The sequence below is a fragment of the Cyrtonyx montezumae genome, unplaced genomic scaffold (genome assembly GCF_038088225.1).
Source record: "Cyrtonyx montezumae isolate F1298 unplaced genomic scaffold, pur_monq_1.0 scaffold_13, whole genome shotgun sequence".
Classification (NCBI taxonomy): Eukaryota; Metazoa; Chordata; class Aves; order Galliformes; family Odontophoridae; genus Cyrtonyx; species Cyrtonyx montezumae.
The window spans coordinates 1,408,621-1,985,336 of record NW_027071859.1 but is presented as its reverse complement, the minus strand read 5'-3'; the positions used below and the strand labels follow the sequence as shown (position 1 = coordinate 1,985,336).

The window sequence follows — 576,716 nt, the reverse complement described above, 5'->3', positions numbered from 1 at the left end:
CGGTAATTAAGGACCTGCAGCTTGAAGTGCCTTGCACTTGACAGTTCTCCATGTAAACATGAATTGCAGGTGATGCCCATAGGATGCTCTGCCAGCAGGAATAGAGATTTCTGCAGAAATCTCTATTGGTCTCTGTGGTTGAGTCACCATCCCTGGAGGTGTTCAAGAAATGCTTAGATGTACGAAGGACATGGGTTTGTGGGGAAATAATGGTGAGAGGTGGATGGTTGGAATGGATGATCTTGGAGGTCAGTTCCAACCTTGGTGATCCTATGATTTTATGATTCTATGATGTTAGACATGTCAGCAGATGTCTGGATCCAAATTAATAGGCTCTTGTGATAACTAGGCCATTGCCAATACCACATGAAGAAAAAGCTTAGCAATAGGACCTTCAATTCTCTGCTAGCAGACCCTTTTATTTTAGGATGCAGCAACACCAGAGTAATGGGATGCCATGCAAAGGGACTGAAACAGCCCAGGTGAGCCTCATGAGGTTCAACAAATCCAAATGCAAGGTCTTGCACGTGGGTCAAGGCAACATACTCTGCCAATACAAGCTGGGGAATGGAAAGGTTGAGCTGAAAAAGACCTGGAGGTACAGGTGGATGGGAGGCTTGGCAGGAGCCAGCACTGTGCCCTCACAGCCCACAGAGCCAACCATATCCTGGGCTGCATTCAAAGCAGCATGGTCAGCAGGGCGAGGGAAGTGATCTTCTCTGCTCTATGCCAGTGAGGCCTCACCTGGAGCACTGCATGCAGGTGTGGAGTCCTCAGTACAGGAGAGACATGGATCTGTTGGAGTACATCCAGAGGAGGGACACAAATATGACCCAATGGGTGGAGCACCTCTCTAACGAGGACATGCTGAGAGAGCTGGGACTGTGCAGCCTGGAGAAGAGAAGGCAGCGAGGTGACCTGAGAGTCAGTATCCAAAGGGGAGCTACAGGAAAGAAGTGTATACCGGGGTCTGTGGTGATAGAACAAGGGGAAATGGCTTCAAGCTCAAAGAGGGTAGATTTGGGTTGGATATAAGGAAGAATTTCTTTTACAGTGAGGGTGGTGAGGCACTGGCACAGGTTATCCAGAGATGTGGTGGATGTCCCATCCCTGGAAACCCTTAAGGTGAGGCTGGATCAGGCCCTGGGCAATTTGATGTAGCTGTGCTGTCCCTGTGCATTGCAGGGGAGTTGGACTAGATGGCCTTTAAAGGTCCCTTCCAACTCTAAGGATTGTATGTTTCTATGATTCTAACAACAGGCACGGGTACAGGTGGACTTTGGGGCATGCCCAGAGGATACTGCTCTTGACTCAGTATTGCATTTAGCAGTACCCATTCTTGTAGCACACGAGGAGAACACCATCCCAGTCTGATGCGTAAATGACAGCAGAGAATGTAAGAACCACCATGATGTGATGTTGGCAGACAGAGATGACAACTGCAGGTAACCCAAGCTCCCGAAACCATTGCCACTTACATGGGCACCTAAAAGTTGAATGTCACTGATGCTGGATTAGAAACTTTAATGAGAAGCCTTATTACTGCTAGGAAGCCCTGTCTCAAGAATGAAAGCTGTGTTACCCATCGTGCCATGAAATAATGCCTGCAGGGCACCAGCACACACTGACAAACCTACTAAATGAGATCTGTTTTGAACAGTATTATTTTTTCCTGTAGGGCACTTAAAACCTCTTTGACAAGAGGGGGCATGTGGGCCTGGTTTGGTTAGCTTACCACAGGACTCTCTAGCTTTGAACAAGGAAGAAGCACTTGTCTGATCCAGAGTTACCACAAAACACAGAGATCCTTTCAGCTGATTACACAGAGCTGGGAACAGACCACTACTCACTGCTGCTGAAATGTACATCTTCTTCACATTGACACTGAGTAGAGACAGGGAAGATGCAGACACAGATAAATAGGGCACACAAGACATTTTTCTAGTCTAGACTGGAACATGCTGAGAAAAATCTCACCTGCTCCTACTTCATTTATCAGTGGTGTGTTCCTAGCACTAGTTTTGGTAAAGGAGTATTTCACTACGAAGCCACTATGGGAAATCTGCTGTTTGAATGGCCAAAGTGAAAGGAAGTTTTGACCTAGGTGTCAAAAGAAGGACAGAGCCTCAAAACTGATTTGCTGCAACTGGTAATAAAAGATGGAGACTGTTGCTCTCAGCTCAGAAACTGTGATTTCTCTCCCACGAGTGGATTTTGTTTTTAGTAAAGAGGCTATAACACTGCAACTCTGTTTTTAGCCTCGTCGAACACTGAGTTTCATTAATGTTTATAAAGTGCTTTAAGATCTGCAGCTGGATAAGTGCTAAGTACTCTTATTGCCATAATACAGATGAATTTGCTTATCTCTCATGTAAATCAGCTCAAAACATTAGTCTGAAATTAACAGCTCTGGGGTTAACAATAGGCTCAACCACACGTTAAACTGCAGCACTTATCATATCACAACATTATCCTTATTAATTACACGCCCTGCTGTGGTTTTTGGACCAAAATCAGCTACACTTCAGATATGGGCAGCCGGACAGCGCCGGGAGGGAAGCGTTTGTAACTGCACAACACATATGTTAATCATGAAATTAAACAGATGGCCCAGTCACTCATCAGTGAAAGTCCACCAGGGGCTGTAAGAAAGAAGGAGATTTCCTATGTAACATAACAATTTGGACATCAGAAGGTTTCGAGTTACAAGATTTTTCTTTATCCCCCACCTGAAACTTTTAAGGGATAACGTCAGGGAATTTCATCTGGACATCAGATACTGATCTCGTTTTGTGCTGGTTAGATCTGTCTGCTCCGCCAGCTCCACGTAAACGTACACCACACAGCAGATGGACCAGCCCAGCACAGCTTTGTGCACAGATCCCTCATCTCCAGAATGCCTTGCATGTGACGAGCTCATCCCAGTGCTCAGCCCAGTGCTCACTGCATCAGGAGAATAGTGTCAGATAGATGTGGGGAGTGGATGACGTGGCCACATGTGGCTCACCCATGCAGCTCTGCTGAGGCCACAGACCTAACACTGAGGCTGGTTTCAGGACGTGCGTTTCTAAAAGTTTTATATTCTCCAGACAGCATGTGTGTTATCTACTGCAATACTACCTGGCATCAATCTATGTAAAAATGGGATAATGGGTCCAATAAAGATTAAAGTCAATTTATGTCTGAATTCAGCATCCTTCTTCACTTATAAATATGAAAGGGGTGATTATTGATATTTTTTACACGTATTTCTGGCAATGGTTAATAGTTCTAAAGCAAAGGCAGGGCTCTGATGCACAGTAGAGACAGATTTTACAGTGAGATTTACAATCTAAGAAGACACCAAAGAAAGACCAGAGGAAGGGAAGAAAGGGTTATTATCCTCCGAGCACCTAGAGCCAAACTTTCCGTGGTATTTAAATGCCTGCTGGAGTTTTCAAAACTTGACATCTAATTCCCTTTGAAAACTCAGTTCACATTTACAGGAGTGGTCAGCTCTCCCAACTGGAGATACGTTTTCAAAAGGGCTCAGCTCCCAATTAGGCAACGGGCAGGTTTTCAGACGTGCCCAGTGTGGGGCTTTGAGATGTTTTGGAAAAATGGGAATAAGAAGCAAAATCCAGCTTTACATAGCCTCTATCAGTTGCAGATTGAGCTATTTGGACTTAATCAAAACCCATTTGTGAAGAAACTATTCTTTTTCTTTCTTTTTCATGACTTCAGCAAGCATCTGTATTCTTCCACTTCTGTATCACAGAAAACAAGGGACAGTCTTTTCTTCCCATCGCATCAAGTTTTCTACGTGAAATGGTCTGGTGAAACAAGAGCAGTTTTCTTTCTGTTGAATAGAGAAAGGAGATTTCTATTTTATTATATTTTATTCTCATGTCATCTTGAAATCTTCAGTTTCTTTCTGAATACTGAAGCTTTTCATTTGCCTATGTTCCCTTAGAAATTGACTTTGGGATTTAATGGAAGCCTGAGTGTTTTTATTTCACAACAATCCATATGAAATGTGCAGAGAGAATGCTAATTATATATATATTTCACGTGTGATAAACATTTTCACTGTAAACCTCTATCAGAGAGCAGGTGAGGAAAATGCAGCTGGAAAATGCAAGACAAGAAGACATCTGTGCAATCCTTTTTTTCCAAACACTGACCTAAGGTTCATAGGTTCATAGGTTCATAAGGTTGGAAAGGACCTACAAGATCATCTAGTCCAACCATCCTCCTATCACTATCCCTACCCAAAGGTACAATATTGATTTCAATTTCTCCTGTTGTACTTTCAGACAATAGTAGAACACAACATTCTGGGCCAGCTATAGAAATATAGCCAAGAGACGACCACGGAGCAGATTTTCCTAGGGGTTATATCTGCTAATGATGTTGTGCTGGGCTCTTCAGCCCTTTGTGGGTGCCCTCTTGAGTAGCCTGATGTTTCAAATCGGGGTCCCATGGACCTTGAAATCCCAAAAAGAGAACATTTCAACTTTCTTAAAGATTGATCTCTGAGGAGCCTCTAGCTTTACCAGATGGAGATGCATGCTATGCTATGCATTTGGCTCATTTCAGTGCTCAGCATCCAGCACCAGGAGTACTCAGGGCAATCAGTAGCAAAAAGATGAACCAAATGTTGGTGAGCTGATCATACACGACTGTTGTACTTGGGCCCAGGTACCTAGGAAGCACTCCAAAAGCTGCAGAGAAATCTCTTTGCAACGGGGATAAAGCACTCTGAAATCCCACTGGCTGCTCCATTGCTTGTCTGGATGGATGATGATGGACTGTGCTTATCTTTCACGCTGGTTTTGGAGGGGAGGAGGTGAGAGGTTTCACACACACTGTCACATCAAATTTAGCACCTGACTCAAACTGTAAAGGTAGGTAAGTCATCTCCCAGCTCTCATTGCCATCATACATAAAGCCAGGCTGCAATTGCATGAATGCAGTCACGTGCCCAACTGTAACTGTAAGGGTGTAACAACAGAGAAAGGCACTGAATGAATAACAGCACAATTCCTGTTCAGTGTTTGTCTTTATTTTCATCTTCTCCTTTCTTACTTCTCTAATTTTTTAGCTTGTAGGGCCAGAGAAGCTAGAACACAGGTTCTCTGATATGACACTGCAGGAGGTCAGATAAACTATCACAAACCTGCTGCCTGCTCCCCCCTCCCTCCCCAACCCCCATTCCTCTATTCTCCAGTTCTCCAGTTCTGTTATAGATTAAATTTCCTGTGAACTAATGTCCAGGTGGAATTAATGGTGCTCAGCTGAAAAGTAAGCCATCAGCCCCTCCCATATGGTCAGTGTTTATCCCTGCACATCATTCAAGTCTGATGCCTTCTGGGTTTCAGAGATCTATAAAAGCCATGGTGTTTTTCTGGTTTGTTAAGCACAAATCCTCTCCCAGGAAAGTGATAAGAACAAATTATCTTTGGGGGCAATTGTTTCTGTGTATGGGGCCTTGAAAGTTTGCCCCACTAAGCAAATTGTCAATCATAGCCAAAAGACACCTAGAGAATAACTTCTAATTGGGTAGAGAGGCCTTTGACCACTGCTCATTTCTGGGATGTGCTGTAGGAAGTCATCGAACTTCATCTTCATGGGGAGCTCTACCCAATTTCTCACAGTCTGCTGAAGGCGAGGTTTGGCTTGCTTTACTTTCCTGACTCCTACCATGTCCTTGCCAGCACCAGAGCCCCATGCCAGGACAGGCAGAGGTGATATAAAACATCTACACTGTCCACTTTGTTACTGCATGGGGATGCAGGGGATTGTCCTGGCAGAACTGGGATCCTGGGATGGAGAATGTGTGCTGCTCTACCACTCATTGGGATCTCAGAATGGAGTGTTGAGCAGGGAGGAATCTGATGAGGTTTAACAAGAGCAAGTGTAGAGTCTGGCACCTGGAGAGGAATAACCACATGCATCAGTACAGATTAGGAGATGACCTGCTGGAGAGGAGCTCTGCAGAGAAGGACCTGGGGGTCCTGGTGGACAACAGATTGGCCATGAGCCAGCAGTGTGCCTTGGTGGCCAAAAAGGCCAATGGTATCCTGGGGTGCATTGCAATGAGTGTGGCCAGCAGGAGGTGATCCTCCCTCTGCTCTGCCCTGGGGAGACCACATTTAGACTACAGTGTCCAGTTCTGGATTCCCCAGTTCAAAAAAGACAGGGATCTCCTGGAAGGAGTCAGTGGAGGGCCACAAAGATGATGAAGGTCCTGGAGCATCTCCTGTATGTGGAAAGGCTGAGTAACTTGTGGATGTTCAGCCTGGGGAAAAAAAGACTGAGATGTTTATAAATGTCTAAAGAGAGGTGTGAGGCGAATGGATGAGGCCAGGATCTTCTCAGTGGTGTGTAGCAAGAGAACAAGGAGCAATGACCTAAAACTTGAACACAGGGAGTTTCATGTGAAAACATGGAGGAACTTCTTTACGATAAGGGTGATGGAGCACTGGCACAGGCTGCACAGAGAGGGTGGAATCTCCTTCTATGGAGATACTCAAGACCCATCTGGATGCCCACCTGTGCAACCCACTGTAGGGTACTGCTTTAGCAGGGCAGTTGGACTTGATCATCTCTTGAGTTCTTGAGGCCTACAAGCCCAAGGGGCCTTGGCTGCCCCTCATACCCCTTGTCCTCCAGGCTCCTCCCCATCTCCTCAGCCCTTTTTTTGATGCTATCTAACACTTCTATGTCCTTCTGAGGGTCGGGGCACCCCAGGGTACTGCTGTCCCTGTTAACCAGGTGACCAGCACCAAAGGACTTTGCATCATCCCACTCACCACTGCTCTGTGAGTTACTCCAAGCAGGAGAGAGGAGCTGACTGGGGAAGGGCTGTTCTTGCAGAAGCAGTGGAGCAGGAAAGCTAAAGTAATGCTTGTGTCAGACCTCAGATAGCCAAAGGCATCAGTTCAGATCTCCATGAAATCATCAGCTTGCTGTCCTGGGATTATGGGCTCACATAAACGACCCAGAGGACCTGTTGTGCAAACAGCGGGGAGGTTTCTTTCCCTTAGCTCACAAATTACATATTCAAGAAGAAAGATTATTTACTTATAGGGTCTTAGCTGGCTCGAGCCTTGAGATCTGGAGCCCGGCACCCTGTCTCCCTGCAGCCTGGCAGGGGGCATGGGCAGAGGCAATCTCTGCCAGCTTCCATGGCTCCTGCGAGGCAGAACAGCTGCAAAGAAATGTGCAACTCATAAAGCTGAAGGAACTCTGCAAGCTATTAGGTAATTAAGCAAAGTGAGGGCTCGGAGCACCCGGCTGCTGCTTCCAGCCCATGGCTGTGCTCTCTTTAGGGTCTGATTGGATCAAGGATTTTTATTAACTTCATATTTTTGCTTCTAATTTTCCTCTCTTTGCCTTTCATATTGCAGGCCCTGAGCTCCTCTGGTCTTGTGGTGATGTTTATTGGCACTGGCAGGTTGCAACACCCCTGCAGGCTTCCCACAGACAAACCCCAGTGTGCAGACCACGAACCAAAGCAACTTCATACTCTGTCTGTGCTGTGAAATCGCTCAGGCACTTCCCTCCTGGTTTTCCTCTCACCCACCCCACCTTCCCAGCTGAAGCCTCCCCCTCTGCTGCACCTCTTGATTTCCAACAGCAGAGGCAGAAAACCCAGAAAAGCAGCTGGTTTGAAAGGGCATGGCCAAATTCATCTCTTTGCTGTACCTTGAGGCTGCGGTTCAAGGTAGAGAAAGAGTCCCAGTGGGCTGCATCCACTGCCATTTCTGAGTGGTGCAAGACAGACTCCAAATGAGGGGGATGGTGGGATGGAGGGAGGGTGGTCTTAAAGTGGTGGCAAAGACCCTGGGTGTTTGCTCCTTGCTTCATCATAGAGCTCTTTTTACTTCAAGGTCATGTAAGCCAACCCCATCCAGCCTGCACACCTGGAAACCTGCACTTCAACCCCTTAAGTGCACCTTTCCCTGTTACTGTCTTCAAAGTGGGTGCCTCGAATTGTGGACTTTTGTTGCTTTAGCACCTGTGTTTGGGTACCTATCTTTTGTTCCAGATTGCTTCCAAAACTTCCACACAGCAAGAAGCACAGGGGGAGTCCCAAGAACCTTTCTGGAACCTGTCCACAACTCACAGAAGCTGATGGAAGACACGATGGGATTTGTTTAGCCTCTGCAGATGCTTGTTGTGCCCATGGTGACAATGGACCTTGGTTTGCAAGCAGACTGGGTTGGTTAAACTGTCCTATTCTTTGCCATGCTCACAGGCACATCTGCTAACAGCTGGCTGCGAGCTCAGCCTCCCATTTTAATATCCCTTTGGGGTTTTAGTTGTAATGTTTCTGGGCAGGAGGAGGCAAAGAAAGAAGTGGCAAACCCCCAGCCTGCCAGCTGAACCAAAATAAGAGAGGAATGGGAAAGTGCCTGCTTGACCAGCAGTGGTGCCTGGTTTTGGTGGCCTTTCAGCTGCCTGTTATAATAGCAGGCTGACTCACTCCAAGTTTTCTTTCAACCCCTTGTCCTGATTGGAAGGAAGTACAAAAGATGCTTTGTATCCAGCCTCCAAATCTTCTGCTTGCTGATGGAGACTGATGCTCTACCCCATGTGGGATCCATTTGAGTCTGAAAACTTGACGAGAAATGTCAGAGCAACACCAGGATGTTCCCCACCCCTGCACAGCAGCAGCAGCAGCTGATTTGTTCAGCTCTCAGCTGCTGAGCACCATCAGTGCATCATGTAGCATGCAATGGGGTTTGAAGACATGTGGGTAATCTCTGGCTGTGTTGAAAAGATCTTCTGTCCTCAGAGAGTGCTTTTTGAGTAGCACTCAACATTGTTTTAGCTTCCAGGCATCTTGCCTGGCTCTTACAATCCCTTGTCTCTCAAGCACTTGTAATATTTTTGAGTGGGGCCATTTCTAAACTTTTAAGGGCTGCTGCTTATCCAGTGTCAGAGCCCCAGACCAGAGTCAGCAGAGTTCAGCTTTCTGCCTTCTCAATGAACTGAAAAGGGCCTGGGGAGTCCTGGACAGCAAGTTGAACATGAGTCAGCAGTGTGTCCTCACTGCTAAGAAGGGCAATGTCATTCTTGCCTGCGTTGGGCAAGGTATTACCAGCAAGTGAGGTGATCTTTCCCGTCAGCTCTGCATTGGTGAGGCTGCACCTGGAGTTCTGGTTCCAGTTCTGGGCCCTGTAGTACAAGAGACACGAACATTCTAGAGAGTCCAAGGTAGGGCTGCCAAGATAGTCAAGAAGTTGGAGCCCCCCAAAAGATCTGGGACTGATCAGCCTGCAGAAGTCTCAGGAAGATCCCACACTTGTCCATTAATACCTGAGGATGCTCAGTGGTTCCCAGTGCCTGTGCTGGAACACAGAGGTTCCTTCTGACCAGAGCACTTCTGTGCTGTTCAGGTGAAGGAGCCCTGGCACATGACATCTGTGCTCATCAACAGTAGTATTGTTCTCTCTGATCTGCCAATTACTTCCACAGGGACATCTTTTGCCACTGACAAATCTGCCTGACATTGTTACCCTTACATTACGCATTGGGAATCCCAGACAGGTTAAAGAGTCTACATAAGGTCATACTGATGGAGAGCTAGAAGTTAAATTTCAAATCCTGGACTTAAGTGAAAAACAGAAATAAATGTATATCAAAAAGCTCAGTGGTGTGGATAGCAGCATTTATTTTTGGTTTTGGCCACTCATTCATTTGTCTCAGCCATACTGTGAATTGCTGCTGTGAGTTTCTCATATCTGCTGGAAGAAGCTGTTCTGGCAAAAGAGAAAAGGCCTTCCCATGTCACAAGGCAGCCCCTAAGGTAACAGAAAAGAGAATAACCTGGCCAGCAAAAGCTCTGCACAGAAATGACTCAGTCTGAGCTGGTTAAATCATCACAGCTCGAGTGACTGAACTTTGCTGAGTAATGCTCATTTATCTTGGGATGTCATTTATCAGCCCGATGTGAGCCCATAAACATCTGAACTCTTCCTCTGTCCTCTCTTGCAGGTCAGCACTGCACAGTGATGGGAAGGACCACCCAGAGGGATCTCATGCTTCCAGGACTTCCCTTGTTGATGAGAAAGCAGCACCTGTATTCCCATAGGAGGACATCAGGATCACTGGCTGCCACATCTGGTCTCGGTACTGCTGACATCTCAGTGTGACTTCCCAAGTCACCATTTCTTCCTTCTCTGCTGGTCACCTTGTTCACAGCCTCTGCCACTGTTACTGAGGTTCATCATACAAGGAGTGATTTTTCTTGCCCAAGCTTTAGCTGAATCCTTGCTGCTTTTGCACTACACCTGGAGAAGGCAAAGCCCCAGCTCCACCTGACCTCCCTATGCTCAGCTAGCTCACCCTACCTATTTTTTCCCCGTGAGTCTTTTCACCTCTGAGAAACTGCCTACTGCCATCTGACAATGACTTATGTGAGTTTAATGACGAGAAAAACAAAATAAGAACCACATCATCTTTTAAAATCTGTTTTTATTTTTGCTCTTTTCTTTACTGTCTGGGTATTCATAAACTCCCATCTATTACAGGCCAAGGATGCTGTGCAGCTGCCTGAGAAGTGCTTAGCTCTCTGGAAGCACTGCCATTAACAACTAATAAATCACAGAATCACACAGTCACCAAGGTTGGAAAGACCTCTGAGATCATCCAGTCCATCTGTCCACCTACCATCGATATCATCACCAAATTACTGCATCCAGATCTGAAAGTTCCCTGGATTGTTTTACCTTTTAGCAAACCCAGCACCTCGCTAGGCTGACCAGAAGCACTGTGAGATTTGTAACTCAGACCTGAGGGGCAGATTTCGGGCAGAGAGCACCTAATATCCACAACTTGCTGGGAAGCAAACGTGGGTACAACGTTCCCAAAGTGTTCCTATGAGCTGCCCATGTTCAGCCATGAGCTGATAGCCTTCATAAGGTGACCTTGTCATCTTAGTCACCTGCTGGTCTGATTCAATAGAAGACATCTGCAAAATATAAGGCAAGAGACTCCCTGGGTCCTTGTGGTGCCTGAGTTGTATTTTATAATGATTCCAAAACAGTCTTAAGTGAAAATAAGCCATCATGCACACGAGCTAACGCAGGCAGGGTGCAGAGCTGAAAAAGAACTGGAAAAAATTAACTTCTGGTATATATTTCCTATGGCTCCATTCAGTTAACTCACTGCAAGGCTTAAAACACTTCCTTGCCATATGAATCTGCTGTGGTGTATTTAACACATTACCGGTATAAAATGATTCATGCACAAACTTCTTTTATCAGTGAAGTCCAAACTGCTTTTCCTCCCTCTAAACTGGTGGTGGAGCTGAACCAAAACCACAGATCTGATCACTCCCTGAACATGTGGGCAAGTCTGGATCTTCAACCCAGCATCATGCACAGTCCTAATTTGTTAATAGGCCCACACCTAAATACCAAATCCCAACATTGTTGGGTTTGGAAAATGTTCTTTATAACAAAGGTCTCCAAAAACCAATTTCTAGGAGACTTAGGCTTTGGGGAAGTTTGTTTCTAACAAGAATAAACCACTCACGGCCTTTCTCTATGCAAAACAGTAAGGAGAAACTGGAATTTTACTCCTCTTATGTTTGGAGAAAATTTCATTTTGTTCCAAATTTCTCCTGGCAAACACAATGGCTCAGGGCAAAACAGTGAGATTTTACAGAGTGGTGAAATTATATATGGCTTTGAGGATTTGTCCTAAAGGGATTTGGGATATATATATATATATATTTAGAGGAAAGAGTACCAAAACTCTTTATTTTTTTCTTCCATATGTAACCATTTCTCTGCTAGTTTTCATATCAGAGAGAACCAATGGAGAGAGGTGAGCAGCTGAAGAAGGGGTTCCTCTCAACCTCAGTGGGAAGCACCAATTCCTTGGGCAGACCTAGACTGTTAGTCCCCATGCCAAAGTATGAATCCTGTCAACATTTGTATTCTTAATGCAGTTGTAGCATTGAGGTCAATGAGACAAACTGGACAGAGAAACACATTTAAGTGTTCTGAGAGATGAAGGCCGAAAAATGATAAGAGTTTGGTCTATCAATCTTCTTTTTCACTAGATGGGAATAATGTACACAGCAGCACTTGGTGCTGTATCACCAACCCAAAGCCACAGCTCTCATCTTGCCCACTGAAAACATCTCGAGCCTCCCAGACTTATTAAGACCTTAGTTCTTTTTACCAGTACTGCCAATGAGACTCCTCTGTTTCTCGTGAAACTCGTCTCTGAAGTGGACCAAGTCAACTAAACACACGCCATAGAATCTGCCAAAAGAGACAGAGATCATTACTGTGTCTACCATACTCTGTAATGGTGACCATCAGCAATCCTTCTGAGATACAGTTCTATGACTTTTTGTGCCCAATTATGAATGCTTTCCCAGCAGAAAGATCAAAAAGGAAGCCCTCAGATGACCCTGTCCTTTAAGTACCCTTCAGAGGATGTCACAATCCAAATGACCCCGTGCCCAAAATGTCCTTGGTCTTCCAGCACATGTTCCACAGGGCAGTACCACAGAGGCAGCATCACTCCACATGAAATCACATTTCTGAGCCTCTTCAAAGCTTTCCAATCTGATCTTCCGTACCGCAGACAAATGGCATGCCAGACTCTCACCACTGATGGGACCACAATCAAAGCCAGATTGCTTCACCATCAAAACAGTGCCTGGAGAGCCCATGTATGCTTCTCGAGGGCTTGCTTCCCTTTCAGTGTCATACCAGCCTCCCTGTGAGCTCCCAATGTTCTGCCTGTTCCCACACAGCTAGATGGACGTGTCTGGGGAAGTTTTCACACTCTATCTATTCTCCTGGTTTAGCTATACCATAGCAGAGGAGACAGAGAAAATATTTACCTACTTCCTCTGGGGTACTAGCTTTAATTAGTAATGAAAGTCAGTTTGTACTAAATCCCAAACTTTGAGCTTTCTGAGGAGGAGAACAGGCAGCTGACAGAACAAATTTCCCAAAATATCCTTGTAGGAGTCCAAAATATTTGAGTTCTGCTGCTCCTTTTAAACCTTTTGGATACTTGTGTTTTCTGTGCATCCAGAAATAAACACATTAATTATGGATCACGTAATGATGTGCAAAAAAGAAAACAGTAATTGGGATTAAGACTCCAACTAAACTAATCACAAGCTGTCCAAGGTCCTTCTTCAGAGACAAATTTGTAAACTATTCTACAGGAGAAGCAAGAAAATATACAAAATATATACAATTTTGGTGTGTGGGTTCTGTTGTAGAATGGTGACAACAGGTTCATAATCCCTAGGCTTTGTTAAACATGCTTAGGCTGCTCTTGATTTGGACAGTGGTGTTTTTCTCAACTTAGATGGTTTTGGCAGTAGGCAGTGCAAGCAGACATTGAGAGCCACAGAGTAATTTGTGTTGGAAGAGGTGCCAGGCAGTTGCCTGGTTGATCTCTGCTCAAAGCAGAGATAACTCCTTTAGCTGGTGCTGCTCAGGACTTGAAGCTCACGGTGGCTTGAGGAACCCAACAGAGCTGGGAGTAAAGCTTCTCACCAAGTAACAGTTGTAACAGCAAGGCTAAAATGCACCCAAGCTACAAAAATATTTGACTAAAAATGCCCACAAAGCATTATGAGATGCCTATTTTATCAGCATAAACTAGCAGAAGCTGCTTCATATCAGAGGATCTTCTGCGTGTGGTTGCTCTGCTCTGAATCATTATAGGTTTCCACAAACATTCCAGGAGATATAAAAAGTAGGGGTTTTTTTGTTTTTTTGGTTTTTTTTTGCAATGACAGGTTACTGATATGCATCTCTTCAGCAGAAAGTACACCCTCCTACATGTTGCCATACTTGGGATTGGCCATCATGATTTTGTAAGTCTGTGTTTAAGCATGTAGAAAGCATGTGCACCTGCAGCCCATGGGAGGGCTTGCTGAGCTGCATGCTGGGGGACCAGGCTCCCATGAGATGCTGAAGCCAGACCTCAGACAGGTATCCTGACATGGCTTCAGAGCTCCTTCCCACCCAATCCATCTTGGATGTGCCTGATTCGGGGAGCAGAGTTACAAACAGAAGAGATGTTATAAATAACCCTGAGCACAACATGCTCGTTTTTCAGGTTGTTCAGTCTGGTTCTCGATGGAAAATTCCTCTATGTGGATAAAATGGCACCAACCTCTCCAGGGCTGATACAAGCAGAGGCATCTCAATGCGTGAAGGTTACCAGGGGTTGGCTGCCAATACTTTTAGTTGGTTTTTTGTTGTTGTTGTTTTTCCTTGCTTTTTTGTTTTTGTTTAAACTCCATTTCCTCCTTGTTTTAGACAATTCTAATTCATTCTGTCTCTCGAGCACTGTCTCATTTTGCATCTGTTTTCCCTTTGCTTATTTTCCCTTCTCCTCATGTTTACTTTTGTAAGCAGACTGTTGTTTTTATTCAATTCCCTATGGTTTTCTTCAGGTTTTTTTTCAGTTCTTCTAATCTTCTCTACAGCTCTTCCATTCTCCCTTCTTACCTTCCATCCCAGAGTGCTGCTGAGGCACTGTTTCCAATTAGGTCTGTTTTGTCTTGTTTACTGTTCTTTTCCTCTCCCTTGTGTTTTACAGCAGCCACCTTTTTTTATATTCTTTTTCCTCCTTTTTCTCCCCCTTGCTGATCAGAAGCCAGGAAGCTTCTACTTATTCATTACTGTTGTTTTCAGTCATTTATGTCTTTTTCTTTCTCTGAGAAATAGAGTGGATGCCTGTTTCAAAGAGACTGCATTGCAACTCTAGCAATTGCTGCAGAAATTGCATCCATGCATATTAAATCGTAGCAAGAAAAATAAAGAACAAAAGAAGTCTAACTAATTTAGTAGTTGGGTAGAGATAGTGATAGGAGGATGGTTGGACTAGATGATCTTATAGGTCCTTTCCAACCTTATGAACTTATGAACTTATGAACTTATAAGTCCATTGCAATATTTTCTCTACTCTTTTAGTAATTAATTATTTTTCTTACTCACCCCAAACCATCCCATCAGGTGTGGACACAATTTAACTGCTGTTATTTCCTTACAGAAAGACAAGCAGACACAGGATATTGTGCTCCCAGGTGCTCAACACGATTTCCTAAAGACTTTCATTGCAAAGAAGTTAGAAGTATTGCTCTGAGCCAGCAGAAAATAACACGCATCTCAGACAGATTTCAGTGTCACTTCTTGCTTATGTCCCCTAAAACATTTGCCAGAATTACAGCAGCTCCAAGAAACATTCAGATAGTAGCAAACCTGGCAGGAAAGTGATCTGAGGAGAGAAATTCTCACTAGATCTGCTTCTAATTCAATGTTACCTCGTTCTGTCATATTTGGGTAGTACAACAGGGAAAAGTTTATAGGAGCAGGGAAAGCAAATGTAATTAGCAAGGAAAAGAGCTCAGAGAGCAATGTGGGTTTCATATGCTTGTCTCTATTTATTTACTTATTTAGGAAAAGAAAACAAACTAAAAGTTAGTTTCTCTAGCTGGCAATTTTGTGTGTCCTCAAAACTTACAGGCCCTGTTCAGTCTCTGGGGAAAATACAGGGCCAACCAAGATGGGTAAGAATGAGATTCCAAAGTAACAGAATTTATGGGGAAAATCATTCACCGGCTTTGGGAATTTGAACAAAGCTCAAAGCCATAAACGTTCAGCACCACAAGACACTCAAGAAATCTGAACGGGTGTTGTTGGTTTTGTGCCTTTGAAAGCTTTCCTTCTTACCCCCTTTTGTTATGCTTTTTTTCTTCTTTTCTTTTTTTTTTTTTTTTCCCAGTATTTGACTCATGAGCATAAGTGATTAACTCAGGACTCCATGAAACAAGAAACTTGGCTTCCTTTCTTGGCTCTTGCATTGAATTTCTGCCTGCTCTCAGAGAACTCTGAGGGAAATCAGCTTTTGACGCAGGTAGATAGAGATGGGACAGGGAGGAATGGTTTAATATAAGGAGGGAAGATTTAAGCTAAATATCAGGGGAAAGTTTTTTTCACTGAGAGAGAGGTGAAGTTCTGGAACAGGTTGTCCAGAGAAGCTGTGGCTGCCCCATCCCTGGAGGTGCTCAAGGCTGGGCCCTGGGAAGCTTCATCTAATACTTGATCTAGAGAATGGCAATCTTGCCTGAAGCAGGGGGTTGGAACGTGATGATCCTTGAGGTCCCTTCCAACCCAAACCATACAATGATTCTATGAGTCTATGTCACTTAAAACTAGGTCTGTAAGATGGATTGTTAAAGCTAGGTCTGCAAGATGGGTTGTTTCATGCATCGTGCACTCGGGATCTCTGTATGTAGAGCAGGTGAATTACTCAAAGTCAGAGGACAGACTGTGAAACAACTTAGGGCAACCTGTAGAAAACAGGAAGGTAGGCAAGACTGAGCGTTTCTAGATTCTTGGTCCTTGAGAGAAACTCTAGATGGGATTTTCAGCTGTGAATCATTTTCAAGATTAAAAACCTAAATTACATGATCCCAATTTTATGGAAACTTGAAGATGCATCACCCCTTAACAATGAAAGAGAAAAGTGGGTCGTTGTCTTCTCAAATACATTCTACACTTTCTTGAAGCGAGGTTTTCAGACCTTGAGGTTTGGTGTCTTTTTTGGGGCTTCTCCTCGAGGTGTGGGCAGTAAAGTCCAGTCACTGGGCTATGGGATGTGATGGGTTACACATGGCAATGTCAGAAATCTTCACTGCCACTTCTGGTTGGTACAAAGCCAGACATAATAGCGGTGTTCACAGAACCAGGTGTCCTGAAAAACGTCCTAGGGAAAGGACTTGAAGCAAACAGGTATCCTGAGGGCTCTGCTTTGCCTCTGATGTGATGCAGAGCTCTCAGCAGGGCGACAGTTTCAAGACTTTACCAGAAGTAATGTGAATGTGTGTAGCCCTCAGCCTTGGGAATCTGAAGGATCCTTGTAATATCCCATGTTGGAAGTATTGCTGAAGTCCATTTGTAGCTTTAGCTCAGAAGCGTGATTCTGTGATCTCTGTACACCCAGGAGTGATGGATTTCCATGTGAAAGACACGTGAATATTCCTGCAATGCAGTTAGGGGTAAGCCAACTGAGTGAGCCAATTGCATAGCATGCATGTGTTTAAATCTTTTATTAGAAGTATGTTTTGGAAAGCCAAAAAAGAGCAGCACTGTTTTAATGAGTAATCCTATCAAATGTTTATGATTCCAAAGCCATAAAGTAAATCAGTATATTTAGATTTGAGTGTGATAAATATACCTTAAAACAAATAATCTGAAAATAATTTCCTTATTTTGTTATTATACATTTACCTGCCAATTTTTCTGTACAAAAGCCTTTGTTTCTCCAGCTACTCCTGATAACATCACTGTCATCTGAAACAGTGCTCATAGAAAACCTCAAAAGCAATCCAAATCTCACAAATCATGTAGACACACAGACACAATGAGAAAGAGACCTTCTGAGAAGGCTGGCTAATGAAAATCATTATCGTTTATAACAAATTAGGGAGTGGGGTCACATACGTAGTCCATAGGCTGGCTGATGAGCACAAGATCTCAGCCACAAGCAGTGCAGAGGTGAGCTTATGCCACTTAATACCCTACAATGTGAAAAGGATAAGAAAAATGGAAGAAGCATTTCCCAGTTGTCAGCAAATTAAAGGCTTGAATCAAAGTAAGAAGATGGAGGATGTCAACAGTAAGGACTATGCATGGGTCTTGTTTGGCCATTTTCTTAGATGCTCTGCTTTTGTTCCTGGATACAGACTTACTCAGCATCCACTGCCAAAACTGCCCTCAGGGCAAATCCTGGCTGTACTTGCATCTGACTGGGACCCTCTGAGCAGCTCTGGGGATCCAGGACAAGATATCATCTGCAGAACTCAATTTTGTGAGGCAATCTTCCCTAATTGCATTTTTCTGGACCACACACCCCAATCCCATCACTGCACATGATATTCATCATTGAGTTTCTTCCAGTTGCTCTTGCTTTGACCTCTGATTGCTCAGACCAGAGAGCTGTACCTTCCTTGCTGAAGGACTCCTGCTTTTCAAGGACAAGAAGCCAATGAGGTCAATGTCCCAAAGATGCAATTACTAAAAATCATTTCAAAAAGCACATCCAAAAGGCAGATATAATGTCCATTGTACATTTGAGCTTCTTGGAAATGTGTCTATCCATGTTAGAGACCTGATCATATCCCTCCTAAGCTTCTACTTCGGATGAAAAAAGTCTTAGTTGCTAGCAAAATCATTCTGGAATGGATTTGTTGATAGAAGATGACTGCTGTGCTTTCAGAAGGAAAATTAAACTAAACAACAAGTATATTTAAGTGTAATTGCTTTAAAAACAGAACACATGCTGTAGTTTAATCTATTTTTCCCTGGAAAATGGAATAATATAGAAGGCTTAGCTCAGTGCAGTGAAGTAGAAAAATCACATTAATTTGCAACACAGAATCCTGCTTGAACCTTTCTGCCTGACTGCGTGTAAGGTACCTCAGTGCCACTGGAGATCAGCTCAGTTCAGATTCTGGCAGGACAGACCAACAAGTGTCAGATGAAGTTTTCAGGAGGGCCATTTTACAGGTCGACATAATCCTACTGAACACTGACTTTTAAACAGGACCCAATTCTTTCTGGGGTGTGAGTCACTGCAATGCCATGGGGTCCATCTGTGCTCCTGACTCAATCTTCCCTCTGGTTTTATGTAGAGTCTGTTACTGATTTCTGTGAGCTGTGATACAGTATTAGCAGCACCAGTAGTACCTGAGTCATATTCTGATTTTGAATTTGGAAAACTGAAGTTTCCCCATATTAAACTGTGCCAGACTAGGACAAATCTACTTGTCCAGAGGGTCTGGAATCTTGATGCTCTGAATAATAGCTCAGAGACAACCATGAGCCTAAATATTAGTTCAAACCCCAAAATGATGATTAATTTTCTAGCTCAGACATTTTTTAATCCTAATTATAAACTATTTCAAACCACTGGAGATTTTTTTTGTTTGCCTTTTCTACTTATTTTTTCATCCTTTTCTCTTAATTTGTGTTATCTATTACATGCTTCTTTTTCAAGAGCACTCCTCACAGGAATAGACATTATAGAAATGCTTCTAATTACTATCAGTATGTCAAAGCAAACAATTTCTGAACAGCAGGATCAGGTGCAAGGCATGACGGCAACAGCAAGTCCCATTGCAGCTCAGAGCAGTGGAGATGCCAGAATGTAAACAGGTCTGTGTTGGTCAGACTTTGCTACACTGAAGCCTTACTGTGTTAGAAAGAAGGCTTTTCCAGTGATATGCCAAAAGATACTCAACCATGAGCAACACCAGCCTTCTTGTAGCTGTGAAGGAAGGAAATCATCTATCTCAAGATGCGTTGAGCTTGTTTCTGTATAATAATCTATGTCAAGTCTCTTTGGAGCTTGTAAACCAAGTAAGAATAATAAACACATGAAAGCTGCAAGGAGCTGGAGGGAGCCTGGTGAATGTAACAGGAATTCAGCTTTGCGGCCACCAGGATTTCAGCAGGCCTTCCCATGACAGCCTTACACCATTCCCTTTTCCATTCAGCAAAGTTCAGCAAGGGTAACCAATTTCCCCAAATTCTTAAAAACTTGGTTTCTTGTTTTTTGAAGGAAGTTTCAATACAACTTGTAGCACACTCCTACCTTTCTGGTTATCTTCTGGAGCTAGCACTAGATACGCCATGCTACTTTTGGATCACCAGGGTTGGCCCTGAGCCCTATGGACATACATGTTTCATAGCTTCCCCTAGCTTTAGATATAGATGTGGTCATATTCTATGGCATCACATTAATAAAATCCCTTTCAGTGCAAACCTGTGAGGTTGTATTACTTGTATGTGTTAACAGCACACTAGAGTGATGGGTAAACTGGGGCTCAGAACAGTGGCTTGGCTTGCTGGTGTCACCCAGGAGGATGGATCAGCACCAGAATCATCTTAGCAGTTTACCAGTTGTATGGGAACTGCTGAGTCACGGCCTGAACCACAGATTGAGAATCTGAAGGAAAGACCAGGTCAGCTGTGGGAGCACAGGTGAAGGCAATTCACCTATGTGACCAGAAGGGGTGGAGCCAGGCTGCACCCCTCTTAGACCTCATTTAAGGGCTGAGTGCCACTGGGAAAGATCTCTCGTTGGAGAACCTTCTTCTTTGAGTTCTTTTCTGTGAACCTAAATCCTTGGAGGCAGATGTGTATTCCTTTCCTTCTTTTTGTAGCATTTCCTCATTTGCACTGATCCCTCTGCCATTACACCAGTGCTGCCTGGCCCTAAAGGCTGTAGCAGGGAGGACACGTATTGCTAGCAGTAAACATCCCCAGAGTAATGAAGATTATTAATGTCAGACATCTCTTGCACACTGCATGTATAGAACCACTGTCCAGTAAGACCAAGGATTATTTTGATAAGCAGTTGGTCTTGAGTAATATTAGTTTGTGGGAAAGTTTCTTGGATGTAGCTAGTCTGCTCTACAAGGCTCATTAAATTGCATTTTGCTACATTTACTGCACGTGGCTCACTTCCCTCACATGGATTGACTGTTTACGCTTATTTCTCAGCTGTGTTTATTGGTAAAGTTTCATGGCCTTAATCACAAATGCATAACAGCCCTAACCAATAAAGAGCATCCACCATTTCTAATAACATATGGTCTGACCACTCAATAGTTTTGATGCTACGGTTCATTAATTCTCCATGGGAGTAATAAGCATTTAGTATTGTCTTATTTTTTAAGCCAGTATTGTTTCAAGGGGATAAAAAAAATGGACCTACTACAATCAAGTTTAAACAGACCCTTGTTTAGTTTCTGCAGAGCTGTGCTGCTGCGTGACAACGAAATCAAAGCCACAGGATTTTTATCTTGGTTAAATAAATGTCATACCCAATTGACTGGAAGCCTTCAGAGGCAAAACTTCACTTCAAGCTCATATCTAAAATCATTCTGACATGCTTCTTTCCTTCATCGTGTTTTGGAGAATACCCATCATTAACATGAGGACATGAGAAAGAGAGTGATTAAATTTTTTGGTAAGTACAGTGAGGGCACGTGTATTTAGAACAGCAAGTACATTTATGGTTCTGGTGCACATCTGAGATGCTTGCCAGTACATGAAGTATGAGGAACAAATGGGACAAACTGGAAGCTTTGATCCTTTCCCAGAGCTGTGATATCACTGATAATAGGAGAATGTGATGAAATAAATGCTGGCTGTCCAGGAGGGATTGGCTGGGCAGACAAAGTGGAGATGTTGCTCTATACGTAATGTTCTCCTATCCACTTGTTGGTTCAAGGGAAAGTGGTGGATGTAATTTTTCTGCATTTCAGTACAGCCTTTGATATTGTCCCTCACATCATCCTTCTGGACAAAAAGATCTTTCACACTGAGTGTGGTAAGGAACAGGTTGCCCAGAGATGTGGTTGATGCCCTATCTCCATAGAACTTCAAGGCGAGGATGGATCAGGCCCTGGACAACCTGATCTAGCTGTGCTGTCCCTGTGCACTGCAGGGCATTTGCACTAGATGACCTTTAGAGGTCCTTTCCAGCTCTAAGGATCCTGTGATTCTATAATTCTATGAAATGCTCCACCTGTGAGTTGAGCAGCTTCAGGCTATACTGTGTGATGAACTGTCTCGATGGCAGAGCTCACAGTATTGAAGAGAATGGTCACCATCTGGCTGGTGGCCAGACAGTAGGGATGTTCCTCAGGGCTCAGTTTGAAGGCCAGTCTTCTTCACCATTTTTGCTAATGATCTGGATGAGGAGTGGAACAGACTCAGTAAATGCCATGAGCTTCACTTCTCCTATATTTAGTGTTGATGTGGCCTCACTTCTGATACTGCATGGGCTCCGCAATATGAATAAGATGTCAAGGTCCTTGGAAGCACGCAGATGAGGGCAACAAAGCTGATAAAAAAAGCTGGAAATCATGTCCTATGAGCAGAGGCTGAACATATTTGGGTTATCTTATTTGAAAATTGATATTTGAAAAGTCGTGAAAGCCTGGTGATGTTCCTGACAAAAAAAGAGGCAGTGTTGCACCCATTTATAAGAAAGATACAAAAGATTGAGGGAACATCTCACTTATCAGACTCACCTCTGTTCCAGGAAAGATCCTGGAGCAGTTCCTCCTGGAAGCTCTGCTAAGGCACCTGGAAGACAGGGAGGTGATACAGGGGAACCAGCAAGGCTTCACCAAGAGCACATCCTGCCTGACCCACCTCGTAGCCTTCTGTAATGGCATAATTGCATCAATGGACAAGGGAAGAGCCACTGATGCCATCTGTCTGGACTTCAGCGAAGCCTTTGACACCTACAACATCCTTCTCTGTAAATTGGAAAGGTATGGATTTGATGGGCATTGTCCACAGCATTGTGCAAATGACACCGAGCTGTGTGGTGCGGCCAACACTTTCAAGGGACAGGTTGTCATTCAGAGAGACCAAGGGCTGTGGGCCCAGGTAAACCTTGAGAAGAAGACCCCAGTAGAGGAGAGAAATGGACCTGTTGGAGCATGTCTAGAAGAGGGCCACAAAAATGAACCAAGGGATGGAACATCTCCCCTGTGAGGACAGGCTGGGAGAGCTAGGGCTGTGTAGCTTGGAGAAGAGAAGGCACAAGAGAGACCTGAAAGCATCCTTTCAATGTCTAAAGGGGTAAGAAAGAAGGGGACAGACTTTCACAGGATTCGCTGTGATAGGACAAGTGGAAATGGTTTCAAACCTAAAAGAGAGGAGATTTAGAATGGAAATAAGGATTTTTTTTTATTAAGGGTAGTGAAGTGCTGGCACGGGTTGCCTGTTTTTTTATGATTTTCTTATAGAAAAACAAGACAAGTGAGAAAAAATAATGTTCAAACTTTAAGAAAATTATTTAACACTATGAATTCCAATATTCTTTGAGGTAACTGTGTGAAAGTATCATTGTACCACCATAGAACAGAGTTAAATTTTGTTGTTGTTGTTGTTCAAAATGTGTGTTTCCAGCTATTAATGTACACTGATTTAACTTGTGATTCTTTCTTGACTGGTGCCCCATGAAACACACTATAGAGATGGTTACCTTTTTGTACAATCATATAATCATAGAACAGTATGGGTTGGAAGGGACCTTTAAGATCACTGATTTATGGCCATAGTTTTTACATGGTAGGCATGTATTTTGAATCTCTGTGATACTTGACTCATCTTCTTGTCCAGTGAGAAGAAGTAAACAGTATGTGTTCCTTGTTCATATAAACATTCAAACCTTTAAAAATATCTCTGACCTTCTTCAACTCTTTGCCTCAATGATTTCCTGTGGCAGGGAATTCCTCAGGGTGATTATATGCTTTAAGCAGAAGTATTTCCTTGCATCCATTTTAACCTTGTTGCCTGTGAAACTCTTGCAGCAACCCCCTTTGTTTTTTGCTCTGTGAGGCTGGATACAGAGGAGCTTCCAGATGGTTTTTCTACAAACCAGTCATTATTTTGTATTCCAGCATTATTTACGTATAAATACATATACAAAAAAGAAACACACAACAGCAACCAACTTACGTAAACAGGAAAAATCTAAAAGTTTTTCCAGAATCTCTAAATCCTTGCATGCTAGTAAAAAAAGAAAGAAATCATCAAGAAAATGAACTTATAAAGTCAGCTGCACCTGGTATACACAGTAAATGGGAAAAAAAAATAAGACAAGATGGCCTTTTCCTCCTTTTTCCTTCCCTCAGACTGAAAATAGATTTTTGTAGGCACCCACCTCTTAGAGAACTGGACCTCTATGCTTTCTTGTTTTCTACAGATCTGCCCTAGACTTTGTCACCACCACCACTGGCATAACAAACTTTAGGAACATCCACTGCACCCCACTTCTGTGTTGTGCACTAGGAACATCTGTCCCATTTCTAAGTGCTCACCAGAGCTGTCCCCAGGGTGGGGACAATAGCTCACACTGGAGAACACCAAGACCAACAGCTCTGGGCAGATTCTGGGTAGCCTTCCCAGCAGTACTCTTGCTTCCATTTACTTCAACCACACCAACTGCTGGTCGAAAATCATATACTTCAGGCCATGGTGTTTTCCACGTCAAGATTAGCAACAGGTTAATAAATTCACTCAAGGATGTTGAGATCTCAGCTGTGGTGCCAAAGAGATGAATACCTCCACCTCCAAACACTCCAGTTTGTAACCCTGGTTACAAATTGTGTGCATGATGAATTATACTTCTCTGAGTATTATATTATGTTCAGGAGATGGGTGGAACAGGATCTGTGCAATATAAGTCCCACTTTAGTTTTCCTTCTTAACCATTCAGGCTCCATAAAAGAAATACTAACATCTACTGAGGAGATAGAAATTATGATGGAGATAACTTGGCTGTCGTGCCAAACAGAACCTGGAAAGACACAATCACACAAACACACACACATATATATATGTACTTTGAACTGATTTAATGCTGTCCGTTTTTCAGTTAAGAAATTCTATCTTCCAAATCAGTTTTCTTCAAGAAAAACATCTATCATCCCAAATCAGGGATCTCAAGAGGCTCACCAACTGGGAAGTCTTTCTTTACAGTCTCTTCCAATCTAACCTAGGTTTTGTGCTTGAAAACCAGAGCCTTCACAGAAAATGAACATTTTCAGCCTCATTCAGTAGCTCAGCTGAACAAGAACCTATTGGTTCTCTCAAGCCCTCTGAGTTCAGGACCAGCCTAGTGTAACCCTTGGGATGCAGAAGCTTCCCAAAGGCCATCATACTCTGCTTGCCATCAGCATATATGTGTTTAATTAGGCTCTTGACAGGTAAAGACTGTGAAAAGAGGACAGTTTGTTCTCCCAAGCTGTTCGCTCTCTAAGCCCCCTGTTTATTTTGGAAGTGAATGAATAACATTGTGCTGGGAAAGGAAATTAAAAAAGCAGGGTTGTAATTTACAGTAGAGAAGAGAACAGATTTAGGGGCCTTTTTTTTCCCTTTCCTTCTCCCTCCTCTTTTCCCCCTCTTTTCACTGCGCTGGTTCCAAACATCCAAACGTGCTACAGCTAAAAAGAGGACCTCAAGCCTTCCTTACTACTGGCAACAACAAGTGAGTTACAATTGCCAGTCTCTGTATTCTTGCCAAGAGAACAAACTGCTTCAAGGCAGAGGAAAAAAGGAAAAAAAAAAAGAGGTTTATCAAAACCAAATGCCACTGGAAATCCTAACGCTGCAAAGCCCAGTTCAAGATGTACATTGAAACCTATCCCCATCCATTTAAGGAAAGAGAAGAGAAGAAAATGGATTCTTTAATACAATATTTAAAATATAACAATTGCTTTGGAGTGAGGAATTCTACTCTCTCTGGTTCTTATAAAAGTTCTAATTTTTTTTTTTCTCCTTCATCTCTAAGTAAACTCCCAGCAGTTTTCTTTGAAAGAGGATCCTAGGCAGGCACCTCTTTTCCAAAGCGCTCAACATTGTTCTAATGAGATGTGATAGGTGGTTTGGAGTAGGAGCTGGTCCAAGCAGTGGAGGTATCGCTTTATTGTGTGTTTGTTTTTCTTTTAAAATTCAGCAATCTGGCCACTCTTCATTTTCACTTTAATGCTTCTTATTATTTTGTTTCTAACCTGTCTCCTAAATCCAAATCAGATCCAGCCTCCTTCCCCCTTCCAAGTGTTCTCTGCAGAATGGGAGAGGGGGAAGCTGAAGGTTTTTATTTTTAGAGTAGTCACAGTTCTGCAGGCCAGAAGGAATGAAATACTTGGACCATCTATTCTCATTGTTGGACAGCACGGGCCATAGAATTTCAGCCAGTGATTTCTGCATTTTGTGCTAGAGTTGGGTGACACTTTCAGGGCAGCTACCCAAGCATCAAGTCCTGCAACGGACATCACAACTTTGGGTGTAGAATCTTAATGGATAAGTCCCACCTCTGCAGGTTGTGTCCATTTTTTGCCTTGAACCCTTGTAGATAGCAGCTCAAAACATGCAAGCTTGCTCTAACTTTAGAAGACACACCATCTTCTGCAAGCCACAGTTAGGACTGTGGTTCCTAAGATTCATCTGAGCAGTTTGCTGGCATGCATACTGAAACCCAAATGGACAAGTGTCATCTGAGAAGCAAGTGGCACTGGTTGATGGTGATGTAGCACCCATCAGCAAATGGTACCTTTAAGCTGCAAGCAGAGCCAAACCAGCTGACAGAAATATCCCAAAATAGTGGGTGGGGGGAGAAGCTGCACACTCAGGCTCTGGTTTCGGCTGAGAGATGGAGAAGTTCCTGCTGCCTCTCTATGTGACATTTTTTCTCTTTACAAAATCCTGCTTAGTGAGGAGCTTGCCGTTGTATCCCACCCTCAGCCAGCAGGTAGTGCTATTAACCTTCACTAACCATTAACTTGATCACATGGTTGACAGCCTTGCCCTTGGCAGGGGGTTGCAATTAGGTGTTTCCTTCCAACACAAGCTATTCTACGACTGATTCATAATTCTATGACACTACTATCATGCTAAGACGTGGACCTGATATTTCTCAACATCACCAAGCCAAGAAGGGGGGAAAAAAAGAGGCAAAGCCTGCAGGGATGATTTCCCAGGCTGGATGTGATATGAGAAGCCATCATCCAGGCTGTATACCAGAGCTCAGGGTCTGGTCTCAGGACTCAGAGGTCTTCCCAGCTGTAGCTACAGCCTTGGCATAGAATTGTAATGGGGTACACTGCAGGCAATGCATGCTGAAATATTAGGATGAGGCCCAGCCAACTCCCACCTTGCAGACCCAGATTAAACCACTCTCTAATTGCCCTTTGGAAAAACTCAACAGTTACATTAGCAGTTGTATTTTCCAGGTCGGGAATTACTTTACTTTAAATCTTTTCTGAACTTCTCCCATTTGTCCTGTGTCTTTGTTGAAGTTCACCAAATGTGCAACCCTATAACAGACTCACCGATGCAATACAGACACGGAGCCAAGTCCTACACTTCGTTTTCCTGCTTATTGCTGGCAAACAGCCTTGATGGTTGCAATTACATTGCTTGGCTGGGTTGTTCTTTTTGATTACATCAGGGGAAGACTCTGCTTCACTATTACAAATTACATCCACCATCCATGCGACCTCTGCAGTGTGTGGATGTGCTTGTCCTCCTGTTGTCCTCTTGGGGTTAATTGAATATCAGATTTCAAAGCCTCTTTGATTCATTTACCAAAGTGCAGTACAATAAAACTATCACGGTGTTTTCCTACACGATGAAGCAAATGCAGTTCAGACCCAGAGAGGAGAAGGGTGAAGCAAATAGGTCCTGGTCCTGGTTGCAATCTTGGTGCCTTGTAGGTTGAGGTGATTTCCAAGTTTTGTTTCCTTCAGTAAAGAGCCTCAGTAAATGTTACCCTAATAGTTATTGTTTTTTTCTTATTCATTTTGTGATCTGTGTCACAAAATTAGATTTGCTATAAATTAAAGACTGTGTAGGAGCATTCTCATCTGTTCTCTGCTCCTTGTCAGCCTCAGGATGCTGTGTTATGGAGCCCTTCCTGGTTCACCAACCCTCCTCCTCCATTATGTCAAAAGATACACTGGTGAAATACTCTCTTGTTTCCAGCTGTTAATATCTGTGCTCTTTACTGGTTTTTTTTGTTTGTTTGTTTGGTTGGTTGGTTTTGTTTTTTAACACACAATGCTCTGAAATTAAAGCTAGAGCTGCAGCATATTAGCAGCTGTTAACACATCTCTGCTGCCTTGTCTTCCAGCCATGGAACACAGATCTTTCTGCTCAGCAGCTGAGCTCCCATGCTCTGCTTCAAATGAAAGCAAAGAACAGCTTCAAAGTCTGCATCCACAGAAAAGCTTTCCCAGCATCAAAGGTGTAGACAGGTCCTTACCAAGATGCACATCAGTCTTGACATCCAGATTGCAGTGAGGCTTTCCTAGGATCTAATCAGCATATGCATGAAAGAAAGAAATGAAGCAGAAGTCTTGCCATGATTCAGACGCTGCATTTGGGGGCTTTCAGTTCCTGTAGGAAACTCATAATGGAATTAAATATTATAGTATAACCTTGGTGATAACTTTCAGTATCTAAAGGGGGAGCTACAAGAAAGAAGGGGACTTTAGCAGGGTCTGTGTTGATTGGACAGGGGGAAATTGTTTCAAATTTAAATAGGGAACATTTAGGTTGGATATAAGGAAGAAGTCTTTTACAGTGAGGGTGGTGAGGCACTGGAACCTGTTGCCCAGAGATGTGGTTGATGCCCTTACTCTGGAGACCCTCAATGTGAGGCTGGATCAGGCCCTGATTAGCTGTGGTGTCCCTGTGCATTGCAGAGGAGCTGGACTAGATGGCTTTTAAAGGTCCCTTCCAACAGTAAAGAATCTGTGATTCTGTGATACTGTGGTATTTCACTGAATGCATTTTTTTTTTATATGCTCAGTCTGTATGGTATGCCTGCACCCAAATTCGGGTATGAGCTCTAATGAGATGGTTAAAGGATGGTCTGTGCTGCAACAGCTTCTTATCCAGGCTGTGAACTCCTTGCTTCTGGTTTTGGGTTTGAAGAAGAGGTGTGATGCAGCTAAGAGGAGCTTGAGAAGCTGCTATTAATAATTCCTTGGCTGATGACTCTCAGCTAACATCAAGGCTCAGCAACGATGGGGAAGTCAGAAAAGAAAGTCTCCCCTCTTCTTTGTACTGCTGTCTCTTCCCAGTGTCTGGTTTTATGTGATGGTGATGCCAGGACTTAGAAACAATGGGGAGGAGGATGAGGAGTTCTCCTTTACTGTTCCTCTTCCCCCCGTGTCTCTGAGTTCCAGCAGTGTAGTTGATATAAGAGGCCAAGTCTGTGAAGAGTTCATCACCACAACCTGTGCCTCACTAAGGGGGAATGGGAGTGAAAGCATCAGTGTGGTGACATGCACAGCCTACATCCAGGTGGCCTGCCAGCCCTTCGTGCTGCCCAGCTGTCCCACGGTGCAGAGTTATACACAGTGAAAGCCATTGATCCAATGGCATCACTAGCAGTGTTTGCCATATGGCAACAAAAGGGCCACAGGACCACACGCTAACTCTGCTGTTGTAATCAGTTGCACATGCAATAGGCAGGACATCATTTTCTTTTCCATCCCTGCAAGCATAGCCACAGATCTGAGATGCAGGGGCTCAGCTCCTTTCCTCTAGTGTTCTTTTAATGTGGTCCTAAAGAATAAATGATAGCCTCGTACCTTACACACTCAGTGTGATACTCCGGGGTATGTGTCCAACCCATTAAACCCCAGTGGGTTTAATTAGAAACAACAGAAAGGAAATAATTTTTTTTTGACTGCATGAGGAACAGAAAGCAGCTGACAATCTTAACTGTATTTGCTCTGCAAGCCGTGTAATAGCAAAAGCCAGTGGCTCTGAGTGGGTACAGAAATAGGAATGGAGGCTGAGAATGCCTTTGCTATCAGCTTTTCTAAAAGCTACGTAAAGGAACAAAAATAACTGCCTCTGAATCAGCAGAGTGCAATTGTAGCTCCTAATGCAAGCAAGGGAATACTGTATCTCCAGGATTTTAGATATGTGGGAAGAGCAGGCTATACAGGAATTAATGCTTAATATGAAGGCAATGAGATGGACATTAGGAGGGTATGAGATCTCCACATCTTCCACCTTCCTGATTCTGGCCACTAATCAGGAATGTATGGTTTTGAAGAATGTTCATCAGGTACATCTGTAATCGGTGTCTAATTGTGAGCACCTTCATATTTATGTACAGCAGAAGTACGGTGTTTCCAGGAAAAGCTTAGTGATACCCACAAGAGCATGAAACCAAATCGATTTAAGAGAGGCAATTAGAGACAAAAGAAGCAGAGAAGTTAAATGCTTTTTCTTTGTTTTCCAGTTCTTTTAGGTGCATTATTCTTCAACCGTAAAATATAATAGAGAAAATCCTGCTCTTGGGGAATTTTTATAGAGAAATGTGAATGTAGCCTTGAAAGAAAATCCAGGTTTCCAAAAAAAAAAAAAAAGGGGGGGGGGGGAGGGGAGAAAGAAAAAGAATTATGGAGGAACCCAAGAAGCTCAAGTGCAGTAAATCAATAGGAGCTGATGATCTTCACCCATGGGCATGGAAGGGAATGAAGTGTGAAACAGCAGATCTGAGTTTATGCAATCAAGGAATCAAGAGCCACTACAGTCAATGGAGAGACTCTCTGAAAACTGGATCAGACCTTCCCAAATTAATTCACAAAAACAATAAGTACTCACAGGAAGGTGTCCATCACCCTTTCAGGTTGGATGTGAAAGATGCAGTGGGGTGAGGAGGGCTGCACCAGTAGGACCAGCCAGATCGGGAGCAACTCAGTCTCTCCGTAATTACAGTGCTCCGTCTCAGCCAGTGCAGCACAGCTCTGCAGGAGTTGGCCCCGTATTATTGGAAATGACATGCAACACGACTGACATCAAGCCAGGTCCTGCCACCCACGTGGAGAGGGGAACGCTCTCAGGATCTGGCCCATCGCAGTGGCACTACTGTATTTGCATGACTGTAGGGTCCTGCTGCTCGGCTCAGCTCGCTGGCTTGCTAGATGCTCTACATCTGAAAGCTGCTCTTTCTTCCCGAAATCACTGCTGGCAATCATTTGTCACTGCTAAGGACAACATCTCCCGCTGCTTGGCGATAGGGCTTCTGCATAGACGATGCCTTATGGACAACTTCAAGTTTCCAAAACAGCATGAGTGCAGAGCACAGGCCAGGCTTCCCTTTTCAGTCACTGAGAAGCAAACACTCACAGCTGCCAAGGATTTTACTTTATTGTCATTTAAGTTGGCTCTTTCTGCACCAGTCGCTGGCGGTCTCACAGTAGCAGGAGTTGAGTAATAATAGTATTTCCAGTATGCTCACCTCCAAGCAATGCTTTACAGGAGAGACTGCTGGGAGAACAGGATGAGGATGGTTTGTATTGGCTGTTCTTTCTCTCTTTCTCATCAGACTGTGATTCAAGCTAGCATCAAACTACGAACTCCATCACACATCCCCCCTGTGGATTTTCCATATTCACTCCTCAGCAAGCAGGACTGGACTGCCATCCATCAGTTCTCAGAGGTGCAGAGTGGGTCCTCTCTTCTTGGAAATTCTGAACCAAAGTCATCCACTGTCTTTTCATCAGTGCCATGGCTTGACTACACACAGGCCTGGGGCTCTTGGGGCTATATTTTAACCTGAGAAGGTTTCTTCAGGAAGCTTGCAAAACCTGGGCTCACCAGACTTGCCCAGCTAAATACAGGACACTCCCTTTTCCCAAAACTTTCCTCATATTCACAGAAACAGAAAACAAATCAAGGCAAAGTGTCTGGAAACAGCCTAATGTCACAAAGCTTCTAAATCCCCCCCAAAGTCATGGGTGCACCATCTAAAACAACCTCTAATTGCAATTTTAATGCAGTTTCAGACCACAGAGGACGAGTGCTTTTTGCCATTGGCTTCTTTAAGAATGCAAAGAAATTAGAATCTCCATCTTCTTCTTTAATGTTGGTCTCCAAATTTCTTAAATATTCCTTTTTTTTTTTTGCTAACTTTGAAACAAAGTCACACTGTTGTGGAGGAGGAACACCTCTGCTTTGTCTGTTGTTCAAGACAACAAGTTGGAGGCTGTCATATTTTGCAGAATCCTTTGAGAGCAGCTCCCCACTTTCGGTACTCATTTGGCTTTACTTTTTTGGCCTCAGGGGAGCACTCTAGTTTCTTGCCAGCTTTGATCATCCCTGGAAAAAAGAAACACCAACCTTCTTCATCTGCAGTTCAATAGGACAAGAAAAGGGTCGACCAAATAAATTCATTCTCTATTAAATGTTTCATTGAGTAGAGTCACCCACGGTCAGGCTGGATGGGATTCTGAGCACCTAATGGAGCTGTGGGTGTCCCTGTTCATTGCAGAGGAGTTGGACTAGATGGCCTTTACTGTTCCCTTCCAATTGAAGCAGTTCAATGTTTCTGTGAATTTCATGTAGAAATAAAGCCACAGGAAAAGAGGAGCCAGGGTTCGAGAGGACTGCACTAACATATTGCTCATTGGAGGAAATAAAGGTTCACAATACCATCCCACCTGAAAGTAGAGGATGCTTTGAGGATTGTCTGAGGATGTCTGAATGAGAGTGTGACTTGGGAGTGGCTGAGTGCAGCTCTTCAGATTGTAGCAGTGCAATCTTAGAGCTGATAGCGACTCAGTGTTTCTGTTTTCTGACTTTCCAGAGGGCAGAGTGTCTCTATTTTGAATTCCTAAACTGTTCTAAAAGTAAATATCTTACAGTAAATATCACTTCAGTCAAAATCTGGATAGACCTGACTAGACTTGGAAGGTCACAGCCTACTGTAGAAGACTGGAAGAGAAGGAAAGACTCACCACTTTTGTTCGTTTGTGGTTGTAAATGATTTGTGAGGAAAATGAATTAAATATCGTCCATTGTATTATTAGTTTAATGGTGATTTTCTGCCTCGTAATAAAAATATCAATGAGATTTTACACCAACAGATGGTTTTACAGCTTCCAGAATTTTTCTTTTGACTGAATTGTTGGGCCTGCATGATGAGAGAGAAATGTCTTGTGAAATCCATTGGGAATTAAGGTATCTTACCTATTTTCCATCCCAGTATGAGATCTGTGAGGTGAGCCCCAGCAGTGCCAAAGCCAAACTTCTTTGGAACCTGATCCTTGGATTAGATCTCACAAATGGAGTTAGGTGCAACCAGTCAGGAACAGCAGTCCCAACGTGTCACTGACATGAAGCCTACCACTAGTAGAAAACACTGAAGATGGAGAACAGCCCCTCTAAAATTATCTCTGAAGACTGCCTTCAACAGGCCTCAGAGTTAAATACCTCTTTGTAGCCGTAATTCACAGACTGAATTCTCCGTTTATCTCCCCTCTGTGCTTGGATTTAGGGGACCTCCTCATCCAGTACAAGTCCTGTTTTTCCATCTGGAAGCTCTGTTTGGGAGGACTGAGGGTTGTGTCTGTCTTTTCAGGGTATTTCTGACCCCAGACCATAATGGACAGCAGGGAGCACTGTGTAGTTGGTAGTCTGAAGAAACTACACCAACTACTGCTACTCCCACCCCAACAGAGGCACATCTGGATTCACTACCATCTGCCTCTGCTGTTTCCAAACCATCCATCTCACCTCCCAGAGGAAAGCCCTGACCAACAGGCTATCGTGTCAACTCTACGATGGAGAGCATTGGACCAGAGACAGAGAGGGAGACCTGTCCTCTGTGCTCCCTTGCAAGAGACAGCTCAGGATTTCTTTAACTAAATCCTCATGCACTAAAGAGCTATTCAAACACACACAAATAGCTTTCCAGGTGGAACAGCCCCCGTCTAGACCCACCAAGATCAAGTACACACAGAGAGCTTTCCAGGCAAGACAGACCCTGGATAGACCCTCCAAGAAGATTCCCCCAAAGCCAAAGTCTTCAGCATTGCAGGGTCTGTAGCTGTAGGGCAGGGAACGTTGCCAAAACTTCCAGACAGCCTCTCCTGGAGCCAAGAGCCTGGAAGAACAGATCTGATCTGGGCTCAGCTCCCAGGTCCACAGCAGGGAGCCTGGAAGCTTGGAGAAGCCAGGCCGGAGCCAGAGGGCTCAGAGCATGCCAGTTCCCTGCTGCAGGGCTGCGACTCAGAGCCAGGCAATGGGGACTTGTGCTGAGGGTGGGAAACCAAGTCCCTGTGCAGGATCTCTTCTTCTGGACATAGCTACAGTTAGGGAGCAGTGTGTCAGCATGAGTGCCACAGCAAGGCACGCAGAGCTTGATGGTGCAAGGCAAATCCTAGTGTCTAAAGAGCCCGTTTCTTCTTTTCAGAGCTGTCGTGATTTGGGAGTTCTGAAAGCGGAAGTGTATTGGAAATTCAAAACACTTTTTTTTTGGTTTGTATCCAACATGGACAGAAATCAAATTTGAAAGATAAATAAGTTAAAGGTGGAAACTGAAAACAAGAAAGAAAGAAGGAAAGAAAGAAGAGGAAGAAGGAAGAAGGAAGGAAGGAAAGGAAGGAAGGAAGGAAGGAAGGAAGGAAGGAAGGAAGGAAGGAAGGAAGGAAGGAAGGAAGGAAGGAAGGAAGGAAGGAAGGAAGGAAGGAAGGAAGGAAGGAAGGAAGGAAGGAAGGAAGGAAGGAAGGAAGGAAGGAAGGAAGGAAGGAAGGAAGGAAGGAAGGAAGGAAGGAAGGAAGGAAGGAAGGAAGGAAGGAAGGAAGGAAGGAAGGAAGGAAGGAAGGAAGGAAGGAAGGAAGGAAGGAAGGGAGGAAGGAAGGGAGGGAGGAAAGGAGGGAGGGAGGGAGGGAGGGAGGGAGGGAGGGAGGAAGGGAGGGAGGGAGGGAGGGAGGGAGGAAGGGAGGAAGGGAGGAAGGGAGGAAGGGAGGAAGGGAGGAAGGGAGGGAGGAAGAAAGAAGAAAGAAAGAAAGAAAGAAGAAGAAGAAGAAAGAAAGAAGAAAGAAGAAAGAAAGAAAGAAGAAAGAAAGAAAGAAAGAAAGAAAGAAGAAGAAAGAAAGAAAGAAAGAAAGAAAGAAAGAAAGAAGAAAGAAAGAAAGAGAAAGAAAGAAAGAAAGAAAGAAAGAAAGAAAGAAAGAAAGAAAGAAAGAGAGAAAGAAAGAAAGAAAGAGAAAGAAGAGAAAGAAAGAAGAAAGAGAGAAAGAAGAAGAAAGAAAGAAGAAAGAAAGAAAGAAAGAAAGAAAGAAAGAAAGAAAGAAAAGAAAGAAAGAAAGAAAGAAAGAAAGAAAGAAAGAAAGAAAGAAAGAAAGAAAGAAAGAAAGAAAGAAAGAAAGAAAGAAAGAAAGAAAGAAAGAAAGAAAGAAAGAAAGAAAGAAAGAAAGAGAAAGAAAGAAAGAAAGAAAGAAAGAAAGAAAGAAAGAAAGAAAGAAGAGAAAGAAAGGAAGGAAGAAGAGAGGAAGGAAGAAAGAAAATCCCTAAAATCTTGAACCATTGCTTTTTGCTAGAGCAGTGCGTGTGTGCTGAAGGCATGGGTGGAAGGAATTGACTAATTTGAACAAAACCCATTTCTATCTGAACTGATAAAGGGCTCCAAAGACAGAAATGTGGGCTCTGTTCCCCACCAGCGTGTGCAGCTACACTGACTTCTGGCAAAATTTCCCCAGAGTAAATGATTCAAAAAACGAGTGCAAAACTCATCAGTTAAATTATTCACAGCTACAGTCCCTGCTTTATTAGACTGCTTATAAAAAAAAATTATTTTAACTAATCACAAATTCAAATCGCTTTGCTGGAAAATGATATGCAAACAGCTCCAGTCAGTGTTATTAGGGTTTGGGAGGAAAGCCAAGCATTGACTTGGCCTCTCGGAGCTCTGATATCACGCTGGCCACTGGGCAGTGGTTACACAAGTCAGAGATGCAGCATGCTGCTTTCTCAGAAGTCTCTGCCAGCAAAAGAGACAGATGCCTTTGGAGCAGCACCCACTGACCTCCAGCACGCACGCACAGAGCAGTGTTTATTCACTTGTCACTAAGTGGATGTGTTCACACTCTCTCCGCTTGTTTTATTAAGTCTGACGCATTGTTGTGACGATGTGGTGCTCAGTGAGCTGCAGAAAAGGCCTTTCTGATAAGGTGGTCTCGTCCTACTGAGCTCTACATGAATTCAGTAACACCTCATTCACTCAGCAGGGAAGCAGTAATGGTGGTGACTAATGCAGAAGGCAACCTGGTGGCCATGCAGGCTGTGTTCATGCCTATTACATTTACCTCCTCCCTCACCTTCTCATAAGTTTTTCAAGGTCTCAGCTGCAATGAAAAATTACATCTTCAATTGACACCTGATGATCCTTGAGGTCCCTTCCAACCCAAGTCATTCAATGATTCAACAATTCAATGATTCAGTGAATTGGGGTTCTTCAGCCTGGAGAAGAGAAGGTTCTGGGGAGATCTGACAGCAGCCTACAAGTACCTGAAGGGGACTAAAGAAAGAACTGGTGAGGGTATTTTTATAAGGGCAGGTAGTGACAGAACAAGGGAAAATGGTTTTAAACTGGAAGAGGATGGATTTAGACTCGATATTAGGAAGAAATGTTTTACAGTTAGGTGGTGAGACACTGGAACAGGTTGCCCAGAGAGGTTTGGATGCCCTCTCCCTGGAAGCACTCATGGCCAAGCTGGATGGGGCTGTAAGAAACATGGTCTAATGGGATGTGTCCCTGCCTAGAGCAGGGGATTGGAACTAGATGATCTTAAAGGTACCTTTCTACCCAAGCATTCAAGGATTTAATGATTCAGTGATTCAGTGATTCTATGATGCTATGACTCAATGACTCAGTGACTCTATGACTCAATGATTCTCTGATACTATGATGAGCAGGCTGCATCATCAGAAAACAAAGGAGATCCAATGGGACAAACACAATTTTAAGACTTTCCCAGAGAAGTGTGGTGTCCCATCCCTGGAGGTGCAAAGCCATGGATGGGCTCTAGACAGCCTGAGCTGCTGGGAGGCACCCAGCCCATGGCTGGGTCGACTTCAAAGTTCCTTCCAACCCAAACCATTCTGTGGATCTATGAGACAAGAGATGATGATTTGAGTTCTAGGCTGTCCCACAGCATGCTGGTATGATGCCTAATGACTGATTCATCTGATACCTCTGTGCTGGGGTTCTCCTTTTCAATGAGAAAAACAAATGGCAGATTTTCTTCCTCTCTCAAAGTCAAAGGGCATGCAAGACCCTTAGTGTGTCCTATTACACATAAGTCGATGGCTGCCCCCAGCAGGTTGCAAACTGCCTCCTAGGTGCTACTGTAATGATGAGTCACTTATCCCAAAACTCCCTAGCAGTTTATTGTAGAAAATAAATAAGGGCAAGCCTGATCTTTACTGGGAGCTTAAAACTATTGAATATTTAAAAATCAGAGCATGGTAAGGCCAAAATGACAGCTCCATGTAGAAAGAAACACAGTTATTGTCAATTTAGAGACAGAAAAGTGATAGGAAGAATAACATATAGATTTTGGGTCCCAAATCCCCTGTGGAGCTGCTGGGAATTAAACACAAATCTTTGTTACAGAGCTCTTACTGATATCATCTCTCTTTTTCAAAACAAAAAAGCCCAACAAACATTTCCTCCAAGGTCTCAGGAAAGTCAGAATGAGGAACAAGCATTTTTCTATTATTCTGTGTGTGTGTGAGAGAGAGAGAAATATTTATAAATTCCAAATTCAGTCAATTTCAGGTTGGTGTTTTTGTTTTGTTTAGAAAATACATATTTATCAACCACAGGGCTACTCTTCCCTTGTTTCTAAGCAAGATTTCAATTAAAAGACTGTGGATTTTCAGTTCCAAATATCTTTTCATAGCAGAATATGTGTATATTGCAATGCACGTATGTATATGTCCATATACATGTATATATTTTCCTATTTTTGCACGGCAAATATTTATCAAGCACACTAAATATTGTAAATCATTCTGAAGACATGAATAATCCTTACAGAATAATATACACGAGTCTTGCCTGTGTGTTTAGACTTCTCCTGTATATTAATTTCCTGAATAGGGCATCATCTCTGTCAGAGTCACAAAGCATCTTTTACACTGCTAGGTTCTACCATGCTCATTGCTATAATGTGGTCAGGGACTATGAATTTTTTAGGTATCATTTGGGGGCATTTTATATGCATATTTCATGAGAGCAGGGGATGGGTATAATATTTTTGGCAGACACTTGTCAGGATATGGATGGGAGTCAGGAGAAGATGGCTTTTCATAGAAGTAGTCAACTCCACTCAATTTAAACCATGGCTCTTGGGAAGCATTTAAAACACAGAACTTAAATGAAGCTGCACTGTAAGCAGTACAGAGCAAACTGTCTGGAGTGTATATATATATATATATATTTATATATAGCCAGATGCTCAAGGTCAAATGCACAGAGCTAGCCTTTGGGGATGGAAGGCATGAAGCAGCTTGCTGGAGACAACTCCTTCTTCAGAGCTGCTCACCCCTGAGAAGCATTTTGAAGCCAGAAGTTGTCCTTGGGGTGAACCACAAGGTCTGAGCCACTGCAGTGTCTCCAGTGACAAGAGAATCGAAGCAGTTCAAGCAGCAGATGCAGAGAAAACTGCAGTGCCAATTGCTTCAGGAGACTGCAGGCTTGCAGGGATCCTCATAATCAGATGAATCCATTATTTTTATACCACTTTGTATACAGTCAAAGAAAGCAAATGAAAAGTATGCTAGGCTGAATATGTTACAAAGAGATTTTGGAAATGGGTAATCCTAATGTGAATCCAAAGCCCATATTCATCCTGCCTAACTTGAGGTACACAGGAGGGCTGCTATAATTAGTAACATAATTGACTTCAGCTTTTCTGTAATCAGAGTAAAGCAACAAGCACTTACAGAGTGATATAGCTCCTAGATGGACTGGAAAGATTCTTTCTCTTTATTAACTGCAGCAAAATGTATCTTTCTGTGATCATTCCTGATTTCAGCCTTTGTGAACATCCCTATTCCTGTCCAAGAGACTCTTGGATGCTATGGGCTTTTTCTCTTGAGATTTTCCATGAAGTGCCTGGTGATTGGAAAAAAGGCAACATCACAACCATTTTTAAGAAGGATGAACCTGGGAATTACTGACCTGTCAGACTCACCTCTGTGCTGGGAAAGATCATGGAGAAAATCCTCTTAGAAGCTATGCTAAGGCACATGGAAGAAAGGGAGTTGACACAGGAGAACTAGCATGGCTTCACCAAGGGCAGAACCTACTTGAGCAACCTAGTGGTCTTCTATGATGGTGTCACTGTGTCAATGGAAAAGGCAATAGACACTGATAACATCTGTCTGGACTTCAGCTTGGCTTTTGACATGGTACCCCACAAATCCTACTCGCCAAATCAGAAAGATTTGATGAGTGGACTGTTTGATGGACGAAGAACTGCCTGCAGGATCAAGTCCAGAGAGTAGTGGTCAATGATTCAATGCCTGGATGGAGATCAATGACGTGAGGTGGCCCCAGGGGTAGTGCTGGGGCCAATAGTCATTGACATTACAGTGGGGTTGAATGCATTCCCAGCCAGTTTGCTGATGACACCAAGCTGTGGGGTGTGATCAAGACACCAGAGATGGGATGCCAACCAGAGGAACCAAGACAGACTTGATCAGTGGGCCCAAGTGAACCTCATGAAGTTCAGCAAATCCAAATGTAATGGCTTCAAGCTTTAAAGAGGATAGGTTTTGGTTGGATATAAGGAAGAAGTCTTTCACAGTAAGGGTAGTGAGGCATTAGAACAGGATGTCCAGTGATGTGGTCAATGCCCTGACCCTGGAAACCCTCAAGGCGAGGCTGGATCAGCCCTGAGCATCCTGATCTAACTGTGGTGTCCCTGTGTATTGCAGGAGATTTGGATAAGATGGCCTTCAAAGGTGACTTCCAACCCTAAGGATTATATGATTCAATGTTCTCTCTCAAATACTTGGATTTGTGTTCAGCTTCTCTCCAGTCATCAGATTTAATCATCAGTGGTCTTTACCCAACCCAGTCACTTTCTAACTCCTCTTGGCCAAATTCTGTTTAACCATTGTTAAGAAATTCAGTGACAGTTTTTGTGGGGGATAGTAATGGTTTAGCAAATCTTCGTGGTTCATTTGCCAGAAGGAACTGGGAATTTTAGACTCCTATCTAGTAGTTTTAAGGCCAAGTAAACTGCAGTTAATCTACCTATACTTTTTTGAGGCTATTTTCCACAAATCCAGTTGCTAAGATGATGAAAGCAAATCCATGATCAGGGGACAGTGAAGTGTACTATTACGGTGGGCTGCAAATAGTCCTGCACCACCTCAGCTTGCTGGTGAGCCCCTGCAACAGCCTTTTCCAGCAGTGCTCAAAAAACAGCAAGCATCTGCCTTGGGACCTGTCGATCATGTCTGCATCCGACCCTGGCACCCACCCTGCTGAGAGAGGGGACTTGTCTTCACTGATTTCATGATGTCACCTGTAGGAGAGTGGGAAGCACCATTTCCATGAGTAATAATGTACCATGAAGGGTAGTCAGTGCTCAAGAACAACGTCCTTGATCGTTGGTCAGCCAGGCAACCTAAAGATCCCTCCTCCTCCTTGCCCAGAGAAACACGTTATTGATTTGCACATTGTTACAGAGGGCAGTTCTTAATCATAATTAGGCCACTGTGAAAAGTCAAAGCATTCAAATCAGATGAGGGCTTTCACCATTGCAATCTGGCATCCATATGTTCAATGGCAACTCAAGCAGACGGCTTTAATTTTTCTGTAGTTTTTCTCTGAAGACTCAATATCATTTACCCCTTTAAACATGTCAGTTCAGTGTTTTTGGATACATAGCCTCGTATTATCTTTCAGAGGGCTAAGTTGAAACACAGCACTCTATTTTTATACAATAAAAAGTCCTCTCTTTAAGAAAAAATAATATGATGACCACCATTGTATCTTGAGAGATTCCCACAAACCGGAATATCTTGATCTAAGTAAAGATTACATCAGAACCAAACCAAATTTCTTCAGTAAGTTCTGAATAAAAGTGAGGATGGCCAGAAATACTTTTAGCTGGTTGCTAATCTAGGGTAATGAATACATCCTTCATATATTTCCAGACATCGCTCAGATATTTCTAGCTGAAAGGTTTAGTGTTCAGGTCATGTTCTTTGAAAGGTCATGTACATCTTCAGTTTGATTAAGAAAATTTGAAAAAGAAAGGAATCAATTGACTTCTAGCCTACTACAGTGGAGACTGGTGTCTCTCAAATTGAGGAGAAAGAGCTATATGAGTGAACAAGTGGTGGAACTCGAGAGCAAATTGATCACTGGGAGTACACTGATGATGAAATTTATATGCAGTTTTCAAGCTTTGAGAAGGCCAAGGTCTGAAACCATTGTACAGAGGTAATGGCAGCAAAACATCAAGGTGGTTTTAAGAAAAAGCATAATCAATTTATAAGAGGTTTGGGACTCTGTAACAAAAAGGGTGGGATTCCTCAAAACCTGCCATACAGGTGGTGGTTGCCTCTATCTTTAGGGCATGGAAATGAACCGATTCCTCCAAGGCACAGCCTAAAGTAATACAGAACAGGCATCAAAAATCGCTTCCTAGACATACCACTTTCTTTCCACTGTCTATGAGATGAGCCTAGGATGACTAGATTAGATGGACAGAGCTACATTATAGGAATGAGTACTTCCGTTACGTATGAATCCTATTGAGACAGTGCTTAATTTCTCTGAGTTGCACATGTCAGCTTTCTGTCTATATCTAATGATCTAAAGAAAAATTATTTTATCTGAGATCACAGAATCATAGAATTGTATGGGTTGGAAGGGACCTCCAGGGACCATCTAGTCCAACCTATATGCAAAACATCTCCCTAGCCCAGGTTGCACAGGTAGGCGTCCAGCTGTATCTTCAATGTCTCCAGGGAAGGAGACTCCATCACCTCTCTGTGCAGCTCCAGTGCATGTGATGACGTCATGTATTGCAACAAAAGATGAATCTTTTGCCTTCCTGAAAATTCCTGGAATACATCAGATTCCTCAGTTCTGTTTTGAATTTTTCTGTCCTGCATTTCTTCAGCTTCACTTCCCGCCCTCCCCCCCCGAAGGTGTTGTGCGGTGCATGTATCCCAGGTCCCTTGTTTACAGCATTTGTTAGTGAACCCAGTAGGAAGCAGGAAAGAAAACATCTTTTTTTTGCCTACGCTTTTGAATAACATCCAAACAACGATCTTCTATTTGCTCCTATTAAACATGAACAGGGTTGAGATAAGGTCATTGAGAGCCTAGGAATATATAAGTTCATAAGTTCATAAGGTTGGAAAGGACCTATAAGATCATCTAGTCCAACCATCCTCCTATCACTATCTCTACCCAACTACTAAATTAAGTCCTTTAGCACCTCATCTAAACGCTTCTTGAACAGCACTAGGGATGGTGCCTCAACCACCTCCCTAGGCAGGCCTATGGGTTATTAATTGATGCCAGCTTAAAAGCCCCAGCAATTTTATTGTGTAAGATGTTAAAATGGTATGAGATCAGAATATCTACTTTCAACATGAAAGATTTTTCTACTGATTCAAAACCTCAGTTAATAATAAACTGTGGGGCCTGAAATCATCTCAGATTTTATTTGAATGGACAAAAAATTAAGAATTTTCCACACCCTGTATCAGTTCCTCTGAACTAAGAGTGGGAAGTTTGAGCAGTGTGAGAGATTAGCACTGCTGAAGGAACTAGGAACCCTGCCCATGTCCTCAAACCTCAGTTCCTCCACTTGAACTCCTGGCATAGTCTATTTACAGAGTTGTGTCACTCTGATAACCTTCAGGGCATGATAGTCTCTCTTTGACACTTGGAAAGATAACTCTCAATATAACCATATGAAATTTTATATTTATAGTGATGACATCTTGGCTTAGATTACATCTTCATGGCTCTTCAGCAGGTGACAGATGATGTGTTTTACCACAAGAGGCCATTTGCAGCAGTATATTGACAAGGTAGAGATTTTTTAAATACAAATTGGAAGCGCTGTCTCTTTCATAACGCCTTGGGCTTACAAATACTGGAAAGACAAAGCTGAAAATACCTTATTCTCCTGAAAACTATAAGCATATAACAATACTCTCTATTTCACCATGGGTAACCATAACCGAATCTCATTCCCTATCGCTCATGTGCAGCCTAGGAAGCGCATGGATATAGAAGAACCTGATCTGGCATTACATTTTGTTTTAACAAATTAATTTAATGGATATTATTTATTAGGATTAAATTTTCCACTTTCTCTTGGCATTTTACCTCAGTGCTGCCCTATCCAGAGAGAAAAGAAGTTAAAATGAGGGAAAGTGGAAGGTTCTTCTCCTCTTACTCCCCATTTCTCTGCAAAACCAAGAGCCATTCTGCATGGCAGAGTCCCCTCTCTAACCCCCAGTCCAAAATACTATGAATAAGGAGCACAGTTCTCTGTTCACTCAGGAATGCCAGATATGAAACCACAATCAAGCTTCGATCTCTTCAGCACAGCATGCTCCACATGCCAATCTACATGTTTGTTGAAAAAAATAAGATTCTGCTGGAATAAGTTTCTATTATAAGCTCTCACTGTATACATTTTTGAGAGTTCGTATATAATTCCTGCACCAGAACCCAATATCTTTTCTGTTTTACGACTCCACATAAATACAACTGCCTTACATCTAAAGAAAATAAATTCACAATGTCCGTTCAGTTTGCCTCCTAGCAGCATCTCTCTCCCTCTGCCCAAATATAATCTCACTTTCTAACCCCAATCACTCATGGTGGGGAGAGCCAAACAAATCTCACATTCATAAACTTAGATGACAGCCACTCTGAGCCATAGGAATAGCATTGAATTTATTGGAGCCGTTAGCACAGCACAAAGCAACTGGAGTAAACAGCGACTTCCAAGAGAGGCAAAGTTATCTGGAGCATTTCCAGCATGCAAATGTCAGACACACTGATGGCTGTAGCAATTATTATTCCTTTCCCCTACACCCTTTTTCTTCTTGCAGTTTGGCCAAAGGAGTTTCGTTGTGGACACTGCAACTCTGGACCCTGCTGGGTCTGGTGGCAATTTCTATGGCCACCCCTCAGGATTTCAGCACAAGAGCTGGTAAAATCATTTCTAGGTTACCTGTCACCATGAACACATGGCAGAAATATTTTTTGGCCCAATAACACTCAGTGTCTCTGTTTCACCTTGAAGCTCATCAGGCTGATTGTCTGACCAAGAGATTTGCAAGCTTATCACTGTCTATGCAAAGTGAATAAGAAAAGGGCCAATTTCTCTCAAATTCTGTTTTTGTTATTTGTCTTTTTTTATTATTATTAAAATAATTGAGCTCCCACAAGTATGGGCTGAGCCCTGTAAGGCAGTTTTAAGGTTAAAATACAAAATGGGAAAATGGGATAATTATTACTACGGGCAGTACTGCTTCTAGCAGCCTAACACCCAAAGCAGAGAGCTATCATGACAAGAGCTGAGTGGACACTGACCAGAAAGCTACACTTCACCCCAAATTATGCTGCCTAAGGCAGAGAAACTGGCAGGGAAGGCACAGGGACACAGTGTGTGAGGAGTAACTTGCATGAGAGGAAATGTGTGAGATTCCTGCATTACCTTTTCCCCCTTTTGTCTGGTTTCTTGATGCTAGCAGTCCTTTGGGTTATGATCCCTTTCTTCCAATGCATGTATACAGTTCCAAGCATCTTTTCTGTTCTGGCAGAACATTTGGGGAAGCTTTCAGCGAGTTTCTAAGTGAAAGGTATGCAAATGGATATGACAGTCAGTCTGGCTTTGTTCATAATCTTTATTCTTGTGGTAAATGCATATGTACATAGGTTTGTTCCATATGTTTCCAGTCTGCCTTCGAACATGGGATTTCTTACAAGCAGTGAAGACAAGCTGAGAGGAGAAGGAATTTTCAGCAGCAAAGGATGCTGCATCTGAAGCTATTGGATTAAATGCTGACATTGTTAGGCTTCTTTCATGATGACAAGAAGAGGAATGTTGGCCTCGTGTGACAAGCTGAATGATTCTTTAGTTTGATGTTTCAGACACAAATTTGAGTGTGAACCAGTGGGCTAAGCACTGAACCGAGACCTAGCTGATAGTGCCTATGTTGCTGGCTCTTCTTGATGTCTTTGAGGAGTTTTGGCAATGCACACACACATTCCTGTAGCGTTTTGCCTTACTCAGTACCTCGACACTGTGTCCTGTGGGCTTTGCAGCAAGCCAGACATCCCCTACCAAAACTCTGTTAAACCCTTAAACCCTTTAAAAGATTTCTGGTTCAGATGCACCTATTCCATAGACCATATAACCTGCATTTATCACTCACTTTGTTAGACACTGGTAATTGGCATCCCCAAAATCATCCATATCTCCTGGAAATGTAGCAAGCAACAGCAAAAAGAATGTGCCACTCCTAGGACTGCACACAACAAGGACTGCACAGCCCTATAACAAACTCCAGCTCAATATGACATTAACTCGTGGCTCGCCTTAAAGAAAGACATGGTGAACAGAAATACCAACCTCAGAGTGAGCTGCAGCACCAGCTGTGATCTTGTACCAAACAAGCAAATGTTTGTAAGTACCAGCCTGTTCATAGATAAACACCAATGTTGTGTAAACCCATACTTAGATTGAATGAGAAGAGTATCTAAGTATGATTAGCTGATTAGTACAATCAGCTGATTGACTCAGAACTGATGATTTCAACATTAAAAAGATCATCACCACCCGAAGGATTATCTGCCCAACTTGTTTTATCCTTTCACCAGATTCAAAGTGCATATGGGTTAGCTGTGTTTCAGCACCAAAATCAAACTTATAGATGCATGGGCCTCAGAGTACTCAACAGATCTATATCCTGTATGGCACTGCAGGGTCTGCCCTTTTATCACCACTATTTTCTTGTCCCGTATATGTCTCCTTGAGGTAGTCTCAGTCTCCACTCTCAATCCTGGTCCCAGTTTCATGGTAGTCATCACAGCTGCGAACCCAAATGTCCTGGCTTTCAAAATCCCTTAATCTTCTGAGCCAATAGGGCCCAGAATTTCCTCTCTCAGTACCTTTACTGGTGTGTTTTTATTGTATTCTCTTACTCTTCTCTGCTCTTCATCTTCTCAGTCAGTCACAGATAATGTCACTTCGTCAGTTTTCTGTGGTCACCTCCTTGCTGAGCCTGAATTTCACACACAGAAGACAGCAATTTCTGCCTTTTCTTCCATCTCTCCTTCTCCCATCCCCAGTTTTGTGTTAGAAATAATGGAACTATTTTTGTTAAAGTTTAAAAAAGAAATGCCAAGATTGTTCCAACGGGTGAAGTATGACAGTGTTAGAAGCAACAAAAAGCAAAGCCTTAAAGATCAGCCAGCACAGAAGTGGTGCTAGGCATCCGAACTAATATGTATGTAAACACATTGCAGGAATAACTACTCAAGTCCTGAAAATCCCTTTATAGGGTGAGATCATTTTTATATTGACCTGTTATTCAGGATTTCTCCAGGGAAGAGACAATGTGGAATGGACTTGCACCCATTCCTCTGATTCAATGTATATTTGAAGCCAAACTCTCAGGACAATATAAATTAATTCTCCAAACCTTTCTGAAAGTTGATTTCACGAATAAAGCTTTTCCTTGTAATATGTTATCCATTATCTTGCTGTGGTGCTTTCTGTCCCATCATCAGTCAAAAAATACATCATAATATATCATAAATATATCATAAAACTGCTCGCTGGTCAATGTTAGAGTTCCAGCTGATAACCAATGTTGCTTGAACTCAGAGCTCCTATCAATTTTCTACCCACTTCGTACTCTATCCCCCCAACCTATATCATCCTGAAACTGCCATCATCCCATCATAGTGTCACTGCTTTCTTTTGCTTCCGATCTTATTCCATCTTCTCCTTCAATTAAATGAGCTTTTTGCAGAATGCTCAGTCCTTGTGCTTCAGGTTTGAAATTTTGGAGTGTTTGCTTGCTCAGGTACTGACAGTCCACAACAGGTAAGTGAGATCTGTGGGTAACACTGAAGGAAGAAATCACCCGAGGAATCCTATGGCCAGAGTAGATGATGCTTTTTCGAAGTTCCAGGTCCAACATCCATTTTGAAGTAACACTCTTTGTGTAGCCAATCAAAAATGTCAAACCCTTGATGTACCCCTATTGTTCTACAATAGCAAAAGCCTGAACCCACATTAATTTATGTAACACTTGGGGGCACATCTATATCTGCAATCTATTGCTAAGGCACAAGCATTAACTCAGATTAACTGGAACACTCTGGTCATACACATATCATGAAATTCTCATGCTTTACCAATCAAGGTGGCTGCGCCATATTCCTTACAGGAAATGGATAACAAATACAAATGTCATAGGTCCAGGTAAGTAAAAAGTTATAAATCCTGCTTTTTTGACATGGTATATGTATTCTGTACATATCGTATACACTTAAAAACTCCAAAATCAAGAGTGAAGCTTTTGAGTGCACAAAGTATTTCTGATGATGCAGCTGACACAGCAGGGACCATTAAGTTAATGCTGAGCACTCTCACTTCAAATAAAACAGTTCAATACAGCTATTTTGAGGAAAAAAAACACAGGCATCAGTCTCAAGCTCTTTGAAAGCCTATTCTAGGCTTCATCTCTTCCTGTGAAAAGAGACATGTCCAATCACTATTTGATAATACTATATTTTTACCTAGCAAGCAATTTTAAGATAAAAATATACTAAAATATGAAGAAAATGAGGAACAGAAAGCATTGGGAGTTTTATCTGTTGCTGCTATTTTTATTTTATTAATTTTGCATGTGATACTTTAGAAATGAAATTTAAGAACAGTTACAGTAAGAAAAACTGTCCAGTTCAGTTCAGAATTAGCAATGTGTGTGATGGCAGCTATAGCTGAAATAACTCCTGAAACAATGCTGAAATTACAGACAAATAGTCCAAATTCAGTGCCTATCATTGAAAAAAGAAGGATCAAGAAGTCTTTGTCACTTTTCTCAACTGTTCAGAATTATTTATCAGGAAAATTCCTGGAATATTAGTACATTTTGTGAAAATGAAGAATAAAGACATTTATGTCTCAATTTGTAAAAATGCAGAAAATTATGAAACATATCAGAGACAAATTTTCAAGAATAAATAAAGTCAAACCAATTAAATATTTATTAATATGAGCTAAAATCCTGAATGTCATATCTAGACTCCAATCGAGTTTTTAACTTCTCTTATAGAAACCTTTTGTGAACATCCTGAAGAAACATGATGTAGATAGGACTACAGTAAACTGTGTACACTGCTGTTCATACTATCAAATTGCAAAAATATATCTAGTAGTTTGCTTTAAGGATCTGATCTTCAATATACTCACTAATGACCTGCATTATGCATTAGGTTCGCAATAGCTGGAACATTTTGTATTTAATTCTGTTTTCAGTTTGAATTTGGGGGTGGAAAGATGGCTGACTACATCATTTTTTCATCTCCTTCCTGTAACTCAACAAAGATGATGATAGCACAGAAAAAGAAAATTAGAGAAAGAAAAATTAGGAAAAGGAAATGGAAATGGAATGGAAATGGAAATGGAAATAATGGAAATGGAAATGGAAATGGAAATGGAAATGGAAATGGAAATGGAAATGGAAATGGAAATGGAAAAGGAAAGAAAAAGAAGAAAAAAGGGAAAAGGAAAGGGGGAGAAGGAGAAAGAAGAAGAAGAGAAAGAAGGAGAAGGAGAAGGAGAAGGAGAAGAAGGAGAAGGAGAAGGAGAAGGAGAAGGAGAAGGAGAAGGAGAAGGAGAAGGAGAAGGAGAAGGAGAAGGAGAAGGAGAAGGAGAAGGAGAAGGAGAAGGAGAAGGAGAAGGAGAAGGAGAAGGAGAAGGAGAAGGAGAAGGAGAAGGAGAAGGAGAAGGAGAAGGAGAAGGAGAAGGAGGAGAAGGAAATAACATGTATTTTAAATAGAATATGCACTGCTAACAACAGACAGGTTTTAAGGCTTATACTGAAGTGTATTTATGCTCTCCTTTCATTATATCTCAAACACAACAGGTTTACTTTATTGCATTTTTTTCCCATGAAATTTAAAAAAAAAACTCTTCAAACTGAGCTAACGTATTTTGTGAAGCCTTTACAGTGGAAGGGAACAATTTTAATCCTGTAGCCTTTATCTCCAGCCTAGTGTTACAGAATCACAAATAGATAGAATCACCAAGCTTGTAAAAGACCTACAAGATCATGCAGTCCAACCATCCACCTATCACCAGCTAGTACATTAAGTACATGAATACATGAAAACAGGTTCAAGACTTCTTAAATTTTTTCAAAAGAGCTGCAATTATCTGAGACTGATGTATTCATTTTCTTTTCAGGACACCACCCTAGAATCTTCTTCTGCCATTTCTAATTTACTGAGCAGGGCATGGATTTAAGCCATTGCTGACCCCTGGAAGAAAACCACAGTGACGCTACAGAATGGTTTTGATTTAGGCCAGGGAGTACATGCTCCAATTCAAAATCTGAGGTCAAACTTCAGTAACCAGAAATAATCATGAGCTTTAAAGTGGCTGGGATCCCATAAACCAGCTTTCTCTCTGATCTGGTAAATACTCCAGACCTGGAGGACTGAGGAGTGGCTTACACATCAGAAGGCTGTTCTTCCATTCAACAAGACCTGGTCAGACTGGAGAGTTAGGCAGGAAGGAACATGATGAGGTTTAACAAGAGCTAGTGTAAAGTCTTGCACCTGAGGAGGAATAACCACATGCATGAGGTCAGATTAGGAGATGACCTGGAGAGGAACTCTGCAGAGAAGGACCTGGGGGTCCTGGTGGACAACAGATTGGCCATGAGCCAGCAGTGTGCCTTGGTGGCCAAAAAGGCCAATGGTATCCTGGGGTGCATTGCAATGAGTGTGGCCAGCAGGAGGTGATCCTCCCTCTGCTCTGCCCTGGGGAGACCACATTTAGACTACAGTGTCCAGTTATGGGCACCCAGTTCAAAAAAGACAGGGATCTCCTGGAAGGAGTCTAGCAAAGGGCCACAAAGATGATGAAGGACCTGGAGCATCCCCTGTATGAGGAAAGGCTGAGTAACCTGGGGCTGTTCAGCTGAGGAAATAAAGACCGAGAGGGGATCTGATCAGTGTTTATAAATATTTAAAGGCAGATGGGAGGCAAATGGATGAGGCCAAGCTCTTAGTGGTGTGTAGCAATAAGACATGGAGCAACAGCCTAAAACTTGAATGTTAGTAGTTCCATGTGAACATGCAGAAGAACTTCTTTATGGTAAGGGTGACAGAGCACTGTCATGGGCTGCCCACAGAGTGGTGGAATCTCCTTTTGTGGAGATATTCAAAACTCATCTGGATGCCCACCTGTGTGATCTAATGTGGTGCACCTTCTTTAGCAGGGGTTGCTCTTGATCATCTCTTGAGGTCTCTTCCAACCCCTGCAATTCTGTGATGTTTTTTACATATCTGTATGCATGCAATAGCTTTCTCAGCTTTGCAAGGTAGAGTACCTTTAGCAAACAAAGCAAAATAAAACAAAAACCACCCTTCCCAGCACTGAGGATCTGAGCTGCCAAGTGGGGACACCTTTGAAGATGTGGAGATGAACTGTAGCCAGAAAGGGCAGATTCAGGATGTACTGAGATGGCATTCCTTTGCTTAATGCCATATGAAGTTGTAAGACCCATATCATGTTATTCTCCTATTGCACGTGCTGGAAAGTGAGAGGTGCAAGAGTAGCAGTTCTCATTCCCATTTATATTCTCATTATAGCAACTAAGATAACACCAAAGTAAGAGTTGTCCATTCCTTTTTGTCAGGGCTGACCCAACAGAACTCAGGTGTAAGCACACAACCTGATAGACCAGAAGGGTTGGAGCCAGGATGCACTCCTTTCCAGACTTCATTTAAGGGTTGACAGTAGAAGAAAGGGTATCTGTTGGAGATCATGTGTATCTGAGGCTTTTTGAAGGTAATCAGATTCTTTATTTCTGTTACTACTGCTGTTGTGTTTGAGTGAATCTTCCCTTGTTCTAGCAGGGGATCTTGCTGCTCTGCTGTCACTGTTGCACTTTGCATTGTGTTATGCCCTGGTATGAGGGACCTTTGTTTTCAGCTATAGATAGAGGATCCCTTTACCCTTCCCCAGCTTTTATTTTCCTGTCTGATGTGAATTGGTTTGGTTTCCTTGTTTCCTGAGAAGTTTGATGTGCACAGCTTGTATCCTAAAGGATATGTGCAAGCTCTGCTCCATTTTATTACTCTTACTTCTCTGAAGTCTCCATGCTGCATGTTGGCATGCAATGCAGAGCAGCAAATTTACTGCAGTAACCCAAGAGCACCTTCTGGGAAATGTATCAGTTTCTTCCCCATCTATCTATTTTATTTCCAGACTCAAACAAAGGAACTGCAAAAACATGGAAAATGTAGAGATCAGAGTATCTTGTTGTGCATGCATACTCAGAACTGCTACGGCTTTAATTAAGATATTTGTTGTGCCTTTCTGAAGCCATAGTAAGATCCTTTAGTTATTGTGAGATGTGCTTGTGCTACAGAGCTTTAATCCAGAGTGGAATTCGGAAACATGTTTTGCATGCAGTTTCATCTTAAGATAGGATATAGTTTATCCTGAAATAAACAAAGAGGAGAAAAATACAACCAAATATCTTCTGCTTCCCAGAGTTTCAGGCTCAGCTCAAGGCTTCAGCAAAGACTTTTGGATAAAATGAGAAATGACCCAATCTTTCTGCCCAGACCAAATTGCAACAGCGCATCTGGAAATGCTGCAGCAAGTCCTTGCCAGCACTTACTTTATAAACCCTCCTGGTTTGAGTGCTTTGTAAGTTTTCCTGGAAAAAAAAAATGCAACAGAGGAAGAGATGAAACTTGATATAAAAGGTTCTCAGCTGGGGAACAATTTTTTTTTTGGTGTTGCAATATTTCAAGGAAATCTAATAAAAACATTTTGAAAATAAGAAAATAAATTGTTAAAAAAAATAAAGGGTAGGAATACAGAACAGCATTTTTCTTCTTTTATTGTGTGTTTGAAGCATGCAGGAAAAAAAATATTGCAGATCTAAGCCATTTCTCAACTCTGAACTGTGGCCTGACTTGAATTAAAGGCTTTGAATGACTCTGTCGAAGGACTGAAATAATAACAAAGGAAGAGAACATTTGTCCACAACACCTGTTTGGAAATTGGTATGAAGGGCAAGAAATAACAGCAAGTACCTGTCCTTTGCTGCAAGGCAGTGAAAGAATACCTGGAAGCATCTGGGACCTCTACTCTTTGATAAAGTATGTAGGTTTGCATGAAAGTAATGCATGACACAGCAATCCCTCCTTAGATTAAACTTCTGGATATGAAGAGAATCACATAGGCCTCATCCTTCTTGAGTTATATTCCAAAGCTTCTGGAAGAGTGTAGCTCCTAGTCACTCAGTTGAAAGCAGAGAGAGACTTGCTCCTTAATGGACACGAGTATGTGCATAGGTTGGGACTGATGCTGAAGTTAAGATAAACAAGCTGTCTACCAGTAGCTCTTTAAGGCTGTGATAGGTAATGGAGGCCTACCCCACAGGGAAGACTTGGCTAGTCCAGATGCTTACAGGGGCTGATAAACAGGACACAGGACTTGTCAGCCAAGAGTGTGACTGAGATATTCTAGAATACTTTAGTTGGCACTAAGAAGCAGAATCCTACAATGCATATATACATAGCAGGAGCTGAAGAACCTACCTGATTCCCAAGTATTAACAGTCCCCATCCAGCACATTGCATCAGTAACCATATGGCCTAAGAACATTTTTCAACTTCTGATCTCAAAAAGCACTGCAGAGGATGAGGTATCTTGCTTGTAGTTGCAATCCAAGCACAGTATACATTAAAAATACTTCTGAAAGTTATTATTCTGCAGCTGACCCTTAAAACACTTGAAGCTCCACTTGAAACACTAGCACGTATATCTAAATACTGCATTGTACCAAATTATAGGGCACAATTTAACTTGGATGTCTGAAGATAAGTGATATCAGATTTTACCTATGAGTGACCCTCTCCATCGACTTTGAAGAGTCTCAAGAGGCAGAACTGACCAGGAATACAACCTGATGATCCCTGTGGGTCCCTTCCAACTCAGGATGCTTTATGATGTTCCTAAGACAGCCCATTCAACTAGTAGACAGGAGGGCAGTTACATACACTGCCTATTCCTCCTCTATAAGGCTGACAGGATGCATACTGACTGTAACAGAAGTTTGGATACACATCATCACTAAATCTGGGTGTCTTAGTCTGGAGCTTATTAAAGCCAGTCATTCTGTGGAGATGACTTCCAATCCGCACCCACAGTATCCAACAGCTTATGCAGAATGCCTTCATCCTCTTTGACTGTGAGCTAAACTGTGTTGCATTATATCACATTTGCAACAAATACAGACAACTGTGACAGCTCAGCTGGCACACAGTAGCTTGCAAAAGCATGGTAACTTGTTTGTGTCCCTGAGTCATAACTCTTAAATAGCTCAGATGCAAACATGCAGTTTGCATTCTAACTAGATCAAGGACAAAGGCACTTAAATCCTAATGTAGATTGATGAGAATTTGATGGAAGAGGATAGCTTTTATTACAGCTCCTTAAGCCTGTCTCTCATCTAGATGGAGCTAAATGTGCTGTGCAAACATACTGGGACTTGTTTTCATTACAAATACAGCCTGGCTAAAATCAGAATCTTTTTCACGCGTCTTTACTTGCTTGAACCAAAATGGAAACTGTAGGCTAGATGAGTACATTTGCACAGGTGCAAAATTATTCCCTTCTGGAATATTAGTCACAATTCAAGTCACCTTTGTCCAAGAAAATAAGCGTGATGCAAAGGAGCAACTGGGGCCATCTTAGAAATGTGGAAATTCATATATGAGACAAGAGGTTTGTTTTAACTATCGGAACAGAAGCTGAAAGATGATATGGCTATTGAAACTACAGGACATTTTTGGCATAAGGACAAATGTGTATTAACTGGTCGTGAATAAATTTCGAAGAGACATTAGAAGATGGTTTCAAACTGTCAGAAGAGTGAGGTTTTGAAGTCAACTTTCCCATGGGAGTAGTTATGGCAAGAAACCTAACCACTTTTATTGAAGGAACACACTAAATTTATGAACAGATTATGTTACGTGGCAGACTGAGGTAGCATGTGGCTGGATTTGATGATCCACAAGATTCCTTTCAGGCTACTTAAGAGAAAATTTTAGAGTTTAATTTTCAACTGTCCTTTATTCTTTCTCTGTACAACTGTAAGGGCAGAAATATTCTTACCTTGCACCTACAACTTTTGTGCTATTACCCCCTTGAACAAATAATTAAATGATTCAGTAACTGTGGAAATAGTTGAAGTTGTGACATTACAGGCTCAAAAGTGAACAAATATGGTAAACTAAGTCTTATAAAGTATGTGTCTTCACAAAGTGCTTAATGTCCTTTGTAAGATTTCTGTATTAGACTTTGCTGAATGCCTATTTTGACTTTGTCTTACTAGAAATCTGACCAGTGTCTCCCATACTTACATGAAATATACAAAGAAAGTGTGCAAGAATTAATGAATAACTCAAGAGAGGTTGGTGATATGCAAAGCAACATAGAGAAGTAACATCTGGGAAAGAATAAAATGAACTCATTCCAGAAATGAAGCTGTTACAGCTGCATTAGCCCAGGGTTGAGCCCAGGACAGCTGGCTAGCTGAGAGGCAGAGCTAGTCATCCTGGGATGAAATCCAGTCCACTGAAATCCCACTTTTTTCACAGACAGCAAATCAGACCACATATTTTTCTGGACTGCTCATTATAAATCTCTCTAAATTCATTAAAGACATCTTTATTTCATAGGAGGTATTTTCCAGGTTTTTCCCTTAAATGTGTGAGTCAAACTCTGCTGTGATCCAAGTTCTAGTTCAGATCCTATACCTCTCCTATACCTCCTATGCCTCCACTTAAGTCTTCTAGAAAGGTGTTTATTGTTAGAGTTAGTGAGAACAAGAATGTGGCACTAGTCATTTTCTTCCTAGCAATCTGAAAGCTATAAAAACTGGAAGATATTGTCTGCTAGGGAAGTGAACTCAGATTTTACACAGTGCTTGTATAGGAACACCACAAATTTATTTTATCTTGTCAGTTGTGGAGCCAAGCATACAGGAGATAGAAAAGCCAGAAAAAGATGAGAATCTAGAGAAGAACAGAACCATGGGATCCTGCTCCTTGTAACATCATATGACAGGTGTATTCCTGGAAGCTTTGTGGAGGAAAGGGAAAACATGCCATGCTTGGCCTTGACTTTATGTTCAGAGAGCTCCTGTAGGCAAAAGGAAACAAAACTCCCTTGAGATGGAGTAGAACCCAGGATCAGGATCTTGGGGAGGCTGTCAGACATGAGGTCATTATTACATCAAATTTAGACTTGTGACTTCATTTTATATTTCGCATTCACCGTGAGAGTATGGATCTGGATTCCTCACTGATGCCATCACCTATGGTTGCTTCTACTTTGTGCTCTCAGAGTTAAGAGATACATGGTTGAGAAAAGTGGGTCTTTAGAAGTATTTATCTCTCTCCATTAGCTGAGCATTGACCTCTATAGATAAGCGGTCTCCGCTTACATGTCCCCTCTCTCACTTACTATCTGGAGAGACCTCAACTCAAAGAAACAAACTGTTCCAGGTCAGAGCAGAAAGAATGTTTATGCTTGTTAAAAATATAGAGGAAAATGTACCCAGCAAATTCAAAAGCATGAATATTAAAAATAGAATAGAAAAGACCTTTCAGCTATTTCTCGTGGTTGATCCTGAGTTTCAGTCTGTTATCCATGTTACCTGAACTTCATTCAAGAACAAGATGCAGGAAACTTCATTGTCGAAATGTGCATTTTCATAAACAGTTTTTTCTTCTGTCACTTTTGATATTTTGATTGACATGTAAGGCTTCTACTCATTTAGTGAAGATGTGCACCACAAGCAGTACTCAATACAGTTGCAACCACTGGCTGATGAAGTGCTAAGGACCTTCGTGAAACACAAAGCAGGTAAAACTTACCATGTCATCTCTCATCTGCATTGTTTTTCCTCAAATAAATCCATCAGGTTTGTCAGACATGATTTTCCACCCCAGAAACTATCCCAGTTCCTTTATATCAGCTCGTATTTTTCCAGATGTTTCGTGATCTCATCCTATACTAATGCCTGCAAGACCTTGCCTACTGTCAAAGTCAAACTTTATTGCAAATCTGTAAGTCCCTGACTTCACCTTAGTACTCTTGTTATGGAATGGCTTTACATTCATGTCAGTTTGGTCCCTCAGTACTCCTTCCTGTTACAACAAACTAGTATGTGTTGTTTAGTTGACTGGTATCCTTTTCCATCATCCCTTTCATGAGATTCAGGTGTGACCAGCTGAGCCCTACAGCTGTCTCCTCTTTCCAGTGAATTTTTTGAAGATTGAGCCTCAAATTGCTTTGGCTTTCAGAATCTTTTGTTTTAGTTTCTGGCACAGTATTTTGTTTCTTCCTTGAGATCTACTTATCGCAGATAGTAGAGGGCTACCACTGAAGCAATGATGATACACTAGCTAAGACAATCCAGTGGCTGTTTATAGAGCTTTTGTGTCCAGGTCATACTGGTAGATAATGAACATCAGGTGTCTTCATACTTCTTTATATAGCAGCGAACAGCTGCTCTGTTTACTCAAATTTTTATCTGTATCATCAGATTTGGCAAAAAGTTCAGAAGTTCTTTGGGGCATATCATGAAGAAGGAATATGTTAATATTTCTGACATGGTTACAGCTAAGGGGTACAGTAACTGCAGAACAGATTGTTTGAACTCCATGAATGTGTGCAGAGCCAAAAGGAAATGTTATAGAATAACAAATTTAAGTTGTGATATTCCACCTTCCCATCCTTCAATTACAAAACCTTGGGCCAGTTCAAGGACTAGAGTGGTAATGTTAGTCCAAGCCTCTTATAGTCGTACAGTCACTCTAGAAGATGTCCTTAATTTGGAGAATTCTTACGGAAAATATTAGTAACTAAAATCATAGTGTTTACGTAATCACTTCAAAAATCTTTTACAAAGAAAGAGGGAGCATAAAATTTTCTAATGCTTGAAGAAATGCTTGATTTACTTCACAAATCCTGACTTTGTCCCTCTGAGCTCTTTGTGATGTGTGAGTGAATCATAGAATGACTTGGGTTGGAAGGGACCCCAAGGATCATCAGGTTCCAACCCCCTGCCATAGGCAGGGCCATCAACCTCCAGATACAGTACTAGACCAGGTTGTCCAGGGCCCCATCCAACCTGGTCTTGAGTACCTCCCAGGATGGGACATCCACAGCCTCTTTGGACAGCCTGTTCCAACACCTCATCACTCTCTCTGTTAAGAACTTCCCCCTGATGTCCCATCTAAACTTTCCCTTCTTGAGCTTACACAATTCCCCCTTGTCTTATCTCTATCTACCCAAGTAAAAAGTTGATTCCCCATCTGTTTATAATACCCTCTTAAATACTGGAAGGCTGCAATGAGTTGTCCTCTTAGCTTTCTCTTCCTCAGGCTGAACAAGTCCAGCTCCCTCAGCCTGTCTTCACAGAGGAGGTGCTCCAACCCTCTGATCATCTTTGTGGCCCTCCTCTGGACCCCTCTCCACATCTGTCCTGTGCTGGAGACCCGAGACGCAGGCACAGTACTCCAGATAGGGCCTCATGAGGGCAGAGTAGAGAGGGACAATCACCTCCCAGTCCCTGCTGGACACCACTGGACACCACTCTTCTGATGGAGCCCAGGATACCATTGGTCTTCCATGTTCAGTCTTTCAACTACCAGGACCCCCAGGTCCTTTTCTGCAGTGTGTGGTTATTGCCATCCTTGCCATTGCTTTGTCAAGGGAAGGAGTGGTACCACAGCCAAATAGAACCTAAGTGCAAAATTCAAATCTGGTTGGCCACAGTCGTGAACTTGTCATACGGATGTCTTCCCACACCCTGGGGAGTTTTAAGGTTCCCAACTCTGAGATGTAGGCACATTCTAGATACAGTGCTACAGATCTGGTCTGTAGGAAATTTCCTCATGGATTTGTGCAAGTGTTTCTTTGATGCTGTTGTTATATATATATAAACAACACAGAAATAATATTCTTAATTTCACAAAACCTGGATGAGATTCCTAATATAAATTTGAGTTTCCTAATATGTCTAACTCTCCCAGTTTTGTATTTCACTTAATAGCACTTTCTTTCTTTGTAGATGGGATGAAGAAAATAAATTGTGCTAAGGAGTGTATGCTGACACCTGTAGCAGGTGTAGGGGTAGGGGATGATGACAATTTGGTACCAACAGACATAGCAAACCAGTAGACAGGATCCCACAGAACTTAAGCTAGTTGAAATTATCTGGTCAGTTGAGATCGCTCTACCACTCAAACCAGAGACAATGTTTCCTCAGTTGACAGTGGATAAGAATTGTTTTACAGATAAGTGTCTTTGAATGAAAGCCCTGCATAACTCCAAGGCATTTTTAGAAAGTGATCTATACAAAGACTTGAAGTGACAAAATCTCTTCTTGCTGACTTTGTGCAAACACTTCCTGAAGGTTTCTATTTTACCACAATAGAAGCCTTTGAAAGGTCATATAGGGATAACTTGAATTATTCACATCTATCAGTCCCCTAGCCCAACCACAAGCATATCTGAAGCAACTCTTGCTGATAACACATTACAACTGAATTTCCCCCACTCACATACACAAAACGAGCTGGTACACAACTGCTGCTAAGCAAAAAATCACTGGGTTGCTGGGACTATCACACCCCAAAAATCTTTCAGTTTCTTCATTTTTTTGCCTGACAGTTTCAATGTACAACACAAACAGTTTCTCAGTCAAACCCTAGGACCAAACCCCTTTGGTATCGGGTGTTTATTTCACCTCACCTTCAACACCACACAGTCACAGATACTGTAACACTACAGAAGCACAGACTGTAAAACAAAGACAGTATTTCCTTCCATACATAAGCACTGCTGTGCATCATTTCAGCTGAAGTCTAGCACCATATTTATAACTCAATGTAACTTACATTTCCTTACTTGCTACTGGCAACATCTGTGAAATGCACTTTTAGATGCGGACACTCTTCTTGCTATAACAATTTTCTTTTCTAGTCCTTGGTCACACCATGAGCAACTAATAGTGTTGCTCTTCCTTCCTCTTTCCTTCTCCACGGGAAATTCTGCTGCTTTTGATAGAGCTCATATTAGCAGATTATCCTGCATTTCGTACTGTCACATAATCCAAGCTGATTTCTTTTTATTCCAGTCTGCCTCCACTCTGACAGATCCACAGTTCCTATCAGCGACGACCAGTGTTTCTCCTCACATCTGTATGCAGGCTGTTAAGAAATATTTACTAACTTTTAAAGCACCACGATATTAAAACCCCCTCCTGGCCCAACAGAAACCCTTTTTAATGCTCTGCTCTGTCCCCTTCACTTTTCCTTCCCAAATGGCTATCTTCTATACAACAGAAGGTGTTCATGAAGACAGGGCATATTTCTCATTCTAAGTTTGAGTTAATGACAGACAATCAAGGAGCCAGCCCTGGTTTACTTATGGATTTGTATGCATCTCTATATCCAGGCAGCCGAGAACATCAGGACAATGTCATAGCCACATTTATCTCCCATGATTAGTCCTCCTTGTTCCACAAAGGTTTCTGATTGTTGTTAAGATTTGCCACAAGTTGAAAACCAAACTCTTGCATGCACAGGTTTGACCTTGTTAGTCAATGATTTTATTTGTCTCTTCCATTAAAAATGTAGTCAGCAATGCAGCAACCCAACAGACCTCATTACAGATTTCATACTTGCAGCTGGCTTCCTCCAGTGGCTTTATAATGAACAGGCACTGGAATGCACTGCCCAGGGAGGTGGTGGGGTCACTCTCCCTAAAGGTGTTCAAGAAACTTTTAGATGTTGTATTAAGGGACATGGATTAGTGTGGAAATACTGGTGGTAGATGCATGGTTGGACTGGATGATCTTGGTGATTCCTTGATTTTATGATTTTATGAGATGAATGAGGTTTATGAGTGGTTTCTATGTGAAAAATGGAGAGGAATGAGCACCCAAGGTGAAGATCCTGTGCTTCAGCCTTGCAAACTCAAAGCTAAGAGGATGCCAACCCTGTTCATAGCTGGTACCTTCCAATAAAAGTTTCTCCACCTCCTTTACTTTCACTGGAGGTTGCCTCTTTTTCATGTTCACTCTGCATCACACCCTTTATGTCTAGCTGCTAAGTTGTGCCTGTGAAGCTTTGCATTTGAAGGAGGAAGACTTACAGACATTTCTAGATATATTAGCGAGTTTTCTCTCATGGGGTTGAATGGAGATGGTAAGAGCAATTATTTGACATGCTGTACCAAATTCAGCTCTTACTGTGGCATGAGGTCACTTTGCTAAACCTTTTGCAGTTGTATACAAAGGGTAACTAAAAGGGACTGCAGGAAATTAATTCTAATTTCAACAAGATTAAGCCTCATTAGACAATTAATGGCTATTCTTGGGGATTCCTAATTAACTGCTTACATCTTTCTCTAGAGCTCTGCAAGGAGTTGGGATCTTGATAAGCTACTGCACATTCTTAAAAAAGGCATGCAGAAGACTCACTCTCTCATTTCCAAACTACATGAGCAGTCCTAACAACCCAAATTCCTCAGATCCTTAGGAGAGCAAAGTGGCGCTGACTTTGCTGTCCAGTCTTGTTAATTAAGTTTTCAAAGGCAAAGAAAACGATCTCATTGTAAAGTGTTTTTCTTTTTGTCCACTATGGAGTGGGAAAGTTGTCTTTCATTTCATCTGAAAAGAGTAAAAAATTGTTCTTTTATTTTCATGGGTTTTTTTCATAGATTCTTAGATTCATTGATACATTAGGTTGGAAAGGACCTACAAGATCATTTAGTCCAACCATCCTCCTTTCACCATCCCTACCCGCTTAATTACTAAATCAAATCCCTTAGCAGGGCTTTATCTTCTATTGCTTTGCTCATCTTTTCTTGTACTTCTTCAGAAAGAAAAATGAGATATTTTTCAGTCAATCCCTTCTAAATATGACTTTTTTCTCAAAAAAGTCTTCGAAGTATCATCTCTAATGTTAGCATTTCCTTCCCATCCTAAACAATGGAAAATACTGCGTTATGAGTTGTTATCAAAAAGAAGAGTGCTGACTGGAAGAGCTGAATGGATTTGGTTAAGTCTCAGCAGTTGTACAGAGTATCCGTAACGTAAAAAAAAAACAAAAAACAAAAAAAACCCACAAAACAACAGACAAATAAGTACCTAACACTATGATATTTAACTTTTAGAATGGAAGCATTTGAAAATTCAGAAGCTTTTTGTTTGTTTGTTTGTTTTTAAATAAAGTATCAGCAAAAAAGAGATCAGCATTGGCCATGGTTACATTTGATGAGATACTCTGATACTGATATTAGTCAATGAAAATTTCTCCCAACATTTCCTCCAGTTTTGACTCCTTAAAAAGCAGGCAGAAAATATATGTAAAGGAAGGAAAAAAAGAACACACTATGTTAAATTAAATGTGAGACATTAAGAAAACAGGTCAAGAAATGGATGAAGCCTATGCACAAACCATTAACAGTACCTCAATAGAAACTTTTCAAATACTTTTCCTTGTAAAATATCTTAACAAAAAATAACAGATGATTCAAAGGAAAAAAAAAAGTTATTAGGCAAGATATTAGCAGAAATGCTAAATAAAAATATATTTTCGAGTAGCGGTGAGAGATTCTTGCAACACAACTTTCCTCTGTGGCAGATTAAGCTCAAGAACTGTGCCAAAATGACGTGCTATTAGGAGACATTTTAGAGTAACCCAGTGAAATTCAACAGTTAAGAAAGAGCCAAGTTCAGATGTTGTTCATTCAAAAGTTCTGAAGTAATTCACTCACAAAGCAGTAAAACCTCTAATTGTGGTATGCTCCTTACCACCTAAATATGACTCTGTACTACTTAAGAGGAAGATTGCAGAAATAAAATCTTTTTTTTTTTGTTGTTATCGAGTTTTTGTTTTGTTTTGTTTTCTATACAACTCCAAACATCATCTTGGAAAAATCAGATAATATCCTGACTCCTCTTTAATGCATGCTAGTGGACATTATATAAACTAGCAAAGTTAGTAGGCAGAAATACACTTGATATAAGGAAGGTGGCATTAAGATTCTTAAAAGTCAGGAGTAGTAAATTTATTAGAATTCTACAAAGGGGTAAAAGGAGATGTGGAATACTGAAATCCTATTGGAATACTTTGACTTCCTAAAAACTGTCAGCAAAATCCCCTAGAAGAGTATTTTTGAAAAATCAACCTTTTGGTGTAAGAAGAAGTATCTTGACAGGGATTATTATCAAAATTTAAAAACTTTCAGAACTGAAAGAAATGGCTGGCTTTAATAATGGTGCTTAACAGGGAGAAAGGTTGAAACCTGCTCTATTTAATTCACTTGCAAATGATCTAGATAAAGGACTGAGGTGACCAAATAATGATAGATGTGATCATCAAAACTGGAACATATTCATGAAAGAGAGTGACCAGACAATAAAGTGACAAAGGAAATTCAATATAAATTAAGAAAAAAAAGGTACATATGGAGAAACACGATGTCAACTATATCTAACAATGTAGTACACATTTATTCTTATTAGGAATGATACCTGAGTCACTGTAGCTCTGAAAGGCAAGTCCATACTCTGCGAAGGAAATGAAAATGCATACTAGTACCTATTAGGAACAAAATTGACAAAACAAAAACAACAACAAAAAAGCCAACACCAACAAGAAGCAAACAAAAGAATCACGAATGCAAGCAGAAAGGTTACATGACTGTACACGCCTAAGTTTGGCAATATGGACTGGTATTGACTTGTTTCATTCATGAATCTCTTTAAGCAAGACGATAGGTGATGAATTTTATTACATTTGGGCACAGGGGACGGATGTCTACTGATCTTTTCTCTATGGACTTATGCAAACCAGGAAATGCCGAGGGAAATGCCAGCTTAGGAGGTGTTCCTTAGCCATCCTACCTGTATGAAGGCAGTTATTAATTCAGGAGGAAGGAATTCTGTCATGTGGTTTAAGTAAGAAGTCATCTAAGTCTTACTTCTGGTTTAGCCTCTCCTTTAACATCAGATTTTGCTTAAATTTCTATGTGCCTCAGCTTCAGGGTTCAAAACAGGAAAAACATTTCTTCCTTTCTTTGTGGTGTTCCTGGGATGCTTATCTAATTGCTCTTCGCAAAGCTGCTGGAAATTTGAAGATTAAAAATGTAAAAAATCAGTGGTCATGAATGTTAGCTAAAGCTGCCTTTGCTCCACGTAACAATTTAACTGTGGAAAGTAAAGTCTCCCTAATAGAGAAACCCTTCTTTGTACGTGGTGGGGATGGATTATGATCATTCTAGGACTCTAGCTATGTTTGTTGGCATAAACTTAGACAAGTTTCAAACAGCCAAATGAAAAATAAATCTTATTATTGTCCATTTATACCAAGCAGGGTTCACAGTTTCCTCTTTGTTTTTTTTAGATTGCTATTTTGATTTTTTTCCTCTGAAAAACAAATACTGGAATATAATGTTATTTTAACTTTGAAATTTATGGTCTTCCTGACAACAGGTAGTCACAGTTGCATTCTTGCAAAAGAAAACAAAATTAAAAATATAGACACAGGAAATAAAATTAATTTTAAAATATATGAAAACATTTATTCTGTGCATCAGCCCAAGCGAACAGACAAGTCTCTGACTGATACCCACCACAGACTGCAGTTTCTTGAATTGATTGATTAATAGGACAGAAATGAGGAGGTGTGAATTTATTTTGGACTTCGACGGGGTTGAAAAAGGTTTGGCACAGTTCAGCTGGGCTTAATCTGCATTTTAAAGTCTATGAACAGTGACCACCTACTGGCACCCTTCAATGTGTTAGGTCCCATAGAAAGGAAACATTTTGCACTAGACTTCATTTCAGCTAATGTTCCTGGATTTATAAAGGCACTAAAAAGGCAACAGCAATCCGATTTCAAACTAACAAAACACCCCTTTTCCCCTAGTGGGATCAAAACTCAACAGAAGAGTCGGGAAGGAGGAGGGTAAGTGGGACAGGAGGAACAATTTCTCATTGTTTGGAAGGAGATTGTTCATGAGGACGGTGTTACCCCTCAAAATAAAATAAAATTCCTTTGGGATGTTTCCGCCAGTAAGCACTGAGATTCATTTAGCTGTGTGAAAGGTAGTAAAGGCGTAGTAAATAACAGAACAAATGAGAAAAAGATGTGGAGGAGGAAAAATTGCTGAAATGCCGAGAATTTTATCTGAGCTAGAAAAAATGGAAGCAGAAAGATCTTGCTGTATTCTGCAGCAAGGATAATTAAAAACAAAGCTGTCTTCCAAGGCAGAACAAACATTCCCCACCATCTCCTTTTTCTGGCAAAGCCAGGGAACGCCCTCTGAAGTAAAGTAACCGTAACGAGAAAAGACGTCTTCTTGAAGAAATTTTGACTCGGAGTTGAATGCTTTATAAGTTCAATAGCAAGATGTTCCACGCCAAGGCAACAAGTCAAGAATCCACATTTTTAATGCTAGTTTAGTCTTCTATGTGATTATTTTTACAACACTGCCAATTAAAGACAGATATTTCAGCTCCCTGATTGTGACTGGAGAGAAAAGGGTTTGATGTGCCTACACACACAGTGGGAAGGAAAGCACCACCTCTCCATTTAATGGTCTTCATTAAAAACAGCTTTGCCCAGCTTCTGTTTTATTTCATTGTGATGATTGAATTTTTCTTCGTCTGGTGGTAGGCGGTGTTTTTAATTCCTCACACTTCACTGGTCCAAAGGAAAAATCTGGAAGTCCAAACTCCACAGGTTTTACTCATTGGCTCGGAGAGGGTCTGTCTTATTTCAGAGGAAGGATTCACCTGTGGTGGGAAAGGAAAAAAAACAAAAAATCACTGATGAAACCTCAGGTCACTGAACCTTTCCTCATACAAATTAAAATGCAGGGATTATTTTGTCAGTTTGCTGTAGCACTTTTATAAGTACTGACTCAGTCCCTGATAAACTACGATCTCACAAGAATTTATATTTACTATTAAACCATTCTCCAGGTCAAACTTTCTGAGAATCAGAAAGTGGGTTCAGGAGATAAATTTGCTTCTCTAGGGTCTCTAGGCCCTGTAAAAATTGTGTAACACTGAAGGCAAATGTTCCTTCTTCCATTTCCCTTCCTGGAAGAACTGGACTTTACTCAAGAGATGCGCCAAGTGGGAATGCCCGCCTGCATGGCCCTTCATCCTTGGGATGGATTTGGTTTTATAAGCTGCTGAAGTATGTCCCACACTTGTGTGTGCGTGCGTGCGTGCGAGCACGTAGGGCTCTACAGGACTCTTCGGAGGGAAATACAGACCCGGAAACAAACAAAAAAAAAAAGGTAGCATTCATGGCCAAACGCACAGTGGGGTAAACATATTTTGTAAATGGAAGTTTGTTTTTCACATTGTACGAGGGGAGTTGGCTGTTTACCCACCGCGGGTTGGAATCCACGGTTGCCAGAGGCTGAGCCATTCAGCAGCGATCGCTTATAAATAGTGCTGACCAGAAACACGAACACTGAAGAGTTTTCATTGAAAAAAAAAAAGTCTTGAATATTATTTTTCTTCTTAATTTAAGGGTAGGAAAGAGTTAAAGCGTTATATGCTGTTAGTGCTATTTCCTTCTCTCCTCTACACTCCTGTATTCCTCTTCTATTTCATTTTGTTTTCTTTTTAACTTTTATGTATACATATAATTATAATTTTATTTATTTTTGGTTTTGGTTTGTTTTGTCTTGCAAACAAACAAGATATATTAGGAAGGAATAAAGGCGAAATAGAGAAATGCAGGAAAATCATTGTGTTTGAGCATATGTTGAAACCCTAATCCCTGTTTCTAACAAATATAGATTCTAAAAGAAAACTCTGATTTTGATAGAAGTTCTTATTCAATAAACTGCTTCAAAAATCCCTGGTAATCATCATTTACCAGTGTTTGGGGCCCACAGGTAGATGCAAAATGCTCTTTGCCTCGGGGTGATGGAATAGCTTAGGAAAGCTAAAACTCTCCAGAAAAGATAGGGTCATCTTTCCATGCTATGAACCTTCCCTGAAAGTCACCCTTCAATCCCCCTCTCTGCAAGTTAGCCCTGGGTACTGCTATGAGAAGGAAAGAAACAGGAAAAAGGTGTCGGGAGTTTGGGTTTTTGTCTCTGGCCAGCAAGAGGGCACAGATTCGGCAGCCGTGGTCAGTGGGACCGGTGTGTGTCCTCCTGCTGAAGGCAGTCCCATCGCTGTAGCAGGCAGTTCCAAGCTGAAGTTAAATACTGCAAATTCCAGTTCAGGCACTCAGTCTTTTTGAAAGCTAAAGTGATCATTTCCCAGTTTTGATTTCCCGAGCATGAAAGTAATGTGTGTTCTCCCAAACGCTGACCCACACAAGCTGGGCATGTACCCACAGGTTTTGAAGGTTTCTTTTATGAATCTCATGGAGAAGCGTGGCTTAGGAAACCAGACAGAAATCTGCCCTAAGTCAGCAAGAGCATTGCTTGTGCAGGGACTGCAGTCCACGAAATGCAGGTGATATTTCTGTCATCCTTTTGAGGACAATAATCCATAGCCATTCACAAAAAGAAGGGTCTTCTTGCACCAGGCTTTTAGGAGAAAATATACAATGGGTAGGGAGGATGGGAAATAAAAAGAAGGAATATTTGATTTTAAGATATTCTCTATTTTGGAATTAAGCAAAAGGAATGAGCACAGCTCCTTCATCCCACAGGCCGTGCTGGGGCTGCCTCCTTCCCAGCACACGGACTTTTCTTTCAAATGTAGCACATCGTATGAGGAGTGAAAGGTAGTTTTTTCTTTCTTTCTTCAATGAACATTGTTGATGTCTGTTCCACAAGGTGGCAACATCGCTTCAGAGCTCATGGGGTCCCACAAGGCACCAAGATGGTTCAAACCTTCCTATCTTTCAAGCAATTTCAAACATGCTTTTTTGGACGACTTAAAATGAAGAGGGTGGGAAAAGACCATTGTTCCCATTTTCAGCGTTGTTGAGTTTTCACAATATGTCATTTAGCTCAGCATTTGCCAACTTCTGAACATTCTGCTGTGCATAAGACTCATGCGATTTGCTGCAGCTCTTTCTGAGCAGCTCAGCACAAGGAGGATGGCTTAGCAGCCTGCAGGTTTGAACTGAGCTGGTGATCACATCCCAAGTGGCTGAAATTAAGAAATGGAGCCAAAGCTGAGCTTGGGTCTTCAGGTATGATCAGAACCCAAATATTGATTTAGGGTTTTTAGCCAGACCCTGACTTTACATCTACAAATGCTCTGCCTAACAGACTCTCTTCTTATACCTCTGTTGTCTTCATTCCTAACTTCTATTTATTTCTCTAAACAATTGTGCAGTCATTCTGATCTGTTAAACAACATCTCTGCTTTTCACCAGGGGCAATATGGCTTGAAAGGAAATGAAGGACTCCACCTTCTTTAAAAACCCTAACTCAGCCACTCTGCTTGGCCTGCACAGTACCAAGGGATGTAGAAGATACGAAAATAACCACCCTCAGAAAAGAATGCATGTGTGGTGAAGTTAGAGGCACATGCAAGTCCCTACAGTTAAACTCTGAACTGTGCAGACTCTGGTATTGCCAAGGTTGTAAATAGCACAGCATGTGCACATATACCCTATTAGCCTCTCTAGACCAGAATAAAATCTCTCTGTGGCCATGCTGGGCAATGTCAGGGTCCAAAGAGCAGGAGATTCAGCCCAAGCATCCCACCAGCATAAAAGGCTTCACCAAGTTGTATCTGGACTGTGAATCCAAGCAACTTTCCTGTATCATTACAGCAACACGCACTCCTCTTCATTAGCAACCCACTCTTCTGAGAGCTCTTTGATCTCATCAGGTACAGCTATGTTGAAGCAACCCCAGGGATGGCCCAACACATTGCTAACCTGTTGTAGATACTCCATCCCTTGAAGGCATCTTCATTGCCAGCTTTGAGTGGTAGCAGAGGCAGACGAACATGTTTTGCAACTTTCATGCATGCTGCTTTTCTCCCAGCTGCCCTTACAGGGACAATATGAGGACATATGCATATTCTTTAGTCAAAATGCCATGACATCCTCTGCTATAACAGCATGATGTGCAATCAAAACTCAGCCTTCCTTCAGGCTGCCCATGAGGGGAACATGGTGCGTGGTACTGGCTCTCCAAATCAGTGTGGCTAATCAGCTATATTATGCAAAACATATGCATGAAGCATACCACGATGAGGTTTATTATGGAGGCAACGTGTCTCGGATCAACCCTTCCAAAGCACACAGCCAGGCATGTTTCAAAAGTCTGTTGGCAATGTCAAGCCTGGTGCTGGTGAAAAGTTTCTAGCTCTGTGTGAATCAGTGCTGACTGGAGCATATTCACTGCTGATCTATCCCCGAGATAAGAGGCAGGCAACGTCTTTCATTAATCTCTCTGCAATCACCAACTCTCCTGCTGCTCTGAAACGAATGGGCAAACAGAGGCTTTCCATGGGCTCTGTCTGTTTCTGCCCAAGCCAAGGTTTTCCTTGTGGAAAACAACCATATGTTTGTTTTTAAAGAGGCCACAGGGCCCACAGATGCCCCAATAGTGGACACACATTATCTAGAGAGAGCAGCTCAGCTCTTTTCTATCACCTGAACCTTCCTGGGCATTGCTCTTGGTGCACAGGGTCACAGTGAGAGAGCATAGAGAGAGCTAGAAGGGAAGAAAAGGAAAGTGCTCCAATGTGAGCTGCTGAGGACACTTTAACTTCTCCTTTCTTCCTTCTCTCTATTCTTTCCACTGTAACTCAGAGCAAATTTTTGCAAGATATCCCTGAAATTACTATTACTACATCACAATATTAGATCAATGCGGTGGTAACACACTCCAGATTGTTATGGCATTCGCATCTTGATGCCTTCCATACTGTCTTGTGGAATCTAGCCTAATACCATGATTAAAATGCCTTTTCCATTTCCCTAAAGAATAGTGCCTGCTGCCATTACATAAACGTCTGCCTATCTAGGGTTTTATACTGGCACCCATCACTGGGGTATTTGAAAGCCTAATGAAAAGGACCTCCGTTCATTAAAGGCAGATGAACATTCTTGCCAAAGCCTGGGATTAAATTAGAGTCCGTTAGGTTTCTCTCCTCACTGACATCATTATGAATCAGGAAAAATGCTCCATTCAACAGAGCTGCATTACAGCAGTGTAAAAGACAGTGTGAGTTCAGAATCGAGCCCTTTCATTTTAATACCAACCTAACTCCATTTTCTGTCAGTTCTTTCCTACTTTGCAACTCAGCTGCTGAAAAGAACAGCCCTCCGCACGGCACACCTCCTTCCCTTGGACAAGCTCTGAGATTCAGAAGAGTGGGTGAAGGTGACCCTTGAAGACAACCCAACAGGTTTTGAATCCATTTCCCATAAATGCACAGTTTCTGGTTGGGGTGGAATCCATGTCTGTGCCCATGGTGATGAGGATAGAGACCAGGGAAATAGAGGTGACGTATTTATCCTGCAACACAGTTGAATTAATATACCCCACATAGACATCACAGTGAAGTGTCAAGGTTTCCTACATCAGTGGAAAAAAAAAAAAAAGAAAGATACTTCAAAGGGGCAATTTGGATCCCAGGCAGGAAAGATAGGAAGTTTCAGAGGGGTGGGATGAATTTTGGCCAAGGAGAACAAGCCACTTGAGGCCGAATTTATAAGAGCTGTCCATTAGCATACACCTGTGTTTATCCACAGATGTGGATAAAACCCTGCCAAAGAGTCAGGCTGTCACTCCATGCAGCATCAGAACAGCAACCCTGTTCCACTTTCAGCTCAAGGATGAAAAGCACACCTGATTTTCAGGACTCCCTGTAGGATCTTTCCTGCTTTTCTGACCATATTAAACCCAATAAAGTCAAGAAAAGATCTTGACTATGGGAGAGTTTTCATTTTGAGGAATTTTTGCTTGGTACATTTGTTACTTACAGCTTAAACTTGATGTGCTGATGATATTGCAGACTGGTTTCACAGGTGGTGGTTTGTGCTAAGGTAGCTAACACTATTCCCCAAGCCTAGCAAAAAAGAATCAGCACTGGAGCTTATATGTGCAAAGACATTACTCACAGACAGTCACTAGTGATGAGCTCTGCAAGTTGTACTGTTCTGTGCCTTACCATCCCTGTCTGCAAGGTGGGCATCAATACCAGTCTCTCTTGTAGACTCACATGAAAAGTCATGAGATCCAGTATGAAAATCTGGAAGCAAGAGTGAAAAAAAGCAACGTTGCCATCTTTATAATTATTTATTGCTATTAGTAGCTATAGATTACAATTTATACAACACTTTAAAATGAAATGATTTCATGAGATAGATTGGGGAAGTCTATGCACAAGCATTATTATGTTTCTTTTTTTGCAGTTAGATAGTTTTGTTAATTAGGAGACTTAACTGAGTGTTGTAAAAGCAATGGTAAGAACAGTGACTATAATAGTAATAATAATAATCTCTTTAGTCTTGGCATTAAGAAAACCCATAACAGACAGCTGGCCAAATTGTCATCAGCTTCTCATTGAAAATCAGTGAGGAAATCTGCTGGACAAAGTCCTAGTGGAATTAAATTGTGGTCACCTTGAGTCGCTATGGGATGCCAACATACTGTCCTTTATAATTAAGAATGTAGAAGCTATTCCTGTCTACATCCACAGGATGCACTGAAGAACTTGGACAAGACACAGAGTTGAGGGCAGCACAAGCTTGAGATATGGGCCCCACACAACAAGACATGGAGGCCCTGGAGTGTGTTCAGAGAAGGGCAACAAAAATGTGAGGGGTCTGGAGCACAAGTCTTATGGGACTGAAGGAACTGGGATTGTTCAGTCTGGAGAAGGGGAGATTCAAGGGAGGCCTCATTGTTCCATGCAACTGCCACAAAGGAGGCTGTATGAGGTGGAGGGCAGCCTCTGCTCCCAGGTAACAGGAATAGGACTAGACGTGATGGCCTCAGGCTGTGCCAGGGGAGACTCTGGTTGGATATAAGGAAAAAACACTTATCCACTGGAAGAGTGATCAGGTGCTGGAATGGGTTGTACAGGGAGGTGGTGGAGTCGCCATCCTTGGAAGTATTCAAGAAAAGGGTAGAAATTGCATTGAGTGATGTGGTCTAGAGCAGTCACAGGCATGGGTTGCACTGGCACTGGCCTTTCCAACATTAATGGTTCTATGATTCTATGTTGTAACTTCATTGAGTATGAGGAAACTGAAGCAGGGATGAATTATGAATCACTTTCGTAATCACACCATGAAACCATGACACTCAAACCTGCAGATAGCTCAGTATGAGTCCTTACAACACAAGCATCACTCCTCATGCACAGCAGTACCTCCCAAGAAAATACAAAAGCTCAAAAGGAAAAAATAGTCTTTCAGGTATTCCATTTCATCTGTAAAGGCAAGACTAGGATCATTGAAATTATTATTTTTTTCCTTCTTCTTCTTTTGATTAATATGTTTGTCTGTATTTTAGTATTTTACCACACACTTAAATGAAATGTTTCTGTTGGCTTTTTTTCTTGGTTTCTCACAACGTTCCACTTGTGCTAGATAACTCTGAGAAACTTGTCCACAGTGCCATCTTCATCCATGCATCCCTGGACCTATTCTTATACAGGTTTCAGGACCTATCCTTATACAGGTTTCACATAAGAGCTTCTTGGTTGTCTCAAAGAGGAACAGAAGCTCCTCCTTTAAACAGCCCCAAGATGACTCCCAGGCTACTCAATGAGTCCAGGAGTGTTAGAAATCATGTACCAAAGGTGAGCCCAAACACAGTCATGCTGTGGCCATTTTTTCTTCTGTGAAAGTGAAGTGAGTCACAGTGACGATGCTCAGTTCTCTTGGCTAGCACTCAGGATTGTGGTTTCCAGTGATAAATTCAACCTCCGAGCAATTTACCGAGGAATTACTTAGTGTGGTATAGGCGTCCTTCCACCAGTATTCAAACCCCAGGATCTGATGAGGTTCAGTGCAGAGCATTCAGATTTGGTTTCTTTTTAATAATACTCACTGACTGTGAACGGCTTTAATAATACCCAGCAGTCATTAAAAACTTTTTATCTTCAAAGTGCTCTACATACGCTAATTAATGCTCACAACCATCCAGTAATGATATTATTATCACCACGTGGCAGCAAGGGAAATGGAAGCAACGAGGTTAAATAATTTGCCTGAGGTCAGAGCAAGCTGATGACAAAGCCACAAGCAGAATGTCCGATTCTCTGCTTCACCATGCATCTTCTTCTTGCAGCACTGTCATCTGCTGCTCAAAGCCCATTGCACAAGCAAAAGATGAATGTGCCCTTTTGTGAGCACAGGACACAAACAGAGAAAGGGGTGAAAAATCACATTTTGCCTTGCATCCCACTGTCACTGTGACACTAATCCTATATACGTGCCAACCTACATTACCCATGCTCGGAAAGCAGCATTGTCCAGTCTTCAGGATAAAGATTCTGCTGTGGTTCTGCACTACAGAATAGGTCTAAGTCCTTACTCCACACCCTCCAGACCTAGCAGTTGTAACCACGGGAATCACATAGCTCAGTGCACCAGAAGATAATGTCTTCCTCTTTCTAACCACTCTTTAGCCATTTTGGCTGTGTTGGTTCAACACATAAGCATGACCAAGGCCAATTCCCCACCTCCGAGACTACCTGGGATGGTGTTCCCATGCCTTTGCTCCAACTCTCAACAGAGTAAGTCTCCGAAACAAGGTGACCATAGCCAAAATGCCTGTGGTGAACAGCCCCTGGCCTTGGACAATGATAACAATACTTTTGTTCCGGACCAAATGTATGCCAGGTACAATTCTAGCAATTTATTGGCACAAAAAAAACCTGTCTCCCAGTGCTCAGGCCAGATCCTGACACCCTTTGATGTTTTACTCAAGAATTAGCCCCTCTGACCCATCCACAGCTACAGCCAACATTATGAACACCTTTCTGTCCTCAAGAACTTTGCAAAGACTTTGCAAAGATATCACTCTCTTTCAGCCTGTAGCATATAGACAAAAACAAGATTGAAAGTCGCAACTTACTTGGGATCAAGAACTACTCCAGTTCTACAAACATGTGCATCACTTTGGTTCATTTTGGTCCTGTGTCTCCCAAGATAATGCTGTACTTCTTGGTCAGCTCTACCTTTCCAAAATACAGATACCTGACCATTAACCCAACTACGCTGGCTTGTTCCATAGCCAGTCCCTTCATATTGGGTTCAGCAGCCAAGGATTCACTTCTATCCCACTAATGAACTTATTTTTCTATTTTCTACCCATTCGAATGAACACCAAGCTGAGTCTTATATTTAAAATAAGCAAAGGCAGGCTGGACTGAAAATATGGTAGGAATGACTCTAATTCTGTTTTTGGCTGATCTTCCACTTGTAGAAGGTTGTACTACACTTACAGAGAGAAATGATTTGTTACTATTAAAATAATAAACTTCTTCATTTATACTTCAAATCAAGCTGCAATCTGGTCTGTGCAGAACACATTTCCCACTCCTCGTCCTCATTCTCTTCCTCCCCTACCATGAGCTTCAAACACAGAATCCAGATGCAAGCTATTTTTCCCCAGCTGAAGGATCTGACTTTCTGGCAAGCTGTGCAAGCTGTTGTGTGGGTGGTTTAAAACTTCCCTCTGGGCCTGTCATGTGGTTAAGGCTGTCTGGGTTACTCTGAACTTCTGGACACCATTTTCCTTTGACTCACCTTTTATTCCAGCGGAAGTCAGGACCAAGTGTGTCTAGCAAAATGGGACTATGCAGAATTGCACTTTGGAGCCAGGAGTCTGATGCTTTTTTTTACCAACTCATGTGAAGTCCTTTGGATAAGTTCAGTAGACAGTGCTGTCAGAAGGCAAGAGCTGTCTCCCTGACTTTGCCTTGAGCTGATTCCTACTCATGAGCAGCTATTCAATGAAAATTCAAACTCTGCCATGTGTTACTATTTAAATCTACTATGAGCCTATTAGGAAGGCCTAATCCTAATCTGACTGCAGACTTGCCTTTCCTCTGCTGACAGGCTGTCTTCCTTTAGATTACATCCAAGCAGTGTTTTGATTCTGTATCTTGAAGTGCATGGAGATGTGGCCCCAATGTCTCCAAAGTGCCACAAGTCAGGAAGCAATACCAGTTTTCCCTCTTTCTTTTTTTTTTTTTAATTTTTATTAGAATGGTGTTTTGCATTTTCCTGGTTAAGAGAAGACAGAGACAGGTGATCAGGATATCCGGAGAAGGTTCTTGACCAAGAAGATGCTTGGGCACTGGATCATGTTCCCCAGGGAAGTGACCATGGGACCAAGCTTGATGGAGTTCAAGAAGCATCTGGACAATACTCTCAAACATATGGAATGATTTTGTGTGGTCCTGTGTGGGGACAGGAGTTGGAGTTGGTGATTCTTATGGGTCCCTTCCTACTTGGGATATTCTGTGATTCTTTAGCTGCTGCCTTCTTTATCACAGTATCACAAAGACAAAATCTACAAAAAATCACTTTACACTGTCTTCTGCTTTTGAGAGAAAAAACTGTGTCATGGTGATGACAGAAACCACAATGACTTAGAATTTGAAGAGGCTATTTCCTTCGCTACTTCCACCCAGAAGAAAAGAAAAACCTCTGGGTTAACCAAGATTGAGGTGGTGGGATGAATGGCACTGCCCAGAGAGGGAAAAAGGGCTGATATTATAGACATAAGAAAGTAAGCAGGGGTTGTATTTAATATAATACCACTTCTCAAATAGTGTCTTGCCACCTGACCCTGACACACTTCTTCAGAAGTGTGAACTCTTTCAAGGTGTTTTAAGTTATCAATCATTTTTGTTCCAAATGATCAGAACTGTCTTTGTGTTGTTTCTTATGGGAAAAAAGCTTGTTTTAAAGCCTTGAAACCCAGACCACAAGTGTTGTATATTGATGAGGGAGAAACATCCACCTGAGCCGGCAAGCAGCATGTTTAATTTGAGTGTCCAGTCCACACATTTGAAATTCATTAAATACAATCTTGCTTGGCAGCTTCACAAAAGAGCTAAGAGAGTCACCATAAATATGACAGTAGTAAAACCTCTAATTCCTTGGAATGAGTTAGTCCCTTCATATACAGACAGATGATTTTCTTAGAGAGGCTGACAACAAGCCCTACAGAAATGAATCAAATTTACCAGATCATACTATCATTATAACATGAAGAAATGTAAATACTGGCAAACAGGCCATGACAAGTTATTCTTGCAACATGCAGGAGCAGAAAAAGTTGTTAAGCTTTGGAGTATCTCAGAAATCAAGGAGGTCAACTCAGGACATGAAATAAAGAAATGAGGAGCTTCAACTCAAGTCGCGTTCGACAGAAGTAGATAATTAACTTCAAATCTTTGTCCAGGTGCCAAAACTAGTTTTTAGAGTTGTGAAAATGTTTTGATTAGCACATTTTGGTCTTCTGAAAATTCACTATACTCTGCCTGCCCACAGGCTTTGGAGTTCCAGGAAGATGGCTCTTTCCAGAGTATCTTTACACTGTTCAAAATTAAGGTGGGCATTCAGGGGCATTTTCATTACGCTGAAGAGGTTCACATGGTGTGGAGGACATACAAGCACACTCTTGGTTGTTAGTGTTGAACATGTTTTGAGACCACTGCTTGTCTCCACTGACTGTACATCTAAGATTCCAAGCCAAGGTTTTCAGAAATAAGTTGCTCAACAAGGAGCCTGGGTTTGGATAGTGCTAAGCACAGAGGTGTTCCTTTCATATCAGCATGACCTGGTAGACTCTGAGTGCTTATTTCATTGCCTTGTTTTGGATTTAAAAGCCTAACTGGAGGTATCCAGGTTTGAAACCTGGCCTCAGTACTTCCATTTCATCACTTATAAAATGGCGGATGCCATTTCCCTGAAGTTGTTTTATAAGGCTTAACTCATTCATGTGTGCAAAGTGTTGAGATACTTGAATGAGCAGCACCGTACCAGAACAATGTCTTGTTTTGTGAGCGTAACCTCCAAAACTTTTCACACCCTCTTAGGCCTTCCAATACTTCCTGCTTCCAGCCAGGCTGGGGCAACTCCTTTCAGGACATTTCTGTGTCCTAGCATGGCTGTGGAAACAGCAGGTGGTGAAAGGAACAAAAATGAATAGAGGTGAGAGGAAAAGTTATCCAAATATAGTGGGACTTCAGGAAAAGTTTCAGCGAGTGGTGGAGCAAAATTGAAGAAGTTTTTCTTTCCCCTTCAGAGCTGTTTAGCAGTTCCCACTGATAAAAGTGGCATCTCGTTTCCTGTTTACTGTGCCATTTACAGCATGCCTCGGTGTCATCAGAGTGCCTCCATCGTCTTGGAGCATCCTCAGAAGAGGTGCTGCAGAGCCGCTGAGGTGATGCTGTACCTCTGCTCCCTCCTAGGAGCACTGGGGGAAGAGGGAGCTAGTGGCTGAGGTGCTCCTGCAGTCTTCTCCGGCTATTTTTCAAGCTGTGTTAGCTGGTGGATGGCTTAAGCAGACGAAGGACAGATGGGGAATTTGCGAGGCAAAAACGTGGCTTCAATCTGGTTCGTCTTTTCCACTCATCTTGTGCTGAATGATCTGGGCACCGCAGAGGCATCCCCCCAACACCTCCCCTCTCTCAAACAACTTCTGTTCCTTCCTGCTCACTTGAACAATGTAAGAGCAAGTCCAGAGCAGGAGACAGTGAGTGAATATAAGTACTTTCCCTCACCCCCCTTCCTAGCCCTGACATAATAACAAACAGCTCTCCAAAAAGCACTTAAATTTACGAACAGTTTATAAATTCACAGACGTTGATTTATAGATGTTGGCTTGACCCAATATTAGACACTTTGGTTTCTTTTCTGTTTTCAAAGTGCTGCTGTTATGGCTTGCATTCTGAGTGCCGTCACACACCAAAAACAACCTCCAGGCCCTCCCTGTGGGCTCGCTTCACCCGCAAGGACTGGCCAGGGCTGGGACTGGGCTCTTGTGCTTGAGGGGTTGCTCTTCCCCTCGCTCGGCAGGATGGCTTCCAGCTGGTGAGCGAGCCGTGATGACAGGCTTTCTAGGCAGCTTCATTTTGGCTTCCTTGTCTGCAGGAATGGTGGCTGCAACATGGGGCTCAAGGAGGAGCCCGTGCCTGTATGTGTGTGTGTGTGGCATTCCCTGCCTACCAGCCCGCAGTAGGAGTGTGGAATTAACAAGGAGGAAGAAAAAAAAAAAAGAATTAAAAAAAAAAAAAAGAGAAAAACCCCAAATCCTGCCTGGAGCCAGCATTAATTGGCCAAAAGGAATACAAAAGAGCAAATTCAAACTCAAGAAATGCTGAAGAATTCCACTCTGCAAAAATTGCGTGGCTGATGTGTCTGGGCTTGTCATCCTGCGGCCACCCAGCTCGAACAAAAAACCCACGTGCAGATTGTGCCAGCAGGTGAGGCGAGGGCTAGGAACAACTGCTTTCCACCCTGTGGAACTTCACAGCCACGTCTGGCTTGGAAACCCCACATTTGTGGTAACACACGGAGCTGTAGGCTTTGATGGGAGCCATGAGAGCTGTGCTGGGAGATCATAACATGTTAAAAGGCAACCACGAGCAATTCCTCCCCACGCCCTCTGCATACGCATGCACAAACAAATAAAAGATAAGTTATCTACCAAGTGCTTCCATTCGCTCTTTTTCCGCCTCTGGGCAAGTCACACAAGTTTCTCCAGCTGTGAGAAAAGAAGTGATAGTTCAACTTGTATCTTGATCTCACAGCTAGTGAAACAGCAGAGAGGATGGCTTGCTTTGGAGAGAGGGCAATAGGGCTGGTGGGAAACCCCAGTGTTGTATAAGCAGACAACTAAGGTTAGACAAAGAAATAGTTTGCTGCTTTTGGTCCCTTAGATAAATATGTATTTGCTAAAGTGAATATTCCTTAGGCTCCCCACTAAGGTTTTACTAGACATCAGCCCTTCGTGTCTCCAAGTGCTGCTGAATCCTTGTTCTAGGATTACACTGGAAATGAAATGCAGATATTTCCATCTTTGGGTATTGTGTCCTTATTTTCATATTCTGATCTTTTTACTCTCCTACAGGTCTTCTATAAAATACGTCCACTAACAATAATTACTCTACATATGTAAAAGACAAGAATTTGCCATAAAAGTAAAATGGTGTCAGGAAAATAAAATTGAAAATAAGAAAACATTTTTTTTCTTTCAGAAATGTGTGTTTTGTATAATTGAAAAAAAGAACACTCAAGGTAATCACCATCCTACCTCACGTAGTAATCGATGATCCTTATCTTGAGCCCAAATACAGCACAGCTAGGCTTCTTTGCCCACCAGATTGCACAGGAAGAGCAAAACTGGTGGAGACAGGGTCATGTAGATGACATCACCCTAACTGTGTCAACAGACAGGGCAGGTCCAGTCCAATTCCACCTCCATGGCCCCAGGCAGTGTGGTGGGCTGGGGAGCATTGGGGCTGGGATGCTTCTTCCCTCACCAGTGCTGTGGGATGTGAGGGAAGAGCACTATGATCTGCTGCTGGCAGCCCCACATCACAACCCAACCATGTCCTCGTTCAGAGCTCCAGGTCTCACAGCTGTGACCAACAAGAGGCCAGGCACAAGCCCACTCAGCACTGGTGCCTGAACTCATACAGTGAGAGTCAGCGAGGTCACAGCCATCTCTTCCTAACATCACAACCCCCTGGTCAGTGACTTCACAACTCATGGCTCCGTGTATTCAGGCACCAGCCTGATATAAAATCTAACCAACCTAAAATCACTCTCTATCATTCAGGGATTTTCCTTTGTAACAATGATATATCTGGGAAAATAAAAATTGCATGCACTTAGTAACCACAATAATCCATCTTCTATGAACTGTTTACACTTTGTGAAACTAAGACAAAATCTTTTTCACCTGTTCTGGTTTGGATGCAATACAAATTGGTGGCTATCTCTATGTCAGACTTTATTTTTATACCAAGTGCTCACAGCAGGTTGTTTGCTCACAGTTTCCTATGCAACCTACTCTATGGGACCTGCTTTAGTAGGGGGTTGGACTAGGTGATCTCCAGAGGTCTCTTCCAACCCTTCTATGATGCTGTGAGCACTCTGTAATGAAACAGAAGAACAGTTTTCATCACGTGCTATATCTTAGTGACTTTTCTTTCCTCAAGTCAAAAACTACTGTGGAAAGCAACAATCTAAGAATGTCTGATAAGCTGGCCCTGCACAGGCACAAGATGTTTGTGGACAGTTTTACTTGTGTATAGCCTTTCTCTGCTGCTAGTCCAGCCACAAAGAGTCTGCCATCATGCTGTGGTTTCTGACTGTTGAACTAGAGTGGTCACTGGCCAATCAATGCATTTTAACTTGAACTTTAATACAGGACCTGAACTCCTGGCCACAGTTTCCTCAAGTGCCTGAAGGTTTGAAATATTCATGTTTGTGGACTTTGCCATCCAGTAAAAATGAAATATCACTCAACCCACTTCAAGAGGAGGAGGATGGATCTGTAGCCAAGACAATGACCTGGAATCCAAAAGACCAAGCACTACAGACTAAATTTTAGACATACTCGAGCCTTTAGGAGGCACTTAATGGTAAGCTCTGTTCTGCTCTAATGTTTATTCAGTGTGAGGAAGAGTCTGGATTCACCACCAAGAGCAAGCAGACCCCCAGCAAGGAGCCTCGGGGCACCAGCAGAAGGGAGCTGAAGCCTCACCCACCGCTTATTCAGGTGGGGTGCACCCATGAACCTCCCAGAAGGAAAAAGAAAACAACGAAAATCCTCGTGAAAAAGTGCACGTAAAATAAATTACAGCAGTCCCCATTCCTAATTGAAATAACCCGGCTCTTCTTTTCGTGTGTGCCTGGGTTTAAAGAGAAACCTGAAAGGCACAATTTCACATTATGGACTAATAGCCTGGAAAATTTCAGTTTAAAAAACAAAGCTGGCTTTGAGTTACACAGGAGAGGCCTGAAAAAAAGCATCTGAAACCACTAACTTCTATTTTTTCCTGCACTTTTTACAACATAATATGGCTGAACGGATTTTATTTTATTTTATTTTATTTTAAAAACTCGCTTTAAAAAAATAATCAACACAAAAATCCTCTCTCTGGCCTTCATGTGCCAAGTTTCAGCCCAGGGCAAATTTTTTACAGCTGAATTATACACCCTGAAAAATAAGGGGCTTATAATGACAACATTGAGAGTCCCCTAACTATAGTGGTATGAATGAGGAGGGAGGTATAATAAGAATGGTCCATAGTGTGTAGCAGCAGCAATAAGTGAAGGAGCCCTTACTCAGCATGAGGAATTCTATATATCTTGGAAGGCTTTCATGAACCTAAACATTATTGCTAAGAAAGGAATAAACAGTTTGAACTGCTGTTGCCATTCATCCAGCGCTCACACACTGAGGAATACACAGAGTTGTTCTCTCAAAGCTGGAGTGAAATATTCCAGACATAACTCTTTCTTACTTGGGGCTGGAGAGGGGTTTAAGCCACTATTTGAAGGCAAGCTGGAGAAACACTCCTGCTCTGGGAGAATTTTAGATATATATACACCAGTGATGATAATTGACTGTGTGCCTACAGCTCCTGGAGCCAAGCTCATGCTTGTCAGCATGGCCCAAGGACACAAAGGAGCATTATTGGCTGGGGGTATCTGTAGGCGAAGTGAAACCAAAATAAGGAGGTTAGCAAAATGATCTGTATTTTTGGAGTGATTCGGTCCTGAAGGTGTACCAGATCCTGCATCCCAGACAAGGCATGGAAAACAGTGCCATTTTTAAACACGCTGCTTCTAAATCCAGATTTTCCAGAAAGTTGGTGGCAGAAGTGGGATTCAGGCAGATGTGGGAAGTTGGGTGCCTGTCCTGTCAGAGCCTGGGCGTCTCCTTACAAACCAAGATAGAAAGTCACAGTTTCCACAGGGAACATCTCTCTCTCTGCACTGTTGTTTTTCCTCTTCCATTCTACATGCATCAGGTCAGCAAAAGCACTGGGTTTTTGTCATTTTGTACATCTTCCATTTTCATTTCAGCACATCTGTGCACACGTTAGTGCACTTTAAGCAGCTGTATCTCTGTGCACATATATATATATATATATATGAATCTCCCTACTATAGCTTTTTCTAAGATTAATTCTACCAATGCACATTTCCAACTTTTAAGAAGTTCAGATGAAACTATCAGAAGCATTTTTTTTTTTTTTGTTAGTGAAGAAACCATTCTAGTTTTGACCAAGCAGAATTCTCTGAACAGAAAGAGTGGCAGAAGAATGTACAGCCATCTCTGGGCCTGTTAGATATAAAGACTTCAGCGTATGATTCTCATCCTAAAGTGGGCATCTAAAACATACTGGAGGAATCGTGTCCTGAAAAAGCACTTCTGTTTCTTCCAGTTTCCAAAGAGCCTATGTGTTGCTCACTCAGCTCTTCATATTTACCTGACGTTCAGCAAGGTAATCTCCACACCAGAATACTTTGCTATAATGCCAGTACCTCCACACTGCCCCTTACTCTCCCCTCTCCCCCATTCAAATCTACGATTATCAGTAATTGCTGGATCAAAGGACAGATCTGGATTTCACAGTGTTTAAAGGCCAGTACAATGCAACTTCAGAGTCGTCAAAAGTGTAGTTTAGATTAATCTCATGTCTGTTAGCATGGAAATTAAGATTACATAAATGTTAATCCACCTCTACCATACTTCTTTCCATATTAGCTAATGAACTGTTCCTTTTTAAATTACTTCTGCCGTATATCATGCCCATGAGCATAAATTGGACTTGCAAATAAGAATTATGAAAGAGAAAGTAGTTCTTAGTCTTAAATTCACACTACTCAAGCAAACTCAGTCTTTAATCTCTGGAACCCATCTTGGACAAACGTTTCTAGAGTAAGTGTCAAGTTTCTGGCAGTAAATTTGGAATAACAAACAAAAACCTCAGGTGGAGAAACTTTCTAAGTCCCAAAACTGCAGGAGTTACAAAGTTAATGTTATTAAGAAGAATTCCTGAGCATGATATTTTTTCCGTACCTGTGAAAGGGCTAAAGTGTAATGAGTTTGCAAAAAGTTTGGACGTGGAAATTAGTAAGAATTACACGTGTGTAATCCTAAAAGTTTGCACATGGAAATTACTAAAATTGACATATGTGAATAATCCTAAAAGTAATTTCCTTGAAAGAGTAATGAAAGTGTAGCCAAGTATTTCATTCTTAATTTTGAGCTTTATTGAGATGCTGGAAACCTAAAAAATAATGCACTTCTCTCAAAAGTTTTTGGTTTCCCTTTGTGTCTTTTATCTCCCCACAAAACTGTTAGAAGGGAAAAAGAATGTGAGGGAGGGGAAAAGGACTTTTATGCACTGCCAAAGTCTTTTCCTTTTTGTAGTTAATACATCTCCCTTTTTCACACAGCAAATTGCAAGTGTTCATTACTTCATTGCTTCAGTACTTGAGTATAGATGACATCTGCTCTCTTCCCTCATCCACTGATGCAGTTAAACCATCACAGAAGGCCAAGAGGTTGGTAAGGCAGAACCTACTCTTGGTGAAGCCGTGATGGTTGTCCCATATCACCTCCCACTCTTCCATGTGTCTTAGCAGATGTTCCTGAAAGCTCCATGACCTTTCATCACTGAGGTGAGGCTGGGAAGTCAGCGGTTCCCTGGATCATCCTTTCTGCCCTTTTTAGAAATAAATAAATTCAATGTACCATGTCCATTTGAAGACAAATGTATCTGTGGAAGCCTGAGTGGACCCCTCAATTGGGTGCAGGAACAGCAGAACTGAAAGATCGCTTTGTTAAAAGGAATCTATCAGGCCTTTGTGTTGCTAATATTTATTCTGATTGTCTACCTTGCCCAGCTTTCCACACAGTGCTGAACGTCCAGCTCCTCAAAATCACATCTTCAATTTGTGGCAAGACAACCATTCAAAACCACCGATCATTTTCAGCGTCTTGGCCTCATTTTGTAGCAGTGTGTGTCAACAGGAGTTCACAGGGGCTAGTCGATTTTGTTCAACTCTTTTTCCTTACATAGGAACATTGACTAATCTCCTTCCTCTGCTTCCCAAGAAAAGTGATTTTCTTAATGACACAGGCTAGATGGATGACAGGTTGTCAGGACACACGATAGATGTTTTCTTTCAGTGAACTTTTTATTTGTTATTTTAAGGTTGTTTCCACATCTCTGACACTTATTCCAGAAACTCAGGTAACCGAGACACAGCTCAGAAGCTGAAGTTATTCTTAGCCCAATCAGTCAGTAATCTAAATCCCCAGCACTAATCTCATAATTTAGCATCACAAAGCTTAACCAGTCACATTTGGCTAAGGTACTCCATGCTTGCAGCCCCATTTATCCTGGTTGCTTTCAACCTGTTTCTTCTGAGAAGTAAAGTACTCAGGCTGATTTAGTTTGAGCTCATAGTAGTGATACCTACTTGGACAGAGAGGAAGATCCTCTAATGAAGTATTGCTGAAGCCACAGCTGCCCTATGAGCCCACAGCTCATTATTATTTCATGGCTCTATACTAATTTTTTAGGATTTTGTACACTTGTCTCTTAGAACCTGAGATATCAAATTGTTAAAGAGATATATAATAAAGAAATACAGTTGTTAAAAGATATGACTAATATCCCACAGCCTCTCCTCGGTTCCCAGCCTCAGCAGAGTTGAGCGTGATGGTGACACCAATGGAAATATCATCAAACATCCTGCCTTGGCTATCACAATGAAGACTCTAAAAAAACCCCAAAAACATTCATGTCACCAATTTCATTCTTTCAATGCATCATCTTGAGGGAAAATGTTATTCTCGTTACAGTTACCATTACAGTAGAGCAAGAGGGCAGGGCCGAGACCAGATCCCAGTTGTGCTATGCGCTTTACAAATAAACACGTGGTGCACTCATGCTCTAGGCAGCATGAGAGACAAAGGCAACATTATTAGCATGCCCATGAGCTCAGGCATGCTGAGATTATCCGACTTGCCCAAGGTCACACAGGAAGTAAGTGGCAGAACTGGAAATTGAACCCAGATTTGCTGAATTGCAGGCCAAGGTTTTAACCACAAGGCCATCGTTCGTCTCTCTTTCTTCTTCCTCTCCAATCTTTCTATTTTAGCACAGTTTCAAAAAAAAAAAAAAAAAAATTGCTCTTAAAAATCCATTCGGCAATACTTTAGGTATGCTGTGGCCTCCACAACTGTATTTAGCACAATTATAGGCTAAAAGGAACTCTTGCAAATTATGTGCAAATAGATATGTCTTTATGTAAATCCAAGTTCTTAGAGCATAAATCTACAGCCAAAAAAATACAAAGGTTAAAGTCAGGGAGAAATTGAGCTCCAAATGTTTCCCTCTTCGAAGGCTGGCAGCTGAGATACCTCACTCCAGCTACAGAAAGGAGAATACAGACTGAATGCTGGGGGACCAGTTATGGCAGCTTTAATAGACCTATGATTTCACTTGTAGGAACATGAATCCAAGAGATGCTTGATCATTGTTTTAGAAGCTTCTGACCCATTTGATTGTTTTTGTATGACGAACACACAGGCATACACACACACATATGCATATATTTTCTAAAGCACGTACTTATAGTACCATAACTGCAAGAATGACAGACAGGAGTTGTTCTGAAGTGCACAGACCCACAGCAAAATGGTGTCCAGAGCGGCGGAGGGTTATCTGGTGCTTGGCTATGTCGTGCAAGTTTAACAATATGGGAAGCTACAAAGAACGTCCATCTACTGAAATGGATGTGTAGGCAGATAGGGGTTCCTGTCTCCTGCTCATGTCAAATGCATGGATTGTCTGAAGATCAAAATATTGCAGCTTCTCTGCTGTTTAGTCCCATGCACCAGGTACAGTGAACCTAAAACCTACTGACTGTTCAAATTCAGCGTGTGGAAGGCACAGAGAAGGAGACAAGGTAGTGTGTTGCTTGGCACAAATGCAAGAAGCAGAGCTGGATTAAGCTTATTCACCCATTTACACTAACATGATCTCTGATCCCTGACAAGGAAATGATAGCTCACTGAACAAAAGCCTGGAGAGACTCAGAATTAATTCTGCTGCCAGGGGGAGAGAGCTCAGTCTGAGAGCCACGATCGGCCACAAACAGCTGTGCCTTGGCTGCCATCCTGTTCTGGATGTGCAGCTCTGGATACCATGCCAGTTTTACCTAGACAGCTATTTACAAGGTTAAATTTAGACATAGCACACTGTTGTTTTTCTTTAATTAAGGGATGTCCCACTGAATTTGTCAGAAACTTGGATGAGATAGACTTTGTTAAAACGTTATAATGCCTTTTCTCCTTCCTTCCTCAAGAATTCAGAAGGGAATGAACTCCTTTCTCAAGTACTTTGTGCTATTCTAATATAAGAACATGAATACACACTTTTTTTTTCTGTAAGAACAAAAGATGAACAAAAAACTTTCATTTACAATAGAGATCCAAACATTAAATGGATTAGTTTACTGGATTGGAATCTGATGGACAAGAAGCACCCATACTCTTCATTTTTCTTAGTTTCTAAACTTGGGACTAGATTTACTAGCTAGTGAGGAAGTAAGAAGGACCCTTAATACAAGTGCTGTCACCTGCAGTATCCAAGAATGGTTTCACTGATTTGCCTAAACAAAGCTGGGTTTGCTGAAGGTGGCACAAAGCGCAAGAGGGAAAAGGGAAACTGTGAGGTTGAATGGGTTGTCTGGTAGGCAGAAGATGGTGATGGAGGAGCCAATAGCTCATCCTCTTCTCAAGGTGCTTTTAGTGCTAGACCCACATTTAACATACACACAATTTTCTTGAGAACACTGAGAAGTAAATTGATAGAGAGGCAGTCTGGCTGGGAATTGGAAGGTAATTTTATTTTGGGGTCATTTACTGGGGGAAACACAAGTGGCTGGCAGTGAATAATCGGAGCCAACACATGCCATTGATTAGATAGAAAACTGCCAGCTTTCCTATTATATAGCCAGTTCATCTCAGTGTCAAGAACCATGTTTCTAAAGGGAATATCACATGCCATTCTTTGCATGCTGCACGTGGCACCTTACAATGGATGAAATAAGCAACATCCAGTTCTCATAATAACGAGCATAAGTAAGGAATACCATCAGTGGCTCTGGCGGTGCAATTCAGCCCTGCAGTATAGTAACTGTTGGCAGTGTTTGGCCGGTGTCACACTGATTTTAAGCATGTGCACAGGCAAGTGCTGTGGAGTTTCATTTCAGCATCAGCTGGCAGCAGGCAGGAGCACAGGCCGTGCTGGCTCAGCACTTCCACCAGGACTGCTGCCACTTGCCGTAACTCATTCCTTCTGGGTTCTTTTAAAAAGTTCCATCTGGGACTGTGCTGCTAAGCTGTGTCCTCGGAACAATATCACTGTTAATAATAATAACAATCTTCAGGTATTACATAGCATTTTTCGCCTTTAGATTTCAAAGTGATTCACTATGGAAGGTTTTGGAGGGCTTTGAGAGCAGATTATACAGACATCTGTCAGGAATAAATGAGATTTCCTGATCCCACCACAGAACATGGGAATAGTTTGATGTTGTCTTTCTTGCCCAACATCTCTCTGGCTACCCACATTTTGTACAGTGAGGACACTGGCTCCTGGAGTAGTAAGATGACCTCTACAGATCACATCACTACAGATCTGAAGACCCTGTGGCGTCCAAAACCATTATAGAGAATAGAAAAAGAGAACTGAAGTTCTCCCCTTCCTCACACTGTAGCCTGCAGTTATGGACGGACTTTATGGAAACGAACCAGTCTATAACAGATCAAAGAATTATCAGTGCAACCTTTTTTTCCAGTGTTGAGAAGCTATATATTGTGCAGAAGTCTCGAAGACAATAAATCAATGACAAAAGGTAGGATTCGTCCCTGAGGATGGGGATAAGTAGCCCTCTATGTCCCTCCACTGATGAAAGCAAGCTGGGGCGAGTAACTTCATCACTCTGTTGACTTCGTAGTGTCTGATGTCGGATAAGAGACATTGCAGCCAGGCTGGGATTGGGAGTGAGATATTCAATCCCTTTCTTGGCAGAAAGAGAGCACCCGCTCATCTGAAGTGTTCACTTCAAAGAGCAGAACTCAATGAAAATATCAGCTCATAAGCATCAGCACAGGTGAAAACTGCTGCAACTAGTTGATTTCAGAAATTAATGATAAAAGAGTTTAAAAAAAAAAAATCTTGGCAAAGACAGAGTGGAGGACATGACAGCAGCCTATGCAGTTATGTCACAGTGACATCCTGACAGGCTTCAGCTGCAATTAGAATGGGAAAACCAGCTCTTGGTGCACTGTAGCAAACTGCATCTTCCAGGTGAAGGGCAGATGGGCAGACAATTAGCTGCAGAAAAAGGGCCCCAGGGATTCCCTAATTCATAACAGTGGAATGATCAGGGTCAGACTTTAAGGCTTATAATATTCTGTTAGTTTTGCTTCATTTTTTCCATCTTCTTTCTTTGTCTTTTTCTTTCTTTATTTTTATTTTTATTTTTCCAAACAAGGTCATAAGCCTAAGTGTTATTATATATGAGAAAGTTATCTGGTGTTTAAAATGAACCCAAATGCATGTTACAGCCACAGAGCCTCCTCAGGAGCAAGCACACTTGAGATGAAAACCTGCCCTATGGAGACCCTGCAGTGCAACATGCATTCAGTGGCCCTCAAGGACAGGAATGTCTTAGCAAACATCAGCCTAAGAAGCAAAACCAGCAAGTGCCAAGAAAAAGAGGAGCCATTCTCAAGCCAGGCACGACCTCGTGTTATTTTGCAAGGGACATAGAAAAATGCAGAAACATGTGAACATTCCAAACTGCAGGAATAAACCCCTCGTTGTCACTGCTCACATTTGGAGTTTAGTCATCATCAATGTACTTTCATTCCTGTTTTCATAGAGCAGCACCTTAGAGACCACAGGGACATGCAAACACGAGCATAAACCAGAGCCGAAAGGCTGCACCATAAGACTTTATGATTTTAAAACTCATTTTGTGAAGCAGAGATTAATATTTTAAATTATTTTTTTATCAATCTTTATTATTTTTAAATTTTTCATTAAAGTTCATACGCATTTTCTTCATTGTTTGACCAGCAAAGGAAATAACAAAGTATATGGACTCTATTCAGTTCTGCAGATCCTTCTTCTAGTATTGGCAAACTTTTTCATTCAAAATGTTCCATGCTCAGCCAATACTTAGTTTGGTGCAGGTTTGCTGCTTGGTTCTGCTCAGTGGTGCCCACTGCCAGGACTAGAGGCACTGGGCATGGACTGGAGTCCAGAAGCTCTCCCTGCCTATCAGAAGCACTGCAGCCCATGGAAGGTCCATGGCACAGGGAGCAGAGATGCTGCTGGTTCTCCTTCTTCATGATCTCCAACAGCCCCTGGCCATGGTGCTAGGCACTGCCCTGGGTGGCCTTTTCCAAACTTAACCATTCTACTGTTCCACATATTTCCTTGATTTTTATGTATTTCTTTATTTTCAGGTAAAATCTTCACCAGTGACAGAAGGTCGACTTTTGAAATCCCATTCTTGCAGAAATAAAATAAAATAAAATAAAAGTTGACCACCTGTTGCCACGCAAACTGTGAACAGCATGTAATTTAGAAGTCGTATGAAGATAAATTCAGTGGGTTGATTTGTAATTTCTCATGTTTCGGAGGGAGGCAAGGATCCAGATTCCACCATGCCAGCATGGCCACAGTGCTGGATGCTTATCAAAATGTTTGCCTTTGGAGCTCTCGGGAGATCAGGCTTCTCTCCAGGTCTTCAGATGGAGCACCAAGGCCATAAGAGCAGCCGTGCTTGAGCATCTGGCTGAGGGGAAAGCAGGAATATGGAGGGAGCTGAGAATTTTAACCAGCAAATAAGAAAACAGGTCCAATGTTCCCCACACACAGAGATCAGGAAAAAAAAAAAAGAATCAGGCGTAGTTTAAAGTTTTATATCATTAAGAAAAAAAAAATCCACATGAACTTGTTCAGTCATCACCCTGAATAAAAAAGGGCAAACTCTCCCCATTCCATGAAGCTATTCTTGGCCACTGCATGCTAGAAAGCAGGGAGGGCAGTTTAAAGGGGCAAATACAATTAATGTTCCCGCTTTTGCCATATTTCTGAACCCAGGGGACAAATCAGGAAACTTTATGTCAGCAGGAATGCGAACAATAAAGGCAAAGTGGGTTGCATGTTAGAAAGCCGTTTCACTCCCTTTCTATATTTTTATTTTATTTTATTTTTTTGCCCAGCAGTATGATGTGTTAACAATTTTGTTGGTTTAACAGTTCACACTTCCAGCACATTTATCCATTGGCACATGGGGGTTTTATGCATTTAACAGTTTTCTTCATTAAAGTGGGTTCCACTGTGTCTTAAAAATTGTTTTCCTTAGACTGTGTGTTTGTTATTTTATATGGTGTGACTGAAAAGCAGGCCAAAATTTTGGCCTTGGAAAATGTGCACTGTAGAGAGGAGCCCGGTGCAGCACAGGATTAGCCTCCCTCAAAGCCCAGTGCATATTCTTTTAAGAACTGCTGATTGCACATTAGAGCTTTCTCCCCTTAATTGCTGGGAGATTCTTAATTTGTCCTGAGCTTGGGAAAACGAATTACAGATGTATGTGCTGCAATCAAAATCCTCTCTGCACAAGATTTTTATGTGCTGTCACTGAGATGGCCTTCATCCTTTGAGCAGAGCCCTCCACCACCAGCGTTTTACTTTATTTTTTAATTCTGAAGGGACAGCAAAGGCTGGGGGAAGGGGAAGGGTGGCTGTTATTTCTGTGGAAGCAGAACTGGGTCTGAGAGTCACAGGAGACACCCAGGTGTTTTCACAGTGAACCCTGTGCAGGGCCCTTTTGGAGCCGAGCTTGGTTCCTGTTTGCCAAGCTACACTTTCAAGAGGTGTCAGATATCGAGAACCTGTTTCAGATGCCAAGGCAAGCAAGGAAGGGAAAAAAAAACAACGGGAGGGAGGAGGGGAGATGGGGGACGTGGGGAAAAAGGGAAAGGGGAAAATGTTCCTCCTCAAAGAAAAAGGTAGTTGTTCCAACTTGGCTGTTTCTTTTTAAAATAATTAGTTAAGCAGTGCATAAAAACAGGTAAGACTGTTCTGCATTGCTCATAGCCTTGGCAGGCCCTGTCCTTCCCTGCTTTAGTGGAATTTCTGTGAACCACCACTGCACAGGAGAGGGGAGGGGAATTGTATCGCCATGACCTAAGGCAACCCAGCTTGTAAGGTTAACCATAATTTTTAAACTAACATGACCTCTGTTAACCCCTCCATTCCAATCTTTAAAAAAAGAAGGGAAGAGAAAGAAGCGTGTTTACAAAACCACTAGAAGGAAAAGAGGGGCCAGGAGTCTGAGAGCCTTGTTTCTTTGCTCTTCCCTTCATCCCTCCCTCCATCCCTCGTATGGCCATTTGTCCTCGTACTGCCACCACCCAACTGGTGTTTACTGGGTCTGGGTGGGACACATCTAGGGACTTTGCTTTTCCTAATGAGATACAGAATCATAAAGTTGAGCCATACTGTGAAGCCAAAACATTTCAGCTCCAATGTGTGCATTTGGGGCTTTGCAGGAATGTTCGTGTCTGGATGTCTGAGTCACATGCTTCTCACGGTAAACGCGATACATCCTCTCTTTAATGACACCATTGGCTTGCTTTATTTATTTTATTTCCCCCCTCTCATCCCTCTCTCCTCATTCTAGAGAAGAACGCAGGCCATTTCCTCCAGCTGGGATGCCAGGCAAACCCGCCTCAGGCACCTTTTGCCCTTCCCTCTTCTATATCCGTGTCTTAAACCAAGTAACCAAAGCCAATGCCAGCGTGGCCCCGGGCCAGCTGGAGGTGGCATGGGGCCACGTTATATGGTGTAGTCAGCTTTTGTGTCAACATTTGGGTGATGAGTTCATCTTAACCAGAACGTGCCAAGCTCGAAGGAATCCAGGGCAGTCTCGGTATATGTATTTGCAATATGCAGCCTACACGAAGGCACTGGTTCAAGGAGGGAACATATATCTGAGTCTCAAAATTCTCCTTATAACTTACTCTCAGTAATATCCATTTCTGGTCACTCAGAGGCAGATGCAATATGAGGAATATAGGGTATGGGTACAATTCAGAGATCTGAACTCATCTCTCCATGATGCTTGGGCTACAAATACTGCCTTACTGCTCTTGAATACCCCCTCCACTGCTCACATGGTAGACACAGACCAATAATTTTATATAGGACTGAAGTCAGGCCATTCATAAAATGTCCTTTCTTTGAAACAGTTCATTTTCTGCATAAATGAGCATAAACAGGCCTGCTTATACATTGATAATTAAGAAGCATAGAAAATCTACCAATTAAGTGAAGTTAGTGTGCAAAATAAAAGTAGGAGGCCAGATTCCCAAGCAGTATGAGCTGGCAGAGGTTCAAGATTTCATTGGAAAAATAGGCCTGAGCTACTATTCATCTTATACGCAGCCCAGTCCTCTATTCTAGAATGAGCTCATATCCAATTAATTGTTTATATACTTATATATCTGCAGACTTGTTTGGATGTAGTGAGCATGGGAAATACCAGATCTACCATGGACTGCTTGCCCGCAGATATGCTGAGCTTGGCTTTCTTCAAACCTACTGTTTGGGCAGTATTTGCACTGCCCAGTGTAAACTAGTTACTATAGGTTCCTATTCTGGGTGCTTCTTCCTTTGTCCATAAAAAGTCAAACAGCTCACTTCTAAAGATGTGCGTATGGTTTCAGTACCTGCACTAATGATGTTTTCTGGAAGAAATTCTCTTTACAGTAAATAAAGGGAAATCTTCATCCTTAGAAAGGCACATTATTAAACAAGTAGAGAAGTAGGACGAGTCATGGCTAAAATAACCCATTGAGCTCTGCTGGACCACCTCACAGGACAGCTCCAGCTGTGGAGGTCCAGTCTGCTCATCTGTGCACACACGTCAGCATCTCCTTTCATTGTCCACATGCTAAGGATTTAGCTATGTGTTTTCTGGAAGAAAAGAAAACAAGACCCTGGAGACTCATTTCCTAAACTAAGCAAGGAGGAAGAAAAACTGCTGATGAAGAGCAAGCTCATCTTGTGCTGAGAATCTCAGTTCCTCTAGAAGGGCATTACTGACAGAAGTTTTCCTATTCCCACACTTGCCCCCACCTGCTTTTGCTATGCCAGAACTGATTGGAAAATGCAATAAATCGGTCTGTTCACAAATATTTGATGTCTCAGAATCTGAGTAAACCTCTGCTGTTTTAGTTGAGGAGAACAAACAAGTAACTCTTTTTTTTCTATCTCATCAGAACAGACAAAGCCAGACTCTGGCTTTAGGGCATCCCACTTCATACCCTGTTTCAAATGTTGAGTTTTTGCTCCACAGAATGTCTACTAAAGTTTTGTGGTAAAACAGCTGATTAGATCTATTTATTTATTCATTTGTTCAATTGTTTATCGAGTCAGCAAAATAATATTTTTTTCCTGATATTAAGTATAACTTTGGCTTTACTTTTGTAGAAGAGTTCTGCTCATGGAAAGTAACCAGTGACTATTTGTGTACAACTGAGAGAAGGGTACCGTGTTCGAGCACATCAGTAAAACTGAACTTCATTAGCAGACATTTCCTTTTCAGTTTGGTTCATTTCTGTCTTCATAGTGCTGGATCATGATTCATGATTTTAGATCTAAAAGATAACCAAAGACTGAACAGAGGTGGAAGTCAGGAGATCATGACTTGAAAGATGTACAGCACGATGTTGTCAACAGCTTGAATGACACTGAGTAAATAAGTCATTCCACTAGTCTCTGTGCCCACCTGTATTATGGAGAACTATGGATATGATTACATATCCTCCTTTTCTGTCTAAATTCAGATTTCTGAGGCAGGAACTGACTCTTTTCACGTGTTTCAGAGAATCTCCAGTCCCATCTGAGGTCCCGTGATGGGTTTTTTTCAAGAAGTGGGAATACTAAAAATTACCACTACAGTCTACATTGGAAGGAAAAAGCAGTTTATATGAAAAATTAATAGCAGTCAAGCTCTCATTTGTCAGAATGGAACACAGATTTATGACAAACTCTAAGGAAGGACATTGATCCCCATACACAGGACAGACATTTGGCAAAACCCAACAATTCCAGCTGAAATCCAGCAGAAGTGAAGAAATAAAGCTGCACACCCACTAATATGATTCCTGTGAATGAACTTGAGCCCAACAGTAGCATATAGGCTCAAGCCTACATACAAAAATAGAAACTTCTTGGAATCCACAACTCATCTGGACAGGATTAGAGAAGTGCTCCCTGAACATTAAGTGAGTGACGTGCTAGAAAAGAATTGAATCAATTTGCAGCAGTCCTGGAATGTACCAAACACAGCAGCTCTGAAAACAATGGAATAAGAAAGAATTCATTGTCCATTGCGGTATAAAGCAACTAATATAGGCAACAATATCAATGATATTAGTGACTGCAGCTATTTGGGTAGCTCTGAAAGCTGTTAAAAACTATGGTTGGCCAATGGGTACAATGTTGAAATTGTACTCATGTGATTTTTATTCACCGATTTCACGGTTTCAGTGAAGATTAGTCAGCTTTGTCTCTGACTTGTTTTTTGGTCACCATAGAGTAGAACAATGTATAATATGTTGACAGAGAGGATTGCTGTGGGCAAACTGGGGTTTTCTTTCAGTAGAGTAACTGGGGAGAAGATGAGACAATCATCAGTACAGTTGAGTAGTGAAAAAGTCTTTCAGATATGTCGGGGCCAACATTTAAACAATGGGATATGACAAAATAGATGATGTCTGTGAAGCATCATAGAATTTGCCTTTTTCCCCAGGCAAACCCACAGCCCATATCCCATTAGTCAGGGGGAGTGCTCAGAGGAACAGAACTATATAACCTGATAGAGAAATATTGTTATGCCAGTGATATTATTTCATAAACTACTTTCAGTTTAGGTGAAGAGTGTGTTAAAAATGGGATTTCTCTGATGAAACCAGTGTAGTATTTCAACAAGGATTTGCTGGCCACCTGTATCAGAATGAAATAATGAACTTCAACCCCTCAGTCATCCAAACTCTGCATCCAAAAAGGCAAGCATCATAGATTTGCTTCTGAAGGAAACACAGCAGCCACATAAGCAGTACTTCAAAATCATGTGGGAATGAACAGTTTATGTAAAAACAGGAAAGATTCATCCCTTTAGATCCCCTAAGAGATTTATAAATATCAAAAGGGAGGTGGGAGGAAAATGGATGAGGCCAGGCTCTTCTCAGTATTGTGTAGAAGTAGGACAAGGAGCAATGGCCTAAAAGTTGAACATAATTCTGTGCTGACACTTGGAAGAACTTCTCTACAGTAAATAGACTGATGGAGCACTGGAACAGGCTGCCCAGAGAGGTGATGGAGTCTCCTTCTATGGAGATACTCAAGACCCACCTGAATGCCAACTTTTGCAATGCATTGTAGGGTACTGCTTTAGACAAGGAGACAAATGAAGTGAGACCAAGAGTTGTTAATGTGAAGATCCACAGTTTTTATAAGAGACATTAGAATCCAGAGACTTCTAAAGGGCATAGCATTCATTTAATTAATAAAAAGTGTAAGGTCTGCCATATTTAATTTGCTAAAACAACTGAAAATGCACTGCCACACAGCATGCAAAGCCTGTGCTCCAAAAATTGTTGTTGGATCTAGGTACCTGCAATCATAGTAACAACCTTACGGGCTTGGATCTACCAGGCTACAAAATACCATAATGAATTAGATGAGAGTTTTCCTCGGAGGAAAACAACTTTTTTTTAATGACAGACTCTTGTTCAATCCTCTTGAGTCACTGTCTGTGTTTCCTTAGCCAGCAATCTGCACACTGAGTTTTTTCAACCATTTCAACAACATTTTACGGCAAGTTAGAGGTCTCTACTATATTACAGTCTCATAATTTTCAAAATTAAAACCAGGTGGCTAGGTGGAGAAGGAAAACTTTAATTTTTCAGAGAAGGAAAGTCTGCATTGTGAGCCCAGCTTTTATTAGATACCTAAGACTTCTGCTGGAGGGTAGCAGATATAGATGTGCAAGCAGCCCAAGGCCCAGCACTCCTATAGGAAAACCTATATCCCTCTTTTGTTGTGGTGTGGACCATCTAAGGAACATAAGGGATTTGATTTAGTAGTTTGCTAAGGGATTTGATTTAGTAGTTTAGTGGGTAGGGATGGTGTTAGGAGGATGGTTGGACTAGATGATCTTGTAGGACCTTTCCAACCTAATGTACCTATGAACCTATGAACCTATCTGTTGTCTAATGCAGGATTATCTCACATAGTCTCAGTGCAATTGAGCTAATAAGTGTATTAACTTGAAATGCAGTACAGGCCCTTTGGAAACCAGGTTAAACTAGTAAGGCTGTTTGTGAAGTGACTAGTCTGAAGGAAAATCATTGGGTTTTGTGACCCCCCGGCCTTTCTTGTTGCTGGTTTTTGTAGCTGAAGGAACATAAGGAACATCTAATTGTCTACACAGAGGTTATTGTTCCTACAAGGTTATCAGAAATTAAAAAAAAAAACCCAAAACACCAGTATATTTAATGGAGATAGGTCTTCAAGTCAAGTAAGATGCTTTACAGGAACATCAGTTACTGATAACTGATTATATGCGCATCTCTGGTGAGCTAACTAGAGCAGCCACAGCAAACACAAACAATCAGTGCGAGCACCTTACAGCTTTGAGTAATCACTTTGCCTTTAGCAAGAATAAAAGGTCACTAGATATCCAAAGAAAAGGTGCAGTGTATTATTTCTGTCATGGAAGAAAAGCAGCAACCTTGAGGCTTAATTACACGTAACACTATTTGACAAATGGTTGGAATATTTTGAAGCACAGTGTTTCTAAGCAAAAAAATTTAGGAGAGATGGATAAGGATAGGATAAGGCCTCTTCTTATTCGCTGTAGTCAGCTTTGAACTCAGAGTGGGTAAAATATCCCTGTCAGCAGAGATTGGGTGCTTGATTGGAATGAATTGGGCGGTGTGTTATTTGTTACAGTTTTGTTTCTTGCCTCTAAATATTCCACCACAGGTGGACAAATCCACTGCTATATGGAGAAGGTATCCATCTTACAAAAAAGCCCTCCAAAATTACTCTGCTTTTGTTTTTTAGTGGGAATGTAACCTCCCAGCTATTCATACATCCTTTAGTATCCCAGAGCTAACAGGCCCTGCAACACTTAGGTCGCTAAATGTGATTTCTTTATGAAATGGTAATCCAGAGACAGTTCCATCTTGGGACTTTCCATGTATCCTCCACTCTAATATTCACATGAGCAATTATTTGTTTTAAGATGAATCATGTCATGTTTTTCTGGTTTCTGACACTTAAAAATATTTTGTTTCCGCTGAGTGGTGAAGTCAGCCACTTACTATTATTAAACATCACGCTGTGTTATTCTCCCATCTGGGTGATGATCTCAGTGGAGCCTGTACTGAATCCAGCTTTACGCTCGCAGTTCTCACACGGATGCTACTGGTAGTCTTCCATTTGTAATATCCTTGGTAACCAGCTGCTGTTGGAAGTCTAATATGTTGGATTTGCTTGTCCCCTCTTGCTGATTCCAGCCTTGTGGTTTATGGGTTGCTTTTGTGGTTTGCTAAAGGTCAGGCCCTGGCTGACTCTAAATTTTCTTGAGTGGAATTCAAACACCACAGATGAGCATGTATTCAAAGTAGTTGTCTTGGGCAGTATGGATCCAGATTTGGTTTCTGGTGCTCAGGACTGTCATATCCCTTCTGCTTTGGTCAATGACCAGACACAGGTCTGCCTACCTCACAGTACACTGGACTCTGACACCCGTTGTTCAGATTCTCTGAAATTTTATTCTTGTTCTAGACCCCAAGTTGCATTTTCAATGGTACACCCCCAAGCCCCCCTCACTTCCCCACACTGATGCCAAAATGTTTATCCTCGCATTTGGCTTGACTCAATAACTGTAATTCTCACTCTTTTTGCTGGCTTGCAGGCAGAGACTGCATCAAACATAATTCAAAATTGTGAACAGATGACTAGATTACTTACTTGAACTGCACTCAATCATTACATCACCCTTGTACTGAAAATCACAGCACTGGCTCCCCGTGTGATTTCGCATCCACTTTAGGGTTTGGCTCCAGAGCTACTGGACTTACTCACTCCAGCTGACCTAAAAGAGCTGCTTGTACCTCATGGACGCCCTCAAGCTCGGAGCTCAGTCGGTGCCAATTTATTGATCATTCCAGTGGGCTGACTGAAAACTGCTGGTCCCAAAGCCTTGGCTCCTCCAGCTTTGTGAAAATCCCTATGACCTTCATCCAAAGGGGTTGGGGAGGAGGTAATAAATCTGTTAATCTGTCTAAATACAAAGAGAAAACATTTTCCCTAGGATGTCTACAGCTTTACCTCAGCGAGGGGAAAGCTGGGGTTTGCATTCTATCTCTAACATAAAATTGTGTAGGTGTAATCTACATTCACAAGTTTTCCTGACTCAGTAACTGCTGCAGCTCCCAGCCAGTAGCAGATAGAAGCAGTGAGGAGCTGGAGCATCACAGCATGCCCAGACAGCAGGAGAAGTCCCCAGGGATGCTCAGAGCCTTTTGGCCACCTGGTCACAGCTAGGACTTGGTGATAAGTAGATTTTGCAAAACTCTATTAGAGGTGCTGATCTCTCCCTGTAGCAGAGCTGAGTTAATTTGTCCCTCTGTCCATCAGCAGCATTGGCCACGATTCCCTGTATGCCCTCCTTGGAGATATTGACAGGAAAAGGGGAAATAGTTTTAAAATAAAGGAGATTTAGATTAGATGTCAGGGGGAAATTTTTCACTGTTAGAGTGGTGCTGGAACAGGCTGCCCAGAGAGGTTGTGGATGCCTAAACCCTCAAGGCCAGAATGTTTGGGCCCTGGGCAATCTGGTCTGGTGGCTGGGAACCTTGCCTAAAGGCAGGGAGGTTGGAACTAAGGTGATCTTTGAGGTTTTTTCCAACCTACCTCATTTTCTGATTCTATGATTCTATGATTTGGACAAGGTACCTGAGCTGTGATGAGCAATGTGTTTCCTGACCCATGGCACAAAGTAGTGCATGAATGCACAGCCATGCACACCACAAATCACTGCACCAGAGGGGCTTCATAGCACCATCACCAATGCGTGGCCATTTCTGCTTTGCATTGCATAGAATTACCCTGTGAAACACTGAGCTGGCAGTCTGGGTCTTGTTTCAAAAGTTGAAATATCCACAGAATAAAAGACAGCATTTATGACTAATTGTCCCCTTGTTCAACATGCTCACCAGCATAGTCAAGACTTGCATTGTAGACAAAGAGATGATTTCTCTGTCTGCAAGTCGGGTCAGGTCAGGTCAAGCCAGTGGGTCAATGTCTCATATGGTCATCTTTTACTGTCAGTCACACACCAAAAATTCTGCAGTTGAAGGACTGAAAAGATCATAGAATTATATGATTCCATGATCAATAAATAATGTAAATAAAACAAAAAAGATAAATGAAATGATACAATGAAATGAAATGATAAGATGAAATCAGTGAACTACAATACGACACAATAATTAACAACTTTGGAACAGATTGCTTTGTTGGACAAATCTTAAAATATACCCCAGACATTTTTTCTAGATTCCCATCACAAGAAAAGTGTCTTTCAGCTTTATAGCTACAGTGCACATTTTCACTTTAGAAAAGATTGCGAAGAGGTCTTCCATACACCACAGCATTCAGGAATTCACATGCCACTGACATACTGCAGAGGAGAGGACTCATGGGTTGTGTACAAAGATACAAGCCAAAAACAGAGATTTCCTTTTGCAGTGAAGTGGTGCTGTCCTTTTCCTCAACACTGTAAATGTAAAAGGAGGAATCAAGAGTATCTCCCTAGATGGAAACAATTTCAAAGGGAAAACTATTGTAGTGCCTTCTCTCACACAAATCCCCACCTATCATCTTTCCCGATCCCCGTGAGGGACACAGATGGCCAACATCCATGAGACAAACCTCCACACAACGGAGAGATGAGCAGGAGAGCCCTCTGGAAGCAGCTCACAGGTGGGTGATGATGATGGGCTCCATCACCCAACTGCCCCTCTGTGAACAGGGCTCTTGATAGGGTCAGTGGTGGCAGTTTAAGCAGCTGTCCCCTCTTGTTGCTTCTTCCCAGGGGGGGTTTTGGTACCCCCAGAGCCCTCTGCAGACACAATACAGATTTGGCACAAGATTTACCTCTGGACCTTCAGGTAGTCCTCCCTCTTATTAACTCTTCCCTCTTCTAAACACCACCATATGTATTTTTGCCTCCTTCCTTGAAGCTTTCGTAATCACAGTAGGGCTACAGTGAAGCCTCAGGAACAGCTCAGGATGTCACACAATAAATAAATGCCAAATGCTATTATCAAACAGAGTCCGGAGACACATGCCAGCCTGGCAGAGGTGCCTTGCTTTAGGGAGGGCCCCCAAACACACTCTAGGCATGTCAAGTTACAAGGCTCCACCAGTACTTCACACAATCCTGTAGAAAGCTGCAGTAGTGTCTCAGCTCATCCAAGGAAAGGCAGGTTTTGAGTTAACTGCTGAGAGCTTGCTGGGAGCATTCATGCAATCCTCAGCCCATGCAGATGTAGCTCTGTGCATTCCTGCTCTACAGATGGCCAGAGCAATCCACTCCTTGTCATGTGCAATGAAGGGCAGGAAGGAGAGAGGATTTTTGACATGTTTAAATATTAACCAAAACAAAGAAATCGCTCAAAAGCCAGGGATGCATTTAAATAAATTAAAGCTGCCAGCAAAATCCCGTATTTGTTACAGTTCATTCCATTTCATCCTGAGAGCCATCCCTCTGCAAAACATGGCAGCTTCGGTAGTTTGGTGTCCAGATGTTCCCCGTTGTAAACTCTGGGCTGCATCACACTTTGTTGCTGATGTGGCTCCTTAAAAACAGTCAACTCAGATTCCAGGACAACCTGAGTAGAGTTTTCCATAATGAGGGGCAATTGCAGCAACGCGGTTGTTGACTTGGCTGATAGAACACGGCCCTTTTTGTTCTCTTCTTCATCACTCTCTCCTTCTCTTTTTCAGTCCTCCAGCTGGCTGGTAATCCAGCATCATCAACATCTTTTTGCATTTTATTCCTTAAGCCATTCATATTATACACATTCCAGTTTTAAAATACAGATTTCAGGAATGATTTGATGTGGCTTGGAAGGGCGACATGCTTACACATTTATAAAAAATTCATTAACTTAGGGGGAGGAAAAGAAAAGGATTGCATCTTTTATTTTCTTTCCTTCCCTTTCCTTTTCTCCATTTTCAGCATATGAAATTATCTGCTGGTCATTTAGGAATGACAGTGTCAAAACGTGGTTGCCCCATAGGGAGGAAAAGAGACAGTTCATCCTTGCCGTTTTCAAGTCAGTTGTTAAAAAGTAGCTTTGGCAAAGGCCAAAGCCAAAACTCATCTTTAAGCTCTGATGTTTAAAAGATGAAGTTTACAGTTGTGCTCACTGTTTTTGAGAACACCTCTTCCCACAGTCCTTACATCTGCCAAGTAGTAACCAAAGGGTGACGCCATTGAGCAGCTTCCCTTCAGCCTTGTGAAATCCTGGTCTCCTGGCTACATCTTGGAGAGGCCATACTTGGACCTCGGCTGAGATCAGCAAAAAGAAAAGCTAATTTGGGACCTTTCTCCAGAGTACAGAAATATCAAAGTCATCTGAGTTATGAAGCAATAACTTGGTGTCTGATCCACAGAGGAATGTGAATGAAGTCTCCCTGAACAAAGTGGGAGCTCAGGCACCCAAAGTGGAAATGTGCCACAGAGGAGAGAGCTGCAAAGCCCTGTGCTCTTTTGTAAAATTTCAGCACGAGTTTATTTTAAAGTTTCATGCTCTGTCTCTCCACCTAGTGTCTTGCACTAAATTTTGCCTTTAAAGCAAATATGTCAAAGCAGCATGTATGATTTTTTTTTATTGGGTGGTGGGGGGGTGGTGGTGCAAAAAGGCACATTACAAATTGGCTGATATATAACTACAGAGAAAAAAAGCAGTTCTGTTTAGAAGTCAGAAATCATTACCTCCATTCAATTATAATATACGTTCTCTATGTACCTCAAGCAAAGATACCCCTCAACTGTGGGCCAGCTTTCAGTTTCGGTGGTGAAAACCCCATTCTAAATTTCTGGTCTCCATTTAAAAGCTTTTAGCAGCTTATCTTATTACCACTACGTTAAGTTCTATTCTCTCATCACTACGTAAAAGCTAAATAAGAATTCTTCCTCTCACACAGCAGAGGAAATTGCTCTGATCCTGGAAGCAATGAATGATGGAATCTTCAGCCACTCTCTTGATATCAAAATCATTTTTCATTTTCAAGGCTAATTCCTTCTTCAGACAGAAAGCTCAGATTTTCAGATACTGTCCTCCAGACATAGACGTGTCTGACAGATATCTTTAATTAAGCATATTTTATTTTATTATGACACAATTGCAAATCCCATGAGAGATTCACTTTCCTATCCAGAGATAAAACGAAGCGACGATCCACGGAACAAAAAGCAGATGCCAACTAACTAATTGCTGCTATGTAGCTTCTTCCATTGGATTCCCTCTCTCCTCCACTTTTGTGGGGAGAATTCAAAGATAGAAAAGTAAAACTTCAACATGACTTCATGTTGATGCCATGCTACTTACAGATCTGAGGTACAAACTTAGAGGGATGGGTAAATCCTGCTGCTTTGCCCCCGTGACATGCATTTCACACTTAGAAAGCCAGGCAGATGTTTAATAAAATACTGCAGCACATGCTTCAGCTGAGGCTTCAGGACTTTTAGATTATTCTGCTTCTCCTGAAGACTTCAGCACATGCTTCAGATTTTTAGCAAGTCGCATCACAATCTCCATAGACAAAATGATCCTTTTTCTCCTGTCTGCGCAGTGTTTAAAGTTTGAGGCTGAAATACTACTCTGCCCTGCAAGAGCTGGATCATCCCCGATTCAGGCGTGAACTGGTGTCCTGTGTAAAGGTCTGACATACAAGAGTTTGTCTTAAAAAGCACAGGAATACTGCAGTAGAAACAGCTGACATCCAAGCAGTAGAACACAAAACAGGCATAAATTCTTATCCCTTTTGTTTTGCACACAACATGGGATTTTCAGCAACTGGTTCTCACTGAAGTGTATAATTAAATATCCAGGAAGAGTAATGATTTCAAGCTAACCTGAAATGCCCAGATCTGTCATTCCCCAGCTTTGAGGCTCCCAGAATAACAAGGAGAGCCCACTGATTCACTTCCAGCCAGGATCTGTGGTTGTCTCTTGCCTGTCCTTGGCTGTTCACAAGATGACAATCTAACACCGTAAGATTTCAGCCTTCCAGCTATCAAAAGTGTTGAGCTGCTGATTTCTGTTTCAGCCCAAAAATTGCTTTCGAGATTTTTATTTTTTCAGTCCATCCAAAGATGACTTTGAGAAACAGAAACATAAAGGAATGATTTGATCAGTATAATACAATGACGCTTTCAAGGACTGTGGACTGAGCAAATGACTCACGTGCCCTGCAGTAGCAGTAACTAATAAAGGCAATTAATAGTAATAAAGTCAGAGTTATACAGCCAGTCAGTGGCTCAATGACCTCACATGTGAGCAATCATCGATTGGATGTGATATTTTGGGATGGTGGGAGAATAAAGGCCAAAGAAGAGTATCACTAGACTCTTATAACTGTTTTGTGAACCCCCTGGTGAAGGCAAACAGCGACTAAATGAGGGCCTGTCTTACATAAGTTGACAATTAAAGCCTTGACCACCCAAACAATAGTTTCTAGTCATTCAGCAATGAAGTTTAATGCTCAAAGTAGATCCTTTTTTTTTTTTTTTGGTCACTGTTTTGTCATGTTTTCCCCAGCTAGTAAACATGAGTCAGGAACAAATTCTGGGGGAGGGGAGAACTGAGTGTTGAAAAACTTGCCTGCCAGAAATGCCAAAGAAAGCTCAACTTACGTTGGTTGATGTTGCCTCTGACTTCACAATACAGCTTGTTCTTGAGTGGGAAGCAAATACCATCCAGACTACTTGTGAAACGATCAAGTAACACCCACAAAAGTTACTTTTTTTACTGAATTATATCAAATGTTTGCAGCCAGTGCAGCTTGGACTCCACCATGCGTAACACACCTTCAGGAACACTTCCCCATTCCACTTCTCTATTTCCACCAAGCAGAAGCTGGGACTTGCATTGGGAACAATATATGTTGCCTTCTCTACTTTCCTCCAAGTGTAGCACCTAGAACACCTGGAGCCACATGGTCTGTGGTCTCTTCCTCTTGGAACTACTCTATGATGCTATTTATATTAAGCTAGTTGAAAACCATGAAACCCATGGAGGGGTTTCTTTCTCTTCATTAACCACTTGAGCAGTATGGAAAGACCAGTTGGCTGACTTAGGAGACTGGAGTTGTGTGGGGTGAACACACTGCTTGATGAAGTGCACTGAGATCCCTTCCAAACATTATCTGCAGCAAGGAAGAAATGCTTGGGTGCAGGAGCTGGAGGAGCAAGTGAAAAATGGCCTCAGTAGGATAGCTAATGGAGGGAGGCTGCAGGAACCTGGGACAGGAAAAGATATCGGAGATGTATAGGTAAGGACCAGACCTATGAGAGAGCAGATTGTGAAGTTGTTCATTTTCTTTAAACCAAGGGAAAGTTTAGGAAGACATCAGACTTTCAATCACTTCTCCAGATTTCTGAGTGTTGGATGACACAATTTGAAGGACATTTGAAGCAAGAACAGAAACACAAACGGAGCATCCAGGTGTCCTGGATGGAGAGAGATCTGATACTGTGCGTATTCTGGCTTAGTAATGCTCAGGCATCACTTTGTTGGTATGAGCATTAGTGCAGAGCGTGGCCAAGGGTTCAGTCCAGGAAGAAGAGCTTTAAACTCTCGTTTCTCAGAGAGCTTGGTCTCCAAGGTACAGGTGGTTTTGTCACTGTTAACTGGGCAGTTACTCTGCTCTTTTATTGGGTTGAAAATGAGCTGAACTAGAAGGCTTTTACCCTGCTGTGCCCCGTGGTACTCTTTGTCCTTCTCAGCAGGGGTGTGAACAGCTTACCAGGAGCTGGCACAGAATAAGCACCATTCTTGGCATAATATTTCTGAGCACAACTGCAACTGATGTAAAATCCCCACAGGTGAGGCAGCTTGGGAGGAGCATCAAGGCCTGCAAGCACACCACGAAGAGCAAGGTTTTGTGGTGCTCATTAATTCGGGAGCTGAATAAACTGAGTTTACTGTTTCACTGAATGTATCACTGAATGCTGAACTACCAAAGCAAACTGAACAAGCATTGCAAGGGCTTAGCCTGAAGCAAGTTTTGGGGCAGGAGTAGAGGAAAAAAATCCTACTACAAAATTAACATTTAGTGCGTCCTCCCCATTTCATCATGTAATGCTCAAGTACTAACCATGCACCAAAGCACTGATAACTTACAGCCTTTCTCCAACTACAATCTCTTTGAGAAGCATTCAGTTAGGCTGAGCTGAACAAAAACCTTCATTCATTACATCCCGGTAGGATGCAAACAAGTTCACAACTTGATAATCCCTTTCAGCCCTTATTAAATCAGCAATGCACTGCAGGTGGGAAGTCAGCCTGGAAAGGAGAGACAGTCCTGTGCACACTTTGCAATAAAATGGCTTTAGTCACCTTCAAAGATTTCCAGGGTTTTCCCTGCTGCTCTCCCAGGAGGCAGACTCCCAGTGTCCTGCAGCTGATTACACAGCACCATGTTTGCATGATGTGGCAGTGATGATGTGTTTATTCTTGGCACCAAGGGGCTCTGACTGTGGAGCTCTGCAGTGACAGTGGAAATCTTTCAAGCTTGAGCTGGATTTGTAGCTTCCCCTGTTGCAACGCAAGCTTGTGCTGCAGAGTACAAGACTCTTTTGTGGGGGAAAAAAATAGAAAGAAAAATAGGAAAAGAGAGAGAGAGAGAAAGAAAGAAAGGAAGAAAGGAAGAAGGAAAGGAAGGGAGGCAGGGAAGGGAGGAAAGGAAAGGAAAGGAAAGGAAAGGAAAGGAAAGGAAAGGAAAGGAAAGGAAAGGAAAGGAAAGGAAAGGAAAGGAAAGGAAAGGAAAGGAAAGGAAAGGAAAGGAAAGGAAAGGAAAGGAAAGGAAAGGGAAAGGAAAGGAAAGGAAAGGAAAGGAAAGGAAAGGAAAGGAAAGGAAAGGAAAGGAAAGGAAAGAAGGAAAGGAAAGGAAAGGAAAGGAAAGGAAAGGAAAGGAAAGGAAAGGAAAGGAAAGGAAAGGAAAGGAAAGGAAAGGAAAGGAAAGGAAAGGAAAGGAAAGGAAAGGAAAGGAAAGGAAAGGAAAGGAAAAAGGAAAGGAAAGGAAAAAGGAAAGGAAAGGAAAAAGGAAAGGAAAGGAAAAAGGAAAGGAAAGGAAAAAGGAAAGGAAAGGAAAAAGGAAAGGAAAGGAAAAAGGAAAGGAAAGGAAAAAGGAAAGGAAAGGAAAAAGGAAAGGAAAGGAAAAAGGAAAGGAAAGGAAAAAGGAAAGGAAAGGAAAAAGGAAAGGAAAGGAAAAAGGAAAGGAAAGGAAAAAGGAAAGGAAAGGAAAAAGGAAAGGAAAGGAAAAAGGAAAGGAAAGGAAAAAGGAAAGGAAAGGAAAAAGGAAAAAGGAAAGAGGAAGGAAAGGGAAGGGAAGGGAAGGGAAGGGAAGGGAAGGGAAGGGAAGGGAAGGGAAGGGAAGGGAAGGGAAGGGAAGGGAAGGGAAGGGAAGGGAAGGGAAGGGAAGGGAAGGGAAGGGAAGGGAAGGGAAGGGAAGGGAAGGGAAGGGAAGGGAAGGGAAGGGAAGGGAAGGGAAGGGAAGGAAAGGGAAGGGAAGGGAAGGGAAGGGAAGGGAAGGGAAGGGAAGGGAAGGAAGGAAGGGAAGGGAAGGGATCCACTGAAATTTGTTTTCAGGCTAAAAAGAATGGATTTACAGCCCTCAAAACACAGCCCTGCTGTTCAAGCGCAGGCCCCAGCAGTGATAAAAGCTCATATCAGAGGCTAGGCATGTCTTCCCATGTATTCCCTATCCTGACCTCCACATTTGAGGATTTGATGCTCCATTAATGAGCCCAACATGTGAGGAGGAAGTAGGAAGCGAATGGCTCAGAGTGGGTTTTTATTGACAACAGGCCTTTTACCCACACATCTCCGGTGCGGTGCAGCTCCAGGCGCCATCTACGCAGCCCTGCCAGCAAGAGGCCAGCTGCAGGCAGATGTTCTGCTAGTTGGGCACCATGGAGCAATTACTCTACGTTGAAAATACCATCATTGTCATTTCAGCTTATTTTTTCAGTTTTCTCCTCCAGGTTTGCTATCCTGGGTCTACCTACAGCCTGCTGATCTTTTCTTCTATTCCCAATGTAAGAAATGAGAACAGGTTTAGGCTCTCTTAAATAGCAAGGTGTTAAAGGGAACTATTTCATTTGAAAAAATCTCAAAAGAGCTCTTGATCTGAAGCCAGCATTTCTAGTGAGAATGTTTCCATGGTTGGCATGGTTGGTTTTTACTCCTTTTTTTTTTTTTTTTCTTCCTAAAATAAACAAAATTTCAGATCGAATTAAAAATTTCCATTCTGGCTGAAAAGCCAATCCTTTTCACTTGGAAAAATACTTTGATGCAGTAAAAAAGAGAAAAAGCCTTTTGAAAAAAACACCTGACTTCTATTTAGATGAAAGCTATCTGCCTGAAAATCTCAACCCCCAAAAGCATAAGATAGCAAACATATATTCAGTTTGCATTCATGCTGGCAGGCAGAGATATCCTTCTCTTCCAAAATGCCTTCAGCTTAGCTTTTCTCTCTTTTTCTTCACACAGACTTTGCTGCGTACAGACTTAAGTTTCAGGGTACCTAATTTATACATATATATATACATACACACGTGTGTCTGTGTGTATATAAAGTCACTGTGGCTTCATACCCTCAGACTGTACGTCACTGTCTCCTCCCTTGTTGCTGGCCTTGATACTTAGGCCTTATTTGTATGAGAACATTGAGAAAAGTAGCTGGAACGAATTTGCCACGAAGTGTCTTGGGGCCTACAAACAACTACGTATGTTTAAACTTGAATTATTTGTCATCTTGGGTCCAAAGAGGTAGCTCTGTCTGGAACAGAAGGAACTCTGTTTCCAAGTTGAAAAGGCACAGTTGCACACCTTGTTGTTAATGTACCATGTTGAGTAAAGTTTATGTTTCACGAGGTAAATCAGGAAACAATGACATTTCAAAATCTACAGAGATTTGAAGAAGTGCTCATGTGCCCCAAAGTTCATTTTTCCGTCCCCACAACTTTATCAGTTGAAATCAGCCAAGAGGAGGTATTACCTCCCCCTGAAAGCTGTGCAGTCGTTCAGATTTTAAGGTCATTATGAAAGCACTTGGCTTTAAAGTAATTGCTTTAACTTTCTATTACTGTTGCATTCTGTTTTCTCTCAACCTTCAGATGTCATAAAAGAGAACATAAAGCAAAAACATTTCCCCTTTTTGAACGGTGACAAGGCAAGGTGAAAAACCTCTCCCAGGGCTTCCACATCAGCTACCTTTTTCTTTTCTTTTTCACACCAATACAGACTAGACACAACTGTCTGTATTCCCAGTTTGCCTCTGGCCCTTACAAACAGCATTTTGGAAACCGTCCTTACCTTTGTGACCATGACTCAGATGTAGGGAAGGTCAAAGGGGCAGAGGGAGAAGGAAGGAAGGGGAAGGATTCCAGATATGTTGGCAAGAGTGCCTATCCTTACCTCTGAGGACAGAGAAATAGCTAGCATTAATAATACAGAGAACACCAGATGGGAAATATTAATAGTGTAAAAATAATGAAAAGTCTACCAGAAAGTGGGACAACTGGATGAGGTGAGAGTCGTGATGGTGATGTGCCTGACACAGAAGCAGAATAATGATGTCCTCTTTCATTTGTTACTCTGTGCCCAGATCTGGGCTCCCCAGTCGAAAAAAAAAGACAGGGATCTCCTAGCAGGAGTCCAGCAGAGGGCCACGAAGACGATAAAGGGCCTGGAGTATCTCCTCTATGAGCAAAGGCTGAGTGAGCTGTGTCTCTTCAGCCTGGGGAAAAGAAGACTGAGGGGGGACCTGATCAGTGTTCATAAATATCTAAGGGGAGATGCAAGGCAAATGGATGAGGCCAGGCTCTTCTCGGTGGTGTGTAGCAATAGGACAAGGAGCAGCGGCCTGAAACTTGAATACAGGAGTTTCTGTACTGACATGCAGAAGAACTTATTTATGGTAAGGGTAATGGAGCCCTGTCACAGGCTGCCCAGTGTGCTGGTGGATTCTCCTTCTATGGAGATCATCAAGACCTGTCTGGACACCAACCTGTGCAGCCTGTGTGGTTCTGTGTTTCATGAGCCCACGAGTACTTTGTACAAATACTGAATTTAGTTTGTGCTCTTTTTATTAAAAATAAATAAATAAAAATATCTCTTTATTGGAAATAGCATCACTGCTGTCTGCATCCAGCACCAGGTTCGTATATCTCCTGCCTCAGAAAGGTGGAACTATTGAGACAGTTGTTGAAATCAAGTGCTGGTCCTTTTTTGTTGTTGTTTTTCCCATCTGGAAGAGAATCTACATTAATATTGACAAGATTTTGTGAAAAAACACAGTGCTTGGGGATTCATGGTAGGATTATTCTAAGCTGTTTTCCACCTGTACTGTCATTCTGAAGCTTACCCTGGGGACCCAAGGGCATTTTGCCCAGTGAGGTTTGAACTTCTTTAGCTGCTGTTGGGAACCTCTCAGCTGCCATTGCCTCGAGGCCCTTTGCTTAGAGCACTGAGCCACTACCAAGAAAAGGGAAGGCAGGATCAACACTTCTGCTGAATTTTAGATGACAATGGGATGGTTTTGTTTCTGCATGAGAAATCTTCTCTCATCTCCAGAAATAACAGTGTTGAATTTTGTCACGCTGTTGGAGCATCTCCACAAATGCATGCTGCACAAAAGATGAAACAGCGTTATTCAGCCATTTCTCCAATAATCTGGGGAAGTGTTTCTCTCTTGTGTAACCAGCTTAACTGTGGTAAGATTACGTTCATTGTTCACATCACTGCTGCATGGATCCTGAGCTGAGCTGAGAGCAGCAGACTCCCAACTTGAAACGTGTTGAGCAAGGCACACATACAGCTGAAGGCCTCTCCTGTCATCCCCCCCCCACTCATACACATTTCATTGATATAGGAATAAAATACAGTAATTGGAAAAGGCATTTACAATGGGAAACAGAATGGAAAAATTCAAATTGAGGCCAACCAAAAGGGGAAAAAAAATCACCTGAAAATAGAACTGACACAATGGGAATAACTGCAAGTTCAGAGTAAAAGATACACATTCTCACTGTTTTCTCCACAGCATGGTATCTTCTCTCTGAGCTGAACAAGAGAATTTATGGGGGTCATTCATCCCCTGGTAATTTGGCTACTGTAATATATTTCACAAGTGAGAGGAGAACAGCCAGAGGAGACAGCATGTGAGAATCCAGAGCACTGGGGGAGGAGGTTTATCCAAATTTATAGCTGCCAGCAAGGATGTGGCTTTGTAATTCACAGTCACTCTTCTTCCTGTTAGAATCAAGAAATCTGTCCAGTTAACAGCCTGTGCTAAATGTCCCAGCACAAATTCAAATCTCAGTGATTCTGGTATAAAATCCTCTGAGACTGGTGGACTCAGTTTGCATTAAAACCATGACTTCTCTACATTCAAGAGGTATTCCGGGTGAACATAAGCTTTCACTTTGAACTTCTCCTTAGAAATAACTGTAACGTGTGAGTGTATGGAGTAATCTAGCTGAACATGGACAAGCCCAGTCTGGATGAGTTGCTCCATGTAGGATACAAGGAGAGGTTGCAGCTTGGATGATCTCCTCTGCTTCCATGCACAGCCCATTGTAAGGTCTATTTTGGTGGTCTCTGCCTTATGTTGCACTGTCTTGAGCAATACCCAGGCCAAAGCTAATACAAAGAAAATGAGCTGGGCTATCACAAAAAACATCAGAGATGATTAAAAAAAAACCAAAGCAAAAACAAGCCCTCAATAGCTGAGTTTTTTGGTTTGTTATTTTTTTTTTTTTTTGCCCTGGCAGTAATTTAACCAGGATTATTCATTCAAGTAACATGGAAGTAGTGATGTCTCAGTATTTCCCCACAGACTTCAGGATGTCTCTGGCTGACAACAGTGGGGGGAGTGGCTTTTCCCTTAATAATTCTATGTTCTTTAAAGGTCTTTAAAGCTGTGCTTAGTGAAAGCATTTGGTGACAGGTTTGGGTGAGAGACCTAAAGCACAGGACAATTTTAATAATTTTTTGTACGCTCAAAGAAGCATTTGTCCTAAATAGTCTTTAGAGACTGTTAAAAGATTTGTGAAACACATCTGAGTATCGTGTGTGTTATTTGTAAGCTCATGGAGAAATAACAATCCCAGAGGCAGTCAAGACAGAGGATATCAGACTGCCAATCTTTTGATGTGATTTATTTCATAGAGGTGCATGACTATTGAATGCAGGCTTCAGGGTTCTCATGGTGTCAAAATGAGACGTTCTCTTCGATCCAAGTTGAGAATATACATATATATTTAAGTTGGATTAAATGGTAGGAAAATAAAAAGAAAGAATAGGGAAGTTAAACCCCCAGAGAACAAGTAGTCTTTGGGGTTTAGAAGACACGTTAAGAGTAGAAAATGGAAATAGAAGCCAGGCAAGTGCTGGCCAAAGCTGGATTTTATGAAACAAACCAGTCAACATTTTCTTTTAAAAGTTATTACCAAAAAATGTCACATGGATAACACCTTCCATTAAATGTGCCTCTTTTTAGTGGAAAAGTTCTACCTCTGGAATCAATTATACAGGAAGTCATATTGCTCAGCAGTGCTTTTTGGTCTTAAAATATCTAAGTATTAAAGATTTGATTCCCAGCCTGCACATCCCCCCTGCACAGCGGCCTTTGTTTGATAAGATTATAACTATTAATTAAGTCACATTAATGAGGACAGCAAGAAAGGGTTTTCCCATCTCTCCCACTATATTTCAAGCACTGCCAATGTCAGCTCACCCTGTCTCTGCCTCCAGCCTCGCTGTCTGCCACAATTCTTTGGTAGGGGGAGGAGGACTTCAAGCAGCAAGTCATAAATTGCCAGACATCCTGATATTAACAGGATAATCCCTCAGTTAGAAGAGGATTTCCCCTCATCTTGTGAGTGGGAGTAATTGTTCAGTGCCTCCTGGTTTCTCTTTGAAGCACGTGGGAGAGGAGCATCCCCCATCACAGCCCAGCTGTGATCCAGGACCAGCAGTGGAGGAGAGAAAAAGATCCAGTCCTGAAACAGATGCCTCAGTTTCCTCAAAACTTACAGTGTGGCAGCATGGCCACTCACTGAAACAAAAACTACGTGGTCCCACCTTCATCTCATTCCTTGCTCCTCTCTGAGACAGCATAGTGACCATTTCATTTAGGTCCAGTTCTGCCCTGAATTGCTAGACCAGGACTCTCTCTTCCATTTGGGCTTGGTGCTCCTAGGGCCATCTCTCATCTCACTTTAGAAATGCAAGACATAACTGCAAACCTTTTTTTTTTTTTTTTCAAAGTTAGCCCAGTGGTCTGAGGTTTGGTTCATTAATAAAAGAAACCTGGATGGCAGCAGTGCCCCACCGCTGTGACAGGAAGCACTGGTCAGCTTGCTTGCCTTTCAAAAACAAACAAGCAAAACAGAAGAGAAAATTTTCCTCAGCAGCATCCCTGGGAAGTGATGGAACATTTGAGTAAGGTCTGTGGGGATCACGGTCTCCTGGTCTGAGAGATGGAAATGCTCTGAGGACTTTTTGCTTTATTTTTCCCTGTTCTGGCCAACTTCCTATGTATAGGATAAAAATAAGCCCAAAGTCCTCCTCCTTCCGTCCATTTCATTAAAGACATCCCTCTGTGTAATAACAAAACACAGAGGAAGTGACACAGACCGAAATACAAGAACGATAATTTTCCTAACACAAATAAGCAGTCAGAGGATCTCATCTAAGGAAACAAGTGAGCGAAGGCAAAGCCACAGATGAGCCAACGATGAAGCCAAATGCTGTGCTCAGTGATGCACACCGGCCTCCATGCACACCCCCGTCTGGGAAAAGCTGAGAGGTCTCCTCACGTGGGTCCCCACGGGAAGGGTGGGCCTCCATGGTGGGAAGGCTCCTTGTTCTCACAGGGACCGGCCCTGCTCCTAGCCAACCTTGGCTGGGTCTTTCTGGGTGGCTCAGAAATGCCGGGCAAAGCCAGGGAGCAGAAAAGCACAGGTTAACAGGCAGGGCAGCAGTAGCCTTCCAACTCCAGAAGAAAACGGCTGGGCTCGTTTCACTCTATTATTTGCCATTTGGAGTCACTGAGGCTGCCATTCTTCCAAAATAACCTCAGCCCAGATGTTTATTTGTCCAGAAACTCGTAGTGGATATTTGCAGTGCGCTGTAGTTCTGTTTGAAAAGCTTCAATCATCAAATCAAGGAGAGGGAAAACAAAAGCAGATCTCTCAGCTGGCCAGTCCCCACTGCAAGAAGGGAGCAAAGAAAACAAACCATTTGTGAACAGACCGGAGGCCGAACGTTTCTTGCTGTAAATGATCAGTGAATATCTCCGAACACTAAATCAATCCAAGGAAGCCAAGATCATTTTGTAAATGACTTGTTAAGTTAAAATGAACCATATTCATAATAAATAGTCTTTGAAACCATTCTTTCATGCACGATCCATTTTCACAAAGTCGTTTTCATAGGTAAACAGCCAGGCCCTCCCTGCCCAGGAAGTCAATGGCAGAGATAAGGAGGAGACCCGAGGCTATGTCTGTTTGAGAAAATTAAACACAGCCGGGACCACTCTTTATCCTGGAGGCCAATTGGCACAGAAATGTCTGCATCCATTCATTAAGCTCTCCCTCTTTCCAAAACAGAGCGGCTCTATCCACGCTGCCAACTGGGAATGGTCCCTGGCTGTGCCGATTGCAGAACTGTTCCTGAGAGCTCTTAGGAGGGATGCTAGTGAGCTAAGCCCAAAAGCAAGCCAAGGGACCAGTCTGAGGATCCAAATTATTGCATGTAAAGCACCTGGGAACACTCCTTTGCGTGGTGTGATGCTATGGAGTACACACTGACCAAGAGTTTGATGTCAGTGCCTTGAAGAGGTGTCATGGTTATGTTGTTTAACCAGAAAACTCTGTACTTACAGTGGTACCTTGGCTCCACATGCCCACTCTAGGGAGGCGAGGAGAAACTGGTTAGAGTTCGGCATGCCTATGGGCCTCACATCTGTGTTTTCCTTTACCACTGTCCCTCCTGCTGAAATGGACACCGGGGACACACAGAGGTTCAAACTCCACGGTTGCTAGAAAGCAAAATTCATAATCCTTGAAAACCACAGAAATTTAGGCACCCCTGCTAGGAAGCTGAGCGCGGTGCCTTATCTCTGTTAGGCAGCACATTAACAGGCAACAAAGCTCATACTTCACATTAACAGTCCTCTTAGGGAATGTCTCAGTGGCACAACCACCTATTAACTGAGGAAAGAATGGGCGGGGAATCCAAATGTTTGACATCCACACATTTCCCACAGCGATCATTAAATTAAACCACTGAACCCCCCCTCTGGGACCGGCCAGGGCTATGTGTTCGCCTCAGCAGGCTTTGTGAGATCCCTTGTTTCCTCCTGCTTAATGAATTATGCAAGTCAAGAGGGGTTGGACAGAAAGGTGTGAATAAGAAGCCTACTAATTCCCCACAGTAATCACCTGCAAAAGTGTTTAGGAACAGCATCTATCAGGCACTAAAAAGAGAAAGGGAGCCTGCCAGGGTAAAATATCTACAGCTCTTCAGTGTGAGACAAGGGGAATTCTGAGCCAGGGAAGTGTCACCTTGACATGAATCTACTCCGGGCACTGAACACACAGCAGTCATCAAATTGCTTGCTCACAGTCCCAGGGTTTCTGCTGCTCATATGGCATGCACCTGTGCTTTGCTGGAAATCCATTTCAATGCATGTGAGAGAGCCCCAGCTTCAAAGCAAGCCTTGTGATTTTTGGTTCCTGAGTGTGAGAAGGGTATTAATACATGTTGCATTAATAGATCATCCGCTTACATGCTTCCTGTCTTAAATAAAGAAGATATTGGTTAAAACTCCTTTTCCTGGTACCTACAGACTTCTTGAATGTTTATAGTAAGAGGCAAAGGCAAGACGGCAATGGCAGAAACTGACTTTGTAATCCAAATAAATAGAAATTCAGCCCTTAACATGAGGAGAGTTTGGAGACTAGTTTATAACTGAATTACAGAACACGGCTGGATAATTGCTCTCTAAATTGGCTGAATCCAAGCCCAAAATTGAACATTCATGCCATTTAGGGAAGCTGGGAATCAGAGCCAAGTTTTGTTACTCCATCTTGGGTTAATGGGTCTCATAAGCCATTTTGTCAGGCTGGCAAATCTTCCTCATTTCCCATTTACACAAGCAGGACTCACTCCTCATCACCCTGAAGGTGGTACCTCCAGAGGACAGGAGCCAAGTAGTGTCCCAAAAACTGGATCCACTTGTGTCTCTGTGGATGATGTCATCTTCTTTCCGCCATGTTCTGGAAGTCTAGTGATCATCTTTTCCATTCTCTTTCTCAATTTCTTTCTTTTCTTATTTTTTTTCTTTTTTTTTTTCTGAAGGTTGTTATGAACAGATTGAAAGAGGATGGACAACTCTATGTCCCCTCATTATCTGACCTTTCTCTGAAATACTGAACTCATGTTGATGTCTCTGCTGTAAGACCCTATGGGACATTGCTGTGAATCATTCCAGGATAAATGTAATTGTCGACTGGAAATTTTTTTGACTATTTTTCATCAGAAAAACACAATGCCTGGTAACTGAAACGTGGAAAAATGTTTTCAGTTAATCTCTTGATCCAAAGTATGTTGAAAAAAGGAATAACTGAAGTCCTGCATTCTGACACAAAAGAAAAATGAATGCTCACTGAATTAAAAATAAATTAATAAATAAAATTGAAAATGACCATAAAAAAATCTTTCCTAATTACTGACATCACAGATTTCACTTGGTTGGTACAAGCAAAACTTAAAAACTAAACTGAACAAACATAACATTTTTGATTTTTCAGGGCTTTTTGTTGTCTTTTGTTTCGTTATTGTTGTTTGTTTGCTTTTATATTTGATCTTAATCTTGTTGGGTTTCTTTGTACCTACATGGCAGGTGGCTAGACTGAAGTATGTGAAATATCATAACAGAATAGCACAGCTATTTTCTGCACAGCTGTAATACGGGCATACTCTAGGGCAATGCTAACAATTCCACTTATAACTACATCTCAAGGGGAAGTGCAGGGAAGGACTCAATGGAAAGGTAAATGGTCTCCGAGAAAATAAAACTTCACTTGGCATTTTGCAGCACAGTCAGTGCTGTCTCCCATTGAGGGAAACTGCAATTGTCATAACATGCTGACTTCGGGGGATTCAGCTTTGCCAGGAGGTCCAGAGTCTTTTGAAGTCTGTCCACTTTCTCTAACATAGTAAAATTCATCACTAATCACAGATATGCATGTCCTGCTGGCCTCTTTGATCTTCACATTTTCTATCCTTTTTGCTTTCCTTGTTTATTGGTCATAATGAGTTATGGCAGCTGCGTGCTATATATATATATTGTCCAAAACTCCTTAGCCAACCAACAGATCATGGAAAGTTCCCAGGAAAGCTCCCTAGTTGAAAAGTAACAACTCTGCAACATAACTCTCAGCGCCATATGCAGTAATTCATCAATAGCACTTCTTCTGTAGAAACCTATGGACGGATCAGTTACAACAGCAGGGCTGTAATGTGACCTGCCAGATAGATGGAGATCCCCACGGAGAATTCACCGGCTGCACGGAAGAGGATAGCAACTCCTTTAGTGTTTCTGCAGAGAGGAAGAGTGCAGCACTTGGGTTAGCCTGGGCTGAGTATAGCAGAGTCCCTCTCCGCTCCGTACCAGTCTGAAGCATAACTGAAGTTCCTAGAAATAAATGAGAAGTAAAATGAAATACAATTATACATATATATGCATAAGAGCCAACAGCTTCCCTTTAGTATTTCCAGTGACATGTTAAAGAAAATAACATACATGTGACTGCTCCATGTGTTGGGTTTTGCTTAGTGCTGTGCTAACAAGAGGCCCCTTCCTAATGGGGGAGTCTAGCCAGGATGCAGCCCAACATCTGCTTGAGGACCTTTCTGAAACAGCACGCAAGGCTCACTCTTAGTTTTGCTTGTCTGTGTGCAGTGTGCTTGAATATTTATCTGAAAAAACAAGCCGAAGCATTGGCAGTCTTCATTTTAGAGGACTCTTTTACTCTAAAAGAAACGAGTACTTCAGCATGGTGTAGCGGTGGTGGTGAAGTCAACTTGATAAAGCAGCACTGATTGCCAAGTCTGAGCAAGGGAGGTACACTGAGAAATGCAGAACTTCTTTCTGTTGCTTTTGTCCTTCCTGCGATTTCCCAGTCATGAGGGTGAGCCCAGATAAGCAGAAGAAAGTCATAATTCACATTTTGAAGAAAAGTGTTGCATTAGTATGGGTTAAAACACTACACTCAGATTACAAATGGTTCAAAAAATCCCTGAGACATTGCCTCTCCCACTTAATAGCTGGCTAAAAATATAGAGGATTAAGAGTCAATTTGCATAAGAGAGATAGGTCACATGGAGTTTCATATATATGAATGTTGCTCAACATACCCATGAAATCTGGGAAATAGAATGACTCACGAAGCAACAAAGTTTACAGATGATAGGATCTCATTAGAATCTCATGACACTGAGTGATACTCATTCTTTATGAGATCTCGTGGCACTGAAAGAAACTCAGCATTAATAAATACAAAGTAATGAATATGTGATAAAAATAATCCTAATTATACGTATGTTACAGCAGACTTTATTAGTTATGGCTGTTTACAGGCATTCTGGGTTTTATGGACAGTTCTCTGGAAATATTAGCACAGTTCTCAGCAGAAAGGTTGATGAAGTGCCAGGAGAAAAAGAACAAAGAACAAAGCAGTAGAAATCTGGGTTTGTCGCTGTGTGTCTCAACCAAGGCGTGCCTTCTAGACACTCCTCCTTGAAAGGATACATCAGAAGTAGAAGATCTGCATAGAAAGTGGAGAGAAGGAAATTCACCTTCTCTCTGTCCAGTTCTTCCTCTCTTTTGCATGGGATTAACTGGACAACAGAACTCCCCCAGCATAGTTCTGGAACAAAACTGAGCAGAGACACTGGGAAGAAGAGGAAGCCTTAGTACTTTGACTGATGCCCTCTTACAATAAATCTGTTACCATCAGCCCTTGCAGGACTCATTTCTATGCCATGCAGCATAGCCATGACCACCACAAGTGCAGGTCCTACACTCAGTAACAACACTGGGATTCCCAAAGTTTGAGATTTCATCTGATAAATTACATAATTTCTCTACTTTGTGTTAGTATTTCTCCCGTGCTAGTATCGCAACACACACCAACCACTCCAAAGGAGGCAGCAGTAAAAATGATAGAAGGTTGTGACTTCTAGGTATTATTATTCACTGCACTGCCTGACCCATGTAACACTGCACTCTCTGCCCTAAGCCTGAATAATTTCTTGAGAATGTAGAGCACTTTATAAAATGAAGAGCAGGTAGAGAATAGAATAGGATTTCAGAGCCAGAGGGTAGTGTTGTATGAGGGGGAAATGTGAGAATTAAGAAGAAAAATTGACTGGGGAAAGTTGCTGAAAAACATTTGCCAGATGATGGAACTAGTGGAAAGCAGATAAAGACTTTTGTATACACAAAAAATGTTCACAAAAATGTTCATAAAGATATTCACTATTTGTCCAATAGCCTTCATCTTTCTTTTTTTTTTTTTTTTCCCAGTAGATAAGAATCTCCAGATTTTTCACATTAGAACATTTCTTCCACTCTGCTCCTTGCCATCATTCTTCCTTACTCAGAACACGGTAGACACTGAGGAATTGTTCGTGTAAAAATGTCTTCAATCTGTAATTTTGCTGACACTACTTATTGAGAAATTTTCCCTTCATCCAGTTCATCATGTATCTCTTGCACCTTGACAAAGAAGACCGTACACATGTGTGAAAGTTGCTTCCAATGACTTCTTGGGTCCAACAATTTTTGTGCTGGATTTGTTGTATTTCCAGGGATTTATGGTAAACGCATCAGGACTGCACTAGAATCCAGAAGCAAAAGATGCAGAAAAAGCACATTCTTAAAATAAATAAATAAATAAATAAATATGGTGAGAGGAATAATAGTTGAGGGGAAATTCATCAGAGCATTCTATGTAGTTAGGAAAGAGAAGACACAATTAAAAAGGGATGCTCTCACAGGGATGCTTTAAACCTCTCAGGGTAAAATGCCAGGACTAGAATCAGCACTTTAGAAATCATCTTTGGCACTGGGCTCTTGAAGAAGAAACAACCCAGCAGATCTGGCACTAGGCTGGCTCATCAGGCCTGACATCAATGAAACATCCTGAAGTTGAGTTACCCATCCCTGGAGCTGCCCAAGGCCATGGATGGGGCCCTGGGCAGCCTGAGCTGGTGGGGGCACCCAGCATCCAGCAGGGTTTTGGACTGCTTGGGCCCTTCCAACCCAAACTATTCTGTGATCCTAAGTTCACAAGTAGGCTGGTAAGCTTGGTTCTCCTGCAGGGCCCTGTTCAGTGTGATCCTACTGTCCAATCCCAGCTGACCACATAGCCTTGGTCCTCATTTTCTATTCACTGCCCTCAAATTCCATTGACCTTCAGCTCTCCATGTTTAAATTGTACCAACAGACCTGTCCTATCCATGCAATCCTAGAGAAGTAAGGGCAGCATGCTGGGCCATCTATCGTCTCCAGCAGGGTTGTGCTTGCAGATTGCACAGATCACTCCAGAACAGATGGGGGAGGTTTCTGACTGCATCCCTGGGCTGAGAGCGAGAGAGGAATATTCAGATTAACAGAAAATATAACAGTCAACATATTTCAACAATGATCTTCCTCCAGGGAGGCATGCGGTCCAGCTCAGGGAAATGAGAGAGAGTGAGTTTTTGTTTAATTTTAAATTTCAAGTAATAGCAGTTCTCTGGCTTCTTGTGCAGGTCACTCGCAACGCTCCCCTGTGACATAAGTCTTCAGTTCCCACGTCTCTGACTCACTTGACTGTAATACAACCTGAAGTAAAATGTAGTAAGGCCTGACATGCATTTGCATGAAGGGCTCTTTTCCTTCTCCAATAGTATGAGCTAGCCTTAATGTGGGCATAAGTGGCAAAGCCTGCCCCTTGTAAAGGTGTATAAGTGCAAATAACATCCAGGCTCTGGATCCAAAGCAGAACTGGAGCATATGAGTTCCTGAAGTCACAAGACTGAAATCTTGATTTAAGATTAACACAGTGTAAAATCAGTAGACAAAGTGACTTAGGGACTGAATAGATGGCAGCACCTGAAATGTTAGGCACAATTGCTTTATTCTACGCTTGTCATTAATGGGACGTCCTCTCTCTATGAAGGGATGCTGCTCAGGCTCTATAGGGATGACTCCAAGTTGTGATTCATTTTAGCAATTCTGTCAGTGATCACTGAAAATAAAATAAAATAAAATAAAATAAAATAAAATAAAATAAAATAAAATAAAATAAAATAAAATAAAATAAAATAAAATAAAATAAAATAAAATAATAATAAAATAAAATAAAATAAAATAAAATAAAATAAAATAAAATAAAATAAAATAAAATAAAATAAAATAAAATAAAATAAAATAAAATAAAATAAAATAAAATTAAATAGAGCATCACTACTAATCCTCTGTTGAAGGAACTGTGGAGGACTAACTGTGAGGAGCACAGGACTGTGATGTACAACTCACTTGACATGCCAGCTCATTTCAGGGAAAATGACCAAAAATGAGCTGAATGTGAAAGCACAGCACCAGGAACAAAGAATACAAGTCATTTTTGCAATAGAGGTTTTCTCCTGCCTCAGGTAAACCCTTCATTAAGGCACTGCCTGCAGAAAATGCAGGTGTTTTGCTCCTGGGCAGGGCATGATGGTGAATACTTTCATGGCTTTAATTTTAAACGTGGTTGGGTTGGAAAGGGATACATCACTGAGCACCAGCAAAGAGTTCTCCAATCTGATTGCCTTTTATGGCACGGTGACATCAAGAACTTAAGCACTTTCAAACTTTTCTGCTTTCAACATAGACACCCGGAAAGAGATCTGGGGCTCGATGGTGTAGTTTTCTTCTGGGAAATCAACAGAAGAGCATGAAAAACTCTCAGTGAGAACTGGAGGCCCATCTCAGCCAAAGTTCTCAGGAAAATAGTGTGTTAAAGATCCTTGTATGGATAATGATAGGAGGTAGCAGAAATGGATTAAGACCACGAAGAAACCATAGAAGTTGTAACTGAGTAGGAGGGTCACTGGTGAGAGCCATATAGACTCGTGATGGCAACAAATTTATACATGATTTTTGGAAGGAGATGAGTAGTGAGGTGGTGACATTCACAGGTGACACAGTGATTCCAAAAGGACAAGCTTGTCTTTGAAGAACTGAAGATTATTGAACTCAGATACTGATGTTAAAATAGATGAAATTAAGGCAGATAAAGGCATACTGGGGGAAAAAAAAAAAGCATTTTAAGTATAAAATAATGAACTTGGAGCTGACCACTACCATTCAGAAATGGAATCAGAAATAAATCCAAATAGACTGCTTAAATGGCTGCTGAATTCTTATGACTGTGCAAAATAGTAAATTGACTGTCAGGAATTTCTAGTAGAGAAGCTTTATTACCCAACCCTCCTCTAACAAAGACATGCCTACATCTTGAATTGCATATGAAGTTCTCAAAGGGATTATAACAGAGAGGATGATGGCAAGAAGGATCAGAGAATGAGGAACCTTCAACTTGCAGAAATTGACAGTTGTAGAAAATGAGTGGTATGGAGAAAGTGAATGGTCTTCATTGTTCCCTGTATCTTCCAATATAAAAACAATGGAATAGAAATGCTAGCAGTTGGCAGTCTGAAAGGAAAGAAGAGCTGCTTGTCAATGCCCAAGAGCCAATCCACTTGGAGTGAGTCCCACACTGAGATCCCTACTTATTGAGCTCACTGGAAAGGAGACTGAAAGAGATTATATGATAGTGACACATGAATACCTTTGTGTGAAGAAACACCAAATTCTTGACAACACAGTAGCCAGAAATGGAAAGGTGCAATAAGAACTGAAAACCAGAGAAATTCCAATTAAATACAAGGCACAAATTTCTAACAGTGATTGTGGTTAACCACTGGAAGGAACTACTAAAGGGAAGTGGTGGACTCTCTATCACTTACTGCCTCCACACCAAAGAAGTCTGTCTTCCTGGAAGATCTGATATAGTGAAATGCAATACACTGGGCTCAACACAGGAGATCTGGACGTATTTCAAGGGCTTCAGATATTCCAAAACTCAGGTTAAGTGATCTTATTGTCTTTTCAGGCCTTTACTTTTACATAAGTCCTGCAGGAGTCTGTTTTATGCAGGGAGACTACAGAGTGAATTGAAATGGTGAAGGTATGAATGGAGCTGGATTAAGTAGCCCTTCTCCTCCAGGAAACTCCCCATAAAAATAGCTCGGAGAGAGTTAAGCTTTCAAAGACCAACCTATCAAAAAGCAATCATAATAAAACACTTCAGAAAATTACACTGGTAAATCAGTTTATAGACACAGAAACACAGTTAATACTCCTCTAATGCCCATAGCTCTGAGCCATTTGTCCCCAACACTTTCACAGTGAACCAGAAAACTGCAATTTCATGTGCTGTATTAATTTCCAACGCAAATGGAAAAAGTACAGATGGCCCATACATGGCTAGGAAACCACTTCCCACCTCTTGCTTTCAGTCCACTAACCAACACAAGTGCCTTCCCTCAAGAGCTTGGTGCAACAACTCGCTGCTTCTCCGTCTCCTTATATATTTCACAGCAGTGCTCTGTTGGTTTTTTTCCATTGCAAATGTCACCACAAAACACATAGCTATTGCTTTTCAAACCACACCAGAGCAGCACCACCTAGGTGCTCACCTTAAAGAAGGCTTCATGCTGTTCAAGCTAAAGAATTTACTGTAATTATATCTATGGCAAGAATCTGTGATGAATTATGCAATCCTTGTAGCTACAGATGAATCACACCAATAGATGGGGAGGGTGTGGGGTCAGAGTCAAGCTTAGAAATGGAAAATGCATACTCAAGTGTTTTAAAATGTTTAGGTTTAAAGTGGCCAAGATTTCAGAATTTCGAGCATATTTTTTTAATCTTTGTTTAAGCCGGGATTTGGGGAGGGGATTGTTTTTGGTATTTAGATTATTATTTTTTCTGTAACAGGATTATTCTTTGCAGTAACTGTTAAGTCGCCACAAGCCTGTTGCCTTTCTTGTGCAGGAATCAGTTAAGCATCACAGATAGAGAAATATTATTACAACCACTTCACAGCCTACTTTGGCCGAGACTAGGACAGGAGTGCTGACTCTCAGTCACCTGCTTTCACAGCTAAGCTAATAAGGTGAGTAGAAAGCTAATAAATGAGGGCACCACGCACATTAACCCTCATATAACAGTGCTTATCCTGTGCTTGTGCTGTATGCAGGATGTCAGAGGACAAGATCAGAGCAGTCTCTTTGGGCGACAAGGCTGAGGAGCACGAGGCAACATTCAATAACCTGCATCAGCTTTGATTAACCGTTCTGCAAAATTGAAAGCAACGCAACCAGAACTAACATGCACTGCAGGCAAAACAACAACAAAAAAAAAGATGTCAAAGCACAGCTCGTGATGGTGAGGTTTCAGATGAATAAATACTGAACGGGAGTCTTGGCTGTGTGGTTCTTGAGACCCACTTGGAACAGTTCATCATGTCCCCAGACCATTCTGACCAGGGCTCTTACAGAAAGTCAGGGACAGCTGGGCACTGTACATCAAGCCTCTTGGTAACCCTAGCTTCTACCTCTTAAATATATAAATACACATATATAACCAGATTCTATACGTTAGCTGCTATTGAGCAACAAAGTTTTTAAACGTGCAAACAAACTTTGTACAAGCTCCATAAAATAGCTCTGCTTTTTTCTGGTATTGATTTTGCTTATTTTGAAGTTAAGCATATCCATAAATAAGCTCTACGCTCCCTTGAGGTAAGTCTCATAAGGTATATTAAAAAAAAAAGAGAGAGAGAGATGAGGAGGAATTTTTTGGCAGCAATTACCATCTCAGATAACCTGCCTGGGGTTGGGAAAGTGTGCCAGCAATCTGCTCAGAAATAGCTTTCATTCGGGCTGTTTATTTTCATATGCTTTGTCTGACACTTTACTGCTGTGGCTGGGTACTTAACTGTCAGCTTCCATTAAACGCTTTGTCAGCTGTTCCCACTCCAGGCAGAAACCAAAATTATCATTCATCTCCCACTATTCATTAAAGTCAACCCTTTGGCAGGAAGCAAGCAGGATGACAAAGGAAATCGTCCTTGTGCCAAATAGTGAGATTTCTTCAGGCTCCTTTGCTCCACTGCTTCTCCAGTCCCTCATCCCTTTCCTCTCTGTACTCCCCAGTTGTCTGACTTGCTTATGTCAGGTAAGTGGGGACCCAATCTGTTGCACTTTAAAGTGAAACTGGGGACCTGAACTAGGCTGAAGCAGCCCCCGGATTCATGGATATTTTGCAGGAGAATAATGTGTTTGGTTCGTATGAGTTTGAACTATCGCATCATCTCTTGCTATGGCAAGATAATGAGTAGGATATACACATGGGATGCTAAGGGATTGGGAATGATTAATTGCTTTGTTGTTTTATGGTGCATTGATAGGTAAATTTTTAAAAAGTGCTTGAACCAAGTGTTCCAGGTTTGGATTTATAAAGAGAAATCAAAAAGGGATTGAACAATCTCAGAAAAGGAAAAATAAAACATGTCATTTCAGGTCACATGGAACATTTTATGATGTCCCAGACTCAACCTTCCTCTTCCAAATTTTAAAACTTGATCCAATCCAAGCCAATGTGCCTGTCTCCCCAGTACTTTAGCTCACCCTTTGAACCAAGGAATCTATTACACGTATTGCTCTAATTATGCTATGGTTTCTTTTAATAAGCAGATGTGGAACAGTATAATCGTAGCCCCAGGCTACTGAAATGGTGGACTCCAGTCTGGATCTGGACATCATGTAAATTTGCCCAGTGCCTTGCCAAGGTCCCAGACATAGGACATTCCACACGTTCCTGAAGGAGATCCCGTGTTTTTTACCACTTATTTGGGGTCTCAGTAAGCAGCTGCAGGGCCCTATCACAGAGGAGGTAGACACGACCAAGCCGGACCAGCACAGGTAAAGCCAGTGCACACAGCTCCCTGCTGAGTACTCTGTGCCAAGAATTAGCCAATTCCAGTACAATTACCTGCAAGGACTTCATTAAAAACAGAGGTCCTTGTGAAGACTTCCCTTTTCAAGTAACAAAAGCTCTCTAAAACAAAAAACAAGTGTTCACAAACAGAAGATCTCTATTGCTGTTCTTCTTCCTGAAGAAAAACATTAAATCCTAACATATTTGTTCCCACTCACACTCCTGAGGTTTTCAATCAAAGTCTTGAAGCTGTCCAAGTAGCTCATAAACTGGAGCCCCTTTCTGATTCAAGTGTGCCCTCCCGTTAAAATTTTGGGAAATGGGATGATTAATTGATTTCCATCATCGGTCTCCCCATAAGTCACAAGCCAAGCTGCTTTTTTTCAAGTTTCCATCGACAAAGATTTCATTATAAGAAGCCATAATTTTTAACCGGCGCTGTGCAAACTTTTTAGTCTTCAACCTGAATTAGGCCCATATGTTTCAGAAAAACACACTGAGAGCAGCTTTAGTGGGGAGGGAAGTGGGGAGGGGAGGGGAAGGGAGCAACTGGTCTATCTCAGTGGCTGAACAAACTTCCACCCACATCAGAGCATAAAGGGACTCTGAATTGCTCGTCTTAACCCTTATCTAAACAAAATAAATCAAAAATACAATTTTCCGATTGACGCTGAAGGATTTGCTTTCTTAGCCAAAAAGCAATTTTAAACTCCCTTGCTGAGTAAGCTCTGCCCAGATACTGAACTCTGCTGAGAGTTCCTGGTGTCCAAGGTGGTATCGCTTAATTCGTCTTCTCATGTTCTACTTCTGGGACAGCAATGTCCTCAAATAGCACCTGTCACAGGATGCAGTTGAAACCACAGCTAAGTGAGGCATGTATACCTGATGACTGGTAGATCCTTCCTCCAGTGTGTTCCACAAGTACATCAAACAGACAGGAAAAATGGGAGAAAAGCAGATGCATTCCAATACGTAAACCAGTGCCAAGCAACGAGCTTGAGAACCTGCCCAAATAATCTATACTGCTTTAGGGTTTAGTCCAAGCCATGAGCTAGGGACTGTTCCTGATAACAATTCTGAGATAGCTACCCTGTTCTACTAGCTCAAAGCAGGGAGAGGGACGTGAAGATGCAAAGCATGTGGAGCTAACCTGCTGAACTTAACTGCGCAGTTCTCAGCAGAGTAGGGACTTTGTCTTCATTGTGGCTCCCAATGAGAAACCTGGAAAACGAAGAGCCACTTCTGCCATGATAAGCAAGGTCTACTTTCATCACGTTGTTGTTGTACCTGAAAATAGCCTCTTTGCAGCTCTTCTTCTGTCAATACATGACAGAAACATCTGATCTGTTGTTGTCTAGTGGGAATCCACTGGATGACAAAATTGGAGAAAAGCAAGATCACTGAGAGGAAGAGCAAGAAGTACTACGGCGATAACTTACTAAGTTACCATTACGTTGTGTTGACAAGTGTGACCAAACTGAAAACTGCTGGACATGGGGATAGAATCAATTAATGTTTCAATCTCTCTCTTTGATTTGTGATATGGAGAAATAAATTCACTTGCATTTTTTATCTATGCAACAAATATAACCAACATATCAGTCTCTCTAAAACATTCTCTGAGAGCTGTAGTAAGAACAAAATGCACAAATGCTAGGTAGTAAAGCTCTCACTACTTCTTGTCTAGAGTGCCTTCAGCAGTCAAAAATGATGGTGACATCACTCAACAGCATGGGAAACTTGGAAACATTTTCTATGGCCCTTAAATTATTTTCCTGCCATTCTCTGTGTCTTCTCTATGCCCCATAGAGGTGTGCCTGAGAGGTCATTCCCAATTTTGGAGCAAAGTGCAATTGGGCATACAGATCCACACTCGGGACATTCATCTTGGGGTGCCAGTTCACATCCCATCTCATGGTTCAGAGGTGGAGCTGTGCTCTCCTGAAACTCCTGACATAGGAACTGTGCTCAGACCAGGCTTCTCTCCAAGTTTCCTCCAGGTTTCCCTTGCATTTTTATTCATGGCTAGTTTCATCCAAAGGCATGCTCCAATCCCAGGGTTAGCAACCCTACCTCAGCACACTCTTCGGTGATGTCTGAATCTTGGGAGTTGCAGTCAGTCAGTAGCAAGAGGGGAATTCAGCCAAACCTGTTAGTTCTGGAGGCTGACCTTGCACGACAAATCTCTGTGGAGCTGTTTTTGCATCTCCGGTGCTGGCACACAGACATGTAATGTAGTATATGCCCTTCCCTATGGGACACTCCTCCATAAGTTCATTCCTGGCTTAGCTGGAGGAGCTGGATTTTACATTATTAGGTATTGAGTTGCAACATGAAATTACCAAAATGTAAAACATGGGAAAACATACTGTAAATCACTTATTGGCAGGTCTCTCACCTCTTTACAAGTGCACAACTGGATACGTTTGAGTCTTTTGGAATTTCCAAATTAGAGCCCAGAAGACCTTCCCGAAGAAAGGTATTTTCTACTGGCACCAAAATAACTTTATCTGAGCTAAACAACAGAGTTAATGTTTCAGCATTCACACAGCCGTTTACAGGCTACAAATCCAAATTTAATTTCACCTCCTTGTTGTACTGTGGTTCTGTTATTATTACTTTTTTACGAATGTTATTTTTCTTGTAGCCCTCCTGCTTTGGATTTTCATAGACCCAAGGGACTGACAGTGAGAATGACGAACCTTTCACCTTCAGGTGAAAACACTGATATCCTTAATGCACTTATCAGGAAGTGAATGGACCTGAACAGAGCAAACATATGTTCTTACTGTTGTGAACTCCAGCTCTTTTGTCCCCACTTCTTGCTGTTCCCAGCTGGTGGTGACAAAGGATGTTCTGATGTGAGAGAGGTGCAAATCTGCTGGCCTTGCAGAGTGCACATCAGATCCCCAGGATTAGTAGCTCTGTCTGTGGATAACTCGACATGAGGCCAACGTCCCAAAGGAACTCCTAGATCACAGTACTGGTTATGGAGAACACTGTATCTTAGTGCTCAAATTTGATGATGCTCCAGGAGATAAAACACAAAGTTATCCACATGCCATCAAATGTTTCAGGTATTTCAGAGTACTATTCGCTGATTCCCTCAGAAATTTATTAGCTCTACCAATATTTTCTTTCTTAGTCCTGTAAAGCAAGCTCCAACTCAGTATGGACTATGCAGAGCCTTGAAACCACATGTTTATTTTCCTAAGTTATAAAAAGTTTATAAGGGTAGCTGGTATCCTTATGGGCCACTGTACTGTGATTTGCTACTGCATTCCACACTGATACAGAAGAGCTCTGTGTTTTATACCAGAGGGAAATCCTTGTGATACAGCTGTCCAGCAGCCAACAAGACTACAGACACCTTCAAAAAATATATCCCTGATAAAAAGTGAATAACTGAAACGGCAGAAAACATCACTTCTGATCTTGGCTATCACAATATTTTCCCTGTGATACACCAGTGAAAATTAACAACAAAGTTCCTTCATCCCAGACATTGTTCTTTTTATCAACTAGATCACCATTCCTACCTGAAAATGCTGTATGGTCCATGCAAGTACTATGCAAGGAGTACATTTTACTCTGTAGCTGACATCTTGCCTCAGGCTTCTGTTTTGCCCAACTTCACATTGCTTCACTAACTTAAAGAGGTTTTGTTCAATTTACACTGGGGAATCAAGAGACTGTTGTTCCTTTGTCTCTTAAAACAGTGAGTATACAGCTGCACGACCTGAAGAATTAGGTCAGTAAGTTGTTAAGGCTGTCTGGAAGCAGACACTGAGAGAAAACAAGGTACATTTCAGGAGAGAGCCTGAAATGTGTGAAGAGCTAGCAAAAAAGACATAGATGCAATAGTGAAAATAAGTAATTTTACAAATCCCTAAACCACAATGGTTGGATTAGGGCCCTTGTCATACAATTCTTGGGCATGCGAACAATCCCTTTTTCAGTTGAGTTCATTTCATTAGCTTCTTTCAGCTACATAAATACTCATACTCTCGATGGGACTACTACATCAGTAAAGCAAGCAGGGATTGCAAACCAGTTTTAGTGGAACAAACCCAACCCTTGACTTTGATTGCATCCCTTGCTCCTCTAAAAAAGTCAGTTTCCAGCTAGAATGAGCCCACAATCCCTGTGGATCTTTCTTTCACCACTTGCAAGCACAATCCCAATTATTTGTCTTGTCAAACCCGAAGGTGATCATGATTCTTCCAACCTCCCCAGCTTCACCTCCCTTAGTAAAAACAGTGCTGGGCCTCGAGCAGGCCAACTCTGCCGTCATTTGGAACTCCTGGGCATTGCTCTGCTCTGATTGATAGATGCCCAATGGGATTATCATGCTTGCATCCACTCCTGGCATGCCTCAACCAACCCCTCTGAAGCCAAAATACCACTCATTGTAATACCATGAGTAACGACAATAGTATCGAAGCGATAATTACTCCGCTTATTACTCAGCTGAAAATTGTTTTCTGATGAGGCTCTCAGCCAGCATTCTATGACAGAATTACACTGTGATGACCATGATTAATTCATTTAATTCATTTAATACAAATGCCATGGAAAATTGTTACTTTATATTTCAGATTCTCTTATAATTTTGATGGAGTTTTTCTCCTTTTGCCTCTGGCTCTCCCTGCTTATCCCCATTAACAGCAGAACACAGCCATAAGCAGAATCAAAAGCAGCAAAAACCTGCGTAAAAACAAAATAGTGCTGGGGATTCAAGTAGTACTATGCCAGCAATATATTTCTTATAATTTGATGTAATTCTAAACTAGGGAAGGCAGTGTAGGCTGTGGGTGAGACAGAGGAGTACAACCTGAAAGCAATGGAACAACCGAGACTTACAGATATTTTTATTAAAAAGCACACCATATTTCTTCTTACAACACATTTAGATGTTCAATTTTTCACTGTACATTCAGCCACTTTTGTCCTGAGACACAGAAACATCTGGATTTTTTAGTCTTCTCTTTTTTTTTTTTTTAATTTACAAAAATACACACATCCAGAAATGGGTATTAAACCCTTCATGAGAGATGAAAGAGTTTGGCCTGATTTTCAGTGCATGGCTACTGCACACATGGTCAGGTTTCATGTGCCTCACCCTTTCCCTGCCCAGGTGTACAGGGAGAAGGAAGAGCAAGGCTTCTCCCCATGTTGCAGGACACAAAAAAGTGAACTGAAGCCAACCACCAGCCCCGGCCTGATGAACTTTGTCATTTGCACTGAACACTCTCTACTTCTCTACAACATAGCTGAGAACAGTTCTTGGCCCGAAGAGTGCTTAATGTTTGGTAGGCTTCTAAAATCTCATCTGAAAGGCTCACAGAAGGAAAACTCAGAGAGAAAAGGTAAGGTAGATTGGTCTGGGAATGATTAGATCAACAGATAGAACTATTTTCACCTGATACTTCAGTTCCTGGCTTCTTGTGTTAGTACTTCTGATCTTACCCACAATATGCAATATAATCAGGACATCTAAACTGAGCCTACGGTACTGAAACCTCTGCTGATGTTCTTTGCTTCTACAAATATCCGACTCAGCACGAATCAGGTCAAGGTTTCACAGTGCCCTAAAATGGATACGAACTCTTCATTTCATGTCCTAATGTGGGAAAAAAGAAGTAGGAAGACAAGGATGAAACTGAACAACAATCAGCTTCCCCCATTCCCTGCTATTACTTCTAAGAGCTACAGAATGTCTCTGAAGAGCTCTGAAAAGAAGAGAAAATAAATACACGAGGAACAATTTGTGTTCCAGTTAATAAATTCTTACTCCTGCTAGAAGAGACCAATGGAGACACTTGGTCTCTAAGTGCTGCAGTGAGGAAGGGATACTGGAAGGAACAGCAGGGTTTCCATCTGTTGGGGGGGGGAATGCCAATTTAAAGCAGAATAAGATATACATTTTACTTTGTTTTGTATTGGTTTGTGTTTTTTAAGTACAGAGCCTGGAGTATTAAAAAAAAAAGGGGGATTATGGAACAAAAGACCAAGAACACTTAGAGTACAGAGTGCCTTGACACAGTGGTTCTGACTGGAACCAAGTTCAGCACTGAAGCACTCACATCAATGAATGAGGCATATTTTACCCAGAGCTAGGCATCACACAATCCATCTGCAGGATAAGAAAATTCTAGTGACATCCAAAACGATTTGCTGTCCAAGATCCCTTGTAAGCACATGCTTGTTCAACATGAACCCGTGAATGCTAAGACTGTGTTTTCTGGGGAAAGGGAGAAGCCTTTTACATTGTAATATAAATGTAATGAAATGTAATATAATATATTAAAATGTGAAACTAGTTTCCGCTGCGACGTGCTTGCACAGCACAGCATCTTGCCATTCATACATTCATATACATACACGAGATACGCACGTACATATTTTCATACATAAGCACGCTGTATTATTTAACATAAAGCATAAACATGTGCTTAAGAAAGTCAAGTCTGACAGCCTGGAGACCAAATCTTTCCATTAGCAGCCTTCCATGTCTATTACCTTGTCTCACTGGATTTCCTTCTGTGTCACAGCAAAAAAGGCTTTTGCAGCAGAACAAGCAGAAGAACACTGAGATTTACATAAAGACTGTGTTTGACGTTTCAGGACGCAGCCGTGCTGTCAGCCAAGGGATGGTTTTCTCATAGAGGAGGAATCTCAGCTGCAATCATCATTCTTTTTCACAGCAGATTGCTAGGAGACTTTTACTTCCTTCACTTGCAATTTGTCCAGCCCAGAGATTTACATGAGAGGGCTGAATTTAATATTGAACTTCGTATGTACTTTGTGTGGATTGCGAGGTCTGGGACACAATTTTCCACATAGCAAAGGGATGTCATAGAAGGGTGACATCCTTTTTTCCACTCAAATTGCCACCTCTAAGAAAGCCACTCAAGTGGCTCACCACATTGGTGTTCATAGCACATCTACTTCAAATGACTGAAGGACAATGAACTGTACTTTAAGCATTTTATTAAGTGCTATGCTTAACTAGTACAGAGTTAGTTTTAGGTATCTCTGCTTCATTGAGTTTCATTATTGAGACTGAAAACTGAATTGCACCGTAAGGACTGGAACTGGATCATAAGCCTTGTCTATGAGGAGTTAGGGAATGGAAGGCCAATAGCCACAGTTCACTGACCAAGAAATGTGAGAATAAAATGAGAAATGGAAGTGAGACGTGGATCATCTCAAATGATTAATAATGCAAATAATTAAAAATCTTTCTCTTTAGCTAGGTAGGTGAAAAACGAATGAACAAACAACAACAACAACAACAAAAAACAACCCTCATGGTTTGAGTAGAACTGAAGATTGAAGAGTTTAGGGCTGTCTTTCCCTTGTAAGTGACGATGATGAACGTTCCTGGACCCTGCGACAGCAGCATCAGCACATCAAACGTGGATGCAAAGTCTCACCTGGGCCCTGGAGCTCAGCAAAAAGCTGGAGACGTGTGTAAGTTCGGGATTCTGCGAGTTTTACTGAAGATTTTCATTGTATTTTCATCTTTGCCTCAAAGGTCAGTCTGTTTGCCAGATGTCAAGACATCCTGCATAGTACAGGGGGCAAAAGAGCTGCTCAAACAAAAGTTGTCAGAATTTTTATGCATTTTTCTTATTTTGGCTGACATTTTCTAAAATTATTCAGCCTGAGGCAGACACTCAGCATGAAGAATTTAAATCCAAATGGTTAAAGCCTGGCAAAGCTCTGAGAAAATGAAAACAGAGTCATTTAATGGGAAGTGTCAGACAACCTTAATAATAGGCAACTAGCCCCGTCTGTAGTATGCATTGTAATACACTGATGATTGATGATATCAGACTTGAAATTTCACAGTTAAATAGCTACAGTGCTGTTAATCCTCCCTTGTGAAGAAGAATAGCATTAGAGTCCATCTGGAATGTATGTACAACGTAAGATTGTGCTTTGCAAGAAACACAAGATTGTGTCCATCAGAACAAAATGGACTGAGAACAGAATTCACCTTATTTCTTAAAATAAAGAGTAAAACTTGGACATGGGTGATTGAGCTGGCACTGCATACTTCAGTTCAATGACCAGGATGGGGTATGGCACCTTGCATGTATTTATAAATCCAGAGGTTGCATTTTTTTTTTCCATTAAGTGAATATTTGCTACAACTAACTCTCTAATTGATTGGGTTCAACTTCCATCTGAACATTCCTGTGACTGAACTTTACAGACCTAAATGGGCCAGCACAGTGTATTTCAGGGTTGAATGGAAGAGAGTCAAGAGGAACAGAGCGTTAAATACATGCACCTGGGTGTTTGTACTGGAAGCATATGCAGCAGTCTTTCAGTGAAGTGAGCAGGAACAGCATCACGTGATGGCTTGACCAGTGCAGCTCAAATTTTGTTATTCATGAATAAGCCAGAGGGCAAAAAAGTTCATAATGATATTTGTCCAAGCAAGAACTGTGTAGGAAACTGCACTTAGCTCAGAGGTATTTCCTCAGCAGGAAAAAAGGGCTGCATTTGAATACATTATTTCTGCTGAATTATTCCATTAGCTGTAGTCACCATAATTCTATCCTGGTTTTTATGTAGCACATAAGAAATTTCTTCATTCCATACTGCATCTCCACTTAATTTGTTGTGGACGGAGACAGTGATTTTAATGAATCTGATTGTCTGATCAACATAGATCAGCTAATGTTTTCTACAGAAACGCTGCAAACAAATGCAAAGCTCACTATGAATGTGAATTGTGAGGAACATTTTCAAAATGATGCACAAATAGATTGGCAGACAAAACCAATGCTATGTTCTACTTGAAGAAGTGGCTTCATGGGACTATGCTGAGCAAGCTACATCATAGTTATGGAAAACTCTTTGGTACAGTCAGGGAAAGAGCTGAAAACTGCTGCAGGCACTGCCAGACCCTGAGCACCCCCACTGCTGGAGCTGAGGCATGGAGCAATGCACACCTCTGAGCAGCTCCATTCGGGAGGACTCATGCAAATCCCTTCTTCTACTTTGTCTTCTGTTGAGATATCCCCTTCTGAGTTTTGGTTTCCTATGAACTCTGTAAGTCAAAGCAAAAGCCAGCTCAAGCCAATGTGTTTTGCTTGGTTTCAGGTTGAAATCACTCCGTTTCACACAGTGTTCATCTGTAACCTTAAGCTGCCCTAGGTGCATGCAGATCTTTTTAAAAAAATACTGCTTAGAAAAAAGAATTTTTCTTTTTTTTCATCGCAGTAGATCCAAAAGTCTAGGACTGCTGTGGTCTCCCAAACTGGACAGAAATGGATTCATCACAGGAGAAATAATTCGAAATAAAGCTTCTATTACACTGGTGCTAAGAAGAGCTGGCACAACGCGCTAGAGAGAAAGGGGAAGGTTTTCCCTAGATACACAATCAGATACTATTGCTGTTGAGTTAATCCTACCCTAAATTACAGCAGTTTCTGCTGCACAAACATTGATGGGAGAGCTCAACCTGATGACAATTCTACGCAGGAGATTTACTCTTCCTCCCACTCTTGTGCATTATTTCCCTTTTCACTTCCCCCTCTACTTATGACTACATTGATAATGTCACCGAACTAAAAAAAGCCCTGCAAATTAGAAAATCCTGCAACTGTAGTACACTTCTGTTCTGTTACGTACTGTCTTCAAACTTTCTTCACAAGTTTCTCTCATGAGTACTGGCTCCATGAAATAAATCTTAGGCGCAATCATGGGATCATAGAATGGCTTATGCTGGAAGAGACCTTAAAGATCATCCAGTTGCCAGCCACTAGATCAGGCTGCCCAGGATCCCACTCAACTTGCCCTTGAACACCTCCAGAGACGAGGGACCCCCAACCTCTCTGGGCAACTTGTAATGGGGTGGAAATTCTTGTTTCCTCAGATATATATGTACACATTGAAATTTCAGCATTGATACCAAAACATGAGGCAAGGAAACAAGAAAAGAAAAGAAACAGTAGATTGGAAAACAAGATTTTCCAGTGTGGGTGTCCAGTGAGACTTTTGAGTCAATGCAAATGAGCAACATGTTTATCCAGCATGCACAGTGCACATTGAGGTAACCGTGGGACACTGCACCATTAAAAAGTCAGGCATGTCTCGTTGAGATGGGTTCAGTCTCATGCCACTCAAGAGTTGAATCAACCAAAGAATTAAACCATAGTCATTCTTGCCTCACTCCTGTAGTCAACAGCAATTTATCTAAGCATTTCTGATATTTACCATCACATGGAGTGTGTCCTGCTCTGAAAGACTTTATTTACTTGCAGAGATTCTAAACATCGAGATGATACATGAGCATTCATCATCTGTCGGGGGCATTCCATCATGAATAAGTTTAAACACAGCTTGAAAGGCAGCACTGATCAGTATACAACTGTTTGCTAAAGCTAACAAAACAAAAACCTCTGGTACTTTGGTAGGTAGGTCAGAGTGCGCAGCCGTCATAGCTGCAATGAGGAATAAATTAACAATAGGTGCTGCTGGATGATATCAACTTGATGAAATTAATTGAGTTAGAAGTGATTAGAAACAGAAAGGTTTGAAATCCTCATGGGAACAAAGCATTAGGCAATTCCTTAGCAGAGTGGAGACCACCAAACCTTATGAAAACCATTCTGGAAAGAGCTAGTGGGAGAATTACTTCACTGAAGGAAGATTAGCACACAGCACTACCAGTCAGGAGACGTCTCAAACTGCTGCCAGTGCCCTGCCTGGATGAAACCAGGCACTGTGTCCTATTCCTCTTCCACTATTCACTTGGCTGGTGTGGGGCTGCAAGCTTTCAGCAGTTCCCTCACATGTTCATCCACACCTGAGAAGAGCTTATAAGCAGGAGGGGATCAACATTTCATGTGGTCTGATAGTGACAGGACAAGGGGGAAAGGCTTTAAACTACAAAAGGAGAGATTTAGGTTAGATGTTAGGAAGATGATGACATACCAACCTTGTTTTAGTCTCACAGTAGGCAGTGCTTGGCCACACTGCTATCGATGGCTGCTTCAAGCAATCAGATATGCTTCAGCCTCAACTTGTGTTAAAAAGGAAACAGGTTCTTTCCAGTTGCACATTCATGTTACCCAACTACGGAAAGGAAAACAATCAACTTCTTTTTTTCCACTGTGATATTTAAGATGTCATGAGTGCCAGATCCAGCCTCTACCTTAAAAAAAACAACAAAAAATCCCCCCGAATAATATGTAATTTTAATCCAGAAGTTCTAAAATATTACTTACAACTTAAAGAAATAATGAGACACTGAGAAATGTTGCACATAGATTATATTTCCTTGGGCTGCTATGGCTCCATTTTTACTCCTCATGCCAGTAGAGATCTGTGAATAGTAAGAAGGGTGGCATTGTAGGGGCACAGATAAAATACAGTGGGTATCAAGAATATGTTTAGCCTAAGTGTGAAATGATTTTTTCTGGTCTTTGTGTGTCGCCCACTGCTGATTCACTCTGGAGCAAAGCATCTGGATTAATTAGGACAGGGGAATCTGGACAGCACCTCTCTTGCAGCCATTATCCAGGCCTTGGGACTAATGACCCATGACAGATTTCACATCTACTGTTAAACACAGAGTAAGATTAACATCCTCAGTAATGCAGACAGTGAAAATCACCCCTTGCAGAAAGCAGGCTCTGGACCTTGGCAATATTTAAATCTCAGCTACAAAAGATAAGGAGATCTATTGCTGGGAGGTATTTTCAGTGGCCTTCTACACCAAAAAAGTTTTGGTCATTGCGGTATGAAGCCTTGGAATGTCAATACTGTGTAATAGGGTTTATTTTAAAGGGAGTAATTAGGATACTATGGGGACGTGAATGCTTGATATAGTATATTTGCTGCTAGTCAAGCCAGTCAAGATCCATTATGTTTTTTAGAAAATATTACTTTGACTTGTTTGAGCACTGATGGTAATTTTATGAATATTTCCAAAAATTAAGCAAACAAAACCAGATGAGCATCTGAGGTGTGTACTTATGCACTGCATTTATGTATTCTTATCTACATGAGTGCACATGTGCATACTCACCTCTTTCCAGGGCACATAGTTATATTATCTTTAGAAATGAAAATATATGCACCTAAGGATGAATGACACACACAGAAACATGTGCAGAATATAAATTTATGTTAATGACAATTCAGAAGGAGGGCTAGTCCAGTGCCCATTCCTCACCAGCAGTTTAGATGTGACACTGGTGCATGTCAGAATGGGATGTTCACAACATTGATGTGGTTGTGCTGCATCTGAGGGCCTCCAAGGATGAGACTCACCATTACTTAGAATCATCAATGAGGTTGGAAAAGACCTCCAAGCCCAACCCAACCCCACCATGCACACTGACCACATCTCTCGGTGCCACATCTCCACATTTCTGGAACACCTTCAGGGACAGTGACTCTACCACCTCCTGGGCAGCTGTGCCAATGCATCACCACTCCTGGAGGAAATTTTTCCTAATAAACAACCTGATACAAAACTATAATCTTTTATTTATTCAAGAAATGTGAAGAGTATTAAGGTATTGGGGAAGAGAATTCATTTATCATTCAAAATTGATATAATTCTATGGGGGAGGAATGGATAGATAAAATTTTGACTAAAAAATAGGGTGTCAATGTTATGCTGTTGCTAAGCATTAAAATGATTTATCCAGGAATGAAGCAGCATTTTTGAGGAACTTACAGTAAGATTAAGGTCTCTTTAGTCATGTGTGAAGTCACACATTTTGGAAGAATCAGAGGGTGAGGGGTAAATGTTAGTTATATGTTTGATCTGAGGTGCTTCTCATTACTGCATCCACCGATCTTAGACCTAACTCATGATAAATCCTTTACCCACAGGAATTCAGCATTTTATCCATCTTCCCCAAAATTACTCTTTGTATTTTAACTAAAGAACATCATTCATTGAATCACAGAATCACCAAGGTTGGAATAGATGTCCAAGATCATCCAGTCCAACCATCCACCTACCACCAAGATTTCCCCACTAAACCATGTCCCTCAGTATCACATATATACATTCCTTGAGCACTTCCAGGAATGGTGACCCCAGCACCTCCATGCACAGCCCATTCCAGTGCCTGACCACTCTTTCAGAGAAGAATTTTTTCCTAATGCCCAACCTAAATCTCCCCTGGTGCAACTTGAAGCCATTCTCTCCCACTCCTTCCTCCTATTTGCAGTATTTCCTTTTCACCATTTTAGTTTCCTTTTAAACCAAGTTTGACATGTACTGCTCTAGTATGTCGCATGTACTAGAGCAGTACATGTCAAACTTGGCTAGTATGTCGCATGTACTAGAGCAGTATGTCGCATGTACTAGAGCAGTACATGTCAAACTTGGCTTAAAAGGAAACTAAAATGGTGAAACCATTACATCTAGTACACATTAGTGTTGCTTTTGACTCTCTCTCCTCTCCTAGTATCTAGCTCCATTATAGGAAGGACTGAAATCCTTATTACTGCATGCAGCAGTAAGACTGATGGAGAGATGTGTGTCTTCCTCTTCCCTGCAGAGGCCTCGATCAGGATTGGTGAGAAAAGTGATGCTTTGGGCCCCTAGTCTGCCATGACCCACAAAGAAGCATAATCAAGGACTCAATTCAGTGAACAGATGAACTCCATGTTATTTGTGTGCCTTAATAGAAAGTACTTTGTCTAGTAAAGATGTTGGAAGAAGCTTCTGGAGAGGTAAGACCAGCACATTTTGGGCCATAAGCATCTCTCTGAAATATTCTTTGATCTCCATACGTAGTCAGTCCAGCCTCACTCAAGCCAAAAACTAAGCCTGAGCCCTGAACAGTGCTCCTGTTGCTTATTTAGCATGATTGCTACCAAAAGACTCCTGTGCTTCCCATCTTTCAGATGGCAACAGCATCACGCAAGGCTAACCATATTTAAAGAATCACTGGTCTTTCTCATTAGGATCCTGTAGGATTTGGTTTTCCAGAGCTGCAGCCCCTCCAAAGCTGTGTTAAAAATAGGCTTGGTAATACTTTTCACATTTGTAGGCTGTCACAAGCAGTTAGCAGCGAAGAAGTCATTCAAACACACATGACTTTATAATTAAGGCACCTAACTCTTATAAAACCCATTTTTCACAGAAGCAGTGACTTTTAATAAAGTGCAGTGGAACTGCGGGGGATTCTGTGGTTTGTGTGTGCAGGTCTTGTGCGAACACTCCGACCCTCAGCTCTGACCACAGAGACCACAGTCATCAGGAGAATATTTATTTCCACCCCAGCACTTGTCTGGTCCCATGGAGCAGCCCTGAACAGGGGGCTGTGATGCCAAAGGCACCGTCCCTTGCAGGAAGCCTCAGTTTCTCCATCTATTGAGATGACTTCTTCCTTAGAAATCTCCCTTGGAATGTAGGGACCCCATCGGATGGGACCACTGGGGCAGGGAGAGGTGATACTGAAGATGGAAAGATACCTGGAAATGGAGTCCAGGAGTACTGACACCTATCCCCCGTGTTCTCTGTGGGATGACACTCCCTTCATTTCACGGCCTCGGGTGGAGTGGCATGTGGGATATTATAAACCTGGAAGTTAAACTGATGGATCTCTTTCTAGGATGGGTCTAGGTCAGTAGGAGAATCACATGGAAACATTCCATGCATGCATTAAGAACAAACTCAAAGACAGAAAATTCAGGTAAAATTAAAAACCTGTTGGTTAATGAAATAAAATGAAATAAACTGAAAAATGAAATGAAACAAATGAAATAAACTTTAAAGGCTATAATTTTCAGTTCACCTGCTGAGCTAAGTCAAAGAAAAACATCTGATTGTCAAGGGGATGGTGACACTCAATCCACGCAGCAAACCAGAACAGCAAAAGGTGAAATTGTTCCTTATTGGCATTCACCAACTGGCCACAGGATGAGAATCCACATGGATGTGAATATGCTACATGGCAAACGTGGGATCTCTGAGACGTTTTTTATTCACCCGGTTCACCAACAGGTCAAATAATTCCCCTTTTTAACTACTTGTTTCTCTGCTCTGGCACTGGCAAAGAGCAGACTCTTGGTAGCCATTTAAACTCTCACCATGGGATCTCTGTGACAGGTAACAAGGTTTACAGTGAAGGAAAAAGCAATAGATTCATCACCGGCGCTTGCAGGCTTTGACACTGTCTCATATTCACTTTCCTAATCAGGTGAGGGAAACATGGGTCTAGATAAAGCTGTTGGAGGCGGGGGACAAGGCTTTAGATATATGCACCCAGAGAACAGTTATCAATAGTTCATTGTCAGCATAGAAAGCAGTGTTGGAAATCCAGAAAATGTGACTTGGGAGGACAGATTGATCAGGTTACATTTATTAGCCAGAAGAGAGAGTCTATGTGTTACAAAGCACGCCGGTACGATCTGTCCTCAGCGACAAGAAGCCTGTTTACACTGCTATAAAAAAAAATTCAAACCAGATAAGAGAAGAAATTTATGAGGGTCAAGGACATTGCCAGATTCAAGACTGCAAAATGTGCGTCCATGGGGGTCTTTGAACACAGGCTGGATAAAATCCTGCTTGGAAAAACAGGTATAAGGGACTATGCTATAAGCTTTGGCTGTGCATTTGAATGATGTTCTGAATCCTGATGAGCTGGGCTGGGCTTTGGGCGTCCACATATCAGAGATACCCCACTTGTGAGACGCTAAAAAAACCCTGAACTGTTACAGTAAGTGAGCTTGTGGCTTTTCTAAGAGTGGCTGTGATGGAGAAACATGGGCAGCTGGGAAAAGGCATAGCAGGTAAGGCACACGTGAAGCTCTGAGTCTTTCCATTGTGTTTTCCTCAAGGCCAACTGCAACCTGCTGTGGAGCAAGGAATTATGTCTAAATTGTGTGGAAAGGAGGCATGAAGTACTGGAGCAACTCATAGAAACAAAATGAACTGGGTCAGAATGGAACTTCCAGACCACCCAGTTCCAACCCCTGCCACGAACGGGGGCATCTGCCATCAGATCAGGCTGCCCAAAGCCCCATCCAATCTGGCCTTGAGCAACTCCACAGCAACTTGGGTCAGCCTACGGCAGTGCCTCATCATCTTCATAACACAGAATTCCCTCCTAATATCTAATCTAGATCTGCCTTCTTTTTGCTTAAAGCCATTGCCCCTTGTCACATCATCACAGTCCCTTCCCAGCTTTCTTGCAGGCCCCTGTAGGTGCTGGGAGGCTGCAATGAAGTCACCCCACAGCCTTTTCTTTTTCAGGCTGAACAACCCCAACTCTTCATAACAGAGGTGCTTCAGCCCTTTGATCATCTGACAGCATGGTGTCAGATAGATAATGCAACTCACCTGGTGCTGACACAGTGCTCCTGACCCTCCACTTTCAGCACCTGGAAGATGAACTGATGAGAATTTCCCTAGAAGAATATATTTGACATTTATTGAGCTGCATCAGAAAAGGAAGCTGGATCCTCTACCATTCTATGGATTAGACAGTAAGGTCTCACCTACTGAGTCATTTACCATTGAGCCCAACAGCCTGTAGCACAGATTTTAGCTGCTTTGGAGTTGTGTAGCTCAATAAAAACACAGCACTATCGGTTATTGGAGTCACACACTGCCTCATAAGTGAAATTCATTTGAAAAGAAAAAGTAGTCTAAATTATAAAATACGCCCCAAAATGTAATTTCTTTTGTCACTGCTTCTCTGACTATAAGGCAGTAGCAAGCATTCCTGGGGAAAGTGCTTTGCAGGGATTAATGGCCACATGGAGGTTAATAGGCCACAGCTGCACTATGATCCCCAACTCCACCCCAAATTAATGATCTTCCGAGGACATATCCTTAAATTAGGGGAAATGACAAGTTTAAATTGGCATGTGCCACACACAGAGCAGTGGCAAGCCCAACAGTTAGTATAATTTTTTAACATGACCATAGAAAACACCTTTTTAAAACTAATAGAATAAATCATGTTCTCAACACCTGGAGTTTACACTAGCCAATCTGTAATAATGTATTAGTGCAGAGCAGTTGCACATCCTGTTACAGAGCAGCCATAAAATGGTGAGACCCAAGGGCTGGAGCATTAGTTCCAGCAAGCAAGATCCACTGGGGGCTGCAGGTCACCGCCCTCCAGCAGTGTGGCTGACTGCCTTGCAGAATGGGCACTTCTTTTCCTCCCTCCGTATCCACGACGTTTTCTTCTTTCCTGATCAAGTAAGACCTCAGCTCAAGAAAACATTTCTATGTACGGTCTTAGTTTAATTAAAGCACATATCAGGCCAATTTCGTGCCAGATGGATGATGGATGCTGCCTCATCCATAGAGGCACGAAGTCTTCCTGGTGGCATGGCCTTGCCTATGGAAATGGATTAATTCCTTCCTCTCAGAGGCATCATTTCAAGCTGCCAGTGGCATCAGGAAGGCCTCGGTGAACCGGTTACATGCTGGTTCCATTTCCAAGCTATGCCATGAAAGCAGGAAAGCTGCTTAGAAGAAAAAAAAGCTCTGAATCAGTTAGTGATTTTACCAGGGAACACTGCGGATTTGCAAACAGCATCCGTGGAGAAAGCTCAGATATTAGTTTACATGCAGGAACTTTATTTTCGAGCAGCAAGGAAGCCATAGACACAGAAACACAAACTCAGCTTGTTTCAACAATCATGTGGGGTTTACATGAGACCACACTTGAGTTTTCTTGCTTTCAATTGTGTATAATATAAGAACTGTGGACAAACTACAGAGGGAATTCTGAGCCAGTAACTGCTTTTATCGGGACTCAGTGTCTTCCTGAGCTACTAAAATATTTGGGCTTTTCAGATCAGAAGAAATAAACATGGCATTTGATGAAGCAGCTGCTCTATGGCATTCATCCCCGTCTGTGCAAGAAGGTTTATCAAAGCTGTGTGATTGGGGCACATCAGATTTTCAGTCTCAGAGCTACTGCAGCTTGCATGCTGACATCTCTCCCTCTGACTTTTGGGGTCAAAGGGCTTGTCATTATTATCATTATTATTATAGAAAGGCTGGGTTCACAGATTCAGACCAGCAATACAGATGCTGCACGTAGAAGTCTGGATGGGAACCCAGGTGTCCAAAAGCCAATTTCAGTGCCTGTACCTTCAGTATGAACTGCTAAGTGGAGAAAAATGTGTCCTCTTTTCTTGAAGAGAATCAGTAAATGTGCAAAATCTGATATTGTGTAAAACTGATATAATACCAAATGGAGCAGGCAGCTAGGAAAGGCAGCACAAACCTCTTTTCTAGGCTTGGATTGATATCACCAATGATGCCTTTTACATGGAAGTAAACAGGAAAAGCTGAGTTGGCTGAAAGTCTGTAAGAAACAGGGAGGGAGAAGTTCATGTTTACTAAATGGAAAAGGACAGACAAAGGCAGTATAGAACTGAATGTTATTTTCAACATTCCTAAAAGGGGATGAGACAGGAGAGAGCGTAAAGGCACAACAACACTTAAACCCTCCCAAAATACCTATTAGTGTTTCTTTCTGAATGGATTTAGACTCCAGTTCCCATTTATTTCCACCCCAGCACTTGTCTGGTCCCAAGCACAAGTGGGTCACGGCCACCAGCACAGCCGAGAGCTAGAGTAGTTTTGGCCCTTTTTCTCAACTTCATAACAAACCTTTGTTCATTCTGAGAGCAGTCTGACACATCTCTGAAGATAAACTTCTGAAGACCTATATACTTACATTCACTGTCTCACAACCTGATAGCTCAACTCCTCTTGGAATATATTAAGATTACACTCTTAATAGTTCCATAAATTGCTGATGAGTTTGGATGAACCATCAAATCCAGAACTATACAGATTGGTCTTCTGGGGACCCAGTTCTGCTCCCAAAATCAACATGAATTCCCATGGTTGTGGAGCATGGGAACAAGGCCTTCCTGGTATCCAGGAAAAACTATTAATATACAAAAATAAGACAATCTAGAGCTTCTGAGCAGAACCCTTGTTCCTTATGTTCCCTTTATCACCTTAGGAAAAATTTATTCTCACAAAGAGTGGTCAGGCACTGGAAAAGGCTGCACAGGGAGGTGGTGGAGTCACCATTCCTGAATGTGCTCCAGAACTGTGTAGATGCAGTACTGAGGGACATGGTTTGGTGAGGAAATATTGGTCGTAGGTGGACAGTTGCACTGGATGACCTTGGGGGTCTTTTCCGACCTTGGTGATTCTGTGATTTGCTGTTCGATAGAGATTTCATGTGTTGATTCTCTGTTGGCTGTCAAATCAACACACAGAAAGCGAGATAGACTTGGTCACCATGGCTTGCAATGCAGAACTACTGACCCATGCAGCAAGGGGCCAGGGGCCTCCCCCCAAAGAGAAAGCATTACAAAATATGCTCAGATTGCATTTTACAGGTCTCACCTGACAAGAAAATCTTGTGAGAGCAATGAGACACTGACCTGGATCTGCAGGAAACCTACAATCCCATCAACTTCAAGTAGACTCCCACATCCTGCACCTGCAGGTATCAGTTGCTGAGCTGGGAAGTGCTCAGGTGGGGTTCACCCCTCTTCCCACCTACACCCAAAGAGCTATCACTTAATTTAGTGGAAATTTGGCTCAAGAAAAAAAATAATGATTGCTTCTTCTCTTATTTAAGGACTCAGAAACACATCAGAGGATTAAAACACATCAGAGGATTTTAACTACTTTCCCTATATAACACATGCAAATTGAAGGACTATCTCTGACCTTCCCAGGGAAGTTTAATAGCAATGTTTTTAGTAGCCATAAATTTTTGGGTGTCACTTGCTAGTAAAAAGTTGGATAGGAAAAAACAGGGGGGAAATAGCCTATCCATATGAAAACAATAATCATGTAATATTTATTGTCTGGGATTGAAATGCTTCAAATATTCAAAGCAATAAAACGTCAGGAAAAAGCTAGACTTCCTGATGTAAAAAGGCCATAAATTTCTTCCTTCATAAGACACAAGAAGGAGGGGAAAAAAAAATAAATGCAAGATTTTACACGAAAGAAAGAAAGGAAAATAAATATATATATATAGTAAAACAGACAAACAAACAAACAGAAAACCCAGCAAAAATCTTAAAGCTAACGCAGTAGAGAGCCCCCAGAGGGCACAATGCACTCACCTTTGGGAGTCTGAAGGAAGGAGCTGGCAATAATAGTGCAAGAAAACTTCAGATGTGACTTCAGGCAGCGGTGAGGTGGCCCCACGTTACCCAATGCTGACACCTCCCTTCAGCATCACAGAGCTATGAAAATAGCTACTGCTGCCCTCAGTGCATGCAGTGGGGCTCATCCCCAGCCCTGTGAGACCTCTCGAGCAACATTTTATTAGACTTTGTAGGAGAAATAAATAAAAGGCACTTGTGGATTTGGGAATGCCTTTCTCATGCTTAAGTCAGATAATGATTTTTCCTAAAATTTGTGAGTGCTCCTGATCTGCCACAGATGGTGACAGTAAGCTCTGTGAAAAAGAATAGTGCATGGTAAAGAGAGAAGGAAATAAAAAATTACAGTCACGTTACATTCACAAAGTAAAAATCTTTATGGGGCAAACCTCTTCTCATTGCAGAGGGTGATACAACAAAAACAAGTTTGGGTTTGGACTGGTAAAACCAGAGCTGTTTTTAGAATTCCATCTTCTTGAAAAACCATGAATATATATGTATACACATTCATATGTGCTTAATATATATGCATATAAATAAGTGCATTTTCTATGCCTCTGCTGTTCACCTCTGAATACAGTTTTAATAATGCCCTCCTTAAGTGCTGCATTAATTTTGCACTGCCTTTAGGACCACCAAAGAAATAAACTGAGATGCAAAATCCCTCCCGAGCATACACCAGAAATCCATACCAAAGTGCAAAGGGAACAAGCCCCAACAAAACAAGAATGAATCGAGAAATATCTGCAAACCCAGCTCCCATACACCTAGAAACAAAAACAACCTCCAAATAAAAACCAGCAATGGTAATAACTGGGCACATTTGGACTTTGGACCCAAACTGAAAAGTTTGGCTGCTTATTTCAACTGTTATCTTCATCACCACAGCACTGGGGAAGTCTGTAACTCACGAGGAGTCTGGCACCTCCTGTTAGAGTCAATAGCCAAGCCTTTACCTCTTGTTTGGTTTCATGGTGTATGTTTGCTTCCAAAGCAACACCAATGCCTCCACCAGCCCCAGCTGAGCACTACAGTACAGTCCCCTGCACCTATTTGGGTACCATGAATAAAATTAACCAACTCAGCCTGCTTCAAAATGCATCTGCCCTTAAAATCTGCTAACTGCTTAATCTACATGTCCGCCTAATCTGCACAATGAGGAGACCAGCAGGATGCATGTGAGCTTGAGGAATACCACAAAGCTGACCTCAACTGTTAGTGGTACAAGCTCAAGATGCAGAGAAGCCATATATCAATTTTCCCACCATCCCAAAGAAGCTGAACAAGAGGAGCACCTTCCATGGAGGAGCTGACTTTTGAAGGCACCCCTTCCCCGGTGCTAAAAGCAGCCCTTCGTAGTAATGGCTTAATTCGTGTTCCGACTACACCAAATTTGGCTGAACAGTGAAAATTTAGGATTTAGCAAAGGATTTAGCATTTCCAAACCAGAAATATAAATTCTTATAATAATAAACGGAGGAGAAGGTAACACAGGGAACACTGGACAGATTCCATCTCGTTTATCAAACAGATTTTCTCACAGCTCCTGCAGAATTTGCACACACACAGCAGATACATGGAGTGCTAAGTGCAAGGAGGTCACCTGGAGCCTTGCTCCTATGAAAGTCGTTTTTCTCCTCCTGCAGATTTGTTTTCACCTGGGCTTGACACCCAGTTGCTGCCATTCCATTTGCAGATGTGAGGAACTCATGTCAGTACAAGAAACAACAGTAGTTTCTTCTCCTCCCTTTTTTGTCTTCTTGCAGATTAATTAAATACTTATGGAAATGAGAGTTAAACAGGATGGGTTTGAGCCAACTTGCTTTACTGGCTCTGCCTATCCGAATCCCGCTATGGCTCCAGGTGCTGCTCACCTTCCCTCCTTCCAGGTGGAGAGCAGCTACCACGCTTCAGCTGCGCTTTATTCGATTCAGATCCAGTTCGTTTATTAAATACATCATTTTACTTTATCTGTGTAAACAGCCAGCACTAATTGCATCTCTCCCGTTATTTCTTGCAGCTCTCACGTGCTCAGCAATGGGAGGATGATGAGGGATCAAGAGCATCTGGAGCAGGAATCTGGAGCAACAATTGTCCTCGTGGTGATTCCTGGTGCAGAAATTCAGCACTCCATGAAAGTGTCCACAGCCCATCCTTTGGCAGAAAGGCGATGTTTCTGTGTCTGCACTAGGCCATTAAGTGGCAACATGTCAGCAGGAAGGATTTTAAGTGTTGTCCTGGATCAGCTCAAAATGGAGACCCAGGTGGATACTGTTTTGGCCACTTTCTGTCATGGAATCATAGAACAATAAGGTTGGAAAGGACCTACAAGATCACCCAGTCCAACCAACCACCCATTCCCACTGCTACCACAAGCTGCTAGCCCATATCTCGTAGCTCCTCATCCTGACACCTCCTGAATGCTGACAGGGTCTAACCTGCATGGCTGGGCTGTGTGCTTTCTGCCATGTGTCATTCTCACTGGAAGGGGAAGAGCAGAGAGCAGCAGCATGAACAGGGAATCTGGGTTTTCTGAACCAGGCCAGGAACTCCAGCACAGGGCCAATCCTCTATCCTTGCCTGAGAAGAAATGGAGACAGCAACACCATCACTTCAAAAAGTGGCACTGCAGGCATCAATATATGGAAGATGACATTACAGCAGTCAAAGTTACATTAGGACCTAAGACTGACAGCTCACATCACAAAATCTGCAAAGCATCTGGATGAAGACTACTCCAGAAATGCCAGGATGTTTGTAGGACCTCGTGCCAATATTTCTGTCTGACAGGAATTAGGAAGAATTATCAATCACAAATACAGAAGAGAGTTATAAAGCAGAAAATGAAACTGTATTATTATAATTTTAGTTCTCGATTTTCCCTATTTATCTTTCCAGTTCTCTTCCAACACTAATCTATCTTGTTTAGGAAAAATAGTATGTAAGTATAGCAGAGCTTGATTACTGAGAATAGCTATTAAAGTCGTGTCTCGGAGTGCTCTCTAGACAGTTAAAGGAGTTTTAACAGTAAAATAGGAAGGTTTCCTCCGAATTCGCAGTCATCTGCCTTTTAAAAGTTTGTTTCAGTTGCCAACATTTCAGTGATTTATGGAAGCTGAAGTATCTGATTATTGTCTCCCCACAATAGACGAGAGCTGTTTTCTCTTACTGTTTTTTAAAAGCAACATCATTATCTTAAGAAGGGGGGGATGGGGGGGGGAAGCTTCATGAGAAGATACAGCTTTCAAAATAGTTTTATAAGGCATCTGGCCTGATTTAAACCATCACATTTACATTCAGTTCCTTCAGGGATGGCTCTGTTGCTTTGTGCTGGCTCTGTGCCCTCTGAACAAAACCCTGGACTTAATGTGTGCCACCACAGTTCCCTACTCCTACTGCCTCTCCATGGGTATATAGGAGAGGTCTAAAAATCCCAACCTTGGACAAGGGGATTTGCAAAACAAAACAAAACAAAACAAAACCCTCTCTAACAGTGTAAATTTCAACTGATGGTTAGACTTGTGACAAATATCACTATCTATTTATTCTTTAGATACCAGTAGAAGTGTTTCTGTGCTATGAAGGGACCATTAAGATCACCTAGTTCCAACTCCAATGCTGTAGGCAGGGACACCTTTCTCTAGCCCAGGTTGCTCACAGTCCCATCCTGCCTGGCCTTGAGTGCTTCCAGGCAGGGGGCATCCACAACCTGTTCCAGCATCTCACCACCCTCACAGTAAAAGATTTCTTCCTGATATCTAGTCTAAATCTGCCTTCTTCCAGTTTAAAGCCATTTTCCCTCATCTTGTCACTACCTGCCCTTATAAAAAGTCCTTCCCCAGCTTTCCTGTAGGCCGCCTTCAGGTCCTGGAAGGCTGCTATAAGGTCTCCTCAGAGCCTTCTCTCCTCCAGGATGAAGAGCCCCAGCTCTCTCAGCCTGACCTCACAGGGGATGTACTCTAAGGAGCTGCACTTGCCCAGAACAAAGCCTGATGCAAGAGAGGTCAGGCAGTGTGCAGAATGTAATGAACCAAATTCAGAACTGCTGGCATTGCTGCCCAGAGCTGTGGGTGCCTCGTTCCTGGAAGTGCCCAAGGCCACGGATGGGGCCCTGGACAGCCTGAGCTGGTGGGGGGCACCCAGCCCATGGAAGGGGGTTGGGACTGGATGGTCTCTGAGGATCCCTCCCAACCCAGATTATTCTATGAAAATCCTCCTCATGCTTCACAACCTCCCTCACCCTTTTTTTTTGCAGACAGATGAAGAATCAGGAAAGCTGGGCAATATAACCCCACAGCCAGGTAGACACTGACATGGGACCAAAACTCCTGCTCCCTTGGACTTGTGCAGTCTCAAATCCTACTGCAGTTGGTTTTTTTTCTGCGAGCTGGGTAGGTGATGCCAAATCCATCAGCTCAACCCAATTCGGTTCCTACAGATCCGTATGAAGAATGAGAACAATCTGCAAGCTGGAATCTCACAAGCACAGAGGCATTTGGACGCAGCCATTCATACAGTCTGAGTTTTATACACACTGTGAGGGAAAAAAAAAAAGAGTGCAAGGCTGAATACACAGCTCTGCTTCTGCAGCGTGCAAGGTGGTGGTCAGACACACAAGACAGCTCGAGGATGAGCAAAAGCTCTTCCTTCCCACTATAAGAATAACCTGGCAAGTACGGGGCAGGGAGACATAACCCACCTTGTTCTACTCCCAGGTTGGCTTATGTAGAGAAGTGAAAGGTTATTAAATGGGTTTATTGGGCGAATGCAGATTTTATAAATAATTGCCTGTCAGGGAGCTCGAGATAGACAAACACACAGCAGACCAACAAAAACACGGCCTGTCGTGTTTCCCAGAGAAATGTATGTTGAGTCTTCATTCTCTGAGCCTTCGAGTAGACTGGTAAGAACGAGGTGCCAGGATTTTCCCTGCTTGTGCATATTTTAAAATGTAAAAATCTGAGAGGGATACAGTTACGGAAGGAATTTTGATTCCATTACCCCGTGCCTGAATCGGTCCCTTCTGTCTATACGCCTGCAGATCGAAACCAAATACAATAAATGCTGGTGTCCTTTCGAAAAGTCGGGATGTTTACGGCAAGCGTGTAATTTTCTGTGATCGAGGACGCCAACCAAAATACGAACGATGATAAAAAGAAAAGTTTAATCATATATTTCAACAAGCACAGATGGGACATCAGAGAGCTTACCCCCCTCCCCCTCTCCCCCTCCATTTAATACCCGGTGGTGTACACATCGCTTGCAGTCCTTTGCACACAGATTAATTCCAGGTAAGCAGGTACGAGGAAAAAAAAGCAACTGAAGAACAGCAGTGATATTTGACGTACAAAGTTCATGCTGGCAGCATTTAGGTTGCAAAGAGAAGAGGTCTTTTTCTGTTTATTTAAAATACAGATATTTCTAAAGCTTTCGCAAGCAGGTCCAGGAAAGCCGGGCAAGAAAACCACTTACAAATGACCACAATACCATGCGGTGGGAGTAAAAGTTAAGACCTCACGTACTCAGCACAAAGGAGGAGGACGGCTGCACTATAGAAAAGTAATATTTTGCTGATCTCCCCTTGATCCCTTGAGTGCTCCGTCTTAATTTGAGGTTTAAGTCAGATTTGAAGCCTGTGCTATGGGCAGCTGATGCAGACCCCTGGGACACAGGCAGATCCCGGGGATGGGCTGAGGCATAAGCCCTTCTCTCTGGTTCAGCTCCTTGTGGTTAGCTCTATATTTGTATGGATTTTATGTGAAGAAATGAATCCGTCAGTGAGGACAGCCCAGGGTGGAAGAGCAGGGGGACGGGAAGAATTGTAGAGTGAGGGGCTGGGATTTAAACACTGAATCTGAAAACAAAGCGAGCTACAATGCAGAAAGGCAGTGAAGGTGTATTTCTTCTTCAATCAAAGCCAACAGCAACACCACCTCTGTCAGTGGCAGGGAAAACGATGTTGCCCTTGTCTGAAAGCCCCTTTACAGCACTGTGCTGCCCAGGAGCCACCTAAAAACGACTGGAGGAAAACCAGTTGGAAAATAGGCTTTTGTCTTCTTTTGTGTGAAAAAAAAAAAACCCACAAAAAACAGACTATCTTTGGCCTCTTTCTGCTCCATCCTTCCTCACAGAACAAAACTGCTCCCAAAGCTCACAGGCTTCCAAACAACTGAGCAAAGATGACACGGCGTTTTCCAAAAGGGGCTGACAGCAGCAAGTCCCCTGCAAACATCAAACTGGTGCGATCCGCATTCTTGTCCACCTACACGCTATCCCAAACATCCTGCCATTAATTAGCTAAATGTTCCAGCTAGTAAACAAGAATAACGACTGAGGGGGCTGGAAAGAGAGAAGGAGTCAGCCAGCAGATAGTCACAACAAACCGGCCCACTCACTGCCACGCGGAGACATTGGAGCTTGTGTTTTTTTGTTCCTTCCGTGGAGGGGAAGGGAAAAATCACCTGAATGTAACGCTGCCTTTTCTGTTGCTGCAGCCACATCCACATTAGCAGGCGAGGAAAGTCATCCCGTTTCTGCGGTAGGCACTCTGTCAAAGAAAGAGAAAATCTGTAATGAATTATCATGTCAACTTAAACAAGAGAAGAAGGCAGGGAGGGAGGCAAGGCTTTCTTCCTGTTTTGTAGGCTGTTCTGGCTGCAATCTAATAGTGTGCTTAATCTGAACATTTCTGGTGGGGAAGCTGCAAGCAACCACTGCGACGATTAAAAAATCAGTGTGGTTAACAAGTGGTTAGTGACTCTATTTCAGGAGAGCAGGAGATATGCAAAAACGTAACATCCTATTTTGTTAACTGCCTGCAAAATAGATGAGTCCAAAAATAAGCTATTATGCCGAATCCGCTTGTCCTCTAGAAGCATGTGTTCTCTATTCACTGTGCCCGAGAATTGCTTCTAACCTGACTGCCCTAATAGCCCAGAGATTACTGGATCATTACAGGTTTCCAAGCTCGTTGGTAGCACGAGCCTAAAGCTATGAAAACAGACACTGGTGTAATCCCAAGCCAACCTAACCAAACAGATCTTAAAGACACTCTGGTCAGTGCAAAATAATGTGAATCCTGCACATGGTAACCTTGGTTGGACTGATAAAGGAGCACAAGAGTTAAACAGCGTTTGAGAAAAGAGGAGAAAAAATGTACAAGAAGCAGTGACCCTGCCTCACTAAAATACCTTTCATGCATTTTTAACATCTCCTTCTGAATCAATATAGGAAGCTCTGCCTTTTTCAACCCAGGCACATTGGAAACTCTATATTTTAAGGGGATATTCTTGCTTTAAAAATGTATTTTGTTTTTAGATATTAATGGCATTTTCAAGCAGGAAAGGAGCTTCGGTACTTTTACTTCATTTGGTTCACCTTCAGCAGCCATCCAGTTTCAAAAATGAAATTACAGACATCAGATCTGTGTTTTGTAGCTCCTGCATTCATGAGGCAGTGCCACACAGAGCTGCCAGCTTCAGCTACTCTCTAGCAATTTCCTAACGAATTTCAGCAATATCAGAGTTAAACTGGAAGAGAATAAGGGTAACAGCTTTGTACACAGGGAGGATTTCTCCTGAACTGAAAGGAAATCGCTTCAAAAACAGCAAGAGTGTATTTGCAGACACTGAATATGGAAAAGGAAACACGTACAAGATGCTCACTGCAGCATCCCTTACATTAACACCCATCTTCGCTACACAGACCAAGCAGCATATGGTACTAAAGCCAAAGAGTGCAACATGAGCTGGGAGATAACAGCAACTCATCAGTGTCGCCGCAAACAAAGAAAGTAAATCCAAAGATTCTATACCCAAACATGAAATGCACAAAAACAGACCAGCCAACAATTCTGAATGCGTCCAACATATTCCCACAACCACAAGCAGCCAAGTCCAAGGGAGTTTGGATCTGCAGCCTGCCCAGACCATTAGGGCTGGCATTTCGAAGCTGATGCAAAAGCAGAAGCAATGTTTTTAGCTCTTTGACCATGGTATTTTTGCAGAGGTTTGTGACCCAAGTGACAACCTTTAACACATAAAATATCCAGGGCTATCGTGCAGCTCGCTTGGAGATCAATGAACCCAAAGCTGGATTCACATGAAAGATAAAAGGTTGAATTTTATGAAAGGAATTTTGGTCACGGAGCAAAGCCGGGCTTGGCTGGGCTCACCTGGGAAATAACGCTGCTTAACATTTTCCAACGCGGGCAGCACGACACGGTTAGTTATAACCCTGGAAAGGTCATTTCAGAAGCAAGTCTTAGAGGAGGAAGGATAACACCTTCAGAAAGCTGGACACACCCACTAGTCTATATTTAGCCATATATTATAGCTAGCGTGGCTATAGTTAGGATTGAGAACTATTTCCTCCTAAACTCCCTGTTTCGCATACTTTAAACTCTGTGAAACATTTGCCCTCGGGCTGAAATTTCCTTTGCTTTAATCTCTGCCCGAAGTGGAGTTTTTCTGGAAAGGGCCAATGAAATTCCTGAAGCCATTTTGAAATGCAGCAATAACGAAAACAACACACTTCACCATCCCAAGCCTGAGGAAGCCATTCTCATATATGCATAGATTATTAGGGAATTTAGCCATAAACTGAAGCATTTTACCCAGAAACAGGCTTTATCTTCAACCTCAGCTTAAAGGTAACTGGTTTGGAAATCAGTATTTCACAGGAGGAAGTTCGTTTCATCCCATTCCATAATAAGATAACACTTCTTTCTTATTTTGATACACTACTAGATAATAAAGCTTAACCTCCAAAATAAGTTTATGCATCGCAAAGCTATTTTACAGTCACTCCCTAGTTCTGAGCTATACCATTTATTGCAAAGATGTGTACAGCTGAATGAATTCATGAAACTAAAAGACATATCTTTGCATGCCAAGAATTCTGAGGAGAAACAGCGTGAGGTTTTCTATAAGCCCCGTACGTGCACGTGCCTTTGCAAGAGAGAGCGTGTATGGATGTGACAGGCATTCACTGTGGCTGTGGTTTGGCCTTTTAGGTGCTTTACGCCACTTTGGAAGTAGCCAGCTCTAGAGAAAAGAAGGATTCTTTGTCTCAGAATTAGAGCTAGAGGATGATGCAGACTCCTGATGTGAAATCAAAATGGCAGGCCATAGCTGTACCCATTTTGCTGGTGTATATTTGCTATGGCCCAATGTCAAGAGATAATGTAAGCCCGCTATACTTTCTGGAGCTCTATTTGGAAAGGCATCTTCTGCATCCAAATTTTGTGTTTGCTCTCTATCCAAACGGACTGTCTCCCAGCCTGTGCTTTGATGGGTATGACTCTCTGCCACGGCTCAAGGTCTTTCGGCCTCTTACTGCACCCTCTATGGGTATGGGTGGGAAAGAGACCACCTTTTAGATGTGGGAAACCACCTCGCTGGCAAAAATCCCGCAGTCCACCTCCCCAGAGCAAATCTCATGTTATGGAAAGCTGATGTAACCGTACCTGGTCAATCTAGCTCATAGAAACTCATTGGGTTCCTTGCTATCATATTTTGCACCCTTTTTTCTGCCATTACTGGAAGGATAGATTCTACTATCCACAATCAGAACCTAGCAGGGTGGACTGAAAAGAAAGCAGCAACTGACCTGCACTGCCCAGTTCCACCCCTGCCACGTGCTCCCATGTTGGGGAAAGGCATGATGATTTTGCTGCCATGTGCTCCACTTTCTGGCCCTGACCTCAGCCCATCTCTGCACCATGTGGATGCATTTTCTTCATTTCAGGCTACTGAGGAACTTTCTCATGGGTTTTTTTTGCAATGGAAAAAACACAGCAATCCCAAAGTCATGTCAGTCCAATCTCTACACTGCATTGTATCAGTCCTCATCTACTTGCCTGTTGTGTCAGGAAGTCCACCCTGAAAACGTTGTGCCTTCTAAGTTACCAAAGCATACTGGATTACGATATTTTTAAAATCTTCTCAAGGAATGCTATCATTATTGAATCTTCTTTTCTTTTTTTTTTACGGTCTGAAAGAAGGGGCAATGAAGTAGAAAAGATGAGCAGTGCTCATCTCTGTCAGCCAACTGACAACAGGATCAAGTTTTGGCCTTGGTTTGGTGGAAGAAGGCAAAACTAACAACGTAAAAAGGCAATCTGGAACAAAATGCTGTTAATACTGAAGTAAACCCTTAAATATCATGAAAAACAATCTGTTTTCTACTCTCTGTTTCAGCCTCATGTCTCTCCTGCAGTAGCAGAGGACCACAAAGCACTGCTCCATGCAGCAGAACTCCCGTTCCCAAAATACATCACGTGAAATGAGACGGTTCAGTGAAAAAATTGTAGGGCCAACTTACAGGGCAGAAACCACATCAATTTTTTTTCTTTAACACAGGTATACTGAAGGTGTGATTTACAGAAACAAGCACGAGCCCAAGATTTGACTACTCCTACATTTGGGAACGTGTCAAATTAGAAAGCAAAGGCTTCTGAAGATGCCTTAACTAGAACTGGTTTCCACTTAACAATTCAGAGTACTTCCCAGCTGCAAAATGATGAGAAAGAGTAATTCTGGCAAGAGAAAGAAACAGCTGTGAATTTGAGTGGGCTGTTATGTGTTAAATTCCTATTTGGGATAAATTTTGGAAAATCTAGGATAAATCTCCAGTGGACATCCCAGGCACTGAGGTTTATTTTTCCAAATCTTCCACTGGTTTAATCCTGCAGTTATACCTGCATTAAAGGTGAGACAGAATTTCCTGTCACTGGAGAATTTGATCTTCTGTATCATTTAAGGATGATAAAACCTGGATTACAGTTCACAGAATCACTGAATGGCTTAGGTTGGAAGAGACCTCAAGGATCACCATGTTCCAACCTCCTACCACCAGATTAGGTACTAGGTCAGACTGCCCAGGGCCCCATCCAACCTGGCCTTAAATACCTCCATGGATGGGGGATCCACAGCCTCTCTGGGCAGCCTATGCCAGCACCTCATCACTCTCTCTGAGAAAGCCTTCCCGCTGACGTCTAATCTAAATCTTCCCTCCTTTAGTTTAAAACCATTTTCCCTTGTCCTTTATACCTACCCATGAAAAAGTTCATTTCCTTCCTGTTTATAATCTCCCTTTAAATAATGGAAGGCCATAATGAGGTTTCCCTTCAAATCTTCTCCAGGCTGAACAAACTCATCTTCAGCCTGTCTTCACAGGAAAGAGGCTCCAGCCCTCTGATCCTCTTTGTGGCCCTCCTCTGGACTGGCTCCAACACCCCCACATCCATCCTACATTGGGACCCCAGACCTGGATCCAATAAATACTTCAGCTGACGCCTCACTAGAGCAGAGTGAGCAGAGGGGAACAATCCCCTCCCTGTCCCTGCTGGTCATCCCTCTTCTGATGAAGCCCAGGATACTGTTGGCCTTTCAGGCTGCAAGAGCCTGGCTTGTGTTCAGCTTTTCATCTACGAGGACACCTACGTTCTTTTCATCAGGGCTACTCTCAAGGGGTTCTCCTCTCAGTCTGTATATGTACCTGAGACTACCTTGACCTAAGTGCAAAACCTTGCACTTTGCTTTGTTGAACCTCATTAGGTTCACAAGGGCCCACCTTTCGAATTTACCAAGGTCTCTCTGGATGGCAGCTCTTCCTTCTGCCGTTATCAACCACACCACTCAGCTTGATGTCAGCAGCAAATTTGCTGAGGGTGCCCTCAGTTCCATCATCTAGGTCACTGATAAAGACACTGATGAGTACCAGTCCCAAGACAGGTCCCTGGGGGACACTGCTCATCACCGGCCTCCATTTGGACATAGTGCCACAGACAACAACCCTCTGGGTATGACCATCCAATCAATTCCTTATCCCCCTAATAATCCACTCTTCATCCATAGCCTCTCCAATTTTGAGATAAGTATGTGGTGAAGGACAATGTCAAAGGTCTTTCATAAGCAAATTCTGAGCAGCATTTTTGAAACTTGAAGTCTCCCTCTTTTGCTGTCCTTTTGTATGTGTGTGGGCAAGTGGTTTAATTACAGCACACGAAGTGGAATGGCAGACAGACATAAAAATAAAAGAGCAAGTCATGGCTGAACTTCATTAGCAAACATAAATACAAATAGGCACATCTTGTTTGTGACATGCCCCAGTCCTTTCTCCCTTTGGTAATTTTACTCTATTCTCTGATATTTGCATAAATGTAAATTGAACCATATGACTTGAACAGGCTTACGATAGGGGAATCATATGCAAAACGTTTTTTCATTAAATAATTCTCCTCGCCCAGTCGTACAATGTTACAGTGAAAATCAGGGAGGATTAGATCTCAGACAGAGAAAGCCTTTATTTAAGAACAGTGGAGGGAGCCCTGCCCTTTAAACAAGAGACATTCTTGGATCAGACACTGGCTGGCAGAATGGAAAAAAGGATGTAGCGTTAACTTTCATTCCATTCCAAATAACCTGGAACCCATAAAACACAAAGATTCTCTAATTTTAAATCTGCTCCCTTTCTCCTGGTGCCTTCTTTCCATTTTAATTGTGGAATGTTAGCTCTGAAATTTCATTAGCCCGCCATGATATCAAACAAGTCACCGTGGACTTTCATAGCTCTTTATACATAAAAAACATCTCCGTTAAAAACGCTGCGATTAGAAGGTTACTTTTCTAATTTTCCCAGCCTGCATAGACAAACCACATGCAAAGAAGTGTCAGCTTGTTTAGAGATTAAAACAATAATTAGTTTAGAGAGGAAAAGTATAAGCAACATTGTTTAAAAAAGAGAATCCGCATGTTGTTTAGTATTAGCTGCTTCTGTTTAGGCCTAAATAAATCTGTGTGGATATAAACTCTCCTTATTAAAAGAATATACACATTACAAAAGAAACAGAATGGCTAACTCTCTCTCCAAAACAATAGCACTGAGGGCTCCAGCTCTACAAAAACCCATCTTTAATCAGTAGCCAAAGCACAGATGTCTGATATTACTCAGAGAGCGAGGGAACTTTTTATGTATATAATGTCTAGTAAGTGGTCAGTAATGAATAACAAATCCCAAATGTATACGTGTAAACACCCAGCTTTAGCCCCAAATGATCTCCCACGCCGTAATCATGAAATCGCCCGGGTTTCATTCCTGCCGGGACCGGGCAGCAAGCGACATGGTCCATTTATCCACACAGCAGCGGCTGCAGGTAGGGGTAAGAAATGCAAAGAGAACAAGTGAATGGTGCAGGTGTGCTCCCACACGGCGGGCGCTGGTTGTCCAGCAGCGGGACTGAGCTCAGCAGCGCACTGCACGCAGGCGACCGCATCCCCCGAGCACTGATGAAAGCACTGCCTCAATAAACCATCCTTCAATAGGCTGCAGCAAAACGCTTTCCAGCAAAGTCAGACCTGGGCTATGGTTTGCGTTTAACTGCCAGTGGTGTAAATTTTTTTTTCAGTAATCACATAAAAAAGAGTGTTGGCGTGTCCAGGATGGGGATATATCCAGGATATATCATCCAAGCCTGTTAAAGAACACTGTGTAGGTCTGAAATACCCAACTTTTATTGCTGCTCTCTTGTACTGGGAATAATGACATTCTCAAGGCTGGTGGAAATGCAGGATCTCTGACAAACCGGGCCCAAATGCATTTCTCAGACACCTCTGTGTGACACCGCCAGTGGAAGTAGGACAAAATCTAAGGCTTTTATTGCTGACCTTCAGCTCATTTTGCCAAATTTGCAATGCTGCACTGAACTAGCAAAGACTGCTCTCAGGGCTGGGCTGATAATTATAAGAAAGAAAAACAAGGCAAAAGGATTATGGCTTCTGTTGCAGCAAGAACTGGGGTGTGGGAGTGGGGTACCGGAGTCTGCCAAAAGAAAAAAAAAGAACAAAATTGGTAGGGAGAGAAGGATCATTTTAAGTTTCTCAGAGGGTATTGTAAACAGTGGAGAATGAAAGGAAAAATGGAACTATAAAACAACACTTGGCAGCCAGCTCTGCAAAACAAACATATTTTTGCAAAGCTCTTCCCATCAACTGCCACCAACTTTAATAGGCTTTATTTGTTTGAGAGCAAGAAACCCTTTTTAATTGTTCAAGAACAGAAGACATTGCCTCTCCCACTGGAACAAAACTGTCTCCTGAGACTTTAGCCAGACCCAAGTGCTGCCCTTGGGTCAGCCAGGGAGAAGAATCCCTCCCGCCAAGGCTGTAAAACCTGAAGTGGGGGGCTCCTGCCTTACTTCTCACCCCAAGAAGCAGGTTAGACCTGGGTCTGGTGGGCCACAACCACCACCTGTGACATGATGCTGGCAAAGTATGCCTCAGATCTCTTTGGATACAGCCTCTTGGACCCTGGTGACAGAGGGGATGCTTAACTGAGTGGAAACACAGTGGTGAAAGATGGATGGAAAAGTCTTTAGGTATGGATAGGTGCTGAAACCCCTGAGGGGTACCACAGAGCCTTGTTCACTGCACTGCTAGATGAAAATTTACCTCTACTAATGAAAATTCTTTCAACTTGCTACATGGCACAATTCATTTTGAAATAACCTGGATGGCTCACCCTCTCCAAGGATGTCTTTTCTCAATATTTGCTGCAGGAGAAACTATTTTTTTTTTAACGTAGAGCATGACAGCAGAGGGTTAAATTGCTCCTACAAAGACTCTGCTGCTCAAGAGCTCAGCATATGATTTTTAGTGAATTTATTTGGAAACAGCATGGTGTGGTACAGTCGTCTGAGCACAAGGGCAGGAGCCAGGGCTGGGCTCCGCTCCCAGCTCTGACACTTACTTGCTGTGTGGCCTCAGACAAACCACTTAATGTTGCTGTGCTTCAATTTCCCCTGCCTTTGAAACAGAAATACCATCATTCACTTAAGACTGGTTTGAGGATTGATTGATTACGGAGCTAATAGATGGCACTTTGGAAATACTACGTTATCCAATAATTGTTATTCCCATTACGCTGCATCTCCCATTGTAATGGCAAAAATACCAGAGGTACAGAAATGAACACTGAACTTGGCAGGTATGGGATAGGAGGAGAGAGTATTATTCTGAAATAAATTATGAGGGGAAAAAGAAAAAAAAAAAGATATACTCCACTTAGATTCTTTTCTTGAAGCTGTTGAAATTGTTGTACCAAAAAGGAGCATCTAAGGGCATTCTGCAACATTTCTCCTCCCACACCCTCTGCAGTCATTGTGTGAATGGACACGGCAGAGGCCACAGCATCTCTACTCTCCCATTGGGTTCAGTAAAACATTTTCATGGGGGGAATGAGTATCTCCCTGAGGACGCGGGATGGTACTTCTGGAAGGAGAGGAATTCTCTGAGGTTCAGAGGTCCCTTGTGGGTGGTGGTGTTTGGGTGGAGGCCCTCCTGCCATGAGCACCGACTGATGGATGCACTCTGTCCGCAGCCGGCTCCCGCGCACCGGAGCGGTGGGAGGTAGGAGGAATTAAGGTAATGCATCAGTGGCTGCCAGTGGAGGAGAGCTGGGGAGGGTGGGGGGTGGGGGGAGAGAAAGAAAAAGCAAAAAGAAATATACTATTTCAATCAAAGTCTGAAATTTGTAGAAGTGGTTTTGGTCTCAATATAGAAAAAATATTTATCCAAGAAACTCCTACTCGGGTGCGAACATCCTACTTCTAGTGGGATTTTGTTTGGCAAAGTGCTGTGAAAGAGTGGAAGCTAATACAGAGCATGTCTATAAACAAATATATTTATTTAGCACAGATTGACACATTCACTAGAGTATTTCAGTGATTACACGTGTAAAACTATTTCCTATAGTGGTTTCCTTTTGTGATTCTGCTAATTTATTCAATCCACCCCATTTTCATGCATTGAATGTTATGAGCCATTTCAGCCACCCAGACTGAAATGTGCGTTCAGAGACTACAGGCCTGTTTTTTCATTTCATCATCTACACATAATTATTTGGCGATATTAGGAATTTGAGCTCAAATGGAAGCCAACCAACATTTTAATAGCTTAAAAATCATACAAAATGAAATCTGCCCTGAGGTTAATGAATAAGAGCCAAATCTTGAGGCTCTCACTCAGTTTTTACTCATTCCTTATTCAGGCGAAAGTTGAATCAATTGTAGTTGGACTGATTAAAAACAGAAGAACACATATTTGGAGCTTTCTCTCAGGTAAAACTGAATAAATTACCTCGGATTAGGCTTTAGACTGACATCCAATCGATCTTTCACATGCATTTCTGCTGCTCGCTGGAAAAAAACATCCAAGCGTGGAGGCAGTTTACCCAGCAAAAACAATACTTTAGCAGCAGAGTAAATTATTATACACTACCAGGTTTTACGGTATTCATACTAGAAATAGCCCCAAATCAAACTATGCATTCTAGTCCGTACTGAACTTCCAAAGGCCAGGATCTAATCCAAATTGAAAAAATGCCATGTGAAAGCTCAACGCGCTTATCCTTCAAAACAAAGACCCATCTCTTATTTGAGCCTTAATCCAGGCGTGTATTGATACACTTACTTGATTTTTGATGACAGGAAGCATTTACAATATAGGAAATTAAAAGTTGTTCGTTAATTATATGCAAGCTGCCCCACTCCTTGTGCAGGGAATGCAACGTGCCCATAAAAAAAAACATAAGGCAGAGCAGCTAATTCCTTTGAGCAGTTAACACTTGACTTGTAGTTGGTGATAATCACAGGAAGATCCTCCCTCCTTAAACGGCAATTCATTTCAACGTTAGACTTCGCCGGCCATGTCAAAGCAATGACACATTTATCCCATTCCAGCAAGATCTAAGCAAGAGGATGTGGAAAAGAAAGTAGTATGAAGAACAGATTTACTTGGTATCTGCACAGTGGATGAGAGAAGGAAGCAATTGGTAACAGGAATGATCTGGTCATCTGTGAGCAATAACAGATCCGCGGTCGTGGGCTGTGTGATCGTGGGCCCTGCTCACTATCTCCCGACAGTGTGCAATTAGGACCTCACTGCTGAAACATGCTGAGCACATTAAGGGCTCGGCTGTGGGTGGCTTCTTTGGTAAATGAGCAAGTGGGGACACGTCAACAGAGGAGTCTCCTCCAACCAACGCCTGCACTGCAGGCCTGGAGCTCTGCAGGCTTGCAAGGCTTGCTCCTGCTGCCCCAAAGCCTCCTTGATGAGGTGAGTGCTCCAAGGCCTCACCGTCCCTACAGCGGCTTCCTGCAGGACGGACAGACCCCTCACACATTTGCACAGGGGTCCCAAGGCCACAAATAGCACTAACGGTGCACCAGTCAGCACAACAAGACTGCTGAAAGCCCCTCGAGGTTGGCCAGGCCATGCTGTACCTTCAAGGAACTTCTGGAAAGCCATGAGCTGCAAGGATGGGCTGAGAAACTTGGGGTCCCAAGGAACGCCAGATCTTTTTCTAAACTACACTACAACCAATCTTCAGTTGTTGGAAAAACTCCTTGATAGGAAAAGATGGACTCCCACCTTTCATATGGAGTGTCTCAATTTAACTATGAACTTACAGATGCCTTTCTGTCTGTTCGGTACATGTCTAATGCCTTGGCAAAATGGCCCACCCTGGAGACACTGAGCAGTTGTTCAGAATAGCAGGATTATTCCAAAACCTTCTTCCTAGAATTCATTAACATTTCCTTTCATTCATTTCTGATTGATTGGTCCGCAGAGGCAGAGGTAACATTTATTTTGCAAGGAAAACAAAATAACTAGGCTGAATCTGAATTTTCAAGCTATCTTCCTCCCCGCAGACTCACTTATACATGTTACTTACTTTGGCCATTTTTACTTAAATGAAACTTCAAACTTTTGAACTGCTAGTCCAGACCAGTGTCATTAGCAATACCTCATTGCTCTGACCCATCACATCAGTGTTTCTCAAGCACCACTGTCTCCCTTCTCTTTTTCTTCTGCATCCTATTTTACAGAAGATAATGTATTTATACGTGCATCTACAAAACTGATACTTGCCAAGAAACAAACTGGCCAGGCCTTAAGACTCTGCTGGCTGATTGCCACTGTACGGTCATTAAATATAGGCTTACAAAAAAGGAGATGGATTATCCGCTTGTATCTCCATCAAGGGCTTTTCATGATCTCGCAGCCCATATTTTTTTAATAACATCGAGGAATATTTAAATGCTGTATGAAAGTTTTTTTTTCATAAGCACTCTTTGATGTAAGAACATTTTGATTTGTGTGCATGCTGACACCAGAACAGCTCGATTACCGCATGTTCATTTATCAAAGAGCACAGGGTCGATCCTGTTCGGATACAGAACTATCGCATCAAATACATAACATGCACTGAACATGCCAACAGCAACATCCCCACTTCCGACTGCTGGAAGTACAGAAACAATAAACAATTACTGAAGAGTTAGTTAAGTTTCATTACAAGGTATTGCTCACTAAAGTGTTTATATTGAAAAAAAAAGGGGAAAGCAGGAGGGTAGTAGGGGAATTATTAAGCCCCAAACCTAGAACACATTGCAGTTGCTGGTCCTAAAAGTAATGGCACCCAGTGGATCCAGACTTTGGCAAAGAGAGAGTGTGTTGTCTCGGTCACATTATTTATTATAATGGTGTAACTCCCTTTTTTCTTTGTTTCTTCTTTCTCCCCAAGCAGAGTGGCTGTTGGTAAGACAGGAATGTCAAATCCAGGTTTTCAGCCCTCCAGTAGCTCTGAATTTCCTGGCTTTTGTGGGCTGAAATCAGACCCTTAACATCGCTTACGTGCATTTTGTTTTGGGTAATTGACATTAATTTTTAGGTTGCATCACTGACATCAATCAGCACTGCTCTCAGAGGACTGCAGCCAAGGGGCCACAATAAAAGGCCACGATATTGTTTCTTTTGTTTTATTTTTGGACCGCTTTGACTACTCTATACTTTTGCAGTTGATGTTACATTCTTTTTCTGAGACACTGTAAAACATTATTGTCTGTCTCATTTAAAAGACTACTTTAGTATTACAGTAAATGGCTCCAGAGGCTGGGGTATCACGTAAAATTCAAGTTGATATCGTCAATACTGGTAAAATTTCAAGTTGATACCTTTTGTCTCTGTAACACTTTGAAGAAACTACGAAACAGCAGCACATTTCTTTAGAGGGAGATGTATTGCCAGTTACAGATGTTTTCCATATGGGAAGTGGAAGGTTGACCCCCTCCCCCTCCACTCATCAGTGTTCTCACATCGTAGAAAGCATCTACACAGACAACACGGCTGTAAATGATATTCCACAGAAGCCTCCATCAGCACGTACTGTGAATGAACAAGCTGATTTTCATTGCACAGGGCAGGGATATACACCATTGCAGTACACAGTATGGTGAGGACTTTGACTCCTGAGCTTCCCATTTTACCGGCGTACCGCACAGAACTCCAGTAAGGGGCAGAGAGAAGCCAGACTGGGCTTCAGATGCTCAGGTGATGAAGTAGAAAGGACAAATGAAACTGGCAGAAGTTACTGCAGATCATCACACCACATCATCAGCTGGTAGGTTCGACATCTCCCTCAAATACTTCGGTGTCGGACAGAAAATTGTCTCCCACACAAGATCATGGTTTTAAAGGCAGAAGAATCTGAGGCACTTCAGTGCAGCTAGACCTATTAAGCACTGGCATACAGTCACATACACAGGATCACACATATTGCTCAGTAACACAGCTTGTGGGTGAACTGAACTGCCACTCCAGACTTGGGGGGCAACAGTGAAAACGGACACAGATGAATTTTTAAGAGAGTGGAGTTGTATTTCCAAATGTTAGACACTTGTGATGGGAACGACATCTTCAAAAGGACATAGAGCTCCAAAGCATCACTTTGCCATGCCTGTGAGTCTGGTTCAAAATAGTTCATCATGCTAAGGGCAGTCATTGTGTTCTTTCATTCCCTTCATACAGCTGGATAATTTTTGGATGCCTAGATGGGATGGGAGCTAATCTAACACTCAAGTCTTGAGTGCAGGTGTGACTTCCTGTAAGTTCAATTTGTAATGGAGGCATTTTATCATCACACCCCCTTGTTTCTTAAAATATATAATTACCTCAAGAGTAATAAACACTCAAATCAAAAAGAACCAAAACAAAGAAGGAATTTGTGTGCAAAATCATTTTTCTCTATTTTGCTACACTTTTGGCCTTATTCAACAGTGGAATGATTAACTGCAATATTAAATGATATGAGAGGTGCAAATGGGCAATTATGGATCTTTGTGTCAATATTTGTAACACATAAATTAATATTTTGCCACATAGTTGAGCAATTATCATATGTTATTGTACAATAACAACATAGTCTCTAGCATTTCTACAAAGCAAATGCTAACCTTGAGATTCTGAAAGCCAACTACTGACCTAGTGCCACTGCCAGTGATTTTACTAGGAGCTACGCAGCCAAAACTGTAAAAAGGCTTGAAAATACACAAAATATACTAAATTTATTTTCTTCTTCTCATTTAAATATATATATCCTTCTTATTTCTAAATCTTGCACCGCCAGTGGCTCATTTTTAAGATCTACAAGACATTTCCAAATCTTCTCATTCTTTTCTTCTAATATACTTTCCTGATAAGCTTCTCCTGTTCCTCATGACAACAATTCTTTTCTAATTCCTTATTATAAACTCTTATTAACTAAATCTTTCCTGCTATTAAATTAATTCTATATAATCTTTTCATGCCTCAGTTCAACTTATCCACCCCTCCCTTCCCAGCTCACTCTCCCACCTTTCTGTAAGTTGTCTCCCTTACTCACTTTTGCACCTCCCTCACTACTGTTTTGCTTTCCAACCTTCTTTCTGCAGGTCTTTGTCTCTTACTGACATTGACATCTCCTATAAGAAGAAATGAAGGGCTCTTTGTCTTGACAAAATTCCTCTCAAAACTTACTTCATTCTTTCCTGACCAACTTTTGGCTCTACAACTACACTAGCAGCCATTCTAGAAACTATAGGATCTATTACTTCTGATAACTGCAGGACAGAAGAGTTTTGGCACTACCAAATGGGGTACTGGGCACCGGGCATGTAAGAGAAATGCAGTGTGTGCGTACTGCGGAGCAGGAGGATCATAAACACCAATTTGGAGTAGCCAGCTATTTGCATCCCAGGCACAGAGCCCTCAAAAGCTTGAGGGAGTTTCTTACTTCCCACAGGCTTACGTTCAATGTCGTATATTAAATATAAATTGAGTATGCAGTTTTCTTTTTCCTTTTTTTTTTAGATTCTGAATGTAATTATTAAGTTTGCTTAGGGAAATGCATTTCTGTGCCTAATCCATTGAAGAAATTACTCAAAAATACTTAACCCTTGTGAAAATGCTCCCCTTGGCAGGGGCTTTCACCCCAGAAATGCAGACTCCTGGCTTATCTCTGAGACCAGATGATCTCACAAACCATCATTTCTAGCAAGATTAAATTTTTCTTGATAATGTGGTGCCACTTTAGTCTATTTCCATCCCCTTTGTCTTTAGCTGGCCATCGGTCAACTGAGAATGTCTGAGCAAGTCCCACACAGCTCTTACGTACATGTATTGTGGAGCTGAGCGTTTTGGTTGGTATTTCCTCCTCCAGAGCAAGCTGCTGCTGAACCACTGATACCGACTGCCTGAAGAGGGTGGGATTCATCCATCCCCAATGAAACCATTTTGTTTTGCTATGTTTCATACAGTGCTCATGAGAGTTACTGCATTCACAGAGAACAAAACCCAGGGCAACAAAATATGAGCCAGTCCATGCTGCATGATATAATGTTTTGGTCCTCAAGGGGAAGGGGACATAGCAAAGCTTGCTGATGACAGTTTTGGCTTCTGAAACAACTGGCAAGGGTGCCAACTGGGGTGGTGGTTTTCCTTGTGGGAAAATTTTAATCAGGCACCGTGCAGAGTCAACCAGTTAATTACTCAGACCATTTGCCCACTATTGAAAGAGAACGATTTTCAATGTTTGACAGATAGGATCTGAACAGGCAGCAGAAGTGAAAGCATCTATTGTCAATTATCAAGCCCCAAGACTTCCAACTCTTCAGTTAACATACAGTCTGTTCAGAGAAGGTTAGTAGAGCAACAAAAGCATCTCTAGACAAATTACATCAAAATTCTCACACTGTGCCACATATTCAACTGCCTTTCCAAAAATAGAGCGACATATTAAGTTACTAACAAGGACACTGATTATTAAAGCACTAATTCTCTAGGTCAAAGAGATGAGGGCAAAGTCAAAACAACTGGAATATTCTATCAATCACGTGTGCTTTGTTATAAGTAACAGAAAGCAAGATATGAAGAGATCTGTTGCTACATTAACCAGAAGTTAATTAAGCATCGGGGATGGTTTTAAACTGGAAAAGAGTAGGTTTAGACTAGATGTTAGGAAGAAATTATTTACTGTGAGGGTGATGAGACACTGGAACAGGTTGCACCCCTACCTGAAGTGCTCAAGGCCGGGCTGGATGGGGCTGTGAGCAACCTGGGCTAGAGAGAGGTGTCCCTGCCTACAGCAGGAGGTTGGTACAAGGTGATCCTAAAGATTCTTTCCAACCCAAACCATTCTATGATTCTACGATTTTCAATTACCAGATATTCAGTGAAAGCAAGTTTTGGGCACTGGAGCTGACTTCTGGATATACCTAAGCACTTCAAAACCACACAGCTTTATGAAAGTTGGATGTTTCTTTCTTTTCACACTCATTTCTCAGATGTGCAGAAGCGAGATATGTCAAATATATATATATATATATACATATGTATACATGCTGGTAACACAAGTTCCTTTTTGTACAATTAGAAGCCAAACATAGACATCTTTTTTTCCTCACACATTTATTTTTTGGTTTATCCAATGATCTAAACTGAGGTGTGTAAAATTTCTCAGTTCATTTACAACAAGGGAATATGGGGGAAAAACAACTGACTATGTCATGCTTTCTAGAAACATTAAGATCTGACATTTCTTGAAAGAAGACAGTAACATTTCAGAATATTCTGCACCTTGCTTTTACACAAAAACCTGTTTTTGATGCAGTTTTCTTCCTTAGAAGCCCCATGTTCATTTCCTAAGCATGTACAAACACATCCTTACTGTAAAGACTGCTGTACTTCAACAATTTTTCAAGGAATATTATTTGTTAAGAAGATAATTTAAAACATCTCTCATATCCTTATTTTCCAGGTTTTCATCTTTAATGACGATTTCACAGTGGTTGGGTGAAAAAAAAAACAAGAATGAATGTGCACTTGGTTATGAAAACTTTGATTTAAAAGAAAGAAGAGCCAGACTGAGGGGTTAAGGTGGGTGTAAAGGAGCTGCAACCAACCTTCCACCTGGGGAAAGGATCAGCCCAGTATGAGTGACCCACTGAAGTGAGAACACAATGGCTAAGAGAGGCAGTGAATGTTCTTTCTCACTCAATACTGAGAACAGCCTCTGTTGGTGGGCTCCATGAACCCCCATATGTAATCCTGCCCCCACCCCACACTTCCTGGCAAAAAAAAAAAAAAGAAAATCATTGGGGTGGGCTGTGGTACCACTTGCCTTCCTTCTGGGTGAATCCAGGGGAGGAAGAGATCAGGATAAATTATAGGTCCCTGAAAAAGCTCTCTGTGTTTATGATCACACCATCTGGAAACAGTGATAACTGCACTATTAATGGAGGCGTTACTACAGAAGATCTGCTGTGTCTATTAAAACCAGCCATGCTGTGTGCTGGCTTATGATATGTTTGCTCTAATTTCCTCCCTGACATTTCATTCCTAAAGCTGTCAATAACCCGTTAACCTTCCTGGCACTGGAATTCTAAAACAAAGTCCTACTTCAGCTCTGATTTTGAATTTGAGTTGTGATAAGCAATACCCTAAGTATCCAATACACAGCTGCCCTAATCTAAATCCTTCAGCAAGTGCTTTTTTCTTCCTTGCTGACACAAAGCTTGTCTTTGCATCATAAATCGGAATACAACAACGCTGTTATGTGATATCCCACAATTAAGAAATTAATTTAATGGCAGAACAGCACTGTTCTTTACTGGTAACTGCAGCTTGATCCTGCCGTTTTCAAGGGCCAGAAGCATCCCGTAAAGGAGGATTGCTCACATTCAGTTTAAAGGAAGAAGGAAAAATTAGATCATCCAGCCTGACCTCCTGTGTACCACAGACCACAGAATTCCAGCCAGTTGCCCCTAGTTTTGGCCAGTAACCAGATTAACAAAAGCGTATTTTCCAGAAATTCATTTGACCTCCATTTGGAGTCAACTTGAACTAGACAAAGCAGAATTTCCCTCTGTTGTTTGTTCCACTTCCTTGAGTCTTATTTCTAACTTGAATTTCTCTGCTATTACTTCTCTACATAAATGCAAGTTATTTGATCAGCAATGATGACCCTCTCTACTATAATGCCAACTTTAATGTGGAAATAACCTGTCCAATCAGGACATTAAGAAGCACCTGGTCTGGGGAGCTGCTTTGGCAGGGGGGTTGGACTTGATGATCTCTAGAGGTCCCTTCCAACCCCCACAGTTCTGTGATTTTGACCACAAGCACCACAATATTTAAGTACCACCTGACACAGGTAGACCCCTCACTGGATTTAGTGACTGAGTCAAATACAAGATGATACACCCACAGAAGCATTTTAGCTTGTATCTGAGATGCTGTTTCAAAACAAATCTTCCATTCATCCCCACTTAGTGCACATCAGTTGGCACCATGGTGCGATTTCTGTGCGCACTAACCGGACTCCTTTTGGATAAAACCACATCAGAAGTTGCACTCCAACCACTACCCAGCAGCCACTCAGCAGGGCCAGGCTGGCCCTCATGCTTGACTGAAAGCAAAACCCACGGAAATGCTCTCAGGGTGGACATTAGGTCAGCACTGTGCTTTTGTTTTTTTACAAATCTGCTCCCGTTTGTACATCTTGCAGAAACAGTCACGGTCCAATTCTGGTTGACTTCAGCGAGCCTTGTGCCAGCAGCACCAGAGAGGAGGAAAGAAAGGAAAAGAGATGTAATGAATAATTTCAGGATAACAGTAAAGACAGTAAAGGAGGAAGGAATTTAGTTGAACAACAGATTGCTATCAATCCATAACCTGAAGAATACCAGTGATGCAACCCAAAAATGAGAGTTCCTTGTTTTTCAGTGATATACTTGTGTCTAGGAGATAGCAGATACTGTGTACTAATTCACCTGGCCCTTTCTGAGAAGACCAACTTGGAGACAACGTGGCAAGGAAGAATGCTGGGAAAAGATGAGGGGAGACACTGAGATGGAGAAAGGACAACGAATCTGAACTAAGAAACAGCAAAGCATTCCAGATCAACACATAGTAATAGATTTTAGGGACCACAAGGACAGTGGTCTCAATCCATCGCTTCCTATGAGCAACTTCCAAACACTGGCCAAGGGGGGAAGAACAGCGAAACAACTTCAGAACTCACACCCATTTACCCAGTCCAGAGATATAGGTCAGCTAAGCATGGAGGAGGCCTAAAATGAGACACGTCATTCCAAACAAGATCACTTAAGAAAGTTGTTTTTACTGTGGCTTTGAAATCTGCCAGACCAGCGGTGCCATCCTCAGAAATAAATGTTTCCGTGTGGGACAAAAACTACCAAGAAAGGAGCGAAGAGTAGCAAGAAGATGGCTAGATCAATGGTCACTTCAAAAAAATATATATATTTTTTGTTGATGAGGCTTCCTGGAGAGTACAAAGGTCAGCGCATGGGAGTTTCATGGCAAACCAAGATTTATTACAGAGGCAGAGCTCTGCAGGGAAGGCACTGACACAGCAAAAGTTAGAACTATTTCCGTCTCAGATCATGATGGTTTTCTCCCTCTCTCAAATGAGGCTTCCTGTACGCAGCCGTTGCCAGGAGCTCAGAGGCAGAAGAGCTAGGAAACTGCCCAGGGCAACCTCTTATATAGCATCAATCTTAATTATCCCACCTTTGCAGAACAGAGTAGTAGCATGCAACTCTTATGAACTGGAAAACCAGAAACTTTAGCACGTAAATTAAGGAAAGCACAAACTTCTCCTGAATGCTTTCTTCTGACTGGAAAAAAAAAATAATAAAAAGACAACAATGTAAAATAACAAATTCCCCTCCCTCCACCCACTATTTCAAGCTTTTAAATGCATTATTTATTTACTTATTCATTTACGTTATTTATCCTCTCTGGGATGAGAACTAAAGTACTGAAATATTCCTAAAAAAAGAATGGCAGGGAGCATCCCTTCCAATCCGGGCCAACAAACAACACAGAACTCACAAAGCTTTGCTCTGAGCCTCCCACCAAAGGACTGTGAATGCAGAATTTTGAAATCTCCTCCAGAAAAGAGCAGACAGAGTCCATGATCATCTGATCAATGACTTCTTGAGATGTCTGAGACTGCAAATAGGTGCTAATTTTAAATGAGATTTTTGGGTTCGGGATGGTCGAGGAGGGTTGCCAACAAGAAGATTTAAAACTTTAAAAATCCCAACAAATGGAGGGATCTGAAATGAATAACAAGGTAATTTTTAAAACCTCTGTAGGTTCCGAGAAGTTGCTTTGGTCTTTGACTCTTTGGCTGGTGATGCTGGATAAATGCAAACAGTAATCAGTTCCAGGCCTGCAGTAGCAGTGCTCACTCATAATAGAACAAAATTACAGCTTACATAGGAACTGAGAATTGAGAAAATCTCTGGCTATTTGGTAAAGGAAAGGATCAAGAAAGCAGAGGGGTGGGGAGAGAAAGGTTGTAAGGAATAAGAAAAGAAAATTACACTGTTCAGACAAACTATGCTACACAGAAGAGGGGCAGAAAGACAGCACCAAGCAGCAGGATCACAAAGCAAGAGAAAGAATAACTGGACGTGGCACAGGTCAAAGAACTTGACGACTGGGATCTTCAAGGAGCCTGGTCCACGTATTGTTATCCATGGAGAAACACCCTCACCACTGCAGTTAGCTTTCAGCAACATATCAAAACATTCTCTGATGGACTGGCACACGTACATGGCAGCCTTAGGAACGAAATCTGATATACTCCTGTCCCTACTGGAAACCTCACCTTCTCACACAGTCCCTAATGTAACCAGCTGGGCCTGGAAAGATGCCACACATGATCACCTCCTGTATTACAGTTTTCTCTGTCCATGCTGGAAACGAAACCTCAGGCATGATAATACCAGAAGTTAACACACACCAGCGCCGTGATGCCAGCTCAAACCAGTTACATTTTTCTGACTCTGTGGTGGTTTTAAGTTTTCCTTCTCTTTCCCCCTGCTCTGATCAAGGGCACACATGGCTGCCCAAAAGCAGTAGAGTCTCCCTACCCAAATTACTCTCCTTTAGTAACAAGACCGCAAAGGCTGAAACACACAACGCTGTCTGCCACCACCCTAGTCTAGTTGATTGTCTTTTAATAGCTACAATAAAGTTGTGCAAAGAAATAATATTCCACATCCTCGAGTCTCTTGGGCAGTATATAGACAATCCCAAAGGAAAGCGTGCCTTAGCTGAATCTGCTGCTTTATGAGTAAAACAGGAAGTTCAGTCCCCTTTTATTGTACCTTTTTAGTTTTGAAAGGCTGCCCAAACAGTTCCATGTTGAGTTGAAGCAAAGTTTTTGATGTCAAGAAGCCAAGATCTTTCACCATGGTTTGCTGAATGAGGAAGGAAGAAAACTGTTTGTACTCAGCTGTCCTTGCTTCTCCAGGCCAGCTTTGAGCCAAAGAAGCAGGAAGAGGAGAAAGATGAATAAGTGAAAAGGGATCATGTTTATCTTTTAACAAAATCACAGCGTTCTGCTGCTAGCTCTAGCAGCCAAGACTTGCTGTTGCATCTTTAAGACAGATAGTCTCTTCTTGAAGAGACGACAGGCTAATTATAGTGCTCCTGCCAGAGGGAACTCACACATGCAAACCATTATGTAAAATATAATTTTTTTTTTCTTTAAGAATGCTCAAGATCATTAGACATGGTTTTTTCAATGCTAGAAAATCAAGCCAAAAATGAAAATAAACAGTTTCAAGTATTTGCAACATAATTCCCTCATGCATTTATGGAAATATAGTAAAAAGCGCCTTAAAAATGTGGTTTGACATTTCATGCTGCTCTGTTTTTCTGTTTTTCCAGTTCTCAGCATTTGCCCTCTTGTCCTGTATCATTTCAGCTCCACTGTAGTTTGGCATAGACAACGGTCGTAGCCTTTGTCATTTCTACAGAGCTTTCCAGCCTCATTTCAACTAGTAGGTGACAGACCCTCACAGGGAACTGCTGTAAATCATATAAATATATATCTATGCTCCATACATTTCATTCTGTAAAAAAACAATGTAAACTTACTGCATGCAAATGCAATACAACCCTTCACCAAGATAAATTACATGTGCAGCACTGCTTCCCTAACGTTGTGCTTTGGTAATTTAAGGCTAAAGTAATGATTATTTAACAGCTAAGCATGTCAACAGAGTCCACGGAAAAGCTATAGGAGACTGCTATTTATACAGATTCTAAATGAAATTTGGTTCTAAATGGGATTTTTGGCATACGTTGTCCCAAAGCCGAAGAAGTTTACATATAAGTATACACACACATATATCTGTACATGTAGCATAGATCACAACAGCATTAGTCAGGAACAAAATGGATCACTCTTTTCTTCCACCTCAAACAAACCTCACCACAATGTACGCTGGCAAAATAGTATTTCTTCTCATTTTTCCTATCAAATTTAATGTTTCTCAACGTACTACTGTTCTTGCTAGTTCTCAGTACTGCTGTGAGCCCATGGGGATATCACCACTTCTAGCAAGCAAGCCTACCACTGAAGCTGCCAAATTTAGATTCTGATACAGAAATGACATGCTGACCACTTGGACATTTTCAGGATGGAAAGCTGTATCAAATGGAAATATCACCACTTTTTCTAAGCTCCTTAACTCCAGAAGAAGGGCTTTGATGTACCACTATCTTCAAGAGCAATCCTTACTGAAATGGAGGTGGAAAAATCCTCCAAGTTTGGCAATCGTGACGTGCAATGGCTTCATCTCTGTTTTTAGCAAGGAGAACTGAACTCCTGCCTATCTAAACGAATTGGTATTTTAAAGGTTTCGTCCCATTTATAGAGCACAGGATTATTGGCATCCCAAACACCATGGCCTAATGGATTAAGCAAGCAACTGCATGCCACAGATTCCTGATTTTTAATCCAGACCCAATTAGTGCTCCCCTTCTTGTTCCATAACATTGGGATAATATTTATTCTCTACTTCATGAGGGTGTTGTGAGAGAGAGTAAATGTTTGGACAGTTCTTGCAAAGGTCAGGTTCTAACCAGACACCTACTTTTTACTGCAATAAACTTGTTTAACAGATGCCATTATACAATCACAGTCCCCCTTCTCCACAGCCTCTCATGTCACTTCATAATAGGCATCCCCATGCATGAAGTTGGGTATCCATCATGTGTTTTCTGATTTGAAGCTTAAGAGTGATCTCACCTGTAAACATATTGCACATAAATCATTCCCCCAACACAGGAGTTATCCACAAAAAACAGAAGGAAGGAAAATTTTTGTCTACTATGGATCCTAAGACAGAAGCACAGCGCTTCCTAACGCATTGGTAATGCCAGTCAACCTTAAAATTATCATTTAACACCTGAAATGGTTGAAAACACAATGCAGAAAATATCATTTATTTACTTGAAAATGTACTAAGAACCACTTTTTTTTTTTTTTTTTTGAAACAAGATACTTCAGCAATTGATGCCCTATTAATGTTCAAAATAAGAGCTTTACAATTGTGCATTCTCAGCACACTGGATAATCCCATCAGCAAACGAGTCACATGTATGGAAGAAAGTCTCTAGACCAAGGCAGGAGGCAAAAAGAGGTTAAATCAGATCCAACCAGGTTTTTACTCAGTATTAACTCATAAGTGATGACATAAAGCCCAGAAAAAAACAGCTCCAAGTTGAAAATGATTTAAATTTGCCAGCTCCAGCCATTTCTGGAGGCGTGCCAGGCTTAATTTGGACTTGGGCTTCTGAAAGCGTGCACAGCTCTAACTTTAACCTGCTGCAGCCTAAGAAGGGGACCTGGTAAAAGACTCAAAAATACTCCCCATAATGCAGCACAAGTGACAGTCTGTTTTCTTGATGTACCCAAGCACAGGACCTAAATGTTTCAGTTGCTTTGTTCCAGAAGAGGGTGGTGCTGGGTCTTTATGAGCAAAGTCATTTGCTTTAGAAATGCCTTCTGTACCAATCGAATGTGCACAAGAATAATGTGCAGAAGAAGGAATGGGGCTTGTTTTTCAGGAGGGAATATTTTCAGAGTCAAGCTTGTAATTTGTATTTGCAAATCTCCAAATTCAACAATTTCTCAGCCTCTATAAACTCGCAGATGGAAAGATCCGGTATTTGGAATAAATAATGTCTAAGCTTCACCTTCATTACAGGGCATTTTCTGTCAGAAGAGTGCTATATCCTGACTCCCAAAATACACAGGAGCCCTTTGTAGTACAGCTATCGCACCACGAGCATTGGTTGGGCATGGCAATAGCTCTCTCAGGATCCTGCCTGAAATTCAAGGGCATTTTTTATTTTAATATGCAGAAATGAACTTTTGTACTTGTCAAAAAATCACAACATTGAAACATAAGTACATTTATCTTTTAACTATTTTTCCAGCCCTTAAAAAAAAAATCTGCTGGTTATTAAAACATTGCTGTTTAAATAAAAAAGGTTCTGTTTTATAACTTGCCTTCTCCTTTCCTTCTTACACATACAATGCAGTCATTGTTTGCTAAATTATGCTCATTCTCACAGCAACAGCCTTTGATCTCACACACCAAGCATTGTGACTTCGTTACAGAGACACAGAACACAGAAGAACTGTGAAAAAACCTTACAGGTATATGCAATAGATGTCCAGTGCCCGAATCCAAACCCAACAGAAGCTGTGGAGCAGATTTCTGACTATCAGCGACACATAACAAAAATTCAGAGTAAATATACAGGTATATTGATAACCTATCACAAACATACTGAGCACATTGGGGTATACCAGAGAACGTGATCTTTTTCTTATTACCATCTCTTATCATTATTTCAATTTTTAATAGTATTAATCATAATCACCCTACAAAACAATGCATCAGATGCTGAATGCTGCTGAAGGAGATCCAGTGTGATAGAACCATGCAGCTCTTGAAGAAGACTGTATCTTCCACACTTTATTAATCACAGAATTAAGTGCCACCCGGGCACGCTGCTGCCTCATGTTTAGCTGAGTGTCAACCAATACCCCCCGGTCCTTTTCTGCCATGCAGCTTTCCAGCCACTCTGCCCCAGGCCTCTAGCATTGCCTGGGGTTGTTGTGGCCAAAGTGCACGACCAGGCACTTGGTCTTGTTGAACCTCATCCTGTTGGCTTCAGCCCAGCCCTCCAGCCTGTCCACATCCCTCTGTAGGGCCTCGCTACCCCCAGGCAGATTGACACTTCCAGCCAACTTGGTGTCATCTGCAAACTGACTGAGGGTCCACTTAATTGTCCCATTGAGATCATAAAGATACTGAAGAGGACAGGCCCCATTACTGACCCCTGGGGAACACCACTCAGAGCAGCCACCAGCTGCACTTAATTCCATTCACTACCACTCTCTGGGCCTGGCCCTCCAGCCAGTGCTTTACCCAGCAAGGAGTGAACCTGTCCCAGGCACAGGCTGTGGAAGGGGTCTATTTTTCCAGGTCAGACAACAGATAAGAGCATTTGGCTGCTATGAAGGCCAAGGTGTAAGATCTCAGCATTCAGAGCAGCCTTGAACACTAAGACTTGAGACTTGGGATGTTCCCTGAGCCCTGGAAATTCCTTTCACACCTGAGCTGCCCAGGCCAAGCCCTGCTCCCCATGGCAGGGACAGAAGCACAGAGTACACAGAGACCTTAACCACTTGCAGGAGGCAGCTGAGAGACAGTCATCCTATTCTGAAGGATAAGAAAATGGGTTCATACAGACACGGACCATTCTGCACACATTAGTCTCAGCATCAGAGAGCACAGGCATAGTTACTCTGCTGCTACAGACAGAGTTGCAAGCAGGCGGCTCCCTAGGCTCCTCTGTAAATCTCAGCCCAGATAGCAAGCAAAGTGCACTAATTGAGACTTTAATAACTGCAGCACAAACGAGCATACTTTCAAACTTGAAAGCCATTACTTTAATGTCCACATGAGAAATAAGCATTGTTGAGGAAGCAGAACACGAGGCAAAAGAAGTTATCTATGTTGTCATTCAGGCTGTGTTTACGTGCTGATACGGTCTCACTCCACTCGAGAGGGAGAAAAAAAAAGTCTTCAGAAAACCCAACTGCTTTATCTGACACAGCCTCCCAGAAAAGCAGTGTCCTTGTGCATTACGATGGGCAGCCTGCCATTCGGGGTTGAACTGCACACAAGGAAGAAGACATAATATTACCGTTAGTATCTGAAAACATCGTAATTTGCTTTCTGCTTGTCATTCTATCTGACAAAAACAAGTAGGCTGGGAAAAAGAAACAACAGAAGGTGTGTGTGGCTGCCCTTATCTTAACCCCTTCTTGCTGGAAGTGCCTTGCTTTGCTCAGTGAATGATCCCAGGGCTCATAACAACAGGACTGATGAAAGCATCAGGCTGAGACATCTGCTCACTGGGGTGAGAGAGCACAGTGCAGGACAGCAGGTTACAGAGCAAGCTAACAGCAGAAAAATACGTACAGGAGGTAAATAGGAGGCCCTACAGGGATCTCCCATGCAAAACGACACAAGGAAATGATGACACTTATCCTATTACTGTGTTTAAAAGTTATATTTATATGAATATTTAGATCAAGTATAGATACACTATGCGAAAACCTTTGCCTGTAGAGTGTAATTTAGTGAAATAAAGTAGTAACTGTCCTAGAATTTTAGTGATGATCTTCCTTCAGTTTTCTCTGCTAGTCTTGAATACTACACGAGACATCTTCTACACCTAATTGCTATAACTCTATCCCATGTTTGATTGCCTGAAGACATGCAGGATTCTTCAGGGATACAAAAAAAAAGCCCAAATAGCCCATTCAGATATGGCAGAATCACAAAATAAGGACTCAAAAATAAAGGAGAAGAGAGAAAAGTCAAAGAAAATGAAAATGAGAAACTGCAAACTTGGAAAGACTTTCTAAAGCTGTTCTGGATGGGCAGGAAAATTCTCACCACCCTGTGGAAAAGCCTATTGAACACTTCCATATTTAGAATTTTTTTTTAATGCATGCACATCACACTACCTGGTTAAATGGTACACTTTGAGTATATGTATAATGGATCGGACACTTTGGCTTGAGCCATAATTTGCAACAGGCAGTGCATTTCTGGACGATTATAACATGTCTCTGGTAGTGCTTTAAGGCATGAAGCCAAAAGGCTGGACGACTTCAACTACCCGAGATGTGCAATAATCCCCTGGAAATGCTCTGGATTGTCTTACAGCCATTATGCAATGTGAAATTTATATTATGCATAGAAATAAGAGCAGTTATGTCTGTATATTTGGTAAGCTTCGCTCACATCAGCAGAGCCCGTTAGCAACAAAACGTAAATGTTCCATTCTATCAGAGATTTCTCCCACCGAAACAGTTGCCACCCTGGACCAAGACACACAAGGGTGGCTTTATTACCAAAACGCATGGGTGCAGGTAAAGCCTATTTGTTCTGGTTTATTTAGCTACATTTGATATGGTCAGTCATGTATCCTTAAAACCATGGCTTCGTCCTGTCCTCACCTTCAACTCTTCACACCCTTAGGGCCTCCCTTTAAGAGACCTGCTTCCTACTACTCCACTCCTTTTCTCCAAGGCCAGAAGTACTTCAGCCTTCATCCACTTACCTTCTATATTATCTCTAGGTAACTTTTGCATCAGCTTGAGCCAGTGATGTGTACCAACAGCACTGACACCTCCCCCTTGATTGCTCTTTCATCATTTTTGAATAATTCTACCACTCCATCACTGCCCTTGACAGATCCAAATAAAACCTATGCATTTTAATCAACCTCACATCCGAAATGAGACTTGCATTCATACAGTATGAGTGCTAGCTCAAGGAAGTTTCAAATTCCTATGAATAACCCTTGGGGAAGATGTTAACAGACATGACAAAAAACTATAGAAATCTCCAACAGTATAATGAATTTTCAAAGCCACCAGTTACTTGAAACTTCTGAGTGCTATCCTTTTCTATATTTCATAGAATCATAAATCATGGAATCACAGAATCACAGAATGATTTGGGTTGGAAGGGACCTCAGGGATCATCAAGTTCCAACCCACTGCCACAAGCAGAGTTGCCAGCTACGAGATCAAGTGCTAGATTAGATTTGAGTTTTTGCTTTGCAAGTAAAAGTCTGTGCTCATTACACTGAATCTGAATGTCGTTAAGCATACATCTAAAATGCAATTTTTTTTTCCTTCTTTTTCTATGGAGCTCTTGAAACAAGAGGATGGGATGGAGTAACACTGCACTGTGCTTTCTGCAATTTAAAAACAACAAGCACTCAGAGGGCAGTGATGCACTGGAACAGGTTGCACAGAGAGGCTGTAGATGTCCCATCCCTGGAGCACTCAAGGCAAGGCTGGATGTGGCTCTGGGCAGCCTGCTCTGGTGGTTGGCAACCCTGTTCATGGCAAGGGGTTGAAACAACATGATCTTTGAGGTCCTTTTCAACCCAGGCCATTCTATGATCCTATGATTTAAAAAATGACATCTATGTAGAGTTTTCAAATACCTACTATTAACATTAGATTAAAAAAAGCAAATACAGAATGACCAACTTTTACCTTATAATAGTTTTGCTCAGCACTTTGTTATAAGCGAGATCTCTCATAGCTGTAATTGAGAAATACCTTACTATTTCTTTTACTTCTTTTATTAAATATAAGAATACTTTTGATATAGTAAGTTCCAGCTCTTCTTTTATCCTACTTCTTCAAGTCTGTACTTGTATTTGTCATTTATTGAGAATGGAAAGAAAATATCTTTTCATGAATAACAAAACGGCATTATAGAACTGGTAAGGAAATTTGGAAGTATAAGGATATAAAAGAAGATCTTTATGGTTGCTAATGAGTACTGAGATATACAACAGTAATCTGCAAATAGCATTCTGAATACAGAATAGCATTAATTCTTCTTATACTAACCTTAAATATTCAATGTGTACTCCAATGATTCTACTATAATTCACTACAGTGCTGTCTAATTCACCACACCTTTTACATACAATAAGATATCACAGAATCTTTTCTGACTATTCAGCCCAGTCTGCATTTGCAGTCAGCAATGCACCATTACAAGGAGATGTATTCCTGCATGTGTCTTCTCCTGCAGATCTGCATTTCCCAGGATGAATTCCCAACTTGCTGTTCGGAAAATTGGAACTTCAGTTTAACCACAAAAATGGCAGAATTTATTTCATCTTGTAATGATGATGTGATCATGAGATACGTAACTTCATTTATGCAAGCCATGGGAACTTTCTGAAAATAAAGAGTGGTTCATCATGAACACTTCCCACACCAGGGCTTCCTTCAATTATCAACCCAGTTGTCACACAAATCAGACTGTTAATTAACAGTCCTAACAGCAAAACTGAATAACCACTATTCTAAATAGAACAACTTCTCCTGCAAGCCACCCCTTCAAGTTCCCACAGCTAACAGCCACAAGTTCTCCCCTGGGAACAGAGGTGCACAGGTCTCTGGTTGCAAACAGGAGACACTCAGTTCACAATGTGTAGCTGTTCCAAACGTATATACATAAATAGGAAAGGAAACAGTTCAGAAAAGTACACCCTTTTCTTTCTGAGGCCAGATGACAAAAGCACGGCATTTCCAAAGGCTGTTGGTATAATGGCAATGCGAAGAACTGCAGCTTTCTGAGACCACACAGCAGCTGAAGCAGCAGACTGTATCCTGTGTTGTGTGAGAGCATCCTACAATGCTTTGCTACCCCCAAATATTGCTGTTTTTTCAAACATATTTAATGTTTAAACGAGCATCAGCAGTACCCTCCTATGACATGAGCCAAGTGGTACAGCTGCAGCCATCTGGGCCTCTGCTGTGAGGAGCATGTGGGTGGCCCTGCAGCCTGGTCCAGCTTTAGGATGTGGTTCTAGAGGAGAAATCTGCCCTCTCAGGATGAGCAGCACACCTTAGAGTTCAGACAATTACTACTTTGAGCATTTGTCCTCTGATGGCTGTAGGACTGGTACTTACACACTGCTACAATTAATGACTGCTACAACTAATAGGGCTATACACCAAAAAAAGTGAATTTCAGATAGAATCTCAAGTTCTGACTATTTTGCTCAGTTTTCTGGGGATGGCAGTCAGAGAAGACACATTCCACTAACAAAGCTCAGGCCTAAAAACTTCACAAACAAGTGTTAATGCCTTTTAGTTTGCTTTAGAAGGAAATGACAAGCAGATAACCAAATCCGTTCTGAAATATTTCATCCATAAAAGATATCTCAAAAATAACCTTGAAGCTATAAAATAACTGTTTACCAAGTCCTGCCTTACTTTGTTATGAACATTTTAACTCGGTGCTAAAATAAGAAATAGGCCTCAACAAGGAGCAGGCCGTAAGATACGTTATCGGGTTGCAATGAAGCAACTGACATACCCAGCCACTGGGACAACAGCCTCTTGTGGAATTCACTCAGAAAAAACATATTTCAAGTTCTCAGAGCTGTAAATGCTCACCTCTGATCTTTTCAGAAGCACAGACTCTGGGCAAACGACTAAAGTCTTTTGTTGGCCATGAACCCCTGAAGTGACGCTATGTTAAATTCTATGCTATGTCTTGATAGAATCTATTTGGTTAATGTAAATTAGGTCCAGGACATCCCAGTGAGCCACTTAGTGGCAAAACTTGAGAAGCAGAAAATGACAGCAAATTGAGCCTTTTGCATATTGGCTTGAATTTAACATTTCATAAAAGTTCTGAAAGAGGAGGCTCATCTTAACTACATTTTGAGACCAGATGATGACAGACTAGCTGAGCTTCCAGTGAAGTCCTATCAACACTCTGGTGGTTGGCAGTACAGCTACTGTGATCAATTAGGTTAATTGAAACTATACAGCCTGCAGGCTTTGTGTGCAGTTCTTAACACGGCTGGAAGAGAGGAAAATGTGTTACAGCATGATTTTAACTATAATGGGTGCATCTAGAACGCCTTCAGAACCCAGGCCTAAGCCAGAGTTCAAATAATTCACCTTCCACACACTTTGGATACAAGTCTGTAAACTGATGTAGACCTTGAACGCACGCAGAAAATGTTGAGAAGGCAGCAAACTTGAAAATAAAAAATTTCTAACCAGGATCCTAACAATAGTGCACTTCACAGAATCGCTGAGGCTGGAAGGTGCCTGCTCCAACCCCCTGCTCATAGCAGGGTCACCTTGAGCAGGTTGGTCAGGGTGGAATCCAGCTGGGTTTACAGTACCTCCTCAGACACTCCACAATTGCACTGGGCAATCCGTGCCAGTGCTCTACTGCTCTCAGAGTGAAAAAGTTATTTTTATGTCAGGTTGAACCACCTGCATTTAGTTTGTGCCCAGTGCCTCTTGTGCTTTCACTGAGATCTGCTTTCTTCATTCTGCCTTTTAGTTATTTGTAGGTCTTGATAAAGTCTGCCCAGGCCTTCCTTTCTCTAGGCTGTACAATCCTGGCTGCCTCAGCCTCTCCTCACGTAACAGATTCTCCAAGTCCTTAGACATCTTTGAGGCCCTTCACAGCTATTGATCCATTAATACCCTGTGTCTCTTGTACGGTGGAGCCCAGAACTAGAGACAGGGGCTGAGTAGAGAGGAAGAAGATCACCTTCCTCACCTCAATGGTAAAGCTGTGCCCAATGTAGACCACGATACCATTGGCCTTTGCCATCAAGTCATTTTGCCAGCACTCGGCCAACTTGACAGGTACCAAGACTCCAGGGCCTCTTCTGCAAAACTCCTTTGCATCAGAATTTCTAGCTCAGTTAGAAAAGGTAGCAAGCTTTCAATTCTCCAGAAAAAATATATATATAAAAAAAAAAAAGTTGGAAATTTACCAGAAACTCAAATGGGAGGTGAAAGTTTACAGAATGTGGAAAAAGGGTCTGGCTACTTGGGATGAGTATAGGAGTGAGTGTTGCCAGGTCATGTAGGGATGCAACAATGAAGGCTAAGATTCACCTTGAATTAAATCTGGCAAAGGAGGTCAAGGACAACGAGAGAGTCCAGAGAAAGGAATCTCGTCAAGAAGGATCTAGTCAGAGAGCACCTAATCAAACTTGATAAAAACAAATCCACGGGGCCTGATGGGATTCCTCCATGAGTGCTGAGAGATCTGGCAGAAATCATTTTCCAACAACTCTCTATCATCCGTGAAAGGTTATGGAGAATGAGAGAGGTGCCTGAAGACTGGAGGAAAGCTAACTCTAGTCTTTAAAAGGGGCAAGAAGGAGGAGTCAGTCAGGCACTCAGCCTCACCTCTGTCCCTGGGAAGGGGACAGAACAGCTTGTTCTGAATGTCATCTCCTAGCAAGTAGAAGAAAAGATGATCAGGAGTAGGATTCACTAAGGGTAAATGGTGCTTGGCCAACATGGTAGCCCTCTATGATGTCAAGAATGGTTGGGTAACTGTGGGGAGAGTAGCGGACGTTGTGTATCCTTGACTTCAGCATGGCATTTGACACTGTCTCACACAATATCCCTGCTATGAAACTTGGAAAGTGCAGGACTGATGAGCAGACACTGAGGTGTACTGAGAACTGGCTGACTGGTAGGATTCAGAGGGCTGTGATAAGCAGCACAGTCTAGTTGGAGTCTGTCACTAGTGATGTTCCCTGGCGGTCTGATCTTGTTCAAGACCTTCCTCAATGACCTGGATGAAGAGAGAGAGTCCACATTTGGCAAGTTTGCTGGGAGGAGTGGCTCACACACCAGGAGGCCAGGCTGCCATTCAGCAAGACCTGAGCAGGCTGAGAGCTGGGCACAGAGGAACCTGATGAGAGGTTCAACAAGAGCAAGTGCAGGGTCCTACACCTGGGGAGGATTAACCGCATGCATCACTGCAGGTTAGTGGCTGATCTGCTGGAGAGGAGCTCTGCAGAGAAGATCCTGAATGCCCCAGCAGCCAACAGGATGGCCATGAACAAGCAGGGTGCTCTATGGCCAAGAAAGCCAATGGGATCCTGGGGTGCATTACACAGTATGGCCAGCAGTAGGTGATCCTCTCCCTCTGTTCTGCCCTGAGGAGGACACACCTGGAGTAATGTGTGCATTTCTAGCCTCCCCAGTAAAAGAGACAGGGAACTGCTGGAAATAAAGAGGTATTTCAATGACAGTAGTTTTGTAGATGTGTGCATTCCCATCACTGCCACAAACTTTGGTGTATCCTTCAAACACATTGTTCTTGTGACCATTAAGGGCTTCTATCAGGGGACATGGGAAGCCTGAGGTTCAGGAACTTCACTTTTGACTTCTGGATTATTCACTTCCAATTATGGGAAAATCTGAAAATCCTTCCAATTTTCAGATCTCTTCCAGCAGCCAGGGTCACCGTGCTACCTGCAACAATCCCCCATCTGCCACAGATTACATTTGAGCTGCCTGGCATGGAAGACAGAATGAGATTTAAACCAGGTGATAATCTCCCAGTAAGAGCGTCTACCATTATTCAGAAACACAGTGCACAATTGCTGATGTTGGAAGTTAACGTTATTTACATGCACATTTTACATCTACCTGCTCAATTTGTGCGTGTGGCTGCAGGAAAGATCTGGGGAAATACAGAGTAAAAATTAATTTATGTGCTCTGTATATCCTGCATTTATGTGCATACATAAAAAATAATCCACGATATTAGAAAATAATACTGAACCACAATGTTAATGCAGTCTCTTCCACAAGCCAAGAACTTGTACGGGTATATACATAAAGAATGCACATACTCAGGGAGAGACACTAACATCTTGTAATGCAATATGTTTCTGTTATACACACTCCAGACTTCCTAACAGCTGCATATTTTAATATACATAAACCCATACTTGAAAAATAATAAAATGTATTAGTTTTCCACATTAGGTATTTATGACCTAATTTAGGAGAGCATTATATCTTTATAACTTTTAAAAGACCCATTTTGATAAAACATCCTCATAAACAGACTGAGAAAATCAGGGTAACAAGCATCTGTTGCTGCGTTGTTTTCTTAATGGGGCAATAAAATAATAACACATTTTTATAACTTTTCACAACAATATAAAGTATTAAAATTGAAACTGATATTGAAAAATGTTCTCATGGTCTTTTTTATTTTATTTTTCCACTATGTAAAGTTGCAGTGCTTACCAGATTAATATTAATATATCTTAATTATGTTGACACAATGGAAATTTGCCAAAGACATTCAAAGAATGGAAATAACTTGTTATTTCCACTGCTCTAATTAAGGTGGTGTACTTAGCCCATTTAATTCAGAACACAGAAGAAGTATGAGTATTTATAACGACGTGTATAAATACCGTGTACATAAATGATGTCTCTAACTCAGGTTTGGAAAAAAAAAACAAGGTTTGTCTACCTGTTCTGATAACTATTCGAATTTTCAACTTCACATTCAACATCATGTGAAGCACGATTCCCAGCTCCTAGGGCAAGCAGCACCATCCAATCTAACTTTGCTATGTAACAGCCCCAGCAAATTCAGCTCTCCAAATTCCATAGTTGTGGTTGAACCGGAGCACAGCTTTTACAGAAACATCTCATCTTGACTTTTACATTTCCAGTCATGGACAATCTGTCACAAGCATTGGTTAAATTATTTCAGCACCTAGTTACGTTGTTAAAAAACTATGCCTTACTTCTTGCTGGAATTTGTCTAACTTAAATGTCAAGTTGGACACTAGGAGAAAGACTTCTCTCACTGAACGTACCTACACACATCATCCTGTCAAGGTACAGAAAAAGGCACTGCTGCAGCATGGTTCATTTGACCCCACTCTCACACATCTGCCCTAGGAATAGATAAATTACAGTCCCAAAGTGCTTATTTCTCTCAATAGGAAATCTAGTTAATGTGCTCAAATACAGGTGCTCGAGCCTGGCCAGAAGGAAACCCACACTGACTATTGCTTCAATTTGCAAAGACTGAAAAACCCTAAAAGATGAGATTTTTCTCCTTTACTGTGTCCTTAAAGACTGATTACACAACAGAGATTAAGCACACATGCACCTCTATGTCAGGAGGTTCTGGTCTCTCCCAGTTTCTCCTGGATCCTTCAGCCCTCTTCATTTTATCCAGGTTTTATTAAAACACAAACACCTACACTGCACAGTGTTTCAGCTGTTCTCACACAAAAGAAAATCCTTCTCTTCTTTACTCCCACCTGTCCAAGGACTGCATCCAGCCTTCCAGCTCTGCACTGGCTCCATCACATTCCATGGATTTGTCAAGACTCCAAGATACTCTTTCAAAATCCCTTCTTTGCAAGATACAACCCCAGAGTCTGCAAACATAGCCCGTTTTCTTAATTCACAGATGAAATACTGAACATCTGGCTCTTCTGGAATGAAAATAGTTTGCTTGCACTTCATTCATCAAACAGTAACTCAGTAAATCTCCGTCACTAACTTGTCCTCTTCATTTCTTCACAGTCTCCAATTAACTTTTTCTTAAAAATACTTGACAAGGAAACTAGACCCTAAATCAACTATACTTTTAGAACTGAAAAGCTTAGGAGTTTGCAATGTAAATGTTCCAAAGACACAATGCACTCTACTAACGCAGAGCTCCAGCCATTCCACCTACGTCTGTATTGTTTCACACGGCAACATCAGGGACTGCCAGGCCGAGCAGCAAAGCTGTAGTGCCATACGTTTCACTGCACTTAATTCCAGATCCTATCTCCACTCTGACAAGGTGCTCAAAGAGAACCAAGACAGAGCATTATTCTGTGTGTCTGCCTCTGTAAAGCTACTTGCAATGTACTTGTTGTGCTGCACTTGTCCCGAACAGAATCATCTCTTCATAGCATGGAATGGAGGGTATGATGTTGGATTCTACTGACACGTCTTGAAAATACTTCAGGGCATTCCTATGTGCAGAGCTTCCTTGTATGGTACTGAAGGACCACACAGGTGAGGATGTCTAAACCTGGATGTCCTGGGTTTGTCCTTCTAGGAAAAGTGTCAAGACTTGATACTGCAATGCCAGAGACTCAGCTGTGATGGCAAAGTCAGAGCTGCCCAACCTCACATGCTGTTGTTGGAGTATATGGCAAAAAGCACTAAAGCCAAAAGGTTCCTGCTGACTACAGGCAACTGATTACTGAATCAGTTTACAGTACGGAATATATATCAGTTCAAAGCTTAAAAAAAAAAAAAAGACGTTATGAGAAATGTTGAATTCCAGTTTCTTAAAAGTAAAGCTTATGAACTTGGGTATTACTTTTTTTCCCCCATGAAAAATAAGAAATACAAAGAGTTGCTTCAGCAACCTAAAGGAAATTGTGCTTTGATGAACTGGGAAGTGTGTAATAAATTACGGGAAGCAAATAATACTGCACATTGTAACCTTTGCTCTCAGACATGGCAGAAAGTGTTTCTTACCCCATAATACAACCGATAAAGATTCTTGGCTGATTAACTCAGGTCTAGTTACCTTTTCGTGCCCCTCTGAGATCCCTAAAGTGAAGCTGCCAGATCAGGCTGAATTTGGATAAACTGGAGCTCTTGATCATCTGCCCAATACCAAATTCTTCATCTCTGTCCATTAAGGATTTAATGACCACCACAACCACCAACGAGGCATATATCACGGAGCCGTCTCCAATGCTGCATGCTCCCTATATCCTTGCACTCACATTACAGCCACACCTCACCTTTTTCTTTCCAGACTACAACTCGACGGCACATAACAGCCTTTCTCACCCTTTGTCCAGTTTCTAATATTCCTGAGGATGAAGTTACAAAAATAATTATGAGTCTTTGCTCTGCACATACAGAACTTTGGACACATCACATCTTCTGCCTCATCTTTTTGGTAGGTACAAGCAAACAGCAGAGTGACTTCATCACCCAAACTTAACCCATCTTAAAACTCTTCTGTGCTATGACTGCCATAGAAAAATATCTTACATTAATAGGATAACTTATGCAAATTATGTTGCTTGACTTGTGAGAAAGTGGATACCACCTCCCCTTGTTTCTCCTTTCTGATCTTAACAAAAACTTGTCATTTGTCTTCTCTACTAGTATACCAGTAACACTTGTAATAAACAAATACAGCTTGGTATCTTAACTGATATTCTTACTTTGAAGAGCATTAGTAATTACTTTTTACCCCTATTTAAAGTTAAATAGCCATTTGCTTCTGGTATGTAAATTGGAGATTCAGAAAACAGTCCCACCCTCAGTAAATGCTTTTAGAAAACGAGCACAGAAATCAGAATTACTGACTACTTCTGACAACTTGAATCCCAGAATGGCTTGGGTTGGAAGGAACCTCAAGGCTCTATGTTCCAAACCCTTGCTGCAAGCAGGGTCACCAACCACTTGAAAAATGTGTATCACAATCAGTAGTTCTTTATTATGTGGATTGCTTCCAACTTATTCCAAAGAGCTGAGATTAACCACTTTGCATTAAGTTCTTGAGCCGTCCAGACTCCCTCTTTTGTACCTAGTTAACTCTTTTTATCACCTAATTATTCAGGTAGGAAATTATAGATAAAGATGGACCTCTTCGAGGAAACGATTAAATCCCAAGCTTCTTGAAGCAGCAACAAGCATACATCCTTCCTCTGTTTGCTTTTTATTCCTTTTAAACTCCAGGCACAATGGTGAGGCTGTTTAAACTTTGTTTTTAACAGATGGAGAATAAAAACATGCTTTTCCTCAGATGCACCTAACATACACTTTAAATGTACATTACATCTTTTGATGGCAATTTACATCTTGCATCTAAACACAAATTAGGACTACAGGCTTCTTGATGGCAAAGAGCAACAATTTGTCCCTGTTGTGAAAAGACAAACAAAGCCAAACCCTTCACCACCAACAAAATTATGTCATGTAATTAATATGTCTCATTTCCAGGTCGTTTGTATTGTACCAATTCTGCACGGAGACAACTTGCTTCCAGCAGTTTTATCACCTTCTGCAGTAAAACTAGCACATGTAGATCTCCAGAGAGCTTTATTTCCTTCTGCTGTCTCAGTTCTTCACCATCAAAAGCGGCAATTCTGTCAGCACATCACCACATTTAAAGTCTGACTGGTGCCAGGCTGAAAAGTTGTGTTTGTACATCAGATCATGTCCAGGCTGGGTGCCAGCCTCTACCCTACCTAACTCTTGTACTGGCAGCAGTTAACTCTGCAAACATCTATTGTGAGATCATTTCCTTTGTGCCTGTACCATGCCACATTGAAAAGCCCATGCTCTTACTAAAGTCAGTCACTACTAGCAATATTGGCATTTAAATGATGTAACACAAAAGGCATGATGTTCATATCAGGGCCCCTGGGTTATGAATTTCATTCCATGCTGGTAAAACAGAGCACAGCTTTTTAACCACTCAGGTACGTGCCAGGTTCAGCAGTCAACCAGCAATCAAAGCCTGAAGTAATCCTGGTTGAGGGATGCTCTTGGGGCTTTGAATAGCTCCTAAACTTTAGGAAAGAACAATAGCTAAAAATTTTACCCATGTGCATATTAATATAAAAACAGAGACACTGAGAAGTAAAATATCAACAAAAAATCCCTCCCTATGTTCTCTCCTATAAAAGAAAGCGATGTGGAAAAAGGGAGGCATTTCTAACATTACAGACCTAAAAAACTTACTGAGGAGGGTCTGAACTACTGAGGGTGATATAAGTAGGAGATATTGGACTAAAAGAAAGAGAACCACCCTACGAAATGTTGTTCTTGTGGCCCAGAAGATACAAGGGATGGACTTGAAAGCCACTGGCCGGGGGTTCTTCGTAAACCACGCATTGGTCACATACATAAGTGCAGATCTACACAGCACTAAAAACCTGACTGCTGCCTGGTCAGCCTTGTTCTATTCCTAAATCCACTCATTCCTTTCATTCTATTTCCAAATTCTTCTATTCCTTTCAAGAGTTCCCCTTCACTTCGTGGTTTTCTCTTGAGTTCTGCAGCAATGCACTACTGATCCAACACTGCATCCTCCCTCAGTGAAGTGAATACTCCGAGGCCAGAGACAAAGATAGTTTTGACTTCATTCCATGTTATGCTCATGGCGTGTGCCTAGTAAGGACTCTCAGCTACTTTCTCTTCTTTAGACACCTGCTTTCACACTATGCACAGCTCATATACCCTCAGCTGCTGCATGGACATTTCATCAGTATTCACACAATTCAGAACACAGAAAGAACTGAACCCCAAAGTTTCAGTCTACCTCTCCTTAGAAGATCTCCCTCTGCTTAACACATCATTGAAACACCCTGTCTTTCATCCCAGCAGCAGAAATGCTGGGATCCTGTCTTCTCTATCACATCCACTGCAGGATCACTGCAAATTAAGTGTCCAAAGGAACCGGGATGCCAGGAGAAAGCACTTCATACACAAACAAAAACATTAATTGTTAAAGCCTTCCATACAGCAAAGACTATTTCCTTAGCTTTGCTTACTGTTATGGATCTATATGTAATTGCATGCATAACCATGTGCACCTATTTTTCTGCCTCTCTGTGTACACCTCTGAGAATTCTTTCCTCCTGCTCTCGTTCTCCTCCACCTTTTTCTCACACATTTTCCCATGGTTTAACAACTACGCAGATGATGGCTTTGCTGAATTGAGGTTTATACGATCTTGAAGATTAAATCAGAAAACTGAAATAAAGCAAAAAATTCAAGGAGGGGAGAAACACAGAAAGGCCAAAGTGAGATTCATAAAACAGGTTTAGCTGCCTCAGGTCCAGCGTGCTCATCTGATTCAGCTGCAGAGAGAGCTGCAAGTGCTACCGAGCGCAGTCAGGCTGCTGGACATGGGGCTGGTTTGGAGAGAAGGACTTCAGTGTTAAAGGAAGTCAGAAATCCTACATCCTCCCGTGCACAGCACAGAGCTGCAAAGGAGCCCATTTTGAGTATCATCAGAGGACTTTATAAAGGACAGAACAGGTAACTGGAAAGGAAAGCAGCAGGGAATGAGAACTGCAAAGAAATATTTCCACCTGGCCCTGGTGGTGCTCCCTGGTTATTTGTTACGTTCCTTTCCAGAATTCTCACTTCATCCCACAGATTTTGCCTTGTTGCAATGGGACAGACCAGCAATGCTGGAGCTGACCAGGGGCAGAGCTTCTCTCCGAGCTCAGGGCAATGGGTCTGTCTAATGTTAGCAAGAAAAATAACATCGAAAATGGAGATCCCGCTCACAAAAAATTAAAAGTTCCATGTCACTTTCCTAAACCATACATTAATCCGTGCAGTAATCCCAACTCAAACAGTTATACTACGTGATCCTCAAGTTCTCATCATGTTTCATCTAGACAGTTCACATCCTGTCCTACAAAGCTGTGCAGCACTGCTGCAGATTTTTCCACAGCTGCTGTGTTTCACATTGAGCTGCTTCAGTCCCTGTTGTAGGTGAACTGACAACTGTAAGGAGTTTTAGCTCATAAAGCACTTCTAAATCACTCAGGAAGAAAAACATGCACGGCTGGGGGAACTTGAAAGAGCAGAACACAACTGCTACATCTTCTCTTGCAGTGTACGGTGGTGTCAGTGCAGAATAGTGCTCCAAATCTAACTGACCCCTACAAATATGGAGCTGCAGGAAGCAGGGTGATTATTCCAAGTACAAATAAAAAATATAATAAATCCTAAAAATAAAAATAATAATACATCCTAAGAGTTTTTAATTACCAAGCTGCTGCTGCTCATTATCGTTTGTACCAGACCCTACATGCTGCATGGATATGACACCACTGCCTTCACCAAAATCGATGCTAATTATTTAAGATGTGCTCATACATCTCCTCTTTGAGTAATGCCTCAGAATGCTTCGCTGTTACCTTCCTTTTTCTTAATACCTGCTGTTCACCTTTCCCTTCCAGCACACACCCTGACTGCGGAGAGCAAAGAGCCAGAGGTCCGATTCTCATTTGGACTCTCACACCTCTGAGGAGGAAAAAAAGAGCATATTCTGACCCCAGGGACCCTGTCACATTGGTACAAGTGCGTGCAAAGAGCCTCCTGTAAAGCTGTGCATCTGGATAAGCAGCTAGGAAAAAATAATTACACAAGGCTTATCAGATCAGGGGCTGCTTTGTATTGTAAGAGAGATGAAGTGAACTGAAGCCTCAGAGCTTACTTACTGTCTTCCCCCTTGCAGAGTTAATAAATATTTTGTCAAATCCATGAGCTGCTCTGTGCTGTGCTCGCAGCATCCCAGGCCGTGGTGGGATGATGGGAACAGCACAGTGTTTCCATGCTGCTGCCTTCCTGCCTCCACCAAACCTCATCTCTGCCGCCCAAAGGCAACAATTCACGCACTGTGCTGGGTACTGAGACTCTGATGGATGTGCGACCCAAGAATTTTAAATGTCCCCACAGGATATCAAATACGATCCTGAGCGTTTGTGAGTGCTTTCCCAGCGCTGTGCAGGAAAGGAGCCAGTTCTTTTCAAATCTACTTAAGTGACATTTTTCCCTTATCTAAGAATCAATGTTTCTGTTTAATAAAATCATCTGGACAAGTTACTGTTTCATCAGCTTCTGCCTTCATTAATAAATTTTGCTTGAGCGTTAAGATTACCCCCAGTAGAGACAGCTGGGAAACTGCAATGTAAAGTCAAGCAGCGCATTTAATGACCAATGAACTTCTGGAAACTTAGTCCAAAATTATACATCATTGTGTCAGACGCTCTTAAGCAATATGCAGTTTGCTCTCCCTCTTTAGAAACATGAAACCCCCTGAAACCGCTACCACAAATTGTGAACCTTTTAAATTACTGCCAAGCCACCTGCTTTTCTCCAGGAAACTTCATAAAACTCTCCAAATTAGTAATGTCATTAAGTAAAGCTTACAGAACTGTTGTTATTCTGAAGGAGCATTAGCTGTTTAGCTTAAGGAAACCAGTAGGGATTTCTATCGTGGACAGAACTGTCAGGCACACTGCATAACCCTTTCCAAGTGAAATGCTTCAAAATATCCTTAAAGATGCTAATTCTTCCACATTTTAGTCTCTCTGAGAGAATAGCGTGTTCTCAGGATTAAAGTCATATCACAGAGAAGTTTGATTCAGGAGAGCACGCGGAAAGATTCTTGGACTGTTTGTGCATCTTCAGTCGGCACAAAGAGCTCTGTAAATCACACACCCAATCCTGCATTTCTGAATGGCACTGGAAGAAATAGTGCTTGGGACAAAGAGGGAGCCCGATTTCCCCTGGCCCTCCTCTTTCTGAATGGCCCTACACAGAGCAGGCAAAGGTGGATTATAGGAATGCCTTCTGTCTAGGAGTCGGCCCAAAACGTACCATCTCATCTTGGAGTAATTTATCCAGTAAGATGATTTAGAGGACAGTCCAGTGGCACCATTTTTGGAAGGCAGAAGTAGAGGGGAAGAGATATAAATCAAAGGTGACTGGCAGGTAAAGGATATATGCAGCAATCAGCCAAACCATGTGCACACTGGCACAAATTCAACAAGATCATTTATAAAAATTTTAAGTCAGGAGTACACAAAAGGGGGTCTGGTGCTAACTAAATCCACAGATAGATTACACGCCACTGAAATAAACACTTCCAGATGCTGGCACACAAAACCCTTTTACAGAAAGAAATGTTTTCTTTCATAAATCTGAAAGGAGGAACCTTGGGGTGGGGGCTGGGAGGGAAGGGAGCGAGATTTCCACACTGCCACTGGACTTCCTGCTGCTTTATAGAATCATAACTCAGAACTTTCAAACACAGGGGGTTAACACTACAGAACAACAGACAACTACAGACAATGGCTTGAAGTACAGACAAACACATCACAAGTATTCAATCACTTAATTAAATAAAACGTTGGGTTGGTTGCTTTTCTTTCTTTTTTTTTTGCTTTCCAAATGAGAAGAAAAAGAACATGTCAGGTTGAATTTTTACATATCAGAAAACAAACATATAACAGAAGGAAAATTTTTCAAATGCTTTTTGACATCAGTACATACATTTTGATTTAAAGAATTGATGAAAAATGAAATCCTAACTTCATCAAAATCACTATCAATTGATTTTGATTATCAGCGGGAGCAGCATGTTATTTATGGTGCCCTAAATATCTGTGATGTTTGGTTTGATATCATTCCAGTATACCTAATTTCTTTCAGAAACAGTATTCAAAAATGTTTATCACTTGAGTGCCTTAGAAAAACTTTGATGTAACATATCCACACTGTGTATACTGAAACAATTACCAAAGACTGTGCTCCAAAGCCTTTTGACTACTGTTCTGGTTGGAAGCAGGCAGAAGGAAACCTCCTCTTCTTTCAGTCAAAACCAGTAACTCCAGACCAAAAGCGAAGCTGATTTTTTCCCGAAGTTTGAGGCACCTAAAACTAATTAATTTGTTTTTCTAAGTGTTCAGCTCTGTTTAATTCACTCCTCTCTGCAAATATCATACTGACACTTCATGTGCTCATTCTTCTTCCCAGTGCAGTGATGCAGCACTGGAGCTGCACACAGAGGTGGTGGATCTCCTCCTCTGGAGACGTTCAGGACCCACCTGGACACCGAGCTGTGCACCCTGGGCTGGGAGCTGCTTTGGCAGGGGGTTGGACTGCATGATCTCTGCAGGTCCCTTCCAACCCCTACAGTTCTGTGATTCTGTGATTATTTCCCACTCTCCTTTCCAGTCTCACATCAGCACAGCTTTGCCATGTCTCCAGCTGGTATTCCACACATGCCATTCGCAAGAGAAAATGAGCAGAAATAATCTCTACTTGATGGAAATGATGCAGTTGCATAAAGGCTGAGCTCCGACAGGTCCAATCAGGAGCGCTTTCAAAACAACACAAGTGGAAGGTCTTTGTCACATTGATTCTCTGATCATTAAGCCGTATTACATGCAGATGTAAAGCACTGGAGCTCACAATACTTGCATTCATTAATTAGGATACTATAGGAGTAGAAGGAGGGCCATTTGAGGGCTGAATCATGCAGGTTTCCAGCACAGAGCACTCCCTGACATGACATGCTCTTCACGCTGGGAATGCCAAAAGCAGCATCACAGACACAGCTTGCTAAGTATTCACTGTTTCATAATGCTTGTACAGTTTTACAGGGCTGAAATTTTTAACAAGAGAGGGCTAAGACTGGCAAGTCATTTCATGCTGAAACTACTTGGGGCCCGAAGGAGTATTTCCCCCCCCCCCCAAAAAAAAAGCAAACACACAAACAAAAGTTGGTTATACCCTCTGTTCATTCAACATGCTCCATTTACACACGCTTATGCCACTGAATAATGGCCACTGTCTTCTGCAGGTCTGTGCAGTATCACAGTTTACATTTATAATCCCAGTTTCTCTTGAGCTAAACATCAAAAACACTTCATTTCAGAACTGGCATAAACCAGAAGGGACAAAGGATCCGTTTGGGGAACACTTCCCTATTCAATTAGCACTGCCGTAGCTGACCACTTTCCTTCTCCCTTTGGAGTACAGGACATGATCTTTCTGTCTAGAATGCTTCTCATGGCCACAAGTACTGCTCAGAAGTGTGCATTATTCACCAGTTGACTCAAAGTAATTTCAGAATTTAATGACTATTCATATCAAGGTTTCAGATATCTTGATCATAGATTATTTCTGATTAGTGATGTATAGTTTCGAATACTTGGAGTAACAAACAAACTACTGAAATAAGCTAAAATAATTTCATTTTTTTTCTACACATGTATTCCTGGTTAGACACATGACATTTTTGTGAACACAACAGCATAATTATTACTTAGAAGAGCATTAGGGTATTATGATTGCAACTACACCCACTCACAACTGCAGAACACTCGCACTGCACAGTTTACCAGCAGCAGTTTTATTAAACAACTCCGACATCAGAGCCTTGTGATGGAAGAGCTCTACTTCAAAAAGACTTTCCACCAACTTCCCACTGAGCTTCAGTACTCTGCATGTCAGAGAATAGTTGCCCAAGTCTCTTCTCTGTTACCCTTCAGTGCCTTTAGACCACTCAGCTGAGTGCACCATGCAATGCCTCGTCGTATGGTTACGTTACAGGGTTGTGATGCTGACATTTTTCTCAGCTCTTGGGAGCTGAGGCTGAACAAGAGGACAAATGGGATTACTCTGTTCTTTTCAAAAAAACCTAGAAGTGTAACGAGAACACGTGTAGAAGACATTAAAAATAGAAGTTACACAGAATTAATATATAAGAATGTTCTGATGTTTCTATAGTCAAATATACATCCACCTCTCAACATAAAAGGTCAGCTAATCTTATGTAGGCAGATCTCCCACTGAGTTTTGACTGAACGTGTAAGTAAGATTGAGCCTATCTATGACCACAAAAGCAAGAGGATTTGGAAACCATGGTGCAGTTAGAAAACTACACTATTAGAGAAACAAGTCAGGACAAATGGCACAGCTGGAATAGTATGGTTGAGAGCTACAAGATTTTTAGAAGAGAGAGGAAAGGAAGGAGGGACAGAGGATTTGCCCTCTACAATAAGAAGTGGATAGACTGTGAAGAACTGCCTCTGAGAAACAGTCCTGGTTCAGAGCTTGTGGGTTAAAATTAGAGACAGGTCAGGACAAAGACATCTGGTGGCTGGGTCCACTACAGCCACCTGATCAGAAGAGCTTGTGGATGAGGCCACACCTGGTTCAGGTACAAGCAGCACTGTGCTCATGAGCTCTTATTCTGATAGGGGATTTCAACCACCCAGACACCTGCTGGGAAAACAACGCAGTGTGCTGCAAACTATGAAGCAGCCTGGGCTGCAGCAGATGATCCAAGCCAGCCATCGTGGCTTCACAAAGGGCAGACTGTGCTTCACAGTCTGGTGACTTTCTATGACTGACTGACAGCATCAGTGGAGAAAGAAAGGGTAACATCATCTAGCTGGACCTATGCAAGGCCAGGGTGCATGATCCCACACCACAGCCTTACCTCTAAATCGGAGAGGAATGGATCTGAAGGCTGAATTATCAGGTGCATAAAGAATTGGTTGGATGGTCATAGCCAGAGGGCTCCTGTTAACAGCCCTACATCCAGGTAGAGGCCAGTGATTAGAAGTGCCACCCCAGAGTCCATCCTGGGACAGTGCTCTTCAATGTCTTTACCAATGACACAGTGTCTTAGTTTCAGCTTGGAAAGAATTGGGATGTAGGTTAGATATTAGGAGAAAATTCTTTACTCAGAGGGCATTAAGGCCCTGACACTGCTGCCCAGTGTGTTATGGGTGCCCCACCCTTGGAAATGTTCAAGACCAGGTTGGATGGGGTCCTGAGCAGCTTGAACTGGTTGGGGGCAACCAGCCCACGGCAGGGGGTTGGAATTGAGTGGGCTTTAAGGTTTCTTCCAATGTAAGGCATTCTGTGATTCTGTGAAAATCTCTAACTTCTTAAACTTATATGTACAGAGCACAGAAAAGCAGACTCAGGTGCAACACAACTGCATAATCTAACATGAGCAAGTTACTTATTTCCCCTTCCCCCATCTCTATTTTTGAATAGGTTCATAGGTTCATAAGGTTGGAAAGGACCTACAAGATCATCTAGTCCAACCATCCTCCTATCACTACCCCTACCCAACTACTAAATCAAATCCCTTAGCACCTCATCTAAACGCTTCTTGAACAGAATACATTATTCGTATCTGCTCCACATGACCAACCAGAAAGTCTGGACCTTGCTTTACATTAAGCTGCAGAAATCTCCATTCAATACTGTCAAAAGACAGTATACAGACAAAATATGTCTAGACTACCTTAGGCATGATACAACACAGAATAATCTAGGGTACACTTGCTGCTTTCCATTGTGGCTTGCACTTGGAGACAAAACCTAACTGTTCTAATTATGCTAGTCATTTTGACATAGCTATTAAGGTCAAAATATACACAAACAGATCATTTTCACTACTTTAATGTTAGTTCTCATTTACCATATGATTATAAAACTTTCAAAGTGCTCTTTCTGCCCAAACCAACATCCATCATATGCTGCTAAAGGATAAACCACACAGCTCAACTGTTCTTCCAAAACTGCATCATTAGGAACACCTATCACCAGCTCAGATGGAAGAGCAAAAACAATTGTGACTAAATAACAAAGAGAAGAACAGTTGTCAGAAAATACTGCTGTTGGTGCCTGACAAATACACAAGAACCACCCTAAGAAAACAACCCCAAAATAGTTTATATTTGTTTTTTAAACATAAACAGAAATACAATACCATGTACGGGGATGAGTTTTGTAGCAGTAGTAAGTGATAAAACACACAGTAGCATTCAGGTTCTTCATTTTAGAAATAACATTAGAATTTTGAAATGTTCTGCCCCCCCCCAAAAAAAAACAACCAACAAGTTCTTTATCTAATTTTCATTTCTGAAAGAAAATAGCTGATAACTAAAACTGACGTGGTCTTCTCAATTCCACTGAGCTTCAATCCCTCAAAACAAGGAAGATTCACTGAAACCAAACACAGAACATAAACCACAACTCAGCCGTAGTAGGATTTCAGCTGATATGTCTCAAACTTCAACAGAACGAAAAAGCAGAGGCTTGGAAACCTTTGGAACATTTTGAATCCAGGTCAGATAGGGTCAACTCATTCTCAAAGCAGAAAGAATGAAGCTGGTAGCAGTCCTATCAGGATCAAGACCTTAAATGTTCAAGTGGAGAACCTGGAATCTTTGGAATCCCCATACTGGATCTAAGCTCCCAGATTCCTTCTCACATACATAGAATCAGAGAGTTAGAGAATATCCATTATCTTATAAAGTACTTTGGTTTTCTAACTACCAGAATCAGACAGAGGCAAGGCAGCTGGCACACAAGTCCATAAGCCACAGTACTTTGAAGAATTCCACGTGGCATAGGTTCCTCAGTCAACAGCAACCTGGGATCAATATTCAAATAAGACCTGCTTTGTTTCTGTCCTTTACTTTACCCTTGTTACTCATTCTGGTGACAGACCTAAGGTACGATATATCGCAAATCTGTCAAAGAAAATTGCCAAATACAGCACATCAAAAATAACCGAATTATAGCCAAGGAAACATTCCAATGTATAACATCAGCAAAACATTTTGGCAGTTTGAGGTGTTTAGGTGTTTGTAACAATAATGTTATAAAAAACTAAGTCCCACAGCAACTATTACTGCTACTAGTACCATTCACTTCTATAACTGGTATAATACTTGGAAATACTTCATTCTTCTACTTCTGAAAATAAAAAAAACCAAACACACCCATCTAACAAAACCAACTGGTACGTAACAGTACTGAACAGTACTGAAACATTTATTTTTTCTCACTCAGAACAATTTGCAATAATTTTCAGAGGCTAACATAACTGGTTCCATGTCAAAGAGTCACCAGCCCTAGAGGACATCATTCAGGAAATATACCTGCATGGTTTTGTGAAACCATAAAGAAGAACACACAGGGACTCTACTGAACCAACCCAATGTAAGGGAACAGAAAGTCAGCATCAGCCCTTAAATGAGGTCTAGGAGAGGTGGAGCCAGGCTCCACCCCTTATGGTCACACAGGTGCACTGCCTTCACTTGTGCTCCCATGGCTGACTCAGTGCTCCCCTCAGGTGATCCATCAGTGGTTCAGACCATGATCCAACAGTTCCCATACACCAGAGTAACAAAATCAAAGTCCATACATCATAGCTTACATGGTGAGTGATTTAAACACTTTTTAGAGAGTCAGTCTGAGGTGTGCACCTGTAAGTTCCTAGCTCAAACACCAATAATCCATTACTGCAGACCACATTGTTTGTGTCTTAAAGAAAGGTCACTGTCTTGTAACCCACAAAGGAGAAGGGAGGCAGGGGCTTTTCTCATTTTTAGAGCCTGATGTTGAGTCTGGAGAATGCCTCTGCAGTTATGCATGGCTCTTGCTACTTCTGAAGGTGAGTTACAAGACAGTGCCAGAAATCAGCTTTAGCCTAAGGACTACCAAGTCCTGGCTGAGAATACTCTTCTTCAGCACCTGGGACTTAACCTGGGAATGTGGCACAGCTTAACGCATCCCTGACATTAGGCATGGTCACATAACAGGAAATGGAAAAAGTATAGGCAGGATAAAAATAGTGGAAAAGTGGCTTAAATATACCAGAAGAGGACAGTAAAGCAGTTTGCCACTGCACTTTCAGAAGTAATAAAAAAGGTGATGGAAAAAAACAAGATTCAAAACTACAGAGCAGAGGGACAAGTGACTGTTGCCAACCAAATCTGCAGGTTTACAGAAAGGCTGTTGGAACTGTCTTTTCTGCTTTAGGATGAGAATGCAATCACCTACATGGGACTTTGAGAATGTTGATTTTAATGGATAGTCCCTCAGCATTTTAAATAAATCAGATTTTGTTTTTGCAGATCAATTTTAAAAATCATCAGATACTTTGCAGACCCAGGTCTGTAGTCATTTCTCCAGATGTGCTGCTGATTTAAATTCATACATAGAACTACGTCTTTTACATAAAGTTCAGTCTCCTGTATACATTTTATGGTCTTAATGGAATATATACCTCACGATAATAATTATTTCTTTAGTGTGACAGATTCATTTACTTCCTTGCTTTTGTAATGGCACTGCTAATGCAAATGATAAAAAGGCATAAAAACATTTAGTGGGAAATTTCTGGATATACAGAAAAAAAGATTGTTTTATAATTTCTGTAGAACTTCTCTTCTTGTTCTTGTTGCCTACCTCCTGCCTTACTTCCTGAGTCTGCAGTAACTTCTACATGCAGACCTTAATCTGTATTAGTATATTCTGAGCTTCAGTCCACTGTCAGCAGCAAGCAAACTGCCAAGGTTCAGATATTCAGTACTGGCACTGACTGGTTCCTACTAAATACTCTCTATTATGGGAAAACGAGGGATCCTATGCTGCTTTGACTAGTCAGAATGCTACCTCTGAAATTAATCCTTCAAGCCACGGCCATTAAAATCACCTTTTTATAATGAATTAAAGAGATTAGAACTCTATCATAATTCTGACTTAATGATAGTACTCAGGAAAAATAAAGGATAAAAGGAAGAACGTTAACCCCAGTGAACTTCTCATTCACATGCCAAATAAAAGAATGTGGGACAGGACAGACACTGGTATGGCCTGTCATTGTTTTCCAGCTCTTACAAGCCCTGAACTTGCATCACAAGAAGAGCATTGAGTGAAGCCACTTTCACTCCTGGTTCAGCCATCCTGTCTAGGAGGTCATGCAGGCATACAAAGAAACTATTGTGAAGGCGGTGGCAACTGGAGAAAGCAGAAGCCCGTTCAAAAGAAATATTGCCACGCTACTGCTCAAAATGGCGAGGTAAAATATTTTTTAAGTCAACAGTGAGAGCCTGGCAATACAAAAAGGTACAGCTGAAGGAAGCATCAGTCTACGTTCGTGCTCTATGCTTCTGCAGGGAACTTTTGGGAAGTTTGGAGTAGTTTCTTTTAGGACAGCTGTGATTGAGAGCAGTGAGAAATGGACAGATTGGCAGATCCAAATGCACACTTTCACAGTGTCCTTTCTGCACTATAGGTCTATAATATCTGCATGTATCTACTAGATTAGACAAGATTCTTTCTCTCTTTCTTGGCTTGTTTAGAGGGAGTACACAAATCTCATCAACCACACTGACAGCAGGTAATGTTGGTGAATTAAACTGTTCAGCTAGGTGGAAACTTTGGTAAATTCACAAGAATAAACTGTATTGGACTAGAAATGCTATTATAAATGACACTAACCTGGCATTTGTGAGCAGCAAAGGAGAGAGGTAATGTTATGTAAAGAGAATTCATTACAATTATGTATCCAGTGACATTAATAACCCCAACCCCTAATCCTGTTCACAAAGCATCTCCTATAGACACTAGGAAAATTATAACTCTTTTAGTCTTGTTTTCTTCCTGTTCCAAGCTTCTGAGGTCAAGTAACACTTTTTCCTTGATTTATATTTATATAAATTTATATAACTTTATGTAAAAGAATTTCCTTTGGATTCAGAATCATTTTTCTCTTCTACAACCTCTCAAAAAATTGGGATTTTTAGGAGCTGACATCTAGTGCTCTGGGTGTTTTTTGGTTTGCTTGTTTGCTTGCTTTTTCCTATGTCCATTTAATCGACTTTCATTTTTTTCTAGATTTAGATGTTTTGAAGTAAGTCAGAATATATGGCACACAGAACAGCAGATCATAGAAAAGGATCCCAATGTATGATATTAGAGACTGACTACTTACACATCTTTATCAGCTTAGAAATTGGAATGGAGGATTTTTTTGGCTGTTCTGGACAGTGGAATTGCCATTTGCACAGAAAAAAAAATGATGGCAAAACCTCATAACCCATCAACGTTTTACCACAAACTCAGTTTCAGTGCACTTTAGTTGAGTTTCAAGGTTGTCTAAAGAAACCGATCTCTTCTTTCTCCAACTCTAAATGTGTCACTTGAGAGTTCAGCTTCCAATAGGAGCAGTATTGGACACACAACTAATTTTAGAATATAAAGTCCTCTTCACCATATTGGAATACATATAATTTAAAATAACTGTAAACCTAAACTTTGCAAAATCAGAAAAATTCAAGCACTAACAACAACAAAAGCATAATTTGTAATTGAAAGAAAATAATATTTAAAAGGAAAAAAAAAAAAACAAAACTTTTTTGTCCTTCCAAAAAGAGACAGAAATTACAAAGTTTTATTTCCCGGGAGAATGATGCCACTTTTATAAAGAAAATTACAGTCACCACAAATTGCTCTCAACAATTCCAAAGCTTCTTCATTTGACCACTTGAAAATCAAAGTTCTTTAAGATTATAAATATAACTTTTTATAGCTCTGTTATTACGTACTGTGAATGGGGAAAGGGGGCCAATCTTGTGGCCGTAGCGCCGAATGGCCTCTCTGATGTGGCTGGGCTGGATGGCATCGCTTTGAGCCTCCATACCACAGGCTGCAGCACTCTGCAACAGAAAAACACATAAATTGTTACTAAATCAAAAACACACAACAGACCTACAGTGCATAAAGTATGAAAATAAACCTTTATAAGATCGACCAATTTCTTTTTTTTTTTTCCTGAGGATACACATCACTGCTGCCACACACCACTTTAGAGAAAAAAAGCTGTTAACAAATCAAAAAGGACTTTTACATGAACTTTGCTTAAGAGACCCAAAGAACACCATATTTGTCCTCTTAAATCTTTCACCTACTGCTGCTGTATGTTGCAATTGAAAAGAGCAGCAAACGTTCTAAGTGAAATGAAAGGGTCATATAAGTCATACTGCAATAACCACAGAAACTATTTTTAAAGCATTTCAGGCTTTCATTATGATGTCAAGGGGTGGGGAAAATATTGAACAAGTACCCAAAGTGGAAAGCAATTTGACACTGAAATCACCAATAAGTGATATTAGACTGAAATTTCAGAGATGGAACGTGTGGCACTATGGTGTTAGAGAGATGGAAGACTGAATTGGTTATCAAATGTTCTTAAATTTCAAATGATTATTTGGATGACAAATCCTAAACAGGAATAAAAAGACTCTGGTGCTACCAGTCCATTGCTTTTACAGAACATTTTAAAAGAAAAAGTCCCTATTTTCTCCTTCCTGGTCATATTGTGATGTTGGTTTAGGCCTCCCCTTGACATGACTGCCTGCCAGAATCCAGGGGACTTATCAGAACGATGGCTGCTCAGTCATAAATTCATGGCAGTAGTAACAACGAATGACAAATGCTTAAATTAAGCACTGAATCTTAATGTACACACATATGTGCTTCCACAATACGTTCCCACTACGTCTTAACGCTTTCAAACTTAGAGGATATCTTGTACAAATATTCTATATCAAGAGTGCCAAGTCCACTGAAGCCTGTGCACATATAAACAAACTATTGATGACATGATGGTGGATTCTTCCCTCAGTGACTGATGTTCATAACAGGAATGTGAAACTCAAACATTTTCTGCTGGCCTGGGCCTTCACAGATTAAGAATAACACTCTTCATTAAGTTAACTCATTTGTCACCATGCCTCACTTGTATCTAGCACACACCTAATCAAGTTGGGCAACTCATGGGAGCATTTCATTGAAGCTGTGCACCTTTTTGAACGTCATTATTCTAAAAGGCATTAAGTCAAACACTTGGAATTAATTTAACATAAACTCAGAGCTCAATTCTTGTTCCTGGGGTAGTAAGGGTAACTGGCCCCAGACACAAAATATGGATGTTGAAGAGCAACATTAAAAAGGAAGAGGAAAAAGCAATCTAAAAGTCTTCAGAAAGGTTTTACGATTCACTAAGAATTGGATCTATTGGGAGTGTGCACAGCCCTGATGAAACTAGAGGGAGAAAGTGGACCTTTTTCTAACTGTCATCATAAAAGTTACTGGTAAATTCCATGAAAATGAGTACTGGTTGTATAGGACAATAGCACACATGAAAAAATCATGTCACTATTGTTTTGCAGCAAAATGAGTACTTCCATCACTTTCCCTGCCCCTTATCTCCCTCCACCCCCACCAAAAAAAAAAAAGCCTTAAGGGAATAACAGAGTTCTTCCGAACCAGTTTATTTAATCAAATCTATTTCCCTTGTGGTTTTAAGGTACATAGACCCCCTCACACCAAATATCCAGGATCTACAACAGAAGGCAGGAATTGTAATATTTACATTTCTTAGACTGAACATGAGACGTCCGTATTTTATGCAAAGTAAACAAATATTTAGCTTGAATGCAACCAACTGGCATAGAAATAAAGGAGGTCAGGCAAAGTTGTTATAGGCAAAGAAGGCTGTTGCCTAAGGCTGCTGAGAGCAAGGCAATCACAACAACCTCTTTGCCTACTTTGCTTGTATTTTGACCCTCCAATCCTACTCTTGTTAGTGTCAGCGAAGGGGGGGGTTATTTTGGATGCTACTGCAGCTGTAGAGGAGCAGCTTTTCTTGGAAGTAGCATCTGTTGGCAATACTCAGAAGCCTTACCCTGGTTCTGACAGAAATAATATTAAACTGCATTTTTGCCCCTACTCTAACACCGGGAGTAACGTAACTTCATGTGAATTTATATTAGTAATTATAAATGACACACGTGACATCCTGAAGATTTACTTATCTACTTATTTTCATTTTTCTGTACCTTTTTTCTTTTCCTCTGTTTGGATTTGGAAGAGTCCTGCCCGATCCCTCCGTTGCCCAGCGCTCCTGACGGTGCTTTCCCCAGATGCTGCTGCCCTGCAGGTGCTGGAGGGGTGGGTGTAGGGGGTGGTGTGTTCTCAGGAGACTCAAGGCCAGTCTTCATGCCTGCAGCCTGCCCTAAGAGATGTGGCTATGAAGACAAGACATCCAACAACAGTTATAGAATCAAATCACAAAATGGTTACGGGCTTCTTAGCTCTACTGCTAGAAGAGACGAAACACAGCACTGTTTGTTAATTCTAGTGATTACTGTCATGCTTGTTTCACAGCAATGCCTGCCTTACAGAACCTACAGTACTTGTTTTTGCTGACAAATGTGAACATGAACATTAATCTCCCTATATGCAGCAAAGAGAGCCTTCAAGAGAGGAAATTTCCACTAAAGAGAAGTGACATTTAAATACAAAGATGCTGCTAAGAATTTAACATGTGGACCTACAATTTAATGTCTTTCCTCTTACATCCCTAACTCTGTTAATGAACTCCATAACAGAAGCCCATGTCAATACCAGGTTTCAATAATACCTACACAGAATGCAACTCTCCAATAACAACACCTACATATCAAATACACAATGCTATATGAAACACTTTAATAAAATACATTTATTCACATTCCCCTGCATTGATCATTTTATAAATATGTGAGAAAGCAACATGTACCTCAGTGGAGTTGTGATACTGTATGAAGGTGGCAGATATGGCATGGCTGAATGGGTCACCGGCCTTAGGAGTCATGTCTTGTTTAACCAAAAGGGCCAAGTCCACCAACTGCAGAGGCAAAAACAGCCAATAAATAGGTTGGTTTATGCATCATGAACCACAACTGTAACAAAGAAGATACAGGAGGAGTGGGCTGAGGCAGATTATTCTTAGTGTTTCTCTGTAGAAAACAAAATTACTGAGATTTTTTTTAGCCTAAGGAACCTTTCTTTTCCACTTCGGTCAATATATGGAGTGATTTATCTACCCAAGAGGGCTCTGCTTGGCATTAAGGCAGTGTTTTGTTTTCCAGGAAATCCTGCTTTTTAATCCAATTGTGCAATCAGCTTCAGTGAGCCTCAGCACGCTGCCAAAGGTCACATCACTAAGTGTGTGGTTTCAGTCTGGCTTCATATAAAGTTCGTGCTGGACTCCACTGCCCTCTGTAACTGTCAGAAAACATTCCCAATTGTGTATTGTCAGATGGATGACCACGGTGCAGTGATTCAATTAACCTGCTTGGAGTTAGTGTATCCCAAAGCCACCAATTCATACCTGTCAGCTATTGCCCAGCCGGGCTGCTCCCTTACCTGTGCCACAGTCTCATATGCTAAATATGCCAAAATCTCCATGGCAACCACATTTGGCTTTATCTCCATGCTGCTACAGTCCAACCAGTCACGAAACTTGGATGCTTTCTTTGCTGTCAGGTCAAATCATGCAGGGAGAAAGTAAAAGTTAATGGCAGGCAGACTACAGTAATGCATTTTTCTGCTCAGGAAATACTGCAGATGTAACGCAGAGTGTCAATGTGATTCGTTTGGCCACAGAAGGAATTAAAAGTGCAACTAGTGAGGAAAGAGAACTGTTTAACACATTACATTTTGGAAACCCATAAGCAGGATAAAGAAGAAAAACATTTGAGAGATTTCAGAAGAAGGAAAGATCTACCTCAGAGGACAGCAGACAAAATAAATCTGATCTGGAATGGGTGTCAGTAAAAGAAATAAGAGGACTGCACTGCACCTTTGACAGAAAGAGGTGTTAGAAGAAACCAACCCAAACCTGAGGTTTGGAGCCCAGATAAAAAAGATACAACGGAGTTAACAAAGTGAAGACAAATGATGGACAGAAGAAGAAGACTTAAGTCCTGCGCCGTACTGAGCAGGGATTAGGTGCTGCCAACCCAGCCAACGTGATTTGTGAAGGAGCATTTTATAAGTGGTGCATTGGATGGAAGGACATAATGTAGATCTGCAAACGACCAACATTCAGACAAGAGCTTCACATTGCTTATGGGTGACATCACTCAGGAGAAAGTGCAGGGAAAAATATGGAACAGAGCAACATGAGAGACCTGCTGAGAGGGTAAAAGAGATACCCAAACGGAACTGAAAAAGCACCGTGGAAATTCAGCACTTGTCAGTGGCAGGCAAGCTGATCACAGACAGAAACTAGTCGTACAGCTGTCCTAATATGAGCTGTTTGTGAGGACAGGACAATCACAATGCAGTGAACGCCTCGTATTCACTTGAAACAGCTCTTCCAAAGAGAGTCCTCCTTGAGGAGTAAAATGCTACAGAGAAGTCAGGTACCAAACATTAGTAAGGATTACTTTTCAGGAGGGAATGAGATCCCAAAGTGCTTAATCCTTTGGTGGACCTCTACTCTGCCTTTACAGCGACACAGAATGACGTGGTGCTGCAATGAGGAACACACATGGTCATGCAGACTTCTTCAAGTCCTGGATTCATTCTCCTGCAGCCCAGTTTTCATGCATTTGTATTACAGTAAAAAGGGCTTGCTACTTGAAACAATACACTTTTATTTGGAAGTTCAAATTTTAATAAAATAAAAAGAAAATTAGCAAGAAAAGCCTTTCTGTTACTTTGGAACAAATGTTCTGCTCGGACATTAGCACGTGCTATCCAATTGAGTTCATACTATGCAACTGAATTTGTTATGAGCCTCTTTTTCTACTGCTTTCTAAGGACTGTGATTCTCTTACTCTTTAATGACATGTATGACACAGTGACTTCAGTGAATAAGAAATGTATAGACACGGTCATTTAAAAACACTATTAAAATACCACTGAGGTTTTGTTTTCATAAATCACAGTCCCCTGGTCAGCAACATTCAATTTGTTTTTGCAAATGAAGATTTGCATTTGCTCCGTCTCCGGATGACTATGTGGGGCTTTTAAAAATGACTATCACAAACCTCTCGTCTGCTGAACTCACCCTGATGTGAGGTATCATTCATCTAATGGCTCACAGATGTGTGATGCCAAATTACGACCGAGCTCACAAAACATTCTGAGTGAGGAAAATAAATGCTTACAAAACGTGTTTTCCGACATTTGCTGACACAGAACAGCATGGCCAGTGTGTCATTCATTTGTCATAAATGACTCACTGGTTCTTCGAATTTAAGTGTCCTGCTAGGAAGAACAAGATAAGGTCTCTCATTTAAAAACATCACTGTGTTCAGTGCATGGCATCAGATCACGTGCTGTTTTGTCATGATTTTTAAGAGCAACCTAACCTTGCTTTTTCTGACATTTAACCTAAAGCCTTAGTCATCATGCAAGTGCCTCTGTAATGATGTTTTGCTACATGATCAAGCCCATTAATTTACAGCTCGTTATAGCTGTGGCCCACGAGTACTTCTAGTAAGTTGGTTTTCAGTGCTAGTAAAGCCCTAATTCTGTCATCATGTTATTAGTGTTGGAATGGCGTATACTGATGAATTTGGCCAACGTTGAATAAATTCCACAGCAGGAGCTTACAGCTTAAAATAGAAAAAGACTCTTTATTAAAGTTCTTTGTGTCACTGCGGATACAGAAATAAAAGCAAAACTTGCTGCTCTTCTCTAATTTTAGATGCATTCCTCAGGACCTGAAACCATGACGTGTTATTAATGTGCTCCCCACACCAGCACCACGACAGACCTCAGGCAAGCATGGCTGTTTCAGCCCATTAACTCTTTACAAGTTCTGTCTTTGCAGCAGTCCCCACCACCCCAGTATCTGAGTCTGGTAAGTCTTCACAGAATATACTCTACTAGGTAGTTTGAAAGTATGCAAAATTAAATGCTCCCCGGAATTACAAGGACAAAGTAATTTATAAATTATTTTTACAGATCTATACTTTTATGATTGTGGATAAAACAAAAGTGCTTTCAAGAAGCATGAGTTTCTGCTGTTTTCTCTGTGACATGAAATAATAAACGAGTATCTCATTACAACACAACAATACTTACATACAATACTTACAAAAACTCAACTGCCGACTTTCACAGAATTCTGCATACTGGACTGAGTCCATCATTCGTGTTTGTCTTTCTGCTCTCTGACAAAAGAGTAGGAGCACATGATGAACCTTATTCCAGCAAGAACTGCATTCCAGAACAGAAATTATAGCAGCACAGTGCCCCTGCCACAAACCCTCCCCAAATTAAATGTGCAGTGACCAACTTCAGATGCAGAAATACAACCACTGATTGCTCATTGGCCCCAGGAGTTGTGTCCACTCTCATTTTAATATTCTGTTTTAGGGAAGAAATTAAATTACAGTTTAAAAAAAATGTCTTGAAATGTTCACTACTGGATTAAAGACCAAGCACATGCCTGAACTCTTTTACTTAAGAGATGCAGAGTTGATTTTCACAGGGTAAGGATCTGTTCTCCAGAAGAGATCGAATTGTTCAGATACTGGGGGCAGGAATTGGTAGTTAGATTAAAGAGAACAATTCTCCCTCTCAGAAGAAGACGGTTGAAGCAAGTCTCTTAAACAAGGAAAATATCATATTTGTCTTGCACATCAAGGAAAGGAACATAACTATCCTCCAAATGTAAAAGAAAACATTAAACCTGGTAAGAGCAGACTATAGTTCAGAGAACAGAGTGGTGTCAGGAGTGGCCCTGCCATCAGTCCATACAGCTCAAGACTCCATCGACACAGAAGGTGAAGTACAGCTGAGTTGACATTACAAGCAAAAAATCAAACAAAAAGCACACACACAAATTTTGCTCTGAGTCCCTGAGCTCCTGATGAACTCAAATTTTCACATCTATTACTGGTTTAGCAGCAAATTAAAGGGCTGTTGATGAGAGCATTTGAAGACAGGTAATGCAACCAACATTAGGCATTAACAATTTCTTGTATAAGAAAAACATCAGTGCTTCAAATATAGAGTTTCTTCCTCTGTTCTCTGCCTGTTAGATCACTCCTCTACAACAGTCTAATCCATCAATTAGAAGATTTCACTGTCAGACATCACATTCAGTCTAGTTGTGTGTGAATGGAACCACCAGCAATTCAGGAATACATCCTCTTTCCTTCTTTCTTTTCTACCCAGTCAATCATTGCTGCTATACTTTGACTCCTCATCAACTTGATGAACACGTCTTTAAGTATTTTCCAATACTTCTATGCATTCTTCTGGCATCTTGACTATATTTTGTGGAGCTGCTTTTTCAGATAAGTAAAAATTTTCAGCCAATCCATTCTAGCAAGACATTTCAGTCTGAATTCATTTTGTATCCTGTAAAAATAAACGTCACAATAACTTCAATCCTCATCTAGCACGATCAGAACAGAGATCTGCTTTGCCTCTGAATTAATTCAGTCATATTTTTCAAGACAGAAAGAACCACCAGGATCATCTAATCTGATCTGTATAGTACAGGACCCATCTCACATAATATACTAAAATTCAGTTCTAGAATTTCTTCTTGAAATTCTTTTAACTGAGATACTTCACATAATTTAAAGTGTAACTTTTTAATGCAATATGGATTACATTCTGCAATCATTTGTGTCTTTGCCCCATCACAGGTTACTAGTTGGCAACTTTCAGATAACGATGAAATAAAAAATATAGCTGTTGGTAGGTAACCAAATGAACTAAACTCCTCTACATACGACATCATTTTCTTAAAATTTCACACATTAATGTGCAGACTGACAGGACTGAGGGCTGAGATCCATCAGACCTCCTTCTGCTCTATAGTCCTGTCTAAAAGAAGACTCTTGACTACACGAGATCAAGTCAGCCATGGCTTACTCTAGCAAAGTCTAAGAATCATAGAATCACCAAGGTTGGAAAAGACCTCCATATCACCCAGTCCAACCACCCACCTACCACCAGTATTTCCCCACTAAACGTTTCACAAATACCTCCAGGGATGGTAACTCAACCACCTCCCTGGGCAGCCCGTTCCAGCACCTGATAACTTCTGCAGAAGTTTTTCCTAATGTCCAACCTGAACCTCCCATGGCACCGTTCCCTCTCATCCTATTCCTGTTATATGGGAGAAGAGGCTCTCCCCCACCTCACCACACCCTCCTTTCAGGGTAGATGGAGATGAGGTCTCCCCTGAGGCTCCTCCAGACTAAACAATCCCAGTTCTGTCAATCAGTGTGTGAGTTACGATCGTTGACACATCGACAAGATGTGCATTTGGTGGTTTTGCCAATACAGGGGGCAAGACATGGGAAAGCTGAGAAAATGTTATCAACTGCATGCCATGCTTCCTTTTAAATCTACAGAAAACCCATTTGCTCTTTTCCCACATACTTTCTTCTTTCAACTATCATTTCAGACACATTCAATACGAAAAGCTTAAATTTATAACTATGAAATTCTCCACATTCTCTTATGGGAAGGAGCAGCACCCCAACAGAACTGAAGTCCTCCTTTATGGATGTGAAAGTAAACCCGCTGAGAGTCATTCCTACATGAAGAAGAGTGAAATCCTATTGCCATGCTGCCTTAAAGCAATCTCAACTTGAAATGTGATTAAAGAAATGACATGAACAATACCACCCCACTAGTTCATCAGAATGTATTATATATGTATACGTAGATAGTTTTCACTCCCTTTACAGTAGTACTAGTCACTCTAAGCAGTTAAGAAGCTGAGTTATGTGGTGCACAGCAGAGTTACAGCACTTCACATGCTTTCCTTGGAACATGCTGAAGGATACAGCAGATAGGACCTGGCACAGTACATCTATGCTTAGTCTTCCAAAAATAAGTTGCATTCTATCTTTCAGCATGAAGAATTAAAAAGGAAGACTAAAGAGAGACAGGAAAGAAAAAGTAAAGAGTTCAATGTTGTCAGCTACCATCCAGAATGAAAAATAATGTTATTTTGATTCCGTTTCAGAACTGTCACACTTGACATATCAAGGTCTTTGTGTTGGGGGAAAGGCAAGAAGCCAACTGTTAACTTGCTTACCAACTATTTAGTGTTTGAAGGAAATGTGCTGAGTAGCTGCTAAGCTGGAACATTTGAAAACGGTGTGTGGCATGGCTGGACACTCCTGTGTTTGGCATCAATGTTAATGACAAGGACGTTGGCTCCCCATGTGTATTCACATCGTGGCATGATTTCCTGATTTCCACACTAAATACCTCCTCATTGTGCACCTATTGCAAAAGGAGTTAGGTGAGTTGCTCTCCGCGTGCAACTATAATAGGAGAAATAAAGCAACTTTTGAAGAGTTCAATATTGAAAAGATCCCTGGTAGGTGGGTGGTTGGACTACATGATCTTAGAGGTCTTTTCCAACCTTAATGATTCTATGAAATGCTGAAGACACATTCTTGTTCCCTGGATCTTGAAATTCTCTGAGAATTACTGCTCTGAAGATTTCTGTTGTGTAAAGGAAAAATGCACCTACTCTTCCAAGAATCACTTGAATTGGTTAACAAAGAAAAAAGGTGCTTTGTGAGTGAGCATTTTCAGTGATTAAGCTTACTCAGAGTTTTATACAGAAAATAAAAACGTAACTTGGGGAACGATCAATAGCTTTTGTAACGCTATACTTGATTTGGTTATGAAGTGCAGACATACAGGAGATTGTTATCATTTTTATCTCCCTCTTATAGAACATACCATACATTCTGCACTAATCTGAGTAAGTCTGAATAACGAACAAGGCTTTTGATGTAATACTGTTATGAAAGCTCACATTAGCACAAACTTCCTCAAATCTCCATTATTAAAAGGAAACATGAGGTCTTTTTTCAGATAGACAAATTTCTATTCTAATAGAGATTTCCTGCTGTAGATGGTAACAAATACAGATCAAAACAGACTTAAAAAAAATCATGACAGAAAATTGGATATATTCTGTTTAGGCACAAAACATAGAATTCATTTGACGAAGGTAGACATCTACAGCATATTAATTAGCCATGTAGAGTTCTTTTAGTCAAAAAGATAATAAGGCACTTTCAAAGACCATCTTCTTCCTGAAGCAGACGTTAGCAATAGGTCAGATGAATCACATCTGTGAATTTCTCCGTAGTTCATTAACTGCAGACATCAGCAAGGGAGCCCTGCAGACACTGGCTTAGGTCTACGTTACAGACATTCTCCGAAACACCGGATGAACCCTGTGACTGAAGGATATCCTTGCCAGCACAGCAACACAAAAGCCAAGTCCAAAGAATGACTCAGTAAATTTGGTTCCTGATCTGCTCTCAAAACCATACAACAAAGGCGGCTTTGTACTCTGGGCGTGTGTGAACTCTCTCCATCTTCCTCTAAGTATTTAAAAATGAAAGCTTACAGAGCAGATAAGAAGCAGGAAGGGAGCTGGCAAGACAATTTAAGATTATGTAAAAATGTCAAGGGAATTTTAAAGAACGAAATCAAATGGAAGCTCGTAGACACTAACAAAATTAATGGATTAATTCCCAGTAGTCATGATCTCATTGCTTAAGGAATAAATAACAGTGACCTCTTTATAGGAACTCACCGCTGCTCTAATATTTCCCTTTGAACATATGCAAAATCTCCACATACTGTATTTATTTGAATCAGCTCCATATCATATCCAAATTCCTTGTCTAAATTTATTACTGCTAGCCTGAAATGTGGAGTTGGAACCTGTAAACGAAACATTTCCAGTTCGTGGGATACCTTTGATTTCTGCAGGAAAATATTTTTTTCTTTTACTATAAGCATCATCATGAATTTCGTAAAACCATGCATTAAATTTACAGCTATCTTCTACCAGAGCTTTCCAAAAACTGTAAAATATTTTTGGATAAACGATGTTACCACACTTAAAAAGTGATGTGGGATTTATGAACATATGAAAAAGACTGAACTTCCCTCACTTTTCTGACTGGGGACACTGTAACACCTTTCTGTGGTTTCCATCTGGCTGTACATCAAAACCTTTACATACCAGGTTAATATTAGGATACTTTTATGTCTTCTGGAAAGCATTCTTCCAAACACTTCTCCTAACTCTGTACTCATTCATGGATGAGGTTAAGCTCAGCATCTTACAAGAAAGGCATTCAGTCATCAAACTAAGCATCACCACCTTGCCCGCGAGATACAAACAGCGAGGCACTCCCTTCTGTATAATGAGATTTATATTTGGCCCAAAGTTACAGTCAAAATCAGTGACAGAATCTGTTTAAAAATAAAATAACATTTGTGGAGGTTCACATGTAAGTAAAAGGAAAAGATTGTAAGCCAGGAAAAAAAAAAAGTTTTTCCTTTTAACTTCATGGCCAGAGATATGGATAGATGGTTAAACAGAAGAGCAGACAGATAAAAAATCTCTTTAAAATGTATATTTACTTAACATTTAAATTGGATTCTGTGCAAATATCTTGTAGCTATTATATTATCCATCATATGAAAAAAGTCCTCTAGTACCTCTCAGCCTGATAATGTTTCCCCACTGTTATCAGCAGAGTTGGTTTTGGACTCAGTTTAGGTGCAGCCACTTGCATGCAGGATAGGTAATGCAGCTCTGAGCAACTTAAGATCTGCCTGACAACCTTGTTCCCAGGAACCTACACTCCCTCCACACTGCTCAAAGCCCTCCCATGCTATGCTGATGTTCTGCTTTGTATCGTTGCCCATAACTCCAGAGTCTTTTTTCTGTTTTTTTGTTGCTTGTAGGTAACTTACATAAACTTATGGACTTGGATGGAGACTGGCTCAAAGTGGTCTCCCTCCAGCATGCACCATGTGGGGCCATGGAGGATCCCATGCTGCTCCTACTGGTCTGAATGGAATGCCACAAGAGATCAACACTGCACATAATTAGCTTCAGTGAAACTGTTTGCATGTTAACCCTCATCCTGCGCAAGAAATTGGTACTGGAAAAACTGTTTCTTGAGAAATTAAGTTCAACTATACCTCAAGTTACAAAACAATGGCAGAATACAGTGCATAAAATCAATACATTTAAGACAAAATATTTTTGCTACATGCATAAGTAACTTCATATACACCATAGTAATCCACTGCAGAAGTCTGATACAGTTTATAAATGAAATCCTGGCTCTGCATTATTGACAGCAAAGCTTCCTACAACTTCAGTAGCTTCAGGACTTCAACCTGTGAGCACCTTTCCTACCTAGGTTACATATGGTATAGATGGTCAGCATCCTCCCATGAAAGGAAACCAGAAAAGTGGACTTTCAGATGGAACACAGACTCTAAATTAGCTTTGCCTCTGTGTGCTCAGATATAAATTAGAAATCCAGTTAGATTCAGTATGGTAATTATGCAGTACAATTTCCTAAAGCCAACACCTTTTCCTTTCAGTAGGAGCTGCTTTCCAGTAAATCAACTCAAAATTCATTCTGGCACATGAGGATCTGGTGAAAACTTGGCTGCCAAGATGCAGGCTGGGTTCTTCCATAAATTCATGGCAGCTTTGACTGTTGAGCTAGAACTCACTTCACACAACACTGAGAGCACTGGTGAGAATGCTGAGGACTTTGGGAAACAGATGTCTGGCTGTCAGTTTAGGATGTCACTCTTCAGCCATACAGATGGCTGTCCCGGTAGAAACTGGGAGAAAATGAACTACAGAGCACACCCAGCACCAGACACTAGTCTGTTTTGGAAGAAGAGGCTACTAATTCACTAATGCATCTATTTCATTAATTGAAAAAAATGAATAGAATGATTTAGCTCGTTCATTTCATTCCATGAAAAATCTCAATGTAGAAACTACTATGGCGAATTTATTTAAGAAGTGTATGACTCCCTACAAGCAAAGTAGTAAAATTAACAGATAAAATGGAAGTCCTACATGTATGTAGCTGTGCACCCTTTGGCATGTGGCTTGGCAGTATGCAAAGATCCATGAGGTAGCAGGAAGAACCAGGGTTCTGTGAGATGGCAATCACAGAACAACAGGTAGTGGTATTCAGAAAGGTGTTCTTGCTTCCTCAGCACGAGGTGGGGGCAAGCAGACCCTAAAAAACACTGCCTGAATTGAAAAACTTTCTACAAAAGCACAAAAAGCATTATTGTTATTATTTATTTGGATGACATTTGTAATACTGGGAACAAAATCTGTCCCAGTGTGAATGCTGCATTAGTCAAATGCCAACGACTGCGTGACACTTGCTATTTATTTAACTACGCACATTACTCTATGCTGCTATTTGTCGTTGTTTCTCTATGTTTTATAATATGAGAATAGTTCATAGTCTTCTTGGGGGCGATATCTCCACTGTACTAATGAGGATTAGGATCATAAAATGATTATTTTCTCAAAAGCAGTGTTTTATTCTGCACAAAGTTCTCTTTTTTTCTTGACTTCCTCTACTCATTCTAATATACAAAATAAAAAGAAAGATGTTAAACTTCCAGGATTTGATAAGTTGATTTAGCATTTGGAAGCAAGTTAATTTGTACCATCAGCTAATTTAGAACAATCTATTTAGTTAGGGCCTTACACCAGACCTAACGACAAACGTACCACAAAATTATTAAGCGTTTACATAAAAGCAAAGAAACACATGCTGACATTAAATCAAAACAATCACCATCAACCAAAGTCACTCCAGGAGTTCTCTTAAATGAACATCCCTATTCCCCCCTCCTCCTCCAAGAAAAGCCAAACCAAAAACCCATCATAAAGCATATGCTTTTAAATTCGATAAAACTTTCACAACAGCACTTAAACCAATTCCTTACAGTTTAGTTTGCTCAAGAAGTTGAACTGTAACGCTTTGATTGAGCTCTCACGGATAAGAAATTCTGAACATTTTGATTTGCTCAGGGCCATGATTAAGCAGAGGGTTGTTAAAGTGAGGGCAGTATGGCTGGGTCATGGTTGGACTCAAATGATCAAATGACCAATGTGTGTGGGAACTCCTTCCCAGTGCAGTGATGCAGCACTGGAGCTGCACACAGAGGTGGTGGATCTCCTCCTCTGGAGACGTTCAGGACCCACCTGGACACCGAGCTGTGCACCCTGGGCTGGGAGCTGCTTTGGCAGGGGGTTGGACTCCGTGATCTCTGGAGATCCCTTCCAACCCCTACAGTTCTGTGATGCTGTGAAACAGGTCCTACACACCCTGGTCTCCTGTCTGTAACACTGCCCGTGCAATCCATCACCTTGGACACTTCGAATGACAATAGTTATGATAGGATTTTTGGTTTTAATCTTGAGATTAGGGAATGGGAGCAAAGAGCATCTACTGTGTGTGGATTCATTACCATGAGCTTTACTGACCGTTTATCCCGTTTCCTAAGGAAAACAAAAAACTCCCACCACGTTCCTATTAAAAAGCAATCAGATTTGGTATGCTGGTGACACTTTAAAGCATACATTATGTGGGAAAACAAAATAAACATTTAACCTGGCAAATGAATGTGAATTTGGGTTTTGACATACTTGGCAGGAAGAAGAATTATATTCATGTCAAGCATGCAGAAAAGCTAATATAATATTTAAATATTTGCTTAACTAATATAGAATTTAAGACAACACGTTAGAAGAAACATTTTTTGTGAAACATGTAAAAGCTTTTTAGTATAGGATACTCTCCAGAAGTAGTATGTTCAGCTCAAATTTCAGACATCTGCAGCCTTTGTTGCACATTCCATTCCCTTGTCAAGTGGGAAAGTCTTCGTATTCTCCTGACAAGTCTCTATTTATATTTCCAAGATTAAGGCATTTCTTGTACCAATGGTTTAAGCTGATAATGAATCTATGCAGCTTTCTAGAGAAATAGCCCTTGAGAATCAGAATCTTACAAATATTGATATAATGAGCTAATGTTAACACTACTTCAGCTAAGTCCTACAGTACTCTGCTGCCGTTCAATATTCTACACGTGCAATTGTTCCAAAGCTCTTTTAGCTTACAACACGACATAATTCATTGAGAAAAAGACACTGTGATCACTCAGAAAGCATCTGAAGGCTTTATGTCAGTAGTTGCTGAAATTCTCACCGGCACGTAATAATTCACCTCGAACTCATACGTTGTGCCGCATGAATGGAGCACTCCAGGTCTGCATTTTACCAAACCCCACTGACATGTCAGATGACAGAGGGATGCTGGGCACCAGCTGCAGCTCCACGAGTATTTTGATGCACTAACCATGTGCCTAATGGATGTTCCTTTAGAGGTGCAACCCTAAATTCCTACTTGCTTCAGATATCCGCAAAAATCAAAGTTACCCGCGTGCTGGACTTAGAACTGATGATGAAGTTGGGTGTACCACAGTCAGAATGACTATGTTAAAACGTTTCTTTTAAGAAAGCAGTTTATTTTTTTCCCTCAATTGGAAAGAGATGAACGATTAGAAAATTCTAATTCTACACTGCTTACATAACGATACCATAATAATCAAACCCAACATTAATCCTTATTCTAACTGTATGTTTTAGATATGTGTTACTTTACAGCCACCTGAAAGGAATCCATTCAAACTTAATCTAATTTGTAAATTTAATTACAAATCATTAACCCAACTGCTAAGATCTTCAGTTTTTGCAAATCAGCACAGTTCCTCTGAGTCCCATCATAAAACAGAAACCACTGTTTATTTCACATCAGTAATTAAAAGTGATATAGAGTGCTCAGGCCATAAAACATAAACAAAAAGGGGTACTTTGGGGAATTTGACCTTCAATCTTCCTAATTTGCAGTGCCTGCTGTACAAATGGTTGCACTGCATTAAGAACACCTCTGCACATAGTATTCATCCAGCCAGCCAGTGTGTGAGAGATATAAAATACAACAGGAGACTGTTCCCTGCACACATTGTTAAAATGGGTTGCAATCAAACCTATGCTTTCCAAAAACACACCAGGATCCTAATACCAAGATATTCTCCTGCTAAGGATAAGGATCAAATTCCTCTTCAAAACCAGCTGAATGTATTGCCACTGTTCACATTTATATTGAATGTACAAATAGGAGGGGGAATGACTGTTTACATGGGTTGATAGTGACAGGACAAGGGAGAATGGATTTAAACTAAGACAGGCGAGACTGAGCTTAGATATTAGAAAGTGTTTCTAGGAGAAAGTGTTTCACTCAGAGGGCGGTGATGCACTGGAACAGGTTGCCCAGAGAGGCTGTGGATGCCCCATCCCTGGAGGCACTCAAGGCAAGGCTGGATGTGGCTCTGGGCAGCCTGCTCTAGTCATTGGTGACCCTGCCCATGGCAGGGGGTTGGAACCAGAGGATCTCTGAGGTCCTTTTCAAGCCAGGGCATCCTATTATTCTATGATATTCTTATCACTTACAGGCATAGCAATTTAACCTGAAAATGAAAAGAACCTATTTTTGGAAGTGTCAAAATCCATTCACAAATCATGAGTTTTCTCTTACGTAGTTTTTATTATAGGTTCAGATTAAGTAAAATAGAAGCATTAGGGTTCTTCCTTTGTGGGGAGTGGCACAGTGAACCAAATATCTACAGGAAAAAAAGGAATAAATGAATGAATGAATAAAGAAATAAATCGCAAAGCCCTTAATAACAGAATAATAGAAAAAGTCTTTTCAAAATATTGTACTTAGCAGCATAACCTAACTGGGACGCAAAGAACAAGTACAGTAGTGAGATTTGGAAGTAGAGCTCTAAAGGTTGAAGTCTATTAATTACAAAGGTGCTTGCAGTAGAGTAATGCTGCCACGATTTGGCACTGATTAGCTGACTGTGCTCTTAGAAGATGCTGTGGATTCTCATGCCATCATACACATTATAGAAGAAAATTTACACCTGAATGGTGGTTGCTTTCTTCTTTGGGGTTAGCAATCACCTCACTAATATATTTCTTTAAATACTTGAACTAGCATTTAGACCTCCAACCTTGGCGTACAGCAAGAGTTAACTCCCAATTTAAGAAGGGTGTGATTAGTAGCTGAAGATTTCCTTGAGTTCCGATTTTCAGATATAAAATTATTAGCTGATGATATGAGCTGACAGCTAATACATCTACAGTCAACAGAAAAAGAAAATACTTCCAAGCGGATGTACAGTACGTGTTCCATTTCTAAGCTGTTTGATATGGTCTTTGCAAGGAGCAAGGACTCGATACCAGATGCTCCATGTTCTACAAGGTTTTTTTGCAGATGTCTGTAGCCTGAGAAAATCAACAGTGCTTTGAATAACGCTCCTAGTAAAAGCATCTTCGTGTCAGAGTCACTGTATGATATAGGATCTGAATCCCACACAAGTGGATGAACTGATGTTAAATAATACCATCTGACCATGGTAGAAGAAGTTCCTAGTAGGTCTGACAAAGCTGTGGAAACGGCTGTCAGCCCTGGGAAATAAAATCCAGTCTGTTGATGAAGACTCCCCATCCCTCTTTCGTTTTATCAAGTGGAAAACCAAATGTAATGATTGCTTCCTAAGTTCCAGTTGCAAAGTTTTGACAGCACTTAACAGCGCTACCTTTGGCCCTTACACACACCACTCGATGAACAGCCTGGAAGCAAATGCTCAAGCTAAGAACTTCTTGAAAATAAAACACACACACCTTAAAAGTGCCTTTGATATTATTAATCTATACCATTTTCTTGTGGCTTTTCATGCTATTTCTTTCAGAATACGTAAAGTAAATCAACATCAGTCTCAAGCACAGTCGATGAGATACAGATGACAAAGTAATTCCAGCAGCTACCTGCACACAGGGGTGAGAAGAGCCATGTCTGAAGCTCTAAACCCACAAGGTCAAGCAAGAACATTTTTTCAGCCAAAAATAAACCTGTGGCTCCCCACTTGATAAAGATCTTGCTGAAGTTACACAAATAAATTTCTAAAATTTACTCTCTATGCAAAATTGGTACGTTTTCTAGTGATAATATTGTAGTCTTCTCTGAAAATATAAATCTCGTTTTGGATGTACTTTGCCAACCCAAAGTGACAACACACTCTGATTTTTGCTGTTTCAAAGTCAGCTAATGTAAACCTCAGCCTATTCAAAGGGTCAAATGTTGATCTGAATAGTATCAGCAAAGATGAAACTCTTCATGTCCAACTCCATGAGGACTTTATGTCAAATGGCTATTTGAAAGACAGAACTGTTCATTTTTGCCAGTACCCAAACAGAACAGCCTCTTCTGATTCACTTGGTGGAAGTTTCTGTTGGTGTGGGTATTTCCATTTTCAAAGACAGCAGAGCAAAATGAAAGAAAAGAAAGGAGATCAAATTTAATGTCTGAGGGGCAAAAGGTACAAGCTATTCACACAAATGGCATTATGCTCTCTTCTATACAGTTAACAAACTGCACCAGATTATGTGACGGTTGGACTAGACGATCTTAGAGGTCTTTTCCAATCTGATTGATTTTATGATGCTGTGATTTCCCCTGCTGCATTGTTAGGAATGCTGTGGGTCTGTTTTTAGTGGATTGGGTGAGTATGCATCTCACTTTACAACATGTAGGGCTTAATTACACTATCATGCCAAAAGACACTTATGCTTATATCTCACTGCTTCTGATTCCGTCGCTGCTATACATGTGTGAAGCTATCACTGACTGCAATTTTGCACAGCTGACAGATCATATTCTTACAGAAGAGAACAGCAAGCAACATTCTAGATAAAATAAACCACAAGACTGAGACAAAACGAAAGACAGAAAACCCAGTTCCTTGTATACACAAAAAGTCTATTCCAGGAAATACCAGCAGTTACAGATTGCATATAGTGCAGAAGCTGGAACGTCCTATTACATGCTACCTAGATTTTTAAATGTTTTTTTACAAATTTGACATGGTTTATCATTTACGTTCTCTTGTATTTCTACTCCACCTGCCATTTTAATTTCCTAAATGGGAAAATTCAGAATAGAATCATAGAACTGTTGAAAAATTCACACAGGAAAAAACAACTTGGGATCTTTCCAGTAAGACCAAGTCTTCAAGTTCCTCAGTTTCTCTGATCAGCCAGATTCCAGCTTCAATCACATTTTTTTTCCTATTATGTCCAAATTCTAGAAATTGAGATGGAGCAGCTGAGGGAGTGAGGTTACTCATTCTGGAGAAGAGAAGGCTGAGGAGAGACCTTGTGTCTCTCTACAACTACCTGACTGGAGGTTGAAGGAAAACAGGTGTAGTGATAGGCCATGAGGAAAAGGCCTCAAGCAGGACCAAGGGTGGTCTACGTTGGATATTATTAATAATTTATTCATGGACTGAGCTGCCCAGGGAAGCGGTGGAGCCCCCATCTCTAGAGGTGTTAAAGAGATGCGCATACATGGCACTTAGGAACATGGTCTAATGGTCGACAGTGCTAGGCTGATGGTTGGATTTGATGATCTTAAGAGTCTTTTCCAATCAAAACGATTCTCTGATTCTGCCCTTCACCTCTCGTCTTGTTGCCAGCGATAAAATTCCCCAGTAGTTTTTTTTGTCTTCAGGCTGAACAAGCCCTTATCTGTCAGCTTGTTGTCATACGCCAGGTCCTCCAACCCCCCAGACCTGCTGGTGACTCTTCCGCCAGACTGGCTTCAGTTTGTCAAAGTCCTTCTTGTTCTTGGGAGCACAAAACTGGACACAGACTCCAGATGCAGTCTCACAAGTGCCACAGAATAGGGAAGCATTATTTCCCTTGACCTGCTGGCTAACCTCTAGCTAGCACAGCTCTGTACGTGGCTAGCCCAGAAGCTGTACACTTGCATGGGGTTATTGCATCCCATATTTGTCTTTGTTGAACTCCATGAGGTTCCTGTCAGACCATTTTTTTAGTCTGTCAACAAAGTCCTTCTGAATGGCAGGCCTACTTTCCGGAGATTTGATTCAGTATTTACTCAACATGCTATGAATTACTGCTTTTATTTGGCTTATAAGATTCAACAGCTAATCCAGCTAATCATTTTTGAGTTTAATGCATAACAAGGCAGATGAAATGATTCAAGACAATGCAATGCAACGGGAGGTCACTATACTCGTTAAGAAATATCCTATGCTCTCCTTAATTCCTTGCCTGTTAATTTACATGGAAATCTCTTAAAACTAAAATCACATTAATAGCCATACTTTGTATTCATCATCTGTTCTTTCAGTACTAAAATGATATCTGCTCTAAAGATCTTCCACAGAGGCATATCTTAGCAATAGTTTAAATACCAGGTTGCAAGCGTGGCCTTACCAGAATGAACTCTGAAACCACAAATGCTAGTATTTCTAAAAAACCTCTTCTTTAAACAGGAATAAATGCTGTCTTATTGACCTTCATCTTAGGCAACAGATTATATCATTTAGAGTCCCTAACAATACCAAAACTTTAGTGTGAAAGTAGGTGGGAAGGAGCCAAGTTTCCTGTAGGCCTTACCAGCTTGGACCTTGGTAGCCTGGCAAATGGGAACTAAAAATGACAAAACTTGCTACTTCACAATATAATGAAATCCTGTAATTTGTGAGGTTTCAGACTGGAACTTATTCAAGTTGATGATGACAGACAGATAGTGACTATTAAATAAATAACATTAATTCTTGATTTTTTGCTTAAATGCCTCTCTCTAATAAATATTCACAAAATGCTATATGAATTCAATCGAATGTCATAGGCAGTAGAGATCAGAACCTTGCAAAATGACCTCTTCTGAGGGGAAAAATTCCACTAGTTCTGAATACTCCCATCATCAGAAGAAAAAAAGAAACACCACCACCACAACTGCAAAAGGACAAAAGTGAAGATCAAATGTTCCTAAGGAGGGACAGAGCAAATCTCCATTTGTCCCAGGCACCAACAGCAGCTGGCTGCGGAGGCTTATTAGGAAATAGGAAACAACTACAGGACAACGAGATAAACTTATCCTTTTTCTTTCCCTGAATAGTTGAATCAGAAGCTGGTGATCTATGGCTCAAGCACTTCCTTAACCATATGATGCATCTTTATATTCAATAGAATCATAGAATAGCCTTCAGCAGATTTTTTTTCCCCATTAAGTTGTGCAATTCAATAGATTTGAGCTCATTTTTGGTACATTTAGCTGGAATGCAGCCTGGAAATGACTTCCAGTGCTCCTCTATCTTGTCTGAATGCTACAAGTTGTGGATGGAGGGGTTATTATGACACATTATTTGCCCACTCTGCTAGTAGAAGGTAAATGCCAACTTAAAATAAAGGGATTCTTAGTAATTCTGTAGGAGGTACGAGCAGGGCTGGCCCATGTGCATGATTAAAAGTAAGTTTCAGATCTTGGTTGGAAGCTGACGCTAGGAAAAGCACTGTCATTCTCAGAGAAAATACAAAGAACGAGGACAGGGAAAAAAGGAAATCTTCTCTGCTGTACCTGCCATGTCCAGAAATAGCAGACAAATGAACCTTTAGATAAATTACAGATGGCACTACCACAGGTTGAGAGGCATATCCCAGACTCCTATGGATGAAGCAGGAAAACATCCTTCCCCTGACTGTGGTTTGTGAATGTTCTCACCTATCTGACAGATGCCAGGATGGCTCTCAGAGCTTTCCCTCTTCTGCAGAAGTTGTAACGGAACACCATTAAAACCCCATAAACATCCTTCTGCCATTGCCTTCATTTCTGCAAAGAGCTTGTTCCCTTCCACAGAAGGTTTCCTGTGATATGGATCCTTACACAGAAGGAGACAGGGGGCACACACTGAGGCTTGCTCATACAAGTGCCCCGACAGCAGCCAGCTGCCCACGACCCAGGGTGCTCCTGCACCAAGCAGCTTTGTAGGCAGGAGCCAGAGGAGAGCCTGTTTGGGAAGCTCTCTGCCCCAAATACTGGTCTTGGTGTGTAGGTTTCAGTCTCTCCCTTCACAACTGTATCAGCAAAACTCTTTCCTGCAATGCATGAGAACTGGGAATGCCCTGGAGGGCCAGTTGTAAAAGTCAGTTTGAAAACTTCATGTCATTTGAATTCCTGTTTTACGTCCATAGATTTTTCTCCTGAGTGTTGTGAACCCTGTATAAAGCAGTCTCAAACACAGATTTAAGCAAGTGATTCTTTCAATGGAACTTCATAAGGATTTTCTAAGGATTCTTTATGAGGAACATCTATCTAGATTTAAAAGGCTCAGAGACCTGAATAAATAACTTTTTATCCCCAAAAAGCATCAGGAATCACTTCTGTGCTGTGTGTGCAATGGAGTGCTGGGCACTGCTCTGGACCAAGGTGGGACCAGATGGACCCAGAGATGCCCTCCACTTCACCTTGCTGTGATTCTCTGAAAATCAGAGGTACAAACCTTTATCAGCACTGATTTACTTAATTTCTTTAAAGCCTAACAGCAATTTCCATCCTCTACCACCACTGAGACTTTTGTCAGATTTCAACATCACCCCTTGCTCCTGGTTCTCCCAAGTTTACATACACAATAACTGTGTTGTAAGCACCACTATATGTTGATGAACATATCTATGTTACCAACTCGTTAAATACAAGATCACAAATAAACATGGTATTAAAATACACTTAGAGAATGTTTCTTTAGTCTTACATTTGGCTTCTAATCAAATGCTCTGTGGAAAGAGTGTTTATATGTATGCGTGTCTACCTTTAATTATAGATATAAATTATATATATTCACATAAACTTTCTTTCCAAAACTTACATTAAAACATGGTCAGTTGGGTGTCAGAAATACAAAATACAACAGCCCAGAACTTTTCTCTCCCAAAGAAAAAGCAAACAGTGGCAAAAAAATACCCAAAGAACTAAGAGACAGTAAAGCAAATAACACCTTGCCTTCCCAGCACAACTGCCTAAGTTTGCAGTATGAGCAACACTCACTAAAATGCTCTAAAACCAACAAAATGTTACCAGGACTGAAGACCCAAATAAACACTATGCTTCACGTAACCAAAGCAATAAACCCCAAGGTGAGAAAATCCTAATCATCTTAGGTTTGTAGCACTGCAAAAAAATCTATTGATAACACTGACTGTAAGAAGAATTCTTTTCCATTAGAAAGCTGTTTTCCAGCTCCAATGAATGATGTAATATTTGCAGACACAGATAATACGGAGAAACAAATTCTGTTTACGTTCTGTTTACTTTTAACCAATCCAACCGTTCCCAAAAACAAACAGCGTTTTCCCGGTATTCCAAACATTCCTGAGCAGTGAGAAATGAGAGAAACCATTAAAACCAGCAAGCTTATTTTAACACTGGATAATGGTCATCAACACTTTGATGCCCAAACAGCTGATTTACATTTGAGACGCTGCTAGTTCGACTATCCTTGCACTCATCAGAAAACACTGTATTGAGCCAGAGAAATGAATTCCCTCTCTATTTGGATTCTCAACCTTGGTGAAGTCTTTTTTGCTGTATTGAACATAGCTCAGAGAATTTTCTTTTTCTTGACCGATGTTCCACATACACTCTTTTAAATCTTTGCAGCTATCTACACCAACATAAGCAGGCAATCTATAGAGGCCTGGTGCTGACTGCACTGTCTAGTAGATCTCTACATCACCACACTCTTTTCTTCAAATCATCAAGATCAGGCTGCATGTACAGAACTTCTCTCTCCAGAAAGTACCACCCTGAAAGCAACAGAACTCTTCCTGATGTCCAGTAAAACCCCCATAAACATGACTTCAATGGTTTCCAACAACAGCAAACAAACCAAAAGCATTTCTCTCTCTTAACTAAGAAAGGAATCACCCCTGGATTGTTTCTCACTCATTTCTGAGCACAACAGCAGCTCTAAACACCTCAGATGTTTAAACTTTGAGACAAATACAGTGAAATTCAGCCCAACTTGCAGCAAAGCACAGAGCTGCAATAGCAGCTCAAGGGAGAAGGAGATCTTGGCCTCTTCCCACACTGTCTCAGGAATCTATCATCCCTAGGCATGAACTTCCCTATTCCTCTCTGAGTACCCTACTGAGTACAAGCCCCTTCTCAAATTCAAAACAACTCATCTTATTTGGCCCAGGCACACGGATGTACCACTGGTTTACAATTAATGCTGCAACTACCCAGTCCACACCTCTTATGACATAAGGCTTTTAAAGGCACGATTTGTCTATTTGCGTTCTGCCAATGGGATCCATTAGCCCATTTTTGACAATGTCAGGTAAAGAACAAGGACACTTATTTTCTACCCCTTTTTTTTCAAAACTTCTTGTCATAAAATTTAAGGCTGTGACTTAGGTTGATGGTGTAAATGATGCAACAGTTGTGAACTGCAATTCTTTAGGTGGAAATGACAGATCTGTAAGAGCATTTTAAAGACAGCACCGGGGTACATGGTCAGTTGGCATGGTGGTGATGGGTGGACATTTGGACTAGATGATCTTAGAGGTCTTTTCCAACCTTAACAATTCTATGATTCTACTTTGTAAGCATATATACTTCATGCCCTTTCCCATCCCCAAAATGCAAGCCTTCTTTTCCAGTGCTTCTCTTTCAGCTTCCACTGCCAAAATCCAGCCAGGACACAAGCAGAACAGTCACTGACAATTCAGAAGATCCCTGCAAGATGAATACATCCAGCAGAGCCCCAATAGCTAGGGAGCCCACTGTGATGAAGATACAAGTACATGTTCAGTTGAAAGCCTCTCTAGACTGCACTACTGGTTCTCCAGTGTCTGAGTGGAAGATGAGACAACCAGCTGATATGCAAACTCCCCAAACAAACTGGAACGTTTTCATCTGCAACTGAATTTTACCCCAAGGTATAGTTTTCTATAGGATGTAGCTGTTAAAATCTAAGGAGGCTGACTGCTAATAAACTGTGATTCTAAAAATTAGTAAGATTTAGGCACAATATTGTGAGGTAAAAGTCATCCCCTTAACTAAACATTAGATTTTGTCCCAAAATACCGTTTCTGACAAGAATAAAGTGAAATCAGTAAAAAAGTTAAAAATAATCCTTCATGAAGAAGAAAAAGCAATAGAATGACTTTATCATCAGAAAATTATATATCAAGAAAGATGTGCTAGGAGAAACAGTGACCTCATGCTTAGCAACATAAAACTTAATCGTTTGTCTTCTGACATGCAGTTTCTATTAAGTATGTGTTGTCTGTACAACAACACTAATCTTTCCATATGGACTTGAAATCAAATCCCAGTTTGTTATTGATATACACTGCATGAACAGATACTCCCTGAAGAGTAATGACCGCACACAGTACTTACACTGGCATAATTTTTGTCAGTGAAATGAGCACTGTAGTATTAGAAGGCCTCAAAGCTCTTTCTAAATCACTTCCTGCTTATTTTCTTTGCACATCTTTTCCAAATTAGTACAATGAATTTGAGTTATTCAACAACATCTTTTGGATCCTTGCTGAGCATAAGAGCTCATCGTTGTTTATTTCTGTTGAATGATGCCACCATGTTTATGTTGTCACAACTGAAAAATGCCAGGTCCTAATCCCAGCTCCAAGCCAGCAGTGGAGCACGCTGCATCTCCCACCTGAACCTTCTAGAATGGCACATCACAACTGCACAATGGCAGGATCTCCTGTCCCAGGGTTACTCCCACACTGGACTTTCCTTGAGAGTGCTCAGGTCGAAGTACGACCGCTCACAACTTTTTTCATATATTCCATATAAATATGGAATAAGTTTTTCATATTCCAGTACAAACAGACCTTCTTGGTCATTGTACTACTGCAGATTCAAACAGAATTATAGAATCCTTAAGGTTTGGAAAGACCTTTAAGACCATTTAGTTCAGCTGTCCACCTTCCACCAGTATTGCCCCCTGTGTCAGTAGAGAATGGATTCAGTTGTGGCCTGCATAACTCTTGGTTGGCTAACTCAAAGCCCAGAGCTTAGTGCTGCACAGAAGTTTTGCTGCTGATTGCCTTCCCCATTTCAGCTAATTCTGCTGCATGAGTAAGATAACAGTTGGTAAACATGAAATCTTCTGATTCTCAGTTCAGTAATAACACTGCCAAAACTTTTCCCATTTTCAATTTTGGCTGTTACTGGTGTTGTGGAGGTTTTGAATGGTAACTAATGTCTGGAGCTCTGAAAGATACAAACAAGTAATTGATTTTCCTTAATTGAATACAAAAATTAAGGAGAGAATCGTAGAATCTTTAAGGTTGGAATGGACCTCCCCAAGCCCAACCCAGCCCCCACCATGCCCACTGACCACATCCCTCAGTGCCACATCACATGACTCCATCATTTCCCTGGGAAGCCTGTGCCAATAAATATAGAAATGCTAAATCTACACCATAGAAATAACTATGACTGAAACAGAGTGAACTTCCAGAGTATTATTTCTTGTATACCAAGGTGCATTTGGGTGTATTTAAGTGTTTTGTAAAGGTACAAATAATCGTATCTGAACACGGGGTAAATTCAAATGGAGTCACCTGATTTCATTTGAACAAAGAATACATTTCAAACACACCTAATCTTTATTATTGTATATATGTAATATATAATAGATTGTATTATGCACATAGTGTACTCCATTTCTGTAAGTTTAGAACAATTTCTCATTAAAAGACACTTAATTACTGAGCAGGCTTGGAAAAATCCCATCCACAATGAACTCAGAACAGCAGGATGTAGGTGTAGTTTTTATATACCTAACGTGATTCATAGGTTCATGTGCATTAAAGAACCACCCGTGAGCTTCTGTCAATCCCTTTCTGTCAATCCCTTTCTGTAGAGACATAGCTTCATTTCACCTTCTGTTTGCATACAGTTTGCTCTCGAGCTATGGCAATTTTCTGGTGTTTCCAGTGTTTCTCCACTGTTTATTTACACTTGCAATGTACTGTGAAAACATTATGGTAGCTACTGCAACTAAATTATTGCCATCTAACATCTGAGTGTTAGAAATATATCCCAAAACTACCACTCAGAGGGACAGATGAATGGTGTTTCTTCTAACCCCAGGGGAATAAAATTTAAATGGAGTATTTACAGTGTGATGCTCCAAGCAGTCCTTTGGACGCCAGTTCAGATTTCTGAAGGGAATTTGTTTTTTCCTGGTGGGGGAGGTACTGGCACCATGAAACAAATGATAGAAAATGGACATTCAGAGACTGTGAAAGAAGTTCACTTTGCCACTAAGTTGACTGAAATTTTAGAAGACCTCTGCTTGATTTGAATAACAGGATATTGTAAAATCGATAAAGGCTCTCATACAAAAATTTAGCAGCACTGGAGTTCACATTCACAAAACGTTGCCAAACCTGCAGCAAGTTTTATATGGGCAGATCCTCTGAGAGGTTCAGAGCTGCAACACAAGGGCACAAACAGCCAAACCTGCCTCGACCCAAACTGCAAAATAAGGAAAAAATACAAAGATTTTACAGCGCATACACCTTCCCACTGCTCTGACTGGGATCCCACAGGAATCCCAATCCTCTCTAACTGCTTTTTATGAGACAGAGGAAAGCAAAATTCCAATCCTCTTGCAATGTTCTATTTTTCACAGATTCTGCCATATTATCAAATGAAAAGCACATCCCAGCCCTGGCTATTCCGACGTGAAACAGTTTGACATTAACCTGTACTAGAAATAAACTGCCATTCTGTGCACAGTCACTTGTTCCAAAGACAGCTCCTATGATCTCCATGTGCACAGTTCTACTACATCTATGAACTAGAATACTTCATTTCACCTCATTTCATACCTGTTCTATGGAGGAGCAGCACATCACTTCTGTTCTACTGCTATTTAGGAGCAAACTACTTTAGGTTCTGGAGTGAGATATTATTACAGCTTTTGTTTTGGTTTGGTTTTGTTGGTACAGTTGGCTGATTTGCTACTATTCATTGCTACTGATGAAGTTTTTATAACGAGTCATCCAATCAAAATGCATTTACAACATAATAATGTATTATGGAGAAGTAATGTGGATTTTGTTTTTAATTTCTGTCCTGTACTTTTAAGACAAATTGACTTCCTTCTGCACATTGCTTTTATTACTCTCAGATAGTCTCTGCTTCCAACTGAAGCTGCAGGAACCATCAGTAAGATCTATACCAAGCCCTAAAAGAACGGCCTTTCCTTGTAATATGCCAGCGTTAGGGGATGTTTTTCTGGCAAATCTGTAGACTTCTGCCCACCTTCTTTATTGTTTGAAAGCAGCTTGGGGCTTTGCTTACTCCTCTCTGCTACAAACAGAACAGACCTCACAGAACAACAAGCACTCTCACAAAGTTTCAGGCCTAATTCTATAAAGAGATTTTTAAAAATTAGAGTAAATAATATTTGCATTTTCTCTCATAACTGAAACCATACTGCTAAACAACAATATCCTGTTTAGCCCACAGTGACATCAGAAATACATGTTTATCATATGCTCAGGACAGCTTTGCATGATTATTGCCCAAGGCAATGTGAAACTGAAATCACTTGCAGTTGTTCAAAGCAAGACAACAACGCATGTCTGAGGTAACTGACACCTAAAGGGGCCACGGCCTTTAGACCACGGCTCACTGTTCAAGAATACTAATTCCTTACAGATCCCTGTTATAATTTTTCAAGTGTATACTGTGTTTGCTCCTGAACTTAGCATGGATTAAATATAATCTACTGCATGCAGAAAATGCGATGAACCACATTAGCCCATCCACTGACAACACAGGAGACCAAACAAATTCCACAGAATGGCTTGGGTTGGAAGAGATCTCAAAGATCAAGTTCTGACCCCTTCTGAAGGCAGGGTTGCCAACTTGTAAATGAACATTGCCTGGACTTGAACACCTCCAGGACAAGGAATGCACCACCTCCCTGGGCAACCCGTTCCAGCAACTACCCACTTTCTCAGTGAAGTACTCTTCCTTTAGGACTGGATCACATTTCCCATTGAGGTTCACAGAATTACAGAATCACAGAATCACCGAGGTTGGTTTCCAACCTGTAAGATCATCCTGTCCAACCATTCACCCATCACCAACAGCTCTCACTAAACCATGTCCCTCAACACAACGTCCAAACGGTCCTTGAACACCTCCAGGGTCGGTGACTCCACCACCTCCCTGGGCAGCCTATTCCAGCCCCTGACCACTCTTTCAGGGTAGCAGGATTTCCTAACATCCAGCCTGAATCTCCCCTGGCGCAGCTTGAAGCCATAGAAAGTCTGATTCCTCTCTACCCACCTGGAAGTGACAACAAAGCCCAAAACTAAAGCAAAGCTGAACTTCTGGAGCAGCATGTCACAACCAATGTTTCGTGTTCTGTCACTGAAAAATGAATAAGAAAGAAAATCCAGAGTACTGGCTTCATACCTGTATATAATTTAGGGTTCTATCCCAAAGTAAGTAGGTCTTGATTTTTTTTTAACATGGAAACATATTATTCATGAAATGTAATAAAGTGAAGCAATAGAGAGAATTACTTTTAATAAATGGATCTTACAGTTCATGAATAATAGTCAAGTGATGAAAACCAAGACGTGTGATCAGCTGAAAGAGAAGGATTTGACTGCAGACAAAACAGAAACTTAGATACGTCCTTGTCTGCCACAAGGAACCTCATACTTCTAGTCACTTGTCTAGACTTCTTAGGCTTCAAAAACCTGAAGGTTTTACTGGAATAACAGAAGAGAACCTAAAGGATAGCAGAAAGTCAATCCCGCAATAGTAATTCCAAGCAGGGTTATCTATTTCTGTGCACACGAGCTCAAAGGATATGCTTGCATGTATGCAAAACAACATTTTATATACATTAGTTTGTACAGAAGTAAAGAAAGGAAAAGAAATATCCGTTTCTAAAACACAAATGGTGCCTGGGAACAAGTGCTCTATAACACTGTTTCTCAGCTTTGGACAAATGGGACTTGTTCCCAGTCCAGTTCTTAGGATTCTTGGTTAGAATTTTAGTAACCATAGTGGGGAGAAGGAAGGGGAAACATGACTGGGCAAGTCCCAGAAAGAGCAGGATGAAAATCAGGTTATTTCTTCCATAGAATTTTCCATGAAACCTTAAAGAGAAATAGGCAAATATTAAATAGACAAATATTACTGAATGCATCAGCCACCTCATCATAGGAAACAAAATCAAACCAAAGTACCCAGGTCTAGTAATGAAAGGGCTTAAAAAGCACTCTAAAAATAGCAGCTTTCCAACAGCCATGAATCCTACACCTCTGACTAAAAAAATATGGAAATTGTGTGCAATTGTGAGCAGACACCCTGCACAATTTTGCCCTTGACAACAAGTTGCCCACACAAGGCATGAGCAGGAAATGGGAAAGAAAAGAGGTTGTGGAGCATTCTCCATATCCACTATCAACAGAATTTGACTGTTCTGGGAGGAAAGAAAATTTAGCTGTGGGGATGCAAGCCAGTAAATGCCATTTGCCTTCAGAGCCAGAAAATTGGCCCTGGCCCAGATGCTGCTTGTGGATCTTTCAAATACTTTAGAGTGACATTCTAGAAAACGCTCAATTAATAGAGAAGACATAGGGATCATCAAGAAGGTGACAGACTCTTTAGCAGGGTCTGCAGAGACAGAACAAGGATAAATGCCTTCAAGCTTAAGGAGGGTAGATTTAGATTAGATATAAGGAAAAAGTCTTTTACAGTGCAGGTTGTGAGGCACTGGCACAGGCTGCCCAGTGATGTGGTTGATGTCCCATCCCTGGAGACTTCAGGGCAAGGCTGGATCAGGCCCTGGGCAACCTGATCTACCTGTGCTGTCCCCGTCCATTGCAGGGAAACTGGACTAGCTGTTCTTTAAAGTTAATTTCCAACTATTAAGGATTCTATGATTCTATCATAAGGCCCATGTGGCAACTTGCTCTGACACAGATCTTGTGATTGTATTGCTAAGACTCAGTGTAACTTAGCAAAACCAGCATTAAATCCACTGTTTCAGAGACTCCCGTGCTAACACAGATAGAATTTTTGATCCCAGGTTAGCTTGCTATGGGTGATAAGGTTCTGCATTCCATAATGTAGGCATAATTTTTCAGACGTTCGTAGATAAGAAACTGAGAGGGAGAGAAGAGCATATATGGAAATGTATACGCATGGAATATTTTTCATTTTTTATGAAAGCTACATTATATGAAAAGAATTCTAAATTGCTATTTAGGCATAATTTTCCAATGAGAAGAAGAATGAAAAAATAGGAAAAAAATTGAAAAAAATGTCTGTGAAATGTTTTTAAATAGAATCTGCTTTCTACAGGAAGGAAATACAAATACATGGCAGACAGAAAGATCCATAACTACACTTTCATAATCTTCCTTCTCAGCATGTGTGCTTAGATATCAGCAAACATTTGAAAGAATGGGAAAAATATGGAAATAAGATTCCTTCAGACCATCTGGGCAAAAGGAAAAACATGTAAAAATGATACAATATGCAACACAAAAAAGGCAGCAGAACAGCATGATGTATGAAATACTTCACAGTTTTCTCTGCAGGAGACAGATATCAGTAAAATATAAGAATTACCTCCATCCGCTCTTGCTTGACATCATCAATCTCATCATCTTCAAACATGGCCAAGAGCTCTCCTGTCTGATCAATGGAGTTGAGAAAGTCTTGAGCAAGCTTCTGCCGTTTGTTGGTGTTGTTGCTGCTGAACTTGTCTACACGAAGGTAAGAAATGAACAACAAGCCTAAATTATTTGGCTATTTCAAACGTCCAATGATTTCCCTTAGAAGGGCCATTTTTTAGAATCAGATGCACCATGTAGGTTGTTCTTCCTGCCCTCATACACATTCAACAGCCTGACCAAGGTGATGTCCTGCTGTGCTGCAGAAGCACTGTAGTAGAAAGTCCCCTTTAATGTTTCCTAGTACACCCTAATCTTCTTAGCAATCTAAGAAAATGTAGTCTACCAGGTATTGTTATTTCTCACCCACAATGGACAGAGTCATATGGAGCCATATGAGCAGAATTTTTTTTCATATGAATACAGAACATCAGAACACCCAAATAACCTAAAACATAAAGCAAATCCTGACACAAGCATTAAGATGCAGCTCCACAGGCGATGGGCCACTGCTCATCAGTAAAGCCTAGCAAACCCTGGGCAAGGTGGTTCTTGTGTTAGGTAGAATAACAGCTCTAAATACATGAGATTCATGAAACAAAATTAATGGCTTCAGTTACCAAAGCTTGTCAGAAAATGCAATCTCCTACACCAAGATGAACTGTGCTTAGGAAGTACTTCCTGAGAGCTATATCATTCAGGAAAATTGATTTAACTAGTGACACGAACTTAAGGATTACAAAAATACGGTGCTGTCAGGTAGGAAGCTGCACTGCCAAACTGCTTGCACAAAACAACACACTTTCATGTTTTGTGAAAATGAAATGCCTCAGGAAATTAAAAGTCAAAGACGTTGACAAAATCTTATCTACGTGTTGACCAAGCTAAAGCATGAGGTACAATGTTTTCCTAACATCAGCGTGGATGCTCAGAGGAACTGAACACAAAGAATTCGTTGTGAGGAGAAAAAATACATCCAAAGGCTCTGAGAAAGGAAATAAGTTAAACACAAAAGCGTTGTATGGACATTGCTGGATACTCCAATGAAAACACAGCAAGATTTTGCTGCAGTGGTGTAAATCTACACCATCAAATCCAATTAGACCAATTAGTAATTTTCTCAATTCAAAGAGCTTTGCTTTTAAATGGACTGCTTATAAAAACCTCCACATCTTTATGGAGCGGGGAAACAAAAGTGTTTCCCAATCTTGAAATGACAGATTGTAAGTAGAAAATGCTAAACGACACCGAAAGAAGGCCAGGTCATATATCAGTATTAAATGACTTCAGATTATGATATTTTTTGTAAAACATGTCAAAACCTTTTGGTAATTAGCTAACAAATGTCCATTCAACTGACAATCTCCTCTGCACATGGTAGCTGACACATTTAAATTACACATGCTGAAATCAATTAGCCCTTTAATCAGCACCAGTTTCTTGGCTTCAACAGTTACAACATTAAGCACTGTTACTTATCATTTGGATGGTGGCTGGAAAACCTTAACTTTGAAGTAATGCAAATGGAAAAGAAGCAATTTAAAAATGAGTTACTACGAAATCTGTAGTTTTTGCTTGAATAAATATTAGAGAAGACATTAATACTTTGCCGTGAGCTGTTCTGGGCATTTTATAAAATATCAAACACCTTCCAAATTAAGGAATGCTTTCCCACCTTCAATGAGGTCATCTTCTTCTATGCCTTTCACAATTTTAGATTTGTAGTCTCGGAAAAACATGTATTTAAGTAGCCTTCTGAGCTTCTTCTAAGAGAAAAACATACACTGATGTTAGTATTGCATATAATGAGTTTTTATTTAGACTAACATTGTAACACACAAATTCACAAATGTATAGCCATAGCATCACAGAATCCTTAGAGTGAGAAGGGACCTGTAGAAGTCATCTAGTCCAACTCCCCTGCACTGAACAGGGACATTCTGTTACGATTCTCAAGAACAAAAACTTTTACAATGTTCATAATTCCTACTTCTGCAGAAAATCCACATATAGCAAGCACATCAAGGTATTGATGGGAGCTCCTTGGTACTTGATTTGAGATGAGCTCCACTTTCAGGAAGGAGGAATTCAGGCTTCATTGGGACCCTCCAAAATCTTTGCTTTGTTTGGAAATTCACATCTATGCACGTGTACTTCCATGAACTTTGATGTCCGTATTAACCACTGTTTTCATCATGCCATCAATGGGCATCTCAGATAAAGTAACTGCACTGGGTTTCCAAGTAAGGTTTGTTTTCTTTTGCTATACTTTTAGTTATTTGGTTTCATCTAACAAACAAAAAAGAAAAAGAAAGGAGGCAAAAGAATAAGAAATAAGTTAGATAAAAATAAATTTTAAAAATTTTAATAATTCTGAAATCTGAATAAATTTCATATTAGTTGATAAATGATGTTCTAATGTTCTTATGGAAAATTATTTTTTTTTTTTAATTAGTGACATGGTCAACACACAAAAAGCACATCATATCTCAATCTGGAGATTTTCGTGAGATTAAAATACAGGAAGAATATTAAAAAGAAAAAGGAAGATAAAAAAACCACAATAACATCTTCAAATATCAAATCTATCTCTGTGTTCTCCATAAATAGGAGGAAGTCAAAATAATTGTTTTTTATAGAAATCGAAGGAATACAAATGATAAAAGTCATAGAATGGTTTGAGTTGGAAGGGACCTTTAAGATCATGTAGATCCAAGTCCCTGCTATAGGCAAGACACTTTGTACTGGATCTGATAAGGCTCCTTTATATTACAGATAATTAAGAAATTGCTATGAGCTGTATCATCTATTACTCACCCTAAATTCTGGGGAAAAAAACAACAAAAAACATCTTCACAGTGCAGTGATGGAGCACTGGAGCTGCACAGAGGTGGTGGATCTCCTTCTCTGGAGACATTCAGGACCTGCCTGGATGCCTACCTGTGCACCCTGGGCTGGGAGCTGCTTTGTAGGGGGTTGGACTCCATGATCTCTGGAGGTCCCTTCCAACCCCTACAGTTCTGTGATGCTGTGAAGAAATCTATTCGTAATTACAAAGCCACTGAAGAAAATGAGAATTTATGAAGATGTTACATGATTATTATACTACATATAATACAGCTGCAGCACAGCTACACCTTCTAACGAAGTTATTCATGTGTATGGACAAGCAAACCCTCTAAACATGATAAGGAGCTTACTGTGCAAAATGAGAGCACTCTGTCTCATTGCTATACCTTGTCTTTGCGCATCAGGAACAGGAGATCTTCAGCAGAGATGACTCGAGCTCCTCTCAGCTGAGAAACTTCAGCTGCTTGCTGCAACTAAAATAAACAAATACGTTAGGATGGCTGCCTCTCTGTTAAACAATATGTCAGTTGTTTCATATAAGTACAGATAACATTTTGCATGGTAGTACACAGCTAAATACGAGCTATGCACTTCAGCGCCAGCTGAGACTCTCAAAGGTGAGACCCACTCCACTCATTAGGTGAAAAGGGAATAACAATTTTATGAAAAGACTGAAAAACTTCTGACAAATCTCAAGCAAAAGCTTTTTTGTTTCTATTCAAAATGATCACTTTTCAAAATCATTGCATTGCCTTTTTTCTTTTATTCCTCCCTCGCTCCACATTTGCCCAGAGAACAAACACAGAATTCTCCCAGGCAATGTAAAAATGCCAAATTCTTGCCATAGCACTTTATCTGGAACTGTGGAAAATAGTATATCCCTCTCACATTTTTTTTTTTTTAGAATAACATATACAAATTTTAAACAGCTCATGGAAGTATTTTTGGAAAGAAACACTCACTTGACTTATCACTAGTGGAAACCATACCCACGTGAAGATGTTTTAGGCATACTCTTATTTTATTTGAGATAGAGAAAATGATTTGATAGGAAAAGTTAACACTATTGCAGTAATTGAACAAAAACCTAAGGAGCAGATCCTGAATTCAGATAGCAGAGAGGTATAGATGAGATTGAGTCCTAAATGACACTAAAACTGATGTGAAGCAGCCAAAGGAGTGTGAAGCAAATCTCTATCATGAAGGGCCCAATGGCCATGCTGATGAAGGCCCCAAACTCCTGAAATTATGCTAGAAAGGGCAAAAAATCTCTTTGGAAGTGACTAAGGACATCAGCCTTGGACTGTGCCTTCATTAGACACAGGGGTGGTCACCTAGAGGCCATCGGGCAGGCATACACCACATCAGCCCAGCCCAAGAGCACATGAGCTGCTGCTCATCAAAGTAAAGGGCTAAGGAGGCACAAAGTTGTGAAAGGAGCCCATGGGATTTTCTCCTTCACTTGTCTTTGAGGTTGCGTGGAGATGATGGTGGGGGTGGGACAGAAAGGATACATCACACCATGGAATATGACATCTCCTCCAGATCTAAAAACATTGTCCAAAAGGACATGTATAGTCATTTATTGGCTCATTTCTTCTAAGCAAATTGATAGATGGACTGACTGTGAGCTCAGAACAAAAGCCATCAAAAAGAGACATCTTAAATTCCTGATATTAAAACACATACACACCTGTAACATGAGCAGTAAACAGAAAGTTTATTTATTTTACAATATCCTTTTATTCTTCTTTCAGAAAGGCATGAATGCACCTGAAAATAATTTAAAGAAATCCTATCCTTCGTACTCACACTAGCAATGGTTTCAGTCAGTATCACTGCCTGAATAAGTAAATTATTAATCTGAGCTCCCATGCTGCTATGACTTGCAATAGGTCTATTCAGAAGTTAAAAAGATCAACAAAAACAGTAGCTGTTTCTAATATCCAAAGGAGGAGGGGGGGAAGGGAGAAGATTTTCTTTTTGGCAAGGGCTCAGTGGGCAAAAAATTCAGTCCATCAATCGTAATACTGGACTGCATTAATTTCTTTCCACACTAATCGCACGCGTGCAAGATGGGAAGTGTATCTAGTCTGCTCAACACAAAACATACTGCAGGAAGAAACACTGCTGGCCCTTGCAGTTACAAAGACCGGAGAGATTTCAGGAATTCAGAAGTCACAGTAATATAATCTTACTTGAAACTCGCTTGAAAAAATGTAAGAATGTGAAAAATGATAGTTCTATTTTTTTGGCGTAAGCAAAACTGTTTCTTATTCCGATCAGTTTGAGGGCACACAGGCTGCTTACATTTCTAACGTGAAATAGAAAGAGCAGGATAAAAATAAAGTTACCAAGAAGGAGCCAATATTCATCTGTGGTGTAAAACCTATTGCAGCTCATGGATTCGTGCCAAGGCTAACTTTGGTCCCACCAAGCTTTAAAAGTGCTACGAACCCTGACCTGAGCACGGCGACAACACAACGCAGCTCCTTCCCACACTGCGTAAAACAATGGCAGAAATAGGAGGCTCGATTTCCCTAATGCACGTGGGACCATAACTGTTAGACATCCATTTCCTTACTACGAAATTCAGATCAGCTCATGTCCCCAGGAAGCTGAAATAACTTATTTTTCCAAATGATAAATACGTGACAATGTCATTTACAAAGATTGTGTGCAAGCTACTTACGGGAATTCCCAGTGAAGTAAGGGGGATTAAGGACAGGAGGCCAAATTCACGTCCCATTTGCATTTAAGTAAATCCTGAATAACACTGTTTATTTTAATGGAGTTATTCTGGGCTAAACACGAGATCAAAATCTGGAATAACATTCTCAGTTTCTACCAAAACAATGAAAACTTTATTCTCATATTACCTCGATTTTTGCATCTATTTTATTTTAAGTAATGAACCCACAGCATTTAATTTCTTTGGCTTAAAGAAAGCAAAATAGGAAAATAATTACTTCCTGTACCGTTATAAAATATGGATTATTTATCCAAACAGACCATAATGAGTTCTGCATTGGTACACATATTTACCTGGGAAACCAGGATATGCTCAGGTAAATATGTATCCAGGCTGTTAAAAAAAAATTATGTACCACACAGTCCAGATCGGGGAGAAGATGTATTTATAGTTTCAGCACACACAGAACTGACTCATTCAAACCACAACACGAGTGCTTTGCTATAATTAGCACTGTAACAAACTGTCTGATTTGACTGTCCCAGAGTTGCTGTTCATAAGCAGGAAGCCCTGACTCCTTCATTTCTGCAGCTGAGGGCCCTGTTCAGTCATCACAGCGGCCGTGTTACACGACGAGGGGGCATTTCAGGAAGCCATACCAAAGGAGTGATCCATCTTTGAGCATCTGAGCATCCATCGTTGCAAAAAAGCAGTTTACAGAGACACAACCTCTAAATCCATAGATCTTCTGCCTTCCACCGCAGCGGGTCTGCTGCCAAGGACCCACAGCGCACGTGCTACGAGGGCGGCCACAGCCTTCCCCATCTGCCCTTCTCCATCCTTCTGGAACAGCAATGTAAGAGACACTGCAAGAAGTTCCTACAAGATCCCATCTTCGAGCCTCAGCCCTGCTCAGCACCACTCAGGGTCCACCACACTACATGGCCTTCCCTAAATTTGTTTGTAATTAAAGTTATCCAGTCAGCACCGGAAAGTATTTTGTTTTGGATTATCTTGAAGAACAGTCAGCGATCCAAATCACTTTGCTTCTTGAAGAAAATCAAACCCTAATGCCAGCAAAGAGTATTTGAGACCTCGGAGCCTGAATTTATTTTTTATTGCAGCCAAATTATGAACCCCTAAAAGTGCATTTTAAATAACGGAAGTGTTGAAATGACTTTCACTATAGGAGCGCAAATAGCTCTGTTAATAATTAGGAGTTTATGAAAAATAAGTGTATTTTACAATTTTTCACATTACAAAGAAAGTAGTATATACAGTAACTATATATTAAAGTCTAAGAAGAAACGGCTGGGGAATAATATTTTAAAATGTAATCACTGGTTTAATGACTTTATGAAGTTAACTTTCTTGGCAGGATGAACTGAAGTATGTTAACAGCCACCTTACGGCTATTTTCTTTTTGCAACTTCTGCAAATTATAGATTTGTTGAAAGGAGCATTCATTCTCAGTGACAGAAGCACAGTTCCTTCAATGGCACTGTCTGCTTTTACTCCTAACTATTTTTTCTTCCCCTGCCTCCAAAGTCAACAGTCGCTGATACCTCTACAAAAAGGTCTTGATGGACAAAAAGATGGAAAACATACACGCTGTGTTGTGACATAATCCTTCCAGTTAAACTGAACAATGGAGTCAAAACTGGAATGCTTGCATGCCTTCAAACTGCTGAGCATCAAGAATAGTGCTTCAAGATTAGATTATACTTCACATATCATTTTATTTTATTTTTTTAAGGAATAAAGGTTGTTTTGTTATTAAATATGCATTTAAATGCCTTATTGTTTTTCCATCTTTTCCATATCAAAAGCATGCAACTCTGAAAATACCGATAGAAATTCTGAGCTTAGATCCAGTGCCGTAAATGTACTCTAAGCAGAATGTCCCAATACTTCTTTGAAGGCAGTTAAACATAAGATTAAAACCCCAATTCTTCATTTACATCTTCCCATACCGTTTCTCAAATGCAACTGAGTCTGACAGCTGAGCATTACAGAGTCCATTAGCTCATTGTCCTGGGTAATGATTTAGGATCACCATACAAGAGTTCCAGAGCATGACTAAATCACCCCAAGCCATCTACCACATGAAATTTCACCTGCAGATGAGCTTAGGTGCCTCAGCCCACAAAAGCAGCTGGGGGCTGCAGACAGAGAAACTGCAGCCCACCACAAACAGCCAAAGACTTATCCCCAAAGGATCTCCAGTAACAAGCAGGTTGTACAAGGGCTCCTGCCCTCTGGAAGCACAAAGAGCATGCCTATGGGTATGACACATCTGGTTGCATGACATTCAGGGTGACAAGCTGCTGATATAAAATCATTATATCATTATATAAATAATATATAATATAATATAATATAATATAATAGTTATATAATCATTATATAAATTATTCTAACCATCACAGCAGAAAGTAGCCCCTTCCTCAGCTACCTTCAGATTGAAATTGTGAATACCTGTAAAGAATTGGATATTTTAACTGTACTGCTGCTATCAGAAATTTTGAAAGATGAACGTGATATTTTATTGTTACTCCCATTTGTTTAAATTAAACATGTAGTATAATTTTGATCATCATAATTTCTCTTCACTCTACCAATAATCCACATGCTTCCTTTGATTATATATAAATTGGAGGGTTTGGGTGGTGGAGAATCTTTTGGTTTGGAGTGCAGGAGCACCCTGCACCTTGATCTTTGGGCTGACACTCTCCAAGTTTCAAACAAGAACCTTCTAAGCATTTATAGAAACAAAAACAAAAACAAAAACAGAGACAAGAAAAATATACAGCCTTTATGAAACAAAATGAACCCTGACCATGTAATGGAATAGTCAGAAAATGCACCACAGGAGCTCACCAATGGGTTCACCATTACACAAATCCCTGGAAGTGGAAAAGAAAGGCTTTAATAAAAAGACTGATGTGATAAAACTGAATCTTATCAGATATGTTCATGTTATAGGATATAGTATTTCAATTCAAAGCGAGGTACAAAAACAACTCAAGAAGTTGAGTTCTTTACTCAGCTCCTTGGCTATAAGGTAACGCATGCAGTTGGTACCAACCACAAACTGGGATGGAGGAAAGATGAATCCCTGTACTCTCCAGATATTAATAGCATATTCCTAGCTAAACCCCACATCTGTTAACACTCTGAACCAATTTAGTTTAAAATATAAACAGGCGCAATTGTTAGAAGAATGATAACTTATTAGTAAAGCCCAACAGCCCAGGCTCTTCTACTGAAAGTGAAGATTTGAGTCTATTTGAAATCTTATTAAGTAGATTAAGTAAGGAAAATATATTTCTAAGTAAACGGTGAAACAAATATTGCTATCGCAGAGTTGTAGGGGTTGGAAGGGACCTCCAGAGGTCATGGAGTCCAACCCCCTGCAAAGCAGCTCCCAGCCCAGGGTGCACAGCTCGGTGTCCAGGTGGGTCCTGAACGTCTCCAGAGAAGGAGATCCACCACCTCTGTGTGCAGCTCCAGTGCTCCATCACTGCACTGGGAAGGAGTTCCCACACACATTGTGCAGAACTTCCTATGCTTCAGTTTGTGGCCATTTCCCCTCATCCTATCAGCACACACTGCTGAGAAGAGTCCGGCCTCGTCCCTTTGCCTCCTGCTCCTTAGATATTGATAGACGTGGATCTATCTTGATAAAGAGCTTTAAAGCAAGGCCAATTGTTCAAGACCCTCCTGTACGCCTACCTGTGCACCCTGGGCTGGGAGCTGCTTTGGCAGGGGGGTTGGACTCGATGATCTCTAGAGGTCCCTTCCAGCCCCTGCAATTCTGTGACTCTGTGAATACATGCACTCACCACTCCTTTGGGAAAAACAAACAGCATTTACCACTTTTTTATGGCATAGGAAATTATTAATTTTCTGATATTTCATGCAAAAACTCAGATTTATTTCCTCTGTACCAATTGTTTCTATTCCTTTTCTTTCTCCAGCATGCCTATGCTACACATACCAGCAGAGGTTTACATTATACCCACAGCTTCCTGGCCTTTGGTTTCATATCCCTGAACAAACCACCATTCAGGACTATTGTCATGCAGTTTCTAACTCTGCAAGCAGAAAAGGATTGTTCTCTGCTGATGGAGAGAACGTGTCCTATAAACAGGCTCCTTTCCCCCCTTGCTGCAGAGTAACGTTTGTTCCAATCATGCATCCTTATGTTGTCACACAGGAAAACAATCACTGACTTGTATTAGTTTCACCAGGGCACTAAAGAAACACTCCTTCTTTCCACATGACTGCAAATTGGAATCAGGCTTCACAGTTTGTCATAGGGAAAATAAGACAAATATTGACCGATTCCAGGAGATAAAGTACTCTCTGAGCAAGGCCTGGGCAAAGCAAGGGTTTCCATGTAGAGGCAAGCAGCCATCAGAGCACTGAATGCAGAGATAACAAGGCTTGGTCCTCTGGCTGAACTGATAGCAAAGTCAGAAAGAAATCTCTTCAGATGAAATGAAAGACAAAAGCGTTCTTTATAAAAACAAATCCCATAAAGGACGTAAGGTTGGATGGGGTTATGAGCAACCTGGTCTAGTTGCATGTGCCCCTGTCTATAGCACAGGTTTTGGAACTAGATGGACTTAAGAGACCCTTCCAATCCAAACCATTCCGTATAAGACACTTTCAGGAAAATCTAGACTAACAGGCAGAAGGGGAAAAAAGGATTCGGGTTCAAGCAACAGTGAAGAAAGTCAATATTTGCCAATAGAAAAATCTCCATTTATTCACAGTCCAGAATAGTCATGCAGTTACATTTTCACTTGTAAAAACTGTCCATACGATGCAAAACTCCTTAGGTTAAAAGATTTTACCTGAAATTATTCACATTGGAGCTTCATTTTAATTTTACTCTCATCTGCTCAAAGGCAGACAGGGGTCCAGCAAGTGGGAGCTCACCATCATGAGTGGCGACAGCAGCTCAGTGTTCTGGGATTGCCCAGATTAACAGAGACACACAACACACAGAAATGACAACTGGTCTAAGTGGGGTTGGATGACTGACATGCCTTACAGGGCCTTAGGGAAGTTATTCTGCACACAGAATTCTGATGGACGGACAGACAGATGTATACATGGCACAATGTGCTCATCGTACCAAAATAAAAGGAGAATGGTAATAGAAAAAAACGTGAAGAACATTTTATTTTAATGCTTTTTTAACCATACTATATATATATGGAATGCATATTGTGATACTGAAAAAAGTCCCTGTCCTTTAATTTTACAGAAAATAATTTGTCAATGGGGACAACATACAAACAGAAAGTGTCAAGAATAAAAGGAGAAACAGAAAATTCTATGGATATTTTTTTTTCTTCTTTCAAGATGTGTCTCCCCACTTAATTTCAAAATACCTTCAAAATCCCAGATCTTCCTCCCAACACTCTTTTAATCCCAGATTAAGAAAATAAAATAGGTATTTATAAAAACAACAGGTGCTGAGCCCAAGGTGGATTCATTTTCACGTAGAGAGAAGAGAGAAGGAAGTTCCTATTTTTGTTATGTACATCTGCAGTTTTTTGTTTCCTGTATTTTTAATTTCATTTATTTTTACAAACTATAGTTCTCAGAGCTCCTGAAAACAAATTAAATCATACAGCTGATAACATGAACATGACAGATGTTCTTAAAAGAGAAAACAAGGAGAGAGCTGCTGGCTCAGAGAAAGGAAAGAAATGAACCCCAAACAGCTCAAATGTAAAATCTGAACAGCAAATTTTTTTGTCTGAAAAAAAAAGGCACTGATTTCCTAGCTCTTAATTAATGTCCATTCTTTAATTAGCATTCACTTCCCAAGGACATAAGTCTGAAAAGGCTGTTTCACATTCCTTTAGCACCAAGAGAATCACTTCTAAGCCATGAAAAGGTTGGGGAAGAAAAATAAACATGTTTTCTGAATATAATTTCCTCTTCACCGCTCCTGCAAAGCTACGAAATGAAATACATTATTTAATTACACTGGATCAAGCAACAGGAAGAGAAGAGAGTGTTTGAGTCACAACATCCCTGTAAGAATAAATAACTACACTTCCTCCCACTGAAGGACAGTTTTAATGGACTGAAATGGTCTAAATGGTTAAAATCAAACCACTGGAAGGAGGTAGGAAGATCTTCTTACTAACAGAAAACAACTCCCAAGCCCCAAAATAAGCAAGCAAGCAAACAAACAAACAAGCAACGAAAAACACCCAACACTGCAAAATACAATGTGAAATTCTTAACAGAAATACTGGTAACGATAGGAAAAAGGAGCAGCAACATTTCTGCTAGGACATCAGCAGTGGTAGCTAGAAAATTATCACGTTTCTTCAAACTCTCCCCTGAACCCAAAGATAGTTTAAAAGCTGTACAGTAGCTTCTGAGACTGTTTTGTTATACATTGTGCACTGAAGATTTTTAGATAATCTACTACGAAAACTCCAAAATTTATTTGCTATTATTACTAAAATGTTATTAGCCACATGGGATTTCCCTTAGCTGTGCTTCAGTAATGTTTACTAGATCCTTTAAATTGAATGCAACTGTTGGAAAAGTTAAAGCATTTTTTCCTTAAGTATGTTCTTGGCATAAAAAAATGGGAGGGCTTTAAACTATAATAAAAAGATAAGCTGAATTCTAAAATGTTGGAACAGATAACTTGGAATCAGTACAGAGTCCACAGTGAGATATGAATGAGAAAACGCCTTGATCCTATACATAATTCAAATTCATACTGACTTGTGTGGAGCTGCTCTGAAATAACCTCTCATGGAAATATTCATTTTTTGAAAAACTGGAATATTCTATATCACAGATGATAAGATATTTGAGGAACAATGGAAAATGCCTTTGAAGCTGTAGAGGAAAGCTCCTCCTTGGCCTCAGGGCAGAAAGGGAGAAAGTATTTCTTTGAAAAAAGTGATGCTGGAGTCAAAGAAAGCTCCCATCAGAGACAGGACTGAGCTCCAAGGCTGCAGGATGGGTGACATGAACGGGACAAGCGTAAGCCACTGTGCTTCCTGACAAAAGATGAAGATAGGTTTTGGCAGGGATAAAGTAAACACAATTGAAAAACCTGTTTGCTGAAATCATCTAGACTGTAGATCTTGATGGAGTATCACATTTGTTCCGGTGTACTTCTCATAAAACCCCCCTCCAACCTGATCTTCAGCACCTCCAAGGAGTGAGCATCACGGCCTCTCTGCGCAGTCTGTGCCAGCACCTCAGCACTCTGTGATGAACTTCTCCCCAATATCCAATCTAAACCTTCCCTCCCTGAGCTTAAAACCATTCCCCCTTGTCCTATCACTATCTACCCGAGCAAAAAGTTGGTTCCTGTCCTGTTTATAAGGTGAAGGAAGGCTGCAATGAGGTCTCCTCACAGCCTTCTCTTCTGCAGGCGGAACAAGCCCAGCTCCCTCAGCCTGTCTTCATAAAGCACGTGCTCCAGCGCTCTGATCGTCTTCATGGCCCTCCTCTGGACCCTCTCCAACAGCTCCACATCTTTCCTGTACTGTGTGGTTCTCCTGGGCTCCCTGCTCAGCCTGTCCTGGTCCCTCTGGATGGTATCCCATCCCTCAGGCATGCCGACCGCACCACACAGCTTGGTGTCATCCACAAACTGCTGAGTGCACTCAGTCCCTCTGTCAGTGTCATCGATGAAGACTGAAGAGCATCAGACCCAGCACCGACCCGAGTGACACCACGTGTCACTGATATCCATCAGGACACTGAGCCACTAAGACATACCACAAAGATAAAACGACATCTCAGAATGACAGCGTGGGAGAGATGTTTCTAAGACATGGCAAAGCAGTGGCCCAAACCATATGGCCAGAGAGGTGGTGGAGTCTCCTCCTCTGGAGATGTTCAAGACCCATCTGTTCAACCCGGGCTGGGAGCTGCTTTGGCAGGGGGTTGAACTCCATGATCTCTGGAGGTCCCTTCCAACCCCTGCAGTTGTGTGATGCTGTGATAAGGTACAAGGCTGAGTGGGATTTAAGAAGGAACACAATCATTCTGCGATTCTGTGCAGAAAAACTTCTCTACACTAAGGGTAACAGAGCCCCAGAACGACAGGCTGCACAGAGTGGTTATGGAGTCTCTATGGAGACAGTCAAAACCCATCTGGAGGCCAACCTGTGCAACCTGCTGTAGAGAACTGCTTCAGCAGTGGGCTGGACTCAATCTCTTGAGGTCCTTTCCAACACCTGTGATTCTGTGATTGGCAATTCTATTGAATGGATATAACAGGTCGAGAAACTAAGGAACAAGGTCACTAACAAGAATAAATAAAACACCTTCAATTAAAATCCTTTCATGTTGCTATTCGGGTTCATTAGCAAAAAGGCCAGGTTGTGTTTTGTTCCTGTAACAGTGACATCTCTTCTATATCTGTTTGAAAAATAGGTAATATGGGTCATGGAATAATCCATTGCACATGGGCAAAGACAAGATCAGGAAACAAACATCCTCTCTGCCTCCTTGTCCAGCCAACCAGCAGCACTCCTGCACTGCTAACTGCTAAAGGAAGCGTCTGCAAAATGATGCACACCCTTGTTTTCATTAAAAAGGAAATAATTTTCTGAGCTTTAACTTAAGCATTTTTGTATCTAACCGGGTGTAAACTTCTAAGCAGAAACTATAAATACTTCTCAATGCCTGAAGCAGTGAAATACAGAGGTGATTTAGCAGACATGCAACCATAAAAACTGTGCCCAACATATTTCTCCTCTAATTTAGAGTAAGTGGGCCAGCCTCATATCATATATAATCATAACTCTCAGCGACATTTAAATCAAAAAGCAACTAAACATTTAAACTAAAAACCTGCAAACCACCATAAAGCATTACAAATAGTATCAGTCATTTTAATATAAAGCTCAGAGACACTAGCATAAACAACGTCAACACAGTCACTACTTTTCAGTGTAGAACCCGGACCTGGAATGTTATAACCTTAAATCTGCAAGAAATCACTTTCCAGTCAGTGTCTTTTTTGTGGAGGAACAGGATCTGCAACACACTAAAACCATACCAGTAGAGGTCAAGAGCAACAGTAACGAAGAACTACCAAAAGCAAAGCTTAATTAACTTTGCAAGTCCAATTAAAAAGGCAAGCAAAGAAGCCTTCAGACATAAAACAGAATGAAGAAAGTAGATACTCAATGCAGAATGAAATGGAGAAGGAAAGTCTAAACACGGCTCCATAATTGGAAAATATTTTCACTAAGCACATGGAAGAACTGAAATGCTGAGCATGGAGCAAAAGTAAGATAATTCTTGAGACAAGGTAATTCTTGAGACAAGTCTACTGCTATTAATATTCAAATAAACCAGCTAAAGATCAGGGAGCTAAAGGGGCTTGAGGGGCAATGAGAGAGGTGATGGAGCCAAACTCTTGATGGCAGTTTCAGATAACACAATGAGAGCAGCAGCCAGAAATTGCAGCTTGGAATGACTGAGTAGGATTTTACGAAAGCCTTGTTTGCAGGGAGGGCTGCGATTCCAGCACAACAGTCACTCCCTTCCATTTGGATTAAGCTGCAAAACCAAAATCAACATTTGTATCAAAAACATTGTGTCAGCAAAGCAGAAGTGCAGAAACTCAATCCTTGAGGACTCTGCAGTAGGAAGAAGACATGGGTGGAGCCAACACAAAGTTGACCACAACCATTACGCACAAAGCTGCCACCATCAGCTCCCCGGTGTCTCTCAATCACAAGGAAAAGCAAGCAACACTTAACATGGAGTAAAACAAATGGTAATTCTCTCCTTTACACCAGCAGCTCCACCGTGCACTGAACAAGGCATATGATGACAAAATTTGCTAACTCCTTCAGTAAGGATGAACAAACACGTGAAAATAACAGGGCTCTTTGCAGCAACTATCTAGGCTGATGAATGGCAGTTGTGTGTAAAACGAGTGGAGCAAGGTTGCTGGGCTTTTTCTTGATATAACTTGAATGAAAATCAGCTTCTACGGTGGTGTAAGTATTCCCAGAGTAGATTCCTTAATTATTTGCAGCCTTGGTTCATTCAGATAAATAGGCTGTGCTAATATATGTTTGAGCTTCATGTAGAAAAAACAGTTATTCATTACAGATGTATCTCTGCTCTGTGTACTCAGTCACATACTGCAACTAATAATAATATATAGAGTGGTTGAGTTCATACCCCACAGTCAACTTTATAATTTCATCTTGTTAAGACTGGCCTTCTTAGAATGCTGCAAGCTAAATCCTTACAGGGCTAACATGAAATTTTACAGAAAATTCCAGAATCAAGGCCTTTTTAACAGCCTCGTGTAAACAGTGATTTATAGTCCAGAGTTACTATTTTCAATAAACTTGAGATTGTTGGCTGAGAATCTCTTCAGATACATTTCCCCTTTACCTTTTATCCACTACTATCCGTATACAATTAGTAGATCGGCCCTTGATGTTTTGTGAAATGGCATTTAGTATCAGAAAACTAGATATAAAAAAGATAATTCGGTACAGAAATACTCATTTGGGTGCCTCCCATTTCCCTCACCTTCTGCCAGTTGCAGAAGTTCAGGTTTTCCCAGTCACTGGGAACAAAGAGACGATCACAACCAGAATTCAGACTTCCTGAGTCTCGGAGAAGCACATCATCCATTAAGCTACGCTACATGATCCTTGTTTCAGATGTACATCAGGGTGTTTAGTGAATCCGTATTTATTCTCTGGAACACTGTATTCGACAAAAGTAGCAGATTGATCTTCAAGGCAAGACTAAAGGATTTTGTGACGGATGACGTCGGGCCAAACAAAAAAGTAAGATCAAGTGTTGGAGCTGTAACGTGAAATTCTTTGACATGAATTATAGAGAAGAGCAGACACAGGATGAAGTAGTTCCTAGCAGCCAGAAAAGCTATAGCTCAATTTCAGAGGAGTTGTATCCTTGAAGGATGAAGACATTTTTGCTGTTAACTTCTCATAATTAATTATTTTTCATTAAGTAGAAATAGTATTGTATTCTCCCAACTACAGAGTGAAGCAGTGTATCTGATCGTATTAGCAACACTGTCCTACAAGCAAAGTGGCAAACTCCTCATCTTGCTTATTAACAGCAGCTTTTACTAAGAACACTCATTAACAATTCACTGCATACAATCGCATTGCTGACCATAGTAGATGCTCAATGACTCCTAGCAAAATTAAATATGCTTTCATTCTCAACATTTTCTTTCCTTCCTACTTCAAGTGCACAAATGACAAGGAATAAAGTATGTCTATAAACATCAGTTTCATTTTCAAGCTCTCCAATTATGTCAGAATGAGTTTTCCACAATCCAGCAACGCACTGGAACTCAGTGTACCTGGTAGGATGCGAATCCCTTGGCCTCAGCTGAACGAAGCACTGAAATGATTTCCTGTCCTGGCTTTCCATTTTGCATGTAATTTCTGCACAATTATTTTATGCAGATGCTATTTCTGCTAGGTTGTGCTCCAGTGAAAGCTCACTTTTGTTGTAATGTTGGTGTAGGTTGTGGCGTGTTGGAACAGCTATTTTATAATTCCATGTCATAATCTCAAGTGTGCTGCTCTCTCCATCCATCCAACCCTGAGAAGTAATGTGTTGCTCAATTTACTTCTCTGTCAAGAGAAGTGATCTGAAGTGTTCACTTCAATGGGAGAATATGTAAACAGAGATCTTCTCTTTCTAACTCTTTTTATTCTCCCTCTTTTATTTCCCCATCCATGTTCCGACCTCCCATGTCAGGAGCTGCTTATATAGTAAGTAAGATCAAATACAAAAATAAGGGCTGCTTATATCTCATCTTTGCATAAACACAGCTCCTCTCGTTTCTAGAACAGTTTCCACAAACACAAGACATTAATTTTTCAAAGGTCATCTGTGTTTTAAAATCACTCAAAAAGTTTCTACCAGCATTTCCTCCCTGCATCTCTTCTCAGAAATCTTCTCTCTATTGCAGAAATGCTGGACAGTAAAATGTGGAGTACTGGTTTTGAAAAATATGAAATATTTGATTTCTCTATGTGAGAAAAACGCACTTGGTCACTTCCAGGTGATCCAGGATGAAAATTAGTTTCTTACTCAAAGTGACATGTGAATTGTCTATTATGTTCTCAAATTAAATGAACCCTATATAAACAGCTGGTTGTTGTTTTTTTTCTAAAATTTCACTTTTTCCTCTTTTAACATCTTCTTTAAGAGGCCTGAAAATAGTAAGTCTTATTTCAAGCACCACACTAATATTGCTCTTGAACTACAAAACACACTGCTAGCCAAGTGCCTCCACAAATATAAAGAGGAATTACTCCAATGATATTAAGCATGAAAGCAAATCAGATTTTTGGAAAAATGGACATGAAGAATAGTGACCTAAAATACCATACTGAACAAATGGCAAGATTTAGGCATGGCCAAGAATTTAAGATAGACAGAAAAGCAGAAGACCCTTGCTCCCAGGAAACACTGTGGCATGAATCAGCTTCCATAGAGTAGGAGTGGAGAGATAAGGAGTTTGGTTTTGTACCTCTTGAATTTCAGTGCATGAAAAAGTACTTACAGGGAAACGTGCCAAAATGCAGTAATGGGTAAATAAAGACCAGTCAAGAGTGGAGAGAGAAAAATTCAAAACATCAGTGTTGGGATGACATTGAATCCTTCAAAGCTCAAAAGCCCACTGATGAAAAGGAATTGGGACAAGAACAGAAATCTGTGGGACGGCCAAAGAAAGTAAGAAAATTCTGTTGAAAGATATCTTGAAATACATACTGGAGGGAGAGGAAGATTAGAAGAATATGGTGTTTTTCCCTTGAGCTGAAAATCCCCCTCCACTTTAAAATAAGATTTAGAAATGATGTAATTTCTGAGAGAAGCATCATGTTATTGTTAAGGGACCAGGGATCAAAGGAATTTCAAAACATAGCACTCCCCAAATGCAACAACAGCCACATTTCCAATTCTAACGTTTAGGAGTTATCACGTAACCAGGAGCACATCACAATCCGTTGCGCTTTCTCTCCAACAGTTCAGGCTGGGTTATAAGAGCAAAGTCATCCATCAGAATGTGAATTTCTGCTGGAAAGTACCAACCCAGTCCCTTTCTTCCAACGCTGTACTGGTTGAAGGGTTACGGTGCACGTAAAGTTCTGTATTACCTTCATCTTCTGTATTACCTTCATCTTCTGTATTACCTTCATCTTCTGTTTGAGCTAGTACAGTGGCAAACTGTTTTGCACCTGCAATTTTTAGAAGACGAGGTGGGGGGAATTATAAAGGAACTGCAGAGTGACTGAACACTTTGTGTGAGAGCTAGCATGTGCTCTACATACATTTGCTTAATAAATCATTATCAGCCAAATTAAACTGAAGTGTGAAATAGGGCACTCTGAAAAATGACATATTCTACTTTTGCCCAGAGGTGGAAAGAATAAGGAAGGAAAATAAGAAAATCTCTCATCATACACTGAATGTTAAGAGACCAAGCATAGTGATGCATAGATGAAAATGTATCCCGTCAAAGAAGCAATAGTACCTTCTAACAAATCACCTACCTCTTTTTAATCAGCAGTAAGTGAGCTTGAATGCCTCCATCTCTTCACAGAATTGTATCACAGAACTATAGGGGTTGGAAGGGACCCCTAAAGATCATCTACTCCAACTCCCCTGCTAAGCATTCATTCAGATTCTTCTTGGAGGTATAGATGTCTTCTTAGTCTTTTAGTACTACCAGGAAAAATCAAAACTGCAAACTGGAGCACACAAGGAAGAAACCAGCAAGAGTCAAATGAAGCACAGGCTGAACTTGCTACCGAGAGCAACCATCACTGTGGAACACAAAAACTGGACCATGAGGGCATGGACAATTGTTTTCACTCTCTTTGAAGGCCTTCTAAGGAAACAAAATTTCTTGTTATTTAAGCCATCATTGCCCAGGGAGGTGGCGGATTCACTGACCCTGGAGTTGTTCAAGAAATGTGTAGGTGTGGTATTGAGGGACATAGTTTAGTGACAAAATATTGGTCATAGGTGGACGATTGGAGTGGATGATCTTGGAGGTCTTTTCCAACCTTGGCCATTCTGTGACTGCATGATACGCGAACACTCAAACTCTCGTGGGATAAAGACATGGTCCCTCCAGACTGCTTGGTGAACAGACATTTACAGAATCACAGGATCACTTACATCTTCTCAAAAAGTGAAAAAATTCAGAACAGGAGAAAATGGAAAAAGGAGAATCAAGTTGTTATGAAATTCATCTGGGAGAGAAAAAGCTCTCCCTTAAATTCCCTTGCCAACATCAAGTTCCCGTGCCCACTTTGCAGCTATGCATACCAGTGAACCCTGGAGAAGGGTTCTCTTCTGTAATGCAATGAAAACTTGAAGATATTTCAATCTCATTCAAACCCAGAACAGATTCATTTTCAAGCTTTAAAATAACGATTGTCCTAAAAAACATGTATCACAAGCTTTAAGCCTGGTAATTGCTAAATTCCAAAGGGAACAAGGATTAAGTCTCACAGGTTATTTCCAGAAAAAGAAGAATTTTCCTACAATCTAATTAGTCCAAATACAGAGGTAAAGGTAATGAAAAAAAAAAAAAAAAAAAAACCATTTTTAATGAGATTCAAAAGCCAGGTCTAGTAGAAATGTAAAACTAATTCTTTCTGTCAATGCAGTGACATATGTATGCACTCCATCGGTGATGTACATACCTTCAGTTACACCTGATGTCCTCCTGCATCATCTCATCCCTCCCTGAGTCATCAAACGCTCATTGCACAAATTTTGTACTCAAAATAAATGAAACCCATAGATATGCTTTTCCCGGATCTCTCCATTCATCAACAGGGGCTGGAAAGTTCTCAAAACCTTCCTTGGGTTCTTAGGAATCTTCAGTTTAATCACCGCAAGGCCTTTGCCACCTCTAGTCACAGAGATGTGAATGATGAACCACAGAAGTCACAGCCCAGAAGGGATTATCTGTCATCTGTGACCATTGCAGGCTATGGAGGGGGGGATGAACGCAGGCCTGGTGCCCTCTATAATTTTGATTGCTTTAAAACACTCGAGAGATGAAGTGCAGCAGGAATGGCTCACTACTGTACAGGCAATAAGAGAAAAAAAATGGCGTCGGTAAACGTGAAAAACTTCCATATCCACTTTTTAAGAATGGCAAACACCTTATTCAGTGGAATAGAAAGCTTCCCTCCGAAAAAGGGTTTTGAAACACCTGACAAAAATGAGCCACCACACGTGGCTGACTGACCTCATGAAAAACTTTGCACACGCCAGTGGATCATTGCTTGGAATTCAGAAGCAAAATCTACCAAGTTTCCACCCAGGCTGGAACTGAATTTCCCCCAGAGCTTCTTTGAAAAGCTCTCCCTAGCAGCTGAAAAGAGAAAGCTTTTTTTTTTTCTTGTGGTCTCAATGCCTCCCTTTCTGCCCCCCAAAGCAGCCATCGGAGTGGATATATGAAAAGTATGATGGGAGAGACATATTACATCCTGCCTGGATGTTTAATCATAGAACATACGTAATTTTTATTTATAGCTTAAGACATAGACTATTCCTCTATCTTTCCTTGTGATTTGTTGTCCCACCCCATGTGAGTATCCTGAGGGACTATCAGAACGGGCAGCAGAAGGCCAAGGACAGAATTGCTCAAGATTTCAACTAATTAATGGAAAGGAAAAAAAATGGTCAGTTGACAAGGGAAGAGAACCAGCCATTGTTCTCATGATGAAAGATACGCTTCAATAGGCAGGCACGTTGTCTCCACCCTCCCATTATAGCTCAAATAGTTCTGTTGGTGGCTCTTTTATGAGAATTCAGTTGTTACAAAGACATATATCTTCCAAGGACGAATAAAGCATTAAGCCTCTACCTTCAGAATTTTAAACCTGAGAGTTTTATCTGTTCTCAGAGCATTATGAGATAAGAACAACGTCTTCCCATCTGCTGACACTCAGTTAAGCACCTAGAGGGATCAGGTAGTCAGTGAAACCAGAAATAATGAACGGGCATACTGGGAAAGAGGGAGATTATTATAGGGAAGTTCACAAAGGAGAAAAAAAAAAGGTACAAAAAACTAAGTTGCAGAAGCATGGCATGCGTGTAAAATCTTTACCCCCTCGGGACCTGCAGGGATTTGAACTTCAGTTGAAATTATTCACTTTAATTACCAACTATGATTTATGTGTGATTTATATATATTTTTTAATACATTGAGCAATAATTTCAGATTATTCTGTCCAATCTACCTAGGATAAAATCTAGCTCACGTTTCAGAAAGAAGCATATAAAAATGTCCCATGGATTACAAAATAAGACAATGCCTTCACAAGTCAAGAATTATTTGAAAGTCGTTTAAATAAAATAAGACATTGTTATTTAAATATCCTTATTGGGGTGACAGTGAGCACAGTCATCTCAGAATCACTATGGACATATCCCAGCCCCAGTTCTGAAGTTTTTGCTTTATCTTAATGTAATTCAGTTTTAACATGTTCATAACCATGGCATCCTTAAAAATACAGGTATCCACTGACCCAAGCTGTTAAAATTCAGGGATATAATCCAGAATCAGGTTGTGCCTTAGCCAGCTTTCTATCAGCGGAGTCTTTTGTTTGGCAGAGACTCAGCTCAAAATGAAGGGAATTCATCGGGGTGATAATTTGCTGCCTGAGCACCTATAGGGCTGTTAAAATCAAGGTGTTGTGCCATATGCAGGTGTTTCAACATTCTTAACTGGTTCTTCCAGTATCCCCAATACACTTGTGACTACAAAGGAAGCAAAATGAGTAAGAGCAGCAGTTCTTCATTTAGCACTAGGCTGCAGCCCCGTCTGGTAAACACCACAGATTCCTGCTTTAAAGCACATCTCTCCTGTTCAGATGATGATGATGTACTCTAGGTAGTTGCATTAAGGTCTCAGTCAAGTCAATTACTCCAGCTTCAAACTGTCAAGTAAACTTTGCAGCTTTGCACTTCGTATAGTCCAGTTGGTGATAAAGACTCAGGAGCCCCAGGCTTGGCCATAAAATCTCTCATTGAAGCAATCATCCGGCTCAGTATGTGACGGGGGAATATCACTTACACAGCTGAGACACAATGCTGGTGAACTGATACAGTTCCAAACCTACTGAAAAAGCCTTTTCCCCATCTACACTGCAAATACTTCCTTCTAAACCCTCACAGGGCAGGAATCTGGGAAAACTTCAGCTTAAGGATGCAATAACTCTCTGATTACAGCTTTGCTCTTTGTATTTTTAAAAGAATTATCTGCATTCTCACATTCCTGTTAGCGCTTCAAAAATACTGCGAAAATATGAAACCAGAGTGCGTGTGTGCTGGTGTTCAGTCACCCACAAACATCAAGCTGGACATGCCCTCGAGGAGTGTCAGAGCCTTGGGAACCACTTATCGACGCAGCCGTAAGTCTAGGCTGCATGCTGGAGTCTGAACGTTGGCATCTGAGGGACCAGAGGATCCAGGTCCACTGCTGGAAAGACTGGGAGGTGCCCAGTGGTCCCAGGGGGGCTACTGGGAGGGTTGTAAGTCTAGAGCAGCTTCCATGGAGACCTGTCAGCATGTGTACATATGTACTAAGGGCAACTGGGAGGCCAGGAGACCCTGGCAGTAGCTACTGGGAGCATGAGCTGGAGGGATCCATAGAGTTCTTCTAGAGACACACATTCATAAATGTACCTCTGTCTGTATATTTATACGTTCTCCACTAACACCTTCATCCCCAACAGCCGAAGATAGGAACGGGATGAGGCTAAGAGCACTGAAAATATATGTACATATGGCATGGATGCTGTGTTTTCTGCCTGTGCTGATCTCTGTGTGCGCCCGTGTATGTAATTGCATACGCAGTGGGAGTGTGCCTACGTGTGTGTGTGCCCAGGGAAACCCAGTCCCAGCACTGGTCGGACCTGGGGATGTGCAGTGGTGGCACAACTACTTCACTCAGGCTGCCTTGGGCAACTCCAAACCCCTCATGCAATAGCACAGGCAAAAATGCTAGGCACCCAGAAGCAAAATGAATGACCTCAAGACATCTAGGCTTAAGATATTATTAAAATGTGTTATTTTTCCCAGTTGTTTAATGAGCTGTATTATCAGTGGTGAACCAGGCATTCCCAAGTAGCACAGCAGATAAAGTGCGAATCTCTCTGCCATGGAACAACACGTCTTTCCATTTTCAACTGATAAAACAGCTCGTTGCCTTTTCAGCACACAGATAAGATGCCAGACCCATCCACGTACGGGTAAGGCACTAACTGATGAAGTGGAAAATGTTCACCTTACAGCGCTCGTGCGCTGATCCAGTTTTGCCAAACAAAAATGTCTGTAGATACACTGTTCTTCCCACTTGCAGTTTTTATGAACTTGTCTGAAAACATAATGAAAGTGAGTACTCAAACTGGACAAAACTGCCTTGGGTAGGAGCCCGCATTCTGCAGACGAGAAGTGCCCTTGGCCAGTTTGGACTGCGTGGTTATTTACGAGCAGCAGTTCATTTTCCCAATCGCAGAACACTTAAAATAAACAATAATCATCACCATTTTCAAAACACTTGCTGAATTTCCAAATATTTTCCCGGAGAACATTGTTTGCTGCTCTCTGGTTTGATACCGCACGACGCTTTGGGAAGGTAGGAGGGTTCTGCTTGTGACACTGAACGGTAAATTGGGAGCATTAGCTTCTTAGATCTTGAAATAATATTTACTGTTGCAGTACACAAAGGTTTAGAAGCTATTTTAGAAAGTGAGAATTCAAAGGAATGTATATAACCTTTTTTCAGCTCAGCTGCAAAATTACTATTGCATTCTCAATCTGACTACATAAATAACACCTTTCCTCTGTCAGTTCTGGGATGCACAAATCCTTCCTCTCCATAAAATTTACCAACCTAATAAATACTGACCTGGAATCAGCAATTTTGGTATTTACTAGGGACTCTGAATTCATAAATCTACATAATACCTAAGTGGGCACAACTACAATCGTTTTATATATTCTATATAACTGTTTCACATCATATATTTAATGGTCAGAAACATTACACATTGAGCTGGCAAGTCTCTCCATTTAATAAATGCCACAATTTTACGTAAGAAATTGCATTTCAATCTAATGTTTATATTTTGACTGCACCTAAAATGTGCCTATTGTAGCACACTGCATCAATAAACGAACAATTACGTCTCAGTGGCATGTAGAATACATAGTGATGTCAGCAGCATTAACTTCCAGTGCCAAGTCGGGAAACGGCTTAATGTAGTTTAACTATAAAATTAATATTATGCTAATTTTAATAAAAGGAAAAGATTTACCTTATTATTTTTAGTTCAGACATGCAGTCATGTGCAAGGTAATTCAATACCCACTGTATAAAATATGGACTATGAAAACGTTCTGCAGATGTTTCCAATCAGCTTCCTTTGTTTAACATTAGATGCTAACCTCCAGAAGATAGGGACAAGCTGCACATCCTACAGGTAATGCCATCCAGATGGGACGCTGCTCCCCGAACGTGGTGCCTCGTAACACGAGGCAGAAGGACGTAAGGAACACGCTGCGAAGGAGAACCTTGGCAACCAACGTCTCGTGTCGTTTCATATTCAGTGGCATGACACATCTTTTCCAGCTTGCCTACGGCACAGGCTGTGGAAAACTCCCAAAACACACACCGTAAAAACGTCTCGAAATCAGACAGCTTTATGCTGACTGCTCGGCTCTAGCAAATACTGAATGCAGTACTGATATAATCTTAATTATTAACTCCTTCCTTTGGTTCGATTTTATAGTTTTCCACCTGTTGGATCTTTGGCTCATTCCTGCAGACCTGTTCGATGCTGAATTTTCTCAGTCAGCACCGATTTCACCAGGAAGATGATGTTGCAATGCGTGGAGCAAGTACATCTTTCTTGGCAACAAAAAATGAGCTTTCCTTGCTTGGTTGCTAGCTGACAGCAAGGAATAAAACACTAAGGATCTTAAATTTATTATTCAAGCATGAGTAAATAGCTACACTGTTCAGAGGTAACAGACAGAGGCAGCAGTGAGCGCATCACGGTGAAGTGCTGAAAGTGTTCCCACCGTGTTACACCAGAAGATTTGTTTGACAAGGATTACTACCTCTATATCTCATTCAAGGATTTACTTAGGAAGGGAAATGCCACGAAGTGCCCAGGCAGCTCCACAGGAGCCTGCAGAAGGACAGCCTGCAGTCCTGTGCTTCGATGACTCGAGGAAAGGAAGGAAATAAAAATCTTCCTTTAACTGCTCTAGAGGGACAACTCAGACAAGAGACTGTAATTCAGTATAAGGGCTTAGCCCACGTCCCAAAACATCTATTGGTCCTCAAGTGGAACACAGGAGGAACTTAGGCAGCTATATTTTGCTAGGGATGTCCACTGTATTTTACAGGTAAGTGTGTCACAGTGATGTTGGTTTAGCAGGACCAAAATGCTCAGGAGCAGGCTTGTCACCAAACACTCTCCCCAGGCAGGACTTGGGCCTCTGCGTGTCACCGGTGTGCACTGAAAGAACTGGATCTTATACAGATTTCAACAGCCACCTCAATCAATCAAAAAACAAACAAAACAAAACGAAAAAAAGAAATAAAATAAAAAGACACATGGAGACAAAGACATTCCCTTCTGTGTCAGCACCTGGGGATCAGAGCCCTCGCCAAGGACGGATATCAACTCCTGCCACTGGAGATTCAAATTCACCTCCTGCTCCACTCTGGGTAGGGCTCGGGACAGGAGCCACACATCAATCTACAGAAAGAGACCTACACCCATCCTACATCCCTGCCCTGCCACTATATTTATGCACAAGGAAATCAGCTGGATCTAAAGGAAAGTTAAGAGTGAGAACCCAAGCTCTCCCTCAAGAGTGGGATTCTGCGGATGGGATGGAGAACGCTGGCTCAAGGAGAGCCAGGGTTAAGCCAGGGTAGCTCACGGTAATACTCCCAGAGATAGATATCGTTTTATGGCGAGTTACCTGAAAACACAGGAACAAGACTGTAACTAGAGCAGCAATTACAGAGAAAACAGACAGGTTTAACTTAATAGCTATGACTCATCATCACTCATGACTTCCTCAAAAATATCTGAATACATACATTCAACAAAAATACGCTCATCTGTGGAATAAAAGTGTTAGCTATTTACTTCTGGATGGGAGGAGACTTTGCAACCCACTAAGAACAAGGTGAATGTAAACAGCTCTCTCAGGAACTGTCTCAAAAGCACCGTAGAGATGTGAAAGAAAACTTCTACCAGTGCAAAGCACCACTGCATTCTGTCACCTATTTGTAAACATAAGGGACTGACAATGGCTAGCTTCATAGGGCTGAAGGGAGGCACTGTTCAGTAATGAAAACACCAGTGCATATAAAGAAAGATGAAGCTCAAGAATGAAGAAGCCATAATACAATATACACTTCTTCACATCTTCACCTCAGAGGTTCACAAGAGGAACCTTGGGGCAGAATTCAGCAGAGATTGACACCTCGACCTGTGTGTGTTTATGCAGGCTAAGCTCCCAAAAGAGTCACTGGAAATCTTCTCAAAGCAGAAAAATGAAACCAGGGGATATAGAGGTGACTTACCTTAGATGTTTACAGAGTCAAGCAGTTGACATGATGCATACATACGGTCTGAAGTCAGACTTGGATCCTACCTTTCTGTCTGCGTTAGGAAATCATGAATACTTCTCTTGCCAACCAGGGCACACGTACACTTCCAACAGCCCATCCAACAAACTCAGGCTGCAATCATCAGCCTTAGCTTGGAAAGGAAAAACAAATGTGGCTCACAGGAAAAGCCTCTGACACAGATACATGAATTCAGAGAACAGGCAATGGCTGAGAGAAACTACATTTTCCATTAGGCAGCAAGAACTTTCCAGAAAGGGTCCTAAACACAGTAAGAGCAGATGTGTTCAGGATTTCTGTAAAAGACGCGGATATCTACAATAAATACAGAAGAAATCAGTTTTTGAATGTATGTGGTGTAACTGAAGCCTGCCTTACAGGGCTCACATCTCTTCGCAGTACCTGCTCGCACACACCTGACCACTAAGTACTAATTAAGACTAATAAAACATTTTCCTGCATCTGAGAACAGTAGCAGCTCTTGCATAAGAACACTTGTGTCTCCCACGCTGACATTACTTAAGCATGTGGAAGGTTAATAAAAATTTAGATTTGAAAGGGGTTGTGACAGGTTAAGATTAACATCCACTGCAATTGCTTAGAAGTAGGGAACTGGCAAGACGTAGGCTATTTTTCAACCAGATGGGCATGTTTCTGCTGACAGTGACAGAAACGTTTCCACAAAACAGCCTCCTGCTGTCTCCAACAGTAATGAAATGCACTGCACACGACTGCGTTAACGGCACTCCATCTCCCTCGAACACGACTCATAAGCTCTGTGTTACAACTGCTCCGTAGCTACTAGCTCCGTCTAATATTCTCCTTTTCAGTGCTGAAGGGCCAAACTTCTTTAAAAACAAAACCAAATTACGTGATAACGAAGGATACGATATGGAAATCCCACGTGACATATATTATCTCTTAACCATATTTTGTGTACGAGGTCTACAGGAGTTGAAGCTAACAGCTTAGGAGCAAAATATCAGCAAAGATCAAGGAATGTCCCATACCTGTTTGCCACCAAAACAAGTGTTGTTTTCTTTTCTCCTTGTATTCAATTAGGTTTAGTCTTAATCTAAAATGGCTTATAAGATAAGAAAGAAGCTCAAGGAGGGAAGGTTTAGGTTGGATGTCAGGGGAAGTTCTTCACAGAGAGCGGTGAGGTGCTGGCACGGGCTGCACAGAGAGCCTGTGGGTGCCCCATCCCTGGAGATGTTCAACACCAGATTGGATGGGGCCCTGGGCAACCTGGTCTAGTACCAGACCTGGAGGTTGGTGGCTGTGCCTGTGACAGGGGGCTGGAACCTGATGATCCTCGGGGTCCCTCCCAATCCAACCCAATCCAACCCGATTTATGATTCTCTCCATTTATACTGCAACACTTTTCTTCATCTCTAACTAATAGCAAAACATTGTAGATGATAAGAAGAAAGATTACTAGATCAGAGTACCAATGGGTCTTAATCATTAGCACTGGTTGGTGCCTTTAAAGGAAATATTTTTCCACTGGAAAAACTCTATTAATTGAAACAATTTTGGATACAGCACTAAGCAATATTTCATAGGTCCATGGTTAAGATCTGAGAGAGAAATTGTCATAGAACCATAGAATGGTTCGGGTTGGAGGGGGCCTTAAAGATCATGTACTCAGGTCCTGGAAGCCAAACAAGCCTAGCTCCTAGCCTGTCTTCATAGGAGACATGACATCCAACAATGTATTCAGCAGTTTCATGTTATGCCACTCAGCATTCATGGGATGCAGTTTTCGGTTTAATTTCTTGTAATAAGCACAGGCTTCAATCTTGGTCTTTCCAACACTATTTCCCTACACACCAAGCTAATGATGGCTAGATCAGGCTTGTTCTCATTTCAGTACGTCTTTACAAAGAAATATACAAAAGCTTAAAGTTCTGTTCTGATGAAAAAGTAAAGGAGATGTCCTCTCTTCTAATTTTTTCAGGAGACGGACTTCATTCTTTTCTAACCAGACAGAAAAACACTGGGGACCTCAGAGCAGGACATAAACCCTGTGCTGTTTGTGCAGGACCATGGATGTTAAGCTTGCAGAGTTTGACTGAGTTCAAAATCAGGCATCACTGGAATCAAGTGAGAAGTCAGTAAGTATGACAGAAATGACACCACCTCCTATTGTAACTGCCCTCATTCACAAAGATTTCAGGGAGTTTCAAACACATGCCCAAATATTGGAAAGGGACCAAAATGAACACAAAGGAAATTCAAGTACTAAAATCTATACTGAAGCAATCTGAAAGGCTTGCTTTCAACCTGTTTAAGGAAGGAAACTCACAGTTAAGACTGAAAATCCTGGCTGGAACTCCAGCTTTCAAATACATATACTGCCTTGCAGAAATGAAAAAAAAAAAGGGGGGTAGGCAAACTGTACAAATCAAGACCACAGTGTCAGACTGGATTTCCAGTTTTAACTATGATTTGTGACATATTAGAGAACACTTACTTCATTCTGTTTCCAGAATGAAATAGCTTTGAGATGGACAGGCCAAAAGAAAGGCAAACTATCTGAGCATTTATTACAGAAGCAAGAGCACTACCTCACTAGAGAGACTGGACAGATTCCTTGCTACAGGCCTGTAAGAAAGAAAAAAGAAAAAAAAAAAGGAAGCAATACTTCCAGAATTCACAGCACTAGATTTAACAGCATCATCTTTCCCACATAAATTTCATAGTAGGGGTTGATCAGCTTGGAGAAGGGCAGGCTGCAGGGAGATCTCATTGTGGCCTTGCAGTAATGAGGGAGCTCATAAGGAGGAGGGGGAGCGACTTTTTATGTGGTCTGATAGTGACAGGAAAAGGTGGGGGATGGTTTTAAATTAGAAGAGAGGAAATTCAGCTTGTTAAACAGAAATTTTTCACTCAGACAGTGATGAGACCCTGTCCAGCCTGAGCTAGGGGCACGCAGGGGCTGGGACTGCATGATCTTCCCTTCCAGCCCAAACCATTATACAATTCTATGATTTCCAACAAGAATATCAATCCACGATCCTATCCATGAGTATCCCAGAGCACTCATGGGCAGCTCGCATCAAGGTTTTAGTAGGCACTTATCTGTAATTCTTCCAAACGGGGGATGTGATTCAACAAATAGTTGTACCTATGTCTGTGTACATGCATCTATATCCGTAAGTGCACATACACCTATAAACATTTCAGAGCTTTCATGTAAAAAGGCCAAAAATAGTTCATTACCAGAGGCAGATGCCTCTTGGCATCCTCACAGCATGGTTCTTCGTCGAAGTTCAGGACCCAAAGCAATCAGGATGTGCCATTAACCAAAAGGAAATGTTCCACTTATGACCGAGGTGTCACAAACTCAACATGTGGAGAGGCAAGAGAGGCAAGATCACCCTGGGTAGTGCAGACACAGAACAGGCAGATTACGTCCTAAGACAGGTGTCAAACCCGTTAGACAATTTCAGGCAAGTCACTTAGCTCACTTATCACATGTGAAGAGGAATGAGTGAAATTCTTTCAGGATTAGCGGGAGGATTAATCAGTTATTATTTCAAAAGTGCTTTGAAGACAACAGGTGCTGAGTAAAAAAAAAGCTGAGCATTAGCAGGATGACTAATAAAAATCATTAGTTGCAAGAAGCAACAATCAAAGGCGAAGGGGGAGGGGGGAGGGGCACAGAAATCCAAGACATCTGGGGAGGAGAATTGGTGTAATAAAGTGAAAACAAACCAAACCCGTGTTATTTGGCAATCCCACAGGCAAACCACTTGAACTCTACACTTCTGGAGTTTATGTCATCATTGAGCCACCACCTTACCACTGTGAGGAAAGCGCAGTATAGAGAAGTACTACTGTAAAGGATAACACACAGCTGTACACAACAGCTATTCCTGAAGCCAATAACCAGGAAGGACAGTGTTGGGTTTTCTTCTTTTCCCCAGAAATGTTCTCCATCACTCATAAGAGGGAGGGCAGAAAATCACAGGTACATCTCAAGACTTCAAGAACCTCTGCAAGATATGGAGAATGCAAATCTACTGTGTATTAGACCAAAAAAATGAGACACGCCTTTAAAATATTTTATATTGCCCTCCATAAATCCCACAAACTCTCTCATTAATGGTTATGGCACGATTAATGTTTGTACTGGGCCATTTTAATTAGTTAAACAATTCAGAGTTCTACCTTAAAAAGTAGCTTTGTGAAACTGCAGTAGTTGCAGAATATTTTACTCCTGGGCTTGATAAAACACTAAACCAGAAACTGCTTTAAAATAACTGCCTGCCACAGCACTTTTAGCCAACTTTTGCACCTGGTGCTGAGAGAAAAAGCCAAGTGAACTTTCACTCACTTGTTGCACGTCAGCTTCAATGTGATGTCTTTCTTCTGTTGTGTTTGGGTTGCTAACTGGAAGAGACAAGTAAGCTGAACAAGCAGCCAATCAGTTCGGAAATTCTAAGAATGCAATAAAATTTGATACCAATAAATCTTTTCCTTTTAACAGCCAGAAGAGATTAACAAAGTTATTCGAAATTGTATCCCCTTCTGTTATTTCAGAAAGATGATTACCTGGCAATCCCATTGAATCAAACAGCAAAATTAGAAGAGACATAATTAAGCTTGTATATACATAGGAACAGGATACACGTTTATGCATATCCCTAGTAGGTCCTCCATTATTTATTAGCCTTGGTGTATTTTTCTTCCTCTTACAATAAAAGTTATTACACCTTTGGACTGTCAAATAAAAATCCAATTGGCTGAGACATAGACCATCAATACAAATAACTGCACGGCTTCCCTCTCAGCTACAACTCGTCAACTTTTTTCAGCTCTGCCATTTATGCATTTCATGACACAGGGAAAATCCACTTAGTCCTCTCTGTACTTTAGTTTCACTCCAGAAAAGCGATCCGGCTTCATTTGCCCAATTTGGAATCATGATAGCAGAATGTAAGCTGAAAACAACAAGCAATGTGAAAACACATATAAAAAATCAGAGATTCTGAAAAGCAGTTATTGAGCGCTGGAAGAACTGCTGCTAGAAGCAGTAACCTGTGAATGTCTTGTATGTTATATATTTATATATTAATATTTATATACTATATATTTATATAGTCTGTGCATCACCGTACAAGTACTCAATCCCACTGCAATACATGTAAATAATAAATACGTGTACAAATGTTTGCATGCAGGTGACAGTGCGAAGATGCATGTGTTCAGACTTGCACGTGCACGATGATGCTCACGGATGGAACAGTTTCTCACAAGACCTTCCAATGGGCCTTGAATTCCTGACTGGGATGTGGAAACTGTCTCTCCTTTTCTTCTTACTCATGTGCTCTCCTTCATGGTCACACCAATGGCACTGGCCCACCCGACTCATCATTAATCCACCTCCTTTATCTGGCCTCATCAGAGTTTCAATTTGGGAACAACTTGCCTGCTAATTACCACTCCATTTCTTGCCTACCTTCCTGTCATCAGTACCTAACGCTCTGCAAAAACCTGCTTGCCAAACTGATACTCCAAACCACTCAGAAAGCTCCAGTGCACAGGTTTCTCTTTCAAACCTTTCTTTCATGACATGCTCCCATTCCCTTGCTATTAGGAGAGGATCATGGGATCTTCTTCCATACTCCTTACACTACAAACTTGTTTCCATCTTTATCCCACTTCTTAGGACAACTCCTTGATGAACCTCAGGCTTCCTACTCTTCATTTGCCATCATACTTGCTCTTTTAGCTCCTTCCTTTTTTCTGCTACAACAGATAACATATGCATTCCCACACAGTTGCACCTAGTTTTCCTTCCTGAACACCTTTTCTTGGCATAAATCCTGGTCTTTTCCCCAACTCTGACCCACCACAGTACATACATCATACCCTGCCTACTTAGTTTTCCATTTTTCATTGCTCTCTGGCATTTCTGCTCACAGCACACAGATGTCCTCAGTCTATGCTTACTTTTGAAGAACCCATATCTCAGTACAACCTGTCTGTCCAAATCTTTTCCCATTTGTTTCTCTCTCTTCATCTGCAAAAAAACAAAACAAAACACAGAGCGTGCAGTTTTCAGCTAACGCACAGACTTCTCCTCTTTTAACTCAGTCTTGGATCAGCTCCAACCTGACTTTCCATAAATCCCCTCCCCTGAAACTATTCATAATGGGACACTATGTGCCTCTTCCTGGACAGAGACCTGGGCTTTCACTATGTCTTTATTTTCTCTGAGTTTTCCACCACTTTTGACAGAGTTATCCTCTCTTTTTGACATCAGAGATTTTGCAGTTATCCTGTTTTCTGGAATGCCTCATGACTTTTGTCACAGAGGGGCCTCTGTGGAAGGGGACTTTGGTCTGGCACACTCAGGTGGGGGCTACCTGGCTGATCATGGATGCCAAAGTCTGAGATGGCATCGCCAAAAGCATCCCTTCTACTCACTAGAGACAAATCACCATTCTGCATCCGAACTCATCTCATCCTGAAATTAAATGCCTGAAAAAACACAAATAAATGCTATTCTGTAAGTACTCTTCCTCTCTGTTGACTGATTTATTTCTCTGATATCATGCTCTGAGTGGTTCACATGAATATGAATTACTGATAGCCAGCTTCGCAGCATGGTTTCCAATATACCATTTGCACACAGAGAAGCACAAACCCTGTACCAAATGTAAGAAAATGTGCAGTCTAACTCACGAGACTGTACACAGAAATTTAAAGGAAGAGTGTTTGAAAACAGGGATTTGAGTTTGGGAACACTTATGTATATCACAGAGAATACTACATGGAATAAAATGTACTTAAAAGCAGCGTTGAAAATAATCCAGTGGAACAGAATGGACTGCAAAGCATTTATTGCTGAGATCACTCCTGTATGAACTGGTACAAAGCTTCCAAAATTTGTTCTCACACTTATTTCCTTTAAGCCTTCCTCTGTGATCAAGCTGCTCATTCCTTCACTTCATCCAATACTCAGCTGTGTGCCAGTCACTATGCTCTTTAAACACCAATTATGTTTTCTTAATTTTAAGTACCATTAGGACAAGAATCTAAAGATTACATAGTTGGTGTGTCTGGAGGGAAGACGTCATCTCTGAAGGGAAAACTAAAGCAGGAGATTTGAACAGTGGATTCTGGCTAGTGAAGTTCACCTAAGTTTATATGAAGAGAACATTTTTATGGACACATCTGAACCCGCTTGGAAAGTGGGTGAAAACTGAGACCACTGTGAGAGTGTTCAGTGCACTGTCACTTCTGCCTGCTTCCTGGGCAAGGCAAGGCAGTGTGTGCAAGGAAGGATACACATTCTTAGTGCAGAAAGGTGGCTGTTGGCTTCACTTGCAGGAAAAGTCATGGGGAAAAAAAAATACAAAAAGACCCCCAAGAAGTTAAAATCAAAGATTGAGGGTAAACTTACAGTATGTTTTCTCCACCTGAGCATTCTTCATTTTTTCTGTACAGCCCATTAGTAAAATATGAACATTCGTCCACGTTTTTAGATGCAGCTACACACGATCCTTAACTATCTTTCATGATGAAAGACCTTCAGTAAAATCGTAGGTATGAGAGCCAGAGCATCAGTTTGACTCCGTTGGATGCTGTCTTTGTCAGGATTAGTCTCAACCCAAACGCTGATGACTGCAGCTATTTGTGAGATAAGACAAGAATGTTTGTGCTGGTTTTGTGTTCCGTTTCATCTCCGTCCACTCAAGGACTGTGCTGCCATCAACACTCCTCTCAGGTTGAATGCGTGGCTTGAAGATAAAGGAAGACAGAAAGAAAAAGCATTTGATACCCCCCACAATTCAATAAATACTGACCTAAGGGCTTCTGCTCTTATCACTGTTTCCAATGGGCAGTGACACAGACACGGAAGAGTTCTATTTGCCAAAAAGAAAGTTCTTTAACATTATGAAAACAAATTGTGTAGCACTTGAAGAAGTAAAGTAGCTTTGGCCAAGTTTTTCCAATAGTGGTGAACTATTTGCATTTTCCAAAGTATTTTTTTCTTTTTGTCCGTGGTAACGCCTTTGACATCAGTTATTTTCTTTCTGAGAACAACAGAACTAGTAGTTTTGGACAGCATGTCGAACTTCAGTATTGGCAGTTATCTATTAATAACAAAGTGCACTATTAGAAAACTCAAGAGCTCTGAACACTAGGTGTCAGTGTAAGAAATGGAAAAATACCAAAAACCTGTTGTTTCCAATCAGGTGGATTAGCTAAGAAACCAGAACCAGCTGTGACCACATTTCCTTGTAACTGCATAACACTGTTAACAAGCCAATCTTCCTAAAAAAAGTTATTCTGAAACTATCAGGTTTGCTTGAAATTAGATAAGGTGATCTAAAAACTACAATGAATTTGCTCAGTTAAACACTCTGAGATGACCTTTAAGTTTTATGAGAGACCATGCAGAATTTAACACTGCTCTTTTTTTCTTTCCCACAGATTTCCATAGATGAGTTGGTGCCATTCACAGCTTCAAGTTCTGTTGGACAAAGTCAATGAAGAACAAAGAATACAGACAGAACTTAAAGTCATCAAGGTGGTGAGAGTCATAAAAGTCACTTCACTTATGGCATCTGGATTTTACATGGATGGCAGAATGGTAGAGCTACATCATGAGAGGAAGAGTCACACCGTAGATGCACCCGTCTTCCTCCTCTAACACATGAGTGAATTTCCCATGATTATCTCAGGTGCACATAACCCTGCTCATTTGCCTCTGTTCAGATGAATGCACTCAGCATCCCCCAGGAAAAGCAGAGGAATGTCACCATCCACCAACCACCGATAGCTTATATATTGGGATAAATATGTGAAATAAAGAAAGATGGTAAAAACAGCAATAAAACCGCACTGCTTCTCTGACTCCGGATCTGATTTCAAAGATACACAAACACTTTTCAAAGTTGGTGGACTTTACAAGCACTCATTTAGTATTCATTTTTATCATGCCAACAAGAAAAAGGAATAAAGAACTGCTAAAGTTAGTTTTCCGTTTGACATCTGAAACCTGGGATGGACAGAAAGATCGTTCCTTCATTCCCGTCTTGAAACAGCCAAATGATTTGAGGTATTTTTTAGGCTGCTTAAAAAAATTCTTAGCAAAAAGCATTTCAAATCAGGATAATATAATTGACAAAACTTGTCAGAGTATGTCACTGTTTAATAACAATCTGCTGCATAATCCTTAACTCCTTTTCTCTGTCATTCACTCTTCTCTGAACAGGAGCACCACAACCAGGGACATCAGAATAAGGAGTCGATCCACCCCAGACACAGAGCATCTCACATGAAATATCTCAGCTCATCCAAGACAGAGATCAATCTATCCTATATTCATAACACTACATATGAAAATTAAGTGGAGGATGCATTTTGGAAAACTCAGCCCTAGCAGTCAAGGTAATTAAGTGCATATACATTTAGGAATGCAATTGATTCTGAAGACCTATGAGTTATACTTCCTACATATTCAATTCTTCTTGCCCAACATCTTGAATAGGAATCTGCATTAAGGGCAAAAATGCAGACCTGCATCTATATGACTGTTCTTTAATAACAGTCCAAGGAAAGATAGACAAAATGGGGAAACACCAGGACTGGGACTGCCTGCTCGACCTTCATTCTTTTTATTTAGATGTGCACCAAGATGATCTTTAAACACTGATCACATTGCTTTTTCCATTCAATCCACTCAACAGTTTGCTTTTTTTTCTTACTATTACTACTGAACATGGGGCTAGAATTATGTGGACATCATCATTCATTCCTCTCTGTGCTTTGTGTTGTATTATTTTTTTTTCTGTAGGGTTCGTGGTATAAGTACCTTAGCCTTTCACAACTGATAACTAATCTTCTCAGCTCCTAAGGGAAAGCAGAGGTATTTTCCGTATATAAAACCAAGATAATAAAAACATCAAAGCTCAGAAGAAGCCATCATTTTTCTCCCTGAAATCCACATTTTCATTTATCATGCATATGTCATCCTCTGAAACAAATTAGGCAAGATGACTGCACAGTGCAGGATCAGAACAGGTGCATCCTGTGCTTTAGATAAGGAGGCTACCTTGTAGAAAAAACTGCCATAAAAAGAGCTACTCAAAGATGGTTGAGGCTACCTTAAGGACACCTTGTACAACAATATGAACTTACAGCTAAAACACAAATGTTACTTATCTAAATCAATTATCAGCTCAGTTTTCCTAAAGTGAATGTAGGCTAAAAATTTAAACCATTCTGACAAATTCACGAAGCCAGAAGAACAGTGCTGGATTAATGATCTGAGTGCTAGGCTTTGTTCTACAGATCACTGAGATCTGTCCTAATGCTATGAGCTCCTTCTCACAGCATGTGCTGACTCTGCAGAAAGACCCAAGGGAAGGAAAACACATGACCAAGGAAGTGCTTCCACATCCTAAGAAAAGGCGTAGAGAGTACATAAACTCAGACTGGGAGTCCTACACTACTTCTTGCTGTACTTCTGTTCTTCAGGCACAAAGATGACCTGTGCTCAAAAGCATGCGTACCACGCATCTGGTGCTGATCTGTTCTTGCTGCATCGAGAAAATGGGTTCTCTTCTTGTTGTTTGGTTGGTTGGTTTCAAATAGCCTGCTGAACTAGTAGCAACTGTCCTGGTGAAGTAGCTCCAAGTTTGCCCTCTATCAATTGGCCTGGCAGAACGTGGAAATTCCTCAGTGTAGCACCTCTGCCCTTTTGAAGGTAAAGGTATCATTAAATGAAGAAGATTCTGTGCTTTGAAAGAAATAGATCTGAATAGTGCGAACAAGTAACAGTTACCATTAGAGCAGAAAACTCAGAACACATTTTTCTTATAGATTATTGTGGAAGACAAATCTTTAAGGAAAGTCAGACAGGAATTCATCATTTCCAACTTATATTTTCTGCAGAATATCTCCTTAGTAGTAATACATTCAAAATGAAATACTGTCAAGTAATCTAAAACAAGTGCTTACCAATCAAGAAGCACTGGAAAACATTTTTTTTTTAAACAAGAAATTGAGAAAGCAGTGCCTTGTGCCTGATGGGGGCCCTTGTAAACCAAAGTCTTCCTTCCCCAATGACAGACACATTGCTACAGAGCCTGTCTGGTACAAGAGCTTCAGTGTGTGACCTCTAGGATGACAATGGATAGACTGAGCCTATTCAGCTTTCTCACTGTAAGGAACAAATGCAGACTCAGGCCTGTAAGACCTGTTCTACTAGAGCTGTGTGAAAACCCGTGGAAGAACTGCAACGCAAATCCTCCAAAATCAATTTTGAAATAACGACCATAGCCAATAATGTCAAAGATGCAACGTAACAACAGAAGGGGAAAGAAAAACACACCACTACTCATAGAAAGGCAAGATCATGACGTACACGGTGACCACATTTATGTGTAAAGACAAAGACCCTCCTCTTTTCCGCCGCACTACCGAACACACAACACCAGCACTCAAGGATCCAGCTGTGTTACAGACGTGTTTTCTGGTTTGATTTCTTTCAGGGCAGGTGTGCCACATGTTTGCTGCAAATGGATGCCGTTTAATTTACTCTACAGTAGGAGCAGAATGAACGGCGGAAGGATTTTCCCCAGACGGTTTTGGTGAACTCCTTTATCCCATTCGTGTAAACACAGCGCGTGTTCCGGTTTGCCGAGTCGTATATACACCCTGCAACTTCGTACAAAGTCTGAATGTTTAGTTAGCCAGAAGATTGTTTCCATCCTGTGATTCATTAGGTCCCTGTGGTACCCTCAACTTCCTTTATTTTGTACAATCACAAATTATATTAGTTTGTCTTATTTTGATAACCCCTCTAATTAATGTCCTGCACAGGAAACTTTATTACAGTTTTAAAACAGACTCATAAAACAAGGGCTTTTCCCCCTACTGGGGTGGCATAAGTGACAGTTGCATATAACTTTGTGATCAAGTGAGCAGTTCTTCACATTGCTTATTTATATGAGTGGGCAATTTCTGTTAATGAACGTGCTGGTTTCAATTCTGTCTTTAGTAAAAGGAATGTCAGAAATATACAGCTATGTGTATAGGGTTACAAGTGGAACGCTTCGAAAACGCAGTAAACAAACTTGGGACTGTACGATGCGAGAGCAGCACAGAGGCTGCAGGCATCCAAACCCACTTTGTGAACGAGTAACAAGTGTGATGGATTCAGGTTTTAGGTAAGGTTGTAGGAGGAGGGTGGAAAGAACCAAAAACCATTTGTCCTTGTTTCTCCTTCAGTCTGTCGTGTTTCCTAGCTCTCTCCCCCACTGCTAGCACCTTTTTCTCCCGACATGCAAGTGAAAGTGAATTAACCCTCCTCCTCTTCCTCCTGTTTCTCCTCCTCCTCCTCCCTTTTCCAGCTGCAATAAAATGACTTAAGAGCTGCAGGAATACAGCTGGGAAGCAAATACAGCTCATCACACTTGTGCGGAAGATGTTTGGCCCTTTGAAAACAGAAAATTCACAGCACTCACATTAAAGTACTTTGCACTTCATACCAATAAACCTGTCCTTACAGTTGTCTCTGCGTTTTCATCATTCCTTTTTACAGCTGGGTCAGATGACTACCCAATCGTTAAAGTCCTTACAATAAAAAGCAACTTGATCCATATCTCTTATTTCTAAGAATGTGACATACTGCTGAATCTCTGCATCTCACTGCAGGCATCCTATCCATAGACTTAAAACATCTCAGTCTTCCAGCACAGATTATTCACCCGTGAACCTGTGTTCTGTGAGATCAAAGGACTGATTCTCAGCCAAGTGCACGGTCTGTGTAAAAGCTAATTATTTTCCAATAGTAATAAATCAGAAGAAAATAGAAATGTCAGTGTACGGTGTTTGGAGATGAAGATATGTGGCATGAGAGTTAAATCGAACTAAGAAGGAAGCACGAGTGGAATGTCAGTAACTGTTACAGAGCAGCACAAGTTACATGGAATTAAGTTCTTTCATAGGAAGACAAAGGCAAACGACAGGAAAAAAAGCGACCAACAAAACCAGATACCATGTACAACATGGTTTGTGCTATTGAAGTTCCTTGAAGTTGCCACTATCACATTCTAAAAAGCCGAGTGGGTTTGACTTAAATCATTTGACATCAATTGAAGAGATCAGAATCCATCTTCTAGCAGACACACTTCAGCTGACAGGGAGTAAACCACAGCTCCATTAACATGAATTCTGTCATCCATGACAGCCTCGGCGATGACTTATCACAGCTTACAAAGAATTCCAGTGGAGAAAATGTTTAAAGGAAGTAATCTAAGGCTGCTGCAGTGTGCTGTGGCAGTCTTTCACAGATAGATAAGGTTACTTACCAGTACTTGGGGACTTTTGATCTCAGCTGTTTATGAGCACATTTATGTTTTTAGTGTGCATACGTGCAATTTTTCATGTCCCCTTGCTGAACTCTTTGCTACCGTTAAAATGTCTTTCAGTGGGGAAAACCAAATCTAAGGCCTCAGACGTTATTCAGTATTTCAGAAACAAAATAGAAAGAACTGAAATTTAGATTTAGTGCTAACCTGAACTCTGTGAAAGCAAGTATCTGGACTTCCACTGCCACGTTCAGCATGTTGAGACAATTAGCTGCTGATAGCTGACACCGTTAACAAATACACAGTTAATGTTCCCCGCACAAGGAGGTAACTCCTGAACAGCTTTTGAATGGTAGAGCACATCATGTTCTTATTGTCTCCTTTGAACATGACAACTGAAGTTGTACTGAGGGACATGGCTTAGTGGGGAAATATTGTTGGTAGGTGGATGGTTGAACTGGATGATCTTGGAGGTCTTTTCCAACCTTGGTGATTCTATGATTCCTTCTCCATGGCCCCAGAACAGGAGCTCTCCTCCAAGGTGGGGAATGTGCAGGCCCCAGAAGGTTGTGCAGGTGACCCTACTAGGCCTTAATTGCCTAGGTGACCCTACTATGCCTTGTGCTCAAGGTATGTTTGGACATTGTGCTGAGCAACATGGTCTGGTGAAAGCTATTGGTGATGGGTTGACTGGATGATCTCACAAGTCTTTTCCAACCATGCTGATTCTGTGATTCTGTGATTCTCATGGAGCAGCAGGCTTCTTGAGTGCAGCCTTTGGGCATAAAAACAATCATAGATGCAAAAGGAGCCTAAAGAGAGTCAAATAATTTTGAAAGTAGAAAATGTAGCAAGGACAAAAGCTGGTGGAAGGCATCTGCCACTCCCCAACTTAATGACTAGCAAAGGCAGAGAACTGAGACAATCACAGAGCCATAGAATACCCCATGGGAATTGGAAGGGACCCACAAGGATCAGCAAAGTGCAACCACTGACTCCACAAAGCACCACCCCAACCCCAGCCTCTGTAGGTTAAAAACCAAATCAAAAGAAAACTAAAAACATGCTATGCTCATCATTGCTTTATCCAACTGTTCTGTCCACAGCTTTCTGTTCTCACTGGCACTTGTTCCATATGGTTCATATTAATACATACTTAATGAGGAATTGTTAAGATGTTTTTTTTAAAGCAAATTCACCAAAAAGACTCTGCAATGTGCAATCTTAGTGCAAAGAACATACAAATTACACTTTCCTAACTTTAATCTGGACAGTGGAAATTTGCACCAAAGTTACCTTCTTCAGTTGCAGAGCTCAAGCAGGTGCCTGAAAATAATGAGTTGATGGACTGTACACAGAATTTTGTAACTGAACATTCAACATGTGCTGGGTATGATGGAAAAGGCAGCCCTGAATGGTACCTTAATGGCTTGTCCCCTGCTGATTAACATCATTTTCAATTCTCTGTTGGAACATTTTTTTAAGCAGGCACAACTTTCTTTGCAACCTCTTTTCCTCTACTTGTGCCGACCCGTAAGGGACCTTAAAACTTCAACTGGAACTCCAGTTTCAGCTCACATAATTGAATACAGTCTAAGAGTTCATATTAAGGCATCTATAAATACATACAGATCAGTTATTAAGCAAATACTATCAGTCAACAGTCAACTTGACTTCAGACAAACCTACATTTGTTGCGCTCTTTTAATAAACCATGCTTGAAAAAAATACGTACAGAGCTGTTTCATCCTTTCTTTTTTAATATTGCTTGATATGCAAGTGGCAAAACACTGCCATAATTAAAATATATGCAAAAAAAAATCTAGCTCATTTTTGTATTCTAACTGACATAAATCAGATGCACCTCTACTCCCAGTGTTTATGACTATCTTCTCGATACTCAAAGCCCAGACAGCCAACACAGGGTCACTTTAGTAGACAGTTGAGGAAATAAATTCCTCAGGAGGTGATTCATCTCATCGAATGCAGAAACTAATTTTAGGATGATGTGAATCACTCTCTGGAGATGCTCATTTCCTTCTACACGTTGTTATATACTTCTAGCACAATTTAACTTAATATAAAGCAGTGTACAACTTATTACATATAGTTTGAAACACAAAAAGATTGCTCATAAAATGTGATGCAGACTACAATAAGTCTGCTTTTAAGGATTTGACTTGTTAGTGCAGTCCTCTGCTACAGCAGCCAGACTTCATAAAGTAAACATTGGGTTGATACGGTGACCTGTCCAAATCAGACTCTGATTTAATAGAGTTCAGATCAGATTTGAAACTAGGAAACTGGAACTAAAAACCTCAAAGATATCAGAAGTCAACAAATCAAAGGTAATCAAGCTGGCAACTTATTTTTGAATTCAGAAGCTCAAATCTGGACTTGATCAACAAGTATGTGCTCTTCTTACAACTGGTTACTAAGAAAGATGTGTGCAATGTGCCAGCTCTACTTCAGGCATAAAAGGAATTTCTACAGCTTAGCCTTACACGTGTATTATGAATCACAAAAAGGACTTTCGAGAATTTTCAGAGGAAATTGTTAAATTATATAGTGAGAACTGTGTAGTTCATTAACATGAGTAATATGACAAAAGCTATATAGTACATTTCCAGGCAGCTTCAACTGCAAGCCAGCTTTTCTCTCATGCTGCATATAGCCACATGAGTATGTACCTCTAAAGTGAAAACTCACTGCAAATACATACTAACAGCCCAACAAGGACGTGCAGTTGTAAAGGGTGCTGAATGTGCAAAGATCCCAATCAGAAACCCAGAGCATGCAGAAAGCCTGAGATTGAAGAGTTCTGGCGTGCCAATGTCAGAGGTCAAAACAATGAGCTATTAAAGATACTTTCACTTCCTCAGAAATAAAGTGCTGTCTTGGGCTTGGAGGTGAAAGGTTAGAAAAGCTGTTTATCTGCCTCTCTGTTCCCATTCTTCCTTCTGTCAGGAAATCCTACATGCTCCTACACCCCGCTCAGGGTTTTCCAGGGGTCACAGACTCCCGACACAAGTGCCCGACATTGATTTAAGTGCAAAGACCACTTGGCTACAGGTTGCACTTTCCTGAAATGTACATTCTGCCATAAGGATGTGCTAAGCTTGGGTGGAAGGCAAAAGCACAGATGCTTCACCACATTATTGCTGAAGGAAGAGTGAAGCCACAGCCATCAGTTTTCATAATCCAAGCTATTATACAGTTATTATAGCTAGAACAAAAAAATCCAAATATATGGCCTGGAGCAGCATGTTTAACCAGTGGGAAACATGTGGAGAGGGGGAAGAGGTTGTTCCTTCTCCCAGAGCCTAATAATAAGCAGAGTAAGCAAAGGAGCAACAGCACAAGGTCCTGGGTGATGCAGGGAAAGGGATACATGTCGAAGGGCTGGTGGTATGAGCACAGAGCAGCTACCCAGGGCTGGAAGGGCCTTGGACGTGGTTGCTGCCATGCAGGAATGCCAGTAGGGTTAAACTGATGATGCTGAAGGAAAGCACCTACCTGCAGGCATGGAGTGGGCAGGGGATTCTTATTTACCATCACCTCTCTCTGGTCTGCCCCACTCTGAGCTGCCTCAGTTTACAGAATTCTATACACCTTGTTACTGTTGTTATCAAGCCTACCTCGAAATTCAGAATAACCTCCAGATTGCTGAAGGTGCCCATTAAAAAGTGGAAGGAAGATCTATAAAGAAGACCTAGGAGCTCACAGCTCAATGCTTGAGCTAATCTAAGGAACTGCCATAAATAAATACTAGGTATAATACTTGTTTGCATATATTAGTTCCATACAGCGTGCATCCCCACACATTCATACTGCTGATTACCTCTGAGGAACCACTGTACGAGGTACTCCCAAGGAGTACACCTTCCAGTACCAAAAACACCTCGTTTCTTTCCCACAATTTCTTTTTTTCAGTGATTTCTGATTATCTACACAACACTTCCACTGGCTTTCCACAAAGGAAAATATTTCCTACTTCCAAATTATTTTAGACAGACATCAAAACACTGAACAGGAAAAATAGTTAAACGTAAATATTAAGCAAATAATAACACATTCACAAGAGATCAAACAGAAAAGATCCAAATGAACTCTTCAGATGACTAGAAATGTTTTTAAGAGTTTATGATTTTTAACAGAAATGTATCAGCACTATTCCCAGTGGTAGCTGGACTTGAAGACATCACACAAATACGAAACATAACCAGAAGTGAGGTGTGCACTCCCTATCTGCAAGCCTAGTAGCAGCTTCTTCACATTACTGTGGGCAGCACATCACTCACGATTTCTGCATCTTATTTGGTTCTAAAACCAGAATGATCTGTTATTAGTCACCGGATCATGAAAACTGAATGCTTTTTCAAGGAGTTTCAGAGCACAGCCTGCTGTATTGGTTATGTTCTTACCAGATTTATCAGCTGAGTGTGGACGATGTCTTCCACCAAGATGGCAGACTCGTGGAGCGGCCTGCGAGCGTCTCCCAAGGAAAACCTGAAAGAAAGAAGTTTATTGCAAGGTTATGGAAAGGACTTAAAAAGAAACCAAGTAGGTGGTCTCGAGTGAAATAAAAAACATCTGACTGAGAAAAAGCTTAATACACCTGTATACCATATGGAAATGGACTGCTTAGTGTGTTGCAAGAAATATAAATTTAAGTAACATGATCGAAGGGACAAAAGGGCTTTAAGAATGTACACTGAAATACTTGGTGACATAAGCTGAAAAGCGGGGAAAGGCCAGTTTGTAGGATCATCTTAAAAAAACTACAGTAGGCAAAGCTGTAACACTGTTCAAGAAGCGTTTAGATGAGGTGCTAATGGATTTGGTTTAGTGGTTGGGTAGGGATAGTGATAGGAGGATGGTTGGACTAGATGATCTTGTAGGTCCTTTCCAACCTTATGAACCTATGAATCTATGAACGGGTCCACATGGAGAATATCTGCATTTGCAGCCCCCTTCACCTACACAATTCCAAAATAAATATGTCCAAAGGTAAAATATTAGCAAGGATTTTATTCCAAATTGAAATGTTTGTGGTAAGATATGGAAAGAACTACTACGAACTGAGGCTGTTTAAGTCTGCATTGCAAGACTGAATGACAGGAGGCCAGAAGGAGATAACAGCATTAATATCACAAGAGGAAATTTGAAATATCCAAGACATCCAAATGAGACTAACAGATTTATTTCTTATTTCTTAATTCTTAATCCTTTCAGACCAACAGCTGAACAGTGAAGGACTCACAGTGTCCCAAAAGAATGTAGATTGCTCTATTTGTGCAACCAGTGCTCACTCCTATCCACTCAAGGTCAGCAAGCCCAGAGCTGCTCACGCCTCCATTGGATAACGGAGTTGCAAGCCAGAAAAAAGGGTCTCATTCTATGCAGTTTCCCTTCATCACATAAGGCAAAAAGATGCCTTTTTTCCTTTTTTTTTTCCACTTGATTACTGTTTGCTCTTTGCCCCCAAAGCCTGTATTTCCAGGTTAATGCACCAGAGCAGAAATGGGGTACACCAGGTTTCTAGCTACGGTTCTTGGTTTTAAACACCTCTAAATTATTCACAGATTTCTTTACACTACACACAACTCTGAGAATGTTTGTTGATTCATCAAACACACAACTTGTCTCAGAAGGACACAATAAAAAAGTAACACTGGTCTTTCCTATTTACTCAGCCATTTCTATAAATGATAAAGGATTAATGAACATCAAAGTCCCTCAGTTTCTTATCTCAGTTTCTATGCAAAAAAGGTCACATTTTTCCAAGTTATAATGAACAGAATCAGGAACCAACTTGAGTGCTTCCATAGCAAATGTCAAATGTTGTCCTGCTACTTCTGAAGGAAGGACCAAAGAAACACGACACTGATGGGAGAAAGAAGTGGTAAGAGAACTGTTCAATATCTTTATAAATGATCTGGATTCTTCTTCCCAGTGCAGTGATGGAGCACTGGAGCTGCACACAGAGGTGGTGGATCTCCTTCTCTGGAGACGTTCAGGACCCACCTGGACACCGAGCTGTGCACCCTGGGCTGGGAGCTGCTTTGGGTTGGACTCCATGATCTCTGCAGGTCCCTTCCAACACCTACAGCTCTGTGATTCTGTGGTTGAGGGCATTGAGTGCATCCTCAGTCCATTTGCAGATGACACTAAGTTGGGAGGAAGCGCTGACCTGCCTGGGGCTAGCAAGGCCCTACAGAGGGATGTGGACAGGCTGGAACAGTGGGCTGAGGCCAATGGGATGAAGACCAAGCACCGGGTCCCACGCTTTGGCCACACAACCTCGGGTAACACTACACGCTTGGGGTGGAGTGGCTGGAAGACTATGTGGAAGAAAAGGACCTGAGCAATTTGCTCAGCTAACTTCACACCTCCCATGGGCACAGCAGAGGGCTGGTGCACAGCTCTGCACCTACACATTATCACTTTCCTCACTGTTAAACCTGGCAATGAGAACAACCCAGAGCAGGCCTGGCACCTCCAGTGGCCTGCCATCGGCACAATATTGTTGAGATGCGTTCGTTCCAACAATGGAAGTCTCAGGAAATCAAGGGCACTCATGAAATCCAAGTCATCAGTCATTGCAAAGGCTTGCTCTACTTCCTACCCATTTCAGCTAAATTATTTTTAAAACTGTTAATTCCCAAGTGGTTGCAATTAAGCCTAACAAGGGCTCACTGAAAATACCTTCCCATTCCACGAATATCAAAATAAAAAAGTGATTCCAGCCTTACATCATTACAGCAGTGAAAGGTCACTTGCTGATTTCAGGTATTTCCGCTGGGCATTTCTAACCCTCTCTTTCTCCACCTAAAAACGAGCTTTTAAATTCAGAAAACTTGTGCAGGAAAATATACTCACTATAACTGAAATGCTACAGGACAACTCAAAGAATTTTCCTTCCTATATTGTAGAAGTGCACATGTACATGAATTATAACATCAGACCCTTTCTAGGACTGCAAGCACAGAGCTGCAAGCACACCAGATCCTATTAAATATTTTATAAACCACAAATACCTGTGTATTCCATAGGAAATACATATAAAAATACAATTATTTATTACCACATTACACTGGAATGTATAGTAATATAAAAAACCTCCTCAATTTATAACAATTGCTCATAGGTGATAAAGTCTAAATATTTCAGTTTTAAGTATGATGTGTATGTAAATTGCCAGAAAAAAAATACTTTTTTTTTTTTTTTTTCTAATCAACCAATAATTCAGCCACAACAACCATGACATACTGCTCAATCTCACCTGGAATCATAGAATCACCAAGGTTGGAAAAGACCTCCAAGGTCATCCAGTCCAACCATCCATCCACCACCAATATTTCCCACCAAACCACATTCCTCAGTATCACATTTACACCGCTCTGGAACACCTCAAGGGATGGTGACCCCTCCACCTCCCTGGGAAACCCATTCCATCACACGACCACTTTATTGTGAAGAAAGTCTTCCTCATATCCAACCTGACTGACTCTTTGGCATCTAAAAATCATCTCCCATTATGTGCAGAAGTCGAAATGCAAAACAAATATTTATATATATGTATGTTTCTGAATAGTAAATGTCTGGTGGGCAGCATTATGATCTCCAACACAAATTACTTGGTTCATGTTAGCAGGCAGATATCTCACATACACAAAGGAAAGGCTTTTTGGTTTTCTATTTCTGAAAGCACCAAGGGTAACAGTATTTCTGAGCTACAGTGCTGACTCTACTGAGAGATTCTGCATTCAGAAACCTCTCACAAAGGTAACTTTCAGCTTCAAAAATTGCATGAGAAGAGATGCCATCAAAATACAAATTATTGATCCAAGAGGAGACAGCCAACAGCAAATCCTTTGCTCCATTCTGATGCAGAGGATAAGTCAGAGGTGATGGTGAAATTCTATATTAGAACACAAGGCAGAGAGATATAAAACGAAATTCACTACTTCATTATATAGAATACCAAGTTGAAAATCATGTTCCATATGCACCTACTCAAAATCTGGTGCCCTGGCTTCTGAAAGCTGAAAAAAACCTTGATATTTTAATGTAACTATTGAATTTTATTTCACATTTGCTTTGTTTTTAATGGTTCAATAGACAGTCCTAAAAAGAACCTTCCATTTGTTGGGTATACCTATTAAGTCTTTCAATGAACCACGTCAAAATTCTGTTGAACACAGGAGAGAGACGTTTCCCTGTAGGTCAACAGTGAAAACACAGCAAAAATACATTAGCAGTTCAGCAAAACAGTCAAACAATAAAGGAGAGTGCTCTGACACAGAAGCACCTGCCCATTATACACGCCATGGAATTACAAACTCTTCTCAGATGTTCCAGAGTCAGAGGTTTTCTATTGTGATGAAACGTTTTTTACAAGGGAATATCACTCCCCCCACTTTTCACAGGAATAGAGAGAACAGACCACCACAACTCTTTCATTGCTTACTTTCACTTTCTATTTCTAATTCATTGAAGTTCCCATAATGATGTTTCCAAGCTTGTCAGAGGGCCCAATGTCCAGTGCACTCAGAGCACATAGCACCCTGTATGCCCATACACACACTCATACAGTTACACGTGCTAAGGTACAGCATCTGCTCATGGCACAGAGACCTCTACTTGCAAGAACCTCAAAACCCTGGGCAGTTACAGAAATAGATAAAGCACTTGGGGCTTTACAAGGCTGCAAAGCATGGAGCCCTGCTCGAGAAGGCCGATGCAGAGCTCTCCAGGTGGCCGGACCACCAGGAAAGTGGCTGAGGAGACGGAGCTGCGGCGACCTCCCATCGTCCCCGGCCCCGCAATGCAGTGCTGGCCAGAAAGGAAGTCAGCCAGGGTGGCTGGGAGTGCACGGAGCTAGAATAAATACTTGCCTTAAGTGGGGCGTCTATTGAGTTCATACCATAACAAAGCTGCCCCAACTCATGTGGAATTTACCACCTTGAATAAATCTGATGAAACGAGCCTAGGAAAAGCATAAAGGCAGTGAAGGAGACTGGTGGGAAACATGCATTTTTCCTTTTCTGTTTCGACCTTTTTGCCTCTTCTGTTTCTAGCTGACGTAATGTTTATTTTCCATCTCTGCCCTGGGTCTGTTGGTCCTGGAGAGAGGAGGCTGAGGGGCAGCTCCTCAGGGAGATGGGAGCTGGAAGGTGTTCAGCTCAGGGTGAAGGAGAATGGGATGTCCACCAGTAGGGCAGAACCCATCAACCCACCAAGCAGAATGCCATCAGGATGGAAGTGCTCACTGCATGTAGAACTAAATAATTCACTGTTACAGACTTAGAAAACAGGCAAGGACTCCATAGAATCGTGGAGGGAAAACACTACTAGAAATATTTGGACTGGATAATATCTGGGCTCACGTCTCCTCAGTACTGCAAGAATACAAAAAAGACTGTGATCTCCTTGTCCAGTGGAGGGCCACAGAGGTAATAAAGGGTGTAGAGCAACTCACTTATGAGGAAAGGCTGAGAGAGCTGGGGCTGTTCAGCCTTGAGAAAAGAACACTCAGAGGGGATCTGATCCACGTCTGTAAATATCAAAGGAGTGGGAGGCAAAGGGACGAGGCCGGACTCTTCTCAGCAGTGTGTGCTGATAGGACGAGGGGAAATGGCCACAAACTGAAGCATAGGAAGTTCTGCAAAATGTGTGTGGGAACTCCTTCCCAGTGCAGTGATGCAGCACTGGAGCTGCACACAGAGGTGGTGGATCTCCTCTGGAGATGTTCAGGACCCACCTGGACACCGAGCTGTGCACCCTGGGCTGGGAGCTGCTTTGGGTTGGACTCCTTTATCTCTGGTGGTCCCACCCAACCTCTACAGTTCTGTGATTCTGTGAACACACAGCAATACTGTCAGCTGCTTGTCAGGAACGCATCTGGAACACATCATTACACACCTAGTTTTCAGTGATGCCTCGCAGCATAAGCAAGTCTCTTCCTAAATATATCGGTTATTAAAGATCTGATGGTCAGGTGGTGACAATGAGAATCAGTTTTGTAGCACAAAAACATCCAGAAAACTTCTAGCAATTCAAATACCAGAATGAGAGAGACTGCAAATCACCATACATAAGTAACAACAGACTTTGGAAAATCAGCACTACAGTGCATTGAAGTAATTTGGTTTGGTCCCATATGAGACTAATTCTAAGACAAAGGTAGAATCATACAGTTCCTGGGGTTGGAAGGGGCCTCTAAGGTCCACCTAGTCCAACTCCCCTGCAATGAACAGGGACACCACGGATAGATAAGGCTGCCCAAGTTCTGATCCAGCCTCGCCATGATAACATATTGGGTTCTGGTCCTGAAGCTGACAGAAGATTGGGAAACCACAGGTTTCTAGTGCTCTAACAGACAACACATTAAAAAACGAGGACTATGTCTTTTTTGAAGTCTTAACATTTAAAGCAAGCACTTCTTTCTGCCTTTTGTTTGCCACGTCTGCTGTTGAACAAATTAGGCAGAATCAGAGTCTGAAAGTAAAGAAGTGTCAGTGCAAAAGCAGAAAACGAGACACACACAGGAGGATACGCTGTATGGAGTGTGGAAATGGAATGAAAGAAGAAAGTCAGGGGGAAGAAAGTGTGACAGAACAAAGATGGTTGGTGCAGGAAAGAGGTCTAAGCACCGAGGTGGGAAGAGGTGGAAGGACATCCAGATGTGGCCTCAGAATACTTCTGTGTTACATTAAAATACACTACATAACAGAGAGATGGTATGACAAGACATCGTTTTACAGGCATCGTTCCTTCATAATGCCATCAGTGAACTGAGCGAAGGGACGTTCGTTTTAAAATGAATAACTTACTTGGTTATTGCTTTACCTTTGGGAGAAAACAGAACACATTAAGCCCTTGAATTTTTATAACCAATGAGCACAAACTACCAGTACTACATGAAAATGGATCAGAATAACTGTATCAGCAGTGTGTTGACTGCTGCCTATGTGTTTTTCTGCTCTTCAAAGGACATGTAAAAATAAAAGGCAACCTTAATTTCTATTCGAGTAAATACATTCACAGAAAATGAATTTACAAGCTTGGATTAATGACATGAGGTTTGTGTGAGTATGACATGTCATGCAGGACACAGTTCTTTGCTAGGATTTAGTGGAAGTATTGGAGATAAGAAGTCGAACTACAAGTTGCTGCCGGAGGTTCTCCATGACTTCGACTTGTATAGCTCTCTTCTTCTCCTAACGGAAGAGCTTTACAATACAAACAGTAAGGTTCCCAAGCCTAAGCTGCACAGAGCTACTCCATGTCACTTTACTCTCTTTGGGATGCAACTACACCATTACAAACAAAAACAAGAACACTAGCCTCATCCTCTAATATGAAGACCCAACTACTACCTTTAAACCCTGCCGGTTTTTAAAATTAATCCATCTAAATCTACACAAATGGTCTTACGGCCACAATTACTGGATGATGGGACAATAATACCCAGTTTCAAGAAGTCTTCTATGGAAGATATTTTAAAATAAGTTGTAAGTACATATATAAATACAATTCAGCTAATTTGTTCAGTGTTACGTTATTTTGCATGCAAAATTGAGTAAATTGGCAGTGTTATTTCCTCTAGAACTCTATTTTCCCTCCTCACTGTGGGTAGCAATCCTACCTCTCCGTAGTGCTTGAAAGCATCCCTATCCCAATGCTCCCTGTAACTCCTTGCTCTCCTACACCTATGGAAACATACTCCATTCTCCTTTCTGGAAACACTGGAAACTAAGCTCAGCGAGGAACAGGAGGTCTCATGATGTTAAACAAGAACACGAAACAAAATCTTCACTATGTGGCTTAAAAAACTTTAAAATGAGATATGAGCACAAACTGAGACAGCACGTCAGCTACAACTAACACACGGTTCTTGGAATTCCTTAAAAGAAAATACTGAAAGCCATATTCAGAGTCTGAAATAAGTTTCAGCAATGCTTGTCATTATTAAAATATTAAAACAGGAAAAGAGTTTGTAATTAATAATAGTTTTGACCTTAGTGGAAAAAATTCAATATTTAATTGTGTTCTCTATGGATACTTCTCAATTACTTTGTTGGGCAGCAACACCCAAAGACATCAAGTTCATGGTGTCATTGAGGGAATATCTTTCTAAGACCAATTTTCTTTACCTGAAAATTTAAGTATGTTCTTTGCACCATGAATTGATAAGGTCTGCCAGAGAATGGGATTAATAATGCCTAACAGCTCATCACATGAAAAGTCAGACTTTTTTCTCAGAAAGAGAAGCCCTGTCCTCAGTGACTCCACCATAAATCAAGGATAAAATCAAGGATAACATGAAACCCTTGGGGAGTGAACTTTGGAGATGCTGAAGACTCCCACTCCATGGGAGATCACTCTGTCTTGATTTAGTAATAACATGTTTTGTTATAGCATGGACTCTCTGAATCGTGTACTTTAGCTGAGACTGAAATTGTTTTAATTACATGGAAAAAAACTACAAAAACTTAGCTTTACTTTCTACAAGGGGGAATTTTCCCTGACGCTTCTTTAAATAATCTGTAGAACACATGGTAAGAGATCTGTATCTAAATTTTGCTTAAATAAATTCATACTCTTACCTAAATGATGACTCTATCAAGGAACTGACAGCACTATGCCGCTGCTGGTATCGATTGGAAAGGGCATGTGGAGATAATCTGACCCAATCCCTCTGCTCAGAGAAGGATGCTGTGTCCAGTCAGGTTTGAGTACCCCTAAGAATAGAGTCTCTGCGCCCACCCTGCTGGCAGTGTCTAATGCAGCTGTATGCTGTAGGCCTTCTTTGCCACAAGAGCAGATTGTTGGCCAACAGTCAACACTCTATCCACGTGGGATCTCCCAAAGCTTGCGTTGATCCATTGTGTTATTCCTCTCCAGGGGTAGTTGTCACTTTATCAATTTGTGTGTGGGGTTGTTACGGGGGACAGGTCTTGAATGTCTCCAGAGAAGGAGACTCAGTGGGCAGTGCTTTGTCACCCTTGAGACCTCCCCTCAGTTACAGTGACTTCTCTTCATAAGCAATGACATACTTAAAATTCACGTGGAAATACTCTATGTTTTACATCTGAAAGGATGAACACATGACTTAAACTACATGGGTTGTTCTGAAAGTAGTGCCTCCTATTTCATTATGTTACTCTATCAAATAGTAACATCATCTGTTACTTTGGGAGTGATCAGTATGTATGTAAAACGTTGTTCACTCTGCAGCAAGGTGCCTGGACAGACTCTCTCTTCAGAGAGAGTGATGAGGTGCTGGAACAGACTGCCCAGAGAGGGTGTGCTGCTCCATCCTTGATGTGTTTAAGACCAAATTGGATGGGGCCCTGGACAGCCTGGTCTAGAACCAGACCTGGAGGTTGGTGGCCCTGCCTGTGGCAGGAGGTTGGAACATGATGGTCCCTGGGGTCTTTTCCAACCCAAGCCACTCTGTGTTCCCATGATACAGGTCTCCTTCCAGCACACCATGTTCAGGCACATTCTGTTGGGGTGAATACACGTCAATTCCATCCCACCTTAGTTTTTAACGTTTTGATAAAAGATCTGCAAAATGCCACACAGGGTTTCACAGAGCTAACTTGGTTGCTCATAATGCAATAGCCATGAACAGAGAATACTGACTTAAAAATGAAAAAATAATCAAAAAGACACCACAATTAATGCTGGAAAGGGGTACCATAGGTGAGTTTAAAAGTCTTGTTTACTGAGGGAACCAATTGGCTTCAGCCCGTTTTGCTTGCTCGTTTCCCTCATAGGATTGCAAGCACTTCCTAAGTGCTGAAAATCAGCAGCTTTATCCCAACACAAAGCTGTGGCAAGAACCCTTTTCAGTACCATTGTGTACTAATCAGAACACGCCAAATCCTAACAGCGAAGCGTTTTGAACATAAATTAACGTTACAAATCCTTACGGCCAGCAAAGGAGAAAGATATAATTTATTCCAGTTGTATAACATAATATGTTCCATTTGCTCACTCACAAAGGGTTTCAGTTTTTCAGGAAATAAATGAGACAACTGTCTTTCTAGGCCGTGCCGACTGGACTCTGATCAGTCGTCTCTGAGCTACGAAAAAGTGCATCGTAACAATGTACCCAAACACAAATGGAGTTTAACGAAGCCAACAGAGATGAATTTTCAGTCTGCTCTCATGAGGACGGGGCGAAAAAATGATGAGGAGAGCAGGAAGTCAAAACATAATTTCACTGTGTATATACGTTATAAGTGTTAACCAAATGTGGAAATCCCTAGCTATTTTAAATCTAGATTAAAACCACAGGCCATTTAAAGTAATCCGCAAGATACAAAAATATAAATGAGGATGGATGCTTTATGCTAATTTGTAGAGAAATAATATTATTCTTCTTATATTTTCTGAAACGTCAAGACCACTCTGGCTCGCTCTTTGTTTCAATAATCCATTTCACAACTTATGAATGAGGTTTTTTTCCGGGTAAGACGATGATAATTACATCCAGCTCTCAACGAACACACTCCTGTATCTGACACCGAGGCATCGTGTAACACCACTTCTCCTCCTCTGCTCCGGAGCAATCTGCTCCATGCTCTTGCTGCTGGCTGGCACCAAGGCCGGGCCAAGGAGGTGTCTTTTAAGGTCCTCATTTAGAGAGAAAAGTTCAACGTGTTGCAAAGCTCACCTGAGCATAGAAAGGTGCCATGCTGTCACTGAGTCATGGTGGAAGTGCTAGCATCAAAGCTATGCACGGAGGTGCCAAGGAACAGGATCCCCTCCCAGAGATGCCCGTATTTGAGAGCAGCAGTGCCTTCCCAACTGCAGAATTCTTACGAGCACCCTCAGCCCCAGCTACAACCCTGATATCTGCAGTATTTCTAGACTTTGTGATTCTGTAATTTATTTTAGTCCTTATGTACTAAAAAAAAAGTACTGTAAAATACATACTGTGATTTCCAGATTATCAGCAGTCCTCAAATTACAGTTCGGAAAGCTGTGCTCTACATTACCGTTAATGAGTTAGCTCATGGCATAGCACACCTACAGCTAATGAAGCAACACAACCTCCAAATTACCAAAAATCAAAACTGAAATCACAACAGTAATCACCCTGTCTTAGCACTGAACTTGTGACAGAAAAGCACGAATAAAAAATATGTTCCCACTAGTACTGATCAGATACGTTCACTTCTGTTCCAAGAGCACATGCATCTATTAAAACATGGACTAATTAATTTGGATAGCTGGTTTTAAATTAGGTGTAACTTCAGAATGCATTGAACACACTTTAAACTCATGATTTTTTTCTATCTGGAGGTAAAACTCTCCCCAACGATGTGTTCTTTTCCCTTACCAAGACACTGCTTTGAAAACATTTTTTAATTTCAGAAGCCAAACTATGCAATGTTCTCCCTAGAGTAAGAAACTGGAAGTTCTGCGATAAAATCTTTTCTGGAGAGCCAGTTCAATTTCATATCAATGGTGTGCTCCTTTTCCTGCTTTCAAATGGATTACTTAAATGTTTTAAAATGTTATAACCCACAGTAATCTGTTCCAGGCACCAACGAAAAGGAAGAAAAAAATTACAGAAGTCAAGATGTCGCCTGGAAGCACTTTATGGCAAACATTATAAAGATAACACAGAGCAGAGAAGCTCTGCTTCAATCCATTATAAATACCCCGTTCTCCTTAAAATCACAAAGATGTATTTATAGTAAAGAACTCTTACGGGCTTCTTCCTCAGAAGACTTCACTTAAGTACAATTTGGCAGAATTTTTGGAAGAAGAAAAGAAGAGTTTTATGAAATATTGATGTTTTACAATCACTCTAGGCTTGATCTACTTGCTACGAAAACAAAAGCAAAGACCACATCCATCTCTACTAATTGTACCATAGATATTTGGCGCTCCCAACAGTAACAGCGAATGCAAATGCAAACTCATCACAGTTAATGCCTCATCAAATAATCAAGGGATTTTCCATAGTATATTTTTGTCTTATAATTGTTTAAAGAAACATATAAGATGCCAAAAAAAAAAAAGTGAAAAAAACAATAGTTGTTTTATAGCAAATAGCGATAGCAAAGCTATATCTGTATGTACAATGTAAACCTGTAGCCTCCCATGCCACCACGGGAAAGCAAAGATGGATGCTCTGCCTTCTTCACCCTGGCTCCATCCCACAACTTAGGGATGGGGTGGAATACAACAGCAATGGTCTGCATCACAGAATCACAGAATCACCAAGGTTGGAAAGATCTCTGAGATCATCCAGTCCAACCGTTCACCCACCACCAGTATTTCCCCACTAAACCATGTCCCTCAGCACAACATCAAAACCCTCAGCATTAAAATGAATTAATGAAGCAGCACTTCCAGTGCTGAGAGGAAGCAACGTGAAGCAGCTTGCTTCGACTTCCTTTCTTTCAATGGGAAGCTTGGAAATGAGCGCTCAGAAAGCTTCGCTCTAACTTGGCATCCTGAAAAATGTGAAAGCTTCCCAGGGAGGAGAATTCACCAATATCAAATGCATACCAGCTGCATAGTAAGGACAAGAAGCGTTCTTAAGGATGAATTTAGAAAGAATTAAGAAATATCATAGGAGCAGCAAAAGCAGGGATCTAAAGTTAAGGGACAGCACACACAAGCTAATAACAACAGAGCACCAAAAGCGGGGGAAGTATCACTCTCATACGGCCCAACGAAATGTCAAGTGGAAAAAAAGGGGAGTTATTTGTTTCCTTTTATTAATGAGAGTTCAAAAGTCAGTGCTGGTCAGCCACTCAGTGCTGTGTTTGCTGTTTATTTAGACGATTGGATCACCTTCCTTTTTTCACTAGAAACAGACAAACCTGAAAATATGGCGAGAACTCAGCAAAAATGTGCATCGCCGTACACTGACAAGTGTTTAGATTGGAGTAAATGGCAATTTGAAGAGAATTTACTAAGAAAATTAGAGTTAGATCACCTCAATATCTGAATGTGAGATTTTAATATCTACTTCAATGTGCATTTCCTTTTGATGGAGCACTGGAGCTGCACACAGAGGTGGTGGATCTCCTCCTCTGGAGACGTTCAGGACCCACCTGGACACCGAGCTGTGCACCCTGGGCTGGGAGCTGCTTTGGCAGGGGGTTGGACTCCATGATCTCTGGAGATCCCTTCCAACACCTACGATTCTGTGATTCTGTGATCACTAATTTTAGGCTGCTCAAGTTAAAACAAAATTGGGAATTAAATGTAAGCATTCTAAAGGGCTTCCTCACATGTGGTCTGTCTGGTGCTACACCCAGCATGAGAGTTAACAAGGAAGCAAAAGGAAGACCGTGGATTTGTGTGCCTTATATTCTGCAGATACAAATAAGAAAGCAACACAAAATGTTATTGGGGCAGACCTTTCAGCTTCCCGTGTTTATCCCAACAGGTAAGCTATACAAAATAAAAAATTACACCAGAAAGCCAATTCCAGCAAATACTTACAGTTGCTCTCACCAGTGGATCAGTTTTAAGGTTTATAGCACATTTCTATGATTACAGAAGGAAAAACTCTTGTGTCAATTAAGTACATGTGCTGCATCCCAGCCAATACCAAGAGGTGCTCCCTGGCAAGTGGTGTTAAAAATGAATTGCACTTGGCAACGAGAATTAATCTCTATAGACAGAAGTCAGGAAGTGCCATGCTTGAAGGAAAGGTATTCAGATTCTGTCTTTGCCATTCCCTTCCTCCTTAATGAGCCAAGGAAACGACGGGTGGCAGCAGGGAAAGACCAAACCCTCCCCAGGAAAAGCTGCCATTTCCATGCACTGAATTTTGCACAGAGGAAAAAGTGACTGTAATTTTTGGTATCAAAAGAGGTGTTACAGGAGAGCAATTAATGCCTCCATCTGCAGTCAGGAGAAAATTCTCATTTCCTTTCTTTCTCTTCTAGAGAAAAGCTAGAGCCTCTGGTTGTGGGTACCACGGAGGGAAGTGCTGCATAGGGCCGAGCTGCTCAGCACCAAGATCCTTTTTTAAAGCATCCTGACTGTGCTTCTCTATCCAGGCACAGTCACTGCTTCTTCGAGCCCTGGCTTGGCACTGCTCAACACGCAAGCAATGGTGCTGGTGGCTGAGATTTGTGTGGTCTCGGGTAAGCTCTGCTTCCTCGAAAATGTGTGGCATCATACAGGGCTTATTTAGAACCGAAGCCTCTCGGGCACACTATGTAAGTTCATTGTTTGTCATTTGCTGGGGAAGTCTTCTGAGGTCAAGGCAAAAAGCAGGAGGTGATATTTGATGTAAACGTTCCAAAGCACGTTATGTGGTTGCACGGTTGCAGTGGGCCCCGCAGCACTTTGCTGGTGGTCCATGGAGATCTGGCTGGTGGAAGGTGCTGGCTCTCCCTGGTTCCAGCTGCTATATCATGTTTAATGTATTTTTAGCTTCTCTTAATATTTTCCTAATATTACTTTTCCATGTAAGCAATTAGTGTGGTTACCAGAGATGGCAACAGGAGTGATATTCAGCAGCCAGTGGGAGAAGAGGTGGTCTCTGCAGTCTGAAATGGAGGAAGATGTACAAGACCATCTCCTGGTGAGCAGGTGGGTGGAGGAACCCACCCAGGAGTTGGGGCCTTAACACCTCTATTCTTTTGCATTCTCTGGAATCAATTTTTCTTTTTTTTTTTTTTTCCCTCTGAAATTTCTGCTAGGGTTGGACTTGATGATCTCTAGAGGTCCCTTTCAACTCCTACAGTTCTGCCATTCTGTGATTCCTTATTAACACTGGAGATGAAGCAAGGAAGGCAGGGCTTTCCCTGGGAAGTGAAAGCAGGAAGAAATAAAACATGAGATCGTATTCCCTTTGCTGATAAATATTAGGAACGATTTCGAGTGGAGCTGTATATGACCAATAAATGGGATAAAGAAAACATACCACTGCCCTTGATTTTTCCAAGTTGATCAATTTTGAAAATCTTCACTTGACAAAACGGGTCCAGCAGAAATATGTGCAGTTATCTCACTCATCTGAGAAGCAGAAGAATGTTTGGTCATGAGCCTCCAGATGTGTGCTATCCTAACATTCCTTTTTTACAGAAATTGAAATGTTTCTATGATTCAAATGTATTTGCCAGTTAGGCTTTGCTGTCTCCCTGCAGACCCACTTACCCCCATCTTGTGTCCTCCAACTCCTCAAATCACCTGGATCCTATATTATATGAAAAAATAGTAGATGAAGAACATTTGCAGAACAAAGAAAAGACTTTTTTTTAAACTTGTTTGTTTTCATTCTTACTTAACTCCCTGGGAAAGTACACAGAATTCAATCTGCCTGCAAAGGTACAGCAGAGAGAAGTCAGACCCTAACCATGCCATTCCTATACAGAAATATGTACAAAATATTGCAGAAGTTTCAAATTAAGGTATTCAGCTTCTGAGTTCTGGTGTCCGCTTCAAGCAAAGACGCTTCTATATGAGTAGGGATGCTCATTTAGGAAAATAACCCTGCAGATATGGGGACTTGATGCAATCGATGGAGCCCTGTCCTCAATATGACATGCAGCAAAGCTAACCCTAACCCTAACCCTAACCCTAACCCTAACCCTAACCCCAACCCCAATCCCAACCCCAACCCCAACCCCAACCCTAACCCTAACCCTAACCTCCCCCCTCTCCATGCCTGGTTAAGAGGGTGTTTCTGGGCTGGGACTTTTTGTGACCAGGCTCCACAGGAGGTTCTGCCCAATGCCTCAGGAACACTGAAGTGTCTGTCAGACTTCACCAGGGCATCTGCACTCATTCACTTCTCACAGCCTTGCAGCAGAGAGCCTTCCTAAAGCTGTGCTTACAACCTCTCAAAGTGCAGGAGCACTGTTCCCAGTGACACACCGTTCACTCTTGAGCTTGCTTTGCACCTTCAGGAAATTCTCATCTGTTTTCCGAATGAAAAATGGTCACTAAAAAAGAAAAATAAATAGATGTACTCTAAATATCTTGAGCCATGACAAAGTGCCTTATAAAACTGAACTGTTCGGAAGCAGCCGTGCCTGTGGAACTGAAAAGCTGGCACTTTCTATTAAAAGCTGCTTAGTCACAGTTCACTAAATATTTACAACAAATCATTTATTCTCTAATTTCATTGACCTCACTGTAGTTAGCAAAAAGCCCTCCTGCACGTGTGTGAATGACTCGTGCACGGAAACCACAGCTTGCATATGGAGGCAGAAAGATTGGCACGTTACACAAGTGGGTCCTCCTCTGCTGTGAAAAGCCATTCACTTCAGCTTCACTTGGACACGAGTAATCCAATGAAGTGGAATCAGAGGGCATTAAGGGTAAACTGACATCATACCTTACAAGGGTAAAGGGAAAATGAAGTGAAAAACCAGCTCTCTGGGTTCCCAGCTCCTTATTTCTATCAGTAAATTTAGCAGTGAAACCGTGCCATCCTCTCTCCCCTGCCCTCCTTAAGGAAATGATGCTTTAGCAAGGGGAGGGTGAATGAGAAGAGCGGTTATGTGATGCTGCAGGCTCTTTCCAATCAGAACGTGGTGTCCAGATTTGGGATTTTGATGCTGACAGGCATTTCATCACACGAAAACTGAAGTTGTCTTTCTGTCACTGGAGCAGGGATGGAGCGAAGGGTTTGGGGTTTCTCTTCAAGATTCTGACTGAGATGATGCCCAAGCAAGGGGAGTTATAACAGCTATGAAGGGAGATCAGGTGTTGTAAGAACAAACAGGTCTCTGCCAAAAACACAGACTTTAATACTATCAAAAAGCAGAGAGCCCCACACACTGTGCACAGCCAGGACCATACTTCTCCAAGGGCCTGTCAATGACAAAATGCTGTTAAGTTCCATGGTTTTATGACACAGGAATATCTTTCTAACATTGAAACCACCTGACAGATTCACGTGGCTCCTTCTGTCCAACTGCACTCTGCAGATGGAGTATTTTGCAGCGACTCACCAGCACCCCCATGGCCTGGCATCCCCTTGCTCAGTCCAAGCAAGGTAACTGCTATCCTCTTGTTGATCCATTTCTGCCTGTTCATCCTGTTCTGCATCCTGGTTCCCACTTCTTCTGCTTTAAGGTCCCTGATGCACTTAAAGCTACAAATAGGTGTGGGTGCTCTTAAGAGGCAGAGGGGGCTTGCCTTGGCCACAACAGCAGCTATCTGTCCTCAGCTCCCTACGCAGGACCAATAGCAAAGCTGCCAAAGGATTAGTACTGATGATGATGAGTTATACACACTGAAACTGAAAAACAGCGTGAAGTCAGTGGCACTTACGACATTTCTCAGTGAGATTTTTCTCCTGGAGGAACCAGTTCAGAAAAAAGACTCAGTCCAACTCAGGATATTCTATGATTCCATGATTCTGCACTTGCTGAAGGCAGTGGGAAAAACTACAATACCAAAAGCATCAAAATTCCAAGAATAAATTAATCAAGAGATTTAGCCAATAAGTCACTGGAATCCGGGCAGCAATTCTCTGGATCAGTCATAGGGTCTACACTGAAAGTGATATGAAGAGATCTCTAAGCTCCACAAGCTACAAGAGAACGTGAGGCTTCTATACAAGAGGGAATGGCCTCAAGTTGCATCAGGGGTGGTTCAAATTGGGTATCAGGAACAATTCTGTCTCTGAAAGAGTGGTCAGGAGCTGGAACAAGCTGCCTTGGGCAGTGGTAGGGTCACTATCCCTGGAGATGTTCAAGAACTGTGTAGATGTTGTACTGAGGACATAGTTTGGTGGGAAATAATGGTGGTAGGTGTTCGGTTGGACTGACCTTGGAGGTCTTTTCCAACCTTGCTGAATTTAAATACTTTCTCCAGGAGATGACAGACATTAACAGCTAACAGTGACCAAGCACCTTTTGACATTTAACTTCATAAAACACATCATGGTGAGAGATTAAAAGAAATCACATACGATTGGAAATCATGCCTGCCAATGTTTCCACAACATCCTTTTGTTCCCAAAAACTGGACAGAAACATAGAACAGAGCAGTTCCCAAGTCTCATTCCCACCAAATATTCAAAGCCTATCACTGTCCCTGACGTTACTTTTAATTCAAAATAAGTCTCAGGTAATTAAACGGATAGCTACACTTTGAGCTAGTACACTTGACAAAAACTATTTAACATGCCAACAAGTAATAGCATGCTACAACATGAAAACACTTCAGGGTTACTTCAAACCATGTGGCCTATGTACAGATTTTGCTGCATTTGAGTTCTGACAGCTCTGCTAAGCAGTACGAATGACAAACACCACACAGTGCACGGGGAATGCCTAAGTACTCACACTCAGATGTCACTGTCATTTTTACGTATGCTAATGAAAAATATTATACATTAAATATCATAGATGTCTCTACCTAGCAAAATCCCGATGGTACCTTCCACGTCTCCTCCACATTTTACATTTCAAATTGGATCTGGACTCTACTTTCAGTTACCAAAATACCATCACAAGCAGCATATGCAATTAGCATATGCAGTGCAATTATGCAGTGCTTCTGAAAACACAAAGCCCTTTGTTCTAAACCACTGCTAAGTCACCTCGAAAAAGAATCACGGAAAAATGAGTGAGGTAAAATATATTTGGGCGTTCTATTTCTAACAGGAGTTATTCAAGCTTCAATCAACCTCATTCTCGGTATTCTGGATATAATTTATTTTTTTAATCATTTATTCTAAAACTAAGCAGGGTAAGACAAGCATCCAGTCTTTACTGCTCTGACACATGCGTTAAATGGCATATTTTGTTATGCAACAAAAGAGACAGAGGCACCTCGCTTGGGAAAATACTGTGTAGGACATATAGCTAAATGACTTCAGATGCTCTTTCACCAAGTACAAACTGATAAGACACTGATAAGAGTAACGTTTGCAAGTGAGATCACTGTGAAATCAAATCCCTATGTTCTCATATAGGGGAGACCTATTTGCTCTCTTCCAGTATCTGAAAGGTGCTTACAGCGAGAGCAGGGTTGTCTATTCTCACTGCTGACAGTGACAGGTCGAGGGGAAACAGCCTTAAGTTGTGCCAGGGTAAGTTTAGGTTGGATGTCAGGAAACACTTCTGTATATAGAATCATAGGGGTTGGAAGGGACCTCAAGAGATCATCGAGTCCAACCCCCCTGCCAAAGCAGGCTCCCTACACCAGGTAAAAACTAAAAAACACAAAGGGCTGTTCAGCACTGGAATGGGCTCCGCAGGGACGTGGTGCAGTCACCATCCCTGGGTGTGTTTGAGAACCGTTTGGATGTGGTGCTCAGGGCCGTGGTTCACTGGAGGGTTGTTGGAGTGAGGGCAGCATGGCTGGGTCGTGGTTGGACTCGATGATCTTTGAGGTCTTTTCCAACCTGAGTGATTTGGTGATTCGATGATTCACAGCATTCTTATGTTCCAAATAAGAGAATGGCAACTAAAGTAAGGATCAAAAGTCCAAAGAAAAGACTGCCATGGGTTGTCACGTTGAATGTGGAGGAGCCATGAAATCTCAATATAATTCTGAATGTAGTACAATAACATTTAAATGAAAAGTTTCAAAAATAACTTAAAAACAAAACCATCAGAGATTGCATCTCCTGTAAATAACCAAGTTGTCTGTAATCCTGACAAATTCGTCCTGTGCTTTCCAACTCTTCTAAATACAGTCTTCCTGAATTTTAAGCTCTCTTTCCTAAATTGCATCAGCTAAATACTGGCAGTATCCCTGACAGACCCTACTTAAGAGACAACCACTCTTGGTGTCGGTAACCTAATATGGAGGACTTTGAGAACTGGAATAACTCATCACATCTAAAAACGTACAAACAGTGTTTTAAAGCATATGAGTACTGTCACAAATTCAATCCATGTATACATAAGACAAGTGATATTTAAAAACATTATAACTTGCTGTAGTCAGTCTTAGGTGAGACAGCAGAAGAGCGGTGCTCATCGATACTTGCCAGGACGTGTTGAGAATAGAAAGAACGAAGAATCACAGATGTCACCATTAGACAGACTGTTAAAAAGTGAACTGTACTAAACTGAATACGAGAAGGAAAAAAAAAAAAGCCTCATTAACGAAACTTTGTAATTACTGTTGTGGTTTCTGAGGCTTAGCGGGAGGGAAGCATGCACCAACTCTGAATATCTCCAACACTTTCACTACTAGGAACACGAAATCAGGTTAGATGAGGATACAAGGGGACCGTTTAGCTCCCGTCTTGACTTGGTTTTCATCCAGGCTGTACACTCCAAAGGCCTTTAATCTCTTAACTACTGTTTCATTAGCATCTCTGCAGAGATTCATAGTGTTTAGAATATCTGGAAGGCTTTCATGTGCTAGAGTTGAAAAGCCGAATACGAGAAAGCAACAAGCCCTAGCAAAGTGAGCTCTGGCACAAAATACCATCTCATTTCAAGTTTGTAATATACGAGCACCTTGTTCCCATGCCTGGAACTGCAAAAATATGGCAAAAGAACCATCCTAAGATGCTGACCAGAGCCAGAAAGAACAGATATTCAATACGAAATGTAAATGCCTATAATCACTTCACCAGAGGAAACACACTGACAAGCCACAGGCCTGAGTGCTGCTGGATTACCAGAGAGGCTTGAGCCGCATTACAAAAGCTTTGCAGCAAATAAGAGTCAGGTTAGACATTAAAGTCCTTGCAGAATCCTTCATAAAGCCCCTGATAAAGAACATGCTAAGCAAATATACCCTGAAGACCACTTAAACTCGCTTGCTCCTCACTTGGTATAGGAAGTTCCCTCTGTCCCCATCAGCTTATTCATAGGAGATTATTCAACACGTTTGTTTCACTTCGCAGCCTAACCCAAGTAAAAGAAAACCCACTTGGGTTCATGTCCTTTTGCAGAATTCTTGAGTTAAAATACCATTTGGTGTGAAGACAGCCTGTGCTGCACAGTCAGGAAACGCAGCAGAAAGCTCACTCTTGGGAGCTGCAAATAGGGCCACGAAGCTCTCCGTGTAAGAGCCAAAGCTACAGGGCTGTAACTCCGCCAGCAGATCCACGGCACTGGGACGTGGCACTCGGCCTCGGAGGGCAATGCTGCAGCCGTCCTCGTGTTGGCACTGACGAAGAAATGCTTATATATCAACCTTCAGGTTCAGCAAGATCTTTCTTCTCCCCTCTTCCTTTCACAACTCAACCCTCTTCTTTACCGTGGTTACCTTACATAAATTGAACTGAAATACTTTTCACGGGTATCTCATCCACGGAGCTCAACTACACAGCATACGGAGAATGGAAAAAAGCCCCCAAGTGTGTTTGAAAACCTTCTATGATCATAACAGGCTTTATGTTCAGGGTCAGGACAAAGAGAAGCCTTTCCTTTACCACATTTAAATTCCTTCATTTCGGCACACTTAGCTACAGAGCAACCACAATTAACCAGCCATCAAATATTAAAGTGCTGAAATGGCAAGAGACGAGATGCCTCCTGCACATTTTGCCCTAGAGTGTCCCAGGTTCTGGCAAATATTTGATTTCCCCAAAATGTTTGAACACATTTCAGATGCTCATTTTATTTGCAATATAATATTTACCGCAGCATAAACACTTAATATGAGAGTACACCTAATATGGGAAACAACATATGAAGCACATCAAGCCATTCAGACATGCCTTCGCTACCTGAAAAGCTGGGAAGGTAACATCTCTCTTTGTATAAATTGCTCTCAAGGTCCTGAAGGTAAGAAATGTGCTACAGTGGATCTGCAGGAGCTGTTGGCTGTGGTTTCTGAAACTTTTCTACTTGTCGAGGCACTGTGGGTTCTGGGGAAAGTGGAAAGGGTCCTTTTGTAGGCACTGAGGGACGTGGTAGTGATGAGCTGATGGTTGGACCAGATGGTCCCTTCCAACCTTAATGATTTCGATATAAGCCATAAGTCTTTCACAGTGAGAGTGGTGAGGCACTGGCACAGGTTGCCCAGAGATGTGGTTGATGCCCCACACCTGCAGACATTCAAGGCAAAGCTGGATCAGGCCCTGGGCAACCTGATCTAGCTGTGGTGACCCTGTTCATTGCAGGGGAGTTGGACTAGACGGCCCTCAGAGGTCCCTTCCAACTCTAAGGAGTCAACGATTCTGTAAGACAAAGCCCCACATCCCATTTACACTTATAATGCCTTTTACAGCCCACTCATCAATGCAATTCCCTTCTGGCTGAAAATGTCTCAAAGCCTGAACTCCTCAAGCTGCCATGTCCTTTAGGACAAGCCACAGAGGTTGTAAGTCCCAAGCTTATGGCAGCACACAGCCAGAGAGCTCAGAGCAGTGCCCATTTTGCATACCGAGCTGCCGCCCCACCTCTGCAAGTCAGTGGCCCCAAGAAAGCCACATCCGAAGCCACAGCCTGGCAGCACCTGGCCCACCACCTTGCACAGGATGCCAAAGTGCTTTCAGCTTACCAACGTCAGGTGGACATCCTCACAATTTGTATAGGGCTTTTAAATAACAAAATGACTGCATCCGTCCAGAGCTCGGCTGCGTGGATGTGATGCAAAAAACCAGCATCTCTTATCCTGCCCTGTAGGATTGTATTTAAAAAAGGAGCCTGCTGGGGTGGGCAAAGCACCAGCACCTCCTCTTCTGCAGAGCAGAGTTAATGAAGACTAATGCTGAATGGGGTCTGACTTCTCAATACACAGCACAATCTTTCCATCAGGGGAGCACGCAACTAGAAGCTCGAAAGAAGGGCAATAAATTGGTCTTGAAGAGTGACACGAAATTTCCTTTTCTCGCGTCACTTCTGGAAAGTTAAAGGCCCGTGAAGAAAGCCACTTATTTTTACCTGTTTTTTAACTTCCGAATCTACTGGCGTAGTGCGGAACAAAATACAGAACTCAGTACGAATGTACTGGTGTAGTGCGGAACAAAATACAGAACTCGGGGCTGAACATCGTGGGCATGAACACAAAGCACTGTATGCTTCTCCGGTCTATAAAGCACAGGCAAATGTATGAAAAAACAGGGTTTTAATTGGGTCGGTTGAAGCAGCTCTGCAAATAAAGCACGTTCCTGGCTCTTCCTTCACAGACCAGAAACAGAAGTTGTCAGAAAATGTTTTCACGGTGACAAATCCGGTCAGCCCTCACACATCTTACAGGAAAAATACATCGTGTTTTGGTAACTTCCTTGCAAAAACAAAACACGGCCAAGTGACCCCTGTGCTCTGTTTTACCAAGAATCAGATTTTCAAAAGAAAAGAGAGGTTGAGCTTTATTTTACGGCAGCTCCTTTGGGTCAGAGAGCAAGTGAGAGCCTAACGGCAGCTGAGCAATGCACCCGCTTTGTTGGTTTGTTTTTATTTAATAGGAACCTGTAAAATCCTGCTTTGGGGAAATGTATAAATCTGGTTGGAGAAGCGGGTTTTTTTTTTCCATGTTTTAGCTAATTCAGCCCTTTAAACTTCTTTTCAGCAAAGCTGTTTGCTTAGCTTCTCAGTGCATGCATTTTGCCACTGTACTGATGGCTGCTTACAGCATCACAGAAGGCAGATTCCAGCTTCAAAAGAGTGCACACAGCATTCATTCAGTGTCTGTGGATCCTTAAACACTTCAGTCCCAGTGACCCACTTCATGCAGAGCCTAGAAGTGACATCTGGAAATACACAGAGCTGTTCCACTGGTCCAAATTCAGAAAGAAATCTCTCCAAAATGATACTTATTTCAGAGTTTGGGGAATATTGTTTGAAACAGAACAAGTGGAGAGGATTTCTATTGCACATTCGTAGTCATGCCCTGCCTGCCCCTCCAGGTAAGCCCTGCTCTGATAGGTACAGAAGAGTCCCACCCATATTCTGCTTCTGTTTTCATATACGTAACCTCAGAGACACTTATTTTAAATCTAATTTGTCTTATGTTTATAAACACTACAAAAGTCGAGGGTCATATGAAGGAATTGCTAAAGCTTTTATCCTCAGAGGTCCCAAGCAGGGCTTTTTTTCCCCTCTGCTTTGGGACACTCAGATCATGTGAGTCCTCCTCTCCACAGCCACTGCTGATTTTCCAATTAGCAGCTTTGTAGCTGGTACACCAACGTAACATCAATCAAACCAAGTATCTCATTTTTTCTGTAAGCAGGACATGCAATTCTGCTGGAGGATCTGAAAATTGCCCTAGCCTGTGGGAAACGAGGGAGTGCCACAAAGGAAGCATGCGAGGTGGTGGCTGAGAAAGCACAGGGCAGCCAGTGCCCTGACATTCCCCTGCACTCCAGCAGGGTTTCCCCAGCATGAATCAATGATTCATGTTAGTATGAAGCCGTGGGCATGCAAGACTGCAGGATAATTCAGGCAGAGAGCAAGAGGAAAGGATTTACTTGTGGGAGTACTAATGGAGGCATACACAGCCATGCTGCTTGGAGACTGAAAGTGTGCCATTAAAATGTCCTCAGCCCTGAGATTACATCACAGAGATTGAAGAAATATCCACTCCTCTTTCAAACACTGTCAACTTTCACGTCCAGTAGTTTCACTTTTTCCACAGAGCATGGAAGAAACATGTCCAGAATGTCAGCAGTGCCATCTAAGCCTAGAGCACAATGTATGCATCTGTCATGTCCAGCTCCAGTTATTGCCACTCCGTAACTCCTACATGCGAATGCAGCTCCTGCTGAATAGATAAGGCTTCCTTCCTCCCTGAATCTGAGATTTTCACCTGCTTCAAAAAGAAAAGTGAATACAGTTCTGTGCCATGAGAAGTAATGAGATGAAAGTACTACTCCCTCCACAGTCCTAACCTGGAAGCAGAATAGTTCTTCCACGATCAAACTGATCTCCTGCAAAACCATCCGGATGAGGATATTGGAGTATTCTATTTATTTCAATACTTTCTGTCCATTTTACAAGAAGGGCAAACAAAAACCCCAGCCTAAAGATACCACTCCAAGTTGCCTGAATGACAGTCGTATTTGTACTAGTTTTCCTACCTAAACAGTTCTCAAAAGCTCTAATTCAGAGTTTCAGTATCCTCAAAGAAACTTCTGATGAATAATCTGATCTGGATAAAGTAATGATGATATCATGAACCCATTAACCTATTACCACAATGAAACGACGAGGATCAGTAACATAAATGTTCCTCACTGCTCTGAAGCACAACCTGCCCTTGGCACATCCTCCACCCTGATCATACCTCTGAACCATGTTATTGAGAAATGCTTCTTTTTAACACGTTTGTTCCATTTTAATACAACCCCCTAGAAGCTACGCTTGTCTTCCTGGAGGAATTGCAGAGGAAGAAACCACAGGGAATTTTAGAGCACGTCAGCAGTCAACATTAATTGCTGTAGTATATGCAAATGGCCACACACTGCCCAGGAGAAACATCCTCTAAGACCACGGCAGACAGCTCATGCTCTGTAATTTACTTATTAATGCACTTCCCTTTGAAGCTCCTGCACAGACAAACGTGAGGAGTATGAAACTTGTCCTCATACCACAAACAATTCACTGGCAAGGGTCAGATTTCGTGTATTCTGCTTTTGCAATCTAAAACTTTATGACAGCAGCACGACAATGGCAATCTCCTTCCACCTGAGGTTTAGGAATGCAAAAGAAAGACAAAGAAATGACAAAGTACAAGGCTCCCACGGTACGAGACTCACTATACATGCACTTGCAATCTGGGTAATTGCATGAGAATGGGTCAGAGCCAGGAGCACAGTCCTGTGCAACCAAACCCCAGGCTTGAAAAAAGAGAGAAATAAACATGAAGAATTACAAATATATAAGAGGAAGAACAACAAATCCAAGTAAGGTCTCTTCTGTGCTAGGCATCTCTGACACCCTGGCTGGGTTGCCTCCTGACTCTTCTGGCATCAGAAGAGTACACATCCATAAGATCAAAATAAAAGAAACATTCAGTTTAAGAACTTTCACAACAGATTCAACATTTATGTTTAATCAACCAACTCAATATTTTCTCCAAATCTACTTTATTCCTCAAAGTCCATGGTATTTCTCAGTGCAGAAAAAATGGGTAACTCCCAGCGTAACAACCACAGTGCAAAGCTTGGTTTCTCTGATTAAGAGTGCCCTGGTTTGCATGAAGTCCATTCTTAGTATACTCAGTATTCATTTCCTTTATATTTATAGCATAGAATAAATGCTCTAAAGCAAGGAGTAAAAGCAGGGGGGAAAGAAGGCAGCAAACTCACATATCCAAGTACACAGTTTCAATGCACTCTAAAATCAGGCTTCCATAAACAAAAGTCTCGATGTGAAGCATTTCTACAAAAGTGGATGAGAACAACATCAGTGGTTTTTGCAGAGCATAGCAGAACTGGAAACTAAAAATATTATTTTAGGTGGTGAAAACAAAACTTTTTGCATATGTAAGTGAATTACGGTGGGTTTTCCTGTTGCCTGTAATTTAGCTTCAGCAATGAACAGCTTTTTGGGTCTTTTTTTTTTTGTGTGTTTTCTTCCTTTCTTTTTCTAGAGAAAGGGGATTTCAGCCCTTCTCAGAAGCATTTGAAAAAGTTAAAAATGACTATTGATACAATAACTTGGTTTCAATCAAAGGCTGTGAAGATGCTGTTATAGAAAACCAAGTGCAGAAATGTTTTAACAACAAATTCTAGTCCTCTGCTTCATTATTTAGCTTCTACAGATTTCCAAACTGTGAACTACAGAAATAATTTAACTAAAAGAGCTTCTGATTGCTTCCTATAATGCCTGAACAATGCTACAATTCCTATTCACAGAATCATTAAGGTTGGAAAAGATCTGTAAGATCATCCAGTCCAACTGTCCAGCTACCACCCATACTGCCCACTAAACCACGTCCCCTAGGACCACATCTTCCCTTTGCTTAAACACTTCCAGTGTTCATATATCCCATGTCTGGTACAATAAAGAAAATATTTTTAACAAGCCATGAGTCTTGGTAACTCACATTTTACTAGGAAGGCGATGTGCTTAAATAATTTCCCTCACCTTTTTTTCCTGCTAAGGGTAGGAAAGAAGCAATGACTCCACCTAACATTTCAGTCATGTCTTGTAAATACTGAAGGTAAGCAATCCCCATCTTAAGCAATATATTGGAGAAGTACTTTGAAATTAAGTGAAATTACTTTTTCAATATTATATTGCAAGTAATACTGATTTTCCAAAACCTGCTTTGGAAATATACACCATGCAATAGACAGCTCCGATTTGTAATGGCCTTTTTATACACCCAATTTCAGTAACGCATCCAATGGCAGTTTCCCTGTAAGCAAAGAATGGGGACTAGCTCCAGAGAAACCTCTCCAATGGAGAGAGCATGTTCCAGAAATCTGGGTCCATAATAAATATAAGATTATGGCTGAATCAGTTTCTGTCAGAAAACTTACCGAAGGGACAGAACAGCCCATACCTGCATCTCAGCAGATGCCACAGACAGGCAGAGTGCCTGCAGTAAAATCACACCAATTTTATCCTTCACTCATGGGTCACACACCAGGAGGCTGATACTGGACATTTCACTCTTCTCAGTAGAGTTTCATCTGGTGAATTCCTAACTTGCAAAGCTCCTACTGGAGCTTAATGAAGAATCAAGGATCACAAACTCATACAATAAAACTTAGGTTATGCTCAACTCGTGAGATTCGAGTACCCCTGGCTTAAAAGTGTACATGTCAAGAGCAAGGAAAAGGTTGTCTGAAAGTCAGAATTCAATTTCCCTTTCTGAGGAAACGCTGTTCTACCGTACACAAAAAGCCATTAAGGTCCCATCAAACAGTCAATAATCGATGCGTGCTTTTGTAAACAGCAGACATAAAAATAAGCTGCAATGGTCAGCAGGAACATTCAGGAGGTACATCCAAGATCTTATTTCCTACTAAAATTTCATTTTCATGTACCTCAAAAATACTTTTGTCTTCTCCCCTAACGAATACTCGTCTTTTACTTTTCTTTAAGGTCATTCTAGTCACTGCCACACTTTCAGGCCTGTCGCCCCTTTCCATTCTTTCCCATCTCACACTACACTGAGCTTTGCCCAAATGCCCTTAAAAGTTTTGGTTAAGTGGCACTTTCTTGTCTAAACAAACTGTTTCACAAGGAATTGTGTCAAGAATCAAAGCACACCTACACATACAGAGACAAGCTGCTCGTCGTAGCGGGTTGAAAACTGAATTGTGGATGACCACTACAAATTTCCAAGCAGCAATCTGTTCACATTAAAGTCTACCTGAGCAGCAAAATCTTTATAAAGGTTCAGCTGTTAACTGCCCATTTTTTAGAGCTCATCTCTCTCCCTCTGTGCTGATGTACTTTGTAGTGACAGATATGCAGTGAAGAAGGCATTTCCTTGGATTACTTCCCAAGTATCCCAAGGCCAAACCCCAAGACAAAATTCAGAAGGGCACCTTCCCTATGTTCTCCAACTACAGGGAGCACTGCTTAAAGGGTTCCAGAATTTCCATCAAGGAGCCATCTCACACTTCTCAAAATAAATCATGTGCTGATTTGTTCTGATTTGTTCTGATCATCCTTAATGACTGTGTTATCACAAGGGTGGCAACAATGACTTAGTTACAGGCCCTACGCGTTGGCATTTGTTGCTTAAATTTGCTGCAATTATTTCAGATCCTTCTCTGTTCCTGAAGCAAATAATTCATCTGAAAGCAAAAGTCACGCAGAGCGGTGAAAGTAGCGCAAATTGAAACAGTGGCAGGGTAGGAAGTAAAGCTATGGTCTTGGGGGAGGGTCATAAAGAAAGTGCTAGTGAGCTGTTACAGGCGTGCAACCACAGCAAGAGCGGCTCGGGGACTCCCTGCTATAAATTGCTCACTACCCTAGAGAGCCAGTGAGACTGAGGAGTGAAGGGTTATTCATAACCATAGAAGTTCATATTATAGATGCGCATCAGTGAAGATTGCGACGGGAAGAATGAAAAATATCATTATCTCAAAAAGTTCAGGTAAGAAAGGGAGGAGAGAGGGGGAAGAATCTCACGTTCCCATGCCTGAGCCCTGCCTGGCTCTTCAGTGAGATCTTTATTCTCAGCACATAATCTGCAGTGCTCGTCAAGTATCGTGCCGTCTCAAGTTGGTTATAAGTCACCTCTCCCTGCAAATCCGGCTTCACTTAAATCAATCTCCATAAGCACTCCAAGATCACCTGTATCACCTAATTTATTTCAACCACAATTCTGGATATAGGCAATGATTGTGACCATTTTTGAAGGCTATTAGGAGATGGCAAAAAGAACACATATGCTATGAAATTATAAACAAGATGTCTTTTCCATTACTGTTAATGCAATCATTCAGGACCAGAAAGAAAGCAGAGGAGAGGAGCTTGCAGCCTGCCGAGCCCAGTGCCCTACATGGCAGGTGCAGCCCCCGGGTGCCAGGGACAAGACCTCACACGTCACAGAAGCAAAAGGGGTTGGAATGGACCTCTGGAGATCGTCGGGTCCGACGCCCTGGTTGAGCAGTTCCCTACAGCAGGTCGTGCAGGTGGGCATCCAGATGGGTCTTGACGACCTCCACAGAAGGAGACTCCACCACCGCTCTGAGCAGCCTGTGCTAGGGCTCCATCACCCTCACAGTAAGGAGGTTTTTCCTCATGTTTGTACGGAATCTCCTGCATTCTAGTTTGTGCCCTTCGCTACTCATTCTGTTGCCGAGCACTGCTGAAAGGAGCCTGGCCACATCCACTTGATTCCAGCCCCTGAGATATTTACAAGCATCAGTAAGAACCAGTCTCAGTCTTCTCCAGACTGAACAGCCCCAGTTCTCACAGCCTTTTCTCATATAGGAGATGCTCCACACCTCTCACCATCTTTGCACCCCTCCCCTGGACTCTCTACAGTAATTCCCTGTCATTCTCGAACTGAGGAGCCCAGAACTGCACACAGTACTCCAGATGTGTCCTCCCCAGGGCAGTGCACAGCAGGGGGGTCACCTCCTTCATCCTGCTGGCCACTCTCTGTGCATCACACCCCAGGATACCGTTGGCCCTCTTGGTCACAGGGCACACTGGTGGCTCATGGCCAACCCGTTGGTCACCAGGAGCCCCAGGTCCTTCTCTGCACAGCTCTCCAGAGGCGGCTCCCAATCAGACAACGATGTGCCATATTTGTCTCTAACCTAGTGCAATACCATCTTCGTACCATGAGCTCTTATACACAATACAATATAAATGAGACATCTCCTGACTCGATGGAGAAACTGGAAGGAGCTGACATCCTTTCAGTAAATACCAATAACGTACATAAGGTATAACAGAAGGCATCTGGAGTGAGTTCACAAAGCTGACACCAACCTTCAAAAAAGAATGTAATTATTTTGATAAAGGATTAACAACAGAAGGTAAAAGAGCATATCTCTTTCTTTGGTTCATTAGAAATATTTTAAGATCTGCTGCACATGAATGATACTTCAGTAATTTTTGTTTGGAAACTCACAGATTAAGCCCAATTCCAATTGCTAGGATAATGATTTAGGAAATATCTACATCTCCTCAACTTTGCATTTATCCCACAAGGAATCAGAATTTCAAGCCTGGCAGTCACAGAATGGATTTTTTTCAATTTGCCTTTTGTTTTCCTGGCCTCATTGTGATAAAACCCTTAGTCCTTTTCACAGGTTCAAGTTACAGCCGGAAGTTTTACCTTTTTATTTTCAAACCATTGAAAGTTTGTTTTTCTTGAAATTAAAGCTTAATTCTCAATTCACTGAGCTTTGAGATAAGAAATGTTGGGATAAATATGATCCATTTGCTCACGTAGTGCAGTATTTAAATTATTAATCTTCATTTCTGATTCATATGCTCCTTCCCACTTCAGGATGATTTCATGGGTTACAGTCATGGCTCAACCTCACTGAAAGGAGCTGCAAACCAATACGATGTGCTAGAACATCACCATCCCTCCCTGTCCTATCTGGGCTGATAACCTAGAGATGAGAACTTGAATTATTAATTCCAAATTCTACTCAAGTAGACATCAAACCAGTAACACCCATGCCTCCTACGTTTCCCACTGCTGGGTTTCCAAGAAGCTAGTAGTTGGGTAGGGATAGTGATAGGAGGATGGTTGGACTAGATGATCTTGTAGGTCCTTTCCAACCTTATGAACCTATGAACCTATAAGCTCTTCATGTGAAGTCTCCCATGCTTGTGTTGCTTCCACAGGCTGTGTGGGTAGACCCCTAAGTACCTGCTTTAAAAATACATATTTTTTACAACATTTTAAATATCTTCTCATTCTACATAGTCTTGCCCCTAGCCACTCTGTAATTATCTCAACGCAATGAATGAACTCTGTGTGTTAATTATCAATTATTTTGCATCTGAGGCTTAATCAAAACAGAAAGTGAGATGGGAAACACAAGCAAAGGCTTGCTGTGCACCAGTACCAAGGCCTACTTTACCTATGGGAAGTCTGGAGGATGGGTGAGCTGGTGGTGGAGGTTGGTTTACTTGTTTTTTAAGACACGACCATACCTAATCTTTTAAAACCGGAAATCACAATTTAGTTTCAGATGTTAAAACAAGGTTCAGCTACAACTCTAGAAAAATCACTGGGTTTTGAGCTATCTGACATTTTTTGGCCATTATTATACTGAAGTAAATTCAAAAGCATGCTTTGCTACTATAAATGATCCTTCAACTCAGGTCCATGATTGAGGATCTTGATAGAATTGACAAGTAACTAAAGGATGGGAATGGAAAAGTGAAGTCGGCTGTTGCTATTTCTATGAGAAGAAGAAAAAAAGAAGTAAGGGCGAGGTCTTTTTTTTCAAACCCTCAGGCAACAGACCACACAAAGTCATTTTAACTGGTCAAAGCTGAGAAATTTGAAGAGGAAGTCCTCAGGACCAAAGAAAATAGCACTCTTTCCAGAAGAAACTATGGTGGGTCTCGCTAAGGTCCTTAAGGCTGAGACTCCCTCTAAGATGTGACACTAAACAGATTCTTCAGAATCTTTATGAATTGAGAGATAGGAAAATTGCTGACCTTACAGAATGCTTTGTGTTTTATGGGTAGGGACCAAAGTAATGCCCCTAAATATAAATAGGAAAAAGCCCCAAAATATGGTTAATTAGCCCGCAGATTAGCATCCAATGGATTCTGCCAAGGATAAATACATTTCTGAGCATTACCTGTCTGAATATGCCAAAAGTAATACCATAAATCATAGAACATACATACTAACAAGAGCAACTTTGAGATCACGGTGATTTATAAGACTTGCTAGGTCCAGATTTAAGATCTCCTTACAAAAGTAATCAATTAACTAGGCAGCTTAGGACAGAGACCAGGATTTGGAAAATTGTTTCAACATTTAAAGACAATTTAAAGAACACGATCAGGTTTCAATCCCTTCAATAAATCTTATCTTTACAAAGGAAAGAGAGAAGCAGTGGTTCACTTGGTGGTTAAACCCAAAGCAGACTTGTTAAAGTGTAGGATGATATACTGTGGCAATCAGGAGTAGCTGAAAGCCTTCACACCAAACTCTGGTAGAGAGTCACAGCCAGGATCAGGTGCCTCACCAACTGTTACATTTCTGCCTTATCTGTAACAGCAAAATAAAATCAATAATATATCAATAAAATAAAACAGTAAAATAAAATTAAATTATAAGGATTACATTGCACAATATCTGAATACCCACAGAAATCCCGTTAGGGTACCAATTCTCTGTATCAGAAATCAGAATGCCAGCTACAGAACTCAAAGACAATTGAAATGAGGGATGGATAAAAGATTAGGTAAACAGCACTTGAGTTTCTAGAGTTCTGAACTGTAAGAATCTATTCTGAATCAATCAAACAACATAAAACACCACTGCCAAACAACTATAACAAATCAGGAATGCCTTATCGATGTAAAAATTATCTTGATTATCTTGTAGGTATCTTTAATTTTTAAAACTGTATCACTGACCATTTAACTGAAGAACTATTTTAGAATGATTTTTAAAATCCATATTAATTGAGAGCTGATCTACTCACACGGGAGGAGCACTGCCACGTATAGATGACCTGCCTTCAACTCGAGATCCATTCTGGCCTGTTGCTCCACAGAATTCAAGGGTATGTTCTGCCTGTTTAAATTATGAAATTAATCCCCGAATTTACCTGAATTGCTAGCAGACAGTTTTCTGGAGTCTTCTTCTCATTTACCTTCCATCCATGAGTAATTCATGTTCCTTATGCCTTATTTCCAGAGTATTACAGTACAATATCATCTTAAAAGTGAACATCTCAATTGGTGTTCATAAAGACATCACTACACACCTACATTCAGAAAACGCCTATATACTGTGTCTGTGTATACACACATGTATGTACAGACACAATCTAGTTTCCACATCTGTTGATAGATATAACATTCTTTAAATACTGGGAGCTTTTCTATTGTTTTGGAGATGACACTGACTTCAGAAACTGGAGTTAGGAGGTTTAAAGCAAACACACTGAACATCCACTGGATTTCTTGGCACTGAGTTAAACTCAGGAAACAAATGGCAGCTTAAAGTGAGTATTAAACTGACCTCAACTTTTAAGAAACTACAAGGCCATACAAATTTTTTAAATTATGGTATTTTGTTACAGTTCTGTAATCCACAACTTCTGAACATAGCTGTTGGTGGCACGCTTTGTCTTTACCCTTTACACACAACAATTTTGACACCACTGCTCCTCAGTATGTGTACAGTTCAACATGAATATCACTTTAGCATGGCTACCCAGAACACTTACCAGTGAAATCTAAAAATGCAATAGTAGATGATGCGTTCAGATCAATTTAAGTAGAGAGGCATCCAAATGCAAGAGCACCCACCCAATGTTTAAGTGAAAAGTCTGGATTCTGAAGTTCAACCACGCGGGCTACTCTGCACAGGGCAGTACCAGAGCACAGACAGAGCAGAGGGGCACTGCTGGGTCATAATAGTCAAAACAACCTTTCTTTTGCATATTAGAACAAGATTTTGCATAATGGGGATTTTTTCAGAGAACAGTGAGATATACTGACTTCTAGAAAGAGGGGATATTTTAAAGTTTGACATAAACTCAGAAAATGTGATTTAAAACATTGAGTAATTACAGTTAGTGCCCAAGACGCAACAAGATGCTCAATAAGCTCTAAATCAGACAAGCTGTTACAATCAAAACCAAATATAGTAAATCAATTAAGCCACTGAACCGAGGCGTAGCTAATACGACTCAGTCACTAAATCCATCAGCATCCACGAAGGAGCTGTCCCATTACAACCTACCTCCTCACTGTAGACCCTTTCAAGGTTTATAACCAAAACTAATTGTGGAAATAATTCATCACTTGAGTAAAAGAAAAACTTGAGCCCATTATTTCCGAAATGTCATGAGACACAAATGATCTTCACAAGGCTGTTTGTTGTACTTTTTGAAAATGAAGGAAAACTTACAATCAATTTCGTTTCATTACAGCAATAGATCTAAGAAACTGTGCGGTATTATGCATGGCAGGACTATGCCCAGCATTTCAGAGATAAAGATATTAAGAATATCAAACTGTTTCTTAATACAGTAAATTTTTCAGAGAAGTAGTTCACTATATAATTCATTTAGATGTGGTGCTAAGGGATGTGGTTTAGTGGGGAAATATTGGCTGTAGGTGGGCATGATCTTGGAGGTCTTCCCCAACCTTGGTGAGTCTACGATTCTGTGAATTTGCCCTATAGGGAACTTTTAGGAAACAAACAGAACTGGCATCCCTGCACGACACCGCTGTATTTCTGGCCAACTAGAAGTTTTAACCCTTCTCTCGATATGTATGATTATAGTTAATTCTCTCCTACGCCACACAGAGGGAAAAATTAAGCTAGAGAGAAGTGAATGTAAAGAAATTGATGTGAGAGCCATTTACACATGTGCAAGGAGAGCAGAAAAAGACACTGGGTCGCTCCCAGCAGCTTCCCATACATCCCAACGTAAAATTATCCCCAACAATGGCGAAGAAGATGCGAAGACCGTCCGGCTCTGCTCTGGAACACTGATCTGTGGCACTCCTGTGCAAAGACACAGTTACAAGTCTGTCTTCAGAAGGACTCCTACCATTCTAAAAATACTGTCCCACAGCTGTTTAAAATTTATTTTTTTAGACCATAGCACCACTGTTTGGTTGTTTCCAATTTCTGAAACCACAAATAGTAAAAGTGTACTCAGTCTACTGCAAACATAAATAGCAAATGCACGCTTCAGCACTTTTAAAAGGATATGGAAATTGGCAACAAAAATGCAGTTCATGTTGAAAATTTACGAGGGCCCTGCCATATTTCTTCAGAAATACAATCAGGTAAAAATTAGGAAGATCTCTACCAGCTGGGTGGCATTTTTGTGTTTTCTTTACTTATATATGTATTTTTTTTTAACTGAAAGACCTTCATTATGCAACTGCTGGCACTCGATAAAATAGAGCATGGTACCTTTGCTAAAACCACAGTTTCTTTGGTTATGTTTAGCATTACACAAACATCTTTCACCTTAGATATCCTCTTGCATTAGTGTGCTTAATTTCAAATACTCTCGGGCGCATTACTTTTTTTAACGAAATTATTTTAATGACGATCAGCAAACGAAATGTACAAATTATTCTCTTTCTCCCCAGTTTCACAGGTCATTCAAAAATAATCCAAGCTTTCCAAATTATCCTTGCATATGTTTGGAACTTTACATTCATATTTCTATTAAAAGCCAATGTAGTCCAATAATATCATATTTTACATGGATTTACTTCAAGAAACACAGCACATAATGGCAAAGTATCTTCTAGGTAAAGGTAACAGTAGAAATATTAACAAATGTGATTGCACTCTTTTTATGAACATCAAAAGGAGAAAACTTGAAGGAAATGTCAATATTTTTTTGTCTGAAGAACACTTCTTGAAAGCAGCCCGGATCCCAAGGAAGTTGATGAGAGTTTAAAGCCAACGAGGCTGAGATTTCAGCCCCACTGTGTGAGAAGTCCAGTGAGAGCACTAGGAAAAGCGTCCGTTTAGAGTGCTATTTATGAACAATTTTATCCTGACATAAAATGCATCTAAGAGTAGACACGGCTAAATTCTTTTTCCCTTCCTCCCTCCTCTCATCAGAAGCAGCATTTTGGTGGTTTCTATAGCAATAGGCCATTTCTATCAATGGAACACCACTTGAAACACTCATCTGTGAGGTGTAACAGTCTCAATTAAAAACAATAATAATTACTGCTACCTCCTTCACTTTGAAAAGGCCTTTCCTTTTTTTTTTTTTTCAATTCCACACTCTCCTGAATTTTTGCCTGAGTAGCAAATTGTGTAGTTGCAGCCACCTATTTCCTAGGAACCTTGAGTGAATTGCAGACGCATATTCATGAATTTGCTCTGTACGTTGTACAAATAACACACTGTATGTAAGTCAAGCACAGTCAGAATACAAAAGAAAAGATTCTCCAATGGGCCATAACACATTGGATAAAAGCCACATATTAAACCTGTTCAATACATTTTTGCTGGTGACTCGATCCTTTTTTTTCTGCCCAATTTGCCAAGTCTGAAATACCATATTTCTGGCAGAATGTAGGTTGATTTGATTAAAGCACTGCAATTTCCCTTTTTTTCTTTTTTTCCTTACAATTGAAAGGGGATAAAGTACTCGTGCATTATTCTTCGTACTGACACTTGACCCAACCAAAAATTCCCAAACTTGGATTTGAGACCCCAAGAGGAGACAGAAGTCTCAAAATAAAACTGAAATGGGCATCATCAGCGTGCAAATGATCCCGTTTATAGAAATGGGAACAGGGTCAGGCTGTCGGATTGGCAGTCGCTGCCTGGTGGAAGCACGAGCCGAGCATGACTGAATTTCCTCAACATTTTTATATGCGTATTAAGATTTATTTTAAGAATTCACCATAGCAATTTCATGCTCTCGTACTGGTTTATAATGTATGGCAGGAAAAAAATAATCTCAATTTAAAATGAAATCACCAACTAGGACTTGTCTGTGCTACTAAGCCTTACTTGGGGATCCTTGACATCCAGAGACCTTGACATTTTAAGCTAACATTAATATTTCAGAATAAAAACTACTCCCTGAAGATATAACAGTTAAGACAGAACAGAAGCCTTTCTCTTAATTAGCAAAGAAGAAACTAGCACGGACCTTAATCACTTTGCACTTCATTATTCCAGAGTTATCTGTAAGGTTGGGAATCTCTTTCTGTTTTTGGGGGGGAAGGAGAGCACTCGGTGACGGCTCTGCTTCCGAAACTCCGTGTTATTTTTACCTGTAATATGCTTTGTGATAGAAACGCTTTCCCAACAACTCATTAGAAGAAAAATATTAGTCTAAAATTTAAACTGTTTGCAAAGTGTAATTTTAACTAGGAAAATTCCAGTTGTAAATATAGAACTGAAACACTGTGATGTGGTTAACTGCACCTGCCACCCAAAAGCGTTCTGCAATGTTACGCACAGACTTTAAAGGAAAAATGCTTTGAGAGAAGCAAATAATGGCAAGAGGACTAATAAATGTTTGATTTATTTTAAAGGAATCATTTACTTCTATTTTTAAATAAAAATATTCCACCCGATTTACTAATACCTACACATTCCAAATTTAAGTACCTACTTCAGCAATTACATTAACAATAATATTTAAATATACAATTTTCTTGAAGGTCATCTTCAGAGCTAAGGCATACACTAAGAATTTAACATTTGCTCATATGTTAGTATAAATCTAAAGAATAAATCACATTTTTAAACCACTATCCAATAATACTGTGAAAAAAATAATAGTAATCTTAAGATACCCAAAGATACAACTTGAGCCCAAAGAAACATGTGATGCCTCCAGCCATCATGACTGCACTCGTACACATGAAAGCATTTTATTCTACAAGCAGTAGCTCAATTTATACACGTGGGGCATCAATGCGTACTCACAGAGTAATATTTGGAGGAGCATCTCCTTTTTGTAACTACAAAAAATTATTTGCAAGAAATAGCAGAAGAGTTAATAAGTCAAATCCCACTGGGAGTATCATCGAAGGGACGAAAATTAAAAAAGTTTAAGAAGTTTCCTATCTGCCTTATTTCATAGTGGCAAACGGGGAAGAAGTTGCAGCACAGAACCCCTGCAGGAGGTGAATGAGTGCTGATGCAATTAAAGGAGATGGAAGAGTACAGACAGACAGCCGGGAGACGGGACGACCAGGCAGCACACTGGCTTTGGCAGACCATTTTCCAGTTGGCTTTCTCAACTGAAAATGTAAATTTGTTGAGCTTACTAAGTCTTGTTTTTCTTTCTTTAAAGCAGAAAATTATTTAATCCAATCACTCCCTTCAAATAACCCTAAACAAATTTAGAAAAGAAAACCCCAGAAAAATCTTCATTCTTGTAAGTATAGTCAAATGTTTGGCTTCTAGAAATATGCCTGCTTAAACTAAATAGGCAGTAAGAGCAATCGGTCCTTTCTCTGGATACAGTAAGTATCTGTCAGCAGTATTTACTATTTAAGAAAATAAGTTATATAGTTTTCCTTGAATGCTTTTCAAAATTTCCTGAGCAGATTCTTGAGATGCAATAGGACGTACAGAAGCTAAATCTGTAAAAGCTGAATCGATGAAATTTATACGACGCGCTGAACAGCTTTTTGGTGCTGAACACCAGCACAGCTTCCACGTAATAATTAACAATATTAGCAATTTTCGAAATGAAGTTGCATTGCCCTTCTGGTACTAGGCAGCATGCACAGACTTCCTCGTTTTAATAACGCCCTCTGCTTAAAATGAAAAAGCTCTTCTTTGCTGGAAAATACAACGGCACACTTGGGCTCCAGGTCTTTCAGTTCAGCTTGCTCCTCAGGATGAAACCCTGCTAACATATACAAGTTTGCTTAACTCAGGCCATGCAAGCACTCCCACTGTCTTAAAAAGGAACCACTCTTGCTTGTAATGCTCAACATACGTCTGGCTTTACGGTCCCAACCCTTTGGAGCAGCCTGCCTTCCTATCTTCATAAAGAAGCCATAATCATGACTGGCTCCTTTGAGAGCTGCCACAACACAAACAAACAAAACTGCTCACAAAAAATGCATTAAACGACATCTAGTTGCAAAAGCCTGCATTCATAAATTGGGAAATGGCAGTCTTGGTTCTTGAGAAGATGTTTTTCCTTTTGAGCTTTGGGGGATGCCTGCTTCAACCCCACCCCACAACCCTGGCCGGGTCAGTGCCCCTGTGGGCACAATCCCTGCTCCTCACCTCAGCCCTGCAACTGCAGCAGCAAATTAATATACTCTCCACTCAAGGGTGGTCCGTTCCTCCTGGAGCACTCTGCCTCGCTTCCTTCCAGTACTTCTCCAATTCACTCAAGGTAACCACATCCCTCTCCCTGCCTGGCACCCGCAGCAGCCACCACCTACCCCGGGACTAAGCGAACTCTGCTGCCCAGCTGAAACCCTTCTGCACAAACTTTGTCCAGAATATCTTTCTCTACGAGAGACACTAACTCAAACAGCAGAGGTGTGACAGAGCTACTGCTCTAGAGGAACCCCAGTAGCGTTCATCCGATCCGAGCCCCAGTGACACCACTGTCACCTGCACAAAATGAGGCACGTGGTTCTGTTCCCACAATTACTGCTCTTTGAGAGTGTTCGTAACAGACCCAACCAATTTCAGAAGTAAGGTTAAAAGATGCATCCCATCGTTTGGTACAAACCTCCCAGACAGTCTGATGTCAATGGGCAGAAATTATCCCACGTGATGAAGAAGAACTAACACTTGGCTAATTTTATTATGTTTTAATCACACGCACTCTTCGTACCACACAGAGAATATTCCTGAAAACTGCCACAGAGACAGAGTCAAACTCAGTAGCAAAAGTTCTCCCAAATAAGTATCTTGTTAAAAGTCTGCCATGGTCAGAAAACTCTATTTTTTAGCTTCCTCGAACACAGCAGGAATGATGGAGCATATTAAATGCCTAATTCAGAGTAAAAGCATGGAACCACTCCAGTAAAGCAGAACTTAACAGAAATAAAAAAAAAATAACATGAAAAAAGTGCTAACTGTACAACCACTAAACCTGGTTCTATTTCTGATCATTTGCTCTATCTACCTGCAGGCATAGGTAAAGAATGAGCAGTGTTTTATAACTTCAATAAATTATAAGTCTAATGCATTATACATCAAGTAAAATCTGCTCTGGCTAAATATTGGGGTCGATGTCTCCTATCCTTTAACTAACACTAATATACATTTATTCCTTTCTTATTTATTCTGTTGCACTACAGTTGTCTGTTTGATAATTATGTAATACATCTTCCTTTTGCCTGTTTATCTTTTTTTATTCCACAAATAAAATACCTTCATCTGTTACATATAAAGAGCTTATATAAATCAGAAATTCTGCAGAACAGAGCTTTTGAACTCCTATTTTCAAAGCTCAGCTAAGAAATATGTTGCTCTAAGGCCAAAGTCTTATTTATATGAGTCTGTGGCTTAACTGACAAGTATTTTTCTGTGACAAGTAAAGGCAGACAGTTTGTATCTTAAATACCATAATCCAGTTTTCAACCCATATAGACGTCTGGAAGGGAACCAGTCAGTAAAGTAAATTACATTACATCCCACTGACAGTCCAAATGGAATCCAGGAGACTCATTACTTCTACCAAAGACAAAAGCAAAACACGGGAGAGGTGTGGGAGGGTCAGAAAGACGTGCAACTTTGCAAGATTGCTTCATCAAAGTGAACAGACACTTATTTTTAAAATCACAAACAGGAGTTGTTTCTTGCTTGAAATGCAACAGCTTGCCACGCCATTACGTGAGGCCATGGGTTAACTGCTCCTGCTTCGCACTCTGCCAGGAGTTTGACCTCTTTAATTTGCTGGGAGACAGGAAAACAGCACCTCAAAAACAGTATTTTGTAGCTAGGACGGATGTTTTCTGTCTGCGTGTTTTATGCTGCATTTATTCACAAGAGATTTTCCAGTTCTTAAGACAGCGGCCTCTCACACACGACAGATTTTGTTGATCTACAAAGAGGTGCAGATAACTGCAGTGGAAGCTGAAATTTTGCCCTTCCCATTCAGAAGTCACACCTGGGAAGGGACGTTTCTGCACCAATTAGAGCCTGGAGTTAAAGAGCACTTCCTTTTCTTGCAGGTCTGGCTCCAGCTTACAGCCCGAGCTGGGTTTGCACGAGCTGAGCTTCACCTTTACCTGACGTGCTTCCACGGGACAGGAGACAAATTACAACCTGGGTATTTATTTCAGTAACAGGAATGAGTAATACATAATAACTCCATCGTTGCTTTACTCCTAATACGTATTTCAGAATCGATGCAATCCCAGCTTCACGTGCAGCACATTACTTACACTACACGAGAGGCAGGCAGTCCCTTCTCTCGTTTCCAAATCAGAGACCGAGCAAATACATTTTTAATTCCGACAGCGGTTTGAATTTCCACACAGAGGTCGTATATTCTACAGAACAAGGACCTGGAAAGGAGGCAGAAGCTGTGCAGTATGAATTTCTCTGCGTCGCAGCTGGGTTCACCGATCCCAGCTCATCACACTGGGCTGTATTCAAAGTTATTCACGTGGCATTTTACATAAGTGCTCCGCGCTAACTTTTAGCAGGAGAGAGACTTCTCATCGAGGTGTACCTCCTCCCCTGCTGCTGTTATTTCAGTTCAGCACTATATGCAGGAGAGGGGAAAATTCCCTTTGTTTTGATAGAAATGGGGAAGGGAGGAATGGGGCACAGCTCCTGAGCCAGCAGCTGCCTCCCAACCGCTGCCTGCATCTTCACCCTTTTCCAGCAGCTCAAGGGAAATCTGCCTCCAGAACACACGCACACAGTTCCGCTTCTCGGGGAAGTAGGAGAAATTTCTCGACGTGACAGTTCCAGCTGTAAGGAATAATTTCAGTTAAGAGTTAAGTTTTCGTTCCCTAGGCTTGTGTTATGGGAAGCTGAACGACGGATTATCTCATTCAGGAACCCCCACTTTACAGCAGTGGCAATTCCTTCTCAGCGCTCGGGGAAAAAGGGTATTTTTCCTTTTCACCGACTAGCGTTTCAGGTCGGGTTAAATGCAGGAAGTTACACCACCGTCGGAATGCCATTGTCTGCAACTGCAGAGCTATTCTGATGCACAGGTTTGCGTTTTGCTAACTGCAGAAGCTTCGCCGGTGCTTTTCAGCACATTTTTCGCTTCTAACTAGGTAACCTGGAAAGGAATCCGTCCACTGCAATCAAAATAATTTTCAACCACACATCATCATTTTTTCACAGCATTTTTTTTATTTTATTTTATTTTCCTCTCCCTCCTGTATGGAGTGGATTATAGCAAATGTAATTCGCACATGCTGTTTCTTATTCAGAGGAAAACACAGAGTAAGGATGTGGAGAATTTCTAGCCAAATCTTCGCTCGGATCCAAGATCCGCGGACGCCACTGTAATTGAGAGACATTCACAACCAGATAGCTGTAGACTTCATTTTCGTTTAAAATAATACCCCTTCTGCAGCAGCTCCAACTCAAACATTAACGTTATTTAACTTCTAGCAAGCTGCCTTGAGCTGAGCTTGCAGCAGATCAGAGTTCCTTGTTTTAATTTCGTTCAGCAAAGGACGTCGCTCCAAAGTGTTCATCCGTAGATGATACAAATGTGGGAGCGCTGTGGAATTACGTGTCACTAATAACTGTGCTTTTACACCTTCACTTGTCTGGCACTGGACAATGGAAAGTGAGCTGTTCCTGCCATCCATCCACAGACACACACACACACGTTACTGAGCATATTCTCTGAGCTCGTCACGCGCAGCCCAGAACTGCCTACTCATAACACCCCGTCACTCAGCAATCCGAAATGCTTAATTAACAGTCCCACAAACAGTTTGATTGCTTTCAGATTTCCAGTAAGCTGGGGTTGAGGTCCACACTTCTGACGTTCTGCTTTGTGTAAAATGATTTCAAATGGCACACGTGACGTTTTAGCGGATGAGACTAAACCGAGTTCGAATCGTATCACATTGAAATGCAGAAAGCAGGAGAATAACTGAGAAATATGAAAAGATGCACAGCTATACAGCTCCCCATCTCTGTGTGGGGTGTTTACTTTCACATTAAAAGCATTATCAACTCTGGTAGTCTACAAAGGAGAAAAAATGATTAAAACAGGGGAAAAAAATACTTTAAATCGTATTTTAAAATGAACTTTTAGCTTTTAGGTATTCCATAGCCACTGGTGCTCGGGGTCTCAGCTTCATCACAGTGCCCATGTGCTGGCAGCTCGAGCCCTTCCTCTCCAACGTGTCAGTTCAGTGACCAGAGAACTGGAACAGGTTTTGGTCACTCAGCTGTGATTGGAAAACGCTCTCATAAAGACGATCACATTTCAAAACCACTCCATCCGTCTGTCCCGTTTCTGATTTTCCATGCACAGAATCTGTAGTAAAATCGTAGCTGCTAACTTTAACTCAGAAACAAAGCTAACCATGTCAACTTTTCTATAAATATAAAGCAACACATTTGAAACTCCTGTTCAAATGCCCAAATAGAGGCATCCTTTCTGCAGCGCTTTCGGTCCAGTTCCATTTGGAATAACACACAGGATCCACCACGCCTCTCAGAATAGAGTGAGTGTGAGCTCAACACAGTATTTTTTAATAAAAACAGCCAACAGCCCAACCACAGGGCTTTCATGCACTCAGCTCCAGGTATTCCCAAGAAAACAACGCAGAGAATAGATGATCATTTTAGAAACAGAATCAACAACCAGCCTATTGACACACCATTTCAGTCAGCATTCGGTGGTCTGTAGGAGCAAGCCAAGAAGGCACCTACTGCGATGAGCAGGACTTGTGGATGACAGAAGGATCAGCAAGACCAAACCTCTGCCTTCTGACAACCTTTACAGAAAAGGACAGATATTTTTCTAAGTGCTGTTGTCCCCAAACTGCTCTCCCACTGTAGTGAATTTCGTTAAGTCATTTCTTTTCATAATTTCAGCACAGTATCGAACAAAGCAGCAGCTGCTGCTGTGCTGTATCGCCTAGGCAGAGGGTATGCTTGGATCTGATTTATTAAAAATGTGTATTTCATAGGTATTTGCTGAGATAAGTGAAATAAAGACAAATTTCCCCTGCAAAAGTATCAGAATATTCGGAAAAGAACTGAACAGACAGAAAAAGTTCCAGCTGTGCTCCAATTATCTCATTATTGATTAGGCGTATTTTTTTTTTTCATAATTTTGAGCTTCAATCCCTTTCCACAGATTTTCCAAGTTACATTTTAAAAATATTTACGTTCACAGTGAAACGGCATCTCGGAAAGCCAAGCCAAATCCTAATGCTGCTTTCCTGCCTCGTGATAATCACTAGATAATATTTTTCTCCTTAAACCGCAAAGGGAAAAAAAATGCGACGAATATATTTGAATATTGATCAATGCAGACTCTATTCCTAATCTTTCTCTGAAGGATACTTTTATTATGCAAAAAAATGAAAACATCAGCCTGTTACAAACGTTAATGTATTTAAAATAAGAAGGTATGAAACTCAGAAGAGCCATTTCTAAGCAAAATGCATTACCGTTTCAAGGAATAAAAGGAAAGAATAAAGTAGAACTTGAAAAAATAAGTTTCTTTTGCACCCTTTTAAGGGATTTAAGCTGTAAAAATACCTGTAGATATAGTAAAATAGCTAAAAATGTATTTAAAGTTATTTTCCACCACGATCAGCAACTTTAAGAGGAGAAATAAATGACACTGTCACGTGACAGGGCAGCACGAGACACGTGGGTTTAATATTGATTCGAAATAGCCATTTTCAAGGAGCAGTTGAAATAACAGGGGCTGAACATTCAGTGTTTGAAGTAAGTACTGCTAGAAATGGCAAAAAAAGTGTCAATGGAAATTCAGTCACCACACAGACTCTTCATTTTCCAATGTCAATATACTGAAGAGAAGGTCGCCACTTCAGTGCTCGCGTTCAAAAATTACCTTAACGGCAAAGAAACCTATGCATTTCAGCCTTCTGCATTTGTTTTACTTTCTCTGCAGTATATTTCATAGGCAGGGAAATAAAATTGGTAACCTCTCAGTACTTTAATTTATGATGCCACAAGTCAGTTCCTACCAAGTAAGGTTCCGCGCGGTCAGCACTGAAGTAAGATTCATCGGGTCTAAATGAAACGTGTATGAGGAGAAGAGGGAAAAAAGAGCTACCATGCACAAGCTCAACGTTAACGTGAAATGGAGAACACGGAGCACTGTATGATTGACTGTGACACACAGCATCACAGAACTGTGGGGGCTGGAAGGGACCTCCAGAGATCACGGAGCCCAACCCCCTGCAAAGCAGCTCCCAGCCCAGGTGCCACAGGTAGGGGTGCAACACACAACCCAACTGTCCCCAACCGACACGCAGACGGATAGGGCAATTTGTTGGGAAAAAGCAAGAGCTGGTTCTAGAGGCAAGCTAGAGAATATATTCAAGAAATAGACATGAAAAAAAGAATGCTAGAAAATACTTTAAATTACAGTTGGATAAAAACAGCTTCGTAAATAGGTATCACAGTTCCAGCTTTCCACAATCTTTCCTGAACTGTGCCATTTGGGGATGGTCAGTTTCTACAGTTGCTTCCCCCTCCACACCTCAGTCCAGTTCAGCAGAATCAGTGCCCAGAGTGACCAGTATGACCTTCTGGGGACTAATGCTTATTCTGGCCATACTGGCACAAGAATCTGAAAAAATAATGGCCAATATTAATAATACAAACCATGCTACATGTAACCTTCATCACAAAATGATTTAGATCAGAAGGGGTCTCTGGAATTCACATGGTCCAACTCTGCTGCTCAAGCACAGCTACCAAATGTGGAATACAGGGGCAGAATTTGAGCATCTGTTTTCCTAAATCTGTTTGTAGGTAGGAGATAGATGTCTGCTTCCCCAGCACAAACATTTTTTATCAGAACTTAAAGAAGTAAAGCCAAATATGCTGTAAACTGAACACAGTTATAATCTGTAATTTTGGAGAGGAAGGACCTCTGATCAACTTCTGGTCTAAATTCCCAATTAAAATATGGGTGGTGTTGAACTACACTGGTGATACAAAAGACTAAGCAGTTTTCTGATGCTTACAGGACTTTATCAATGTCTAAGTCATACATGGATTTCAGTGTTCAAGTCTCAGTTCAGCCTCATTAACTTCTGCATAATAGCATTAATTTTCCATTAAAGCAATTCTTAAGTACACATATATTAGAAATTCCATTTTTCTGCCTCAAGCACTCTTTATGAATGCCACTGATGGAAATCTACTTACTTGCACAGTCCAATTTCTTGCCACTGCAAATAAACACTGTCTATAAATCTAGCTGCAATTTTCAATGTTCTACCTTTGTTTCCAATAGAGCAGAGTAACACTAAGTATACTCAAAAAATCTGCCTTCATTCCTACTAGCAAACCTTACAGCTTAACTCTTTAAACTTCCCTTCTGCTTGGTCTCCTAATGAAATTCTTCCAAGTTCAGATCTTATAAGAAGATTGTACATAGTGATCATTTCAGGACATCAAAGGTATTCCATTGATGATCCTGTAAGACTACAGGATAGCAATCTCCTACCATGGAGTGTTACATTTCCATGCATTGTAGAGTTATTCCTCCTTGGATAGGTGGGCTTGACTTGTTTCAGGTAGGCTGGCTTAGACAGTAGGACTCCCAAAGCAAAACATGCCTTTTTTCTTCTTTTAATTTCCAGAAGGCCACAAAATGTAATGGCAAAATATACAAATCCGCTAAATCATTAGGTTGTTTGCAGGCAGTCACAATCCAAGTGTGAGAAAACTCCCAGCTATGACTGCCATCATAATGGCTGACAGAACACAGGGAGAGAGCTCCTCTGAAAGATAAGTCTGCCTTACATTACCACGCTGAAAATTCAAATACCACTAGATGACTAGTATAAATACTTCTAACTAATAACACTGATAAATAATCCAAGAGCTACAAGACAGGATTATTCACCAAAATGATGATGGGATACAGAAACTTCACTTCCAACTCACTTTTCATACCTTATTCTGTAGCTTGCTCTAAAGTAGTAGGCCAGGCTGATGCTCATCTTACTAAAGAGCTGTGTGTATGAAAACATCTCCAGTGTTAAACCAGACACTTTACATTACATCTCATCTAAAACATCCTTACACAAAATAGAGAAGAGCTGTCATCCTTCGAAAATTGGATCAAATTAACACACAAATTCTGAGATCACAGAACAGCACAGACAAGCCCACATCTTCTCAGCCTGGTTTTCAGACTGCAGACAAACATGATGTGTTGGTGGGTGGGTAGGAATCTAAAATACCAACCTGATCTGGTGCTGTGCTAAGTAACAGTGCAAGATTTTTATGAATCCTTGTAATCACTTGAAAAGCAATGCTGGTGAAAAGATGCTGCTGAAAGACATGGAAAAATGTACCACCATACAGCTTACACAATTCCTGAAATTTAACTGTGCTGTAAGACAGTAAACTCAAGCAAGCCAACAGCACACTGTCAAAAACTTCATAAACCTGAACCTTTATAAACCAGAGAAATGTCGATATAATGAGAGTAATTAAGAGCAGGAAGAGATTTTAAACAATAAAGTTATGTATAAATGAGCAGCATGGCTCATAGCGACAGTATCTAGCCATTCAATGACCACCCAAGCACAGAGAAGTTTAGAAATGAGTAATGTACTTCCTACAACACATCTCAAAACTTTCTGACCACACACAGGCTGTGTGGCAAAAAAAAAAAAAAAAGAAAAATAGAAAAAAAAACAGTAAGGAAAACAGTCTAACGACTTAAACAAACAGAAGTTTATAAATGTGCTTTATTAAAAAAGATACTGATTGATAACATCCAAGAGCCAGAAGCAGGAAAAGAAAAAGCCAGCTATGACAAATTGGCCATTACGTGAGGGGAAATGAACTATTTCTCATTTCTTATAGAGATCTTCACTAAAAGGACTGCAATGTTCTTAGGAAATTTCATTACAAGTGAAATTCAAATCTACAGTCATTACATGTGTTCTATTTGTGTACTGAAAAGATAAGCCTCAAAATACATTGAAATATCTATAATTCTATATAATAAAAATATCATCAAATAATAATACAAATGCCATCAAATTCACTTGCAGGGTAAGGAATTGGCTGGAGGGCCACACTCAGAGAGATGCGGTCAATAGCTCAACGTCCAAGTGGGCACAGGTGACAAGTGGCACTCCTCTGGGATTGGTGCTGGGACCAGTGGTATTTAACATCTCTGCAGGCAATGTGGACAGTGGGATTGAGCACACCCTCTGCAAGTTGGCAGATGACACCAAGCTGAGTGGTGCAGCTGACACACTGGAGGGAAGGTATGCCATCCAGAGGGACCTGGACAGGCTTGAGAGGTGGGCCCATGCCAATGTCATGGAGTTCAACAAGGCCAAGTGCAAGGTCCTGCACCTGGGTGGGGGAATCCCAAGCACTGATTCAGTCCGAGAAAAGAGAAGGCTCTGGAGATGCCTTACAGTGGCCTACCAGGACCTGAAGGGGCAAACAGAAAAGCTGGGGAGGGACTGCTTATATATGGTCAGGTAGCAACAGGACAAGGGGAAACTGCTTTAAACTGGAAGAGGGTAAATTTAGACCAGGTATCAGGAAGAAATTCTTTACTGGTGAGGCACGGGCACAGGTTGCCCAGCGAGGCTGTGCATGCCCCCTCCCTGGAAGCACTAAGGCCAGGCTGGATGGGGCTGTGAGCAGCCTGGTCCAGGGGGAGGTGTCCCTGCCTAGTGCAGAGGGTTGGAACTAAGGGTCCCTTCCAACCCAAACCATTCTATGATCACACATAAAAAAATCAAAATACAAAAAACAAACACTAATCAGGCTGCCAAAACTATTGTGTCTAAATACTATGCTTGTGATTATTTTTACAGCAACAACTTGTAGACTTCAAGGGATGAGGTGCTACCATTGCATGCTCAAGCAAGGAAAGCTCCAACAGCCCCCAAAATATTTAGGATAAATTGTAATAGGAAATCAACATGACAGAAGACATATGAGTAGGTCAAAGTAGTCACAAAACAAGCAGATTTGCTAATGGAGTAATCACATCTTGTTACCTGCATAATTACTATCAGCAGTGGCCCCTGAACATTACAGCCAAAGGAATAAAAGAAATACAAATTCATAAAGAACTATGTTTATAAATATCCATCCTCCTCACTATTTGCAACTTCTTGCCTCTCTACTATTCCAAATGCCATCCTCTTTTCATAAGTATTAAAATGATGAATCAAATGGTAAAGAAATAACCTTCATATTTACTGAAAAAAAAAAAAAAATGCCCTCAATAAAATACCAGAAATACCACCAAATCTTGAGAAATAGCATTAATATTTAATATGCAGCTATGAAACTGCCAGAATGTATTGAAAATGACTTGGTTTTTCTTTTGTAATGTCTCAGAGAAAATGAACTTCCAATAATTCATCATTTACTTGCCTCCCAGTGCTGACCCACCGCCTTTCACTGGCTACTAAAAGCAAAATTTCAAGGCCATAATAATGATTTTCAATCAAGACAGGTAGTTTATACTCATCTACACTTCCTGGTGAAATCTGCGGACAAATAAATGCTAGTTCTTCAGATCACAAGACCAAAATGCTTGCTTATTAAATATGTAAGCAAAGACCAGTCCCTCCCAAGCTGGTATGGACCTTTCAACTCCTGTGTAATACTCTGAACCAAACCGGTTCTATCACAGAGGGCTGCACAATCAGACAGAAATATTAACATACAATCAAGCAGGAAGATTCACAGTGCCTTAAGGAGAAGTCCTCTTCTGAAGGAAAAACAGCTTTTACTTTGGAATATCTTTTCTGGCTTAAAATTCACCACATACACAATTTGATCAGAGATTTCCATCAGCAAGTGACCAACACGCTCAACTGTTGAGTATCACAAGGGGAAAAACTAACAACCTGTGGTGGACTATTATCCACTTAAAGTAAATACCAGCCTCAAAACATGCAACAGCATCATAAAAATAAAAGTAGCACTCCTTATTATCTCAGATGACAAAAATGAACAGAAAACTTGAAAGTTCTTACAGGGTGGTTTCCAAATATCCTGATGGAGCCTATTTACAGGTTAGTTAAGACTTTATTGAATGGCAAAATTTAAGGAATAAGGAAAATGTAAATAACTAAAATTTAGCAAGGGTTTTCCAGATAACAATCCAAGAATGGAAATTCTGAATAAGGCTTTAAATACCTACATGCTGATACGTGTAAAATATAATGGTCTCTACCAGCCAGCACTAAAAGAATGGAAAAACATCATCAAGCTAGCTAAATAAAGCCTCCTGAGTTAGCAAAATGGATTTCACATAGTGTTCAAAGGGAAACATTGCAAGGAAGGATCTTTTATTCAGATTTCTCAAATAAAATGTTTGGAAAAAAATACAGTAAGGCTAAAAAGACGTCTTGAAATAAATTGGTAGCACATCAGACTGTGCCGTGCCCCAGGCTGAGACCCATTTGCCTCCGACTCCATTTGATCCTCAGCATCAAAACCTGACACAGCTCTCACTTCCATTCAGCACACAGCACTGCAAAGTGTTTGCAGAGAAGACCTGGGGAGCTGATAGGATGGTCCACAGATCTACCACCACAGACTGGAATTGCATCAACTGCTGCCCAAGAACGAAGGCTAAAACCCCAACAAACTTGCTTAGAAATTCACTGCTCATAGCAGCAGAATGGAGTGAAGCTCATGCAGCTGTCAGTATGTCAGTATGTCCTTCTTCTGTTGTACTTTTAACACACTGAAATTTGTAGAAGTCATGAATCCATTTCTACTCATCTTGTTTATCTTCTGGCACATTACTTCTTCACAAAATCTGCTTTCTGGTATGCTTTTCTGCCTTCTGTCCCAACTACAACATCCACGCTTGATCCAATAGGCAAAGAAACCTCTTTTTTCAATAAAACCCTAATACTCTCCAACAGAAGACTGGTGATAAATGAAAGAAATCACTTTAAGTATTCTTTAATTTATATGACTACAGTTATATGTTCACTTAGGTTGGAAAATGTCTTCAAGCAGAAACTTCAGTTAAAAAAGGAAAAAAGAAAACAAGAAGAGACAGAAACACAGAATGGTTTGGGTTCAAGATCCTCCAGTGCCAACCCTCTGCCATGGGCAGAACAAATCCCACTGCCCAAAGCCCAACCAACCCAGCCTTGAAGACCTCAATGGATGGGGCACCCACAGTTTCTCTGAGCATGTCAAAATTTTATCCAAATATTTCTGCACATTGCATAGACTAAATCTTTTATCAAGTCAATTAGAAAATTAATTAATTGCACTACCTTCTAAAATAAAAACAATTATTATTTTTTTAAAATCTGTCAGACAAGAGATAAATGTTAACTTATTCAAAATTCAAACAGAATTCCATAAAGTCAACTAGTGATAAGATAGCATCTTGAGTTACAGAACAACTGTACAACAGACTGGTCAAAGGCTTTTCTTTGTGATTACAGCTGTACTTGTTTTGTATGCACTTCAGGTTTAAAGAAAAGGTTACGAAAGACAAATTTCCTTATGTTAATTGCATTCTGAAAGTAAACATTGACCTGTAGAGCACTGCAGATATTTCTAAGGAATTTATAAAATAAGAAGGTGTCACGGAAATGTGAGGGTTGGAAGGGACCACTGGAAATCATTGAGTCCTACCCACTCTGCTAGAGCAGCTCCCTACAGCAGGTTGCACAGGAAAACATCCAGGTGGCTTTTGGATCTCCTCAGAGAAGACTCCACCACCTCACTGGGCAGCCCGTGCCAGTGCTCCATTATCCTTAAAGTAAATAAGTGTCTTCCTCGTGCTCACATGGAACTCCCCATGTTCCAGTTTGTGCCCATTACCCCTTGTCCACTGCACACCACTGAAAAGAGCATAACCCCATCCACTTGACTCCTGCCCTTAAGTCCCCTCTCAGCCTTCTCTTCTCCAGGCTAAACAATCTCAGGCCTCTCAGCCTTACCTCAAATGGGAGATGCCCCAAGCCCCTCATCATCTTTGCACCTCTCTGCCAGACAGCAGTTCCTTTTCATTCTTGAACTGAGAAGCCCAGGAATGCACACACTACTCCAGATGTGGCCTCTCCAGGGCAGAACAGAGGAAGAGAATCACCTCCCCCAACCTGCTGGCCACACACTGTGCAGTGCACCCCAGGATTGGGACTCCTTCTTGGCCACAGAGCACCCTGCTGGCTCATGGCCAACGTGTTGGCCACCAGGACACCCAAGTCCATCTTTGCATGAGACTCTTTCTCTTACCTCCAGGGTCTGGGATTCCTGAAGCCAATCATAGAAGTAAAGCAAAATATATTCCAGAGAATCACACAGCATCACAGAACTGTAGGGGTTGGAAGGGATCTCCAGAGATCACGGAGTCCAACCCCCTGCCAAAGCAGCTCCCAGCCCAGGGTGCACAGCTCGGTGTCCAGGTGGGTCCTGAACGTCTCCAGAGAAGGAGATCCACCACCTCTGTGTGCAGCTCCAGTGCTCCATCACTGCACTGGGAAGGAGTTCCCACACACATTGTGCAGAACTTCCTATGCTTCAGTTTGTGGCCATTTCCCCTCGTCCTATCACCACACACTGCTGAGAAGAGTCCGGCCTCGTCCCTCTTTATGTATTTACAGACATGGATCAGATCCCCTCTGAGTCTTCTTTTTCCAAGGCTGAAGAGCCCCAGATCTCTCAGCCTTTCCTCATAAGGGAGGTGTTTGATTACGAGGCTGGTTCATAAAGCCAGGGAATTCATGTAACAGAGAACTCAGATGACTAATCAAGATTTGTGCTATACAAAAGGAGACAAAGAAGAGCTTCCTGCAAGCTCCAGCGACATCGTAGATTGCTTCCAACAGCAGCTGGACAAACTCATGATAGAAAGAGTAACTGACAGCTACCAAAACAAAGGCACCTCTGCCTCGGGGAGCCTCACCTACACACAGCTAGAAGTTAGGAAAGCATCCCAAGGAAGTCTTACCTGTGTTTGCCTTTTTTCTAATACTCTTTCCTTATAATCTACAGTTGGCCACTAGCATAGGTTGGATGAACCTTCAGTCTGACTCAGCAATATTTTTAATACTCTTAGGAAGTGTTGTCGTGCTAATAAACTTAAAATTTCTAACCCTGCCTCCTGACATGGGGCTATGATTTTCCTGACAAGGTACCTGTAATACAAGCTAGTTGACAGGCTATGGCCAAACGGTCAGTACTATTTAGACCATTTGGTGACATTACTAAATAGGATTGATTTAGTCTTTAATTTAGTGTACTTAAGCTCGTGCATGCTTGTCTCATCTCTTTGCTTTGTGCTTCTTTTATATGTATCATGTTTTTTCAATAAAAGAAATGAGGGGAAAAAACTGAAGCCAAGTTTCAACGTCAAGTTTCGGATGTACTGTCATTAATACAAGTAAATATGGATTCAGATTTGGATTTCATGTTCTTTTCAGAAATATAAACAAACTGAGGCAATCAAACTGCAGCTCTGGTTAAAGTCCTCCTCCCAAATGCCATAAAACATTATGCATTTTCATCTACTTCATTACATGTTCTGACAAAATAAAGCTTAAATCAAAGCATGGAAACAGAGGCTTCCCTTCCCCAAACAATTTGTTTGTTATTTTACTGAGCCCTTGAATGAAGACTCTGCTACGATGTACAGGAAAAAGAAATTGTAAAGCAAATCAAACCTCATACACTAGCATCAAAGACACTTTTGTACTATTATTCCATTTGTTAAAATGCTTTAAAACCACCTGCAACGCGCGACAGAATATTTCATTTATTAAATACATGAAATTTTTTCAACATCAAAGTGCATTATCATCCTGAATTGACAAAGAAAGTTGATAGGAGCACCACTTATCAGGTCACTTGCTGTCTCTCAACTGAGTCTTATCCATCAGGATTGAGTCCAGAAAATTGCTTTAGTGTTGTAGTGTTCCAAATGAAAAGTCTGTAGGCCTGAGAAAATTGACTTTGAGGAGCATAGGTTCAATGGATAGCTCAAAATTTCAGCTCTAAGATGCTCACAGAGATAAGTTTCTTCCCGTATCAATGGTCAAAACAAAATAAAAGGACTGCTTGAGGTCTACAAAATGTTGTTGTCAGCAGATCACATGACAGAGGTACAGTTAAGATAACGTATCTGATCACTTCACAAGCAAAGGACTGTAGTGTGACACCTATGACTTGGAAAGGCACCAAACTAAGACCCTTCCTTCAAGCCCAGGATCTACACATCAGCCTGGGGACAAGGGAGAAGTTACAGCACTACACATCCAAGGCCCAAAGATGTCAATACCTATTTGGCAGGAATTAGAGAGTTAAAGGTAGGCTGAATGAGCATCACAGTGAGAGCACAACACAATGGAGATGTGAAAACCATCACAGAACTAAACACAGTAAATGAATTCCAATGCCAGCAGCTCACAGTCCTTGCTGTCCAGTTTTGGGGAGAAAGGAAAAAGAAGAAGCTTAAAGAGATGTCCCCAAATTAAATACATATCAATCCTTTAGGAAAAGCTGCTAACGAAGGATAGGTTAGCACCCTGTTGTACTGATGAGTTTTAAAAGCGAGAAACTGAAAAATAAAACCTCATTTACATTTAATCTATTTTAAATTACTTCTCCTTATTCTCCGCACTTGTGGAGCAGGTTATGCCAAGTACTGCAGGATTCTGAGTCAATGCGACTGACCTCGTTTCGCCTTCCACTTGTGCTTACATGAACCTGCAAAACAGCACTCTCCCCTCTCCCACATATGCAAGACATCTTAGCTTGTCTACCATCTTAAAATTACTTCTAAAACAAGAAACAAAACTGAGCCATGAAAAAATCCTTGTTATTTCTCTGAGCACTGTTCTCTCCAAAAGTTAAATTGAATAAACCCCCTAGCAAAAATAACTAATGATATATATAAAACTGACGAGAAAACACCACTAAGGGCAAAGAAAAACATTTTAAGCTTCAACACATACTTGCAAACTGCCACTCTAGAATAGTTTCTTTTAAACTACCATTTTTGGAGACAAATCACAAACCAAAGCTTCAGAGCTCACATATCAGTTAAATATTCATGTGTAACTGAGATTGTCACATTACTCTTAAAACACTGAATGCTATAACACCACAAAAATGAACACTGAAAGGATGGTTACTTGCTACTGCTTTTGTTTTCACATGAACATCACTGTGAGTTTATTAGCTGCTCTCTTCCCTTCCTGCTTATCTGCCTATCACAACTGGTCGTTTCCCCTCCTCAGACGTTCATCAGAAAATGAGGGAACTCACCTCCTGAGGATGAACTATCTAACAATATGGGAAAAAGCATGTAATGCCTTACAGGACTTCATAAATACATGTTCTTCTGTTGTTCTTGGTAGGACTACAGCTGCAGGTTTCCTTACACGAAGCCAATGCTTGGAAAAGAATAAAGGACAGTCCCATAGGTCCCGAACTGTTCCAAGCTAAGCTATCCCAAAGCTTGAAAATGTGCATTCACTAATTCACCTGTGCTTTTCTTAGCCTTAATTACATTTCCTTTCATATCACCTTAAACACAAATGTCCTGGATTTCTCTTTTTTTTTTCCCTAAAGGTAAATCATAAGTGACCTCATTGCCTTCTATAACGAAGTAATACTTCCTGTCCAGATGGGGAGAGCAGTGGTTTGTGTTTACCTGGACTTCAACAGAGGATTTAGCACTGTTTCCCTCTGCCTCCTCCCAGACAGAGGCAAGGTGCAGCCTGAATGGGTGCTCACTGACATGGGGAGGAAATCTGCCTTCAGTGGCTCTTCCTCAGGATGACAGTCTGCCACGAGAGGGTCCCCTAGGGGTCAGTACTGGGCCCTGAAGCATTCGACATCATAAATAACCTGGATGATGGGATAGAAAACATCCTTCGTCAAGTTTGCTGTTGACACTGAAGAGCAGCAATATGGCCCCAGCAGAAGGGACAGCCCCTTTGCAGACAAACACGAGCAAGCTGAACAAGTGAGAAAAGAAGAGCTGTTGGAATACAGCAAAGGTCCTGAGCCTGGAGTGACATAAGCCAAGAGCCCTCACATCTCAGGACACGTGTGGCTGAGAAGCAGCCCTGCTGGTGGCCTGGTGGCACAAGGCTCAGCAGCATGCTGCTGCAGTGAAGGTAGATGGGCTCCTGAGCTGCACACACATGGGATCACAGCTCTCTGTGCTCCTCCGGCTCCACTCATCAGTCCTGAGACGTGAGAGGGTCCAACGGAGGGCCACAAAGATGACAAAGGGCTGAAGAAGCAGGTTTCCAGTATTTGAAGGGCAGCTACAAAGAGGACAGAGGCTCTGTCTATTCAGGGAGGCTACAGGGAGAGCAGAAGGGACAAGGATTGCACTAGTAGAGTTCATCTTGATTTATAAACATAACACTTGTCAGAGGCAGAACAATATATCACTGAAACAAGCTCCCCAGGGATGGGTGCCATTTAACCTCGAGAAATTAAGCACAGGCAAGACTGCTGAAAATTAAACCATCATGAAACGAAAGCTCTTTCTCTCTCAGCCACCATCAGCTGTGATTTACCTGCTCAGGCAGACAACATCGTACTGTGACGTAAGGATATGATTTGTATGGAAATAAATGTCATCTTCTGAAAGACTCTTTACTCCATCACAGCAGCTACCCAGTTTTAAATGTCACTTGGGAAGTGCATGTGGATGAGAGGCATCCTGCTGAAGTTTCACTGCAAACTGGGACATCATACATTACAACATACATCAGATATTACATTCACATACGTTATACATCACATATACAGCAGTTCTCCTCACCAATACAAATCCTATTTCCAACTGCTGTGAGCTTTCTGCGTTCACTGAATTTCTAACAGAGAAAAAAGCAAAGCTCTGGATTTGAAGCTTTCCCAATCTTTGCTCCTGATACGTTACAGCCAAAAATTCAAGAGTAAAACAAAATCAAAACATCAAAAAAGGGAAAACAGGAACAGTGGCGTGCTTGAAGTTCCTGAAGTCACGTCCTGTCTGAGGGATGGGATGGACTGCATCGCTCCTTAAGCACAAAAAGCAACAACCCATGCAGGGCAATAACCCAGTGTTAATGTTCATACCATCACTGATTCTACTCCTGAAGGAGTTTCTCCATCAGAACCAACATCCAATCTCACATTCACCTCCCTTTATTTACACGTGTTCATGTGAATCCATAATTCTGAACCAAAGGGGTAAAAGCCCACATCCAAATGAAATATATGGAGCCCTCGTTCCGTATGATCTTCTTCCTGGTGATGAGCACAAAATCCGTGCAGGATTTATTGTCAGCTCAATCTCACCGTACCTGCACAACCACAGAAAGCAAACCTGCCTATCAGGAGCAGTACTTACAAGCATTTAAGCAACATTCTGTTCTATTTTATTGTCTCTTATTATTTTAACTGTTCCACATCTAGGTCCTAGACAGTGCCTGACCACAAGCCAGCCAAGTGCTGCAATTAGTCATACTACTGGTAATAATCGTGTCTGCATAGCTGCAGCATAGACCTGTAATTACACAGGCAGGATATCCCCAAGGCTTGGGAAACAGCATTAGTTTTACAATATGAATTTAACAAGCTGAAACTTACTTATGATTGAAAGACAAAAAGAAAAGAAAAAAAAATCAAGGAAAGCTTAAACCTTGCCAGTTATAACTGAAAAACTAAAAATATAGCAGGGACAGAAAGCAGAATGTCAGAATAATGCTCCATCTTTCTGTCAGGGACAGAAGGCTGCAGAGGCATCTCATGGGATGGTCATGGAGGGAAGAGGGACTCAGAAAGCTGCCCGATTCCCAAGGATTTTCCCCTCCAAGCTGAACAACGGTCAGGCGTAATGACGACCAAAAGCAAAGAAGGCAGGAAGCCTGCCTGGATGAACAAGCAGCTCCTAAATTAACTCCGGCATACAAGACGTGGAAGCAGGGACACGTGACACAGCTGACCCAGGAGAACAGACACTGTTCAAATGTGCAAAGATGGGTGAGGCAAGCCAATGTCATCTGGAGCTGAATACAGTGAGAGGGGGGAGAAAAACTATTGCTGAGGAGGTCAAGCAGTGGAACAAGCAGCGAAGGGAGGATCGAGCAGGCTCCATTCTCGGAGGGACTCCAGATGAAGCTGGACTCAGTTCTGAGCTACATCCCCTCGCTGACCGTGCTTTGAGAACACTGCTTGGTTGGACTAGATGATTTCCAGAGGTTCTGTCCAACCCCAGCTCCTCTGTAATCCCACTCAGACATACTATGAAAAGTTCTGGACATGTTTCCCCCCCCCCAGAAAAAACATCACTTAGTGATACGTATCTTACAACTGCACCTTAACAATTAATTCTTCGAAGGCTCACAAATATGGCCAGTGCTAGACAGAATGATTCAACTTAATTCAAGGTCAAAGATACTTACTAAGTATCATAAAGTATGGAAATGTTGTAGGAAAAAAACATGATGACAAGAACTCAGTCCATTCAGGCTCGTATTAGGAATAGACTTTTGACTCTATGAACATTTAAGAAAGGAGACCAGACAAAAAGAATATTCTGCCCCAACACACATGGGGTTTTCTTCACGTGCACGGCAACGGAACATGGATTTTGCTTCATGGATATTTTTGAAAGAGAACAGAAGGCTCCATTCATCTGCTAATGGAAGAAGTTTTAAGAAATAAGAATAATGGGGAAAAAGGTTAAAATACACAGGAAACAATAAAAGGGGAACAGAAGGTGAGTACAATTAGGAGCGAAGGAGCATAGATGCACATTCTCCAGTTTTCTTAATGCTTGATGGAACACCAAATGCATTGTCATGAAGAGTGGAGCAGGGGATGAAGGAGCAGAGCCAGGGGAAGCAGCACTCACACAGCACAGCTGACCAGAGAGGACAGCAGCCTTCTGACATCTGCACACACACAGGGAAGATGAACTGGATGAGGTATGGGCCGATGAGCAGACACAGAGGTGGTGGCCCTGCTGAGCATCTTCCTCAGCGCCCACCGGGCTGACAGGGACTTTAACTGGTTCAGTTCAGATGCAGTTTCCTGCTTGACCATTGTTCTGGCTCCAAAGAAAAGTTTTCTATCCAGGTCGAAGATACAAAATTATTTAAGTGCAAGACTTGCAATAATGCCCCTGTCCCCAGAAAAGGTCTACTAAGTCAAACACATACACACACGTGTACCAAAAGTCATGTGATATGGAATATGCCTTTCTTATAGTTAAGAATTTAATTATTCCCAGTGCAGTGATGCAGCACTGGAGCTGCACACAGAGGTGGTGGATCTCCTTCTCTGGAGACATTGAGGACCCACCTGGATGCCTACCTGTGCAACCTGGGCTGGGAGCTGCTTTGGCAGGGGGCTGGACTCCTTGATCTCTGGAAGTCCCTTCCAGCCCCTACAGTGCAGTGATGCTGTGAAAAGCTGCTCAGATTTGCCCTGATTTTTTCAACAGCTGTAATTCCATCTGTTAGCACTGATATTCATCAGTGAGCTACGACATAAAGGGGAAAAAAAGAGATGAAAGGAAAAAAATAAAGCCTATTTGCTGTTCGCTCACCTTAGATCAAAAGGACCCACAGTAACTTTCAGCAGCCTGGATCTGTTTAAACAGCAGTACCTTCAGCAGTTACAAAGTGTGAACAAAGGCAAAAATGTAGGAATGCAGCATCGGCACGTAAAGCACTCTGCTTGACACGAGGCTGTCTGACATTACCTAAAAGCTGCCCTTTTATCTTCACTTGATTCTCCTTCAGAAGTTGTGATAATTAAAGTTATATTTACGTGGACAAAAATACACAGTACATTTACATTAATATCTGAAAGCTTATTACATGCCCTCCAATTCCACTCAGAATGCTGGAGCTCCCTTATGAAAGAAATAGAGACAGAAACTGGTTTTCGATACCACCTTTTTGTTCTCTCCTTTCTGTAAGAAATCCATACTGAAAGTTAAGAGATGAAATATGAGTTCAGTTTTTCCCTTTAAGAAAAAAAATCCTTCCAGCAAATGGCATTTAAACATAAAACATTACAAAAAAAAAAATCATAATCACACACTTCCATGGAAAATATAATGAGGTCAAGCTTACTTTCTTTAACAATATGTAATTGATTCCTGATACATACATACTCTGCTTAAATTAGCAACTTCTGCTTAAAGCTCAGGTACTGAGTGTACTATAAAACAGATGGCAAATGACACTAGAACACGTAGAAGTTGTGCAGGAAAAAGCATCATTTCAGCAGGAAGGGACCCCTGAAGGCCACCAGTGCAGCCCTGCGATGCACAGGGACAGCACAGCCCCGTCCCCTGGCCTTGGCTGTCTGCAGGGACGGGGCACCACCACCTCTGGGCACCCTGTGCAGTGCCTCAGTGCCTCATGGTGCACAGCTCCTTCCTCACATCCAGCCTGCAGCTCCCCTCCTTCAGTCTGAAGCCACGTCCCCTTGTCCCGTCACACAGACCCTGCTCAAGAGTCCGTCCCCTTCTTCCCTACAGCCCTTGAGGTGCTGAAGGCAGCTCTCAGCCTTCTCCTCTCCATCTGCACAGCCCCAGCTCTCAGCCTGTCCTCGCAGGGAGGTGCTCCATCCCTGGGGTCAGTTCTGTGTCCCTCCTGGGCTGAGGACTACAGAGACTTAACAGCCCAGGAAACAACTCTCCCATAGAGCTCCTGCTCAATCCTTTCAGCAAGCTACGCTTTCATTAGTAATGAACAAGACTAAGATCAACAGACTTCTAATACAGAATAAATGTCGACAGCTCCTACACACACGAGAAGATAATGCCACATTTCACAACACGGCCACAGACAGAGCCACACTGAGCATTTCTAACAATATTCAAACCATGCTTCAGAATACCAGGATCGCTCTGAAACTCTCATGAGTGTTTCACAGTGCCACACATGTTGCGTTTATACTTAACACCATTTATAAAACCAGATCAAAAACTTTTCTAAAGGAAACCAACTTCTATAAAACGGATTTTACAAGAAATTCATTCTTGCAAAATCACACATGCGACGTACAAAAAAATCCTGCTAAAGAACAAATTGGGCTTAACAGACTGATTTTTATGATATTTTTAAAGCAGCTATTTGGATATATGAGTAGTTGCTGTTCATAGGCTGATGTTCTTCTATGTACTATAAAATAAACGCACAACTGCTGCAGAAGAAATTCTGTGTTGAAACCAACTTTTTTTTTGTCATAATAACCCTTTTGTATTGGGCGCTCTTAACAACCTCAGAAGTTTGTAATTGAGAATTGCAATTGAGAGATGCTGTCACATGAGCTGCAGACCTCTTCTGTAGTGCTGGCAGATGAGCACACAGCAGTCCTCATTACATCAGCAACATCCACAGGTATCAGCTCATTCCTTTATTAAGTTCAGGAAAAAATGCTTTTTCTGGCACCCTAAGACATGGATGTGCTCTGTATAGACCTGGTACCCTCGTGTTAATTAAGCAGGAGCATGCCAAGGACAGCTACAGAGAATGTGACTGCTGTGTTGCATCACATCCTCTCCCTGCATTAACACAGAGCTTGGGCACTAAGCAGATGTGAGCTGCTACAGGTGCCAAAGGGGATACTGAGTTACCTGAGTAACACACCTCCCAGCACTGAAACAGCATCACAACCTTCTTTTGTTATCCAGAGTAAGTCAAAAGTTCCTGGAATTATTCAGGATAAAAAGATGATAAACAGTAAATTATGAGATGACAAGTGTCATTAAAAAAAACAGGGTTAAGCCTATGTGTACCAGCTTCAAAATGCTACCCTGCAACTGACCATGCTACATTTCAAATTTCAGCAGTGATTCAGGGAATTCCATCACAGACCCAGATTAACAAGTCTTTATCTTCTCATTCTGTGAGATGCACAAGTGTCTGTAAACGTAACAAATATTTCAGGCAGATGACACTGCTGGTGATGAGCTCTGAGGAGAGGGACCTGCGTGTCCTGGTGGATGACAGGTTGGCCATGTCAGTGTGCCCTGGTGGCCAGGAAGGACAATGGGATCCTGGGCTGCATTAAGAAGAGCGTGGCCAGCAGGTCGAGGGAGGGGATCCTCCCCCTCTGCTCTGCCCTGGTGAGGTCTCACCTGGAGTATTGTGTCCAGTTCTGGGCTCCCTGGTTAAAAAAGACAGAGATCTCCTGTAAAGAGGCCAGCGGAGGGCTACAAAGATGATATAGGGCATGGAACAGCTCCTTATGAGGAAAGGCTGAGAGAGCTGGAGCTGTTCAGCCTTGAAATAAGAAGACTCAGAGGGGAACTGATCCACATCTGTAATTATCTAAGGAATGGGAGGCAAAGGGATGAGGCTGGACTCATCTCAGCAGTGTGTGCTGATAGGACGAGGGGAAATGGCCACAAACTGAAGCATAGGAAGTTCTGCACAATGTGTGTGGGAACTCCTTCCCAGTGCAGTGATGGAGCACTGGAGCTGCACACAGAGGTGGTGGATCTCCTCCTCTGGAGACGTTCAGGACCCACCTGGACACCGAGCTGTGCACCCTGGGCTGGGAGCTGCTTTGGCAGGGGGTTGGACTCCATGATCTCTGGAGGTCCCTTCCAACCCCTACAGTTCTGTGATGCTGTGACACGAGCAACTGCAGCCTACTCCCTGCTTCTAAAACAAAACCGAAAACTTCAATAAAATCTTAAGAAGCAAAAAAACCAACTATTTTTTGATAACTTTCTATAACCAATTTTTAAGTTCCTTTACCATTAATTACAGACTACTTCACACAGTTGATCTGCAGAAATGCTGCTGCTACAGCTACAGTACAATGGCTTTTTATGGAACTGGGCACTGCCCAATTCCATAAAAACGTAGAAATAGTGGTTTTGGAGACATAAAGCCCTTCTTATTAAGATGGAAATAGCCAAACACAGTAGGCGTCTTGCGAAACTCTGTTCTAAACTCCAGAATGTGAAAATTCCTCTCCTGGGAATTTTCAAGATTTAGACATACGAACAAAGAAATACTTTTCGATTAAAAAAAAAAAAAAAAAGAAAAGAAAAAAATCCCACTAAAATTAACCCAATGAAAAGAAAAAAAGTACCTCAGAGCAGATTTGAGAACACCGAAAACTTTAAATAACACTGCAAATAAGGTGCTGATCCACACCTTTTAAATACTTGTGAATATGAACTTTAACCATTAAAAACTTGAAGAAAATAAAACTGAGATTTCAAAGTGGATTTTCAGAGCGCCTTAGGGTCAATATTGAGTTTTTACGGGGCCACCAAGCTCTGCCTCTGCATGCACGTGTGTGGCATAGAGGAGAGTAACAGAGCAATCTGGGGAACTAAATAGATTTAAGGTATCTTTAAATACTTATTTATGATCTCCGACTTCTAAGAAGTTGGGATTGTTGATACAGACGGGAGAAAAATGCTGGCTTCTGAGATGGAGTGGGATGGAGCTCTGATCAAAAGCTCTTCAGGATAAATATAAATATTTAATACCGCCTCCCTTAAATTAGCAATGAGTACCACCAGACTCTGAAAGTCTTTAGGGGCAACAGTTAAACCAAAAAGCTTCACCTATGACTTCAGTAAACTAAAAGGAAAAATATTAACATCAACCAGAAATGACTTTTTTGGGACAACACGCATGGGTATGCTTGCTTTAAAGGGAAAAGCATACTCCTTTTTCTTAGTCCAGTGGTCTTAAACTTCAAAGGTTGAAAACTATGTATTGGTGTGTACCTAACAGTCAAACAGCAGCCTCAGTAGTTCATAGTGTTCTTTTTATAAACTGTGTTGGCTTTTTTTCTCCTTAGATCGTGCATTCAGTAGGTAGGTCAGCATGTGTACCTGTTCTAAAATTACTGACCTTCCTGTTGCCACTGGTCCAAGGATACAGCTACAGCCCTGCAGTCCTTGGAGTTAAATTATGGAAAGGGAATCCAACACTCTTCAATCTATTGAGAAACCTCTAAGAACTCAGCCCTTCCAGGTCTTCCTCCTTCCCCCAAGCAACAACTTCCCCCAAGTATAAACCTCAAAGCTGGAGCTGAAGGGTTTCTATGCTCGTAGAGAAGCAGTCAGCGTGAAGTAAATGAGAACACATAAAGAATAAGGAAGAAAGGAACTTCAAAAAGTAGTTGTCCTGTACATGGAGTAAACAGAGGACTATTAAGAAATACTGGATTAAAATGGATTGCTGAAAAAAATAAGTAAAGAAGGGAGTCATATTGTTCCTTATGCAAAATAACTTTCAAATACGCTCATCAGGCACACAGGAACACATAAAAGTTTAGAAATTAGAAGCAATCGATTGATAGTGAAGATAGTAGGGTGAGTCTGCCTCTTGCTCCTAAAAATACCTTAAGTGTTTTGGTCGGGTGCTGGAACAGGCTGCCCCGGGCAGTGGTGGCTCACTGTCCCTGGAGGCGTTCAGGAAATGTTTAGATGTGATACTCAGGGACAGGGTTTACTGGGGAAATACTGGTGGTAGGTGGATGGTTGCACTGGATGATCTTGGAGGTCTTTTCCAACCTTGGTGATTCTATGGTTCTATGATTCACTCTAACAGGTCTTAAGGGCATATTTTTTCTTGCTGCACACCTCCTTTAGTGGATCATTTCCTCATAACATCCCAAAACATTTATTCCATTTATTCATTTGAAATATCATACAAGTATTACTCAAATGAATTGCAAATAGATGTTCCAAGTATTAGATGATACAGCTGTTATATGCTTTGAGCTGCTGGAGCAGGTCCAGGGCAGAGCCACGAAGATGATCAGAGGGCTGGAGTACCTCCCCTAAGAGAGAGCTGGGGCTCTTCAGCCTGGAGAAGAGAAGGCCACGGAGGGGCCTTACAGTGGCCTTCCAGGACCTGAAGAGGGCAAACAGAAAAGCTGTGGAGATTGTTTAGAAGGGCAGGTAGTAATAGGAAATTGCTTTAAACTGGAAGAGGGTAAATTTAGATAAGATATTAGGAAGAAATTATTTACTGTGAGGGTGGTGAGACACTGGAACAGGTTGCCCAGTGAGGTTGTGGATTCCCCCTGCCTGAAAGCACTCAAGGCCAGGCTTCTTTAATTCTCTTCCATTCTCTTAATGTTTGATTTTTAGCTTCTAAAGGACAACCACAGCAACTAAGAGTCCTTACCTCAAGAATGAGCTAAGTCTCAAAAGTGCTACAACTGCAACAAGCAACCAAACTCCACAATATAAGTGATGTGAGCATTCGGTGCGATGCACCAAACGCCAATTCCAAATAAAAAACATTAATAGTATTGAATTAAAGTAATGAAGTCAAACAAATGATCTTGTTCTGGTGAGGGATCAGCAGGATTATCAAACCTGATGGAATCAAATTCTCTCCTCCCACACTCTTCAAGAAAGAAAACAATATTTAGGAATTAGTGGACGAATCTACTGAAGTTTGCCAGCTTGCACTACTGAAGATTACAATAAATCTACTAGGAAAAATACTGGAAATTGGAACAGTAGTACATATAAGAAAAGCATAACACTGAAAACAGAAAGAAAACTTCTGGTTTGGAACAATGTCATATGCCGTGCAGTAGCCAAGGAGGTTTTCAAACTGCATTAAGTAAATACAGCTCAGGGTACAATGAATGAACTGGCTGAGAAGGTTGAGTTACCTCCTTAAAAGTGTCCACAATAACATTCTCCAAGGGATGCTGGATCTGTATAAAATGAATAACATCGCTTTTCTGGCAAGTACCTTGAACAGTTTCTTCAGGAACACAAAAAAGCATGCCCTCTGCATGAGACAAACAACAGAGTGCATGCACTGAAATCAAAAGCCCTTCTGTTTGTAGCATTTCTTACTGCGGTGTTCTAGCCCCTGTCCACCAGTCGTGCTTTGGAGAAAGACAACTGCAATCGTTAGCTACTTGTCAGCAAGGGAGAAGTCAGCTAACTTTGTCAGTTAAAGCTTCTCAAACATGGAAAGTTAAGTACGTGTATATTCGTTTTCCTACATTTTTCCTTGAATAAGTGAACAATTCATCCAAGACTAATTAAGACTATTCTCAGTATAGCAGTTGTGGATGATATTTTTGTCTGATAGCACTGATTACCTGCACTGTCCTTCAAGCTAGTGAACATCAACTTCTGATTCTGAAACAGGTATCAATGAATTTTTAGAGTGTGATAACTCACATGCTACACCAAATTGATTCTACTCCTTAAGCAATCAGTTTCCTTTCCGATTTGATAGTATTTAGCTATCGAACACGTTTCGGGGATCATGCTGCTGATCACTCAGATGAAAATGACCATCTCCCTCACAAAACTCTTCAGAGATTTCTGTCTCCCTGTTCAGCTGCTGTTACAAAAGATGAAGGTATTTCCACATGGGTCTAAAACCTGCTCATATATTCACTCAAGGTTAGCATTGGACCACACCTTGAACATCTTAAGCCCAGTTTTAGAAGAAAACAGACTATAAACAAGTTTTTATCATCGGATTGTTTGTTTGCCTCTTATTAATAAGACTGTGGTTGCTAACTCATTAGGGTCTTACTATAGAGGCAAGTCCTTCCACAGTTTAGATTGAGAGAAAGCATGAGTAGTTAGACAGGAAAGGGAGATCAAGCTAGATAATGCTTAGCATCAAGGGAGGGGCAGGCATTGCTCTCTTTATTTTAATGTTTAGGTTCACCTGCCCAACTTCAGGAGGCCTTACATGTACTTTAACTATCAATTGTCCTAAAGTGTCACAGAATCACAGAATTGCAGGGGTTGGAAGGGACCTCAGGAGACCAAGTCCAACTCCCTGGCTAAAGCAAGAACCCTACAATAAGTCACACAGGTCGGCATCCAGAGGGGTCTTGACTATCTCCATAGAAGGAGATTCCACCACTCTCAGGACAGCCTGTGCCAGTGCTCTGTCAACCTCACCGTACAGAAGTTCTTGTTTGAACACAACTCCCTGCACACAAGTTGTAGACCATTACTCCTTGTCCTATTGCTGCACAGCACCACGAAGAGCCTGGCCTCATCTATTTGTCTCCCACCTCTCTTTAGATATTTACAAACACTGATCAGATCCCTCCTCTGTCTTTTTTTCCCAAGACTGAACAGCCCCAGCTCATTCAGTCCTTCCTCATACAGGAGATGCTCCAGGCCCTTCATCATCTTTGTGGCCCTCCACTGGACACTGCCCAGGAGATCCCTGTCTTTTCTGAACTGGGGAGCCCAGAACTGGGCACAGCAGTCTAAATGTGGCCAAGCAGGGCAGAGCAGAGGTGGAGGCCAACCTGTTGGCCACCAGGAATCCCAGGTCCTTCTCCACAGAGCTCCTCTCCAGCAGGTCAGCCCCTAAGATGCACTGATGCATGTGGTTTTTGCTCTCCAAGCACAAGAGTCTACACTTAAACTCTTGGTCAAAGGTTCTAAGTTGGCAGTGGTGGGCTGACCCTAGATACCAGCTAGGCACCTGCACAGCTACTCAACTACCTACCCTAGTCAGCTTCCATCCTGCCAAGATCTAGTATAAAAAAAAAGCAACCATTTAAAATTATCTGGATTACCTAGAAAATAGGATTCCGTTCAAACAAAATACAATTTGATATGGATCCCAAAGTAACGCTTCATATTTCAGGGGAAAAAATCATGCCATAACTGCAGAAATGGACAATATGCTAGAAGATGATGCTGAGAAGAACTTAAGATTTAGAACTACAGTCAATTTAATAGGAATGCCCAGTCAAAAACGTTTAATGAGATCACCAGATGTCAGACTGGAAAGTTATCTCACCTCTCTATGCCTCATCCATGATGCTGATCTTAAAATTGTGTGCCCAGTCACAGAACCCAATTTTCAAACATCAGAAGATAAACAAGTTATTGACTGAAAAATAGAGGAAGACACCGAGGGAATCCCAGATGTCTAGCTTAGCAAAAAAAAAAAAAAGAAAAAAGAAAAAAAAAACTACCAGAAAATAAAGGAATCATAGATCAGGAAACAATCTGATATCCCAGTGAAGGTATATTTCCTCGAGAAAGATTCACAAGAGTGGAAAAAGCCAAAGTGGCTAGAAACCAACATGAGACACACTTGAGTTTGATCTCCTATAGCTGCCACTTAATTAAGGGACTGATGTGTTAAAGAAAAGACAAGAGATCCACCAGTTTTACAGTCTTTTCTTATTTCAAATCAAGTCTGGATTCCACTTTGGAAGACAAGTTTTAGTCAACATTTGCTAACATTTTTGGAAGTACTTTGTAACAGATACGTGTTAGGCCAGATAATCTAAAATACCTTTTTGGTGCTAAATTGCATAAACTGAAGACATATCCAATGGCCCTGTCAGAGCATAAGGAAGCCTGAAAGATGCACGTACAAGTTAGAAGACATTTAGAAAGAGCACAACACTGAAGTGAAACACGGTACTGCTTGGGGAAATCAAGTTGTAGAGGGAAAATAAGCAAGAGGAAATATGTATTGGGTTACCCATGACACGAAAAGGAGACGGAGAAGCACCTCATAAATATGGCAACTAAATGAAACAGTGGTGGCAAGGCCTGCTTTCTTGGAGAAATAAAAAGGATGATGCAGAGTGACAATGGAGAGAAGGAGGAGAAAAGTACACAAGCTGAGAAGTGCTGCCATGTAACGGTACCCCCTGGTTGTGGTCATGGCAGTGGAAAGACAAAGCATTTTCAAACTAGAAATAGACTGCTTACTAAAATTAGTCATTTACTTAGCAGTGTCTATTTATTCTTACATGTGATACTTTTGTTACGTATATTAGCTTATCTAGAGGAACAGCTGTTATTATGAATTTTTCTTTAAAACACAAGAATAAAGCAAAGAAGCGTTTTGATACAAGCCTAAGGAAACTGCTTGCTTAGCATCAGCGTCAACGTAATGAAAAAGAAAATTCAGTCAGAAACCATGTTAGTGACAAATACATAAAGAAAGGGTTTGAAGGTTCCCACAAAACTTAATAGCAACTGGATCAGGCCCAAAGCCACATCTAGCAAGTATTAAATCAAGCGATTTAAATCAAACAGTGTAAACAAAAAGATAGCAGTATTTATTCTGCAAAAATAGTTATTCTCATTTATATAACTGATAGGATCTTTTTTTTTTTCCTAATATCAGAGCCCATATTTATAAATCTAAACAGATTTGGAACGGCTCGCAGAAGTGCAAATGCGAACGAAGACAGCGCCGTGCCAGAGCTCCACACCTATGGCAGCCTCACCACCTTTCTGGAAACGTCCAAACGCAGATTTATCCTTCAACCCCAGGTGCCCACAACTGGAAAACATTGCTTGCATTTAGATTTCTATTAATTTTTATTACTTTGATACTATGACATTAATTACTACTTCAAGATCTCTCCTACACTACGCTATCCTAGCATAATCGCTTGGTTTAAATGCCAGTGGAAGGGAACCAAACTGTTTTCATTCATTCCAATATTTCTTTCACATGTAAATACTTTTAAAATTAAATCATTCCCCCTAAACTGACATCACAGATTTAACAGTTGCTTCCTGATTAGAGAGGAGAGGAAGATGAATAGCCCAGACTTTTCAGATACGTATGAGAAAAAAATTCAAAGTATACCTCTTGAACCCCCAAATCCCAACAGTCAAATAATTATAAACCAGATACATCTTTACACAGAATTTTTATCATATAATTACGATGCTGATCATTTAGAACTATCCAAAATGCCTCCAGCATTTTTAAACAGCTAAGCAAAGTTATTTTTAAAATCAAACATATGTGCTTTTTTTCTGTTTATGTCTTCGGAAAGAACATTCTGTATAATGAAAAACACGACCAAATTTTTCACAGTACATCACTATAAAACCCTGTAATTGACTTTTTGGGTTGGTTTACTCTATATCTATTTTTGTCCATGTAGAGAACAGCAATGATGTGGCGAAAAGACCAAAATGTAGGTCCCGTTGCAGGATAAGGCTCCATCCTGATTAGTGAAGAGGTATCATGTTTTCCCTGGGAAACATGCCCATTTTGTAAAAGAGAATTCAGTCCACATGAACCTCCTCTTTAGAGGAAAAAAAAATACAAAAATCTGTCCTTTTGAGCAACAGAATCTAGAGCTTACTCTCAGCTCTGTCTGAGAATGACTGAACAGAGCTCTCCCACTAACCAGAATTCAGCTCTGCTGATGAAGTTCATAAGCTGCCTCAGTGTAAGTTTTCAGGAATATTCTTTACAGCTTAGAAACAAGACTTGCCTGTAGCATTACTTCAGTTCCACCTGAAAGCACATTTCTGACATCAACCACTTTCCTCTTCCCAGAAGAAATAAAATGTCTACGTTTCTAAAACCCAAGGGGAGTGGTGAGAATATATTTAATATTTCAACTGACACCGATGACAGTGCACATAACTCAATGCATGTGGAATTCACTTTAAAAATATATATATACCTAAACTGACATAACTTGTTATTTTGATCTTTATCCACCCATAACAATTTAGATTTAGATTATGTATTTTATTTTACATCCTATTCTCTCTCCTCGAATGGACAGTCAGCCACATTAGACACAGGTTACCTAATCACAGGGTAACAAGAAACTGCGTAGACATATTCAAAAAGTTCACATTTCAAAGAATAAAACAAAACCTACTTCCTTCAGAGTTAATGAAAACAAATCATGTGGCATTAAAATTAGATTTAGCAGTTTGAAGAGCATACTGTTATCTTGCAAATTGTTTAACAGCAAGACATGCCATAACTGCCCTGAAGAAAACACCAGCAGCAGAGAAACTGAAGGTGACATCTACATCACAAGCCTGGGCAACAGGGAATAGACTGTCATCAGACACAAAGAAGGGAGAGGCTTAGGAGGAAAGGTAAGCTGCTCCTTATAGCTGAGAGGTAAGGTTGAGCTAACACTTCTTATCCCAAAAAGAACATGTCCTCATTGAAATACTTGTTGTCACTAATGCTGAGATTTTTCCCAGATTTCAAAGAATCCAGGATACGATACCACAATCACAAACTCCAGTAAGAGTGAAGCGCTGAAGACAGCCCCAGTTTCTTCAACGCTGTACCTGCAGGAGGTCTCCATACCAAAGGCAAGCCTCTCTGAATTATTTCTACAAGAAAAGATTAAAAAAAAAATTGCAGGATTTATTTCAAATGTGATGAATGCCAAAAAGACCTTAGATTCCATCAAGTTAACGTGAGACTTAAACGCCGTTGGTGAGTAGGAGAATCAAAGCAAAATACTCTGAAGATGCCATCAAAACCGTAAGACTGTACCATCATAAATCACTTGTATGCCTCCATAGAAAGCAGAAACCCACTGTGGATCCCTTCGTGCTTTCACCTGAGCTGCAAAGAACAGACACATTTATTTCTTTCCACAGAAAGTGGCGCAAATCTTTTGGATTCTCCACTGCTTAAAGGAACTGTCTTTGCACAGAACGTACTCATATAACTGATCTGTAGCTGACGATGTTGAGGACGAGCTAGGAAGAGCAAAAGATGTGCAAAGGGCAGATTAAGAACAAACTATGTGGGAAACTAAAATGTCCACTAACCCACCCTACCAGCCTAACATCTATCAATAATAAGTAAATTGCTATGCAAAAAGGGAAGACGAACCACCAAACTATGAGCATCCCTTTCCAGCATTGGCTCTAGAGTGAAGAAACAAGGTTTATGCAGCTACCAGTCGCATCCCTCAGAGTGTTTTCAACTTATACTGCAATCGACCAATGGGCAAAAAATGGTAAAAATAAACCACTGGGTATAGGAGAGAGCCTCACACCGATTCCTTTGCCAAATTAAAGCAGAAAAGAACAGAGTTCTGGACAGGACAGAAAACTCAACTCAGACAACACTCAAATATCTAAAAATTAAATTAATCGATTAACTTGTTCAACAGCCTTGAATGCTTACATGGACAACAATTATCTGTTAGTATTCAAACATCAGGGATCCTCGAGAGCTAGTATTCAAGCAAACTGCAAAAGAAATACCTCACAGTCAGAGGTTTAAAAGCTTATCTAAGCCTTAAAACTTACAGTGAGACCTTCTTTGGAAAGCTGGTTATCCGCTGAGTCTCCTGCTAAGTTTCTTTCACTTTTCTCTAAAACATGGTCATAACACCTCAAGTGAAGGCGAAGCTAAAGAATGCCTCAATTCCTTTTGCTTTATATTAGTGTTACCCACTATCAGTAACAACAAAAGCTTGTAAGGTCCACGTGCATTGAAGGAAATGTTATTTCCCTGCTGCAGGGCTGGACTCGATCCACCACATCATGCTGCCAGTATGCTTTCACTGACTGAACACCTACTGATAAGCCTCTACACTGTTTAGGCCAGCCCCAAAAGGTTGCCACAGACATTTCACCCTACAGTTCAGCCCAGTGAAGTCATTCTTCAACGTGAAAAAGACACCTGAGAACTGTTGACCTGAACTTTCAGCGTCACTTGAAGTAAAAATCATCAAGACAGCCTTAAAAACGTGAAGTTTTGAGGTGGGGAACAGCAGGAGGAAATAGAAGTCCGCAATGGAGCAGCTAAGTATGCCTTACTGCAAATGCTCCATTTAAATGCAATAGGAAAAGCACCTCAATTACCTTGCTATCATACAGATAAGAGACAGAGGCTGTGATCACTGGCAACACACAAACCAGCAGCCAGGCCAACGAGCCATTACCTCCCGGAAGCCTTTAATAGAGGAGAAAGGGGAAGGCGAAGCTACAACACGTTACCTACTACCTCTGGAAATGATCAGCATTCAGGGAAAACAGGACGGAGCTTTATGCAGTCATTAAAGAACCACAACATGTGTGGTCCTTCTGTAAGTCAAAGGGAAAAAAAAAACCCAACAACCAGCATCAATGCTTTTGAATAGAGTTCTGACTACAGTTCGGATGTGATTAGATGCATTTGCACCAATCAATCTTTCAAAAGGAAGTTCTGATTTACTGGGCTACTGTGTTGAAATGTTTGAAAAAGAAAACACTAAGTGCTTGAATATAATCGTCATAAATCTGTGACGATATAAGGGTAAATCAGCCCAGATGGCAGCGTGATAACATTCTGTGTTTCTAATCTATAAAGAGATGTATAAAGTTCACCCTCAGGCAGATATAAAAGCATAGCTGAAATTTAAGATGATAAATGCTGGATTCAAAGCCAGAATAAAAAATAAAATCTCAAGTAAGTGCTTAAATGCAGATACACACATTACGGTTCGGTGTATTTTTGCCTATCATGTTAATAATTACTTTTTTTTTCCTATAAATTATCATCTACAATTTTCTAGTTTAAAATTTCACTGGTGCTTTATCATTTTCTAATTAGGAAGCACACCTTACGGTTTAATTTTCATCTTACCAAAGGATGGCAGGGAGCCTGCTAGGCAGGGGGGTTGGACTCGATGATGTCTAGAGTTGAACTCCCTACAGTTCTGTGATTCTGTGATGGTTGGGTTGGGAGGGTCCTTAATGCCCCCCAGTCTTGCCCAATTTTTCTCTAATCCTAGTGACTGCCCCTTTTACAACACATGCAGCTACCAAGGGGAGCTACATCACTCACAGTGGGGTTGATCTTACAGAAAGAACAGGAAACTCTGAGGAGAAGGATAACCAGCAGAGCACAGAGGATCGCTGCTCGAAGAAGCTGGTTTGAAAGTGACTGAAAAACAAAGTTAATTATAAAGGGGAAAAAAATAAATCTGATGATGTTAGATTGACAAGCCAATACAGAACTGACACATATCTTACTTTTGCAAAAGTTCCCCAGTGAAATATTGTTGTCTGGATGACCAATAACTTGCAAATCAAATTAATATCACGGTGATGATAAGCTTTTGAAAGTAATTCCACAGAATTACAACCTACTTACCTTCATAAGCATTTAGAGGCATTTCACATTTTACCTCGATAAGCTCTTAAATTTCTCCATCCTGATTTTATACCAGATACTTTCTTACCTGCAAATCCTCCAAGATTCTGTGTCCATTTATCCCGTAGTAATGCATTACTACACAGTACGTTGTACTGCGACCGGGATACGTTTATCAGCTGGTCTGTAGGTAAAAGCTTAACAACAGGGATCAGATGAGGCATCAAGAGCTCTCTGAACAGACCAGTGCAGAATTCTTAAGGAAAACCCCTACTTAGGGTTCCCTTCAACAGACCTAACGTTTAGCCAAAGGCCACAAGTGGACAACTGTGCTTCATACCTACAGACAAAAACTCACCTCCCTGATCTTCTGCAATGTTTTTCTAAGCCACCACAGTATGTGAATCCTAATATACCTTGTGGCAGTGAATGTAGGAAGCCAACAATTTCATTACACGCTGCTAAAGGAAAGTCCTTCCTTGTGTTCACTGTCAGCCTGCCATCTTTCGTGACCATTTCACTCACTAGGAAGGTGCCTCTAGTTTTTGCTACGAAAAAGGGAAACTTTTCCCTTCCACCATACTGCTCATACTTGTAGATTTTTATCACCTTCCCCTCCTGGTTGTTTCTTGCCAACCTTTAAAATCCTATCAGTTTAGTTTCACCTTGTATGGATGTCATTCCTTTATTTTTATTTTAACAATCCTAGACTACAGTGTCTAAAATAGGGTAAGCCTAACTGCAGAACGACTCAGAACATGGCTTTGCACACATCCTCTCGAGTTCTTTAAATTTGAGTCACTTTTGGAGAACTACTAAACCTCAAGCTGACACATTTTAAGAGCCACTCACTGTGAATCTCATATCCTTTTCTGCAATAACAATCAGCACGGAACTTGTGTACCTGACTTTACATTTACCAACAATTAAATTCAACCTAATTTACCATCCACACGCTTGGGTAAAAACCTTATGTGGCTGTATGCAGTCAGAATATGATTTCAGTACTCTAAACTGGCCATTAGCAAGCTTTCTCAGTTCTCAATTTCTACCATTACCATGGTAGATCTCACAAGTAAGTTTGCTCTAGCATGAAAATACATTCCTACCTTTAATTTCTCATCTTTTACTTGGTTAATATACTGTAAAAGAATCCCTTTATATCCCATAACATTCTGTAAAACTGAAGCTACTCAAAATTTACTATGGAATTTCACCCAAGAGATTAAAAACCAATGGGGTTCCCTCAAATTCTAAGCCAACACTGCAACTGCTTTATAGCAAAAAGACAGATAACTACTTGAAAATAAGCAGTTTTGCAGCTCATTTAGACAAGCTGTTCAACAGAAATTATAAATAATTTACGTTGAAGCAACACGCATTAGTGGCAATTGACAGATACTGAGTTTTAGGCACTGGTTCTTCCAAGAAATCTTATTTATAATCGATAGCTGGTCATGAAATAATTCCTTATTCTGTGCTGAATGCAGAACGAGAAATAATAAACTACACTGAATAGTGGTTGAATAAATTAGCTGTACTTGGAAATAATATTTTTTTGCTCTTCGTACTTTATATTCAAAGCACACAAAAAGGAGCTACATATCACAAATACGGGCTGCAAAAAAGGATGATCAACAGTCATATGACAATTTAATTTTGTGTTAAGCCATGAATGATCTAAATTGAAGTTACATAAACAGAAACTAATGCCACTGGCAAACAGCCCCGTTCGGTAACGTTCCATTTGAGAACCACTGGTTAAAGGAAAAGAGACGCCGAGCTTTGACAAAGAAAGAGATGGGAGATGACATCAACTTCTTTTGGCAAATGAGCTAAGCCTGCCAGCTAGCTGACAAATTAGCTTTGAAAAACCACTAACAGTAGCTTACAAAGTCACAGCTGTTATCCTGTTTTGAACAACAAAATGTTGATCTCAGTTGAAATGTCTAGTTTTACAAAAGATTTGTAAGTGCTCTGATTTATTTATTTTTAAACAAAACAATAAGTTATGCTGGGAAAAGCACAAGGTAAAGGCAATGACTGCACTACGATGACTTTATGATGTTTAATAGAGAAGATTAAGTGTAACACTTGCACCTTCTTTAAATTTAGAAAATCCCTAGAGTTACCCACTCAGTAGCGACATAAATCTCTAAACATCAAAGTACCACAGTCACTAGTGATTTCTTTAGCTAACTTGAGAAGCTCCCAAGAGCCTAACTTTGATAGTGGGAAGAAATGCACCATAAAACACAAAATTTACTCAGAGGAGATTCCATTAAGAGAGTTAAATCAAATGCAAGATGCTAGTGCTCTTCTAAACAAATATTCTACAGTGTTGGGTGGTAGACTGGGTTAAAAAGATAAAGATAAAAGTCATACTCTTACTTAGCACTTCAGCTTAGTGTACTTTCACAATAAAACATCAGGCAGTCTTCTCTATGACTCTGAGGAATTGCTGAGGACTAAAAGCTCTACTACACACAACAGGGACAAACTCAGTCTTCATGTTGGCACTCCCATGACCTTCATCACTAGAATAGGAACATCCCTGAAATGAAATGAATTAAATTTGTTAACGCAAAATAAAAGAACAAAACCAACAAACATATCCTCATTTCACAGCAGGAACTGAAGAACTAAACAAACTGCTTAACTTTGAAAAGTTTCAAAAACAAGTGTGAGTTTCAACCCCATAAAGCCACATCTCAAGCATCGGACTACAGCCATTTTCCACTAAAGCATTTTACAGCTATCTTGCCCCCCCAAAAAACTGCAGTAACTTCCACAGAATTTGTCCTGATTTATGGGTAAATGAAAGGAATAATCAAGCCAAGAAAAATGCATGCCGAGTTCAACTGACGAGCCCAAAGCCAACAAAAAACACTGGTGAAAGCTTGGGTTGAAACTTATAAGATCCTACATGTCATCTAAAGAAGACTTTTATTTACTAATGCTACAGAAGGACAGATTCTACTGAAACAGTTTTAGATTATTAATATAATTTTTTTTATCTTTATCTAAACTACAGGCAGTATGTTAATGAACTAAGCAAGACTTCAAGCATGGAGATGGGAGATCGACACAATCATATTTTCAACAGTAAATCTAAGGCTTTAGAGCAGGCACTACCAACTTCCAAAATCAGACCCAAAATCTGTCTACATTTCTGTTACATCATTTCTAAAAGAAATTAAGTTGTTTCCCTCCTAAACATGAAGGATATAACAGCTAATAATACCTGAAAACACACCACAGTATGCTTCAACTAAGACTGTTCAGTTATCAAAGTGAAGAGCAGCAATATAGAAAAGGGAAGAAATGTTTTCTCAGTGCAGTTTTACTGTTTTCTTCTATTTGCACTGAGGTTTTCTGGAAAAGGAAAACTAAGTTGATGGCCTTCTATACAGCCATCAAAAGAATGCAAAAAATAAAGTTTACGTCACTGCAGTTCTTCCCTCAGTCTAACAGAAACAATGGTATTGCTGTTCTCATCCTCCGGACTTAGGAATGTTACTGGGATATCACAGCTATTTCATGGCACATACCTGCAACATCCAGAAGTCACTTCAGTCCCTCTTCTAGTTAAAAATAAGCATTTTAACAAAACAGAGCATCCTAAGCGTGTGCTGTAGGGTAGTCAAGAAGTTTAAGTTTTGTTTTTTACTTCTAAATTTCATTCTATGTATGCGCCCCCTAAGTAACTGTTATAGGCAATAGCATAGTCAGTTCCTAAGAGTAAAACAAACAAAACAAGACAAAAAAAAAAATCAACCATGTTGCTTTTAAAGTATTCTCATAATGTGACATATGCCACAGAAGAGCACGTGAAAGTTAGTAATTCTTCTAATCAAGAGGTTCTGAAGATGGCAGGCAGCCACGCAATGAGCAACGAGGGACTGCAAGAAAATCACTGAATAACCGACTCTGAAGCATGCAGTATTCATTCCATGCAAAGAATGAATCAGGAGTTCTGGGGGAAAAAAAAATCAGTTAACACACTATCATAATGTACCGACTGCAATCAGGCAAAATTTCACTAGAAACCTCACTTCTGGCATTTTCATGTCAGTTTCATCGACGTATCCTTCTGGATTAAGTTTAGGTCCATTTGCTTCTCTAGCAAAAGAGCACAGACAGGAATGGGAATAGAACGGGGCAAGTTCTACGTGGAAGTTGTTCAGGTTCTAGCTCTCAATTAGCAGATGAACTTACAGCCCATCTTCATTATTTTAGTTGTGTACCCATCATGTGTACAATCTAGTTAATAAAGTTGAAGGGAAAGCATTTAAAGAATTAAAGTATTCTGTAAAGTTCATGGATTGTTAAAATGTGTCCGGCATAATAATGTCATGTAATGAATGTCTTACTCGGTTTCTTTCAGTTATTCAAAAGGGAAAATGAGCATGAATTACTGTAGCTCCTATACAGAGATAAAACTGATATTTTCTGCCCACATGAGAAAATAAGAAGATTGAATTTCATTCCGTTATGAATTGGATTCATTCTTCAATTAAAAGAGAAGAAAAATAAATCTCGCTGAAACTGAATGACGAACTAAATGCCGTTCCATTGTAATTTTGTCCAAAAGACAACTAGATTTGTTATTTCTTCAGCTCTTTGATCATTGTGTTTAGCTTGTAAGGATGCCACTTACTACTGCAAATAGTCTGTTTCTGAACAGACTGGTATCATTTTTCCCGAAACTGAAATATAAACATTCTGCTGCAGAGTTGCTTCAAACCCACACGGCGTAACTGGACTTAAAGAGCAAGAAAACATTTTGATTTTCGTAAAAGAGAAAACTTTTCCTGTCGCGTTTGAAGAAGGGAGAACAATTAGAGATCTCACAGAATAAGCAGGCTAGAGATGGCAAAAGAAAACTGCATTTTAATCCCCACACACAAATTATTGAAGTTTGTTGTTTTGTTTTCAAAGCTCTGGAACGTATTCTCTACCAATAAAGACAAAATGTGAAAGATAAAGGTGATGGCCTTTTCCACCACACAGAGCACGCTGTCAGTTCAGAGGGCCCCACCTCAAAGCACGGAGCACATCCGAAGGAGCTCAGGCTCCTCAGGAGCCACACTTCCTTCAGTATTGGGGTTTTTGGCAAAGCAGAAAAGCTGCCCAGAGAGCTGCGTGCTCTGACAAAAATATCTGCTAGTGCAGATCTCTGCCTCGCCACAAACTGTCCGAAATGAAAGCAAGAAGCCTGGCTGCCGTGGCCTGCTCTGGAGGCACGACTACAGAGCGTGGAGCCCAAAGGAGACAAATGTCACAGGGATCACAACCCTCAGAACCCGCCTCATCTAACGCCTCGTGTTACAAAGTAGGTGGCAGATAATTAATCTATAACACAGAGCCCACTTGGCTAAAATGCAGCTTTTTATAAAGTAACAAGGTTATGAGCTGCGAAAGTTTCCTTCTTCTTCACAGATTATCAGCAAATCAACACGCTCTTCCTTTTTGATGCACATGTATGTGAAACAGCGGCTTGATCCTTTAGCAGATTTTTGGATGGAGCAATAACCCTGAGTTCAAAGTCCCTGCAGGTCCAGAACAGATAAAGAGAACTAAGTTTATAAGCCAGATTGTTTTTTGACTACCAAATTATCCACCAACAAATTATTCTAGCGTTCCTGTTCCAACATACTCTTATTCCAAACACAAGTAATGTGTCCCAAAGTGATTTGAGCAGCTGAATGTCAGCTTACTGCTACAGTCTGCCACTAAACACACAGTGTCCTCAGTAGGCAACACCCAACATCCTCTAGGCTGCCCACCGTCATCTTCTGCATCACCTCCTCCAGCACAAAAATGCAGTCTTTCATCCTGCTTCACAAATCCCATAAGGCCACACTTCTCACTCAAGTCCCAGTGCACCAACGGTTAAGGAGTCCTTCAGTTTCACTTCACGCATTAGCACCAGCCCTACACACAGACCCCAACCCCCTCACGTTACCGATACAAAGAAGTATGATGTTCCCTAAACAGTCCAAGTCCAACCTATGGTCCCTCACCCCAAACTCCTCTACAACGTCAAGATCCAGAACCTGAGTTTTGTCTTCAAGAGGAAATACACAGTTCTTTTAATTAGAGGCTGGCTGTCAAGTTAAAAGCATCCATGCACCCAACAGCCTATACTCAGAGAGTATTGGGTGCCTACTCCGATTAGTGTCTCTCAGTAGACACAGTGGTGGATATCCTAAAACAAATGATTATCTATCCGTACAAAGAGAACAGAAGTAACTGGCTAAAGCAAAATATATATATTTTTTTTTAAAAAAAGTAAAAGTCTTCAAAATAAAATGATGTTTTATCTGCATAGAATACTTCCTCAAAGCTTGCATTACTTATCTTCGAAGTCACAGGTCTGGATTCTGGCAACCCAATCGCAAGGTCTCCCTGAAAACCACTCTGCTCCCTCATGTGTGGGAAGGGAAAGTCGGGGAAGAAAGAAGTGGAAGGAATGGTTGTAATTCATTTCTGTGTATTTTCTTTATTACCACCACTCAGTTCCTCAGCAGTCTGCTACTCAGAGCGTGACAAAAACAACTCTGAACCGAACTGACACCTGCTAATTTGACCATCAATTAATACCCCTCTCACCCGCTTTTCAACCCCCTCACGAACGATCTTCAGACCCCTTCACCAAAATCACAGAACAGATTTTTAACTACAAGGGCAAATTTGACTTTTCAGAAGCATGGAGAAGTAGGTGCAGGTATTAAACACTGCCTGCTTTCACCTGAGGATGTGAAAAACCAGTGAACCAGCTCTGCAGCTCAGAATGTGCCACGTGTCAGAAATGTCATGCAAACATCTCCACACACGGAGCTTGATTTGGCTCTAGTGTCCTTTAGGTTCCCCAGTTCATTTCAACAGAGCTGAGTGCTGCACTGAACGGAGCCAGGCAGCTCCTCCTGCCTGAAATAGGCTCTCAGTGCACAGCACAGTGCTTCTCTCTTTGCCCTCCAGTCTTCCAGTCAACATGGGAAGGGATGTGTGGTTTTTGTTCTTCATCCTGTCCCAGTTTCTTCATTTCTCCTCACGTTCAATATCCCTCTACACAAGACAGGAGCCATACTGCTAAAAAGAAGGACCTCATTCCATAGCAACAAAAGAAACAGGCATTCCAACTGTCCTCTTTTAACACTTACTCCATCCATTTCCATCTCTCACTCTCTTTTCAGCCTTCTCCTGAACTATTTTGAGCTCTCTTCTCCACCAACCCCCCCCCCCCATGCATTTTTTTATTACAAGGGAAAGCTCAGACTGTTGTGAGGAAACAAAACCAATTCAGGTATTAAATATGATGATAAAAAAATGGATATGGAGAGATAAAGGAGAGAAAGATCAAACTGGTTTTGCTTAAAAAAATATATATTGTTTGCAAGACTGAGGATCTCAGACTTATGTAAGTATGATAAATTAGTACGGAATTATTTCAGCTTGTACACATCACAAAAGGAAATAGGGTGCTTTGGTTTTTTGTCCCCACCAATTATGGAGATGAAGCCAAGATGAGTAGGGATCATATTCAATTCCAGTAACCAAAAGCACCAAGCAGACACAAAACTGACTGACGTCCTTCATACTACAGTGTGCAGAGAAAACTCATCATGAAATTAAAGCCTACTGCTCTCCCTTCTCCATGAAATTCTCCCAATCAATGCTTTTATGACAGTACATTCTATCAGTTATTTTCTCATATATATCTTAAAGGACTGGGTTTATTTAATTAATTGTATACTCCTCAAGGCAGTGACTATTTCCTTAATTGTCTGTAAAGTCCACTGCCATAAGCAATGGTAATATGCAATACTAAGTAATAAAAAAGTGAGCAATGTTTCATCAAGGAACAGTCATCCATTAATTATGCAAGATTAGCTGAAAAAATACAGAAATAGGGGAAAAAAGCATGTTGTTATTAATCCATAACTTTAAAGCATCTCCACCCAATGAATGGTTTATGATATCCCATTCCAGTGTTCTATTTAATTTCTCTCGGGGTATTTAGAAGCCATCTGTTCTGGAAGTTACCAAAATGGTGCTGTTTGCTCTGAAATCCTGCAGGGTGAAAGCTCCTTCCCCACTGTCAGTTGAGCATACAATGTTTTAAATCCACATTACCAAGCCAACTGTTGAAGCAGACACTTAGGATGCAGACATCATTCTACGCATTAAAATACACATGAAAAATATCATCTGGGGGTTAGGGCAGAAATCAAAGGCAGATTCTAAATTCACCATTTGATCATTATGCAACACTTAAAAAAATCATTTTTATTACTTTCTGAGCTAATTTCACGTCTTAAATCTGCACTGCTGTAGACTTTCACCCAGAAGCTACTGAAACGGGTGTGATTTTAAAACCAGAAGCAAATTTCTACTGCTGAACTATGCCCCTGAAAATGGGCTTGAATGTGGAAACACTGACACCAAATCTCAACAGCGTGAATAATCTGCTTTAATATTTTATTTAAATCTTGATCGTGGCCCGAAAGTACGTTAGTTTTCCAGTGTAAACTCTGTGCAAAAGCTTTACAAACGTAGATCTGAATCTGCAACGGCCATTACAAAAATAAATGAGGAACCTATAAGCAGCAGTGAAGCTGGCATGCAAAGAACTGTCAAGACATATTGCCTAAAAATAAGCTTACAATAACTATTTTAAAGACTGTGTGTGGTCTTACCCATACATTTTGGCAAGATGCACTTTCTCCAACCACAGCTAGATTCATCCAAGAGCAGTGGCACTGGAGAGTCTCTGTCTCACCTGTCAAACTTGAAGAACGTTGTTCAGCAGACCACCATGAGTCCATGGATAGGATCCACAGTGCTACAGCAGCTGTTCTTGATAAGTGCTCTTTAACTACAGAGGCGAACACTTCAGAAATGTTCCGTGAGAGGATCACCCTACATATACATCCATTTGAAAACTAAAGCAAACAGAATTCACCTAGAACAAGGGTTTGGTCGCTCACAGCAAAGCGGCATCAGTGACCTTAAATATAGCTGTTTGATACCTAAAAAGATTCACTAAAGATTCAAGATTATTAACCCCCCCCCTTAGAAATTAACTGAACTTAGCTTCCTCTCAGAAATTACCAGGCTGCAGGCAATGAAATGAAGCAAAAAGATCCCTGAACTCTTTGTACCACGCAGGAAGGTGAAACGTGGGTTCCTTCCCCACGCAACACCAGCAATACTTGCAGCCCACCCTGCAGGCAGATGGAGTGAGAGGGGCAGCCTCTCACACTACAGGTAAACGTAAGTCGGTGCTAACAGGAGGAAGCAGGAAAAGCTGCCACTTGTAGAACCACGCAAGAGGAGATTTTGACGACCAGAAAATCCTAGGGAGAAAGCTTCTCTCACATCTCCCCGCATAAATGAACGCTGGCTGTTATTAAAAAATACATAATCACTGATTTCCATTGTGATGTATCTCCTAAAAATAGGTCACTGCTTTTAATTGCTGAGTCCGCTCTCATTTAACTACTGGTGGCATCGTATCCTAACAGCAAGAAAGGCTCCGGAGAGGTTACTTTCACTTTTCCCTAGATATATTTAGTGTACTAACTAGCGTAGTTAGGATATTATTTTTCTTTGGTTTTGTCAGTAGCATGTTTGAAATAAATTTTATTAAGTGGTAGTGTATGTAACATTGCATTGTGGGTAGCAGTTTCCTGCCTTAACCTAGCCACATCCTCAGCTGTTATATGAGACAAGTTTCCCATATTTTCTGCAAGTTGGCTTAAAAAAAAAAAAAAAGAGAGAGAGAGAGAGAAAAAAAAGCCAGGAGAAAACAGCTCCAGGGTTAGGACAATCTTCAGTGTCATTTGCTTAGGGTACGTAACATCTCATCAGAAGTGCTTTCTCAGTTGCTGTGCATTCTGCAAGGGACGTAACTGAGGAACACGAGGAAATAGCACTTGTCAGAAAATAAAATCATCTGAGCAGTGAGAATAGCTGAGATTAGATTATCTGAACCCTGAGATGTAAACCCTTACTCAAAGCTGATCAGGGACAGAATGCTTCAGTGCAGAATACCTTTTCCTATTAAATATAGAAGTGAGAAACCCAGCAACTCAATGCAAACGCTGCACTGCTAGTCACTATTAAATGCTGTCCTCACTCATTAACAGAAGATGAGCATCCTTTTAATTGCAGTAGCAGCTCAGTTTAATTTATTGTCTTTCAGTAGCCCGATTCTACGGTACAGAAAAGCTGCCACTTTTGCTTTTGCTGTAAATGGAGCAGTATTTTTCCCCCACTATCTGGTTCAAAGTTCCAGGTCCACCATACTTCAAACCACACCTTATAGTGAGAAAAGCTGTCACGTAGAAAACATCCTAGAGAGAAGGCAGAAGAAACTCAGATGCTCCGTGCTGCTCCTCACATCCCCAGTAGGCAGCATCAGACAGGGAATGTGCACTGAAGCAATCTTGATGTTATGATGGTATTAATTAAAGGGCAGTTTCAGCTTTTGCTTTAATGTGTTAGCTTGCGTGTCCCAGCAGCACATGTTGGAAACCAGAAGCCTACAAGATACCCAAGTCCAGCAGCAAAAATATGCTGATATGTAAATGCTAAGAGCCATTCAAAAATACAGTACAATCACTCCACAAATTGTAACCTCTCACTGAGTCAGGAACACAGCCAAGCAGAGAGGCTTCTCTCCTTTAAAAAAAAAAATGAAATGCTGAGGTAGCACAAGGAGATGCTTTAATACCACCTGCAATTGACACTTGCATCTGAGGAAACTGCTTTCTGCACGATAAAAATCGTCTTGTTATCATATCTACTTGTGACTTGTAAGCAGATGCTGCTGCTTAACAAGTTTTGTCATCCCATCACTGTAAGCAGAGGATTTCTACCTCTCTAGCTGTAGAAAAAAACAAACACTGAAGTATAAATAATCCTCATTTACTGTTCCTATATCACGTGCTTGGAGGGAGGATAAGGCAGAAAGTCTGGAAATAAAGCACGGCTCACAAGAACCTAAACGTACTTCCAAATTAAAGAAGTAAGAGGTGTAATTATCATTTAGTGTTGCATTGCAGTCAACTATTCCATTTGTCTCCAAGACCAAGCTCAGGGTTTACCAAAGAAATCCCTCAGCATAATACTTCCTTTTTCAGCATCATCGTGACTCAAAGCTCCCCTACAGAACTCACACAGGAACTCTGATTTGTACAGATGCACCTCAGAAACAAAAGGCTGCAATCAAGATGCTGTTTCACTCAGTGAATTTTGGGATTCACATGTCTGCTTCGCTGAAAGTGCACGCCGTGCTGCAGGGCAGTTCTGCAGCTCTGATTTATAAGCTCTCTGTACTGCCTAGTAAACAACAAAATAAAAGGGTTTGGTCTCCTGATGTGTCTGCAAACTACATATAATTTACCCCATGATACGATTTGTTCTTCTCATGTTAATGTATTTTGCTCCACTAGACGAAGACTTCACTGCAGTGGCCTTGCTCCTGGTGTCACAGGTGAAAAACTGCGCAGTGAAAAGGAAAAAAAACCTCAACGTTATCACAGCAAAACAAGTGGTGGCAACCAGATCACTCTGCACACAACCGAAAGCATTAGAAGAAAATAAAGCAGCCGTGGCAAGACACGCTGTATGCGAGGAATTTAACAATTCAGACCTCCGTAGAAAGCTCAGCGCTCAAAGAGGAAAGGTGAAAGTGCAAATGAATCCCACTGAAGTGAACGAAAGCGAGTGTGGAACATCACAACGCAGCGGCCTGGAGGAGGGCAGCTCTGATTTGCCCACCAAGCACCCAGCGGGAGCTGGAGGCTGCAGGAACGTGGTGCTTAGGGCTGGGAGCTCCAGGCAGCGCAGGCAGGAGCTGCCCACCGCTCTCAGTCACCAGGGGTACTCTGTTCACGTGAAAACGCGACCCATCTTCGAGTCGTTTTAAATGTTGTTCTGCTTCTTTCCACTGATGTTCTTATCCTTGCTGCAAAAATAAGAAATGCAGGGGAAGGCAGCACCAGGAGAATTAAACAGCACTGCTGTAACAGGAGGAGACAGGCTCCTGTCTTTCCCAGCCGCCCCGCCGGCCGCTGCTGCCCACTTCTGGCCAGGACGGCTGAGGGCCAAGAGGAGAACGCCGAGGAAGGGATGCCGGCCTCGAAGAGATGGGCTTTACTTCCCAAACGAAAGTTCACGATACCTTGGGAAGGTTTGACACAATTCCTCCCCTCCCAACGACGGATGCGGCAACAACCGACCAAATAAAATCGCTCGGCCAAAAGCAGAAAGCGCCTGTGTGATACGAGCAGGCTCAGGAGAACAGACACCGCGTCCAGAGCGGCAAAAACACGAGATACTTTCTCCAAGATGTTTCCAATTTCGTTCTGAATCTGAGTGAGCAAATCAAGACTACTAATACACACTGTCTGTGCACATTATTCCTTACTACGCACAGCATTTTGCAATTTATTTCAAAGCCTCTATTATAAACAAAAAAATACCACTTTTGTTAACCCGCTCCGTACTGGTACAGTAAAGACTTATATTACACAATCAAAGTCAAAGTTACAATATGTTAAGTATATAAAAAATATTATTCACACATGCACACATACGATACGAAGCATTTAAATCTTACATGTGCATCAAATTTAGGTTTCATTTTAAAACTAAGTGTTAACATTAACTGCCGAATAAAGTTATTTATAGTCTCCCCAAAAGCCGAAGTCTGCTGTATCCCTCCTGAACACGAGCTATAAGGAGCAATTAACAGAAGGGCAATCAAACCCTCCCCGTTATGCGATGCCTGTGTTCAATCCCAGCGATATCTGCATTTGAAAGCATCAGAGAGCGCAGCAAAGCCGCTTCTGACCTCCAAGGACAACGTTTTGCCCCGGGTAGAGAGCAACCTAACCGCCCTCGGCTTGCACTGCCTATCGGGGAGCTGTGTTAGGAAGGCAGGTAACCAGGCAGGCAGGAGGGCAGATGTGCAGAGGGATCCGTGGCCCAGGATCCCCTGCCAGCACCTTCGCAAGGTACCGCTGCTCACAATGAGTTACAGACCCACGAGGAGAGGAAGACAAGGAGAAAAAGGGAAACAGAAGGAATCCAGCCACCCAGCAAATGTGAAGCAGACCCAAGACCGTGATGCAATCCAAAGATGTAAATTATTGTAAATCATCACTGTTGTTCAGAATTTCACACAGACACTTGGGCCAATTTTTTTTTTTTTTTTTTTTTTGCTCACTTTTCCAGTGAGGAGGGAAAGAAAAGGAAAGAGAAAAAAAAAAAAAAAAGGAGGGGGAAGAAGAGCGGGGGGAACCTGAACTGAGAGAACTCATAGCGTTCTGCGGTCCGTATGCTTTCACTGTACAGGAGTTTGGGTTCTTGCAGCACTCTGTACTGCCTCCAAACCCTCGTGAGTCACAAACATTAAAAAGCTATATCCCTCTGGATGCCAGGAAGGGCCTTACCACGGCCCTTTGTCAAAATAGAAAGAAAAAAAAAAAAAAAAGAAAGGGGGGGGGGAGAGAAAAAGAAAAAATTAAAAAAAAAAAGGGAGAGAGCAAGAACAAGCCCCAGTGGTAGGCAGTCCTCTGCGAGTCCTCTGATGTCACGAGCCACATGATTCTCTCTCTCCAGTAACAGTGCTTGCAAAAAAAAGGAGTTTTAAAGCTTTTGCTTTTTTGGATTGTGTGAATGCTTCATTCGCCTCACAAACAACCACAGAACCACAAGTGCGGTGCAAACTTTCTCCAGGAGGACAGCAAAGAAGCCTCTGGTTTTTAAATGGTTAAGCTCCGCAGGTCACTACCAGCCACTGAGACCAACAGAGTCAGTAAGTGCTCTCTAACCACAGTCTATGCAGTAATAGTAGGTCCTTCAAATATTTGCTCATTCTCTCTCTCTCTCTTTTTTTTGTTTTGTTTTGTTTCCTCGCTTTTCACACGTTACCAGTGCTACCCAATTTTTTGACAGCAAAAAAGCCATCTCTTGAGTCTATGCCATCCAGGGACGCTGCAAAACTAAAACGAGGTCTGGCTATGGTTTGTGTTTGCAGTTTGAGGATCCAAGAGGCATTCGCACCAAGAGGCGAAAGCTCTGCCTGAAACCAGAGGGACTATGGCATCAAACAGCCTCTTCAGCTCCGTGACACCATGTCAGCAGAACTTCTTCTGGGGTAAGTGCTGCGCTGTTCTGTCTGCCGCTGGTGGAGCTTTGCGAGCAACGCGGGGTACGGTGACGGGAAACTGAAAAGCGCTGGACGGGATGCTAGGGTGGGGAGACAGCACGCTGGCTTCGCAGGGGAAGAAGGGCAGGCAGCATCAAACGGTGCTCACGTGGGAATGGGTTCGGTCACGAGCAGAGCCGTGGGGGCTGCGTGCAGGGCTGGCAGCAGGTGTGCTCCCGGCGTGGCTGCGAAGGTCACAGCGCGTTATCTCCGCTGGCACCGCTACGGTGCTCAGGGAGAGAGGCAGAGCAGCAAGGGGCAGCTCAGCAAGGGCTGTGGAGCAAAGCGTATCCAACAGGTTGAGGAGATATGTGTCCTACCGGGCGCACGCTTCGTGATGTAGGGCTGCCTCTGCTCTGGGCTTGATGAAACCGAGCAGCATGCAGTGCGTGGCAGCCTCCTCTTACCCACAGCTGCCCCAGACGTCCCATCTTACAGTGTGTGTAGCAGTGTAAATCTGTAGCTCTCTGCCCTCGTTTCGCAGCAAAACGTGGTTGTTGTGTTTGTTTGGTTTCTGAAATATATTCGTTTTAAAAGGAAATCCTTCCCACTGCACTTGTTACAAGTGGGGCAAAACATCTGTGCACACAGATACTAACTCACGAAATCGGTTACGTAACGTGGCGATGAATTTCAGCTTTAACCAAAAGTGGGGTTCAAAAACCTCTGTAGAAGAGCAGTGCCAAATATCTGCTTCCATAGGCAGAACAGATTCCTTTAGGAAATCAGGTTTTTACACTGAGGCACATCTACGTGTAGTGCATCCATGCATGCCCACACATAACCAGAAGCACACTGCAGACAGACACCTTTCTCACAGCTTCTCCCTCTCCGACACAGCTCTAAGTTCGGTACAAAGCATCTCGCTTTCTAAATATTAAATACAAGCAAATACGATTTTGAGTGATTTCTCTGCAAGAAAAATGAAGTTACATTAAAAAGCATTGGGAAATTGTATTCCAGCTGCCTTTGAGCAGCAGTGAGAAGCACATGCAAGATCCTGAAAGCATCTTTTACTGACGCAGGTCAGGAAAGCTAACAGAGAGCTCTGAGAGACGGAGGAAAAAGAAATCGGAAAACTTACAAGATTTTCTTAATGGTGTCCATCATGTTGAAACTAGCTTGGGGTTGCAGTTAAATCTATTTCTTTTCCTCCCCTGCCCCCCTTGTAAGGAAAACAATGCTGGGACCGCTGGCAGTGGCCGCATCCCAGTGAGGCTTGCATTGTAACGAAGCGGTGAGCGAAGTTCCTCTTACCCCTCCTACCTCCCCCCCACTCTGACTGGTTCCCAGTAAGGCTGCGTGCCGAGCAGCTCCGTACAGAGGAGAGGACAGCTTGATTTCTGCCCTAGATAGCAGAGGCGACAGCAGAACCTGCCGCAGCTCAGGGCATAGAACGTCGGGCTGAAATGCTCACGCTGAAATGGTAAGCAGCTTTCCTGCTAAAACTGCTGTCTTAATGAAGCAGAGCAGAAGTGTAGCCAGACCACATTATCCCAGTGTTTACAACAGGAAATACAGTTTACATGTATAGGGACTTTCTTTTGCTTTTACTTCCAAAAGAGATTAGAAGAAATTTAGTTGGCTAAAGTTATCAAAACACGGAGTGCTGACTGCTTAATTCATCTACTTCTGATCGCTCCTCGTGCGAGTGAAAGGGATTGTAGCATGATGAAGCATTCGTTTCCCTAAACCTCTTTGCATCGGGTTGGGTGCAAAAAAAGTAACTCCAGACACAACCAGCAAATAAACAGAACAGCAAATCCCATCAATTCTATAATATGCAATCAATAGCTCTTACGCTTAAAACAGAAAGCTTATGAAAGGGAGACAGAAGGTATTAAAACACAAGACCAAAAGCCCAAGGTTACTCATCACTTCCCACTTCCCAGCCCGGGGCAGCATGCTGCCCCAGCACACACTTACTCTATGCTGTCTCTCAGCTTCCCCATCTATTCCCATCACTGACTTCAGCCCGCCTGGGACTGCTGCATTTGGTCATGTTTTTCTTCAGAAAAGAATGAAGCAGCAGCACAGTGATGAGAAATAACAGGGAAGGAAGACAGTGCTGTGGTGACGAGCTCACACGGGCACTAACCCACCTCTGCATTCTGCTTCGTGTCGCTGCGTGCTTTTAGAAAGGGAAACAGCAGTGAGGAGGAAGGAGCCCTTCCTAATGAACAGGGACACAGATTCCTTAAACCCTCAGCACTGTGTTTCACACCCCACTTTCACATTCAGCTCTGTATTAAAGCAGTTTGTATAGGCTCAGAGTGCGCTGTGCCCATCGGTGGGAATGATCTCTTGCTGTTTTAGATAAAGGTGCATCATTTCAACCTGAGCATTCAATCTGTATCCTTATCTTAAAGATAAACCTCAGAGTACGCACTGTGTGAAAAAATGAACATATAGATAAGCATAGATATTAGAGGACCCAGGAAGCATTGTGCATGTGAGAGATTTTAGAACGTACGGTACTTTTGAAAGGCCTCCCACAAAAGCTACACGTGATAAAAAAGCATTTCCAACCATAGCAGAGGAACGCAGGAATTAGATCGAGATCTGTCTGATAATTTAATCAGTCCTTTCGGATGTAACTGCTGGTAACCGATCCCAACAGACTGACATGATAAATCTGAATGGAAGGCTTTGAGTTAGCAACAAAAAAACGTCCTCCCCTTAAATTTAAACACTTGCCAGAATATTCTCATTTCTTCTTGAAAAGCAAAGGAAAAAAATAAAATGATGGATTCCTGCTCTGAACAACTTTACTGTTTGGGAAGGGACCTTATTTTTTCCTTTTATCAGGACACTGAGCAGGGAGACAGGCTGGCTGTAGAGCTCTGTGCACGTTCCAGATCCGTGTAACATCTCATACGATTGTGAATGCGAAGCAAAATCTCATTAATCACAAGTGTGTATCGATGTAATTAAAATAACAGGACCTTAGAAATACACCGAAGGAATGCAGGAATAACTATTCTCATTTGCATTCAGAAAGCTGCAAAGTCCCAAAGCTTCTCACTCAGGTTTGGGACACTGAGCCCCTGAAACACGCCGCGGTGTGAATGTAACTCAGGCAGCAAAGTGCACTGATTCCATTATCAGTCTGAAATGAACTTTTAATATCGATAGTGTTTAAATCCAGTGCACTGCTGCAAAAAGCACCGAGACTGAAATGCGGTTTGTGAGAAGAACGCTGTAATATCTAATGGTTAAATAAACCGAGGGGAGGAAAAAAGAGAAACCTAACTCATTAGGGGCACTAAGATTTTATCAAACGTTCAGGATTAATCTCTATTGAATAGAACCATTCACAAATCAAAACTTACTCTCCTTCAATACTTTCACGCAGTGCTAATCAATTACAACCTTTTCTAGTTATTCAGAATCCATGTGCTTTTAATTTTATTCACTGGTGGTCTAAAATATAATATTCAGGCCAAGCTAAGTCATTCTGCATTGCAACTTTGCTTTTTTTCAATAAATATTCATCTAGAGGTTTTCTTAGAGAGAACTGCTCATATGAAGACTGTGGTAATATTTTTATACTGTACCTCCTTGTTGAAGCAAAAGGTTAGGGGTTACCTAAATACCTCAACTGTATATACAAAAAAAGGAAAAGGTAAGTATTCACATGAAAAATCCAAAGGGACTATATTATTTATTTTTGCATTTCCTATGATTAATGATGCACCGGTGCATACTTGAAAACTGAAGTCAAAATAGAGTAACACCTCAAATTCCTTTACAAACTGTACAAATATCAAACTTCCATGCCGTATTAACTACTCTACCAGAAATATTTAAAGGCTCTGCCACCCCACATTAAGAGCAGAACAATAATACTGAGCTTCCCCCCGAGCGGCGCGGTTCCTCGGTCCCGCTCAGGAGAACACTCATCTAAAACCGGACCGCGGAGCAGTCCGTCACGGGTGGGCTATCAGCACACGGCTTCCCTACGAGAAGCTCAGAGCAGTCTTGAGTAAATAGCAAAGGCGTAATGCTGCATTCAGTGCAAGCAGGAGAACAAAACGGTAAGCAATTCTTGCAAGAGATGCTCCTCCGCAGCGCACAGCAGCAACAGGAGCTGTGCTTCGGACGCACCCATCTGTAGCACAAGGGGCTGAAAAGATGAGCAGAGCTCTGCTGCGTTCTGCCATGCCCAAAGCTTTCATCTACCCAGCTGGGAGCACAGGGGGTGGGAGGAGGACCTCCTGTAGGTCGGGGTACAGAGGTGCTGCCCGTGGAGCTGCGTGCCTTCCCCTGCTGCCCTCACAGAAACCAACTCTGCGTGGCGGACACGATGGACTTGGTTCTGGAAACTCATTAAGTACACTCCATTAATAAGAAGTACAATAAACTGCCACGTTTAAAGCGCCCTAGGGTACATCATATTTTAATTAAGGCAGCCTCAAGATAAATAGCGAGTTTCAGATGGTAAAACCTGCAGCACGGGAAGGATTTAGCTCGGGCTCCGAGAGCATCCAGGACTCTCAGGACCAGCCAAGAAACTGCAACAGGGAAACATCCGAGTGCCAGCTAAATAGAAAAATGCTCATTTGTCTGAAAGGAATAAACACCACATCTCTTTTGATAAGCGTATTCAAAAAATAAATCATTAAACCGCCCCCTATTTCCAAGAGATTCTCCTTGTAAATTTTGCCAGGCTTAGGAATTAACCACAGAGACAGCAGGCACCCACAGAACACAGCAAGCACCTCCTCCAGCACGCAGCCCCGGCGAGGAGCTCCTGCTCCGACACAGCACGACCTGCTGTCACTGCACACCACGCCTCACGTCCCTGTTGAACAGCCTTATTTCAAAGCAGCCTCCGAAGGCTGACGGGGAACAGACAGAGGAGGTGCACCTTCTGCTCTCAGGTGGTTCTGTTTTTAAGTTAATAAAGCTTAAGTCCGAGAGCGCGCTTCCTTACATAAACACGCTCTCCTCTACAAATAAATACAAGACCTGCCACTCCACGCAGGGAAAAGCACGGCCCAAGGAGAGCGCTTTCAAGTCGAGCACAAAGACAAAACAAACTCGGGTTGCTACCTCGTAAAACGCTTTAACGCTTCCGACTGAAAGCAATCATAACCCATTATTCACCCATCTGCCTCCGGACCTCTGTTTGGTTGTGCCTGTGGCACGCTGCTGAGCCTTCCTCCCGTAGTGCGCTCCCTGTGCCATGGAGGAGCTCGCCCCGGGAGGAAAGGGCACGCAGGTTGTCTAGTGCCTCGCTTTGCACGCTGGACTCATTCTCATCAGGGCCGTTCGATGATCCCACGCAACCTCCTCATTAAATAGGATGGGCTATGCTGGAATTAGTATTTATAAAACATCGAAGTGCAAAAGAAGGCGAGGTTCTCATTTAAATAAATGGGCCGCTGCGAAAAGCAAAGCACCCCGCATCGTACCGTGAGCTATCTAAGCTTTCTTTTAGAATACATTCTCATCTCTGATAAAACCGCCCTCATTTTTCCAGCAGAGGCTGACAGTGCTTTCTTCTGCTGTCCCCCTCAGGTATAACACCACTTTCGTTAAGTCAGGCAGCTGTGGCATTAACAATAGCTCCAACCTTGGCTATGTTGTACCTACAATCCCCACGGCAGAAATACAGTGGCAGGAATTCACGCAGCAGCGGCCGCCGTGATTCTGATGGTCACTAACTTTCTTCACAGATTACATTTCACCAGTGCTACTAGTGTTTCACAAGGACTCTGAATTTATTATCATTCACTTTCTTGACAAACAGGAGTTAAATTCTGATCACTTTACATTCACTTTTTCCCCCCCGAATTTATGTGATCCTGACGCTGCCGCCCCATTGCTCACTTATCCATCGTGGTCTGACATCAAACCCCACTCTGTGGTTCACTGAAGCACAGCATCAGAGCCACCCCAAGTTACACTACTCTGTAGTTCACAGGGCCCAGTATCACTCACACCCCAAATTAACCACGGGACTAATAAGACACGTGTGCACCCACATGTGTGAGCACACGTGTATGGCAAAGAGCAGAGCACACGCAGCAATGCAGACAGCCGGCCTGGTACAGCAGGTGGGCACAGTGACACTGCACAGCCTTGCTAACAGCTGAATTTAACTTAATTAGCAAGCACACCCAGTAAAACAGCACTGGGGAGCAAAATCTAGAAATCTGGTGGTTGATTTTATTTTCTTTTTACTTATTTTTATTTCTCAGGAAAAACTCACTGCAGATGAACATTTGTATTCAAATACTTTCCCTTGCACACAGGGTTAATCTCTACGGAGGTCTGCAATCCCTCTGAACAGAAATCAGAATATGCAGAGTTAAAAAAGCACGGGGTTGTAATGCAGCCATGTGTGGTATTAGAACAGGGTATTCCTTCTTGTAGGAAATGGTAATGAGTTGTGTATGTGCAAACAGGCACACAAGTACTGTTCAAACTTCTAACTCCTCCTGATTCGTACTTGTGAATGTGTTGGTGAAGGACACTGTCACAGCAGCAGGTTCAGAAATGCCCGTCTTGCTGAAGTGCCAGCAGCACAAACATCCTAGGGACATCTACAATGCTTCACATCTCTGCTTTACTAACGTGCCATGCAGTAAGAGCCATGCGTTGGCTTCCTTTCATACCTGTAAAGTAACCCATCCTAACTGCAGGGCTCGAAGTGCACTGCTAGTACTGACATAATAGAGGCAGAAGCAGTGGGTGCAGAGCGCCCGGCAGTATTTCTGAGGCAGGGACGTGGGAGCAAGCCTCTGCTATCTCCTTCCTACAGTCCCAGGAAAAAAGCTGTTTGTGTAGATGTTAGACCGACCCATCTTAGCTCACCTCAGCTTTCTGGTGTGCCAAGGTGGTCTTATCTGCAGATCAGCAGCCAGGACTGACAAAACAAATCAGGCACCCTGCATACGCTCCTACAGAACTCTGACCTGAAATACGGGCTCACCCCAGCCAGAAATTGATCTTACTTCCCTGTTTTTTTTATACTAACATGGTTATACATGAATAATTGACTATAAATGCCAGCCGTCGTGAAGAACCAGCATGAGTCACTTGACACAGATTAAGCAGTTATGATTCAATGGAAAACAGAAGGCAGTTTAAGCCACGATGAACGGAAAGCGTAATTCTGAACGGTGTGCCACAATTTCTTACTTCGCTGTGCCTCAGAAAGCCATGGGTGAGGTGAGCCAGGACCCAGGGCTGACAGGGGAGCTATGCCTCGCTGTGCAAAGCCCACTCAGAACTGCTTTCATCCACACGCAGCGCCTGCTCAGCTGAGAGCCCTGTACCTTTAAACAGAAAACTTTGGAGGGGAAGAAAAGTGTGTCAGCTTTGCTTTCTAACACTGAAGGGACACGCAGAGTCGAGCTGGGTGACGCTTTTATTAATAGTCTTGGTGAATTCCTATGAGCTATTGTACGATGCTCAGGCACAGAAGCAGCTTTGTTATAAATACACTGCAGACTCAAACACCGCATTTCCGAACACAATCTGCACAGCTTGTTTCCTCTACGGAAAGGGCAGCCGTATAAATCCACGTTAAGAGACTTCATCATCTGCAGTTTCCCAATCAGTGGTATCAAAGTTTAACTCGGCTGCTTGTGGAATAACCAAGCCATAACAATGACTGGTTTATTTAAAGCTGACAGGAGCAGAAAGCAGTAACTATTTACTTAGGCGGTGTACATTAGTGTACACCCGTAAAAATGTTCTCTTTTCCCAAAAGGATTTTTGGTAGAAAGGGCATTCACTTCGCTTCCTTCCCACCCTTCTTTACATGTGACTTTGTACGTTCAAAACTAAGTGCTATATTTTTCTTGCTATTCAGTATATTTTTATTTCCCCCTTTCTGATTAAAAGGCATAAACAGAAACACCCCAGTGAATTCAGAGGGCAAGCTCTGTCTACTGCCGTTTCATTACAGAGCCCAACATCCAGGAAAAAGTTCATTCATTTGTGGATAATCAAATAACACAATCTAGGTAGCGAGAAAAAAATTAATTTAGCATCACATGGGCAGAAATACATCTTCCAGAGCACAAATCCTCCCCGTGCCGCAGCAGGAACGATCTCACTAGCACAACACAAACCGTGTTTGCTCAGGCACGCACCAGAAAAGCTTCTGATTTCACAGTATGTAAGGAAGGGGACCTGAAAGTGCTCCTGTACTCGGCACAGAAATTACTTCAGTTGTGACCTCGGTGATGATTTAGGATTCGAAGCCCACTGCCATAGCATTTTAATATCACCTTTAAAATCAAAAGTAAAACATGACCGACGGGCGAGCCACCTCATGGTGCGGGAGTACATCTTAAAAGATGCAAGCTTGTCCGGACCCAAAGGTAAATTATTGCAACTGTTGTTAGGTACAGAACAAAGGCTTGAAAGGCCATCATTTCGCTCCTTCCAATTAGGATATTAATTTACTAACTAATGTCAAGGCACATGTGTAGTGCACATGTGTGAAAGCTCCGCGGCGCAGCCTGCTTACACCGACACACGCGAGCCGGAATGTTCCCATCCTGATCAAAGATGTACGCAGCCGGATGTGCGGTTAATTCGCTGATCAGATTTTCACAACTGAAAACCATCTTGAAGCGCAGAGCCCGAGCTGCCAGGAGCTTCTTGCTGCATCCCAACTCCTCCTCGGGAGTTTGTGTTTCAGGGTGCATCTTAAAAATCAGATGAGCACTTTGGCATAGGGAAAAAACAAAATGAAGAAACGCAAAGGGAAAAACAAGCACGGGAAGAGAGGAAAAGGCACTGTTTTCAGCTCCGGTGTTCTGAAAGGGCACTGTGAGACTGAGGGGAATACACTCAGAATATCCCCAGAATGTGAGCTCTGATCTTACAGACACGTCCCTGCAGTCAGCTCGTGCTCCATAAAACCTACATGAAAGCGTGGAAGCACAGCTCACACACGTGCCATGTCCGACAAGCTGCCCTGTAACAATAACGGACAGGAGCTCCTCCACGTCCCTGAAAGATTTTAAAACACAATCTATAAAAACACCCCCCTGTCAAACTTCACACTGCCCACGGAGCCAAGCAAATGTGCTGAAGAAATAAACGCTATTTAACGGGTCCTGAATTTTATCAGCTATGTCAAAAATTAGAAGAATTTAAACGAACAGCTGCTGCAAGGTTTCTGCCATCCGACTTAAAAATCCTCCTTCCGTGCCTGCTGAACTGACCAGATGCAGCAAACACACACAGTACTACAGTTACCCTATTGGATCACATAGGCACAAAATAATACTCTAAGCAAACTTACAGACACCAAGATGGGCATTCATTTCACAGTTCTCACCGCTGATTTAAAACACTTCTCCCCTCCCTTACGTACCTGGTTGTTATCAATTATTGACGTGTCTTCACCCTTCTTGCTGCAAAACTTCCTTAAAAAACTTAGAGCACACACAGCACAATATTTGGTACATAAAACTTTTTTTTTTTTTTCAGTAGCTCAGAAAATCTGTAGGCTTTTTTTTTTTTTTAGGCTGATGATATCTTCAGATAGAAACACAGAACGTCTGCAGATAGTAAGAAGCCTTTAGTAAAGCCTTTTTGCTGCACCATAATAATCCGATCCAGGAATTCAAGGGTACCTTAAACAACGGGCTACCTGTTCTAGCCACGCTTAGGAATGTGGCCAAATCATTTTTATTGATTTAACCTTTATAGGAATGCTACATATCCTCAGAGCAAAACATTTCGAATGCATTTATAATATGATATACCTCAGAGAAGTTATGAAAAAATCTCTTATGACGGACAGGCCAGCCCCCCTCCTCCTGTCTGCTTCTGCTGATTTAGTGATCGATAGGCATTCGAGTTCACACTGCTCTGCCAGTTTGGATGTGTCTGTACCCCAGCATAAAGCCAAACTGCAGCACTCAGAGACGGCAAGGCTAACATCTGACCTGCCTTTGTTTAAGGAATAACTGCTGAACTGATAGCCAAGATTCTAAATACTCCTTTCATTCTAGAATTACACATCAATCATGTTACCTGCAAACATATCAAGTTCAAGCTTCCAGGATTTACAGTCCTTTTTTGAATAAACTGAGCAGCGTGCTAGTTATGTTCGGAGAGCTTACAGAAGGTGGTTTGTGCATCTCTCCAGAACTCTTAAAGAAGAACTTCTTCAATTCACCTTCCATTTCGTACACTTTTCAGATCGGTGTTTCCTGATGCCACGATTCACGTTCCATTATTCTGAAGCTCAGGTTTTAAAAAGCAGCATATTTCAGCATTTGCTGCTGTTCTCAGTGCTGCAAAACATTACCAGGGGTCACTTGTTTTTCAGAAAGCAAACTGCCCTGAGTTGCTTGCTGTGGGCACGCTGCTTACCGCTGGAAGCAGGCTGTAAAACAATGCCTGAAAAGTTAGTTTAACGACAGCAAAGATGCTCGTGGTGCCAACTGCATCCGTTATACGTCCTCTAAGGAAAATTAGCATGTCTATGTTCTGTGTTCTGCTTTGATTTTAAGTAAATGGAGAATCTGGTAATGAAAGTGATTCTTAGTCCTAATTCCAGTACAAAATTCTAGTACAAAATCCTAGCGCGTTCCTCACAAGTGGAAGGAACGCAGCAAGAACACCATAGGGGATGAATGCACTGCAGTACCAATTGCCTGTTTTAACTCAGCTCTGATTTGGGGTTTTTCGGAGGACAGTGCATCCAGAATCCACTTACAGTGAGGTTCCTGTCACCTACACAGAAAGATGCAGTAACCCTGCAAAGGAAGGAAAATATAAAAAAAAAACCATAAAAACGATTCATTAGAGAGATAAGGACCTATTTGCACATATAATAAGTCACATCCAAGCAAGTATTCTGATTGCAGTTTATTACGACATAGCAAAAGCCATACATCAGTAAATTCTTTTATTTCCTGAAACACTTTCAAGCTCTCATTAAAAAAAAAAAAAGCATTAATTTCGTTTTTTCTGCCTTTTTCTCCTAAGAAACTTTCTGAAAAGAAACTTTTCCCTAAACATACAACATCCACACAGCAAATATCTCATAATGTGAGCTTCACACTTGCTAAACCAGACCAATGTCAGAGCTTACTGTGAGGCACATCAGGGATTCTTATAGGGAACAGAGGTGAACTGAGGTGTCACGTCACACACTCAGGACCTGGACAGACGAGTGCCTGCATCTACATACAGTCAGTATGTCATTTGTTCAGTTGTCACTTGCAGACTGGGGACAGTATCAATACCACCCATTGAAGCACATCAGAACACACAGACTTGATTTCAACTTTAATACTCGCAGAGTAGAAGGGAATGGAGCAAAGGGAAATGTAAGCAATCCACAGATCTGACATCAGCCAAAGGATTTTTCTGTACATTTGGGAGTCACAGTGATGAACGCACAGCGCTGAGGGCTGCATCCCTCCTGGTTTTACAGTCACAGAACAGAACTTCTGTTGTCACTTTTATTACAGAGCACCTTAAGAAAGGAACCACTACTGGAAAATACTGGAGCACGTTAGAAATGCAAGTTTGTCTTACAGACAGCAATGATGGAAAAAGGCCTCGTTTAAGTGCCTCTGTACCCATAAAACTGCCTGGAGCAGCAGACCCTTTCTGTAACGTAATAGATGCGTTTGTACAAGGGGATCTATTAGCATAGTTATCCTGGCAAACAATAACATCTTTTGATGCTACAGAAAAGCTGCTCTGTGCTAGAGTGCAAGAAACGTCAGATGGTGGAAAACTAACTTCATGCTGCTAACCTGTAAGCCTGCTCCTCCCCTGAGTGCTAACAAGTGCCCTAGCAGGGGAGAGCACAGCCCTTCCACGGGCTCACGTAGGGCACCTCCTGCTCTGTTCGGGTGGAACAGAACGTGTGTGCTTCCAGCTTCAGGAGTGCCAGCCTCCTTGGCAGCTCTGAGTAAGCTTTTCTGGGGCAAACCTGCATAGACAGGTTGCCTCCAGATTTTCAGTTTCTAAAGGAGTTTTATACATGCACACACGTATAGGCACATAAAAATGCCACTTAGTTGACCACTTGAGTCTGTATCCCATTAGAGGAGCAATTGTGATCCTTCTGGAGCCCCAGCATTTAATTTCAGCGTTTTGAATGAGGGAATGCAAAGTGAGGAGACAATGGCCTCTGGGAACATATTTTGTGAGGCTGTTTTATAGGGACTGCAGAAGGAAAAAGGCTCAGATGAGGAACAGCTATCTATCTGGCATGGGACTGCTGCTATACAAAGTAGAACAGAACCCCAAACTGCTGTTTCTCGGTGGCACACACAGGTTAGAGCGACGGGAGCACCACGGGTCAGGCAAAGTACACATTTTGGCAACGTGTAATTTGAATAACGCAGCTTGTTTTCATGGCAACCCTAATAACTCTTCCACATTTCCCTATGGATTAGGTTTGGTTGTTGTTTTTTGGTTTTTTTTTTTTTTGCTTTAACAAATCTCTCCACATTTTCAAGAGGTGGAAGTACCGTAACATCGCCATTTCACAGCCAAAGAGTCTGACTGGCAAACTTGCCTCTCAGCAATGTACCACCCACCACTCCTATTTCCAACTGTCCCTCCCTTAGGTCTTACAAAGTAAGCAGTGCAGCTCTGACTGAACAGTCCCAGATCCCTCAGCTGTTCCCCATAGCCCTGTGCTGCAGACCCCTCACAGTTTCATTGCCCTTCCCTGGACACGTCCCAAGGCCCCAACATCTTTCTTGTAGTGAGGGGCCCAAAACTGATACACAGGTATGATGATTCCCATCAGAGAAGGCCATAAAAATAGCAGAACTCTTATATGGCATCACCAGCTCAGCCCCACTGAGCATCTCTTTGCTTCAGCCCAAAGTAAAGCTGCCTGCTTCGAGGCTCGGTACTTTTGATGTACATTTGAGAAGTCTCCTCACAAAATAACAATTTTAAAGGCATACTGATGACTCATCTTCAGGACTTGGTAATTTTGGTTCTTGCTGGAAAAATGCTTAGCAAATATTGTCAGCAAAATGCTTCCAGTTTCTTTGTGTAAGCATATTTGAAACTTGAAAATAGCCATGTTAACAATTGTGCCTTCACCAAATATAGCTGTTCCCTATTTTGGATAGGATGCTGAACGTATTTTCAACCAGAAAATTGGTTTTGGCTGCAACTAAATATTTAAAAAAAAATAAATTCAAAGCAGTTAGGATTTTAAAAACCTCACTGACCCATTTGGTTGTGTCAGTAGCACCGCACAGGACTCTGATGACAAAACACAATTATTCTGTCCTCTCACTCAATTCCCTAAAAGCACATTTCACACCAAACACAAAGCACTGTCCTGCATCCAGCCCCCATAACCTAACACTTCCCATTGAGCTTACTGCTGCTCCTGAGATTCTGAACAAACTGAAATGGTAGGAAGACGAGCAGACAATCACGACAGGTTAGTTAAAAACAAAACACACTGACCAAACTGAATAATTCCACAGGAAAAGCACATTCATGAAGATAAGGTGGCAGATTCAATGCACTTTGGATCCAGGAAAACAAGATGCTGATGCTGCCTACCTGGCATGCAAGGGAACTTTCAAACTCAGTACAGAATAAGTGCTGCACACTAGCTGATATTGATGACAAAACAGAAGATATTTTAAGACTCCCACAGGGAGATGCTATGCCTGCTTTTGTCTCAATGTATCCAGCATGGATGTGAGAACAAGGACAGTATTTACTGCAATTTATTAAAAGATCAAGCTGGAAGGTTCTCAAGTACCTGAGGAGAACAAGGTCAGTTAGAGAAACAAACAGCATACAATTAAACAGGCAAGCGTGAAAACACAGACTTAACAAATCAACTGTTTCAGTAAGTAAAATTCTCCAGAATGGAAACACAGAACGACCTGTTAAGTTGAAAAGGCTCACAAACTAAACACAAAGGCACTCTGCTCACACATACAGACACTGCCAAGCCTCGCGCCCATTGAAGACATAGGAGATACCATCCATGAGGTGCACAGAAGCTAAGCAGTCAAACAGAAAACTTCTTCGCCCGATGGAAAATTAGGAGCAAAAAGGTTAAAGGGACTGTGGTAGTCATTGCAAAGCAGGCAGTGATCAACTCGTCCTTGGTCATGTGTGGAAAGGCAAATAAATCAGAAGCAAAGGAAGCTTATGGTGACACTCCAAACCACTATTAGTTCAGTATTTCACAGCTGCCTTAACTAGGTGGCAACATTCAGACCACAACAGGGCTTGTCAGATCAGATTTTCTGGGTCTTCAAGGTATGGAAACTTGTCTGTATGGCTCCTAAAAAGCCTGCTTGCGACCCAAGTCATTTTTTAAACAATAGGAAAGACTGGATAGGAAGGACACATTTGATCCACTATTTTTACCTGATATCGTGCATCACTAGCCCTGATACAGTGCTAAGAGTTCTGCTCTTACTACCACAGTGCACAGCAACAGAAGTCAGATAGCACAGCCATCACTACATTAGATACACAGAGGAGGAACTGAAAAAACGAAAGCAGCTCTGTGGAACTTGTTACAAACCACAGTGCAGGAGATTGGGACAGGTGAGACAACAGCCCTCCATCAAGGACCCAGACTAAAGTAGGTATCTTCAGTTCCCTCCCAGTCCTGTACATCTCGTAATAATGACTAATAAAACATAAACAGTGATAAAGGGAAAGGCTTTGCTACATAATGAATTTTCCAAAGGAAACATTAGGATAAAAACTGTGCAGTGACTCAGCTACTCTGAAGGACGTGCTCAGATGCACACATTCATTCTTCAGCTAGTTAATACACCTGACTGAAAGGGGAACCAGCAGCTTTCTGCTCATTCCAAGCACGCACACACAAAAGCATGGTGGAGTGTACAAGCAGTATATGTTCACATCCCCACTGATCTACAGGAGATGTGTTTGCATGCCCAAAATCAAATAAGTGATGCAAAAAAAATATCACCAGTCCTGAAACCTCTTCGCTGCAGGGAAAGATTGCATTTATAAACAGGCCTTACCCAATGAAAACACTTCAGCACACACACACCTCTATTTGTGTCAGCCAAAGTCAGTACTAATACCCTGCTCAAACTTTCCAATCATCCAAATAATCTGCTCAATAATCCTGCTCAGGACAAGTAAAGAAGTGTACCCATATCCTATTATGGATTTTGAGAAGTGATCCGTGACTCATTTCTAATTTGTAGTTACACGTGGCTTTGTAGTGCTTCAGTAACAAATGCCAGCTAAATTGTCAGCTTAACTACCTAGTTAGATCATGTTTGCAGTTGCCTTGTTTATGGTCTGATGGCACAAACGGCCAGAGGACTCACTCAGCTAATGGACTTTGCTATAGGGAGGCTGTGTTTTGGTTCAGGTAAATTTAAGAACTCCTTCCTGGAAAAACAAACTGAAATAAAACTGTTGCTTTTTTGGTAACGGTTATTTTCTCACAAAGTTGGACAGATTTCTGAAAGCTTTCTAGCCCTCCAGTTCTGACCTGGACAACTCAAATTGCCCTAAACTCCACCAGGCTTTGAGTTCCAAGTCAAGCTCAATGTTTGAAGGTAGAGGTCCTGACCAAGACTTGGAAGATGCAACTAATCCTTAGTTCAACAGCGATCACACAAAGCCCCAAGGTTAAGACAACAAAAGGACAATCACAAGAACTCTCTACCAGTGGTTTCAAAGAATAAGAAAGGAACCACAGAACTGTAGGGGTTGGGAGGGACCTGCAGAGATTATCGAGTCCAACCCCCTGCCAAAGCAGCTCCCAGCCCAGGGTGCACAGGTAGGTGTGCAGAACTGGCTATGCTTCAACACTGCTGCAGTAAATAAATTTGCCCCCAGCTCTGACTGTAGAACACAGTCTGCTATGCAGGCATAAGGAACAGTTATGCTTTTATGATCAACACCAAAACAATTCCAATACCTTTCCTTTTGTCAACAAGAAAGATGAGTCTTTCACCCACCACAACCACCAACACAGGGATACTACTGCTCACGTAACACAGCAGCAATTGTTCTTCATGCTTTCACCACCCCACATTCAAACTGAAAACCTACCAAAATAGCCAAGCAATGAAGCTGTCATCAGCTGGAGAAGATGCTTGCTTTTCAGAAGAGCACACGTGAATTGCTGGTGACATTACCTACCAGCTTGTCAGCAACAGTGGATGGAAACTGTTGGCAGGCGTGGAAAAAACACATGGCAAGCTAACACGTAGCAAGGAGTGATACAAAAACAGCTTGTAACTGAGTTCTTGTTTCATTTATATCCAGTCAGACAACTACCTTCACTGGTGTGTGAATGGAGGAAATAGCACTGACAATACATAAACAATCAGACATGCTCAGAGATATCCAACACACAACACTGCATTTGCTTTACCCATCAGAGCAGGGAAAGCTTTACTTCAATCGTCAGGGAGATGAGAATAGTAGTTATACCTGTAAACACACTCTAAATTTCTGCCTGAGGCCCCAGTTTTCAATTGATAAAATAGTGCTGTAAATTCCCTGTTTCAAAAAGATTGCAGAGATAAATCAATATTTTTCCTTCAAACACTATGTTGACACAGAGAAACCTTTTAAGAAATTACATGCTCAGTATAAAGTTCTTAAATACACATTTGAATAAGTAATTTTAGAATTTAGAGTCAATTTTCCCAGATTAATCTAAACAAAAAAACAGCTGGTGGTTTGGGCTTCCTTTTTTTAATCTGTCTTAAGAACTCAAAGACAAATAAGCGCAGTTTTAATCCTAGGTCTAGAAATATATTTGACTTCCATTCCTCAAAAATAATTCTGTAATTCATTAGAAAAATGCTGTAGTGTTTTATGTCTCTTCCTGCAAATTGATCACACAGCTGTCAGACACCTGAACCACCAAAGGGCCCAACAGACCCTGAGATGACACCTCACAGCCAGCACTGGGCACCTAACTGCAGAGCACGAAGGGCCCTCTCTGGGCACGCACAGGGAGAGGTCCTGCCAGCACCAACTCACAGGCAGACCTTGTTTTAATACACAGCTTTCCAAAGAAAGTCTCATTCTTGAAGGTGTAAGACTGGCATTTAATAGAGAAACAGAGAATAAGGAAGCTTGCCAACTAGCTACAGAGACTTCTGCTTGCAAGGCACCAGATATGTATCTAGCCCAGTTATATAATATGCATTAAAGCTGATTGAGTTTACCTGATTTTTAAGTATCCCCCACACAGGGGGACTTACTCTCTATTTCACTTCAGTAAGCATAAGCAGACCTAGAAGCACCTAGCACAACCAGCACTTATAAAGCAACAGCTTTTTCAGTTAATTTGCATACAGCTAGATTTAATTACACAATTTGCATGGCATGTTTCAGATTTGCATAAATTTTGATTGCCACAACTGATCTCTCTGCTATAAAAAGTGAAACTGGAACTGCTAAGACATGAGCTGAACTTTGTAAGACTAACACACGTAACATTTTCTGCGTTAAAGACAAAGCAAAACCGTCTTTAAAGAGTCCACATTTCCCTCTGAGTGGATAAGGAGCAACGAATGCTGCCAAAGAACTCTTACTACAGCATCTTACAAAACCATTGGATAAAACATAACTGCAGCAGAGAGACCTGCCTGCCACGGATCTGCCAACAGTGCAGCTGTGCCTAAGTTAGCAGGACAGGAACAAAACACTAACGTGCAGGTAGATCTTGCAGGAGAACATTATGAAATGAATTCTCATGGATCTGCCTCTTCCTGCATACTAACGTTTCAACACCCATGCTTATTCCTAGACAAATCAACATTAAACTGAAGTCAAACTGCGTACGCACGCATAAGAGGTGATATCTACTTTATTAAAGCAATGCCTCTCTGTATGGTGTATGGCTAACAGAACGAACAATGCTAAATAGTATTGCAGATGAGATATTTTATAGACAGTATAGTTAACAAGACTATCGTGATGAGAAGAGACAATGAAAATTAAGGGAAGCCCTCACAGCAGGAAACTCCAAAGGAGCAGTCTCCAACAAGAGACCCCTCCCCAGTGGTGGTCAGCCCTTCAATGGGGTCTGGGAGAGGTGCACTCATTCTCCACCCCTTCTGCTCACACAGTGCACTGCCTCCACCTGTGCTCCCATGGCTGACTCAGTGCTCCCCTCAGCTGATCCAGCAGTGGTTCAGGCCGTGAGCCAACAGTTCTCGTACACTCTCTTTCCAAAGAGAGAGAAAGATATTTTAGCAATCTCCAGGTTCAGTTAGACAGCTTTAAAAAAGGATTTCAAGAAATTTCAGCTCCACAACGGCAATGCAAAGCACCTGTCTGGTTTAAGAGTAACCCTGTTTGATCATACTCTGCCTGTTGAAGAGCAAGGACTGACTGTAGTGCATAACTTCAACAATGACAGATCAGAGAACATTTGGGATTTGGGGGAGTTCATTCTGGTAACTTAAAACTTTTTTCTTTGTTCAGGGAAATACCCTGAATGACTTGTTTATGTTTTAAAACATGGATTGACACTGGCTTTGCAGTCTAGCATAAAAAGTACTCATAGGTATGGAGTCAGACAGTAAGCCACACAGATGTATAGTCCATGGGAAGGTATCTATCTCCTCTTCACAGGGTTAGCAAAAGGCACTGTCCACAGAATTAAAGTTATGACAGAATATTTAGGTGCTGTTTAATATTAAGGTCTAGACTTCACTTTTTTTCTGGAGTTATTACGTTAGCTTAGCTGCACTAGAAGAAAAGCACAGCTTTTGTAGCATCACTACTGTAGCTTAGGGCAGTTAAAGGCACACTGAAAAATTAATGTACATTTTTCTCACCCAGTTCTGCAGCAATCTGATACAAGGTATGAGCACAGGTAGGTTAGATCAGGTGAGCTCCAGAATTAGGGATCACAGAACAACTTGGTTTGGGCCCATTCTCTGGTGATACTCACTAGTGCAGAAAAACTGCCAGCCTGTTGATAATGAACATGTACGTGCATGCGTGTGTACCATTTAAAAGGAAAAATATAACCATATGACCACACAAAATAGCACAGGATCATCCTAGAGTGGCTTGGGTTGGAAGGGACCCTGAGTATTACGAAGTTCCAACCCCCTGCTGCAGGCAGGGCCACCAGCCTTCAGATCTGGTACCAGATCAGGTTGCCCTCAGCCCCATCCAACCTGGTCTGCAATACCTCCAAGGACAGAGCATCACAGCCTCTCTGTGCAGTCTGTGCCAGCACCTCACCTCTGTGAAGAGCTTACCCTGACATCCAATCTAAACATTCCCTCCTTGAGCATAGGCCTTCTCCTCGGGTTCTCAATTTCCTTTGAACAAATCTAAGTAGTATAAGGTTGGTCAAGGGGAAAGCAACCTCATGTCATTAGTACAACAGAAACCTTTCCTAATGTGAGCGTCCTAACTTGTTCAATAACAAACAAAAATAGTTTACCATGAAATTCATTATTTGCATTCTCAACTATTGTAAAACGTCAGATTAATTTATACTTGTTGAATTCAAGCTCATTCCTATGACAGTTTGGTATCAGTGTGCACACACCAGATGTCTGTGCTATCCTGCTGTACTGCACCAGAAGCACAAACAGAAGTACCCAGGCTCACACTGAAGGCCTGACACACAAACGAGGAGACAAATATTCATTGTGAAGTATGATTACGTGACTCTATATGATTCTGTGACTATAATTTCAACGTGGATAGTCACGCTTTATTTCAGGACCAAAACACACTCCTTCAAGATATGTTATCCAAATGACTCTGAATCATAGTTAAAGGAGAATAATAAGGCATGTGCTAGCACTGGTTGAAAATGAAATGAGTATTAAACATGCTGTCCTTTCAGGGTCACAGTGTAGCCTACTAAGATTCTATAGCATTACATTTTTCAAGGGTAAGACTGTGTCACAGCTGTTGCCTTTTTAAGCAAGAAAGACCCACACATAAGCAAGCCAGTGCTTCTTCAGAAATACTCACTGAGTCTAGAAATGGAGGATGATTCAAAACCACAACTACTCAATTTTCTAAAGGTTGTACAAATCATGTTAGGGGAAAGGGGAGAAAAACAATCTGAGCTAAAAATAAGTAACAAAGAAACATTATCATTCAGAGCAGGGTACATTAGGTCAGAAGCTGCTGCTTTTTAGCAGCATAAAGTGCTTACAGCTTTCTGCTCAAAAAACCCCAGCAAAACAAAAAATCACCACCACCAAAGCAGGAGAAGTAAATAAACCATTTGCTCAGCACTCTCTGTAAGAAGAAAAAAAATGGATTAAGCACAAAGTACCCATTTTGGGCAACAGATAACTTTAAAGCTAAGAAAGCACATCATTGTTAACATATTAAGAAATTGCCAATACAATTTCATAGAACTAATCTAGCACATACTGTTAGGCTATTCTGGTTCGTGTCCTTCCCCCACCCTCCTCCCACTTAGCCATCAGTCTTACTGACATTTCTGCTATCCAATTACATCACAACTGCTAAATTATTATTTACTATTTTGAAAGCCAAGAAAAAAAAGGAACAGTACTCAGTAGTTATTCCACAAATCAGGCAAAAGAGAAAATAATAATAAAAAGCTTTAAGGTGCAGTATGTTTTCAGTGGAACAGGTTACCTAGTGTTTTAGTTGATGCCCTTTTCCTGCATTCAAGGTGAGGCTGGATCAAGCCTTGGGCAACCTGATGCAGCTGTGGTGCCCCTGTTCAGTGCAGGGGAGTTGAACTACATGGCCTTTAAAGGTCCCTTCCAACTCTAATACATGTAATATGGAATCCTTAGTTACGCATGTAATCGAGTCAAATGGAAGAGTAAGCAAGAGTGGTGAGATGGAAACCAAGACTATGATAACTATGTCTATTAAAGCCTTTATATTTCAAAACATGGTGGTGTTAGCTATTTATCAAATGCTAGGAACTGTTCAAGAGGGGAAGTTACTCCAGCTATCACTATTTAGCTGGGTTACCATAGGTCCCAGCCACTGCAGGATCTGAGGATAAATTAAAAAAAAAAAGACCAAAAAGAAGTAGATGGTAATTGCAGCATCTGTGTCCCTACTGCTCTGTGCAGGTGAATGATGTTCTACAATGCTGCACACTGACACGTGCAGTCTGTGCCAACAAATCAGCCATGACTACAGCAAACAAACAGAGACTCCAAGTTATGCAGAGACTACAAGTTAGGGATTGGATTTAGTAGTTGGGTAGAGATAGTGATAGGAGGATGGTTGGACTAGATGATCTTATAGGTCCTTTCCAACCTTACGAACCTATGAACCTATGCAGCTTTCATTCAGAACTTCAGCAGTTTACAAACAGACATACTCAACAGCTATAGTCACAACTGTACCTAAAATCCATTTCAGATCCTGTCTGCTAGAACTCAGGTGTGACAAAACACTTGAGGAGAAAAAGTAGAAAGTGCTGAACACGACTAGTGTACTAGCTTATACTTTGATCAGCACTCACATAAAAGACACAGGTTTTCACTTGAGTAGGACACTTCACTTCCAACATTAATCTTTCACCTAGCCATCAGGTGACACATGAAATCAACTTGCAAAAATTGGAAGCAGAGAGCTTCAGGAAGCTAATTTTGAACCACGTACCTCAAAACACATCAGTCCAAAATATCCACACATAGGATGCACTAGAGAAATTGTACCCAGCTCAGAACACATAACTAAACAAGAACATGTGCACTGACACCTCCCTTAGAGGAATCCTTCACATATTTATAAAAGCAGGTTTCACAAATTAACTACAAAATCCACATTAAATTGGAGCTTCCAAGAGAAAAGTACAGCACCAGTAGAGCAGAAATGAGACACGGACCACAGATAAGGGCTATACCTCAGTTAATTCTGTTTAAGATAAAATTGCTCTCCAGATTAACCTGGAGTGTTTCCCCATAAAAACATCCTTTGTGTATTTATTTTGCTGTCTGAGTATAAATATTATTTTGAAATTAGTTATGGGAAAGCTCCTTCATCAGTTTGTGAAGAAACCCAGCAGCAAGTTTCCTCTGGGTAGAAGTGTGCTCAGGGGTGCCATGTGCTAACTGAAGCCTCCCACCTCCTTCTGCCCCTTCAGAAGCAGCAACAGGGCACTCAGCTGAGAGAGAGAAGTAAGGGAGGAGGTGAGTACATTCCAGATGTGATGTTTGAGCCTCATCTTTTCAGGTGAATTCTACTGGTCAGTGATGAAATGAAGCTTCAGTACCACTAAAGAGAGCTCTAGAATAACTGCACTTAAAAATGGGCTATGGAAATGTGGCTGATAAGCCTCTAAGAATGAGTTTTCAAATAGCTTTTCTAACGCTTGCTCTGTTTCCAGCTCTTGCCTCTTAGTACCAGTCGCTCAAAGTATCAGGCCTCCTCAACAAAATCCAGCTGCACTAAGCACCGTATACAAGAGACTGACTTAAAAGCTTTAAAATATCCAATCACCTCAGCAGCAGAAAGATCCACAGTAGTTCCTCTCTAAGAACTGTCCTTCCTCCACTCCTCCCTACCAATGCGAAGGATAGAAAAATCAGAGCAAAGTTTTCCATCTCATGCCACTCTTGCCCAGTGTATTTGATGAGGCAGCTGAGAAAAGAAAAACACTATTGGATAAACAAGTTCTAGTCACATCTGTTGCCACTGCTTCTTTAGTGAAGGGTCAAAAAGAGTCTTCTGTGCATGTTTGCAAAGAAAGGCTTCAGCTCTGTACGCTAAACTGGTTATTTTTGAACAACGCAATCTCAGCAAAATTCAGAGTTCAAATATGGTAAACAAGTATGGGACAGAATAGAGGAATTCTTCACAATCCCAAATTACAGTCTGGTTAACCAGAATGCTCCCTAAGCCAGGTCATTGCTGCTTTCTCCCACCATCATTCCAAATGAACTACCCAAAGTCAGATGATCTCACTGATCAGCTTCAAATGAAAAAAGGGACACGACCAAAGTCATAAGTTCATGGTGATAACAGGGTCATTCAAGTACTATCCTAGCTCATCACCGTAAGACAGAATGGATTATTAATACTCAAGTCAAGCACACACTCATTGGGTGTTGCATGCTATATAAATTCACTGGACTTATTAGCAGCAGAGCCCATTATCCCAAAAAGGCCCACAGAAACCTATCTGTGCTTTGTAGATTAGTGAGATACTACATTGCTAGAAATTTAGCCAAAACCAAGCAGCTAGAAAGAATGAAAAAGATTTCAGGAACACACAAACCTAGCTGGCAAAGCACACCTGTTTGCTTTGCATTTCTTTCATATTGTATACAGCATGCATTTCTTCAGCACTGAGAAATGAAGTCCTTGAACTATCTAACTGGCAGAGAAACAGTCTTTCAGCCTACATAAGAACTGCTATTAAAACAAGATTCACTTCTTTGCCATTGATAAAATGTAGCACTGAAACCAGAGAGACCTTCCAGGGCATTCAGCACTGCACAAACTCGAACCCCACTCACACCAGCAGGAGTTATCCAACACATCAGCAGGATTAGCAGTTCAGAGATCATGCTTCCACTCCCCACGTCAGCGCGAGCTCTCTGGCTGCTGCTGGGCATGGCATAGCACAGTGTCACTACAAGGATTCTGAGTTTTTCTTAGTTACAACAATGCAACTTCCCCACAGCCATCACACAGATCTACAACGCCAGGGAAAAGCTTTCACCTTCACTGTGGGCAACTACAAGTGTCCTTCCACTCTCTGATAACTCTGGGCTAAAACAAACATGCAAACACTTCTTCAAATCTATGTTTTAGCATGGAACACTGAAACTTTTTTTTTTTAATCACCAGAATTACCTCAGACAGTTATAAGCATCCAAAAAGAGAAACTTAAAAGGGAATTAAGTTGCTCTTACTTCAAACATGCTGCCCATCCATGGCCTCCTACATAGCTAACTGTACCACAAGACGTTTCTATAGCATGACTGTCTGAGTTAGAAGCTGAAGCCAAAACAACAACAAAAAACAAACCAGTTCTCACATACCTGTGTTTTGCTCCACAGTAAATCTGATTTCTAATGTAAGCAAAGAGATAAGAGTACAGCCTTGCAGAAAATTGGTATATCTTCCCAGGAATACAATACCCAGCCACACAGCAGCCAATGGCCAGCTCTACAGAGCCCACAGTGACAGAGCTCCTTTTCAAATGCACCATGAGGCACACCTTCCCAACAGCCAGCTCTTAAACATAAAGCCATTTATAATGACAACTCTGAGCAAAGAGCGTAGCGAAAATAAGGCCTGTTCTGTTACCAAAAGTATTTCCCATCATTTTTGTTTCTAAAGAACCCAATTTTCAACTTTTAATCTAAAAAAAAAATCTTTATAAGGTTAACAAGTTACGGCCAAGAGAAATAACTGCTTTTCAGATCAAGCACGGCTGCACAAAGCACACAGTACGTATTGTGGAGGGAGAAGAAGAATATATCTGAGGAAAAAAACAGAACAGCATTTTGAGACAGCTTGTATTGCTGGAGTAATACACCCTACCACTATCAGTGGCTCTGCCTGTTGTGGCATAGAAAATACAACTGACAAAAAATATGCTCTTCGTTACCAGAGTATAGCTAACAAGTATTTATATAAAAGATTTAGCATCAGTTCTGACCTTAATCCTATGAACATTTCACTGACGTAAAGTCTCTGAACCACACAAAGCCAAACACTGATCCAGCTGCAGGATGAAGCTGTAAGGCATGAGAAACTGACAGGGGTTACGAAGGTGTAACACAATGGCAAGTGCAACAGTGACAGAAAGCAGCAAGGTCTTAGGCTGCAGCAAGGGAGGATCTGCTCAAATGCAACATCCATGGGTGCAGAAGCAAAGGAAAGGAACCTGCTTACCTTTAGAAAGCCTCAGTACACAGGGATCTCCAGAGGGATGCCCTCACCTCCACCACCAACCCTTAAACGAGGTCTGGGAAGGGGTGGATCCTGGCTCCAGCCCTTCTGGTCACTCAGGTGCACTGCATGCACCTGAGCTCCCCTGGGCTGGCCCAGGTGCTCAACCATTGGTGCAAGCCATGACTTAGCATTTCTGCTACAGAAGGTTAGTTCTAATTATGTATGTGCCACTGTAAAATTTCCACTCTCACAATCCTTAAAAATATTCCAACAATACAAAGCTGATCCTGAGCACAGCCTCTACTCCCTCTGCATAAGAGATTTCAAGATAAACAGATGGAATCAAGAAAAATAACTTTGGAAACAAGTTCAGATCACAATAATCAGTGTGCTAGACACACTGAAAACTGTTTTAAAAATTAACACCTTCCTGCTCTAAGTTCTGCAGTAACACAGTAATGTATCTAAACACAGAGAAAGCATAAGACAGAACTTCAGAAAGCTTTACACATTTTCAAATTATTATTAGATCAAATAGCATACAACTGCAACATCTTAACAATGAAAAGCCAGATACACCCATGTGAAAGGGCAGGGCTTTGTAAGCTGATGAGCACTTGTGCAGCCTGAGACAACCTGACACTAACACGAGAAGCAGTCAGTGGGCTGAGTACTATCCCCAGCTGTACTTAAAACCACACAGTCTACAAAACAGACTTCTTTTTCCTGACATTCACAAACATTTCTTCAAATGCAAGCAAATATTTAAAATACTCTTAATGGATAACCAGAATTGCTTTATTTGTGTAGATATATATATATATATATATATAATGTATGCATGCATGCTTGTAAAGGCAAAGAGACCAGCACAAATAAGGAGAGGTTACAAAAGGAAGGAAAAATGAATACTCACCCACCTCTGAGGATACAGGCTCACAGAAAAGAATTCTAGAGGAGGGATCTCCAACAAGAGATCCTTTCTCAGTGGCAGTCAGCCCTTAAATGAGGTCTAAGAGCAGTGCAACCTGGCTCCATCCCTTCCGGTCACACAGGTGTATCACCTTCACCTGTGCTCCCTGGGCTGACCAGGTACTTCCTTCAGGTGCTCAATCTGTGGTCTCAGCAGTCCCCATACAATGCTTACCATGAAAAACTGCTTTATGCATCCTAAGACAACTTCTCTCAGTATTTTACAATTTCATTCCAAGGCTCCCATACGTTTCCTGCTTTATGAGCCGATCGTAAAAACATAATTCCTCCAAAAGATTCACTTAATTCCATAATGTTCTGGTTCAAGAAACAGGAGTAGCATTTGTGACACAGACTGCATGTGAATAACCCCCTCACCTTAAATGGAATTACTTAAAGCTTAACATATCACATAAATGTTCTGGGGAATCAAATCCTGCCTCAACATTTCAGTGTGGTCAGCAACTACCAAACACCATCCATCACTGGAGCAAGATGACCTTAAAGGTCCCTTCCAACATGAACCCTTTTATGATCCTGTGATTAGAACCCTATTAAGACTTACTTTGCACAAATTCATCTTCTCACTGCATATACTTTTTGTTGAGAAAGCCAGGACAAGCTGAAGGTACTCTTTGTATTACTCCAGATAGATTGCCTGAAATAGGAGATCTTACTCAACTTCCAAAGACAAACTATGCAGCCACAATCCCTATTTTCTTTAAGAAAGATATCACCCTTTTCTGCACTGTAATCCTCCAGCCTTTTTATTTCCCAGGATCTTAGGATGTCAGCATGGATTGGTTATAAATTGCCTAAATGGGACAATCTGTAACTTCCTAAATTATGTAGTTTATAAAAAATGTCAGCTTCTGTCAGAGCCTGGAAAGTTCTTTCAGAGTAGTAACTTCATTTTGTGGTGCTGGCCAAGAGAAACAGATGTCATTTTTCCTCCACATGGTTCATCCCTGACACTTTATCACTTCAAGATTCCCTCTTTGTTCTCCCCCAGCAAAACAACAAGAACGTATTTTTCAATGTGTTCGTTACATTCAAAGAACGCCTTCAGTTGCCACTATTCTAATGAAACTGTGAGAGCTGTTACTCTAACGCACAGGACTGTTTGTATAGCTCTCACAGTATAACTCCACCAGCTCCGAAGTAAAAGGAAATGTCTATTTCTTCCATTTATATGGCCAACAATAACTCCTGCGTTCTGACAGAGCGTGTGTATGCTGGCGGGGAGGGCAGCTGGTAGTTTCAAAACACTTTATCAGGAAGTGCACAATGAAATAAGAGGCAGGTTTCCCAGATACTGACCCAAAGAGATGCTCGGGCTTCTTCTGACCCCAAACTTCATAGCTGTTCTTCTGTTTTTAAACACGGTTACAGATGTTTTCTCCACACACACATACACAAAGATAAAAATTCAGTGTAAATAACTCTTTTAGGTGAGAACAATAACAGAGCTCCCTTGATGCAGAGAACTTACATTTTCCATCTGAGAAGGAACTCAATACAGACAGAAATCTGCTATGCTTGTAATACAGTTTTCACCTACTTCAGAAGACTCAATGCACTGCGAGTTGTTATCTCACCTACATTAAACAAAGAATGCACCAACTGAACATATCCCATGCTGCACCTACAGCAGTCTGACAGTCTCTTAAGGACATTTAACTAAAAACAAATCTGCTTTTGGATATGGGACTCTGTAGAACCCAGTGGAGAAAAGTAATTCCTTTCATGTATACAGCCCATATAGCCACTCAAACTAGGAAGAGCTACACGACAGTGAAGGTAACTCTACAACATATAACAGAACAAGACTACATTACTTCCACTGCAATTTCACCTGCATAAAATGCTCTTTCCTAAAAGCAGCAACTAGGAGCTCTAGAAGTCTGCTAGGAACAGGCTGTGTGAGAGCAGGAAAGGAAGTGGGACATGGGCCTGGGGGAGATGTACCACTTTGCTCACAGAAAGTAGTCGTGTCCATAACTGATCAAAACTAACAAAAAATGGCTGTTCAAATGAAGCCTGAATCACCTTTAATTCCTGAGCAAACTCCTTCACAACTACAAAAGAAGCATACACAAGGAGAGCACGTAGCTGGATGCAGCAACACTAAGGTGTTAAGTATTTCCCTTACAGCAAAAAGACAAACATAGTTTTCACGGTGACAAAAGTTGTTATCTATGGAGTCCTGAGATAACTTCTCTAGAGTTGAGGTAGACAAAGTAAGTGGCAGAAAAAGAATACCTACACATTTATAAATCTGTATACAAAAATTAATGCTTTAACATTCCTCCTACCCTTATACTCAGCTCTAACATCATGGGAATGAGAACGATGAGAGTGGAGCCTGTTAGATAAAAGTACCTGAAAATTTAAACTGGTACATGGTAAGATGTTAAGGACCACATGCACACAAATGAATATATATTCAACTATCACTGACCTAAAGTAAAATGATCAAAAGAAGGGTGACATCTATAAACCATCAACATAAGTCCACAGTTTGACTAAAGAAAATTTCCCTATCTTTCAAATGCAGTTACCCATCTACAGGTCAGAAGTTGGGTGCTTTCACCATTTTAATTCAATACAGCTTATTAAAATGAATTTGAAAGTATGAAGCAGCATAGCAAATGGAAGCTTTTAAATACTGAGAACTTTCAGTGATCTTGCCAAAGTAAAGATCAGTAGCCACAAATTATTCCTTTTTAAGCCCATCTTACTTTATCTCATCTTCTTTTAAAAAACATCCTGAAGAGTCTTCCAGACCTAGAACTTCACCAGGATCTTTTGAAAACGCAGATTTATGTTTCAGAACTCTGGGATTAGCTTTCTTCATTTCATTTTCAACTTTTCACATAGGAGAAAATCCCTTGAAATACTTTTGCAACATTTCATAAAGCAACACTCCCTTTAATGTGCAGCTGAACTCAGCAATTGGCAAGCATGAATGCTTTCCCCCCCTCAATAAGTAACATTCATAATCATATATTTAAAAAAAAATGCACAAGTTAGACACAAGCCACTACTGCCTGATTTTCTATCTGCATCCTTAGAGGTTAACATATCTTTTAGCTCTAAGCTGAATAACTCTTTCAAGTGCCTGGGTAAATCAAGAATACAAATCCACATGGGACAAACTCATTAATTTTTCAAGCCCCCCATCCCAACAGTACAGTGTCTTGGACACACATGAAAAGGGGAAAAAAGGCAGGTCACATTCTTGACAAATATGTTGTTTTCTACCAAATGAACTTTTGCAGGCAGCCCAGATTCAGGGGTTAGCAGCCAAGACAAAGGCTTCCACAGGAGGGATCCTTCCAATTATGCAAGAACCTTTGAGAGCGACACAGCCCATCTGTCCACAGATTGCCCAAGGTTTTAGAAGTGAACTATAAAATCACACAGCATCACAGCTTGGAAGTTTGATTCTATAGCTTCCCAAGAGTCCACTCCATATACAACAACAAATAAGTGATGTTTGTAATGTTTGTCACAGCTTTACTTTGCATCAGTCAAAACCCAGTTATACACAATTGCTTCATGTCTTAATTTCATGCAAAATTTGCTGATGTCAGCAGTCTCGTTTGCTGTACTAGCACTGAAAGATGCTAATACCAAATATCTATTTAAATAAGCATACATGACAATAGAAACCAGCTTGCTTTGATGAAGGACCGAGCAACAGAGGTCTCTAACGACTTCTGAAGTAACACCAATAATGCATTTATTTAGTCAGCAAAACTTTTCCCTCCGTTCAATACAAGATGTGATTTGTATTCATCTCTGAACGCTCTCCAAATTAAAAGCAACATCAGTTCAGAAATAATCCAGAAACATCACCAAGTTCTAGCACTAACATTTGCTCTTCTTTCCCCTCATCCCCATCACCTCATGCACTAAGCAGCTAGCTATAAGAAATACACACACAGCAGATGGTACCAGTAGTACAGCTGGTTACTTACATCATACTTTGCAACTCAGGTGTAAAACTTGTTGATTTTCCCATCCCTCTTCCACTGCTTGAAGAGGCAGCTGTTGACATCGGGCTAGCCACAGTGCTGCTCATCTGAGAAAACAAAGAAATAACAGCAATTACAAAGACATCTCATTTTAGAAGAGAACAGTAACAACTACATCCCTCACAAAACTCTATGTGCTGTAGAAATTTCAGGCCTACTTCTGCATACAGAACTTGGTAACCCCTTCCAGTCAATGCTCAAAGAAAGGCATCCAGACAGCCAACTGAAAAAGCGCATTTTAATAATTGAACATCTAAGAGAAATTTGTAGTACTGTAAAGGAATTTCACCCTAATGGCTGCTACGTACATTCCACACTAGATATTCAAGAGAGAAGAAAAGCTACACAGGGTAGACTTGAGCATAAGGCCCTGCATTCAAAAAGAAGCCTATCTGAGCCTACAGGAGATGCTTGCTGTAATTACTGTAAGCACTGGAAATGTATTCTGTTGTTGTTTTTTTAAAACTTATCTCCTCAGGAACTCATTTAAAAGTACCCAAAAAGAACCAAAGTATTAAAACAAAATTACTGTTACTCTTGGCATATATGATATTCATACACACTGATGTCTTGCTACCTAGAACATTCTCTTTCATTGCCATGGTATTGCAAGCACTGGTAAAGCCATCCCTGCTTGCCTCCACTGAGACCAATGCAATAGTGAAACAGAATTGGAAAAACAAATAAAAGTTCACAAGCACTGGGATCATAAATTCCTTTTTGAAACACACATTACAATCAGAAAATCACTTAAGTTGGAAAAGACCTTCAAGAGCCCATCTCTGAAGCACACCCCGAAGCCCCACATCTCCTAAATACCACCAAGGGCAGAGAATGCACCACCTCCCCAGGCAGCCTGTCCTGGTGCTTAACCACCATCAATGGGAAGAACTTCTTCCTGATATCCAATGTAAAGCTCCCCTGGTGCAACATGAGGCCACTGCCCCACACCCTATCACTTGGGACACAAGGAAAGAGGATAGCACAAGGGCTGCAGAGCGATGTGGTCTCTCCTTCTCCCCACTTCTCTCAGCCATTCCACCTCTGTGCTGTTCTCTCCCCCAGTTTCAAAAAGAAAGGCACAGCATGATAGAGCCTAGACAGGCACTGCCATTATACAAGATGTTTTACAGCTTTGCTATATGAATGTCTTACATAAAAAGCCTCCAAATCAAACCAAGTACTACTCTTATTCTGTAGGTAAATCTAACAGGTGTACACTTTCCTTGTCAATAAAATGCAAGTCAAATGCCTGGAAGTGATTTAATTTCATAAAAAATCTTAACTTGATCAAAGTCTGAGAAATCAAAGTTAATTTATGGAAAATAGGAGTTTCATTTTTCCCCTTCAAGATTTTTTTTGTTTTGTTTTCAAACACGGAGCTGCACCCATCATGGAAACCCTCAGATACACAGAGCACATTTGCATGCCACGTTCCCTCTTCCACCTCGTTTGCTGCCCACTAGCACCAGCTCACTCGTGCCACTCAGTCCTTGCACTATTAGCAGTAGCAGCAGCATTAATGATGAAAAGCACATGTTGTCGTGCTTTGCTGGAAGACCTCTAAAAAGATCATAACTTGAAATTTCAAGTGGAAAAAGGTAAGATTAAATTTAGGTTACATTTTTAGAAAATAAAAGTAACCACATTAGGTGTCATTAAAAGCATTGCAGTCGATCACAAATAGGTGGCTCTGAGTGAAGAAAGCTTGTAACCCTAGCTGTGCATAAGATACTTTCAGAAAGCAACAGAATTAGCATTCTGAAACACTGATGATAGAATAGCTTATGGAGGGACAGCACAAAGCAAGAAGCTCATCCCTTCAGAGATACGCTCGTATTTTTTATGACTGCTTTCAAGTAGACTTGTATCTTCAAGCAGATTCTAATTTAGGTCCCCATCCTGCAAGCATCTGTGCACATGTGTAACTGTAATCATGTTTACTCCCACTGAAGTCTGATTTTAATCACAAGTACTTACACACCAGGCTTCAGCGCTGGCAGGATGCTGCCATAACCAGCAGTTAACAAAGAGTCCCAGAAACTAAACAATCAAATTAGTGACGTTTAAAAAAGGAAAAGGTCTTAAGTGCATCTATCGTGTGAAAGAAGCTGACAGAGTGTTTCTAGGAAAGCTCTACACTCATACAGAAGGGGCTAAAGAGGAAGCTGCAGTGATACCCACGTAGCAGAAGCAGAATTCATCTGTATTCTACACCTTGTTATTTGAGACGAGTCATGTTCATTTTAGTAGCTATCTATATTCAACACCACACTACCAGCATTCCTCGGTAATACAGATGATCATAGACTCACCAAGGCTGGGGAAGACCTCCAAGACCAAGCAGTTCAGCCTTCCACCCAGCACCAATAGCTCCTAAATCCTATCAGGCTATACACTGTCTTCAAGCATTACTGAAAAACATGGGAAGTCTTACTTAGAAACATGAGACAACAAACTGCTGTGCGTTGACAGCCTTCCATAAAGCTCCCATTTTACACTGGATTTCAGCTGCACTCCTGTTCACTGTTATCCTTAGTGCACCCACTGATTTCTCTGGTTCCACGCACGATCCAGGCTTCAGGTCTGGAAACGCCAGCAGAGCGCAGACCACACTGCTCCTTTAGGATACGTGCTTTGCTTCATCCATGGGCTGTGTCTGGGAACTGTTGGCTCATGGTCTGAACCACTGCTGGATCAGCTGAGGGGAGCACTGAGTCAGCCATGGGAGCACAGGTGGAGGCAGTGCACTGTGTGAGCAGAAGGGGTGGAGAATGAGTGCACCTCTCCCAGACCCCACTGAAGGGCTGACCACCACTGGGGAGGGGTCTCTTGTTGGAGACTGCTCCTTTGGAGTTTTTCACTGCAAACCTGGGACATAAGTGAGCATTTCATTTCTTTTTGATTATCCCTTTCCACTGCAAGAATTTTTCTAGCTATACAACCTGTAGAATACCATTCTGACTACAATAGTATCAGGAATTGCTCATTCTGTTAACTACACAGGCTATCTTCTGGTCATTTAGGAGGCATTCTTACCTCCTAAATCATGGTACAATTCTGCTGTTGCTGGGTCAGTAGAACATCTGTGAATTGTGACTGTCCTATTTTAGATGAAGTTCTTTTTCCTGTTCTCCAAATGAATGAGAACAGCCTCATTCAAAACCCTCAGGTCTGTACATCTGTGCAAGCGTCGATTTGGGAGCTGAAAGCTTCTCAGCTACTGCTTCACCAAAAACTCTGCTCTTCCCGCTGCAACCAAACGATTTAACTTTCAAATCAAGCAGGTGTACAGCATTTTCTTGACATAAAAAACCAACAGCTTGTCAGGCTTTGTCAGACCCTTCACAATAATTACTTCCACAGCCCACGTTTTGTTTGATGGTTTAGATAATTAACTTCTTTACACATCAAAGTCCCATCATCCGTATGTTCTACTTCCTTTCTTCCGGACGTTAAAAAAATAATAATAATTCAAAAGCAGAAGCACTCCCAAATCAATTTTCTTCAATAAGTAGAGCTAACATGGAACTGAAAAGCCTACTGTAATCTTCAATGGGTCAATATACTGTATTTGTTTTAGCTCCAAACCAAAATGCAGCTGTTTGCCATATTCTATAAAATGAATTCAGATGTTGAGATTAGGTCACAGATTATTTCAACATGCCATATTTTAATCGTGAACTCCAGCAAACAGAAGATAGCTTCTGATGAGTGCTGTCTGGAAGTAGCAATTATGAGGTCCTATCCAGATACACCCAGCTTTCACAAATTCCTTTCCCATAAAGAGAATCTTGCAATCGTATGTATATAATAAATATAACTCTTAATACAGAGATTTAAGAACATCTACTATAACTTCAGTATCTTTTATATAAAACAGTCACAATAGAAAACAGTATTTCTTCCATACAAAACAGCAGAAGAAAAGAGTATTTGGCTGAGGGAAATGAACTGTAAATTGTTTCTTGACAAACGTAGGCACACCTCTCTCACTGAGCTAAAATAGATGAGCAGACTTTCACTTCAGTGCCATCTCTTTTAGCCACATCTATTCTGAAGTCACCAAGCAATACAAGCTCACAGTTACAGAACAATAAGCCAGATGTATAACCCATATATGACGTATTTATTCAAGATCCAGTTGAGAGGTGTCTAAGAACTGAAGTTGAAGAATTGAAGGAAAGAATTTAGGTCCAGTGCTCCTGAAATTTGAATGTAATGCACAGGCTGCACATGCTGCCCATATCCGTTGATTATTACATCTCCAAGCTACTTATTTCTTACTTGCATTTGAGGCAAACAGAAGCAGTCTTAAAAAATATATATATATATTTTTTTTTTTTTTAGTAAAACCAACACTGTAAGTGCTTTCATCTTCTATTTTCAAAGACTGCTCAGGTACTTCCATCAATGACTACAGGCAAATTGTCACGTGAGGAACTAAGGGAAGGGCACATCCACTCTCAGCATCTCATCAATACATATACTCCATAACTCAACCAAATCATGAAGAGCATTTATATTCCTGCAGTTTTCATAGAATCACAGAACGGCCTGGGTTGAAAAGGACCTCAAAGATCATCTGGTTCCAACCCCCTGCCATGGGCAGCATCACCAACCACCAGAGCAGGCTGCCCAGAGCCACATCCAGCCTTGCTCTGAGTGCCTCCAGGGATGGGGCATCCACAGCCTCTCTGTGCAGCCTGTTCCAGTGCATCACTGCCCTCTGAGTGAAACACTTCCACCTAATATCTAACCTAAATCTCCCCTGTCTTAGTTCAAAACCATTCCCCCTTGTCCTGTCACCATCCACCCATGTAGATAGTGTTTCATTCTGCTAAAAGACAACTGAGCATGTCAGCTGGGACAGCTTAAAACAAAACTGTTTTAAACTGAGGAGGGAAATCTGAATCTGAAAGGCCTACCAGAGCTTTGAATACAATTGATCAAAATCAGTGGCTGCATTTATTTTTAGCATCTCAAAAGTGTTTGCAAAATCAAGTCACGTACTAGCTAATCTATACTTGTAAACGTTCTCATGTCTCCGTTATGGTGTGAAGCACAGAACTAGTGAAAAAACAGTGATATGGAACAAATTATTACATTAAATGCATTACTGTAGAACTTACAGTGTCTTAATTCATCAAATAGACATCCAGTGTGGGTATTGCAACAGTTCTCTTTTCTTGTTCTTTATACTTTGCACATAACCTGAAATTGTGCAAAAATGCAAAGACTGATATTTTTATCTCTAGAAGCAAGAAACAAAACAGGAACTAAATGCCAAGATGACTAATAGCTATGTGAAAGCAACTATATGCACAACGTGCCAAGTGAGCACTGGAACAGGCTGCCCAGAGAGAGGTGGTGGATCTCCTTCCCTGGAGACATTCAGGACCCACCTGGATGCCTACCTGTGCAACCTGGGCTGGGAGCTGCTTTGCAAGGGTGTGGACTCCATGATCTCTAGAGTTCCCTTCCAACCCCTACAATTCTGTGATTCTGTGAATAGTTAACATCAAATTAAAACTAATGGCTTCATTTTCACACCCTTTACTTCAAAGTAATTAGGTTAACTAGCATGTTACCACCAAGTATTTTACTGCAGGCACAGGCTCACCAGCACAGAGGATTATAAGATACACTCGTCTAGGACTGGAGATGTACGATCCAAATTAACTACAGGAGATGAGATTTTAGTTAGTGCACTTCTTTAAAAAGAAAGAATGCAATTGGAAGTTTTGCTGAACACAAGCAAAGCTGGCTTGCTAAGAGCAAAATTTAAAAGAAAGACAAGCATGTACATTGTACATAACACTGCAGCACTGATCACCAGTAGCATGGAATAACTGAACAAAGGAAAACATTAACATTCTTCAGTTCTCCTGAGCTCGAGTAGGCTGGACCCAGAAACGTTCTGGAGTGAAAGGTCCATGATGAGCACAGTGCACAGATGTCCTAGACTTCACAAGCAAAGCAAACTATTGAAAACATGGAATTAATTCCTTTCTCAGCTCCTCGTCTGTCCACGTTCAGCAAGTCATGACCAACCTGCTGTGTAACACACAAAAACAAAGAAGCTGACCAACTTCCAAACTCCTTAAAAGCCAACAGATAAAGCAAAGGGACACACGCAGCCCAATCAAATCCAGAACACAGGGCATCCTGGGCAGGCAGTGATGCAGGTGCACCAGGCCAGAACACAGAAACACTGCACGCTGCTAGGGGTGTAACATAAGCTGTCCTCCATTTTTTTATTTTTTAGATTAATATAAATGTCACCAAACAGAATGTATGTGCTATTCACACTAGGGAGAACACATTTCATCTGCAATTGCTGCTTCCCTTATTACCTGATACACTAGATGCTTATGATGGTCCTACTTGAAAGTGAATAACAGAAATATTACCACGCAGTCATTCGCTCTGACTTAGAAATTAAACAAGAAGCATGTATGCCTGCATAACAGTGATTCAGACATACATATAGCATGTACAACAGTATAATACTATATAATAGAGCATACTACAGCATGCATACAGGATGCAGAGTAGAACATATTTCCAAACACACCGAGGTATGGGTTCTGCCCCAAAGATTAAAATGGTTCTTACTGATTTTGTCTTTACAACTGTCCTGCTCCACACACCTGGGGAAAAAGCAATCCTAGATGTGCATTCCCACACCTGGCAAGAAAGTATCTTCATACACTCTTACTGAAGACCTTAGAGGAAAGCCACAAACAAGCACAACTCTCTCACCAACTTTGCAGGGACAGAGAGTCTCTAACCAGCTACAGATGAAAGCACGACCCTCTGATCTAGCTATGCACAATGATAACTGCATTTTACATGAAATGGCTCAGTGTGTTCTCATATTTTAAGCTATCATTTGTCCATCCATGAGTTAGACATGACAGTTACTTAAGCCTCATCAGAAACAGACCACAGAACGGTCTGGACTACTGAAAGAATATTAATTCACAGATGTAACTCCTTTATTTGTGACTGAGGAATATACAGCATAATCTGACATCGCAGTTATGTCTGCACATCTGGAGATGTTTACAAATACTTCTGAGTTTCTGACTTTTCTTCTGAGGTTTGGGGTTTTTGTCTCCCCCTGAAAATGCATTAGTTTGGCAGTATTCTGAATATTCTATATCAATTTGTTAATAATTATACAGATGCTAAACTTAGTGACCATAACATTCACAAGGTTAGCGGGGTAGCTTTCAGTGATAGCAAGTACAGCATACTTGTATGTCTTGTAACAGAAACTGGCTTTGATCTTTGCAAGTTGCAGGCAGGATTCTAGCAAGCAGAGATGGGCAGATCCCAGCCTGTAATGTACCCAGCACTTAGCTTTTCCTGAAGAGCAAACCACACACAGAGCCCAAGCTAGTCCTACCAGCATGCTTTGCCACTCATCAGCCAACAAGAAAATCCATCAGCCATCAAGGCTCACATCGACCTTCAGGTCCACGCAGAGTACCTTCATTCTAAGGTTTCACCAACGCTGTTGGATTCTCTGCAAAGCAAAATCGAGTTTATCATCTTCTCACCAACAGCTTTTAGTTATCCTTTCCTCTGTATAATTTCTCGAACTTCTTTCCATCTGCCTCCATCTGCTCCACTCCTTTCAAGATGGCACTGCCCTCCTAACCCATCGCACTGATCCTCCTCCTCCCACATCACCCTGAGCTGCCTTTTGTTCACCGCCTGGAGTACAATTATGAACATTTGTAAGCAATCCATGAACAACTGTAAACATTTCCTAGCACACTTCCAACCCTGACCTTAACTGAACACTGTTAGGTCAGCTCTTCATACTTTGCCACCACCACTGTCCTCGAGTATATCAAAAATCCCCAGCGAAGCATCACTAGTCAAATAAACAGATGCATTTTAAGATGTGCTTAACATTGGCTATCTCTACTGATAGCTCTTGTGATTCACCTGGGAGATGTTACTCAGAGAGTTAGGCCAAGACAGAGGTGCTCCAGCTGACCCCTTCCATGCAAGCCCTTGGCCTTTTTATTTATTTATTTTTTTATCATTACTGTGACTGATGTATGACAGCACAGGCAGCTGTGGGAACCAGAAACTTTACAGCAGACTCTGAAACTGACTGTAATCAAACATAACACTTTAAACATACGCAAAACACAGGAGCACTGAAAGCCAGTGCAGATGAACACTTAACTAGGATTACTTCAGATTAATAATAATTATGTGCAGCACTGTGAACGACATCTCAAAGCACCTCAAGGACAAATGACAGATCTAATTAATGCCATTTTCAGTACCTTTGAAATGCAATTTTCCGATCAGCTCCTGGTAATCTCTAATTGATTCACTGCTGCCCAGTTCCATGAGAACATAGGCCTAACTAGTTTCCTTTTCTTTACGTACTTTGCATATCTATACATTCGGTATTTCACAATTGCAACAAGAGCATCGACTCATTCAGTTTCTACAGGATAATCACTTGGTTACGTTTGGCCTCATGCCTTAAAACGCCCTTGTAAATGACCCAGAAACACACAGGTCTCCAGCTCACTGCTCCAGGCCACCACAGCAGAATGGCAGCAACAACACAACGTTCAGTATCACTTCAGACTACTGTATGTAAGCAATTCTTTAAAACAGTTGTAGCTCACTAAATAGCTTGCTTACTGTGACAAGTCCCTAACTGACTCATCACATTTCAAACAGCTACATTCTGAGTTACCCAAAATTACATCCTTGACAGGTTCGTTGTAACACTGCATTGCTTATGACACTCAGAACCTTGCAAAACAGTCTTAAGGGCTACTGAATTCTGTTAAACCTCAGGCAATGTTCCCAAACTCATATATTCATAACCTGTGAGTAAAGAGCCAGTAAAGCATAGAGGGATTCCTGATTTACTTCTCAGACGCACGGCCTTGGAGTTGTTCCTTCCGCCTTAGCACGTGTCCTGGTCAGATGTCAAAGCTACTCTCCAGAATCATCACATCTAAAGATTTTCTTTAGCTAAGGAAAGCTTTGAATATCCTCAATTCTCAGAGGTAGGACTCTCAGGAAAGCCATAAACACTGTTCCACTTGAAAACGCTGCTTGCAGCATCAGCTTTCACGCCCATACTGCAACTACACACAGTACAAAAACGCACCAAAATGAAATAAAATCTGATTTGCACATTAGTAATGTGCAAGTATGAGCCAGTGCAAAGCCCATCAAAGCTGACAGGGAGTACATCACCTTCCAGGCCTCAACAATTAAAAATATATAAAAGGTACAAAAGTGGAAGCACTGCACCCTGCCAAGTAAGTTAGCATGGCACCGAGTGCACTGCCCTCCATCAAAAGGAAAGAGAGGCCTGTGCCAAGGAAGAGAATGGCTCGGGAGTGAGATCAAAGACCTCAAAAGAAAGCTCAAGTACATCACCAACAGAACTGCAGCCCGTGAAACAGGTTTGCTCTCAGGAAATCTGACGTCTCGCAAGAGGCCACTAAAGCAGCACAGCGCATGTGGCAGCCCACAGCATCGCGTCCTTACCTCCCCCTCCACATACCGGTCATAAACGTTTACATAGGTACAGTTTTGCATTCACAGACTGCAAAGAATCCATTTGTATAACATCTAGGAACACGCAGCAGCCGATCTGTACACGGGACATAGGAAAACACAGTGAGTAAATGATAAAACCACTGAAGGGCCACGCAGCGGCTGTCACTAGGTTTTAGCACACAGCAGCCTGCAGGGATTCGTCCTATTCGTAGCCCAAAAACAAAACACACAGCACTACTCGTCGGCGCACACAGACCTAAAACCGCGAGCACCGCATCACGGGGAGCGGCCTCGTTCCGTAACCCCGGCGCACAACAAGCACTCAGACAACCGAGCTGCGCGCCCACCGCAGCCCACGGCCGAACCCCTCCGCCCTCAGCCCGCGCCGTGCCCCCTTCCCCTCCCCCACCCCCACCCCTCGGGGGCGACCCCTGCTCTGGCAGCGCGGGGCGGGCCGTGCTCACCCCGGGGATGGATGGATGGATGGATGGATGTTGGATGGAGGAGGCTCAGGTGTGCAGGGAGGAAGGAAAGAAGGTAGGAGCTTGGTGGCGCCCGCTTCCCCCCCCGCCCCCGTCCCGACCCTCCCGTCGTGTGCGGCTGTCCGAGACAGGAAAGCGAGGAACTGAACCTCGTCCCTTCCCCTCAACGCGCTGCCTGAACCGAGGCGAGAAACAAGGGGCGAACGGCCGCGGCCTCTCCGCTTGGGGAACGGAGGGGGAGGGGTGGAGGGGGGGGGGGGGGGGAGAAAATGGCGCCGCCCGCGGGGGAGGGGCCGGTTCCGCCGCCGTCTCCGTCTGCAGCGCGGCGGCCGCGGCCTCCCAGGGCGGGGGGTGGAGCCGAGGCGGGGCCGCCGCTGCGCCGCTTCCCTCCGCCGCTTCCCTCCGCCGCCGCTTCCTGCCCGCCCGCACTGCGCTGCTCCGCCGCCCACCGCGGGCAGGTGCGGCCGTGGGGCGGAGCGCTGCGCGTTAAGGAGGGGTCGGGGGGCAGCGGGCTCTGCTCCGTGTCTGTCCTGCACTGGGGGCCCCAGACCTGGACGCAGTGCTCCACATGGGGCCTCACAGAGCGCAGCAGAGAGGGACAGTCCCCTCCATATCCCTGCTGGCCACCCCTCTGCTGATAATGCTCAGGATGCCGTTGGCCTGACTGCTGGCTCATGTGCAGCCTCATCCATCAGGAGCCCCAGGTCCTTCTCTGCAGGGCTGCTCTCAAGGAGTTCTTCTCCCAGTCTGTATTCGTATCTGGGGCTACTCCAACCCAAGTGCAAAACCTTGTACTTTGCTATGCTGAACCTCATGAGGTTCACACGGGCCCACCTTTCGAGTTTGTTGAGGTCCCTCTTCACTTCTTTCTAACGTGTCACGTAGGCATGGCCCGTGTCTCCATTTCGTGGCAGCACTCCTTCCCTCGAGCAGTGTCAGCTCAGCAGGCTGAAGGGTCAGAGGGCCGACGCCTGCCCCTTTGGCCTGTGCTTTTATCATTCAACCACCCTCAGTGCCTCCTAGCTCTAGGGTTTGGTGCGTCCAGTTTGGTCACCTCACTGGTTTGTAGGGAGACAGTGTCATTCTGTTAAGTGCTGTGATTAATTGTGATCGACAAAGGTGTGCTGGGTAGTCATTAGTACTTTCTGTCTTATTCATGATTTGCAGAAGCCTTGCTTTTCTTGAGGGCTCACAGGGAGCTGGCAGCCAAAGGGACACTTGGCCCTGGCCACATTTAACCCACCTTCCTGCTGCATGCTGCTCAGCAGCCCTATACTTTCTGAGAAGATCCATCCTAAGAAATCTGCAGTGTGGAGACTGCATCATCTTATATGCACTGTAGTGTTTTAAGCCCTTTGAAGGAACAGGAAAAGGAGGAAGAAGGAAGCTTTGGCAACCACTGAAATTGTCTTAATGCTCTAGGAGCCATCTGAACCCCAACTTATTTGGAATTCAACCTATTTTCTGCCTTTTCACCTTTGGTTCGTTCTACTACTTCTCTACTTCTCCTTTTTTTTCTTTTTCTTTTACCTCTGCTGCCCTTCACTCCCAGCCCTCCCTGCTGCTTCATACAGACTGCTGGCAGTCCCTCAGTTCCGTGCTGCTCCTCTCCCACCTCCCACACCAGCACTAGCAAGACGAGGCTGTTGAGCTGCTCTCCCTTCTGTTGCTTATGTCTATGACAGTAGAGCTGCTGTCAGCCCGAGCACAGACAGCAGCAGGCAAAACACCGAGCAGCTAAGATAGCTGATCCTTGCACTTACAGCAAATTCTACATCTTACTGCAGTAAGGATGACCTGAACTTTTCCTTCCTATTATGCGTTTTAAAAACATCTGGACAAGCCCAGCTAAAGGAGGATTACTGATAAGCATTTTCCTGGCCAAGAGGAAAATCAAAGTGTTCTGTCAAGTTGTGAGAGATAGTGCAGTCTTTCATGAGACAGCTCCAGTTTTTAGCCAAATTCTGTGATTTGCCAAAGCCTTGCAGTACAGGTCTTCCTGTGATACGCACCATGCATCTCTTTGTGCATATCAGAATTGGTAAGGCTAATGTGAGAAGACAGAAGATAAAGAAGTTACTGTGCCAATTCTGCTGGGTAATTTTAATAAGGGAATCGCTACGATAATAAGGTTTAACGTGCCCAGCGTGAACTGCATCATTTCCAGGAGCATGAATAGAGCCAACATGACTTGAAGAGGTGAATGAAAAAGTACTGAGAGAACCCTTCCTGATGAACTTAGCTTTTTGTGCAAAACACTTTTGCCCACAGTGAGAGGTTACTGGTTCAGAAGTGGTTTGAGCTGATGCTGATGATGGGCTGTAATGATGGAAGAACATTCCCTCCATTGCTGCGTGTATAGGTGATAACTTGTGGCAGAGCAGCTGAGCAAGGCACGCATTTACTCCAATCAATGCAAAAAACAATGGGGACAGAGAGGACTGAGCAGCACAACATCCCTCACGGTACTGTGAGCAAGTCTGAACTCTTACAAAACTTCACAGCCGAGAGGAAAACCTGATCAAGCTTTTGTTATGTATCACACAGAACCAAAAAAGGGCACAAACAAAACCATATTCCTTTTCTGGTCACCCTTCAGATCCTAAGGTCACTGTAAACTGTCTCAGCACTTTTACAGGCTGGACTCTGCTCCAAACCATAATGCTCACAAAGTTTCGCTTTGCGTAGGTCTGATTTTCTCTCATTTCTTCTCACTTTTATTTCTCAGCGCGACATAAAATGTCTGAAAAAGATTTTATTTTCCCCTACATAGCATATAATTTACATCCATCATCCCAGGAGGTCGGTACCACTGGGGTGCCATTTAAATACAATGAATATAAAGTAATGAAGCTCTCGCTGGAAAGGATGGCCGCAGTTCTCAGAGAAAGAGTTTCCAAAGCATGTGGAGAAAACACAACGGGAGACCGAGTGAATTCATCACACCACAAAAATGTCTCCATCCTGTCGACAAAGTCATTAAAGGAAAATGAACCATTGTTACTCTAGACGCTTGCATTCCTTTGGCATAAGAACTTTGGTGTGGAAGCGTTGGTGCAAAGAGAATTTGCACACACGATAAAAAAAAAAAAATCTGTTAAAAGAGAGAACGTATCCAGGTTATGTAATGAAAGAAATCCTCCGTGCTCCAAAGAAGAGATGGAGCCTCTGCAGAAGCCACAACTAATAAGGAGCCGTATGCAGCAATCCAGGGTGGTTCTTTTCCTCCTGCCAAGAAGCCAAAGAGAATTTCAGCACGGGCAGTTCTGTTCCGATAGCCCACAAATGATATTCTCCTTTAATTACACAACTGCTTCTATCCCCAGTTGATCCGTGGCCATGCTGGTTTTTAAGATCCTTTCTTGAGATTTCCCCTGAACCGTTTCCCTTTTCAAATTCATTTACTTTCAGTGATTTCTTGGGCTCCGTAAAAGCAATCCGTGAGGAATGTGGGGATTAGAAAAGTTTGCTGTGTTCAATTGTATGTAATTCCCTGGCAGAGGGTGTCCAAGTGAGAGACAGCATCACGTGCATACAGTAAATCACAGCATATACCGGTTTCAAATGCGTTTTTCCTTCTTCTTGCCACAAGGAAACACCACTTTAAAGCAAACTGTCATGCAATCCCTGGTAGAAAAGATGAAATTGAAAAGCTGCAGCAAAAATGCTTTCCTTCATTTTAACTTACTCGGTGGTATGGCAAAGTTGTATTTCATAGGCAAGTTAAAACCAAAGGAGGTGAATTGATTTAGCAACTTTACTGTCAAAACTGTTCAGTAATACCATACATTCAAAATCCCTCCAGTCACATTAATTATTTGTTTACTAGAAAGGCATTGCATTGATTTAGGGGAATACTGGAAAGGAAATCTGTATTTTATTTATTCTTTGTGACTGCCCTGGAACAGGGAACTGAGCGGAACACTACTGTATGCCAGCAAACACCAAATCATACCTGTTAATTACAACAAATACGCTTGCAGACAGCAGCAAGCATGCTATTTATCCATCATTTACAAGCACTGAAGTGTAGGGAAATGAATTGGTTTGCTGGCAACTGTCCCAATTAATTGGGCGTGCTATTTATTAGGGCAATGATTAAAGCGTACTCTGCAATGTAATAGTTGAGGATGAAGCTGCCAACTCTTATTCACTCCTGGCTCACATGGATAAAAGCAGGAGAGTAGACAAGCACAATATGAAAATAATGATGTGCTCTGTGCCAAAATGGATTTGAGGCAACTCCAGTGCCTGGAAATTAAAGACCTGGAGAAACAGAATTAGGTAGCATCGTGATCTTGAAGATAGAGGTTTGTGTTGTGTAATCTGGCTTTGACCACGGGCTGCCATCTGTAAGAGTCATTTTGCACACATGTTAACACTAACACCATGTTACACACGTGTGTAAGCAGCACGCTAAGGAAATGGAAAACAGGATAAAAGCAGGCTTCTGGTCCCGAGTGATCTGAGTCAGCTGACTTGAAGAAAAGCTACTGAGGGGTCTGGTTCCCTGCCACCAGCCCCTTCACCTACCTGACCAGCCTCCCTGACTGAGAGTATAGCTTAAGTAAAACCGTGGCTTCCACGGGTGAGGTTAGGAGTTTCCACACACAGTCAAGGAAACTTACGCTAATGATTGCATATGTTATCTGAAGTAATGCTTAGGGTTTGATCCCAGCCAAGATAACCACCAGAGCAAACCAAAATAGTGATTTGTACCAGTCCAGAATCCCTTGGTCTTGGATCGTTCATAACTTAATTTGTTAGCACTGATGCAAGACCTGGGTGCAAGGCCCAGCCGTCCATGATTTACTCACAAGTGTTTGTTCCTACTTACTTCCTACACAGTCCTCAGCATTTTGGCAGCGACCTGCACTCTGCCTCTGCAGAAGGAAGTACTCAAAGGTGACCTCTACAAACCTGAGGACTCCTGCAACAGAAATTAAGTCTTGCTGCAGTGTCTTCCTTAGGAAACTGATTGTGCCCGTGGCAGTGTGAGAGCCACTTATAAGTGAGGGCGGTAAAGGCAGAGCTCCAGTTCTGTAAAGCAAGGGAAAGAGCTGACATTAGTTGCCAGAGACTCCACTAGCTGGGGAGCAGCTTTCCCAGTGGGTCACAAGGAGCTCAGTGAAGGAAAACATTAGGAGAGATTCTTCACCCATGTTATCACACCTGCTTATTATTCTTGCCTGCCACCATTTAACTGAAGCCACCTTACTGCACAAAGCCACAACCAAACAAGCTTAACCCTGTGTGAACCCGAAGCTCACCCATTACCCTAATAACAGTATACATTCTGGGTTATCAGGCTTCAGTTTCAGGTGTAGTCACCAAAACTTAATGTCTACACATGGGCTACATTTAAGCTCCCATTACACTCAGTGGAAACTCAAGTCAGCGTGGCCGGTGCGAACGAGAGACCAGATCAGTTCATCCTAAAGTAGACACCTCTGTTCTGTTATGAGACTTGCTCTCTAGAAGCCACTGATTGCATTTACTAGGGCTGACTTAGCTATCGGTGTGAAGCGCTCTGGGCTGTGCTGTCTGGGAGCAGAGGACCTCCCATCGGTCCTGACTCATGTGCCAACCCGTAGCCATTTCTTAGGCAACTCAAAACATCTCTAATGGCTCTGGATAATTAATTTTCAAGAGAGTGAATTGAGCCTTAGATGACTGTTGAGTATAATGGGAGCTTAAACAGCTAAATTAAATGCAAACATTTACGTTGTAAACAACTACATTCGGGTGCCTGAACATGGAATGCAGCTCTCCTCCAGCTGTCATTCATTCTGTATGGTTATCGTTCGTCTACATTAGGTGTACAGATTGGAACATTATGTTACTTTCAGAAAGCTTGCAGGTTTCTGAGCCCTTTGTATCCTTAACAAAAATCAATTTGGTGGCATCTTGGCGTGGAGAGCAAGCGGGATCCGCACGTTACCTATTTCCAAGTGACGTCTTCAGGTTATTATAGACTCCTGTCACAAGCCTTGAATGATAAGTGGGAATTAACCAGAATGCTGAGGTTTAATGTGCAGATAAACTGTGTGCAGAGGAGGACATTAGTTCTTCCTGGATTGCATATTAATGTAAGGAAAACTCCAGAATCAGGTACACTCAAAACAATAATTTTTTGAGATATAGGAATAGGGCCAAGAATATGCATCAAATTACTCCTGGATTGCAGAATAAATAACGTCAGCCACAGGTTGCTAAGGATTTAATTTCCTCCGTGTCCTGAAACAAATTAATGTTGTTTGACCATGCAGAGCAGGTAGAATGCTGAGCTTATGGTTCCCCAAAACATTACGTCCTTTAATGTGGGCGCCCAGCAGTGGTAATCTGTGTACATAAGATATCAGATAGAAATGTATCAGAGAAGCTTTTTTTTGCTCTGAATAAATGTTTAAATATTTAGGGCCAAATTCCATTGCTAAACATATGAACACAGCCCTCTTTGAGTCCATCAGAGTTGTGCGTGTGTATCTTAGAGCAGAACTTGGCCCTCGTGTTTTAGAATTGAGAACTAAGCTTCCAGTGTAAAATAACGTGTGATCTGTAACGCGCAGCAAAGCGGCAAGGCCTCCTGCTAATGTCAGGGTGCCATTGGGTGCTTCTGTCCTTCTTTTGGCTCAGAAGCGCTGCAGAACTGCTGAGAATATTCTCTAGACACTGTTCCTTTTCTCTGAAACGCATTCCTCTGACAGCTTGGATCAGTTCTACAGAGCAATTCTTTCCCTATTTTTGATGTATCCTTTAACCCCGTGTTGCAGAGTGTTTACGTAGGGTCTACATTCTTCAGTGTTGGTTCTGTTTTCCGGTTCGTTCCTTTTTGTAGGCTCACCTGGTGTCCAGGGTCAGGAAAGACAAAGAATGGCTTGTGCAGTCTCATATGAAAGCCATGAGACATGCTGCCTGATGGAAACACGTCCCAGTACCACTGCGAAGACACAACACAAAGGCACAAAAAGATCCCCAAGTGTAAGTGCAGTGACTGAGCAGTCTCCAGGTTCTTCAAAAATTACTTTCTCCCATCTCAAAGACAGGTCTGGATGTTCTCATTATAGAAAAAATAGTGACTGTTATCAGCTCTGTGAGCGTACTGAACAGCTCGTTTATTTCAGAGAGCTTTCTGAAAGTCAGGTCCTAGTTGGGGATTAAAGTGTTTGAGGGATGGAAGGCTTTTGGAAGATCTCACTGTCTATTTTAGATTCTTTTCCTGTGGTAATATGCTAATGCTAATGGCATCCAGCGCGGTCAAGGAAGATTTTGCATACTTCTAAAGTTTTACAGATGCCATTACAAGTGAGAGTGACTGAGGAAGCCAGCCTTCCCTTAAGTCTTTGTAAGATCTTGCATGGATAGAGAGACAGACAGAGAGATAAAACAATAATCCTTCTGAAAACGTTGTTTCATTTCTGGACAAAATACTGTTTTATGGCAGTCACTGCACAGCTCAGCTAAAAGTTGTTCCATGCAAAACAGCATCTTTGATCCGCTTGAAAACTACTTCGGCTTCAGCTTTCTTCCTCGTCCGCTACTTATTCCTCTGCCCAATTGTAAAAACAAATAGCAGAGGAAAAGAAAATGTCTATGGCAGTCCACTTTTCTCACGATGCCCCCGTGGAGTTTGTCAGTTAGGAACAAGCATCCTTGTAGTGGGGACACTTGGGCCGCTCTGGTTTGCCACATTCGTTTCTTAGGCTTTTTCATGTGGCATACAACAGGTCTGCAAGCTTCAGCATCACGTGTTTTGTCATCAGCTTCATGTCATGAGAATATCCATCCCTTGCTTCCAGCACAGGTGCTTTCCTCCTCTAACTGTTCCATCCAGTCCAACGTTTCTCCAAATTCCACTGCGTGATCCTAAAACAACATCCAGTCGGGATGACGGGCCCGCGGCTTTCCATGCCATGTTTACGCAGACAATAAATAGCAAAGTGTTTTAAAAAAATTGCCAATCATCCCAACATTCTGCACGTAAAGGTTGGCATAGGAGGACTAAGTCCGTGCTGACAGCCGGCCCTGCATAACCTGGCTTTATGGCACTGTGCCTCCCACACTGCCAATACTTCAGAGCAGCAGTCACACCCCTGCCCCGACGATGTGCTTTTGGCAGCTGCTGTAAAAGTGCCTGCCTGCTCTCCACGCATCTTGGGCACCACTGAAAACAGCTGCTCCCCCAGTGCAGAAAGAGGCAGCGAGCTCAGCACCTACTGCAGCAAGTGCTGGGATGCTGACTCTGAGGCAAACCCTGCTTGCCTTCTTCAGGAAAGCCCTCCCTCGAGCTCCCGACAGGCATGATTTGCTACAGAAAGCAAGGAGCTCGCCCGACCCTGTCCACACCGGCGAGGCAACCACTTCTACTGCTACTTGAGTGAATCTGAGGGTGGAAAACTCTTTTTGACACTCCTTGTCAAAAACAGGTCGTTTTTCTGGTGAGGGCAAAGCCCCAGTGACATTGCGTAGCGTATGTGCTGAAATACAGTGAGGTGAGCTGAGGACATGGGATCATCACTCAGAAAGGCACTTACTTGTTTTAAATGCAGAACGCTTTCGTAGATGGAATAGCGGTTACTAAAGATGGCATTGATAATTTCATACATGATAGGCTAAAGAAAGTAAGCGTGCATGTGGCGTGCATATATTCAATTCTATCTTCGTAGATAAGAGCAGCTCAGATCTCTCTCAGCGCTGTAGATCAAGAGGGGTGCCACTGAAAGCCACTGAGTTACTTACACCTGAGAAACACGTAAATGGTTCTGCAAATCCAGTACAGAAATGCTACTGCAGTCCTCCCTTAACTTTCACGATTCCCATAAACAGCTGCTTCTCTGGTGGGTCCACAGCATAAACCGAGAGGGAAGGGAGAGGGGAAGGAGTGTGATGGTGGGAGGGCAGGATGAGAAGGGAAGCGTCTGCCCCATTCTAATTTACTCTAAGATAGAGCAAACAGAGTCGCAGCCCAGACAGCTCTCAGACTCAGAGCATCTCGAACAAACTGAGAGCTCTCTGTTTCTTTCAGGTGTATGAAACAGCGTCAGTTGCCAGTAAATGCAGCGAGGCGTGCAAGTGTCTGCATGAAGATAACATATTAGCTACAAGAGCTGTAATTGTCCTACCATTGTCTTTTCTTTCTTTCTTGAATCGGAGCGAGCGTGCCTTAATCTCTTAAGGATCTCACGATAAGTGAATGTCAGCAATGCCTGTTTTTCTGTCAGAGATGCCAGCTGTCTATTTCAGACACAACATCAGCCTTCACTGTAACCTTCCACATAAAAGCACCACGAACAGTAACGTCTCTAAGCGAGCATGAATGATTGGCTTGCAGGTTCTTCACCAAAAAGGGAGTTTATTTACTTCACACAGGTCATAAATTTCCTTAGGAAAGCCATCAGTGGCAGTCTGTGTGTGGTGTTTAGTAAACAGAGTTTTCCTCTGATTCCCTCACTCCGTGTTCTTCAATTGTCCGAAACAGTGGAACGCAGTTCTCTCACACCTAAACAGAAGAAATATTTTAGCTGCTTAAAACGAGGTGGAAAGAGCTGAAAGACGTCCCATATTCTTCAGCACTCAGACAGCGAGGGGTGTGAGGACCAAAGCAGGCAGCACCTCGGTCCTTGAAGGCTCCCATGCAACCCAACGGCGCTGCAGCCAGAATAAGGCTTTGCTTTCTTTCTTACCAAGAAAATAATAATAATAACCAAAGGGTGGGATCTGCCTTTTCATGTAACAGACTTTTATCTGCTGAAAATCACGCTAACCTCGGGGTGCCAAGCACAGCGTGTTTGAAAGCTTTCCAAGGACGAGAAGAGCTGCTGCGTCTCCTCCACTACAAAGGGAAGCTGGGTAGGGACGGGAGCTGCTGGGGGCTTACAAGGAGGGGATTTGGTCGCTTTGCCCTCTGTCAGGGCCTCCAACTCCATTCTCCTGGATACTTCCAGGTTATATCTTTTTGCTTATGCTGAAATTAGGAACATATTTGGTTGACTGGCTTCGTTACGAGTTTTGTCACGAGAAGACAAAAGGATTTCACCCTCGCTTTTCAAAACATATTCATTTGATAAATTATGTACATTTTATGAGATAAGCTTTTATTTAAGTCACTATTATACCATAGAGAATCCTAACAGCACGATACTCCCAATATCTTGAGGTCAGAGAAATCTTCTTCTCAGTTAAATGTCTAGTGTTAACGATTAAGATTTTAATTACCTGAGTTCCTTTTAGGGCCTGATCAGCATTGGAGACCCATAGCCTGAAACTTATTGAAGTGTGTTATAAAAGAAACGCCCAGAATTTGTTTTTCCTTTCTGTCACTGCGACAGCACGAGGCGGACTTCTAAAAGGCACCATTTAAAGCTGAACTGCTGACAGACATTCTGATCATATTTTGTAAGCTGCTATTAACTAGGATGAGTCCTTTAAAGAGGAACACGTCCCGTATCTCACTGCTGACTCCAGGGTTTCTTATCCTCTCCCCTAAAACATCGAGTGCAGCCTGGTGTCAGGGAGAATATTGGTCAGACGAGGCTGATAGCAGATCCAATCCCGCCCGAAGCCCAGGGCCGCAGTGGAGGCTTTGCAGAGCTCAGCTGCCAGCTGCTCCTTCCCACTGCGCACGCTCAAGGAAAAACCTCAACCATTTTCAGAAGCTTCTAACTCAGCCAAGTCTGGGTGGATCCCTTTGGTCAAGGGCAACAAAAGGAACTTATCTGATTTTTCCTCCTCGTTCTTCTCCTCCTTGGTAAAGGTTCCCATTCCTGTTCTGGAAAAGATACCGAGTCAAGTCTGGAAGAGTTTTTAAACTCTCATGTTTTGCCTTAACATCGTTCTAGAAGGAGGCAGAAGTATTCCTGCTGGAAGTTTCCAAAAAAATAAAAATAAAATAAATTCAGCTTGAGGCAGACTTGGGATTGAAAATCTCATCCTGAACTGTTAAAATTTGGCAACGTTATGTGAGTGAGAACAAGGACTTACGCTGGGAAGCAGCAGGCAAGCTTCACTGCAGACTGCTGGCAGCTTCACCTGTAATATTTCTTCTGCCAGATCTTTGTCCTGTATTACTAGAGAGATTCATTCCCGTGATGGTTAATATTTGTCATCCCCTCTTACGGCTCGCTTCTGGACTGATGCTCTCTGGGGAGCAGGTATTTCATGCTCACATGCGACCAGAGTGCTCAGCATTTTCGGGATCACGTTATGTCATCGGTACAGTGCTGCTGCTCCTGATCCTTTGGTCTGCTCTGGCTCTTCATTTCAGGGAACTTTCAGGAAAGAAAGGGCCAAAAATAGACGAAACTTGGTAGCTCCACAAACAGTTGATTTACTCTGTACATTGTGTTTACTTAACATCCTGCATTACCCACGCGTTGGTCCTCCATTTCGCTCCCGTGGACTTTCAGCACTGTACGTTTTCATCCTTTTTAGAACAACTTCCGCACTGTGTTTTTGTACTGCTCCAGCTTCTAGGTCCGCTCTCGTAACAAAGAGTCTGCCTAAAAGCTATTTCTGCCATTCTTGCTATTGGGAATAGATTAACAATGGGAATCCTCACCATTGCGACACAGAGAGAGCAATGCAAGGATCTGGAATGCTTGTGGTTGGGAGCGTTAAAGCCACCTCTGCCCCTCAAGTCCGACGTGCATCTCACATTTTCTTCTGTGGAGCGATTTGGAGCTTGTATCTGGCCACAGTGTGCTTCATTCACCTCTTAAATACAGCATTCAAAACGCAAGGTTCCAAGCGTGCAAACTCTTTTTAATTACAAACAGTCCTGCCACCCACTTTCCCCACATTTAGTTGAGGTCAACAGAAAAAATAACCGTGAAGCGTTTGGCTCGCGCTGCTTTCATATCTGCTGAAAGAAGGGGAGGAAGAAAGAAAAAATAAGTTCAGGTTTTAGCCTTCTTATCTCTGAAGCAATGTGCTGCTTTGGTCTGAAATTGTACAAAGGAAAAGAAACTTCTTCTGAAATCGGTTACACGGGATTTGTGGCGAAGATTAATGGAAAGGGACAAAGTCAACCTTGCCGTGACAAAGGTGTGTGGCTGTGCCTGCCTTCGGGACCCGAGCAACTTCCTGCTGCTCGTTTTTCGATTGCACACTGCAAGCAAAAAATATAAGCTCATTTACTGGGGGAGAAAAGGCCAAATGTTTTTCTGATCGTAGCACATGCACAGCTCCGTACTGCCAGGAAACACAGAAAACACTTTCTCTTTAAAACGCTGCTTCAAGATGAGAAGGGGGCTCTGGTTTCCTTTCCTTTCCCTTTTCCTTTTCCCTTTTCCTTTCCCTTTCCCTTCCCCTTTCCCTCACAGTGCTGTCACGGTCCCTGCTGCCTCATGGCCCTGTGACATGCCCACAACCCCAGCAGGGCACAAGGGGCTGCAGGCAGGAGGGGAAGGGCAGAACCGTGCAGCAGGACTGGGACCTGGCTTTGCAGTCAATCCTTCATAGAAGGGCAGAATTAAATCATTAGGGGAAAAAAACCAAACCACCAGGCTTCGATAACTGCTTACACTGCTGTTTGTACAGCACGCGTTTCGCTGCGTGCCATGGAAAAGCCACCCAATGTTCATCAGAGGCATGGTCCTTGTCTTCTGCCACTGCTGCTATGTGTCTCAGGAGCTCATTGTTGGGCTGCTGAGGGCTTTACACACAGTTCTGTATCTTAGAGCACAAGGAAATAGCTAGTACCCCCCTTCACCTGTGGAGCATCAAACCCGAGGCAGAGCTCTCAGCCACCACTCCTCACTTCCTACCAAAAACTCTGTGAAAAAGTCGTATTCTGGACACTGATTTTTTTTACGCAATCATTTCCCAGCTTGTCCTCGTATCGGGGACTACAAATGCTAAAAACCAGCGTGTGGTGCTGAAACATCGAATGCTTTCGACTGCTTTCAGGACGCAAATGGTCCTTTATTGAAGCCATACATCAAAGGGTGGTTCAACAAACCGGAGCTGTCCTGAGCCCGACCGTGGACGTGGTCATTTCAGGGCTCATCTCCGCGGGGCTCACAGTACACCCCACATCCGTGGCAGCACAGCTGCTGCTGTGGGGAGCGTTGTGCAGGTTGGAGCCGTTCACGTTTGACTTTTATTTCTCATCTGGAGCAGCACGGGCCCGCCTCAGAGGTGTCCTCACCCCGGTACCTTCCGATAACTTCCTTTGGTCGATTCCAATTTTATCTTTATTTTATTTTAGCAGGGAGAGAGGTAACTGTAAAACATTTTAGTGTAGAAGTTATCAGAAGTGGAAACGTATCTTCTCGTTTGAAGAGGAATAAATCACGACCGCGGTGGCAGAGAGCCTCTCGCCTTCTTCCGAGCACCTCTGCAGTGGAGTGTATTTCCCCTTCGGCCAAAGGGGGGAGAAACGCGGCCATGAGCGTCCTACCGAAATGCATTTTCTTACTGCAGCTGTGGTAAAGCAGAGCTTCCGAGTGCCGCTGCTCCGAGCCGCGGAGGGCTCGTCCTTCGGCAGCGAGCTCCGGGCGGGGTACCCGCATCCACCGAAACGAGAACGAATATGAACAAGAAAATAAAAGGAGAAAGGAGAGCCGGCAGCTCGCAGGGTCTGGGGCTGCCGCTCCCCACGGCGGCCGTGGGAAAGGAGAAGGAGGGACGAGAGCCCGGAGCCGGCCCGGCACTGCGCTGCGCGGAGCGAGAGCTCTCCCCTGCGCCCGAGCGGCACATCTCCGCCCCGGCAGCACCGCGCCCGAGGGAGGGGGGGGACCCGGGGGCCGGCCCCCCATCCCACGGCACCCCCGCCCTCCCCCTCCCCCACCCCCCCGCATCCCACGGCACCCCACGCCGGTCGGACCGCCGCCGGGCCGCGCCGCACGCAGGCGGCATGCTGGAAAGAGAGAGGGGAGGGGGGAGCGGCGGGGCGGAGGGGGTGGGGGGGGGGAGCCTTAGAAATTAGAGGGCGGGCTGTGATAGGTCGCTATCAGCGCGGGAGGGGCGGCGACACTTCGTTACTATTGGGTATGTAAATCGTTTTTAATAAGATCTGCCCTTTTCTTCCTTTTTTTTTTTTTTTTTAAAGGCAGAAAACAAACCAGGCTGCTTTTACCTTCAGCAGTCTGCGGGGGGGGCTTGTTGGGGCGGGGAGGGGGGGGGGGGGGAGGTTAGCTTTCATTCATTCAAGGAAACGTTTTAGGCTTTAGACTACCGGAGACTCAGCACAAACCCTTGGGCACCAGCTCGCTGCTCGCCGTATATATATAGTTGCAAACAGGACGTTTTTATTTCTTAAAAAAAAAAAAAAAGAAAAGAAAAATCAACCAAACAAACAAACTGAGAAGTGTTAATGGAAAAAAACCCGGAGTGCATGCCCCCCCCCCACCCCCCCCCCCCCGGCCCGGCCCGGCCCCCCCACCCCGCGGCTGCGGGCGGCTCCACGCGAGGGCTCTCCTCCAGGGGAAGGGGGGGGGGGGGGGGGATGCACATTGTTGTATTTATTTTGAAGGCTGCAGAAGTCTGAGGAGCGGAGCGGCACCACGTGCTGCTGACTCTCATCAGCATAATGATCGCCTCAGCCAGAGAGCCCTGTATATATAAACCACAAAACCCTAATCATTAGAAGTCCCAGCCTCCAAAAACCGCATTCAGGACAAAAAAACTGCTGCTTTTTTTTTTTTTTTTACTTTTTTTTTTTCTTTTTTGTTATTTTTTTTTCCCCTCTCGGCTCCTTCATCTTCCCCGACCTCAGCTTCTCGCGACCCCGAGAGAAGTTTTGTTGTGTTGTTTTTTTTTTGCCGCGTTTTTATGATCGTTATTATTAATAATGATTATGAATTTTTCATTCTTGAAAAACGCAATTTTATGAGGGGAAAAAAAAAAAATCCCCTCCACCAAACCGACATTTTCATCATTTTTTGTTGTTGTTGTTGTTGTTGTTTTATTCTTTTGCTGTTCATCGAGGGCGGACAAAAAAATAAATAGATTTCAGCTCCCCGGTTCAGCTCCCCGGACTCGGACCCAGCAGCGACTTCATTAAAAGGAGCGGACCGCAGCGAACTGCCTCTCCCTCACTTCACTCGGGCATACTTTCGGAATCAGCCCGCAGAGGGCTGCCCTGGGGTGGCTGCCCCTCTTTTTTTCTTCCCCCCCCCCCCTTCTCCGGACCGTGCCCCCCTCTCTCCGGGCAAAGCAGGGCAGCCGGGATCCGGACCTTCCCGAGCCGCGACCCTCCGTGCCCCCGCGCAGCCCCGCACCGCTCCGCATCGTCCCGCAGCGCCCGAGCGGGGCGACACTTCGGCTTAGCTCCTTTTTTCCTTTCTTTCTTTTTTTTTTTTTTTTGGCTGTTTGTTTGCCCGGAGGAGGAAGATTTCTTCGGAGGAAATCGGGACGTTTCCCTCTTTCGCGAGTGACGCTCGGCTTCAAGCGGAGAGCGGAGCCGGCTGACTTCGCCCCCTCTTCAAAAGCCGAAAAAGCGGACGGGGAGGGAGAGGAAGAAAAAGGAGAGGAAAAAATCGTGCGGCACTCGAGGGAAGAAGCGGCGGCTGAAGGGGGGAAGGAAGGACGGCAGGAGGAGAAGCGGCTGCGGGCACGGACACACGGCGGACCGCGGGCGTTGCTGCGGGCATCGCGGCCCCGCGCCGGGCTCATAGCGAACAAATAAACAGCAACAGACTGAGATCTGAGGGGGGGGCTTTTTTTTTTTGGCTTTTTTTTTTTTTTGTATTTTTTTTTCTCGTGTTTTTTTTTTTTCCGCCAAATTTTTCCGCCCGTCCTCTCCGCCACTCTTTTTTTTTTTTTTTAATTAATCAGAGACTTTTCCACCCCGTTTTTCGCTATTTAATTTTGAACACTTCATTTTTATTTTTTTATTTTTTTTCTCAGCCCCCACCCCTCACTACACGCCTCCTCCGGCGATCCCCCTGCCGCTCCCCCCCCCCCACATCCCTCCCGCCCCCCCCTCCCCCCCCGCCCCCCAATTCGCTAACTTGTGGCTGTTGTGATGCGTATTCCCGTAGATCCCAGCACCAGCCGGAGGTTCAGCCCCCCCTCCAGCAGCCTGCAGCCCGGCAAGATGAGCGAGGTCAGCCCGGTCGTAGTGGCCCAACAGCAGCAGCAGCAGCAGCAACAACAGCAGCAAGAAGCCGCCGTGCCCCGGCTGCGGCCGCACGATAACCGCACCATGGTGGAGATCATCGCCGACCACCCGGCCGAGCTGGTCCGCACCGACAGCCCCAACTTCCTGTGCTCCGTGCTGCCCTCGCACTGGCGCTGCAATAAGACCCTCCCGGTGGCCTTCAAGGTGAGCTCTCCCCCCGCTCTGCCCCGCGGTGACAGCGGCCGATCGCGTGTGTCGTCGTCCCCCCCCCCCCCCCAACACTCCCATGTCACCCCATCCCCCCCCCAAGCCGTGCCCCCCTCTCCGCGCTGCTCTTTATATCCCCTTCAGTGCCCCTCTCAGCCTGTGGTTGTTCTTGTACCCCCCCCCCCCCCCATCCTGCAGTGTCACCCCGTCCTGCAATGAGTTCTGTGCTCTCTCTGCCCCACGCTGACTTCTGTGGCCCCCCCAAATCCTGCAGTGTGTCCCCCGTCCTGCAACGCCTCCTGTCCCCTCACTGCTACGCTGATTTCTGTGCCCCCCCCCACGCTCCCTCCGCTCAGTGTGTGTGTCCCAAGGCTCTGTAGGGTCTTCTGTTCCCCCCTCTGTTCTCCAGTGCGTCCTGTGCTCCCTCTCCTCCCCCCCCCCCCAAGTCTGGCGGTGCCTCACGTACCCCCGTCCTTCTGTCTGCCATGCCCCCGCATCCTGCCGTGCTTCCTGAGCCCTCTCTGCCCTGCAGTGCCCCCTGCCCCCTCTCTGTCCCACAAAACATCCTCACCCCCCCTCCGCAGACCCTCTCGTGCCCTCCCACTCTGCAAAGCACTCTGTGCCCCCCCCTCCCTCCCACCCCCTGTCCTGCTGTGCATCCCGAGCCCTCCCAAGCCCCGGGAGCAATCTTGTTACTTCCATTCCCGTAATGCAGAGCCCCTCCTGTGCCCCCCCCCGTCCCCGTCCCTGTGCCACCCCTGCAGAGCCTCTTAGTGCCTTTTCTTTTTAAAAGAGACTTTTTCTTACTGATGAGATTCACCCAGCCACAAGTGCTCAGCATAGGGGTGCGTAACGGGTGCCCCCCTCCAAAGCTTCCCTGAAGGTGAACCCCAGGATCTCAGCCTCGTGTCCTCAGGCTCCTGGGGCTGGGGAGGGGGCACGTGGGTTCTCACTCCCTCCATGCTGCACAGCTGCACCGACCCCCCCCTCCCCCCATCCCCACATCCTCGGGTGGGGAAGGCCGGCAGCACCTGGGGGGAGCGTGGGAGCAGCCCTACACCCCCGTGCTTCCAGAACGTCCCCTTGGGTTGTGTTTCCTGCACGCCAGCCGAGATATCTTTGTTTTGTCAGGGAAGAAAACAGCTGAAAGATGTGTCTGGCCATAAAGGCAATGGGGTGGCAGCACTTTGCTGTTGGAGGGAGTAGGGATATAGGCAGAAAGGGGGAGACCTGGTGGGCCTGGGGCTGCAGTTACCCCGCGTGGGGCCTGCCTTGTGCTTGGCAAAGGTTGGGCAGGATGGAAATAGCAGAAAATGGGGCGTCTTCTGCCACCGGGCCTGCGGGGTGCTGCCAGGCCATAGGGTGCTGCCAGGTTGTGGGGTGCCTCCAGGCTTTGGGGTGCCACCAGTCCGTGATGTTCAGGTCAGAGCTTGGCTCTCGTAGCTGGGGCGAGGAGGGCTCTCCCAGGATTGCAGTAGTGATTAATTCACCAGCAGGTTAGCTCGGTGTAGTAGTTACTTCCCATAGAAGCAGTGTGAGGGCTTCCTGTTGTCGCCTGTGTATTTCTGCCTCTGTTTGTAAAGCCTGAGTGTGCCCGTGCCTTGCAGCCACCCAAAAAACACGGTCCCAGCTCCCTGCAGGAGGGGAGAGAGCTCGGCTAAATAGGACACTCACCCAATAAGATGACATACATGGGATAAAAGGGCTTGAGAAACAGTGAGGGCACTTCCCAAAGTGTCTGTGCTCCTGGTCGCGTGTGGGGTTGCAGACTGACAGGTGTGGATGTGGTAGGTTTGCTGATGCTCTGTGCTGTCCCTTCAGCTCTGAGCGTGTCTGTGCTTTCACACGCAGCGTACGAGATGCTCTTTTAAGAGTATATGGTATAGATACCCTAATTTCCTGGTGGAGTCTGAAAGGGCTGAGCTGTGTGCAGTCAGGGCCAGAGGTGTGAGCGCGAAGCAGAAATAGCCTACAAGAACTGGTACTAAAAAGACACTGCATAGCGAAACGATGGTTGGAACCAATGGGACAGGTTTTCACACTGCTCTTCATTCCTCAATGAAGTTTTCCTGCAGCTGCCCCGTGCTTTCAGACCAAAGAAGCTGCAGTGAAACACTTGATGTGTTACAGCAGAACGGGAATTCTCTCTTAAAAAAAAAAGAAAGACAACCCAAAAAAAGACAGATTTGGGCTATAGGAATCTCGGGTAGGCAGAAACTTGAAAGTAAAATGGCTCACAGACAGCACACTTTTTGAAGTTTTATTGGCAATAAATAATATGTTGATGATAATGTTTTGAGTGGTGCGTTAAGTGTGTCATAATTCTCTCGCAGAGATCTCCAGTTAAAAAGTACTCTGGATGTAGCACTGCTTTAATTTAAAAAAGAAAGGAGTTAGATATAAATCACACGCGGGGAAGGAAGTGTGCAATAAACAGTGCTGGGTTTGATTATAGTTTTGTGAAATAATGTTGGCTAAGTGTCACGTCTGACTTTTAAATATTAATATTTACACACTCCGGGGAGGGAGTGTGCACGGACCGGTTGGTGAGGCTGGGGTGGCTGTAGGGATGCAGAGTGCCCTGCTGGGTGCTGGGGTGGCTGTAGGGATGCAGAGTGCCCTGCTGGGTGCTGGGGTGGCTGTAGGGATGCAGAGTGCCCTGCTGGGTGCTGGGGTGGCTGTAGGGATGCAGAGTGCCCTGCTGGGTGCTGGGGTGGCTGTAGGGATGCAAAGTGCCCTGCTGGGTGCTGGGGTGGCTGTAGGGAGCAGAGTGCCCTGCTGGGTGCTGGGGTGGCTGTAGGGATGCAGAGTGCCCTGCTGGGTGCTGGGGTGGCTGTAGGGATGCAGAGTGCCCTGCTGGGTGCTGGGGTGGCTGTAGGGATGCAGAGTGCCCTGCTGGGTGCTGGGGTGGCTGTAGGGATGCAGAGTGCCCTGCTGGGTGCTGGGGTGGCTGCTGGCTGTGGTCTCGCCCAGAGCTGATAACAGCAGAGTGCTGCAGGGGGCAGAAGGAAGGCAGGAGGAGAACTGCCGTGAGGTGTCAGACCTCTCCCAGTAGCACCGCAGTAGTTCAGGGGCTGTCAGCGTTTCCACTCCAAAGCCCACTTTTCAGAGTTTATAACTCAGCTGTTTTAAATAGCTTCAAGCTGCAACCTGCTGCACGAACCGTCAGCCCAGATGTATATTTTTAAACAAAGAATAATAATTAAAAAAAAGAAATAGTGCAAATCGGTTATTCTGTTCTAAGTTATAGAACATTAAAATATTTTCAGTAGTATCAGATGCTCTTTTGGCAATCTCTAGGAAAGATGTTTTCAAGTTCAGGAGAGCTGAGATTCAGAGACTCTTTGCACTGCTTTGCAAGAAGAGTTCTCGGAGCGATGTCAGTGTGTGAGAGGAGCTGCACAGCAGATACTCCAGCTTCCTTCAGAACAAGCTTTTTGCTCTGCAGAAGTTCCAGCACCTGCTCCTGTGCTGTATCTGTCACTCCCAGCATAGGGGACATACTGTGGCTGTTTCCAGTCCCGCTGGATTGAAGTCGGGAAGTCTGGTCCCCTAACCTGGTAGGACTCGTGTTGTGCGAAGAGATGCATAGCTGTCTTCAGCCTGCAGTTGGGTTGGCTTTGTTCTGTGGCCTCTGCTGAGCTCTCGTACCCTTTGGGTCTAAAGCTGAAGCCAGAGATAGAAAGATGTGGTTTGAATCGTCCCGACATGTCGGTATCTTCGTGTGAACAATGGTGGAGGTATTTGTGTTTGAGGAATAGGCAGCAAACCCACACTGTGCCTGTGTTCATCTTTAAGGCTTTGCTTTGCTCTCACTCACTTCACAGTGCACTTACAGTCCCTTTTCTACCCATATTTAAGTAACTCCCGATGGGTGCGTGGCATAAAAGCTCCGAATCAACACTCGTGCAGGCAGTCCTTCCATGCAGAAAGTTACACTTGAAAATCCTCCAGGAGAGCGACCCGCTTCCAGGCTTGTTTCACTGTGTTCTGGGCAGTGCTACAGCAGTAACCTTGTGGTACTTCTTGGCAAAAAACAAAAGGTCTGAACGTGTAACAGTGACAAAGTGTTTTGTGCTTTATCCCATAGTGCAGGGGGCGGCTTTTGGGATGAGCAGAGTTTCGTTGCTCATCTGAAGCTGTGTCTTTTCAGCCCTGATCTCAGCTTGCCTCTCGCAGCGATCCAGGCAGAGGCACTGCATCATCTGCACTGTGCCACGCTGGGGATGCTCTTCTTGCAAGTGGGACACGTGGAGGTGCCCTGGGTGGATGGGAAGGAAACCTGTCAGAAGTAACGGGGCCGTGCGTGTGCTCAGGGCCTTTTTGGGGGATCTCAGCCCTGCCCTGCACCTGGCTGAAGGCAGCAGGGCTGCAGAGGGCCTGCAGCTCTGTGCTCCCTCTTCTGTGGCCCCACGGACTCGTGTGCCCGTGGCTTTTTTTGCATTTCAGAAGTTCAAAGGGATTCTTTTTTGTCTGTTTGTTTCATTCTGGCTGTGTAGAAAGCATAGGTTGCAAGCAGCCGGGGTGTTAACATGCATACCCGAGGCTGCCCGGAGACAACGTGCTCTGTCCCAAGCTGAGATGGGAGCTCACAGGCAGCTCCCTGCATCAGGCTTTGAGCCAGTATCCATTTAGCAGGGGCTCGAGCTCAGCAGCTGATTAGCTGTGATCTGACAGCTCCCTGTGCAGCCTGCAGAGCCGGCTGCTGCCAGAGCCGGGCGGGCTGGGGGTTCACCACACCACCCAGAGCATCTCCTGCTCCTGCCGAGTCCCTTCCACGCAAACTCAGGTTCCAGTGTGGGGTGCTGTTAGCTGGCGTGGTGTGGGAAGGCAGCGAGGTGTCGGTGTGACACGTTTTACGCGGCGTTTCTGCTCTGTACTTTCCCTGCAGTGAGATGAGCTGTTTCTCAGCAGCACAGGCTATTGTAAATACTTCCAGATTCTGTGTGCCCCCGTCATTGATTTGTACTGTTGTGAAGAAACACTTCTCAGCGCTCTGGGCCATGTAATGCTCTCTCTATATATTCAGAGCTCCTTTTTACTTAATGAATATTACAGTGCAACCTTTAATTCTTAGTTTCAAGCACGATCGTTTATGGGGGAGACGTTTCAAGCATGACTTATGACAAAATGTAAACGCATGTGTCAGGACACAGACTGAGTGAATAATAGGAAAAGCCACGGCTGCCCATGGGTGCTGCCAGCAACTGCTGCAGGACAGGTCTGCTATCTCTGACGTGTGTGGTTGGAAGTTAGCGCTCAGCTGAGCCATGCTGAGCTCTCCTCTGGTCACTGAGGTGCTCCTGGCATCAGCGTTAGTTGGTTAGGCAGCAGACACTCATTTTCTTGGTGCTTCTGTGGCCCTCATTTATCCCGTGTGAAGGAATGTGTATTAATTCACTCCGTTCCCCACCTGTAGGTCCACGCTGTGTGGAAATGCAGAGTGCTGCGTCACGAGCTGTGCTTTCTTGTCCCCTTTTCACAGGTGGTGGCCTTAGGAGAAGTGCCCGATGGGACCGTGGTCACCGTCATGGCCGGCAACGACGAGAACTACTCCGCAGAGCTGCGAAACGCTTCTGCTGTGATGAAGAACCAGGTGGCCAGATTCAACGACCTGCGATTCGTGGGCAGAAGTGGGAGAGGTGGGTCGCTGCCTTGTGCGCGGTCACAGCGGGGCGAGGGGACGGCCTGCACGTCAGCCTCGTTTCACGAGGGAGCGCAGATCCGCGCGTCGGTAGATCGCCGCCCGCCTCTGGCGGGTGCCTGTTCTGTCTGCAGACTTGGCGGCCCAGAGAGGTGTTCCTCTCCCTTGCAGAGCTTTCCTGCCGCGTCTTTGTTGGTTTTTGAAACGCTGGTTTAGAACAATGATTCACAGAGCACCTCGGTTCCCCTTTTTAATCACGCAGCAGAAGCGGAAGGAAACGCGAATATTCGCGATGGTTTTCTTACGGCCCAGCAGCGCATCTCAGGCCGCGGTGACCAGAGGTGGAGGATTCCTTTCAGCTGCAGTGCTTCTGCTGGAGTTGTTGCAGAGGAGCTAGAATTAAAGGAGCTCTGCACCTCACATGTGTTTTAGTTTAAGGTCTTTAAAGGCTCCCAGCTCTTGGTAGAAAGCCTTCTAGTGCTTCCCTGCCTTTGTGATCTAACTGCCTGCGAGCCGCAGACACAAACCTTGCTGTTCTTCTTAGCAACCTGCCTGGCTTTTATGAATTGATGGCAAGCTTCGGGTGGAACGAAATGTAACCTTTACTTTCAATGTCAGGGAGGGCAACTTCCAATTTTTAGGGAGATTTAGAGCGCTGTCGCTGTTACAGGAGCATCCTGTAACCTGGGAAGAGAGCTGCAGCCATAGGAAAACTTTGCCATCACTGAGAGCTTGAAAAGAGGTTCATAGGTTCGTAAGGTTGGAAAGGACCTACAAGATCATCTAGTCCAACCATCCTCCTATCACTATCCCTACCCAACTACTAAATCCAATCCCTAAAGAGTTTAAGATTCTTGTAGCTCCCTTAAAATTTGAGGTAGCAACTGGAAGGATGGCTTGAGGGAAGCTGGCACTTCAGTGCTCAGTGCAGGAATGCTCAGAGGGATCTGTGGTATCAATCAGCCATCGATTCAGCCTAAATGTTTATGCCTTACATACTTATCAGTGGTTTAAACAGCGTGGAGGGAGGGAAAGAAAGAAAGGCTGAGCTGTGTGTGTGGAGGGTTAGTAATAAAACTAATTTACAGTCACACTCTGTAAAAGCAGCTGCACGTTTTGGGGCTATTTCTCAGAAAAAAACCCCAACCGACCGTATGACAGAGGCCTAGATAGTTGCAGTCAGCCAGCATGCTTTTACAATTACTGCTGTTTTGTGAAAGTGATTCCACCAGCGTGGCTCACAGCAGCTATTTTTTATATTAGTGACTTGGCCAGCAGCTCCCTATCATTTCACATCTTGAAAATTATCGCTAACAAAGGGTAACTTGAAAACAGAATAACTACTGCAGAATCAGAGCAGTGTTAAGTATGGGCTCTTCCATTTGCCTCGCTTTCTTTGTAGAAAGCAGCCTGCCTCGTTGCTGTGCTGATGGATGAGGTTTGAGGGTTCCCTGGCTCCGTTGCTAATAGCACCTTGCAGTAGGAGCTCAGTAGAGCATCACTGCTGCAGTGGTGCTGAAAAAGAACTGAGATGTGACGTACTGCCTCGGAGCTGCACGTTTCACATCAGACATGTGATGTATGCTTTGTTATTAAAACATAGGAAATGAACTGGAGGGCCCGAGACCTCGCTGGGTGTAGATGTGGACGCATACGAACACAAAGCCTCTGAATTTGGGCTCCAGTCATCTAACTCGTATTTATATCCATGGGATTTGGAGTAGAGTTTTTCTCTGATCAGTCTGGGTGGAATCTATGGAAAAGCGATAGTGTACTTCTCAAACCCTCGACGTATTTATTTAAGAAACTTCAAAGCAAAACAAAGGGCGTGCGCTGTTTTACTATATTGGCTTTCTGAGTGTTGGCTAGTTTCCCAAATAGCAATTTTTATATTTAAAAAAAAAAAAAAAGGAAAAAAAAAAAAAAGGAAGAAAAAAGACAGACTTAACTGCTTGCAGACTTTTCACGCATGGAAGATGAAGAAAGCTTCTTTTGATGAAGTGTAATTATGTCCAAACAGAGCTGACCCCCTCCCCCTATATTTCTTATGATCTTAACGGAAGAAAGTAGGGCTTTTCCTTTGAAGCAGCCGGGACTCGGTGGAGGATCTGAAATGCTGCATTCTGCTGCCAGAGGCAGGATGGAGAAATTGGTCCAGACTTGTCTTCCAGACTTAGAACAGAGAGGGGGAGAGAGAGAGAAAAGGAGAAAGAGTTATCATTACTGATAGATTTTTGTAACTCTCCTTAAAATAGCAGGAAAGAAAGCAGTAGTTGCAGACAGAAGTGAGAAAGCTGCAGAGGCAGATACGGGGAGGTGCGAGCCCTGACGTAGAGGAGGAAAAACGAAGTAAGGAAGAAGTCACTTTTTGGTGGCAAGAAACTGATCCACACCTGTTCCTGAGTTCAGATTTACATCTTTCTAAACAGCTCGCTCTTTGATCTCTGTATCTCTCCGTTTGATTGTGAGGGCTGAATCATCAGCTTTTGCTGCTTCTCCTTCTCTCCCACGTTTTCCCCGTGCTTCCCATGGCTTGGTGCAGAGCTCGGATTTATACCCGCGTTAGTGCTGCTCGCCCGATGGAAGCCCTGACTTCACCTTTTTGTCTGCATAATTTCTCTTAAATACCCTTCTGGATTCATAAGAATAAGTAAGCAGAGCTCTTGATGTGAATGCAGAAGTTGTTTGTCTGTGGTTTAGAGGCAGTCGCTCACTTTTACAAGCCCGAGCCGCAGCGCAGAGAGAATTCCTGTCCTTGGTGAGCGCAGCATCGTAACCTTAATCTTGTTGTCTCCCAATGCTTTAATCACAGTAGTACCCAACTGCAGAAGCACACACAGGCTGCTGAGTCCCCTTCCAGGCCCATCTCTGCTTTTTTGCCTTGCCCTCCCACATATGTCCATCTCATCCTTTTTTTTTGTCTCAGCTCTCATGTGTGAATAACAAAGCATGCACAGTTTGGACACACGGAGGCATTAGTGCCAGATGCCTTCCTGGCGAGGGAATTTAATAAAAGAGCACTACAATTAGTCCTCAGCTTCGGAAAGTGGATAGTTGAGACAGCTGAGGGCATAAAGGTAGGTGATAAAAAGTGCATTAAAGGATTTTGTAGCAGAGGGAGGATCTCTGTGAAGTCGGTTACATCTCTCTGGGGAAGGCACGAGCGTCGCTGGAACGTGTGACCTTACAGACATATTCTGTGTTCACTCCTGTCCTATGTAAATCGTTTCTTGAAAGCCCTGGGACTCGAGCGTGCATCACCCCGCTACAAAGCGATGCATTGTTTTACCAGGCTTCGTTAGTGTTCATTCATTAATGTTTCAGTTTGCTAGAATGCCAGCGAGGGAACAGAACCTGTTTCCCTTTCAAATGAGGTGCTTACCTGTTCCACGTAGGCGGGCTGGGAGGCGATGCCTTAGGAGTGCTCACAGCCCAGGTGGAAGCGCAGCTCTTTGTATTAAGGAGTGCATTTTTTTCCTGCCGTTGGTATCACGTTGAGGTATGTTTAGCATACACAGCTTTGCAGTGCTTCCCCGTGGGATGGGTTCACAGGGTCTTTGAAAACAGTACGTTTTGCTGGCCTGATTTTTAGCCATCAGTGGACTGATTTGGCACATAAACAGGATGGTAGCAGTGTAAGGCCAAAGGCTTCGTTCCAAGGCATTCAGAAAATCCCCTTAGCACCTTTGGTGGTTTCCAGTCGTACTCTGCTTCTTTTATATGGGTAACTGTGGTCTGAATGATCCTAGGTTTTCAGAGTCAGAACTAATTTCCATGAGAGGCTCATGCTAACAGTGGCCTACGATCCATCCCTGGATAACTGGTGGGTTTCCAGTAGGTGGAAATCCAGCTGGGATAAAGGGCTCACAGCACTCCAGACCTAAACAGGCAGTGTGGAGGCACTGTGCGCTCGGTAAGGATGTTGCTGTATGTCTGTACTGGGCTTATGTGCATGCCCTACACAGGCAAAAAGACCTCTGTACGGCTGGGATGAGCAGGACCCGACAAGCACTGGACAACCTCGGTACACCTTACTCCCCCACGGTGGCCATTCTCAAAAAATCCATGAACAGACCCATTTCCCAGCAAGGTGGGGGGAGGCACCTTCAGCTGCACCTCTCCACTGCATCTGAGACCAAACTCGGCCTCCTGGGACCTTTACACTTTTGCCACCACCACTGCCTCCACCTACAGAGAGATGAGTGCAGCCAGAGCGCAGCTATGCCTGGAAAAGCACTTTACACCAAGTGACAGTTATATTTCCTTCGAAAAATCCATGTCATATTTTGGTTCATGGGAGCTGGGACATTTTGAAGTTGTACTCTGGTAATGAATGATGTGCATCTCAGTCAGGTTTGGGGCAGATACACAGTTTGAGGCAGAGAGAAAGACCAATGAGTAGTTTTGACAGCCAAAGCTCTGTTCCACATTATGCCTTTTATATAAGCTGCTCTGTATTAGGCTTGAGGAAACAGCAGCAAGTTTGTGCTGCCATATATTGTTTGAGATCGGTGTCTTCAGAGTTCAACAAGAGGGAAAGCACGGGCAGCAGAAACGCACAGAGAGACAGGGAGAGAGGGGGAAAAAAAAGTGCTTGAGACCCAGTGAAGGAGCAGCTGAAAGGAGCAGGCAGGCCTGGGACTGCTGACTGTTTTATTGAGTCACTGCTGTACGCCCACCTTTTCCTGTCTCCAAGCAGTTTTCAGTTTTGATGATCTGACGTGACTAACGGTTGCATATCTAACAGATTACAACTGTCAGTGCGAGGCCGGCGGCCGCTGAGGATGTGCACCCGGGCTCCCCCAGCTCAGCCCCTGCTCTCGTGTTTAATGCTTCCTCGGCCGAGGGCTCCAGATGCTCTTGTGCAACGCCTGTGCGAGCTCCAGCTTCGAGAAGCACAGACGTGGGCTGACGGGGGAAGAGCGCGCGCACGCTGCGGTTTCTCACCGCCGCTGGAAAGCGGAGGGCTGCCCGAGTGCTCAGCACATAGAGGCAGGCATTCATAGGCAGGGAAAAATAGGTAATAATGATATCATCACATCAGCCCCGGCGCGAAGGGCAGGAGACGCTGGTTGCCCCTTCACACAGCTCCCAGGAGGAGAGTGCAGTCTTCCCTCATCTCACTGTAGCCGAGCGAAACGAACGCCACGATAAAGCTGTGCGAAGTGAATAACATGTGGCCACACTCTGCTCTCCATCCCGCAGCTGCAAAACTGGAGTACATTTTTAAATTAGCCGACCCGCTCTGGATCTGCACCACTTTCAATACAGAAAAGAATTTGGCTTGTCCTCGGCAGTGAATCACTTTTGTTCTGTCATTGCATGATGACCCATTATTAAATAAGGAACATTTAGATTGTCAACACATGGACATATTCTTGACGTAGAGTAAAACTGAAGGGGAGGAAAACTCCTATGGTCAGTTATGTTTTTAATTTTCACGATTGTGGTAACGACAGGGAATAATTCTAAACGTCTCCGATCCTTTACTGAACATGCATGTGACTGTTTTCATGTTGTAATCACTCATTCCTCTTTGTTGTGTTTTTTTTTTCCCCCTTTGTAGGGAAGAGCTTTACTTTGACAATAACTGTCCTGACAAATCCCCCCCAAGTCGCTACGTACCACAGAGCCATAAAGGTTACGGTGGATGGGCCGAGGGAGCCAAGAAGTGAGTATTACACTCCTATTTTTTGCACTTACGCCTGCTTCATTTTGTTAAACGGAGATCCATAAATGAAATCTGTGTCTCTGTCGAACGCCGGGCCTTGCTCGGCGGAATATGTAAGCGCATGCTTAATTTGGAGCCTGTTGGACCACACACATACTCGCATTAAACACACGCTGAAGTGCTTGGCTGAATTTGGGCAATCCCAAACCCGATCCTCATTCACATCAAGGTCTTGATACATTATCTGCCAGTGTAAAGGAGAGCTAAACCCACGGGGTTTATATATAATCTGATTTAGGCGTAATGGAGGCGGTCCTGCGACGGGACGGTTCCCTGAGCTGCCGCGAGCTTCCAGTGAAGACATTTACAGCTCAACAGGAGATTGATCTTACAGGATCAGTCCTAGCACGGAGGGAAAATATATAACACAGTGCCTTTTTGTTTGCCCTTAAATTCTTTTGCCATCAGATAATTAACGCACCTGGTTAATCTCATCATACCTGAAATTGATTTTCACCTATGGACTCATCACAGACCCCCGGGGGCCCAACAAAATAAGCTATAAGCACCGTGCATCGACAGCACGGCCTTTGTTCCTTATCTGTGCTCAGAAAGCATGCTGAACTGCAGCTTAGCCCATCAGATTGTCCCTCAGCACGCTGAGCTCGTAGCTGCACACCTTCCCACTCACTCAAACTCTGAGCAGCCGAGGATGGATGCTGATGCTGGATGGCCAGTACTTATAGATGCAGGCAAAGCCTGGTCAGTCCGTTGTGCTCGCTGCCTGTCTCCCTGTGTCACTCATTTCAGTGGTGACCGCTCTGATGTCTGCTGGGGTGCACTGATGAGCCAGCTCTGGAGTTTTTCCTTCACCTGACTAGAAGGAGCCTTTCTAAATGGATTGGATTAACCAGGGAGAGCCGTATTCAAATTGCATTTGGAGATTAAGAATTATTTGATGAATAACCACATTAAAAAAAAAAAATCCCTATTGTGAAGGCATCTCAAGTAATTGTTCTGCCTTTGATGTGCACGTACAAGTGAGCCCTATGAGAAGCTCTCAGGGAGCTGTGCTGCACACACCCCCGAGACAGAAGTAGGAGGCTGTGTGCAGTGAAGTATTCCTCGTGCTAATCCGTGCTGTGGTGCCATCTCCTGTGCTGCAGAGAGAGGGAAACCCAAGTGCTTTCTGTAAGAGCTGCCCAGCTGTAGTACCCCTCCTAGAGTAGCAGATGAGAAAAAGCAGCTAGCGGTGGAGAAATTCCATTCTGTAGGTACGCAGGCTGCTGTACTCTCACATCTGAGGTTTCTGTCTGTCACAGCAAAGGGATTTCCATCCTGTTGTCCCTCTTTAGCTGGATAGAGCAAATCTCAGAACGTGGGTAGCAAATTCAGTGGTGCAGTGGAGTAGACTGGAAATGCTGCAGCAGACGGCGTTGGCTGCTCAGCATGGCACAGAGAGAGAACCTTTGACTGGTCCTCCGAGGGGGACTAAGCTGTGCTGGTGATGTGTGAATTAAGAGAGAGGCTGTGTTAATGACGTTGCGTGAGATCTCCGTGTTCTGCCCCAGTTGTTTAGCCAACCTCTATGTACAGTCCCTATTTGCTGCCCCTGTAGATCTCAGCCGTAGCTAGGGATGCTTGGTAACTTAAAAAATCAGTTCTCGTAGCCCAGGTGGAGTTACTGTATCTTTCTTTCTGTCTTTATTTATTAAGAAAGCCCCTTTTAAGAGGCCTTGGATGTGAGAATTCCAGCTCCATAGTGAAGCTGTGTGCTGGGGTCAGCCTGGCTCTGCAGGTCGTGTCGCTGCAGTTCGATGCCTTAAAGGCAGTGATGTCTCTACAGTGACTTAATTAAATAATTAGTTATTAAATGTGAATTTTCAGGGGAAGGGCATCTGGAGAAGTACCGTGGGAGTTTCCTTGAAGTTCTGCTGCTTCTGGGAGCTCCCGTGCTCGTGCAGATTTATTACTGTTTGGCGGTAACCACTCACAAAGTGTGTCTGGCATTTACGTTGCATGAGGAAAATGAGATGGTTGGGGGCGGTGAGGAATTCAAGTCAACAAGTGGATCTGATAGCAAATGTGCTTTTCTTAACAAATTATGTATCGGCAAATAGTGCCCCTCTCTGCCAGGACCTGTATTTCACTCAGACATCTCAGGCATGTTCTCGTTTTCTTCTCCCTGGCAGCTCAACCAGAGCTGTCACATCACAAACAACTTTTCTCTTAATATACACATCTGGCGTTGGCAGTTGGACCAACTTCATAAGAGCACATGATCATCATTCATTACGAGATTAAAAAGTACCCCATGGCATCATTGATGTTTTCTAACTTTGATCTCTCGCAGTTGTGATTCATCTCAGTTATAAAACTTCCCTTTAAAGGAACACAACCGATGACTTATTAGAACCTTCATTCTAAGGAGCGTAAACATAAAATTATGCACGTCTCTACAAAATGTCATCTGCTTTGTTGCCAGCTTATCATTCTAAGACATGACATCATGCTTAAGGTCGTGAATTTGTAAGGCTTGTTTATAGGCAAGGCACTTTGACCTTCTGTTGGCGAGTTGGCTCTGGCAAACAAACGCAGCGTGTTTTCCAGCAGCAGTGGGAGCAGCAGCGATCCCATGACAGATATCACAGGGGCTGACATTAAGATGCTGCACAGTCGTGGCACGCAGTGACTCCCGTTGGTATTTTGGATGCTTCAGGATGTCAGGTTCTTCAGTGGGAGTTTGGTTGTAGAAGCATACAGCCTTCCCTCTCTGCTGTTATTCTGCAGTATTTCAATAGAGTCTAGGGTGCCAGGTTGCTCCATTAGGAAAATTTCTGTATGACCAAATCTCCTAATGATAATTATATGATAAAAGAATATATATTTTTTTCAGTCTACCTCTTTACTATCCAGGATCTGCTTTGTGGCACATCCCTCACACTGCATACGTTGCAGTGTGAGGGATGATGGAGTCAAGAGCCCTGTGTATAAAGTCTTTGGGAGTCTCTGGGAGATCCTGCCGACCTGCTTTCTCTCCCCATCTGCAGCATAAAGCCTCTGCCATCCGCAGCCCTTTGCCCACAGAGCTGCCTTCCAGCAGGGAGGGCTGAATGAGGTTTTGCTGAGAGCCACGTTGTCACAAGGCCATAACCAACCCACAGGTAGCAAGGTATAACCCAAAAGGAATTAAAGCAACCAAAAGCCCAACAGCCTTTTACCTAGCTCCCCTCGAGTGCTTTGCCTCCTTACAAATGCAGAACTAATGACTTGTCCTTCCACATCAGCCCACACGAGTCCTCCTCCCTGGTTATTTTAGGTGGGGGAGTCAGGAGGAAAGAAGGAGAAGTTTGTGTTTTTATATTTTGCCCAGCTTCAAATCTAATGACAGATAAGTCTCCCAAATCCCTGGCAGCACTCATGGAAAGGTCCCTCTGAGCTTGGGGCCGTGTGTTTCGGTTGGAGAAAACTGCTGCATCTCACTCCTCTCCCAAATATCTCCCTGCTGCCCTAGCTGCTAAGGTGCACCCACGGCGAAAGGTATGAGCAAACACCGCCTTGTTGCCTGTTGCTACAAAAGCCAACAAAAGGCAGCAGGAGCGCCTGGCCCGCGCTGTGTGAATGGCGTGGCCGGCTGGCTACGGAGCACAGATAAGCCATGGAGATGTTTGAGATTCCTAGACTTCAAACCATAGCAGCGTTGAGGAGGTTCTCTCTCTCTCTCTCTTCTTTCAAAGGCAGAGGGTGGAGGGATAAGGCTGGGGCTGATGGAATGTGCTTGTGAGCAGAGCAGCTTTAAATCTTTCAGTAGTTTTTCTTTTTTTTTTCCCCTTTCTTTTTGTTTTCTTTCTTTCCTTTTTTTTTTTTAACTTTATTTTTTTATTATTATTATTATTAATTTTTTTTTTTTTTGCGTTGACTGACTGTCGGGAGCTGGGCCGGCGGCCAAGCAGGAAATGACACATGGAGAGGCATTCGTGTTGTGCAACATTTGGTGGAACTGATGCAAGAATACATTGTCTGTTTACGCATTCCTTCCCTAACAGCCTGCATGGCAGTAATCTTATTCAGGGACACATGGCATGCTACAGCAAGGAGCTGGATCCTTAACATCTCTTCACGTGGAATTATCCCAGCACCTAAAATGTGCTGTCCCCAGCTTAGAATACTCTCCAGCTTGCCTTCCAAAACCATGATGCCAGTCCCCTTCCTTCCCAAGAGCACCCTGATTTTTGTGTCTCTGTGGTGGATGTGTGCGGTGCAGAGAGTCTGGAGGAGGAGAGGGAGTTTTACCAGCAGGTTGTGTACTCTGCACGTGTGCTTCACACCAGAACTGCAACAAAGCAGTTTTTGCAAGCAGGGACTGAACAGGGAAGCTTTCATCTGTATGAGCTTGGGCACAGCAGGGAGGTTTTAATCTAACTCGGAGCTCGTAGGATCAGGTCGGAAAAGATCTTAAAGATCGTCGAGTCCAACCACGACCTAAGCATACTACCCTCACTCTAACAGCCCTCTGCTAAATCATGTCCCTGAGAAAGAAAAAGTACTCCGAGGTTCTATGAAAAAGCCCCAGCTTTTCAGCTGAGCTGAGGTTAGAAGACCTGTGGCTGTGCTGGTGTCTCTCCCAGCAAGAAACCTGTACTGAAATCAGCTCCGGATCTCTGGCAGCGTAGCAAAACAAAGCAGGGCACAGTGGGCATCACGGTGGTTTGTAAATTGTTCTAAGTGACACTGCAAGGCTTAATGCTTTGTAAGAAATGAGGCAAAAGCTGATGATAGGGATGGAGAGCTGTTTGCCGTGGCCACGGTGCTGCAGGGGTTGGGTTCCCTGCTCTGAAGGTCTGCGCGGTGCTGGAGCAGAGCGGTGCCATGGGGCGATGCCCGGCCGAGCAGCATGGCCTGGCCTTGGCTCCCCAGCAAGGACCTTCCTCTCCAATTTCAGACGTGCAGCACTGGGCCCTTTTGGCATCGTAAATCCAAGACTGAGTATTGTTTGCTGTCGGTTCTCTTTGCTAGTGTGGTTGGAGAAAAATCTTATTAATTCTGCTCCGGAGAAGTGTTTCCAGAGGCTGTGAGTGACTGTGGGGGTGGGTTAGGGGCTCCTTGTGGAGCATTGCAGGGAGTACATGTGCCAGTGGTTCAGATTCATGTTGGAGATGGACATGGGACCCACAGAGCAGGGCTGCATGCTGCACCCCAGCCATGCTGCATGTCTCTGGAGCGATGTGAGGAGCAAGGGGCAGCCACTCCTCATCTGTCCACCGTGGCCACAGAGGGGCAGGGCCATAAACACTCACTGTGAGGGAAGAACGAAGGCAGTCAGAGTTGTGCCTTTCCCAGGGGCCATACCTTTCATCTGTTGCTGCAGCACATCGGGTGAGGTGGAAGCGACACTCAGTGCAGTCACTGCTGGAATTTATAAGGAGCAGTATATCAAATCACAGAATGGCCTGGGTTGAAAAGGACCTCGAAGATCATCCTGTTCCAACCCCCTGCCATGGGCAGCATCGCCAGCCACCAGAGCAGGCTGCCCAGAGCCACATCCAGCCTTGCCTTGAGTGCTCCAGGCATTCTGAAAGCTGAATGATCCGTGGGACACCAGCTGACTTTTACCATAAGAGGATGTGTCTGTGATGGCAGCTGAGCATGGATTCCCTATTAGAATGAGAGAGGGAAAAGGCTGTTAGAGGATTATGTAAAACAAGTGGGCAAGCCGGAGTGTAAAACCATCCCCTAAAATGTGCTCACCAAGAGTAGTGGTTTGTATTTGTCAAGTGAAAACAGATCATTTCCATTCTTTTGTAGACGGAATGCTGCTTCAGAACAGCCTAGTCCGTTTGGCATGTGGGATAACCGTTAACGCAGGATTTTGATGTATTGCAGCTATTGCTGTTTGCATTCAAAAGGTCTGTCCAAGCCACAAGTAAAAACACGGCTGCTTTGTGCTGTTGTAAGAGAGGCTTGCTTGCTGCCTCCATTAGGATATAGTTGGGAAGAGGAGTTTAACAAAGCAAATGAAGTCAGCAGCATGAGTGAGTGCACTCTACCTCCATATGGTGCAACTATAATGAAAGGAAAAGTGAAAGCAGTTTTTGGAAGTCTGGGAGACTGCTTCGCACAGATACTGTGGAGGAGGGGGTACATGGGGGCACTGAAATAGCTTTTCCTGGACTATTTTGTTGCATACTTTCCTTGAGGAAAATTAAGCATGTGTACACCTTCACTCTTGAAATGCTTTTAGCTTGGTGCTTTTTTTCTCCTACACTTCAACATTGCATCTCTTATATCCCTCTCTTCCCTTTTGAAAGAGGGTCGGGAAGCAGGGAGCAGGGCAGAGCTGTTTGGGAGGTGCTGCTTCAGAGGAACTAGAGTGCTGACATAGAAACTCCTTGCTAGCAATCGAAATATCTTTATACATTCTGTGTAAAGCTTATTTTATTCTCCGTATAAACTCCATTCTTCACTGGGACGTGGTCATCCCAGAAGTGAAAGGCAGGTGGTGATGTCATCAGACAAGCAATGCAGAAGAGAAAACAAGGAAGAACATCATATTCAACTGAAACTTCAGGGGAAGAAGCTTAGTGATGACTCACGCTGCAGTGTTTGGGGTGCCAGAACTCTTTATTCTTACAAAGGTGCCCGGGCTCCTTGACGCATGTGTCTGCTCAGATGTATTATTATGTGTGTCATGTGCAGTAGAGCACAGTTCTGAGCACAGAGCTGTCACTGCCCTGGGAAGATAGTGGTCACTGTTGGCTGGGGGTGGCTTCCAGCTCTCCAAACACTAGGCATGTTGAGTAGGTTTCTCCTGTACTCAACAAAAAGACACTGGCACTCACCTGGAGTGATTCATCCCATCTATCTTAATACCTGTCTTCAAGTGGAATTAATTGCCCTTGAGGGGTGTCCATCCCTCTCCATTGATTATAAATGGAGGCTAGATGACTAGCCTAGACTAGGCACTGTGTTTTTGAGATGGCTGAAGTCAGATGAAATAGTGAGATACTGTAGTCAGAGTGTACCAAAGCACTGCTATTAAGTTTGGATAACCTGGCTAGCTTGAAGGCAGGTAGCCCAGCAACAGCTGCACAGCAGCAAATACAGAGCTCAGCGTGGATTCACCATCTGCCCAGCTTCCTGGGTGGATAGTTTCTCTTTTCATGAACAGTGAACTGTCCGTGCTACATTTCTGATAATGCAAGGATTTGTTTAAAGCTGACTTCGAAGTGTCTGTATAGCTGCCATAATGAGTGCAATACACGTCTTCAGAAATGATGCTATCTACATCTTTTATCTCTTCTGTAGGATTTAAGCAAACAAATGCTACTCAGATCCCATTCAGCTTGTCTTGTGTGAACTGTTCTGATTAAAACTCAAGTTATTTAGCTCTGGGCATAGTATTCAATAAGATTCGCACCCCAGCTGAAGTATTGCAGCTGCATAGGAAACACCATAAAGATTAAAATCCATCTTGTAGGTGTTATCTACAAAGAATATTGGGGAGCATATTTAAAGATTTTCCTCCAGTGTTCCTCATTCACATCAGAATACATTAATAGTTCTTTCCTTATCCAGACTTACACGCTGCCTATTCCCCTTTGCTACTGAGATGTGATCTTTCCCACAGTGTGCAAAGGCAAACCCTTTTACCTGATTATTGCCAGCGTAAATGCTTTTTGCCTTCATCACTCTTCAGACTCTCTTACAGGCTTTGTGAACTTTACTCCCACTCTGTAATACCTTGCTTCTGCAGTAGCCCTGCTAATTTCAATTCTGGATGCCAAATAGCTATTAATCAGTGCACTTACAGGTAAAGAATCTGCTTTGTGCCTGTCTGTAATCCATGTGAGTAATGCCAATTAGTTGTCTGCTTCCTTAAATCTTCATATAATTGCCTATTCCTGGATTCCCAAAGTGGTAGGCATGGTCTTAAATGTCCTGTGCAGTCAGAGGCAGTTGGTGAAGTTTTTTTTTTCATGTTCTTAGAGCTCAACAAGAAAATCATCACCTGCACAAACACCACAGAAGTGCACTGTGGAAGAGATGGATGAGGCCAGGGGTTGTTTTTGTAATTTAATTTGACAGAAGCAGTTCCGTATCTCATTATGTTCCAGATTATCAATTCATACATGGTAAGAGAGGCAGATAGTTATGTTTGAGATTTTCCCATTGTTGCAGAGTCTTCTTGGGAAGGAATATTTGCAGGCACTGTTGTCGTGCCAGGTTTGTTTGTGTACATATGGTAAATTCTAGATTAAATTTCCAAGAGAAGCCCAGTGTTAAGTGGGTAGAATGAAAAGGGATCAGAAATCCAGAGTTTGCCTGTCAAAAGTGGATGGTATTCTCGACTACTTGGTGTCTTTTGAAAATTCAGATCATGGAATCTGAATCAATGGCTTGGTTTGAAGGTGGTCACAGGGACCAAGTCCCAATCCCCTGCCTCAGGCAGGGCCACCAGCCTCCAGATCTGGCACTAGACCAGGCTGCCCAGGGCTCCATCCAACCTGCTCTTGAACACCTCCATGTATGGGGGCATCCACTGCCTCTCTGGGAAGCCTGGACCAAACAACCAGGTTGATTCCAGGCTTCTACGACACCAATCCGTTCCTCTTGTGATCATAAACTAGATCTGTTGAACTTGTTTGTTGTTCTTTTTTTTAATTATTATTATTGTCACACTGTGTCCTTTGTTCTTTGACCTTTGTTCTTTGACCACGCTTGTAGTGCTGGATGCTGAAGAAGGCTCAGTGATAGAGCTGGTAATGTAATTCGTTCCTTGTTTTAATGCATCAACTAAACAGTCCAAATAAAAGTCATTTTTGTAAAGAGAAGTGAAGAAAATTTGCAAGGAGAAGCAGGGTGGGTTGGTTGTCCTTCAGCTGTCTGAAACCTAGGTATGATGTTGTAGTTCATCACCTCAGTCCCGTTACAGTCAGAAGACTAAAACAGGCATGTTCATAGGCTGATTTATCCCACCTCTGGAGGTGAACGTTACTATTTTATAAACGGTTTGAAAGGGGACTTTAAAGCCCATTTTTTCCACAGTCACATTGGAAGGCTGCACTTTGAAGTTTACCACAATTTAGGATGTAGGTGAGCCCCCCCCATGTCAAACATAAATAACTGTTGAGCAGTCTTTCGTGTTTTCCTCTTCCATGCCTGCTTGGTTGAAGCTCCTGGGCAGTATGCAGAAATGTACAGCCCGGTGTGAAGCATTGCTTTTCCTCATGCTGGTGTTCTTGTTACTGCTGCTTTCCCAGCTCAGCAGCAGTCTGCCTTTATATGGCAGCCTCCTCAGCTTCATGACGGAGGCAGGCGGTTTAATTAACCTTTATCTTTTGCTTTTGAAGAATGAGCCTGGGGTGTACGTACTGCTGATTTGAAGGGGTCTCATGCAGTAGTATTCATTGCCCGTGATAACAGCCACAGTGATGAGCATCCCTGAGAATTAGGACTGCAGACTTACAGCACAGGAAGCACACTCACATTCCGTGTTTCTGTAGGATCTGTGCTTTACTTGTACTGTGCATGCTTTCTTACTATGCATGCTTACCTGTGTGTTTACTTCCACCCTTCTCAATCTTTACCACTCCAGAAAGACACAGATGGCACCAAAAGAAAAACCTGATAGCATCTGCCTTTATTATATCCTTATTATAGACAGATATGAGAGTAGTGAGGAGTCTGACTTCCCAAACTCCAGATGAGAATGTCTGTTCTTTAGGCACAGCTCAAGGGTGAAGGAAGCTTTCTGAGAAGCATATTGACTTTGTATGAGGCACAAAGTAAACACCTTGCTAGATATACACAAGCCGTGCTGCATTAAAAATTAAAATGAGTGTTATTTTCTCTGTAGTCAGTTGATGAAAAAGGGAATGAAGAGTAGATTTTAAGGTAGGTAACACAAGAATACTCATGCATCAGATAAGTAATATTGTGCTGATATAGAAGTAAATATGATAGAAAAAAAATGGCAGGTCTCTCTAGCTCCTAGGTTGTACTTTATACGTGTGCTACAGACAAAAACTACATGTCAGAGCACTCAGAATTTGGAACTGTCAGTGTTACAGTTATCAGTGCAACTTGAAGCCACCTCTTTTAAGTGTGCATGACAGAGCAGAGTGTGCTGATTTATCCATCAGACAGCAGTGTTCTGTAGCAGTGAATTTGCCCACTTACTGTTATCCCAGACCTTCACGTAGTCCCATAACGAAGAGAATTCAGTTGAAAAGTGCCTGCTAATCCTAGGCGCCCCGTTTGAGACACACGGGATCTCGTTTCTCATAGCTCTTAAGCATAGATAGTAGTTTACATGTTCCAAGTGCAGCTCTTGGTTGGAGTTGAGGTGAGTGGTTAATGCATCTGAGGTACAGACCTGAAGCTTTCCTATCCAGAAGTATGAGCACAGAGCGAATATGGTCTGTGAGCACTTTATTCTGAGCAACTGAACCACTGTCATGACAGCAAGTTGTGTCAGGAGCATAAGATCTGAGAGCCCCAGGCTCCCTTTGTCAAGCTGCAAAGAATCAGCTGATAAATGGGAATGGCTTCGGTGGCCTCAAGTTGCACCAGAGAAGGTGCAGGTTGGGTATTAGGAAAATTGCTTCTCAGGAGTGATCAGGTGCTGGAATGGGCTGCAGTGGTGAGTCACTGCCCTGGAGGTGTTCAAGAAACGTGTAGATGTTGTGTTGAGGGCCATGGTTTGGTGGGAAATGTTGGTGTCAGGTGCACAGTTGGACTGGATGATCTCGGAGGTCTTTTCCAACCTTGGTGATTTTGTGATAAAACCTCAGGAACTGGTATTCTGCAAGATGTTATTTTACCAAAGCTGGGTGGATTGCCATGGAGGTTGCACAAGGCACGTTTGTGACAAAAGAGCCAACCTGTGGAGCCAAAATACAGCGATAAAAAGTCCCTTTCAAGAAATGATCACTAAACATGTTCTTCGAGGTGCTGTGTTTTCCTTAGGCTCGTTTCCAGGAGTGTCTGAGCCATGTGGGGCAAAGCTGAAGGAATATGCTTCTCCCTCATGGAAGAACAAATGGAATCCAAACAGTCAAACATTGCAAGCATTGTTTGGCAACTACAGTAGCACTGCTACCAGCACTGCCTCTAATGTATTTAGTCTAGAGTTGTTAAATTGCACTGAGGAGCGACCCATTAGCCTCAAGGGGAGTTCTGTGGGGGCATGACCCAGGCAGTGGGCAGCCTCTCCTCATGGGTGTCCATCTCCAGCATGAGCCAGAGTCTGATACAGCTTCGGTCTCAGCTCTGAGGATGGAGGAGGCAGCACCCTGCAGCAAGGGCCACCTCATCCTGCAGGCAGTCGGGGCTGGAAGGCCTCGAGGCACCTGTGTTTGGCAGGGCTCTCCTTCCCCACCCTGCTCCTCTTCAGAGAGACCATTTGGTGCGTGTGCACTTCATTTCAATTGGCACGATGTGTGCAGACGTTACAGGCTGTAACACACCCAGAGCTGGGAGGGATCTGTGCAGCAGACCGTGACTGTTGCATCGCGCCCGGCGTGCGGGGCCCGGCCTCGCTGCGGCTGCTGCACCCCTCCACGGCACGGGCAGGGCTGTCAGCTTCCATTTGCTTCTGGAAGGGAATTTTTTAGGGAAGAAAACAAACAAAGCTGTCTTTAAGGACAGCCGTAGGAAGTGAATGTTGAAAGACACCAAACTGTGCCCTGAATTGGTTGTGCACTGGGGAACAAGCCTGCTTTATCTCAGTGAGGAGCAGCCGTCCTCCGTGCCCCACACTGGGCCCGGTCGAGAGGCAGTGTTGGTGCTGAGGAGCAGCTCTAGGAAGAGTATGCAAAGGAAGGCACCTGGCTCTGTGGGCTGTAGGAAATGGACAGACTTTGCCCTTTGTGGTATCTCGTGCTTTCAGCAAGCTCCAGCTTGGTCAAAGAGAGAGCAAGGCTGGTGAGAAACGCTCCAGGAAAACACAAGATGTGATGCTGCAGGGAGCTTGCAGCTCCTCAAACCATCAGTCACTGGAAGAGGGCTTGGGCAGTGAGAGGTCTGCTGTGGCTTAGGGTGGTTGTCCTGAAGTTAAAGCAGCCGTTTATTGGAGACAGACGGATGGCGATGCTGGGCGAAAAGCACCTTCACAGTCGGCTTTATTTTCCTCCCTGCTACAACTTTGTTTGAGCTTTTCCTATTTCTTTCACTCTCCCGGTGTTCCCATCCTTAGGAGCCAAGCAGCTGAGGGCTGAAAGAGAAGCACTGTCAGGAGGGTGATTAAAACAGGGATTGATGCAGCCGGGAGCCAGGGTTCAGTAACCTCTCTGGGCCTGCGCTTTGGTGCTGTGTCAGATACAGTAGCTTTAACCATGCGAGTCGAGTTCATGCGTTTTTTATTGTCTCTTTCTGCCAAAAAGCGTTGACCCCGGAGTAGCCGCACTGTGTAAGTGGTCTGCAGTGGAAGGCAGCACGTTCTGAAAGCCATTTACGTTCCCTCTTTAATTTGTCACTCATGGGTCGTATCTTTCGACTTGTACATTTTTAAATTAGTTCAGTGTGCCCCGAGCTCTGCTTCCAGAATCTGAGCTGAAAACTTCCCAACTTTACGAGTTATTAAAAAAATTCCAGAGCCCTCACTCAATTTACATCCAGTGTGCAGAACAACTTGACGTTATTAGAAGGCTTCACATTTTTATAAGGACGCAAGGTTAGGGAGAGATTAGATTTTAGGGGTCATATGCAATAAGGAACAATTGCGTGTACATGGTCGTGCCTTCAAAGAGGATCCCATCGAGTGAAATTTGGCCCAAAATTTATAAGGAAAAAAAATTGGCATATCAAATGGCCTGGTCAAAATCAAATGGGTTTTCCAACATAAATTCCATTAAAAGTGAAGCCAGACCCAGCAAATGCTTGAGATCTCCCATATGGACTGAAGAATAGTTTTACGTTGGAGCACAATGCAGTTTTTTGGAGCATGTTTGAGACTGCTCCTGTTTTGGAAGCCTGCTCATGGCTCGTAGTTGTAGTTGAGGCTGGAAAGGACCTCCAGGTCATCTGGTGTGAGCCCTGCTTCTGTGTCACTTGGTGGTGCAATTTAAAATAGCAGATGTTCCAGCTTAGGGCAGTGGAAGCTGGACATTATGTTCCCTTGGTCTCAATTCCTCTTACCTGAAGTATGAATCAGTGTTTGTTAGCTGCAGCTGTGGCTTTCTTTTTCACAGAGAGGGTGACATTGCACTGGAACAGGCTGCCCACAGAGCTGGTGGAGTCTCCTCTGGAGATGCTCAGTACAGCTGTGCACCCTGGGCTGGGAGCTGCTTTGGCAGGGGGTTGGACTCCATGATCTCTGGAGGTCCCTTCCACTACAGTTCCGTGACTTAAGGTATATTCCCAGACAAGGTCTATCACCATGTGAGTTAGAAAGACTCAATTTTCCCTGATACACAAAAAGATATTTTGATTTGATTTGATTTGATTTGATTTGATTTGATTCCACCCTCGAGATGGGACGTGGTGTATTTTCCACCCTGAGAACCACGAGCCCTTGGCACACATACCCACCCTGCACTGGGATCTCAGAGCAGCGTGGCTCTCAGGCAGCAGTCTGTGGCTCCTTCAGCCGCCTGCAGGTGTGGCGGGGGGTAAGGGCTGGCTGCTGGGACTGAGCCTGTCCTCACATCAGCCATTGCTCAGAGCTCACTAACAGAGTGCCAAGTTCAGGCTCAGCCCATGGCTGCTCAGGAGCTTTGTGCGAGTGAGGTCTGCCTTGCAGCGCAGACTGGAGAGGTGGGAACCAGACAAAACAGTGTGAAAAGATGAAACTAACACCCGTGGTGCCTTCACTCCCACATTAATGTCATACCCGTATCACTGCGCTGACTGCTGATGTGATGGCAGTCGGGCACACGTGTGTTCATCCGCTCTCTGTTTTGTGACTGTGGGGGTGAATCAGAGCGGGGGTTGAGCAGGGGAAGCGGCTTTCTGGTGCGGTGTGTCTGGAGGGTGGGGGTGGATGGCATCCTTAAACAAACACCTCAACCTGCTGCTTTGAGCTGCAATAGGAAAACCAGCTTGACAGGAACAGACTGCTCCGTGGAGCGACGTTTGGGGGAGGTTGGTGGGACATGAAACGAATCTCCCGAAGCGAGCATGAAAACAAGCTATTTAGCGCCCATTAATGTCTCAGGTTGAGCTCCTGAATGATCTGTCATGGTTAGGAGGCTCTTTTGGTTTCGTTGGTGTTTTTCTAGCGACTAACGAGATGACAGCTACACATGCTCCTCGGTATGCCACTGTTCACAATAGGGTTTAAAGCTGCATATTTGTTATTGATGTCATTAAAGTGATGGATTTGAGCTCGGTTTCTGAGCGGCCGACTAGGGTGGTTAGGACTAATTTCTAGCAATGGTTTTGGAGGTTGAAACCAAAGTGTGTATAAAAGGAAATGTTTCTTCTTTTAAGCAAATAATTTGAACCCAGATGAATGAAACTGAAGCGAGCGGGCATCAACTCTGAGTTAATTCTGACATAGTTGTCTGGAAATCATCACCAATTAAAATATTTTTATGAGCTCGAATGTAGTATTGTCTTTCGGTGCTTATGTAAGAGAGGAATAAACTGCTTGTTTAACCCCAGCCTTGAGACTACTGGCCAGAATATACAACGGCATCACAGCCATCTGGAGCTGCAGCGAGGGCATGGGCCTTGGCAGAGCTCACAGGGGCAGCAGGATTTCAGTCTGGGAAGTGGGAGCGGTGTGAATTTGAGCAAGTCACCCACAGCACTCAGGATGTACAGCTCATTCGTTCAGAACAATTTGGACGTTTTCAGATGGCAGTTGCTAATAGGAAATAGAGGTGCAGACTTCTGTAATCTGCTTCTGCAGTGGGGAATGGCTGACACACCAGAAGGCTGTGCTGCCATTCACTGGGATCTGGATAGGATGGAGAGCTGGGCAGAAAGGAGCCAGATGAGGTTTAACAAAAGCAAGTGTAGAGTCTTGAACCTGGGGAGGAATAGCCATGTGCACCAGTACAGGTTGGGGGATGAGCTGCTGGAGAGGAGGAATGAGGAGAGGGACCTGTGTGTCCTGGTGGATGACAGGATGGCCATGAGCAGTGTGCCCTGGAAGCCAAGAAGGACAATGGGGTGCTGGGCTGCATTAAGAAGAGCGTGGCCAGAAGGTCGAGGGAGGGGATCCTCCCCCTCTGCTCTGCCTGGTGAGGTCTCATCTGGAGTACTGCGTCCAGTTCTGGGCTTCTTGGTACAAAAAAGAATGGGATCTCCTGGAAAGAGTGCAGCGGAGGGCTACAAAGATGATGAAGGGCGAGGAACACCTCCCTTATGAGAAAAGGCTGAGAGAGCTGGGGCTGTTCAGCCTTGAGAGAAGAAGGCTCAGAGGGGATCTGAGGGGGAGCAGGAGGCAAAGGGACGAGGCCATGCTCTTCTCAGCAGAGTGTGATGATAGGATGAGGAGAAATGGCCACAAACTGAAGCATAGGAAGTTCTGCACAATGTGTGTGGGAACTTCTTCCCAGTGCAGTGATGCAGCACTGGAGCTGCACACAGAGGTGGTGGATCTCCTCCTCTGCAGACGTTCAGGACCCACCTGGACACCGAGCTGTGCACCCTGGGCTGGGAGCTGCTTTGGCAGGGGTTGGACTCCATGATCTCTGCAGGTCCCTTCCTACCCCTACAACTCTGTGATTCTGTGATTCTGTAACATTTATCCACAGCAAGGGAGTCCCACCAAGATCAGGATCAGTCTGGGGTGTACAAAGAGTGCAGGAGCAGCTCTAAGGTCTGGCAGCCCCAGCTCCAAGCAGAAGTGAATCCCTTGGCTTGTTGTGTCAGATGCTTTTGTGCACTCCTCTGGACCCAATAGCTAGCAAGATACTTATGTAGTTTGTACACAAACCTTTCACACCTGCACACAAAGAAAACCTTTGATGCCCATTGCCTGATGAAACGAGGTGTGTATGTGCAGAAGTAAGAGGGTAATCACCATGCTCTGATATTTTTATAGCTTTTTAGCCTCTGTGCATTTAAGTAATAATGACTTTGCTGTCTGCTGGGGAGGAGCAGCCTCTGTACTGTAATTTTGGCCTTTTCATGAGAGTGCCATTGTTTCTCATTGTTTTTACATTGCAAAGAGAGTTGAAATGTTGAAGACTTCAGCATGAACGCACGTTGCTTTGTTTCTAACCACAGTCTCACTTATTCAATGAGGCAAACTTTTAACATTTAAATCTCTCTCGTTTGTGCATACAGAGATTTTTGCATTGACTTTTATTATGCTGTATAAATACACGTACTTATGTATGTATATAGTAACACTGCGTGTTTATGAAACAGCCTATCACAAAGTTCACTCCCACTCCATAATTATCATCATTTGATTCTCGTGCAGCAGCGTACTTCTGTTATTCGGGCTCTCAGTGCTGCAGACAGATGTTCAAATATTTAAACCCAAACAAAACTGTTGATATTTAACGTACAGAATCCTTATAGCTTCGGTATGTACGTGCGGAATTTGCCCTACTGTGAAGTGTTAGCACTAGACCTGAGCACCACTGCAGTCTGAAAGGAGGTAGACCTGACGTTGCTCTCAATTTCAGCCCCCAGTTGGGTCCATAGTGAGAAGAATTTAGGGCTTAGACACATGATCATGTTACAGGGGATGTCTGAGTTAGCGCATGTCAGCTGAGCCACAGCAGCTGCCCGGTGGGTGTTCTTGGCCCCCCATAAATGTAAGTTGATTTGATTTAGCTTAGCCCTCAATAAAAGAGGCTTAAGATAAGTGGATCACTGCACACTTGCCACAGGCAGAGAGCATGCATGTGGATGGTTAGAATCCTGCTCTGGGACACGGTGACCTGCTCCACCCCAGGAACATGGCTGTGTATCCGTACGCTCCTGTATTGGCAATAGTCGAGCCTCCTTTCTTAGGATTACTGTCAGTAAGTAATTAGTTGTTGAATTTCTTAGCAAAGCTGGTTTGGGTGTAAAGGTGGTTTCCAGTTCTCCCCTCTCAGCCCCACGAACTCTACTGATCACAGAGGAGCAGCAGAGGAAATGTTGTTAGTGTTGTTTAGAGGGACTCCTCCAAAACAGGAATGGTTTTATTTCTCAGCTTGGTTGGGGAGAAACTTGTTTGGAGAGACTTTGACTGGTATTTTAGGCTCTACGTTTTGCCACTCTCACATTTCAGATATTCTGAGTGTGGAAAAATACCTTGCTTTTATTTACCTCGAGCTCTGCAATTCCCACAGTCTATAGCATTTCGCTTACTGCAGCCAAGGGCCAATGCAAGACATTTGCTTTTGAAATGCCCCGTGCCCTCCCTTGCTTGCTGAGGAGGATGAAGTTGCAACACTTCCCCGGGACGTGGACAAAGAGCAGGATCGTGAGGTGCATGCTAGGCAGTGCTGCCCGTGTGGGCAAGCTGTCCACCGTGGCCATTAAGTCACAGCTGAGCATCACTTTGGGCTTCCAGCATGAAGAGCAGCTCCTTTAGCCATTTCAGCTCCCAGCAAGTCATCCAAATGTGTATATGTCTGCATTCATAGCAAGATGTCTTCAATCTGCTGTTCTTTGGCAAGTTATGACCCTCCTTACACAAAGGACATGAGAAATCAGTGGGTTTGTCCACTTGTCCACTTCCTCAGCTCCTGTGAACCAGTGGGATTTCCCATTCCTTACCTGGCCAGTCCTCTGGGCTATTTCTTCTCTGCGTCTGTGTAATGGTCTAGCAAGCTGTACTGACATTATGGTGTCACTAACAGCATTTAATTCTTACAATATGTAGATGCAGATGGCCCATGCATGGTCATAAATACACAACACCATGAGGAAGTTCCAGTCTTTCCCTTCTGAATTAGGATATTTGTAAGGGAATTAAAAAAATGAGTCAGCTTGGGGTATTTCATAGAATCATAGAATGGTGTGAGTTGGAAGGGACCTCGAGGATCGTCTAGTTCCTCTCCCCTGCTGTGGGCAGCATTGCCAGCCACCAACTCAGGCTGCCCAGGAGCCTGGAGGAGACCGACAGCAGACCCTACCACAAGTACACAGTCCAAGTGCTGGGCTCCTGCCATCATCTGTGAGCCCTGTAGACTGCAGTGACAGTAAGTGCAGGGCCAGGGAGGGCACATCACCCTGCCTTGCACATTGTCCTGTGGGGCTTAGGAGACCTAAGGGCATTTTGAGTGTGGTCAACCACGGCAGTGCTGGCCGGGGAAGTCTCTGCTCCTTGCTCTCCCCTGGGAGATGTTCTCACTGGCAGACTCGTGTTGTTTCAGCCTTGGCAAGCGCTCCTCTAATCAGCATCGGCCAAATCAAGTTGGCATAGCAGAGACCAACTCCACATCAGTGGTAGCAGAGTGATGAAACAGCAGAGGCCAGGAGCTGCAGCCTGAAGAAGCGTGAGCGTGGCTCCCACCACGTCAGGCCAGAGCTGAAGCTCTGTGATGAATAGCAGGGGCTGGGACGTGGGCAGAGAGCAGGTTTCAATTAAACTTCTCGACGAGATTGCTTTCTGCTTCGAGATCAGAAAGCGAGCTCCAAAGAAGTCAGTTCCCATTAGCCGAGCGCCTAAGCAGGATTTATTTTTTAAAGCATTAGTTAAAAATTTATGGAGTTAGTTAGGCAAAGAAAATGTTAGCATGAATGAGCTTTACAACAGTGTCAAAAAACCCTAAAACCAGAGACTTAGCCTGGAAATATTGACAGTGGACTGAGCATAAACCTGCTGCTGTAAGACTCAGTTGGGTTTTTCTCCCCTAAGGGATTAAAACTAATTGAGATATATTAGAGAGGAGAAAGCCTCCAAGCTGTTTTAACCTGGAATCCTGCAACCTGACATTAATGAGAAAAACAATTTTATGTTTTTTCTTGTGCCAATTCATTTCTGTGTTTCAGACAGCAATAAATCGTGGCCTTGTTTGTGACACATTTGGCTCGTCGCATTGCTAAATGCGAGGTACCGAAGCAGTCGCTGTGAAATCCCTTTTTGCTTTGGCTCGCAGTATTGCAGTGGCTCTTTTTGTTGTCTTTTGTAATTAATAGCTCGCTTTCCTGTCACTTCTCCTTGCCGCCCGTGTAAATATTTCTGAAATGGAGCCTCTGATATTTGCTAACCTCTTCTTTCATTAGCGAGAGTGGACACATGGGAGCAATTTGGGATGCCAGGTGTGTTCCTCTGTGTGTTACCAGCGCGGCCCTCGTGTTCATTGCAGTGCTGGTGTAGAAAAGCTTAGGTAGGAAGGAGAGAGCTGTAGAAGCTGTGAATTCTCGTGTGTTGTCACCGTGTGACCTGGAGATATGCTGGCACAAGCACTGCTACTTCATGCTGCTACTACTACATGACGTCCAGGGTGCAGCCATAGAGCAGAGCCGGGTGTAGCCAAGGAGTAAATCACTGCTCTGGTAGCACACTTGTCCCTAAGGGTTCACAGTTATCAGAGCAGTGGAGCAAAACTGTAATTTCTGAGGAAGTTGACTCCAGTGCTGAGTGGTGCTATGGCTGGAGCAGTAAAAAGTTAGCGAGCGGGAGCAGGGCAGACCACCCAACAAATGCATGCTGCAAATGGAAAGGGGGAGAAATGAAGTGAGTGGGAGAGAATGAAGAGAAAACTTGGGTGGTGTCTGTTTGGTTTTTGGAAGAAGCTGTCAGAGGATAAAAAAGAGGAAGACAATTAAAAAAGGGATTCGGTTTGTAAGGAATCAAACAAGGAGAAAGGCAGAGAAGGATCTGTGTAGATGCTATTTGTTTATCCTGTTTCATTGATAAACAGCTTCCTTCATTGCTCTGCTGAAAGCAGAGCATCCAGTGAGTGCTGAACAGTCGTGTTAATAACACTGATGTAACTTCAGTCATTTCTGATGCATGGGAGAGAGCGCTGTAGAACCTGCTAATAAGCTCTACACAGTGCTGATAGGAAGAGAATGATCTCCAACAGGCCCATAATTTCGAGATTAATTGACAAGATGTCCCATGAAATGATTACTTACAGTGCTGGTAATTTCCTGTAGACCTCAGCATCGGGCAGGGCGGCTCCTCTCCCAGTTTGACAGGGTTTGGCTCTCCAAGAGTCTCACTATTAACTCAGGGCTGTTATGAGTCAGGCATTCGATGCACTTGCTCCTCAACTTGACATGGATGAGTGGGGCCAAGCCTGGACATAGCAGTGAGGTGAAGAGGCACCCGGTGTGTCCTGCTATGGGGAACAAAGCCTCACAATTTCCATCACAAGGGACTAAGATCAGTGGAAATCTCCATCGAGTTAAGGAACAATATTTGTCTTGAACCAACAGCCATTTGTGAAAAGACCGAGGGAACGCAAGTTTTGCCTTCAGGGTGTGGCAATAAATGACATGTGTTATCGTTTGCGGTCGGAGACCTCGTTGCTCTTTCACAAGCACATTAATAGCAGCTCATGAATGCTGGTCATTATAGCTGTGCGAGTAGATCTTGACAACATGGCTGCTGGGTCCCCAATTTGAGTTCAGAATACCCAAATGCCCTGATGTTACTCACTGGTGCCCAACAAAAACCAACTCCCTTGACGTAGGCATGGTCCAGCCTATAGGGCAAGAAAGTGATAGCGAGGCTAAATGATTCTGAAGTGACGGGACATTTTGCTGAGACAAAGTTGGCTGCCTCTTGGAGCTTTCCATTCACCTGTCAGAAAATCAGATCGATTTATAGAGTCAATCAATGTTTGAGCAGTTTTCCTGATTTTTTTTTTCTCCTTGATTTAAAACCTCAAAACTGTTGTGGATAATTTGCCTAAGATCCACGTTCAACGTTTGTTTGTGGCATGTAGCATGAAGAGTAGGTGCAGCTGGCCAGACCCAGGAGCCGTTCTCCTCGTGTTTTCCTTCTGTCTCAGCAAACAACAAGGAAAGCTGCTGCCCTTCTCCCCACTAAAGCCAGACATGAACCGGAATAGCTGCACTGTCCCAAATCTTGCCTCTGTTGAAGTAGGTGGGAGCTTTGCCATGGGTTTGGAGAACCACATCAGGCCATTTCTATTGTTTTTCTCATCTCTCAAACCTCTGTCTCTGTCACACCTCATTTGACAACCAGTTTTTCTGCCATGGAGCTAAGGGACGTTATCAGGCATGTAAAACTCACAAATATTGTTTAACCACAGCTATCACCACAGGAAACATTGGCCCGACATTTAGGTTTTGTTCTGAAAACAGAAGGTCTGGGGGAGAGAGAGCATTGTTCGGTCCAACTCGGACAGAAATTTGTCGGTGGCTTTTTATAGAAAGTCGCAGCAAGACAATGCTGTTGCTAATGTTTTCAGCATTTCTTTGCTGTGTTGAAAGGCTCAGTCAGACCCTTTCGGTGGGGCGTGAGAACTAGAAAGTGCTGCTGACTTAACAAACCGACCTTATTTGGCTGTATTTGGAAGGGCAGCTTTGCTAATGGCAAATGGAGGTCCATACAGTTCTATTGGAAGTACAATCCTTCTGTAGTTACAAGTGTATCACAACAGAAACACAGAATGGCCTGGGTTGAAAAGGACCTCAAAGATCATCTGGTTCCACCCCCTGCCATGGGCAGCATCACCAACCACCAGAGCAGGCTGCCCAGAGCCACATCCAGCCTTGCTCTGAGTGCCTCCAGGGATGGGGCATCCACAGCCTCTCTGTGCAGCCTGTTCCAGTGCGTCACCGCTCTCTGAGGGAAAAACTTCCTCCTAACATCCAGCCTCAATCTCCTGTCTTAGTTTAAAACCGTTCCCCCTTGTCCTGTCACTATCAACCCATGTAAACAGTCTTTCCCCCTCCTGTTTATGCACTCCCTTCAAGTACTGGAAGGCCACAATGAGGTCTCCCCAGAGCCTTCTCTTCTCCAAGCTGAACCATCCCAGTTCCCTCAACCTTTCCTTACAGGAGAGGTGCTCCAGCCCTCTGATCATTTTAGTGGCCCTCCTCTGGACCCATTCCGAGTCTTCTGTCAGTGCCACCGCTGAGAAGGAGATCACTCAGCACTGGTTCTGCCCAGTGGTTTACCAGTACACGTCTGATTTCCCCGTCCCAGTCACTGTTCTCCTTAAATGTACCTTTTAGATCTGGGGAGCTGAGCACCTTACGCAGAGTTCAGAATTTCTCTCAGAAAAACCCCTCAGTCGTGCAGCAAACCTTCAGCCTCATCCTTCATCATCTCACTGCCAGGAGCGCTGGCTTTGTAAGGCCATAGGCAGATTGGCACGCAGAAGCATGTGCATGCTTTCTTCTGATTTAATTGGATTTGCTGGTCTGAAATGTAGAATGTTTGCTAATTTCATCAGCTAGCTACTGTAACTAAAATCAGACACAGTCACCGAAAAAAGGCCCCGTTGCATTCTCCTCCAAAAGGAATATTCCCATGCTTAAAGGGTGGTCTCCCTTCTCCCCTTGAGTATCCTTTAGTCACTGTGTGGCTTGGTGAACAGCCCTGTTCTTACAGGATCCCTGCAGTTTATATTCAAAGTTGGATAGGTGGTGTTTTAATTTTTTTATTGTTACGAGTCTCCATTTTGCCTGGACTTGGACCTGCTGCTGATGGAAAGGAGGGAAGTGTTGCACATGGTTCTGTGTGGCAGGGCAGCAGCTCAGGGTGCTTCGGAAAAAAAAGCTCTCAGCTAAGTGCCCTGTGCTCACAGCATAACTCAACAAAGAACTGAAGCACGTGCTGAAATTTCAGGCTATGTTTGAATTCCCCCGTTCTTAAGGTGGCGTGCACGTTTGCACTTAGGTCCTGTGATACTTCAGGGTCAGATGTGGGAGGTAAAATAACAGTGTAGGAGAGCTCGGCAATGGGGAGAAGTTTCCCTGTGCGAAGATATGGTTACCCCACGCTGATGCTTTGCTGCTGCGTGGTCAGGAGGCTTCACAATCAGTTGTGCTGTCTGCCAACCAAAGGGAATTAATGCAGCAGTCAGAAGCAAGCCTTACACACTGTGACAGGTGCTAATCTTCCAGGAAATTCATCCTACATCCCACCCATTAAGGGAATTTTTATATTAAAATGGTTTAATGTCTCTTTGGAGGTGTCAGCAAGCATGTGAGGACCACACAGCTTGGGTTCCACTGCAAGTAATGGAGTGAAATTGTCTGCATAATTATTTTAGTTGGATTGAGAATCTGCAGCACTCTCTTGCTTCAGGAAATAAACCTCTGTTAAAACCATATGGCAGTATTCTCAGAAGGGACGTGATTACAGGGCCACTTCTCTTTCAGATCTCCAGGCAGAGTTAGAGAAACTTGTTTGTGCATAATTAATATTTTGTTTCCCTGGTGAGCAGGCACAGAAATGTTGTTCTCAGCATGTGTGAGGGTGCTGGTGTGTTTGTTTGCTTACACACGTAAGCTTGCTTTGCAGTGTGCCGAACCAGCAATAAACAATGCTCCCTCTGAACAAAGTCAGAGGCACAGAAGAGATGTGCCCTCGTGTATCAGCCCAGACTGCACATCGAAGGGACTGCTTTAATGTGAGTTATGCTCATTTTAATGCCACATGCATCAGTCTTACACAAACGTACAGCCATTTAGCTTAAGGAAGATTTATGCCAGAATTAACAAGAAACAATCCTATATCATTATCAAGGACAGTCTAAATGTTAGCAAGCCAACTGTTCTCAAAAACAGAAAGAAGGAATTGTACCAAAGAGGAACAAAGCACACACAACACTTTCTGCTGTCACATCAGGAGGGTGATCTGGAAGTAAATCACCACCGTGGTGAGAGGGTGAGCACTGGAGACAGATGTTCTATCAGCATAGTAATATCATTAAAACAGAGCAAGTTTTCCCTACTTTATCCAAGGTATATAGCTGTAAACCATGTCCTGTTGATACCGGGGTGGGTTGGGGCCTTGGTAGCAGAGCACCCTTGGTGGTGGTTTGGTCATCTAAATGCATCAGGGATTAGAAATTGGTTTCCATGTCTGTCCTTTGGTCATAGAATCATGGAATCACCGAGGTTGGAAAAGACCTCCAAGCTCATCCAGTGCAACCATCCACCCATCACCAATAGTTCTCACTAAGCCACATCTCTCAACACAACGTTGTCTCAATGTTTCCTGATGAAGGGGAGCCATTAGTACCCCATTTGGGAACCATTGTCATGGGAGGAGTATCTTGTTTGTGCATCTCTGGGCATAGCAGTGGTGGAGACACTGATAGCCAAACCCACTTGCTACTGACTGCCAAAAGGAGAACTGGCCTCTGGGTTCTGAGGGGAGCTGGCATGAAAGGAGAGGGAATCATCCATTCCTCCTGGGGAAGTGTTAAAAACAATTTCTTCTTTGGCACAGGGCTGAGTTTTCTGTAAACTTTTACCTAAAAAATGTGTTGTGTTTTTTTGTTAAGCCTTTACTTTTTCACAGTTTTTGTTGAAGCTGAAAAGGGTTTTCCATCCCTCTATTCTGTTTTTGCCTTTTTACTTCATTTAAATTGGTTAAGACAGATGAGTTTTACTTGCAATAATAATAAAAAAAGGCAAGGCAACACACCCATAAGATATATCCAATTTCTTCAGCAGCACCAGCATTGCTTGTTCTAGTTTTCTTGGACAAAATGGGAACAGCACTTTCTGTTCTATTTTCCATTATTCCTTGATGGAATTAAATCAGGCTTGTGCTTAAAGAAAATCCCTCATATGTATGTGATGCCCTTTCCTAAATGGCACCCATGGCTTCAACACTTACTTTGTCAGCAGAAAACAAAGAGGCATTAGGGCTAAAAGGAGGACTGCACAGCTTGCAGCTGAAGTTCTGGACCAAAGAGATCAGGCCTCTATCTGTCCCCATCGCAAGGAGGCAGCTATGCTGTTCCTGAATCAGTCATATGACATTTAAAACGAAACAGATATCACGGAATTGAAGGGGTTGGAAGGGACCTCTAGAGATCATCGAGTCCAACCCCCCTGCCAAAGCAGGCACAGAAAAATAGTAACATTCCGATTTGTGCAAGCTGTAATGACTTGAGGGCCAGGCTGTCTTGCTCTGGAGATGGTGGCAAAACCTCTGCTCCTGGCCCTGGCTGAGGGCGTGGGCTCCATACCATCCCATTTTTCCAATTCCAGCTTCATATTTCTTTTTTTCTTTTTTGTCCCGTGAATTAAACGAGGATTTGCCACACACAAAACGAAACCCAAAGAACGAGACATGCTTTAAATAGAATGAACTACTGAGGGGGTATTAATAGCATGGGGATGATGAGTATTTCCAGGATTTAAATACTTCAGTGTTATTTTTGACTGTTTTAAGAGAATGGCATAAAGCACACTTGCCACTCTTGCCTGGCAGAGATTTTTTCCACTGGTGCACTGTGGTGGGCATCCAGGCTTAATGACTCACCGTAGTAACAATTAAAAAGCCAAAGATTATCTGCAGCATGTGCCAGGGATGATTCAATGCCTTCTGACACACTTCCAAGCTAGAGGTGTACATATAGGTAGGGCTCCACGAGTGAGCTTGCAAACATCTTTGAAAGCTATTAACTTCACAGCAGCCCTTATCAGTGACTTGTGATTTCTATCACTGGACATTTACAGCTTTGATTTCTTTAATTTTTTTTCCTTTTTTTAAATTTTATTACTATTATTTTTTTTTTCTGGAGGATTGCACCCACCAAGTGATGCCCGAGTGGTGAAACCGTGGTAGTCATAAGAGCCAGAGCACGAGGAACAAGGCAGAGCTTCCCACATACTATGTGGAAGTCCTCTGAGCATCCTCTGAGTGTTAGGGCTTTCCAGGGCCTCGATTGCCCCTTTCCCAGCAAATCCACTCGGTGCTCGCTGTCCCACAGCAGCACGGCGTTTCCAGGCTCTGCTGGGTGTTAGCAGTGCCTCCAGCAGTGCAGTGACTGGCATCGCCCACTGCTTGTGTTGGACACCCTCCAGCGGCCGGGTCACCCCACCACCGGCATTCCTCGGGATTTGTTACCTTCCGATAGCCAAACTCTCAGGCAACTGGGGCAGGGGGTGAGATTTATTCCCCAGGACTCTGTTTTCTCATTGTTTTCAAGTTCACGGGAGGCTCCCTGTTACTAAACAAACTTTACAACTGTAGGCTATAGGGTCAGCCCCCTGCCTGAGCCCTTCAAAAAAGATGGCATTCCTGGTGGCCAGACGCAGCCCACGAGCTGTTTTGTTCCTCTCCTTCCTTTCTCACTTTCCCCAGGGCTTTTGCTGTTCATTGCAGCTGAGCAGGATAAGTCCTCAACTGTGGCCTAGGCATTGAATTAGCAACCTGTAAGCCTGGTGCTTACTGAGCCCATACACGTGTGCTTCACCTCGGCCACGGATTTACATTCAGACTGCACATTAGGAACGTTTTCTCCTCAAAAAGAGTGGTCAGGCTTTGGAACAAGCTGCCCAGGGAGGTGAGGAGGCACTGGAGGTTTTCAAAAGGGGCTGGATGAGGCACTGAGCTATAGGGTTTAGTGAGCATGGTGGGGATCCTAGTGGTCTTTTCCAACCTCAACGATTCAAAACAAATACACAAACAGTGTACACACTGAGGCTGTGTGGTTGGAGAATCTCTGAATTTTGTAGTCTCTCGTTGTTCTGGGTCTCACTGTGTCATGGACTCATAGGGGTTGGAAGGGACCTCAAGAGATCATCGGGGATTTGACTTAGTAGTTGGGTAGGGATAGTGATAGGAGGATGGTTGGACTAGATGATCTTGTAGGTCCTTTCCAACCTTATGAACCTATGAACCTATCGAGTCCAACCCCCCTGCCAAAGCAGGTTCCCTACACCGGGTAGGGAGTGTCCCCTACACTCGTGAAGAAGACATGCATTGTCCAGAACATTTCCTTCCTTGCCCTGTGTCCTTTTTTCCCGGTGAAATCTGTCATTTTGATCTTCCTTGTTATCCACACTGGCATGGAGCTGGGATGACCGAGGCTTCTCTATGCGTGACCATCACTCTGAGTAACAGCAGACAATTGAACAAAAAACCATCAACCAAAACAAAATGCGCACAAGTAACGTGTTGGTGGTCTCCTGGACCTTCATCTGGGCACGCAGCAGCACTCTCAAGCACTGGACATGGAATATTACTTTTATTTCTCTTGCTGTCCCCTGGAAACACTTGGAAACTCAGAGTCACCCTCTCTAAATTCATGGCCAAGTGAATCACGCAATCACCATGAGGCCAGCGTTATTTTGAAGTTAGAGCTGGAGGAACCTACGGCACAGAGGGGTTAATTGCTGTGTTTCCAGCCTCTGGTTTCTCGTGGCCTGGGACACCTTCGCAGCCCCATGCCCTGGGTGGGAGGAGGGGATGCTGAGAGCACCAGGCTCACATAGCCCTGGGCTGCCTGACCTGGTGTTGTTTGAGCTGTGTAGTGACTCAGCCCAGCTCAGGCAAACTCCGAGGCTTAGGACAGTGGGGCTAAAAGAAACCTCAGGCGACCTGGTCCGTTTTTCCCGAGCTGAAGTATTGTATATGCTTAGATCATCGCTGACATCTGCCCAAGTTCTTAAATCCTCCAGTACCGTGCCTTCCACTTACTCACCAAGTCTGTTTCTGGGGCTTTTTCTTTCGTACTCAGAAAGGAGGTTGCTCATATCATACACTGATCTCCTAAATCTGCTCTGCCTCCAGTGAAGCCAGCTTTTTCACAGTGTCTGCTCTGCTGACACAGAGATCAGTTGATTACCGCTCTCTTTAGAAATCACGTTACTTTTATCATGTCTTCTCCCGCTCTTCTCTCTTCTAGACTAAACAATCACATTTCCCTCAGCTTTTCCACGTAGCTCATGCTTACTCAATCTCTTATCACTCCTGGTTGCTCTTCTCTGGATTCTCTCTAATTTGTCTCTTTCTTCGAGGGCGGTGTCGCAAACCGGATGAAGCAGTGCAGCTGATATCTCTGACCAAGAGTGTAATAGTTACCTTCTATGTCCTATGTGACACAACCATTAATCTTTCCCAGAACTGCCTTTGCTTCATTTATTTTTAAAGGCCAATTCCCATTATTGAGTCACGTTCAGCTGCCAGCTCACTGCTATCCCCACATCACCCCTACCCTGCAGGCGGTCGCAGATGGAGGTGTGAGCATGACAAAGGGATGACGACTTGGTCTCACCTCCAGGACAGTCGGCCTGTGTAAGGGAGAGCAAAGAGTGGTGCTAAGAATCACTCTTAGCAGGGAAACCACCTTTATACCTTTCACATGGAAGAGAGGGAGACGTCCATCAAACTGTCCTTACAAATTAGATGCCACGAACCTAAGCTCACAGAGCTGCTGGGAATCCATAAACCTTTTAGAGGTTTGTGCCTGTTTTTGACATTTAAGACCAAAAAAATCTTTATAGATTTCTGTGGAAGGGGCTGGTGCATTTCCCAGCTGCCGGATGCTCTCCACACAAATGCACCCATGCCTGTGTTTAGGACAGGTTAATTACTTTCTGTGCTGTGCCCAGGAGCAAATAATAGCTGGTCTGCTTTACTGGGTAGGAAAAGACATTCGTGTGTGGTTTGGTTTTGTTTTTTGCGTTGTTTTCCGAGGCTGCTGCATCCTGGCTTCTGCCTCCATGCAGCCGGAGCAGAGGTGCCCCTTGCTGAACAATAACTGGATGCTACTCGAAATACTTGGCACTGCAGGCGGGGGAGCGGAATGTAATGAGAACACTTTAGCAGGTCTGAGGGTGAGAGAGCTCCAGCAGCGTAGGAATGAGAAGGTTGGGCTTTCGGTGCAGGTCTCTCCCTCACTTGGCATTCGCAGACAATAAGAATACGAGGATTAACATAGTAGGCTCCGTTTATTACACTTGGGTGGATAAAGCAATTATCTGTCTATCAAGGCTGTAGTAAATTGTGCAAGAGCATTAGCCTGGGTGGATACGTGGATAAGTGCTACGCTGCCGCAGAGGGTGCTGATACACGAGATAATCCTTCAAGTCTGACTTGTAAAGACTGTTTTCTTTTGGAGTTTGTATCACATTACCCCTGTGAGAGTGGACCGAAATGGCATCTTTTTTTATTTTTAACCACATTTCCAGGTTTCTCTATCCAACTGAGTTTTATTGGTGTGGTTATTGTAGAGATACCCCCGTTTAATCAAGTTTAACCAATCTGCTTAAATCCTACTGCTCGGATAGAAGTCTTTTAATGCAGCAAAACAATCTGTTGAGAGATACAATACAAACATGCACACATCCATCTATTACTGCTTAACTGCTGTCTCCTCCATGCCTGAATTCCCACTGAAACTGCAGCACTCAGTCTGCAGTACGCTGTCATTTTTGGGGGTGTAGAACAAAACCCAAAGCCAGAAGTGCACCTTACTGACTTCCAGAGAGGACAGCACAGCATCAGGAGCTGAGCATCTCAGATCTGCTTTAATGGTTGTGTTTACATCGCCCCCATTTTGTTCTATTCAAGGAATCAGGTTTCGCAAGCAGTAAGAAAACCAGCCCCTCTGCCAGCTGGAGGGAGGCCAGCTCCAGGAGCAGAGTTGTTTTCTCTCCACCCCCTCCTTGCCCTCTTCATTTGCTACAGCAACCAGAGGTTGGCGGGCTCTTTATAGGACGGCCGACTTGGGGCAGGGGTGATGTCTGTATCTTCTTCAAAGGTATTGCTGGGTTGGGATGAGGGTGGCAAAGTCAGTGTGAGAAGCTCCTGCTCTTTTGCACTGTGGTCCTTGTACTCCATCCCTCATTCCCTCTTCTGCTGGAAAAAAAAAATGGAAAAGTGGGGAGGAGGAGAAGAGGGAGAGCTTAACTGATAGCAGCATGCAAAGGGAATTAAGGCAGGGTCTGAGACTCGAGTGAGTTTATATGAGCTGCCTTTAATGTCTCCGAGAGGCAATGCCAGCAGTTCTTAGCTGGTTTCCTGGCACATGTGCACACGGATTCATTTATGTTCTCAAGTGATGGCTGAAGGTGAAGGCAGAGCCTGGCTCCCACCTGCCCCCTCGCAGTGCAGCTCTGTGCTGGCACTCATTGGGATGCTGCTCGGCTGTGCCCAGCAAGCTTCGAAATACAAGTTAGAATTCCATACCCTGAAAAGAGAGAGAAAAGAGAAATATAGAGCGTTCCCGTGACAAGGAGAGACTTTGCTGTTCTGTTTAGCAAATTGTGGAGCCAGGCCATGCCTGAGCAGAGCCCTGCGGTGAGCTGAGGTGCTGGGGAGAACCAGAGCTAGAGCAGTCCCGCTCCAGCCCCTTCCTGCTCTGCTTCTTCCTATCCCTGAAGTGCCTCTCCACTTTCATTCATGAAATCATCCAGTTTTGCTCTGTTCACACAGCTTCTCTGCACTGCTTGCTGGGCACGCTGTCGCTGCCACATGTCCCTTCCGTGTACCAGGGGCAGCCTGGGGCTCTGAGATCCCTGCTCCCACCTCCCTGCACGGAGGAATTTTGGGAACAAGAGGCTGCTTGGCAGCTGTTGCAGTTTGCTGACAAACCCTGACCTCTGGGTCTGGCTTTCAGCTGTATGTGTGCTCTCCACAGCCCCCAGCTGATGTTTAAGAAGCACTGATAGCACTTCATATTCTCAGAGGCTTTGCCAGGGGAGAGTTAGAATCATTCCCATGGGCACTCAGGGACACGATTTATGTACCCATGGGATGATTTCCCCTCACCCTTCCTGCCCTTTCCTCCCTTGAACCTGCTGGAAGCTCTTAATTCGTTCCAGGCTCAGAGGGCAGCCTGCTAGATGAGCTTTAGCTCCCAGCAAGTCAATGGGGAGATCACCATTGACACCAGAGATGCTCTCAGGGCTTGAACTCAACATGGGAAACACCGAAGTTCAAAACTACCCCTGCTTCACTTCACCCTGGGTCTGAACCACAGTTCCTGGAGGGCCACAGCGTAATCAATTCCCCCAGGAGCTGGAGCTGCCCCTCCTGGAGCAGCAGCAGCAAGCTGCATGCCTTCGGGAGAGCAGCACTCAGCAGGGAGAAGTTCAGTGAGGTTTCGACAGCAGGCTGCATTGGGTCACAGGAACTTAGACATCCACAGCATCCTTTCTTTTTCATACCTTATTTTCACCTCTCTGCAGTAGTTTCAGGTGCGAGCCTTGCCTACTGGGGGTAGAAAATTGGCCATTTTTTCAGAACAGAGTGTGACAGTGTCTTGTTTTCTGCCTGGGTCTGTGTGACTCCTGTTGACACTGACAGGGCTCTGTGTACAGCTGGGAGAATAAGCTCTCTGGTCTCATGCAGACTGGTGCTCTCAGCTATTCAAAAACAAATAACTTTTTTCTTTTTTTTCCCCTCCATCGAGCAAATGAAATGCCTTCACCTATGCAGCTCCTTTCTGTAGGCATTATAAGAACCTTTCCTATGCACAGCCTATGGCCTAATTATGTAATTACGTCTCTCGGGTAGATTATATTTTTCTTCTCATAATTGTGTCTTTACCCAAGAGACTGGAAGGGTTCCAAGCTTTTCCCTTTCATGGGTAAAAGCTGTTTGTCTCTCTAGCATTTTGCTTTTCCTGAACTTAGGGTTGCATGTGTTCAGTAGGAGTGGGACAGGGGACAGCAAAGGGAAGCCAGCCTGGGGGGGCTGTCACAAGAGCGACATTCTTACTTGCAAAGGGCGAATACGTGTCTTCTGGGATCTTTTTGCTCATTTATGGCTCTTGTTTTTGCCACCAGAGCACAGGTTAAGGCTGCTTTGGAGCGTTATCTTGCTGAAATTTGTAAGGGAACAATGAATGTCTTTGCTTTGTGCTGGACATGCTACATTATTCTGTCCCTGTGCTAAGGAAGCCCTAGGCTCAGGCCCGAACTCCTTTGCCATAGCTTAAGTGAGACCTCAGCCTTACCAGCCTGGAGCTGGGTTCCAGCCAGTGTCTTCCAGTTGGGACTGATCCATAGGACCAAGTGGGATGAAATGCAGGAACACGTCCTGCTAGAATTTAAAGAGAACTCCTGTTAAAATTCAGGGGACGTGTGGTGTGAAATTGGCTTCTACAGTGTGTAGACAGAAATACGTCACCAGTGTATTAGCATTAAAAGATGGAGCGTCTCTAAGACGTTTTCATATGGTCAGTAGGAAAAAATGTACCCGTTCTTCAGATTTTTGAAGTTCTGTGCTAATAGTGAAAAATGAGAATAATCAAAACTTGAGCTCTTGGGCTCAGATGTGCTTCTCTTGAAGGAAGAGAAAGCCTGGGCTGTATAGGCTGTAATTTTTAGCTCGTAATGTACGTGGTTCTGTTCCTCTTTGTGCTGCCCCTTGGCCTGAAGACAAGTCCATTTTGCATTGCAGTTCTTTTCCAGTCTCAAACTCAATGCAGTGCCACTGCTCACAGAAAGCCTCAGTGGCCGGTCTCGCCATTAGGAGGACTTTCATTTCAGCTGCCCTTGTGAGCTGTAGACCTCTGTGCAGTGACCCCCCAGCCCTCCCCTGGCTCCTCCTGCTGCTCGGCACGCTCGTGGCACAGCGTTGGTGGTATTTCACATCTGACCATCTCCCTGTGTTCTGCTTGGGCTGTCCCAGCACACATGGCCCAGCAGGGGCAGCCCAGCTTCTTGCTTTCACGACCTTCCTGCGTTCCCTCGGCTTTTTCATGGAGACACCTGACTCCCATGAGGGCTCTCGCTGCTGCAGTGACAGAAGCGAAAAAGATGGAAAGAAATGGGTGATGACTGAAAATAGCTAACCCACTTGAGAGCGATAGAAACGTCTGCTGACAATCTGGTGACCAGATCTCCTTGGTACCAGAAGAAAAAATAAAATAAAATACAACAACAACAACAAAAAGGTGGGCGGTGTACGTGGTACAAAGAAAGGGAGTCCCTGAGTGTCAGCATCTGGCTGGGCCACGTGTAGCATGATCTAATTAGATTTCAGTCCCACACCCACAGCTGAAAGATAAAAAAGCACAGCCCTCCTCCCCGAGGAGGTAAAGATCTTCAAGCATCAGTGCCACGTTTCCATCCTGTGAGTCAGCCTCTTCTGCAGCCCGACTTCCATCTTGGCTTCTCCGGTGATGCTTTCCGTCTCAGGAAAGTGATACTCAGGTTGCTGTGTGATTTGAAAGAGCTGAGTGGTGGGGATAGACCTGAATGTTGCTCAGCCTCCGTGCTGTGACCTGCTCTCTTCCAGTGCCCGTTGGGTCCCATCCTTACCCCGAGTCCCCTCACACCCCTCAGGCATTTCATACCGAGGGCTGCCTGCATCCCTGAGCTTTTTGTCCCCAGGACATCCCACAAAATCTTTGTGACAGAGCACCTCAGTGTAGCATTGCTGTCAGGACCGTGTGCTGAGTGCTGGCATTGGGAAAGCCACGGCGTTATTTTCTCCTACCCTCTCCGTAGCCTCATATTGCTTTTTAATGTAATCGCTGCCGCGGCAGATCAGAGCTTCTCACTGAGCTACCCACACTTACTACCCTAATCTTTTTTCCTGAAATAAAATGATGCCTCATGGCTGTGACCAAGGAATACAGCTTTTCTTAGCACGCTCCCCTGGGATCAGGAATTTCTCTGTCAACGGACACATATATCAATGGGAGATGAAAAGCAGCCTGTGGAATGAGTTTTAAACATGTATCACATATTTCACTGCTGCTGCTTATGTGCTGCTCAGAAGGCCTTTTTAGAGTCTCAGCCCATGCCTCATAGCTGCTCTGGACTTAATAGGATTGTTTTATATCTTTTCTTGCAAGGAAATCAGGGCAAGAAAGCTATTTATGTTGCCTATACTTCTTGCAGACACCTCCTCAATATGAAGCTTTTTCTTGAGATTCCTGCTTGCTTTCTATTTGGGCACATCTTAGCTTAGCTAAAGAGCAGGAACCCATAATGTGCAGAGCTGCAATGCAGTCTCATCTCACTGGGACTCTGCACTGGGGGAGCGTGGCTCCTGTGGATCTCTGTCATAACAGGACTCTCTGTTACAGCCCTACATGTTAAAGGACCAGAAGGGAAAGGCAGGTCTGCCTTTGGCCCCTTGCTGGTTTCTGGGGATTTGCACTCCCATTGATGCCTGGGGTCTTCCAGATGTGCACATCTCTCTTATCCTTCCCTTCCCTACTTTTTCTAATGACAACACCCAAATCCACAATTATTTCATATGTGGAAATCCTTCTTTTTCTTTTTTTTTTTTCCTTGCCTACATGGAAGAGCCCTACTATCCAGCTCAGTATCTTTCTCTGACTGACCAGTTGATTATCATAATGCAGAGTTAAATGTAGTCTCTGTTCCAGAAAAGCTGTGGGCAATCAGAGTGTGACAGAAGCAAAGCAAGGGGTTGTTGGGCATATGTTGGTATAGGAGAGGTGCTCTACATAAAGAGTGTTCATGGAGTGAGCAGAAGGCAGCCAGAATAGTTGGGGCCCTGGTTCATTAGGAAAGCACAGTGATTCTTTAGCCAGAAGGATCCTGTATGAGCACAGGGCAGAATTTTTCTGTCAAAATTAATTTCACTTTGGATATAGGTTCATTCCCAGGTGAAGTGAGCCCTGATGTGCGAGCTCAGAGGTGGGCTACTTGGGTTTTATCTTATTTTGAGCCCTCTTGGTCATGCTGAAACGTGGATGAATAGAAAAGGGGAGGAACAATGGATTTCTGGTAAATGCATCTAACAAAGGCAAAAGCAAAACCAGAACAAATGTGGAAAAAAAATCATAGATAGAGAAGGAGAAATCCCAGGAGAATTCTGTCTGTGTGCATATGCCTGCGTGTGAAAGTTATTTCTTTAGATTAGCAGCACCCAGCTTATACAAGTTCTCATTTACATAGATTGAAGAGATAGTGCTAATGACTACCAGGTGAGATGTTATCCTATTAATGAGGCTGCCATTACAGCTCTTACAAGCCCACCAAAAATGGTTCCCCGTTTGAAGTGATTGATACCTCATGGAGAGGAGTCACCTATGCCTGTGGATTGTTCTGCAGAGCTCGACCATACAGCAGCTCCTTCTCCTTAATGGGAAACCTCACGCCTACCCCGTGTTTCTACACTGAGTCATCACGGGGGAGAAATATCATACTTCAAAGCACAGAACAATGGGTCAACTAATTATTATTTTTTTAATTGCTAGAGAAGTTTCTCTAAAATGAATTTACATCTAGCTTTTTTTTTTTCTCATCTCCCAACCTAAATCCTTCAGTTTTCACAGAATGGCAGAATCTCAGAATGATTGATAGACCCTCTGGGTCCATTGGGTCCAACCTCTGTTCAAGCAGGGACACCCAGAGCAGTGTGCCTGTGTCCAGGCAGCTGTTGGAGATCTCCAAGTCTATGATCTGAGATCTTCCAAGTGTATGTAGAACCCTGATTTCTCTAAATTTAGCTTAGAGTTAGCTGTCCATTACAGAGAAAGCTTTGCCTGCAGCCACGTTTGGGCACTGTGGTCCCAGCTGGATTATGAGAACCCATGTGTTTCAGTGCTACGGTGACAGACACCATTACATTACCTTTTATAAAGAGAGGTGATCTGATACATTTCAAGACTCAGTGGCCTCATTTATACTGTTAAAGCAAATTAGACAGTGCCAGAATTGGTTCTCTGGCCCTAAGACTGATGTGGGCGACCTGAACGTGTCTGTAAAGCTGGACTCTCACGGTCTCCAAGCAGAGGGCTGTATTTTCACTGCTGAGGGAGAATGCAGTATCTCTCGAACCTCTGGGCATCATCTGGAGGTCTTTGAGATGTGCCCAAGCCACACCAGAGACCCTTCCTGATGTTAAAAGCATCAAAATATCCAAGCCATGTATTGCCTGTGCCCATCCCCCAGCACTGTTTACAGGGATGGAGGCAACTGCATTTCTGGGTGGCAGAGAGGGGATCTGGGCTCCCATTTCAGCTCTGACAGATGCTTTTCATGTTCCCTTAGTAGCTAACTTTGGGTGAGATTGATTCCACGCGATGTTGACTAATGGTAAGAGTGCCTAATTAAGCTAGTCATGTGGGCTCCCTCTCTGATCAGAGGAGGAAGAGAAAGCAAATTCAGAAGGTGAATCATCCCATTTTAAGACTGGTGTCAGAGACAAATGAGATGAATTGCCCTCTGGAAGTAGCTATTTCTTTCCATTACCTGTAGAGGAAGTCTACATTAGAAGAGTTTAGACTAGATGCCTGATTTATGAATGGCTGAAGTTAAGTAAAATTAGTACTGACCTTAATCTCGCCGCGTGCCTGTTTTCCCATATGTTAAATGATAGAAATAACACCTTCTGTGCCTCATTCAAAGGCACCATCGGTTGAGGAGCATCTGTTACTACTCAGAAATTAAACTTAGGAGCAAAGAATACAATTAGAGAAGTAAAACCTTTCCTCTCAAAAAATCAGAATGACAATATGAAGAGTACCAAGGTGCCAGTTGGCGCGTCCTGTTGCTTGGGGCATTTTTCCCCTCTGAATTTTTGACAGTGTGAAGGCTTTTCCCAAGGCAGCCGTGTGGCACAGGGGCAGTGAGCTCGCTTTTGGAGAGAAATAAGAGCACGGAGGAGAGCTGAACATGCAATGGCAGTGCAGGACCCTGTCTTGGCCAGAAGCTTCTCCAACGAGCATGGCTATTTACTTTTTGGAAAAGCTCTCAAGTTATGGAGGAATTTTCCTAGCAGAAATCCACAACATATAGTCCAGTCATGGAATACTTGTCCCTCTTGATGACTTGTACATATAAGGTTTACTTTCACAAAAAGGGTTTTGCCCCTTTAACTATCCAGTGTAGCTAAAGCAGACAAATGAAAAAGAAAAAAAAAAGATATGAAGACCTTGTGTGGTGTCCATAAGGGCTTATTTTGATCCAAATTACTGCATTACATATCGATATGGGCACAGGAGTGCTAGTGAAGGCTTTTGCCAGCACAACAATGTCCAAAATTAACATCAAAACACAAATTCCCCATCACTGTCACTGTGTTACTGGGAGTAGCTGTGGTACCTACATAGTCCATTAATCTGATAACAGGTCCATAAAGACCTCTTTTTTTCTTTTTTTTTCTTTTTTTTCTTTTTTTCTTTTTTTTTTTTGTGTGTTCAATTACTAAATCTTGTTATTAACGCTTTTATTTTATGATTTGCTGTTTCCAGGGCACAGACAGAAGCTTGATGACTCTAAACCTAGTTTGTTCCCTGAACGCCTCAGTGATTTAGGGCGCATTCCTCATCCCAGTATGAGAGTAGGGGTCCCGACCCAGAGCCCACGGCCCTCTCTGAACTCTGCACCAAGTCCTTTTAATCCACAAGGACAGAGTCAGATTACAGGTAAGAGACAGAACCATAGGTTTGACTTGCACAGGCAATGGTAGTAATTGCTTATGTTTGTGTCTCAGCTGTAGACATAGAGGCTATTACAGAGGGAGAGATGTGTTCCAGGCAAAGCTAGGTGGGAAGGGTTTTCTTCTGTAGCATTTGAAGCTGAAAATGTTTTTTCTTTTTTTTTTAATGTCTTTTTTTTTTTTTTTTGCCATAGGTCCAAAATAATCTATATGGGTAAATGGGATAGGAATCTGGTGAAATTCTAAGTGCTAGGTTGCTATGTCTTCACCTCCAGCTCTGTAAAAGCACCTATCGGCACATATCAGAACGGATATTTTTGTTCAGATTTGTATTTTGCACTGGTGTGGAGAGAAGCGCCCAGAATTCAATGACCTTCCTGTCAGAACGATAGCACAAGCTTCTCATGTGGCAGTTTCCTTCCAGCACCAGTGCTGAGCGATGTTACAACAAACCGGGTTGTGGAGAAACCTACCAAGACTGCTTACGAGGGTTGTACGCACCGTTTGTGATTGCATTGAGAGACAGATTTCAGTGTGCTGAGAGAAGTCCTGAAAGACCACGTGTCACAGATCGTAAGCCTGAAATGTTTCACTTGCAGCTGTGCCAGAAGTTTGCAGCAAGACTGTAAAAGCATCTAATTGTGTTAGCTTTTCTAAATGTGGAGCTGCTTGTATTTTTCAGCAGAGATTCAAAGCAACCTCTGCCTCACGGTGGCCATTGCCACACTCGAAACTTCTGCTGATGTATTTGCGTCTCTCTGGGACGCGAAGAGGTGATGGCACTGAGCAGTTAATTTGCTGCAACTGTTGGACAACTGAACTTAGATGCAAGTTGGTCAGCAAAACTCTCGACTCAGTTTACTAGGCAGCTTTCAAACTCAGCTTTCAAACTCTATGCCAGGAGTCCCTTGCCAATGTAATACACAGGTATTCCTGTACTGGTAAAGCACTCCTGGTGTAGACAAAGTCTTTGAGTCAACCTAGGAAGATTTCTGGTTTCGTGTTTCAAGTGGTTTTGACATGATACCAGCTGAAACTTAGTGGTTTTAACAAAGTGTTGTGGCTTTCTTCTTCTTTCTTGTTCTTCTTTTTTAAGTTCAACTGGTCTATTAATTTGCAGCGAGGAAGAGAAGCGAGTGGGTTAATTTGAACCCAAAGCACTCAGTGAATTGGAACCAAAAAAATAAAATGGTTCCCATGAGCTGTGGCAAAGCTCTCCTAGCTCAAGAAGTCTAGCTTTAACTTGTATGAAGCGTCTGTAATATACTGAAGATGCTGGTATCACTTGTTACGTGGTACCCAAAACCCACCATCTTCCCAGTGCAGTCTTGTTGGCCAGGTTTAGTTGGACATGTTGAAGTCAGGGCTCTTGTACATATCATTGTGAGTGAACTGCCAAATGAAGCCCAGTATTTTTTCTCACTTAACCACTCTTTTCTGTCTGACAGTGCTTGAGGATGTGGCAGTTCCCCCCAAAACTGAGCAAAATCTGGGGCTAAAATCAGCTTCTCTGCTGTGCCTCCATAGTTTACCTATTGTGGACCATCTAGGAACAAGGGAGGGAGAAATTCTTCCTGACCCCATCTGGTGATCAGCTTATGCCCTGAAGCATGAGAACTGAGATCCCCTTGTAATTTTCTTCCTCTCGAAGTGTAACCTCATATGCTGTTCTCATTCACGTAAATGCCTCCTGTAGAAAACGTTCTGCTGGGTTTGATTAATGGAGTACTGCTCTGCCTCGTTATGAATCAGCAGCAGCATTTACAGCTCCTGGAGGTGACAACTTCAGATGAGGTTTAAATAAGGCTGGCTGCAGACAGAGCTGCGTGCTGTTCCCTATCTGCTCTGCAGCTTGAGGAGTTCAAAGCCCATTCCAGCTGAGGGTTCATCCAGAGCTGGGAAGTGCTGGCGGGGCAGAGGGAACAAGCTGAACCCAGGAAGGCAGGCCGACTTTCCCATCTATTGGGGATTATATGCTTTTGTTGCCAGACAAACCCAGAGTCATGGGACACTTCAGAATCCCAAAGCGCTTTCGTTTCCCCGAAAGCAATGAGGACTCTGCTGCGTCTTCAAATTTGTAGTGATACCGGGCTACTCATCAGCTTTCCAGTTAATAAAGCACTTCGTGTGGGCATGTTGCCTCGGCGCGAGCCCCGTGGGTTGCACTGGCTTCCCCACAAGGCTTTTTTTTTGTGTGCTGGTCGGGATGCCGATCGCAATCTGTAAAGCTGCACGTGCTTTGATGTTCCACCACAGCGCTGCCATGCTTCCGCGGACGGTCCCTCACAGTTCTGTGAGGAGGGGATGCTCCTCGCCACGCAAGCTGCGCCAACAACAGACAAAGGGAATGCCTCAGAGAGCAGACACGTCTTTGATCAGGTGCTGGCTGCCCATAGGGGACTGCGAAACGTGTGGCTGCTGGGTGCGCTGGTGGAGCTGCTGGTGCTGCCCGTCTGCCCCAGTTACCCACTGGGTTCTTAACGTGGGCCAGCAGGGTTTGGGGATGCGTTGAAAGGAGTACAGACGCTTGTCTGAACCCACGGATGTTTGTATTACCTCTGCAGGAATTAAGCAAGCATTCCTTTTGCGTATACCTTTGTTTCTTAATCTCTTACCTAGTAATTTAGGGGAAATAATTAATTCCTTATAAATTTAACAGTAAATACTGCATTCCTATGACAAAATCCGCATTATGTCTAGTAAGCACATAAACTGGTCCTGTGTAGTTCCACTTGCATAGCTATTGCATGATTAAACACAAATAATATTTAAAGCCTGACTGGCCCACACCTGAGCACGGAGCAACTCGGCACTTTGGGGTTCGCTCTTATATTTCTTCTCCCTGTCTGGGTTGTGTTTATATTTGCCTCAAGTATCAGAGCACAGGTTCTACACATGGCAGCGCGGTCCCACACCCACCGCAGCACCGGGCTGCGCAAGGCACAGAGTTGCCCTTATTCAACATGGCATTTTAACTAGGAGCCTGCAAAAGCAACATCGAAGGGTCATTAAAAAACAAATCGCCCAATAAGCAGATGCCTTTGCTGAGGCAGTGCAGATTCAATTTGAGCCCCGCTTGCTGCCCGTAAATCAGGGATCCTGTCTGCTCGCATTTGGATATTGGTATATTCTTTCCCCTCTCCCCAATGGTGCTGGAACAACTTGCAGGAGGGTCGAGTTACAGCCCGGCGCAGAGCCTGGCTCGGTGCAGCAGCACTTCGGTATGAAATGAGCAAAGCTGTTGTTTTTCTAAACTGCAACCGGTGCGGATGAGCTTCTGTCTGGCTGCGAGTGGGGCTTCCGTGGGGTTTCATGCTCCATCACCTCAGTGGCACCGTCTCATCTATGGGCAGTCTGTGACTCGCAGCACTGAAAGAGCAGCACTCAGAGAGCAGGTCCTGTGAGATTTTTCTTTCTTTTTTTCTTCCTCTTTTTCTGCTTTCCCCTCTCCCACACGCTTCGGTGATGCTGCATTTTCAGCCCCCATTGTTTTTCATAGATCATAGAATCACAGAATGCCCTGGGTTGAAAAGGACCTCAAAGATCATCTGGTTCCAGCCCCCTGCCGTGTGCAGGGTCACAGCCACCAGAGCAGGCTGCCCAGAGCCACATCCAGCCTTGCCCTGAGTGCCTCCAGGGATGGGGCATCCACAGCCTCTCTGGGCAACCTGTTCCAGTGCATCACCGCCCTCTGAGCCTGGAAAGCAGATTTAAGGAATTTGGAGATGAAAGACAGTGAGGGGATCGATTGCCACTATCAGGTGGAGCAGTGAGAAGTGAGGCTGGTGGGAGGGCCGTGGGCAGAAAGCACCTTCAGCTCCTCGGATGATACCAGTCCTCCATTCCTCCCCGTTCTGGGACGCTGGGGCTGAGCACTGTCCTCTTGCAGTTGGCACAGTCCTCCTCTCATACAGCACAGCTGTGGGGTGTGAATGTGGGGCTGTGAAGCACAGACCTCAAAGACCAAAAGCATCAACCCAATGTCTGTTATCTGAGCCCACCAGCTGCAGGAGAGGTGTGGGACAAACCAGGTAGCTGTTACTAACCCAGCCTTGTGTGAGTGCCCCTCCTGGGCTGCTTGTGTTAGACCTGGGACAGCAGCACGCTGCAGCATGCCCCAGTCCGCAGCCATGCACGTGCTGAGTGCTGCAGGCACAGTGCGAGATCGCTCGGAGAACAACACTTAGAAGTAGCCCAGGCTATAGGTTTGCAGGGTGCACTGTGCCTTCAGCCCGTGGAATAAAAGCCACCAGTCTGCACATGAGGTGGAGGAGCTGGGATTCCTTCTGCCACAAACCCCAGGGTGCCTGCAGTCTGCTGCGCTTTATGCAAATGGATTGCATCCTTGGGGCGACTGGCGAGCCGCCACTGCGAACCTCCACTGGGTGAAGTCTGTGTCCCTCCTATTAAAGTATGCTTTTAACTTTTTTTTTTTTCCCCTATTGCTATTTAGTTGTTCTTCTGGCAAGACTTGTTCAGCTTTTTTTCTTTTTTCCTTTAAAACTGTGACTCTTAGGGACCGAGAGGAAAAATGGGTTTAGAGGTTCTTAAGGCCAAAATCTGCTCTCAATTACACTGGTGTCCATAAGGGTGTAACTCCACGGCGTTCATTGATTGAACTGGGCAATCCAGATCAAGCCCTGGGCTTTTAAATGCACCCAAAAAAAATAGAGGAGAGGAGGAGGCTGCATTTTGTTGTTGTTTTGCTGGGGCTGGGTTTACAACAATAGCGTGTTTACTCATGCAGAAAGTCATCTTGGCTTTGTTAAGATCATAACCAAAGATATTTGCTTTGGGTGTTTACCACAGATAGCTCGAGACAGCTTGTTTTTTAGTAGCAGCAGTAGCACTAACGCAATGGGCAGCAGCCAGCACTGGAGCTGACGACTGGATTTAAATAAGTGTTTTTGGAAAGCGTGTGCGCACGTGTGACGTTTGGGTTTTATAGGCTGTGTGCTGAGGGGCTGTGAGCCTATGGTCATGCTCTGAGTACCGGAGCTCGGCTTGGGAAATGGAAATTTGATCTTTTTCTATAGCAAATCTGTATGCTTCTTAATCCAGCTCCAGAGGAACAGAAAACTACTTCTCCAGGACAACTTCCCAGCTTTCTCTTCTCTCACTTTTCCATTGAAAGAAGAGAACTGACTTTGCTGGATGATCGGTGGGAGAAGTGGGCCATGAGGGGTTGCTCAGTTTCCGGGCTTAGTTTTATACATCCAAATTTAGGTGGATTTTCCAAAGCCCTTATTGTCCACTAAGCTGATGCAGCCTGTCCTTGACGACACGGATCAGGAGCTGATCAGCTCTTCCACTGATGTTGATGTGGCAGCAAAACCGAGACACAAAAGCACTCGTTTTCCCGCCTCGCTGAGGCCCTGCGGGCCGTGCCATCAGGAAGGAGCTGCTGCCGGGTTAGTTCTGTCCTCATGTCAGCTCATCCATGCCCAGTGTTGGCTTCGCGTATGCCTGAAAATGCCCCGACCTCAATGAGCGTTGTGAAACCCACGCAGACTTAACAAAACTGTTTACAAAAGGACTGTTCTTAGGAATCACTCCAAAATTTTCAAGTGCAAAGTCAAATTCAGAGCAGCTCTCTGCTTCTGTTGCTGCTGTTTAAGGCTCTGCCAGCCTGGCTGCGGGCCTCCGGCACTGGGAGTTGGGTGGGCTTTCTCCCGAGCCGTTCAGCATACTTCTGTCTTCACATTTTCCCTTGTTTTCGAGGGATTCCTTCAGGCAGGAATTCATGTTTGCGCTGCCTCAGAGCTCTGGGGTTTCTCATATACTCGGGGCTTTCAGTGATTAGAAAGATATGCTTTGGCTGCCAGAGCACGTGGTGCTTCATGTGACAGCCAGAGCCTCCGGATCTCGCACACAGAGGTGCCTGCCAGGATGGCAAGCATGCGTGGCCCTCCACTCACTGCCAGCAGAAGAGATGTTCTCATCTGCATGAAGGCAAGGAAATCTTCTTCCAAATCCACTTGCACTGTCTGCCCCACTGGTGTGTGCTCAGTGGCCGTGCCATCCTTTCAGCAAGGAGGAGATGATCCTTCCGAGCGCATTTGTTCTGTTCCCTTCTGGCATCCATTTGGATTTGCCTCGTAAGGGGCAGTTCTGGAAGCAGGTACCTCTGATCAATAAGTGTGGCACCCTCCTGCCTCCACAAGGCTTGATTCTGTTGTACAGGGAGACAGAAAAGATGCAAGACCTGTAGTCAAGACCTCAGCACATCAGCATTGCAGGGAATGTCCTCACACCGGACCAAGAGGTGCCATGTGTGGCCCACAGCTCCCATTCTGCTCTGAGGACTATGTGGGGTGGATGTTGGCTATGTGGGATGGCTGTTGGCTACACAGGGTGGATGTTGGCTATGTGGGGTATCTGTTGGCTACGTGGAACGACTGTTAGCTACATGGGATGGATGTTGGCTATGTGGGGTGGCTGCTGGCTACATGGTGTAGCTTCTGGCTACGTGGGGTGGCTGTTGGCCACGTGGAATGGCTGCTGGCTATGTGTGTTAGATGTTGGCTATGTGGGTTATCTGTTGGCTACGTGGGATGGCTGTTGGCTGTGTGGGATAGCTATTGGCTATGTGGGATGGCTGTTGGCTACGTGGGGTGAATGTTGGCTATGTGGGATGGCTGTTGGCTACGTGGGGTGGATGTTGGCTACGTGAGATGGCCATTGGCTCGGCTGCATTTTACTCAGTGGCAATACCACGGAGCAGTGACCGTGACCTTTTGGGTGAGCAGATCACACTTGGATTCTGCTCCTCACATGTCTAGACAGTGAGTGAGGGTGGTTTTAGGGCATTTACTCCAGGATCTGGTAAAACAGGTATCTTTGCTTTCCGCTTTCCCAACAGGCCAAAGATAATGCTTGAAACCACAGGGTAAATTCCCTACCTGGCCTCAGCCATGACCTTGGCCCTGCCTCAATGTGACGAAATCACACTGACCTCCAGCCTGGCCTGCTGCGGCCATTCTTCAGTCAGTGAGCTCTGATGAATTTTCTGTTTTATTTGCTTGAGGATTTTCCTCCAAATTACTTCCCATTCTGTGAGAAGACACAGTATAATTTCCCTGGAGCTGAGTTCCTTACACTAGTTTCAGAGCAGCTCAAGTTCACACCTAACATCGGTGTTGAAAGCTTCTAGCCAAGAGAAGCACTTCATTTTGTGAATGAGATACTCAGGGAACAACTTATCATTCTTTTACTCAAATACAGGTAGAAAGTACCAGAGTTACTCAAGTTCAACAGGAGGTCTGTGTAAGGGCCAGAAGCAGTTACGTCACAGCACAGTGTCTTCACTAACAGCCTGTCCTCTTTCTCTAACACACTTCGTAGTTCCACATCTCACAATCAAGTATAAATTAAAAAATCAAATTAAAAAATTAAGAAATCAAGTATAAATTAAAAAATAAATCTGATGGTGTGGTTCTGTAGATGGGATGAGCTATAGAGAGAGTGTATAAATTAAGCTAAATGTCTTGAGAGTATCTGGCATCAACAGATAGTCCATCCAGCCCCATATTCTGCCTCTGCCGTTGACATATGAAATACTGTTCTGAAAGTCCTCACGAATCTGTTCATTTTCTTGCTGTTGATCCTTCTTGTGTTCACAGAGGCATTCACACCTGTTGAATTAAGGTGGAAAGCCAAACCTAGTGTGGGTGTTCAGAGTGGGGAGGGTACCAGAGTTGGTCAGAATCTATTCATGCCATGATGGATACGCCACGAGAAGTGGCATGAGCCTCTGCAAGGCAGTTCCTTTCCTGAGGTTTTCAGCATCTTAAACCAGATTCCTGCAAAAACATCCTCTGCTGTGATTTTTCTCAATCTTTACTTGCTCTGTCGTTTCCTCCCAGTTCTGGGACTGACCTGAAATCAAAACTTCAAGGGTCCCTGTTTTGGATTCAGCAGCAGGACTTGAAAAGCTCTTGGAGTTTGAAGGAGCTTGGGTTTGAGATTGTGCTCCTGACACATCATTAATTTTAAGATTGTTTTCCCAGCAAGCACTGGCTTTCCGTTCCCAGTTGAAGATCATTTACCATTGACTGAATGGTGAATTATAGTAGTGGAATGAGGCAGAGAAATATGTCGATATCAGATATAACAACGAGCAGTCAGTCAAATTTGAACGCGCGCCAATCCATACAACCCTAGCCCTGAAATTGTTAAAACAAAGAAGTTCATTACATTTAATGATCAAGTGTCCTTTGGATTTCTGAGGAGTTTATATTAACCATTTCTATTACTCAGCTCTTATATAAGTGGCAAACTCGGGGAAAATCCTCTTAAAATTAAATGTGAACTTTTTTTTTTTTTTAATCTATATAGTTATTTTGCTTCAAGGAAGTATCTGCTTTCCAGACATCTCTTCAAACAAATCATGTCTGAAAGAGAAAATAAACAAGGCAAAGCTAAAACTACAAGCTTTTGCTGCGTGGAAGAGCAGGGAAAGGAGTTAAAAAAAGGGGAAAATGTTGAATTTCCTGAAGAAGTGCCTTTGCTTTTGCCATGTGGCTGTCGCGTTTCTTCCTGTAAAGCAGTGCTTTAGGACAGTGCTCTGATGTAGAAGGTTCTCCAAACGAAGTGGACCTGGTGTGCTTCACTGACAGCACTGGGGAGAATTTGGATGGTTTCTGTGAACCCATTTCGAGGCTGTTATCTGCTTATCAGGCGGTGCCCAGAAAAAACTTCAGGGGTTGAAAGCTCAGTTTTTATCAGCGTAAAGAAATAAAAATAGTAATTAAATGTTGAAGAATTTGGTGGTATCTTTATCACCAGATAGTAAGTGAGAACAAATGGTTTCTGAATCCCAGCACAGCTGGGTAAAACCAGCCCTCCCTCTTTCTCACTGCTGCAGCTCACCAGACCTTCAGCAAAAAATAAACAGTATTTATCCTTAAAATAATTTCCTTCATTGTGAGTTCTAACGAGTACATGTGAATGCATCATTAGCTTGTGCTAGTTATCCCAATCCATCTGGCTTCATGTTGTTCTAATTGAGGTGACGGTAGGTAACTGGGCCAGCATCCAAATGTGACATTTTTAGACAGACGCTAATAAGATTAATGACATTTTCCTTCTTGGAGAGCTGTTTCAGCACTAAAACCACTTTTTTTGTCATGTTTGAACTGGATAACAACTTGACAGGCATGCCAACTACTGACTTTGGAGTCTCCTTGCCTCTCACTCAGACTGGCCAAGCTCAGCTGCAGCATGCCCCTGTGCCTCTTATTTATGGTCAGCTTATCTGTCTACATCATGAGGACTGGCGAGTCCCAGTGTAACACTGTCAGAGCTGGATGTGAGACATCAGGAGTTTACAGAACAGCTGCTAAGCCTTCAGCTCTGCTTGCTGCCCTGTTCATTTCCCCCAGATATTGTTACCAGGAGGGAAACACACAGAGCGAGGCTTAAAGACGTTGAGTCTGGAGGAGCAAGTTGTGCTTTATTGTGTTCTCATTCCTCGTGATGCTGATGCGTGTACACTCAGTAGCCCCATCTCTTTCAGTTAGACTGTCGATGCCCTAAAATTTCTCCTCCTTACCTCCCAATTTCTTTTTTCCAGACCCCAGGCAGGCGCAGTCGTCCCCTCCGTGGTCCTATGACCAGTCGTACCCGTCCTACTTGAGCCAGATGACTTCGCCATCCATTCACTCCACAACTCCCCTGTCCTCCACTCGAGGCACGGGACTTCCAGCCATCACCGACGTGCCCCGACGCCTCTCAGGTAGTGACCACGTTTCTCCTAAAACACTTAAGCTGGCAGGTACTGAGGCTGCCTGAACGGCTGCAGACAAACCCTAATAATGAGAGCAAAGCTCGGTCGGTGATGACAGGGTTGCTGCATGGTGGGTTGGGGTCAGAAAGAGCTGCTGTGTCGCTCGGAGCACAAACGGTTTGAATGTCTCTAGGTCCGTTTCAGAGCAGAATATTTTTTTTACTGCGAACCCGGTTCTGTGAACAAATTCTCTCTCTTCTAAATCCTACCCCCGAGAGGATGTTTGCTTACATGTTTTAACGTCATTGCCAGAGTCTTTGTATTTTGGTGTTTTAGTTCTGCGTTGTGTGTGATGTTAGATAGGTGCCTTTTATTTCTTCAGTAGTTAAGGTGAAGGTTCATTCTCCCTCGATTCAACCCAGTAGCTCAAGAAAGCCTGTTTCCTTAGTTAATGAGTGCTTCAGATGCTTATCAGAAACTAGCTGAGTCACTTTAGGGTAAAGATTGGACAAATTGTGCTTTGGAATGATGCAGGAGGAAGGAAACTTGTTCAGGAACACCAACAAGACAGCAGCAAGGAACTGAGACTTCATTTTTTTATCAAACAAATGTACATTTACATAATGTGCAATTCACCTGTATGGTCTCAGTGATAAAACCATCTGTGTGAAGTAATCTGATTGCCCCAAAGTGAGATAGAGCCTGTAATGGCACACAGTCACCACGTACATCTTGCCAAGAATGAGGAACCTTAGGCGAGGGTGGCTCAGCGTAAAAGCTCCAACCTTGCAAGTGTGGAAACACGAGCAGCGTGTGCCAAAAAGCACGTGTAACGTGAGGTCTTCATGATTCATTAATGAAAACTAAAGAATCAGCCTTATTACATTACTGTTTTTTGCATGTTTGCAAGACACTGTTACAACCCCGGATGCCGCTGCCATACACCTGTTTGACTTGCAGCCAGGTGAATTTCTCGCTGTCGTGTTTCCCCTTCCACCGCCGGTAATGCTGATCGCTGCACCGAGCTGCATCCCTGACGAGCTGAACTCCGGCCAGCAGGCATGTAGGATTTGATTAGCTTCAGCTCCTCCATGGCTTTCATCTCAGAAGAGGGAAGCTTTGTTTCTCAAACGCTCTGCAGTCCCTAGCGTGCTGTGCATCTTCAGAGATGCCGACCGCCTCCGTGTGGGCCGAGGGACGCAGGGTGGTGGAGCAGGTTCCCGTGGGCTCCCTGTGCAATGCGCTGACTTGGTTTAAAAGAACAAGATTGGCTTGATGCTGAGGAAATGCTTTGCTTGGCCCCAAACAGGTTCCCTTTGGAACCTCCCGATGGTCTGTGTTGTTGAATCGGTTATTTTTGCAATTGTGCCCTCAGCAACACCTCCGGGAGAGGCTCGGCTGGGAGCGCGGCAGCTGTAGCGTGCACCTGCCCTGCAGCCCTTGCTTGTCTGGGTGCACTCAGACGTGAGCTCCTGGCGTGTGGGTGCAGGCAGGATGACTGCAGACCTGTGTACACCATGTGGCCGTGTGCTGAACCCTTCCCTTGCGCTCCATGGTTGGTTGCCATCGCTCTTCTTCCCCTTCGCCTTCTGAGGGCTCAACCAGCATCTCTGCAACGCTGCCCCAGCACAGGGATCTTGCTACCATGTGCATTTAGAATTGGAAAAGAGAGTCTTCCGTCTTCCATGTAAGTGCCAGAGGTTGTCTGCAGTGTTTGCTGACAGTCAGGATCACAGAACAGCATTGCTAGGTGGAGGAGGAGACCTGACTCCCAGGCACTGAGGAAACATGCTGCAGCCCCGACTGGAAATGCTGCAGCTCTTCTGCAGGGTTTCTGCCTCGCACAGGAAGGCAGAATCTGTCCCCTCTGGTGTTAAAAGTAGAGAGAAAACGCAGATTTAAAGCTTCCTATTACAGCAGCCGATTTATCTTTTGCACTCAGAGAAACAAACCGCCGCTCAATTACTTGAGACACCTTTCAGAAAGAATAGAGCTTTGATGAGGAAAAGTGACGATTAAGAAGCTCTTAAGAATATTAGAAAATTTCAGGCATCTCCAGCGCATAAGGGAGAAATTAGCGTTTTACAAGGCCTTGAATAAAAACAAACTTGGCTTCCCAAGATGGTGGCAGAAACCTGATTATCGAGGCTGTTAAAAATATACAAGGTAGCTTTAATGAATGCCATATTCACTGCCTGGTTCTTAACATCGTGCAGGAGGAGAAATGGGTGAAACTTCCCCCTTAGGCCTTGAATGTCACACCTACAGGCACAGGGCTTCCTACCTGCCACAGCTTCACATCACCCAGCCTTTCTGCAAACCTCTGTGGCTTTGACTAGACCTCTGCTTGGGCTGTGCTCACTCAGATGCTGAAAAGCTACCATTTAAAAAGCAAAGGTGTCTTCCAACGCGGTGGCGGCGTGGTCAGTGGCAGCCCACAGGAGCTATTTTTGATGATAGTCCTAAGGCTGGAAATGCATCCAGTCCCTGACCAAAATGCCCACACTCCTCCCCATTGTGGAGGGGTATGACTCTTGGTGCTGAGGACACCAGTGCTCGGACCAGAGTTCAGGCTGAGCATCAGAATTTGGGAGCTGTAGGAAGGGGTGTGGGTGAGGGATTGTAGGAGCAGTACGGAGCATTTCTCCATCTCATGGAAGAGGGGAAAAGGGCAGCAAGCCGATTCCTCGAGGAGTTACTCAGACAGGCTGGTGTAATGTGGCTGAACTGGTCGTGCCAGTGTCTAGACGCATACCTGATTGCTTTGCACAGCTGAAATGTCTGCCTGCATGCTGCAGACACGTGCAGATGAGGACCCATGACAGTGTAGGTGTCAGACTTCAAGTATTAATCTTTTATTCTCCAAATGGGGACCAGTACTTTATCAGCAATGTCCCACAACTAATCAGTGGTATTTCACTCGTGTTTGGGCTGTATGCAGCAGTGATAGCTGAAAAGCACAGAAGAGCCCACCCAAAGACATGCAGCTTGTGGACTAATGATCTCTCTGGTGCATATGTCTCATGTTCATATCAAGAATAAGTGAAGAAATAAGCTCATGAGGCCGTACAGTTGACTTACCTCATCACACCAACTCAACCATAAAAAGAGCATGTTTCCCCGTGTCTTATTAAACTACCTGTCTGCTTCAACTTCCCTAAAAGGCGGTGAAAGTTGGTGGCCTAGCAGATTAATATTCTTAATTAAGAAATATTGTAGGGGAAACCATGGGAATATATGAACGTGGCCATTCTAGAGGGAGTTTTGCCTGAGGGATGTGGTCTGATTGCATGATTCATAGTGAAGGCACTCAGTCTTTGTAACCAAACTGCATGTGGGATGGGGAACATAAGTGTCTATTATGTAATTAATAGATATGATTCATATAAATACACATCAGAGTCATTTTACATAAAGCTTCAGGACTAATCCAACAAGTCCTTGGCACATACAAGGTTCAGAGCAAGGAGTACAGGCTGGGTTGTTCTTGGAGTCACAAGAGGTTGTTCCACAGTAGCAGAAGGAGGTATGGATTTCTGTTGGATTTAGATGTCCACAAGGTACTCATTTGTATGTGAGAGAGTCACCTGGAGCTGCCTTTCCAGTCAGTGGGGACAGAACAGCATCTGGAGGACTCAGTTACCTCGACCAGCCTGCAGATGAGCTGTGGTCCCTGGCAGTGCTTTGGATAAACCTGCTTCTGTCCATGGGTTCTACAACGACTGTAGCTGAACAGTTCAGGTACAGGCATGTCTGATCAGATAGTCTGTGTTTGGTGAGGCAAATCCCAAAGAGATGATTAAATGGTTCAATAAACATACTCATATCTCAGCCTCATTATGCCTCAGACCTGGTTTAAGCCAGCCGGGATCCGCCTCACCCTTACCTCTATCCACACGGGACTGCTGGGGCTTGAGCTTCAATTTTTGTGTTGAGGAGATTCTTGAGAAGGGAGGCATGGAGACTTCTGCACAGCTCCTGGATCTGCTCGTGCTTCTGCCTAAATGCCTTGCTTAGTGCTTCACCTTTGAGAGGCAGTTGAAGGGTCAAATGCAAAAGCTGCCCAGCTACATCAGTAGTGGCTGTGAAAGAGCCCATTCTATGCAGCAGAGCTTGACAAATGCCTACCTGACAAAAGAAAGAAAAGTAAAGGTGATGCTAAACAGCAGTACAGATCACCAGAACTACATCTCTTCTGATATTTGTTTATGTGAGACATGTTGTTGCAAATAGTACAAGTCAGGGATGGTGGCTTGGTGTCCCCGCGTCCTCCCCACTCACTGGAGTCCCTGCAGGATGCAGGGTGACACTCTTTTATGTTTGGACTTACTGCACCATAGAATGGAGACGTGCTGTGATAAATGAGGGGCGTGCTGGGCTCAGCCTGAGAACTGCAGACCCAGTGCTGTGAACTGAACCTGTAAGGAATCTCTGTACTGATAGATAAAGCAGGGACAAGGCCAGGGCTGCTGCACAGCACTATGGATGACTTGGGGCTGGTTTGGGGGTTGGCCAGTGCACTGCCAAGCAGGTCCCAGCCACGGCTTGGGAAGGAGCACGGTCCCAAACCCATTCCTAACAGGCAGCAGCCCCGTTGTGGAGGCTAAAAGGATTTAGTACTGCAGCTGTGGCCAGACCGTACAGGATCTAGAGACAGAGAGCAGACCAAACCCCGGGCTGTTTGCTGGCTTCGGTGCTGCCAAACTTTCCCATCAATTCGTTTCACCCAGCAGATATCACGGCATCATTTTGGACGATCCCAGACCTTAATCAGATACTGAGTTTAAGAAAGATTACAGTTCTTCCAACTTGCTGAGGGTTGGCAAGTATAAATCCAACTCTGCACATTCTGGCCTTGCTTTAATCAGCGACAGTGCCGCTCTTTTACACAATTTAATTTTCATTCTTGTAAGCCTGCATATCTTAAACCTAAATAGAACACATCTTGGGGAAGCCACTACAGCTGAACCTTTGGGCTGAGCGTTCATACTTTAATAAGGAAGTGGCTCACAGCGATGTGCTGGTTTTCCTTGAGGTCCTCTGCTGCTCATCTTCTTAGGTTTCTAAGCCCGCGTTGGAATTGCCTTGGATTTTGCTCCGTGTCTTGTGCACACATTGCACACACGGACTTTAAAGAAAGGATTTCCCCCCCTCCCCACCCCTTTTGATTTGATCTTTGAAAGATATTACTTGGAAGAAAGGGCTCCGTCTTTCTCGAGGGAGCTCCGGAAACTTCACAACCACTAACTGAATAAAGCCTGCGGTTCTGTGAAGTAGCTGCTCCTGAATCCCTTAATTCCTACTAACTTCATTAGATGTACTCAGCACATTTCAGGCTGGTGTTCTTAATAAGAGAAGACGCGAGAGCTGTCTTTACAATACAGTCCTCTTCCTCTTCTCATGCACCAGGGAGCAGAGGAATAGTTAATACCGTGGGCATCGCCAGAAAGGTTTTAGCAGAGCCCAGAATGAATGGGCAGTTCACGATTCAGCAATACCATCTCAGGCTCTTGGCAAAGCCGGGAAGCCAGCTCCATTTCTGGTGCACACACCCCACTCCTCTGTTTTTCTTGGTGACCGTAGCAGTTTTCACTCTGTCTTCTTTTCAGTGCGAGTTACGGCGAAGCAGAGAATTTGGGAGAGCTCGCTGTTCTAGAAACACCTCGCTCGCTTTGCTCCCCCACCTCCACTCATCTCCTCTGTCCCTCTCTCTTCTTTTTCTCTCCACGTGTTCAGCGGTGCTATTTATTCTGTTCACCACAGGTTTTCCATTTTTAGTCTCCTGCCCGCTCGGTGCCTCCCGGGAATCTCAGCACCTTGGCGCTGGTGTGTGGGGTTTCAGTTGCGCCGTCTCTCCTGGGTACAATCCCTCATTGGAGGGGTTGTCCAGAAGATGCGTTGCACGATCCCCACCTCAAGGACAAGGGCCAAATTCTTCTGGTGTGGGTGGCCTCAAATTAGGCACCTCTACCCGGATTTAGGTGGCAAAGCAAGCAGGCTGATTTTCAGACAGCTGAATGTTACAATGGGCGCCTTTAAACCCTTTTCATTTGCTCGAAACTGCTGTCAGGAGAGGAAATAAACAGGAAAAATGAAGGCAGAGGGAAAGGGTTTTGTTCCCGAAAATAAAGGATTTGAAAAATCCCAAAGAGAAACAAGTGGAATGTTTTTAAACAGAATGAATTTGTTGCTGATACAGGCAGGAAATAGCACGCTCGAATATATGTGGATGTATAGATATATTTTTATCTGAGCCTTCTTTTTTTTTTTTTTTTTTTGCAATGTGTTTTATATTTAGGACACATATCACGATTTGCATCTGTTTCCAGAACTTGCTGCTAACAGTTAGTAATGATGCCAAAACATACTTCGGTTCCAGCTTGAGACCAAATGATATTCAGGGCTTTTTTTTTTTTTTTATTACTAATTTAGGGTCTGATATTAATTAAGGAAATTTTCCATAAGTGCCAGGCCTTTTCTGAAGAACTCATTAAAATTATATTAACTTAAACCGGAATCGCAGTCTGAGCATGTTTTGTAATGATTATTCTGACTGACTCTGCTGGGTTTTGTAAACAGAATGCTAATTGTTAATGGAGCAATCAGGCGCTTGATTCCAGACTTTCAAAGGGCCACATCCTGACTCATTACCTATGTGGGCTCCCCCAGTAAGGTCAATAGACACCCAGCAGAAGGCTGCGAGCTGGAGCTGTCTGCTCCATTGCTGTGCGGAAAGGCATTTGATGTTTCCTCTGTTCTCGCGGTAGAACCGCTGCTGGTTTCTGACCTGGGGGGATGTGTGGGTTTTCCGACTCCGTGTGCAGCCGTGTATTATCTCTCCCACCTCTATTTATTTAAAGAACTACTGAGGCCACGCGGGGCATCACTTGCCCTGCCCATCTCCCAGGACCATCTCCACACACTGCAGTTCGAATATTAATATTCCCTTCCTCTAAGTCACCCCCGGCCCCATCCTGCAGAGCACTGAGTAGCACAGAAGGCTGCTGCACGTGGCTCGCTCATGCAGTGGGATTTTGTGGGATGGGGCCAAGGGGGGTGTGACCGATGCCATTCCGTGTGTGCGTGCAGAGAGGAAATCCGACTCCGGATGTGAAGTTCTGTTCCATGTGGGAAATCAGATAGGATGATGGGGATCACTTCTTCTGCCCTTCATTCTCTGCGGCCTCGAGTCTTTGTTGCATTGAGTTTTGTTCAATTAATTGCACAAGGGGAATTTTTGAAACGATTCCATGAAATGCGGGTGGAGAAGAATTTGGTCCTCTGTCTGTGACTGTGGTGGGTACAGGAGAGGCAGAAACAGTGCAGCTTAAAAGCCCCATTTCTTCAAAAGTGGTGCTGAAGTGCTTGGTGGAAGAACCAAAGATGGCTGCTGGTAGGCTCCACTGTCACTGCCTTGTACTTGGTTAACTCATGTCGTGCCAGATTGGTTGTGAGATTAAAAAGAACATTGATACTGGTGATACTGGGCTGTGCTGGTGACGAGGTGGAGGTGAGATGCTCAGGCTTTCTCTAGACGTTCAAAGAAACGTGGGCAGTGATGAAGAGGAAGGTGAACGAGATAAATGGAAGGTGCATGCCTTCACGTGGCTCATCGAGGATGTTATTAAGGAACTGTTCCATATGCATAAAGGGAGGGTATTTGGGGACGCTAATCTGCAAATCTCTTCATCTTTGCTTTCAGACTGACTCAAAAAGAGTGAGGGAAGGGATCAATGCAGGTGATGCCTGGGACAGGCCCTCTCTGTGTGGGTGTTGGAGGGTCCCAGCAAGCACCAGTGGCTCGAAGCAGGCACCCACGTGAGCCCAGCAGGCAACATTCTGCCCCACACCGGTGCTGAGGGTGTGGATGTGGTGCCTCAGCATCACAGGAGGGCTGCACACAGCTGTGTCCTCTTGGCAAGCGTTTGGGGAAAGCGAATATGCTTAGCAATGGTGATGCATAAAGCTCGTGAGAAACGGTTTTGCTGTAAGGAGCTTTGCACAGAGGTATAGATTCACGGGTTATTAGTGCAGAGAAGCCTGTGTGGTCATCGGGTGTGAACCTGACTGTGAGATTTCCTCAAGTTAGCTCTCATTTGAACTCGAAAGTTCCTTTTTGGGAAAAAAAACAAAAAACAAAAAAAAAAAAACCCAAACCAACCAAACACAATAAAGATCAAAACCTCGGTTGGTCTTCATTTAAAAATTTCCAGGGAAGCAAAATCCACAGCAACCTTTGGTTGCAGACATTAATTAAGCTCACTTTGGAAATGTGGGTCTCATTACTAGTCTGAATTTGTCTAACTTTAGTTTCCGCTCATTTGAACTTGCTGCAACTTCATCTCTCATCTCACAGAGCTTTTCTGTGCCTTGAGTGGGCTTTGCTGTGGCAGCGATGGATGCCAGGAGGAGCTGGATGAGCAGGGGCCCTCCACGGTGCATTGGGTGTTGGTGGGTGCAGATTGGATTTATGAGGAGGCTGGAGGGGTTGTTTAATCATTCACTAAGAGAAACTCAGCTATTGATAATGTGTGGTTTTGTTTTGTTTTGTTATTTCCCATATTTTAGTTATGATTTGCTCTGTCAAAGGCAAAGAGCAAACTGCAGCTCAGAGCGCCGTGGCCGTGTGTGCAGCAGGCACCCAGACAAAGCAGCCTCTTTGCTCTCCACTTCCATAGCTATTCCACGGGCAGCTCTGCAAACAAAGAGTGGAAAGTGTGTCAAACCCTTGGATTTATCAGGCAAAGCTCTCGTGGCATGAGGAAGCTAATTTCCACAGCCGTTGTGCAGGTTATTTGGTGGTGTTTTAGAGAGCTGGTGTGCTGCTTCTTCAGCCCTGCTGGGGCACAGCACCTCCAACCCTCCTGGCCATGTTTTTCCCAGAAGAACATCACGTTTCTCCAGAGCTGGGAACTGGAAAATGGCATGCCTGATTTAGGAGTACCTGCAGAGCCTCTCTTGTTTAGGTAGGATGAAAAGAGCCTATCCATGAGCTCAGAGTTGCTGCTGGTGGTGGTTTACACACATTATTTCTAATGGTTAGGAGGGCTGTTGCTGTCTGAACCATTGATATCCGTGTGGTTTTATGGTCTTTTCCTTTAAATAAGCACATTATTTCATACACTAACTTCTAGCCTAGAACTGGCAGAACATTATGAAGCGAATGGTATGTCTATGTGGTTTTAGCTTGTGTTACTGCATTGAGCAACGGGCTTGCTTGGAGGGCAGCACAGGTGTAGGACAAAGTAGGAACTGCATCAGTTTTAGATGTTGGGTGCCTGTATTTAATTCTGCTCTGAAATTATGCTGTGTGTTGTTGAAGGATGAATGTGGGGTTACAGGGGGGCTACGGGAACTGGAACTCCCTGTCATTCCCCTTGGCAAGGTCTTACTCTCTTGCCTGATGTTCTGATCTCACGTACCATAGTTTGGCTACTTCCAGTGCTGTGCTGCAGTGATGGAGGTAATGGGTCTTGGCTGGAATCACTGCTGCCCATTGTACAACAGAATACAAGAGGGAATTGAGGAACCATGAATTGAGCCAGCAACAGCTGCTCTGCATGGTGGCAGCTTCACTGGAGCTGAGTTTGAGCAAGCTTCAGTCAGAAGGGAATATAAGGGTGTGGTTATAAGGAAGATAAAGAGATAGCTCTTCAGGGCCAGCATGAAAAGACCAAAATTGTTTGTTGTAGCCTGCAGTGAGAGGTGAGCAGTGTTGGACAGCATTGTCATTGGGAAAGCAGACCAGCCCTACCAGGCTCAAACTATGCTGAGTGGTCAAAAGTGGTAGCTCAGACTGCACAGAAAGCAAAGCCAGAATATATACACACCCCAGTTGCACGGGGTTCCAAAGCTGGAGGTTTATATCTGGGTCCATCACTGCTGATAGATCTCTGTGAATTTTCTTACACTTCAGTAGGTGGGAATAACCCCAAAGGAGTTCCTGTATAAACTGCTCTATCTCCTGTTGGTCTGTAGTGTCTGTATGGCCTGGTATAGATCACGTGAGGTTATATGATCTGCGCTCCTCTATGCAAAGAAAGGATCAAACATCTGTTGGCCATTCCTGTTAAGTGCAGCCAGCTAGTTTTGCATATTGCAGCCACTCAAAATTAAAATTAAACTCTGTCCTGAAGAAGGAAGAATCCCAGCCAGAGAACTTCATTAAGGTTGAAATAGATAACTTTGATACAGTTAGAAAATAAACTTAAAAACAGAGGAGGTCAAAATGAGCATTATACAGGAATACATTAAAAAAATAAGCTTCAGACATCGTAGGAATTTATGAGTACATTCAGATATCCTTGGGCTGTTAACCTAGACTGCCAGCCATAAAGTGGGAGCCATCGATGCAGGATGGTTTCTGGCTGATGAATAGATCTAGGGCTGCATAGGGATGGTCAGCACTGACAAAGGGAACTAGTAGAGACCTCAGCGTGAAAAAGCATAAAGACTTACGTAATCACCGATAGAGAAATCTGGGATCTGAACGAGGGACTGAGGACTGAAAATGAGACCTTCGCCAAAAGGTGACTGGTTTCCCAAATAGGGAAGGAAGCGAGTGCCTCAGAAATGCCAGGAGGGCTGCTGACCCAAAAGCCATTCAGCATCAGCCCAAGATGAAATGGCTCATTGGAAGAAGCGTCTTGCACAGTCCCCGGGAGCTGTGATGTGGATACTGGCAGGTCCGGAGGAGCCACAGAGGAATCCTGGCAATGGGAAAAAAGCACCTCTCTTCCCCTTTCTTCCCTCTTCCTCTCTCAAATATCTCTCTTTAAAGGGATTTTTTGTCTGTTTTTGTTTTCGTTCTGGTTCCTGCTAAAAGTCATTCCGTGATTTCTTTTTATGAGTGAAAAGGAGAGCAGAGGTGGGGATCTAAGTACCACCTAATTAGGAGCCTGATCATATTAGATTCCCAAATTAGATAGGAAGCTGGGTCGAAGGCTCGTCCAAACCCAACCAGTTCCTAGTTTGGCCTGCCCGACGTAGGTGGGCCAGGCTGGTTTGGAGCTGTTCTGAAGGCTCCGTGCCCACGTAGGAACCCCTTCCAGCTGTCATTGAGCTGCAGCCTCATGCCTGGGTCTCAGCCTCTGCCTCTCACAGCTCTACTCTGCGGCTGAGCCGAGGGACAGAGAGCTGCAGGCAGCTCTAGCTGCTGCTTTCTGGAGCAGATGAAGGCAACTGAAGATGGTAGTGCAGGCTTTGTACCCCTCCTTTTTATTTCATCTATCAGAACTGCATGCGGAAGTTTATTTGAAGCCAAGTTCTCTTCACTCTGACCTCTCTGCATGTCTCAGGTGAAGAGCTGGTCAAAAATACATCTTGAAGGTTTTACCTTTAATCTTTGTGCCCTCAAAACAACAAAAGATCCAACAAAAGATCCAACAAAAGATCTCATGGTGTTTTCCAAGCTGCGTCACTCACCTGTGTGACGTGGCCAAATGTCCACCTTACAACCAATGAAACCTAGTGAGGAAAGTCCAGGGATGTGCCTAAGGCCACAAAACACATCAGTGCAAGGAGTTAGAAAACAGTGTAGCACGTTTGTCCTTTTAACAGCGTTCACGAGGAAGTGGGCTTGATTAACTTCTATAAATCTGTTTTTCCCCGCCCCCACACTGTGTAATTATCTTGAGCAATATCTGCACGGTATATTTCTTTCTTACCAACCTGATTAGAAGTCACCCGAGACTGCAAAATAAAGCAGATTTGGAGACTAGTCAAGTTATCCTGACTTAACTGCGGGCCGTGCACGAGTTGCACGTTGGTAGCAGCGGGAGCTTCCAGCCCATGGCACGCTGAAGGCCCTGAGCTACACGAGTCCTCTCTTACAGAAGTGCAGTATCTCACGTTCGCCACGAGCTCAGCCCACACGTGGGCTGTTACTGTGGTTTATCTGAGACGTGGTTACGTTGATTTGAAGTTCAGACATCAATAGTGATTTGAGCTGCTCGTGGCACAGCGGAAGGTGCCGTACAGCAAACAGCCCAGAGCGTGTTTGCAGTGCGAGCTGTTACTGACCAAAGGCTGTTTCTCCTTCTCGTCACCCGTTTCCTGGGAGGATAAAAACCATATTCAGACTTCACACCCTGGAGAAAAAGCGTGTATTTAGAAGCATTCAAAGTTGGGCTGGTTGAAGCTTCAGCCCAACTTATGAATGGAAATGCTGTGCGGATGAGCTTGGGATGGACAGAGCCTTAGCTTGCAGGAGCTTGCCTAAACTTAGCAAGGATCCTGGGTCGGGTCTGGAGTAAATGGAAAAATGCACAGAGGGTTTTACATTGGCTTTACGAAATGTGTTCGAAGATCATATGAAGCGATGCATTGCTGAATAGAAGAGGGAATGCAGTGCCTCTAGCCTTGATACACAGAGGTGTTCAGCACTGGGCACAGCACCTCGGGTCTCCTTTGCATAGGCTCCCTGAGTTCCTTTGGTGGGTCGGAGTCACTCTGATGTATGTAAGAGCTCTATCAAGGCTTAATCTTGTGTGGTATTTAGGGTAAATGTATTCCCACCAGTCCCTGTGCTGGAAGAAAAAAACCTCTCACCTTCACTGGGCAATTTATTTTCCGTGGCTTTCACTCCAGCAGCATATTTTACCCAGGGCTAAAACTCGCACCCCAAGGCAGCGGTGCTCGCCTGGTGTCTCCCTCTGATTTCTGCAGTACCCAGAGGATCTCAGCGAGTTAAGCTCTGTTCAGCATCAGTGCAGCTGCTCTCGTGGCATGGGCACAGCTCCTGCTCACAAGGCAGCACAGCCCCTGGGTGCTGGCCCGCAGTGAGGCTGTCTGCTCAGCCCCTGGAGACACAGAGCATCCCGGGGGAGGGGGACTGCCCTGGGGGTGGGCAGGGCTGACAGCTGAGGAGGAAAAAAAAGGGCTGTTTTGGAGGACAGCGTGTTTAGATGAAGAGGTTTCGTCTTATGTCAATGTCTGGGGGCTGGGGAAACAGCTTTTCTTCCTCTGTGCACAATATTCAGTTCATGTTGGAAGGGAAAAAAAGCAGCCTATCTATGTCCACGAGTTGTAGGGTTTGGGTTTGTTGGGTTTTTTTTTTCTTTTTGGAGGAACGTAACGATTTGTAGGGTTCGATTTTTTTCTCATGAAAAAAAAAAAAAGAAAAAAAGCATTTTGAGAACAAGGCCTGAGTAACCAAAATATGTTTGTTTTTGTTTAAGTCGCTCAGCAGAGAAATCTTCTCTTGTCTATTGTTAAGAGAGAGGTCTGAATCAAAGGAAAATTCTACATATTCTAAAATATACAGGCAGCGCTTTGAAAGCAAAGCCAAGCAAAACTTTCAAAGAGACCTTCTCCCTGATGCAGAAGTTTCGAGTTAGTTGACTGCGCCGAGCTGCAGTGGAAAGAACCGCCGGAGCAACAAATGGCAGAGCCGCTGCTGCGGGCGGAACGGAGGAGGGCATTGTATTAATAGCACGCGGGAGCGGGCAGCGGCGAGGGGAGGCTGCAGGCTGCGGGCACTGTGTGTGCCGAGCCCGCCCGGGAGCGTCTCCGCGCGCACCGGCGTGAGGACCCGATGCTCTCGTGTTGGGTGGTCCCTCCTCCCGCAAATAACCCTATTGAAAACAGGAGGGGCTATTTGTGGAGTCATTTGTTTGGAAGGAAAAGTAGGGTTTGTAGGATACGGCCCCCGTTAACGGACAGATTCCGGGCTATTTTCTCGTGACCGAAACGCTGCTAGCTGCCGTAGGGATGCACGTAGCGTCTGTGCGATTGCTGGTTGAACTGCTGCCACTTGCTCCGTGCTCATTCCCTGTGCTTCCCACTTCCTCGGACATCCAGAAATGACCCCAGCGTCCCGCTAGCTCAGCTGAAGTGGCTGCTCCATCCCATTTGGGCCCAATTGCCAGCAGCCATCACTGAGGGCACTGTCTGCATCCCATATCCCATATGGGCAACGCACCGCCCAGCCTGGCACCCAGCTCATCACCCCAGCTATAAATTCCCCATTTCAATCAGACCCGCCCCGCACTGGAGGACGTCCCTCCTGAACGCAGCCCTTCTCGGGAGATGTGCTTAACCAACAGCTTATCACCGAGCTGCAGCTTTGGAAATGCTCTTAATTACTCACACATGCTATCAAAGGGCAGGCCCCTCCCTGCCCCACGCACCATCGCACACGGTCCCGGCACAAGCTTGGCGCCCGGAGCCAGCAGGGATTTGGGGATCTGGGGATGTGGGGATTTGAGGATTTGGGGATCTGGGGATTTGAGGATTTGGGGAGCCACGGGGCCACCAATGGCAGTGCCACTGGTCAGGGCAGGGAGAAGCGCGCACAGTATTTGTATTTTTTGTGGCTCCCTGTTTTGGTAGCCATAAGTCATTAGTGGTTTTTCATTTTATTTTTATTTTTTCTTTCCTTCCTCACGACTGAAAGAAGGGCTGAAAGGGTAGGTTTGTCCTCCTCCTTTCATTCTCTGTCTCTCTTTTTTTTTTTTGGCTAATCTGAGGCATGCTGCCACATCTGAAGCCACTTGGCTCATTATGGATTTCATGGAAACTGATTCCCTGAAAGTGTTTCCATATGTGTGTTCCCAATATATCCCATCCTCTTCTAAATGGGAGTACAAACTCGCACACGAGCTGGAAATGGCTTCAGGATGTGACAGAGAAGTCATATGACTGGAGTGGCACTGTGTGTGGCCCTTTCTGAAAGACACGGTGTCCTGTGTGCTGGCTCCCATCCTACAGTAGATCCAGTTTCAAAGAATATCTTCCTTCCCGGACTCTTAAAAGCTCTTAATCAAGAACCAGCAAGAAATCCTCCGTCTTTCGTCTTTGGGAAGGGACTCGTTTTATCTGAATGGGACGCGAAACGAAATTTGGGATAGGGAGGGAAAAGAGGGGCTTAAAGGGTGAGAGTACAGAGAAGTGCCAAGGGCTTCCCTCCCCGCTGCCCGCCCCTGCACAGCTCCGCTTCCTCGCGACTGCTCAAGGATCCGATGGTATTTCTGAGTTGCTAGCATGCAGTGGAAAAGTACAATTCATGACAACGTTGGAAACAAATATTTATACTGGAGAGTTAAGGCACATTTTTCTAAAGGAAAAATAGAACAAAATAGAAAGTAATAAAGTAGACTGCTAGCCCCGATGTACATTATCTTCCCATTCGCTGGGTTTGTACGGGATTCTCACTGATGTTCTCCTTTGCTGTGCGTTCACCACGGGCCTCAGCCCTGTGGTTTCACTCCCTTGATGTATACAGCTCCGCTTAGGTTGCTATCCAAGAAAAGCCTCAAATGTTCCTTCTGATGCATCTGGTTTGGGCCTTGCAAAAGCCAGTAGCGGCTGAAATCCGGGTGGTAGAGAGCTGAATGGTGAATGACACGCGCCCGCATGCATGTTCGTGCCATGCTGCAGAGCTGGCCATCGATGGCCCTGAGATTTTAGGTGAGCAGGAGCTCCCCAGTTTCCTTTCTTTTCACCAATGCCACCAATTCCTTTATACCTGAAGACAACCCAAGGCTGACGGTGCTGAGGGGCGGCCATGGAGTGTGGCAGCTCCACACCGTGCCGTCCCAGCGGGCGCCCACCAGGCACAGCCCACACCACGACCAAGGGTGCGTTTCCACAGTGTGTCTCTTTGTCCCCCCCCTTGTGGTTCTCTGTAGAAAGGTTTGTGATTCCTGTACAAGGGAAGCTTCACATGTGGCAGTGTCTACAGATGAGGCGGTGCCGACTTGGGCTGTTTCCCTGCTGTTCCCAACACGGATGGGCTCTATACCCACCATACCCACCATTTCTAGCCGTTCGTGTCGAGCTGCCTGTTGAGGTGCAGGCAGACAGAGCTGGGTGCCTGAAGGGCATCACCTCCTTCCAGCAGAGTGCATCCAGCCCAGCCCAGCTCGCGTGCTGGAGCCCAGGCTGGCACAGCACAGAAACCCACTGTGCTGTTAAGCAATGCAACAGTTCTGTCTGGGAAAAATTCCCCTTCTGTTGCATGCATGCCACTTTCATGGTTGCTGATAATTATGTTATTTATGGGGTGTTTCTCCCAGCCAAAGGTCTGAGGTGCTGTGCCGTAAATTCACTGGAAACATCTATCTGTGAATTAATTGGTGGGATTTTTGGTGCCAGAGCCCCACTGCCCACATTGCAGAAGGCAGCAACGTGCTGCAGGTGTGGAGGGATGGCCAGAGGAGATGCTCCAGAGCTGGGTCCTCGTGCACACGGTGTGAGGCTCTGAAGGGGTTAAAGCATTCCCCCCTCCCCAGCTTTTGTGAGGCTGCTGTGCTTAATAATCTGTGGTTTAAGTGGTCCCAGCTAGGCCTTGAAGTTAACACCTTGTTGAGGTGAAGGAAAAGAGGGGGGGGGCAGTTCACACCTCTCCTGCTGCTATTGTTTGCAGGGGGACCTGCTGGCTGCTGCAAGGTGGAAAAAATGGGGGAAAAAATGGATGAAACTTGGTTTTCCCCTCTTTATTTTATTAGTATTTTTTTTAAGAGAGAAAGGGCATTTGAAAACCCACCAAAAAAGCTTGCAGAGCCAACCCAAGAGCCTATGGGGTGGGTAGCACTGGGTGCTGTGGGGATGGTGCTGAGCCTTCGGAACTTAGCTGTGCAACCTGGACTTGGGAGCTGCTTTGGCAGGGCGTTTGGACTGGATGATCTCAGAGGTCCCTTCCAACCCCTACAGTTCTGTGACTGAGTGAAGACTTGCCTGGAAGGAGCCGGGAGCACCGTCGTGCCTTCACTAAATGCTGATGTGTAGAGGGAAGGGATGAGAATGTCACACAATGCAGAGCAAAGGAAACCTCCCACAGTGCTGCAGGAGGATACCTGGGGAAAGCACAACAAAACCAGCACCATGCAAATGTGGCTCAGAGGGTTCTGGAGGCTGAAGCCAAGTGCTCAGAAATTGGGAAACGGCAGTGTTGTCTGCACAACATGAAATCAGCCTCGTTCTGCTTATGTGTTGGATTACAGATTTTAATTAAGGGATCACATGGTTCTTTTCCCACGGGATTCCTGTCTCATTCAGTGCACGGGATGGACAGTGTGAACTTAATGAGTGGCTCTTCAGTATTCTGTTTTCTTGTTCTTCGCATTTCCCCAGGCCTTGCTTATTGCAGAGCACTACATTTTTCACTGCAGGAGGAATTCTTAATTTCTTGATGGGCTTTGCTGTAATATTGCTGTACTTGCGTGTACAGTTCATTGCAGTGTAATGTTCCCGAGAATGAAAGAGCTTGCTTTAAAAAGAGCACTGAGACTGGCTCTGAGGTGTGCTGTCACTCACTGCTCCCTCTTTGTTGGTTTGGGAGATAAATAGGCCATGTTTTTGTTACACAGCTCTGATAGGTGTGTGTCCAGAGGTCTGTGCTCCCCTGTACCATGACACATGCACAGAAGTATCTGCAGTGCTGTTTCCAGACTTCCTCCTGCACACAGTAACCTTAGCAATGTGCTTTGGTTTGTCTCTGGCTTTATGGCTTCTCAGAAGTCTTAACAAAAGCAAACCTTGCAGAGCAGCACCTTCCCAAACTGCTCTGTGCCATACCACCCTGCACCCCTGGGGCTGTGGCTCTCTCCAACTGGAACTTGATGGGGATAGAGGAGAGGATGTCCCATTGGGACACTGGTGCTCGTTATCTGTGCTGAAAACAAGACTCATGACTCCTGAACTTCATCCCAGCCTGCAGACAAGTGTCTGCGTAGGGGCACAGACTCTTCTGCCTGTTTTTAGGGTGTTTATGGTTTGTTCATATTTGGCTGCGTTTGCACGGCAGCATCTCTCACACAAAAGCCACTCCTATTCCAAAGTTCGAGTCCTTACTTCAAAGCGTGGAACTGGTACAGCCTTTCAAAAGAAGACTGCTCAGAGTGTAAGATTAGCAAAACAATATATTTTTTTTTTCCCAGCAGAAGAGTTTCAGCTGAAATTTGAAAAACAACTAAATGCATAAATCACAGTTTTGCCCAAGCCAGACGCCCAGCATGGACAATGAGCCAGAACATGGAGCGTCTGGCAAGGCTGCATGAGGCTGAAAGCTGACTCCTCGTGTGAAGTGTCTCAGCGAGGTGGGACGAGCAGCTGTAGGCAGTCCAGGCTGCACTCACCATTCACGGATGTAGATGCTACTGGTACACATATTTAGCTACACGGAGTTGCATTGGCAGTCTCTTCAGTGACTTTCAGTACCACAGCACTCAGTTTTCTTGCACCTCATCGACCCGCTGGGATAGACATTTCCCTGTCAGACATACGCAGTGAGCCAGGGGGTCCTTCTGCTTTTAACACCGCCTTTATAGCATTAGGAAACAAAGCAGATGGCAGAACTGACAAAGCTGAGTGCAGTACACGCGCGTTATGGAGTCATCCTATGGCTCTTTCAAGTCAGCAGCAGCTTGCTGTGCCAACAAGGAGTTAATCCATCTGCACTTCATTATGAACTTTAATAATTGGAAGCGATCGGTCAAAGCGCTGTAAACCTGGCAGAAATTTGTTGCCTTGTTTTCTGCCGACCACAAGCACGACTTATTCGTTGGGAGACGGAGGGGGACGGGCACTGGCAGGCACCTGTAACCTGAACAGGAGAAGTGACCGTGACGTGCCGGCTGCTCCAAGCAGAGGAGCTGCAAAGCTGCAGCAGGTAACACTGGATTTTAAATGCAAACCCAAAGCCATTCCAGTCGGCTGCTGGCAAATTCCCAAGGCGAGGGCTTTTAATGAGGCTTCTGCATCAAAATAAGTGAAACCACATGGAATTTTAATTGTTTTCATTGTAAATCTGAAACACGCTGGCAAAGTATTCTCCAACCCAGTATCTTGCTCTGCATATTGGCACGTTAGTGTTAACCACGCTTCTGCCCTAAGCCCATGTCTCTCAGAAAACGTGCAACCCAGGTTACCCTAGGGAGGAATCTGCCTTGGAGATGTGAAAGCACTTCATCCTGGGCTCCCTCTGACATAAAGGTTTTGTTTGGAAAAGATCTGGTCCGGTTTGGTGCTGGCGAACGCTGTGAATGGATCAGATGATACAGGGGCAAGAAGATCTGTCCCCACGCTCGTCGCTGCATTTCTCCTCGTGGCAGCATGGAGGAAAGGCAATGCTCAGTGCAGAACGTGGCTTCACAGTGTTGTGGCCACGGTGCAGGGCGGAGGATCTATGCTTCACCCATTTATTATAAGCTATCACGAGAGTGGGAATTCACAGATGCAAATTATGTTCTTGCTCTGACAGTGGAAAAATTAACATAAATCTTTAATCCTGCTGGGGAGAGGAATACATAAATTATTTGCTTGCACTGTCATGTTGCTCTATTGCCAATCAGCGCTGCTGCTTGTGTGCAAGTAGATATACCATAGTGGTGCCATACCCAAAAAGCTGCTTATGTTCCCAGTGCAGCAAAGAGCTAACCATACCTGAGTGAATATGCAGCTGGGGTTTGCAAGTCAGAACCAAAGTCAGCCCTAACACGAGAGAAGGAGGTAGCAGAGGGAGGAGAAGGAGGGTGATAGAGCATCAGGGGGAGCACATAGCAGTGAGGACAGCGAGAAGCTCTCTTTTAGGGGTTTCTTTCTAAGAAGGTTCCAGGGTCACTTAAAAAGAGGTTTTAGGATAGACACCATAAAAAACTCCTCCTGCTCCAAAAGATGTCTTTACACAGTGGGGGTGCAGAAGGCTGAAAAAGGAACAAAACCTATTGCAGGAAATTAGGGAGATAGCAAAAGGCATTTGGGCAGAAGGAAGGTCAGAGGTGGGAGTGTGAGGGAGTGGTGCAGACACCACAAGGGAGGTAAGGAAGCGTTATGGTTATGTGGCCTTTGGGTAAATAAGATTGTGCTTTACCATCAGCAGTAAAACCAATGTGAATTTGCTAGGGTGCATAAGGAGGTCTGCACTAGAAATACCTAAGTGTGATGCACACAGATCTGGTTGTACAGGACGTGCATTCATCCAGACAATATTTGGGACTAGACCTGAAAAGGAGATTGGCTTTTAATATGTAAAACTGCATGGATAAACATAGATTCACGCAATCTCAACGAGGTTGGAAAAGACCTCCAAGGTCATCCAGTCCAACCGTGCACCCACCACCAATAGCTCCCACCAAACCACATCCCTCAGTGCAACATCTACACATTTCTTGGACACCCACAGGGACAGTGACCCCACCACCTCCCTGGGCAGCCCATTATTGTTATAAATGTACACACGTACAGATATCAGTTGCAAAGAAACAAAAAATGCCAATGCTCCTCTACACCCTTGCACTCATACCACTTCTCCTTTGATTGTAGAAGTCTTGTTTAGCTTCTATCAGGGTAAAATAAAAGCAACTCTGTTCATGTTGGGAGAGTTGCAATAACAATTAAAAAGAAGGAAAAAAAAAAGAGTGTAAGCAGTAGCAGATTGAAACTCGGTATTCTGAGCAGCTGGGGAAATTATGTTCTACCCTTATATTTCCAGATACATATCAGACCTGTTCACAATATACAGGATTGAGTTCCAAAATTACAGCTTTGAATCTGGGTGGTATCGCCTCTGGGTATTGTTTGCAGTTGGGAATGAGAGCAGTTGCATCAAGCTGCAGAGTGTTTGCTGGGAAGGTACAAGTTATATTACATTCCACACTGTTGTGGGTGATGATGGAGGCCGACCCATGCACCCGTAGGTCACTGATTCGCTTCCAGATAAAGATAATAGTAATCACGTTGTCATCAGACTGAGGACTGGGCCTTTACTGCCCGTGTAAGACCCGCCTGGCACCTTGTGGCCCCCAGGTTGCCATCTCAGTGGGTCACACTCTGGTCCTCAGCCTGAATCCATGCTCTGTCAGAGCTTTCCCCTCTGCCACTGGGGCATTGTCTGGTAGGATACTGAACTGCAGGCATAGGCTAAAAGGGATGGGAGAGCAGGGGAGAAGGGTGGTTTAAATCTCAAGTGCACCACACGAGATGGCAGGGTTCCTGAGTCTTTGGCTGCATGGTGCCTGCGGGTCCACTCCCCCTCGTGTCCACAAGGAAGAGCTCTGCTGCTTTCCTACAGAGGCTGCGTGGGGGTTTTGGTGTTCAGCTCATCAGTTTGGCACCTAGGAGACCCCACATTTTCCTTTTGAGTAAATCAGATTGGCAGTTCGGCAGGAGGTGGGTGAGCCCTTGGGTCTCGAGTATTGGAGAGCAGTAGGTGTGTCTGTGGAGAGAAACAGTTTGATTCTGTGACTTTTTTCCTCTCTTTTTACACCCCTCTCTTTCCATCTCTCCCTCACTCACACGCACGTACTGCCTGCCGTGTACTGGCTGAAGCTGATACCTCTGGGCTTTTTCTGTTCCCTTTTGTCCCTTTCCTTACAACCTTTTTGTTTCCCCTCTTCTCTGACGGTCAGGACAATCTCCCACCATCCCTTTTCCCTCCTGTCCACGCTGCGGTCTCCCGAGCAGATCACCAAGCTGCTAACATTTGCTTCCCAGTTCTGCTCCAAAACTCCGGGCGTTTGATGTGGGATTCAGAATTAGGCAGAATGAGTTTACCCATCCCTGTTTCGCGTTAGAATCAGATTCACAGCGTTACCATTCAGTAGCCCTAAACTGTGTGGTCTTTTTTCAAGCAGACTGCACGGGCTTCATAGGAAAACAGCTTCTTTCAGTAGCAGAGTCAGTGTTGGGCTTGTAATTTTCCATGGATGGCAGTGAAAAGGCAAATGTGCATCTCTGCTATCATTCTAGCAGCCCGGCCCAGTTTGAAGTCCCCCAGATGCAGCAGATAACTGTTTCCCAGCCGTAGCATCTGAGCATCCTCACCTACATAGGTGACTTTAGGGCAGTGTGCTGAGGTGGAATCCCAGCTTTCATTTCCATCGAGGCCACGGTGAAGAGCTGGATGCACGTCACCCAAGCGCGCCCTCAAAGCTCAGAAAGCAGAAAGCAAATCGAACACGAATCTGCATTTATATTTTTGGCCCTCTTCCGATCTTGATTTTTGAGATGGTTTTTTCTTTTTGGGGGGTGGGGGGATTGACTTGTGACCTTGGCACACTTTGAGTTGGCAATGCCACTCCTCCATTGACATCGGTGGAGTCAGACCAGGGACGAATCTGGCCTGGCGCATGTAGAAGAGAGGTGTATGACTCTGTTCCTTGCAATGTGTTATTGGGTATGGTCTGCTGTTCTTTTGGGGGCCAGAAGAAAAGTGGGTTATCTTTAAAAAAAAAAAAAAATTCTATCATCACTTGGTACAAAAAATGGTATTTACGGAATTGTTTTCCCCCATCTTTTGTTATAATTTTTTAGGTGCTTCCGAGCTGGGCCCATTTTCAGATCCCAGGCAGTTCACAAGCATTTCATCCCTCACTGAGAGCCGCTTCTCCAACCCACGAATGCACTATCCAGCCACCTTTACCTATACACCGCCCGTCACCTCAGGCATGTCACTGGGTATGTCCGCAACCACTCACTACCACACCTACCTGCCACCGCCCTACCCCGGCTCCTCCCAAAACCAAAGTGGACCTTTCCAGACCAGCAGCACTCCATATCTCTACTATGGCACTTCGTCGGGATCGTACCAGTTCCCCATGGTGCCGGGAGGGGACCGCTCCCCTTCCAGGATGCTTCCTCCGTGCACCACCACGTCCAACGGCAGCACGCTGCTAAACCCAAACTTGCCCAACCAGAGTGACGGTGTGGAGGCGGATGGCAGCCACAGCAGCTCCCCAACCGTTTTGAATTCTAGTGGCAGAATGGATGAGTCCGTTTGGAGGCCGTACTGAGATCGCTTCTGCCCGGCCCGACCTCCGCGAGCCAAAAACCCAAACGGTTCGACAAAAACTACAAAGTGCCTGGCTTTTCCTTTACCTTTTTTTTTTTTTCCTAAAAAACAAACAAAAAAAATTATAAATGAATAGATTTTACCAACGTTTGCAACTGTGTAGATGGGATGATAATGGCCATAAATAACACAAGAGTTACCAACACACCGCCACCCATGTTTCAGATTATGTGGATCAAAGTGGATCAAAGCTGTTTTTTGCTTTTTGTTTTTTTTTTTTCTTGGAACCGTTTTACCTTCTTTGATATTTAAACTGTACTTTCCGTACACACACAACAAAACTCACCCCCACCTTTTATTTTTTACTTCTTGTCACAAGCATTGTAATAAATAGCGAGTTCTTTTGCGAGTGAGGAGAGAACGGACTCCCCAGCTATCAGGACAGACACGGTGACGCAAGGCAAAGGCTGCATTCCCTTTCAGTTTGTAAAAACTCATCATGAACTCCAGATACAGTTGCAAACATACAAGGTACGGGACCCTGCTCACACACCTAGTGCAATTCAACTAGCTCGTATTGGTGCACATAAGAAGGAAAGCAAAGATCAAGTTGCTTCCAATTTACTATGATACATTCAGATGGAAATAGCTGTCCCAAAACTCTGGCCGAGCCTTGCTGCAGATAACAGTTGGAACTTCCCTGTGTTCGCTCCTTTTTTGCTTAGTTTTTGGGTACTTAAAGAAGTCTTCAAGTTAGGCTAGACAGCCCCGGGGTTTCCTTTTTGCTTTTGTATCCATTCGTCTTGCCTTCAATCAGCCAAAAACCAAAAATGAAAACCAAAACGTTTAAAAACAAAACGTTATTGCTTATGCAAAATATGGAAATGGCAATATCTATTACTAAAGCCAAATCGGTATGCATAGTATTTTGTGTTCAGCTGCGTTCTTTTTTTATATTTTTTTTTAAATTATGAGTGTGTAAAATTTGAGGTTGTTCGCGAACATGAATCATCGTTATAACTTTAAAAGAATATTTATAATTATTTAATGCATTTGGACCCTTTAAACGTTTCTTAATGTAATGATATATCGACTTCGGTCTCTAAAAGTGGTTTGGATTTTTTTACTTTGTTTTGTTTCTTTGTTGGCCTTTTTTTTTAATTATTATTTTTATTTTAATTTTCACATTTCTACAATGGTGTGAACCTCAAAACTTGACCCAGCTCTGAGAAGTAGTCCCAGTGTGAACCGCTTTACAAGGTGACTTAAAAATGAAAGGAATGAAACCAACCCAAACGCATCCACATCAAATGGCGTTGGACGTAGGATCTTTTTCTGTAACTTATGAAGGAAGTATTGTGTTTAAAATATTTTATTGGCTGTCAGGCTGCCTTCAACACAACCTTGCCTTTTTGATTAGCAGTTGCGGAGGCACTGGAAAACTGGTAGGAAGGATAAAATATTTTCTACCCTTCCACTGATACCCTCCTCTCCCAGGATGTTTCTCAGAACTTCAGAATTTGAAAGTATTGGTATTTAAAGCATTCTGACGGCGTGATTTGAATTCTGACAGTTTGTTGTGGGTTGTTGTTGTTTTTTTTCCCCCCAAGAGAAAAATCAAAGTCATGAACTATAGAACTAACAAATTGTTAGGTTTCTCAGAAGTGGGAATGAGGTAGAATTGGTACAACCTTTTCTTCCCCTTGAAATTTCAACCTTTTATATGGAATAAAAAGGTTCAGAGTTGAGATAGAAGCTTCCCAGCCGGGAATCACTGAGCACTAGCATTAAATGCTGAACTCCTAAAGATGTTGGGTTTACTTTGCCTCATTAGAGAAACAAGCACAAGCTCAGCAACACTCCCCTCTTCAGATGCAATGCTGAACACAGTCACCTTAAGTCCACCCTTGGGCTCCCCAGCGTGGTGCACTGACAGAGGCACAATGAATTTAACCTGTCTGTTGCCTAAGTGCCCATTGGAGGTGCACACATTTTGCTCAACCAGGGGTTGATTTTCCCCTCGCTTGGTGGGGCTGCCCAAGACTGTTGTTGGCTTAGACCTTCAAAAGGGCTGCGACCCAGCACTCTCTTCCCCCCCTGCCCTCAGCACAGCCATAACCTATGATCAGGTCGATGGTTGGATGGATGACCTTTAAGGTCTTCACCAACCTAAATGATTCCAGAGCTGAGCATCCTCCTCAGGGGCCGCCAGCCATGGCGATGCTCCTTGGCTGCACTTGGGCTACCTCCAGTTATCGCAATAAATCCACGGCGGGCATAGCCACACAGAGCCACGAGGACAACACCAACACCATCCCTGTTAGTTGATAGCAAAGCTGTTAAACTAAAACGAGTCATCATTAGCATAGCACATTCCTCCAATTTGCGTGATTACATGCTCTTAAAAAAAAAGTCTTTGCCTTCTAAAGGTTGTATACCAAGTATGCTTAAAGTATAAGTAAGACACTTTTTTTTTTTCTGATAGTTTTCCTTCAAAGATGGAAGCTGTAATTGATTCTATTTATTGTTGGTTTGTGGTAGCTTGAAGCATACCACTGTCCATTTATTTGTAACTGTAAAATACGTTTGTTAGTCTCAGCAGCACTTAAAAAGCCAGTGTCTGGTTACACATTTCAGTTTTGGTTTTTGTTTAGTAAGCAAGAGAAAAAGATGTACTGCCAGTGCAAGCTGTTTCCTATTTAATAAAAGGTACTATATTTGTACATTATTTGTTATTGCTGAGAAGGGCTTTTTAAGGTTTACTGTATGCATATTAAGTAATTTTTAGGGTGCTTTTGTGTTGAAATGTTGTTAGAGTGGCTGCAGGCAGCAACCCAGATTTTTTTTTTTTTTTTTTTAAGACTTTGTTGTAAAATTCAAGCACTTGGTTTTTGTTTCTGGATAAATCCAGCACAGACCAGACTTCTGTTTTGCTCAGTAACCGACAGCACTCTGCCCGAGTCCCCGCGGTTTTTGAGGCGGGCCCATAGGGACAGAACGCCTTCTCCACCTGGTTGAGGAGCACATCCCGACCCCTGCGCCCGGCTCCTGCTGCCACGTGGGCACTGTCTGCCTGCTTGAACAGATGGGAAGGAGAGGATTTTCTAAGCACCTGCGGATGGAGGAGCACCAGCCCATTGACTTTCCGGAGACCCCGTGCTCCCCACACCTCGTGGTGCCTCAGGAAAACCTCTCCCGCCATCAGACGGCAGCCGAGGGGGCCGATGCAGAAATGCACATTGAAGCCTTTGGAAAACACTTCCAGGTTCGCTTGGAAATGCTCTCGATTCAGGATTTCAGACCAAAAAAAAAAAAAAAAAAAAAGAAAACCGACCAAAAAGACGCGTGTTACGCTGTTATCTTACGGGGTTATTTTGCAAGGTGCTTAGCATCAACAGAAAGGATTCTCTCAGAGGTACGACAGCCCTTCCCTTCAACGAGTGCAATCTTTGGCACTGGCCATCGATGTCAAGACAAAAAATGGCCTTTGTTACCCTCCATCTTTACCCTACCAAAGATTAACTCCCAGCAGAACAGGCACGATGGCCCTTCTGCCCAACGGAGGATCGAATCCTCCTGCCCCTCTCCTGGGGGTGACGTGCTCGGTGCCAGTGGGTGGGGACAGACCCCAGCGTGCTTCTCCCACCTCCCTAGCGCCGTGTTGGCCCCACAGGAGCTCCCAGGTGCCATCACAAGCTGGGGAACTTGTGCACTTTGGGGCTTAGCAGAGCCATGCTGAGCGCTGCAGGGAGCCTGCTGCTGCCCACTGCCAGCGAGCCATGAACAAAAGCAATAACCAAACCTGGACCAGCCATGAGTACGAGATCAAAGGAGCCCAATTCTCCGAACCCCCAAATTTCTTGTTGTTTTTAAATATAATGCATTTCATTTTAACATTTTTTTTTTCTGAGAACTTTTTAGATGTTTGTTTACTTCCATGTTTACAGATAACTTTGCTTTTTTTTTTTTTATTGCAGTACTTCTAAGTATATCAGCCAAAACCATACTTCTACAGTAACTTTTGTTTTAGGTTATGAGTGACATTCCATTTTTTTTTTTTTCTGTTAAATATGCTTTACCAGTCTTGAATTTCTGCCGGAACAAAATATTTGTAGCATTTTGTGTAAATACAAGCTTTAATTTTTTTATTTTTTCCAACGCTGTCACCGGAGGTTTGCTTTTCGTGCACATATTGTACAAACACACTCTGCTTTATGCCACAGACAACGATTGTGGATCAGTTTACTTCAAAGGGACTATTTGTATTGTATGTTGCAACTGTAAATTGAATTGTTTGGCATTTTCTCATGATTGTAATATTAATTTGAAGTTTGAATTTCATTTTCAATAAAATGGCTTTTTTTGTTAATGGTCTTTTCCGCTTCTTTTCCTCCCGCTGTCTCCTCTAAGCTGTGCAGCTCACTTTCATGACGGGGCAGTTGGGCAAAGTTAGGATGCAGTGGGACCCAGTCCTGGCCCTCCAGCTGTGTCCCCTTCGATTTCTACAGTGTTTAAGTTTTCTGACCGAACACAAAAAGCAGATTTCCACGTCTGCAGGCGGTAACGGGCACCTTCTAAACCTGATCTTAAGCATTGCTTTTCTTCCTGAGTGTGAAAACTATCAACAAACGTGTTTCCTAGGAGAGTGCATCTTGCTAGGCTGTTAACTCTGAAACCTAACAACTGGCATTGCGAGGGGCATTCTGGTGCAATGAGGCTGTGAGAAGAGCTTGAAGCTCAGGTAGATCTCCAAACCGGGTGGAGGGATTTGGGTTTATGGTGCGTGTTCAGGATGGGGGTTGCGCTATCCCCACCTCTTCCTGGTCAGTCCTGAGGAGTGCAGTTGCAGAGAACTTTGTGATTTGCGTGGCCTGAGGATACAATAGTTCCAATCAGAAAAAGGCATATATGGATAGAGAGGGGGCTGGAGGAGGAGGCTGTCCTTCCTTTGGCCACGCATCAGGGCTAGGAGGAGATGCTGGTAATGAAGGGCATGTTCAGTTCACCCAGGGCTGTCTGCAGGAGGACAGGGCAGGAGTCGTGTGCTTGGTTTGGTAGCAAGTTGTTTTCCTTCCCAGCTGTTCCTTGAGTCTGCGTGTGAAACGCTGGCACAGAAAAATGAGGTTCTGCTCGTTTCAAAAAAACCTTTTACTCTTGAAGTTTAATGAGGAGACGCGAATATCGCTAATAGTGATACTGTGAACTCTGCTTGCTTTATTGAGGACCTGCACACTTCTTGGAAGACTGATAATGTCTGGGGCATTTTGAAAGTGCTTCCATCTCATCCCATAATCTGGGTCTTGATTTTAGGGAAGCTTATCCAGGTCGTGGGGCAGTGTGGTGTGGTGTACTGCCATCTGACTATTTTTGAGGGGATTTGTGCTGTAATATTAGCGCCAGGACTTTCTGCTGCCCTCGCCTACAAAGGTCAATCCATTTTAGCTAGACAGAACCCAAGTCGGGGCTCACTATATTTCCACTTCCACAGTCACGTAACCCACATGCTCATAAAGGGACACCATTTCTCACAGTCCAGCTGGTGAGCAGAGGTGGAGGGAGGCTGTGGCACCTCCATCCTTGGAGGCCTAAGGGATTCAACTGGATAAAGCCTGGAGCAACCCAGAGCTGAGGCTGCTGGTGCAGGAGGTTGGGCTGGAGTCCTCCTAGTCCTCTCCAGCCTGAATTGCAGACTGCTTTCAGGATGCAGGGTAGGGTCTCCCTGCTGCAGGTTGTTGTCTAAGATAAAAACCAAGGGCGTGACTGAATAGGTAATGAATATTCAGCTAGAAATATATTTTTTAAAAGAGCTTTGGCAGGATGAAGTTCTTCGATAGGCAGATTACTGAGGGGTTACAATAACCCCTCTGTTGTTTATTGATTTCTGGCACTTCTTTTTTTCTGGTATATCTATTGCTCACATGGTCATCACAAGGGCTGAAAGAACTGAACCATAATTCTGATCCAGTAGAGTGATTCCCACAGGCTTTCCCTTTGTGCATTATTGCTTTTGGTTCCTTTTCCCTTTTGTATCTCTCGTTGTCATGCCTTAACCAGAAATAAGCCATTTCTGAGACAAAATGAACTGCATTGCTCGTTCTGAAGGGCGGTCCAATGTGGAGACGTGGAGTGGTGAGGGAAGAGCAAACACAGAGTACTGTTAGGAGAGAAGACTTAAAGATGCTTCCTATGAGGAGCAATGATGGTTATCATCCCTCCCCTTCAGTGTCAGTAAATAATCTCTTGCTTTTGGGTTGTGAGGGATGAATGACTCTGGATTTCTGGGGTGAGGCTTTACAAGCTCTTGGGGGGAAGCAAGAGGTGGAGCTGGGTCTGATGTTACAGCTCAGCACCAAGCCCCGTGTTGGCACCAAATAAAAACTGCATCAAGCTGGTTACAGAAGGAAAGGAGGAAATAACCTCAGGATGTATGTAAGGGTTGACATGAAACAGCTCGTCACCTTGTGCACGGTCAGGATGAAGTTAATCAGTATTTTGGGGTGAAATCCATTCCCTAGAGCCTCCTACGGATGGCCAATGCTACATCTCTTATTTATGTAGCAGGGGGGACAGTGCAGTTCAAGCACACAACACATGATTAAATGCTCACAGCATAAGAGCATTATTCTCTAAAACTGTTCGTTGGACCAGGTGGAAGCAAGAGCAAATCAGCTAACTCTAACTGTGGGTGGGTGATGGAGCTGGCTGTGGTGGTTGCATTTCAGGGCACAGGTCGGGCATTTCTGCTCAGTGTCTTCAAGGAAAATCTTTAGCATGAGCTCAAAGCAAAGAGAAGTTAAATGTGTGGTATTCAAAAGGGCCGACTGTGATCTTCTGTAATTGTAGATTTCCCTGCAGCTTCCCTGGTACAATATCAGCGTGGGATGTGTGGAGCATCAGGTCTTTTTGTGATGCATAGCTGGAGGGAGGTCTCTATGCATCTCTTGGCACTCCCAGGAGTAGGAAGCCCTACTTACAGATAAAGGCATGAGGTACCAAGAAAACAAAGCTGAAACCTCTAAAAGCATAACAGCTCTGCCCTGATACTTCTGTGCAGAGTAGCTGTCTGTGGTATTTGGGGTAAATGCAACCTGTGTTTCTAATGTTGGCTGTATTAACCAAATAATACGTGGTCTTGGATCTCCCTCATTGATACTAACTCCGAGATTTTGCCTATCTGGAGCTCCTTGCCTTATCTGCCTGAAGCACTCCCTGATCTCCCTGTGTTCCCACTGCCATTGCAGTTGAGGTGAGAGAAAAAAAGCAGCCCCCTAGAATGACACTTGTGAGAACTTGTAAAGGAAACACAAATTAGCTTTGGTTGTGTAGCTGAGAAATTAAAGCTCCATCTGTGATTTTCCAAGCAGCTCTGGGTGCCTTTTTTATGCCTCAGTTTCCCTAAACACAAACCATGGAATTTACCGTTTTCCTACTTTGTCAGGCTCTCCCATGCACTCGCTCATCGTGAATAGAAACTTTGATTTTGATTTTTCTCCTTCTTCTTAGTTAGCTCTTTTTACTACAAATCCAATGTTTGGTCTCACACCATTGGATAGTGTCCTTTGAAAAAGCACATTTCTAAACCGCATGTTTAGAAAAATTGACCCAGTTTCCAGACTGCTGATCTGGTCAAAAACAATGTGGAGCCAGGGCCAAGCTGTGCTGCCTCGACAGATTTCCTCTGTGCTTGCAGTGGGGCAGGAGAGGAGCTGAGAGGAGCCGGGCTGCGGTCCGTGAGCGCTCGGCCGCTCCTTGGCAGCGGTACTGGGATGAGCAGCTGGAGCTTCGGGATGTCCCAACTCTTAGGGAAACGCAAACAACCCAGGGAAAGCTGATGTGCTGCAGCAACTTGCCAGTGATTAAGGTTCCCCATCAGGCCAAATGCAAGAGTGACTGCGCCAGCAGAGATCAGCTGCAGTCTCTCTATTAATAGCCCTGTGGATTTGGGTGCCAGCATTTCGCAGCCCACGTGTGTCGGTGCCGTCGATGAGGGGTCACGGTAGCGCTGGCTGGAAGGGGTCTCTGGAGGTCTCCTGCTCTGAGGGAGCTCTGTGCAGGGCCACTGCTGCCAGATCTGCTCCTACGGGCTCTGTCCTTGCAGCCGTGCTACCTCCCAGGGATGGGGATGGAGATCGACGGTGGTGAGGCACAGGAACAGGTTGCCCAGAGATGTGGTGGATGATCCATCCCTGGAGACCTTCAAGGCAAGGCTGGATCAGGCCCTGGGCAACCTGATGGAGCTGTTGTTTCCCCATGCATTGCAGGGGGCTTGGATCAGATGGCCCTCGGAGGTCCCTTCCGATTCTAAGGATTTCATGATTCTGTGGGGCTGTCCTGTTCCCACACCTCTCTACCATCCACCCCAAACCTCCCAAAATGCACTCTGTGGCTTTTTCCAAGACTCCCCTCCCCATCTCTGGGTTTTGACACGCAGGTCTTAAAACCTTGTCACATTCCTAGAGGAGGCGGGCACTTGGTGGCCTCCCCTTCCTGTCCCTTCATCTCCAGGCTCCAACTTGTGAGTACTTTTAAAAATAAAAGTCCAAGCCTAAACACCGAGGCAGCCCTCCCTGGTTTGTTTACTTCTTCATTTCCGCAGATGAAAAAACAAAAAAGAAGCCCTTAGCAGCTTAGAATGATGCTGTGACATTCAAATGCTGCCAGGTAGCTTCTCCCAGGAGAGCACCCTGCCATCCCTGCCCAGGGCAGGCTGGGAAATGCCAGGAAATGGGAAAGAAAACGAGTGGCTCTGTCTGCCGAGAGAGAAAAAGGAATGGGGAAAAAATAGCAAGTAACGATCCTGGAAACCTGACTGTGAAGGATCTCTCTGTGTTCGCTGCCAGTAGTGGTGTCCTCCTCACAATGCAGGATGTTCTCATCTTTTAATAACAACCAGGCCAGACGCTGAAGTCTACGCTGCAAATGCTGCACAAGTGAGGAGGGGAACAGCTGATTTCTGTTAAGAGCAAACACAGAGGAATGAGCCAAAAAGCATGAGAAATCTTCAGAGGTCTTGCTTTGTAACCCCCTGTTTGGCAGCGGGACCTGAACTTCAGGACTGCTATCCTATCTGTCCCCACACTGCTCCATCACTGCACACCTGCACGGCCCGCAGGTTTGGGGCAAAACACCAGCAGCATTGCTAGGGGCTGTACCCACAGCCTTTGGTTTTGTGCAGCTGAAGGAAGTGCCCGTGGATGAGAGGTTTGCCTGGCTCTTTCCTTGCCACAGATATTGATAACATGGTGGGTAGGAGCCAAGGGATTTAAACTGGCATCTTTGTTCCATCTGTTTTCAACTTTCCTCGCCACTCTGTTTTCTTTCCTTAGTCTGTTTGTCTGGAAGAGAAAAGGATTGTCTTTTTATAAGGTATCGTGCTGGGCATTAAGAAAGGTGCCTCTCACTCTCCTCACAGTACTCCTTCCATCATCTTTTCCTTATTTCCTCATGCAGTGCCCTCCAGGCACGGATCTTCAAAATCACAGTGAGATCCCTCATGTTGTAATGTGCTTATAGGTATTGGATGGAAAGTGTTAGGGAAAAGTAGGGCACACAGTAACATGTGATACCTTTCCTATTTCTATCTCATTCTCGGGCAATGACCAAGAGAAAAAAGAGGGGACTGTGCCTCACGTTCAGACATTTTTCTCATGTGGAATGGCAGTCCTTGAAAACAGTTCCTAGAAACCAGCAGAAAAAAAAACCCAATGCATTGTGAAATGGTGGGGAGAGCTCATCCAGTGTTTAGGATTGCTGGCTGGTGACTGCAGATAAAGATGTTTATGGAGGACTTGTGCAACTCTGCTCCTTGCCAGCAAGTGAAGGTCTGGGACGTGCTGTTTCAAACCTCTCTGTCTCTGCCTGACAAAGAGGATCCCCTCGGTTGCTATTTTCATAAGTTTCCAATTAGAAACACGTTTCAGTTACTCTGTTTATCAGAGTATTTTTTTTTCTTTTTTTCTTTTTCTTTTTTTTTTTCCTGCATGCTGTGTTTACTTGTAAGAGATCCTTTTCTGGGGATGGTCACGTTAAGCCTGGCACGTTGCTTACTGTGAGTAAGCTTTCAGCCAGCTCCTCTGCGGCTGAAAATACCGACAGGCAACATGCTGATACACTGCAGCATTACCTGGTTATCCTTGCTTTCTGTCCTGATACAGGCCTGCACGGTGTGGAGGGACAAACCCTGCTCCAATTGTGTGAATAGTGAGGACATCTGAGGGCACTTGCCCCATGCCAGGGTGCTTGGCTGCTTACAGACACACCTGTCTGTATCAGAGCTCACCATCTGGGACAACAGAACTAGAGAGAGATAATTCAGGTCATCTGCAGCATAACAACCCAGAAACAGGAAAAGGTAAAGCACTGCTGCTTGAGAAAAAGGGTTTGAAAGCAAAAAGTGGTTGCTTTCCTAAGGCCAACCTAAGCCCAAGTCCCAGCTTCCCTCTGAAGTGGCAGGATCCTGCAGCCAGGCCCTGGTCCAGCTCCTCCAGAGCTTTCTGATGTCTGGGGTTCAGGTCTTGCAGTTGTCTCTTTCCTCCTGTCAAAAACCAAAGCTAAAGCCAGATCCAGCTCGTGCTTTTCAGAAGTGTCTGTTTGCTGAAGCCACAGTCAGCTTTATTGCCACTATCAGCCTTTTGGCATTTCAGGTGCTGCCTTGTCAAAGTACTGTAATTATAAGTCCTTCCTGGCCCATAAAACTGCTGTGAGCTGGGATCCCTTCCCCTGGTGTGCATCTCCCATGTCATCATGTCCTTACACTCATCAGCACTGTTCAGTCCTACACTGGCGTTGTGGACCAAGGTAAGTGAAAGGTAAAGCAACCCACTGAGTGCCCCTCCCTCTCAGGACCCATTAAAATGTTCACCCTGCAGAGAAAAGGCCAATACTTAATTAGCAAGTCTCCGTCAGGAGGTAAGGATGACCACAGACCTCAGACTTTGAAACGTAGAAGTCATTTCTCTAGTGTCTCATTGCCACAAGGGCAAGTAAGAGATGGAACCTCACAGGAGAAAGACGTGCAACTCAGAATCACACCCGCAGGCAATATGAGACAGGGGGCAAATGAAGTTTTCAGCTGCCATGCAGAAGGAGAAATGCTTCATTTCTGAAGGTGTTCTTTTAAGCTCGTTCTCTTCCCAAGTGCCCAGGAACAATGGGCACTTAATGAAGGCTGTGATTAGACAGGCATTGGTGAGAAGTCTCCAGACTTAACACTGCCTTAAGTCAAGGATGGCTTCTGAAATATGGTCAGAAATAAGTGTAAGGATAACTACGGGACAGGGGAGCTGATCTCACTCTGAATCCTTCCATTCCTGGTGTATTTAGGAAAAGTAATTATTATTCCATTACTTTGCCTAGCTTAAAATTCAGTCATTGGTTCACTTCCAAGTGCTGGGAGAAGCACCCTGAAAAACATCTTCAGGCTTTGGGGTTTTGTATTGTGTGAGTGTGAGGGGTGAGCACCTCATGTCCCTGTGTGTGTGTGTGTGTGTTTGTGGAAGGGCAGAGGTGCCATGGCAAGGAAAACAGATGCGGAGAGATCAGGTGCTGCTGATGAGGCAGGATTTGCCTCTGGTTTTGTGAGAAGGAAACACATTCTTTTTGCAGAAAGAATTTCTGTTTCCTAGGAAAATGAAGCAGTTTGACCTCTGGATATACAGATTTGAAAGCAATGTGGACAATTTGGTTGTGGCAGTGCTGATAGTTTCAAGCATTACCTTCTGCATTGAGATCCCACTGTGTGCAGAGCCCCAGCCAGACCAAAATCCTATATGTGGTTGAACTGGGATTTCCAGAGTTATGAACACCTCAGAAGATGGGGGAAGACTTCTCCTCTGGTCCGTGGTTTGGTCACTGTATCCCTCTGCCCCTCTGCAGACCCTGGCATCTGATTCTGCTAAACTATCCGAGACACAGAAGTAGAGCAGAGAAGTGGGAGCAATGAGGGAGAAGATTATAGAATCACAGAATCACTAAGGTTGGAAAAGACCTCCAAGATCACCCGGTCCTACTGTCTGCCCACCACCAGCATTTCCCACCAAACCATCCCCCTCAGTACAACATCTACACGTTTCATGAACACCTCCAGGGACGGTGACCCACTACCAACCTGGGCAGCCATATGTACCATAAAAGCAGTATTTCTGGTATCCATGGTTACTGTTGAGTCCAATTATGAATTTCAGTTCTCAGATTCGACTTGAAACTCTCTTTTTCTCACAGGCTTTGGAGATCATACATCATTGGTTCCTGCGCATGTCGCCTATAACCATTGTCTCTGAGAGTTTGCAGGTTATCAGCTGGGCTGATCTGCTGCCCCAAACACCCTCCTCCCCACGCTGTTTGCTTCTCTTTCAATAGCTCTCTATTATTTGACTCCAGCAGCTTGAATCTTAGGTCTGTGACCCTGTACTTGTTCTCAGTAAACCTGGGCGTATGGTAATAAAAGCACGGCCAAATGTGCTGCTGGTAAGGTGGCAGCTCTTTCAGAGACCTTCTCTGCCCCCCAGAAGATAAGTTGGGAATACACTAGTGCACTGAGCATTACTGACAAGTTTTTGTCCACGTTCATACGTCTTCTGGAGCGGGAGAAATGGTTCAGGCTTTTGCTCAGTGCAGAAAAGCAGACAGCATCCAGGAAAAAGGAGGCATCCCAGGCTTGGAGGGATGCTGACAGCTTGTGCTGATGTCTCCCCCTGTAGCCTGCACCTCTCTGTGTCCTCTGAGCAAAGGCCATCCACTCTCTGAGCTGTGCAAAACCATGAGAAAGCCAGGAGATGTTGCTTTTCACGACTGATGTAAAGAAAACAGCCTGTTTTCTTGACATTTTGACCTCTGTTTTATTATCAGCCATCAAGGAGATGTCGCGAAGATGCTGAAGATAGGAGAGGAAAAGGGCTGAACCACATGAATCTAGTTTCAGTATTTGCATTTTATTTGCTCTAACTTGGCTTGGGCTGTCACGTCCTGGCTGCTGTGGGTGGGAGCAGCCTCTACGAATAGCTGCTGCCACTTGGAGCTGTTTTCATGAATAAGAGGGGGAGCTCTAGAAATACAAAGTCAAGGGAAAATAAAAGTGTGTGATTTTGCACAGAAGTGCATCCTGCTTCCAGCTTAGGGCTTTAGCTCAGAATTTTTTGAGATTTTAAATTTCCACTCCCATTTCTGAGTCTGGACTGTAGGAAGGGCTGAGTCAACATTAGAAGTGCACCGCAATACCCTTTTCCTTTCTGATCATCATTGGATTTGTGGTTTGGGTGCCCTCTGGGCATATCCAACCAGTCTGTGAACCAGTTCTCTCTGCAGGCAGATGTCCTCCACTGGAAATACAGGTGCACTCCAGTATTCACCCAAACAGAGCAACTGGCAGAGCAGCAGTGCACAGTGTGCAGCATCGTGGGACCAGCTTCAGGGGCTCTGCTACAGACAGGACCAGGGTTCCCACATCCATGTTCCCACGTTTACTGCAGTAAATTATCGTGTGTAGAAAAATACGAGCTCTTGGAGAAGTTCTGAGCCCAGACAAACACTGAAGTGACACGATTCACATGGTTACCACTGGGAAATGTCAGATAAAAGACATCTGTGGAAACCTCGATAGAAGCGGTTTCCAGTGCTTGGCCTCACCCCTGCGGCCCTCGGTGCTGTGCAGATGTGGTGGCACTCGCTGAGCTGCAGGAGCACAGCCACGTGTCTGAGCTCACCACTTCTGCAGAACAAAAGCTAACATGTTTATCACATTTGACCTAGATTTGGCCTTGATTTTTAAAGGCGGGCTCGTTGCTTGATGAATAAACTCAGGATGTTGAATGTAAACATCTGAAAAATAGGAGGGGATGGTGACTCTTTTTGCTCTATCCCTACAATTTTAAAAAGTCCTCTCAAAGCCCAGCAATGTGGATGCAAGGCAGGAAGATGCTCCATTTAAAACAACTTGAGCTCCACCTCTTCACACCCTCTGGAACGGGATGCCCCTGGTGCTGCTGCCTGGTGGCTGTGTTGCTTACCCATGTGGACCTCTTCCTGGGATTACTCCTCAAATCTTGAGCTGAAATTGAAATCAGGAGCCACCCTGAGCCCTGGACAAAAGGCAGCACCTCTAGAAACCAGAGGCTTGAACCACTTCCAAGAACCCTGAGTGGGGTGTGTTCAGAGAAAAGGTCGAGCTCTGTCTTTCCATCCATGACAAACAGCTATCGGTTAAATAAGGCCTGGCTCTTTTCTAAAGCTTTTTTTTAGCCGTAGCTCAAACTTCTAGGGGGGGGACATAATAAATACTGAGAGAAGCTCTTTCCTCCTGGCTCTACTGGTTGTTCACAGGAGGCTTTTCTCTTATCTAGATTACCTGTCAGGTTTATGTCCTTCAGGCTTCTTCTGGCCTGCCCTGTGCACTCCTGAAATCAGCCTGGACCTACACCTGGTGAGCTCACCTTCTAAAGCACAGAGTTAATCTGCCCTCATTAGGCTGAGCTTGTGCAAATCGAGCTTTTCCTTTTGGCTGAGCAAATAGGGGCATTCACACCTCCTGAGGTTGGGCTGCAGTGCAGAAAGGAAAGCAAGATTTATGAAGCCTGGGAGAAAACAAAATGAAAGAGAGCAGGTGTGCTAATAGTGGTGTTCCCTGGGAGGAAGGAGGAGTGCATTCACATTCAGGTTTTGCCTGGTGTGAACCTTTCTACTGTGAATCACCGACAAATTGATGCTTGTGCTCAGCAGCCATCCCAGCAAGGCACAACCCAACATGGGGATGAGCTCTGTGGGAAGAACTTCTGCAAACACTCCAGGAATCCAAGGAGACAGGACAGGATTTATCTCACCTGAATCAAAACAAAAATCCGTATCTGGGCCAGTCAGCTTACATTCACTCCCTTTGTAGTCAGTAACGTGAAATGGCACTTTGATCTAAACCAGATTAATTACCCACTTTAGGAAGAGATAAATGATGTTCCAGAGGTGCTACTCCTCCCTGAATGTGAAGGAGAATTGGAGGCATCTGCCCTGGGATCTCAGACATGAGATGGTGAAACAGTTGTGGACTTGGGGGCAATCTAGAGATAGACTTCATAGGGGTCCTAAGGACAGAATTTTTTTTCAACTATTTAACTTGATTGTTCACAAAAGTAGGAAAAGAGCCATATTTTTTGTACAAAATCTTGTAGAAAATTTCCAGCTCCAAGCACTGTCTCACAGGAGATGTGAACACAAGTGAGAGCCTTTGAATCGGTCAAACCATACACCTGGCCCATTAGTTTCTACGCTTCGGGTTGGGTTTTCTGCTTTTCCTCTCAGTGGCAAACAGAAATATTCTCCAGAAATCAATGAGAGAGGGAAATGGACAGTTTCTCCTGCATGTGGGACAGGTGGTAGAGTTGGAGAGCCAATCCTCCAAAAAGCTTCAAGGCTCATTTGGACAGGTAGCCATGGACTTGGTTGCTTTCCCAAAGTGCTTATAAACACTTTGTTTTTGTGAAGAAAAAAAAAAAAACCCAAACCACAAAACAAGCTAAAATCTCCCAGAAGGCTTTTCTGAAGCTGTGTCCAAACGTTCATGCTTCACTGAGGCTAAAAACACTGCAGGACAGCTTGCCCATGGCTCACTTTGGTGCATTTTGAGCCAGACTCTGGGGTTGAGCTGTGAGGGAACATAGTCTCATGCATTTCAGCCACATCAGTCCTGGTACTGAGCAGAGCTAGGGAACCCCCTGCAAAAAATAATGAGGTAAAGATTTGTGTGCCACTTGTTTGTCAGTGGTGTTGGCTTTGAGGAGAGAGGCAGGAAGAAAGCTTGTGCTCGTTTAGCAGGAAGCCCCAGCCAGAAATATAAAAGTAGTAACTAAGAGATCACTCCACAAAAAACTTAAATGCCTCAGAACCCCACTGAGTGAGGTGAGTAAGCTGAGAAAGGGTGAGAGAGGTAGAAAAGAAGGGCAAAAGAAGTAACAGGAGCCACGTCATGGCTTTGGTCAGGCTGCAGGCTTTGATAGGGAGGGGACAACCCTGTTGGGAGGATGTCAGTGGCAATGTCGGAAGGTGAATCTGAGATCCCCTGCAGTCAGCGCTTGCATTCATTTCTACCTTAAGTGTCACGGATGCTGATATCCAGGCAGTCCCCAGCACAGGTTAGTTTTATTTATCTTGCTCAGTTTTTGGTCAGGGTTGTCCTGATTTCCTGCTGAACTAGGGGTTCCCCAGTGGATGCTGAGACGTGTGCTTTCTATTGCACACTGAGTGGGTGCCCCTCCAAGGAAACCTGCTGGACCCTAGGAAGCAGTTTCCTCTGAATCTATCTCCATGAGGTTCTTGGGCTTGAACAGGAACTCCTTCACCAATAAAGCCATCAAAGATATGACCTATGCAGAGTTTGTTCCCATCTGTGGTCATAGAAATCAGGGCAGTGAGATCAGCAGTGCTCCCGACACGTCCTTGCCTGTTTTGAGTTGGAAGGGCTGACCCCTGCAGCCACATGAACCAAATGGTGCCTGGGCCCTTTGGTATTGTTTTATCAAATCCATTCCATTAAATACAATTATCCTCTGGAGAAGAACAGCCACATCCAAACTAAGCTCAGAGCAGACCTTGGTATTACTAACACTCAGTCTATGCCTGGAAATAGTTAGTGAGAGTGCTACTTGACTGTGCCCATGCTAAAAGCATTGCAGTAAGGATGTGTTCCTGTGCCCACTCCCGCATGCCAGGACTGTTTAATTTACTATATATAGTCCCAGCATATGTGTACTTGAGTATATTCCCCCTACAGTCTAGCTCAGTGTGGAGGTTTCATGTAGCATGCACTATAAAAAGTTTCTTTTTCAGATTTTCATCTTGACATGAAAGTGCATTACAACATTTGCCATCAATAAAACACAATTCCTTCCATGTGAAAAGCATTACAGCCACAGTATGGTTATTGAGTGATGATACCTGGATGATGGAAATACACGAACAGGAAAGTGTATGCAGGGAAACTTCAGAAATGATGCCAAGATTTTTTAAAAAGCAATGTCTGATAGCAATGCAGATGGGTTTGAGAATTTAGTTCTTTTGTACTAAAAAAAATAAAAATAAAAATAGAGTCAGAGTTGAAAGAGTAGCAAAAGAAGGCAGGAAAAACCTTCACAAATGAGTAACTGAGGATTCTGGAACACTGCAAATACACGCGTGAAGAATAAATTCCTTGCCTCTTGCTCCCTGGTTCAATCTCAGGCCAAGCAAGTGATGAGCACTTGGGGTTTCAGAAGTTAGCTCTGCTCTGAGCCTGCTGCTTGTGTGCTGTGCTGGGACACCAGGCACCAGTGGGACTACTGTCCATATCCTTGACTTGTGCTCCAGGTCAGGCTTGAGGATGCTGGGCGAGTCTCATACGGTCCTCACTAAAACAAAGCATCTGACTTCAAACATGCTGAGACAGAAGGAAAAACTTCCATGAATTTGTGAAGAGCTCTGGGTGGAGCTTTTCTCCCAAGAATCTGCCAAGCAAAGATCCTTCTACCAGCTCCAAGTTTGGTATTTATGAAAATACTCCCGTTAGTGCCAAAATGTTAACCAAAGCCCTTAAGCACACATCTCCAAATCTTTCTGCAAGTAACATAGAGCAGCTCTGGGTTCCCAAGATGCAAGGCAAGTTGCTTGACTTTGGAATGCATAAACATTTAGTGGAAGAAATTGTGACTTCAGAGAAAGCACAAACAAAGCAGCTTGTTTGTGTGGCTGCTTTCTCGCGGGAGCACGACCGAGAGGCATGGAAAGCCCTGAATGTCCTCCACGGTTCGTGTTTGGAGTGTGATCCAAACGGGGGCAGAACAAAGACTTTCCTATTCATAGGCAGGCAACAGAGTGCAAAAGAGCTTGAGTGATGAGAAGGCACAGGCTCTCATTCTCAGCGCCTCTGTAAAGAACACACTGCAGTTTATCGAAGAGCATTAACCAAAATGATCTTTTCTGAGTAGAAAACAAATGATGTTTTTCCATTGAATCTGCTATCCCACATCATAGCATCTTTTCTGGCTCAGTCACGCTTCATCAGAGCAGCGATTATGGATAGTGGGAGGTAGGAGGAGAGCCGTGTCTACGTATGTGTGGAGGAAGTTCTCAGCAAAACCCATGGTCTTATTATTTCCCTTCTGCAGGAAATGCCACTACTGTGTGTCAGAGTCAAACTGCTGTATGACATCACCAAGAGGAGAGATTTTGATTTAAGGAATAAGATAAGCTCTGCTGCTGGTGCTAACAGCTGCTTCCAGTGTTTATGACAAGAAGAAAATTGCAATAAGTAAATACGCTTTTCATCTACTATGCCATGCCTTATGCAGCACCTTGCCACGATATTAAATGACTTCATCTCTGCTGTGTTATATTTACACTACCATTGAGGCATGGAAATGGGCAAAGACATGTTGGGAGCACTGCTGTCCTCCTGCCCTGATTTCCATGACCGCAGCAGGGACCATTGAGGCATTAGGAAATTAGAGTTACCCAAAAACTTCTTAAGGAAAAGAACAATTGCAAATCCTGTTGTTTTTTTCCCTTCTGAAACAGAGCTTTTTCCTGAAGAAATTCCTTTGTTTCAGGAAAATAACTTTTTCATCATTGTTTTTTAAGTTTATTTGAATTGCAGTTTCTGATGGTAACCTATCTTTATGGGATTTTTCCTCATTCTAGTTTTGCTTCCTCAGAGCTTCCTGACACTGCCACAGATCTGCCACCAATGCTGCTCTAACCCAGAAACCAAATGGTAACACTCCAAAATTGAATATTTATGCCATAGTGTCTGGAATAAGCAGCAGGAAGCCTCATCAGGACTTAGATCCCCTTCTGGCTGTGTTCTGCATATATCACTGTGGAAAGACACCTACTTCACCTCACCCCCTCTTCCTCTTCTTCTGCACAACTGTGCAATTTACTGGGCTGCACTGGTTGCCATATGTCTTGGGCATTGTGAGAGCTGGGAGTGCTGAAGAAGCTAGAGCTACTATTGGTGATGCTGAATTTATGAGGAAAGCTGTGACTTGAAGGAGAGGTCATATCCAGGGTGGGATCAAGCAGGCTGCAAAATGGCTCAGTGATGAAATGCGAAAAGCTTGAAATGTCCTGCTCATTGGTGATCATCCTCGAGAGAGTTAGGTTGACCTAAACTATATGGGAATTTGGCTTTCCAGATGGAAGGTTGGACATATCTCAGTTTCCAAACTTGAGGATATATTCCCATTGCCACTTCTGGGAGAAGTCAAGGATGGGATGGGATGGGATGGGATGGGATGGGATGGGATGGGATGGGATGGGATGGGATGGGATGGGATGGGAAGTTTGGAAAACTCCGGATAGGCATACTGTAGTGGACAATTTGAGCTGAGACTGTTGCCAAGGGTTGTTGTGCACTTTTATATGTAAGAAAGGTATTTAATTTTCAGGGAGAGATGATACATATTAGTAATGGACTTAAAATTTGCATGGCAACCCCACACTGGAGTGTGTAATGCTTCTTCCAGTCATTCAGATCTGGAGGAAATCTGGAGAAAAACAGTTTTCAGAGGGAATAGGAGTGTGTGCTTTACTCAGATGAGGAGAGATAAAAGCATAATCCAGTCTTGAGGGACTGTCCAGACATGCCTTCTCACAGCCCAGGCATATGACAAAGCCAGAGGCAACTCAGAGAAAGCAAAGGAGGATACCCAGGGCAGGTTTTGCTGAGGAACAAAGCTTTCCAGAGCAGGGCATGTTAAAGAAACTCAGTGCATTTAAGTGGAGTAAGTGAGCCAGTGTAGGAGAAAATGAAAAGAATGTATAAATTTCAAGTTCTCCCCTTGCTTTGCATCCTATAGCTTCATGAAAACTTGAGCAAACTGGGTTAAAATTCATCTTGTTCCTCTCAAGGCAACTTGTGCAGCAGGGTTTTGGGAGAACGACCTGGATGGGTGGATGTGAAGGATTCAGCCTGCTCTGAGTCCATACTGTGAGATAGCTTGGTTCTAAGGCTCCCCAAATCAGAGGGGCATTGTTAATTTCTCCACCGTTGCCGAGGGCTGTAGTGCTACTTTCTTCAAAGCAGAGCTCAATATTTCTGGTTTAACGACTAATGCTATTTGGGATGAGGTAGAGCAAGGGTGAACCTGGGCACTGGAAACTTTGATGGAAATCATTCTTGTTTTCTTTAGATTAGAGAAAGAGGTGGGGAGAAGGGGGAAAGAGGTTGTCCATCTGGGAGAGAAGGCAGAGATTACACAAAATAATTAATTCCATATGAGTGCAGAGTTGCATTTTCTTGCAAATGTCCACAGCAGAGAGCTGTGATGGGCAATGAAAAGACAACAATAGGGTATAGATGGTTATCCAAAGAAAAGGCACTTTAATGGTGAAAGCTAGTCTGAAAGGGTACATTTGTACCAATAAATTAAGCAGTTCAATGGCCTCATTGATCGTCTGTTACTAGCAAGGATTTGCCCTAACTGTTGGAAAGAGCCTGGGCAGTGCTGGCCTCCCATACAATGTCTGGCATAGCTTAGGAGCCAGCAGACGCCAGGGACCACTCCCTGTGGGCACTTTGGACATGACCACCCTGATCTGGAGGCTAAATTGAATCCCATGGACATAGCTGAGCTGTGCCTGTTGGCCTTCTGGCCAAAAATTGGGCCCTGGTCCTTTTTTTCTTGATGTGGTTGAGCACATTTTTTGTTATCTTTCCAAGCACTTCACCGCATCCAATTATCAGCGTTCCTGCCTGCATCTCAACCTGGGGTGAATTTATCTTTGCAACCCATCTGGTAGGTAGGAGAAAGCTGTTAACCCTAATGAAGTGAGAGAGACCAGAGGAGGAGGTCTGTCTGCACACCAGCGTGCAGTGGTATGGCCAGGTGAAACTGGGACAGAGCCAGTTAATGAGGTTGAATGTCCTAAAGACCGCGTGGACCTAAAAAGTGCAGTATAGACTGGTTTCTTGGATCATCTTGCAGCTTCCCAAGGTAGAAGACATGGTGTCATCTCTTCTCTGTGGTCATTATTCATGTCCCGAAACAGGGATGCTCCTACCCTGCTCCAACCAAATGTGCTGGGCTGGGAGTGTGGGCACACAAACAAACTGCTGCGGGGCAAACAAGGGCGTGAGGTTTCGCTTCCACTGCTGTACCTGTGTGTGCTTGTTACCCAGAGGAAGCCAACAGCAGGCACTGGGCACAAGCTCCATCCCATCTCCAAGGAGCAGCAGTCTGCTCCTGGCTGCGCAGGCATCGGAGGGTGAGGAATGCAATTAGGGTAGAAGAAGGGCTGACTCACTTTGAGCCATCGCTTACCCTGTGGGAACTTGTTTGTGCACAAAGCAATTTTTCCCCAAATCAGCCTGAAAGTCTGTGGTGGAGGCAGAAGTGGAACTGGTCTCTACTGAACCACGCTCATCAGTCAGGAAAGTTATTAATGAGCGCATTTCTTAAGCAGCAGTGGTGTGTTGGTAGCTATTAAAAATGTAGGGGAGGTATAAGGTTTGACCTGCCCTCTGCTACACGCGTGTCAGATAGCTGCTGAAACCAAGAGGTGTTTATTTGCCTGGAAGTGTGGAGTCTTATGTCAGCTCCTGGGGTAGGAAGTCATTTTGCCGGGGGTCTGATCCTGCCATGGAGAAGGGGCTGGTGCTTTTGTTTCCCTTTGAGTGCAGTGCTTGCGCTCTCAGCATACCTGGAAAATTGTCCCACTCTGCAGCTAGCACTGGTTCCTGGCCACCCCTGCTACACACCAGGCTAAATTGGGAAACTGAACTCCTTTTTTTTTTATTATTATTTTTTTTTCCCTCGTGCACTGTTGGCCTCCCCACCTTGCTGCTTATGAATGCCTTGCTGAGTTAGCTGTGATTTGGAAAATTAATTGACTCGGAGCCTACTGCTGAAGCAGCCTCAGACGCAGAACACCCAAGACGCAGCGGTAGCAAGGTCAGAGGAGGTGGGAAATTTTGCAAGAGGAGTAGCAAGCAATAAGCTGAGCAGAATATGGGCACCAGCAGGGAAATGTAAAAGGAAACCATTCAGATCAACCACGGCCATGGGAGACAAGGCAGAGAGACCTCGGGAGTTGCAGGAATTCATCAGCAGGGAGATGGGGGCTCAGGAGAGCTCCTGTGGGTGCAGAGAGCAGTATCATTGCTGTGTAAAGAGATTCTTTAATTATGTAGTTCATGTCAGGCATGCCATCTGCTTGGGAGCCAGCCCCTTGGCACTCCTGGAGAGAAAAAGGCAACAGTGGCCAGGAACTGCTCCATAATCACTCCTCTCCCGTGGCTTCAGCACTTTCATATAGAAAAAAAGGCCCTCAGGACACATTCCTTCATTATCAAAATGCCTTTGGTAGTGCCCATCTTCAGGGCCCATCTTTGTGTATCCCTACGCAGGTCTTTGCATACATGATGGCTCCAACATGTGAAGTGATTTCATCCTAACCGTGGTCAAAGGAACGCTATGATCTTAACTCCATTAATTCATATCCACAGTGGTCAGAGGGTTGTGTAGATGGTCACGAAGGCTTGACTGGTGGAAGGGCCTTTTGCTCATTGGGGTGCACTGTGATGGAGAAAAGACACTGCTGTAGGTTGACAGTGAGAGGCAAAAGTACAGCCTTGGGAGCTGCAGAGTAGCATGGCATAGGTAATGCTGAGGCGGAGAAGGACTACTTCAGATAGAACCATAGAATATCCTAAGTTGGAAGGTGAACACAAGGGTCATCGAGTCCAACCCCTGGCTCCACACAGGACCACCAAAATCCAAACCCTTGCCTGATGAAAAAAAGAAAAAAAAATCCAACATCTTTGCTGACTTAATTACAATTTTCCGTATCTTTGTCAGCCACGTCCCCAGAGCATCTTGTCATGGAGAACGTCATGACAACCTGCTCGGGGTAACTGGGAATGCACAGCAGAGGCACAGACCTCTACTCTGCCCAGGTCAGGGGCTTACCCAGAAGGCAGGCTGGGGTGGGAGCAATGAGTAGCAGCAACGTTGTCACCTCTTGTCCTTTTGGATCAAGTCTTCTTTCTTGGGAATGGGGAAAATGAAGCAGGACATGTGGCGGTGCCGCAGTAGCAGACTGCTGCTGATGCCAGTGACACTGTTGCTGCCTGGAAGCTCCCTGGTGTGTTTTACTGTTAAACTGTGCAAATCAGTTTGGCTATTATCATACAAAAATGGGATTTGTGTACAGCTACCAGAACTACCAAATAGATTTCAGAAGCCTAGCGGAGCAAGGTCGGGGAGCAAGCTGTTGACAATGCTGGCAATCAGACCCCACTCCTAGACTCCCCATCTCGTTTCTATTCATTGCTTGTTTAGGGTAATGAAGAGCAGACTGAGGGAACCGGGGCTGTTTGCTGCAAGAGGCTGTTTTAAAAGACACCATACTGGAACCTAATGCTGGCCTGGGCAGCTAAGGGCAAGCTTCCTGAGCATCTTTCCCTGACAAACTTCCCCAGATCCACCATGTGCTGCAGACTCCTATTGCATATGTAAATTGTAAAGCTATTGATAACAAGGCAATGACCGTTTAATCCATTCCTCCTTGATGTCACCTGTGTGATAGCTGGGGCAGATCTGAAGGTGCAGGCTGGAGCAGACACCCGCTCGGGAGCATCCCCCTCACCTTCCCAGTCCATTTCCTCATCAACAGCCTGTACCAAAGCCTCTATGAAATTCAAGCCCAGCTTCACATCTCATTGAAAAACCTTTAAGAAAAGCCATTTTTCATGCTTTAGACTTCTTTAAATCTCCTCAAACCGGTTACATTCTGCATTGTATCTTTTGAATCTGGCCATTGTCCAACGACAATCCTTAAAATCCCTTTACAGTTTTAAAGGAAAATACAAGCTCTCATTTACCACTGGATCCAGCCTGAAAATAAAAGCCTAATGCCTTGACAGGCCTGGATATTTTTTTGGGTCCTAAGTCTGATTTATGGTGGTAGCCAGCAAACCAGGCTGGTGAAATATTTGCTGCTGCTCGCAGGGATCTGGAAAAATGAAGTGTGAAGTTCTGAAGAGAGCAGGCAACAGTTCTCCAGTCACTAAACACTTCCAACGAGTTGGCAGCGGAACAGAGCTGTGGTCTGAAAGATGAACCTCAAAGGAATAGGGGAGGGGAGCAGTACTGTGCGCAGTGTCAAAATACTGCTGCAGCCTAAAGCTTTCCATACATTCCTGACATCGAGAGGGAAAGAGAAACATTTTCTTCATTATTTATTTATTCTCTCTTTTTTTTTTCCCTTTTTTTTTTTTTTTTGTTGCTGCTCCATTCTCCTTGCAGGGGTGTCACCCGATGCAGGAAAAATAAAATGAAAATAAAAAGGAAAAAATAAAAAGGAAAAACCAACAATCGGGAACGGAGGAAGCTGCTTAAACCCACCGTAAAAAAAAAATTATATATATACATACATATATATCTGCTGATTAAAAAAGAATATATTATAAGATCTGGGTAGGGGAAAGCACTGCTTGTGCCTGCAGCAGAGCACGCTGTCCGTAACCTCACCAAGTGCCATGGCCCCGCCATCTGTGGGCGTGGGAGCCGTGATTTTCATTCCCATGAAAAGGGAATTTCCTAGAGGTAAAAGTGAGGTGGGGATTTTTCAGAGTGTTCTTGGAATGAATCACCCCTGACTGCGTTTGCCAGGTAAAACATGTGGCTGCTTCGCTTTATTTTCTTCAAAGGAAGTTAATATTCATCCCTATCATGTAGATCATTTGGAGACAGAGATAGGCTGATAAATGAGGCGCATTTCAGCAATCGGTGTTTTCAGTGATCTGCTTCAACCCCTATGAATTAGCTTCCTTTCCAGTGCAAATTCCAGACGGTGGGACTGGATGATCTTGTAGGTCTTTTCCAACCTTGGTGATGCTGTGATTCTATGGATAAAGTGGCCACAACTTACTGGGGCAGTGGACCGGGGACACTCAGCCCTGGGAAGCTGTGCCCAGTGCTGAGAGGTGGTACTTCTCCTTATCCATGCCTGAATCTCCCACCAGAAGCTGGGAAATGAAGCATCTCCCCTTTATCCCCCTGTCCAGCCCCAAACGTGACCCATGTGCCACGCTCCAGGACCAGCGAGCCACCGCCTCAGCTTGGCCGTTCACTCACAAATGACAGCAGCAAAAGCGGGGCAATTTATGATCCACGGAAATGAGAAGGGGATTATTTTTGTTAAGAAAAAAAAAAAAATCCTCCTAACCATGCCTGGGTTAAATAACACAGCTCTTCTTGTTTCGTTTTGCTCTGGGAGGAACAACTGCACGTTCGGGTCGTCTTTAAAGCTTGGAAAGCGAGGGCCGGGGTGGTTCGGTTTGCCGGCTGTCGTTCAGAAACGGCGTCAGTGCTGCCTCGAACAGTGGGAGCATTTACTGGACGCCGAAGCCGCCTGCACGCAGCCACAGCTCTGTCACACAGACACCCGCTGCCGCCCACTCCCAGCAGCACGGCCCAGCGCTCGCACGTGCTCACGCAAAGCGAAACCCAGCCCAGCGCAGCCCTCACGCCGCAGGCCTCGGCCGTCTCGCACCTCCTTCCCCCTGTGCGACTGCTGGCAGCCCGACATCGCAACGAGGGGGGGGTTGGTGGTGGGGGGGGAGAAAGAGAGAGAAAAATACGGAAGGATGTAGAAAAGTGGAAGTTGAGCTGCGCTGATGTGGCGGTGTTCGTTTCACCTGGGAGCGTGGGCACGGCAGCCTGGTCTGTTGGGGTGAGCTGGGCCGGCTCAAGGACCCCGTCCGATCTGAATGCCACTCTGTGGCTTTTTGGCTCCGCAAAATGCTGAGTAAATCCTGACCTCTGAAGGATGGGATTGTCTGGGAGTTGCACCCTCCATCGGTCCTTGGTTTTGCAGGACGGTTGACATTCTGGTGCTCAGCCTTTGCTATCTGATCAAGGATCTCTTCGTTAAAGGCAGCTTTAGAAACATGACCCACAGCAATGAAAAACACCTCCCCTGCTTGTTTTCACGTTTTCATGGCCATGCCCTTTGTGCAGGAGGACGTTCACTCGTGTGCTCTGCAGTGGAAGCAGACGAGGAATGCAGATCACTGCCCTTTCTGCAGACCTTTCCCCAGCACTTTTCTCTCCACACCCAGCCCTTCAGGGACACTCTGCCTGGCACCTCACGTCTGCAGCTTCTGAGCGTTCCCACTGCTGGTGTTCACCATGTGGTTAGCGAGCTCCCCACAGCACTGGGGATGGGAACCCACATCCTGCTCCCCCAGCCCTCTGTGAAGATTGCAGAGGTGACATCAGGGGCTGGCAGGTCGCCTTCAGCACTGGACAACCCCAGCAGGGAGCTCAGCACCTCCAGATGCGGGGTCCTAAAGCTCTCCTGGCTTCAGCAAAGAGGCAGACACCTGGGGCAACGGGAACGCATCCATCCCTGATCCCAAACGGATTCAGCTCGTGTCCCTGCAGAGGATTTTTGTGGTTCCTTTGGCGTTGAACGCACAGCAGTGACAGCACTCTGCTGTTCCTGAAGCCCACATTCCAGATGGCGAAAAGCACGCAGAGTGCCTCCCAGAACCATCCCAAAACACCTCACAAGATTTGCAACCTTATCTCTGAGGCAGAAAGCAGCAATAGCTGATGAGTACTTAGTGACATCGCGCAGCAGTGAGAGGAAACGCAGCCTCCTGTGTAGAATTGAAACCGGATGGATAATTCAGATACGAAGGTTATTGACTGCTCTGTTCAGCCTCATGTCTCTGACCTGTATTTTGGGCTGGGCTGGTTTGGGGTTTTCTTTTATTCGATCTAGATTTTGGAGTAGCTCTCAGACACTGTGCTAGAGTTCACCTGACTTCAGAAGGTGCTGCTGAGGTGTTATGTTAAACTTGTAAGGTGCCTACGAATTACTTTTCGGCAGAATTCCTCTATTTTGGTTCAGTGATGAATGACAGAAGTGACAGTGGGGCCAGGAGAGCAGTCTTGGCTGCTTGTCTACCCAAAACACACTGTCACAGCAAATGGCTTAGCTCTGGCACATCGTGTTCTCATTTTCTTCACTTTCATTCTGTCTGGCACAACCAGAGCTACCTGACTCCAAGTGGAAGGGAAATCAGAATGGACTGATTTTTGAGATAGGGATGCTTTTCCTGTGAAAAGTCTGAGACAGATCTTCTCCCTGTATACATTTCTGCCTTCAGCTGTGGTGTTGAGCATCCCTTGAAGAAAGATCGTGTCGCTGAGCAGAACTTGGGCCTGTGGGGAAAGCGAGATCAGCTCTGACCCAAAGCTGGGGTGCTGCAAGCTCCAAAAAGGGCTCTGCACAAACAACTGGCTTGGCTAATTAGGCGAGATGGATCCCACTCTGAGGAATAGAGGCAGCTAACGAGCTGCTAAAGTAGGTGTTTGTAGAAAGCTTTGTACAGCAGGGCTGGGGGCTCTACAAGTTCCTATACAAGATGAGGAGTCAAAAGCTGAGCATTGCAAAGAAGTCTTTGTTGTTATCGTTGCTGTTGTTGTTGTTGTTGTTGTTATTACTACTATAGCCATAGTTAACAGCCTGTGACTGCCCGCTGCATCAGGTCGTTGAGACTCATTTTGCACTTGAATTGTCAGAACTCGGGGAAGTTTAAGATAAATGAGAGTGCCCCAATCTGTGTTTCCAGGCATCTCAATAACACAAATAAGCAAGAATGCTGTTTTATGACCAGATACCTACTAAGGGCAAGATGTCAGGAGCTAGTCCCAAACAAAATCCCAGAGTATTGCCAACTGCGTCAGTCGGATAAAACAGCGCGAGTCCGACACGACTTAATCTGTTGTTTTATCGTTCTTAGATGTGCCCCTAAAATTGCATAATCCGACTACTCGTCACTGAAACAGGATTAAGCACTTCAGCAGAGATCTGTCCTGGGTTGTTTTTCCTTCCCTTCACAAGTGTGTGTTAATCTAAGCCAATCAAGCCCCCAAGCCCCCACGGATGTCTCTGCTTTCACCACTCCGGGAGCTCTGTCTTTCGAGTCCGAGGGCACGCAGCCTTTAACAAGCAGCCTGTTGAGCAGTTGTTAGCTCTTCTAAAAGGTGATTATTGCCAAATGCACATTGGCGGTGGCTCATTAAATGGTCTCACGTGACCAATCCATGCAGCATTGTGTTTGCAAGAACCCGAGGCTGTCACCGTTTAGAGCAAAATGCTAAATATTTACTGGCAAGGCAAGCTATGAGTATAAATATTTATACCAAGGTACAATAAAAAAGTACCATAAAACTGATATGTTGCAAAGAATTTATGTGTAGAAACGGCCAAGACCGTTACAAAGGATGTGCTGTTTCACGATTATATTATGTGCAGTGATTGCAGTGTTTAGGTGTTTAATTTACTGCTATCTGGCATTCACTGTTCAACTCATTAATCTGTCAGGTGAAGGAGCCCTAATTATGTTTCTTGTAATATGGCGAAGTACAGAGAATCGCGGTCATATGGGGAATCGCTCTTGCAGATTTACTGTTCTGTTGCTCACGATCCCACAGGGCTGGGGAGTGGAAAAAGTACATACAAGAGCAGCAAATGTTTATAAAGGGAATCTATCTTCCTGAAAAATACTCTCTATGCAAGTGAGTTAGTAGAGATAAGGAAGGAGTAGGTAGCTCAGGGTTTAAACAGTAACCCGGCACAAGATGGTGTAATCCGAAGTCTGCAGTTCCTCCTGGGTGGACTCTACATCCACGATTACCCTTACAATGAGGAGTGCCAGCCCACCAGCCCTAAGCTGCAGTGTCTTGGACAGGTAGTAGTGCATGGCTGCACTCTTGTAGTCACACTGACCCCTTTCAGAGGCAAGATACTGGAGTATATGGATCTTAGACCTGATCCAGTATGGGCTTACTTATGTAAAGTCTTGTATATGTCATTTTCCCAGGTGACATTGTTGGAGAGTGTCATGAGAGTGCAGCAAAACACAGAGCTTATACAAAGAGACAACAAGAGGAAAGAGAAAGAGGTCAGAATCAGGCAGTCAGCTTGGTTGGCCAGGAGACAGTCAAGAGTTCTGGCTTGTTGCTTGTGATCGTGGACATAAATGTCCTTTCCTTTTCTGTTTTTAAAATGTACTGCTTAACATTACATGGGGCCTGTCCATAGGCTTATGCTTTTATAGATAAAGAGGCACAGTAGACATGTTGATATCCTGCTAATAGGATGAGAAGTAATAAAGACCATCTTGATTGCAAAAATGGCTCGTACCTATTGCAGGTAGCTTGGACTCATCATCCCTCGCATTCTTGTTGTTGCACTGTACTTCTTATTTTTCTTCTGTATCTAAAATGTAAAGCCCTAAAGCTCCGGGGAGACACTCTATGGCCTGTGACACCCAAGGGTGGCAGGAACAGCTGTGGGGTGAACAGAGGTGCTTGTGGTCTGGGAGGCTGGCAGCAATCCTAGAAGGAGACCATGCCTTCTGACACAGGAGAATTGGAAAGAAAAAGAAAAAAAAAACCAACACAAAACAACATTGAGAGCTGTGGGAACTTCCTTCCTGGCCACAGCTCTGATGAGCAGTTTCACTCTGAGGATCTCGGGGTCGTGCTTTTACGGTTAGCGATGAGCACATCACATCGCCAGCGCAATGGAAAACAGGTGCAGTCACGTTCAGCTACGGTGACCCTTCAGGGGGTGAGAAAACCTATTTCTCCTCCAATACACTGAGGTTACGCAGTCACACAGCCCTTTTCTAGGCAGCTGTGGAAATCCCTGCTTCAAAGAACTCGCTGTCTAAACCTTTTACTATAATGTGAATGGGAAAGTGAAAATACGTAATGATTTTTCAAAAGAGCTGCCAGCTAATGCTTGTGGAATAGACATTCAGGCAGTATAAACCAAGACAGAGATACTGAATTATTCTGTTTTACACCAGTGAAGGGTCTGACTATTTTTCTCTATAAAGAGTTTGATCAATGTTTTCCTTTGGCTCAGCATTTGATTAATAAGTTGGCTTAGCTCATATAGCAGACTTTGGAGCTGCAAGATGTGACCCGTTTAATCAGCTTGTCATTTTTATTTTGGAGACTTACTGAAAAACAAAACCCTCTGCATAACTATTGATTTAGGACGCTTTGCTTTGTATTCCCATGAAGGCAAATGAATAAATATTTCTGATGCATAACGTGCTGGAAGAGTGCTATCGCTGCGCTCAGGAACAATTCATGCAGGAGGACTGTAATGTGCACTATCAGTCTATGGCTAAGTCCTTTTGAATGCTAGCAATGAAATGGATACTAACATAGCATTAATACAAAAAGAAATGCAGAAACATATGTTTACATTTACACTAACATTAACATTACATTAACTAGACTGAGCTGGGCATGGGCCTCAACACTCATACTGCAATACACCTCACCAGCTTTATACTCAGAAGACATCTGGGTCTCTGCAGCACGAGGCAGTCCGCACAGAGATGCGGTCACTGTGGGATTGCATTCAGAGCTGGGTGTTTTTTGGTGAGCAAATTGCATATGCTGGGGCAGAGCAGGGAGCCCAGGGGGTGCCCAGCTGCAGCCTGCTGCTTTCGGCTGGTCAGAGAGCATCACTCCTTCCAGAAGCAAGGTTACGAAGAAACAAAAGGAATGAAATCCATTGGCAGGTTTAAGGGTACCAACACTAAAAAGGTCTACTGAAAACATTGATGTGTGAATGTCTCGTACAGTTTAACTGAAGCTACGTGCAAATTAATTTTTACAGTTACGTTACAATAACTGATTCATAATTGCTTTTGACATAAGCCTATTAGCCTGCCTAAACATAAATAGGACTTTCCATTTGGTTTCATACCACTTTAATGAAGTCATTACAAGTATTCTACTTCTGATGGAAATTCCTCCCTTTGCTCTATCACTACCAGACCATTCAACATTCACTGCCTGTCTTTTTCATAAGCCTCCTTTAAGTACTGAAAAGGAGTCACTTCTGGAAGGAGTTTTCTACCTACCATCCTTATCTGCTCTAGGATGGGATAAAGTGAGCACTGACCAAAAAACTGGTCTAGGGTGACTAAGGGTAAGGATTGCACTGTAGTTAGGAAACATGAATAGCAGTTACCATGGAATAAATAATACTGTACCTTAGGCTCATACCTTAAGAGCATCTAGGCACTGAATTCCAGAGATGTCAGTTTGGATGTCAACAGGAATTAGATGCCCACATATTTCCGGATCTGGTCTTACGTTACTTCTAAAACTTCAAAGCTACTATACCTGAGGATTGCAAATTATATTTTAGGAAATAACCTATGTAACTCTTTCTGGAGCTTTGTGAAGTGAATACATACATTGATCACCAACTCTTGCATCTAATACCTATTTAATTTCTTTTACTGAGTAGTCACAATTAATTGAATGTGAATGGTGCAAATGAGGATTTGCGTTCACACTAGCACAACTTAGCTGCAGTTAACCATCGCTCAAATCAACATAAGGCTTTGGTGTGTCTTAATTTACAATCTTAACCCTGCCTTTTGCCAAAAGGTGTGGGGACTCAAGAAGAGAACAGGAAATTCTGTGTTAGACTGCAAGTTCACACCCTTCCTTATGTTTTCTAACCGAAAGGAGGGGTTCAGACAGCACTGAAATCCAATTTCCTTTTGTGTTCTGTTGATAGAGCAGGACTTGCTCTCGGTGGCTGCACAAGCTTTTCTTTTTGGTTGGGTAGAGTACTCCTGGCTTCTCCTCTAGCAGTAAGGACGCGCTTCGTGGAGGACAGCACTAGTTTTGATCTGACTTTAAGAACTTCAAGAAATGCTGATTTACTTCTTCGTGCAGCTGTGCAGTTCCCTTCATTAAATCTGTCTGCTGCATCCCACCTTGTGTGATCTGAATTAAGAAGTGCATTCAACTAAAAAGTTCTTGCACAAATCATTTGCATTGTGCAAATAATCTTGAATGGAAGAAAACCACATCCCTGGTAGACGGGCAGCAGGAAGTGCTTACTCATTGTGTCCCATTTGCTCGTCTGTGGTCAATACTTTAGTAATGGGATTGAATACTTTCACATCTGAATTCCAGAAGCTTTGCTGTTGTTGGAGCAGGTATCTCAGAGAGGCTGTGGGGTCTCTTCCTTGGAGGTCTCCAACAGCCCCTGTCCACGGTGCTGGGCACTGCTCTGGATGGCCTTGCTGGGGCAGGGGGCAACCAGGTGGGCCCAGAGGTCTCCTCCAAGCTCAGCCATGCTGTGATTCCGTGTCCCCACCCGTGACAGCCCGAGCCACAACCTGGTATAACACAAAAACACAGTGAAAGGTTTCTCTTGGCACTTGGTGCTTGCAGTTTCAACATACACAAGGGCAGGGGCAGCCGGGGGGGAGGGTGGGAAAGCCTGGCTTGATTCTTGTACCGCATTGTGGCTCAGAGAGCAGCTCCCTATCAGCACGTTTAATCAGCAGCTATTTATAAACAGCTGTCAAACAGATGGAGGAGCCTCTATCAGCAGCAAGATGGGAGCAGGGGATGGCTGTGCAGTGGCACAGGGCCGATTTCTTCTGCTTTGTCCCCTTGGCTGGCTGAAGTGAGAAATTAAATGGCAAAATATCTAGCACGTGGTTCTGAGCAGAAAAGGATCACGTTCATCATATAATATCCAAAACAAGAAAAACAACTGTGTGGGGTTTTTTTGTTTGTTTCTTTGTTTTTAATTATTGATCAGCACTGTATACAAGGGAAATATTTAAAGATAATAATTATTATTTGTCCATTAGACAATCATACCCAATCCAGCAGCATCGAGCTGTTATGTGCACCACCATGGGACACACAAAGCTCAGTTCAGAGCCTGAAGGATGAATGAGATGCAGTGAGACTTCGGCAGCTTGGCTTAGCCAAGAGCAGCTGGTTGATGGGACCTGATAGGATCGCAGCACATGATCTGCAATCAGGCAGATCCTCTGCCAGCCAGCACCTGAGTGGTAGAAGCAGTGGTTGGTTTGAGCAATGCGTGCATAGATGGAGGGATCTGATCTGCTGCAGGGAACTTCTGTGATAAGTGAGCTGTGTGTGTTGCAAATGTTGTGTTACAACTCAGTATGTCCCCTCTGGTCTCTGTGACTGTGCTCAGCACTTCTCATGTTTTAGTTAAGAGTCTTCTCTCCTATTTGCCTGAAATTACATTTTCTGTAGCTCATATTTTTATTATCTCCTTTTCAACCTTATGCTCCTCTGTCTTTCACTTTTGCTTTTCTGTTCAGACTGGTTAATTACAGGCATAATTGTAGTATGTGAGCAGTGGAATGGAAGCTGACTAGATTGCTCCAACTGCTATTTGTAATAAAAGCACGCAAGGATTTGATTTTTTTTTCTCTTTCCTTCTGTATATGCCTTCCACCTTCCTTTTCCCACAGCTGTTCAGAACTGAATTCCCAGTGCTTTTGTGAACTTTTTAACTAATTCCTTTAAAAATCATCACTGTATTCAGCTTAGGGCTAAAAGTGTATGTATAATCAATAAATACTTTTTACAGTCTCTTTAAACCTTTTCTTCCTCTTGCTGCCCTGATAAAACCTTGCTCCATGATTCTAATCCTACCAAATGCCACGTTTCTTTATTTCACTTGCATTTGTTAAAGGATTCCTGCAGTACAAATAAGAGCATGTGCTACAGGAGCGTGTTTGGATACCTCAGAGCACATGAATTATTTGCTATCTTTTGTTTCTACTGTGTTTGAAGAAACAGGATTGGGGGGGTTTATTTCTTAGTTAAACAAGATTACATTCAAAAAACAAAAGAGTTTCTTCTCCTGATAGAAACTGATCTGCAGGAGTCCAGCTTACTGACTAACTGGTCAGGCCAGAGCGGCCATCCTGCTCTACATGCGCTGCCTCTGGATGTGATTTCCTCTCTGGATTAACTCCATAGTTCCCACTGAATTTGGCCTTCTGGGAGCTCATTATCCTGTAGATGAGGCTGGGACATTTCCTTGCTGAGCCGGTGAAGCCACAGATCTCACAACCCCATCAAATAGTCTGAGAAGCTTTTGTGGGTCATACGTTGGGGATTAAAACAGACTTTTGTTATGGAAAACTCAATAGCAATTCCTATAACAAGAGCAGAGGGAAACACATAGAGGTTATTGAAGCTTTTCGTGCTGCAGGACAGCTCCACCTCTCCCAGGGGAATTTGATGCTGACTGTAGTCTGGGGCTGGACCTCGAGCTTGTTTCACCTCAGTTCTTCAATTCAATGTGGCAATGCTTACATTCCCAACATCAGTCTGCATGTGCCACAAACCCAGGCAAATACATTGGGAATATGCTGTTTTCCTTCTGGAGGAAACCAGGATGAAAAGGAGCTCTCCTGCCTTTCTGCCAGGCCCCTTCTCAAAGTATATGCCCAGAAATGGTAGAATTTCACACACAATTGCCTGCGTTAGCCTGGAATTTTTTGATATTCAACTTCAGCAGTTCCTTTCATTGCAGCATGCTGAGTGGCCACAATCCCGTTCTGAATTTCTTTATTTGATTTTCTGAACTTCTTTATTTCATTTTACTTAATGACTGAATATTTGATCATTTCTTACCAGATAGAATGATATAAAAACTAATAGTGCCTCCTTTCATCTGGTGACTGCCATTCCCATTGTGTATAGGCTAGTAGAGCAAACACTGGGGTAATGTATGGTTCCTTTCCCAGGAATGTGATCCCTAGAACTGCCAGACCAGAGAGCATCAGGGAAACCTCAGCTACAGAGCACAGTCGGATACAGAGAGGAACTATTTACCATTTCACTTGGGTTCATCAGTAATAAGTAGGTTTGATGACTGTCATCATCCAGCCCTTGTCCCACCCCTTTCTGCCACTGCCACTTGACATTTCTTCCCTTTTGTCTTTACCCAGAGCTAGCAGTGCAATCCAAACGTCAGCTTTAGTTGGCAAAGTCTATTTGCTGGTGATAAATGGTGCACATGATGGATGGCTGTGGTCTTGAAGATGATGGAGGTGAACAGCAGGGTGCTACATGGATTTCTGCTAGCAGCAACATTATTTCATACTTTTATTAATGGTCTGGAAGGAGGTGTAACCAAGTACATTAACCAAATCTGCACACAACACTGTGCTGGAAAGAACTGTAAACCAAGTGAAGACAGAGAAATAACACTAATGGAACCAGAGGTTAGAAATATGAGCAGGAAACAGAATGAGATTCTGTCTGGGAAAAGGCAAACTAGTAAATCTGGGAATAATAATCCAAAACACGGATATTTAGTAGGAGAGAGAGAGAGATCTGAAGCAACATCAATGTTTTAAAAGAGCTAGTAGTGATGGTTATGGGTGACTATGCAATGGTAGTACAATGGAAAATGGTGGGAAAAAAGCCAATTTGTTTTGTAGATTAACAGTATTTTGCCCTGGAACAACAGTTTGTCCCCCCTGTGGGTACAACTTTACATAGTACATTGAGTCTTTTTTTCTCAAGGCTAAACAGACCCAAGTCTCTCAGCCTTTCCTCATAAGAGAGGTGCTCCAGGCCCTTTTATCATCTTTGTGGCCCTCCTCTGGACTCTTCCAAGAAGAGAAATCTTAGAATGGCTTAAGTTGGAAGGGACCTTGAATCAAGTTCCAATCCCTCTGCCACAGGCAGGGTTGCCAGCTGCTAGATCAAGGTTGCCCAGGACCCCATCCCACCTGGCCTTAAAAAACCTCCTAGCACCCTGCTAGGAGAGCAAACAAAAGTCTATCTTCACTGATGGCAATTTTGAGGACTAGTGATATCAACATCAAGAGCAGAAAGATGTGAAAGAATGCAGAGGTTAATCCCAGCAAAAAGATGTGAATGGATAGGGAAATGAGGACCGAAGTTTTTATGCAGAACAGACCAATAAGAAGATGAATGTTTAATGGGAGTGTCACCTCTCGCTCAGTGCAATTAGGTTGTAGGCAACATTTTCTGACACTTGCAAGATTTGTGGAAATTAACGAAGTGGCACCATTTGAATTCAATTGTTGTATTTTTATTGTCAATATTTATTTCTTTTTACATATCGATTATTAAGAAAGAATAAGAGGAAAGGTTCATTCGGCTCTCAACAGTTCTAACACGCCCTCATGAATCTCCTCACCATCCTGAGAACAGAGGAAAAATTAGGAAACGGACCTATTTAATTAAACAGAACCCAAGTCTAAGTTGACTCAGACAGAAGAGCCACTGCAGCTTATCTCCAAATACATTGATATGTGTTCACCAGCTCAACAAAAAGCCCTTTAAGTGCTGTGAACCTCTAAGCACCCTGTGCAGCTGCAGAAACTGGGGAATTGCTCCGACATCGTATGAGTAAAAATAAATCCATCTAACCCCAAGTATGCATCATCCTCTTAGTCAGAGAGTGGAAAAGCAACTACCTCCAGGGTGGAACAGGGCAAGCACCCCATCTGTAGTGTGAGCTCTCCAGGCCAGAGCTTTTCATTGCTCTGCTCACTGAGCCATTATGAAAAACGTTCAGTCATAAGGAGCTGTGTTTGTGTCAACAGGCAACGGGTTTGTATGGAAAAACTCAGCTAGAATATTTTCCTTCAGTGGAATTTCTTTACTTCTAGAAATTCTCTGATGCGGAAATTGAACTGTTTGTGGTAGCATTATAACTCCAGGAAAAAAATGTATGGACACTGTATGTCTGGAGCTATCTTATGTTGCGAGTTGACTAGAAAGGCCAGCTAGAAGCAAGTAACATAAATGGTCCAGTGTGGGAGCTCCGTTGTTAAAATAATCCCCAGTTTTCCCTAGATGGTCACTGATCGCTCCGTCCAGTAGTGTTACTCTGTTCTATGCACCTGCTGTGGTTTCCACAGAAAGAAAGAGGATGCATTATTTTCGGAGCAACGTCATCATGGTGCTGTGGTCGGGGTGATGACCCCGGCAGGCCCAAGGAACATGGGAACCCCACACTCAGTGAGGTCAGCTCTGCAGCTCGGGCTGCAGCCTATGGGAACTGAAGGCAATCCGTACCTTCCCCAGTTCTCAGAGCATTGCAGAACGGCTAAGTGCAGCTAATTAATTACTCATGGGAACCTGCATTCTCAGGATCAAGGCCTAGCATTATAGCTACTGGGCATTCCTCCTTATTTGTATTCTTATTAAAAGCAATGATTTTATTGAAGCAGCATTGTGGTGCTAGACATCTCCCATGAGCTGACTGCAGTGCAGTGCTGTATGGGGAAAGAGCACAGTGCACAGCAGCTGCCTCCTTGTCCAGGTGGTGGGCAGGGCTGTTCTGGAAGGTTCCTGGGGTGGCACACTGCATTCATTTTTCCCTATGAGAGCATCCCAGAGAAAAATTAAAAAAAAAAAAAAAAAAGGAAAGAAAGAAAAGAAAAGAAAAAATCCCAGCCCCAAGCTTCTGAATGAACACTGATGTAGAAAGTGAAACTGAGGCACACAGCGTTGGTGCTGCTAACAAAACGTGAAAGCTACACATAAGCAGGCACTCCTTTGACTATTTCTTTAGGAAAGGTGGGTTGGATCCTGAAATGTGCTTCCCAGACTCTGAGAGATACAATTCATGTCCTGTAGCTTATTAAAACATTCAGCAGCTAACTCTAAAATAGGTATAGCTTGGCAACAGAAAAGTTCTGTGCCACATCAGTTGCCGTTAGCTGCATGGCACTGCAGGGTAATGGCAGAATTCGGCCCCAGCCTGAAGCACAGCAGCCCTTAGCCCGAGGACCACCGAAATACTCATTTTTCAAAGCAGGACTGATGTTCCCCCTGGGTTCCCAGATGTGCCACTGCCTTGCTGAACTGCTTAGCATCAGGACACGTATACAGCCCACAGCCAGGTCACGCAGGTTGGAGGAACCCAGGACTGATTTTCTACTGCCCCCAACAGCTGCAGGGGAAAATCGCATCTGCATCAGCATCCGCAGGCAGAATGCTCAGGAGGCAGTGGCCTGCTGGATGGGAATTTCCCTGGCACTCTGTAACCCACCGCTCAAGCTCGAGAGGGATCAGACAGCGAGAGCCTGCTGTGGAAAATAAAACGGAGTGCAACACCGATGCTGTGAACTCATGCATTCTCCTAAAATTCCCCATCCACCGCCCAGTCGGATTGCTGAGCACAGAGGAGTCACCTCTCTCTTCCTGCAGAGCCGGCTGTGCAGGGAAGGACCTTTGTAGCTTGCCATGAAAGCAGCAGACAGACAGCTGGGGAACATCCACATCTGGGTGTGCTGGTGTTTTATTGCATCTCACGTGCCATATAAATTCCATATGGAGTCGAAACCGTTCTGGACTTGGTACCACCTCTGAGCCAATGGCTTAATTAGGAATGTTTTGTTTGGTTGTTTTCCTGAAGGAAAGCTGCCGTCCGAGTGCATTATTATGGGTTTACACATTGCTGTACTCTTAATATCAAAGCTTTCATTTGGCTCGAGGCTCACTTCCCTGTGGGGGAGGGGTTGCTCCATGTCTGGAGTGGGTTACACAATATTTCCCCAACAGAAAAGCAAAGAGCGTGAGTTGGAGACTGTTGTGATAAAGCACGAGAGGGAGTCTAAAGCAAGTCTGTGTGCTGGAATCATGTAGCAGGCAGAGTCTCCTACAGATTGCAGCCTGATGGCTGAGTCCTGTAGGCCTGTTAAGGCAAGAAACAGAAAATCAGGTAAGGCAGAAACATCTGCAAGATGCCCATTTACAGTCACAAAATGGCTGCTTTGATGATGCAGTTGTCAGTGGTTGGATTTCAATGGCCACAGCTTTGGATTAATTGCACGCCTTGGAGTAGCACTGAGCTGTTTGTCATTCTTGCAGAACTCTCTGCCCAGAAATGATGGCAACCTGAGGGAATGACACCAATAAAAATGAATAAAAAATGATATTTTTTGTTGTCTAGGCTGGAGGTGGTAAAGAGAGATTGCTTGGTTCTAAACTGGTTACATCAATCTAAGTCGTAAACCCAGCCTGTCCCAGTCTCAGCCCACTACATCATCCTTCTCTGGAAAGTGAAGGTGACTACCAGGAGAAGGTTCCTGACTGTGGTTAGATGGTAGAATAGGTGTTTGGGGTTTCTTCTGAGGAAGTAACAGTCCATTTGCAGAGGCATCTCCTTCTTGTTTCTCCCCTGACAAACACAACGAGTGCCTCCTGGTTTTTGATGTCAGGTTGCTTATGCTTATTGGAGATATAGTAAATATTGTTAGAAAGGATTGTTTTCATGATACAGTCAAAACAATCAAAGTTAAACATCATGAGTGGTGGAAGAGATTTTTCCTTTTTCTCGTACTCACCAATCACCACTGTAAGAATCCTATACCCATACACATCTTTGCCCATGTTCTGTACAATAGAAATTGGATCCAAGAAAGTCTTTCAAAATTAAGGAAACACTTTCTCCCAAAACAACAATAAAAAATCAGTGCTGAGATATTTCACAACCTCCCTCCTGGACTAAAAGCCTAAAAAGTAAGTTTCAGGCCATAGTGGAACTTCTTTTCCACTTCTTTTTTTCTTCTATTTTATTTTCTCATTCACGTGTGCCATGTGTGTTTTCTCCACCACACATTTACTTACAATCTTCTTTACCAGAACAGGCAGTTTTCTGTAGGGACAGAGCAGCACGGTTCGTTGGAAGCCCCAGAACTGCATGGTCTTCAAGGAGCAGCCACAGACTGGAGTAAAGCTATACCCAATGCTGCAGCATCTGCTGGTAGATGACATAAAACAATTTTGTTACTTAGAAAGTAGTTCGACTTCATGCTGGGTGTGAATGGAGAGAGACATCCAGACTGTCCTTTATCCATTTATTTTTGGAATTCCCAAGTCAATCAAATAAACATAATAATAATAGTAAGGTTAATCTGGTCTCTACTCATTCAATAGAGAAAGCAGAGATGTGGATCCAATTATGTAAATATTGTAAAATCAGTTTACATTTATCTTTTGCTGCATCTCCTTGGTACAGCTCTGGTTCAGCATGCTCGACACAGTCCTTTCGGTCTGAATGATTTAATTCTGGGTCCAAAACCGTTCAAGATTTGTTTGAACAAGAAAATCCTGTTTTCTTTGGAGCATTTTGGAGAAGGCATAATTACAGTGTTGCAAACACGATGCTCTGCTTAAGGAGCTGTCAGCATTTCCATATTAAATCCCTATTTTCAGGGGTTAACAAAATTGCCAGAAAAAAAAAAATTAGAGAAGAAAAAAAAAGAAGGCTCCATTAGGCCTGAAACTTACTGTTTAGGTTTTTAATGCAGGAGGGAGGTTTTGAAATCAAATGGTGCAAAATTAATTTGCGCTGTAGGCTTGCAAAACTGTTCATGTCACTTTTTTCATGCTTTTTTAAAATTAAAAAAAAAAAAACAAAAAAAAAAACAAGCCCACAATAAAGCTCACTTATTTTGCTTGCCTCTACTGTACAGTGCTCTTCAAAGTTAATGGCATTTCCATACAATACCCCCAATGTAATATGCCTCAGAGGCAGCATAGATTGAATAAGTGACTCGGAGCCAGGGACTCCCAAGTTTATAATTTAGCTGCTGACTCACTGTGTGGCCTCAGGCAAACCACGTAACTTGTATGTCCTCATCTATGGTATGGTCTCAATTTTCCATTGTGTTGCACAACGTGTAAGGCGCTCTGCTCGCGTTCAGCAGAGGCTTAACCCGATGCTGAGTGGGTTACCGAATTCTTGTAGAGGATTTGAGACTTGCACAGCTCCCGTTTGCCAGATTCTGTCCATTCATTTCGATCTGTAGGAAATCAGTATTCACTGAGATGGCCCAGGTGAGCTCTTGGTGGAAACATCTGCATCTACAGAGCAGTCTGTCATGGTGCTGGCCCTGAAAGACTTTCATTCCAAAACCTGAATAGAAGAACTGGGAAGTTGTTTTGGCTGAAAGTAGGCTGGTATGCACTGGACCTGATGGAAACTCAATAAATGTTGACTGTTTCTGTACATGTTTAGCTTTCTTCAGTTGTTTCTGCCTTGTCCCTTCATGTCTGAGGTCTTCCTCTACCACAATGCCCGCGTATCTTCGCATACAGTGGAGAATCGAACTCCTGTTTTATTTTATTTGTTTCACATGGAGAGCACAACATGGGCACTGGATGACTGACAGAGAGCTTTTCCTGGAAAACTTTTAAGTAGTAGGTCTTTCAGCATTTAGCCAGGACTGGGAAGGGCCCCTTTGCAGTAGGTGCTGTACTGTATGCTGCTGTGAATGACATCAAATTTGTGGGATCGCAATAATAGAAATATAAAATTAGAAGAGGCCGTTTTGGTCTTTGCTTTCAGTTGTCCATACTGGAGGTAAATGTACTGGGTGGGAAGCTCCAGTGTGTCTTTTTTTTTTTTTTGAAAGAAAGGCACAACAGAACTCCTCTCCCAGCATTACAGCCATCTACAGCCTGGTAATAAAAGTCCAAGCATTGCAGCTAGGATGTGTCACAAAAGGAGAAAAAAGAAAGATTCAATGGACTGGCAGCACCCTGGGCCAAGAACAGGGCAGATCCAGACGGGCAGCAGGTCACAGGCAGACTTCCCCTCTCCTAAGGGACCTTAATTCAGCCACAGACGATCGCACAAAACAATGTGGCTTCAGATAGGGCTCTCTTCTTCACTCCATGCCTACACAAGCTGCCAATATCTGGTCATTTGTTTGACCTCATGGAAACAACTGTCTTTTACAGCATCTTGCAGCATGAGCTCTGCAGATTGATGGCACATTTTGTGAAAATCCATGTCTTTTTTTTCCTTTCTTGATTCTACAACTTTACAGCCTGAGACTCTCTAGTGTCTTTACAGTGTTCTTTTGTTGTTGTTGTTGTTGTTGTCCATGTATGGTCCCAGTTTCCTACCTGTGGAATGGGAATGGTAGCATATAGCACCTTATAGAACATATAGGATTATAAAACGTAGGGCATCGCACCATGATCCATTGTTCCCTACCACTTCACAGAGTGGTTTTATGTCTCTGAGAAGACTTGTTACTAGAACAAAGGTCTGGATTTGTGTCCTGTCTTTAAACATCCATTTCATCCTTATTTGGTTTCTCACTCTAGCCTAATAGAAACCTTTTATAGAAAGGGGTGCTTGCAGGAAAATCTTTGACTCTGAGTGTGGGGAAAAATGTGAAATATCTCATTTGATTACTATTTGAATTCTAAGTTGCACTTTCAGAAGTTGCTGGTTCACCTTATGCAGCTTGGTTTCTTATGGCTATTTTGTATTGTTGGTTGGGCTGGCTTCCTTGTTGCTGTGGATATTGTCACACAACAAGCATAGAGCTACCAGCATGCACACACAATGCTGGTTAATGCAGATTCACATCAAGATGCCTTGAGCTACCAAATTTTTATTTGTTTGGAGCTAACCTGAGAAATTTTCAGATCCTACTGACCCAAAGTTAAATTCTTTCCATCACTTTCTCCTAAGGAGGAAACAAAATATCTCAAGAAAATCAAGAACAGTTTCTGGAGAAAATAAATCTGGTATTTAACACCCTGCCCCCATATGCAAACAAATCCATAAAAAATAATAAAATAAAATAATAATAGAATAGAATAGAATAGAATAGAATAGAATAGAATAGAATAGAATAGAATAGAATAGAATAGAATAGAATAGAATAGAATAGAATAGAATAGAATAGAATAGAATAGAATAATAAAATAAAATAAAATAAAATAATAAAATAAAATAAAATAAAATAAAATAAAATAAAATAAAATAAAATAAAATAAAATAAAATAAAATAAAATAAAATAAAATAAGATAAAAATAAAACAATAACAACTACAGACCGAAAAGGAAGTTTCTGATCAGCTGTACTTGCTTGTCCTCCTGATGTGATATAAATGCCATGGAGCTATGCTGCTGTGCCAAAAAGGATGCCATTTTTATCCATAGGAAACAGTGAAGTTTTAATTCAGCTTTACACTAATGAAAAGGTTTCTCTTCTGCCAACTAGTGAATATTAGCCAGCTTGCCAGCTAGTCTAAAAAGGTGTGAGACAAGTCTCATAAAATTAGGATGTATTACTAGAATCATGTGGGTGATTACTCTCAAAAGTAATACCGGTAAGACAGGAGACTGATGAAAACAAGAGTTATCCTCCTTTCTGCAGGAAAACGTGTTAAATTGACACTGTGCACCAGATTTTATGGTGGTTTATGGGATTTGCAAGGCCTACTGGTAGTAGAACTTGGTAAAGCAGTACAGCTTGAGGCCTCTAGAAAGAAAACTTTCAGGGAAGGGCAGGCTCTGATGTTCAAGAACAGCTCTCTCTCGCAATGGGGTGGGTATGTGGTGGTGTGGTTTGAGTTTCAAAGGCAGTGGTAGAGGCAGAGGGCTGGGGAGGTTTGTAAATTCATTCCTTATTTGTTTGCAGTTTCCAGTACCTGAAGGGGGCCTACAGGAAAGCTGGGACTCCTTTAGAAGGGCATGTAGAGACAGGATGAGGGGAAACAGCTTTAAACTGGAAGAAGGTAGATTTAGACTGTATATTAGGAAGCAGTTCTTTACTGTGAGGGTGGTGAGACACTGGAACTGGTTGTCTCCAATGAGGCTGTGAATGCCCCTTGCCTGGAAGCACTCCAGGCCAGGCTGGATGGGGCTCTGAGCAGCCTGGTCTAGAGGGAGGTGTCCCTGCCTATGGCAGGGAGTTGGAAGTAGACAATCTTAAAGGTCCCTTCCATCCCAAACCATTCTATGATGGGGGAGAAAGACTTTACACATACACTTAAAACATGGATGTAAGCATACAAGAGTCGAATGCCTGTAAAGTCCAGATACTGACTTTCTGAAGCATCAGCTAGCAGACCTGATTCTCAGATAAGTGACTGCAAGATTTGTGTAACACTGCGGGGTTTTCTTTGACGACCTCTGCAGTGCTGGACAGACTTTTCAAATGGGTCATTTTTTACCTTATGCCAAAGGCATTTCCAAAGGGAATCTCAGTGTTTTCCCTATAGCCGTTCTTGCATTTAATTAAATTCCAAGCATCTTCTCTCCTGGAGAGATGGAGCCACCTACATCCCATTGCTTTCAGCTCATGGGTGCCAGTTGGTAGATGATGTTGGTACTGGAAAAAATGGTTTTGCACCGCAACTACTCTTGCAGTTGAGCCTTTGCATTATGTGCGAGTTCCTCCAACTCAATGACACTGAGGAACAGAAGCACTGCTGGACCAGAGCTGCACTCATGGCTGTCTGGGTGTCGCCAAACCACCTGGCCTGCTAGGAAAAAGAAGACTTTCTCTTTAATAACAGATGGTGGTAGTGAGACATGAAAATTAGGACATATTTTCATTTGATATTGGAATATCATGAGCATCAGTTATTTTGGGAAGGAGTCCAAAGAATACTTGGAGAGAGTCTAAAACTGCAGATGAATCCACAGGTTTATTTTATTGGGTGATTTCAGTTCTGCCAAATATTTGTAGTGTAAAGAAATCATAAAAATTGCTGGTGGTCCTCGCCTGGCGGGTACTTCTCACATATTTGAGACAGTTGTACGAACTGTGACAAGAATGTTTGATCTATTAGCTTAAAAACAAATTAGAGTCTTCAAGAGAAATAAATGAAGTATAGATGGTAGAAATACATTTCTCTTATCTTATGGAGACCAGGAATTTTTGCCCCCAGGCTTTATTTGCATTTAATTATCGCAGTTTGGATTTCCTCTACGGCATGCATGGAGGTTTAGTCTGTCTCTTTCCATCCTCTGTTCTGAAATAACATTAGTACCTGTTAATGATTATCATTGTCAATTATGTATTCTGGTTACATGCACATTATAAGAAATATCAGTTTGTTTTAATAAATCTTCAAAAGGCAGCCTAAACCTGTGCCTTATCTTCTTTCTGCTTTGTAATTTATTTGTTTTTATGGTTATGATATGTGAAAGACACTGCTTTCTCTCAGAGACTCTGAATGGGCATCTACTCAGCAGTTCAACAGTGAGATGACAGGCAGAAAGGGCTTTATTTAACATATTTAACTTTATTTGCCAAATGATCCAAGAAGGTCGAGTATCCCAAAGATACACAGAAGAAGAAGTAAGGAATACAAGTATCAAAATGCAGAAGACAGTCAGTCAGCTGTATGAAGGAAAACCTAAATGCACAGTGAGCCCATGGATGGTTTAGCGTCGAGCTTACTGAGTTGCTGAGCAGCTGATGCTCACTCACTGTAGTTTCTTTTTTGTGTATGTGCATCATTAAAATTATTGTTTACTAGAACAATAATTTCACTGTAGTCCTGACCTGGCAGAGGACAGATTGTCTAACTTCCCGTTAGCCTGCAAGGAACAAGAGTAGTTCCGTATAAAAAGTTTTCGCTGCATATTGAAAGAGAATTTTGTTTTGAAGAGTTGTGCGAATTTGATGTTTATGCCATTTGCCCATGCATATTCTCAGGATTATTTTCATTCGCTGGACAGGCACTGAAATGTCCGCTCCAAAAGGAACACTTTAACCAAGCATTCTTTATGTGGTCTTCAATTAATAAACAGGAATACGCCTTTCTAACCCTGTGGGTAATGATTTTTCTGTTTGCTGCTACTGTATGTAACCTAAATGAATGGGACATTTATATACTGTCCTTTCATCTGAGATATCAAAGCACTTTATAAATATGGGCCAATTGGTCTGATGTGCAACCACTGAATTGTGGCATTCTCGAGGGTGGCATGCGGTTGACATTTTGGCTGGGAAAGCACATTTGAAAATCAGGAACTGTTGGTTTTCTCAGTTGGGATAGACTTAGAGGTGGGGTGAGGCTATGTGAATTCATCTCTAACACATACCTGCCCCGAAGCTGGGAAGCAACACCACTACCTCCTTTCCAGCTAAGTAAAGTATGGGCTTTGGCTAGAGACATGACCAAAGCATCTTCCATCACTGTATCGCTAATTCTAATCCAGCTCAAGACGGTGGCTCTCAAAAATTATTACCATATGGCAAGCTGGTGAATTGCCTCAAGAAAATGTGCTTGGTGGTCCCAGATTAGTTTTGTATGGACAGGTGTCTACACCACAAAACCACCGTCGTAACTGCTGTAACTACTGGGTTTCGGAAGGGAGGTCCAGGACTGAGCAGGCATTGGTAGTACAAGTGATGCTTCTCAAGGTAGGATCCCGAGGCCAGAGAGACAAAGCTGTTTTCTTCTATTGAAGTATTTCTTGGCACATGTGTCCACTTCAGCTTCCTGAGCTGTCAGCCAGCTCGTATGGTGCTCTCCATTGTTATTGTGGCACCTTCACACAGAAGGCTTATCCCTCCCCTGCTCCTACCCTGATGAACAATGGTCACAAAAAAAGTCAATAGGAAGTGTGTATCGAAGGTATTAAGTTCAGACCACACAAGTGGTCTTTAACTTCTTCAGTATGACTTGGAAAAGCCTCCAGGAACATAGGACTGGGAGAAGTTTCTGGGTTACTGATCCCAACTTCCTTTTTGGATGATTTGGGTGACTGAAAAACCACACCTTATAACCATTTAAGCACATACCAGCTCAAGATTTTCTACCTGTCAGATTTGCCATTTCTTTCAGAAGGAATAGCTCCTATTTCTCATGTGAAATAAAACTATGACTCTTTGTGCCATAGTTACGACTATTTGAGGTGGGCAAGAAACTCTGTTATAATGAGGGCGAACCACCAGCAGAAGATCATATTTTATCTAGAGAAGATACAGCCAAACTGTCAAAGAAAGATGAACTTGCTGCATTTTCACACCATGAGAAAAATCTATCTTAATTCATCATCCAAAACAGGAAAACACAGATTCTTTCCACAGGAAGAACAAATCTTGGGAAAACTACTGTGTTGTTTATGCCAGGAGGAAGGTCTATTTACATCTCTAAGTCAAATTCTACTCCAAGTCCCATGGACTCTTCTCTGAATTTGACCTCTTTGATTTGCTAGCGCGTTTTTAAAACTTATAAGTATACAGTTGGTGGACTAGAGTATGGCCTGGATGTTATCTGTTCATCAGCAGACCATGGTATAGTTATCAGGAATATCAACAGCATTAAGAAGAGGAAAAAGTAGCCCCCACAACCTTGAACTACCACTAGACACTACTCCTGCTTACTGATGGGAAGAGTGCAGGTCCACCTTTGATCAGAGTATCTCAAAGAAATTTCTTAAAATGTGTTACTTCAGGGTCTGATCTCACTCCTGATGCACAGTGGATGAAATCTGTCTTTCCAAAGGTTTTACCAGGCATTTATGTTGAATTGGGTTTGCTGGAAGAGGGAATGTGCACAGTCTTTATTGCACATGCAGGTGTTACATCGGTGAAAGTTATTCAAACTGTGCTTGCAAACTTGTCTGCAAAGCATTTGGAGTTGGTAGTACCTGGGAGTACTAAATGAAATCAGGGATAAAGTAGAGCAGAGACCAAACACTGACACAGTGAAAAAGATCAGCCCCAACCATGTGCAGTACTCGGAGTAAACAACTGGGACATTTGAATGATTTTGTTTGCCTCTCTTGAGAAGAAAGGAAGAAAAAAAAGTGGCTTGCTGTGGAGTATGTTTTCTCAGTCTGTGGTTAGAATGGCTCATTTCATACAGTATCTCTGCCACACATGAAATAAAAACTGTGAATTCAAACAAAACATCAAGTGGGGAATCTGCATTCAGAATATCAAGTGGGGATCTGCCATGCCTGGCAGACTAACTCCCTCCTGTGCTGCTGTGGTCCTCTAAGATAGGTGTAGTTGCTTTGTGGTGCTTCTCCATCCATCCTTGTACAGCTTTATTTACAGGAGCTGCTTCCAAAATCCTATAGTCTCCTAGCTATGTGCTTAAACACTTTACTGAATCTGGAGAGCAAGGATAAATACCAAATTTGGTGTTGTCTCTCACCCCAAATTTCAAACATCAAGAAGATTGCAGTACTTAGATTTCATTATAAATGACAAAATTCTAGATAATGACAATGTTGGTGTGCACGTCTTGGCTGACTCACAGCACCGCTCCACGTTTGGATTGTTGATCCAAGCCCCATCTCTAATTATAGTGTCACAAGGACTGGCTGGGTGCAGTGCCTCTTTTTGACATTGCGATGTGTTGGACAATGTATTTTATTCCAAACCTCTTCTGCTATTATGTTGAGAGTCTTAGTTGTAGTGTGAGCTATCCAGGTATGATTTAGGGGTTTGGTACTCATTTCTGAAGGGGTATTCTATTTCCCAACACCCAGAGAAACTGAGCAACAATGTTTTCTCTAAACATGCTCCCTATCTCTATGCCAGTATAGTTGAACAGAACAGATGCATAGATGGATACAGGGTTTTTCCTTTTTCCTTGGAAGATGGAAATAGTGTCCCTTTCAAGCTGAGATCCAGGTCACTTTCTCTTATTGACTCATTTATGGACTTTGGGTGCAGCCCCTCATCGCTGCTTCACCCTCCCATCTTGCTGCACATTCCCACAGCTCTCCAGGCTCCTCCTGACCCTGCTCTCCCAATATTCCCGGGCAGCACAGACTGCCCAGCTGGCTGTGTGACTGGCTTCCTCACTGAAGACAAAATACTTTCTTTTCACATCTTGCTTTCCATAAAGTTAATCAAGCAGTCCCTCTTTTGCAGTGCAGCTGACCCTTTGGTCTTCCCTCCTGGCATCCAGAAGATTCCTGAAGCTGCCAGAACGTCTCTCCCTGCCCTCTTTAAAGCTGTCCGATGCATATAGCTAGCAGCTCCTTCAGGAATGAGAAGCTTTTTGGCTCACAGAGGAAATATCCCCAACAGGGGTGCATGTATTGTGCCCATATAAAGCTTCCTTTTTAAAAGACATCATTGGAGATATCGGTGCGTTTCTAATAGAGATGCGTCGAAGCCGTGAGAGTGGTTCCAAACACCATCAAACCGTGGGGTTACCCGAAGTCAGGAGTCAGAACCTGATGCATTCTGTTTGGCTCAAATTGCTCTCCTGTTTGCATGGTGCTGCACAAAGAGGGTCCCTGTCCTGGTGGGAGAGTTGCTGCCACCACTACGAAACTGAGCCCTGAAGGTTTGTCATCCAAACCAGCAAAGCTGGAACCTGGAGACGTGAGTAATCGTGACCTCCTGCCCAGACACTCAAAGCAAGCGTTCTCCTCTCAACAATCACCGAGCTTCATGGATGAAAAACCAATTTGCAGGTGAAGCAAGGAGCAAAATCTCCATACATTCATGTTACTGGAGGAAAAAACAAAAATCTCCTCCTTCAGCCTTAGCCTGCCTGCATCTTTGCTGTGTAGTGCACAGCAAGCAGCGCTTCTCATTTCATCAATTGACAAACACCATCCCCAAAACATTTCCAGGCACAGTCATTTTCTTTTCTCAGGTTTACTCAGAGGTTCTTACTGAGGTTTGCATTTTTCCACGCATGTGCTGAGAATAAACCTGCCCTTAAGATCTCATCTCTCGTGCTGTGAGAAGTTTTGATCGTGTAATTCATAAGCAACTTGGTTTTTGGAGCCTTTCTGCAGCCATCCTGTCTCTGGATCTCCTCCCTTTGCAGCAAACTGCCCTATTTACCAAATACCACAGGACTTTCTGAACTGCAGCATTTCATTCCACGTCTTAAGGAGATTTTTCTCATTTAAAAATAATTTTACTGTGGTTTTACAGTCAGCGTGGCTCCCCCCAGAAAAACAAAGCAGAAAGCCCTGCAGGCCTTTTCCTTCTCCATCTCCCATGCTTACGCTGGTGTAATGGCACTGGAGCCAATGGCATCGTTCCCTTTTCACACTATATGAGGCTGAGCTCAGATGGGACATACGCAACGCCTTCAAAGAACCACAGTGGGGGACTGGGCCAGAAAGGTGTCTCCATCTTTCAAACGCCATCTCAAAATGCTCCTTGGTCTTCCATCACTCAAGCAGAAGAGCAGAGGCATCGGCCAGCAGGATGCAACTGCCTTGATGTGAAATCTAGCAATAAGTTTGACGCCGAGAACAAGGCAAAAGGAGCACAGCAGAGCCCTTCAGGAATGTAAGCAAGAAATAAAGTGTCCAGATGAAATTAGTGTTACTGTCTGCCTCGTGGAAAGGCTTGGGAAGCCCAGCCTAATGCAGGGCTCTAGTCTCAGAGCAGCCACAGTGGGGGCAGTCTGTGTGCCAGGGTGCTTGCAGCCCAGTGACAAACAGCAAGCAGAGCACGGGGCCAGCACAAACGGAGCCAGGCAGAGCTAAAATATCCCTGCTGGAGCACGGTCCCATGGGGCTAGTGTTATGTCTTACCAGAAACAAAGAGACGAGCACATTTCCAGTCTCAAAGGCTTCTCTGTCCCATTAAGGAAAACTCCAGACTACAATTAAAAAAAAAAAAACAACAACAAGAAAAAGAGACGCAGACCCAGTGTGCCAGTTTGCATCCAAAATGCAGCCTAAAGAAAGAGGGCACGCTCCCAGGAGAAGGCTGCAAGCACCCTTTGGAGCTCGTGGCTCTGCTTACCTCGCTCAGGAGAGTAGGAGTGTGTCCCCATTGGGACTACCCCTCCCCTATGGCCAGAGCCCCTGGGTAAATATTGACACAGCAGTGGCTGAATCACTGCTTCCTGCCCTGCCGAGGTGTCTCTTCCACCCAGCGTGCAGCCAAGCCCACCCTGCACAGCCCAAAATATCAGATGGGAGTTGGCACCAAGGGATGCAAGGGACAAGAGTGCCTCTGTTTGTGTAGGGCTGATGTGTCTGTTTGCTCTGTGAGTGGGCAAATGTGGTCTCTGGGCGGTTATTCAGGAGGACCAGCAGCAGGAATGGTGGACAGGCGACAGGATAATGGACTGGGGGGCTCCCAGTACTGTTCCTCCACCTTTGGCAAGCCCTTCACACTCCAAATTCTTTGTCTGCTGCTATAAGGTATTGTGCCAAGCATAGTTAATAATCAGAGGGTGGTCCTGGGTTCATGAAATCTGTGTGCATTCGTTAATCTGAGAGAAGGGACAGGGAGAAGATACAGTCTCCGTTTTCCAACTGTTGCTGGCTCAGGATTCAACTATAAGGCATCATGATCTGGACCGTACCCCACATCCACTCAGATCAGAACCTTTGGGTAAAGCACAGAGAAGGCTCAGGCACCAGGAGGTGACCGGCTGGAGCTGTCCACGTGTGTCACCTATGGCTGGCAGCTCTTGGAGGGTGTAATCCAGTGGGATTAGGAGGAAGCTGAGGCTACAACTGCAGAACAGGTCTGGATTTCATTTCAGATCTGCAGATTTCCTAACTAGATTCCAGCCTGTAATGCAGAAATGATACATTCCTCCTTCACGGAGCTGCACGAGGCCCGGTGTTTGAAGGTCTCAATACTGATTGAAGATCTTAGAGAAAAAAGGCTGTGTAAGAACAAGAGCATATGCTATGGATCTCTTTATGTATGTGAGAGGCACTGTATTTATATATTTCAAACCTGGCACTGGGTAACATTTTCATTCCCCAGTACAAAGGCAAATACATTCCAAACAAAGCAAAGTTGTTTCAACAAAGCAAGGGTTGAAATCTCTCCAGGGCTTCATTCTGTCTCATTTAGATCGGGCATAAGATCTTAAAACAGAGTTTAGTGGTCGGCCGATCATGTTCCTCTGGGAAATGACAGAGTGGTAATTCAAAAAGGGTAGTGAAGTACAGCATTGTCTTGGTCTGCAGGACTGTTCTTCAATAAAACCAGAGGCTCACCCGGCTTACAGGAGGACATTTTGTTCCAAAGGAGCTGTGGCTCTTCACTAAACAAAAGAATTCACCTCCGGCTAGACTTGGGTGTAAAACGAAAATGTTCTTGGAGACAAAGTCTCTTTGTGAAGACAGTATTTCCATGATTCCTGCCACGATTGCCTGGACATATCTAGCAGCTGAAATGAAAGTTAGGACAAGAGGTATATCTTCAGGGCACCGGCTCTGCCTTGGCCGTGGGTTACAAATTTCCTTCAAGCTTGAGAGAGTGTTTCAGTTCAGACAGGAGCCCCAAGGAGGTCAGTAGGCATGTAGGGCGCTGTCTGGCCATGGGCTGGCACTCACCCACCCTGCACTGAGGACCCAGATTGGATAACAAGTAAATCTAGTCTTTCAGGGTTTTCCCAAAAGCCTTTCCTTGCAGTAAACAACTTCTCCCATATCTGTCACAAGAGATTGGGAAAGAATCCCAAGGTTTAAATATCTAAATACAAAAGCTTAAGAGATTTGCCTCTTCCCTTCCAACCTTCTCAGTGTACTCGGGTAAGTTCATAAAGAGATGCAGTAGGGTCGTTTGGGGAAGTAACTCATGTCCAGACTGGTATAATTCAGGTGTTCATATACGGCTGTCTCTCATCCAGATGAATTCTCTGGGCAGGGTACAGCCTATGCTGTGCTTCACTGTATGAACATTCAAAAAAATCACCTCAGGCTGTGAAGTTTCAGGGTACGTTTGTTACACGATTATTTTCCTAAAAAAAAATTACACCGTGTCTCTGAGGATGATATACAATGGGAAACTCGTGAAAATTTAATGGGTTCCAAGAGTCAGTTCCTAGCTTGCTCACATATTTAAGTCAAGAGAAATCCCGTATCACCTTCAGATCAGCTGGGGGGTCTTTGTCATACAGGCACAGTGTCCAGCCTTTGCTTGGAAAGCGTATATTGGTCTGCAGACTTTTAGGGAAAGCAACAACCAAACAAGTTGTGCAGAGGTGTTCTCTTGTGCTCTGCCTAATCAGGGCCTCCTGCAGAGCCTGCCCCTTTTTTACCCACATACTGCTTGCCAATGAAAGCCAACAGCCTCCGTTCTGCTCAAGATTGAAGAAGACGCTTTGAGATTTTTCACCGTCTCTTGAATTATATACTGTGAGCCTTCTATGACATTAAAGTCTTACAGGACTATAAGGCTTAGCAAAACCTCACGCTCAGGCAGTCAGATGTTGAGCACCTGAGGAAAGATGTAGTCATTGTGCTTCAGAGGGAAATGCTCCTTCCTGAGACAGGCCTTTGAGAGGGACAGTCCCACTGAAAGCATCTCTTGTCACAGATTGAGGATAACCCAGCTGGGATGTAGCTTTGTCATTAGTCAGTACAAGAAGAGCCACTCAGTGTAGGCAGTGGAGGCCTGTCCACTGCCAGCTGTACAACATCCTTGCTGGGTGTTCTGTCGGGACCTGAAATCTCATTGACTCATGTGTACTGAATTTCCAGACTTGACTCACTGGCTACAAAACCCATGAGATTGCATGGTTTGTCTCATATTTTTCCTGGGGGAAAAAAATAATATAGTATTGTAACATAACTACGTTTGATTAAGAAATATTTGAATTGACTTGGAAAGCTCTAGAGCGTATGTATAATGAAATTAAATGCATCTCCATCAGCAAAGAAAAAAAAAGTCCCAATTTTCAGGATTTCATTCTATAATGTTCTTGGTTGCCTCAGCCTTAAGGCATGTGATACACCTCCTAGCTCTCCTCTTTTGTATCACTTAGTACCTGCTGAAGCCGACCTATCTCTGGCTTATTCTCGGTCCGTATGTGGCAAGAAATGCCATGGAGAAGGGTACAAACAATAGATAAACGGATGGTATTAGACAGTGTGCTATCCAGTTCACTAGTACCAAAAATCTGCTGTGCAAATGGAAACACTTCCTCACTTAGTGCAAAGCCAACCTGAGAAACTAATTGTCATCACAGTTAAGATCAAAATCTTTTCAAAGAAAAAGAGAAGAAAAAAAAGGGTGAAAGGGTAAGAAAAAGGAAAACAGTTGGGCTGTTTATAGTGCTAATAAGAACATAATAAGAGCATTTAGAAACACAATAGTTTTTATTTAAGGAAAGAAAACAAGACTTCCAGAAGAACTAAGTGTGATGCGAGAGCTATCTGCTTAAAGATATGGAAAGCCTTGTGGGTTTCTCTCTGATGTAGCTAATGGATGGACTCAAAAGGTAACAGAGCATCAGCTCTGCTTCTAGATGTGACTGTTGTTCTTTTTGAGCCTGATCTTATATCAGATTTGATGACCTAAATGGTGACTGTAGACAATGTAAACATCTTCTGGGCTAAAAATCTGATTCAGACATGGCACATCAGCATAATTTCCTGTGGCAGAGCGTGCTGTTGCTGTTCTTGAAGGGTTGTGGGTCATTTCCTTTGGGCAGCAGCTACTGACCACTCATGGAGGCAACATGGAAGATTGGTGGGACTTCTGATCAGTTGCAGTGCTTCCACCTCCTTACTGTTTCTTCTAGCTCTGTGGATGTAGTTGGGATTCTCATTTTAGTTCCAGAGAATCTAAACCCTCTATCCAATCAGTTCTCCATCCTCAGCAGGATTCTGGGAAGGCGGACATGTAATGGATAGAGAGGAGACAATGCCTTTGCAGAGCTACACTAAGAATGGCAGTCTTAAAGCAGAAGAGAATTTCCTACTCTGCTTTATTTCTGTGCTGCAAAGAGGAAGGAAGGACAGTTTCTTCAACTGAAGAAGATGCATCAGAACAGGCAGAGGGTAAAGGAGCCATCAGAGGGCTATGTTGGCAATGTCAGCTCATGGGGAAGGTGAAAGCAGGCTCTGCTCCTTGGCTCCATCATGGGGCCCTGCCAAGGCATTTCATTTTCATGTGTTCCAGTCTGGCCCCATGCACTGCAGCCTGCGTGAGGCTCATCTGTGCAGCACCTTGAGCACAGCAGGAACAACGTGTTAGGCAACAAATGCTGTCAAGAGGAGTTGCCTGCTGCCCAACAGGCACTGCCCCTCTTAATGCCTACATCCTCCTTCCCCGCTCCTCCTCACGGAGATGTCAGGGCATTCATGGGGACTTTGCTCTTGTAGGAAGCAGCAGGAGCTGCTGAGTGCTCCAACAAGTCTGGATTTGACCCAGAGGTGTCAAAGAAGGACCTCAGTTTCTTGGAAAATCTGATCCCAAGTGAGTGTAAAAGAAGTGCATATTTTGTCAGGAAGTGAAGAAAGTCTCACTGAAATTAAGCCAGGGACAAAGATGAAACAGCAGATGGCCCATGACAAACTGTGAGAACAAATTTGTTCACATGACATAGGAATAAGTATGTACTCATAACGGACTGTTACTCAAGAAATTTTGAAACAACACAACCCCACAGAAGTCATAATGTGATTAGTCACCTGAAGCCAGTCTGGCTTGCCCTGGTGTGTTGTACCTGAAAGAAGAGAAACAGTCTCCAAAATAGAACAAAACAATAATAAAGGAAAAAAAATAAAAAATAAAAATAAAAAAAAATTCCAAGGAGATGCCCAAGCTTATGAAGTCAGAAAAGCTTTCTGTTGCTCCAGAACTCAAAAGTGAATTAAAATCTTCAGAGTAGCTCATGGATTGCTATGAAGATTCTTAAAAAGCAAGGAGCCAGAGGAAGGAGCCTTGCTGAAGTGACTCAACCCATAGATGTTTAATCTGACAGCAGAGGCAGAGTCCTTTTGGTGAAAGGTCTTGGCCTCTAAAACAGGCTTTGCCACATGCTCCATTATGACACAGTTCTGGTAACCTACAATTATTTCCAGTATCCTTTTTTCTTTTAACTTATGGGAGTGACCGCTGAGTTTGAGGGTTTCAAATCTAGAAGAATAGAACTGATCTGGGATGTATTATCTCAAAGTAATGTTTCACACGAGACCTCTGAGTTTGAATAGGCATATTTAATTACAATAAGTCACTTTGTGGTAAAAGTAACTATTTTTAATAAAGATTCTGATATCTAATATATGTACATGTGTGATTTCCATATACTCAGGGATTCCTAGGATAGAAATGTGATTTTGTTTATTTTAAAAATATTTACCAATAAACTTGCCTGATGGCTTTGTGAATTTTACATACACTCCTAAGTTCCTCACCCAAAAATTGTGTGGGTGTTCAGAATTTGTTGGTATTTGAAGGGCTTGGAGAATATTCCCTAGGAGGAGAGACTGAAGGAACTGGGGCTGGATGGTCTGGGGAAAAGGAGGCTGAGGAGAGACCTCACTGCTCTCTTCCAGTCTCTGAAAGGTGCTCACAGTGGGAGCGGGACTGGGCTCTGCTCACTGCTGACAGTGACAGGACGAGGGGAAATGGCCTTAAGTTGCACCAGGGTAGGTTTAGGTTGGATGTCAGGGAACACTTCTGTACACAAAGGGCTGTTCAGCACTGGAATGGGCTCCGCAGGGACGTGGTGCAGTCACCATCCCTGGGTGTGTTTGAGAACCGTTTGGATGTGGTGCTCAGGGCCGTGGTTTAGTGGAGAGTTGTTAGAGTGAGGGCAGTTTGGTTGGGTTGTGGTTGGACTTGGTGATCTTTGAGGTCTTTTCCAACCTGAGTGATTCTGTGATTCTATGATTTACTTGGCTTCTTGCAAAACCGGGTGCTCAATACAGTGTCTAAAATCAGACTCAATTTCTGAAACCGATGCCATGTCCAGTAGCATCTGTAACCAATGCAGAAATTGCATCCTCTCTCAGCTTTAATTGCACCTTGACTAAAGACCAACAGTGCAAACCAGCATCGCTCTGTATCCAAATCAAACCTGAGCAGCACAGAAGTGTTGGCTTTTGAGAGGCCAAATCCAGATTCCAAAGATGGAATTTGTCCATGCAAAAGATACACCATCCTTGCATAGGTAAATGCTGCTGTTGGACTGTCATTTGCCACAAGCAGTCAGGACATCAGTTTCACTTCCCACAGATGGAGGCAGGAGTATACTTAGACTATCTTGGGATGCAGCTGCAGCACCAAGTGAGAGTGCATGCCTGTGCTCGGGCTCACAGGCACACGTGCACACCACAAGCTTAAGAGCTAATTCAGAAACTCGATCAGAAAGAGCAGTGCACAAAGGGCTCCTGCAGGTTGCTGCATCACTGCAGAGACTGTGTGACTCATTTCAGCACCTGAACATCCTTTGTCTTTGAAATGGGTCCTCTGATCAGTGATGACTCACTTGGAGCATGATTGCCTTCTATACCTCCAGCTCATTTCTTGAAGCACTGTGGGAGCCCCCATCTCCACTCCCTTGCATCTTCTCCCTGATCTGCACAGCCTTATGACTTTAGTGGGAACACAGAGGCAACAACATCCACCTACAAGTCTGATATGACAGGAATGTATTGCAAAGAATCGTAGAATGGCTTGAGTTGGAAAGGACCTCAAAGACAATCTAGTTTCAAGCAGACATGGAGAGATTTGCCACTTACCAGATTATTTATATCCAAATCTACCAACTTCAACCATTTAGAAGTTAGTTTGCCCAACAAAGATAGCTGACATGGTCCTACAAGAGGCACTGAAGGAGGAGAGACACTCCCTGTGCATGACACTCCAGAGCATGATTGTCACATCCTTCTTAGGGACCCAATTGGTTTGGACTGCTTATCCCTAGAAGTGCTTTTGTCTCTGCTGGAGCCCAGCAGGCTGGCTTCCACTAGATGCAAGATAAACAGCTGAAGTGAGCCGAGCTGAATCCCATGCAGATGCCAATCAGTGGAAAATCATGTCCTCGCTTTTCCCTCAAGGTTTCTCCTTCACAGACCTTTCCCTTTTTGGCTGACAAAAGACTAAGAAATCAGTCTGCAGCAGTTTGACTGCAAGGCAGATAAAATCAGTAGTCAAACAAAAGCAGCTAAGATAGCCAAGACTGCTTGAAAAGTTAAATTCATGTTCTTCTCATACAGATGAATTAGTTTTTAAAAATTCCAGTTTCCCCATTCTCACAGGGCAACCCATTAATCTTTCGGTAGCGTCTATCATCCTGGGCAGGCAACACAGCAGGAAATCCTTCCCTGGAGGTGCCCGTCACCTCTCCCTCATTACTGTATCACCTGGCCTATTTCCTCAGAGACTCTGATATCCTTAAGTTCTGTCAGTGATGGCAGCACTGAAGTATTTCCCTGTTATTTGCAAATGTGGACACAGAGATGTGCAGCTGCATTCTCTTCAGGAGATCAGTAGTCAGAAGGGCACATCTTATCTTTAGGCACCTGGAGCAGAAGTCCTCTTTTGAAATGTAGTCATTTCCAGTACATGGCATCCACAGCTGAATTAGCCATCCACAGGCACGCACAACTTTCTTTATATTCAGCAAAGAGAGGAGGATATTTTTCTTTGAGAATACTTTTCTTTGAGAATACAAGACACAATTAGACAGGGCGCTCAATAGAATTTCTGCCTAGAATAGAAGCAGGTATTCTCATCTAGGCACCCTTTCCCGTGAAGAGTCAGACCAGATGATCTTTCAAGTTCCCTTCCATCCTGGGCTGTTCTATAATTGCATGTTTCTATATGTATTTCTCATCCTAGCAATAAGGAGGTGGTTCAGCTGCCCCTCTGGCAGGAGGCAGCTTTAGTGTGAGGCATGTTACATGCCAGAACTATTTAATAGCCTATGAAGAAAGACCAGGGAGTTATATGAGGTGAAGACAGATAAAGCTGAAGGTGACATAAAGTCCATCCCAGGATATCAATTCTCCTAAGGGATGAGGACAAGCTCCCTCTGCCTGCAGCAACCTCATTGTTTAGGCATTGTTTAGAAGAACTGAATCCCATCCCAGGTTTTCTGGGTCACATATTAATTTTTCTAACTGGTAAAATTCCTGCCTTGAACAGTCAGTCTCTGTATGAAGAAGGAGGTGCTGAGGACAGTAGGCATCTGTGGACATACAAGATCCTGAATGGCCACGCACAGCTGGGTTGTTACATTCAGAGATGGTCATTGTTCTTGTGTGAGCACCTTGCCTTCAGCACCCATCCAAACCCACTCAGCTACAGCTCTGCCTAGTGTGTGCCTAATACCCCTCAGAGTGAGAGTGCAACTGAATGCTCCAGTTAAGGAAATCTCTGTGTTGAAACTGTACCAAAAAAAAAAAAAAAAAAGAGGGGGAGGAAGCAAAGGGAACAGTCATGATGAGCTGCAGCTTTAAGATAAAACAAAACTGGAAAAGAAGGAAATAACAGAATCTTGTATGGTAAGCAATTGTGTTAGCTCGTTGACATGCTCTGTCATGGTTATGGGGGATAACAAAACCATGGCTTGTCTGTGCTGCATTTGGAAAGACTGCAACTAAGAGGAAGAACCTTTGGTGACCAGATTTTGGTCTCTGTTTTTGTCTGTGTTAGTTACCACTCCTCGTGTTTTAATCCTGATCATACTTTAACCGTGCAAGAATCAGTTGTGACATTATTTGTCATAGTGATAAACCAGATAATCTCAAAGGCTGCTGAGCTTCCTCTGCTCTTTAGCATGTGGAAGAACATTACACTTAATTTGGTTTGTTTGGCCAGTGTAGACAGGGATTAGTCACACTATATATGGACCATAAACACTGTTCTGGTTAACACTCCAGTTGAGCCAAACCTGAACCTTTCATCTCACTCTTTGCAAACTTTGGTGGTTTGGATGGAAATGGAACCTGGATTTGAACTGTGCTTTATTTTTGTTTTTGTTTTGAAAAAAACCAAAACCCAATCAATAACACTTTTGAAAACCAACTTCCAGCATCCTTAGCCCACCTCCAGTGAGCAGGAATCAGCTGCTCGTGTAGGCAGGGACCTGGTGTTGGGATGAGAGCCAATATACAAAGGAAGGAAACCATTCCATGCAACCTGCAGTAACTTTCCATAAAGATCGCAGTGACATAAGGGCATGCCAAACTTTGTGTCTTAATCCCTCCAAGCAACACGTGTGTCTGTTTAGGGAAAACATGGTGGTATATGGAATAAAGATGGACTTCTGTAGGCTGCATGTTTAACTGGCTTGGTTAAGACAAGGAATAGTCTTTGTTTGCTTTTCGCCATCACTTTGCTATCTGAAATATCAAACCAGCCTGAACTGAAAATGAATTTCTCACATCAGATGTTTCAGATGCCAGAAATAATAGTAGTATGGTGTTAACACCTCAGTATTTGGCTTTCTCTAGGTTGTCTTAACCTAGATAAATCTATTAATTTGTGTCTTTGTATCCACAGCAGGGCTTTAAAATTTGCACTTAATTGCAGCAGAAGTAGTTTTAAAATCCACTTGTCCTAATGCTGACCATTCTTGTAGCATCTCACCACCTTCTGTGCAATGCATTCCCAATACTAAAATAAAGGTCCTTCACATGGTATAGTAATTCAGTGTATGCAGACTTTTGAAGCTGTTGAAAAACTGATGTTTTCTAATGTGTTTCTGGCTTTTCAAATCGTTGTAAAAGTAGGATCCTCCTTACCCTACATTATTTACCAACTGGGCACAGTGGGTACAGCACCTTGGAGCACAGCATGTCTTGCCAAGTCTTTGCATATTCCCCAGAGACTGCTCTATCATCCTACACTGTATACAGTGGATTTGATCCAAGAACAAATGTTTCTAATGAGTTCAGTGGAAATTGGAGGTCTACTGTACTGCTTGTAGACTGGCATGTTTGTCAAGCTGGGATGCACAGCATGAACAGTTTCTTCCTCAGTCTCTGCTTTGTTGAATTTTGTAACTGAAGCTGCTCAATACTTACAGGGAGGGATCTGTATATAAGTTGAATTGGGTAAACTGTCATGCTTCCATGCACAAAACTTAAATTACTGAGGACATTAAGCCTATGACTAGCTTTGGCTGCCTCTGGTGTTGACTTGTCCAATCAAACCAGAATGCTGAAAACTGGAATCTTCTATGAAGCAATGATTAACTTTGCCTCCAGTAGGTGACATGCAGCCCTCACATCTCCATAGGGGATCTGAGTCTGTTAGGACATGACCATTCTGTGACTAGTCAGGAATATACAGTAGATAATTCAGCAGTTAATACATAGCTACAACATGTCAATGAGAAAAATGTTGAATTCTGCCCATAGGCAGAAGAATGAGAGTAGAACGGTCATTTATGTTTAAATGTTAACTTGCATGTTTACATACAGAGGTGTTATGGTTTTCTGATTTTTGTTGTATTACTGATATTCCACATCATAACATCATGTGGTGTATTGGGAGTTAAAGGGTTACACACACATTTAGACTCTTTAACTCCCAATACACCACATGATGTTATGATGTGGAATATCAGTAATACAACAAAAATGATAAAACCATAACAAGAGGTCTCTCTGAGTTTGTCTCCTTTCTAGTTGTCCTACAGAAGGTGATGCTGGCAGCTAATGAAATTCTCCCTTGTGTCAAAAATAACTTGTCCCACTGAAGTTATGGTAACAGTCATACATGTGTGTGTCATACATGTAAGTAACTGATGTTACTCAAGGCTTATGACATCTCTTCTTTGCAGACTCAGACCCTTGCACACCAGATGCTCCACCTGCTGCCACTTCTCCACCAACTTCAGAAGAACTGGGACCATTCACTGCGCCAGCATCACCCTCTTCGTCCTCTGATCCCGGCACTGCATCATTTTCACCACCACTACCTGCCTGCGTTGCAGCCTTGCATCCCAAACCGCCTCCTATTCCACCACCAACGTCAGCTTCTGCTGGCACAGTTCACCCTGGACTCCCTTCTGTTCCCACGCCAGCTGCCTCTACTTCATCCCTCCACCCTGGACTTTACCTTCCAGTCGTCCCACCTGGCAGTGCCACCCACCTCATCAACTGGTTGCCCTTCCTGGCTTCTGCAACACTCGCCACCATCCGCGGGAAGGAGGAGGATCAGCCACCCGTAGGAACATGCTCCCTGGGAAGCGTGAAGCGATGCAACAGCACACCCCCACCGCCCTCCCATGATGACAACCACCACTCTGTGGAAGGCAGGGCTCCAGAGGCTGCTTCCCTACCATCAGCTGCCCACGCCGTGCCCCTGAGCTCTGAGCAGACATCAGCAAACGTAAGTGACATCCTGTCAGAGCTGCGGACCATGAATGGCCATCTGTCTGTCATCGCCCGAGCCCTGACACAGCTGGCATCGTCCCTGGCACCACAGCAAGGTGCACGTGGCACCCCACCTCCTTAGTGCTGGGCAGCCCAGCCTGCTCACCGGGGTGACATTGGCTGGGGACATCCCATGGTGGAGAAGCGGACGAGGAAGACCCTACGTGAATCTGCCCATGTGGTCTGTGCTGTTTTGCAGTGCTCCGTGACACGTGCTGTGACAAACCCCAATGAGTTTTCTTGTTTGTTTGTTTGTTTGTTTCCTCCTTGTAAATGGCTGCATATATTAAAAATAATAATAATAACAAAAAGTTCTGTGGCATTGTTAATAAACCTGTTTGTATTTCTTGCATTTCTTTCAGATGTGCTTGCTCCCTTCCTCTCACCCATGAACCACATAAATGCTTGTAGAAATCAGTGAGCACAGAAAATGGGGAGAATCTGCAGTGTGGAGAAGTTACCCATGATAAAATGCTCCAAGAGGTGATGAAACTCCTCGGAGCAAAGTGGGAGGACACAGATAGGAAAGTATATAATAAAAATTGGGAAAAGCAGATCCAATTTATCTCAGGCCAAGCTGCATGGCACAGCTCTGTTGAAGCTGGAGAATTTCCCAGTACTTTATTTCTCAGGGATAATTATAATTACAGACACAGATAAGGGCTGTGCTAAGTTGTTCAAAATACAATGTGAAGTAGTTTGATCTCAAGAGCTACCAAAGAGCCTCCTCAGATTTTTGTCCTTCGAGGGAATTAACAGAAGGCAGGGGATCACTCAACTGGAGTCTAGAAGTTTTACTTGCCACTGGTGACTGGGACTCTTCAAGGGCTCAAATGAGCCAAGTTAGTTTACAGCAATTAGACAAATACATGTGGATTGATCCCAGCATTCCAACATCTTCTCACTTCTGCCACGCTGCAGTGTCTCGCCTAAAGATGGCACTGAAGGTGTGAAACCTCAGACTGTCCTCCTGGTGGATATTCAGCAAAAGAGGTGTGGGAAATGATGCAAGTCTAAGAATGGTTTGGGTTGGAAGGGACCTTAAAGACTACTTAGTTCCAACCCTCTGGTATGGGAAGAGACTTCCTACGAGGCCATGTTGCCCAAAGCCCCTTCCAGCCTGGCCTTGAGCACCTCCAGTGATGGGGCGTGCACAGCTCCTCGGAGCTGCCTGTTCCAGAGAAGAGCTCTTGAGTGAATCTAGACTTCATCCCTCCAAAATCTGTGACCTAAAGAGCAGCTGGTGAGGAACCCTTGGCTGCTGCCTGGCTTGGCCTGGACCTGGGTGCCCAGCATGCCGATGTACTTGGTGCTATGGACCTGCAGCTCGCACAGAGCTTATTCTGTGCATCTCAGCCATGGTCTGCCCATAGAATAAACATCCAGCAGCCAAAACAAAATATTTTCCTGAAGACAGGCCAAGCATGGGGCCATCAGAGGCTGAGCCAGGCTACGTGGTAATCAGTCTTTCATTCCAGAGAGTTAAGAGGAACTGAGTGCTCGTAGCAATCAAGAGGAAAGAAAGCCCTCTGTGAAGTTCTGTACGAGCTCGCCTTAATTTAGCTGCACAGCTCTCAGATATCAGGATCTGAGGCCATCTCCCGGAAAAACCCAGACAGACAGATTGTTAGATAAGATAAAAGAGGAAGTATTCTGTCTATCTGCAAATATTTCTGTTACAGATGAGCCTAAGCCACAAAGATTGAATGAATATACAAACTTCCCCAAAGCTCAGGTGTATTTGAATTTGAGGTTTTGGTTACTGTATATATATTTGTATATAAACCTATCCATATTTTTGTGCCTGTGCCTGAAAGACAAAGCAAATGCCCTGTTTAGTCTTTTTTTTTTTTTTTCTGGGGTTGATCAAATTTTTTTTTTCTGATGTGTTTGGTGAAAAGAAAGCTGTTTCATAGATGGCCTTCATTACCTCTCAGTGTTCTGTGTTTTAAACAAAACAAGATAAAGGGAATGGATTAGAAGCAGTTTGGCTTTTGATTTGGCTACTGTAGTTTTCAGAGAATAAAGAGAATAAAAAGCAAAAATAAAGTTCATTTCCCCACTTCTATAAGAAAATGTAGGAAAGAAAAAATAGGGAACGCTCTACGGTTAAAAAAATAAGGAACCATATTCATTTTTAACCTGCTTTCTCTCTTACAATTTAACACAGTAGGAAATAACTATCATATTCTCCCTCTCTTGATACCATATGACTGGTAAGGACAAGTGAGTGCAGTGTTACTTATTTATCCTGTTGTTTCCAGGGAGTGACCTTTCATAGCCTGCAATTGGTGGAAGGTTCAGCAGAGTTTTCTGGACCCATGCAGGACCTGCTCCTTCACACAGACAGCTTCAGCAGATCTCACTATGCAACTCCTGATGCTTTATCAACAGAGGTTAGAGAAGGTTTCATTTAGGAGTGAAAGGGACTGGGGAACAGTTTTCATGACATGTAAGTCTTTAAAAAGTACGAAGTTGTGAATATCATTATATATTCAGCTGTGAAAGCAGAGCTCTTCTTTCTCAAAAAAATTTAAAAAATTAAGAAAAAGCCACAATTGTAATCCAGCTGGCAGGGAGGGAAAGAAACTCTTCCTGAGCCTCTTACCAAAAGAACTGAGATGTCTGTGGTCCCACGGCCAAGGACAGTAGGTGCTGAGTACTGGATGCTGTCTCGTCTCTGAGCTGTCTGGTCCTGTGGCAACCTGGCAACAAAGCAGGACAAATGCCCGTAGCTAGATCCAGAGACTTTCAGATTTATTTGGCAGCCCCTGCTGGCTCTCACGTGGGTGCAGTGACTAACTGGAGAGCCACCAAGGCAGTCTGTCTGCGGGCAGGGTCCCCTGAAGCAAGCAGTGCTGTGGGGCTCAGGGCTGACACTGGCAGAGGCATAGAATCAGAGAAGCACAGACTGGTTTGGGTAGGAAGGGACCTTCAAGGCCACCCAGCTCCAACCCTCTGCCCTGGGCAGGGTCACCTTCCACTCAACCAGGTTGCCCAGGGTCCCATGTAACACCTCCAGGGATGTGGCAGCAAGGGGCCAAGAGAAAGGTCCTGTCCAGGAGCATAACATTCAGTAGGGTTATTCTCTACTTCTATCCCATAGCAATTATTTTACTCCTTTGATTTAGTTGCCCCACTCAGGCATGGCAGGAAACAAGTGGTTGTGCTTCTTGGCTTTCATCTGGAGCCAACCAAATCTGGCTTCGAGCTGCCAGCCCCACTGCCATTTTCTGACCACTTCGCAGCACTCCTCGAGTTGCTGAGCTGCTGCAGCACACCTGCTGCTCTGCTGGTCAAAGCCTGGGAGGTGTTATAATGTCTGGGTGTGTGCTCAAAGCATAGACATAACCTCAAGGGCTCAACATTTTACTTCTGTTAAATTAATGAAATTTAATTATTTTGTTATTTGTGAAGAACAGGGGCAGCAGCTTATGGGACAAGATTTATTATACAACTGACAGATGATACTCTTACTAAAAAGAAATCAGAAACACTCCAGATGAATAAATCTTCAAGGCAAGAGGCATCTGTGCTAGTCTTAGAGTCAGTATAGGTGAGTGCTACATCCCCTTGGGGCTCCACCATCAAAACCCGAAGCACAGAGATCTCGTCTTTTACATCTGTCGTGTAAACACTGAGAATGGGCTGCACATTACCACACTTAGGTATCCAAATTTGATTTTGGAAGTTCCTCTACTGTCAAGCAGAGGCAAGGGCTTTCAGCGTGTGATTGATCCTTGCTTCAGAAAGGTATTTTATTAAAATCAGTGGGATGAATTGCCTCCTGGAAGCATCCTTCCGTCTCTTCTGGCTACAGACAGCAGGTTTAAGCCAGATGCTTAACTTCCAGATGGCGAGAGGTAAATGGAGTGAATCCTCTGCTTGGTAATTGCAGTTTGTTTCCAGTGGGTGAAGCTTTAGTATACCACATTTATTTGAGCCCTGATCAATATGTGAGGAGCTGGAAGAGGGGAACTGGGAGCTCAGGAGAATAGGACAGACAGTGAAACTGGAAACTCTGCAAAATATCCAGCTTCAGCTCTGGGCCGGGAGACCCCAGGTCATTGCTTTCTCCCAGAGATTCAGCTCCTCGGGATGCTGAGCTGGAATATAAGCAGCTTTATGGGATTTGAGTGATGTGTTCAGTGTCTGCTGCGACAGCAGGAATTATTTAAGGAGGCAGCAGACTGTATGATATTGTATGAGACTGCAACTCAAGAAGGTGGAAGAAATCACAGGTTTACCCAGGAGGAAGAGGAGACCAGGAGGTTTTTCCCTTTGTTTTCTCTAGCACATATTGTTCTTTCAATATTTGTACACATTCACTGCAATGACACTCAAATCCTCCAGTAAAATAACTCAGAAAGAAGCAGTGGTAGGGATTGCATTCCTTTGTGATAGCCCATCTGCGTGCTTGGAAGTGAGCTTCATCCTACAGACAAGATGGATCTTCAGCGTAGCCTTGACTGGGGTGCCAGGTATAGTCACCATCTGCAGATGCTCCTGTGGAGGCCCATCTCTGCCCACAAAACTGTATGGCCAGTGTGCTTCCAGCTTCCTCCCAGGCCTTTTACTACAGCATTTCATAGAATTCTTTGGGTTTCCATTCAATTTATTTCAGTCCGTGAGCAGCCAGTCAGGACACCTGTATCAGGAGATTGGTTGCACCCTTAACCACAAGGCTGTATGTTGAGCCCACAGCTGCAAGCTTGGTGATAGCTACTCATTAGATGCCATGAGGCAGAAGATTCCACACTGCCAGGGTGAGCAAGGCTGTCGTGCTGCTGTGTGGCTATGCACTACTTGGGATGGATGGCTATGACACCCTGCCAGTGACCAAACCACACACTTCACACACGTTCTTTGGGCTGGGAAACCCTCTCTGCTCATGTAACCCACTGGGTGCAGGAGCAATGTGCAGTCTATCTGTCTTCACTTGGGGGTGGGGATCGTTGAGGAAGGTAGCACTGCTCCTGGATTGTACAGGAGATGGATGGGTCCCAGTGCCCATGGCTGAGCTGGGACACTGCTCTCACATGTCTCCACATGCAAGCTAAAAGGGATTACATTTTTGCTTTCTCTGATGCTTCTGCTGGTGAGATTTTGTTTTCTTTTGCTGTGCTGTGGCAGGCACTAAGAAGATAGACACTGTGGCTCTGCTCTTACAGGAAACAAAGGTGGCATACTTTAGGAAATACTGCTTTTCCAAGAGTGGTCAGGCACTAGAATGGGCTGCCCAGGGAGGTGGTGGAGTCACCGACCCTGGAGGTGTCCAAGGAACATTTAGATGTAGTGTTGAGGGACAGCACCCAACATGAAGCCAATTTGGTTTAGTGAGAACTATTGGTGATAGGTGGATGGTTGGACTGAACTTGTAGGTCTGTTCCAACCTTGGTGATTCTGTTATTCTCTCCTCTGGGCCAGGTCCTCAGATTGTGTGTATGGATGAGACCCCATTCTTTGTCCTGGGTGCACCACGATGCTGAGCAGTGCCATCCAACTGCTCCTCTATAGCCCTGATTGCTCCATGATCTCATTCACTGTTTTGTATATACACTGTACACTTTCAGGGCAAAGACTGAATTTTGTTTCTTCCATGGTGAAAAGCTCAGTGTGGAAGGGGATTTTAAGCACATAATAGCAGCAGTATTTATTAATAGCAAGCAATATCATGAAACTGAAATCTTCATCTCAATGCAGAGGAATTCAGTAATGTGGAAGTCAAAGAGACAAAAGGACACCACAACCCTCTGCTGAGTTTTGCTGCAGGCTCTCTCTCTCTAAAATAAACTGGGCAGTAACTTCTCACTACTGCTTTTGCTTGTGGAAGTGGTTCCCAGGCACTTGCTATACATAGCATAATGTCTACATCTGAAGTGGTCCACATTGTTCCTGTCTACCACTCAGTCTGGATTTCCCATTTATCTTGAACCTTGGCTGAAGTCTCAGTTTATTCAGAGAAATATCTCATTGGAACAGCTTTCAAGAAGAGCTTTACTGCTTATAACTGTCATTCAAAACATACTTTGTATGAAAAAATGTGGATTCAGGCCAGCTGAAGCACTTGGTGATTCATGTTGAACGCAACAAATAGTTTTTGTCACTAAACAAAACTGAGATGTCCAAAAACAGATTGAGAAATGCCTAAGACAATATTTTAAATTATTGATCTTATTAAAGATATTAAAACCAGGTCTGTAGTTCAAGAATTACATGAAGCATTTTGTTTCATCTGTACTGCTCCTTCATCCATTTCCTCAGTTTCTTTTTGACTATTCTTATTTTGTGATCAATAAAGAATGACATTTCTCCTCCCCAGTTGGCAGAGTCAAAACACCAGATACTCATGGCTCTGCTGGCAGAACACACTGAGTTTTGAAGTTAGCTTGGCCATCTCTGAGTTGAAATCCAGACCTCCTGACTTCATCCAGATCCTCCAAAGTAACGAAAGAGTTGGTGGCTTGAATCTGGTGTCCCACAGCTCATGTTAGATGAAGAAGTATATGTGAAGAAGTATATGGCTCTGCCACATAACTTAGATTGGAAACGGAGCTCAAGGTGATACAAACTTTCATAGGACTTTGAGCTTCGATTGTCCAGTCAGACTAATATTTGATCTTTTCCACACAGGACCCAATTCTGTGCGTTTTAGTTAATGGTGGTATGTGTTGGACTGCTCAAGCTGTGCCAATCACTGTGATGAAAGTTACCAGGAGCATATTCATTTCTTCCCTTTCAAAATGGAGCAAATTGGGTATTTAACTTCAATTCTGTATTGACTATGACTCTTAGGAGGCAAATAAGTCAGTATTTTTGAAGCACACGGGGCTTGAGTCAATCAGACTCATTTGTTTCCTCTGGTGGAAGAAAAGGGTCTGAGGTGGAGAGAAGTGAAGAGCTGACTAGAAGGTTTAAACCGAAGTGGTGGGATGAACATGAGCCAAGGAAAATTTAGGCTTCACATCAGGAAAATTTTCCTAACAAGGAGGTCTATTACTGCGTGGAATGGTCCCCCCAGGGAAATGGGGGAAGCTGACTAGACAAAGCAATGAAGAACACATTGTAGGGAGCAGCCTTGAAACAGTTGGACCAAGTGACCTAAGTGTATTTTCCATCTCTCATTTCCCTGAGTCAACCGTTACAAACATGCACTGTACTGTGCATGACTCCAGTGCTCTGCCACATCAGTACAGCTTTGGGAAGACTTGCCTACAGAGCCTACAGGACACAAAAGGCAGCGGTGCTCTGACTGCAGGACATCTTTCCTGAGCTCTGCAAGGTGCATGCAGTTCGTGCTGACACCTGTGGCATTCAGCCAAGGGCCAACCATCTCGGAACATCTTGACCATTTCCTTTTCAATCCTCAACTTTGCTTTTCTGTGCACTGAATTCTTCCTTCTGCTTTATGAAGTTTTTTATGTGCAGAAACAACCAAATTGTTATCATACTTTTCCCTAAGATAATTAGTACATGTTTGCTTGGCCAGAGCAGTAGAGACCAATTCAAGCTACATAGAAAGCAGATGGAGAGGGGCCTCTCAGCACCCGGTGATATTGTGGTGCCCATGTGACAGCTAACACATCAGCAAACACCCATGATCAAACCAGGAGACCTCAGATGCCATAACAGCTCACAGTGCATCTGTGATGTGCTCCTTTTCCTTACAGACTAGAAAAGATAATGAATGGATTAATTTTGTATATTGTTTTGTTTGAATCCAAGAAAATGCAACTCCTTGGTAATAAGGAAAAGTTATTATTCTGATTTTTTAACATCAGGGGCCGTCTAATAGAGTTCTTCAAGAGGCTTTTATCAAACTTAAATAAATTAAAATATATATATATCAATTCACAGGAAGCTAAAGGGGGAAGGCCAGTTCCAGTGCATTTCTTGAAGGAGAAACTGGGGTATTCATGCTCCAAGAAGCCTCTTTCAGTATTCTGTTAAAGAAACAACATGGGGCTTTTGTTAAAAAGCACATTTTGAATTTTAACTAGTTACAGTGAAAGAAAAATTACTACTGCTGTAACTAGGAGAGAGATGAACTTCTTTTTTCAGAACAAACTGATTTAATATACTCAGCTGCAGTGAAATTCAGATCTGGATATTTTTGACATATTTTTGGATAGGTTTTTCAAAATAAAAATCAAGTTCAAAATATCAATAGTTCCATAGGAGAGAAAGATACATTTCTCTTTGGCTTATTTCTTATCTAAGAAGGAATTGGTTGAGAATATAGGCTAGATCATGAAGGGCCTTTTCTGCTACACATTTTCTGGAGTTGCTGTATTTATTCTTAGTTTAACTTAGGTCCTGAAATGTACATTTAAAAAAAAAACAGGTATATTATGGAACACATGCTGTGTACTGTGAATGAGACTGGAGGGGCAACTTCTGACACAGACTTCATTTGTGAAAGTTGGGTTCAGACTGTCTTTTCAGTAGCATTCGTGGTGTTGAGCTCTGTAGACCAAATTCACAGTCTTTACTTCTGTGCACTATGTTCATGCATGAATGCACTGACATCTAGCAATGAAAGGGCAGCTTCATGGAGGAGAGGCAGCAGATCAGCTCTACAGACAGTGAGAGCTAACTGCAGACCTTACAAAATAGATATGTGAATGCAAAAAAATTGCGGTCAAAATTCTTGTAAAGTATCACTTCTGCATGTTCAAAAAAAAAAAAAAGAAAGAAAAAGAAAGTAAAGACTGTTTGGAAAATGCACTGGGACAAGACAGGACAAATATCCCCTACAGGAAAAAAAATGTCAGTGTTAGCAACACCTCTATCAACACCACCATCTTTTTACCAGTTCCTGTCTAGCCGGGAACTAATTTCTTTACAGTTACTGGAGCGAAGTAACCACAAATCAAACAGTAGGAAAATGATAACCTGCTGAACTCCACAGGGGCCTCTTGAGTGGGTTTGGTGACATCTGAGCTTTGCTTAGACAGTTGTGAAATGTCTAATGTGGGCCAGTCAATCAGGCTTTGCCCCTGAGCTTGTCATTTTCAGAGACGAAGTGGGAATAAAAAAAATAGTAAAAAACACAAATATCCAAAAAAATCAGAACTGCTTAAAAATTATTTATGGGTAAAAGTTGGATATTTCTTGGAAGGAGACATTAGAAACTCTTAATATATTATGAGAATAGAAAGCATGAGGGGGAGTATAAAGTGCACAGAGAAACACCATTTGTGGGAGTTTTTCAGTTATGTTCCATTGGCTCAGGCAGCACCTCACCAAAATGAAACTTAACAGGCCAATAAATATAGCAACACTGGGCAAAAAAGAAGAAGAAATCGTAGTAAACTCTGATTATGCTGACATCAGCTGGCCTATAAATTATCACCCAACAAAAACTATCAAGATATGAAAAAAACGTCCCAGATCTCCACTGTGGGATGAAAAATTGGCTTTCAGGCTTTCCAGCATAATAATTCTTACATATATGCATGTATATTAATTGTGATTGTTTACAGATCTATCCACTTGGTTGGCTTCTTCTCTGGACTTCCTTTGTGCTCACTGGCCTCTGCAAGAAAGCTTCACTTCTTAAATTCTTTCCTGAGGATCTTTAACTGGCTGAAGGCCATACTAAAGCCTTTGGCCCATGTCCTTGGCGAGCACAAAGCATTATGTTTGCACCAAAGTCAAGGTGTCCAATCTAATTTACATTAGCAATGCGTATTAGCCAGACTGTCTTTGACTAGTTCACTCCTTGCTATAGCCAGCCATAGTGCAGACTGCCATGGTTGCACTGATTTCGAGGAAGTTCTGAAAACTTGTTCTGACTGAAGGCTTGTCACTAGGACAGAGATAATGATCTGAGAGGTTTCTGGTAGTTCTTGGAAATCCCAGGGGATTCCCCTGTATGTTGCTTCTTTCTGCAAGTGCATTGCGACTTGCTGCAGAGGACTTGCTGTTGGACTGGATGATCCAACATGATATGTTTGGGCTGGATGATCTTGTAGGTCCTTTCCAACCTATTGTTTATGTGTTTCTGTGTTTCTATCCCTTCCCACCCCTACGATTCTCTGATCTGTGATTACTTTACGGGGAAATTTCAGAATATATAGCAGCAAATAGTGGAGACCACGTGAATCAAATGGGAAGAAGAAAGACATATTTCAATGTGATCTGCTCCGTGTACGAGAACTTAATGAGCCTTCGAAGGATGTATTTTTTATTTCTCCATCATATTCTGTTTATAACACTCCTCTGCACTTGAGTGTAAATATATTTCTGAGGGCAGTAAGCCCTACTGTGGGCCTATTAGTACTCCTGATAAATCTAGAAGTTTCCAGTGAATGCTCAGGACACTGTCTCAGATCTCTATCCTCACTGCTGCCTGGGGCAAACCCAACCTGGGAGGCAGGGTGTAGGAGAGGTAGGAGTCTGACTTAGGTAAGGATAGAGGCTTGGTAGAGCCTGTATTCTGCTTGGAGGATGACTTTTAGAGCAAACCAATTTGCCTCACTTTGCAAAGTGTCTGGAACAGCAATGCTGCCCAGGAACCTGATCTTATTATCGTTGGGATCATGGCACCATGCTGTTAGGTGTTCCTAGAGGGCACAGTTATGAGTGGAGGATCCTGACAGCATAGGGTGGCAGAGATGGCTTTTGGTCTGCACCAACAGGCTTGTGAATAAGATGCTTTCCTGGAGGAAAAGCTGAACTTCCATCCCTGCTTGGTCTGAGAGATCCTATTTTCCACAACCTCCAAATAGCTTTAGCGTGTTGGAGCAAATCATGCTCGCTTCCACCTGTTGAAGAGAAAAAGTCTTTCTGGATTTTTTTTTTTTTCGCACAGTAGATATGACATTCATATGAGAAAGAGACTGCAGGATTCCCACTCTTTTTAGTGTTTTTTTTTTTCCTTTAAAAATGCAGTCTGTTTGATTTTAATTGGTTCATTTCCTGGAGTTTTCTTCTGCTTGGCCCTTTTAATCTA

The 576,716-nt window shown here is 43.0% G+C and overlaps 2 protein-coding genes across 8 annotated transcripts; one reads left to right on the top strand and one right to left on the bottom strand.

The window, feature by feature from the left end:
* Nucleotides 1-150,493: 150,493 nt before the first annotated feature.
* SUPT3H (SPT3 homolog, SAGA and STAGA complex component) lies at nucleotides 150,494-407,078 on the bottom strand. Of its 5 annotated transcripts, none has more exons than XM_065730439.1 (12): nucleotides 407,011-407,078; nucleotides 396,765-396,868; nucleotides 279,192-279,276; nucleotides 237,416-237,502; nucleotides 235,855-235,945; nucleotides 234,136-234,272; nucleotides 208,795-208,870; nucleotides 206,109-206,221; nucleotides 205,480-205,587; nucleotides 204,758-204,946; nucleotides 202,463-202,573; nucleotides 150,494-150,951 (listed from the first exon to the last, which is right to left on the bottom strand). In XM_065730439.1, exons 2-12 carry the CDS (start codon nucleotides 396,866-396,868, stop codon nucleotides 150,910-150,912), a joined length of 1,143 nt encoding a protein of 380 aa, XP_065586511.1. In that variant the 5' UTR covers nucleotides 407,011-407,078; the 3' UTR covers nucleotides 150,494-150,909. The 5 variants fall into 5 exon arrangements, with proteins under 5 accessions (XP_065586511.1, XP_065586510.1, XP_065586512.1 ...); XM_065730438.1 differs by lacking the exon at nucleotides 407,011-407,078 and adding an exon at nucleotides 406,844-406,883; XM_065730440.1 differs by lacking the exon at nucleotides 407,011-407,078 and adding an exon at nucleotides 401,954-401,969.
* On the top strand, nucleotides 366,834-565,963 carry RUNX2 (RUNX family transcription factor 2). Of its 3 annotated transcripts, none has more exons than XM_065730431.1 (7): nucleotides 366,834-366,930; nucleotides 422,845-423,128; nucleotides 428,617-428,773; nucleotides 434,342-434,446; nucleotides 471,421-471,594; nucleotides 481,183-481,344; nucleotides 565,165-565,963. In XM_065730431.1, the coding sequence occupies exons 1-7, from the start codon at nucleotides 366,873-366,875 to the stop codon at nucleotides 565,839-565,841; spliced, it is 1,617 nt and encodes a 538-aa protein (XP_065586503.1). In that variant the 5' UTR covers nucleotides 366,834-366,872; the 3' UTR covers nucleotides 565,842-565,963. The 3 variants fall into 3 exon arrangements, with proteins under 3 accessions (XP_065586503.1, XP_065586500.1, XP_065586501.1); XM_065730428.1 differs by lacking the exon at nucleotides 565,165-565,963 and adding an exon at nucleotides 503,587-506,016 and having other exon boundaries at nucleotides 366,854-366,930; XM_065730429.1 differs by lacking the exons at nucleotides 471,421-471,594; nucleotides 565,165-565,963 and adding an exon at nucleotides 503,587-506,016 and having other exon boundaries at nucleotides 366,854-366,930.
* The last annotated feature ends 10,753 nt before the right edge of the window (nucleotides 565,964-576,716 follow it).

Coding starts and splice junctions, on each gene's coding strand:
- RUNX2 (XM_065730431.1), top strand. CDS start 366,873: ATGGCATCAAACAGCCTCTTCAGCTCCGTGACACCATGTCAGCAGAAC. Junction 434,447..471,420: donor TGGGCCGAGGGAGCCAAGAA/GTGAGTATTACA, acceptor TGCTGTTTCCAG/GGCACAGACAGAAGCTTGAT. Junction 481,345..565,164: donor CGTGCCCCGACGCCTCTCAG/GTAGTGACCACG, acceptor TCTTCTTTGCAG/ACTCAGACCCTTGCACACCA.
- SUPT3H (XM_065730439.1), bottom strand. CDS start 396,868: ATGAGCAGCACTGTGGCTAGCCCGATGTCAACAGCTGCCTCTTCAAGC. Junction 235,946..237,415: donor TCCTGATGCGCAAAGACAAG/GTATAGCAATGA, acceptor TTTTTCTCTTAG/AAGAAGCTCAGAAGGCTACT. Junction 202,574..204,757: donor AACAGAGGAAAAGAAAAAAG/GTACAGAAAAAT, acceptor TTTCTGTTGCAG/AGTGCTGCAGCCTGTGGTAT.